This window comes from Mobula hypostoma, chromosome 7, assembly GCF_963921235.1.
Source record: "Mobula hypostoma chromosome 7, sMobHyp1.1, whole genome shotgun sequence".
Taxonomy (NCBI): Eukaryota; Metazoa; Chordata; class Chondrichthyes; order Myliobatiformes; family Myliobatidae; genus Mobula; species Mobula hypostoma.
Genome location: NC_086103.1, coordinates 164551169 through 165127884, shown reverse-complemented (window position 1 = coordinate 165127884; position 576716 = coordinate 164551169). Strand labels below are relative to the sequence as shown.

The 576716-nt window shown below is 42.8% G+C and overlaps 1 protein-coding gene across 5 annotated transcripts; it reads left to right on the top strand.

The window, feature by feature from the left end:
* Positions 1-173784: 173784 nt before the first annotated feature.
* atp10a (ATPase phospholipid transporting 10A) lies at positions 173785-566816 on the top strand. Of its 5 annotated transcripts, none has more exons than XM_063054502.1 (22): positions 173785-174008; positions 260742-261060; positions 272229-272423; positions 414363-414567; positions 427708-427793; positions 445332-445438; positions 449647-449778; positions 451802-451932; positions 454073-454325; positions 461842-462059; positions 472075-472825; positions 499539-499642; positions 516041-516167; positions 533583-533767; positions 542967-543297; positions 546525-546601; positions 554156-554281; positions 558654-558854; positions 559862-559942; positions 560039-560143; positions 561307-561494; positions 563397-566816. In XM_063054502.1, the coding sequence occupies exons 2-22, from the start codon at positions 260792-260794 to the stop codon at positions 564097-564099; spliced, it is 4575 nt and encodes a 1524-aa protein (XP_062910572.1). In that variant the 5' UTR covers positions 173785-174008; positions 260742-260791; the 3' UTR covers positions 564100-566816. The 5 variants fall into 5 exon arrangements, with proteins under 5 accessions (XP_062910572.1, XP_062910569.1, XP_062910571.1 ...); XM_063054499.1 differs by having other exon boundaries at positions 173786-174008; positions 499536-499642; XM_063054501.1 differs by lacking the exon at positions 173785-174008 and having other exon boundaries at positions 260675-261060; positions 499536-499642.
* Positions 566817-576716: the final 9900 nt, after the last annotated feature.

Sequence of the window (576716 nt, the reverse complement as noted above, 5' to 3'; positions counted from 1 at the left end):
GGCAGCGAGAAGTATGGACAGAGCCCATAGAGGGGAGGCTGGTTTCTGTGATGTGCTGATCTGTGTTTAGAACTCTCTGCAGCTGCCTGTGGTTTCATGCAAAACAGTTGTTATGTCAAGCCATTAGGCATCCAGATAGAATGTTTTCTATGTGTTTTGATAATTGGTAAGGGTTGACGGGGACATACCAAGTTTATTTAGTCTCCTGAGGAAGTAGAGTATCTGCCTCCACTATTTCTCTTGGCAGCACGTTCCACATATTCACTCCATGTGAAAAACCTGCCCCTCAGATCTGCTTTAAATTCTCCCCTCTCGCCATTGGACTTCCACATCCACTTATTCTGACTCTAAGACAATCCTCCCTTTCCTGCAGGTCAGCATCCAGCCATGCGCATTTTGATGCTCACTCCCTGGTCTTACAGTTAACTCTGGGTTCAGGTTTTGTAAAGGATGGGCAGCTCTGCCAAACAATGTGGGTCTCGACCAGATGCTGCCTGACCCGCTGTGGATCTCCAATAGTTACTTTTTAAATGCTGAAGTTTCAGCCACCCAATGTTCTCCTTCACAAAGCCAAATTTTGGGGTTGAATACCGTTCACAACCCAGACAAGCACTGGTCACCAAAGATAAAACACCAGGACCGGGGTTACAGAGAAAGGTAGAATAGATTGGGTGTGGGTTTGAGTTCAACATTTAAAAGAAGTTTAAATAAGTTCATGGGTGGGAGAGATACAAGGGCTATGGTCCCAATGCAGGCTGACTAAGCAGAATAATGGTTATCCCATGAATTTGATGAGCTGAAGCGCTTGTTCCTGTGGTGCAGTGCTCTATGATTTTTTGACTCTGGGTTAGGGCTTTTCCTGGGAGTTCAGGAGAATGAGGGGTGACTTGATTGAAGTATGCAGAGTTAGGAGGGGTTTAGATAGGGTAAATGCGAACAGGCTTTTTCCACAGAGGTTGGCTGATAGATAGATTTAGAGGTCATGGGTTAGAGTTAAAGGTGAAGTATTTAACAGTTACCTGTGGCAGGGAACTTCTTCACTGAAAGGGCAGTGCGAGCGTGGGACAAGCTGCCAGTGGAAGTAGTGGATGTGGGCTTGATTTCAACATTTAAGAGAAGATGGGAGGGGAATTCAGGTCCATGGTCCAGCTGAAGGTCAATAGGATGAGGCATCATAATAGTTTGGCACTGACCAGCTCGGCTGAAGGTCCTGTTTCTGTGCTCTAATGTGGACTGGTAATAATCAAGCTTCCTACAGGAGTCACTTACCTGCTCCCTTTCCTTCACATCTTTCAATAGATGTAGCATATTGCTCAAACAGAGTTGGAATTTAATTAATTCAAGGAAAAGAACCCAAAAAGCAATTTCAGCAGGTATTGGTGAAAACACTGTGAGAAGACATGAGGAAACACTCACAGAACCTTTCCTCCAAGACTACCACTTGAAAAGTGGTCACCGAGGCTCTGGCAGAGTATGGCACACAAAAAAAATGGTGAAAAATTCACAACATGTTCTTAATGTACTGCCGAATGGATAAAACTCTGACTCACTTTCTTCAGCACAGTCAGCTCATTACTATTATTTGCGGTGTTTAGCATAATGACATTAAAGAAATATGTCACTTTAAGGAAGTCATGAGCCATATTTATTGCAGTGGATTGGCAAGGTACTTGCAGATAAACTACCTGTGGATCTACTGTTATTCTTACTACATATAAAAATAAATTAATATAATACTCAAGGACTGATGTTAAGCTTCTGCTGGGGAATTCACAACAGTAATTTAGGGTACGAGGCTTTCTAATTCCTCTTTAAACAGGCTTTTCCACCGGGGCTGGGTGAGACTAAACTAGAAGTCATAGGTTAAGGGTGAAAGGTAAAATGTTTCAGGGAACATGAGAGGTAAGTTCTTCACTCAGAGAGTGACAGGAGTGTGGAATGAGCTGCCAGCAGAGGTGGTGATTTCTGGTTTGAGTTCTGCATTTAAGAGGAGTTTGGATAAGTACCACACACAAAACACTGGAGGAGCTCAGCAGGTCAGGCCGTATCCATGGGGGAGGAATAAAGAGTTGACGTTTCAGGCTGAGACTTTTCAGAAATTGTATCATCAGGAGAGTTTGGATAATAGTCCAGCTGCAGACTGATGGGACTAGGCAGAATCCCATTCAGTACAGACTAGAACATACAACATTACAGAACAGTATACACTCTTTTGTCCGTGAAAATGTGCCAACCTTTTAACCTCCTCTGAGAACAATCTAACCCAAAAGTTATAATGCAGGATCGACTGAATGCTTGGTCAGTGTCCGTGATGCATGGGCATTCTCCTACATCTCAAGACAGGCTGGTAAATAAATAGCTGCTGTGAGTAACTGTTCAGTGTAGGTGAACAGAAAGAGCCAAAGGGAAGTGTAAGGTATGTGGAAATAAAATAAGTTGCAGTGGTAAAGGAAAACAGGAGAAGGGATGGAACTAACGGCAATGCTCCCTCTAAGGTGTGCATGTGTGTGCGTCACACAAGTTTTGCTACTAGTGCACAAAGGAACTTAAAGTGCGCATAAAAGATTGTCACACTCTGCCTCATTGACACGTTAAGTACATTTCACAACTGTACACTGTCACATTTCTATTTCCGGTGTCTGATGTGGATGATGTTGACAACATGGTGTTTGCGATGATTGGTCTGCAGGTTTCAGAAATGGCTTATTTATGCCGGTTTTATTGAAGAAATTATTCAGTACGCACATGTTACTGCCACTGGACAAAAATTGCACAGCACAAGATCTTTGCGCCCACTGGTCGTTACAAATTCGAGGAAACATTCACTAGTTTTCCAGGAGCCAGCACACTGTCAATGGCTGTTTTTGTACTACTATAAAGATAGATATATAAACTCCAAACTTTGAAACTCTTAACACTTCCAGACTTTAAAGTTTAAATACAGCTGAATACATACTGCACGTCAGGAAATTCAATCAGTTCCTATTTGGGACAAAGGGCCTGTTTCTGTGCTGTAGTGCTCAATGACTATTTAACATTCATTTAATTCCACTTCTGCAAACAGTAGAAATTAAGTTTTGTGGTGGATTAACATCACCCAATAAAGTGCTCCTCTAAGTGGTATTAAAATTGACAATCAGAGGCAGAAAATATAGGGTTTCTATTTTGGAAGCTTGGTACATAAACTCATGAGGGAGATCAAATAAAATATTTTCAGTCATGTTTCTTTCAGTCAAAGACAAAGATCCACAGAACTTTACACCACAATACAGGCTCTTTGGCACACAGTGTTATGCAGACTTCTGACCTACTTTAAGATCAATCTAATCTTTTCCCCTTACATGGCTCTCCATTCTTCTATCATCCATGTGTCTAAGAGTTTCTTAATGTGCCCCTCATGTGGAATTATTTTGAGCACTCAGTTTGATGCCTTTTCTGAATATTCTTCTTCTGTTTGTGTGCCGAATTGCATTTCTGCTTTTTTCCGTACTTCCATCAGTTAGAGCTACAAAAACCTGAAAGCAAGTACCACTAGTCTCAACCGCAGCTTCTAGTTTGCTGTTATAAGACTATTAAATGTTATGATAAAATGGATTCTTGACTTTACAATCTGCCTTTTTAATGAGATTTCCCTTTACTGTTTACTTACACTGCATTTTCTCTCTAGTTGTTACACTTTATAGAACACAGAACAGAGAACAGTTTGTGATGTCCTGAATGCCCTTCCACGTGTGCCGTGTGTCGCCGCTGTCCTGGAAGTGGCTGTGGATTTGCTGGGCATGTGCACGCTTTGCCTCTCTGATGGCCCAGGACAGTTTGGCCCTCGCTGTTGTTAGGGCTGCCTGCTCTGAAGGCAGAGTCACGGGTCCTGAGCGGCGAACGCACCTCCGCGATCATCCATGGCTTCTGGTGAGCGCATGTAGAGATGGTCTTGGACACAGTGACGTCATCGATGCACTTGCTGATGTAACTAGTCACTGATGCCGTGTACTCCTCTAAATTGGTAGAGTTGCAGTCGGTTGCAACCTCCCTGAACATGTGCCAGTCAGTGTGCTCAAAGCAGTCTTGAAGAGCAGAGATGGCTCCTGCTGGCCAGGTTTTCACCTGCTTCAGAACTGGTCTGGAGCGTCTAACGAGCAGTCCGTATGCTGGGATTAGCATAACAGAGATGTGGTCCGAGTTACCAAGGTGGGGGTGGGGCTCTGCCCGGTGTGTGTTGGGAATGTTTGTGTAAACAAGGTCCAACGCATTCTTCCCTCTCGTTGCAAAGTCCACATACTGATGGAATTTGGGGAGCACTGACTTAAGGCTTGTGGGGTTAAAATCTCCGACGACAATAAACAGTCCATCAGGGTGTGCGTTCTGCAGTTCGCTAATAGCCCCGTACAGTTCACAGAGCGCCTCCTTAGCATTAGCGCTGGGAGGAATGTACACACCCACTATAAAGACAGTGGTGAATTCCCGTGGTAAATAAAGTGGTCTGCATCTAACAGTCATAAACTCCACTAGCAATGAGCAGTATCTGGAAACCAGCACAGAGTTCTTGCACCATTCCGTGTTTACATAAACACACAAGCCACCACCGCGAGTCTTACCAGAAAGAGTCGCATCTCTGTCCACGCGAAACAAGACGAGCGCGTCCAGCTGAAAGGCGGTGTCCGGGATTCCGTCAGTGAGCCACGTTTCGGTGAAAAAACACACACACACACAGCAGACCCTGTACTCCCGCTGAGTATTTCGTTGGAGTCGGATGTAGTCCAATTTATTATCCAGGGAGCGGACATTGGAGAGCAGAGTGGACGGGAGAGCCTTGATCTCCTGATTAATCAAGAGCCTATCAACCTCCACTTTAAATACACCCAATGACTTGGCCTCCACTCTCAGCTGTGCAATGAATCCCACAGATTAACCACTCTCTGGCTATCCCTCTTCATTAACTACATGGAGCAAGCACAGAATAAAAATCAGAACAGTGGGGTTGACTACCACCTCGGCTCAGCTCAATTCACCTAACACACATGGGCCCCCAGTGTCAGAGGAGAAACAAATAGTAAGTGAACCCAAATAAAATATTAAGACTTTCTCTTGCTGTGTCTGATTTAAAGCAATGTAGATAAAGAATTTACCTCTAACATCACCCCTCTATGCTTTCCTCTAATAATAATAATGGCTCTGTCTGTCTAAGTAGACAATGGATGCACCCGGTTTAGGACTCAATTGGGTGTGGAACGGCGTTGGCTGTGGCTGAATAATCCGATTCTTGAGCGGCAGTCCTTGGCACAGCTGCTGCACCTGAAGGCCGATGTCTGTGGCTGGGTCATCACTGCTGCAGCTTTCCTTCTGTCTCTTCTGTCCGACCACAGTCGAGTTCATTTTCCCTCTGCATTGGTAATGCCTGTACGTATAGCCTGTTGCCAGGTGCAGCGATTTGCAGCTGCCTCTTCCCAAGTGCCCACCCTGATATCAGCAGACTTCAGGCCACGTTTACAAACGTCCCCGTAACGCAGCGGTGGGCGCCCTATGGGCTGGGATCCTACGGCGAATTCTCCGTATAGGATGTCCTTGGGGATGCGGCCATCCTGCACGCGGCGGACGTGGCCAAGCCAGCGCGGTCGTCGCTGTGTCAGAAGGACATACATGCTTGGTATGCTGGCCTGGTCCAGGACGTCCTGGTTTGGCATGCAGTCTTTCCAGGAAATGCCCAGGATCTGATGCAAGCACCGCAGGTGGAAGCTATTGAGGTGGTTCTCTTTGTGCGGGTAGGTTGTCCAACTCTCGCTGCCGTAGAGAAGAGTACTCAGTGCGCAGGCTCTGTACACTGCAATCTTGGTGGCTGTGGTGAGCTTGTTGTTTTTCCATACTCTCTTTGACAGCTTGGCCACAGCAGCGGCAGCTTCCCCTATTCGCCTGTTGAGGATCGAGGGACAGGTTGCTGGAGACTGTCGATCCTAGGTAGGTGAATTCATCTACTGCTTGCAGGGTGTAGTCGCCGATGCTGATGCTGGGGGCTTCGCTGACGTCCTGACGCATGATCTCTGTCTTCTTCAGACTGATGGTGAGGCCAAACTCTTGGCAAGCATGTGCCAGGGAACTGATTAGCCTCTGGAGACCAGACTGTGTGTGTGACGTCAGGGCGGCATCATCAGCGAAGAGTATCTCCCGGATCAGGACCTGACACACTTTGGTCTTTGCTCTGAGGTGTGCAAGGTTGAAGAGCTTGCCGTCAGACCTAGTGTGTAGGTACACTCCGTCATCAGATATCCTGAAAGCGTACAACAGTACGAGGGAGAAGAAGATCCCGAAGAGCATCGGGGCAAGGACGCAACCCTGCTTCATTCCGCTTTGGATGGGGAAGTGCTCTGAGGATGATCTATCGAATTGTACTGTCTCCTGCATGCCGTCATGGAAAGAGGCGATGAGATTCAGCAGCTTTGAAGGGCCTCTTCTGCTACCCAGGTTGAAAGCATTGGTCAGATCGATAAAGGCAACATACAAAGGCTGTCTCTGTTCCCGGCTCTTCTCCTGTAGCTGTCTGAGTGAGGAGATCATGTCAATGGTGGATCTTTCTGCTCTGAAGCCACACTGGAACTCAGGGTAGACGCGTTCCGCCAGTGTCTGCAGTCGCTTCAGAACCACTCGGGCAAACACCTTGCCAATGGTGTTGAGCAGGAATATGCCTCTGTAATCGTTACAGTCATTGCGGTCTCCCTTATCGGTGAACAATGTGATGATGTTTGCGCCTCACATGTCTTGGGGAACTGATTGCTCCTGCCAGCACTGGCAGAGCAGCTCATGAAGATGGCTTAGGAGCACTGGTTTCCGGCACTGGATCACTGCTGCAGGGATGCCGTCTTTGCCTGGTGCCCTGCCTTGAGCAGGCGAGTCGATGGCCTTGCTGAGTTCTTCCCCTGCTGGGGGGAGGTCCAGCTCTTTCATGGCAGGTAGGGCAGGGATACCGGCAAGGGCTGACTCAGTGACCATGTTCTCAGTGGAGTACAGGTTCTGGTAGTTCTCAGCCCACATCTCCATCTGCTTGGCACGGACTTTGATGACTTCACCGTCCTTGGACTTCAACAGAGCGATCTTGCTAGCGGTGGGCCCGAAAGCTTTCTTCATCCCCTCATACATGCCTTGCACATTGCCACTGTTGGCGCAGGTCTGGATGTTCTGTCACAGGTTCTGCTGGTAGTCAATTGCGCAGCATCTAGCCATCCTTTGAGCATTGTTTCTTGCCATTTTCAGTGCAGTGAGATTCTTTTCTGATGAGTTGCTTTTGCTTTCCTCTATTCACCTTAAAATTATACCTGCTGTAAGGGGGTAAGGCAAAGATGGCAGGACAATGAAGCCTTGGATGACAGTGGATGTTGAACTGAGGAGAGTGGGTTTGATCGGGGTAAAAGAAAGAAATATAACCTGGAATTAGGCAACTAGAATTGAGGAATGTAGCATATGTGGGAAGTAATTTCAGAAAAGAAAATGCAGGGGAGAAAAAGGTCGTGAAATATTCTGAACAAATACGGACTATCTGAGATGTTCTATACATATAACAGGATTAAGACAGTAGTTAGGGAAAGAGTGGGTTCTCTTAGGGTCCAAAAGGGTAATTCAATAGGTTTCAATAGGTACATTTAATGTCAGAGAAATGTATACAATATACATCCTGAAATACTTTTTCTTTACGAACATCCACAAAAACAGAGGAGCACCCCAAAGAATGAATAACAGTTAAATGTTAGAACCCCAAAGCCTCCCCCAGCTCCCCTACCTCCCACGCATAAGCAGCAGCAAAGTGACAAACCCCCCCACCAGCAAAAAAGGCATCTGCACCCTCCCTTGAGCACTCAGGCGCAGCAGCAAAGCATTAATAAAGACACAGACTTGCAGTACCCAAAAGACTACTTGTTCACCCGGTATTCAACATACCACAGGCTCTCTCTCTCTCTCCCTAATAAAGGAAAAAGAAATGTCCCTGTTTCACAGCGAGAGGGAGACATAACAAAAACAATTCGCTGATTTATGGCGTTAAAAGTCTGTTGTGTCACTTTTTCTGCGCTCTGTGTCCAAAGAGCTCGGGTCTCTGGGCACACAGTCAGCAGCCACTGTGGTGATATCACGTGCAATGATGTGCCAGTACCTGACTGGAGAGCACTGAGCATGCGCGGGATTTGCCAGAATGTTTCAGCACGTGGCGGGGTTAGGACATGTTCATTTATTCCTGTAAATAAAAGTTCTCTAATTCTTCCAGAATATGATTCTTTACTGTTAACCCAACGTACATTTAAATAGAAGAAATATAACAGCCAGCACACTGCTTTCGATCTTCCGTGCACTCCCACGACACATCAGGTGGCGGCACCAGCCTTGAATCAGCATGTCTCCAGAGCCATGAAAGTCCAGCACCCTGAAGGTGCATTGGTGCAGAATCAGGTGGCTGAGGTTCTTAATATTCTCATCTGTATCCACCAAGGAGTAGGACATGGGAGATAGAGTTCATGGTGTGATATCCGGACCAGGTCAGTATGAAGAAGGAGGTGAAAGCTATCAAGAGATGCATGGCGCTGATCTATCCTCAAGACCCAGGACTGAGGGAAGAAATTGCAAAGGCTCTTTGCAGAGACACTAGGGACAAAAAATGTGAAGGTCCTTGCAGTGTTCGTTGTTTCATCTTTGGCCACAGGTAAAGTTCTAGAAGACTGGAAGGCATTTAAGGTATCATAACTTAAGAATGGCAACAAAGCCAAGCCAAGGAACTTTTGGTTAGTGAGTCTAGCATCAGTGGTGGGTAGGTTACTGCAGGAGATTGTGAGGGACAGAATATATCAATATTTTGATAGGCAAGGTCCAATTAAGGATAGTCAGCATGGCTTTTCTCTGTGGGAAAGTATGTCTGACACAGCATTCTCCATGTGACCATATGGGTTTCTCCTGGGCACACCAGTGTCCTCTCACATTCCAAACACGTAATTGGTCATATGGATGTAATTGGGTGGCGTGGGCTTGTTGGGCTGGAAGGCCTGTTACTGTGCTGTATCTCTAAATATGAATAAATAGATAAATAACTGTTTTTTGAGGAATTAACCAAGAGAATAGATGAGGGTAGGGCAGTGGGCATTGTTTGCATGATCTTTAGCAAGGTCTTTCGTGGTCCCTCACGCCAGGCTAGCCTGGAAGGTTAGATCATAAGGGAACTAGGGGGATATAGCTGATTAGATTCATATTGAGCTCGATCATAGGAAACAGAGATTGATAGTCAATGGTTGTTTCTTGGACTAGAGGCCTGTCTCTCGTGTTGTGCTTCAGGGATCTGGGACCTCTGTTGTTTGCAGAGTAAGTGTGCTAAGGATTAGTCAATGGCTTTCAATCCAGATAGATATGAGGTATTGCATTTTGTGAAGCCAGTCTGGGGTAGGTGAATGATTGGTTTCTGGGGAGTGTTGTGGAACAGTGTGACCAAGGAGTACAAGTACATAGTTTGCTGACAGCAGCGTCACAGGTAGACAGGGTAATGAAAAAGACATTTACCATGCTAACCTTTATCATTTAAAGTACTGGGTATTGATATTGGTTTATTTATTTATTTGTTTGTTGACATACAGTGTGGAATAGGCCCTTCCGTCTCATTGAGCCGTACCATCCAGAAACCCCTGATTTAACATAGCCTAATCACGGGACAATTTACAATGACCTACTGACCAGTAAATCTTTAGACTCTGGAAGGAAACTGGAACACCCAGAGAAAGCCCACACATGCTACAGAGAGGACGTACAGACTTTTTACAGATGATGTCAGGATTGAACATCAAACTCCGATGCCCCGATCCATAATCGAGTTAAATTATCTTCTACACTACCATTTGTTACATGCACCAAGATACAGTGAAAAGCTTGCCTTGCATTCTGTTCACACAATTCAAGTCAATGCACAGCACGTTGAAATAATACAAGGTAAAACAATAACACAATGCAGAATAAACTGTAACAGCTATAGGGAAAGTGCAGTGCAGGTAGACAATAAGGTACAAGAAGACAATGAGGTATAATTGGGACTTCATTTTGCACAAGACGTTGGTGAGAACCACCTTGGAGTATTGCATACAGTCTTGGTCGACCTGTTATAGGAAAGACATCATTAAACTGGAAGAAGTACAGGCTTACAAGGATGCTGCTTGGACCTGACAGCCTGAGTTACAGAAAGAGCCTGGGCATGCTGAACTTTATTTCTTGGAATGCAGGAGGTTAAGGGGTGATCTTATGATATGATCAAGATGGGCATCGAGAGGGTGAACGCACATAATCATTTTCCCAGGGAAGAAGAAACAAAAACTTGAGACCAGTAGATTTAAGTGGAGAAATGAAAGATTTCAATAAGACCTGAGGGGCAAAATTTTCACACGGAGGGTGGTGTGGATATATGATTGAGCTGTGAAAGAAGGTGGTGGAGCCAGGTACAATAATCGCATTCAAAAGATATTTGGATGAGTACCTAGCGTTACATATCTCATGGGTATCTTGTGACTGTCTTATGACCATGATGTAATTGAGTATCTGTTGAGCATGATGTAATGGTCTTGTGGAGGTTACATGATGTAATTTTCCCACCGATGTGAGGACACGTGATGACATGTTTGCACCAAGTATATAAGGGGAGACCCCTGGTGTGACGCAGTTAGTTTTTCCAGTTGATTTTTAAGTTTAGTTTGTTATTTAATTCGTCAGATACTCCATTATGCTGCATATTCGTCTTATGATGCAGTCTTGTTTTAAAGTGGAGTTCTACTTTCTATTGTAAGTAGTATTGGAGAGTGAAGACCTTACTAAAGTACAGGAATTCACCGAGTCGAGTAAAGCTGATATCGTTCGGTGGTTTTGGAGAGGATCAACCTTTATCGAATCTTCGTTCAAGAAATAGTGACCTGCATTTTGAGATATCCTCTGCTAAAGCAGGAAGGATTGTTCAGGATCTATTCTCCAGAGGAAGAGGTCAGTTCCTTTAAACCGTTTTATTTCCGTTGTCGTGAATCCTGCGGACAAAGCAAGTTCCGGCTGGGATCACCAGTAACGTCACGTCTTCAAGGAATTCTTTACTTCAGGAAAGTCTCTCCTAATTGACTGTATAAATCTCCTGGAGTTTCGAATTTACCATTCTAAGAACTGTGTTCGAATTTACCACTTTAAGAACTGTTTTCCCATTTACCCTTTTAAGAACTATTCCAGAGTTGCCGTATAGCAGTTAACTTCCGGTTAAATTAGTCGTTTGAATATTTTTCGCTATTGTTGAGCAGAGTTTAATAAATGTTTTTTTGTTTTTATAAAACCTGACTCAATTGATATTCATTGTTGCCGGTCACGTGACAATAGGTAAGGTGGGTTTTAAAGGGAAATAGGAGAAAAGTGGGCAAATAGGACTGGCTTGGTGACTACCATGGTTACATGGATGAGTTAGGTCAAAGGGCCTACTTCAGTGCAGTATTACTCTATGACTATGTCCTCTGTCCATCTCTTCAATGACCTTTGTGTGGTTGACTTATATAGCTGGTTACCTTATCTAAATATAATTAATCTTTTCAAAATAGATCAACTGCTGAAGCTGGTGATTGGCATCCATCTGTCTTGAAGGACAGTGGATGATTATCCTCATCATCGAAAGCCTGTTTGGAAGGTATGGAGATCCTGAGCTGCCCAGTCATCAAGATCCCCCTCGCGGTCTCACTAGTGTCATCCACAGGAAAGCTTATGAAGCAATAAGGCGCCTTCCATTTAATGTAAACCCTAAACATATAGAAGGAGTAATATGGAAACATTGAGATAGTAGTATAAATTGTGCATTTGGCCATTTGGGCTGATTCTACTGTTTAATATGGACGTGACTGATCATTTCTATTGGTATACTAATTATGTTGCCCCCTCATATCGCCGATCCCCTTAGCATGATGAAATAATTTCTACCCACTTCTTGAATATCCAGTACTGTGCAAAAGTATTAGGCACAGATATACAGCTGGGGTGCCCAGTACTTTTGCACAGTACTGTATTTGTCAACGTGGAGCAAAGAGTGAGTTTGTAATCTGGTGGGAGCTAAAGATGTTGGGAATGGTGAGGATGAAATTCTGCAGTAGGGGTGTAGGACAGGTGGCAGTGGAGGAGAGCCAGGTGCAGTGGGGAGTGAGCTGTGGGTACAGACACGCCTAGCCCTGAGACACCAGGCAAGACAACTCGATTCCAGACAACCGGCCTATTGATCATTACAGAAAGTCTCTCTGGTGCTTCCTGCTGTCTTCTCTCTCCCCTTTTCACAACCTTCCTGCCTCCTTCCCATTCTCAGTCCACAATAGATACCCATATCAGACCAAGGTTTATCATCGCTCATGAGTCATGAAATGTTTTTTTTTTGCAGTGGTAGTACATTGCAGTACATAAAATTACTACAGTACAATGCAAAAGTCTTAGACATCCAGCTATATGTACCTAAGACTTTTGGACAGTACTGTATTTAGTGACTTGGCTTCTGCTTATTTCTGAAGTAGAGAATTCCACAGGTTCACAGCCCTCTGAAATGTCTTCTCCTGATATTGCTTCTAAACAATCTTAACACTATATTGTATGTGTTAAGATTGAGACCCATGATTTTGGAGTCTCCAACCACTGTGGATACCTTCAGTCCATCGAGTTTGTCTAATCCAGTTAGAAATGTATAACTTTCTTCTATACTCCCAAAATTGACCGACTTGCTCTCTATGCGAGAATCCAGCCATTGTAGAAATAGATCCAGATAACCCTTCTTGAATTCCTTCCATAGAAAGAATATTCTTCGAAGAAGAAGGACGGAAAAGAGGCATGTGACGTGATCTTATTTAATTCCTTAGCAGCTGGGATTGATTAGAGTGAGCCTGCACATTGTATAGGGAGGTGGAAACTTTACCACAAGGTTTCGGAAACAATGCTTCATGGTTGGGGAAGGTAGCCATAAATTTCTAGCACTGTTGTGGAAGCCTTCATCCTAAAGATGAATTGAAGGAGATAAGTTCTCTTCAACAGGAGGCTATGCAATTTCGGAATAATGCGTTCAGTTCTGGTCACCTCATTATTGGGAGGACGTGAAAGCTTTAGAGTGGGTGCAGATGAGATTTACCAGGATGCTGCCTGGATCAGAGAGCATATCATATGAGGAAAGATTGAGCAAGCTAGCCATTTTCCTTGTTGGAAGATCAGAGGTGCATAGATAGAGTGGACAGCAAGTGTATTTTTCCCCAAGGCAGCAATAACCAATACAGGAGGAAATCGTTTTAAGGTGAGTGGAGCAAAATTTAGGGTAGGTGTAAGAGGAAGGTTTTTTATACATAAAGTAGTAGGTCCCTGTAACACACTGCTGGAGATGGTGGTGGAGGCTGATGCATTAGAGACACATAAAAGACTCTCAGATAGGCACATGGATACAGTATAAGAAAAACGGAAGGTTATGGACTATGTAGGAGAAAGGGTTAGTGTGATCATGGAGTAGGTATATATTGGTTGGCCCAACATCATGGGCCAAGGTGACTGTACTGTTTTGTACTGTTCAATGACATAGGCCCAAAGGCATTCAGGTTCATAATCAAGCAGTAGTGGAGGAGCTCACAGATAAGGTCGATACGTAGTAAGTAACATATTAAGGGCATGGCTGCAAAAGGTTTAATGATCTCAGAGTAGTGGTCAAAGTTCAGGGAAAACATTAGCAAGTCCCATTTTCTACCAGTTGTATTCCTTGCAGGAGTTGCCGGAAGGATGTTCAATGATGTCCAACCGCCTTAGGGACTCCACTCCAGACTAGCTGCCTGGGTTTACTCCCAAAGCCTTCATCTCTGCCAAGGCTGTCCACAGGGCTGTGGGGCGATTTACCCATAGCTTGAGAAGGAGACTAACCACAACTTTACTGCGCAAATAATTGCACAAACCTTCAGGTACAAAAGTCTGAGGTACATGTAAAAAGTTCCAGCAAAGCAAAGATCCCCTCAAAAATATGACATAAAAAGTTTCTAAATATCAAAAAAATCACTATAAGGAGCAGTAAACAGTGAACATAGAAACATAGAAAATAGGTGCAGAAGTAGGCCATTCAGCCCTTCGAGCCTGCACCGCCATTCAGTATGATCATGGCTGATCATCCAACTCAGAACCCTGTACCAGCCTTCCCTCCATACCCCCTGATCCTTTTAGCCACAAGGGCCATATCTAACTCCCTCTTAAATATAGCCAATGAACTGGCCTCAACTGTTTCCTGTGGCAGAGAATTCCACAGATTCACCACTCTCTGTGTGAAGTTTTTCCTAATCTCGGTCCTAAAAGGCTTCCCTTTTATCTTCAAACTGTGACCCCTCGTTCTGGACTTCCCCAACATCGGGAACAATCTTCCCGCATCTAGCCTGTCCAATCCCTTTAGGATTTTATATGTTTCAATCAGATCCCCCCTCAATCTTCTAAATTCCAACGAGTATAAGCCTAGTTCATCCGGTCTTTCATCATATGAAAGTCCTGCCATCCCAGGAATCAATCTGGCGAACCTTCTTTGTACTCCCTCTATGGCAAGGATGTCTTTCCTCAGATTAGGGGACCAAAACTACACACAATACTCCAGGTGTGGTCTCACCAAGGCCTTGTACAACTGCAGTAGTACCTCCCTGCTCCTGTACTCGAATCCTCTCGCTATAAATGCCAGCATACCATTCGCCTTTTTCACCGCCTGCTGTACCTGCATGCCCACTTCCAATGACTGGTGTATAATGACACCCAGGTCTCGTTGCACCTCCCCTTTTCCTAATCGGCCACGATTAGCTAAATCAAATCAATATTTGGTGTGAACACCCTTAAACCGGCAGAAATTCTCTGAGATGCATGATTGTGCAGTTTTATTAGAAAATTGGCTGGTAGGTTGTTCCAAGCATCTTGCAGACCTTGTTGCAGTTCTTCTGAGCACTTATGTCTAACTCACTTGCATCTGTCTCTCCAGGTAATTCCAGCCAACATCAATGATATTGAGATCAGGGCTGTGTTGAGGCCATACCATCCGAAACCATATAAAAAAATCTCGGGTGCCGAAGACTTTTGCAGACTATTGTATATGGATTCAAACATGGAAGGCAGTAAATGAATTTGTTTCAGGTCCAGTATGATAATTATCTCCTGTGGAGCACCTCAGTGGGAAATGGTACTAATACCTAATGATCTGATGAAGATTAAGAGCACACTGTGAAGGAAAATCACAGACGCCTTCCCTCTGATATTTTTATACCATGATAATCCAAACAATAAAATAGATCTCTCTATGATACAGAAATCTTAAGTAAACACTCAGTCCATAGTCATTTCAACTAATATGTACTCGGTGCAGAATTTCAAATAGAAGAGCATTAACAATCAATCAATAGTTATCTGTAGCTGGTAGTAACATGGAGCAGAGCCAAAAATATAATGTTTAAGTTACTTAACCAATGTTTCATGAAATCTCTTTTAAAGTTACATTTGTGATCAGTTTCAATCACACATTCTGGGCATCTCTCTCTTCTTACAGAAGTGAGATAGATTAGCTAGTTGAGTAGTATCTCAACACATATTTTCCACTCAGCATGAGTAACACCAAGAAATTGATTGTGGACTTCAGGAAGGGGAAAATGGGAGAACAGACGGCATTTCTCACAGACTGGTCAGCAGTGGAGAGGATGAACAACTTCATGTTCCTAGGTGTCAACATCTTTGAAGATCTATCCTGGACCTAACATAGTGATGCAATTATGAAGATATCATGCCAGAGGCTACGCATATTTCATTAGGAGTTTGAGGGCATTAGGTACGTCACCAAAGACTCTAGCAAGTTTCTGCATATGTGACGTGGCGAGTATTTTAGACTGGTTACGTCATTGTCTAATATGAAGGCACCAATGCACCAAGTCAGAAAAAAGCTGCAGAGAGTTGTAAACTCAGCCAGCTTCATCATGTGCACTAGCCTCCCCACATCAAGGATATCTTCAGAAGTCTATGCCTCAAGAAGGCAGCATCCATCGGGAAGGACCACCACCATTCAAGATAAGCCTTCTTCTCATTACTACTGTCAATAAACAGGTCCAGAAACCTAAAGATACACACTCAATATTTTCTTACCTCCACCATCCAATTTCTGAAAGGTCCATGAGCCCATGAACACTGCCTCACTATCTTGCACTACTTATTGTTATATATTTTTATTGTGATTTATCATAATTTTTATGTATTGCACTGTATGCTGCCGCAAAAACAACGCATTTCATAATAAAAGTCAGTGACCATAAACCTAATTCTTTGTGAAATATTGATCTCCTCATACACCCTAAATCATTTATGATGCATTCTTTCATAAGCCTATTGATTTGATGTTGTTTCACCGTATGTTTTGATGTACATGTGACAGATAAAGCTAATCTTTATTTTATTTTTATCTATCAATCTTACCGGCTGGGAAAGGTGCTTGAGCAAACTCCATATAACTGCCGGCCTTCTAGCATTGAATCATTAACTGATTATTGCTACATTAATATTCATGTGAGTTTTATATTGTGGATTTTGCTTTATTCATACAAAGGACAAAGGGCATTGCAGGGAAGGCCAAGCTGAAAAGAAGCTGGTGGACTACTGTCTTGAATTACTTAAGTCCTTTTAGTGAAGGTTTCCCACCGTTCTTCTACAAAGACAATTGATTTTCTTTCACTCATTCTTGGTTTAGTTCCTGCGGTGACAAGTTTGATAATTGGTTTGATATCGGTTTAATATTGGTTTAATAATAGCAAGAAAGCAGGATGCAGAATGAGGTGTGGCAGCTACAGAAAAAGTGTAGTGTACGGAAGCAAATGAAGTGGAAGGGCTATAACGAGGCAGATTGGGATATCAAGTGTCCTCTTTTTCCCATTCCATTCAAGAGTCTGATAGAAGCTGTTCTTAAGCCTGGTGGTACATGCTTTCAAGCTACTGTATTGTACAGTATCTTCTGCAGAAGAGAGAATTACCAGGGTAGGACTTTCCTGCATTATTGAGAACAGAACATTGTTTAGATTCAGTCATATTTCCTATTTGTCCTTGTACATCTGCCTTTTACCAGTGTCAGCTGGAACTCAGCGAGAAGCACTCTTCCCTTTGAGACAATACTGTAGACTCTGGCTTTAGGTTCCACTCCAGAGATCGGAGAATAATCTAGGGTAAAGCTCCAGTGTCGTATTGAGAATTCTGCGCAGCTGGAGATGCTGCTTTGTGAATGAGAATTTTAAAGTAACACCAGTCAGCTTTCTTGGATAAATGAAACAGTGCCTGAAATTTCTAAGTTGTTCGTACTAGGTAGCTGATAGGATAGCGAGCCATTATCATCTTGCTTTTGTGGGAGCTGATCTTGCTCAATCTGCCCCAAATGACTTTTGGAAAGACTGAAGGGTGGTGAATAAATGCGGACCTTTATTTTATTAACACAAGAGATTCTACAGATACTAGAAGTCCAGAGAAACACACACAAAATGCTGGAGGAATTCAGCAGGTCATTCAGCATCTATGGACAGAGCTTTTCTTCCAGATTAGCTAATTGCTCGCTTTGATCATCAGCACAGGGAAGAACCATCGCACACTCTCATATCTCCCAATGATCCTTTGATCTCAGTATCTGAAGGTGACGTGTGGTCAAATACAGCTCCAACACCAGATATGTTTGCTGATGACACCATTGTTGAGGGATGTATCAAAGGTGGTGATAACTTAGCATTCAGGAGGGAGATTGAAAATTTGATGAAGTGGTGTAATAACAACAACATCTCATTCAATGTCATTAAGACCAAGGAACTGATTGTAGGCTTCAGGAGTGGGAAACCAGAGGTCCATGAGCCAGTAATCATTGGCGGATCAGAGGTGGTGAGGGTCAGTAACTTTAAATTCCTGGTTGTCACTATCTTCAAAGACCTGTCCTGAACCCATCAGATATACATAATTATGAAGAAAACGTAACAGTGCCTCTACTTCCTCAAGAGTCTGCAGAGATTCAGCATGTCATCAAAATTTGGGAAACTTCTATAGATAGTGGATTCAGGCCAGTATATCACTGACAAATCCCTCCCAATCAGTGAACTCATCCACATGAAAAGTTGCCGTAGGAAAGCAGCATCCACCATCAAAGATACTCACCACCCAGGCCATGCTCTTCTCACTGCTGCCATCAGGTAGAAGGTACAGGAGCATCAACCAGGTTCAAGAACAGTTACTACCCTCAATCATTAGGCTTTTGAATAATAACTGCATTCAAATTCCAATAGACGTATGGTTAGAGTTAGTGAGTTGCTGGCACCAGGAGTTTGGCAACATTTGCGGGCTGCTCCCAGCACAATCCTTGCTCATTAGATTTAACGCAGACAATGCATTTCACTGTATGTTTTGATGTACATGTGACAAATAAAGCTAATCTTTATTTTTATCTATCAATCTTACCAGCTGGGGAAGGTGCTTGAGCCAACTCCATATAACTGATGACCTTCTAGCATTGAATAATTAACTGATTATTGTTACATTAATGTACATGCTAGTTTTATTTTGTGGATTTTGCTTTATTCATACAAAGGACAAAGGGCATTGCAGGGAAGGCCAGGCTGAAAAGAAGCTGGTGGATTACTCTTGTCCTTTTAGTGACGGTTTCCCACTGTTCTTCTACAAAGACAATTGTACTTTGGGCAGCACAGTATCACAGCTGTTGGAGGCACTGACTCGCAGCATCAGAATTTCAGGTCTGACTTCAAATGTTATCTTTGTGGAGCTTGCATGTTTTTCTCATACCCCCCCCCCCAAGAACATTAGTTCCCTCCCACACCTGAAGGTTGCTTGGTTAATTGGCTGCTGTGAACTGCCCCTGTTATGTAGGTTAGTGGTAGGACCTGGGGAAGACTGATGTGAATATCAATTGGGCTTACTGCAGCATGAGAGCAAGTGAGTAGTTGACTGAAAGACCTGTTTTCATAATGTATCTCGCTAGTAATCAATTTCTGTAAAACTTTTTAAGTAAGCACTAAAAAGAAATTTGATTCACACTTTGCTTAAGTTAAAATCTCACCTATATTTTTATATCAATGTGAAGCTGTTAATATCAGTCTTGATCAATTTCAATTACCTTCCACAAGTGATAACAGATTTACTATAATTTATTTTGTGCTAGGTAATAAGATTTAAAATTACTTTGAACGCTCTTATGTTCTACATGAAGATTAAGACTGGCATTGAAAAACTCTTTCCTCTGGTAATCACCAGCAGTGAATGTTGATATGTACAATTCTCCGTAAAAAGCCCATCCTCATCTGTACATAACATCAGTGACTCTTAGCGAAGGACATGATACTTACTGTTATTGCAGCTGCAGTAATATTTTATAAAGCAGACAAGCATACGACTCAGAACATGAATATATAAAGACTATTTTGTTTTCTATAAATTGATGGTTTAAAACATTCTAAAAATGTGTTAGTGTACAATTTTTAAAATAGAGGTTTTAATAACCTCACAGCATTACAATTTGCAAAGAATATAAATGACAATTTAATGATGCTTAAAATGACCATTTCTACTTATTTAATTACCATAACCTTTAGTTACCACAACCTTACTGCCAAATCATCTCTCCCTGACTCATTCTTTGCAGTCCAGGTTAAAGGTTCACTCAATATCAGAGAATGTATACAGTAAAAAACCTGAAATTTGTACTCTTCACAGACATCCACAAAACAAGAACCCCACAGAATGAATGATAGAAAGATTGGTCCCGAAGCCCCCTTCCCAGAAACATCGACTCCCCCCCACTCCCTTCCCCCAATCATGCCAGTAGACGCACCAAACCGCCTCCCCACCCGAACTGAAACTGTTATGGGATGGATCAACCTGTAACTGACCCACCGCTGAGTTCAAACAGAAAACACTGGTAGCACTCAGTAGGTTAGGCAGCATCTATGGAAGCAGATTTCAGATTAAGGACCATTTTTTTAGAACTGGAAAGGAGAGGAAAGAAGTTGGTTTTAAGTTGCAGCAAGGATAGGGGAGGGATAGATAGACAAAGGGAATACCTGGATAAGGTCAGGCAAGGTTTGCTATGGGAATGAGATATGATGAGAAGTGCAATTCTGTTTTAGATGCCGCCTGACTTTCTGAATGTTTCAAGCATTTTCTTTTTTATTTCAGATTTCCTTCATCTCCAGTTTTGCTTTTCATATTTCACACCTGCCCAAACCACCTCTGTCCACACTCACCCTTTCCCGATGGAGGTAAACTGACTTTCCTGACCAAGAAGGGAGGAGAGCAAAGCCTCAGGTGGTGAGATCCCTGAAAGCAGAAAGATTAACTTTATTTGCCATCTGCACATAAAGATAAACCATATATTGGAACCAACAATCAACACAGACCAAGAGTGAGCTGGGGTCAGCCCACATGTGTTGCCAGGTTTCTGATGCCAATGTAGCATGTCCACAACATGGGAAGTTGAGGATACCAGAGCTCCTGGAGGAAACCTTTGGGATCGTGGTACAAACTCCTTATAGATAGCAGTGGGAACTAAACTCTGATAGTTGCTCGCTGCCGCTGTAAAGTACTATGCTAACCGCTACATTACTGAGCCACCCCCTTTGCTGTTCTCAAATACATCTTTTAATACATCTACACCTGTCTGTGGTTCAAATAATTGAAATCAAACTAGATAATTAAGAAAGGTTACTAAAATCATTGTAAAGCACTAACAGGTAATATATAGCATTAAAATAATGTGAAATAGTTCAGACACTAACCGTACATGTGCTTGTCTTTCTTCCAAAAAGTCAGCAGCTTTATTCCAATAAAAGGGATTCTATTCATATTCCAAGCTCTCCTTGTCATTGAGTTTGAGGGGCTGGTTGTGAAGTGCAAACAAATCTTTCCTCCAGCAAATGATGAGTTCAAAAATAGCGCGGGAAGTCAGCCAATAAAAGAAGCTGGGAGGAGGATGGGACTTCTGGTAAGTGTACTTAATCATTACAATATGAATTTACTGTCTGAAAGCATTTTCGTTCACAGAAACTTTTTCAGATAGACAGGTATTTGCATTATCTGTGAACCCTTCGCTGTCATTACGATCCGCGACAAGACAATGTGGGAGCACTCGGAGGTGAGACATTACTTGTGCCAGACGACTCTAGGCAAAACACTGATTCATTCTCTATTTGAGTATTCCATATGATATCCTCATGCAGTTCAGTATGCATCTGTCTTTCTGACACAAGTCAGCACCTGATGGTTTCACAACAGGATCAAAGGATGTTTGTTCCTAGCACCTAAAACCTTCCACAAGGTCCTCCTTTGCACCTCATTATCTTGTGGATGTGATCTGTCTCAATATAGAGTTACAAGAGCTTAATAAAAAGAAAAAAAAAATCTAGAAACACATGGCAGATCAGTTAGGATCTATGCAAAGTGAAACAGAGTTAAAATTTCAGGCCAATTCAGGTTCTTTTGAAGGGTCTTCACCCTGATATGGAAAGATCATTGCCAGAAATAAACAAATAATCTCCTGGAAGGAATCAACAGGTTGAGCAGCATTTGTGGAGGGGAAAGGACCTGTCAATATTTCCAGCTGAAATCTTAACTCAGTAATAAGGGTGGAGAAGAAAGACATCCTTCTACTTCTATCCCCTTTCTCCATTCCAACCCCACCTGCATCACCCATTTTCCTTCCCCTACTGGTTCCATCAACTTACCTATGCTACCCGTTCTGTTTCCATCCACTCTCACCTACCGCCTAATGATTCCCATATTCATCTACCTTGCTTATGAGATTCCAGCACTGGTAGTCTTGTTCCAGTCGATCACATTCATAGCTGTCTCCACCTTCATCCTCCTATCTCCCCATGTGGCACCAACTGTCTGCCTTTTATTGCCTTACTCCATTTTTCACCCACTTGTTTATTTTCCTTGGATAATGATCAGAATGGTAAAACAACACACAACATGCTGGAAAAAATTAGTGGGTCAAGCACCGTTGGTTGGGCAGAAAGGAATTAAGATGCAGGATTTTGACCCTAAAAATCATCGTTTTCTCTCCTCTCACAGATGCTGCTCAGTTTGCTGAGTTCCTCAAGCAGACTGGCTTTTGCTCCAGATTCCAGCATGTACTGTCTCTTGTGTCTCTATCAGAACTGTGAAATTTGACTTACTACACATTGGAAGGACTTGCAAACTCTGTGCAGGAGAAATGGAATTTGACAAATTGAATAGTATATTAGTAGTCCTGCTATAAATATCTTTAATATTATTAAACAGTTTGGCTTAACCTGAGCAATGCCTTTAACTTATCATGAGCAATGCTTTTGGAAGCCTGGTAGTGTTTTGGGATTATTCTGATCACAGGTTTTTCTGACTACAGACCAAACACTACACTGGGAGTCAGATCAAAAGCATCTATCAGCACTCCAGACAGAATTGCCACCGGGATGCTCTTGGCATCTCGGAAAATTTTTATTTTTCTCCACCTTTTAAGTTATTCATCGGTCGTCATCAAACTGTTGCTTTGGAAACAGTCTGATACATTTTCCAATATTACAAGCAGACAAAAATCTATCTGAGGTTTGTCAGAACAGCAATGTGTCCAAGGTGAGGGCACAATTAACATGGGGTACAGACAGAAGGAGTGTACGTCCTTTACAGCTGGTTTTTCTGCTTGCATCTGGATTCAGTTAGGCATTTTTCTTCAAATACTTACATACTCACATGCATTATATAGAGTCATAAAAAAGTACAGCACAGAAAAAGGCTCTTTGGCCCAACTAATCTGTGTCACACCTTTTAAACTGCTTACTCCCATCGACCAGCACCGGGACCATAGCCCTTCGAACCCCAACCTTCTCTTAAATGTTGAAATTGAGTTTGCATGCACCACTTGTGCTGGCAGCTCTTTCCACACTCTCACAACCCTCTGAGTTCCCTTTAAACACTTCTCCTTTCACCCTTAACCCATGACCTCTGGTTGCAGTCCCACCCAACCTCCGTGAAAAAAGCCTACTTGCATTTACCTTATCTATGCCCCTTATAATTTTATAAACCTCAATCAATCTGTGTTGGGGTATATATCAAATATGTTCTGGGGTAGCACAGTGCTGAGGAGCCGTTGCCTTACAGTGCCAAAGACCTGGTTCCAATCCTGCCTTCGGCTGCTCTCTGTGTGGAATTTGAATGTTCTCCCCTTGACAGTGTGGATTTCCTTCGACATCCCAAAGAAATGCAGGTTTACAGATTAATTGGCCACTAGAAGTTGCCCATATTGCACAGCGGAGTGGTAGAATCTCAGGGAATTGTGTTGAACGTGGGGAGAATGGGAAAAATAAAACGTGGAATTAATGTAAGATCAGTGCAAGTATATGGTTGATGGTCTGAAGAGCCTGATTCTGCACTGCTTTTCTTTATAACTCTGACGGTATCAAAGTATTTCAGTTTTATGGGAGCACCTTAATAAAACATCTTGAGTTTTCTATGTAATCACATTGCCATTAAGCCGTACTAGCTCTGACATTCTGTAATGCTAATTTTCAAGGCCTTATCTTGAATACAGAAGCAAAACTAGAGCAGTGGGGTAAACTTAATCCAAATCATAATCAAAAATGAGTATAGACAACGTATCAATGCTTTTCCCTCTGACACTAAATCCAGAGGTTATAGGTCTAGGGTGAGAGATGAAATTTTAAGTGGAATCGGTGATGGAACTTCTTCACTCAGAGGATGGTGTGAGTGTGGAACAAGCTGCCAGCAGAAGCAGAAGACTCAGATTTAATAATAATATTTAAGAGACGTTTGGATGGGTACATGGATGAGAAGGGTATGGAGGGCTATGATCTGGGTGCATCAGGCAGACCACCAGATCACCATGGACTAGATGGACCAGAAGACCTGTTTTTCTGCTCTAGTACACAATGGCTCTAAGAAAGATGCCTTGGTATCAAAGGTTGCAATGGTTATCTGCATCTTCTCACGTCCTTTAAAGTTATTCATTGGTTGCCACAAAACTGTCGTTACTTTGGAAACAGTCTGATACATTTCTCAGTATTACAAGCCGACAGCAATCTATCTGATGTCTGTATTCTTCAGAACTTAGAAGAATGAAGAGTGATCTTATTGAAACATTCAGGGTCCTAAGGAGGAACAATAAGGTAGATGTTCAGATATGTTTACTAGTGAGAGAGTCTCAGCTAGGGGCCAGTTATTTAAAACAAAGGAATGAAAAAATTCTTCTTGCAGGGAATAGAAGTGTTCTAGCTCGGAGAGGTATGGAGGCTAGTTAAAGCTTCCACTATTTTAAAACAAATATATGTGATTTTTTTTAAACATTGGGCAATTGCAGGCTATGGTTATAGTTATGGAGAATTGTGAGCAGATTTAGGTCCCTAATCTAAGAAAGAATGTGCTGGCATTGGAAAGAGTCCAGAGGAGGTTCAGAAAAATGACCCCAGTAATGCCAAGGTTAATGTATGAGATGTGGGTCTGGGCCTGTATAGGATGGATTTATTTGAATGAGGTGGGGGTAATATTGAAAAGCATAGATAGAGTAGATCTGGAGGGGAAGTTTCCTCCAGTGGGGGAGTCTAGAACCAGAGGGCACGGCCTCAACGTAGAAGGACATCCCATTAGAACAGAGTTGAGGAAGAATTTCTTTAACCAGAGGATGGTGAATCTGTGAAATTCATTGCCACAGATAGCTGCAGAGGCCAAGTTATTAGGCAATTTAAAGCAGAGATTGATAGGTTTTTGTTTAGTAAGGGTGTCAAAGGTTACAGGGAGAGAGCAGGAGAATGGGGTTCAGAGGGTTATAGTGGATGATGGGATAACGGTGCAGACTCAGTGGATTGAATGGCCTAATTCTGCTGCTACTGTTTGCTTTTTAGTCTCTAGGTTATCAGGCACAGCTGAGGCATTGAGATCTGAGAACACATTGTTGAAGATTGTATTCAACAGTGGGACAGGTTTAAGGGGCCAGGTAACCTGCTCCTACATCTATTTTCTTAAGTTCTTGTGTTCGGTAATGAATTTGTTCTATATTTGGATAAATCCATAACATGGAGCAAATTCACTATACACTTCGATTTCCCAAAAAGCATTGCTCATGACGGGTCATGTAACAGCTTCCATTGGTTAGGTAGGTGTGTTCATAATAACAGAGTACGTGTGCCCATTAAGCTTAATTATTTTACCTAAGACCAGTGCCCTTCTCCACAGCAGTTCTAAGGAACCAAGACCATACCTGCTGTCCGCTAATCACTGCTCTCACTCACCTTCTGTGACCTTCTCATGCTCCAGTATGCTCTGCATATTTTTTATTTACACAGTTTTGGCTTCTTTTGGTTGTTTTACAGTCTTTGTCTGTTTATAAGAACATAAGAACATACAAAACAGGAGTGATAGTCGGCCATCTGGCCCGTCAAGCCTGCTCTGCCCTTCAACAAGATCATGGCTGATCTGGCCATGGACTCATCTCCACCTGCCTGCCTTTTCCCCATAACCCTTAATTCCCATAAAATGCAAAAACCTATCCAACCTTGTCTTAAATATATTTAATGAGGTAGCCTCCACTGCTTCATTGGGCAGAGAATTCCACAGATTCAGCACCCTCTGGGAAAAGCAGATCCCCCTCATCTCAGTCCTAAATCTACTCCCACAAATCTTGAGGCTATGTCCCCTAGTTCTAGCCTCACCTGCCAGTGGAAACAACTTTCCTGCCTCTATCTTATCTATCCCTTTCATAATTTTATATGTTTCCTATAATGTATAACATGTAATTAATAATATAATTTATGTTATGTATAGTTTTATCATAAATTACACTGTATTTTTTGTGTAACTGTCTGCAAGAAAATTAATCTAAAGATAGCAGAGGAACGTTGAACTTTAAACTTTGAACAATTCCCCCAATCACTTCCTTCTCAGCACTCAGTTGTGAGTTTACCAGGAAGTGGACACTGGTAATGGCTGACCAAATTCTACAACCAGCAAATTTCCTAGGGCACTGCAATGGCCCTCCACGTCACTCTGGAATAATTTAGTTGGGTCAAATCATATGGATGCTGGGATTATTGCAGCCCCCAGTTTGATCCATTGAACCGGCGTGTTACAGCAAGACAGAATAATGTTATCAGATCTTCGGTCATACAGGACACCTGAAACAGATAACCACAATTCAGCATGTAATGATTTAGAAAGAATTTGTGGCATGTGCAATTAAGAATTTGACATGGAACATATGATATTACTTCTGGTCTATGTCTATTCTTCAGTTGTTTGTCAGTACACTCACATAATCAATTTCCATCATTTAGCCTCAGTCTCATTCATAGATGGATTTTACCATAGAAATTATTTCTTTACCACTGAAATAATACAATCGTGATCAGCAAGCGGTTTCACATCAGACTAATAAAAGGCTGTTTATGATGCTGCGCAAGCTACGATATCTATCTCAAGAGTGTCAGGAATTTAATTTAACCTTCTTTTTGGGGTGGAGTGGGAGCATCAATCTTCCTGACAAGCAGCGTTCCCATACACTGTCCTTGATGAAAGATCAGCGCAGGCTAGAATGAGATAACTCTGCTTGGGAGGACACACGGGGAAGAGGAAATGGTTTTGTTGCTTTTTTCTGTTTAGCTGCACTGGCACGTTATAAGGTACTGTCTCCTTAAAATGATGAACGGGAAGCTTGAAAGAAGTGCAAGCAACCAGCAAGCCATTGTTGGAGGTCCTAATGATGATGAATGATTGCACAGTGGTTGGTGAGCCACTCTGTGAAGTGTTCAGCTAGTATTTGAACACAGCAGCAGATTCGCTTGCAACTAAGCAAAAAAAAAAACCATAAAAATCATTGATGCTTCTACTTCTGGGATGCTTCCAAGATCTCAATGAAAACAAAAAGATTTATGCTGAAGTAAGATATAGCCCTCTTCTATAAAAATCACTGCTGAATGCTTTTATGCTGTTCTGTTCAATTCTCCATCATTTTCACAGTTTAAAACTTGAATTCCATCAAACATTAGGTCTCCAGTTGTTAACATGGCTATTACGATGATAATCTGGAACTGAAACCCAAGCATTATCCTAAAAGTGTCACTGATGCTGTGGCAAATCTTCTGTTTACAGTAAAATGTAATGAAAAATCACAGAAATTCTCCCTTTACATTGACAGTTTGGGGATGGATGGTAATTTGCATGACAGCATCTTAATAGAATGCTGCTAGAGATGTGCTTTGACTTCGTATTCAGAATTCTTTCAAATATTCGGATGCAAGCTGCTGAGATTGTACTGCGACAAAAATATTTTTTGTAAAGTGATCATTCTTGATCAAATTAATTGACAATTGGTTTATTGCAGTTATATTTTCTGAGGTATGGTGAAAACGGGTGGCGGGGCAGGGATACATCTCTACCAAAGGAGATGCAAGGCCCTCTGCTAGCCTGCAGGTCACCCTTGGCCAAGGTGCAGCACCGTGAATAAAGCCCTAACCTATTCAAATCTTCCCTATCACTCCTGTCCTCATGTCCTGACGACATCCTTGTATGGGAGTCTTCGTGGCGATTCTCTGCAGGTTGTACAACTGTACAAGACATTACTTCTGCGTCTGCCTTGGAAATCACTGTATAGTCAGCAAAATTAGGAAAACGAGGAACTTTGCTTAATCAGGAGGTGGAGTTAGGTTTCCACAGGTCTACTGGGCATATGGGGAGGCAAGGAGGAGATACTTCTCTACTAAAGGAGGTGTAAGGCACTCCTTCCTTCCACTAGCCTGCAGGTCACCTTTGGCCAAGGTGTAGCACCTGCTTAGCCCCCTGATCAGGGCCATGTGAAGCCATAGGAGCAGGTGATGAATGGCCGTATGAGCAGCTGGTGCATATCACAAGTCCTGGTTATACGACCACTGACAGGCAGACAATCTCTGAAGAGTATTGATAATGGCTGGGGTCAAAGGTCTTGTAAAGACACTGCCCAGAAGGCAATGGCAAACCACTTGCCAAGAACCATCATGGTCATGGAAAGATTATGACCGCCTGCATCGTACGACATGGCACATAAAGAATGAATGAACAATGGCGAAAAACTGTACCATCCGTACAGATCCTTTCATCACAAAAATACATTGAAGTGGTACAGTGAAAAACAATAACAGAATGTGTAAGATAGGGTTCCAATTACAGAGCCAGTGCGGTTAGATGATAAGCTTCACTGCCATCATGAGGTAGATCTTGAGATCAAGAATCTATCTCATCATACAAGAGGTCTGTTCAATAATCTTATAACAGCAGGATAGAAGCTCATAAAACATTACCATCATATCTATTTCCTCCATCATCCATAACAGTGTGTACTAGGCAATTACCACCTTAATAAAAACTTGCTTTGCACTTTTCATTAGATCTGGGGGTTTATGTACACAGCAGGTCAGGAAAATTCAGTGAAAGAAAAATAGAAACAGTTCTGAAGGTTTTTGCACCCAAAGGGTTAATACTGTTACTCTTTTCACAGATGTTACCCGATCTGCTGAGTATTTCAAGCAGTTCCTGTTTTTGTTATTTCAAATTATCAGCATCTTCAAATCCTTTTTGCATTTTTAATACAAGTACACAGTTTGCTGAAAGTACCAAGGTAGATTCAGAAAATGGTTTTAAAAAGTTATGATAATGAACAGTCACCATCCTTAAGCAAATAAGATATGATGAACCTTTATAAATCTCCAAGCAGACCACAACCTTGTTGTGATTTGAAGGCTTGCATGCTCCAGTGACCTGGAGAGAGATGTGGGCGGAAGTCAGCGCTTCACGGTAGGGAACCAAACAGGTCAAAGGGTAGAGGCAAAAAGTGGTCCACTGGTCCTCCAGGTTTGGGGGTTCAGCTCAGGGCTAACAACACTGACTGGTAAAATAAAATTGCTATGGAAACAGCAATGAAGAATCCTTCTATATCTGAGGGGCTTACAACAGACAGAGATGGAGGACCTTCATTGCAAGCAGCATAACGGGAAGTACGTAGGTAATTCAGAGCCTGTGGCGGCTCGCCCACGCGGCAAGTGAGCCGGCTCCAGCAGTCACAGGCGAGTCCTCAGCCAGCGGCAACCAAGGGGGCTCTGAGTGTGGGGCAGGCCTCGGCCCGGAAGCCGACGTCACTTTCGCCCCCACAAAGAGCGAGGGATCATGGGAGTGGGCACTTAAGCGCGCGTGGATCTAAACAGTAAACAGTTCAACCAGATCCTGCTCAACTCTGTATGTTGCTTTCACTCGTTGCGTATCAGCGCGACCACACTGGTGACCCTGACGGTCCTACGGCATTTGGACCCAGCATGAACGATTCGGCTCTGCAGAATGCAGTTTCCCTTGAGCTGCCAACCTTCTGGACCACTCAACCCCTGGTCTGGTTCGAGCAAGCAGAGGCACAGTTCCAGGTCAGGCAAATCTTCTCAGACACCACCAGGTATTACTACATGGTGGGCGCCCTCGACCAGGAGGCAGCGGGCCACGTAATTGACTTTCTGCATCAGCCCCCGGCAACAGACAAGTACGAGGCACTCAAGACTCTGTTAATCCACACAGTTGGCCTCTCCCACCGCGAACAGGCCGCGCGGTTACTGCATAAGGACAGCCTGGGCGACCGCGCGCCATCAGCCCTGATGAGAGATATGCTAGCACTGGCAGACGGCCATAAGCCTTGCCTGCTCTTTGAACAGATCTTCTTGGAGCTAATGCCAGAAGACATCCGCCTCCTGCTAGCAGATGAAGACTTCAGAAACCCGCACAGGATGGCTACCCGCACGGATGTGCTTTGGCGCGTCAAACAAAATGGCGGAACCACCTTCGAAATTAGTGCTGCAGCACGGCCAAAAGCCCAGCCCTCCCACACCCCAGCAGCGGAGCACGTAACACCCACACCAAGGGACGGCACCACTTCTGAGTCTTGGTGTTTTTAAATCAAGAAATCAGGGATTGTGCGGCGTTCCTACAGCCCATAGGCCGCCCTACTCCATATGGTTCCCAAATTTGCAGGGGGGGGGTGGAAACCGTACGGCGACTATAGGAGGCTGAATGATGCGACCACGTCCGATCGCTATCCGTACCACACATCCAGGACTTTACGGCCAACCTGCAAGGGGCATGCATCTTTTCGAAGATTGACCTGGTCCGGGGTTACCATCAGATCCCAGTCCACCTGGACGATGTATGCAAGATGGCCCTCATTACCCCCTTTGGCCTGTTCAAGTTCCTCAGGATGCCGTTCGGACTCAAAAACGCAGCGCAGAAGTTCCAGTGCCTGATGGACACAGTAGGGTGAGATCTGGACTTTCTGTTCATCTACCTGGATGACATACTGATCGCCAGCCGCTCCCGCCAGGAACATCTAGCACATTTACGCCTGCTCTGCTGCCGCCTAAGCAACCACGGGCTGGCTATCAACTCTGCCAAGTGCCAGTTTGGCCTACCTGCCATCGACTTCCTGGGACACTGGATCGACTGCATAGAGCTGTTCCCCTGTTGGCAAAAGTTAAAGCCATCCGCCGATTCGCTAGACCCAGCACTATTAAAGGCCTGCAGGAATTTGTTGGTATGGTTAACTTTTACCACCGTTTCCTGCCCTCAGCGGCCCGGATCATGCGGCCACTTTTCAGCTTGATATCTGGCAAGGTCAAAGAGGTCACGTGGACAGAGGAGGCAACAAGCCAAGAACGCACTAGCAAATGCCATGCTCCTGATGTACCCCCAGGTCGACGTCCCCACTGCCCTCACTGTGGATGCCTCCAACGCGGCAGCTGGCGGTGTGCGCAGCTCATAGAAAGCCAGTGGAAGCTGCTCGCATTTTTCAGCCGACACCGACAACCCCTGAAACCTAAGTACAGCGCTTTCGACAGGGAGCTGCTGGCCATGTACCTTACCATCCGGCACTTCAGGTATTTCCTGGAAGGGAGGGAGTTCACGGTCTTCACAGACCACAAGCCCCTCAAAGTGTCGGACCCGTGGTCGGCCTGTCAGCAACACAACCTGTCGTACATCTCGGAGTTTACCACCACGATCAAGCACATCTCCGGGAAGAACAACGTGGTAGCCGACACGCTGTCATGCACCTCCATCCAATCAGTGCACTCTGTCTCCAGGGGTGGATTACGCGGCGTTAGCTAAGGCGCAACGACTGGACAGCGAGATGCCAGCGTACCGAACCACAGTCTCAGGACTCCGCCTTGAAGACATACCCACTGGGCTCCGAAGGTAATGAGCCTTCGGCCCATTGTGCCGACCGCTTGGAAGCGCCTCGTTTAGCCCACCCTTCCATCCAGGCAACCATCTGGCTGATTGCAGACAGGTTTGTGTGGCACGGCCTATGCAAGCAGGTTGGGCACTGGGCCAGGACATGCACGCACTGTCAAACCTCCAAAATCCAGAGTCACGTGAGGACCCCACTGCAACCCTTCCAGCTGACACAGAGGAGGTTTGATATCGTCGGCCCACTGCCGGTTTCGAGAGGAGAGAGACACCTGTTCACCATGGTGGACAGGTTCACAAGGTGGCCGGAAGCTATCTCACTCGCTGACACGTCCACAGAGACGTGCGCCAGAGCCCTGATTACCACCTGGGTGGCACGGTTCGGACTCCCAGCCCACGTCACTTCAGACAAGGGTGCACAGTTCACATCAGCTTTGTGGTCTGCGCTGGCACAACTCCTCGGAACCCAGCTCCACCGAACGACTGCTTACCACCCGCAGTCCACAGGCACTTGAAGTCAGCCCTGATGGCACGCCTCCGAGGGCCAGACTGGGTTCACAAAGTCCCCTGGGTGCTGCTTGGCATCTGCACGGCACCCGAGGACCTGGCCGCGTCACCGGCCGAACTTGTTTACGGTGCCCTGCTCACAGTTCCCGGTGAGTTCGTGCCAGTACCCCGTGGCCAGGAGGACACACCTGCTGGGGTCCTAACTAAACTCTGGGAGCGGCTTGGAGCACTTGCCCAGTCCCAACGTCCCACCACAGAACAACACCGTCTTTCGTGCCCAAGGACCTACAACAGAGCGAGTATGTTTTCGTTCGCCGAGGCGTGCACAGACCACCCCTGCAGTGACCAGACAAAGGACCCTACAAGGTGGTGCGCCATAATGGGACGACCTGCGTTCTCGACATCGGCTGTCGTGAAGAGAGTTTTACCATTGACCGTCTCAAACCGGCGCATCTAGACCTTGAACGCCCGGTTGCGATGCCACCCCCACAACGTCGAGGCCGGCCACCTAAAAGAACTGACAGTATGCAGGCTGTGGACTCTGCACCTCCTAGCGCCAGTTCTGGGGGGTATAGTCATGTGGCGGCTCATCCACGCAGCAAGTGAACTGGCTCCAGCAGTCGTGGGCGAGTCCACAGCCAGTGGCAACTGAGGGGGCTCTGAGTGCAGGGCAGACCTCGGCCCAGAAGCCAACGTCACTTCTGCCCCGCAAAGAGCGGGGGATGCCGGGAGCGGGAACTTAAGCACGCGCTGATTGAAACAGTATACAGTTCAACCAGACCCTGCTCGAGTCCGTGTGTTGCTTTCACTCGTTGTGTATCAGTGCGACCACAAGCCTTTATAAAACACCATTCCATAGTCTTAGAACAGTGGGCTAGAACCCGTCCTTGAGCCCGGTAGCACGTACTTTCAGGTGTTTGCATCTTCTGACCAATGGAAGAGGGGAGAGGAGAGAAAGCCTGGGGAAGGTGGGGTCTTTGATTATGCTGGCTGCTTTACTGAGGCAATATGAAGTACTGACAGAGTCCATGGAGGGGAGACCGGTTTCCATGATATAGTATGCTGTGTCTACTATTCTCTGTAGCCGTGTTCCCTTTTAACCATCTGATACAGGGAGAGTGGACTTTGCTGACACCTCCCAGCAGCCTGAGGGGCTTTCGCCCATGAACCAGTAAAATGAGTGGCATGATAGCATAATGGTTAGCACAACGCTTTACAGTCCCAGCAATGCAGGTTCAGTTCCCGTCACTGCCTGTGGGGAGTTTCCCTTTGACCATGTGGGTTTCCTCCAGGTTCTCCAGTTTCTTCCCACAGTCCAAAGACGGTTGGTAGGCGATTGTGTCATTGTAAATTGTCCTGCGATTAATCTAGGATAAAAATCAGGGGATTGCCAGATGGCGAGGCCTGTATGAGTGGGAAGGCCTACTCTACACTATCTCAATAATTAAAATGAAAAGGAAATATGAATCCATTATCTGAAATATTTATTTTCCTGAAACTGCTCCGATCTACCCAGAGGGCTAGCACAGACACAAAGGGAAGAATAGTCTCCAGCACCATTATGACTTGGTCACTGATTTTTATCACAGCAGACAAATAAAAATACAGAAATCCCAAGCATTCTAATAAAGTTACTTCCATTTTTCAGACGTGATAAAACATTCACAGCCATGGCTAGTTTGCCTGAGCGTATCAAGTAAGTGGGTCACCTGGGGGCAGTTTATACAAGTGGGAGGCAGGATTTAGTTCAGTCTTAGTCGCTTGCTCATGTTCCAGTGATCAGCACGTCAATGATGAAGAGGTTGCTGTTAACAATCTTCTGGAATTTCACATATGTGGTTTTAAACTGTCAGATCATTGGCTTTCCTCCCTGACAATCTCTGCGTTTTTTTCTCTTAGCCCTTTGAAAGTCAGGTAGGACCAAATACTTGTGATTTCAAATAGAGTGGTAAGGCTTGTTGGCCCTGATTTTTGTGTCTGTGACCATTATCTCCAGATAGCAATGAATACCAGCTGAGGGTGCAGCAGATGATCTGCTGAAGGAATTCAGCAGGTGGAGCAACTTTGGTGGGTGGAGAGGAATTGTCAACATTTCAGGTCGAAGTTCCAGTTTTGACCCGAAACATCGACAATTTCTTTTCCCCAGCCCAAATCCTGCTCGACCAGCTGAATTCCTCAACCAGGTTGTTTGTTGCTCCAGATTCCAGCACCTACGGTGTCAGGGCTCTACTTGGTGGTCAAATGGACATCGTTTGCCACTTTACTGTCAGCTCAGCCCAGCACAAACTGTCCACTCCCGTCTGTAGCAGACCCCAAGTTGTGAGGGTGGAATTGGAGTGGCCTGCAGGGGAAGGGCCGATTGAATTCAGTCTCCAGAGATACCCTCCATATCAGCTTCCTGCTGCTCTGCGTGCTGACACCAGAGACCATTCCTGAGCACCTCAGGAATCTTGCAGAACAAGCTGCCAGCAGAAGTGGTGGATACAGGTTTGATTTCAACATTTAAGAGAACTTTGGATAAGTACATGGATGGGAGGGGTAAGGAGGGCTATGGTCCAGGGGCAGGTCGATGGGGCTAGCGAGAATAATAGTTTGGCTTGAACTAGACTGGCTGAGGAGCTTGTTTCTGTGCTGTAGTGCTCCACCATCTCAAATGTTTTTAAGTGTAATGATCATCTTTCTCCTGGTGTAAAGCTGAGAGGCAATTGACAAGTTACCAGCGTTGAAATGTAACTGGTTTTAATGCAGACAGTTGAACAGTGTGCCCACAGATATCCATCAAATGAGAACCTCTGGCTGTCTTCATTGAACCAATAACAGTTCTAGATGCAGACTGGTCTGATACCTGCCCCTTGGTACATTGCCTACAACAATATAACATGTCCTCTACACTCAGCGGAATACAGTATGATAGTTTTTGGTGTTGCACTTCACACTGGGGTATAAGCTTCCTAATCCAGGGATTTATTTGGCCAAGTGGTTAAGGCATCGATCTAGTGATCTGAAGGTCGCAAGTTCGAGCCTTGGCTGAGGCAGCATGTTGTGTCCTTGAGCAAGGCACTTAACCACACATTGCTCTGCAACGAGACCGGTGCCAAGCTGTATGGATCCTAATGCCCTTCCCTTGGACAACATCGGTGGCGTGGAGAGGGAAGACTTGCAGCATGGGCAACTGCCGGTCTTCCATACAACCTTGCCCAGGCCTGCGCCCTGGAAACCTTCCAAGGCTCAAATTCATGGTCCCATGAGACTAACGGATGCCTATAAAACAGCATGGAACAGTCTCTTCCAGACCCAGGAGCTGCACTAGCCGGCAACCCATCCATTTAACCCTTGCCTAATCACTGGATAGTTTACAATGATCGATGAACCTACCAATTGGTAGGTCTTTGGATTGTGGGAGTAAACCAGATCACCCGATGGAAACCCATACATTCGTAGGGAGAACGCACAAACACCTTACCAACGGCTCCGGAATCGAACTCTGAACTCCAGAACACGCAGAGCTATTACAGCATTGTGCAGACTGCTAACCTACCGTATGTTTTAACTTTGGGTAAATGGAGATGATAGAAGAGATTATACATTTATATGGCACCTTCACAATGCCAGGACCCCTGAAAGTGAATGTTTGTTGGGCCCTTAGCTCCCAGTGGAGCATAGGCCAACGACGACCTCCTGTCTCCATCATCCAAAGTCAATGGAGTTCATCAATGTTTCTGTAATCCATTGTATCCACTGAACAGGCGATTGGCCTGTACAGCTTCACCAGAGCCGTGTTGACCGGCATTACCCATTTCCTCCTCTCACAACACAAACAAAAGGCTGGATTTAGAGAGTCACTCAAAGTGTATAAAATGTATAAACTATCCCTGAAGTGCAGTTACAATTGTATAAAACCCAAATGCAACATGTTAACTTTGCCTCATTTGTCTGAATAATAGTCATAGACAATTCTTCATTGACACAGGTTCCTTGGCCCAAATCATAACAAGAGTGCCTACCTAAACTAGTCCTATTTGCCTGCATTTGCTCCATAAGCCTCTAAACAGTTCCTCTCCATGAACTTACTCAATTGTCTTGCTATTTTACTTAGCTGAACAATTTTCTCTGGCAGCTCCTTTCACATCATTCTCTGTTTGAAGAAGTTGCCCCTCAGTCCCCTTTAAATCCCTCCCTTCTCACCTTAACCTTTGCCATCTAGTCTTGGGTTCCCTCGCCCTGGGAAGCTGACTGTGCACTCACCCTACCTGTGTCCACAAAAATCAATATTATTGTCACAATTAAAAACTTTTTTTGTTTAAACATCCCATCCAAAGAGGTCATTTCGTCACATCATGTGCATTGGGGTAGTACAAAGGAAAATCAATAACTGTATTACAGTGAGAGAGGAAGTGCAGTGCAGGCAAATGATAAGGAGCAAGGCCATTACAAGCTACAGTAGATTGTAGAAACAGAAAACCTACAGCACATTACAGGCTCTTCAGCCCATAAAGTTGCGCCGAACATGTCCCTACCTTAAAAATTACTCGAGTTATCCATAGCCCTCTATTTTTCTAAGCTCCATGTACCTATTTGGAAGTCTCTTAAAAGACCCTATCGTATCTGCCTCCACCACCGTTGCTGGCAGCCCATTCCACGCACTCACCAATCTCTGCGTAAAAAACTTACCCCTGACATTTCTTCTGTACCTACTTCCAAGCACCTTAAACCTGTGCCCTCTTGTGGCAGCCATTTCAGCCCTGGAGAAAAGGCCTCTGACTATTCACATGATCAATGCCTCTCATCATCTTATACACCTCTATCAGGTCATCTCTCTTCCTCTGTCACTCCAAGGAGAAAAGGCCGAGTTCGCTCAACCCGTTTTCATAAGGCATACTCCACAATCTAGGCAACATCCTTGTAAATCTCCTCTGCACCCTTTCTATGGTTTCCACATCTCTCCTGTAGTGAGGTGACCAGAACTGAGCACAGTACTCCAAATGGGGTCTGACCAGGGTCCTATATAGCTGCAACATTACCTCTCAGCTCCTAAATTCAGTTCCACGATTGATGAAGGCCAATACACTGTATGCCTTCTTAACCACAGAGTCAAACTGTGCAGTAGCTTTGAGCGTCCTATGGACTTGGATCCCAAGATCACTCTGATCCTCCACACTGCCAAGAGTCTTACCATTAATACTATATTCTGCCATCATATTTGACCTCCCAAAATGAACCACTTCACACTTACCTGGGTTGAACTCCATCTGCCGCTTCTCAGCCCAGTTTTGCATCCTATCAATGTCCTGTTGTAACCTCTGACAGCCCTCCACACTATCCACAACACCCCCAACCTTTGTCATCAGCAAACTTATAACCCATCCCTCCACTTCCTCATCCAGGTCATTTATAAAAATTACGAAGAGTAAGGGTCCCAGAAGAGATCCCCGAGACACACTAATTGTCACTGACCTCCATGCAGAATATGACCCGTCTACAACCACTCTTTGCCTTCTGTGGGCAAGCCAGTTCTGGATCCACAAAGCAATGTACCCTTCGGTCCCATGCCTCCTTACTTTCTCTATAAGCCTTGCATGGGGTACCTTATCAAATGCTTTGCTGAAATCTATATACACTACATCTACTGCTCTTCCTTCATCAATGTGTTTCGTCACAACCTCAAAAAATTCAATCAGGCTCATAAAGCATGAGCTACCCTTGACAAAGCTATGCTGACTGTTCCTAATCATATTATACTTCTCCAAATGTTCATAAATCCCACCTCTCTGTATCTTCTCCATCAACTTACCTACCACTGAAGTAACTCACTGGTCTATAATTTCCTGGGCTATCTCTACTCCCTTTCTTGAACAAGAGAACAACATCTGCAACCCTCCAATCCTCCGGAACCTTTTCCATCTTCATTGATGATGCAAAGATCATCACCAGAGGCTCAGCAATCTCCTCCCTCACCTCCCACAATAGCCTGGGGTACATCTCATCCGGTCCCGGTGACTTAGCCAACTTGATGTTTTCCAAAAGCGCCAGCACATCCTCTTTTATAATATCTACATGCTCAAGCTTCTCATTCCGCTGCAAGTCATCCCTACAATCACCAAGATCCTTTTCCATAGTGAATGCTGAAGTTATAGTATTCATTAAGTACCTCTGCTATTTCCTCTGGTTCCATACACACTTTCCCACTGTCACACTTGATAGATCGTATTCTTTCACATCTTATCCTCTTCTTTCATGTCTTATCCTCTTCCTCTTTGCACACTTGTAGAATGCCTTGGGGTCTTCCTTAATCCTGTGTCACAATCGGGCATTGGGAACGGACCCAAATGCGAGACACAGACACTGAAGTACAAGGAACAGGACTTGACTAGAGTAGGAACGTGACAGGATTCAGACCAGGAGCAGGGACAAGAACGCAGACTTGGGCTAGGGAAAGCGGGACCAGGACTAGAAACCATGGACTAGGAGACAAGGCTTGGACTCCGAGCCCGAGACTGGACAAGAACCCAGTACCTGGGTCTTGCCTTGGGCTCAGACCCCAGAACCAGGCAAGGACATAACATGGCTTCAGGTCAGGACGTGGCTGGGGTCTAGAGGCCTGAGCTTGGCTGCGGGATCCTCGAGGCTGGGGTTCTTGGAGCTTGGCTGCGGGATCCTCATCTTGAAATGTGGAGGCTGATAACTCGGAGGCTGGAGCAGAGAGACTGACTGGGAACTGAGTCAGCAACTAGTAGAGTGGATGAGGATGTAACTAGTAGAGTGGATAGGGGAGAACCAGTGGATGTGGTATATTTGGATTTTCAAAAGGCTTTTGACAAGGTCCCACACAGGAGATTAGTGTGCAAACTTAAAGCACACGGTATTGGGGGTAAGGTATTGGTGTGGGTGGAGAATTGGTTAGCAGACAGGAAGCAAAGAGTGGGAATAAACGGGACCGTTTCAGGATGGCAGGCGGTGACTAGTGGGGTACCGCAAGGCTCAGTGCTGGGACCCCAGTTGTTTACAATATATATTAATGACTTGGATGAGGGAATTAAATGCAGCATCTCCAAGTTTGCAGATGACACGAAGCTGGGTGGTAGTGTTAGCTGTGAGGAGGATGCTAAGAGGATGCAGGGTGACTTGGATAGGTTGGGTGAGTGGGCAAATTCATGGCAGATGCAATTTAATGTGGATAAATGTGAAGTTATCCACTTTGGTGGCAAAAATAAGAAAACAGATTATTATCTGAATGGTGGCTGATTAGGAAAAGGGGAGGTGCAACGAGACCTGGGTGTCATTATACACCAGACATTGAAAGTGGGCATGCAGGTACAGCAGGCGGTGAAAAAGGCGAATGGTATGCTGGCATTTATAGCGAGAGGATTCGAGTACAGGAGCAGGGAGGTACTACTGCAGTTGTACAAGGCCTTGGTTAGACCACACCTGGAGTATTGTGTGCAGTTTTGGTCCCCTAATCTGAGGAAAGACATGTTCACCAGATTGATTCCTGGGATGGCAGGACTTTCATATGAAGAAAGACTGGATGAACTAGGCTTGTACTCATTGGAATTTAGAAGATTGAGGGGGGATCTGATTGAAACATATAAAATCCTAAAGGGATTGGACAGGCTAGATGTAGGAAGATTGTTCCCGATGTTGGGGAAGTCCAGAACGAGGGGTCACAGTTTGAGGATAAAGGGGAAGCCTTTTAGGACAGATTAGGAAAAACTTCTTCACACAGAGAGTGGTGAATCTGTGGAATTCTCTGCCACAGGAAACAGTTGAGGCCAGTTCATTGGCTATATTTAAGAGGGAGTTAGATATGGCCCTTGTGGCTACAGGGATCAGGGGGTATGGAGGGAAGGCTGGTGCAGGGTTTTGAGTTGGATGATCAGCCATGATCATAATAAATGGCAGTGCAGGCTCAAAGTGCTGAATGGCCTACTCCTGCACCTATTTTCTATGTTTCTATGAACATCAACATAGAGCCAGGATTTGTCCTTCAAAAACCCAGGACTCATCATTAACAGGACACCAACATGAGACAGGACAGTACATAGACATAGTGCCAGGACTTATACTTAAACAAGCCAGGACTCATCCTCTCCACACCAAGGTGGGACAAGTCCACCTGTTGGGTAACAGCAGAATAGCCAGACTTACCCAACAGAGGCGAAGACAAAACAAGACATGTCCCCCCACAGGGCAACAGCAAAACAGCCTTACTTACCCCCCAGAGGCAAGGACAAGAGACAAACACCAAAGAACAACAGATAGTTCCATCTCTGGAACACAAGTTGCTCCAAGTCACAGTTACAGCCAGCAACCTCCACTGGCTACAGGAACAGCCAGATCCCTACCTAGCTTGGAGTGGCTGACAGCCCCACAGTTGGCCCAGGAAACAGCCAAATCCATACCACAAAGACCACTCCAACAAGTGGCAACAAGGCTCCATGAAGCAGTGATCCTCCAACCAGGCCTAAAATACTCACCCCCAAGGCTACTTATATTCCAAGCCCAAAGATGGGAATCAGGTGCCTATGATTAACTCAACCAAATGAGGGAAAGCTGGAAGACCTGGAGTTCTGAGTCCACAAACCAGACTGTGAACCGGAATGCGGACATCACGGACCGGACCATGACATCCTGCCAACCAAGGCCTTCTCATGGCCCCTTCTGGCTCTCCTAATTTCCTTCTTAAGCTCCTTCCTGTTAGCCTTATAATCTTCTAGATCTCTAACATTACCTAGCTCTCTTGTGAGGCCATTAGTTCATCAGATTGTATTAGAGAACGGTTCAATAGTTTTATAACAACAGGAGGAAATTGTCTTGAACACATGCTACTGCTTTCAAGCTTTTGTACCTTCTGTCTGATGGGAAAGGGAAGAAGGGAGAATCTCCTGGGTGGGAGGGTCCTTGATTATGTGGGCTGCCTTTCCAAGGCAGCGAGAAGTATAGATAATGGTTGGTTTCTGTGATATGCTGAGTAGTGCCCACAACTCTGCAGTTTCTTTCAGTCCTAGGCAGAACAGTTACCATCCCAAGCCATGAAGCATCTGCATAGAGTGCTTTCTATTGTGCATCTATAAAAACTGGTGAAGGTTAAGGTGGATGTGACCATTTTCTTTAGCTTCCTGAGGAAATAGAAGAACTAGTGTACTTTCTTGGTCACATTATCTACATGATTTGGACCAGGGCAGTCTATTGATAATGTTCACTTCTTGAAGCTCTCACCCTTCTCAAGCTCAGCTCCATTGACATAAACAGGAGCGTGTGTACAACCTCTTTCTGTAGTCAATAAGCAGCTCTTTTGTTCTCACGGCACCTCGTCGTTACGTTCTCTCCCTCTTTCCTGTACTCTGACTTGTCATTATTTGAGATTCAGCCCATTACAGTGCTGTGATCTACAAACATGGAATTAAAGTTAGAGCAGAGTCTACGCAAGCAGGAGGTTGAGGTTGCATCTTGTGGGGCACCAGTGTTGAGGATAATCATAGCAGCAATTAACATTACGCAAAAATAGGGAATTTCGGGAGTAATGGAAACCTTGTTGGGAAAGGTACATCTTTTGAAGGATCAAATTAGGAGAGGTTGTATCAGGAATATAAGTAAAGTGTGCATACTATTGTCTTGACAACAGCTTCACTGCTGATGGTCAGCCTTAGTGGTAGTGTTTATACGGGTGAACTGCTTTATTTTCTGAACAGGATGCAACTTAAGCATGACACCTATAATCAATCACACCCCACAGGACAAAGCCCAGTATTTATCTGATTAATTCAAAGCTGTCTTGGCTGAAGTCTTGATTAACTGGTAAAGGCTGTGGAGGTGCACTGTCTGCACAATTTTCTGGACTACAACAGTTTCTATTTTTAAACCCAGCAGTGGAAGATAATTACTGACTTGGGCTAAAGGTTAGGTTTGATCGAAGAGGTAATGAACTGTCTCACCCAGTGAATGAGAACAATATCCCAACTGATTTTGCAAGTGTGGTCATGTTAACGGATCTACAATAAGACTACTCTCATTAAATACCAGGCTAACCAGCCAGCATCTAAGTAATTCAATGCCATTTCACCCACATATAAGGCTAAAACTTTTAATCATGAAACACTGATCTTTGTCTAAATCTGCTTCACCTTACAAACACATTTGAACATACCCAGTGTCATTTTTCCCTTAACTAAGGATGTTGAACTGATTTGAACTCACCATCAAGGCAACTCATGAACAGACTAAAAAACAAAAACTGAAAAGCAAAGAACTATAACACTGAAAATCTAAATTTAGCCCGAAAGCACTGGGGTTATATTTCTGGAGAGCGAAACAGAGTTAATGTCTCAGGTCAAGACCTGATGAAAGAATATTGATCCAAAATGTTAACACTGTTTTCTCTTCACTGATGCTGCTGAAAAAATACAAATGCAGGCACAAAATGATCAATTGGTTCATCAAAACCAGTCCCACAATCGAAATGTAGACAGCATCGAGTCAAAGGCAATTCCCAATCATCTACTGGGGTGCAATCTCATTGGAGGAGTGAAAGAAGTGAAAAAAAAAAATCCAGGAAAAGTTTTGGAAAACTTTTTTTTAATTTAGAGATACAGTAGGGACAGCACTTTCTGGTCTAATGAGCCCAGCAACCCATCTATTTAACCTTAGCCTAATCACAGAACAACTTACAATGACCAATGAACCTACTAACTGGGTACTTATTTAGAATGTGGGAAGAAACCCGAGCACCTGGAGGAGATGCACAGGGAGAATGTACAAACTCCTTACAGAAGGTGCCAGAATTGAACTCCGAACTCCAAAGCCTTGAGTTGTAATAGTGTCACGCTAGCCACTACGCTACAGAGTTCTCTACAATCCATTGAATTTATCAGATCAGAAATAAAGACCATAAAACCATAAGACAAAGGAGCAGAAGTCGGCCATTCGGCCCATCGAGTCTGCTCCGCCATTCTATCATGAGCTGATCCAATCTCCCATTTAGTCCCACTCCCCCACCTTCGCACCATAATCTTTGATGCCCTGGCTACTCAGATACCTATCAATCTCTGCCTTAAATACACCCAATGACTTGGCCTCCACTGCTGCCCGTAGCAACAAATTCCATAGATTCACCACCCTCTGACTAAAAAAATTTCTTTGCATTTCTGTTCTGAATGGCGCCCTTCAATTCTTAAGTCATGTCCTCTCGTACTAGACTCCCCCATCATGGGAAACAACTTTGCCACATCCACTCTGTCCATGCCTTTCAACATTCGAAATGTTTCTATGAGGTCTCCCCTCATTCTTCTAAACTCCAAGGAATACAGTCCAAGAGCGGACTAATGTTCCTCATATGTTAACCCTCTCGTTCCCAGAATCATTCTAGTGAATCTTCTCTGTACCCTCTCCAACGTCAGCACATCCTTTCTTAAATAAGGAGACCAAAACTGCCCACAGTACTCCAAGTGAGGTCTCACCAGCACCTTATAGAGCCTCAACATCACATCCCTGCTCCTATACTCTATTCTTCTAGAAATGAATGCCAACATTGGATTCGCCTTCTTCACTACCAACTCAAGTTAGCTAAAGCTACCTCTCCAAGTTCTACATTGCAGAATCCCAATTTCCCTGCAGTAACAAGTCTTCTCACTGATAAAGTTAGAAGAGGAAAAGTCCTGAAGAAGGATCTCAGCCCGAAACGTGAGCTGTTTATTCTGTCCCATAGATGTTGTCTCAGCTGCTGAGTTCCTCCAGCATTTTGTGTGTGTTGCTCTGGATTTCCAGCATCTGCAAATTTTCATGTGTTTAGAAGAGAGCCGTCATATGTACAATGAGGAAAGATGGGTTGGAACTTGGGAAGAAGTAAGTGTAACCTCCTTTGGTCATAGTTAAGAATGGTAGCAAGAGGGTTTCTTACGGACATTCATTCCAACAAATTACAGAAACGTTTCAGAGCACATGTTTAGGAATGCACGTGACCAGAGACAGTTAAACCATTGGATCAATGCATTATCATCAACAGAAGTCTAAAGACAGGATGTAATTGCAGAGAACTTTGACCCCCTAGAGCTGTGCATTGACTATCTCCACAGACACCACGAATCCTTGTATAGCAAGCAGTCAGGTACATGCTAACATGAAGCATTTCTCAGTCTAGTCTTTCTTTTAACCCTTGTCACATTAATCTCTGTAACAGAAGTAACCACATTAAAAAGCAGGAAAATCAGCACTCAATAACGTGCTAAAATGATTGTCACAAAGGCCCAACAGGTGAATATGAACGGCACAAATTATAATCAAAACCGATTCATCTTGAAACTTTCTGTGGTGATAGCCTGCATGAATGTAGACAATAACTCTGAATGGTAGCTCTTCATTACTTGAGCTAAAGGTGGTTGGTTTAGGGGTGCAGATAAAGTCCTGTAAAGGTTTATTTTAGGGATGCAAGACCTGTGGTAGCAACGTGTTTAATATGAACATCCATTGCCTTCTGGACCATAAATTTTACATTCTGTTTTTAATTTTGTGATTGTTTTAGTTCTTAATGCCCTGCCTGTATGTTGCTGCCCAGAAATGGTGCACCCTCGAGGGATGTCTGCCAGTTCTTCAAGACAGTCATTGGCCAAATGTTGGGGGATCTTCTCATCATCTGATCTGCTTTCTTCCTGAATTTTCAATCTCTTATCAAGCAATAAGAATAAATCACATGCTTGGATGGAAGGGGCATGGAGGGCTATGATCTGGTTGCAGGTCAATGGGACTAGGTAGAATGATAGTTCAGCATGGAATGGATGGGCCAAAGGGCCTGTTTCTGTGCTGTGGTGTTCCGTAACTCTATGACTCTATGCTACCATTGGCAATTGGTCTATACCCAGCAGTTTTACCTGTGTTACATACTTATAGATATCAAAGAACTGCTTAAGTTTTCCTGAAGAGGCCATCAGATTTCCAATGAGGTGATAAAGATATCAGTCCTGTTTCAGACAATTACCAAGGCAGGTAAAAATCCCTGGATAGATTCTCAAAAATCAGCCTCCTTTTTATTTAAGGGGTTAATTAATTATGTCTAACAAATAATCAAATATTTTAGCAAAATTCCTTAATCCCTCAAAGTTCAAAGTAAATTTATTATCAATGTACATATATGTCACAATGTACTCCTGAATATTGGTTCCCGTCCAGTTTAGGTAAAACCTGTCCCTCTTGTACAGGTCACCCCTCTCCAAGAAAAGGTTCCAGTGATCCAAGAACTTCTGCCCCCGTACCAGTTCCTCAGCCATTCATCCATCTGTACTATCATCCTATTTCTACCCTGACTACCACCAGAAGCAGGAGTAATCCAGAGATTACTACCTTGGAGGTCCTGCTCCTTGGCCTCCTTCCTAACACCCTATACACAATGCACAGGATCACTTCCCAATTTCTACCTATGCCATTGGTGTCAATGTACACCATGACCTCCTGCTGTCTCCATGAGAATGTTCTGTAGCCGCTCTGAAATATCCTGGACCCTAGCACCTGGCTTCTATTTCATGGTGACAGAATCTCCTGTCCGTCCCCCTAAAAATCAAGTCTCCTATCATAAGATGTAAGTTATAGGAGTAGAATTTGGCCACTCAACCCACCAAGTCAGCTCCATGGCAGCTTATTGTCCCTCTCAACCCCATTCTCCTGCTGTCTTCCGTAATCTTTGACGCTCTGGCTAACCAAGATCCTATCAACAACCTCTTTAAATATACAGTACTCAATTACTTGGCCACCACAACCATCCGTGGCAATGAGCTCCAAAGATTCATCACTCTCTGGCTAAAGAAATTCCTCCTCATCTCTCTTCTAAATGTATGTTCCTTTGTTCTGAGGCTGCACCTTCTAGTTCTGGACTCTCCCACTACAGCAAACATCCTCTCCACATCCACTCTATCCGCTCCTTTCAATATTCAATAGGTTTCAATGAGATACACCTTCATTCTTCTAAACTCCAGCAAGTACATGTCCAGAGCCATCAAATGCTCCTCATGCATTTCCCCTTTCATTCTTTGAATAATTCTTGTGAAACTTCTCTGGGCCTTTTCCAATGCCAACACGCTTTTCCTTAGATAAGGGGCCCAAAACCACTCACAAAACTGCAATTGCAGTCTGACCGATTGCTTATAAATCCTCAGCATCATATCCTTGCTTTTATATTCTAGTCCGCTCAAAAAGAAAGATCGTATTGGTTTTGCCTTCTTTACCACCAATTCAACCAGCAGGTTAATCTTTAGGGATTCCTGCACAAGGACTCCCAAGTCCCTTTGCACCTCTGATGTTTGAATTTTCTCCCTCTTCAGAAAATAGTTTATGCCTTTATTCCTTTTACCAAAGTGCATGACCTAACAATTCCCTACACTTCTTTGCCCGTTCTCCCAGTCCCTGCTTCTTCAACATTACCTGCTCCTCCACTGATCTTTGCATCATCTGCAAACCCAGCCATAAAGCCATCAATTCAATTCCATCAATTCTGCCATCTAAATCATTGATATATGATATGGAAAGAAGCGGTCCCAGTACCAGTCCCCACAGAACAGCACTAGTCACCTACAGCCGTCCAGAATAGGCCTTTTTTCTTCTGACTCTTTACAATCTGCCAGTCAACCAATCTCTGTCCATGCTAGTATCTTTCCTGCAACACCATGGGCTCTTATCTTGTTCAGCAGCTTCATGTGAGGCACCTCATCAAAGGCCTTGTGAAAATCAAAGTAAACAACACGCACTGATTCTCATTTGTCTATCCTGGCTATTATTTCCACAAAGAATTTCGTCAGATTTACCAGGCAAGATTTCCCCTTAAGGAAACCATGCTGACCTTGGTCTACCTTCTCATGTACTGTCATTATTATTCTGCCTGACTTCCCTTCCCTGGTGAACCTCAGAGCTGGCCACAATGCCTCTGGCCTAACTGCTGCTGTTGCTGCACCCTGATAGGTCATGCCCCCGCACCACCCCCAGCCGCCCCAGCAGAACCAAAGTTTCATACTTGTTGCTGAGGGGAATGGCCACAGGGGAACCCTGCACTGACTGCTTACTCTCCTTATTTCTCCTGGTGGTCACTCATCTACTATCTGAAGCCGGCACTCTGGTGTGTCCACCTCAACAAAAGTTTCATCTATGAGGTTTTCAGCCTCTCAGATGATCTTGAGTACATCCAGTTCCAGCACCGGTTCCTTGACCTTGTCAGTCAGGAGATGAAGTTGGGTGTACTTCCTGCAGATGTAGTCATCAGGAAGATTGTTAGGTGTCCTGAAATCCCACATCTCACAATAAGAGCAACCTGCCTACATTGAAATAAGGATCAAGGATTTATAAATAATAAAAAAACTTACCTGTTTTTACCTGTGCCTTCTATCGGAAACTTTTGAATTTCGCACTCATCTGGGTAAAGGCTAGAAACTCTCTGCATGTGAAGAAGGGTCTTTCAAAAAAGTACACTTTTTCTGTGAGTGACCTGAAGTTCTTATTGGACCATTTTAAGTTTAGAACAAAGATATTGTCTTTATTTTCAAGAAGGTGGCCCAGCCATCGAAGTAACTTTATTATCATGTACCTACATGTCACCATATACTACTCTGAAATTTATTTTCTTGTAGGCAAACACAGAATAACAAAGAAATACAACAGAATCAATGAAAACTACACACAAAGACTGACCAGCAACCACATTCAAGAGAAGACAAACAGAGCAAATATTTAAATAACAATAAATAATAATGGATAGTAAATAAATAATACTGAGAACATCAGAGTTTGGAATTTGCAGATCTGGTAAAAGCCACTAAAATATTTGATGTAAACACGAGGAATTCTGCAGATGCTGGAAATTCAAGCAACACACATCGAAGTTGCTGGTGAACGCAGCAGGCCAGGCAGCATTTCTAGGAAGAGGTACAGTCGACGTTTCGAACCGAGACCCTTCGTCAGGACTAACCGAAGGAAGAGCTAGGAAGAGCTAGTAAGAGAAATATTTGATGGTTTCTCTGCAGCTAAGAAAATCTCACAAGTGAAGCTTTCAAAATACTGCAGGAGATTTACATGCACTCTTTTCTTATTTAACGACTTATTAATATACAAATCCAATTAGTTGCACTTTACTGTTCTCTTTCAGAGCAAGATTAATTAATGCCTCTAGTCATATTAATTTGACGAATGGATTATTTCAATGGCTTTCATTCATTTTCTTTCCAAGTACAACACTTCAAATGAAGCTGTCAGGATTTAAATTTGCCAACATATAGTTCAGATAATCTCCTAAAATTTGTAAACTCTCTGTCATTTATTTGAAATAAGCAATACTCCTGGGCAATGCATTCTTCCTGGAATCTTCACTGCAGAATAGAGCAAGCAGAGAAAATCTCAGCTGTAGCATAATCCATCATAACAGTTAATCTTTCCAAGTTCAAATTCAAGTGCAGATTATTGTCATTCAACATACACATGTATACTGTTAAATGAAACAATGTTCCTCTAGCTCAAGGTGCACAACACAGTACATATAAAAGGATCGAGTGCTTTCCCAGTGTACATGATGAATAAACTCTTCTTGGGCTTCCAGCTCAGTACAAGTATCGATTTTAATCGATGTTACCACCTGTCTTCCCTATATCTCCATGGTTTCTGGAAGGATTGCCAGGATCCTGAAAAAATATTGGATTAATACCATTCATAAGCCCATAAGGAAACTCAAATCACAGATTATGCAGGTCAAAGATGACCTGGGATGCAGAACAGCTGGCGTTTACAGGACTCCCTGTGAATCCGGAGCTGCGTATATTGGCCAGACAGGGCGCACGGTGGAAACCTGCATCAAGGACCACAGGAGGTGTATCAGTTTGGGTTACTCAGAGAAATCAGTGGTAACAGAACATTGCATTTGCAATGGCCATATAATTGACTTTGATGGCATAAAACTACAGTGCAGCGCCTGTGGTTTTTGGGACCACATGGGTGAAGGAAGCCATTGAAATAAAGCTAGAGAAAAAGAATGTTAACAAAGACAAATATCTCGCTCTAAGTAAGAACTAGAATCTGATTGTAAACATTGTGGGACAGTAGAAACCTGATTGGATGAAGACTAACCAATCAGGAGGGATGGATGTTGGGGGCATAAATTCCACCATACTAGACATGCTCAGGCATCATCCCTGATGAAGATGGCAGAGTTTGTCATCAGATTGTTGGTTAAAATTGATACCTGTACCTGGCTGGAACCCCCGAGTTTATCCAAAAGTACAGATAATTCACACACAACATCTAAGGCAATATTATAACAAATAAATTAACCGATAATAATGTGCATTTATGCCACAAGTTAAGAAGTAAACAATATAATACTACTGGTGCTTCATATGGGATGAGACCTGGGTAGTGGCAGGGAGTTCAGTCTTCCTACAGCTGTTACAGTACCTTCTGCCTGATGGTAGTGATGTTGGATGGATGAGAGGGATTATTATCACGGCTAAGGGCCCTGCATATGCGGCGCTCCTGATAAATATCTCTGATAGGTGAAAGGAAGACGCCGACAATCCTCTCAGAAATCCTTGTAATCCATATAGGGAGTTGCAGTCCGATGCCTTGCAATTCACATATCAGACAGTGATGCAGCTGATCGGGACACGCCTGTAAACATTGGGTAGAATGAATGGGGGAGAGGAAGCCTCGCTCATCTCAATCTCCTCATGGTGTGGAAGGAAGAACAGGGTTAATGCTTAAATCAATTATTTGTAACCTGATGAGAAGTTGTGATTGCAATGTCATCAATTTGCAATGTTAACTCTGTTTCTCTCGGTAATGATATTGCCTGACCCATATCTTCACTATAAAAAAGAGATTCTGCCAATGCTGGAAATCCAGGGTAGCACAAACAAAATGCTGGAAATCCAGGGTAACACAAACAAAATGCTGGAGGAACTCAGCAGGTCAGGCAGCACCTATGGAAAAGAGTAAAGAGTCAACATTTTGGACCAAAACCCTTTAGAGTCTGACAAGGGGTCTCAGTCTCAAATGTCATCTCTTTATTCCTTTCCATAGATGCTGCCTAACCTGCTGAGTTCCTCCAACATTTTGTCTGTTCACTATGACCTGTTTTTAATTCATTGATATTATTCCAATCCAACATCTGTAACGTTTTACTTGTAATCATTTTATGTCATCAAGGTGACCACGTATTCAATGTCCATTCAGAAATCTGATGGCAGAGGGGATGAAGGAACAGCTTCTTCTCCTTTGCCGTCAGATTTCTGAATGGACATTAAACCCATGAACACTACCTCACTACCTATTTTTGCACTACTATTTTAATTGAAACTTTTAATATATATGTATGCATTACAATGTAGCACTGCCACAAAGGCAACACATTTCACGACATTTGCCGGCGATATTAAACCCGATTCTGACTCTGATGCTGGTTCTAGTTTTGATCAGGACGTATGTTTATTATTTCTCTCATTTTTCACAACATTTCCTATAGCAGTGACATCATAGCGTTGGCTGTACAGCATCCATAATGCTTGAACCTGTGGAAGCCAATATATCGATGTATCGGCAGTTGACAGTTATCGGTGCCTGGAGGTTTATGGCAGGGGAGTTTCTCCCTTTATGCTGCCTGCTATTGGGGACTATAGGAGTCGATTGGGACTTGAGACATTTTTTACCGTGCCCATGGACTGTTCTCTGTCAAATTACGGTATTGTTTTGCACTGCTGTAACTATATGTTATAATTATGTGGTTTTGTTTGTGTCAGTCTTTGGTTTGTCCTGTTTTTGTGTGAATATCACTCTGGAGGAACATTGTATCATTTCTTAATGCATGCATTTCTAAATGACAATAAACGAGGACTGAGTGTCCTCATAATCTAAAAAAGTTTTTCTTTCAAATAAATAAAATACGCTGCCTTTCACAAGCTCAGGATATGCCACAGTGTCTTACTGCCAAATCGGAACCTCTGGAACTGAAGTACAACAGGAAATGTAACAGCAAATTTGTATCCTAAAAACAAAAAGATAGAGGTGTCAGAGGGGTCACATCGTCAGGACTGTGGAAAGAATGCTCATACCCTTCAGATAATGCCAATATTCACTAGATTGCAAACGGAACCTTTCTTCGGCATCATCTCAAAATATGCAGCATTTCCACAAGGCAACACTGCAGCTTTAAGCAAATACGGTGCGCAGATTCATAAAATATAAACAGAAGAGATTCTGCAGCTGCTGGAAATCCAGAGCAACGCACACAAAGGTTGCTGGAGGGGCTCGGCAGGTGAGGCGACATCTATGGCGAGGAATAAACAGTGGATATTTTGAGCCAAGGCTCTTCATTAGGACTAAATATTCTACATTCAAAGTAAGAGTTCTCTCCACTGAACAGTGTTTAAAACAGAGTCACTGTGACCACTGTACACATTTAGGAGGGTTTCTCCATTTAGGAGTAGACAATACTCAGATTAAATCCCCCCCCCCCCAGGTTGATAGCGTCCTTTGATTGATATAGAAAATTATTTTATTTTTTTCTAAGGAGTCAGTAATGCAGTAGTTTAGGAACATACAGTGATCCTCAGCAGAACATTATGTATCAGACATTCAGCAGAACAGTTCAAAGAGCTCAAAGTCCAAAGTACATTTATTATCGAAGTATGTATACTATATACAACCTTGAGATTTGTCTCCTTACAGGCAGCCACGAAACAAAGAAACCCAACAGAGCCCATTAAAAAAAGAAGAAAGTAAGCAAATAGGATTGAGAACTGAAGTTCACAAAAGTGAGTTCACAGCCACAAAGCCAGTTATCATTGCAGCTGCCCAGGGAGTCCATTAGCCACAGCCTTGGTTCAGTACAGAGATGCGTAAACCACATAGAGCAACACGCTGAACATCACCCTGTCCCTTGGCTCAGATCCTGACACCCTGACCTTTTCAATCTGGCTCAGTGCTTAAATTGGCCAAACAGTGCATCATTCCTGGCTCTCGGACCCAGGCCCTGCCACTTCGACACACTGTCGGGCCCAGGCCCACCGCCTCAGTTCAGCACATACTTGACCTTTCTAGTTTGGCCCAGCGCTTAATTCAGTCGCACTTTAACTTGCTCGCCACTCTTGGGCCCAGCCCCTGCCGCCTCAGACCTGCCACTTGGAATTGCTTCCAATCCCTCTCCAGCAATATCCAAACATTCATTTGTTGGCCGCTCTCAGGCCTGGAACCCGCCACTTCAATTTGGCCCATACACGCCGCCGTACAACCAGTCGCAAATACTGAGGTACAGTGAAAAACTGGTCTTGCGTACCATCCGTGCAGATCAATTCAATACAATGGTGTAATGAGATAGCAAAAGGTAAAACAATACGGAACAGAAAAAGTGCAAGACAGGCAGTCAATATGGTACAAGGACATGATGAGGTAGATTGTCTTACTGTACAATGGAACTATTTAAAAGTTTTATCAGCGCAAGACAGAAATGGTCCTTGAGCCTACTTGTACATACTTCAAGGCTTCTGTAGCTTCTGCCCAATGAGACAGATGAGAAGAGAGAACGTCCAGGGTGAGTGAGATCTTTGATTATGCTGGCTTCTTTTTGGAGGCAGTGAGAAGTGAGGAACTGGTTACCATGACGTGCTGAGCTGTGTCCACAACTCTCAGAGGCCTCTTGCCCCCACGGTCAGAGCAGTTGCCACACCAAGTAGTGATGGATCTGGACAGGACGCATGCTGTAGTAGGGTGGGAAAAAATTGGACATGACAAATTTCTTTAGCTTTCTTAGAAAGCAGAGGTGTTAGTAAGCTTTCTTGGCCATGTACCTTGAACTTTGAATCATGGCATCAAAGTGGTTGGATCAGGAGGGGTTATTGGTGATGTTCACTTCTAGCAATTTTAAACTCTCAACCCTTTCAAACTCAGCACCATTGCTGTAAACAGGAGTATGTGCATTGCCCACCCCTTCCCTTTCTTTGTTTTGCTGACATTGAGGGAAAGATACCACGTCACTAGCTTCTTTATCTCCTTCCAGTGCTCTGATTCATCATTATTCAAGATGCTCTCTGTTCTTATGATTGTGGGCTGTTAGTAAAGAAGTCAAGAATCCATTTGCAAAGGGGGTGCTGAGTTCCAGGTTTAGAGGTTCAGAGGTGAGCTTACTTGGAATTATACTTACTTGGAAGGTGGAGCTGTAGTCATCTAACTTTGGCGTCTTCACTGACCAGATGTTCCAGAGATGAGTGTAGGGCCAGGGAAATGGTGTGGCTATAAACCTGCTTTAGCAGTCAGTGAATTGCAATGGGTCAGTGCTGTCTGGGAAGCTGGAGTTAATGCAATGGCCAATCACTTGAAGCACTTCATGATAGTGGTTCTCAGAACCACCATGTGTAATTCATTTGGGCCACAGATCCTGTTTAAGTCTTCTTAAAGCAGGTGGGAACTGCGAATTGAATGGGGGAGAGGGGTTAAAATTTTCTGCAAGTATCCTTACTGGCTGTTCTGAACAGGATATAAGAGCACAGCCAGGAACACCATCCAGGTCAGATGATTTCCATGGAAACACTGTCCGGAAGACTGACCTTTTATCTGCTGCGGTGACTGTGGGTTCAAGTACATTAGACGCTCCCGGGATAGGTGGTGACATTCTGAACCCTTCTGTTTAAAATATGCATAGAATGCATTAAGCTCATCGAGAGGGTATGCACTAACTTCGGTGATGTTGTCTGACTTTGTTTCATCATCCATAATAGCTTATTAGCCCTGCCACAACTGACAGCTGGTCTGGGACTGGATTCTGTTCTGTTATTGTCCCTTGACATCCCTGACAGCTTTGTGGAAGTCGCACTTCAATTACTTGTAAAGGCCGGGGTCACCTGATAATACACTGTAGTCTCAGACTTCAATAGGGAGTGGATCTCCTGGTTCTCTGAAGGACTTCTCTGAAAATTCTATTTCAAGTAACCCAATCGAGCTGGTGATTCACTTTCTGTTTATAATGGGTTTGAGTTTATCAGTGTGGATCCCACAGTGCAACAGATCTCCATTAAATTTGGAAAATTATGCAACTCTCTTTGTAATAACGCTTTTAGACCATTCAATAAATGCGACCCATGGGCAGTCGGGAATATATCTTAGCATTTAACGAGTGAATCATTTTCAAAAAAAACATTGAGAATAGACTGCATGAAGAATGTTCCCTGTTCTTCGTTATTTTTGCAGGATGGGAAACGTTCATTTCTGCGGCCGAGTTTCCCCGGTAAGACAGTCGCTCTGTGAACCTTTGCCATTGCAATCTCTCAGAGCTTTTCAGCACTCCCCCAGCGAAAATTACATTGATGATACCAAGTGAACAAATGGAAAGGGAAAGTAAAAGAGAGGGAGACAAAGCACTCTCACTTTGATTATTCACAGAAACTGAGAGACTCCTGACTGAGCCAAGAATGCATGAGGCTCAAGTAAGAATAGATAAGCCCCATTTATTTTACAATGAGAGAGCGCTGCCTTGTGAACTTAACCCATTGCCGGGCAGATTCTGTGCAGATTTGGTTATCTCTTCAGCGGTTTGATCGGGGCACGACTACGCAAGCGCATGGACGTCAGCCGGTGAGAACAGCGAGAAGAGTTTAAAAGGAGACACCTTATAGAGCAGGCTCCGGAGTAGAGAATCAGAGTAGGAAGGCTTTGGCTCAACGGGGCTTCGGCGATAACGGGTCGAGGCCAGGTAGGTTATCTGTGTAGAATACAGACAGGAAGAATGTGTGTGAGGCCGGAGTTCTGTGTTCAGTGTTAGATGTGGGAAGTCCGGGAGACTCCCAGTATCCTGGACGGCCACATCTGCACCAGGTGCGTCGAACTGCAGCTCCTTAGGGACCATGTTAGGGAACTGGAGATGCAGCTCGATGACCTTTGTCTGGTTAGGGAGAGTGAGGAGGTGATAGAAAGGAGCTATAGGCAGGTAGTCACACCGGAGCCTCGGGAGACAGATAAGTGGGTAACAGTCAGGAGAGGGAAGGGCAGGAGTCAGAGGCTAGAGAGTGCCCCTGTGGTTGTCCCCCTTAACAATAAGTACTCCTGCTTGGGTACTGTTGGGAGGGTGGCCTACCTGGGGGAAGGAACAGTGGCCGCATCTCTGGCACAGAGTCTGGGCCTGTGGCTCAGGAGGGAAGGGAAAGGAAGAGGATGGCAGCAGTAATAGGGGACTCTATAGTTGGGAGGGGGGTTTGCTAAGGCTATTGGGGAGTGTTTAAACTAGGATTGCTGGGGGGTGGGAATCAAACTGAAGAGGCGGTTGGCTCGCAAGTAGAGAAAGCTGAGAGACAGTGTGAGAGGGAGGATAAGCAGGTGATCGAGAAGGGACGCACTCAGACCAATGGTCTGAGATGTGACTATTTTAATGCCAGGAGTATTATGAAGGTGGATGAGCTTAGAGCATAGATCAGTACTTGGAGTTATGATGTTGTGGCCATTACAGAGACTTGAATGTCTCAGGGGCAGGAATGGTTACTTTGAGTGCCAGGCTTTAGATGTTTCAGAAAGGACAGGGAGGGAGGCAAAAGAGGTGGGGGTGTGGGACTGTTGATCAGAGATAATGTCACAGCTGCAGATTGTCTCCGTAGACATGGAGGGATTGTCTAAGGAGTAGCTGCAGGTGGAAGTTAGGAACAGGAGGGGTCAATAACTCTACTGGGTGTTTTTTGTAGACCACACAATAGTAACAGGAATATCAAGGAGCAGATAGGGAGACAGATTCTGGAAAGGTGTAATAATAGCAGGGCTGCTGTGGTGGGAAATTTTAATTTCCTGAATATCGATTGGCATGTCCCTAGAGTGAGGGGTTTAGACGGGGTAGAGTTTGTTAGGAGTATTCAAGAAGGTTTCTTGACACAATATGTAGATAATCCTACAAGAGGAGAGGCTGTACTTGATCTGGTATTGGGAAATGAACCTGGTCAGGTGTCAGATCTCTCAGTGGGAGGGCATTTTGGAGGTACTGATCACAATTTTATCTCCTTTACCATATCATTGGAGAGGGATAGGAACAGACAAGTTAGGAAAGCATTTAATTGGAGTAAAGGGAAATATGAGGCTATTAGCCAAGAACTTGGAAGCGTAAATTGGGAACAGATGTTCTCAGGGAAATATACAGAAGAAATGTGGCAAACATTCAGGGGATATTTGCGTGAACTTCTGCATAGGTACATTCCAATGAGACAGGGAAAGGATGGTATCGTACAGGAGCCGTGGCGTACAAAGGCTGTTGTAAATCTAGTCAAGAAGAAAAGAAGAACTTATGAAAGGTTCAAAAAATTAGGTAATGATGGAGAACTGGAAGATCATAAGGCTAGCAGAAAGGAGATTAAGAAAAAAATTAGGAAAGCCAGAAGGGGCCATGAGAAGGCCTTGACGGACAGGATTAAGGAAAACCCCAAGGCATTCTACAATAATGTGAAGAGCTAGAGGATAAGACGTGAGAGAATAGGACTAATCAAGTGTGACAGTGGAAAAGTGTGAATGGAACCTGTGGAGATAGCAGAGGTACTTAATGAGTACCTTGCTTCAGTATTCACTACGGAAAAAGATCTTGACAATTGTAGGGATGACTTGCAGTGGAATGAAAAGCTTGAGAATGTAGATATTAAGGAAGAGGATGTGCTGGAGCTTTTGGAAAGCATCAAGTTGGATAAGTCGCCAGGACCGGATGAGATGTGCCCCAGGCTACTGTGGGAGGTGAGCGAGGAGATTGCTGAGCCTCTAGCGTTGATCTTTGCATCATCAACGGGGATGGGAGAGGTTCCGGAGGACTGGAGGGTTGCGAATATTGCTCCATTATTCAAGAAAGGGAGTAGAGATAGCCCAGGAAATTATAGACCAGTGAGTCTTTCTTCAGTGGTTCATAAGTTGATGGAGAAGATCCTGAGAGGCAGGATTTATGAACATTTAGAGAGGCATAATATGATTAGGAATAGTCAGTATGTCTTTGTTAAAGGCAGGTCGTGCCTTACGAGCCTGACTGAATTTTTTGAGGATGTGACTAAGCACATTGTTGAAGGTCGAGCCATAGATGTAGTGTATATGGATTTCAGCAAGGCATTTGATAAGGCACCCCATGCAAGGCTTATTGAGAAAGTAAGGAGGCATAGGATCCAAGGGGACATTGCTTTGTGGATCCAGAACTGGCTTGCCCACAGAAGGTAAAGAGTGGTTGTAGACCGTTCATTTTCTGCATAGGGGTCGGTGACCAGTGGTATGCCTCAGGGATCTGTTCAGGGACCCCTACTCTTTGTGATTTTTAGAAATGACCTGGATGAGGAAGCGGATGGATGGGTTAGTAAATGTGCTGATGACACAGCTGTTGGGGGTGTTGTGGATAGCGTGGAGGATTGTCAGAGGTTACAGCATAGGATGCAAAACTGGGCTGAGAAGTGGCAGATGGGGTTCCACCCAGATAAGTGTGAGGTATTCACTTTCGTAGGTCAAATATGATGACAGAATATAGTATTAATGGTAAGACTCTTGGCACTGTGGAGGATCAGAGGGATCTTGGGGTCTGAGCCCATAGGACACTCAAAACCGCTGTGCAGGTTGGATCTGTGATTAAGAAAGCAAAGGTGCATTGGCCTTCATCAATCGTGGGATTGAGTTTAAGAGCCGAGAGGTAATGTTGCAGCTATAAAGGACCCTGATCAGACCCCACTTGGAGTACTGTGCTCAGTTCTGGTCTCCTCACTATGGGAAGGATGTGGAAACCATAGAAAAGGTGTAGAGGAGATTTACTAGGAGGTTGCCTGGATTGGGGAGCATGCCTTATGAGAACACGTCGAGTGAACTTGGTCTCTTTTCCTTGGAGCGACAGAGGATGAGAGGTGACCTGATAGAGGTGTATAAGATGATGAGAGGCATTGATCGTGTGGATAGTCAGAGGCTTTTTCCCAGGACTGAAATGGCTAGCATGAGAGGGCACAGTTTTAAGGTGCTTGGAGGCAGGTACAGAGGAGATGTCAGGGGTAAGTTTTTAATGCAGAGAGCGGTGAGTGCGTGGATTGGGCTGCCGGCGACAGTGGTGGAGGCGGATACAATAGGGTCTTTTAAGAGACTCCTGTACAGGTACATGGAGCTCTGAAAAATAGAGGACTATGGGTAAGCCTAAGTAATTTCGAAGGTAGGGACATGTTCGGCACAGCTTTGTGGGCCAAAGGACCTGTGTTGTGCTGTAGGTTTTCTATGTTTTTTATGTTTCCACCTTGTTGTTCAATGAGAACCAGAGTCGTTCTTTCCCTTGCAACCATAAGACCATAAGACAAACGTAGAAGCAGAATCAGGCTATTCTACCCATTGATTCACTGCACTATTTATTCATAGTTGATCTATTTCCCTCTCAGCCCCATTCTCCAGCTTTCTCCCTGTATCCTTTCGTGCCCTGACTAATCAAAAACCTATCTACATGTGGCTGCGTTCAAGCACTTACCTAGTGGTCCTAATGAACACACCATGGTTGTAACGGACTTCATTAAAACAGCTGTAGGTAACTGTATCCCCATTAACTCATTCTGAGTATCCCCCAATCAGAAGCCCGGGATGAACCATGAGATACGAAATTTGCTGAGGCCAAGGTCAGAGGCATTCAAGTCGGGAGCCCAAGCAAGCTACAAAAGGTGTGGGTATGATCTCTGGAAATCCATCTCATGGACAAAGCTGAAATTCCGGACCAAACTTGAATCAACCAGGAATGCTTAACTCTGTGGCAGGGCTTGAAGGCTATCACCTCTTACAAGGTTCAATCAAGCAGGGCTTTGCTTCCAGATGAGCTCAATGCCTTCCACGTTTGTTTTGATCATCAGAACATGGGGAAAGCATCACAAACTCCCACATTCCCCGTGATCCTATAATCTCGGTCTCTGAAGCTGACGACCTTCAGGAGGGTGAATCCACGGAAAGCATCTGTTCTGGACAGGGTACCTGGCCGTGTACTAAAAGCCTGTGCTGGCCAATTGGCCGGTATGTTCACTAAGATCTTTAACCTCTTGCTTCGGCAGTGTATGGTATCAAGCAAGCTTCAATCATACCAGTGCCCAAGAAGAGTGTGGTGAACTGCCTCGATGACTAATTCCCAAAGTTGCACTTACACCCACAGTGATGAAGTGTTTTGTGAGGTTGGTGATGAAACATATCATCTACTGTCTGGAAGAAAACGGATCCACTCCAATCTGCCTACTAGAGCAACAGGTCCACAATGGATGCCATCTCATTGGCTTTTCAGTCAACCCTGGAATGTTTGGACAGCAAAGATGCATACATCAGGATGCTCTTTATCGACTCCAGCTCAGCATTCAATACCATCATCCTCTCAAATCTAATCAATAACCTTCAAGACCTGGCCCTCAATATCTCCTTGTGCAATTTGACCCTAAATCTCCTCTCTTGTTGACCCCAGTCAGTTCAGATTGGCAACAACATCTCCTCCATAATCTACATCAATACAGGTGCACCACAGAGCTGTGTGCTTAGCCCCCTGCTCTACTCACTTTACACATCTGATTGTGTGGCTAAGCACAGCTCCAATCCCGTATTCAGGTTTGCTGATGACGCCGCTGTTCTGGGATGAAACAAAGGTGGTAATGAATCAGCATACAGGAGGGAGACTGAAAATTTGGCTGAGTGGTATCATAACAACAGCCTCTCACAATGTCAATTGATTATAGACTTCAGGAGAGAGAAAACAGAGTTTCATGAGCCCGACCAGAGGATCAGAAATGGAGAGAGTCAGCAACTTTAAATTCCTGGGAGTTCCTATTTCAGAGGATCTGTCCTGGGCCCAGTACTTAAGCGCAATTACGAAGAAAACACAGTAGCGCATCTACTTCCTTAGGAGTCTACAGAGATTTGGCATGACATCCAAAACTTTAACAAACTTCTATAGAATTGTGGTGGAGAGTATATTGACTGGATGCATCACAGCCCGGTATGAAAACATGAATGCCCTTGAATGGAAAATCCTACAAGAAGCCCTCCCCTCCATTGAGCATGTCTACAGGAAGTGTTGTCACAGGAAAACAGCATCCATCATCAGAGGCCCCACCACCCAGCTCATGCTCCCTTTTTTCTGCTGCCATCAGGTAGAAGGGACAAGAACCTCAGGACTTACACCACCAGTTGCAAGTACAGTTACTACCCCTCAATCATCAGACTCTTCAATAAAAGGGGATAACTACACTCACCTGCCCCATCATTGAAATGTTCATACAACCCATGATCTCACTTTAAGTACTCATTATCTCATTACCTCATGTTCTCGTTATTTATTGATATTTATTTATATACAGTTTGTTGTCTTCTGCACTTCGGTTGGTAGTTCATTGATCCTGTTATAGTTGCTATTCTATAGATTTCCTGAGTAGGCCCACAGAAAATAAATCTCAGGACTGTATATAGTGACATATATGTACTTTGATAATAAAATCTACTTTGTATTAGAATTTGACTTGAATATATCTTTTGCCTTAATAACTCCCGTCAGGTGTTTTTACCCTTGCGGTTTAACTCTACCCATAAAGATTCTGCATCCTATGTCACCTCTTTCTAAGGATTTGATTTCATATTTTACCAAAAAAGCCACTCCACACCCTCTACCTACTGCCTGTCCTTTCGATACAAAGTGTATCCTTGGACGTTAAGCACCCAACTATAAATCTTCTTTCAGCCACATCTCAGTGGTATCCACATCATACTTGCCAATCACTTACTGTGCTACAAAATCATTTACTTTATTCCATATACCGCATGCATTCAAATATAAAACCTTCAATCTGCATAAAACACCCTCTTTTATTTTGTCCCCTTCTTACACTGCGACTCATCCCACTGACTGCAACATTGCCCTATCATCTGCCTGTCCTTCGTGACGGTTTCATTACACACTGCCTTTGCTTGTATACCAAATGCCCCAGCTTCAGCCCTGTCGCTCATGTTCCCATCCCCCTGCCAAATTAGTTAAAACCCTCCACAGCAGTTCTAGCTAACTAGCCTGCAAGGATTTTGGTTCCCCTTGTATTCAGATGTAACTGTCCACAGAATCTCGAGTCTACTTATTTAACTTTACATAATCTAGCTTCTTGGTTTATAGTTAAACATGCATACTGAATAATGTGGGGAATATTATTTATAATTTTTTTGTAGTTGCACACCTTGTCCTCTTTTGCAAATCAGTTGCTTGTCCATCTTTGTATGTAGTTTTTCATCAATTCCGTTGTATTTCTTTGTATCCACTGTGATTGTCTGCAAGGAAATGAATTTCATGGTGGTAGATGGTACCTTAATAATAAATTTACTTTGAATTTTGAACTTTGAAATTCCTGACAGTAGAATTTAGAATTTATTTAAATCTTACATCCAACCCACAACCTGAGGGAGTAAAGCCCTTTGTGTTATGACTCCATTGCAATGTAAACATGTGAATTTTAAAGTCTAATGACTTGTAGAAAGAAGCTGTGACGTAACAAAAAAGAGGTCCATTAAATACGACATACCAGAGTACTTTCTAAATGAAGAGATTCTAAGTGCTTGGGATGGGGGGTGTCCAAGTATATCGATCATTAAAGGTTAGTAAAAGCAATCAAAAAGAAAGAGAATGTTAGCCTATACTGCAAGGGAACCGTTTCATGAAGAGGAAAAAAATTGTACTGAATTTCGACAAGGACTTGGTCAGACCTCATCAAGGGCATTGAGTTCAATTTCAGGTGAATTGCATTCAAGGAGGTAGTACAGTTTCATCAGAATAATATGGTGTTTGGAGGACTAACTTACCAAAGTCAGATGCATAAGCTTGGATTCCACTGAGTATAAAAGAGTAAGAGGCAATCTGATCAAGGAGTTTAAAATATTAAATTACATCAGTAGGGTAGCTACCCCTAATCTAGCTATGTGTTTATGTTATCTATGTGAGTCCCAGTGAAGGGCCTCAGCCAGAGAAGTTGGCTCAATATTTCTTTCTAAAGATGCTGCCTGATGTGCTGAGTTCCTCCAGCATTTTGTGTGTATTGCTCTGGATTTCCGGCATCTGCATTATCTCTTGTGTTTATGTTATCCATCCAGCGTTAAATCCCTCTGTATTATTTCCACAAGCTCTAAAGTATTTCAGAATCTCTTAGAAAAATTTCCAAACTGTAACAAAAGAATGCGGGATGCCACACTCTTTACCAGCTCTGACATCAGAAGGTTATTCCTTGAGGGTCATCTCAATTAAACCAGCTCTCTTTCACCTTCTGAAACAACGAGCGCTTGCTTCAATAATGGAGGGCCGACAGAATATTTTATCCCCTTCTATCAGTGTCAAGGACTTTTATGTGGTCACACTCTGATTTCTAGGCCAGCAAAACAGTTTGCTCGGGATGGAAATTATAATTTTGTTTTTGGGATATTTGTGGAATACACTGTGTCAGCTATTGATTCTGAGTCTGTTATGAGAGCAGAGGAAGCAATTTTTCTGACTATACATGTAACCCTCAGGTTCCACCAGTGGCGTTAGTCTAGAGAAGACAATCTCCAGCCCCGCCAAACTTGTGAAATCTCATTTGTGTGGATGCTGCATGATGTGTTACCCTGTTACAAACCAGCACCACCAAATATCAGACAGTACTCCATATGCAATTAAACGATTGAGCTTTATAATTCTTAATTTGACTATCCGGTTAGTCAAGAAAACAAAAAGAAAAAGGACCCATTTTAATGAAACAGTCTAATGTGCACATTGGAGCTCACGGTTTTCTGTCCATTAGTCCTCCATCTATATCCTCCAAGCGTCATCGACTCCCGGACTCTCACTTCCAGTCCACTCCATCCTGCGGTCTACGAGCTCTCTCTTCTCACATCTTCTCTTGCCGACAAAAGGCCGCGAATACCTCCTCTCGGGCACACAAGAAAGAAAAAAGCATTCTCCTCATTTGGCGGTGCACATTCCAAAGTCCCCATTATCTCTAGTCATAGGCCAAACACTCCTGCTACAGTGAAACTATTACATTGGTAGTGAAACCTTTCACAGGGCGTTACATTCTTTCCCCCCCCCCCACCATCATATTTAGTCATGTCCTCATGACTTTGAGATAATTTGCCAACCCTTACTGCAAAGCACGAAGTCCAACCCAGGTGTAAAAGGCAGTGACATAGCTCCCCAAGGCAGTAGGGGCCACACTCTGTTCTCCCAGTGCTACATAGGCCACCCTATCTGGTGGTCTCCTAATTCTCTGAGACCTCTGTTTCCCCTCAGCTACCTCTTCATGTTCCAACACTACTGGGGATACTTCTGGTCTACCTGGCGAGGCCTCCCCCGGCCTATCACTCGTGCCCACCTGCATCTCAAACCCTTTTGTTCCTTGGCTAAGCCCCGCTTCATCCCTTGCAGGGTCCTGTTGCAACCTAGGCTGTCCACAGATAGCACCCCCACTCCCACCGATTTCACCTGACTCAGCGTGATAAGGGTTGGGAGTGTCTTCCTCAGTCAGTGGGGAGTTAGCCAAAGGCAGCATATACCACACTTCCATGTCCTCATCTTCCAAATCAATATCCCACTCAGGGGTGGGGTCCGAGCTAATCTGTCCTGCTGTTGGTCCTGTAGTCACCCCACATCACCGTAAAGTCCTCTTGCTGGCTGTAGGCTCCAGGTTGGGCTCTAGATCAACCTGCATCTTTTGTCCCAGAGGCAGAAGGTGATTCCAATGGAGAATCTTGACAGGCCCATTCCCATCCTCCGATTTCATCTGGAAAACTGGTACATGTGGCATCTGGCTCTCCACCACATAGAGCGTAGCTCCCCAGCAGTCAGCCAACTTATGCTTCCCAGCTAGCCCCAAATTCCTTATGAAGACTCGGTCTCCCGGCAGGAGTTGGGAGAACATCACCTTTTGAACATACCTCCTCTTATTTCCTTGATTCTGCTTGGCAGCCATGACTCCAGCTAATTCATAAGCCTTTTTCAGCTCCCTTCTCATATCAGACACATACTTTAGATAAGTCTTCGATGGTAGGTCGGCCTCATGTCCCAAAACAAAGGTTAATGGGCAACCTCGCCTCGTGTCCAAACATCAGATAGTATGGCAAGTACCCGATAGCTTCATTTTGGGTACAGTTGTAACAGTGGACCAGATACAAGGTCCCGAGTATGTCTAGCAAGGTCCGATTAAACCTCTTGGGCTGGGGATCACCCATGGGTGATAGGGACTAGTCCTTGACTTCTCGACTCCGAGCACGCTCAGTAACTCATGGATGAGCCTACTCTCGAAATCCCGTCCCTGATCACTATGGATCTGCCTGGGGAGGCCATAATAAATGAAATAGTTCTCCCATAACACTTTGGCCACTGTGGATGCCCTCTGGTCCTTGGTAAGGAAAGCATGCGCATATCTGGTGTAGCGATCTGTGATGACTAAGACATTCGCCATGTTGCTGACATCTGGTTCTATTGACAGGAAATCCATCCACTCCAGGTCCAGGGGCCCTGCACTCTGCAAGTGGGACAAGGGAGCTACCCACGTAGGCAGCATCTACTGCCGTTATGCATCGAATACATGACTTACAGTATTCCTCGACCTTCGGCTTCATTCCGGGCCAGTAGAACCGGTCTCTGAGCAATCCACATGTTTTTTCACCCCCCCCCCGCCCCCCCCCAAATGTCCAGAATCATCATGAAGTGACTTCAACACCATCCTCCGATACTTCTCAGGCAGATACAGTTGGGAATGCCGAGGTCAGTCCGGAAGGGTCATCCCCCAGTATAGGATCTGGTTCCGCAACGCCAACCTGGGCCATTCTCTCAGTAATGGAAGCACCACGGTGTGCTTCATCTTCTCCGCCTGAGCCATGCCTCGCTTTTCGACCGTTGACCAAATGATACCGATGCCCGGGTCATCTCACCGAGCAGCTGCCACTACCCCAGAACTCAATTCCGGCAACTGGTTTGTCTTCAGAGCAGTCAGGTTACAGTAAACTTTATGGAATGGCATCATCAGAAGCTCCCAATTGATCTCCCGCTCAATCCTGCTCCTGCTTTCCGCCTGCCCTCACCGTGATGGCAAACTGACACGTGGCTTTCACTCCTGGCACAGGAATGCCCTCCCACTCTTCATCCCTGCCCAACCCTTCATGCGCACGTCGGGACAAAGCATCAGCATCAATGTTCCTGCTTCCCTGCCGGTACTTCAGGCTGAAATCATAGGCAGACAACGCTGCCAACCACCGATGGTCTGTGGCATCTAACTTCGCCAAGGTCAGGATGTAAGTTAGGGGATTGTTGTCCGTCCTCAGCTCAAACTTGGCACCATAGAGGTAGCCACTCAACTTATCCATCACAGCCCATTTCAACGCCAGAAGCTCCAACTTGTGTGTGGGATAGTTTCTCTCAGAGGGCGACAGACTCCGGCTGACAAACGCAACAGGTCTTAACCCAGTGCCCTGATCCTGATACAGGACTAAGCCCTCTCGGCTGGCATCTGTATGCAGTACATACAGCAATCGGGGGTCTGCAAAAGCCAGCACAGGCACCTGGGCCAGCAGCGTCTTTAGCAACTGAAAGACCTCTTCACATTTCCCATCCCACCTCAGTCCACAAAGATCCAAAGGACGAAGATACGCTCTTTACCCTCCTCTCCTTTTGTCCTCCTCCCTTTCTTCCCCATGGGAGGGTAACCACATAGAAGCTGATTCAGTGGGTGACTCACTTTCTCATAGCCCTTCACGAACCTCCGATAGTAACCATAGAACCCGAGGAACGAGCACAAAGTGTTCACAGTCTGGTGCCTTGGCCAGGTGGTCACCGCCTCTATCTTAGACGATTTGTAGCTACCCCATCTGTGAGACTATGTACCCAACTGCAGAACTGGCACTTGTCCAGGGAAAGTTTAAACCCTTCAGCTTTCAAGTCGTCCAACATCTTCAGTTGCCTCGCTTCATGTTCTTCCAAGGTGAACCCAAACACTATGAAGTCATCCAGATACACCAATATCTCAAGCAATTTCATGTCCCCCACTGTTTTCCCCATGACCCACTGGAAGTTTTTAGGGGCTCCTGATATGCCCTGGGGCATCCTTTCGAACTGGAAAAATCCCAGGGGACATATAAAAGCCATCTTTTCTTTGTCAGCCTCACTCATGGGGATCTGGTAATATCCACTCCTGCACACTGAACCACTTCACACCACTCAGACAGGCCAGCATGCCTTCAATTCTTGGGGCTGTATACTAGTCGGAGACAGTACGCCTGTTCAGAGTCCTACAGTCCACACACATCCGTACCTTCCCGTTCTTCTTTCAGGCCACTACTATTGGGGACGCAAAGGGGCTTCAAGACTCTGATGATCACAGCTTCCTTCAACTTACACAAATGCTGCCAAACGTCTTCCACGTCTGCAGGAGCCAGCCACTGCGACCTCTCTTTGAACAGGGTGTCCTCAGTCACCCGGAAAGTGTGACAAGTGCTCTTGGAACCGCCCACATCAAACTTGTCTGTGGAAAATGTACCTTCCAGTTTCAACATCTTCTCTATCAGCCTCCTCTTCCAACCCACAGGTACTGGGGAGTCCCCGAAGTTGAATGACTCAGTGGTCAACTTACTTCCCTTTGCAGGGGGATTCTCCCTATTTGTCTCACCGGGATGCTAGACATTACTGTCACCGGGAACAGGTGCGCCAGGGGCATCCTCCACTTGAAGATGATCTCTTCTTCACAGTGTTCCTGACAATCACTGCCATCCTGCTCACCTGTACAACAGAGGGCCTGTGCAGTTCAGGCCTCACCAGTACCCCAGCATGTAATCCCAACTCCTCCTCGTGGTCTTTCAGAACATCAAATGCATTTTCCAGTGCTCCTGTGTAATCGGCCATATTTGTTAGGGGGTGCTGGGGCTTCACGTCAGCAGACCGACCCCTCAAACTCTCAACCGATCCCTGTCACTTTATGTCATCAGGGCACTGCCACTCATCTAGCAACTGAGAGGTCTGCTCCACCCAAGTCTCATACTCCTCTTCCTCCTCGGGGGTGGGCATTATTCCAGAGAATATTCTTAGCTTTTGGTGTGGACCCTCTGCCTGTGCACTGGGCCATTTATTCACCAAGAGGTAAGGGCTGATGGCAACTCAGAACTCTCACTCTTCACTGGGGGTGCGGACTAATTATACATTCCAAATTCGACCACTCCTCCCCCTCACTCCTCAGAAATGATAGAACCCTGTCTTTGAAGTCTCCGCCCACAGCTACGGGAAACTCGACTTGTGATTCAGCCCACTCTGCTACACTCTCCTCTTCCCTGAAAGCATGCAAAGCCCACAGCCTCCCCCCCTCACCTGCCATTACGTTAGTGCTAGTCTGCAGTAAAGCGAGGTCTGTGCCCACCATTTTATTAAACCTCTGTCCTGCATTCGTAACTTTGCCAACAATTTTAACAGTACTTAACAGGCAAATTAATAATTCATCTGGAGTATGAATATCTACCTCACTCAACACGCACACTTTAGTTAACCCTGTGGATGCACACCACCGCTCCACCCCAACAGCATCCATACAAACACAAACTTAAACACACAACCCACTGGTTCAGAGCTCAAGGCAATCACACAGCATCCAACAAAATCAATCCCAGGCGAGCCCTCAAAATTGTAACCCTCAGGTTCGGCCAGTGGCGTTAGTCTAGGGAAGACAATCTCCAGCCCCGCCAAACTTGTGAAATCTTGTTTTTGTGGATGCTGCATGATGTGTTACACTGTTACAAATCAGTACCACCAAGTATCAGACAGTACACCATATGCAATTAAACGACTGAGCTTTATAATTCTTAATTTGACTATAGTGTTAGTGATGAAAACAAAAAGAAAAGGGGCCCATTTTAATGAAACAGTCTAATGTGCACATTGGAGCTCACGGTTTTCCGTCCATTAGACCTCCATCAATTTCCTCCGAGCGTCATTGACTCCTGAACCCTCATTTCAAGTCCACTCCTTCCTGCAGTCTACGAACTCTCTCTTCTCATGTCTTCTCTCTTCATCTCTCGCAGACAAAAGCCCCCATATACATCCTCTCGGGCACACAAGAAAGGAAAAAACACTCCCCTCATTGGACGGTGCACATTCCAAAGCTTCCGTTATCTCTGGTCATAACCCAAACACCACTGCTTCAGAGAAACCATTACATTAGCCATAAAACTTTTCCCAGGGCATTACATACAGTAACTTCCAAAGCAGATGCAGAAGCAACCTGCAGAGAATCACAACAAAGGCTCCTATTGTCAGGGCATGAGGACCGGAGTTATAGGGAAAATTTGAACAGGTTAGGGCTTTTGTCCCTAGAACACAGGAGAATGAGAGGAGATTTGATAGAGGCACACAAAATTATGAGGGGTATAAATAAGATATACATAAGTAGGCTTTTTCCACTGAGTTCAGTTGAGACTGGAACTAGAGGTCATGGGTTAAGGGTAAAAGGAAAAATGATGAAGGGGAACATGAGGAGGATCTTCTTCACTCAGATGGTGGTGAGAATGTGGAATGAGCTGCCAGTGGAAGTCGTGGATGTGGGTTTGATTTCAACTTTTAACAGAAATTTGGATAGGTACATGGAGGTGAGGGGTATGGAGGGCTACATTTCAGAAGCTGGTTGATGGGTCTTGGCAGATTAATAGTTTGGCACATATTATTTGGACAAAGGGCCTGTTTCTGTGCTGAGTGTTACATTACCATTTGTGGGAATTATAAGCAACTTTCTGCAGCATGAGATCACTATTTTTGGGAGGAAAAAAGAGAAACTCAAGAAAACACCAGTCCTAATTGAGCGTTCAGCAGTGGAACAGGTGAGCAGTTTCAAGCTTCTGGGTATCAACACCTCTGAAGGTCTATTCAGAACCCAATACATTGATGCAATTACAAAGAGGGAATGCCAGCAGCTATATTACATTAGGAGTTTGAGGAGATTTGGTACATCACCAAAGACTAGTAAGTTTCTACAGATATACTGTGGAGGGCATTCTAACTGGTTGCATCACCATCTGAGGGGCCACTGCACAGGAGTGGAAAAGCTGTGGATGGTTGTTTACTCAGCCAGCTCCATCATGGGCACTAACCTCCCCACTATTGAGGACAATGTCTAAAGGCAATGTCTCGAAAGGTGCCATCCATAATTAAGGAACCGCATTGTCAAGGACATACCTTATGTCTCGTTGCTACTATTAGAAGGGAGGGGGTACAGTAGCCTGAAAATGTTTTAACATCAGCTTCTTCCCCTCTGCCATCAGATTTCTAAATGGACAATAAACCCAAAAATGTCTCTTTTTGAACTCCATTTGCAATTATTTAAATTTTTAAATATATTTCTTCATATACTTTGTAGTATATTTTATATATTGCACTGTACTGCTGCCACATAACACGCTTCACAAAATATATCAATTATTATAATAAATCTGATTCTGATTCTGATTCTAATTTTTAAATGAAGTCTGTTCATCCCAACTTTTCTGACTCATAATGCCTTACTCATCTATTCTGAAAGTTAAGATACAACAAATCCAAAATGTGCATGCTCATGTATTTATAAGCAGAAAATTAATAAATAGTGAGATTCATAAAAATTCAAATGTAATATGAATAGTGCTACATTATTCTAAAGCATTTGGGGCCAACAAATTTAGTAATTCCAAGTGAAGCATTACAGAATAAATGCACATGAATAATAGATGCTTGATATCATTTTGAAGACATTCCTATTACGAATTCATTTAAAATTATCCATTATGTCCAAAAAAAATTGAATATGGCTTCATTTTCAGTAATAAAATGTTCAGTAGTTTTAAATTATTGGCTTTTTTGTTTCCTTCAGTGGTAAAATTATTATTACAATATTTTGAGTTTAAATATTATTCTTTCAGCAGTTCGCTTGATGAGCGGAGAGAACTTTGATGATAGAACATAGAACAGTACAGCATAGAAACAGGCCCTTTGGCCCACAATGTTGTGATGAACTTATTAACTTAATAATTAAATGCCTGATTAAACTGATCCCTTCTGCCTACACATTGTCCTTATCCTTCCATTTCCTCTTTCAATATTTTTTATTAATATTATATAAATCACATAAATACAAATACAAAATTTGTAAGGATACAAGTAAGTAATGCGAATTACATTACATTTAAATCACAGTAATATGATCACAGTATCCCATATTCCAAATCAATCATGTAGAAAAAAAAGATTGAATTATGAAATGAAATAAAATAAAATAACTATTTTTTATTTTTAAAAAAATCTACCCCCACTACCAACATGAGCTGGTTGGTAAAAAAAAAAGAGAAGAAGGAAAAAAGAAATACCTTACCATATAATATTATAACAATAATGGCTCAGATCCATACTTCAATAACAATTCAAAGATTATGAAAATAACTCAGAAAGGGTCTGCATAACATTAGAAAATCATGTTTAGAATCAGAAATCAAACAACGAATCTTCTCTAGATCAAGGCATAACATAACATCAGATAGCCATTGAACATGAGTGGGCGGGGCGGCCTCCTTCCACTTGGGCAAGATCATCCTCCTGACCATAAGAGACATAAAGGTCAATACCCACAAATTAGATGGCTTCAGTTTTGTTGCACTATCCTCGACAATACCAAACATAGCAGTCAAAGGATTGGGCTTAAAACTAACATTGAAAAGTACAGAAAAGGCTTGAAATACATCTTTCCAAAATTTTTATCAAGGCTCAGACATGTCCAAAACATATGAATTAGTGTGGCCACTCCATTAGTATATCTATCCCAGTAAGGGGAAATATCTGCGTAGAAACGAGAGAGCTTGTCTTTAGACATATGAACTCTATGTACCAATTTGAATTGTAATAAAGAATGACAAGCACATAATGATGAAAAATTAATCAATTTTAAAATAATCTTCCAGCTCTCTTCAGACATGAAAATCTGTAAATCCTTTTCCCAGTCTCCTTTAATTTTATCTAAGGAGGCCTTTTTCAGTCCCAACAGCAGATCATAAATGTAAGATATTGAACCATTGTCAAAGGATTTCAGATTAAAAATTGTATCTGTTATATTCTTGTCTGGACTTGTAGGAAATGCATGTAACTGAGATTTTAAAAAAATCTCTAATCTGTAAGTATCAAAAAAGTTGAAAGTTGCACAAAAGAAGAGAGATTCCCTCCATCAAACAAATCCTGAAATCGTTTAATACCCAATCTATCCCACTTTTTAAAAGATAAGTCAATTAAAGATGGTTTAAAAAAACAATTAGAAAAGATGGAACTTGCGAGGGAGAATTTCAATAAACCAATATGTTTTCTAAACTGTAATCAAATTCTCAAAGTATGTTTGACCACCACATTGTCAGTTAGTTTATTTAAAGATAAAGGAAGCGAGGATCCAAGTAAAGAGATAATGGAAACATTCATAACAGAGTTGACTTCCAAAGAAACCCATATAGGGCAATTCTCACGGTTAAAGTAATATATCCAGAACGTAATATTTTATATATTAACTGCCCAAAAATATAATCTAAAATTAGGAAAGGCAAAGCATCCATTCTGTTTTGTTTTTTGAAGGTGAGCTTTATTTATACAAGGTTTTTTATTCTTCCATATATAGGAAGAAAAAATTGAATCCAAAGAGTCAAAAAAAAGATTAGGAATAAAAACAGGCACAGCTTGAAAAAGGTATACAAATTTAGGTAAGATATTCATTTTAATAGAATTAATTTGGCCAATCAGTGATGAAGAGAGAGGCAACCAATTAGAAAGTGTTTTTTTAACATAATTCATTAAAGTTAAAACATTTTCTTTAAATATATCTTTATAGTTCTTAGTAATTGTTACTCCTAAATACGTAAATTGTTTTCTTAAAATTTTAGGAGGAAGGTTAATATCAGTTGGCATTAAATTGTTCGAAGGAAACAGTTCACTCTTATGTAAATTTAATTTATATCCTGAGAACTGACTAAAATTAGTCAGTAAATGGAATACAAATAGTAAAGAGGTTGTAACATCAGATATAAAAAGCAATAAGTCATCAGAATAGAGCGACACCTTATGGATAGTACCTCTCCTTAAAATACCAGTAATTTCTTTAGACTCTCAAAAAGCAATTGCTAAGGGTTCTAATACCAAATCAAAAAGCAGAGGACTCAAAGGACAAACTTGTCTAGTTCCATGTTGGAGTTGAAAGGGTTTAAAATTCTGAAGATAAGAAGAACCCGAGCGGAGGGAGGTAAATAAAGTAATTTAACCCAATGAATAAAATTAGGTCCAAAATTAAATTTTTCTAAGGATGTAAAAAGATAATTCCATTCAACTCTTTCAAAGGCCTTCTCTGCATCCAAAGATATCACACATTACGATGTTTCCTTAGATGAAGAATGCGTAACATTTAACAAATGCCATATATTAAAATACAACTTTTGCCATGGTTTTGGTATAGCTGGACTCTATTGCTCTCAGTAGATGGTCTGGCACTCCGTAAGCTTTCAGGATCTTCAGCATTTTACCTCGGTGAATGGAGTCAAAAGCTTTGCGAAAATCGATGTAAGTAAGCACGGCTGGTAGGTTGTTCTTCTTGACTTCCCCGATGATCCTACGGAAAGCAAGTATTTGCATTACTGTTGTGCGCTTCTGCCGAAAACCATTCTGATTGAATCTTAGCTTAGGGTCAATGGTGGTACGAATCCTGTTCAAGATCAATCATCCGATTGTGTAAAGAGCCGTGCTTACTTACATCAATTTTCGCAAAGCTTTTGATTCCATTCACTGAGGTAAAATGCTGAAGATCCTGAAAGCTTACAGAGTGTCAGACCGTCTACTGAGAACAATGGAGTCCAGCTATACCAAATCCATGGCGAAAGTTGTATCACCAGACGGAGAAACAGCAGTGTTCGAACTCCTAGCTGGTGTGCTGCAAGGAGACACTCTGGCACCCTACACGTTTATAATCGTCCTTGATTATGCTCTGCGTCAAGCTACCAAAGATCATGACAAGCTTGATTTTACCATAAAACCAGGGCGAACCAAAAGGGTCAGACCGGTTACGCTCACAGATCTTGATTTTGCAGATGACGTAGTCCTGCTCTCTGACCAGATGGAGGAAGCACAGCAGCTATTGACAAAAGTGGAAATTGAGTGCAATGAAGTTGGACTTCACCTAAATGCTATAAAAACAGAGTACATGGTGCCTAACTGCAACAAAGGTATTCTCAAGACCGTAGAGAAAGATACCATTAAGAAAGTCTTTGACTGCAAGTACCTCGGGTCAAGAATGATGAGTTCGGAGAAGGACATAAAGATACGGAAGGTGCTGGCGTGGAGGGCTATGAACGACATGAAGGAAATCTGGAAGTCGAACCTGACCAGAGGGCTTAAAAAGAGGATTTTCATAGCAGTCATAGAGTCCGTTCTCATGTACGGATGTGAGACGTGGATACTCACCAAGACGATGCGAAAGTCTCTAGATGGTTGCTATACATGAATGCTCCGGATGGCTCTTGACGTGAGTTGGCAACAGCACATGACGAACATCGAGCTCTATAACAACCTACCGATGCTCACCACTAAAATCGAGGCGAGAAGACTGCAACTATCAGGACACTGTCTACGCCACCCCGAGCTACCTGCCAGCCTAGTCATCATATGGAAGCCCAAGCACGGGAGGATGAACCCAGGGCGCCCTCCCAGGAGTATGGTCAACACGCTCCTGGAAGATAGTGGCACGGCTAATGCAGATGAACTGAACACACTGATGAGGGAGAGGGAGAAGTGGATAGTCTGTCATTGTGCCCAACGCTGGCCCCCTAGGCCTGAGTCAACATAGTAGTAGAAGTATATTAAAATGGGAATATCGATTTTTAATAAATTCTGTCTGATCATCTGAAACTATAGAAGATATAATATTTTCAAGTGCGAGCCAACACTTTAGATAAAATTTTAATATCAAAATTGAGTAAAGAGATAGGTCTATACGAAGAACATTCAGTAGGATTCTTATTCTCTTTGAGAATGAGCGAAATGCAAGTTTCGTAAAATGACTGCGGTAATCTTCCTACCTTAAAGGAATCTGTAAGGGTAGAACATAAATGTGGTATAAGCAAGGAGGAAAAAGCCTTATAAAACTCTCCAGAGAATCCATCGGGTCCTGGGGATTTCCCAGAATGCAATTCTCGAATAGCCTGAGTAATTTCCTCCTGAGAAATGGGTTGATCCAATTGCCTACGATCATCTATCGAAAGATTAAGAATATTTAATTAATCTAAAAAATTATTCATTGCAATATTCTCCTTAACAGAGTCAGAACTATACAATTTGGAATAAAATTCCCTAAAAGTGTCATTAATTTCAAAGTGGTCAGTTGTCATGCCCCTATTAATTTTACGTATTTTTTAAAATTTGTTGCTTGGCTATAAATGGCTTTAATTGATTAGCCAGTAGCTTACTAGTTTTATCTCCATGAATATAAAATTGACTTCTATCTTTTAAAAGCTGGCTTTCAATTGGATATGTTAAAAGAAGATCATATTTACTTTTGGTTTCAATACGTCTCTTATATGTTTCAGGATCGGGTACTGAAACATATTTATAGTCCAGTTATTTTAAATGATTAGCTAGTTTGTTTCTCTCTTTGGTAGCATTTTTAATGATGTTTGCAGAATAAGAAATAATTTGACCCCGGATATATGCTTTAAATTATCCCATATAATAAGACTAGACGTCTCTTCTAACGTATTTTCTTCTGAAAAAAGAGTAATTTGATTCTCCATAAATTTTAAAAAGTCCTCATTGGAAAACAGAGTTAAATTAAATTGCCAAAATCTACTCATAGGGATAGGACCAGGGAGATTTAAAGATAGAAGTACAGGACAGTGGTCAGAAATAGCAATCTCTTTATATTCGATCGATTGAACCAATGGAATCATTTGACTGTCAATAAAAAAATAATCAATCCTGGTATAAGAATGATGGACATGAGAGAAAAAAGAATACTCCCTGTCCGTTGGATGAAGAAAATGCCAAGCATAAACTATACCACATTTAGTTAGAAAGGATTGAATAAACAAAGCTGATTTATTACGTGTGGCTGGTTTGACAGACGAGCGATCTAATACGAACCAGCAGTTAAAATCTCCTCCTATCACAAGAGAGTAAGTAGACAAATCTGGCAAAAACGAAAATAGACATTCAAAAAATCCTGGATCGTTTATGTTGGGGGCATATACATTAGCAAAAACAATCAATTTACTGTCTAAACTCCCTGATACAATAACAAATTGACCATTAGGATCCAAGACAACTTTGTGCTGGACAAGGGAAACTGTATTATCTACAAAAATCGAAACTCCATGTGATTTTGCATTAAACGAAGAATGGAATTGTAAAACTTTCTACCAAGTAAAAAAACATAGGCTGTCACAGCTGCGTATGTGCGTTTCTTCTAAGAAAATAATGGGTGCTTTTAATTTTTTAATATAAGTACTTTGTTCCGTTTAATGGGGTGATTCAGCCCTTTCACATTCAAACTAAATAAGTTAATATTTCAAACCATTTTAAATTCAAATCATCATGGAATTAAAAGATCTGGCCATAAGTTATTAAAACTAGAAAGCAAACTGTAAGGTTAAGTAGTCAAACAGGCAATCATATAATCAACCCAAAACAGCTCCCAGAGAGAAATAGGCCCTAGGATCTCCCCCACCCAAAGCAAGAAAGCTGACCAATAGACAGTCAGCGAACGAATAACTAAGTTCCCTCCCCAAAAAATCCTGTTGACGGAAACTGCAATCCTACAAGGTCAAATATGTCCCTGCCAAGACACAACATAAAAAGAAAAATAACTCAGTATACAAAAATATAAAAGGATCAGTTTAAACAAATTCAAAGAAAGCTATATTAAAATAAAGCCTCAAAAGGGATATAATAAAGAAATATAAAAAGTAGCAAAAGACAATATATTAACAGCCAAAAGATAAGCTTATTGAAACCTTATTTCAAATTAATATTAACAGAGGAAAAAATTGATCAAATAAGAAATATAACAGTTTTAGACTTCATTTTTCAGAAACTCCTTTGCGTCTTTATTCTTTTTCACAATCCGTTCTTCAAAATAATACTCAGACGGGCGGGAAACCGAAAGGATGGTTTATATCCTTTATTATAAAGTTCCGACATAACTTTCATACGATCAACCATAACTTCAGGCAAATAATCTCCCACAAATCTGACCTTGTAACCATGAAAATTGATCATTCCTTGTCGACGGATATGGTGAATTAAAAGGTCCTTAATAAGAAATTCATGAAAACTTAGAATGACCGAGCTGGGTCTCACTGCCGATGACAATGGCTTCGATATGCTCGATCGAGCTTTGGCTCAGAAGTGAATAAAACAGGGAATAGCTGTTTCAGAAAGTTTGCAAAGAACTTCGTAGGGTCAACGCCTTCAATTGCTTCTTCAAGACCCAGAATTCGCAAGTTATTTCTCCTGTTTCTATTTTCTAGACCGATGAACCTTTTCATCATTTTTTCATTGGATAAGGATAACTCTTTGCAGAGTTTAATTGTATCTTCAAATTCTTCTTCAAGTGTTACCAGCTTTGCAGTATTTTCCTGAATTCGGTTCTCATGCTCAATTAAAGTTTGTTGGATTGCATCCAATTTGCCATTAAGTCGTTGAAACTCCTCAGAAAATTCAGATTTTTGTCGTTTAAGGAAGTCACTGATTGAATCCAAAGTGACTGGGGATTCATCTTCTGATTTTCCTTCTTTCACAGAAGCTTTTGTTCTTTTCCCAGCCATAGTAGAGTAGTATTAAAGTATTATAATAAGGTTAAAAAAAAAACTGGTAGGAGACAATAAAGTAAATAGGGTAGGAGCAATCTAAAACGATGTTCCATCAGCTGCCAACAGGGTTCATCCTTCCGTTTCCTGTCAGACTGCACTGCTCCAAAGAGCGCTATATGAGGTCATTCTTACCGTTGACCATTAGGCTCTATAATGAGTCAACCTATAATTGAGGAAGGATCCTATTAGACTGTTTGAGATAACTTATTTTTTATTCTTTCTTACTTTCCTTCTAGTATTTGTATATCTGTACACTTGTAATGATACTGAGACACTGTAAAGTCCTTTGGGATCCATGAAGTATCTAGCTATCCAAACATCTATCTATCTATCCATGCACCTCTATCACATTTGCCTCCACCACCACCTCAGGCAGCACATTCCACGCACCCATTACTCTGTAAAAAAAACTTGCCCCACACATCTACTTTGAATCATCACCTTAAATGCTTGGCCACTGGTATCAGACCTGTCAAACCTGTGGAAAAAGGTACTGGTTATCTATACCTCTCATAATCTTATAAACTTCAGTCAGATCTCGTCTCAGCTTCCACCACTCCAGAGAAAACAACCCAAGTTTGTCCAGCCTCTCTTTATAGCATATGCCCGCTAATCCAGGCAACACCCTGGTGAGATTCTGCTGCATCCTCTACAAAGTCTCTACATTCCACTTTGGCAGGAACACAAGTATTTACTGGGGTTATTGACAGAATGAGTTAATTGGAATTCATTGCATTCCATTCGAAGGTACTCCTTTATGTCTCAGACATTCTGACATTAATCAGTGCTGTGGTGCTTTCACTTAGTGTGGTGAGCCTCTCAAATTCTCTGCCTAGGGCATTTGTGGAGGCTAGAAATTTGAGCAATTGTGGACTGAGGGCTATGGGTATCTGGCACCAACAAGGAGTTGAGACCTGGGGATGAATCAGCTACCACTGCATTGAATGACAGAGCAGACTTGACGGGCTAGGTGACCTACTCCTACTTCTAGCTTTCCTGCTATGCAATAAAGGTTAATATTAGTGCACAAACTACACGGACTGGAAAGCTGCAAATGTCACTCCACTCTTTAAGAAGGGAGGGAGACAGAAGAAAGGAAATTATGGGCAAGTCAGCTTGACTTCAGTGGCTCAGAAGGTGCTGGTTTCACTAATAAGGATGAGGATTTGAGGTACTTGGGGGCACATGATAAATTAGGCCAAAGTCAGCATGGTTTCCTTAAGGGGAAATCTTGCCTGTTAAATCTGTTGGAATTTGTTGAGGAAATAATAGCAAGATAGACAAAGATCAGTCAGTGGATGTTATTTATTTGGATTCAGAGATGGCCTTTGACAAGGTACCGCACATGAGGCAAAGAGTGGGAATAAAGGGGACCTTTTCTGGGCAGCTGCCAGTGACTACTTGTGTTCCACAGGGGTCGGTGATGGGACAGAATTTTTTTCATGTTATATGCCATTGACCTGGATGATGGAATTAATGGCTTTATGGCCAAGTTTATAGATGATACAAAGATAGGTGGAGGGCAAATAGTGTTGAGGAAGCAAGGTGTCTACAGAATTGCTAAGACAGATTGGGAGAATGGACAAAGATGTGGCAGATGTAATATACAGTCCCCAACCCTTTGTTCACAAAAATGAGTCTTACAGCCAAGGATTTGATCAATTTAACTGAAAATTTTTACTTATGAATCATATGTTCCTTTTTTTCCACAGTAAATCCCCAAAAAACGGGGAAGATCGTAAAGTGTGAGAAGCTAAAAATTCAAAGACCAAAATATCAGCAGTTCAAAATTATTCTTCCCCTTTTTCTCAGTACTTAGTTGAACCACCTCTTGCAGCTGTTGCAGTCAGTAGTCTTTCTGGATGTCTCTATTAACTTTACACAATGTGATGGAGCAAGATTTGCCCATTCCTCTTTGCAAAATTGCTCAAGCTCTACCAGGTTAGTTGGAGAGTGACAGTAGACAGTAATCTTGAGGTCCTGCTAGAGGTGTTTGGACTCTGACAGGGCCACTCAAGGACATAAATTTTCTTCATTTGAAGTCACTCCATAGTTGCTTTGGCAGTGTGCTTTGGGTCATTGTTCTGCTGAAAGACCAACTTCCTCCACAGTTGAAGCTTTCTGGTAGAGGCTAGCAGTTTTTTAAACAGATTTACACCACATGTACCACTTTTTTTGCACTACTCTGAGTTGTAGAGTCCTTGAAAGTGCATCTATAGGTCTGGGAACAGTTCAGTGATGGAAAGAGTGAAGTTATACACTTTGGTTCAAGGACCTGATGGTGTAGGTCCTCAGTCTCCTTTACCTTCTTCCTGATGGCAACCTCGAGAAAAGAGCATGATCTGGATGGAGAGGGTCCTTAATAATGGATGCTGCTTTCCTGCAATGGCACACTATGCACTGTAGATGTGCTCCAATGGTGGAGATGGTTTTACCCATGATGGACTGGACTGTATCCATTACTTTTTGAAGGCTTTTCCATTCAAGGACGTTGGTGCTTCCATACCAAGCTATGATGCAACCAGTCAATATACTCTCCCTAAAGGTGCAGGTTTCCCTAAAGGTTAACTTGCAGGTTCATTCGACAGTAAGGAAGGTAAATGCAACATTAGCATTCATTTGGACTAGAATATAAGAGCAAGGATGTAATGATTAGGCTTTCTAAGGCATTTGTTAGATGGTCCGTTGTGTATTGTGAGCAGTTTTGGTTCCCTTAGCTAATGAAAGATGTGCTGGCATTGGAGAGGATTCACAGGAGGTTCTCAAGAATGATACCAGAAGAGGGCTAACACATGAGTAGTTTTTTATGGCTCTGGGCCTAGATTCGCTGGAGATTAGAAGAATGAATGGGAGGATCTCTTTGAAACCTATCGAATATTGAAAGGGCTACACAGAGCAGATGTGGAGAGCATGTTTCTATTATTGGGAAGTGCCTCAGAAATGGGGGGATGTCCATTTAGGACAGAATTGAGGAGGAATTTCTTTAGCCAGAGGGTAGTGAATTTGTGGAATTTATTGCTACAGTCGGCTGTGGAGGCCAAGTCATTGGGTATACTTAAAGCAGTTGGTCAGGGCTTCAAATGTTATGGGGAGACGGTAGGAAAATGGGGTTGAGAGGGATAATAATTTAGCCAAGATGGAATGACGGAGCAGACCTGATGGGGCAAATTCCCTAATTCTGCCCTACGTCTTATGTCTTCTGACCTATGTCTACATCACTGATTTCTCTTAACACTTTTATCTTTCTCTGCTTTGTGTGAAAAGTATACCCCTCAGATCTCCTTTACATTTCTCCTCTCTCTCTCTCTCTCTCTACTTTAAATTGTGCCCTCTAGTTCTGGACTCCCTGCACCAGGAGAAGGGTATCTCCTTTATCTAGGCATCACATAATGTCATAAACCTCCAGAAGTTAAATATCTTCTTTGTTCCAGTAGAATGAACTCAGCCTACCCAATCACTTCATATAACTACAGCCCCCCATTCCAGGCAACATCCTGGTAGATCTCTTCTGGACTCTAACGCGGTGACATCCATCCTAAAGTGTGGCCACAGATCTGTACACAACAATGCAAGTGCATTCTAACCAACGCTCCACACAACTGCAACATGGCATGACCCTAATCTCAGTACTGTGTCTTCTGAAGGCAAACATACCAAAAGCCATTTTATCTCATCAGTGTGCCTACTTTCAGGGAGCTGTGGCCTTGCACCCCAAATTCTACCTGTACATCAGCAGACCTAAGGCTCTGCCATTTCTGTGTTCTACCAGAATTTGACTGCGTAAAGTACATTATCTTACATTTGTCTGGATTTAATTTGACCTGCCACTGCCCACCCAACCTTCCAGCTGACCTGCACTTAGTGGCCACTTTATTTGATACCATTGAGTGCATGTCTGTGGTCTACTGCTGCTGTAGCCCAGCCAGTTCAAGGTTTGACGTGTTGCACATTCAGAGATGCTCTTCTGCACTTCACTGTTGTAATGCGTGGTTATCTGAGTTTCTGTAAGCCAGCTGCCACACGATTGGCTGATTAGATATTTGTGTTAACAAACAGGTGTACAGGTGTATCTCATAAAGTGACCACTCAGTGGATGTCCAGCTATAGCTACGACAACCTTCTTTATTACCTATGAAACACAACTAATTCTTTGTGTCATCTGCTATCTTGCCCAGGCATATCCTTTTAAATCCACCCCCCCTCCCCGCCACTTGAATGCATGCCCTGGAATTTCAATCCTGGGTAAAAGTTAGCGGCTGTCTACTCTGCCCATGTCACTTACATTCTCATCCACATCTCTGGCCATCTATTTTATTTATTTAGAAATACAATACAGTAACAGGCCTTTACGACTCAGTGAGCCCACACCACCCATGTGACCAACTAACCTACCAACCCGTACGTCTTTCGAATGTGGGAGGAAACTAGAGCTCTGGGAGCAAATCCACGTGGTCATGGGGAGAATGCACAACTCCCAAAAGACAGCGGCAGGAAGTGAGCCCGGGTCACTGGCACTGTAATAGCATTATTCTAATCGCTATACTGTGTGTTGGTGCGTGGCCAAGTGGTTAAGGCATTCGTCTAGTGATTTGAAGGTTGCTAGTTCGAGCCTTGGCTGAGGCAGCGTGTGTGTCCTTGAGCAAGGCACTTAACCACACATTGCTCTGCGACGACACTGGTGCCAAGCTGTATGGGTCCTAACGCCCTTCCCTTGGACAATATCAGTGGCGTTGAGAGGGGAGACTTGCAGCATGGGCAACTGTTGGTCTTCCATACAACCTTGCCCAGACCTGCGCCCCAGAAACCTTCCAAGGTGCAAATCCATGGTCTCATGAGACTAATAGAAACCTATATATATGCTACCATGCTGTCCCTAAAGATTAAGACAAGCCAATAGTGCTGGCCAGGAGACCAAAAGCCACAAATGACGAAGGGAACAGTTTAACAAAATGCTGCTGTGCATTTTGGTCAGAGAGGAATAAATAAGAACCTTGAAGAACCACCCAATAATCAGCAATTGATACTGCCAAAGTTAGAAAAAGAGCAGCCACAAATTAATGACATAGAAAAGTTGGTGGTAACCTGAAAAACTGTGCAGTCAGAGAAATGAAAAGCCAGGTCTGTTAAGTGCTTTGCTGTCTATCATTGAACAGTGTCTCCTAATTTAGTGAACAGGCAGAAGCAATTAAAAAGGCAGCAGGAATCAGTAGTACAATGTGAAGCAGACAGTAACTGCAGGAGGCAGAGGAGAATTAAATATGAGGCAGAAAATAAGTAAAACATATAAATAAAATAAGGAACGGGTAGAGTGTTACCTCAACGCTACATATTCTATTTAATTTATTGTCACAAAGAACAGACCATTAGCTCTGCTGTGCACCAGATCAGGTGTCATTTACTGGTTACTGCCAGGTGTCCATTCTCGACCTGCCTGAAGCATTGATGTCATGAGATGAACCACAACTCAGGTATCCTTGATGAAAAATATCATATCAAACTCACATTAATTCCAAAGGCCGAAGCCTGAAGGTCACAGACCAAAGGTAGAATCCCGACGAAGTCATGAGGGCCCGCGTCACTGGGGTCAAAGGTAGGTGCAAGTCCAGAAGTCGAAACCTGAAGGGCAAACCCACAATTGGCGTCCTAAGGTGGTGCTCAAAGTTGGAGGTCTGCGGACAAGGACTGGAGGCCTGGAGGCTGCCTGGCCTGGGATTGGAGGCCTATCTGGATGTTTGAATGGGTAGGTGGAATGGGAAAGCGGCTTTGTTTTAGCTGCTTGCATTGTTCTGTGCAAAATTATGGGCATGTTGTGTTGGCACCAGAATGTGTGTCAGTACTTGTGGTTTGCCCCCAGCACATCCTTGGGTTTGCTGGTTGATAAACATGAACAACACATTTAAATTTATTTTTCAATGTATGTGTGAAAATAAATCCGAATCTGAATCTAAATCTACTTCTGAATCTGAATTCTTCCTCTAACAATGCACATTAGAAAAGACAAGTTCTCCAAAGCTGTTTGAGTTTAATATCCCCTTCAAGTGCTGTACAATGCCACAGTACTCCACAGGATTTACCTCAGCAAAGCTGATGTATTGTGGACTCCAAATGCTGTAGGGAACTGCAGGTATTGGTAAGTCAGTGCATATCTAAGAATAATATCTTCTGTCACTTGGAGGGAGAGTTAGAAAGGCCGTATATTATAATGAGATATTAACAGGAGACAGAGCTAGGCTGAGAAGAGGCAGATAGAGTTCAATTCGGAAAAATATAAAGTGATGCACTTTGGAAAGTAGAACTTGAAAACAGAGTACAAGGTTAATGACAGGATGATCAGCAGTAAGGAGAAGCAGAGTGACGATGGGGTCAAATCCATAGAACCCTCAAAGTTGACACGTTGAGAGGGTGGGTAAGAAGGTATTTGGCTGTTGGGTTTCATCAGTCAGGAAATTGAGTTTCAGAACTGCGAGGAAATGTTGCAGCTCTATAAAACATTGGTTAAGCCACATTTATTTTCAAACTTAGGTTTGGCCACATACGGAGTTTTGCCCAGTACTAGTGCCCATAATATAAAGAAGATGTGAACATCTTGGAGAGGGTGCAGATGATGTTGGCTGGATTGAAGAGTATTAGCTGCAAGGAGAGTTTGGATAAACTTGGACTGTTTTCACTGGAGTGTAGGAGTCTGAAGGTCGACCTGATAGAAGTATGTAAAATTATGAGAGGCCTGGATAGTCAGTCTTTTTCCCAGGATGGGAATATCAAATACTACAAGACATAGGTTTAACGTGAGAGGCAGAACATTTAAAGGAGATATACATTCTACTTTGCACCTAATAAAGTGGCCAAAAGTGGATGTTCGCGGCTTGCTGCTGCTGTAGCTCAACCACTTTGAAATTCAACATGTTATACATTCAGAGATGCCCTTCTGTACACCATTGTTGTGACGCGTGGTTACTTAAGTCACAGTCGCCTTCCTGTTAGCATGAACCAGTCTGTCTATTCTCTTCTGATCTCTCTCATTAACAAAGCATTGTCACCCATAGAACTATCGCTCCCTGGATGTTTTTTTTTTTGTTTTTTGCATTATTCTTATTAAAATCTATAGACTGCTGTGTGTGAAAGTCCCAGGAGATCAGCAGTTTCTGAAATACTCAAACCACCCTGTCTGGCACCAACAAAGTCACTTCGATCACACCTCTTCTCCATTCTGATGTTTAGCCTGAGCAACAACTGAACCTCCTGACCATGTTTGCATGCTTTCATGCATTGACTTGTTGCCACATGATTGGCTGATTAGATATTTGCACTAACGAGTAGGTGTACAGGTGTACCTAATATAGTGGCCTCTGAGTGTCATTGTGCTTTACTGCACTGTTTACATCAAATAATTCTTGTTCCAGTTTCCGCATTGTGTTAAAGTCAGCAGTCTTACATGATTAGATTTGTCTCAATTTCTCTGAACTTGCACATAAATCAGATGTATATAGTTTTTGTTCGTTGCAGATGATTTGGGGTATGTTAATGAGGAAGAAGGCAGACCACTGTTCCTCAATATCAGTGATTCTACCTTGTACTAATATAGTTCTCTCACCTTTAAGACCGAAAGCTGTTCAGATCCCACCACAGGAATAAGCCTCTGTTGCAACCAGCCAATTACCACCCCAGCAGTCTACTCTCAACCTTTGTCAAAGTGTTTATCAAGCAGGAACATGTAAAGTCAGGCTGAGTTTATTGGCATCCGGTGAAGTGCAGGCAAAATCAAAAACTTGCTTGTACAATATAATATGCACATAAGTTCAGACAACACACAGAACTTTAAGGGACATTTAGAAACTCTTAGAAAGGTATATGGATGATAGAAAAATGGAGGACTATATAGGAGGGATGGGTTAGATTGATCTTAGAATAGGTTAAAAGGGGACACAATGTTGTGAGCTGAAGAGACTGTACTATACTGTAGTGTTCTATGTTTTATTTTTTATAAATGTACATAAATTATACCAGATAGTGAAGAATAAAAGAACGTGCGAAACAAGATATTATTAGAAACGTCCATGGTTGTGCATGGACCATTCTCATCATGCTCCATTGCCGAGGCAAGATTGAGATTGTGCAGCTCACACAAACTGCTGGAGGAACTCAGCAGGCCAGGCAGCATCTATGGAAAGAAGCACAGTCGACACTTTCAGGCCGAACCCCTTTTTTTCTCCATAGATGCTGCCTGGCCTGCTGAGTTCCTCCAGCAATTTGTGTGTGTTGCTCGGATTTCCAGCATCTGCAAATTTTCTCCTGTTTGTGATTGGGATTGTGCAGGCTGGTTCAGGAACCTGATTGTTGTAGGAAAGTAACTGTTTCTAAACCTGGAGGTGTGAGACTTCAGATCTGCTGTGCTTCCTACCTGACTGTAACATCCACTAACAACCAGCTCACTGAAGCACATTTTTCACTTGGAATACATGATGCCTACATGACTTACTCATAGATTCTGTTACAGTTACTATTCTTTAGATTTTTTGAGTATGGCTGCCACAAGAAACTAAATCGTAGGGCTGTATCTGGTCACATATATGTACTTTGATAATAAAATATACTTTGAACTGTGAACGTTGGCTCATAGTTACCTTGGTTAAAATATAAACAGAGGAGCTGAATCTCAGGACTAAGGTGTGAGTGATTTCCCCTGGCATTTGGTAATGCCTTAGTGTGGTATTAAGAACTATTTCAATTAAAATTAATGGGAATCAGAAGGTGTTTTCAACGTTTGAAAGGTAGTTAGTCCTGTTACTAGCTCCTCAAATAATAAACTATCCCATGTGCATGTGTAACAATCTGTTTTTCAGATTGCAAGGAAATGCAGAAGGGACTATCTCTACAGCTGCTTAAAGGTCTTCTACCATTCATAAGAGATGTCAGGGATTTGGACTGACTGGACAGAGCATCATTTCCAAATTCACAGGTGACACTCACCTGTATTGAACCATAGGGAGGATAGTCGTAGAGAAGACATAGAAATCAGAAAGAGAATCAGGTTTATTATCACTGATGTATGTTGTTAAAATTATTGCCCCTGCTGTACAGGTGAGTAGTGACAGAATCTTGGGGAAGCTACTGAGAATGTGTGGAGAACAAAATAGATTTAGTATAAATAGTAGCAGTGCAATCACTTGAGTAGAGAATGGTGTTCTCCTAATGGTCTATTGGTTGGCCTTCAGCTGATCTGGGATCCGCATATTCTCGCAGCTCCAGACCTCACAATCCTGCCCTCTTCACCACTTGCTGATCACCACAGGACTTAGTCCCGAACGTTAGGGTGGGTTCCCTAAATGGAGAACCTTGTGCGTGACGTTGTTTAACATGGGGAGGCTGATAGATGGGCAGCCACCACGCGGTCTTTGACAGATCGGGGTCAGGGTCCCGTGGCGTCAAATGCAAGACGACTGGGGACTCTTCACCGCTGCAGCCTTCCTCCACCTTCACTGCCATTGTGACTGTCATCATCTTCCATCAGCTCCACCGCTGAGGCCTTGGTTGGATCGCTCTTCGTCTGGATCTCCCCTTGATTTTACCGCCATGGGTGACCCTACCAGGAGCTAAGTGCCAGATGGCTGAACTCCTGATGGCATCACTCTTGGGATCTCAGCATCTCACCGCCCCTCCACCACGACAAGGTGGCCATCCTCGGGGAAGTCAGTACAGTGGGTTCTGGATAACTGGAACACATAGGGACCAGTAAGTTTTGTCCCAATTAATCAGCTGCCCCAATTGGCCAAAGTTTCATGGAAATATCTAAAAGGTATAAAAAAGGAAAACTATCCTTAACCAAGTAGGAATTTATGTATTTAAATGAAAACAGAATAAATTAGAACACCATCAATACCTCTATAGTACTATAAAACTGTGTATTAGTTCCTATTAGTTATCAATGGAGGAATTCATTGGCCGAGTTCTTTTGGATTAACTGTACATGAACAAAATCAGTGCAGACACCTAGTGTAGATAATGGACGATGGCCTTCATACAATGTTTTTGACAATTGCATTCTCTAAATCTTCATTGTCATTGTAACATTCAAGGTGATTAACTTGTTGAAATAGTGAAATCATTTCATTTTCACTCCCAGCTATTTCTGGCATCTCCAGGTCTAAATGCTTGTAACCACAGTGAGCAAAGCAGTTCTGAAATGTCTTGCTGCTTATTTCTCACCAACAATCAGTAAGAAAAGTCATTGCTTTTTGAACACAAACGCATGTAACTGACGCTGTTTAGAAACTGATTGCTTTAAGCACGGCATGGTGTCGAATGGCCACGGAAGTGCACACGACTGACACCGGTTAAAAACTGTTCGGCCACAATCATCCGCCCCAATTAAATGGCATAGTGTCCCAAATAAACAAAGGGAATCACGGCTGTTTTCTAGATTTAGTTTTTGTTCTTTAAGAATTGGCCCAATTAACCGGAATCCACTGTACAAATATATCAACATGGGCTTACTGAATCAAGGGGCCATATTCTGAGCTCTATGGCTTTACAATTATCCAAAACAAAGCAGTCCACTTAATTAGCAACCCAAGTACCATCCTAAATATTCACACTGGCACACCTTGGTAGCAGTATATTTTTGCTATTTGCAGCAACATACACGAGTTCTTCTCTGGAACATTACATCTGCCTCCTAATGGGATGTGAGCAAGTTCCTCTTGAAGCTGTGTGTCGTTCTCATGCCAAGATATACTGTTTTCCTTCATAATCGCAACAGGAACATGTGAGAACCTTGACCTCACTAAAGGGTCCGCACTTCCTACAGCGTATTTAGACCTTGCCTATTATCCTAATGTTCAATTTCTCGTCAGATGAACTCTGTTTCCAAGAGGAATGAAAATAAATATCTGAGGCAAGTGGTGGGACGAAAGATTAAGGATTATAGATTAGTTTTATTTCTCACATGTACATCAAGATATACAGTGAAATGCATTGTTTGCATCAAATCAAATCAGCAAGGGTTGTGCTGGGTAAGCCCTCAAGTATCACCATGCTTCTGGCACCAACATAGCATGCCCACAACTCACTAAGCTTAAATGTGCAGCTTTGGAATTGAGAGGAAACCAGAGCACCAAGAGAAATCTGTGCTCACGGGGAGAAGGTACAAACTCCTTACAGACAGTGGCAGGAATCGAACCCTGTATGGTAGCGTGCCACTGTGCTGGACTGCAAATATTACAGTATATTATCTCATGTTTGATTGGATCAAATGAACAAAGCTACACTAAGACCACAGAGTGGATCTAAAGTATTTGACTAACGCACTCAAAATGCTGGTGGAATTCAGCAGGTCAGGCAGAATCCATGGAGCAAAATAAACAGTCGACATTTTGGGCTGATACACTTCATCAGGAGAAAAAAATAACTTTTGTGGAGCCCCTGTGAAACAGGTTGCTATTTTGTCTAGTTGCAATTAAACCAGAGGGCAAGAATATGGACACATGGCAGAAGGACTTTCCACAATTAGTCACACAGTTCAAAGTTCAAAGTTCAAAGAAGATGATTAAAGTATGTATACCATGTTCAACTTTGAGATTCAACTTCTTGCAAGCACCTATAGAATAGAATAAAGTACAATAGAATCCATGAAAAAACACACATAACAAAGACCGACATATCCCGAAAGTAATAGAATAGCGAGACAAATAATATTGAGACCTTGAGCTGCAGATTCCCCAGAAGTGAGTCCACAGGCTGTGGATTCAGTTCAGCACTGAGGCAAGTGAAGGACGTAGAAAAGAAGAGTTCTTGTTTTTATTACTGTCACTGTAAGCGTGCATAATACGGCTTCATATCAAAGATTCTCAAGACAGCATTTTGGATCTTTTACTGAGCAAATACCATATGAACTTGCTAATCATTAATATATACCAGACATATTTCTGAATATACGTGTAAATTATTCTTCAATTTCTTTTTTACATATTATGTGCTCATGTCTGTCTCCTGTTAAACTGCAGTCACTGATACTTGTTAACAAGGAACATAGAACTGTACACAAAGGATTAGGCCCATTGGCCCACAAAGCTGTGCTGAACTAATTATGCTAATATCACCTAATTAAGTCAATCCCTTCTGTCTGCACACGATCCATATCCTTCTTTTCTCTGCATATTCAGGTACATAGCTAAAACACCTCTTTAATTTTAATCGCATAAAATATGGTACAGAGGCTGAGAACTTGTTTCGAAGTGGAACTGAGTTCCCCACATTGTTTTGTGGTATCTGGAATAATCATTAACTATGCCTGTTCCTTGTTCAAGAAGCTCCACTGATCATTGTCGGAATAAGCTGGAGGGTCTGAAGGATCATTGGAGCCTCCCTCCCCCTGTTTGTGATATTTGCCAGGGGCGTTGTATACAAAGGGCTCAAAGCATTGTTGAGGATCCCTAACACCCGTCCCACTATCTTTCCGACCTACTATCATCAGGAAGGAGGTACAGGAGCATTAGGACTAGGATTGTAAAACTGGGTAACAGCTTCTTCCCCCAGGTGGTGAGAAAAATGAATCCCCTGCCACCAATGAAGTCTCGTCACTACAGTGAGCTGTTTACTGTACTGTTGAGTGCTTACTGCCATTAACTGTACATCTGACCTCCCAAAGAGAATTGGAATTGGAATTGGAATTGGGTTATTATTATCATATGTACAAAGATACAGTCAAGAGCTTGTCTTCCATACTTTTCATTCTGATAAGGTCATTGTACAATGCATTGAGGTAGAACCAGTCAAAACAATAACAATGCAGAATAAAGTGGTAAAGTTACAGAGAAAGTGCAGTGGAGGTAAACAATAAGGTGCAAGATCATAACAAGTTACATTATGTGGTCAACAGTCCAACTTATTATACTAGGAACTTACTTAATATTCTTACAACAATTGGGTAGAAACAGTACTCGAGCATCTACTATACCTGGCAGACCATTCCAGACACCTACTCTCTGCATAACAAGATTTCCCCGCACATCTCCTTTAAACTTCCCCCCCTCACCTTAAATACATGTGGAACATGTTTTCATGCTTTGGTATATTCTGCCTAATGGAAGAGGGGAGATGGGAGAATGTCTAAGGTGGGTTGGGTCTTCAATTACGCTGGCCGTTTCACTGAAGCAGCGAGAAGTGTAGACATAGCGGACTTTGTAATGCAACAGCTCTCACCTCACACTTACCCAGATTAAACTCCAGCTGCCTTTTCTCTGTCTACATCTGTAATTAGACACAGCCTAAGACATAGGAGCGGAACTCAGCATTCGGCCCAGCGACCTGCTCCAATTGATCTACATTCTGCTTTATCTTTTGACAGCCTTCTTCACTGCCCACAACTCCACAATCCTTATGAGAATAAAACTGAGCAGGGTTCTAAATTGTGCAGATTTAGTAGAATCCGAGCTGATTTGTCAGGCTTGAGTCAGAGTTGGTAATTGCCGTTTTCATAATTTCCACCCAGCAAGCTGTGATAAAAATGACCCTGCTGACTGTCCTGTATTCTACAATCACTGCTTTTGCACGTTTGCAGTGTGAAGTAACCCAGACTTGTCAAAATCAAGAAAATATTAAAAGTGAGTTTTATAATTAGGCAGAGCGAGACAAGATATTAACTTAATTTAAGCATGATGAGATGAAGTTATTTTGGAAAGACAAGTTAAAAATAGATTAGCACTTTTAAATCAAATTAAATATGCATATTTCAAATTTATAGAAGCACAGAATGAAAGAATTCCCATTTATAAACTTCCTATGATAACCTTAGAACAACCCAAAATGCTTTAAAAAGAAGTAACTATTTAATGTCAGACATGAGCAGTCAATGTGTACAATAATGATCTGAAAACTCAACAGGGTAAATTAGATAAGAGCAATAAATCCTTTTCTCCACTCATCCAGTGTCCAGTCTCGCACTTTCTCTCTCTCTCTCTCTCTCTCTCTCTCTCTCCCCCCCCGCCCCCATCTCCATCTCCGATCTCCAATCTCCGCCTTGTATTTAAAGCAGATGGCAGAGGTTAATGGGTTCCTGATCAGTCAAGGCGTCAATGGCTACAGGGAGAAAGCAGGGGAATGGGGTTGAGAAGGAAAATAATTCAGCCATAATGGAATGGTCGGGTAACTTGATGGGCCAAATGGCCTAATTTTGCTCCTGTCATATGGTCTGATGATTTTTATGGTCTCAAGAATATCTTGACCCTTCCAATTGTCTTGCTTGTGCATGATCTATACACAACTGGCACATTCAGTTGCCAAGGCTCTACTTCCTCCGCAAGTCTCTGTATTTCTTACCTCACCCCTCCTTTAATAAGGTTCTTAACAGATAACGTTATACCTAACTGTTTGATCATCTACTCAAGATATTCTGCAGATGCTGTTCTGTACTGTTTTATGCGGGAAATCTCGTGAAACAAACACAGAATTCTTCAGGAAGTCAGCATTTCTGGTAGCATCTACAGAGGGAATAAACAGTCGACATCTCAGGCTGAGACCCTTCATCAGGACTGGAAAGGAAAGGGGCAGAAGCTGGAGTAAGGTGGTGGAGCGAGGGGAGGGAGAACAAGCTGGTAAGTAATAACAAGGTCAGGTGAGGGGGAAGGAGGGCGGTTGGGGGAGGGGGAGATGTTGTAAGAAGCTGGGAGATGTGGTGAAGTGCCGAAGAAGACAGAATCTGATAGGAGAGGACCGCAGACCTTGGAAGAAAGGGGAGGAGGGGATCAGGAGGGAGGTGCTGGGTAGGTGAGGAGAAGAGAAGGGTGGGAGTGCAACCAAAATGGGGCATGGAAAAAGAAGGGTGAATGGTGAAATTCCTCTCCCACCCCTTCATTTCTCTTCACACGCCCATTGCCTCCCTTTGGTTAACCTCCATCTTTCCTTTCTTCCATGGTCCACTGTCCTCTCCTAACAGATTCCTTCTTCTTCAACCCTTTACCTCTTCCACCATGTTTCTTATTTATTGCCCCTCCTCCACCCACTCACCTGGTTTCACCTATTACCTGTCAGTTTGTAACTCCTTCCCCTCGCCTCATCTTCTTATTCTAGCTCCTGTCCCCTTCCTTTCCACTCCTGATGAAGGGTCTCAGCCTGAACTATCATGTGTTTTTTCCCTTTCATGCATGCTATCTGATTAGCTGTGTTCCTCCAGCATTTTGTGTTTGCTCACTCACCTATCTTTTTCTGGTTCAGCATCAAATTTAGATTGATTACATTCCTTGTCAAGAATATTTATTTACTAAGGAGTCTACATGTTTGTAATTTTTTACACGTTCTCTCACAGAGATGTTGGTTGACAGACAATTAAAGAGATTTCTCCTATTGTTGGAAATAGAACCACATGATCTTTTACATCTAGTTGAAAGAAGCGTTTCTATCTGAAAAGTGGCAATGCCTCCTTAGTTCAGTGAAGTATCAGAGTGCTCAGTTTATTAGGTTCGACATGTTGTGGGTTCATTGATACTCTTCTGCACACTACTGTTGTAACACATCGTTATTTGAATTACTCATCAGAGGGGACCACAACCTCCTATAAGACATAGGAGCAGAATTAGGCCATTCAGCCCATCGAGTCTGCTCTGCCATTCCAACATGGCTGATCCTGGATCCTACTCAACCCCAAACATCTGCCTGCACGTCATATGCTTTGATGCCCAGACCAATCAGAAACTATCCACTTCCGCTTTAAATATATCCATGGACTTGGATTCCACAGAATCACTGGCAGAGCACTCTGCAGAAACACTACTCTCTGGCTAAAAGAATTTCTCCTTACCTCTGTTCTGAGGGATCACCCCTCAATTTTGAGGCTGTACCCTCCAGTTCTGGATACCCCCACACCATAGGAAACATCCTCTCCAAATCCACCTTATCTATTCCTTTCAACGTTCGGTAGGTTTCAATGAGATTCCCACGCATTCTTCTAAATTCCAGTGAGTACAGATCCAAAATCCCCCTCATATGTTAACCCCTTCATCCCTGGAACCATCCTCGTGAACCTCCTCTGGACATCTTTTCAGAGATAAGGGGCCCAAAACTGTTGACAATTCTCAAAGCATAGCCTGACTACTCTCTTATAAGGCTCAGCATTATCTCCGTTTTTAAATTTTCTATTCCCCCTGAAATAAATTCCAACATTGCATTTACCTTCTTTACCACAGACTCAACCAGTAAATTCACCTTCTGGGAGCAAAAAGACTCCTAAGTCCATCTGCACCTCCAATGTTTGAATTTTCTCCCCATTTAGATAATCGTCTGCACTATTGTTCACTTTACCAAAGTGCATTATCATACATTTCCCAACACTGAATTCCATCCGCCCATTTTTGCCCATTCTTCCAATTTGTCAAGTCCTGCAGCAATCGCTTTGCTTCTTCAGCACGATCTACCCCTCCACCTATGTTTGTATCATTCACAAACTGCCACAAAGCCATCAATTCCATTATATAAATCATTGACAAACAATGTGAAAAGTAGCAGTCCCAATACTGACCCTGAGGAACAACTCTACTCACTGGCAGCCAACCAGAAAAGGCCCCTTTATTCCCACTCACTGCATCCTGCCTGACAGCCATTCCTCTATCCATGCCAGTAACTTACCTGTAACACCATAGGATTTTATCTTGTTAGGCAGCCTCATGTTTGGTACCTCATCCAACACCTTCTGAAAATCCAAGTAAATGACAACCACTGCCTCTCCTTTGTTCACCCTGCTTGTTACTCACTCGCTATGTCAGGCAAGATTTCCCCTTACAGAAACCATGCTGACTTTGACTTATTTTATCATTAGTCTCCAAGTACACTGAAACCTCATCCTTAGCAATAGACTCCAACACTTCCCCAGCAACTGAGATTAGGCTAACTGGCCTATAATTTCCTTTCTTTGCCTTCTTCCCTTCTTAAAGAATGGAGTGACATTTGCAATCTTCCATTCCTCTGGGACCATGCCAGACTCAAGTGATTCTTCAAAAATCATGTTCAATGCATCTGTTATCTCTTCAGCAACCTCTCTCAGGACTCTGGAATGTAGTCTGCCTTAAGACTTTTCAGTATGCCTAGAACTTTTTCCTTCATAATAGCAATGGCACTCTCTTCTGCTCCCTGACACTCATGGGTCTCTGGCGCACAGCTAGTGTCTTCCACAGTGATGACTGATGCAAAGTACTCATTAAGTTCATCTGCCATTTCTTTGTCCCCCATTACTACTCACCAGTGTCATTTTCCAGTGGTCCAATATCAACTCTCACCTCCCTTTTACTCTTTATATAACTGGAAAAACTTATAGCATCCTGCTTTATATTATTGGCTAGTTTGCCCTCATATTTCATCTTTTTAGTTGCCTTTTGTTGGATTTTAAAAGCTTCCCAATCATCTAACTTCCCACTCATTTTTGTTACCGTATATGCCCTTTCCTTGGCTTTTAAGCAGTCATTAACTTCCCTTGTCAGCCACAGTTGCCTACGCCTGCCATTTGAGAACTTCTTCTTCCATGGGACATATCTATCATGTGCCTTGTGAACTATTCCCAGAAATTTCAGCCATCTCTGCTCTGCTATCAACCTTGCCAGTATCCTCCTCCAATCCACCTCTGTAATTCTCATTATTCCATTGCAATATTGATACATGAGACTTATGCTTCTCCCTCTCAAATTGCAGTATAAATTCAATCATATTGTGATTACCTTCTCCTAAGGGTTCCTTTACATTAAGCTCCCTAATAAGATCTGGGTTATTACACAACACCCAATCTAAAATAGTGTTTCACCGAGTAGGCTCAAGCACAAGCTGCTCTAAAAAGCCATCTCATAGGCGTTCAACAAATTCCGTCTCTTGCAATCTGACACCAACTTCATTTTCCCAATATCCTTGCATATTGACGTCCCCTATTACAATTGTGTCATTACACTTATTACATGCCTTTTCCAGCTCCCTTTGCAATATCATCCCTACATATTGACTACTCTTTGGAGACCTATACTGTATATGATTCTCATAATGATTTTTTTACCCTTCAAATGTTTTAACTCCACCCACGATGATTCAACATTCTCTGACCCTATGTCATCTCTTTCTAAAGATGTAATTCCATCTCTTACCAACAGAGCCACACCACTGCCTGTGCCTTCCTGCTTGTTCTTTTGATACAAGGTATATCTTTTGATGTTAAGCTTCCAACTCTGATCTTCTTTCAGCCATAACTCAGTGATGCCTACGTCACACCAATCAATCTCTAAATGCTTCGGTTCTTAGTAGGGTCACCCATGCCAAACAACTCGAAGGGTAGAGGCCAGACTAACCGTGGTCCACTGGTCCTCCAGGTTCAGCAGTTCAGCTCAGTGCTAACAACCATGACTGGTCAAAGAAAATTGGTACGGAAACAGCAATGAAGAATCCTTCCACATCTGAGTGTGACGCTATTCCTGAGCCTCCATCTGAGACTTGTATGACTGACAGTAGTGAAAACTGAGAGGAAGCTACTGGCAAGATGAAGGAAGTCTTAAACACTGCTAGAGATGGAGGAACTTCATTGCTGTCCTGAACACCAGTGGTGTAATGGACAGTAAGTAGCTATTTGATTTATTGTCAGCTTCCTGTCAACTTCAACCAGTCTGGCCATTCTCTTCAGGTCTCTCTCACTGACAAGGCATTTTCGCCCACAGAACTTCTGCTCACTGGATTTTTTTGGTGTTTTTTCATTCGATATTTGCATTAACGAGCAGGTATACAAGTGGACCTAATAAAGTGGCCACTGAGTGTATTTGGAGATTTTGTACTTCCTCTGTTGAAAATAATTCTTGCACAATTCTGACATGTCAACATTCCTTGCTGCAAGGAAATTGATCAGTTGTTTGATAGTTATTGCCTAATAGTAGTTAAAAGAATGGGAGCCTGAACTGAATTGTAAATCGGTATAGTCTGAGCTGCAAATGTTATGAGACATACTATTCAAAACAAAATGTTGGCACCTACACCAAAGGAAAAGTTTTTTTTTAATCACTTATAACAAGGATTAAATTAAATCCATTTCCCGAAAGGATATTGTAGTTTTTTAGAAGAGTATCTGTATATTTTATCCAGGAGGGGAGAGATTAGTTGCAGGCTCTGGGAAAGAGTGCAGGGGTGGAATTAATCAAATAGAACTTTCGAGCCTGATTTATCCAGTTACTCTTCTGAAAGCTACCATCAAACGGCCTTCCTTTATACATTCAGGTAGTGGACTGAACACTTCCCTTTGGTTTGTGTGATGTTACAAATGCATGAATCTGCAAATCAGCAGAAATTTGTCCTTGCATGATCACTCTAGTTATAATCATGATGAGCTGGACCTCAACTTAACCTCTGCAGCCAGGTAAAGCAAACAAGTTCCACATACTCTGTTCTTACTAAGTCAAGCATTCCTTTTGATGTTGTATTTGAAAGACATAGGTGTTCGCCCACACAAATCCCACTGATCTGCCAACCTGCATCAGGGTTTTGATGCAAGGTATTGACAATTCTTCTCTCTCCACACCTACAAGTGAATGAGTCACTTGAGACTTGGGAATACACCCTGTAGGTTAGGTAGTCTCAAGGAACGAAAAATCAAGGATTAATAACTCAGTTCTGACAAAAGCTTGTAATCCTGAAGTGTTCAGAGTAAAATAGAACCAAACCTTTTTAATCCCAATCTCATACCTGATCCAAGAGGCAGGCTCTCAGATTGCTGTTCACATAGCCTTGTGAATAACCTGAGAATCTAACTTACATTTACCAACACACATCAAAGTTGCTGGTGAATGCAGCAGGCCAGGCAGCATCTCTAGGAAGAGGTACAGTCGACGTTTCAGGCCGAGACCCTACGTCAGGAAGGGTTCTGAGTCCTGACAAAGGGCCTCGGTCTGAAACGTCGACTGTACCTCTTCCTAGAGATGTTGCCTGGCCTGCTGTGTTCACCAGCAACTTTGATGTGTGTTGCTTGAATTTCCAGCATCTGCAGTATTCCTGTTATTTACATTTACCAAGTCTGGTTAATTCCACTGCAGTAGACAATAATAGGATGACTCCTACCAAAACCCCACCACAGTCAACACTCTGGTATTTAAATACAGGTCCTTTCTAGCTAATTGTTAACAAATGTTATTTCATTAATTCATTAATAACTTTATTTCATTAATAAATTTGCTTGAGCACTCATCCACCCTGAGGCCTCCATTGGTCAGGGTTGACGATAGATGTTGTTTCCTAGCTGACTAGAAATGTAAGCTAGGGCAGTACAATATGGAGAGCAAGCTGTTGTCCATGTAGCAAGCTCTCCCTCTCCATATACTGTATCTGGTGAACCCAAAGGAACAGCAGAGGGCAATACAGCCTGGCAGCAGCAGTGTTGCAGAAGCCGCCAGTCAGTGCTGAGCTCAACATAAAGACTGCTTAGGGACTTCAGCCCCGGATTTTACTCTTGGGTAAAGCCTTCCCCATGAGTAGTTATAGCCATCAGGCAGTGGAAGTTTGAAATCACAGGTTTCTTTCACCTAGATGAGCTGCCAATCGTAAGCCCCACATACAGGAAGGAAAATATTAGAGGACTAAAACATAAGAGTGGGGATGTAATGCTGAAGGCATTGGTCAGACTGCACTTGGAATATTGTGAGCAGTTTTGAGCCCCTTCCCTAAGAAAGGATGTGCTGGCATTGAAGAAGGTCCAGAAGAGTTTCACAAGAATGATCCCAGTTATGAAAGGGTTAGGGTTTGAGGAGTGTTTGATGGCTCTGGGCCTGTACTCACTAAAATTTAGAAGAATAAGGGGGGGTTTCATTGAAACCAATCAATATTGAAAAGCCTAGGTCAAGTGGATGTGCAGAGTAGGCTTCCCATAGTAGGGAAGTCTAGGACCAGAGGGCACCACCTCAGAATACAAGAACATCTCTATAGAACAGAGCTGAGGAGAATTTTTTTTACTCGAAGGGTGGTGCAACTGTGGAACTTGTGGCCACAGATGGCTATGGAGACCAAGTCATTGGGTGGTTTAAGGTGGAAGTTGATATGCTCTTGATTAGTAAGGGCATCAAAGGTTATGGGGAGAAGGCAGAAGGTTGAGGTTGTGAGAAATATTAATTCAGCCTTGATGGAATGGTGGGGCAGACTTGATGGGATGAATGGCTCCTATGTCTTATGGTTTTATTGTCTATCGACAGCAAAGCCAGATAGCAGGATTATCAGGATAGTGGTACAACACAAGCATAACTAATTGATTGGTCACCTTCTTCCACTTTTCATCTTCAAACTTTAATGAGCTTTTAGTTCCGGGAAGGTGATAATTGGAAGCATGGAAGGAGGGATGAAGGAGAGGATGACAGAGACCTCCCTGATAACTACGTCTGCAGGAAGTGCATCCAGCTTCAGCTTCTAACAAACCATGTTAAGAAATTGGAGCTGGAACAGGATGAATTCTGGATCAGTCGGGAGACTGAGGGGTTGATAGATTGGGCATATAGTGGGGTAATTACACCAAAAGTGCAGGACACAGGTAATTGGGTAACCTTCAGGATGGGGAAAGGGGATAGGTAGACAGTGCAGAGTATCCCTGTGGCCGTAACACTTCCAATAGGTATACCGCTTTGGATACTGATGGTGAGGATGACTTTGTAGAGAAAGCCACGGTGGTAAGATCTCTGGCACTGAATCTGACTCTGTAGCTCAGAGGGGAAAGGGGGAGAAGAAGCAAGCTGTAGTAATAAGGGTTAGAGGAATAGAAAGCATGTTCTGGAGATGAGAATGAAATTCTAGGATGGTACGTTGCCTCCAGGGTGCCATGGTCAGGGACATTTCAGATAAGTCGACGGTGTTCTTAAGTAGAGGGTGAGGAGTCAGAGGTCCATGTCAGTCCTAATGACATAGGTAGGAGGGGTGATGAGCTCCTACAAAGTGAGTTGAAGACCCCCTTTTAGATTCTATATTACATTTGAAGATACTGTTTACTGAGACAAACACCCGTGATAGAGAAGCCACCAGCATATCTATCAATCATAGGAGATAATCAACTCTCACCAATGCCATTGGATGCTCCTACAATATAACAAAAGTCATGCCACACAATGCAACTGTTCTTAAAAATACAAGAATAATCTGTGGTTTGCAGAACAGTTTCTCTGTATTCCATTTTAAATGTATTAATTTACATCTTTGACATTTAATTTAATCTTCAGACCACTCAAGGTTTGTCACTACACTCCTATCTACAGTTGGTAATGGAAGTCAAAAGAACCATTCTTCAGAAGTGCAGCTGGGTCCATGTTGTCAACTTAACACCGGAGACCCAGAACTTCCACGGTTTCGGTGTGAGCTTACAATTGACCGAACATACAGTATGTGACGATGGGTTATTTTAAAAATATTTTATTGAAAAACTTAGTTCAAAGATCAAAGGTTCAAAGTAAATTTATTTGTCAAAATATATATCCGTCACCATATCCTAGCATTTGTCACCGTATTCATTTTCTTATAGGCGTTCACAGTAGAACAAAGAAATACAATAGAATCAATTAAAAAAGCTACATACACAGACTGACAGACAACCAATGTGTGAAAGAGAACAACTGATACAAGTAAATAAATAAATAATGCTGACAATATGAATTGCTAAGTCATTGAAAGTGAGTCTATAGGTTATGGAAGTCTGTTCAGACTTGAGGTGACTGAAGTTACTGTATAAGTTCTCCATGCTGGTTCAGGAGCCTGATGTTCCTGAACCAGATGGTGTTGGACCTAAGGTTCCTGTATCTCCTTCCCAAGGGCAGCAGCCAGAAAAGAGTGTGGCCTGGACATGGGGGGGTCCTTTATGATGGATGCTGTGCTTTCTTGTGACAGTGCTCCTTGTGGATGTGCACAATGGTGGGGAGAGCTAGTAAATGTAGAAAGTATTATGTAATTGTGTCGACTATAACAATGTACTGGAGAAACTCAATGGGTCGAGCAGTATGTATTGAAGGAAAGCAGTAACAAAGTTTTCTGGTCAAAACCCTACTTCAGAGCACAACCCACTGAGTTCCTCCAGCAGAATGTTGGTTGGTCCAGATACGAGCGTCTCCAATCCCTTGTATCTCTATTTGTCTTCAATCACATCTTTGTATTTTTGCATTGTTCCTGCTCTTGGACAGCCTCTTTTTGACTGTTAGGTATAGTTTTCGTGTACAATTTATATTCTATGTGTTACCTGTATCTACATCTCTGTGACGCTGCAAAACAGCACTTTTTTTTGTTCTTTACCTCATCATATTTTTTCACAAGGCAATCAGTTCAACTTGACTCTATTTGTTAACATTATCTTCCCCTGAATCTCTGGTTTCTTATACTGTCATGGCTGAGGAAGTTTAGAACCCAAGTTGTTTCCCCACTTACACCCCATGCCTCAGTTCCCTGAATGGGTTAAGATGAGGTTTTTTTATACACCTTCAATCTGACAATATCAGATGACAGATACAAAAAGTGTACTGGCCGCATTTCAGTTCAGGAACCGGAATTTGTATTAGTGTTTGTATAGCACAGCTCTCTCAGATATGTGGTGCTTAGTTAGGTGTGGCAGACTGTAGACATCTAATCTAATCCATTTATTGTGAGGTCACTTAATCATTGCGTACTGCTTGCACTGATTGATGGTTCTAATCCTGGTGTTGCTCAGCTCCCTATACACATCCATGCTTCTGTTCAGGTTCACTACTGGCCCTGGCTGAGAGGGAGAGGGTCAGTGAAGAGGTGAAAGGGTGGACAGGCAGAGGGGACTGAAGGAAGGTTTGGGAGAGGTTAGGGAAAGAGAACAGGGAGGAATTAGGGTGGTCAGGAGAGAGGGCATGAAAGGGAATGGGGACAAATTAACATCTGAATGAGAGGGCATCATATAAAAATGTAAAATTTTGAAAGGGAGAGAGATAGAGGCAGGAAAGTCTTTTCCACTGGTAGGTGAGACTAGAATGAAGGGACAGAGCCTCAGAGCCTCAGGGGAAAAAGTTGAGGACAGAGATGAGTAGAAACTGCTTTTCCCAGAGAGCAGTTAATCCGTGGAATTCTCTGCTCAGGGAAGCAGCGGAGACTACCTCATTAAATATACTTAAGACACAGTTAGATAGATTTCTGCATCGCAGGGGAATTAAGGGTTATGGGTAAAAGGCAGGTGGGTGAAGCTGAGTCCATGGCCAGATCAGCCAAGATCTTATTGAAGGCGGAGCAGGCTCAATGGGCCAGATGGTCAGCTCCCACTCTTATTTCTTACATTATGTTTTTAATGTTCTCTGTCCACATAATAAGTATGTAAGAGAAAGTGTGTGTGTGTCTCTGTATGTGTGTGTGTGAGAGAGAGAGAGAGATCTTCCACCTCCTTGTTCATGGCAACAAGACCTCACAATGGCCAGACCACATGAAAAGAAATCTTCGAAGTTCAAGAAGTGCAATGTTTGTAAGGTTCATTCAGAATGTGGCGTGGTAGGTTATATTTTCATTGTCTCATAAGATGCTGAATCAGCTTTACGTTTTGCACTTTACCTCATGCTACAATGAAATATCTTCTTAAGCCTAGAAGGTTGAATTGTTAAATAATAAATACACAAAACATTCAGAAATTAAATATTTACACTCTGTAATTTGGAATAGGTCGATGTCAAGATGCCAACCTAGATCTTATGTTGCACTCCAAATATCTGGACTGTGCTAACTGTTGCTTGAATATTTTAATCATTAGACAAAAATAACATAGATTATAATTAAAGCACTGGGAATGTCTAATTATATTCTGTGAGGTGAATTTACTATTTAATAAGTTTTGCACATTTAGTTGTTTGTCAGTCTGTACATTTTCATTGATTCTGTTCTATTTCTTTGCCTTACTGCAATTTGCCTATCACCACAATAGGTCTACAGCAGATGTGATCTCAGTAGTTCTTCACACAGCCTCGGATCACCTGGACAATACAAATACATATGTCAGGATGCTGCTTATTAACTACAGCTCAGCGTATAACACAACCATTCCTACAATTCTGATTGAAAAGATCCAGAACCTGGGCATCTGTACCTCTCTCTGCAACTGAGTCCTCGACTTCTAAAATAGAAGACCACAGTCTCCACGGATTGGAAGTAACATCTCCACCTCGCTGACAATCAACATCGGCACACTTCAGGATGTGTACTTAGACCACTGATAAACTCTCTCTACATACATGACTGTGGGGGCTAGGCACAGCTCAAATGCCATCTATAAATCTGCTGATGGTACAATTATTGTTGGCTGAATTTCAGATGGTGACAAGAGGGCATACAGGAGTGGCATATATCATCTGGTTGAGTGGCATGACAGCAACAACCTAGCACACAATATCAGTTAGAACAAAGAACTGATTGTGGACTTCAGAAAAGATAAGACGAGGGAACACACACCAGTCCTCATAGAGCGATCAGAAGTGGAAAAAGTGAGCAATTTCAAGTTCCTGGGTGCCAATATCCTGTGGATCTATCCTGGACCCAACATATTGATGCAGCTATAAAGAAGGCACAACAGTGGCTATATTTCAATAAGAGTTTGAGGAGATTTGGTGTGTCACCAAAGACACTCGCCAATTTCTACAGAGCATTCTAACTGGCTGTTTCTCCTTCTGGTATAGTGGGAAGTGGGAGCTACTGCACAGGAGTGAAACAAGCTGCATAGAGTTGTAAATGTAGTCAGCTCCATCATAGGCACGAGTTTCCGTATTATCCAGGACATCTTCAAAGATCAATCCCTCAAAAAGGTGGCTTCGATCATTAAAGACCCCCATCACCCAGGTCATGCCTTGTTCAGATTGCTACCATCAGGAAGGAGCAACAGAAGCTTGAAGGCACGCACTCAACAATTCAGGTATAACTTCTTTCCCTCTGCTGTCCGATTTCTGAATGGACATTGAACCCATGAATACTGCCTCACTACTTTTTTATTTCTTTCGCACTACTTATTTAATTTAACTATTTAATATATATATTTACTGTAATTCACATTTTTTATTATAATGTATTGTATTATAATAAATTATGCATATATTATTATGCTGCCATAAAGAAAACAAATGTCACGACATGCTGGTGATATTAAACCTGATTCTGATACTCAGAGTAGTATATGGTGACATATACATACGTACTTTGATAATAAATTGACTTTAAACTTTGGAAAAAGGAAAGTGAAAATCAAGCCTATTCCTCTGTGTGATAATACTTGAACTGTCTTGTTCTCCTTTAGCTCCATTTCCCTTAATAGATCTGGCCAAATTTATTTAATCTTCAACTGTCTGCGTCCTCAGTGTGAAATTTTACTGTGAAAGCATCAGTAATACCTCAGAAAATACTGGTGCAATTCAGTAAGTGCTGTATGCAATATGAACTATAGACACCTGGGATTTTACAACACACAATTCTGACAATTTGAAACCAATCCCACTGCTCTGCTCTCTTCCATCACCAAAGATCTTTTGCTGCATTGCATGTTTATCCACTGTGTCTATAAAATATGCAATAGAATTTCAAGTGGAAAATCACCGACATTTGAGCCAACCAAACTTCAGGACAAAAGTTCAACGCAAAATATCCACTCAGTGGCCACTTTATTAGGTACATTTGTATATTTGCTTATTAATACAAATATCTAAACAGTTAATCATGTGGCAGCAACTTAATTAATAAAAGCATGCAGGCATGGTCAAGAGGTTCAGTTGTTGTTCAGACTGAACATCCGAATGGGGAGGAAATGCAATCTAAGTGACTTTGACCGTGGAACAATTGTTGGTGCCAGTCTGGATGGTTTGAGTATCTCAGAAACTGCTGATCTCCTGGGATTTTTATGAGCAACAGTCTCTAAAGTTTACGGCGAATAGTGTGTGAAACAAGACGCATCCAGTGAGAGGCAGCTCTGTGGGCAAAAAACACCTTGTTAATGAGAAAGATCAGAGGAGAATGGCCAGATTGGTTCAAGCTGACAGGAAGGTGACAATAACTAGAATAACCTTGCGTTACGACAGTGGTGTGCAGAAGAGCATCTTTGAATGCGCTACTCGTTAAACCTTGAAGAAGATGGGCTGCACCAGCAGAACACCACGGACGTGCACTCAGTGGCCAATCTTTAGGTACAGGAGATACCTAATAAAGAGGCTACTGAGTGTAAATCTAGTGAATTTGTTAGGAAAGAATTTTCTTTGTCACATCTTCCTTGAGAAAGAAACTCAAGTTCCCTTATCCTTCTCTGACAAGGACTGTGATCAAAGCTCTCTGTTAAAAATCTTTGTGACTGTTTCCAACAGGGGGATGAAGCGGAATTTAAATTTGACCCTAATCAGACAGTGTTATACATGCTATTAAGCCCTCGACTTCAATGTGTTTAATTATGTTTCAGGGAATCCTACCAGATCACCTCAGTATATGCTCTTAATGTTAAGTTAATGGTCCCCTCATTATTAAATCTCCAATCACAGGAAGTTTTGCTTCTTTTCAGACTAAAATCTGTCCTTTGCAGGGTTATTACAGCACTGGAGACAATGGAGCCACAGCTACTGGCTGGATTTTAATTAGGATTTGCTTCCAATTGCATCGAACGCTGAAGGTTATGTTTTAAACTATGAACATTGCCCTTTACTTCTCCTGTGTTGATAAGAGACTCAGTACTGAAAGTATTGAATAAAATAAATGTGCAGATGCCATTAATTTACACAATGTTGTCGATCTTGAATGGTGCGAGGGATACCACACATAACCCCTGGAAAGGAGAAGACTGCACGTGTCAGTGAGGCTTCAAATCTGTATTCTGGCTATCTACTTTGTGGTTTGCAGTGTTAAAGCCACCATCCAGTGGGTTCTTTCACATCACAAGCCAAAGTTAAGATATCATGACAGTCAGCTGCAGAGCAAATTGCTGCTGAATTATAGACTGGAAGATACAAATCAAATATGCATATGCAATAATATCTAATTTCTCATGGCAGTTGCAGGCTCAGCATAATGTTTAACCCTCTCTTGATTAATTAGCCATTTTACAGAATGCTTCCAACATGCAAGCAGTAGACTTTTCTTTTTCCTATCTCAAATTCACCTTATTTCCTAAAATATTCTTTCCTCTGGTCTTGAAAGCTATACAGCATGGAAAGAGGCCCCTTAACACAACTACACCTACCGTGGGCAGCTGGGTAGCATAACAGTTAGTGTAAAGCTATTGTGGTGCCAGCAACCCTGTCATGGTCTGGTCCATGATGTCCGCATTCTGGTTCACAGTCCAGTCTATGGACTCAGGACTCTGGGTCTTCCAGCTGTCCCTTGTTTGACTAAATCAAAGGCACCTGATTCCCATCTTTGGGCTTGCAATATAAGTAGCCTTGGGATTGAGTATGGGTTGCTGGTTTGGCTTGTCAGTTCCTCTTGGAGCAACCTGCTGATGGAAGGTTAGTGAAACCATTTCTGATCTCCAGGCCTGGTTGGAGGACCACTGCCTCATGGAGCCTTGTTGCCACTTGTTAGAGTAGTCTTTGTGGTATAGATTTGGCTGTTTCCTGGGCCAGCTGAGTGGAACTAAGACTTGGAGCTACCCTGGAGCAGAGATGGAACTGTCTGTTGTTCTTTAGTGTTTGCCTCCTCTTGCCCTTGCCTCTGTGGGGTAAGTCAGGCTGTTATGCTGTTGCCCTGTAGGGGAACATGACTAGTCTTGTCCTTGCCTCTGTGGGGTAAGTCTGGCTGTCCTGCTGTTACCCAACAGGTGAACCTGTCCCATCTTGGTGTGGAGATGAAGTTGAGTCCTGGCTTGTTGTTGGATAAGTTCTGGCTCTATGTCTATGTCCTGTCCTGTCTCATGTTAGTGTCATGTTAAAAATGAGTACTGGCTTGTTGAAGGATAAGTCCTGGCTCTATGTAGATGTTTAGTTCCCAGTCTGTCTCTGAGCTCCCTGACCCCAAGCCGCGATGATCCCGCAGCCAAGCTCAAGACCCAAGACCCCAGCTGGCAGCCATGTCATGTCCTTGCCTGGTTCTGGGGTCCAAGCCCAAGGCAAGACCCAGGTTCTGGGTCCTTGTCCAGTCTCGGACTCTGAGTCCAAGCCTTGTCTCCTAGTCCTGGTCCCGCTTTCCCGAGGTCAATTCCGTGCTCTTGTCCCTGCTCCTTGCCTGAGTCCTGTCACGTCCTTACTCTAGTCAAGTCCTGTTCCTTGTACTTCAGTGTCTGTGTCTTGCATTTGGGTCTGTTTCCAGCACCCCATTATGGCAAACCCAGGAAGGGAGACACCTACCCCCTCACCTTGCTTTGACTTCTCATCTTTCTCTTCTCCCATTGCTGACGAAGGGTCTTGGCTCGAAGTGTCAACTGTTTACTCTTTCCATAGAAGCTGCCTGGCTTGCTGAGATCCTCCAGCTCATTGTGTGTGTTGCCTGGATTTCCAGCACCTGCAGATGTTCTCGTGTTTTGTAACCCAGGTTCAATTCCTACCACTGTCTGTAAGGAGTTTGTACGTGGTGGTGGCATCCATTAGTCTCGTGAGACCATGGATCTGCACCTGGAAGGTCTTGCTTCAGTCTGTGTTGGTACAGCAACATCTGTTGTGGCTGTAGAGGCCCACACGGGAGTGACTCTCGGCTGTATCGACTGCACTTGAAGCCACTCTCCTCCAGTGTTATCTTGGTGCTGTTTTTTCCGATGAGTGCGCTTTTCTTCAGCAGCAAGTCTCAGCTTCTCTTCTCTTTTTTAGACCTCTGCGTAGTTCCAGCCTCCAGTGAGGGCGGTCGCTTGCGATGTCCTCCCACCTCCCAACGTTCATTTTCAGTGACTTCATGTGTCTCTTGCAAACGTCTTTGAAACGAAGATGGGGCTGCCCTTGTGCTCTCTTGCTGGAGGCCAGTTCCCCGTATAGCAGGTCTTTCAGGATCCTCCCATCTGACATGTGGTGAGTTTGAACAATCCCCCCCATAACTACATGGGTTTCCTCTGGAAGCTCTAAATTGCTCCTACATTCCAAAGGCAAACAGGTTAGTAGGTTAATTGCTCATATGGGTGTGAATTGGTCAATTGGGTGGTATGTACTCACTGGGCTGGAAAGGCCTGTTAACATGTTGTATCTCCAAATCTCTAAAACAAACTCATCCATGCCAACCAAACTGCTTTGAAAAGTTAATCCCAGTTACCTGCATTTGGCCCTGAACCTTTTCTATCCTAGTACCTGTCTAAATGTTGCTTAAACAATACAATTGTATCACTTGTTCCTGCAGTCTATTCCATATACTCATTATTCTCTGAGAAACATTGCCCCTCAGGTCCTCTATAGATCGTTCCCCTCTCTTTAAGGACTTTTCCCAGTGATCCTTGGCTACTGCTTGGAACCAAATTTGTGTGGACCATCAATCATCTACGCTTCTCCCGAGAAGCAATCTTAATCTAAGTAAAATGCAGAAGGTTGAGAGCTTTAAAAGGAAGGAAGGGCAGCAAGTGAACAAAGTGAAGTTCTTTCTAACATGTCAAGTTTATTCTCATTTAACTATATACACGTATATCACATGTATAACCATATAATGAATATAGAAGCAAGGCAACATTTTTCCGAAGAAGGGTGTAAAGCACAGTAGTGCATGTATAACACATGATATCTTATGAAGGTACAGATAAAATCAACAGATGAATCACACAAAAGTAACAAACTTAAGTGCATTAATTTTAATTATTGGAAGGTACAGAACAGATTGACCAGTGACACTTCAAATACAATACAGCCAGGAGTTCAGAGGCCTGATGGCCTGGGGGAAGAAACTGTTTCTCATCCTGACCGTTATTTTTACACCTTGTGGTCTCCTGCCTGATGGTAGAAAGTCAAAGAGGACGAGGACGTGGGATGGATGGGTGGGATCCTTAATAATAAAGAGACCACAAGGATTTGAGAAATATTTAAGGAAATTTTAAGTGAAGGAATTGAATCAATAGATGTGCCAACAATGCACATGGATAAAGATTTGTGTTTGTCGCATGTTCATCAAAGCATCACACCCCATGGTAAAATGTATCAAATCAGTGAGGATTGTGCTGAGCACCAACATCATATACCCACAACTGGCTAACCCGATCTGTCTGTCTTTGGAACATGGGGGGGAAACTAGATGAATCCCATGCAATCGCAGAGAGAATGTACAAACTCCTTACAGACAGCCACAGGAATTGAACCCAGATTGATGATTGCTGGCACCATAAAGCGATGTGCTAACAGCTACACTACCACGCCACCCCCAAGCAGAGTACTTAGATATTGTCACCATAATGAGTAGCCTCATCATCTTCTGACAAGTATCTAGTCATGTTCCTTGTTTTCTTCAATCTGAGCAGTCAGAAATTTGCATCCTTATTAAATATTCGTGCTTCACAGGAGATAGTGGTGATGGATTTGGAGGTGAAATTCCGGAGCATAGTATTTCAAAAGAGGTAGGAATTCAGAATGAAAGGAATGTCTTCCCAATCTCTAATTCTTTTTGGTTCAAATAATAAGTTCTACCAGAGTTCATTGAAGACTAGAATATAAAAGGTAGGATGTAATGTTGAGACTTTATAAAGCCCTGGCGAAGCCTCACTTGGAGTATTGTGAGCAGTTTTGGGCCCCTTATCTAAGAAAGAGTGTGCTGACATTGGAGAGGGTTCAAAGGAAGCTCACAAAAATGATTCTGGGATTGAAAGGCTTGTCATATGAAGAACGTTTGATGGCTCTGGGCCTGTATTCTCTGGAATTCAGAAAAATGAGGGGTGACCTCATTGAAGCCAATTGAATGGTGAAAAGCCTTGATAGAGTAAATCTGGAGACGATGTTGCCTTTGGTGTGGGAGTTGAAGACCAGAGGATACAGCGTCAAAATAGAGGGGTGTTCTTTAAGAACAGATGAGGAGGAATTTCCAGAGAGTAGAGAACCTGTGGAATTCGTTGTCAAGTCATTGGGTATATTTAAGGCAGAAGTTGATAGATTCTTGATTTGTCAGGGCATGAAGGGATAGGGGGAGAGGGCAGAAAAGTGACTTCCATCCCCACCACCCAGGACATGCCCTCTTTTCATTGTAACTATCAGCACTTTATAAAGGAGATTGCTAAGTGCGTATGTGAGTGCCAGGATCTCTGGGTGCTGATATGAATGTGGAAAGAATAGGTTATTGGGAAAACATAGTGGGAAAATTGGATTGCTCTGTGGGCAACATTGTCTTGAGGATGAAACGCCATATGGAACTGTGAAAACTTATGAATATAAACTGGTTAGACCAGTAAGGGAGCAATTTTCTACTGGCAATTTATCAGCCCTAGTTGAAATGGCCTATATTCTTGCAATGGAGTACTGTTCAGAAAGCTCCTTAGGCCCAGTTGTATTACTAATACATGAACCATCCATAATATTCAAATAACCCTCTCCCAGGGATCTGGAATGAGATCAAGATGAGGTTCTGCAACATCTGGTGGAAATTTCTGGCACTCCATGTTTTAATTTTACGGAAACCTGTTTATCATGAGCTCAGTGAAAGCAGAACAGATAAAAGCAAACTCCAGCACAGCTGTTGATCACCCAGCCAATATGCTGAGGAAGCACAGGAGGCTTGGGCCCCCAAATTTGCCCAAGCGGTGCAGTTTTTTATTTGGTATATTTTATTTTTTATTCATGGAATATGGAGGTCACCAATTACTCCAAACTGAGGTAATTTCAGAGGCTAGTTAAATGCTCGGACTGTATACAAAATTGAGGGGTATAAATATTGGGTAAATGCACTGAGGTTGGCTGAGACTAGAACTAGAGGTCATAGTTTATGGGTGAAAGGTGAATTATTTAAAGGGAACCTGAGGGGAATCTTCTTCATTCGGAGGGTGGTGCGAGCACGGATCAAACTTCCAGTGGAAGTGATGGATGCAGGTTTGACTGCAACGTTTAAGAGAAGTTTAATAGAAGTGATGTGGTGGGATATTTCCAGGTACGGGTTGATGAGACTGGGCAGAATAACAGTTTGTCATGGACTAGATGTACTGAAGGACCTGTTTTTATGCTGTAGTGCTCTACGACTCCATGAATCTGTGACAGCAGTCACATATAGGCTAGGCTGGCCAAAGGCAGCAGATTTCCTTGCCTGCAGGATACTGGAGAACCAGTCAGGCCATTACAATGATCCTGTAGAGTCCTCTAATTCTCCACATAGCACAAGTAATCTGTTAAAATAAGAAGTCAGCCTCTGGAAATTTTATCCTGACATATTCACAAAGAGCCTAATGCACAAATGGATCCTGTTAAGACATCTTTTCCCTTATTAGAGAGAGAGAGATGGTGGTATGTCAAATTACTGGGTGAAGGAATAGTCTTTGGGGTATTGTAAGTTTGTCTTTATTGATGCTTTGCTGCACGCTTGAGTTCTCAGTGGGGAATGCCGATGCAATTTGCTGGTGGGGGGGTTCATTGCTTTGCTGTGGCTTATGCATGGGAAGGGGAGCTGGTGGGGGGGGGCTTTGGGGTTCTAACACTTAACTGTCATTCATTCTTTGGGGCACTCCTCTGCTTTCGTGGATGTTTCCGAAGAAAAAGAATTTCGGGATGTAAATTGTACACATTTCTCTGACATTAAATGGACCTACTGAAACCTACTGAGATGTGACCTTTAAATACCTTGAACAACTTCATTAACATGGTTACTATCTCTGTTATGTGAAATATTTATATTACTGTTGCCTGCAACATGTCAGTGGGGATGGAGGAGGATTACATTATAATACTTCTGGTGAAACAGATAAGGAAAGGTATGTCCTTAACTGGCAGGAATTGGAACTTTAGGGTCTTTTAATGAGGAAAAGAATAAGGTGAAAGTTGTGCTGGGGCCTAACATTTGCAATGTATAAAATTAAATTATATTCTGGTCACAACACAACTGCTAAAAAATAATCTATACTTTCATTTTGCCAATGCTTGCAACTTTAAGGGAGAAATGGAGTTTTTTTTCTTGACAAAAAAAAGATTGATGTTGTAAGAGAAAAATGCAGAGTATCATTTAATTTTATAATAATGAAAGCCATTTTTACAATCCGTATACATTACAGATCTCTTCGTACCAAGCTGGCACACTCTCAACTGATGCAATTTTCCCTTCTTTTACCATCTAAATTCAGCTGATGATGTCTAATGGTTATAATCACATCATTTGTACAAGTCAGAAGGTTCACGACTCAATATCATTGTAGAGGCTTCAGTGAGAAAAGGAATGCATATAGTGACCAATCTAGACACATGGGTTGGAGGTAAAGTCAATCAAGTGACTAAGATTTACTTCATGCTAATTTGTTATATGTACTACAGTTATCTTCCACTCACTGCAATTTTCTGAAGAAATTAATTTGCTTTCATTGGAACATATTGCTGCAGTTCCTGTCTTCCCCATTCTGACTAAATTCACTTTGTTGGTGTACCATCAGCAGTTGCTGTATGATTTCTCCAATCCACTTTTAGCTCATTGGTTAATTGTTGTCAATGGTTGCACTGGAAATAATTCTCCCATGCAATATTGTGGGAAGGTGTGTAGTTTGGGTTACCATCTTTTGCATGAAATGCTAAGGCCCATTGTTTTCCCACAAACGGAGGCCAAGAAGATCTGGTACTATTTTAAAGAAGAGCATGGTAATAGTCCTGACCAGTGTCATAGCACAGGAACAGACCCTTCAACTCATCTAGTACATGCCAACCTGACCTGATCTTTTTGCCTAATCCCAACTCTTCACAAACAGTCCATAACCCCCAAAACCCCTCCCATTCATGAACCTATCCAAACTTCTCTCAAAGGTTACAATTAAACTTGCTTCTTCCTGTTTCCATATTCATACCATTGCTGAGTGAAGAAGTTACCCTCATATTACCCTTAAACATCTTAATTTTCACACTTACCAATGATCTAGTTCTAGTCTAAACCAACTTGAAGGGAAAAGGCCTGCATGCACTCACCCTATCTCTACCTGTTATAATTTTGTATACCTCTAGAAGAAGTATACACCTCCCTTCATTCTCCTGTGTTCCAGAGAATAAAGCCCAAACCTGTTTAATTCTTCCCCATAACTCAGGTCCTTAAGTGCTGGCAACATCCTTCCAAATTTTCCCTGTGCTCTTCCAAAATGGTTGATATCTTTCCTGTAGGTAGATGACCAGAACTACACACAATATGCCAAATTCTGCATACCAACATTCTATAAGAATCAACTTCCCAGTGCCTTGATGTATGAAGGCAAATGTGACAACTGCTCTTTATGACCCTGTCTACCTGTAGCATCACTTTCAAGGAATTATGGATCTGTATTACCAGACCCATCTATTCAACAACACTGCCCTGTTGTTCACTGTATGTCTTACCATGGTTTGTCCTGCCAAGTGCAACACCTCACACTAGCCTGCAATAAGTTCTATTTACCACTTATCAGCCTGTTTTCCCAGTTGTTTGAGATTAAGAAATCTCATGAAATCTGATTATGCAATCATTGATCTTTGTGCATGAAACTGCAGATGGAAGCTTGTAAGGGAAGTTGCACTGTGGCAGATAGGAACACCCTACAACAGGTTGTTTAAACTGCCCAGCACATCATCGGCACCAGCCTACCCACCAGCAAGGACAAATATATAGAAAGGTGTCTGAAAAAGGCCAGCAATACAATGAAGGATCCCATCCAAGCCACACACAAAGTTGCTGGTGAATGCAGCAGGCCAGGCAGCATCTCTAGGAAGAGGTACAGTCAATGTTTTGTGCTGAGACCCTTTTTCAGGACTAACTGAAAGAAGAGCTAGTAAGAGATTTGAGAGGGGGAGAGGGAGATCCAAAACAATAGGAGAAGACAAGAGGGGGAGGGATGGAGCCAAGAGCTGGACAGTTGATTGGCAAAAGGGATATGAGAGGATCATGGGACAGGAGGCCCAGGGAGAAAGAAAAGGGGGAGGAGGGGAAAACCCAGAGGATGGGCAAGGGGGTATTATATATATATATATATATATATATAACACATGCCATCAAGTTAGAGGCTACCCAGATGGAATATAAGGTGTTGTTGCTCCAACCTGAGTGTGGCTTCATCTTTCCAGTAGAGGAGGCTGTGGATAGACATGTCAGAATGGGAATGGGATGTGGAATTAAAATGTGTGACCACTGGGAGATCCTGCTTCCTCTGGTGGAAAGAGTGTAGGTGTTCAGCAAAATGATCTCCCAGTCTGCGTCTGGTCTTGCCAATGTATAGAAGGCCACATTGGGAGCACCGGACACAGTATATCACCCCAGCCGACTCACAGGTGAAGTGTCGCCTCACCTGGAAGGACTGTCTGGGGCCCTGAATGGTGGTAAGGGAGGAAGTGTAAGGGCATGTTAGCACTTGTTCTGCTTACAAGGGTAAGTGCTGGGAGGGAGATCAGTGGGGAGGGATGGGGGGGAGGATGAATGGACAAGGGAGTCACATAGGGAGCAATCCCTGTGGAAAGCAGAGAGAGGGGGAGGGAAAGATGTGCTCAGTGGTGGGATCCCGTTGGGGGTAGCGGAAGTTATGGAGAATATGTTGGACCCGGAGGCTGGTGGGGTGGTAGGTGAGGACAAGGGGAACCCTATTCCTAGTGGGGTGGCGGGAGGATGGAGTGAGAGCAGATGTGTGTGAAATGGGAGAGATGCGTTTGAGAGCAGAGTTGATGATGGAGGAAGGGAAGCCCCTTTCTTTAGAAAAGGAGGACATCTCCCTTGTCCTGGAATGAAAAGCCTCATCCTGAGAGCAGGTGCGGCGAGACGGAGGAATTGCAAGAAGGGGATGACATTTTTGCAAGAGACAGGGTGGGAAGAGGCATAGTCCAGATAGCTGTGAGAGTCAGTAGGTTTCTTGTAGACATCAGTAGATAAGCTGTCTCCAGAGATAGACAGAAAGATCTAGAAAGGAGAGGGAGGTGTCGGAAATGGACCAGGTAAACTTGAGGGCAGGGTGAAAGTTGGAGGCAAAGTTAATAAAGTCAATGAGCTCAGCATGCGTGCAGGAAGCAGCGCCAATGCAGTTGTCGATGTAGCAAAGGAAAGGTGGGGGACAGATACCAGAATAGGTTTGGAACATAGATTGTTCCACAAAGCCAACAAAAAGGCAGGCATAGCTGGGACCCATACGGGTGCCCATGGCTACACCTTTAGTTTGGAGGAAGTGGGAGGAGCCAAAGGAGAAATTATTAAGAATAAGGACTAATTCCACTAGACGGAGCAGAGTGGTGGTGGAGGGGAGCTGGTTAGGTCTGGAATCCAAAATGAAGCGGAGAGCTTTGAGACCTTCCTGATGGGGGATGGAATATGTAGGGACTGGACATCCATGGTGAAAATAAAGCGGTCGGGGCCAGGGAACTTTAAATCATCAAAGTTTAAGAGCGTGAAAAGTGTCATGAACACAGGTAAGAAGGGATTGAACAAGGGGGGATAAAACTGTTGAGGTATGCAGAAATGAGTTTGGTGGGGCAGGAGCAAGCTGAGACAATAGGTCTGCCAGGACAGGCAGGTTTGTGGATCTTGGGTAGGAGGTAGAAACGGGAAGTGCGGGGTGTGGGAACTACAAGGTTGGTAGCAGTGGATGGGAGATCCCCTGAGCGGTTAAAGTCGGTGATGGTGTGATCAAGAGCAGGATCCCATCCAACCTGCTCTTGAAATATTTGTCTTACTCCCATAATGGAGGAAGTGACGAAACATCCACTCCAGGACGATCAGACTCAAAAACAGTTACTTTCCCCAAGCAGTCAGGCTGATCAACCCACCCCACCACCAATGCGGTATTGTTTCTTTTCAGAGTCACCTGACTATATACAGACACCATTGTAAGTAACATCACTTTATGTACATAATGTAAAATCAATCTATGCATAAAGCTTGTGTTTTTACAATACTATGCAAAAGTCTTGGCGCGTGGCCAAGTGGTAAAGGCGTCGGTCTAGTGATCTGAAGGTCGCTAGTTCGAGCCTCAGCTGAGGCAGCGTGTTGTGTCCTTGAGCAAGGCACTTAACCACACATTGCTCTGCGATGACACCGGTGCCAAGCTGTATCAGCCCTAGTGCCCTTCCCTTGGACAACATCAGTGGCGTGGAAAGGGGAGACTTGCAGCATGGGCAACTGCCAGTCTTCCATACAACCTTGCCCAGGCCTGCACCCTGGAAACCTTCCAAGACACAAATCCATGGTCTCATGAGACTATCGGAAGCATGTGATGATGATGATGATGATGCAAAAGTCTTATGTACATTATGCTCTGTGTCTCTGTGTCTACATGGAGAGGAGAGAGAGTTTAGAAATCTGGCAGTAACAAGGGATGTTGGGAATGGTGGGTGGAGCACCAGAGGTGTGTAGGACGTGGCAGAGATGGAAGATGGTGCGGGCGCAGGCACACCCAGCCCCAAGACACCAGGCAAGGTCATTTGATTCCAACCAATTGGTTGATTGATCATTACAGAATGCCTCTGGTGCTTCCCACTCCACTCCCCTTTTCTCAACGATGATTCCCCTCTCCCTGCCCCCCTTCCCACTCTCAGCCCACAATGGAAATTCAGAATTGGGTTTATCATCACTCATGTCATGAAATTTGCTTTTTTTTGGCAGCAGTACAGTGCAATACATAGTTACTACAGTACTTTTCAAAAGTCTTAGGTACCCAAGCGACATATATTGTCTGTCTGTCTTTTGCACAGTAATGTATGAGGGGTGATTGATAAGTTTGTGGCCTAAGGTAGAAGGAGATGAGTTTTACAGCTCTCGTTACATGCACATGCATGTTAACTCTGAGTGATTATGCAGAAAGCTTGAAGTTAATAACTCATCTCCTTCTACCTTAGGCCACGAACTTATAAATCACCCCTGATGAGTTATTAACTGATGAGTTATTAACTTCAGGCTTTCTGCATAATCAGAGTTGAACTGCAGGTGCATGTAACAAGAGCTGTGTAACTCATCTCCTTCTACTGTAGGCCACGAACTTATCAATCACCCGTGCTGTGGACACTTTCTGAAGGTCCAAGATCTGTATGCTCCACGACCACTGGACTAAGAGTGTAAATGTAGGAGGGGACTCTTTTGAAAAATAAATGTGCTAGGTTTTCTAAAATTGACTCCTTCTGCCTTAGGCCACGAACTTATCCATCACCCCTCGTATCTTTATTCAGTTTTTCTATTATTGTGATTTTTATTTTATTATGTTTTTTGTTCTGTATTAGACCTGGAGTAACAATTATTTTGATCTTCTTTACACTTGTTACTGGAAATGGTATTAAGTAATCTGTAATCAAAAATGTAAAACACTTTAGGGAATCCCAAGGATATGAAAAATGCTACATAAATGCAAATCATCCTTGTTTGTTCTTTTAATTTAATTAGAGTCATCGAATAATATTCCACGAAAACACACCTTTTGGCCCAATTCATTCATGCAGACCAACCTAAGGTACTCCAGGTTGCCAAAGCTTGGCCCACGTACTTTAAAACTTCCCTATCCATGTACCTATCCAAATGTCTTTTGAAGGTATCTGTTTCCCGGGGAATAGTTAATGCATTTCAGGCTATTTGTCAATATGAAGCGTGACCCCGCATTGATCTGAATGACAATTTGTTAATGTTCCTTTTTCTATTTAAGAACTGATGCTTTTTATTTCCTGTCATTACTTTATTCTTTCTGTACAAAGCTCACAATTATAATAAATCTTGCTTGATAAAGCAGGAAGGGCACTTACTGAACCTTTTATACCTACAAGAAAGGAATCTCTTTACAAAACGAAGTCTCTAGTGATTTTATTTTTTGTAAGTTCAAAATAGAATCGGAACAAGGTTTAATATCACCAGCATATGTCGTGAAATCTGTTAACTTTGCAGCAACAGTGCAATACAATACATAATATAAGAAAATTAATAAATGAAAATCAATTACAGCAAGTATATAAGACCATAAGACAAAGGAGCAGAAGTTGGCCATTCAGCCCATCGAGTCTGCTCTGCCATTTTATCACTGCGTATTATAACTCTGTTAAATAAAAAAAATAGTGCAAAAACAGAAATGGTCAAGTGAGGTAGTGTTCACAGGTTCAATGTCCATTTAGGAATAGGATGGCAGAGGGGAAGAAGCTGTTCCTGAATTGCTGAGTGTGTGCCATCAAGTTCCAGTACCTCCTTCCTGATGGTAACAATGAGAAGAGGGTATGTCCTGGGTGATAGCAGTTCTTAATAATGGATGTCACCTTTCTGAGGCACCACTCCCTGAAGATGTGTTGGGTACTATGGAGACTAGTACCCATGATGGAGCTGACTAATTTTATAACTTTCTGTAGCTTCTTCCAATCCTCTAGCCCCCATACCAGAGAATGATGCAGTCTGTGAGAATGCTCTCCACATATGGATTTTCGAGTGTTTTAGGTGACAAACCAAGTCTCCTCAAACTCCAAATGAAATATAGCCACAGAAACTCAGCAGGGCAGGCAACATCTGTGGGAAAAGAGTATACAATCACCGTTCCAGGCTGAGACCCTTCCTCAGATCTGATAAAGGGTCTCAGTCCAAAATGTTGGCTGGTTACTTTTTTCCATAGAAGTTACCTGGCCTGCTGAGTTCCTCGAGCATTTTGTTTGTGTTGCTTGGATTTCCCTCATCTGCATAATTTCTCTTGTTAATGAAATATAGGCGCTGTCTTGCTACCTTTATAGCTGCATCGATATATTGGGACCAGGTTATATCCTCAGAAATTTTGATACCTAAGAACTTAATTGCTCACTCTCCATTTTCTGTGTGGATTGGTTTGTGTTCCCTCATCTTGCCCTTCCTGAAGTCCACAATCAGCTTTTTGGTCTTACTGACATTGAGTGCAAAGTTGTTGCTACCTCCTCCATCCCAAATATTTTCTCATCTCATGCATCTCATTCTGACCCAATGTGCATCCATCACTTTCAGATGCATAGATTTTTCCATGAAGTCAACCCTGAGATACGACAAGATTCATTTGGTACCTATCAAGGTGTGGGGGCAGATTAACTGCAGCCTCTGGTGCATAGCCTAAACCCAAGTGTTACCATATCCTGAGATTAATTTTCTTACAGACATTTACAGGAAAAAGGAATACAGTAACATTTTACAACAAAATATACCAAGACTAACAACTAGCTAATGTGCAAAAGAATACAAAAGTGCAAATACCAATAATACTCAGAACACGAGATGTAAAGAGTCCTTGAAAGTGAGTCTGTGGGTCATAAAATCAGTGCAGAGTAGTGGTCGATGAAGTTATCTGTGCTAGTTCAACAGCCTGATGGCTAGAGGGTAATAATTGTTCCTAAATCTGGTAGTATAGGATTAAGATAGTATAGGATTCCAGATATCTTGGGTCCGACCAATAAACTGTGGCATGAGCCTCTGCCAGAAATTTGTTCAGTTTCTTATCGAGCTGTTTACAATCACCCAATGAACCAGTAATCTGTCCCAGAAATGGAACTTATCAGTGAGAAATATTCTCCTGACCTCCATCCTAGACCTAATATAGTTCTGCTCTACAGCAATGTCCCCTGACATTGTGGTTTTGTCTAATAAATCCAGATCCCAGCAGAGGATACATTTTTCAATCGAGGCTCAGAACACAAAGATGATTAGAATCAGTAATATCACTGACAAACTTGTGAAATTTGTTGTTTTACAGCAGCAGTACTGTGCAATACATAATACAAAACTATAAATTACAATTGGCAGGTGACAGAAGTTTGTGAACACTTTGCATCTATGATCACAATGCCATTAGCTTCAAAGTAAATATGGAAAAAGATGAGGTCTGGTCTATGTATTGAAATTCTAAATTGGAGAAAAGCCAATTTTCTCCAACCGAGACGGGCTGCTTTCTGGCCAAAGGTGTACTTGGTAAGTGAAAGGCCTTAAAGTGAAATTTTAAGAGTACAAAGATTATATGTGCCTGTCAAAGTAAAAGGTAAAGATAAAAGATGTAGGGACCCTTGGCTTTCAAGAGATATTGGGACCCTGACTAAGGGGAAAAAAAAGAGATGCATTGCAGGTATAGGCAGGTAGGAACAAATGGGGTGCTTATAGAGTACAAGAAATACAAGGGAATACTTAAGGAAGAAATCAGGAGGGCAAAAAGAAGGCATGAGGTTGCCTTGGCAGACAAGGTGATGAAGAATCCCAAGGGATTCAATAGATGTTGAGAGTAAAAGGATTGCAAGGGAAAAAATTGGTCCTGTGGTAGATCAGAATGGTAATCTGTGCGTGGAGCCAAAAGAGAAGGGGAAGATCTTAAATGTTTTTTTTGCATCTGTATTTACTCTGGAGATGGACACAGTCTATAGAAGTGAAGCAAAATAGCATCAACTGCATGGACTCTACAGATTATAGAGGAGGTATTTACTGTTTTGAGGCAAATTGGGGTGGATAAATCCCCTGAGACTGGCAAGATGTTCCCTCAGACTCTGTGGGAGGCAAGTGCAATTGTTGCAGGGGCCCTTGCAGAGATATTTAAATCAACCTTGGCAACAGGTGAGGTGCTGGAGGATTGAAGGATAACCAATGTTCTGCTGTTTAAGAAAGGCTCTAAAAATAAATCAGGAAATTACAGGCCAATGAGTTTGACATCAGGGGAAAATTATTGGAAGGTATTTCAAGGGATCAGATATATAGGCATTTAGATATTCATGGACTGATTAAAGATGGCCACCATGGCCTTGTGCATAGTAGGTGACATATAACTTCAACAATTTATCAAGGAAGCAACCAGGAAGGTTGATGAAGGCAAGGCAGCGGATGCTGTTTACAAAGCATTTGATAAGGTCTCCCATGGGAGTTGGTCACTCGGCATTCAAGATGAGGTAACAAATTGGATTAGACATTGGTTTTGTGGAAGAAGCCTAATTGTGGCATTAGATGATTGCCTCTCTGACTGGAGAGCAGTGATTAGTGGAGTGCTGCAGGGTTCAGTGCTGGGTCCTTTGTTTGTCATGTATTTTAATGATCTGGGTGACAATGTGGTTAACTGGAACAGTAAATTTGTGGATGATACCAAGGTTGGAGGGGCAGTGGAGAGAGGAAAGCTCGGGGCTTACAGTGGGATCTAAACCAGCTGGAAAAATGAGCTGAAAAATAGCAGATGGAATTTAATGCAGAGCAGTGTAAGGTGTTGTCCTTCAGGAGATGCACCCAAGGTAGGTCTTACACAATGAATGGCAGCACACTGAAGAGTGGTAGGACAAAGGGATCTGAGAGTACAGGTCCATAATTCATTGAAAGGGGCATCACAGGTAGATAGGGTGGTAAAGCTTTTGGCACATTGACCTTCATAAATCTAAGTACTGAGCACAGGAGATGGGAATCTTGTGTTGAAGTTGTATAAGACATTGAGGCCAAATTTGGAGTATTGTGGGCAGTTTTGGTCACTTGTGTACAGGAAAGATATAAATAACATTGAAAGAGTACAGAGAAAATGTACAAGGATGTTGCCAGGTCTGGAGGACCCAAGTTATGTGGAAAGATTCAATAGGTTAGGACTTCATTCCTTGGAATGTAGAAGATGGAGAAGCGATTTGGGAGATATAGATAGGGTAAGTGCAAGTAGGCTTTTTCAACTGAAGGGTCTCGGCCTGAAACGTCGACTGCACCTCTTCCTAGAGATGCTGCCTGGCCTGCTGCGTTCACCAGCAACTTTGATGTGTGTTGCTTTTTCCACTGAGGTTGGGTGGGACTAGAACTAAAGGTCAGAGGTTAAGGGTATAAGGTGAAAAGTTTAAGGGGAATATGAAGGGGAGCTCCTTCACTCAGGGTTATGAGAGTGTGGAATGAGCTTCCAGCACAAGTGGGGTGTGTGTGAGCTTGATTTGGATAGGTACTTGGATGGTAGGGGTATGGGGGACTAACATCCCAGTATAAGTCAATACGAGTAGGTAGCTTAAATGGCTCAGCATAGACTAGATGGGGCAAAGGGCCTGTTTCTGGTTTATGCTTTTCTATGACTCTAAGGGGTATGTGTGTATTATTTTTATTTATATATATATATATATATATATATATATATATATATTAGTACAAAAAGAGGTAAAATTGTGAGGTACTGTAAATGGGTTCGATATCCATTCAGCAGCTCTCCAGTGAAATGATATTGTATTTGCAAGTAGGATGCCATACACAATTCTGATTTGATGGAGACAGACATGAGAAGCACAGAGGAACATCTGGAGAAACTTCTGAAATGCCCGGTTCGCTGCTGCTGCTACTGTGTGATCGAGAATCTCCGGAGGGAAGGCCCCAAAATTCTCAGCTTTGCCTGCTGCTGGCAACCGAGGCTGAGGTCGATGCGTTCGGCAGAGATGGTGCTCGGTACTCAGTGTCGAAGGGCTGATCGGAGGCTCGAAGTTTTTCAGACGACTGAGCCGGACTGTGGTTGGGCATGGCAGGGAGAGTTTTCTTCCTTCTCCCGTCTGCATGAAATGTGGGACTTCCAAGAGACTGAACTTTTTTACTGTGCCCATGGCCTGCTCTTCATCAAGTTATGGTATTGTTGCACTGTTGTAACTATGTTATTATGTGGTTCTTGTTAGTTTTTCAGTCTTGGTCTGTCCTGTGTTTCTTGGATAACACACCAGAGGATTATTGTATCATTTCTTAATGCATGCATTACTAAATGACAATAAGAGAGGACTGTGTCCTCATAATCTAATGTAATGGCAGAGGGAAAGAGGCTGTTGTAAAATACTGATTTTGTCTTCACACTACTGTACCTTGATGGTGTAATGAGAAAAGAGCATGTATTGTGTTCTTGAGATATTATCTTTTGAAGATGTCTTCCATGTTGGGTAGGCAAGTGCTCATGACGGATCTGCATAAGTTTGCAACTGTCTGCAGATTTTTCTGCTCCTGTGCAGTTGCCATACCATGCCAGATGGTAATGCAACCAGTTATAATATTCTCCATGGTACATCTGTAGAAATTTGTTGAGGTCTTTGGTGACACACCAAAGCTTCTCAAAGTCCTAATGAAATATAGGACTCCTTTGCAATTGTGTCAATATTTTGGGCCTAGGACAGATCTTCAGAGATGCTGACCCCCAGAAACTTGAAATTGCTCACCTTTTCCACTGCTGATTCCTCTGAGCACTGGTGTGTGTTACTGTTTACTCAAGTCTATAACAATTCTTTGGTCTTTCTGACATTGAGTGCAAGGTTATTGTTGTGACTCCACTCAACCAGCTGATCTATCTCACTCTTGTACACTCTCTCATCGCCATCTGAAATTCTCCCCACTTTAGTTCTCTCTTCCCAACAAATAGCTTTTCCTTCTCCTGGTGTGAAATTGCATTTACACCTCCATATATCTCATCAGCATGAGCAAGTTCCATCTGCATCTTGGAGGTGACATTCAATGAATCTATAATAATTACCAACCAAGGAACCTGGCTTGGATTGAGCTGGTTTGTGGATTGGAATGGAAAAATGTTATTAAAAGTGGTGAATATGGCCCAGTCCATCACAGAGCAGAAGTCACCACCCTGACACAGTGGTGTCAAGAAAACAACTTCTCCCTCAATGTCACAAAAACAAAGGAGCTAGTTGTGGACTACAGGAAGAATAGAGACAGGCTAACCCCTATTGACATTAATGGATCCAGGGTTGGGAGGGTTAACAGCTTTGTCCCTCAGCATAAACATCATGTGGTCTGTACATAATAGGTGTGTGGTGAAAAAGGCAAAACAGCACCTCCTTCACTTCAGACTGCTGAAGAAGTTTGGTATTGGCCCCCACAAGGGCACAATTGAGAGCATCCTGCCTGGCTGCATCACTGCCTGGTATGGGAACTGTACTTCCCTCAATCACAGGACTCTGTAGAGAGTGGTGCAGACAGCCCAGTGCATCTGTAGATGTGAACTTCTCACTATTCAGAACATTTACTGCTATGTACCCCGTAACTGGGTTGCCAAACCAGCAGAAATGGACCACTTAGTTGGAGACTGGATTACTAGAACTAAAAGTTTTATTAAAGAAATAAGTAACATGGTACTCTAATAGTAAGGTTATAAATGCAACAGGTTAGCAATGAATAAACACACACATACACAGAACTAGGATAATAGGATCAATCAAGCTCTATCGCAGTCTAGGGGTAAAATGATCAGTCTCAAGTGATAGTTCAGTTCAGTTTCAGTTCGCAGTAATCACTGTTGTGCCGTTGGGGGGAGAAAGCAAATGATGATATTCAAATCGGATTCAACAGACCTTTGATATTCCTCGCAGTTAGCTTTCGGGCGAGCCCTTTGTAATGTCTTCTGAGGTCACCGACTGTGACCCCTCTGTTCCGGATACAATCGTTCTTCTGCGGTGAACCTAGCACCCAGGCAAGGGCGGACACACACACTAAATTCCCGCCAATCGTACCTTCTCACCCTGTGCATCTATGGTTGGTCCTGCGACCACACCTCCAAAACTTCCACCAACTTGTGGGGGCACACTGCTTTTCCAGGGTCTCGTTATCTCGTGGTGTCGTGGTGTCTTGCCTTAGCAAACCTGTTCCTTTTATCCCCCTGCTGGGGTATCGCCTGTCCATCAAACTTCAAACAGTTCAGGTTCAAAGCAACCGGTCTCTGACAATACTTGGAACTGTGTCTCCTTTTCATTAATCCCTCTCGTCTCTCTCATTAGTATTTTGAATGTTTCCCCCATTTGTGTCTCTCATCTCTCATCGGCATCAATCTTCTGATAACTTCGTCACACTCCTACCCTTCAAAGGATTTTTACCGGGGTAAAAATTATAGGCATGAATACATTATTAGATACACACAAATATACATGTTCATCAGCTATTTGGCTAATACAGAGAACTTTAAGTTGTCAACACCTTGGCAGACAGTCAGCAATCACATTTTTCTGTTCCTTTTATGTGTTATTTTAATAATCCTCTAAAACCAGTCTCCAACTTGGGAAACTTCATAGTGGCCAAAAACACTAATAAGTTGTGATTAGTCTAACTTCTCAGTGGTTTTCGTCCAGGACACAGATAACAAGGGTCGTCCCACACCAACTTAGTATTCTTTTGCAAGGGCTTAGTAGGAGGGTGGGTAATATCCGCAAAGATTTTTTTTTGCAAAACTTCCGATAGTACCCCACCATCTCCAAGAACCTTCTCAGGGCTCTCTTGTCTGTCGGGATGGGGACTTCAGAGATAGCCTGCACCTTAGCTTGCATCGGAGCCAGCTGCCCCTGTCCTACCACAAATCCCAGATAAGTGACCTTCACGTGGCCGAACTCACTTTTTGCGAGGTTCACTGTCAGGTTGGCTTCGGACAGCCGTTTAAACAACTCCTTTACTGCCACAATGTGCTCCTCCCACATGTCACTCCAGACCGCTACATCGCCAATATACACTTCCGCGTTCTTTAGCCCTTTTGTCACCGAATTAATCATTCTATAGGGGTGTTGCTCACTAGGCCGACCTGATGTGACAACTCCATGTCCTGGCTCCTTGCATCGCCTTGGGACATTCGGACATACGTGTGCGTGCCGTTTAATTAGCTCAACGGGTCGCTTTGTTCGGGGATTAAGTGAGAGAACTCATCAGCAAAGTTGGTCAACATAATAGAGTTCTCCCATCTGGTCAGCACCACACTTATCTTTTCAAAATGGGTCCTCCCCTTATCAGGTGGCACCCTAGCCTCATTAATTTTCATGATATCACCAGCTAGATCTGTTTTCTGATCGTGGTGAGCTTTTAACATGTTAATAGCCTCTAACTGTGTTAACTCGCGTCTACAATAGTCAATAACATCCCTCCTCCTGTGCAGCCAGTAAAACTCTTTCATGATTCTGCCGACTGTTTTCCTGCCACCCCCCCCCCCCCCAAATGTCCACTGAGGGGTATCTTGTGGGCCAGGTTAAGAATCTCATCCTCATAAATTTTTGGCACCACCTCCCCATTCCTCATCTGCAGGCATGATACTTGGTCTTCATTTCTTCCTTAGTACTCCCTCCTCCACACAATAGCCTACTGGCTCCCTTTTTAATTCTGCTTCAGAGAGCTGTCTCCGCCGAAACCATCAGCTCCTCGTCTCGCTCCTGTGCCTGTACAAATTCCTTCCTTGCTAATGCTAAGTCTGCCTCAACTCCCTCACTTCCTCCTGTTTCACTACGCTCCTTCTTTTCACTTTCTAACCACTCCCCCCCCCCCCACCCCCGTACAAAGCTGGTAAAAACGTCACAGCCAATTCTATAGTTCGGCAGCCTTTCTGGACACACGCCGAGTCACTGAACAAACGGGATAAACCTGTGAGTCCATGGGCGGGGCCTCAATGCTGGCAGGCTGGCTTGTCAGTTTTACTGCTGAGAACACATTTCCGCCAGCAAGGTCATTACCGAGTAAGACCTCCACGTCTTTCATCGGTAGTTCGGGCCTCACCCCGATCGTGACCAGTCCGGAGACCAAGTCGCTTTTTAGGTGTATCTGGTGCAAAGGTACTGCTTCAGTCCCTTTCCCAATGCCTTTTATGACCCTGACCTCCCCAGTCTGGGTCTCTGAACTAAAGTATAACACACTCTTTAATAGCAATGACTGACACGCTCCTGTGTCTCTCCAGATCCGTACTGGAACTGGGTTTAACCCCTCCTTCACCGACACCCATCCGGCCAAGATAAACCTCTCGCACCCTTCCTGAACTTTGTCAGACCTCCTCTCTCCTAGCGGTTTGCTTACCAGCTCAATACAGCCAGTCAGAACTGCCGCTTTTCCTTTTCCTGTCTCCTTCTTAGGGGCAAAGCACCTGGATGCACAGTGTCTGACTTTCCCACAATTATAGCATACGACCCCAGGAGACTTCCTATCAAACTGCTCCCGGTCTTCCTTATCCTTCTCACTAGTCCCCGGCTTACTTTCTGACTTTTCTGGCGGACTCTCCCCGCCGTCCTGACTACCCTTCTGGTAGCCTTCACTCGGGGCAAACTTCGTTTTATGTGTCAACTCGTACTCATCCGCTAACTTAGCAATTGCGGCTAAAGTATCTGCCTCTTTCTCATCTAGGTAGGATCTCATACCTTCAGGGACACAACCTTTAAACTGTTCAATCAGGATGAGCTGTAGCAGTCTGTCGTAATCCCCATTGACCCCTTTTGAGGCACACCAATGCTCACAATGTCTGCAGCTCATGGGCAAACTCTAAATACGTGCGGCCCCACTGCTTCCTCTCATTCCAGAACCTCTGCCGGTATGCCTCTGGGACCATCTCATAAATCCTGAGTATGGCCTCTTTCACCACCTCATACCTCTGGGCATCATCTGCGGACAAAGCCGAGTAAGCTTTTTGGGCTTTTCATTTAAGTACACTCTGAAGCAAAACAGCCCACTTATCTCTTGGCCAGTCCTGACTTGCAGCAACATTTTCAAAATGGAGAAAGTACCAATCAACATCGGTCTTGTCAAATGGGGGAACCAGCCTAACCTCCTGGGTCGCCCTGAGCCCTCCATCTTGGTTCGGCATGGGCCCCTGCGCTGCCATCATCTTTAACCTCTCCAGCTCAAATTCCCTTTCCTTCTGTTCCTCTTCTCGCTCCAACTGCCTCTCTTCTCGTTGTCGTTCTAATTGCTTCTCTTCGTGTTCTAGCTGTCTTACCCGGAACTCGTGCTCGAGTCTCAATTTTTCAAGCTGCACCTGTACTGCATCTCCACCAGGTTTTTCAATAGATATCACCTCCAGCTCCCCTTGGGGAAACACCTTTAGACACATAATGCTCTATGATAGCTCTGTGCATCTCTTCTCTCCTCATGGTCGACTTCCCCTTAAAAAGATTCAACCGTTTGGTCACAGCTGCCAATTCTACTTTCCTGGCATCCTCTAATGCCTCCAAGGTCGGCGCCTTTAGAAATTCCTCAATCTCCATTTCTGCTGTTTGTCTTTTCTTTCTTTCGGGAATTTTAACCCAATCAATTTACCCCGTCCCAAATTTAGCGTTCAAAATCGCGGATGAGAAACCCACTTATGTTATGTACCCCGTAACTGGGTTGCCAAACCAGAAGAAATGGACCACTTAGTTGGAGTCTGGATTACTGGAACTAAAAGTTTTATTAAAGAAATAAGTAACACTGTACTCTAATAGTAAGGATATAAATGCAACAGGTTAGCAATGAATAAACACATGTACACAGAACTAGGATAATAGGATCAATCAAGCTCTATCGCAGTCTGGGGGTAAAATGATCAGTCTCAAGTGACAGAGTTCAGTTCAGTTTCAGTTCACAGTAATCACTGTCGTGCTGTTGGGGAGAGAGAGCGAATGATGATATTCAAATCGGATTCAACAGACCTTTGATATTCCTCGCAGTTAGCTTTCGGGTGAGCCCTTTGTAATGTCTTCTGAGGTCACCGACTGTGACCCCTCTGTTCCGGATACAATCGTTCTTCTGTGGTGAACCCGGCACCCAGGCAAGGGCGGACACACACACTAGGTTCCCGCCGATCGTACCGTCTCACCCTGTGCATCTATGGTTGGTCCCGTGATCAGAACTCCAAAACTCCCACCAACTTGTGGGGACATACTGCTTTTCCAGGGTCTCGTTATCTCGTGGTGTCGTGGTGTCTTGCTTTAGCGAACCTGTTCCTTTTATCCCCCTGCTGGGGTATCGCCTGTCCATCAAACTTCAAACAGTTCAGGTTCAAAGCAACCGGTCTCTGACAATACTCGGAACTGTGTCTCCTTTCGGTAATCTCTCTCGTCTCTCTTATTAGCATTTTGAATGTTTCCCCCATTTGTCTCTCTCTTATCTCTTATCGGCATCAATCTTCTGATAACTTGGTCACATTACAAAGACAGGTGTGTAAAGATGGCCCAATGGATCACTGGGGACTCGAGTCACCCCAACCACACTGTTCCAGCTGCTACCAATCCTGGAAATGGTACTGCAGCATAAAAGCCAGGACCAACAGGCTCCAGGACAGCTTCTTCCACCAGGCCATCAGACTGATTAATTCATACTGACACAACTATTTCTATGTTATATTGACTATTCTGTTGTACATACTGTTTACTATAAATTACTGTAAATTGCACATCGTACATTTAGATGGAGACATAACAAAGATTTTTGCTCCTCATGTATATGAAGGATGTAGTAATAGTCAATTCAATTCAGGTAATGCCCTCCCCACAATTGAGCACATCTACACAAAGTTTTATTGCAGGAAAGCAGAATAACCACCCAGGTCATGCACTCTTCTCACTGCTGCCATTAGGAAGAAGGTCCAGGAGCCTTGGGACTCACCACCAGGTTCAGGAATAGTTATTACCCCTCAACCATCAGGCTCTTTAACCTCACTTATCCATTCCATGAAATGTTCCCATAGCCTATGGACTTTTAAGAATCCTTCATCTCATGCTCTTGATATTTATTGCTTATTTATTATTATCATTTTTTGCACTTGCAGTTTGTTAATTTTTGCACAGTACGTGAATGTCCAAGTTGGTGTGGTCTTTCAATTTTATTGTGGTTATGATTCTATTAGTTATTATTCTATTATGGATTTATTGAGTACGCCCACAAGAAAATGAATCTCCTGGTTGTATATGGCAACATATATCTACTTGGATAATAAATTTACTTTGAACTTTGAACTTTTTAAACCCTTGGTGGATACGGAGGAACGTTCACTTCAGTCTAACCTGCCCCAGTAATAAGTATTCAGACACATAGTCCTAGGGCACTATAACACAGAAATAGACCTTCTGGTCCATTTCGTTCATGCCAGACTACTGATTTAGTCACACACACCTGCACCTGAGCCATACCTCTTTCATCCTTTGTACCTATCCAAACTTATCTTGAATGTTCCAATTGAACCCCTGTCTACTACTTCAGATAGCTCACTCACACCAAACTCTAAGTGAATTAGTTCCCCCTCAGATTCTCCTTCAATGTCGGCATTCAAACTAAACCTATTCCCTCCAATTCTAGTCTCTCCCACCTGAGGGAAAAATACCTGAATGTACACACCCTCATCATATCCTTGTATATACCATCTATTCTAACTGTCTCTGTGAAACGTATCTGTACTTTCACTTTATAGAACAACTGAACTTTGGAATGTTATTAATAACCATTACTGTTAAAGTCAGTCATTGCAAATTTATTATCAAGGTGAGTGTTACCATATGCTACCTTGAGATTCATTTTCTTGCTGGCATTTACAGGAATACAAAATAAATACAACAGTTTGTGAACAAAACAAAGATCTACTAACAGCCAATGTACAGTGGAATACAAATTGTGCAAATAAAGATAAATAATACTGAGAACATGAATTGTATAGTCTTTTCTAGAGTAAATTTCTGGGGAATTTTCTAGATCAAGGAGCATAATCTGGGGGAGTGGGGTTTCCTTGTGTCCACTGAGGTTCATTTATGCCTGTCAGATTTATCTAGACCTAGCTGAATTCCGTGGAGCGTAAATATTAACCTGGACTGACTGAATGGAAAATCTTACAAAACCCAATGGATTCAGTCCAGTGCATCATGGATAAAGCCCTTCAAACCATTGAGCACATCCACATGAAACACTGTCATAGGAAATCAGCATCCATCGTAAGAGTTTCCCACCACCCAGGCTATGCTCTCTTTCGCTGCTGCCATCAGGGAGAAGGCACAAGAGCCTCAGGACATGCACCACTAGGTTCAAGGACAGTTACAACCCCTCAACCACCAGGCTCTTGAACAAAAGGAATAATGACACTCTTGCCCATCCATTGAGATGTTCTCACATCCAATGATCTCACTTTAAAGGCTCTTTAGCTTGTTAGCTCATGTTCTCAATATTTATTGCTATTTATTTATATTTGCATTTGCACAGCTTGTTGCCTTCTGCACTCCAGTTGATCCTTCATTGATCTTGTTATAGCTTGTATTCTATCAATTTGCTAAGTATACCCACAGCAAAATGACTCAGGGTTGTATATGGTGACATAGAGTATATGTACTTTGATGATAACATTTACTTTTAACTTTTTGAACATTGATTGGACTGAATGAGTTAATTTGTGCCATAATATTCTTGGCAGTTCTGTATAGTCTGTAACCCTTCACGATTAATCTTTCACTTGCTCCTAAATCCTGTTTAACGTTGCTTATGATACAAGCAGACAAGGTTTGAACAATAACAACTATTTTTGATGACAGCAAAAACTTCATAATTGGCCACAATACTTTACCACCTACTTCGTCCTCAGACTGACTTGATATCCACAATGGAGCCAAGGGAAGAATTGACGTTAAATCTGCTTTCAAATTAAATCTTGGCAACGTCACACTGCAAGCAGAAAATTGTTAACAGTAAAATTCACAATGGGATTTAATGGGGAAATGACTTCTGTGAATTTTCTGCCTTGTCAAGATAAAGAAGATGGAAAACACTTTCCTTTTTTGCCATGCAGGGGTCAAACTGTGCAAATAAAAAAAATAAATAATACTGAGAACATGATCCATAGCTGTTTCCTCAGGCATTTCTTGTAAAAGTGGTGGAAGACCCACAGATGCTCTGACAAATTTGTTCTCATAGAATTTAAACTAGAAATAGAACATTAGCTCAGATGGTCTGTAATAGTGTTACGTTTCCCATGAACTTCCTCCTACACTAATCCACTCATGTCTCAGCATTTATTCTGTCAATGAACCATGCTTGTTTTCCACCCTCCCCCATACCTTCCCTGTTTATCTCTGATAGGGTTGTAGAGTCATACATCAAGCAAGCAGGCCATTAGCCCAAATGGATCATGCCAGCCAAGATTCTAAGCTCATCCCATTTGCCCATATTTGGCCTATAATCCTCTGAACCTTTCCTATCCATGTACCTGTCCAAGTGTCTTGTAAATATTATTATTATTATACCTGCCTCATCCGTTTCCTCTGGCCACTCATTCCATAAATAGACCTACCCTAGTAGAAAAAGTCGCCTCTCAAGCTCCTAGTAAATCTCTCTCCTAAACCTATGCCCTCTAGTTTGTGAATCCCCAAACCATTTTATTTTATAAACCTCAGAACGATCACCCTTCATTCTTCTGCACTCTAATTAATAAAGTCCCAGCCTTCTCAACCTCTCTCCATAACTCGGTCCCTGGAGTCACAGAACTATCCACATAAATCTCCTCTTTCCAGTTTAATGGCATCTGACCAAAACAACACAATATTCCAAAAGTGACCTCACCAACATCATCTACAACTGCAACTCCAGCTTTTCATTCGTCTGAAATGTTGGTTGTTCTTCCACCCATGATTCCTGATGCCTTGAGGACTTTTCAATTAGATGTCCTTATTTCAGATTTCTAACATTTATTACATTCTGCTTTTAACTTTACTGTACTTCTCTGACCTCCCTTTAAGGAATCTACTCTGTTCATAAGTAGAATCATATTTTACATTCAAGCTATTCTTCAGGCTAAGTACTTCTGACTACTTCATGGCATGTATTAGTAACTAGCTTTGTGTAAATTGTTTACAGATCTATTCCCAAAACTCATCCATGGCATTATCAAGTTAATTTGAGTTTATTGTCATATGCATAAATATCGCAGGCACATAGATTCAGGCAGCACACAGAAAAAATATACATCAGTTATACCAGACAATGAAGAAAGGAGACTGTCCAAAACAAGACATTTGTACAATGAAAAAACAGTACCATGGACCAGGGTAATGCAAGGTGATCTGTAGTGTTCCATTGCTGAGGTTGGGTTTTGTTGACAAGACTGTTTAAGAACCTGATGGTTGTCAGAAATTAGCTGTTCCTGAACATGGTAGCGTAAGACTTAACAATTCTGTACTTCATCCTTGAAAGTAGCGGTGAGAAGAGGGCATGACCCAGACAGTGGGCATCCTTAATGATAGATGCAATCTTCTTGAGTATCTCCTGTATAATTATAATACAATAAAATACAAGTAATAAGTAATCTACAAAACTGAAACAGAGCACTCTTACTACACTGTTCTGACACAATTGAATGATGTTCCAAAAGTTATGATGAAAAAGAAATGTTTTTTTGCTTGGGTTAGAACCTGATTTGATGTATTTTGAGGGCTGGGTATTTATTTACTAATTAGGTTGTTTCAGAATGCGTTGTGTTTTGGGATCTTCTATTGGGTTTTGTAATTCACTAGTGGGACTCTGGGGAAAATTTACTCAACTCCTCCTTGCTCAAGGCCAATGGTGATCAAGTTGACTCATGTCTAATTATGTCTGCCAATTTATCGTTGGTCCTCTAACGTGCCTGAGCACTTCAATAACCTCTCCAAATGATTTGATAAGATCGCAGTAGATCACCAAACTGGGGAGGCATGGTCAGCACAAAAGTTTACAGTACAGGCGACTCGATTTCAGTTCCTGTCGCTGCCTATAAAGAGTTTGTACATTCTCCCCTTGACCATATGTGTTTCCTCTGGGTGCTCCAGTTTCCTCCCACAGTCTAAAAACGTAGCAACTAGAAGGTTAATTGATCATTGTAAACTGTTCCATGTTTAGGCTAGGATTAAATGAGGAAATTGCTGGCTGGTGCGGCTCAAAGGACCAGGAGGGCCAATTCCGCACTGTCTCTCAATAAATAGATAACTGAATAGGTAGAAGCTAACAAAACAACATGATCCTCTCCATTCCTAGACATAACATGGACTTGCAAGCTAAAATAACAATTTTGCCTTGTATATCCCTTCATACAGATGTGCACGTGCCCTGAAAAATACTGTGTAGGGGTGGTGTCTGGGCAACTCTCTAAAGCTGGAAAGCTTCTGATGAACCTAGCTGTCCACAATTCTTTATCTATTGTGGAGCTTGTGCTTCTTGTCCCCTTTTCCTTCTCATCTAACTGCCAACATATTCATTCAGGGTCCAGTGAGTGCCTCAGTTACGTGAGATCACCCAAGTTCTATGTCTTCAAAACCTCCCATGGAATCCGGTGCCGTTTCTTGCAATACTTAATGATCAAAGTTCGAAGTAAATTTATTAGCGAGGTACATTACAGTGCTGTGCAAAAGTCTTAGGCACATATATACTGCCAAGGTGCCCAAGACTTTTGCACAGTATTGTATTTGTCAATGTGGAGTAGAGAGCAAGCTTGTAACTCTGGCGGGACGAAAGGATGTATGGAATGGTGAGAATGGAGTGCTGCGGGAAGGGTGTGGGACAGGTGATAGAGAAGGAATGACAGGGGTTGTGCCGATGCAGAGACACACAACTCTGAGACTCCAGGCAAGGCCATTTGATTCCAAACAATTGGTTTATTGATCATTACAGAATGTCTCTCTGCTGCTACCTGCTCCCTCCCCTCTCTCTCCACCTTTTCACAACCATGATTCCCCTTTCCCTGTCCCCTTCGCACTCAGTCCACAACAGAGACCCATATCAGAATCAGGTTTATCATCACTCACATATCATGATTTTTTTTTTGTGGCAGCAGTACAGTGCAATACGTAAAGATACTGCAATACTGTGCCAAAGTCTTGGGCACCCCAGCTATAGATTCAAGATTCATTTATTATCAAAGAATATATAAATTATCCAATCTTGAGATTGGCTTACTCACAGGTAGCCACAAATCAAGACATCCAAAAGAACCCAACTAAAGAAGAAAGAATAAAAATTAAAACACAAGATTAACTTTTGATGCGTAAGAGAAAGAAATAAAATACAAATTGTGCGAACAATTGAAGTGAACAACAGCATTCCAAACCACAATTGAATCCTCAGATCCAAACCCTGGAAAAACCCAGAGTCGGTCCAAGCCTCGCTTATCAGTTCATCATATTAGCGGGCACAGAGCACAGCACAGGGCAGTCTTCATAGCCGTGGGCATGGAGAGAGAGGAGTGACTATTGCGGAGAATGAGTGAAATCAGCTCTCACTTTGGATCCTGACGTGCACTGTTCAGTCTATTTGGGCTGGCGTTTAAATCGACCTAATGACAGAACAGCAAATGGCTCCAGAGGAGTGAACATTGTTGAAAGCAAGCAAAATTGGCTCTCTCCTCAACCTGCCTAAGATTTTTGAGCAGTATTGTATACATCAGGGTCTGTGAATTTCAAGACGTTTCATGTCTCTGGCTCAGTTGTGTTGTTGACTCTAAAGTATTTCCTTATTATTATTGTGACATTTACACTTTTGATTTTGTGTGAGGGGATTGTGTTTGATCTTTGCACAGTCTCAAACAGCCAGGGTGCAAATTATTTTGGCTCCCCGACTGTAAAAGCCATTCTTGCTTTAACGAGTTTGAGGTTGCAAACTCAGCCCACATGGGATTAAGCTAAAACTGAATCTATTAACAGTCATCAATAAGCAAAGAATTTCATTAACTTTCCTCGGGCCCCCTTCCAGATCCAAGGTTGGATGTCAATGTCTTGTCAGGTCTCTTACACTCCAGTGAGCCCTTCTTGACCTTACTAGCAAATAATGACTCTCCCCACCCTCCTCTTGCTGTGGCCACTTCTCTCAGCGTTTGTGTCTCAGCACTCACAGAGCAGTTTATTGGATTCTTGGCACTAGGTGTGTTTGGCTTTGAATTGATTTGCAAAATTCTGTCGCACCGCAGTAGAAGAATGATACTCAGCACTAATAATAATGTACCGTTGCTCCTATCACTGAAGCAGAATAAATCGACTGCTCTGAGTATTGCTTTCTACTACGACTTCAGGTGTTTTTTATTTTCAAAGTGACATCTGTTTTGAATATAGCTGCCTGCAATGCATGCCGAAAGGGTATTTTTGTAAATTAAATAGTTTCCCTCCAGTTTCTCTTGCCAGAGAGAATACCCTGCAGCATTGTGAGGAAAGAGCAGGATGTGAGACTGATTGGACATGCAGAAAAGCTGACAAAAGGAAGTGGCTACAGTGCAGATCATCACAGAAAACACATCTACATCTCCGAGGAGCGCAAGTGACATCCATCTTCAAGGATCCCCACCACCCTGGCCATGCTGTCTTCACTACTTTACTGACTTCAACACTGCGCTAATTCTACAACCTGCACACTCATTTTCAAGGACCCTACAACTCATGTTTTTAGTATTTATATATTCATTGATTTATTTGCTTGTTCATTTATTTATTATTTATCCATGTATAATATGTCTTTGCACATTGTTTGCTTGTCAATCTTTGTGTGTAGTTTTTCATTGAGTTTGTTGTATTTCTTTGTTCTACTGTGAATGCCTGCAAGAAAGTGAATCTCAGGTGATATATATGTATTTTAATAATAAATTTACTTTGAACTTTAAACTGGAAGATGGCAGGAATTTGGTTGTCTCCTTCTGGGCCTTAACTGTTTCTTGAGTTTAAGAGTCGTGATGTAATGATGCAGCTCGATAAAACTCTGGTTAGGCCACACTTGGAGTACTGTGTCCAGTTTTGGTCACCACTATAGGAAGAATGTGGAAGCATTGGAAAGGGTACAGAGGAGATTTACCAGGATGTTGCCTGGTTTAGATAGTATGCATTATGATCAGAGATTAAGGGAGCTAGGGCTTTACTCTTTGGAGAGAAGGATGATGAGAGGAGACATGATAGAGGTATACAAGATATTAAGAGGAATAGATAGAGTGGATAGCCAGTGCCTCTTCTCCAGGGCACCACTGCTCAATACAAGAGGACATGGCTTTCAGGTAAGGGGTGGGAAGTTCAAGGAGGATATTAGAGGAAGGTTTTTTACTCAGAGTGGTTGGTGCATGGAATGCACTGCCTGAGTCAGTGGTGGAGGCAGATACACTAGTGAAGTTTAAGAGACAGGTACATGGAGGAATTTAAGATGGGGGCAGGGTTTGAGGGTCGGCACAACATTGTAGGCCAAAGGGCCTGTAATGTGCTGTACTATTCTATGTTCTGTGTTGATTCTTTTGTGAGGTAGGTGGATGAGAGCAAAAAAGAAAAAATGAGCTGTTAATTATAAACACGAGATTCTGCAGATGCCAGAAAAATACACGCCAAACACTGGAGGAACTCCACAGCATCTATTGCAGGGAATGAACAGTTAAGTCAACATTTCAGGCCAGACTGCCTAACTTGCTGAGTTCATCCAGCATTCTGTGTATGCTGCTCATTAAAGCGAGCTGCTAGAGGAAATCAGGAGATCAGGTGGTACCTGTGGAGGCAAAGGGATAGTCAGTATTTTAGGTCAACAGCCTGCATCAGGACTGAGTGCAAAGGCAAGATAGCCATCTGTGGCAATGAATTCCATAGATTTCCCACCCTCTGGCTGAGGATATTCCTCCACATATCTGCTCTAAAGCGACATCTTTCATTTCTGAGGTGGTGCCTTCTGGTCCTAGACTCTTCACTATTGGAAACATCCTCTCCATGTGTACTCTATCTAGGACTTCCAATATTTAGTAGGTTTTCAATCAGATCCCTCCTCATTCTTCTAAACTCCATTGAGTACAGGCACAGCTCCTTCATAACCAAGAAATGGAACATTTCAGCAGAAGTTAAGCAAGAATCCAGTAGGTTCTCCCCATTATAGCTATAATTATCATGTTTTCATTTATTATCTATTATTTGTTTGTTTATTTATTTAGATACAGTGAGGTATAGGCCCTTCTGGCCCTTTGAGCTATGCGACCCAGCAATCCCCTAATTTAATCCCAGCCTAATGATGGGACAGTTTACAATGACCAATTAACCTAGCAATCGTTATGTCCTTGGACTGCAGGAGGAAACCAGAGCACCTGGAGGAAACCCACACAGTCATGGAGAAAACATACAAACTCGTTAGACAGTGGTGGGAATTGAACCCAGATCGCTGCTATTGTAAAGCGTTATGCTAACCACTACACCACGGTGCCACCCTTGAGCACTCATGTTGTGCCAATTCAGAATGTGCTGCAAACTAGGCACCACTCTGTGGATTCGTGCTCCTTGCTGAATTCATTATTTATTATTATCACGTATACTGTTCACTTTGTCAGGTGGGAATTTCATTTCAACCTGGTGTAAATGTCAGTGAACTAATCTGAATCAGAACACTTGCAGGCAGATATTGTTAATCAATTTTGAAGAAGTATCCAGCTTTCTGACTTTGTCAGACGTCAACTTCTGTGGTGAGCGGCCTGGGGGAGAGACCACTCCAGGCTTCAGACCCTTAGATGATCAGAATCAGATTTATTATCATGAATATATGTCATGAAAATTGTTAGTCAGCAGCAAGATTCTCTAGGTAACAAAAATAAATTTATAACAAATTACTAGTGCAAAGAGAGATTAAATAGTGAGGTAGTGTTCATGAATTGCTCAAATCTTTTTCAATCTTTCTATTAGTTTCATAAAAATAAACATAACATGGTAGTAGTACAAAGTTATTGGGAATACATTGTTATAATTAACATGAGTGATTACAAAGCCAAATAACACTTAAATGATAAAACTCTCAATCATATAGGATACAAATAAATAATATAAAACAAAGTAAAATATCTGGAAAAAAAATAATGAAAAGGAAAAAAAAATAATAACCCATCCAAAAAAATAATCAAAACAGAATTAATCAACTAAATTTTTTTTTCTCTTTTTTAAAAGAAGACACGGGCTGTTTTAGAACAAAAGAGAGAAAAGAAAACCTTAGTGTCGACGACGCCGTTCCTCTCAACCAACATTACAAAGTAAAGTAAGTTTGGAAATGGTCAAATTACATCATATGAAAATGTTGAACAAATGGCCTCCAAGTCTTTTTGAATTTAATAGAGGGGTCATAAACAACACTTCTAATTTTTTCCAAATTTAAACATAGCTGTCATAATGGGGTGGCTGGGAATGGACCCAAGTGCAAGACACAGACACTGAAGTACTAGGGACATGACTAGGATACAGGGTGAGGGCAAGGACATAGACATGAAAACCAGGAAACTGGAACAGGACTGGACAAGAGAGCTAGGAGCCCGGGCTCGGACTCCGAGCCAGAGACTGGACAAGGACCCAGAACCTGGGTCTTGCCTCTGGCTCGAACCCCAGAACTAGACAAGGATGTGACTTGGCTGGCAGTCAGAACAAGGCTGCAGTCTTCAGACTTGAGGGGAGGCTTGGCTAGAGACTTGGGGGCTTGGCACGGTACTCCAGCCAATGGAGGCAAGGGACAGGAAGGGACAGAACCCACCGCAGGGTAACAGCAATCTGGCCTGACTTACCTGACAGAGGCAAGGGACAGGACCTGCCGCAGGGGAACGGCAATCTGGCCTGGCTTACCCGACGGAGGCAAGGGACAGGAAGGGAGCTAGGAACAGGGCGGCTCCAAGGCAAGTCTTCAAGTGAAATGAGGTGAGAGTTACCAGCAAGACAAAGCAAGGCTTCAGGTAATGCAAGGCGAGACAAGAACTTAAGGCGAGGCGAGAGTTACCGGCAAAACAAGGCAAGGCTTCAGGCAAGGAAACAGAAGGCAGGGGAAGGAATACGAGGAGTAGGGACAAGAACAATCCAGCCACCCTGCCCTGGTCTCTGGAGGTATTTATGCAGCCAGCCCCAATAAGAAACAGCTGCCTCAGTTAGTGCTCAAACAGGAACAGAAACGGGGTAGACAGGAAAACTTGGAGCAAGGGTCGATGGACCGGACCATGAACTGGAATGCGGACTTCACGGACCGGACTATGACAACAGCATAGTTTGAGAAAACCAGTGAAATGTGGGAGGAGGAGTACTCTCTTTCCAATTCAGCAAAATGGATCTTCTAGCCCTTAAAGTAAGAACTGCAGTCATCTGAGCTGAAGAGGTAAATGATTTGATTCTATCATTGGTAACCCAAAAATAGCAGTAACTGGGTGAGGTTGTAAGTCTATATTCAAAACCGTTGAAATAATATCAAAAATATCGTTCCAATATTTCTTCAACAAAGGACATGACCAAAACTTGAGTTAAAGAAGCTATCTCGGAATGACATCTATGACGTATAGGATTTATATAAGAGTAGTAACGAGATAATTTATCTTTGGTCATATGAGCCCTGTGCTCTACTTTAAACTGTATCAACACTGGTTTAGCACATATAGAGGATGAGTTAACTAATTGAAGAATTTTTTCCCATTTTTCAATCGGTACACTAATCTTGAGTTCTCTTACCCAATCAGTTTTAATTTTATTAGATACATCAGGACATAAATTCATAATTATATTATAAATAATCTGATGGCAGTGGGGAAGAAGCCATTCCTAAAACACTGAGTGTGTATCATCCGGGATCCTGTATCTTCTCCCTGAGGCTAGTAATGAGAAGAAGGCATGCCCTAGGTGGTGAGAGTCCTTCAAGGTGGATGCCATCTTCTTGAGGCCTCATCTTTTGAAGGTGTCCTTGATCGTGTGGAACCAGACGGTCATGGTGGAGCAGGCTGAGTTTAGAACCATCTGCAGCTTTTTCTGATTCTGTGGACTGATGCGTCCACACCAGACAGTAATGTAACCAGTCAGAATGCTCTCCACAGTACATCTGTAGAAATTTGCTAGATTCTTTGGTGACATACCAAATTTCCTTAAGCTACTGATGAAATATAACCATTGTCCTGCTTTCTTCATAATGCATCAATATGTTGGGCCCAGGTTAGATCTTCAGAGATGTTGACATCCAGGAATGAAACTGCTCACCCTCTCCACTGCTGAGCCCTTAATAAGGACCAGAGTGTGTTGACTTCCCATTCCTGAAGTCTACAATCAATTCCTTGGCCTTACTGACACTCAGTATAAGGTTGCTGTGACACCACTCAACCACTCAACTATCTAATTCCTGCACTGGGAGGTGTATGGAGGGATATGGTCCGTGTGCAGGTCAGTGGGACTAGGCAGAAAATGGTCCAGCACAGCCAAGAAGGGCCAAAAGGCCTGTTTCTGTGCTGTAGTTTCTATGGTCTCCTCGTTGCCAACTGAGATTCTGCCAACAAAAGTTGTACCATCAGCAAATTTTAGCTGGAATATGAGCTGTGCCTAGTGACACAGTCATGAGTATAGAGAGAGTAGAGCAGCGAGCTACACACGCATCCTCGAGATGCACCCTTGTAGATTGTCTGTGAGGAGGAGACATTATTTCTGACCTGCATTGACTGTTTCAGCAGTTCAAACAGCACAACAGCCAGATCACCCGGAGTGGACAATGGCACATCTGTACACTGCAACAGGTGATCACTCAGAAATATGTCAACTGTTTTTATATTACATGTTGCAAGTATGCCTTTTTCCTCTCATATGTATTAATTTGACATTCCACTGGGAAGTCTTGAGTTGTGGTAATGTGCGGAACTACAGGTACTTGTATCGCAAGAGGTAAAGCAAGGGATGACTTTGCTTAGTCTTGATGAAGTTTCTAATTCTTCATATTGTTAAACTTTTAGAGTGTGTTTTTCACACAAAAGGCAATACCTGTCTCATATGAATTTCATACCTATGTAATTCTTTTGTTGGAGAGTGGTGAATCTGTGGAGTTCATTGACACAGGTGGCTGTTGAGGCCATGACATTGGGTATATGTAAGGCAGAGATTGATAGATTCTTGATCATTCAGAGCATGAGGGGATATGGACAGAAGGCCAGAGAAGGTCAGTGCAAAGAGGGAAATGGATCAGTCATGATGAAATAGTGGAGTAGATTTGATGGGCCAAATGGCCTAATTCTTTCCCTATATCTTATGGTCTTATGTACATATTCATTGAGCTTACACTGTACCTGCCTACAATGCACTTAACTACACAATATTTATATCAGATGTGCACATACCAAGGGATTATCCTTGCACTTCTATCTCTATGCTATGCATATACACTCAGAGGACACATTATTAGATACCTCCTATGAAGTGGCCAATGAGTGTATGTTCATCGTCTTCTGCTACTGTAGACCATCCAAGGCTTGACATGTCGTATGTTCAGAGATACTCTTCTGCACACCACTGTTGTAACGCTTGTTTACTTGAGTTACTGTCACCTTCCTGTTAACTTGAACCAGTCTGGCGCTCTCATTGACAAGACACTTTTGCCCACAGAACTGCGACTCATCTGATTTTATTTTTCACAAAGAGGAGAAAATCTGCTCTGTGTCGACGACTGCATTGGTGCTGCTTCATTCACCCATGCGGATCTCGCCATCTTCATCAACTTTGCCTCCAACTTCCACCCTGCCCTCAAGTTTACCTGATCCATTTCTGACACCTCCCTCTACTTTCTCAATCCCTCTGTCTCTGACTCTGAAGGCAGCTTATTTACTGATGCCTATTGTAAACTCAATGACTTTCACAGCCATCTGGACTATACCACTTCTCACCCAGTTACTTGTAAAATGCCATCCCCTCCAACACCACTGCATCTGCTCTCAGGATGAGGATTTTCATTCCAGAACTAGGGAGGTGTCTCCTTCAAAGAAAGGGGCTTCCCTTCCTCCACCATCAATGCTGCCCTCAACCACATCTCTTCCATTTCGCGCACGTCTGCCCAGCACCCCACCAGGGATTGGGTTCCTCTTGTCCTCACCTACCACCCAGCAGCCTCCACTCCAGTACATAATTCTCCATAACTTTCACCAACTCCAATGGGATCCCACCACCAAACACATCTTTCTCTCCCCTCAACTTTCTGCTTTCTGCAGGGATCACTCCCTAAGCGACTCTCTTTTTCATTCACCCCTACCCACTGATCTCCCAACTGGAACTTATCCTTGCAAGCAGAACAAGTGTTACACCTGCCCCTACACCACCTACCTCACTACAATTCAGAGCCCCAAACAGTCCTTCCAGGTGAGGCAACACTTAAACTGTGAATCTTTTGGGGTCACTTACTGCATCTAGTGCTCCCAGTGTGGTTTCTTCTATATTGGTGAGATCTGATGTAGATTGGGAGACTGCTTCAGCGAGCACCTATGGTCCATCAACCAGAGAAAGCAGGATCTCCCAGCGGCCACTTATTTTAATTCTACTTCCCATTCCCATTCCAATATGTCAGTCTATGGCCCCCTCCACTGTCAGGATTAGGCCACACTCAGGCTGGAGGAACAATACCTTATATTCCATCTGGGTGGCCTCCTGATGGCGTAACATCAATTTCTCGAACTTCCAGTAACGCCCCCACCCTCACCTTCACCATTCTCCATTCCCTTTTCCCTTCCCATCTTTTCTCCTTACCTGCCCATTGTCTCCCTCGGGTGTTCCCCCTCCTTTTCTTTCTTCCATGGCCTTCTGTCCTTTCCTATCAGATTCCCTCTCCTCCAGCCCTGTATCTTTTTCACCAATCAATTTCCCAGCTTTTTACTTCACCCCTCCCTCCCGGTTTCACTGGTTACCTTGTGTTTCTTTCTCCCTTCCCCCCACCTTCTTACTCTGACTCCTCCTCTCTTATTCTCCAGTCCTGATGAAGGTTCTCGGCCCAAAACATCGACTGTACTTTTTTCCATAGATGCTGTCCTGCTGAGTTCCTCCAACATTTTCTTGCTTGGATTTTTTTGTTTTTTGTTTTTTTTGCACCATGCTCTGTAAACTCCGGGAAAAACAATGGAAGATCATCAGTTTCTGAAATACTCAAATCACCCCCGTCTTGCACCAGCAATCATTCCAAGGTCAAAGTCGCTTAGATCACATTTCTTCCTCATTTGGATGTTTGGCCTGAACCTCTTGACCATGTCTGCATGCTTTTATGCATTGAGTTACTGTCACATGATTGGCTGATATTTGCATTAATGAGCGGGTGTACAAGTCTGCCTCATAAAGTGGCCACCGAGTGTACGGTCACATGCAGGATTCACATATCCATGTGCTGTCAGACCCACATGTTACTCTTGCCTCTTCACTTTCTCTCATCCTGTGACCATTTTCTTGTTTGTCATGCATTCCTAACAGACCTCATTACTGAAGGAGTTATATGCAGTTGGTTAGAGGTTCAAGCAACCTGAATTTAATGCATATCATATCAATAAGTATGCAAATTAGTTCTCATGACTACACTTGCACAGAGCTCGACCAAGCAACGGCACTGATCCTCGGGGACCTCTGCACCACATGAAACACAAGAACATCGCTCTCAACTTTCTCTAATTCTGTTTGATGCTGTTCATTAAGTACAGGAAATCACTGTATAATTGGAAATGTAGTGTATGAGAGCTGGAACAATGCTTCAAGCGTACAGCTGCTTCAGTTGTGAGTCCTTACATAACAACTTTCTGCTAACCTTCTTAGCCATTTCATAAATATTTCAAAAAGATTTCCTTCCTTAATTTAACCTGAATCCACTTTATTTCTGAAAGCCTGCCTTTTAAGGGAGCATCAAGTCCATAGTTATGTGATTCAAGTTCAGGCAAGTGGAGGGCTTCCTTGTTTATGTGAGAGTTTTGCTCCATCCAATGTCATGTAGAGTTCAGAAAATGACATCCACCGGTTTTCAAATTTACTCTATATTCTTATTGAGCTTGGTGGAGATTCTTAATGCAGTGGTATGGAAGGTTTTAGATTCATGGCCTTCCACGAATCCAATGGATTCCATAAACACAAGAGATTGTGCTGGAAATCCAGAGGAACACATACAAAATGCTGGAGGAACTCAGCTGGTCAAGCAGCATCTATGGAGAGGAATAAAGAGTTGACCTAACAGATCCTGATGAAGGGTCTTGGCCTGAAACATCAACTCTTTATTCCTTTCCATAGATTGAATGTTCAAGTAAATTTATTATCAAAGTACATATATGTCACCATGACAACCCTGAGATTCATTTTCTTGCAGGCATTCACAGTAAATACAAAGAAACACAATAGAAACAATGGAAAAAGAAATGCACACAAATAAATGGGCAAACAACCAATGTTCAGAAGACAAGTTGTGCAAATACAAAAAAGAGAAATAATAACAATATATTAATAATGTAAGTTTAAAAACATGAGTTGTAGTATCCTTGACAGTGAATCCATAGGTTGGGGAACCACTTCTGTGTAAGGGTGACTGAAGCTATCCACTCTGGTTTGGGAGCCTGATGGCTGAGGGGTAATAACTATTCCTGAAGCTGGTGGTGTGAGACCTGAGGCTCCTGTACCTCCTTCCTGATGGCAGCAAGAAGAGAATATGGCCTGGATGATAGGAGTCCTTGATGATGGATGCAGCTTTCCTGCGACAGTGCTACCAACCTGCTGAGTTCTTCTGGCATTTTGCTTGTGATGCTTCCAATAGATTCCAACCAATTTTACAGCTAACTAAATTCCTTTGAAATGCAGATATGGTTATAATGCCGTCTGCATGAGATGTGGGACTTTCGAGAGACTTTGAACTTTTTTACCATGCCCATGGCCTGTTCTTCATCAAGTTACGGTATTGCTTGCACTGTTGTAACTATATGTTATAATTATGTGGTTTTTGTCAATTTTTCAATCTTGGTCTGTCCTGTGTTTCTGTGATATCACACCAGAGGAATATTGTATCATTTGTTAATGCATGCATTACTAAATGACAATAAGAGGACTGCGTGTCCTCATAATCTAATCTAATGGGGAAAAAACAACAGACAATATTGAGAATGCAGTTATTGTTGCAAAGTAGTAGCTTTCAAGAGACTTTCAGATAAACACATGAATTTGTAGGGAGTGGCAGAGTATGGATCATGTGTAGGCAGAAGGAATCAGCATAATTTGACAACACGCTTGACACGGACCCCATGGGCAGAAGGGCTTGCTCCTGTGCTGCACTGATGTATGTTCTGTAACAACTTGGGGAATCTACTGACGTGAAAATAAGAGGGCCACTCGAAGGAATGATCCATTGTGGCTCAAGAGAGCTGGTGAAGAATGTCTTGGGAATGAAATCCAATTTTTCATTTCGTAAGTTGATGATATTCAATGTCAGAGAAAGAAAATCAAAACTTTCACACAAAAATGATGAAATTGTATTAATTTTGATCATTTTCAGTCTTAAAAAACAATTATTTCATATAGACACATCAAAGTTGCTGGTGAACGCAGCAGGCCAGGCAGCATCTCTAGGAAGAGGTGCAGTCGACGTTTCAGGCCGAGACCCTTCGTCAGGACTAACTGAAGGAAGAGTGAGTAAGAGATTTGAAAGTGGGAGGGGGAGGGGGAGATCCAAAATGATAGGAGAAGACAGGAGGGGGAGGGATGGAGCCAAGAGCTGGACAGGTGATTGGCAAAAGGGATACGAGAGGATCATGGGACAGGAGGTCTGGGAAGAAAGACAAGGGGGGGGAGCCCAGAGGATGGGCAAGGGGTATATTCAGAGGGACAGAGGGAGAAAAAGGAGAGTGAGAGAAAGAATGTGTGTATAAAAATTAATAACAGATGGGGTACGAGGGGGAGTTGGGGCATTAGCGGAAGTTAGAGAAGTCGATGTTCATGCCATCAGGTTGGAGGCTACCCAGATAGAATATAAGGTGTTGTTCCTCCAACCTGAGTGTGGCTTCATCTTTACAGTAGAGGAGGCCGTGGATAGACATGTCGGAATGGGATGTGGAATTAAAATGTGTGGCCACTGGGAGATCCTGCTTTCTCTGGCGGACAGAGCATAGGTGTTCAGCAAAGCAGTCTCCCAGTCTGCGTCGGGTCTCGTCAATATATAAAAGGCCACATCGGGAGCACCGGACGCAGTATATCACCCCAGCCGACTCACAGGTGAAGTGTCGCCTCACCTGGAAGGACTGTTTGGGGCCCTGAATGGTGGTAAGGAAGGAAGTGTAAGGGCATGTGTAGCACTTATTCTGCTTACACGGATAAGTGCCAGGAGGGAGATCAGTGGGGAGGGATGGGGGGGACGAATGGACAAGGGAGTCGCGTAGGGAGCGATCCCTGCGGAAAGCAGAGAGGGGGGGAGGGAAAGATGTACTTAGTGGTGGGATCCCGTTGGAGGTGACGGAAGTTACAGAGAATAATATGTTGGACCCGGAGGCTGGTAGGGTGGTAGGTGAGGACCAGGGGAACCCTATTCCAAGTGGGGTGGCGGGAGGATGGAGTGAGAGCAGATGTACGTGAAATGGGGGAGATGCGTTTAAGAGCAGAGTTGATAGTGGAGGAAGGGAAGCCCCTTTCTTTAAAAAAGGAGGACATCTCCCTCGTCCTAGAATGAAAATCTTCATCCTGAGAGCAGATGCGGCAGAGACGGAGGAATTGCGAGAAGGGGATGGCGTTTTTGCAAGAGACAGGGTGAGAAGAGGAATAGTCCAGATAGCTGTGAGAGTCAGTAGGCTTATAGTAGACATCAGTGGATAAGCTGTCTCCACCCCACCAGCGTCCGGGTCCAACATATTATTCTCCATAACTTCCACCACCTCCAACGGAATCCCACCACTAAGCACATCTTTCCCTCCCCCTCCGCTCTGCTTTCCGCAAGGATCGCTCCCTACGCGACTCCCTTGTCCATTTGTCCCCCCCATCCCTCCCCACTGATCTTCCTCCTGGCACTTATCCGTGTAAGCGGAACAAGTGCTACACATGCCCTTACACTTCCTCCCTTACCACCATTCAGGGCCCCAAACAGTCCTTCCAGGTGAGGCGACACTTGACCTGTGAGTCGGCTGGGGTGATATACTGCATCCGGTGCTCCCGATGTGGCCTTTTGTATATTGGCGAGACCCGACGCAGACTGGGAGACCGCTTTGCTGAACACCTATGCTCTGTCCGCCAGAGAAAGCAGGATTTCCCAGTGGCCACACATTTTAATTCCACATCCCATTCCCATTCTGACATGTCTATCCACGACCTCCTCTACTATAAAGATGAAGCCACACTCAGGTTGGAGGAACAACACCTTGTATTCTGTCTGGGTAGCCTCCAACCTGATGGCATGAACATCGACTTCTCTAACTTCCACTAATGCCCCAACTCCCCCTCGTACCCCATCCGTTATTAATTTTTATACACATTATTTCTCTCACTCTCCTTTTTCTCCCTCTGTCCCTCCTGAATATACCCCTTGCCCATCCTCTGGGTTTCCCCCCCCCGTCTTTCTTCCCAGACCTCCTGTCCCATGATCCTCTCATATCCCTTTTGCCTATCACCTGTCCAGCTCTTGGCTCCATCCCTCCCCCTCCTGTCTTCTCCTATCATTTTGGATCTCCCCCTCCCCCTCCAACTTTCAAATCTCTTACTCACTCTTCCTTCAGTTAGTCCTGACGAAGGGTCTCGGCCTGAGACGTCGACTGTTCCTCTTCCTAGAGATGCTGCCTGGCCTGCTGCATTCACCAGCAACTTTGATAACTTGAATTTCCAGCATCTGCAGAATTCCTGTTGTTCTTATTTCATATAGACTTTGCTACCACTGCCTCTAAAATTTCCTAATCAGTCATTTATCTCAACCGATCTCCCTGAACTATGTACTCTAGATATGATTTATAGAACTGTCCTAGTCTCTTCTCCCCACTAACCTTAGACAGTTTTTTTTCAAACTTCAGACATCATAACACAATTTTTCCACTCCCTCATCCACTCCACCGAGTGGAATATATACATTTCACTTTCAGTCATGGCAATATCATCCCTACACCTTAAACTGATGTGTGTATTTATTTAGGGGTACAGTGTGGAAAAGGCCCTTCCAGCCCAGCAAGTCACGCCAGCTTGCAACCCACCTATTTAGCACTGGCCTAACCTCAGGAGAATTTACAACAACCAATTAACCTACTAACTGGTACGTCCTTTAGACTGCGGGAGGAAACTGGAACACCCGGAGGAAAGCCACACTGTCACAGGCAGAACATACAAGTTCCTTGCAGATGGCACCAGAATTGAACTCTGAACTCTGACACCCTGAGCAGTAATAGCTATGCTATTGTTTTATCTGTCGTCTGTGTCGGTCACGATCATTGCTCTCTCTAGAAGTTTTCCGTGGGTTGCACAGAAGTCATGGGCACCTTCCACTAGCCACAAAACAGTGTCACTTTGTGAGAAGCCACAGAAAATACTTTCAGGCAATAATGGCTTTGATAGCCCAAAATTGAAGGTGGGTTTATCCAAATCAACCAGATACTTTTTCATAATTTTTAGATTTTGGGAGGAAAGTATGGGGGAATGGCAGAGGTAGGTTATTTTAACACAAAGAGTGATTGGTGCATGGAATGTGCTGCCAGTGGTGGTGACAGAGGCAGATACATTAGGGACATTTAAAAGACTCTTAGATAGGCACATGGATTAAAGAAAAATGAAGCGTTATATAGGAAGGAAGTATTGGATTGGATTGGAGAACATTAAAGGGTTAGAACAACATCATTGGCTGAAGGGCCTGTAAGGTGCTGTACTATAAACACAAAATACTCTGCAGATGCTGGGGTCAAAGCAACACGCACAACACGCTGGAGGAACTCAGCAGGTCGGGCAGCATCCGTGGAAACGAACTATCAACGTTTCGGGCCGAGGCCCTCCATCAGGACTGGCGAAGGGTCTCGGCCCAAAACGTTGACTGTTCATTTCCACGGATGCTGCCCGACCTGCTGAGTTCCTCCAGCGTGTTGTGCTGTGCTGTACTTCACTGACATGCCAAAATTGTAGATTTAAGTCCAAATGTCACCATGAGTTTCATAAACATTGCATCAGGAATTGCTGTGCTATCTAAATAATAAGTGCAGGATTCCTTTCTTTATATAGAAGTTTCCATATTAGACGCACATCCTGGCTCATTCCTGTCAGTCAGGAGCTATTACATAGATTTTATTACCTTCAAAACAAACATTAATTTCCAAACACTAAATTTGATTGTCATTTCTTGTTTGTATTCACCTCCTGCACAATTGTTTCCATTGGCTCTGGTGGAACTCAGTATCCAGAAGTGAGACCAACCAGAGGCCAATATTCAATCACTTGTGTAGTGTAAGCAATCAAAGTCGGGTTTCTTTACCATTGTGACAGTTTAATTTTTAAACAGACAAATGAACCATTATTTGCTTCAGGGTAGCTCAGCATAAAGCCCCATTCTTCAAAACTGAATGCCTTCAGAGCACAGCTTATGGGGAGATAATGTAGTTCAATTCAACAGAGTCAAAAATCATATGGCACAGAAACAGACCCTTCAGCCTATCAAATCCATCCTGACCATCAAATCCATCTACATAAATCCTACACTAACCCATTTTTCTCTCTTCACATTCCCAACATTTATCCCCAAATTCTACAATACCATTTACAATAGCTAAGTAACCAATCAATCCTTACATCTTTGGGATATTGAGGGCAATGTGAACCTGAATAAAACACATGTGGACACAGGGAGATCGTACAGAGGCCACATGGTATCTAAGGATTGGCAGAAAGTTGATCAGAAGTCTGAAGGTCGAAGCCCGAAGGCCAAGGCCTGGAGATTGAAGGCTCGGAGGACTGTCTTGGCACTAGAGTGTGTGGGTGGGAAGGGGGGAAGGGGGCTTGTTTTGCTGTTGTGTTCTGTTTTATTGTTCTTTGGGTTGTTCTGCCAAGCATTGTGGCCATGCTATGTTACTGGTGGAATTGTGTGGAACACTTAGAGTCAGAGAGTCGTAGAAAAGTCCATCACAGAAGCAGGCCCACAAGCCCATCTCGTCCATGCAGAACAATTTAAACTGCCCACTCCCATTGAGCTGCACCAGAACCCTCCATACCCCTACTATCCATGTACCTTTCCAAACTTCTCTTAAACGTTGAAGTAGAGTTGACATGCACCTCTTGTGCTGGCAGCTTGTTCCCCACACTCATGATCCTCAATGTGGAGAAGTTGCCCCTCATGTTCCCATTAAACTTTCCATCTTTCAGTCAGAGAGGCACCTATCTATTAACACTCTCTGGCTTTTCCCATAAAGCCAATGTCTAAACCAATTTACTACCTCATCTTGAATGCTGAACAGCTGAACTTTCTTGACTAACCTCCCATGAGGGACCTTGTCACATGTCTTGCTAAAGTCCATGTAGACAACATTCACTGACTTGCTTTCATCAACTTTCCTAGTAACTTCTTCAAAAAAAAAATTAGGTAGACATGACCTACAACGCATAAAGCCATGATGATTATCCCTAATCAGTCCTTGTCCATCCAATTACTCATATATCCGGTCCCTTAGAATACCTTCCAATAACTTTCCCAGTACTAATGTCAGGCTCACCAGCCTATAATTTCCAGGTTTATTTTTTGAACAGCAGAACAACATTAGCTATCCTTCAATCCTCCAGTGGCTCACCTGTCTCTGAGGATGATTAAAATATCTCTGCTTAGGGCCCTGACAATTTCAGCACTTGCCTCTCGCAGGGTCTGAGGGAATACATTGTCAGGCCATGGAGATTTATCCACCTAATTTGCCTCAAGACAGCAAACATTTCCTCCTCTGTCATCTGTATAGAGTCAATGGACTCAATGCGGCTTTGCCTCTCTTCCATAAGACTCTGTGTCTGCCTCCTTAGTAAATGCAGATACACAAAACATCATTTAGGATCTCCCCCATCTCTTTCAGCTCCACACATGGATTACCAATCTGATCCTCCAGGGACCAATTTTGTCCCTTGCAACCCTTTTGCTCCTAATATATCTGTAGACATGCGGGCTGCCAAAAGGCTCAAAGCTCTAAGTATAGTTATTTTCAACACAACCTTGGGATTCAGCTTCTCCGTGCATGCACCCACAAAACAAAGAAACACTATAGAATCCAATTAAAAACCACACACAGCAAAGACCAACAAACATCCAATGTGCAAAGTAAAAGAACAAATCATGCAACTAATAAAGAGTAAACAAGTAATATATAGCAAATGTGCTGCAGAGTCCCCAAAGTGAGTCCACAGGCTGTGAATTCAATCCAGTGCTGAGATGAGTGAAGCTGGGAGCCCAATTGTTGCAGGGCAATAACTGCCCTGGAACCTGGCAGCATAGGGCACAGGACTCCTTCACTGTATACCCACAACACATCCTTGGGTTGTGTTGTCTGCTAACCCAAATGACCCATTTCACTGTTGTTTCCATATACACATGACACATAAATAAATCTGAATCTGATCTGAAGACACCAACTCTCTCAGCTGCACGACTGTGCTCACCTGTGCTTCAATTCTGCCTGTGAAATTTCTGCTTAACACCATAGACATATTCCTTTCCACAGCAGTAGAGCTGGGCTCAGTATATTAAAAAAAAATGGTATGAGCACCCAGTCTGAGGTCTGCGTCTGCCTCCCCTTGAACTGCATCGGAAATGTATCTTAAACTGTGTCAACTTTGGCAGAATGGGAACACTCCAAGTCAAAAATTGGTGAGCTCGAAGTATCAGAACAAATGATCTGAACTGCCAATTGAGTGTAGCACAGACGGAGAAATGTTAAATCATGCTGTTGTCCATCTACTTATCTGGGTCTAATTTGAAGATGGGAATCAAAACTGCCCAAGCTAATGTTGTCAATCCAGCAACATCATAAATAACTTGTCATTTATCTCAGTGTTATTGGCAGGCTACTAGTGTGCACAAGAGTCTGAATTTTCCTATTTAAAAATAGCAATTCACCTATAAAACCAGATTCCATTGTAACCTTTCATCAACTTTGGGAACCTGAGACCCCAAGAAATAGTATTGGACTTGCTAACTCTTTCCACAGACGCTGCCTAATTTCTGAGTGTTTCCAGCATCTTCAATTTTTTTCAGTTTGCATTCCCCACCTGGAGTCATATTTACACTATCACTGTATTTGGCTAATATTGCAAAAAAAATGCAATATTAATTGTTTTAAGATCAAACTGCAGAGTAATTCACGCTGCTAGAACCTACCATTTTAATTTTTAAAACATCATGCAGAAAACAATCCTATCCATGGAACCCTGCACATCCTCAAATATTTCAGAATCAAAATCAGATTTAATATCACTGGCATATATGGTAAAATTTATCGTTTTGTGGTAGCCATAAATTGCAATGCATAATAATGAAACACTATGCATTACAATGAGAAATAGTTATATAAATTTAAATTAAGCAGGTTGTGCAAAAATAAAGCAAAAACAACAAAACAGAAAATAGTAAGGTAGTGTACATGGGTTAATTGTCCTTTCAGAAATCTGATGGTGGAAGGGAAGAAGCTGTTCCTAAAACATGAGTGTGTGTCTTCCGGCTCCTCCTTGATGGTAGCAATGAGTAGAAGGCATGTCCTGGGTGATGGGGGTACTTAATGATGGATGCCTCCTTTTTGAGCTGATTTTAAATCATTGCAAGTTTCTTTAGCTGATGTCCTTGTTGCAAGACTTCCAGAAGGTCTCAATCTGTAAATTTGAGGTGCCAGGTCACCCATAAAGTTCCTTCATTAAAATGAACTTTTAATGAGGTCTCTGTTGACAACATGTTGCCAGCTAGTGAGATGGAATCGAGATGGATCAGAATCATGAACATACAAAGAGCAAACTTTCCAGTGATCAACATACAAAGAAAATTGTAAGTTTAAGAGTAGAGAAGGTGACAAGGGAACTACAGCAAATTTTGCAATGAAAACAGGATAATTGTGCCAGAAAAAAATGCAGAGTACAAAGTAAAATTAATTGTAAATTACGTGCAACTCAAACTCAATCACTTTTGGCAATCCATACACAAGGTATGGTTTATGCTGGAGTTATCTGGTCAGCCCTATTATGTTGCCCCTTCTTGCTTCTGCCATCAGGCAGAAGGCACAGAAGCCTTTGGTCCCACACCAACAGGGTCAGGAACAGCTATTACCTTACAACATCAGGCTCCTGAACCAGCGTGGATAACTGGAATCATCACTACTCTGAAATGATTCTACGACATGAAGTATCACTGTCAAAAGCTCTTTACAACTGATACTCATAGTATTATTTTTATTTCCACAGTTTATCTTCTTTTGCACATTGGCTGTCTATCAATCTTTGTCTATGTACAGTTTTTCATAAAATTCTATTGTATTTCTGTCTTTCTGAAATGCCTACATAAAAATGAATCTCAAGGTAGAGTTACTTTATCAATGATATAGTAACATATACATACTTTTGACAATGAATACACATTGAACTTTGAACTTTAGAGCTTCTATTGTCCGTACGAACAGCCTTGCTACAAATGACTCTATACCAATACAGCCAGCAAGCAGTACTGTACAACATTTATTATCAGTTATGCAAAACTCGAGCTATGGTAAAATCGGTTATGTTTTGTGATATAATGTACATTAATAAAATTCCACAAAACAGCTGACACAAGCGCATCAAGGAATAAACTTTTCAAACAAAGAACTTTTTACAACACAATGTACACTTCCAAAATAGTGCCTGGCAGTGATGATTCACACAAGATTTTATTTTGTACAAGAGTTTAAATAACTCAGAGTAAGTTGTTGGAGGCATGAAGTTCTATAGCACAGAAACAGGACCTTTGGCTCAGCTGCTCCTTGCCAACTAAGTAACCTCACTGAGATAATCTGATGAAATCAGCAGATTTGGTGGGGTTGGGTGAGACTAGAACTAGAGGTCATGCCCTAAGGGTGAAAGGTGAAATGTTTAAGGGAACATGAGGATATTAAGAGTGTGGAATGAGCTGCCAGCAGAAGTGATGGATATGGGTTCAATATTGGCTTTTATAGGAAGTTTGGATAAATACATAGATTGGAACAGGTATGGAGGGTTATAACCCAGGTGCAAATCAATGGGGTTAGGCAGAATTATAGTTTGAACAGATTAGATGGGCCAAAAGGCCTGTTTCTGTACTATAGTTCTCTATGACCCTAGATCACAAAAATCAGCCTACCCTCTAAGAACACTCTCTACACTTTTCTTGTCCTCAGTAGGTTAGTCAAAATAATGAGGGACCCCATCGACCCTGGGCATTCCCTCATCTCCCCTCACCATCTATGTTATCATGGTCTTGCACCATATTATCCTACTCTGCACTGTCTCTGTAACTATAATACTTTATTTTGCTTTCTATTGTTGTTTTTCCCTTATACTAACTCAATGTACTGATGTGATGAAATGATCTGTACGGATGGCATGCAAAAAAAAGCTTTTTTACGGTACCTTGGTACATGCAACAATGATGAACAAATTTACAGTTTATAGTTTACCAGTCATCAACAGAACTAGGTAAGGAAACTCGCCACACAACTCATAATTAATCAAAGCCCGCACTTTATTGTCTCTGCACGAAAAATAATGTAACTATGTTAGAATATGAATCTACTGTTCCCTTTGTACTAATACTCACTCAGAGCTCTTTTCCAATTTATAACATTGAAATGTGGGATCTCCTTGGATCTCCCGAGCTACCAATATTCTGCAATATTTCACAGGGGATCTCTGTTGGCCAAATGATCAATCCTTTCTTCTCTCAGCCCCCTGGTGTGGCGGGTTCTTCCTCATGATGGTGGGTCTTTGAGAGAGTTATTGTAATCAAAGTGTCCACTTTTATATTCATTACTTATCAATTCAAATATCATGTTCCAGTCTCATTGGCTACACATCACCTAATTGACCCTTAACACCTTTTTTGTTGGCTCTGGTTCAGGGCTACAACCCACATTGTTCAATGGCTTCTGCCCCCAGCCTTGTGCTCCTTTCAACTCCGACTGGTCCAAACCAGTCACACTAGGCAACCCAGACACTGCATCTAACAAGATTACAGATTGCTTCTCCAGTAGGTCTGGCACTTTACATAATAAATAGCTACTTGTCTGAGAATAGTCTCATGTTTAGCAGAACATGAAGCTCTATATTCACATTCAATTGCTCTGATTAGATTTTCCCAGAGCAAGAATCGGTTCAGAGTCCACAACATAGGGGGCGGGGGAGGACTGCAAGGAGAAACTCACAAAGTGGGCATTTCCATCCCACTGCCGTTGACCTATTTGGGTTTGACATTTTCTTCCATATTTTAAATCTGCCATGGCCTACAACACAAAGGCGTAGAGGTTAGCAAAATCAGAAAATACTAGAAGAGCTCAGCAAGTCAAAAACGTCAGTGGATAGAGAAACCAGTTAAACATTTCAGATCAGCAATGTTCCTCAGGACAGCATAGTGGTTAAAACGTTCACGATTAATTCATAAGACAGGACTAATGGTTCTGTGACGTTCAAATGCCTTTTACAATAGCTGGTAAATACAATAATGCAACACAGGAGATACTAAGAACATTATATCCATCCTGTCCAATATTTTGCATAATCCTGCTTCTCAGTTCTTGATTTGCAGATACTTAAAAATACACTCAATGGACATTTTATTAGGTGCCTTCTGTTCTTAATAGAGTGGCCACTGAGTGTATGTTCATGGGCTTCTGCTGCTGTAGTCCATCCACTTCAAGATTCAACATGTTGTGCATTCAGACGCACTTTTACACACCACTGTTGTAATGCGTGCTATCTGAGTTAGTGTCACCTTCCCGTCAGCAGGAACCAAACTGGATATTCTCCATTGACCTCTCTCACTAACAAGGTGTTTTCATCCACAAAAGTGCTGCACACTGGATGTTTTTTGTTTCTTGCACTATTCCCTGTAAACATTAGACTGTTGTCCGTGAAAATCCAAGGAGATCACCAGTTTCAGAGATACTCATACAGTACCACTCTGTCTGACACCATCAATAATTCTATGGTCAAAGCTACTTGGATTACATTTCTTCCCCATTCTGATGTTTGGTTTAAACGACAAATGAATCTCGAACATGTCTGCATGCCTTTATGCATTGATTTGCTGCCACACGATTGGCTGATTAGATATTTGCATTAATGAGCAGGTGTAGGGATGTACCTAATAAAGTGGCCAATGAGAGTATATTAAATTAAATAAATGCTGAAATCTAATAGCTAATATCAGTAAAGCCAGATATTTGCAAAATCTTACCAATTCTTCAGGGAAGGAATTATGTTGTCTTTACATCGGGAGTTAAATACAAAAGTTGTTTTTTCACTTGATTTCAAGTTCCTAAAATCAACAATGCATTCCATAACACTGCTATTCAAACTTTGCCTCTAATCACTGTCTTATTCATTCAGAAGTATTGCAATGTAAACTATCAAGGGAGTAAACCATCATGCCAACACCATTTGGTTTGATACACCAGTGTAAATTCTAATACAAAGTGGCATAATGAATTGCCATTTTTGTTGGATCGTGTTTTCTTGAGTTTTAATTGGCATAATCACCAGCCCTGTTAAACAAACCATTGTGGTGCCAGCAACTTTAAATGAAAGGATGACTACATCCATATAAACACAACACTAACTTAACTCTGTATGTAAATCATTCAACTGTCTACACATCTTCCTCTATTAACCTCACGTTCTCCAATCGTATTCAAGATTTAAGACCATCATTTTCAAGATGTAAGATTGTTCCCTGATGGGAGTGGGAAAAACAGTCCCTAAACCAGAAAGGTGGGATCTTCTATGATATTGCTGGACTTTTTCTGGCACCTCTCTCTATATATGTCATTGATGGTGGGTTGGCTGATGCCAGTGATGTGTTGGCTAGTTTTAAATACCAATCATAGAGCTCTCCTCTCATCTTCCTTAGAAAGTAAAAGCGTTGGTGAGCTTTCCTGACTGTGTTCTGGATCCTTAAGAGGTTGTGGAAGATGTGCACTCCCAAGAGTTTGAAACTGCTCCCAGTTTCCACTGCTGTGCCACCAACGTAAAGGCAGGGTGTGAGTGATGTGGTTTTTCTTAAAGTCAATAACCACCTCCTTTGTTTTATTGACATTGAGGAAGAGGTTATTTGCCTAGCGCCAAGCCTCCAACTCTTTCCTCTCTTGTAGGCCATCTCATCGTTGTTGGTGATGAGCCCCACAATTGTATCATTGGTGAACAGGGCAAGGTGATTGAGTGTCTGTGCAGTCACGTTTGAGCAGACTGGACAGCAGTGGGCTCAGCGCACAGACCTAGGTGGGAGGGGGAAACACCCGTGTTCAGGATGAGGGGGAGGGAGGAGCGGTTGTACATCCTGACTATCTGAGATCTGTTATCTAGGAAGTCCAACACTCAGTTGTACAATGGTGTGCTTAGTGAAGTTTTCAGATATGATCACATTGCAATGGTCACAAACCAATAGTGATGCAAAGTTGTGTTTGCTTCTGAAAATCCAAAAGACTGTATCTACTTCACACTCTAAAGAACTGAAGCAATTCTGATTAACTGCTGAATCATAAAAATATACAACACAAAAAATAGCCATTCAGCCCATAATATCCATGCTAGCCAATAAAGAAAATGTTAAGCTAATTCTTCATCCCAGGTCAATAGGTCAAGGAACTTTAGGTGCTCATCCAGGTTTCTACCTGCAACACCCTTTCGGGCTACACGTCCTGGACCTTTGATGGAAGAAACCTTACTGACAAATATCTTAAGTCTATACCCTGGTTATTGACCTGATTGATGGTGTCTGTTGTGTTGTTTCTCAGTTATAGAGTCCCAAAAGTTAGAGATATAATGCCAAATTGGATGGCACGGTAGCACAGCGGTTGGGGTAATGCCATTACAGTGGGTTCAATTCCCCTGCTATCTGGAAGGAATTTGTATACTCTCCCCATGACCATGTGGGTTTCCTCCCACACTGGAGCGACTGGGCTTGTATACACTGGAAGTTAGAAGGATGAGAGGGGATCTGATTGAAACATGTAAGATTATTAAGGGATTGGACACGCTGGAGGCAGGAAGCATGTTCCTGCTGATGGGTGAGTCCAGAACCAGAGGCCACAGTTTAAGAATAAGGGGTAGGCCATTTAGAACAGAGTTGGGGGAAATCTTTTTCACCCAGAGAGTGGTGGATATGTGGAATGCTCTGCCCCAGAAGGCAGTGGAGGCCAAGTCTCTGGATGCTTTCAAGAAAGAGATGGATAGAGCTCTTAAAGATAGCGGAATCAAAGGTTATGGGGATAAGGCAGGAACCGGATACTGATTGTGGATGATCAGCCATGATCACAGTGAATGGCGGTGCTGGCTCGAAGGGCCGAATGGCCTACTCCTGCATCTATTGTCTATTGATCCCAAGCACATACAGGTTAGTAGGTCAGTTGTTCACACGGGTGTAATTGGGTGGCACAGGCTCGTTAGGCTGGAAAGGCCTGTTACCATCATGAATCTCCAGATAAATAAAAACAAATTATCCTGCTTGTGCTGTAACAAAATAAAAACAATTAAAACAGTAGTTGAACAGAAGTAATTACAAAGAGTACTGATGAACTGAACACTGGGCCCAGCAAAGAACACTATTGATTAGTTTTAAAAGAATGGTGTGCATTTCCCAGAAGAAGAAATCAGCCTGAAGCAGTCAGTCACTCTTTCCTTCCCACAATAGCTTCATAAACATAACCCTGCACTAAATGCATTTAGCAATTTAACATTAAAGCTTTTATGGTAATGTAACCACAGGATGGCATGGCAGGATGGAGATGCGTCTCTACCAAAGAAGGTGTGAGGTGTTCCTTCTCTCCGTTAGCCTGCAGGTCACCCCTGGGGGTGTTAGCCCCACCCTCCACCACCACAATCAGTGTCACATGGGAGCAGGTGGTGGATGGTCGTATGAGCAGCTGTTGCATTTCACAAGTTAATAGACAATAGGTGCAGGAGTAAGTCATTCAGCCCTTCGAGCCAGCGAATCCTGCTTAGGCTACCTCTAATGCCAGGCAGACAATCTCTGAAGAATATTGATAATGGCTGGGGTCACCCATCTTGCAAAGACACAGCCTAGAAGGAAGTGGAAAACCACTTCTGTAGTAAAACTGTTCTTCAGTGAAGGATATTTGCAAGCTTTACTTGGTCTGGGCTAAAAATGACTCCAGAATAATTTCTATGATTTCTTTTTTGCCACTCAAGGCAAGGGATTGCTTCAGTGAATCGGTAGTCACGTAGCAAACAGACCAAATTAAGATGGCAGCTTATTGGCCAATTAGATGAGGTTATATAATGATCCCAGAGTTTCACAATCCTTGAGCTTTTAAGCCGAACTTTAGTTTGAAAAAGTGATGTCATATCTTGTGGATTAATAGAGCAAATACCTCTTGTACACAAGAGATTCTGCAGATGCTGGAAATCCAGAGTAACACACGCAAAATGCTAGAGGAACTCAGCAGGCCAGGCAGCATCAATGGAAATTAATAAACAATTGACATTTTGGGAAGAGACTCTTCATCTGGACCGGAAAAGAAGACAGAAAATGGCAAAATTAGAAGGTGGGGGAGGGGAAGGAAGACAAGCTGGAAGATGATAGGTAAAGGCAGGTGGGTGGGGGTGGAGATGAAGTCAGAATCTGGGAGTTTATAGGTGGAAAAGGCAAAGGCTTGAAGAAGGAATCTGGGAGAAGAGAGTGGACCATGGGAAAAGGGAAGGAGAAGGGCTAAAAGGGGGAGGTGATAGGCAGGTAAAGATTAAAAATAAGAAACCAGAGTGATGAACTGAAAAACAGGGAAGGTGCAGGGAAAATTTACTGAAAACAGAAATTGGTGTTGATGTCATCAGGTTGGAGGCTACCTAAACGAAATATGAGGTGTTGCTCCTCCAACCTGAAAGTGGCTTCATCATGGCAGAAGAGGATACCATGGACTGACATGTCAGAACAGGAATGGGGATAGGAATTAAAATGGCTGGCCACCAAGAAACTTGGCATTTGGCAGATGGAGTGGAGGTGCTTGACAAAGTGGTCCTCGGTCTACATTGGATCTCACCAATATAGAGGAGACCACATCAGGAGCACTAATTACAGTAGACAACCCCAATAGGTTCACGGGTGAAATGTTGCCTCACCTGGGAAGACTGTTTGGATCCCTGAATAGAGGTGAGGGAGGAAGTGAATAGAATGGGCAGGTATTGCAGAAAATGATGTATTGAATGCAAATGCTGATGAGCAGTAGGTGAGGACAAGAGGAACTCTATCCCTGTTAATGAGGTGGGAAGATGGGCTGAGCACGGAAGCCCGAGAGATAGAGGAAATGAAAGTGAGGGCAACATCAATGGTGGAGGATGGGAAATCTTGTTCTTTAAAGATGGAGGACATCACCTATGTCATTGAAAGGAAAGCCTCATCCTCAAAACAGGGGTAGTGGTGATGAAGGAACTGAGGAAAGGGAATGGCATTTTTATAGCGGACAGGGTGAGAGGAGGTATAGTCAAGACAACTGTGGAATCAGTGGTTTTATAAAAGATATTGGTAGACAGTTTGCTTCCAGAGATGGTGACAGAGAGATCGAGAAAGGAGAGAGAGAGAGATGTCAGAAATGAACCAAGTGAATTTAAGTGCAAGGTGGAAGTTGGAGGCAAAGTTAATGAAATTGACTATCTCGGCATGGGTGCAAGAAGCAGCACCAATATAGTGATCAATATAGTGCAGAAAGAATTGGGAAGCCTTTTGAGCTTAGTCTTTTCCACAAAGGCAGACAGAGTTTAGAGAAAGGGGGAGGACCTGGAAGAGAAGTTATTGAGGGTGAGGACCGAGGCCTCTTGATACTGTTTACTGAAACAAGCAATGTACAACATGAAAAAAATGACTGGGTTTGGTCGAAGAGGAAGCATTTAACTTGAAGGTTAGTGAGGTTATTGAGCCATAGTGCGATACAGCATGGAGACAGTCTTTTCAATTCACGGAGTCCGTACAAAAGTCCAAAATGTTCTAAGTGAATTTATCATCAAAGTACATACAAGACCATAAGGCCATTAGATCATAAGACATAGGAGCAGAATTAGACCATTTGGCCCAGAGAGTCTGCTCCATCATTCAGTCTTGGCTGACATCTTCCCCCTCCTCAGCTCACTCCCCAACCTTCATCCCACAACCTTTGATGGCATGTCCAATCCAGAACCTATCAAGCTCTGTCTTGAATACACCCAACAATCTGACCTCCATAGCAGCCTGTGGTAATCAATTTCACAAATTCACCATGCTCTAGCTAAAGACATTCTTCCACATCTCTGTTTTGAAAAGGCACTCCCCTATCCTAGGCTGTGCCCTCTTGTTCTACACTCTCCCACCATGGGAAACATCCTTACCTCAGGTACTCTGTCTAGGCCTTTCAACATTCAAATGTTTCAATGAAATTCCAGCAAGTACTGATCCAGGGCTATCAAGTATTCCTCGTGTGATAACCCTTTCATTCCCGGAATCATTCTTGTGAACCTCATCTGTACCCTCTCTAATGCAGCACATCTTTTCTTAGATGTAGAGCCCAAAACTGTTCACAATACTCAAAGTGAGGCCTCACCAGTGCCTTATAAAGCCTCAGCATCACACCTTTGTTCTTGTATTCGAGACCTCTTGAAATGAATGCTAACATTGCATTTGCCTTCCTCACTACCAACTTTACCTACAAGTTAGATTTTAGGGTGTTCGGCTCAAGAACTCCCAAGAGCCTTTGCATTTTTGATTTTTGGATTTTCTTCCCATTTAGAAAATATTCTGCATATTTATTCCTTCTACAAAAGTTCAAAACCATGCATTTTCCAACATTGCTTTTCATTTGTCACTTTCTTGCCCATTCTCCTAATCTAAGTCTTTCAGCAGCCTAACTGTTTCCTCAACACTACCTGCCCCTCCACCAATCTTCATATCATCTATAAACATGGCAACAAAGCCATCTATTGCATCATCAAAATCATTGATATATGGCATCACACCCTTCAACATCTAGCACACTGCTAGTGTCTTCCACAGTGAAGATTGAGGCAAAATAGTCATCTTAGTTCATTTGCCATCTCCTTGGCTCCTGTTATTACTTTTCCAGCCTCATTTTCTAGCAGACCTATATCTAATCTCGTCTCTCTTTTATTTTTTACATACTTGAAAAAACTTTTACTCTCCACTTTGATATTTTTTGCTAGCTTGCTTTCCTATTTCATCTTTTCCCTCCTTATGATTCTTTTAGTTGATTTCTGTAGGGTTTTAAAAACTTCCCAAACCTCTGTCTTCCCACTAAGTTTTGCTTTGCTGTCTGCCCTCTCTTTTGCTTTTACATGTGCTTCGACTTCCTTTGTCAGCCACAGTTGTACTATTTTGCCATTGAAGTATTTCTTCATTTTTGGAATACATCCATCCTGCACCTTCCTCATTTTTCCCTGAAACTCATGGCATTGCTACTCTGCTGACATCCCTGCCAGCATCTCCTGCCAACTTAACTTTGGCCAGCTCCTCTCCCATATCACTCTAATTTCTTTTATTCCACTGAAATACTGTTATGTCAGACGTTACTTTCTCCCTATCAAATTTCAAGTTGAACTCAATCATGTTGTGATCTCTGTCTCCAAAGTGTTATTTTACCTTAAACTCCCTAATATGTCACCATATACTACCCTGAGATATATTTTTCTTGCAAGTATTCACAGTAAATACAAAAAATCACAATAAAATCAATGAAAACCTATACACAACAAAGATACACAAATAACCATTGTGTAAAAGAAAACAACAAAATAATAATAATAAGTACCCCTGTAGAGTCCTTAAAAGTGAATTGATAGGTTATGGAATCAGTTCAATGTTGGGGTCAGTGATAGTCAGTGAAGTTATTGACCATCAATCACCCATTAGCATTAATCTTACACTAATCCCCTCCATCTCTTTTCCCACCCCACCCCGACAGGCATCTAAGTAGATAAGTTAAAGTGAGGTAATTCCTGTGCTTCAAGTCCTGGCAACTGAATCTTTTAACGGTCAGTTTTGTGGAAACTGATTTTGAAAACAGGATTAATAGAATTTTAAAGGGTCGCAGTAGAGCTGAAGGATCTGAGTGAATGGAAATTCTCTGCCAAGTATGAGTACTCAGTGCAGCATGTCAAAAGATCACATGATGAGGTTCAGTTTCAAACTGAAAAACAGACTATTGTACCAGTTTAACTTTATTCCACCTCAAAGACAGGGTTTCTCTGGCTGTTAATTGGATGTATTTTTAAAAGAAGCATTTTTGAATGAAATTGTGAGAGGAAAATTGGTAACTGTTTTATTATTGGTAATTGGTAGTGTGTACCGAGATACTGTGAAAAAACTTTGCTTTCTTTCAATCCATTTATATAATTTCATCACATTAGCGCATCCAGGTGGTACAAAGTGAAAAGCATTAACAGAATACAGTGTTGAGGTTAAAGAGAGAGTGCAGTGCAGCAGACAATAATGTACAAAGTCACAGCGAAGTTGACTGTGTGATAGAGTTCATCTTATCATGCAAGGGATCTACTAAGTAGTCCGATATTGGTGGGGTAGAAGATGAAGCCTGAAAACTCATACCATCTTGAGGCAGTTGGTATGGATTTTCAGACTTCCCTTGTACCTCCTGACTGATAGGAAGTCGGTGAAGTCTTTGATGATGTTGCCTGTTTTAATCAGTTAGCGAGGTGTACTATAGATGGTCCCATGAAGCAGACGCTGATCTCTGTGATGTGCTGAGCTGTGTCCACAATTCTCTGCAGTTTAACTATATAGTATGTTTAATAAAATATGTCACAAACTCTTTGATATCAGCTTGGCTGCATTGTTGATTTGATTCATTGGATGTTATGTATTTTCAAGACTCCACATGATATTACCAGCATTGTTAGATGGTGATATCCAAAACTGAAAAAAGAGTTTGTCAATTATAAGTTTATAAACACTTGAATTTTTGCTTTATTTAATTAATTTATTTTTCTTTCCTCAATGGCATCAATCAGCGTCTGGGGTTTGTTCGTCGGTTCTGTGGGTATTTATGTCCAGAGGGAATAATCGGTGGAAATGCATCTGTGACTGGAAAGGTGGCATAGATTTCACATCACACACTATACAAGCAGAGTTCTGACCCTTGGCTAGGAGCACAGGACTCACAACCAGCTCTCAAATTTCAAAGTAAATTTTTTTATCAAAGTACGTACATGTTACATTGAGTTTCATTTTCTTTCAAGCATTTACAGGAAAATAAGGAATTTACAAAAAAAAACATACATAAACAAGACTGACAAACATCTCTGTCTAATCTGTTCAGGAGTCTCTCCTTATAGGAGTGTCATCTTCTCAGTCCAAATTTGCTTGCTTATGAAATAGGAGGCCACTGGGTCAATCATTTCCGTGCTAGCGGGCCTGCTTGGAAAGTGGCATAGTTGTTACAGCTCTGGCCATTCCAGAGTTCAAATCTGCCACCATTTGTAAGGAAGCTTCTACATTCTAGTAAAAATCAAGGCTTTCTTCAGGGTTCTCCAGTTTCCTCCCACAGTCCAAAGACGTACCGGTTAGTAGGTCAATTGTTCATTGTAAACACACCTGTGATTAAGGTAGAGTTGCTGGGCAGTGTGGCTCGTTAGACCAGAAGTGCTTGTTCCAAGCTGTATCTCTAAATTTAAAAAAAGACAATGGGTTATTCCTTTAGTTTTGACTCTTGGGTTTTGGTTGCAATCCACTGAAGAGAAAGTTCAGTGAAGATAAAATATAGAATCAAAGCATAAGATGCTGTTGAGGGAGCACAGTCCCCCTTTGCACTCTTCCAGTAATCAGCTGAAACTCAGCTTTCCTTGCTAAACTGTTGATTAATCTGCAAGAGTTTCAGGATTGTCAAGTCACCACAATTGATAGTGACTATTACACCTTAAAAAAGATTTAATCAGAGTGGTATAATCAAATGCTAAGGTTTACACATCAAAGATGTGCATCTTCTCCAATTCATAAATAATTAGCTATTACTTTATGACCAGCTGGAAATAAGATATTTGCACGTAATCTGTATCCAATTGTAACAAACTATCCCCTTGATTCATCTAATCAGTGTGACAACACAGCAAAGGTCATTTGCACACAGCAGATCTATTTTTAGTAGCAAAATGATCACTTGAGTTCCCAAATTGATCACATTTCTCTGTATTCCTACTGCGGGTAATTGCTGAAGAAACAAGCCTGTGGCTAGCTTATGTCTTCACCTTCTGTGCCTATCTTACATTTTGCATATTTGCAATCAAAATATCGATCAAGTATTTCATATAGACTCCATCAGTTTGCTCTTCGTTGTACTGCCAAGCTTGCTATTCTATTCATTGACAAAATCTAGGACAGACCTGTTTAATTGGACAGGGATATCTGGTCTTTGCAATATGTTTTACCAGCTGCATCCCCATCCCAAGGGCAATAATTAAGAGAACGTAGAACATAAAACATAGAAATGTGCAGTGCACTACGACCCTTCACCCCGCGATGTCATGCTTACCTTTTAACCTGCTCCTCGACACGTTAATGCAATTATGAAGAAGGCACACTAGCAGCTTTATTTCATTAGGAGTTTGAGGAGATTTAGTATTTCTCCAAAGACTCTATCAAATTTCTACAGAGGTGCTGTGGAGAGCATTATAATTGGTTGCATGAAAGGGCCACTTCACAGGATCGGAAAGAGCTGCAGAGAGTTGTAAGTTCAGCATCTGCATCATGGGAGCCAACCTCTCCGTCGCTGAGGGCATCTTCAAAAGGCAGTGCCTCAAATAGGTGGCATCCATCAGTAAAGACCCCCACCAACCAGGACATGCCCTCTTCTCATCATTACCATCAGGGGGGAGGTCGCAGGGCACAGAGACACACATGCACATGTCGTGGTTTCACAAACGACAAGGGGGCGCCGAAGATTCTTCAAGAAATTTTAAACTTTAATTTGCAAAGTAAAGCTGAGACAGACAGTGAACTCGGCTGTGTAGGTCTGTCACTGACTGCCCATTTGTCGTTTTCACACAGCATTCTTTATAGCCCCCTTCTGCGTTAACAGCATTAGCAAATGCTGTAAGTTACACTCTGGCTAATAAATCAATTACTCTTATCTCTCTTACTTGGCTACATTCGTTTTTCTCAAGGGGTTAAAAGTACACAGGTTTCATTCAATGGTTACATCCCAAATACCATAGTGATCCCACGCACTCAGTAACAGACACTTAATGCGTAGTAAAGGCATGGTCAACATCTGAATAAACACCTGATACGCAATAAAAGCACACTTAAAATAAACACTTAGAAAACAGAGTTAAAATGTTTTCCAATACACACAATGAACAATTTCTTTCCCTCTGCAATCAAATATCCCAACGGTCAATTAACCCGTGAATGCCACCTCACTATTTTTGCTCTTTTTTGGCATTACCTATTTAATTTACAGCATATGTATCTATTGCACTGTACAGCTGCCCCAAAAAACAAATTTCACAACATATGTCAGTAATAATAATCCTGATTCTAATTCTGATCTATTCCCATGTGCCTACCAATGAGTCTCTTAAATCTCCCTATTATATCTGCCTCCACCTCCAACCCTGGCAGTACATTCCAAGCATCCACCACTCTGTGTAAAATGCCTATCTCTGACATTCCCCCCCCCCATACTTACCTCTAATCACCTTAAAATTATGCCCCCTAATGTTAGCAATTTCTATCCAAGGGAAAGTCTCTGACTGTCCAGTCTCTCTGTACCTCTTATTATCTTGTACACCTCTATCAAGTTACTTCTAATTCTCCATTGCTGCAAAGAGACAAGCCCTAGCTCACTCAAACTACCCTCATAAGACATGCTTTCTAATCCAGGTCGCATCCTGGGAAATCTCCTCAGTACCCTCTCTAAAACTTACATACCCATCTATAATGAGGTGACCAGAACTTCAGGTGTGGTCAAGCCAGAGTTTTATAATGCTATAATGTTATCTCATAGCTCTTGAACTCAATCCCCTAACTCATGAAGGTTAACACACCATAAACCGCCTTAATCACCCTATTAACTTGCGCGGAACCTTTGTGGAATCTTTGGGTATTGCCCCCAAGTTCTCTCTGTTCCTCCACACTGCTAAAAGTCCTGCCATTAATGCTGTAGTATGCTTTCAGGTTTGACCTTCCAAGTGTATCACTTCACACAGTTCCAGATTGAACTCCATCTGCCACTTCTCTGCCCAGCTCTGCATCCTATCGATGTTCTATTGTAAGCCATGGCAGCTAAAACATCAACAACCTTTGTGTCTTCTGCAAACATACTAACCCACTCTCATCTAAGTCATTTATAAAAATCACAAAGAGAAAGGGTACAAAATAGATCGCTACAGAACATCACCGGTCAGCGACCTCCATACACTCTTCTACTATCACCCTTTACCTTCTGTGGGCAAACTCCTTACTAAAATCAATGATGCTCGTCCATCATTGACGTCAATGAGGACCTCGACACCATTATGATGGTGTTGAGACTAGCGCGTGATTTGGATTTAAGTGAGGGAGAGTTGCGCAGCGTCAGCCTCACTCTCTCTTCCCAATTCCCATCTGGATCCAGTGGCAAGACAGAGTCTAGATGGCTGGAGATGGGACTAGGTGCAGTGGATGACCAGGATGTCTTCTGTGTCTTGTGCAGTTCTACATGTTCCACGACGCTTGCAGAGACCGCCTTCTTGACCGTTGGACCTTCCATTGGTCTCGTCCGCTCAATCCTCCGGAGTCTGTCTTCACATGCTGGGATAGACAACTCCCTATCTCACTGAGGGTTTGAGACCCGTCGGCTACCCTCACCTGGTATAGCCGGCTTGTCGAAGCCATTACCCGGGGTGTGGCCGCTGTCGCATGCAAACAGCTACGGGGAGCCACAGGTGAGAGCTGAGTGCCAGGTGGGGACCAAAGGTGGACTAACCGCCCTGAAAAGGATGCGACATGTTCCCCCACCAGAGGTGCTACCCCTCCCTGACACCCCATACACCCTACTAAAATCAATAACACCTCATCCACTGCTCTACCTTTATTAATTTGTTTGGTCACTTCTTCAAAGATTTCAATTAGCTCATGTGGCACGACATGCTCCTCACAAAGCCATACTATCTCTAATCAAACTATGTTTCTCCAAATGCTCATTAGTCCTGTCTCTTAAAATCCTCTCTATTAGCTTGTGCAAAATTGATGTAAAACTAACGGGTCTATAATCCTCTGGGTTATCTCTATTCCCGTTCTTGCACAAAGGAATAATATGCCCCTTCAAGAACTAACTTATCTTCCCAAATGAGTGATTCAAAATTCTGTGTGAAACCTGGGTTAGAATATTTTCTCAAGTAGAGCACAGATATTTATCCTTATTGAATGAAATATCGCTGGTCCATCTAATGGTATATTTTATTTAACAGCTCTTATTAATCCTGGCATCCACCACTAACAGCATTTCTCTAGTTTGATATCACTTGCAAGGTGCAGTTATTTGCATGTGATCTCAACTCTAATATTATTCATGCCCAGTATCATTCTGCAGAGGTTAAGGCTATATTTTGAAGATGACCTATTTCTAAGTTTTCAGAAGACAACATGAAATTGTTACTGTTTTTTGCATGGAAATATGTGAAATCCTTTGTTTTCTCACAAGTAGGGGAGAGGCAGTGGAAGTAAGGCTTCAATCATTCTTAATTTAGCAACTTTGAGATATGTCTTTCCTGTCAATCACATCGCAAAAAGTCAAAAGGCTTTTGATAAAAATTTATATTCAACCAAAGCTTTCAGATGGCTGAGTACTTGGCCCTATTGGATTCTACTTCCCAAAGTTTTTGTTTAAAATGCATTCTGACTAATTAACGTTTCCATACAATGTGTATAGCTATCAATGAAAAGTTTACATAAGTGTAATTTCAGTAAACAAACCTTCCTTATATTGAGTATGCGGCTTTTCAGCTTTGAGAATGATAATTTCAGTTGTGTTATGCAATATTTCGAATGGACTGTTCATTTGGGAGAAGGAATACAGCTACTCCAATAGTCCACTGTGTGACAGTGTGTGCTGGTACTGTGAGCAAAATTAGAACATGTCAGATTGCATTAAAAAGTTCCAGGTTGAGAGGAAGGTAAAATTCAACAGGATGGAGCCCAGTAGCAGCCCTGGAAGCTTCAGGGAAATGTAAATTTTTGTCAAACTCCTCTTGAAGTTCTGTAATGAGATTGATGAGAAGCTCAAAACTCAGATTTGTTAAATTCGTAAATAAAGCCTTGTTTGTGTCATCTTTCACCACCTCTGCAGTGACAATTGATGATCACGCTGTGGGGCAAAGAATAGATTAAAGTAGGTCTACTTGATTGCCTTCAGCCTTTGGAGGACACCAGTTCAATATAATCTTGCTCTGTGTGATTTTTATAAATGATTTGGATGAGGAGGTGGAAGTGTGGATTAGGATTTTGCTGATGAAGGTTGGTGGTTTTGTGGGTAGTGTACCAAGTTGTCCTAGATTACAATGGAATAATGATAGGATGCAGAGCTGGGCTGAGAAGTGGCAGCTGATGTTCAATCTGGAAAAGTGTGAGGTGAAACATTTTGGAAGGTTAAACTTAAAAGCAGAGTACAAGTTTACTGTGGGATTCTTAACAGTATAGAGGAAGAGAGGGATCTTGGGCTCCACTCCCACAAATTCCTCAAATTTGCTACAAAAACTGATAGGATGGTTAAAAATGTATGGTTTGTTGGCCTTCATTGATCAGGGATTTGAGATCAAGAGCCACAAGGTTGCAGCTCTATAAAACTCTGGTTAGACTACACTTAGCTTAGAGCATTCTGTTCAATTCTGGTTAGCACATTATATGGAGAGAGGAGTTGGCCAAAATAAATTGGAAGGAAATGCTGGCAGGGATGACAGAAGAGCAGCAATGGCGTGAGTTTCTGGGAAAAATAAGGAAGGTACAGGGTAGATTTATTCCAAAAAGGAAGCAACGCTCAAATGTCAAAATAGTACCACCATGGCTGAGATGGGAAGACAAAGCTAATGTAAAAGAAAAAGAGAGGGTATACAACAAAGCAAAAATTAGTGGGATAGAGGATTGGAAAGCTTTTAAAGACCTAGAGAGCAACTAAAAGAATCATTAGGAGGGAAAAGATGAAATATGAAAGCAAGCTAGCAAATATGGATGGTAAAAGCTTTTTCAAGTATGTAAGGAATAAAAGCGAGATGAGAGTAGATACAGGACTGCCAGAAAATGAGGCCAGATAAATAATAATGGGAAACAAGGAGATGACAGGTGAACTAGATTAGTATTTTTTTTTAAGATTATGAGGACACTCAGTCCTCGTTCATTGACATTTAGAAATGCATGCATTAAAAAATGATACAACGTTCCTCCAGAATATCACAAGAAAATACAGGACAAACCAAGACTAAAACTGACAAAACCACATAATTATAACATATAGTTACAACAGTGCAAAGCAATACCATAATTTGATAAAGAGCAGACCATGGGCACAGTAAAAAAAAAGTCTCAAAGTCCCGATAGACTCATCATCTCACGCAGGCGGCAGAAGGGAGAAACTCTCCCTGCCATGAACCTCCAAGCGCCGCAAACTTGCCAATGCAGCACCATTGGAAGCACCCGACCGCAGTGGACTCTGAGTCTGTCCGAAAACTTCGAGCCTTCAACCAGCCCCTCTGACAAAGCCTCTCCGAGCACCATCCTCTGCCGAGCACTTCGACCCCGCCCCGGCCGCCGAGCAACAAGCAAAGCCGAGGACTCGGGGCCTTCTCCTCTGGATATTCTGGACCACACAGTAGCAGCAGCAGCGAAGCAGGCATTTCAGAAGTTTCACCTGATGTTCCTCCATGCTCTCACATCCGTCTCCATCAAATCAGAATTGTGCACAGCACCCTACTTGACAAATAACAGACATCACCACCAGAGTGGCTGCTGCGAGCTGCATTGTGCTGCCATCTTCTCCTCCCTCCTCCCAAGGTCGTCACTGTGGAAGACACCAGCAGTGTGCCAGATGTTGAAGAGTGTGAGATAAGAGAAGTGAATGCAGTTACTATTACAAGGGAGAAGGTGCTCAAAAGGCTGAAAGACCCAAGGGTACATAAGTCACCTGGACCAGATGAACTGCATCCTAGGGTTCTGAAAGAGGTAGTGATAGAAATAGTGGAGGTATTAGTAATGATCTTTCAAAACTCATTGGACTCTGGCATGATGCCAGAGGACTGGAAAATTGCAAATGTCACTCCACTCTTTAAGAAAGGAGGAAGGTAACAGATAGGAAACTATAGACCAGTTAGCCTGACCTCAGTGTTAGGGAAGATGTTGGAGTCAATTGTTAAGGATGAGGTTATGGAGTACTTGGTGACACAGGACAAGGTAGGACAAAATCAGTATGGTTTCCTTAAGGGAAAATCTTCCCTGACAAATCTGATGGAATTTTTGAGGAGATTGCAAGTAGCATAGATAAAGGAGATGTAGTGGATGTTGTATATTTGGACTTTCAGAAGGCCTTTGACAAGGTGCCAAACGTGAGGCTGCTTACCAAGTTAAGAGCCCATAGTATTTCAGGAAAGTTTTTGACATGGTTAGAGCATTGCCTGATTGGCAGGAGGCAATGAGTGGGAATAAAGGATCCTTTTCTGGTTGGCTGTCAGTGACTAGTGGTGTTCTGCAGGGGCTGGTGTTGGGACCACTTCTTTTTATGTTGTATATCAATGATTTAGATGATGCAATAAATGGCTACGATACCAAGTTTACAGATGATACAAAGATTGGTGGAGGGGCAGGTAGTGTGGAGGAACAGTTAGTCTGCTGAAGGGCTTAGACAGATTGGGAGAATGGGCAAGAAACTGGCAAATGAAATACAAAGCTGGAAAATGCATGGTCATTCATTTTGGTAGTAGAAATAAAAGTATAGACTATTTTCTAAATGGGGAGCAAATCCAAGCTCTGAGATGCAAAGGGGCTTGGGAGTCCTTGTGCAGAACACCCTGAAGGTCATCTTGTAGGTAGAGTTGATGGTGAGGAAGGCAAATGCAATGTTAGCATTCATTTCAAGAATCGTGCAGGAAATACAGGGTTGTAGATATGGGTGATTTCAACTTCCCTCATGTTGACTGACACCTCCCGGCAAGGGGGATAGGTGGTGCTGAATTTGTCAGGTGCGTTCAAGAAGGATTCCTGACACAGTATGTGGACCGGCCGACGAGAGGAGAGGCCATACTGGATCTAGTTCTGGGTAATGAACCTGGTCAGGTGGCAGACCTCTTGGTGGGGGAGCATTTTGGTGAGAGTGACCACAACTCCCTTAGCTTCAGCATAGATATGGAAAACGATAAAAACAGACAAAATGGGAAATGCTTAACTGGGGAAGGGCTAACTATGAAGGGATGAGGCAGGAACTAGCAAGAGTAAATTGGAAACATGTTCAAGGATGAAAGCACAGAAGTAATGTGGAGGAAGTTTAGGGACAACTTGTGCTGGGTTCAGGATAGGTTTGTCCCAGTAAGACAAGAAAAAAATGGTAGGAAAAGGGAACCGTGGCTGACGAAACACGTGAGGAAACTCGTCAAGAGGAAGAAGGAAGCATATGTTAGATATAAGAAGCAGGAAGCAGGAGGGCCTCATGAGAAATATAGGCTAGACAGAAAGGAACTTAAGAAAGGACTTAGGAGAGCTCGAAGGGGACATGAGAAGCCTTGGCATGTAGGATTAAGGAGAAACCCAAGGCGTTCTATGCATAGGTGAAGAACAGAAGGATGACAAGAATGAAGGTGGGGCTGCTAAAGGATAAAGAAGGCAACATGTGCCTGGAGGTGGAGGATGTTGGGGAGGTCCTAAATGAATACTTCGCTTCAGTATTCACAAGTGAAAAGGACCTTGATCAGGGTGAGATCGAAATAGAACAGGCCTGTGTGCTGGACAATGTGGAGATTAAGGAAGAAGTGTTGGATCTTCTTAAAAAAAAATATCAAGATTGATAAGTCCCCGGGGCCGGACGTGATATACCCCAGGTTGCTGTGGGAAGTGAGAGAAGAGATTGCTGGAGCAGTAGCTATGATCTTTGAACCCTCTTTGGCTGCAGAGGAGGTGCTGGAAGATTGGAGAATGGCAAATGTAGTTCCCTTGTGAGGCCTCATCTTGTGTGTTGTGTACAGTTTTGGGCTCCTCATCTTAGAAGAGATGTCCTGACATTGGAGAGGGTCCAGAGGAGTTTCATAAGGATGATTCCAGGAATGAAAGGATTATTGTATGAGAAACGTTTGATGGCTCTGGGTCTGTACTTGCTGGAACTTAGAAGGATGAGGGGAAATCTGAAAACCTTTCAAATGTTGAAAGGCTTATACAGAGTAAATGTGGAAAAGATGTTTCTCATGGTGGGGGAGTCTAGGGCAAGAGGGTACAGCCTCTGGATAGAGGGGCGTCCATTTAAAACCGAGATGCAGAGGAATTTCTTTAACTAGATGGTCGTGAATCTGTGAAAACAGGCAGCTGTGGAGGCCAGGTCATTGGGTGTATCTAAGGTAGATATTGATAGGTTTTTGATTGGATATGGCATCAAGGCTATTAGGAAAAGGCTGGGAAGTGGGGCTGAGGAAGGGGAAAAAATATCGCCCATGATTGAATGGCGGAGCAGACTCAATGGGCCTAATGACCTAATTATGCTCCTATATCTTTTGGTCTTATGGTCTTCCATGAAGGATGTGAAAATTTTAGAAAAATTGCCGAGGAGAATGACTAGGATGCTACCTGGATTAGAGAGCATGCCTTATATGGAAAAGTTGAACAAGCTAGGACTTTCCTCTTTGGAGTAAAGGAGGAGGAGAGGTGACTTGATAGGGGTGAGTACAAAGATAGACGGCATTGATAGAGTAGAGAACCAGTGCCTTACTCCTAGGGCAGAAATGGCTGATACTAGACTTCAAAATTTGAAGGTGATTGGAAGAAAGTCTAGGGGTATGTCAGAGACTTTTTTTTTACAAGAAAGTGGTGGGAGTATGAAACACATTGCCACCGTGTAGTGGCAGAGTCAGATGCATCAGGGAGATTTAAGAGACTCTTAGACACATGGATGATAGAAAAATGGAGGGCTATGTGGAAGGAAAGCATTGAATTGACCGTGGAGAAAGTTAAGAGATCAGGGCAAAATCATGAGCTGAAGGGCCTGTAATGTGCTATACTCTTCTATGTTCTAAACATACCATTACAGTTGATGATCCATATGTACTTATCTTCCTTGTTTTTGCTTCAGCTTCGCAGTTGTTCAATAGGTGTGTTACAGAGGCTCTTAAATAAGCATATGAATGTATAAAGAATGGAGGATATGGACATTGCATAGGCAGTAGAGATTAGTTGGTTATTAAATTACTAAAATTAATTAGTATAACATAACATCATGGGCTGAAGGGCGTGTCCTGTGTTATATTGTTCTATTTTCTATAAAATTCTTCACAAAACAATTGAGCCCCAAGACTGAACAGCTATATATTATCCTACCCAAAGAAATTCTTAGTAATAACATTGTTGGACTCTGTACTCCCTTGTAAGCTCGCTGCCAAAGTGCACCACTATATTAAATAAACAGGCCTCAAAGGGAGGAGCACTTACTGTATCAGTCTGACACTTGAATGACTGCTGTCTTCAGCATTAGCAGCCCTGCGTACTTGTTACTCCTCCCCACTTCCTCTCCAGACAAAGTCAATGTTACATCAGCAGCAAATCTCTAAGGTTATTGCTCAATGGGAACGAAAAGCAAACGTTAGACTTGAAGTTGCATGCACTTGGTTTGTGGGAGAATTGAAACGGATCCAACGGAACAGGGCATAGCAGAGCTCTCTGCCACCTGTAAGGTAAACATTCCTATTGATTAACAATTCTCTTATTTTTAAAAAAGGAGGAAATACCTGATCTTTGTCTCATATTGTTGACAGCAGACTCTCAGATTTCCCTGAACATTGTATTATTTTGAATAGCTGGAGTTCCAATCTCTGCCAGCAAGGAAGCTGAATTTTACCTTCAGATTGGTATATCCTTCTGCTTACAAATAATGAACAAGTTATAGGAAATAAAGAGCAACACACACAAAATTTTGGAGGAACTCAGCAGGTCAGGCAGCATGTATGGAAATGAATAAACATCAACGTTTCAGGCCGAGACTTGATGAAGGACCCTGGCCGGAAATGTCAACTGCTTATCCACTTTCATAGATGCTGCCTGTCCTGCTGAATACCTTCAGCATTTTGTGTGTGTGTTGTTCTGGATTTCTGGCACCTGCAGAACCTCTTTTGTTTATAGGGAAGAGGTTAGGACTTTATTCACTGGAGATTAGGAGAATAACGGGAGATTTGATAGGGGTGTACAAAATTATGGGGTGGCAGGGTGGAGATACATCTCTACCAAAGGAGGTGCAAGGCACTCCTTCCCTTCGCTAGCCTGCAGGTCACCCTTGGATAAAGTGTAGCACCTGCTTAGCCACATCCACCCCCCCCTGCCACCACCGACCAGAGTCACGTGAAGCCATGAGAACAGGCCGTGGATGGTTATAAGAGCAGCTGGTGCACATCACATTCCTAGCAATGCAACCACTGACACCAGGAAGATGATCTCTGAAGAGTCTTAATCATGGCTGGGGTCATCTGTCTTGTAAATACACTACCCAGAAGAAGGCAGTGGCAAACCACTTTTGTGGGAAAATTTGCCAAGAGCAATCATGGTTACAGAAAGTCCACAATCACTTTCGTCATATGATGCAATACATAATATACAAACAAATACAGAATTATGAGAGACATAGGGTAAATATAGGGCAAGCAGGCTTTTTTCCTTCAGGTTGGATGAGACTAGAGGCTCATTGGTTAAGGGTGAAAGGTGAAAACTTTAAGGAGAACATGTGGAGGCACTTTTTCACTCAGAGGGTGCCGAGAGTGTGGAACGAGCTGCCAGCAGAAGTGGAGGATGAGGCTTTGATTTCAACATTTAAGAGTTTGGATGAGAGGGGTATGGAGGGATGTGGTCCAGGTGCAGGTTAACAGAACTAGCCAGAATAATAGTTCATCATGGACTAGATGGGCTGAAGGGCATGTTTTAAAGGTTTCAAAGGTACATCTTAATGTCAGAGAAATGTATACAATATATATCCTGAAATGCTTTTTCTTCACAACCATCCACAAAAACAGAGGAGTGCCCCCAAAGAACGAATGACAGTTAAACGTTAGAACGCCAAAGTCCCCCCCAGCTCCCCCCCTCCCATGCATAAGTGGCAGCAAGCAATAAATCCCTGTCCACCAGCAAAAAAAAGCAATGGCACCCACCACCGAGCACTCAAGTGTGAGCAAGGCAACAGCAAAGAGGCAGATTTGCAGTAATCCAAAGACTGCATTGTTCACCCGGCATTCGACATAGCACAGGCTCGCTCTCTCTCTCTCACTAATACGGGAGAAATTGATGTCTCCGTTTCACAGCAAGAGGGGTGACATAACAAACAACTTGTTGATTTACAATGTTAAAAGTCCGTTGCGTTGCTTTTTCCGAGCTCTGTGCCCATCTCCCAGGACACACCAGCCTTCTGCTCGGACACCGACTTCCAATCCCCCACTGTCTCCAGAGCCACAAAAACTCGGTCCTCCAAAGTCGAACACAGCTCTTAGGCCGAGCCCTTGGCGTGTGAACAACGACCAGCTGTGAAGCCCTGAGAGCGGGTCCCATTCCCACAAAGAACCGTAGTCAGCGTGTAACTCCAGGTCAGGGTCTTCAAAAGAACCCTGAAAGGGAAAAATAAAGATATGAAAGATGGAAATAGAGCTATTTCTGAAGATGCGAGCAAAGGAGTCACTGTTAGGCACCATTAACCCTCCTAAGCTCCACCTTTTGGTCCTGTAGTTCTCTGTGACTCTAAATAACGTGATGGACAACACACACAAAATGCTGAACGAACTCAGCAGGCCATGCATTATCAATGGAGGGGAATAAACAGTCAGTGTTTCTGGTGGAAAATCTTCTTCAGGACAGCTGAGCCCCTCCAGAATTTTGCAGGCTTTGCTTAAGATTTCCCAGAATCGGCAAAATCTCTTGTGTCTCAAATAATATGGTGAATTTTGTTCTTTATAAACTCATGTGGGCCCAATATGTTTATGGGAGGAAACGAAACTCCAAGGGTGCTTAGTCTGCTTTTACCTTGCACGGGAGTTGGGAAGTGACAAAAGGAACTGATCAAAAATAGCTCAGGAATACTGAGATCTAAAGTAGACATGAAAATAAAGCTTTCCAGTTCAAAAAATGTCAACTTCAACAAATATCTCTCCAAGCTCTCTCCTTCTCACAATTCGTTGAGTGTGTGCCTTCAGGCTTCTGTACCTCCTTCCTGATGGTAGCAATAAGAAGAGGGCACGTGCTGAACATTGGGGGTTCTTAATATTGTCACAACCTTCCTGAGGCACCTTTTATTGCAGATGTCCTAGATGCTACAGAGGTTAGTGCCCATGATGGAGCTGACTAATTTTGCAACTCTCTTCAGTTTACTTCAATCCTGGGCACCCCACCCCTCTTATACCAGACAGTAATGCAGTCAGTTAGAATGCTTTCCCCGTTACATCTGCAGAAATTTGCAAGTGTTTTTGGTGACATACCAAATCTTCTCAAACTCCCAATGAGATATAACTCCTGTCTATATAGCTCCATCAATATGTTGGGTCCAGGTTAGGTTCTCAGGGATCTTGACACTCAGGAACTTGAAATTGCTCACTCTCTCCACTTCTGATCTGTCTGTGAAGAAGTTCTGGGTATATAAGCCACCGTGAGCCTTTCTTTAAGCCAACAAGCCCTAATCACTGTCATAGCTCATGAAATGTGTTGCTTTGCAGTAAAGTTTAATACATAAAAAGTTACAATAATACATAAGAGGCACAAAACGAGAGCAATATAGTGACGTAGTGTTCATGGATTTATGGTCCATTCAGAAACCTGATCGTGGACGAGAAGAAGCTGCTCCAAAAACATTGAGTGTGGGTCTTCAGGCTCCTGTACCTCCTTCCTGATGGTTGTAATGAGAGGAGGGCATGTCCCGGGTGGTGATGGTCCTTAATGATGGATGCCACCTCGTTGAGCTTTCGCCTTTTGAAGATGTTCTCGATGGTGGGGGAGGCCAGTGTCCATGACGGAGCTGGCTAAACTTACAATCCTCTGAAGTTTTCTTTTCCAATCCAGTGCACTGGCCTCCATGCAGTTGGTGATGTAGCCATTCAGAGTGCCATGTTTACTAAAGCGCCGTTAAGCATATTCTTACTTATTTAGATATACAGCACAGAACAGGCCCTTCCCACCCTTCGAGCTACACTGCCGAGCACACCACTGATTTAACCCTAGCCTAATCAGAGGACCAATTAACCTACTAACCGATACAGCTTTAGACTGTGAGAGGAAGCCCACACGCGCATGGGAAGGAATGTACAAACTTGCTCGCAGCGTTCGCCGGAATTGAACTCTGAACTCTGATGCCCAAGCTGTAATATTGTTGAGCTAACTGCTATGGTACCGTAGCGTCCCACAGGTTTGGCTAAACAAGGTTAGGGGAAGAATAAAATCATCTTTGAAGCCTGCTTCAGTGTTGGCGATGCAGATTTGAGAGAGGATCTGATTTTGGTTGCTATTCTTCTAGTGAATTTGGAGTATTACGTGATAACAGCATTGCTAGTATTTTTTCCAGTGCATTGAGGTGCCTGCCGTGGGTCATCCAAGTCTCAGAAGCATATAGGAAGGCAGGAACCTTTATTGCCCAGTACCATGTAGGGCAGCATGCTAGTGTAGCAGTTAGCGCAATCACTTTACAGAGCTAGTGATCACTGATCAGGAACAAGAGAAAATCTGCAAGAGAAGAATCCTTTTTCAATGAATACCTGAACTTTCTTCCACAGACCTTCTTACCAAAAGTGTCCTGCTCATGCTTGTACAGACAATGAATGAACTGGAATCATTTTCTTTATTAGCATTGCTGCATCCAACACCAAGACCCTCATCAAGCAGGCCATTCTCTCTTCTTGCTACTGCCACCGGACAGGAGGTACAGGAGTCTTAGGTTCCCACCAATAGGTTCAAGAACAGTTACCACCCTTCAACCATCAGCCTTCTGAACTTGCATGGATAACTTAACTCACTTCAACTCTGAACTGATTCCGTAACCTGCAGACTCACTTTCAAGAACTCTACAACTCGTGTTCTCAGTATTATCTATGATTTATTTGCACAATTTATCTTCTTTTGCACATTGGTTGTTTGTCAGTCTTTATGTATAGTTTTTCATAAATTCTTTTGTATTTCTTTATTTTCCTGTAAGTTTCGGCAAGAAAATGAATCTCAGGGTAGCCTATGGCAACACATACCTACTTTGACAATAAACTTACTTTGACTTTGGCATATAGAGTTAGAGAAGTGATGGAGTCTGCTTTGGAATTGCTCTTTATATATAACATGTATGGTAAACTTGTTTTTTTGACTATGGGAAATGCATGGCTGGAGAAAAGCAGCCAGAGGACATTTTGATACTATTTTTCTTCACAGTGATGGTATGTCCCTGGGGAGCATTGCAGAGCAGAGGAATCTAAGATTACAAATACACGATTACTCAAAAGTGGCATCACAGGTGGGACAAGACCTGTGGTGTCACGGTGCAGAAGGCTTTTGGTGTGTTGGCTTTCAGGGCAATGAGTACAGCAGTTCAGATGTTATACCACTGTTGTACAATACATTGGTGAGGTTGCCTTTGGCGTATTGTGTTGTTTTGGCCATCCTTTGTGAATTTTCAAAGTTCAAATTCAAAGTAAGTTTATTATCACGGTACATATATGTCACCATATACAACCCTGCCTTATGCCCGACGCCAGTTCCCTAGGCCTGACTCGACGTAGTATATACAACCCTGAGATTCATTTTCCTGGGGACATATTCAATAAATCCATATCAGAATAATAACCATAATAGAATCAAAGAAAGAATGCACTCAGCCACTGTGCAAAAACACAAACTGTGTAAATACAAAAATAAATAAATAAGGAATAAATATTGATAATATGAGATGAAGAGTCCTTGAAAGTGAGCCCAATGATGAAGTGAAGTTGAGTGAAGTTACTGCCTTTGGTTCAAGAGCCTGATGGTTGAGAGGCATAATTATTCCTAAACCTGGCAGTGAGAGTCCTGAGGCCCCTGTACCTTCTTCCTGATGGCAGCAGTGAGACGAGAGCATGTCCTGGGTGGTGAGAACCCTGAAAATGGATGCTACTTTCCTATGACAGTATTCCACGTAGATGTGCTCAGTGGTGGGGTAGATTTTACCCGTGATTGACTGGGCCATATCCACTACTTTTTGTAGGATTTTCTATTCAAGGACATTGATGTTTCAATACCAGGCTGTGATGCAGCCAGTCATATACTGTCCACCTCTCATCTATAGAATTTTCCCAGCGTTTTAGATGTCATGCTGAACCTTTGCGAACTCCTAAGGAAGTGGAGACGCTGCTGTGCTTTCTTCTCAATTGGACTTAAAAGATGGGCCATGGACTGGTCCTCAGAAATAATGCTTTTGTGATCCAAATCATCTTCCGAAGTCAAGAATGAGGATAAAACTTGCTGCTTGTGGCTGTATTACTGAGGGGTTACAAGAACAAAGAATGAATAAAGAAAGAAGAGGTGAGAGGGTAGAAAAACAGCTGTATCATATTCAGACTTGAGATAACAAAATCCCAGTGATAACAATTAACACATAAAATTGCCTGCTATAGAAAACCAAGAAGTCCGTAGAAAAATACAAAAGCAACTGTACTGTAATTGCTGGAAAATACACTGAACAATTAGATGTATAGTGATAATTATACAAAAGCATAGAAAAGTTAAAGTACAAGGAAAACACAAGAAAAATTACAATTCTGCACTCTAATCCAACATTTTACTATGGGAAAATGCCATTAGGCTGGAAAAAGAGCAGAAAAGCTTTGCAAGGATGTTGTCAGGACTGGATGGACTGAGTTATAGAGAGAGAATGAGCAGGCTAGGGCTTATTCATTGGAGTGAAGGAGAACGAGGGGCAATCTCATAGAAGTGTATAAAACCAGGAGGAGCAAAGATAGGTTGAATGACTACTGCCTTTTCTCCCAGAGTGAGGGAGCACAGAACTAGAGGGAAAAGGTTTAAGGTGAGAGGGAATCCAAGGGGTAAATTTTTACCCAAATGACAGACAAAATTCAAAGTAAATCTATTATCAAAGTACATATGTCTCCCAATACACAACCCTGAGATTCGTTTTCATGCAGGCATACTCAGTAAATCTAAGAACCACGATAGAATTAATGAAAGACTGCACCCGACAGGGTGGACGAACAACCAATAGATAGCAAACTGTGCAAATACAAAAGAGAAAATAAATAAGGAGAAGAAATAAAGAAGAAGAACCTGAGTTGAAGAATCTTAGAAAGTGAGATAATAGTTCAGTGATGGGGCAAGTGAAATTGAGTGAAGTTATGCACACTGGTTCAAAAGCCTGATAGTTGAGGGGTAATAGCTATTCCTGAGCCCGGTGGTGTGGTACCTGAGGCTCCTGGATTTCCTTCCTGATGGCAGCAGCAAGTAGAGAGCAAGACCTGGGTGGTGGGGGTCTCTGATGATGGATGCTGCAACAACACTCCATATAGATGTGCTCAGCGGGTGGACAGGGACCTGTGATGAACTGGGCCGTATCCATTAGTTTTTGCTGGCCTTTTCCATTCAAGGGCTTTGTACTTCCAATGTGTGGAATGAGCTGCCAGAGGAAGTGGTTGAGATAGGTACGGCAACATTTAAAAGAAAATTGAACAGGTACATGGATCAGAAAGGTTTATGGTCATAGAGTCACAGAACACTACAGCACAGAAACAGGCACTTCAGCCAGTCTAGTCCATGCAGGATTATTACTCTGCCTAGCCCCATCGACCTGCACCTGGACCATAGCCGTTGACACCCTCCCTGCCATGGAAACTATTGAAATTTATCTAAAATGTTGAAATAAAACCCATTTACACCATTTCTACTGGCAGTTTGTTCCACACTCTCATGACCCTCTGAGTGAAGAATTTCCCCCTCATATTCCCCTTAAACATTTCACCTTTTACCCTTAACCCATGACGTGTCATCCAGCCTCAAGAAGGGTCTCTGCCTGAGAAGTTCACCGTTTATTCATTTCTATAAATACTGCCTAACCTGCTGAGTTTTATCCATTTTGTGTGGGTTGTTCAGTGGAAAATGCTTGTTGAGGGTGTAACTAGTAGAGTGGATAGGGGAGAACCAGTGGATGTGGTATATTTGGATTTTCAAAAGGCTTTTGACAAGGTCCCACACAGGAGATTAGTGTGCAAACTTAAAGCACACGGTATTGGGGGTAAGGTATTGGTGTGGGTGGAGAATTGGTTAGCAGACAGGAAGCAAAGAGTGGGAATAAACGGGACCTTTTCAGAATGGCAGGCGGTGACTAGTGGGGTACCGCAAGGCTCAGTGCTGGGACCCCAGTTGTTTACAATATATATTAATGACTTGGATGAGGGAATTAAATGCAGCATCTCCAAGTTTGCGGATGACACGAAGCTGGGTGGCAGTGTTAGCAGTGAGGAGGATGCTAAGAGGATGCAGGGTGACTTGGATAGGTTGGGTGAGTGGGCAAATTCATGGCAGATGCAATTTAATGTGGATAAATGTGAAGTTATCCACTTTGGTGGCAAAAATAGGAAAACAGATTATTATCTGAATGGTGGCCGATTAGGAAAAGGGGAGGTGCAAAGAGACCTGGGTGTCATTATACACCAGTCATTGAAAGTGGGCATGCAGGTACAGCAGGCGGTGAAAAAGGCGAATGGTATGCTGGCATTTATAGCGAGAGGATTCGAGTACAGGAGCAGGGAGGTACTACTGCAGTTGTACAAGGCCTTGGTGAGACCACACCTGGAGTATTGTGTGCAGTTTTGGTCCCCTAATCTGAGGAAAGACATCTTTGCCATAGAGGGAGTACAAAGAAGGTTCACCAGATTGATTCCTGGGATGGCAGGACTTTCATATGAAGAAAGACTGGATGAACTGGGCTTGTACTCGTTGGAATTTAGAAGATTGAGGGGGGATCTGATTGAAACGTATAAGATCCTAAAGGGATTGGACAGGCTAGATGCAGGAAGATTGTTCCCGATGTTGGGGAGTTCCAGAACGAGGGGTCACAGTTTGAGGATAGAGGGGAAGCCTTTTAGGACCGAAATTAGGAAAAACTTCTTCACACAGAGAGAGGTGAATCTGTGGAATTCTCTGCCACAGCAAACTGTTGAGGCCAGTTCATTGGCTATGTTTAAGAGGGAGTTAGATATGGCCCTTATGGCTACAGGGGTCAGGGGGTATGGAGGGAAGGCTGGGGCGGAGTTCTGAGTTGGATGATCAGCCATGATCATAATAAATGGCGGTGCAGGCTCGAAGGGCTGAATGGCCTACTCCTGCACCTATTTTCTATGTTTCTATGTTTCTATACCCCTCATAATTTTGTGCACCTCTGTCAAATCTTACCTCATTGTCCTACACTCCGGGGAAGGAAGTCCAAACCTTTTCAACCTTTTCCTATAACTCAGGTCCTCAAATCCAAACAGCATTCCTGTGAATTTTCTCTCCACTCTTTCAGGCATGTTGTGTGTGCCAAGGATCAGCTGTTTGCATTAAGCCCGGGTAAGTGTACGTGGACTGGGACTGAGAGCATGAGTCAGGACAATTTGGTTCAGTCCATTTTTCTACCACAACTGCATTGCTAATGCAATTTATTTCCTCCACCTTTAACAATCAAAATATTCAGAGGTAGGAAATGAGAGGTCAATGAAGCAGATTTGATGTCAGTCAGCATGGTGGAAAGTTAGCAAAATAAATGATAGGTCAAGTCGTGAAAATATATTGTGGCAGTTAGCCCAGCAGGAAGATGAAAATATAGGCTGTCTGTATTTTGGAGCTTAATGAAATGGTGTTTTATTTCATTTTTCAGTCAGAGTCCCATAACTAAACTAATAACAAGTGCAGTCTACTGAATGAACATCAGTTTTCGACCAAAGAACTCAGAATCCATAATATGCTATAAGCAGGTACTTCCTAATTGGCAATACCAGAAACAGAAAGTAGTTAACATTCTTTTACAGATATAAGTGGCCCAATTTCAATGATGCTGGATTATGTGGTGAAATGTACATCAACCACAATAGCAGGCTATTGTGTATTTTATGTGGCCAGGAAATGTTTACACCATGTTTCTTCCTGTCTGTTTATCAACACAAAAAGACAAAAATAAATTTGAATGTTTCATCAAAGAGACTGGGTTTCAAGCTGGCTTCTATTTTTGCAGGTTTAACTAAATAAGGATTAAACAAGCAAGCCTGAGCATTGCAATAGTTATTTTTGAGAGCTACATGTGTATCTCCCTATTCAAAATGGCGTGTCTAGGATGAGACTTTTCAATCTAGAATGAAGGAGATGTCCTCCTATTGCAAAGAAAGGGGCTTCCCTTCCTCCACTATCAAAGTTGTCCTCAACCTCTTCTCTTCCATTTCACACATGTCTGCTCTTACCCCAAACCCCCGCCACCCTACCAGGGATAGGGTTCCTCTTGTCCTCACCTAGCACCCCACCAGCCTCCATATCCAGCACATAATTCTCCGAAACTTCCGCCACCTCCAACAGGACTTTACTTTCTCCCTACCAAATTTCAAGTTGAACACAATCCTATTGTGATGACTGCCTCCTAAGGGTTCTTTTACCTTCAGCCCTCTAATTGCCTCCAGTTCGTTACATCACACCCAACCTAATATAGCTGATCCCCTAGTAGGCTCAATGACAAACTGCTCTAAAAAGCCATCTCTTGAGATTCATTCCCAATCTGATTTTCCCAATCGACCTGCATGTTAAAATCTCCCATGACTATCATAACATTGCCCTTTTGATACACCTTTTCTATTTCCTGTTGTAAGAAAGTGGCTGAGAGGCCTGTATATAACTGCCATCGACGTCCTTTTACCCTTGCAGTTTCTTAACTCAGCCCACAAGGATTCAACATCTTCCGATCCTATCTCATATCTTTCTACTGATTTGATGCCATTCTTTACCAGTAGAGCCACGCCTCCTCTTCTGCCTACCTTCCTATCCCTCTGATAAAACATGTAACCTTGGACATTCAGCTCCCAACTACAACCGTCCTTCAACTACGATTCATTGATGGCCACAACATCATACCTGGCAATCTGTAATAGTGCACCAAGACCATCCACTTTATTTCTTAAACTCCGCGCATTGAGATAAAACACCTCGAGTACCATATTTGCTACCCTTTTTTGATTTTGCATCCCTAATGTTCTGATACTCACCCTGTTGGCTGTGACTATGTCCCATCACCTGCCTGCCCTTCCTAACAGTCTGACTGCACGCCATCTTTACTTTTTTACCATCTGTCCTATCCTGAGTCCCATCACCCCGGTTCCCACCCCACTACCAAATTAACTTAAACCCTCCCCAACAGCTCTAACAAACCTGCCCACAAGAATATTGGTCCCCCTCCTCCTCCCTTTTGTTTCTTCCATAGTCTTCTGTGTCTTTCACCAATCAAGCTCTTTACTTCATCCTTCCCCCTCTAGATTTCACTTTCACCTGGTGTTTCACTCTCCCCTCTCCCAGCCTTTTAAATCTACTCCTGTCCTGCCAAAGGGTTTTGGCCCAAAACACCAGCTGTACTCTTTTCCAGAGATGCTGACTGGCCTGCTGTGTTCCTCTAGCATTTTGAGCGTGTTGCTCAGATTTCCAGCATCTGCAAATTTTCTCGTTTGTGACACCCTGCTGGTAGACTGTTTGTGGTAACTTATTTTTTATTCGTTCTACTACCTACTACTCAACTAATATTTATATCCGTGCACTTGTTATGCTACTGTGACACTAATTTCCTTTGAGATCAACAAAATATTTATCTAATTGCCCAAAGGATTGTTATGTGTTATACCCCACTCTACCAGTTTCTCTTACAGTTTTTTCCACAATACTCAACGGTTTACATACGTGTTCAAACTGTCCCTTTGGCCCTTTTCAAATCCTTTTCTTCTCCAAGTTAAACTATCCCCTATAGTGTAGGACTACCTTTCCCTGGGGAAAGCTGACCTTATAGAGGCTTATAAACTCATGAGGGGCATTCATCTGTTATCTGCCATGTCATATGACATGGGCAATCATGATCTTTCCACGACCATGATTGCTCTGGGCAAACTTTCTACAGCAGTGGTTTGCCATTGCCGCCTTCTGGGCAGTGTCTTTACACAATGGGTGACTCCTGCCATTATCAATACCCTTCAGAGATTGTCCGTCTGGCATCAGCGGTCACATAACCAGAACTTGGGATATGCACCACCTGCTCCCCTGGCTTCATGTGACCATGATCAGGGGGCTAAGCAGGTGTTACACCTTGCCCAAGAGTGACCTGCAGACTAGCGGAGGGAAGGAGCACCTTACAACGCATTTCGTAGATACATAGCTCCACCCCATACATCTTGTCATACAAGAAGCCTGTTCAAGAGTTTGATAACAGTGGGATAGAAACTGTCCTTAAGCTTGGTGGTCCATGCTTTCAGGTTTTTGTACCTTCTACCCAATGGGAGTACTTGAAAGTGAGTCTATAGGTTATGGAAGCAGTTCAGTGTTGAGGTGAGTCAAGTTATCCGCACTGGCTCAGGAGCCTGATGGTTGAAGGGTAGAGCTGTTCCTGATCTTGGTACTGTAGGACCTAAGGCTCCTGTACCTCTTTCCTGATGGCAGCAGTGAGAAGAGAGCATAGTGGGGGCCCTTGATGATAGATGTTACTTTCCTGCAACACTGCTCCTCGTCAGTGGTGGGGAGGACATTTTCTGTGATGGACTAGGCTGTATTGACACTTTTTGTAGGCTTTTTTGTACTTGGTTATTGGTATTTTCATACCAGGCCATAATGCAAACCGTCAATCAGGATACTTTCTACTATGCATCTAGAGAAGTTTGTCAAATTTTTGGTCTATCAGCTATGTGGCTTCCATGAGTCTTTGAATGGTAGCTCAGCCACAGGCTTTTGTAGCTGTGCAGTCAGGCTCAGCAAGTGAGTTAGTTAGTCCATCAAGTATATGCTGGATGCTGCTTTTGTATTTGTTTGGTAAGCAAACACACTCACAAGCCTTTTTATTTACCCTGACCAGTCAGTCACATCCTTGGCAAACAGCCCGTTCAGTCCTTGTGGGCACTGTATTTTAATTTGGACTAATTTCCAAACATCTCCAACATGCAGCCTGCACAAGGAATTGATATCTGCTGGGCCCTTCACTTCTCTTCAGCCAAGTAAATATAAGTCAGTAAGAAGAATCAGAATTGTTATGGAAATACTGGTGCTGAATTCACCAATGTCTGATATTTTCAAAGAGGTGGACAGAAGCAGAAGTAGATGTCAGGAATCTGAGAAAAATGTCGTGAATACAAAGCTCTTGCTGGATTTTACTCAAAGGTCTCTCTGGTATATTTGTTTTCCCTTGTGTTTGCACTGCACTGAAGCAAAACAACAGATTTCATGTCATAATGGCATCCGTCTGTCGAGAAGGACAGTTGGGTCCAGGGCACAAGCCTGAGTGGAAAGTACGGAGATCCTGGAATGCCAAGTCATCAAAACTGTAGTCCAAAGGAAAGCTTATGACGCGATACGTTTGGCACCAGCTTGGCTGCAAGAGCTGCCGGAAGGATGGTCAGTGATGTCCAGCTGATTTAGAGCCTCTACTTTGGACTTTCTTTCTGATTTACTCCTGTAGAATGCATCTCTACCGAGGCTGCCCACAAGGCAGTGGAGCTACCTACCCAGAGCTGGAGATCATCAAAAGACAGTGATAAAAGCTTACTTCCAATTCTGGTCCTCATGCTGATTCTGATATTATCTGGCAATATGACCCTGGTGTTGGGGTGTGTGGGTGGACAGGAAGGAGGTGACCCCGGGCAAATCATCACCATACCAACAGGAACTTAGATTTATATAGCACCAAGTACTAATGGGCTGAGCTACTTTTAGGTGATGTTTGGGCAGGTGCACTGAACTATGAGCCGATGAGTAGGGTTTGAAGTGGAGAGGAAATGTTAATGCTTATACCCTTGATGGGTGCCAGTGAGAGAAAATTAAATCCACCAATCTCCAAGAGTTGGAGAAGTGCAGGTATCTCAGAGGGTTACAGGGTTGGAGGATATTACAGAGACAGAATAGATAAACCTAGTGATTCTTCCCCTCTGCCATCAGATTTCTGAATGGTCTACTGACTATTCGTTCCTATATAACCATATAACCAAATAACAATTACAGCACGGAAACAGGCCATCTCGGCCCTTCTAGTCCGTGCCGAACTCTTACTCTCACCTAGTCCCACTGACCTGCACTCAGCCCATAGCCCTCCATTCCTTTGCTGTCCATATATCTATCCAATTTAACTTTAAACGACAACATCGAACCTGCCTCAACCACTTCTGCTGGAAGCTCGTTCCACACAGCTACCACTCTCTGAGTAAAGAAGTTCCCCCTCATGTTACCCCTAAACTTTTGTCCTTTAACTCTCAACTCATGTCCTCTTGTTTGAATCTCCCCCATTCTCAATGGAAAAAGCCTATCCACGTCAACTCTATCAATCCCCCTCATAATTTTAAACACCTCTACAAGTCCCCCCCTCAACCTTCTACGCTCCAAAGAATAAAGACCTAACTTGTTCAACCTTTCTCTGTAACATAGGAGATGAAACCCAGGCAACATTTTAGTAAACCTCCTCTGTACTCTCTCAATTTTATTGACATCTTTCCTATAATTCGGTGACCAGAACTGTACACAATACATTTTTTCTTGCACTTTTTCTGTGAAGTAATTTTTATTTCTTTGCACTCTAGCACTGCCACAAAGGAACAAATTTCACGTCACGTAAAATTTGATTCGGATTCTGATTCTGTAAAAAAACTTTTGAGACATCAGAAAAGCAAAATGAGGGGCACTGAATTTAATATTTTCAAATGTTCTCATACTTTATAACAGCATAGATGAAGGCCTATGGCACGTCAAGTCCAAGCTGACTCTCAATCCCACCTGTCCGTTCCCTGGAACCGATACATCGCCACATAATGCTGGAGGAACTCAGCAGGTCAGGCAGGATCTGCAGAAATGAAAAACAGTGGATGTTTCAGGCCAAGGCCCTTCTTCAGAGACTGGAAAGGAAGGGTGATAGATAGGTGGGAAAGGTAGCGGGCTGGAGAAGAAGTAATCTGATAGGAGAGGGGAGTGGACCATAGGAGGAAGAGAAGAAGGAGATGCAGGGGGAAGTAATAGGCAGGTAAGAAGAGGCAAAGATCAAAGTGGGGAATAGAGGAAGAGGGGAGAAGGAGATTTTTTTAACTGGAGGAGAAATCGATATTCATGCCATCAACTTGGAGGCTACCCAGACAGAATACAAGGTATTGCTCCACACTGAGAGTGCCCTCATTTTGGCATGAAGGCCGTGGACTGACATATTGGAATGGGAATTGAAATTACAACATTTGGCCATCGGGATGTTCCACTTACAGCAGATGGAGCAGAGCTGCTCGACGAAGCAGTCCCCAATTTACGACAGGTCTCATCAATGTACAGGAGGCCACGTCAGAGAACCGGTCATAATAGACAACCCCAGCAGATTCGCAGGTGAAGTGTTGCCTCACCTGGAAGGACTATTTGGGTCCCTAAATGGAGGAGGTGTATGGGCAGGTGAAGCACTTAGGCCTCTTGCAGAGATAAATGCTGAGAGGGAGATTAAAAGGGAGGGATGAATGGACAAGGGAATCATGGAGGGGGTGATGCCTGCGGAATGCGGAGCGGGGTGTAGGTAATGGTCCGTTAAGTGGTAGGATTCCTTTGGAGACGGTGAATGCTGTGGAGCTGGTGCTTTCTCACATGCCCGTCAACTCCACCACAAGTTTCATATTACCAAACCACAGACGGGATAATTTTTAGAGTGGCCATCTCACCTACCCAACAACCGGAGCACCCAAAGGAAACCCACATAGTCATTGGGAGAACATTAGAACCCCTACAGAGAGCACCAGAGGTCCAGATCACACTCGATTCTGTGCGGCTGTGAAGCAGCGTTGCAGACTGCCACCGTGGCTGAGGCGCACAACTATGTAAGCTATTTAAGCAAATGAACCATTTCTCAAGAGCGCATTAATCACTGGCTGCCTAATGCACCACTTTAAAAGCAGAGGTGGGTCAATCTGAAATGCATTCAGGTCAGAAAAGAAACATTAAACTCCTCTCCTTTCCCCCACAAGTGCTTTTTTTTTGCTTTCCTTCAGTTCCATATCAAGATGGGTTGTGGGATGAAAAATTCCCCTGAATGCTGCTATTAATCATCTGGAAGTTAATTAACTGTATGTTTTAGTAAAACCTTTTCAATGAAACCTATTTAAATTGAAAGCTAATTTTAAAAGCAGCAGATGTTTTACATAGGAAGGTCTTTACATTGCAATGAGCTCTGAGACATTAATGTTAAAGTCAGTTACATCTCATTGCTGAGCTACTCAACTTGACTGAGGTTCCTTTTTACTAACTACAGTTGACTGGGTGTTTATGTGCCTATTTTCAAATAGGACGGTGGTGAATATTGGTAGTATGGGTTGAGGCATTTGACTTTACAGTGTTCGCCGAGCTTGGCAATTAGCTTGCAGACATTTCATCGCCAGTTGAGGGGACATCATCAGTGAGCAGTTGTTGGTGTTTCTCTCTGGGAGTGCTTGTGTTTATATAGCGCCCCCCCCCCATTCGCTTGCCTCGGTCCTGATTGGTTACCCTTTCAGTTGACCTTTGATTTCTATTGGCTCACGTATCTTTGGCTGTTAGGGGTTCGTAGATGGCGTCTAATTTGATATGTTTGTTAATGGAGTTATCAGAAGAGAACCATGCTCATTGTGCCTGCTTCATGTTTGCATGTGCCAGAACCTCCATCTATGGACCACTTTTGTTGGTATAATCTCAGATGGTGGTGAGGAAGTGTACAGGAATGAGATGGATTAGCTGGTTCAGTGGTGTCACAACAACCTCACATTTACTCTCAGCAAGACCAAGCAATTAATTATGGACTTCAGGAAAGGGAAGTCAGAAAAAAATATACATCAGTCCTCACTGAGGGTTTAGTGATAGAAAGCGTGAACAGCTTCCTGTTCATGGGTGATAACATTCAGAAGATCTATACTAGTCCCAACACATTGATGTAATCACGAAGAAGGCATGCTATCGCTAAACTTCATCCAGAGTTTGATGACACCAAAGATGCTAGCAGATTTCTGCAGATGTATGGTGATGAGTGTTTTGGCTGGTTGCATCATCTTCTGGTATGGAGTCTCCAAAGTGTAGAATGGAAAGAGGCTGCGGCAGTTTGTATACCCCACCCACCATCAAAGACATTTTCAACAGACGATGCTTCAATAAGGTAGCATCTATTATGAAGGACCCTCACGAAGCAGGTCAGACCCTCTTCCCATTACTACCATCAGGGACCAGGCAGGGGAGTTTGAAGATGCACACTCAGATAAAGGTGACAACAACGTTGTGATCCCAAATGAGCGCAATGCCTTTTATACTTGCTTTGACCGTCAAAACACAGAGACAGCTTCGGGACCTCCCACAGCCCCGGATGACCATGTGATTTCAATCTCTGAGGCAGATGCAAGAACATTCTTCAGAAAGATGAACCCACGGAAAGCATCCAGCCAAGACGGGGTACCTGGTTGAGTACTGAAGGCCTGTGTTGATCAACTGGTTAGAGTGTTTACTGACATCTTTAACCTCTTGCCTTAGCAGTCTGAAGTACCCATCTGCTTTAACCTCTCAAAGCACATCACAGTAGATGCAAGCTTCAATTATACAGATGCCCAAGAAGAACATAGTAAACTACCTTGTTATGTGTCCAGAGTTTCATTTACCTGGGAGTCCATAGTTTTGTTTACTGTAGGCGTTATGTGTCCCCAATTTCATTTTACTGGGGGTCCACAGTTTTGTTTCTGTGAGTGTTACCTTATGACGTATGCAGACAGTATAAAAGGAGAAGTCAAAGGAAAGAGAGAAAGAGAGGGTGAAGATTGCAGACTTCAAGCTTTTACAGAACAGCTCACGATCGAGAAGGGTAAAGTCTAATGCTTACCCATACCCAAAGGATTGGGTTAATCAGCAGCACACTGTGCATTGTGGAGACGTGTCTGTCCTTCGTATGATCCATGGGTGTGGATTTCGTGACAGTCACTTTGTGAAATCGCTCTTCATGGACTTTGGAACAGTATTCCTCGGCTGGGATCTTCAGTAACCGTTTCTTCTTTCGCTAGTCGTGGGATCTTTGGAATTCATCGTGATCGCCTCGTCGCTGCACTGTGAATCCATAAGTCTGTCTTCTCACCTATTTTGTGAATTACTGGGACTCTCTGAACTGCCACTTTACAACTGTGCTTGAGGAAGAGTTGTTAGGAACGGGTTCTAAGTTTGATTGTAAGGGAGCTATAGATGTATAACACTGTTAACTTCTGCTTAATAAAATAGATTATTTAATTTTCTATATTTTTGAGTAGATGTAAGTAAATATAGTGGTTTTAATATTAAAACCCGTTTTAATTCTTGCTGCTGGTACGTTACAAAATTGTAACAGCCTCAATGCCTATAGCACATGCATCCACTGTAATGAAACACAAGACTATAAGATAAAGGAGTAGAATTAGGAGAATTTGGCTCATCGAGTCTGCTCTACCATTTCATCATGGCTGATCCATTTTGCCTCTGAACCTCAATCTCCTGCTTTCCCCTGTATCCATTCATGCCCTGATCAGTCAAATATCTATCAACCTTTGCCTTAAATGTAAATACAGACTTGGCCCCCACAGTTGTCCGTGGCGAATAATTCCACAGATTTGGCACTCTCAGGCTAAAGGAATTCCTCCTCAGCCCCATTCTAAAAGGATGCCCTCCAATTCTGAGGCTGTGTCCTTAGACTCCCCCACAATAGCAAACATCCTCTCCACATCCACTCTATCAAGGCCTTTCACCATTCGATAGTTTTCAATGAGGTCATGCCTCGTACTTCTGAATTGCAGCGAATCCAGGCCCAGAGCATTAAACACTCTTCATATGACAAACCATTCAATCTTGGAATCATTTTCATGCACCTCCTTTGAACCCTCTTCAGTGTCAGCACATCCTTTCAAAGATAAAGAGCCTAAAACTGCTCACTATACTCCAAGTGAGGCCTCACCAGTGCCTTATGAAGTCAACATTACATCCTTGTTTTTATATTCTAGTCCTCTTGAAATGAATGCTAACATCACATTTGCCTTCCTCATCACAGACTCAACCCGCAAATTAATCTTTAGGGATTCCTGCACAAGGAATTGTGCTTCAGATTTTTGTATTTTCTCTCCATTTAGAAAATAGTCAACCCTTTCATTTTTCCTCCCAAACTGCATGATCATACACTTCTTGACACTGTATTCCATCTGGTACTTCTTTGCCCATTCTCCTAATCTATCTAAGTCCTTCTGCAGCCTCTCTACCTCCTCAAAACTACCCGTCCTTCCACCTATCTTCATATCATCTGCAAACTTTGCAACAAAGCCAGCAATTCCATCATCCAAATCATTGACATATAACCTAAAGAGACTCGGTCCCAAAACAGACCCCCATGGAATACCACTGGTCACCGGTAGCCAGTCAGAAAAGGCTCCCTTTATTCCCACTCTGTACCTCCTGCCAATCAACCTCTGTTTTATCCATGCTAGAGTCTTTCCTGTAATAGCTCAGAGCTTGTTAAGCAGCCTCATGCATGACAAACTGTCAAAGGCATTCTGAAAATCCAAGTATACAACATCAGCCGATTCTCTTTTGTCTAGCTTGCTTGTTATTTCTTCAAAGAATTCCACCAGATTTGTCAGGCAAGATTTTCTCTTGAGGAAACCATGCTAACTGCGACCTAATTTATCTGTGCCTCCAAAATAACAAATTCTGGCTGAGAAGCAACGTGGATCCGCTCCAATTTGCCTACCGCCAGGTCAACAGCACTTGTTATTTTATTGGTTCTTCACTCAACCCTAGAACACCTGGACAGTGAAGATCCATATATGTGGATGCTCGTCATTAACCACAGTTCAGCATTCGATACTATCAACCACTCAAAACCAATCATAAGCTTCAAGGCTGAGACCTCAATACCTCTTTGTGCAACAAGATCCTTGACTTCTTCACTTGCAGACCCCAGTCAGTTCAGATTGACAACATCTCCTCCACAATCACCATCGGCATAGGTGCACCACAAGACCGTCTGTTTAGTCTCCTGCTCTATTCCTTTTATTCTTATGACTGTGTGGCTAAGCACCACTCCAATGCCGTATTTAAGTTTGCTGATGACATCGATGTTGGTCCAATCAAAGGTGATGACGAATCAGGAAGTAGGAGACTGAGTGATGCCACAACAAAAACCTTTCACTCTAAGTCAGCAAGACCAAGGAGCTGATTATTGACTTCAGGAGGAGGAACCAGACATCCATGAGCCAGTCCTCAGCAAAGGGTCAGAGTGGAGAGAGTCAGCAACCCTAAATTTCTTGGTGTACTCAAGGAATCAAGGAGTAAACATTGCCATAGAAAGGCAACATCCATCATCAAAGATCCTCACCAGTCAGATCATGCATTTTTCTCATGTCTGCTATTAGGTAGAAGGTACAAGTTCCTCAGGACTTGTACCACCAGGTTCAAGAACAGTTACTACCACTTAACTGTCAGGCTCTTGATCACTCATTCTATTTCTGGTGTTCCCACAACCAATGGTCTCACTTTAAGGACTCCTTATCTTGTTCTTTCGTGCTCATTATTTATCGCTATTTATTTATGTTTACATTTGCACAGTTGTTGTCCATTGATTCTGTTTACAGTTACTGTTCTATAGATTTGCTAAGTATGCCCGCAGGAAAAAAAGAATCACAGGATTGTATGTGGTGACATGTGAGTACTCTGATAATAAATAGTACTTCGAACTTTGAACTTTTGAGAGGATCAGTCCTGGGTCCAGCACATAAGTGCCATTACAAAGAAAGCACAACAGCGCCTCTACTTTCTTAGAAGTTTATGGAGATTTGGCATGTCACCTAAAACTTCATAAACTTCTCTAGATCTGCGGTGAGAGTATATTGACTGGTTGCATCACGCCCTGGTATGGAAACACCAATGCCCTTGAAAGGAAAAGCATATGAAAAGTAGTGGATTCAGCCTAGACCACACTGAGCACATCTATATGGAGCACTGTCACAGGGAAACAGCATCCATTAAGGACCCTCATTATCCAACCCATGCTCTCTTCTCACTGCTGCCATCAGGAAGACGGTACTGGAGCCTCAGAACCCACAGCATCAGGTTATTACCCCTCAACCATCAGGCTTTTGAACCAGAAAGGATAACTTCACTCAGCTTCACTCACCCCATCAGCAAACTGTTCCCACAACCTATAGACTCACTTTCAAGGACTCTTCATGTCATATTCTCAATTTTTTATTGCTTATTTATTAATATCATTGGGAACCCCCCTGGCCGTGCTCGTATGGAAATTTGGCTCATTACCAGCCTCATTAATAGCCACAGGACTCAACGGTAAGAAGGTCACCTTTCATAAACATTAGGCGTCAAGGGTTGATATGATTTGGGATTCAACCAAAGAAGAACATCGTGACAGTCCAGTTAGAGAAAGTTCAAGAGAGCAGGGTGGAGAGAGATTTGTGACAGTGTGGTTCATGGTTTTTTTCATGGGAGCTGTGGAGTGAATTCTGTGTAATTACTGCCTTTACACAATTTTTGGACAGCAAGAAATAACAAATCATATACTGCATAAAGTTATAAAGAAAATATATTTACAAATTTCAAAGGTTTCAAAAGTATATTTAATGTCAGAGAAATGTATAAAATCTACATCCTGAAATACTTTTTCTTTGCAACCATCCACAAAAAACAGAGGAGTGCCCCCAAAGAATGGATGACAGTTAAATGTTAGAACCCCAAAGATACCGCCAGCTCCCCTCCCTCCCGCTCGTAAGAGGCAGCAAGCAATGATCCCACCTCTCCCCACCAGCAAAAAAGAGCATTTGAGCTTTATCGAACAGTTAGTGGGAGAAAAAAATAAAAGGACCAATTACAATTAAACCAGTCTAAATGTGCACAACGTAGGAGCTCATCTTGAAGTTGTCTTTTTACTCACACACTGGATCCAAGGACTGCAGGAAAGCACACACCACATTCCAAACTTTGCTTGAAATCCATCTCAAACAAAAGGATTCTCCCTCGGGAGTATTGGCCTTTCCTCCTTGGAGACATTCATCTGCACAAAACACCTTGTGGAACAGTGACACTCCTTCCCACGGCATCCTCAACCATCTTCCCTCTCGTCCTCTCCACAGCTCCCACAAAAAAAAAACACAAACCACACTGTCTTTCTTTTTCACAAATCTCTCTCCACCCTGCTCTCTTGAACTTTCTCCTGATTCCCCCATCCTGATTGGCTGACACAAGATTCCTAAGTTGAACATCATAACCTCTTAGCATTTAGCCAAAGCCAAACATCCTAAATGCAGAACACACTGCTTTTAGGGAACTGCTAAAATGAAATACCTACAGCATAGCAGTAAAAATCTTAACCAGGGCATTATAATTGTTTTTATTATTTCATTTTTTCTTCCTTTCTGTATTTGTTGAGTTTGTTCTCTAATACACATTGGTTGTTTGTCCTGTTGCGTGTGGATTTTCATTGATTCTACTGTGTTTCTTGTATTTACTGTAAATGCTTGCAAGGAAATGAAGCTCGAGTTTGTATATGGTGATAGATATGATCTTTGATAATAAATTTACTTTGAACTTTGAACTCAACGGTTTAGGAACAGTTTCTTCTCCTTTGCCACCATATTTCTGAATGGTCCGTAAACAGTACCTCACTATTCATTTTTACACTTTTTTTTGTAACATGTAATCTTTGTGTCTTGCACTGTACCACCGCCACAAAACAACATATTTCACAACGTTTGAGAGTGATAATAAATCTTCTGATTCTTTCTGCGTAGTGTCTGTGCATTTTGGTTCTCCTTACAATTTATTTATTTTAACTTACAGTATTGTACTGCTGCCAAAAAACAGCAAATTTCATGACATTTATCAGTGATTATAAATCTGAATCCGATACAGATTCTTTCCACGTCGTACTCGTGCATTGATTGCAGGACTTCTGATCACACTGTATCCGTGCAGAACTTTGCCTTCAATTAATTCATGTGCACAATGCAATCATTATTCTTCCAAATTGTTTGCCATTTCTGCCTAAAATATTCTTGCCTCCTTTGCAGTTTATGACATTTGTGGAAAATGTATTCACATAGTTTTATTCATAGTGAATGCATTGTGCATTAATTACTGCCATTCAGCTTAGTTTAATAAATGTTGAACAATTCAGAACAAATTGCCTGTTCCAAGCAGCTATGCTCGTGCATGTGCGCAGCTGGAAGTACTTACTTCCTTCCAGCTACTATGATATAAACCATTAACTTGGAATATATATGCAATATTAATTTGAACAATGCCATTTAAGTGTGACCACTCATTTATAAAGTATTTTTTAATTCAGTTGTATTCAGTTAATTTTGCAAAAAATAATCTTAGTTTATTTCATATCAAGATGAACAATCTCACAATGTGATATATCCACATTTGTTCCTACATACATGATGTGTAAAATGAATTCTCCTAAATCCAAATTATTGTTTTATATCACTGGAGATTTATTAATGCGTGATTTTACTTGGAAACTTAACTATCCTCTGCTATGACAAGAGTCAGGCCCCACCCAGTTAATGCAACAATTTATAGATAAAAAAAATAAGTTTGAAGCAAATCGATCACCAAATACAGGACCATTCATATTTTATGTGTTTTCCCATTAAATGAAATTCCAAATATTTCTCACCTGCTATTCCTAGTTTAAACAAACAAAACACTAAATTTGTCAAATTGCAGAAATATGGTAATTTCAAGCCTATTTTCTATCAATCATGAGAAGTAAATTAAAAAACTAAACTAGGCAATAATGGCTGATCAGTCATTAAAGATCAGAATCAGAGTAAGTTTTAATATCACCGGCATATGCTGTGAAACTTGTGGTGGGAGCCTTTGATTTTGCCGACTTGAAGAAACACCTCTTGGATACATGTAAATCACGGAGATGGTGGGGAGGTATATTCCAGTGGTGTACTGGATTAAGTCCACTACACAATTTGCAGAGGGGTTGCTTCCTAGAAACTACCTGCATCATAATTTTCTGTCATGCAAAACCCTATAAGAGTCAAGCAGCAGTACAGTCCATGGGGACACAATGGTTCTAGGCCCAATTTCCTGCTTTCAGCCCATTACCCTCTAAGTTCCACCCCTCCAAGTAGCTATCTAAGTGCTTCTCAAACTCTACCATTGCATTTGCCTCAACAACTTCCTATGGCAGCTCATACCGTATTCTCCATATACAAAGGGAAATATATTCTAAAGGGGTACATCTCTTTTGATAGTCATGATGGCACCACATCTGCTAGTTCACAGCAAAGATGGTCATTTAAGAAATTACCTTGGAGGATCTCAGCAGGCCAGGCAGGATCTATGGAAAAGAGCAAACAGTCGGCATTTCAGGCTGAGATCCTTCATCAGGACTGGAGAAGAAAAGATGAGGTCAGATTTGGAAGATGGGGGGAGGGGAGGAAGAAACACAAGGTAGTAGGTGATAGGTGAAACCAGGAGGGGGGGAGGGTGAAGTAAAGAGCTGGAAAGTCGAGTGGTAAAAGAGGTAAAGGGCTGGAGAAGGGGGAATCAGATAGGCCATGGAAGAAAGGGAAGGGGAGGAGCACCAGAGGGAGGTGATGAACAGGTAGGGAGATAAGGTGAGAGAGGGAAATGGGAATAGGGAATAGTGAAGAAGAGGGGGACAGGGCATTATTGGAAGTTTGAGAAACCGATGCTCATGCCATCAGGTGAGATACTACCCAGACGGAGTATAAGGTATTGCTCCTCCAACTGTGTGTGGCCTAATCGCGACAGTGGAGGCCATGGACTGACATGTCTGAATGGGAAGTAGAATTAAAATAGGTGGCCACTGGCATATCCTACTTCTGGTGAACAGAGCAGAGGTAGTTGGCAAATCTGTCTCCAATTTACTTCATGTCTCAGGTCAACACTTTTTTTTTTAGCCCGTAAGCGTCAATTTAGGCGCCTGGACGAGGCGGGTGGATGATGTCATGAACAAAATGCGGAGAGGTTGCTGGGACATTCAGCAGTTAAGGGACAGTGGACTGTGAGCTACCAGCGGGAGAGCGAGCTGGGTGGAGATAGATGAAGAGTTCGCTACAGCAGCGGGCGAGTCTAATCCTTCTCCATGTCCAGAAGATTGTGATAATTAGTGGCACACAGTGCATATTGGATATGTGTCTGTCACTTTGTAGGGTCCATACTTGGATTTCTGGAGTATCCTGTGGCGACCACCTCTTGTTAATTTGTACCTGGATTCGAGTGTGTTACGTGGCGACCACTTGTGCTAAGGAATATTCCCTGACTGTCACCTCACGATATCCCTACGGGGATTTTGAACTTGGTCACTTTGTTACCCCTGTATGCACTCTAGTATTTCAGTGACAACTACTCAACTTCTGGAATCTTCTGTGACTGTCACCTTGCGTCATCTTAAGGTAGATTTATGAGTTCTCCCTCACAGACACCTGTACCTGTTCCCATGGATTCCTGGAACCTTCTGGATTGCTATCCTAGGACTCTGTTTGAGTAAGGCTTGGGAAGAACTGTTCCGAGACCTCTACAGTCTATGAGCTAAAAATGCACAGCTCTGTTAATTTTTGTTTAGGGGAGTTATTTGTTTAATTGTCTATAATTGGGTAGATACTGAAAACATAGCTGTTTAACATTGAAAACAGAGTCTGTGGTCTATTGTTGCTGGCACATAACAATATATAGAAGGCCACACTGGGAGCACTGGATACAGTAGATGACCCTAACAGACTCACAGGTGAAGTGTCGCCTTACCTGGAAGGACTGTTTGGCACCCTGAAAGTTTGTGAGTGAGGGGGTGTAGGAGCAGGTGTAATAATTGTTCCATTTGCAAGGATAAGTGCCAGGAGGGAGGTCAATGGGGAGGAATGAATGGACAAGCGAGTCGTGTAGGGAGCGATCCCTGCGGAAAGCAGTGGAGGTGGACAGGGAGGGTAAGATGTGCTTGGTGTGGGATCCCGTTGGAGATGGCGGAAGTTATGGAGAACTATGGGCTGGACATGGAGGCTGATGGGGTGGTAGGTGAGGACAAGAGAAACCCTTTCCCCGGTAGGGTGGCAGGAGGATGGGCTATGGGTAGAAGTGTGCGAAATAGAAGAGATGCGGGTGAGGGTAGCACTAATGATGAAGGAACGGACGCCCCTTTCTTTAAAGAAGGAGGACTTTCCTGAACTAAGAAGATGTCCCAATTCTTCAGAGGAAAAATGTTGCTAGACAACAAACAAATTTACTGTGTTAAAAAAAAACTAGCAAATTACCTGTACATGCATCAGAAAATGCGAGTTAAACAAAAAGATGAATTTGTTGTTTCTTTTTCATTTTGGGTATATTTATTTATTTATACCACATAAATCCTGTATGACTAGCTTATATTCCATATCTTGTATTCTTGGGGAATGATTTGTAAATTCCATAAAAGCAAATTTCCATAATACAATCATAGCAGCTGTCTGTATTCTAATGTCATTTTTTTCATAAATTCTCACCGTGTTGCCTAGATTCTACCTCTTGTCTACACAGTAGGGGGAGTTTTCGATGGTCTATTAACCAATGAACTGCTGTCACAGGGAGAATGTGGAGCACCGGAGGTTAAGTACTGAACCCAAGTCACTGGAGTCATGCCAGTCGGCGGCTGCACTAACTGTGCCAACTTCTATTGAGGGCAGATGTTCTAACCAAATAGTGACGATAAAAATTACTCAGAAGAACTCTTCCCATAGTTCCACAAGTACATATGACATTCTGCACACTGACCTGTGTTCTGAGCTAATTGCTTGAAAGTAGGTAATACATCTCTTCCAATTGGCAGAGGGCTCAAGGACATAGAATCGAGATGATTAAATAAAGAACAAAAGGTGAACTGGGGGGAAATGTAGTGACTCATGAAGTAGTAGGTCCCTGTAATTCACTGGCAATGTAGTGGTGTGGTAACGGATGAAGATTGGATTGCTACATTCAAAAGGGAGTCGGATAAGTATCTGAAAGGGAAAAAATACTATGGTTGTGTGGAGATGACACTGGATAGATTACTGTAATATAGAATCAGTATAGGCTTAACAATTCTTCCATGCTGTGGCCTCCTAATTCTGTGAAGTGAACTGACATGATGTTCAAGTTTATCTTAAGTTTATCCAGCAATCTAAGTCATTAAAAGAAGTAGGGGTCAATGTGACATAATTGATCACATGACATAATTGGCCCCATAAGCGATTTCCATCTTAATCCTGCTAGAACGTTGTCATGGTCCGGTCCGTTAACTACTCATTTCAGTTAATTTTCCTTTCCCCGTGTTCCACTGGGCTCCATGATTAGGGCACCTGATCCTACTTCGAACCGGCAGCATTAAGACTCTGGCTTTCATCTACTTGCTGCTGGTTCGTCACCTGAACAAGTGCAGCTGTGCCCGATTCGGGTCCCCATTCATTGCGGACTCTAAGTGGTTTCGGTGCCCGGGGTGCTTTGTGGATTCGGTTGTTTTCGTGTCCAGCTGAGTTGCCGGCCGTTTGCCGCCACTCCGAGCCAAAGGTACGAATTCTGCCATTTCCATGGCCAGCTGAGATTTGCTGGCTGTTGCCGCTACTCCGAGCCAAGATTCGAATGGAATGTCGCGGTTTGGATTTCGTCGTCTCACATCCAGCTGAGTAAGCAGGCCGTTTGCCACTACTCGAATGGACTGTCGTTGTTTTGTCGTCTTGTATCCAACTTAGTAGGCAGGCGGTATGCCGCTACTCGAATGGACTGTCGTTGTTTTGTCGTTCCGAGTCCTAGTCCAAGTCCAAGTCTAAGTCCAGTCTCTGTGTCCAAGCCCAAGACCAAGACCAAGTCCAAGTCTAAGTCCTGGCTCTGTGTCTGAGACTAAGTCCAAGTCCAGGCTCCAATTCCAAGTCCAAGTCCAGGCTTTGTGTCCGAGTCCCGAGTCCAAGTCCCAAGGTTCCGAGTCAAGTTCCAAGGCTCTGAGTCCAAGTCCGAGTCAAGTCCTGGTTCCGAGTTCCAAGTCAAGTCCAGATCCTGGCTCTGAGTTCCTAGTCAAGTCCAAGTCTGTCTCCGTGCCTGTGTCCTGCACTTGGGTCCGCCTCCAGTCGTTCCAGTCGCTTCATGTAACAAACATAGAACACCACAGTACAGTGCAGGCCCTTCTATCCATGTCGTGCTGATCTTTAAACCTCCTCCAAGATCACTCTAGGTTCCCTCGGACATATCCCTCCATTTTTTTATCATCCATGTGGCTATGTAAGAGTCTTGCAAATGAACCTAATATATCTGTCTCTGCTGGTAGTGTGTTCCACAAACCCACCATTCTCTGTGTAAAAATCCGCCTCTAATATCCCCCCTATACTTTCCTCCAATCACCCTAAAATTATGCTCCCCAGTATTGACCATTTCCGCCCTGGGAAAAATCTCTGGCTATCCACACAATCTATGGCATGAGCTAATTTAATTTAAGGACATATTCTGTGGTTCTCCAAATAAAACCTACATGTATATTTTAAAATATTTTCATGACCAGGAATTTTCTATTTTCTATTCAAATGGGACTGACTCAGGAAGGCAAAGTGCTTATAGTATGGATGGGTTGGGCGGAGGGGCCTGTTTTGATGTTGTATGGCTCTATTTTCCTCTGTTCCATATATTGAAAGCAAGCAGTAAATTACATAATTATAAACATCACAAATGAGAACTGGTGACAAAAATCTGGAATAAAATCAGTAAATCAGCAGCATTGTTGTTATGGATGGTGTCATATGACATGGACAATCATTGTCTTTCCATGACTATGATTGTTCATGGCAAATTTTTCTACAGAAGGGGTTTGCCATTACCTTCTGGGCAGTGTCTTTACAAGATGAGTGACCCCAGCCATTATCAATACTCTTCAGGGATTGTCCGCCTGGCGTCAATGGTCACATAACCAGGACTTATGCACCAGCTGCTCATACGCCCATCCACCACCTGCTCCCATGGCTTCACCTGACCCTGATCAGGGGTGGGGGTTTAAGTAGGTGCTACAACTTGCCCACGGGTAGCCTGTAGGCTAGCAGAGGAAAGAAGCACCTTATACCTCCTTTGGGAGAGACGTATCTCCAACCCACCACACGGCAACATCTGCGACAAAAGAAACAGGGTTAATATTTCAGACAGATCACATTAGTTTATTGTCATTGTTCATTAGGGTGTAATGAAATTCATTGCTCACATGAAACTCAGAGAGTAAACTGCTGATGTGGTAAAAACAAATACAGCGATAAATACAGTATTGAATGCAAAACCATGTAATACTGCAAAGAGTGCGATGTAAAGTCACAGAACATAGAATTTTACAGCACAGTACAGGTCCTTCAGCTCACGAGTAGCAGTAGATGTTGTAGAATACACCTTCTGGTGGTACTTGGACACGTCTTCAGTGATGAACCCGGGGTCATAGGGTGTTTCGGGTCTTTAATCATCAGACACCCTCGCCCAGTCGAGCCAGCCGGGAGTGATCAGCCCCCGACTTGTGTCCAAGTGGCACACTAATCCACGGATCCCCCCTCCGGATCCACAGCCGCCACGAGGCCTTTTCAGCAGCCTCCAGCATGTTCTTGGTGGCTCTTCTGCACTGCAGTCCTTTAACTCCAAGGAGTTTCAGAGTCCGCTGTAATGAATGGCCAGCAAAGCCCCGGCACCCAACTTCGACTGGCTCACAGCGAGCTCTCCAGCCAATGCTCCAGCATTCTGCAACATGATCTGTGTATCTAGCCATCTTGTGCTCATTGGCCTCTTCAATCTGGTCTTCCCAGGGGACAGCAAGTTCCAGCAGGACCACTTGCTTTGCAGACTCCGATATTAACACCATGTCCGGGCAGAGCGGAGTGGCTGTGATGTTCTCTGGGAACTTGAGCTGCCTCCCTCGGTCGACTTGGATCTGCCAGTCTCGTGCGGTGGCAAGAAGTCCTCCTGAGGAGCTAGGCTGATGTTGAGCCTTCTCCCCCACTCTAATAAAGGTGATGGACTGTTTGGGAGCGTGCTGATTTTTGCTGTCTTGAATCGCTGTGCTGATTGCGTCCTCCATAGACCTTAGGACTTGGTCATGGCGCCAGCGGTATCGCCCTTCCCCCAACACCTTCGGGCAGCAACTTAGGATATGCTGTGAGGTGCCCCTCCTCTGGCACAGTTGGCATGCTGGAGTGTTTGCCATGCCCCACCTGTGCAGGTTGGCCGGGTTTGGGACAACGTCATAGACTGATTGGATGAGAAACTTGAAGCGCAATGGTTCGGCTCTCCAGAGCTCTGTCCAGGTGAACTCGCAAGGTTCCCCATGCTCCCATCTAGTCCAGGCACCTTGTTTGTACTTGCCAACCATCTTGCTGTATCGTTCTTCCTCCACTTCTGCTCGTATCTCGCTCTGAACCAGTTGACGCTTCCCCTTTCCACGGGTTTTCTCGTAGCGTGGTTTGGGGAAACAGCCCAGTCCTGTCCACCCCACCGCCACAGTGCCACCAAAATGTTGTGCGGCAGCCGTGTCTCCGCTCTGTCGACAGCTTCCTGTGCCTGCCACTTCCTTCCGGTCGTTACGCGGATTCCTGCCGAAGCGACTTTAACATCAGAGGAGTCTCGGTACATCATAACCTCCCTGGCTCGAGTGACTTTGAATTCCTCTGATAGGCCGCTGACGGGGAGCTGCAGCTTGGTGGAACGGCCATACAGGACAATGCTGCTTAAGGTCCGGGGGAGCCCCAACCACCTCCGGAGAAACTGATTGATGGTCTTCTCCAGAGCTCCCACTGTTGACATTAGCACCTCGTAGACTAGAAGGGGCCAGAGTAGCCTTGACAGGACTCCGTGTTGGTACATCCAGGCTTTAAAATTTCCTAGAAGCCCCGATCTGTCAAGCGCGGTGAGCCAGGTTATCAAGTTGCTCCTGGTTTGTTGAAGTGCGGCTGTGTCCTTCAGGGAACTGTTGAAGATCTTGCCCAGGCTCCTGACTGGTCTTTCTGTCACCGCTGGAATCTGGATCCCTCCCAGGGTAAAGCAGAACCGGTCGACCACTCTTCCCTTCAGGACCAGAGACCTGGACTTGGCTGGTTTAAAGCTCATCCTTGCCCATGAGATGAGCCGTTCCAGCCCTTGAAGGAGCCATCTGCATCCAGGGACGGATGTTGCCATCACTGTCAGGACGTCCATGAATGCTCTTATGGGGGGGCTGCCGACTTCCAGATCTAGACATGGGGCCTCTACATTCTACCTCTGCTGACTTGACAATCATGTTCATGGCCAGTGAGAAGAGGGACACCGAGATTGTGCATCCAGTGATTGTGCCCTTCTCCAGCCGATGCCAGGCGGATGTTAGTGACCCTGAGGAGACTCTCAACCCGAAGTCGCTGTAATAGTCCAGAATGAAGTTTCGGATCATCTCTGGAACATGGTGTCTTGTCAGTGCTGTTTCAACGAGCTTGTGTGGGATAGATATTGTGCCAAGTCTTTAATTTACATGAAAATCAATCTAACCTTTCCTCCTACATAACTCTTCATTTTTATATCATCTATGTCAGTAGTAGGTAAGTTATTGGAGGGACTACTAAGAGACAGAATCTACAAGCATTTGGATAGACAGGGGCTTATTAGGGAGAGTCAACATGGCTTTGTGCGTGGTAGGTCATGTTTGACCAATCTGTTGGAGTTTTTCGAGGAGGTTACCAGGAAAGTGGATGAAGGGAAGGCAGTGGATATTGTCTACATGGACTTCAGTAAGGCCTTTGACAAGGTCCCGCATGGGAGGTTAGTTAGGAAAATTCAGTCGCTAGGTATACATGGAGAGGTGGTAAATTGGATTAGACATTGGCTCGATGGAAGAAGCCAAAGAGTGGTAGTAGAGAATTGCTTCTCTGAGTGGAGGCCTGTGACTAGTGGTGTGCCACAGGGATCAGTGCTGGGTCCATTGTTATTTGTCATCTATATCAGTGATCTGGATGATAATGTGGTAAATTGGATCAGCAAGTTTGCTGATGATACAAAGATTGGAGGTGTAGTAGACAGTGAGAAAGGTTTTCAGAGCCTGCAGAGGGACTTGGACCAGCTGGAAAAATGGGCTGAAAAATGGCAGATGGAGGTTAATACTGACAAGTGTGAGGTATTGCACGTTGGAAGGACAAACCAATGTAGAACATACAGGGTTAATGTTAAGGCACTGAGGAGTGCAGTGGAACAGAGGGATCTGGGAATACAGATACAAAATTCCCTAAAAGTGTCGTCACAGGTAGATAGGGTCGTAAAGAGAGCTTTTGGTACATAGGCCTTTATTAATCGAAGTATTGAGTATAAGAGCTGGAATGTTATGATGAGGTTGTATAAGGCATTGGTGAGGCCGAATCTGGAGTATTGTGTTCAGTTTTGGTCACCAAATTACAGGAAGGATATAAATAAGGTTGAAAGAGTGCAGAGAAGGTTTACAAGGATGTTGCCGGGACTTGAGAAACTCAGTTACAGAGAAAGGTTGAATAGGTTAGGACTTTATTCCCTGGAGCGTAGAAGAATGAGGGGAGATTTGATAGAGGTATATAAAATTATGATGGGTATAGGTAGAGTGAATGCAAGCAGGCTTTTTCCACTGAGGCAAGGGGAGAAAAAAACCAGAGGACATGGGTTAAGGGTGAGGGGGGAAAAGTTTAAAGGGAACATTAGGGGGGGCTTCTTCACACAGAGCGTGGTGGGAGTATGGAATGAGCTGCCAGACGAGGTGGTAAATGCGGGTTCTTTTTTAACATTTAAGAATAAATTGGACAGATACATGGATGGGAGGTGTATGGAGGGATATGGTCCGTGTGCAGGTCAGTGGGACTAGACAGAAAATGGTTCGGCACAGCCAAGAAGGGCCAAAGGGCCTGAACTATGCTGTAGTTTCTATGGTTCTATAGTTCTATTTAAGAGTTTCTTAAATGCCTCTGATGTATTTGTCTCTATCACGACTCCTGATGCGTTCCTTCTGTGTGAAGGAATTACCTCTGATATTCCCCCTATACTTTCCTCCAATCACTTTATCATTAAGCCCCCTGAGAAACAGTCTATACCCATCCACTTTATCTACACCTCTTAGTTCTTTATTGACATAGGAGTAAGCCCTTCTGGCCCTTTGAGCCGTGCCACCCAGTAATTCCTCAATTTAATCCGGGTCTAATAATGGGACAGCTTACAACAACCAATTAACCTACCAACCGGTACATCCTTAGAATGTGGGAGGAAACGGGAGCACCTGGAGGAAACCCACACGGTCACGGGGAGAACATACAAACTCTTTTCAGGCAACGATTGGAATTGAACCCAGGACGCTGGTACTACAAAGCGCTGCGCTAACCACTACCATGCCACCCCTTGTACAATTCTGTCAAGTCAGCTCTCATCCTCCTTCACTCCAAAGAGAAAAGCCAAACCTCAATCAACCGATCTTCATCAGACATGACCTCTAGTCCAGCCCTCATTCTGGTCGGCTGGTGGAGCAGTGACATCAGCGCCGGACTCCGGAACGGAGGTTCCCGGGTTCGAATCCAGTCAGGTTGCTCACGAGTACGCTTTCCATCCGTGCCGGGTTGTGTGTTGAGCTCGCAACTTGACCTCGCGAAATAAAGAAAAATACTGTGAAATGTCTGTGTGAGGAGTGGCGCCCCACACATCCTTCCGATCTGCGCCTTGTCAGTTATGAAAATGCCCAACGCTGGCCCCTCAGGCCTGAGTCGACATCATCATCATCATCATCATCATCATCATATCTCTGCGTCCTCTCTAGAGCTTCCTCACCTATCTTATAATGAGGTGACCAGAAATGAACGCAATATTCCACGTGTGGTCGAACCGGGGTTTTATAGAGCTGCAGCATTAACTCGCGGTTCCTGAACCCAACAAACAAAGAAATTGCCAAAGTGACAATAATAGAATAGAGAAGTAAAATTAAGAGTCAAAGAACACGGTGGTGCCACTGGGAAGAGGATGTGAAAGGGCTGGTTGGTTCAGCAGGGTGAAGAAGCTGTTCTTGAGTCCAGACATCCAGGTTTTCAAGCCTTGTTATCTTTTCCCAGAAGGCATAAGAGAGAAAAGGGAACAGCCAAAGTGTGAAGTGTCAATGCTTCATCAGAATCAATAAAAATCAGAAAACTAGCGTGTTTTAATTTGGTAGAGAGAACAAAGAGAAGGTTTACTTTAGGGTGGAGACTTGTAGAGTGTAAACATGCAGTGATGTCAGCTGAGGGAGTGTGGTGAAGGCAGCTTAGTTGCAATTAATCTCTCTGGAGGAGAGATGCATTAGTAGACGGAATGAAGAAGAACAAATAAGAAGAAAATAAACAAAGATGAAGCTACTAGAATCAAAACAATGGCATTGTTGGAAATAAAGGAAAGCTAAAAAATCTAATCGGTAAGTGAACATCAACGAAGAAAAACTTGAGTTATTGTTACATGTTGATGGATTTTTATCATAATTGCCCACTTGTAATATAAACTAGAAAGACTGGTTATCTGAGATTGTGCGTTCGAAGTTGAACACAAAAGGCCATAGCTTGTTTAATCAGATAACAAGATGCTGTTCTGCAGGCTTTTGCCACTTCCTTAATTCTTATTTTATCCAGTCAGTGGGCGCTTTGTTAGGTACACCTGTACACCTGCTTATTAATACAAATATCTAATCAGGCAATCATGTGCATGATCATATCAAAGTATTCAGACATAGTTCAGTTGTTGTTCAGACCAAAATCAGAATGGGGAAGAAATGTGATCTTCAGTACTGTGCAAAAGTCTTAGGCACATAAATATAGCTAAGAGTTTGTCTAGGATTTTGCGCAGTACTGTAGTAATTTTATACTCACAACACGCTGGAGGAACTCAGCAGGTCGACTGATCGTTTCCACGGATGCTGCCCGACCTGCTGAGTTCCTCCAGCGTGTTGTGAGTGTTGCTTTGACCCCAGCATCTTCAAATTATTTTGTGCAGTAATTGTGCACTGTAGTGCTACCACAAAAAACAAAACAGTCTCATGACATATGTGAGTGATGATAGACCCGATTCTGATATGGGTCTCTGTTGTGGACTGGGAGTGGGAGGGGAGCCGGGAGAGGGGAATCATGGTAGGGAAAAAGGGAAGGAACGGGGGAAAAAGAGAGCAGGAAGCACCAGAGAGACATTCTGTAATGATCAATAAACCAATTGTTTGGAATCAAATGACTTTGCCTGGTGTCTCAGGGCTGGGTATGTCTCACCCACACCAACCCCTGCCCCTGGCATTCCTTCTCTGACATATGTCCCACAGCCATTCAGCAGCGCATCACCCTCACCATTTCCCGATTTACAAACTTGCTCTCGACTTCATATTGACAAATGCAGTACTGTGCAAAATTCTTAGGCACCCCAGATGTATATATATATATAGCTCAGACTTTTACACAGCACTAAGTGACTTTGGCCTTGAAATGATTGTCGGTGCCCAACAGGATGGTTTGAGAAACTGCTGGTCTCCTGGGATTTTAATATACAACAATTTCTAGAACTTGCAGAAACTGGAGTGAGAAACAAAAAACATCATTGAGAGGCAGTTCTGAGGCCAAAAACGCCTTGCCCACAGGACAGAGATCAGAGGAGAACGGCCAAAATGGTTCAAGCAGATAAGAAAACAACAACAACTCAAATAACCACACGTTACAACTGTGGTATTGCAAAAGAGCATCTTTGAATGCACAGCAAGTCGAACCTTGAAGTGAATGGCCTACAACAGTAGAAGATCATATACGTACACTTAGTGGCCACTTCATTAGCAAGAGAAGGTTTCTAAAAAAAGTGGCCACTGACTGTATTTGTGCCCGTATCTACCAGCTGTTCTGTCATCTCATTCCATATACCCAGCACCCTTTATGTGAAAAACTTGATCCTCAGATCTATTTGAAATAATTTCTCTCTCACCTTAAACTTATGCCTTCTAGTTTTAGACTCCCCTGCTCTTGGGGGGGAAAAAAAGACTCTTGACAACCTAACCTATCTGTGCACCTCATAATTTTATAACCCTCTGTAAGATCACCTCTCAGCCTTCTGTGTTCCAATAAGAGCAATCCAATCTCTCCTTGTAACTATAGCCTTACACTCCAGCCAACATCCTGGTGAATCTCTTCTGCCCTCTTTCTAGCACTACCACATCCTTTCTATCTGAATAGTGCGGTGAGGATTTGTATAAATAAATTCCCATGGAGCTGCAAAGATAAACTGAGCAGCCATAAGCTATGGGCCTTTTTCCATATCAATATCAATGAGTTTGAAGGAGTGCAAAGAAAAATTAGATGGGTGTTGCCAGGTCTTGCGGACCTGGGTTATAGGGAAAGGTTGAATAAGATAGTATTTTATTCCCTGGAGTGTCTAGTAACAACATTTGGATCACCGAACTTCATCTTGTGAATGACAACTGAAAAAAATAAGGTTCAATCAAAGTTACAAGGCCCATCACAAGCCTTAGGAGCATCACCTCATGTTTCATCTTGGTGTGATACTGTCTCCCAAACTCAGTATTGAATTCTCCGCTTCCAGATAAATTACCTATAAATGAAAATACAAAAGAGAAAAAGGCAGATGTTGGAAATCAAATGAAAACCAGATGATGCTGGAAAAAATCAGCACATCTGGCTGCATCTATGGGAAAGGAATCAGATAATGATTTGGGTCAAAGACCTTTCATTAGGAGTTGATTAGGGCGGATCAGGAAGATGCATATGAGAGTAGGTGAGCAGAGGCTGATGTTTAAAAGGCTTTTATACGTAACTTTCTACATGTAAACAGCATGTCTCATAAAGACATATAAACTCAGCAGAAAGTGTGGCCCAGCCATGGTTATCAAGACAAATTATAGAATTATGGACAGCTTTAGGTCAAGGAAAATGGCTCTTAAGGTTGTCAAAGAGAAAGTAAACCTAAGAAAATGAAGACTAAAAAGATAATAAAAAAATGTGAGGTATTGTATGATAGTAGTCTGGTGAGAAACAAAAGCAGATTGTAAGAGCTTCTTGAGACAGATTAAAAAGAAGAGATCAGCTGTTCAAGTTACATGAAGGGAAAAGGAAAAGGCAGAATTGATCGTTTATGTCTGACTTCATGAAAAGTACAAAAATACTCCTGGAAATAGTAGAGAATAACAAATCTGAAAAGAATAAAGAACTGAAAGAAATTATATTTTTTAATAAAAATAGTGTTGTGAAATTAATGGGAAAGAAAGCCAATAAATCCCTGGGATCTAATGACCTACATCCCAACATTTTGAAAGAGGTGGCTATCGATACACTGGTTGGCACCTATCAAAGTTCCAGAGGATTCAGAAAAATTCCCTCAGTCAGGTTGGGGACGACCAGCAAAAAATAGAGGAAAGCAGAAAACACGGAACTGCGGACCAAATACTCTCGTATGAGTGATCAGGAAAATGTGAGACTTGATTATTGAGTAGATGGTAACAGTGTTCTTGGAAAATAATAATGAGGGATTTGACAGGAGTTTTGGATTTATGGATCTGCAGTGGCATGCAAAAGTTTGGGGACCCCTGGTCAAAATTTCTGTTACTGTGAATAGCTAAGTGAGTAAAAGATGACCTGATTTCCAAAAGGTATAAAGTTAAAGATGACACATTTTTTTAATATTTTAAGCAAGATTACGTTTTTATTTCCATCTTTTACAGTTCCAAAATAACAAAAAAGGAAAAGGGCCCGAAGCAAAAGTTTGGGCACCCTGCATGGTCAGTACTTAGTAACACCCCCTTTGGCAAGTATCACAGCTTGTTGTCATGGTCCCGATCGTTTATTCCCTGTCTTACTCCCAATTTCCGTTGATTGTGCCATGGTTCCGAACATTAATTTCCCAATTGTGTCTAATTCACTTTGATGACAGCACACCTGGTTTCCATCTAGAACTGCAGTATAAGAACTCCGGCATCACAACCACTAGTCGCCAGTTCGTTGGTCTTTTTCCTGTGAGTAAACTACATTTCCCAACTGCTTACAACCGCTTGTTCTAAGTTCAGCTCCAATTTCAAGGTTTACCTATGAGACTCCATCTCTCTGAGTCAAGGCTCCGTGTCAAGGTTCCATATCAGGGCTCCATGTCAAGACCCCTCCTGCTTGCTGTTCAGCGTTTATGCCTTAAGCATCCAAACTCAATCTCCGTGCCTGTGTCCTGCACTTGGGTTCGCTTTCTTCACTCCTTGTAACAGAACGAACTGGCCACAATGAACCCAGTGGACAGGAATACCCTGCAACAAGCCCTCATCAGCCAGGGCTCCCTACTGGGTCTGCACGATCGAATTCTCCAGGATGTCATGGAAAACCACCGTTCCCTATCTGCTAACATAACGTAGATCAGTGACCAGGTGGACCGTGTATCCACTCAGTTTACCCCATCCACTCCGAGAACTCCGTCAAACCAATCCTGACAGTCTGTAGTGGCACCCTCCTACATGTCAGCAACACCCCCACCAAGAGAGCCATACATATCTGAACCAGAACACTATGCTGGGGATTTGGGGAATTCTGCAATGCTCCTTGGTGTTTAATCAGCAGTCATCCACGTACTCCATGGACAAGTCAAAGGTAGCTTATATCATGGGGTTGTTACAGGGGATTGCCTTAGCGTGGGCTAAAACTGTCTGGGATAATCAACCAGAGATCTGCTCGTCTTTCCCCACCTTTATCGCGGAGATGAGGAAGATCTTTGACCACCCCGTCCGTGGTAAAGATGCTGCTAAGCATCTACTCACTCTCCATCAGGGCTTACACAGTGTTGCCGAGTATTCCATGCAGTTCTGGACGTTAGCGGCTGACTCAAGGTGGAATGATGAGGCACTCAAAGAGGTATTTCAGGATGGTCTCAGTGACAGTGAAAGACGAGTTGGCGGCAAGAGATGACACCAACAGCCTGGATTCCTTAATCTCCCTAGCCACCAGGCTGGACAACCTTCGAGAACACCACCCCCTTTGGCTGCTCCACGGCACTCTGTACCGTCTCCCACCAGCACAAGCTTCCCTTCTCCTCCAGCTCCTAGAAAAGCTCCCAGCCCGGCCGTTTCCACCACCCTGGGAGAGGAACCAAAGCAGCTGGGACGGAACCGCTTTTCTCCCTCAGAGCGACTCCAGAGATTCAGAGCAGGGGATTGTTTCTATTCCGGTCAGTCTGGCCATTTTCGTCCAACCTGACCCCTTCGGGCAAAAGGGGAGGCACCAGTAGAAAAGGGGGACCCTGGTGAGCCAGACAACATTCCCTTCCGTCCCCCGATCCCGGCTACTTTATGGTACAACCAACAGTCCCTGCCTCTGTCAGCTCTAGTGGACTCCAGCACTGAGGGAAACCTTTTGGATGAAAACAGCTTCCTGGGCCGGAATTCCTCGGGAGCCGTTGAATACTCCTCTGGGAGCCCGGGCACTAGGCGGCAGACTTCTGGCCGGGTCACATACCGCACACCACCCCTGTCTCTAATTCTCTCTAGGAACCATCAGGAGCAAGTACTATTTAACTTAATTTCCTCTCCTCAAGCTCCTATAGTTCTTTGGTATCCCTGGTTGGTCTGCCATAATCCTCACATCGACTGGTCCACTGGGAAGATAGCCAGCTGGAGTCCGTTCTGTCTCTCCACTTGTCTACAAACGGCCCTTTCCCCTGTGAAAGTCACTGTGACCTCGTCTGCCACTGAAGCCTCCGACCTGTGCAAGGTTCCAGCAGAGTACCACGATCTGGGAGAAGTGTTCAGCAAACAACGGGCTCTTTCCCTGCCTCCACACCGCCCTTATGATTGTGCTATTGACCTTCTCCCCAGAGCTCCTCTACCCACCAGTCAGCTGTATAACTTGTCCTGGCCAGAAAAGGAAGCAATGGAGGCTTATTTAAATGAATCTCTCATGGTGGGTATTATCCGACCCTCATCCTCCCCTGTTGGCACAGGTTTCTTCTTTGTGGGGAAGAAAGATGGTTAACTGCGCCCTTGCATTGACTACCGAAGCCTAAATAGCATAACCATAAAGAACAAATATCCACTACCCCTTCTCAACTCTGCTTTCGAGCCACTTCTCGGAGCCACCATCTTCTCCAAGTTGGAACTACGAAGTGCCTATGATCGGGTCAGGATAAGGGAGGGAGATGATTGGAAAACAGCGTTCAACGCCCCTCTTGGTCACTTCGAATACCTGGTCGTGTCGTTCAGCCTCACCAATGCCACTGCTGTTTTCCAAGCCCTGATAAAAAATGTCCTTAGAGATTTTATTAACCGCTTCGTGTTTGTTTATTTGGATGACATCTTAATCTTCTCCAGCTATCTTCAGGAACACACCCACCATGTCTGTCAGGTTCTGCAGAGACTTTGGAAAAACGAACTATTCGTAAAAGCCAAGAAGTGCGAGTTTCACGTTACTTTAGTCAGTTTCTTTGGATACATCATCGAGAGCGGGCAAGTGAGGGTGGACCCCGAAAAGATCCGAGCAATGGCGGAGTGGCCTACTCCCATGACACTCAAGCAACTCCAGCGATTTCTGGGGTTCGTAAACTTTTATCATCGTTTCATCAGGGATTACAGCCGGGTGGCAGCACCCCTTACTCGACTCACCTCTCCTAAGATCCCTTTTCACTGGGACCCTGAAGCGGATGCTGCTTTCTCGGAGCTGAAGAGGCATTTCACCTCTGCTCCCATCCTGGTTCAACCAGACACCTCGTGTCAATTCATTGTGGAGGTTGACGCCTCCGACTCTGGGGTGGGAGCGGTCGTCTCCCAACATTCAGGCCCTGACCAAAAACTTCATCCCTGTATCTTCTTTTCTCGCTGGCTGTCCCCCACCGAAGGAAATTACGACATAGGGAACAGGGAGTTGCTCACGGTCAAACTTGCTTTGGAGGAGTGGAGGCACTGGCTGGAGGGAGCGGAACATCCGTTTATCGTCTGGACCGATCACAACAACCTCGCATATATCCAAACTGCCAAATGTCTGAATTCCCACCAAGCCTGTTGGGCATTACTTTTTGGCCGGTTCAGATTTACATTCACCTATTGTCCAGGGTCCAAGAACGGGAAGCTCAATGCTCTCTCCCATCAATACTTTTCCGAGGAGGGCCTTCCCTACCCCAAGACCATCCTTCCACCATCTTGTGTAGTGGCTGCCCTCATCTGGGAGATCGAATCCATAGTCAAAGAGGCCCAACGGACTCAACCTGACCCAGGAAACGGACCCTCCAAGCGTCTCTTTGTGTCCGATTCCTTGTAAAAGGCTTCTAGTTCTGTGAGATTCTTGGGCTGTCTTGCATGCACTGCTTTTTGAGGTCTATCCACAGATTCTTGATGACGTTTCGGTCAAGGGACTGTGGGGGCCATGGCAAAACCTTCAGCTTGTGCTTCTTGAGGTAGTCTATTGTTGATTTTGAGGTGTGTTTAGGATCATTATCCTGTTGTAGAAGCCATCCTCTTTTCATCTTCAGCTTTTTTACAGATGGTGTGATGTTTGCTTCCAGAATTTGCTGGTATTTAATAGAATATACACTGCAGCACACTTGGAAATTACCAATTAACCTTGGTCTCCCTCTGTTTTCTTAGGACATGACATGACACACTAAATACTCCTGAGGAAAATTACTTTGTCTAGCATGTAGAAACATGTCATATTGACAATTTATTTATTTACCATATTAAAATCACTACTATACACGTGTTTAATAATTACTTAACGAATCAACATACTGTAGTCAGAGGAATGTGCATTCAAAGGCCACTTTATTAGCAACAGCTGTACACCTACTCAATAATGCTAATAGCTAATCAGCCAATCATGAGGCAGCAACTCAGTGCACCAGTGCATGCAGAAATGGTCAAGAGGTTGTTGCTCAGAGCAAACATCAGAATGAGGAAGAAATGTGATCTAAGTTACTTTGGTTGTAAAATGATTGTTGGTGCCAGACAGGATGATATGAGTATCTCAGAAACTGCTGATATCCTGGGATTTTCACACACACAACAGTCTCTGCTTTCAGAGAATGGTGCGAAAAACAAAAAGAAAATCTAGTGAGTAGCAGTTCTGTGGGTGAAAACACCTTGTTAATGAGAGAGCTCAGAGAGAATCTCCAGACTGGTTCAAGTTGACAGGAAGGCAACAGCAATTCAAATAACCATGTGTTGCAACAGTGGTGTGCAGAAAAGTATCTCTGAATGCACAACACTTTCAACCTTGAAGTGGATGGGCTACAGCAGCAGAAGACCACGGCCATAGATTCACTGGTCACTAAGCCTAATAAAGTGCTCTCTGAGTTTATTAGCAATATTAACCATACACATTCACTAAAAGCATCACAAAGGTTTATTAGCAATATTAACCATACACATTCACTAAAAGCATCACAAAGGTTTCTGAAAACCAATAATCGGAAAGCAGACACATGCATGTCTGGAAATGACTGAGAGAAGATTTCCACCCTTCAGCTTATGGCCATCAATCAATGTGCTGTCTCAAATTTCTTTGCTGTCTACAGTACTGCAGTCTGGCGTCTGTGATAGTTTAAACATAGACACCTGCAGTTAGTGCATCCCTCCAAAGAAATTACCCCTTTTTGAATTGGCTGCATTGCCATGCCTGCTGAGGCCCTGAAGTGAAAAGCTATTTTATCTTAGCTGCTTATTTTATTTGCTTATTTTAGCTGCAGAAGTATAAACCCACGCGGAATTTTTGCGTCCACAGTAGTCTATCAGATCCTGGTGCACAAATATTAAGCAGCAGCAAGTGTTCTTATTTCTTTATATGAAGACAAAGCACTAAAACTGGATCTGTCTTTTGATTCCACATAATTAGCCGCTTCTTTAACAGTGCTTGCCATATATAATGAAGCAGAATTGGGAACAGAATTGGATATGTCCAGTACCTAATAAAGTGGCCGCAGAGTGTATGTTCATGGTTTTCAGTGACTGCAGCTCATCCACTTTAAAGTTTGACAGGATGGGCATTCAGAAATTGCTCTCCTGCACTTCTGCTCTGTTGTAATGCATGGTCATTTGGGTAACTCTCACCTTTCTGTCAGCTTGATCCAGTCTGGCCATTCTCCTTTAAACTTCCTCATTAACAAGGCGTTTTCTCCCACTGTATTTTTTTTTTTGTTTTTCACACCATTCTCTATAAAGTCCAGACTGTTGTATGTGAAAATCCCAGGATATCTGCAGTTTCTGAGATACTCAAACCACCCAGTCTGGCACCATGCTCAAAGTCCCTTAGATCATATTTCTTCCCCATTCTTGTGTTTGATCTGAACAAATGAACTTCCTGACCATGCCCGTATATGTTCATGCATCAGTTTGCTGCCATGTGATTGGCTGATTAGATATTAGTATAAACGAGAAGGTGTACTGGCTGCTGTACCTAACAAAGTGGCCACTGAGTATAATTTTCAGATGATGGGTCAGTTATATGGAATTGAGAATGTTGAGGAACTTACTGAGAAAGCTGTGAATCTTTGGAATTTTCAAGTACACAGGGTTATAGAAGGTCAGTCACTGAGTATGTTCAAGGCCGACAGTTTGTTGGGGCTAGTAGAATCAAACAGCTTGGGGGTTATGAAAGAGACTGAGCTGGTAGCATAGAATTGAGCATGCATTGAAGTAACTCTCCACACTATCCACAACTCCACCAACAAAGGTTGGTGGGTAGGTAGCATGGAGGGCTGTTAAAGGTTACGGCAGGACATTGACAGCATCCAGAGCTGGGCTGAGAAGTAGCAGATGGAGTTCAGCCCAGAAAAGTGCGAGGTGATCATTTTGAAAGAAGAATTCAGGGTTAACGGTAGGAATCTTGGCATAGTGAAGGAACAAAGGAATCTTGAAGTCCATGTCCATAGATCCATCAAAGTTGTCGCACGTGATGATAGACCATAAGACATAGGAGCAGAATTAAGCCATTTGGCCCATCAGGTTTGCTCCACTATTCAATCATGGCTGATACTTTCTTCCCCTTCACAACCCCATTCCCTTGCTTTCTCCTTGTAACCTTTGATTCCATGTCCAATCGAGAACGTATCAATCTCTTAAATACACCCGACAACCTGGCCACCACAAGTGCCTTTGGTAACAAATGCTACAAATTCATCACCCTCTGCTGAAAGAAATTTCTCCACATCTTTGTTTTAAATGGACAACCCTCTATCCTAAGACTGTGCTCTCTTGTCCTAGACTCCCCCGCCATGGGAAACATCCTTTCCACATCTACTCTGTTCAGGTCTTTCAACATTTGAAAGATCTCCCCCCTCATCCTTCTAAATTCCAGTGAGTACCGACACAGAGCCATCAAACGTTCCTTGTATAATAACACTTTCATTCCTGGAATCATCCTTGTGAACCTCTTCTGAACCCTCTCCAATGCCAGCACATCCTTTCTTAGATGAGGAGCCCAAAACTGTTCACAATACTCAAGGTGAGGTCTCACCAGTGCCTTATAAAGCCTCAGCATCACATCCCTGCTCTTGTATTCAAGTCCTCTTGAAATGAATGTTTACATTACATTTGCCTTCCTCACAACCAACTCAACCTGCAAGTTAACCTTTAGGGTATTCTTCACAAGGACTCCCAAGTCCCTTTGCATCTCAGATTTTTGGTCTTTCTTCTCATTTCAAAAATGTTTTACGTATTTATTTATACTACCAAAGTGCATGACCATTCATTTTCCAACATTGTATTTTATTTGCCACTTTCTTGCCCATTCTCCTACTCAGTCTAAGTCCTTCTGCAGCCTACCTGTTTCCTCAGCACTACCTGTCATCCACCAATCTTCGTATCATCTGCAAACTTAGCAACAAAACCATCTATTCCATCATCTAAATTATTGATATTCAGCATAAAAAGAAGCAGTCCCAACACGAAGCCCTGCAGAACATCACTAGTCACTGGCAGCCAACCAGAAAAGAATCATCTTATTCTGACTTGCTGCCTCCTACCAATCAGACAATGCTCAAACCATGCCAGAAACTTTCCTGTAATACTATGGGCTCTTAACTTGGTAAGCAGCCTCAACTGTAGCACCTTGCAAAGGCCTTCTGAAAGTCCAAATATACAACACCCTCTGCATCCCCTTTATCCATTCTATGTGAATCTCCTCAAAGAATTCCAACAGGAATTAAGGAAACCATGCTGACTTTTTCCTATCTTGTCCTGTGTCAGCAAGTACTCCATAACTTGATCCTTAATAATTGACTCCAACATCTTCCCAACCACTGAGATCAGGCTAACCAGCCTATAGTATTTTTTTCTGCTGCCTTCCTCCTTTCTTAAACAGTGGAGTGACACTTGCAATTTCCCAGTCCTCTGGCACCATGCTAGAGTCCAATGAGTGTTTTTTTAGAAAGATCATTGCTAATGCCTCCACAGTCTCTAACGCTACCTCTTTCAGAACCCCAGCATGCAGTTCACCTGGTCCGGGTGACTTATGTACCCTTAGGTCTTTCAGCTTTTTGAGCACCTTCTCTCTTGTAATAGTAACTGCACCCACTTCTCTTCCCACACATTCTTCAGCACCTGGCACACTGCTAGTGTCTTCCACAGTGAAGAGTGATGCAAAATACTCTTCTGCCATCTCCTCGTTTCCCATTACTATTTCTCCAGCCTCATTTTCTTGTGGACCTATATCCACTCTCATCTCTTTTATTTTTTACATAGGTGAAAAAGCTTTTGCTATCCACTTTGATATCGTTGCTAGCTTTCATCTTTTCCCTTCTAATGGTACTTTTAGTTGCTCTCTGTAGGTTTTTAAAAGCTTCCCAATCCTCTATCTTAGGAGCTGTTAAGAAGGCCTATTAGACCAACAAGATTAATCTTGACCTTCATTAGTTGGGGGATTGAGTTTAAGAGCTACGAGGTAATATAAAGCCCTGGCTAGAACAGACTTGGGGTATTGTGTTCATTTCTGGTCCATAAGACCATAAGGCATAGGAGCAGGATTAGGCCATCAGCCCATCGAGTCTCCTCTGCCTTTCCAACATGGCTGATCTATTATCCTTCTCAATCCCATTCTCCTGCCTTCTTCCCTTAACTTTTGACACGCTGACTAATCAAGAACCTATCAACCTCCACCTTAAGTATACTCAATGACTTGGCCTCCACAGCCATCTGAGACTATGAACTTCACAGATTTACCATGCTCCAGCTAACGATATTCCTTCTCATCTCTATTCTAAATGGACGTCCCTCTAATTCTGAGGCTGTGCCCTTTGGTTCTAGACTCCCCCATTAGGAAACATTCTCTCCTCAGAAGCATTCTCTATTCAGGCCTTTCAATACTGTATTCGATAGGTTTCAATGAGATCCCTGTCCCCATTCTTCTAAACTCCAATGAGTACAGGTCCTGAGCCATCAAATGCTCCTCATATAGTAACCTTTTCATTCATGGAATCATTCTTGTGAACCTCCTTTAAACCCTCTCCAGTGACAGCATATCGTTACTTAAATATGGGTACTAAAACTGCTCATAATACCTGTACCTTATAATGCCTCCGTATCAAATCCTTGCTCTTATATTCTGTTCCTCTCAAAATAGGTACTAATATTGCATTTGCCTTCCTTACCACTGACTGAATTTGCAAGTTAACTTTTAGAGAATCCTGTACAAGGTCTCCCAAGTCGCTTTGAAGCTCGGATTATTGAATTTTCTCCCTGTTTAGAAAATAGTCAAAGGTTCAAGTAAATTTATTATCAAAGTACATATATGTCACCATATACAACCCTGAGATTCATTTTCCTGTGGGCATGCTTGTTAAATTTAAGAAGACAACAGAATTAATGAAGGACCGTCTTTATTCAATAACCTACACTCTTATGTTGATAGTCTATGTTTTTTTCCTTCTACCAAAGTGCATGACTATACACTTCTCTACACTATATTCCATCTGCCACTTCTTTGCACATTCTCCCATTCTCTCCATGTCTGTCTGCAGACTCCCTGCCCCCCCAGCTATCTTTTTATCATCTGCAAATTTTGCCACAAAGCCGTCAATTCCATCATCCAAATCATTGACATATAATGTGAAAAGAAGCAATGTCCTGGGGAGCAACACTATCTACTGATAGCCAACCAGAATAGGCCCTTTTTTTATTCCAACCATTTGCTTCCTGCCAGTCAGCCAACCTTCTCTCTCTGCTCGTACCTTTCCTGCAAAACCAAGGCCCTTGTGCTGCATCATATCAAATGCCTTCTGAAAATCCAAGTAAACAATATCCACTGACTCTCCTTTATCTTTCCTGCTTCTTATTTCCTCAAAGAATTCCATCAAATTTGTCAGGTAAATTACCCCCTTAAAGAAACTATGCTGATTTTGGCCTACTTTATAATGTGCCTCCAAGTACCCTGAAACCTCATCCTTAATAATGGACTCCAACATCTTCCCAATCACTTAAGTCAGGCTAAAAGGGAAATAATTCCCTTTCCTCTACTTCCCTCCTTTCTTCAAGAGAGAAGTAAGATTTGCAATTTTCCAGTCCTCTGGAATCTAGTGATTCTTGAACAATCATTTCTAAAGCCTCCACAATCTCTTCAGTTACCTCTTTCAGAACCCTGCTCACCTCATTAGCGGAAGAATGCAGAAGCTTTAGAGAGGGTACAGAGGAGATTTAGCAGGATTCTATATAGACTGGACAACATGCCTTATGAGGATAGGCTGAGTAAGCTATGGCTTTTCTCTTTGGAGCAAAGGAAGAGCAGAAGACACTTGATAAAGGTGTACAAGATGATAAAAGGCATAGATCAAGTGGATTGTCTGAGACTTTTTCCCATGGCTGAAATGAGCAATGCAAGGGGACACAAGATTAAGGTGACCGGAGAGAAATATCAAAGAGGTTGTCAGAGTTAAGTTCTTTACATGGAGAGTGGTGGGTGTGTGGAACGCCCTGCCAGGGATGTTAGAAGAGCCAAATACATTCTACCAAGTGACTCCCCGGCAGCCTATTATGTGTCCACAAAAAATGGATCATGCTTTCCCATTTCAAGATTGATTATTATAATGATTATGTTATAATACTGGGTTGTGAGCAGAAATAATACAAAGTGGATTACACCCAATATCTGAGATTATGTTTCTAACTCCTTTCCTGAAACAGGTCATCACAGGCAAGGCTGTGTTTTATCCCCACTGCCTATCTGGAGTAAGCAGCATAAACAGAGCTATTAATCCAAGAAAATTGTTAAAGCTAGGCTCATAATTTTGAAGACAGCAATTATTCTGACAGAATATCCACAGTGTCTTCGTTTTTAATCATGCATTACAGTGTACAACTGAATTGCACAACTGACAAATGCCTGTCCTATTTCCTTGCTGCTGATGACTGAGCTGATCTCTAGAAGAGTGGCAATTGAACTGCTGCAGTTAACCTCAATATCCGTTCGAAAGACCTCATAAATCTGGGCATTTCAGATCCAGCAAACACTTCAGGATCAATTATTATGCATAAAGTCAAGTCATAAAAACACTTCTCAGATAAAAATTTGGAGAACCTTTCTTAGTGGTGTTAATTGCGAAATAACTGGTCTCAAGGCCCTCGGTGTAACTCACTTGCTGTGCAATGTGTTGTGGTTTCTTTACCCTCAGTTTTGAGGGTGTTTCCCATCACATAGTGCTGTGTCAGGCAAATCTACACTTGAAGCAGAGCCAGCTGGGCAACAAGAATGCTGGCCCACTCGGTAATAAACTGATGCTTCAGGATTATAATTTATAAGAACAAAACAAATAGGAGGAGGAGTAGGACATCTGGTCCATTGAGCCAACTCCGCCATTCAATAAGATCATGGCTGATCTGACCATGGACTCATCTCCACCTACCTGCCTTTTCTCATAACCCTTAATTCCCCTACTATGTAAAAATCTATCCAACCTTGTCTTAAATATATTTCCTGAGGTAGCCCCCACTGCTTCATTAGGCAGAGAATTCCACAGATTCACCACTCTCTGGGAAAAGCAGTTCCTCCTCATCTCCATCCTAAATCTACTCCCCTGAATCTTGAGGCTATGCCCCTTAGTTCTAGTCTTACTTACCAGTGGAACAACTTTCCTGCCTCTAACTTATTTATCTCTTTCATAATTTTATGTTTCTAGAAGATCTCCTCTCATTCTTCTGAATTCCAATGAGTACAGTCCCAAGCCACTCAATCTCTCCTCTTAGTCTAACCCCCTCATCTCTGGTATCGACCTGGTGAACCTCTTCTGCACCACCCCCAAAGCCAGTATATCCTTCCTCAACTAAAAATACCAGAACTGCATGCAGTACTCCAGATGCAGCATAACCTCCCTACTGTTAAATTCAATCCCACTAACAATGAAGGCCAACATTTCATTCACCTTCTTGATAGCTTGCTGCACCTGCAAACCAAACTCTTGCGATTCATCCACACACACTCCCAAGTCCCTCTGCACAGCAGCATGCTGCAATCTTTTACCATTTAAATAATAATCTGATCTTCCATTTTTCATTCCAAAGTGGATGACCTCACATTTACCAACATTGTGCTCCATCTGCCAGACCTTTGCCCACTCACTTAGCCTATCTATATCTCTCCGCAGACTCTCCGTACCCTCTGAAAAAAATTGTTTTTCCACTCAATTTAGTGTCATCAGCAAACTTAGATACACTACACTCTGTCTGCTCTTCCAGATCGTTAAAGTATATCATGAACAGTTGCAGGTCTAGCACTGACCGCTCACCGCTGAATGCCAACGAGAGAAACACCCATGTATCCCATCTTTCTGCTTTCTATTGGTTAACCAATCCTCTAACCATGCTAATACATCACCCCCAACTCTATGAATCCTTATCTTATGGATGTGTTTTATGTGGCACCTTAACGAACACCTTCTGGAAATCCAAGTAAATAATGTGCTTGTTTTGTCTTCAAAGAACCCCAGTAAGTTCGTGAAACAGGACCTGCCTTTGCTAAACCCATGGATTCACTCTGATAGATAACACACTGGGTTGTCACTCTTATATATGATGTTAGGATCCCCAACATTCCTCATCTGACTCTCCTGAGGCTTTTTTCACGGTGTCTGATGGGTTGTAAGTGGCAGCTGTGAAAGGAGAGACTGAGCAATCAAAAGACCCACCCACTGACCACAGCCTCCACTTACTCTTACCCACAATGCACCAGCATATGTGGATCCTGGATTGTCTTCAACAGCTACCTGAGGCCCTACCAATACATAACCCCTTAATAGAACATCATACTCAAACAAGTGATCACACTATCTACCTATGATAAATATAAATAGACACTTGCATCTAGTATGTCAACTCATCAGATGGAATCAGTGGAGTCATTCTTCAGCATGAACCTGGTCAGTCCATGAGTTGATGAGGAAGACATGCCAGAGGCAGAATTGTAACACAAGGGGCAACACCATGGCAGAGTTGGTAGAGCTCCTATTTCGCAGCTCCAATGATCTGGGTTCATCCTGACGTCTCTGTTGCTGACTGTGTGGAGTTTACCTTGGGCCCATATGGGTGTATGCCAGGCGTTTTAGTTCCTCCCACTATTTAAAGATGTGCAACTTGCTATGTTAATTGGCCACTGAGTGCTAGGATCTGGGGACGTTCTTAAAAGTTCAAAGTAATTTTTTTTTATCAGAGTACATATATATCACCATATACAACCCTGAGATTCTTTTTCTTGTGGGCTAAGAACTTGCAAATCTATAGAATAGTAATTTCAGCAAGATTCAGTGAAAGATCAATAGAGTTCAGAAGACTACAAACTGTGAAAATGTCAATTTTAAGAAATAATAATAAATAATGAGAACATGACATAACAAAATAAAGAGTCTTTAAAGTGAGATCATTGGTTGCGAGAACATCTCAGCAAATGGGCAGGTGAGTATAGTTATGCTCTTCTGTTCAAGAGCCTGATGTTTGAGGGGTAGTAACTGTTCTTGAGCCTGCTGGTGTGAGTCCCGAGGCTCTTGAATTGTCAACCCTGACGGCAGCAGCGAGAAAAGAGCATGGCCTTGGAAACGTGAGAGAAATAAAATGGGATTAGTGTATGAATAGTGTAATGTGTATAATCACCATGGACTTAGTGGGACAAAAATCCTGCTTCTGTGCTGTATAACACCATGACAGTGTTTGGAATACAAATTAAAGCATTGTGACTGTTACCATGGGTGCCTTATGCAAAGTCACTTTTCACTTTCTTCTGTCTTTTGACACTATGTTTGTGTGGGTGAGAGATGGTTTATATTATCCGCTCCCTCCTGTTTTGCAATACCTTTAGTCTAATTTCATTCCCAGTTAAAGAAATGATCACGACATGTTGCTTCAAAGTTGCTCAAAGCTAATCAAATTATTCGAAGATATTTCTCATTCTCATTACTGAGTTGTGTGGGCAATTACTTTAGAGGCCATTGCAGATACTTCTATAAATATTAAATAGATCTATCCTATGTATTTAGATCATGCAAAAACAGATTTTTGATTTCACAAAAAATAATTATTAATGTTTGTGAAATAATCCATCAAATGCAGTGAATGGAAATGTTTAAACAGAATCTATTTTGGGAAAACTTGAGATCCAGACTGAAATTTCCCCAAAAAAAGCCTGAAGATAAAGAATTGATGATTCCTGGTAATTGTGTAGCTTTCCCAAAATATCTAGATTCATGAATAATAATAACTTGTGTTACCTTCAGTAGTGGAAGTAAATTGGGCAAATCTCTCAACGGAGTTTATTAGAGTGGTGTTTCTCATGCTGAAGCACTTTTTAGAAAGAAATCATGGACAGATCTTTTATCCCTTTCTCATGTACCTAGGCAACTCGTCAAAGACTAACAAACCAACTTCTGAGCACACAGGAGAGGAATACTGGGATCCTAACATTGTATATTACAACAGAGCTCCACAGGACATAAAAAAATAAAGGGCAGTATAGACCCCTCGGGTCAAATATAGTGCCAATTGTTTAACCTACTCCAAGATCAATCTAACCATTCCCTCCCTCATGGCCCTCCATGTGTCTAAGTGTCTCTTAAAAGTCCCTAACGTGTCTACCTCTCCCACCACAGCTGTGAGTGCACTCCATGCACTGACCGCTCTCTGTGTAAGAAAAATAACTACCTCTACAATCCCTCCAACACTTTCTTCCAATCACCTGAAAAATATGAACTCTTGTATTAACCATTACCCCACCCCACCCCCACTCCACCCCCAGAGAAAAGTCTCTGGCTGTTCACACTATCCAGGCCGCTTCTCATCTTATACCCTCAGTAGCCACTTTATTAGGTTCATCTGTACCTAATAAAGTTGCTCTTCTACTGTTGTATCCCATCCTCTTCAGGATTTGATGTGCTGTACGTTCAATGATGCTCTCCTGCACACCACTGTTGTAACTCATGGTAATTTGAGTTACTGTTGCCATCCTGTCAGCTTGAACCAGTTTGCTTAATCTTCTCTGACTTCTTTCAGTAACAGATCTGACCTCTTTCAATGCAGATGTTACTGGATTTTATTTTTGTTTCTTGCACCACTTTCTGTAAACTCTAGAGAATGTTGCTCATGAAAATCCCAGGAGATCAGCCGTTTCTGAGATACTCAAAACACCACATCTGGCACCAACAATCAATGACGGTCAAAGTTGCTTCGATCATAATTCTTCCCCAATCTGATGTTTGATCTCAACAATAACTGAACTTCTTGTCCATGTCTGCTTTTATGCATTGAGTTGCTGCCACATGATTGGCTAATTAGATACAGTATTTGCGTTAATGAGCAGGTATACAGATATATTAAATAAAGTGGCTATTTGAGTGTACATCTCTATCAAATCACCTCTCATCCTCCTTTGCTCTAAAGAAATAAACCCTAGCTTGCTCATCCTTTTCTCATAAGACATGCTTCTTCAATTCAGGCAGCATCCTGGTAAATCTCTTCTGCACCTTTTCTAAAGCTTCCACATCCTTTGTATAATGAGGCGACCAGAACTGAACACAATACCCCAAGTGTGATCTAACCATTTAATAATCTATCATGCAATATTACTGAATTGATTGACAGTTTTTTGGCAATATTTCTGTTTAGTTTGGAGTGATTGAAACATATTTGCACCAATGTAGCAAGCAAACAGTGGACATATTTTTAAAGTAAATGAAATTATTTCCACAATACGTTCCTTGGAATGTGTGCATTGCTGGCAAAACTAGCATTTGTTATTTAACCTTGAAATGATGGTGGTATGTCACCTTTTCAAAGTGCAGTAGACCTTTTGAAGATGATAATCTAATAGCATGATAGGCAGAACTTCTACCACGCAACTTAAGTCAGACTAGTCTTCAACTTGCAAGGGAAACCATAGACAATGGTTCTGTTAAAAGCCTCCCGCCTTTGTTTTACTTGGGCTAGAGATCACTGTCTTGAGCAAGGAGTTATCCACATGCTTTCTTTCTGGAATTCATTGAAGCTACGATGTAACACTTGTGGAGGAGAGTGATGATATTGGTGGACAGAGTACCTATGCAGTGAGCTCTTTGTCCTGGTGTTGATAGATTAAAAAGATTCTTGAATGTGTACGTAATGCTCCCTAAATAGTTGAGCTAACCTTACAAAAGTTTGGAGATTGCCATCTGTCCGTCTAGAAAGACAAAGGGTGATGATGATCATCATCGCAACCCTGGAGGGAAGCTATGGAGATACTGAAATTCTCGGTTGTCAAGAACCCCCTCTCGGCCTCAACAGTGTAGTCCAAAGGAAAGCTTATAAGGCAATATGCTTGGAACCAGCTTGGCTGCAGGAGCTGCCAGAGGGACGTTCAATGACGTCCAGCTGCCTTAGGGGCTCCACTCCGGAATTGCTGTCTGGGTTTACTACCACAGCCTTCATCTCTCCTAAGGCTGGCCACTGGGCACTGAGGCTATTTACCCATCGCTGGGGATCTGGCTCACAGTATTCAGTACAGTACTCTATATCTCTTAAAGACAAAATAAAGCAGAAAAAGTGGTCCAGAGTGACAGTCAGGAGATACTAAAGATAATTTAGATTAAAGGAAAGAGTTTATGTTGCCAAAAAATTGTAGACAACCTGAGGACTGAGAAAGATCAGAACTTCATAAGACCATAAGACAAGAGAGCAGAACTAGCAAAGAATGTCTGAATTCAGCAAAGAAAGACCAAGATATTGATACAGAAATGGGAAGAAAACGAGAATGATCGAGAAAGCAAAAAGGGAGTTGTGGATTACTTTATAGACAAGAAGAGATCAACTAATATGAATATGGATCCTTTACAGATTGATGAGAAGCATTATGTTCATAAATAAGGAAATGGCAGAGAAATTAGGAAGTTTCTGTGGGCATGCTATGTTTGTGCTGGAAACAGGTAGACACTTGTGAGCTCTCACCAGCATAATCCTCAGACTCTGTTAGTCATTGATGCAAGACAAAACTTTATGTTTCAACATACACTGAACAAATAGAGCTAATCTTTTCTTAAATCCCCAGGATTTACATCCTAGTGTTTTGAAATAAAGTAGATTTGGGATTAGTGGATGTCACTTACCTAAACTGTATGGATTCCTGAACAGTTTTCAAAGCAGAGAAGATAGAAAATGTGAGTCTCCTGTAACTTAAGAGAGGGCAGAGGGAGAAAACACAATGATATGACACTTAATATGTCACTTGAACAGCAAATTGCTGAATATCTATTATTAAAGAGGTTTTGCAGGTACTTATAAATTAACGTAGATTAATAATGCTTCACAAATCTACTTGTCAAATAAAGGTGAACAAGTTGTGTTTGAATATTCTGATACCTTTCGATGAGGTGCCACACGGAGAGTAAGATTATAAGACCACGAGATATAAGAGTAGAATTAGGCCATTCGACCCATCGGGTCTATTCTGCCTTTCCATCATGGCTGATTTATTATCTTTCTCAACACCATTTGCCTGCCTTCTTTGCATAATCTTTGATGTCCTTACTAATCCATTTTAAATACACCCATCTACTTGGCCTTCACAACTGTCTGTAGAATGAATTCCACAGATTCACCATCCTCTGGCTAAAGACGTCCCCCCTCATCTCTGTTCTAAAGGGATGTCCTTCTATTCTGAGGCTATGCTCTCTGGTCCTAGACTTCCCCACTATTGGAAAACTCTCTCCATATCCACTTCACCTGTGCCGTTCAATATATGATAGGTCTCGATAGGTTAAGTAATTCAACAAAATTAAAGTGTATAGTATTAGAGATCAGGCACTGATATTGACTGAGGGCATGTTAATAGACAGATAGCAGAGAAAAGAAATAAATGGATTACTAATCAATCTGCAGGGAACTCAGTGGGTTGAGCAGCTCCTGGAGAGGAAAGGGATGGTCGACATTTTGGGTCAAAACACTGCTTCAGGTGTTGGGAACAGAGGGAAGGGTCGAGCCAATTCTGTTCGCACTTCCACGACATTTCCTCCTCTCTCCATGGTACAGAAGCTGTGAGACTGCTCCGGATGCTCCGGGCTTCATGGCCCCAGGTTTCGTGGTGATTTGCCCTGCTGTCTGATGAGCTGAGACCGAGGCAATGGGGCCTACTCCAGCCACTCCAGGCTTCGTGTCTATGGACTCAGTTTCATTCTGAATGCTGTTGCTTCCTTTTATTGTTAGCATGTGTGTTTTTTTAATATCTCTCTGTGCTTTGGATGTTGGTCTTTTTTTAAATTGGGAAGGGGTGGGAACAGAGGCCGTTACAGGGTTGTTGGAAGATGATTTAAGCAAACAGAGCCTTTCTTTTTTCTGAATTAGAAGAATAAGAGGTAATATCATTCCAAATTACAGAATTCCTAAAGTACTTGACAAATCAGATGCAGAGATAATGTTTCTGTAGCTGAGATACCTGAAGACAAAGGTCATAGTTTCAAACTAAGAGTTTGGCAATTCAGGGTAGAGATGTAAAGATGTTTGTTTGCCCAGAAGGTAATGAGGCTTTTGGATTCACTATTCGTGGAGATTCAATCATTGAGTGTATTCAAGATGGATTTTCTTTAGATATTAAAGGAATCAAGCCGAAGAGACCAGGATATTATTGAAAAGAGAAACAGACAGCAAGAATGCAGATAGAACATTCGGCCCATGATACTGTGCCAACTTATATAAATCCACTCCACAATCAGTCTAACCCTCCCCTCCTACACAGTCCGTCACCCTCCACTCTTACATCCATATGCTTATCTAAGAATCTTTTAAATGTTCCTATTGTATCATCAGTCTCTACCAGACTCCTGGCACCCACTGCTCTCTGTGTAAAAAAACCTACTTCCAGCATTTTCACTAAACTTCCATCCACTCCTTAAACAGCCCTGGGTAAACACATTTATTGCCCACTCCAGGCTACTCATAATCTTATGCACCTCTGTCAAATCACCTCTCATCCTCTGTTGCTCCAAAGAAAAAAGCCCTAGCTCACTCAATCTTTCTTCGTAAGACACATTCGCTCTTCCTGGCAGGTGCTTCTAAATCTTAATCTCTTATAGACCTTAGGCTGGAAAGTAGTTTCGCAAATACATTAGAGCTTCTGTGGATAAGAACAAGATTCCCAGATGGTATGTTGCCTCCCAGGTGCCAGGGTCTCTGATATCTCAGAATGAATCCTCGGCATTCTTAAGTGGGAGGGTGAACAGCCAGATGTTGTGGTCCATGTAGACACCAAAGATATGGATAGGTAGAGTTAAGAGGTTCTGCAAAATGACTTCAGGGAGTTAAGTTAAAGGGCAGAACCTCCATGGTTATGATCTCAGGATTGCTACCCATGCCTCATGATAGCGAGGCCAGAAATAGGAAGATTATACAGCTTGCACGTGGTTAAGGAGTTGGTGCTGGAGGGAGGGCATAATATTTTTGGATCTTTGGGTTCTCTTCCAGCGAAGGTGCAACCTATACAGAAGAGTTGGTTTGCAGAAGAGAACTGCAAGGGGACTCATATCCTAGCGGGAAGGTTTACTAGTGCAACACGGAGGGATTTAAACTAGATTTACAGTGGAATGGGACCTGGTGTGTCAGAACAGGTAGTGGACATATTGTGGAGACAGATGTTGTTAAAACCTCAGACAAAGTCGGGAATCAAAAGGTTGAGTATGGTACGACTATTGTCCTGAGCTGTGTGTATTTCAATGCAAGAATTATTGTCGGAAAGGCAGATAAGCTCAGGGCATGGATCAACACCTGGAATAATGATACTGTAGCCAATGTTGAGACTTGGTTGCAAGAGGGGAAGAGCAAGCAGCTCAATATTCCGGGGTTCTGTTGTTTTAGATGCAACAGAGCGGGAGGGATTAAAGGAGGATGGGTGGCCTTACTTGTCAAGGAATACATCATGATAGTGCTCAGTCAGGACAGACTAGAGAACTGGACTAGCGAGGCATTAGTGACTAATAAGAAAGATATGACCACATTAATAGGGCTATATTACAGACCACTCAACAGTTGGAGGATTTAGAGGAACAAATTTGGAGAGCGATTGCAAGAAATATAAGGTTGTTATAGTAGGTGATTTTAACTTTCTACATATTGGCTGGGACTGCCACACAGTAAAAGTTCTAGATGGGATCAATTTTGTCAAATGTATTAAGGAAAGTTTTCTTAATCAGTGCATAGAAACCCCAGCAAGACAGAATACTTGATCTGCCATTAGGGAATGAGATAGGGCAGATGACAGAAGTTTGCATAGGTGAGCACTTTACATCTGGTGATCACAAGGCCTTTAGTTTCAATGTAAATATGCAAAAAGATAGGTCTGGTCCATGGGTTGAGATTCCAAATTGTCATAAGGGGGTGGCTGGGAACGGACCCAAGTGCAAGACACAGACACTGAAGTACTAGGGACAGGACTAGGATACAGGGTGAGGGCTAGGAGACGGACTCGAAAACCGGGAACCCAGAACAGGACTGGACAAGAGACCTAGAAGCCTGGGCTAGGACTCCGAGCCAGAGACAGGACAGGGACCCAGAACCTGGGTCTTGCCCATGGCTCGGACCCCAGAACTAGGCAAGGACGTGACTTGGCTGGCAGGCAGGACAAGGCTGGAGTTGTCAGACTTGGGGCAAGGCTGGAGACCAGAGACTTGAAGTGAGGACAGAGACCAGAGACTTGAGGCTTGGGGTCTTCAAGCTTGGCTAGGGGATGAGGCTTGAGGCTTGGGGTCTTGAAGCTTCTCCTGGGCAGGGCGCGGTACTCCACCCGATGGAGGCAAGGGACAGAAGGGACAGAACCAACCACAGGTAACGGCAAGACAGCCTGGCTTACCCGGTGGAGACAAGGGACAGTAAGGGAGCTAGGTACAGGGTGGCTTCAAGACAAGACTTCAAGCGAGATGAAGTGAGAGCTACCAGCAAGACAAGACAAGACTTCAGGCAATGCAAGGCGAGATGAGAACTTCAGGTGAGGCGAGAGTTACCGGCAAGACAAGGCAAGGCTTCAGGCGAGGAAACAGAAGGCAGGGGAAGGGATACAAGGAGTAAGGACAAGAACAATCCAGCAGCCACACCTGTCTGTCTGTCTGTATCTTGTTTTACGGCGGTCGGCATCCAGCTTAATTGTGCATTATCGCCACCCTCTGCTCCGGAATGTGCACTAGACATATATTCTAAATCCCTTCACCCAATCACACGCGTGCGTGCACACACACAAACCTACACTTTACCCTCCCATCTTTGACCATCCTAGTATCCTATTCCTGTTTATCCGTCATATCCTATAAAAAACCCCTGTACCCCTTAAAAACGCTAAAAATACCTGGACTTGTGCTCTCTCACCCATGCCCAGCAACCCTTTTAATGTGAATTCCTGCACCCCCAACTCCCTTAATTTAATTCTCATCATCTCTCTCTGTATCCCATACTTCCTGCAACACAGAACTACATGTTCTACTGACTCCTCTTCCTGACATTCCTCACACAATCCTGTCTGGTGTTTCTCTATCATTTTCAATGTTTTGTTTAATGCACAGTGCCCCAGCCTTAATCTAGTCCACACAGTCTCCTCTCTTCTGTTTCCATTACCTACCCTAGTACCTGCAACACTCTTTTGTATTTGATATAAATGCCTCCCTTTCCCATCTTTCTTGCCACATTCGGTTGACTTTTTCCCAGATTACACACTTAACCTCTGCTTTACTGATACTAATGTGTATTTCCACATTTTCTTTCTTTAACGCCCTCTTTGCCAACTCATCCACCCTCTCATTCCCCTTCACCCCTACATGTGCTGGAACCCATAGAAATTTTACCTGACCTCCCTGATTTGCAATTCTTGTAACTAACTGAAGGACTTCATAAAGTACATCTTGCCGACTGTTTGTGTGAAAAGACCTTAAACTTGCTAGAACTGAGGATGAATCTGAACATATCAATGCTTTGGATGGTCTGGCTTTCTGCACCCATTGCAACGCAACCAACACTGCCAGCATCTCCACTGTAAACACCCCTAACTTATTAGATGTTCTTCTGCTGATTCCAATTTCTTTTGCTGGTATAACCACCCCAAACCCTGTCACTCCTGTCTCAGGTTCCTTCGCACCGTCCGTATAAATGTGAGTATAATCACTATACTTTTCCATCACATGACAGTTAAATGCATTTACCAAATCTGTTTTATATCTTTCTTTCCTTTTTACCTCTAACAAATGCCAGTCTATGTCAGGCCATACAAGCTTCGATGGAGCTACAACCGGATAAACTACTGAAGGACTTATCCTCAGATCAAACACTCCACATTCTTTCGCGATATCATTCCCTACCCGACTAAAGGTATCCCTCTGAAACCTCCCATTTTCCCAGCACTCCTGCAACACTCCTTTAGTAGGGTGAGAATCATTGTGCCCCTGCAAGTTAGCCCAGTAGTTTGCCATCAGTTGCATCCTTCTTAGTTCCAAAGGCATTATTCCCATTTCTACCTGTAGGGCTGACACTGGTGATGTTTTAAAAGCCCCACTGCACACTCTCAAGGCCTGAGCCTGAATCACATCCAGTTTCCTTATAAGAGACCTAGCTGCTGATCCATATGCTATATTTCCATAGTCCAACACAGATCTCACTAAAGCCACATACATTCTCTTCAAAGCTGAACAACTTGCTCTCCATTCCCTACCAGTCAAACATCTCATCACATTTATTACTTTTTTACATTTCTCCTCAACTTTCCTGATATGGTCTGCCTATGTTAATCGTGAATCAAATATAACTCCCAGAAATTTAAATGATGCAACCCTTTCTAATTCAACCCCATACATCCTTAACTTCTTCCCTACCTCAACTCTTTTCCTGGTAAAAAATACAGTTTGAGTTTTATCTACTGAAAATCTACATCCCCAATCATAACTGCACTCCACCACTTCATCAATTGCTTCTTGTAGTTTCCTGATTATATGGTCCATGTTCCTGCCTCTTTTCCACAAGGCCCCATCATCCGCAAACAGTGACCTACCCACATCCACTGGTCTCTTTGTGAAGATATCATTGATCATAATGATGAAAAGTAACGGGCTAATCCCACTACCTTGAGGTGTGCCATTTCCCACTACGTACTGTTTTGATAATTCTGATCCAATCCGAACTTGAATTTTTCTACCAAACAAAAAAACCTTTAATCCAATTCAAAACTCTCCCACCAACCCCCATCTTGTGCGGTTTAATTAATAATCCTTCCTTCCACATCATATCATAGGCTTTTTCAATGTCAAAGAACACTGCCACTACTGACTCTCTATTTGCCTGGGCCTTCCTTATTTCAGTCTCTAACATTATCACTGAGTCCATGGAATTCCTTCCCTTTCTAAAACCACTCTGATAACTTGCCAGCATTCCCCTTTTCTCAAGCTCATACGATAATCTTTCTGTTATTATCCTTTCCATTATCTTACATAGACTTGATGTTAATGCAATTGGTCTGTAGCTAGTGGGTTTTGACGGATCCTTGCCAGGCTTCCTTATTGGAATTACTACTGCTTCTTTCCATGCACTTGGTAGTCTTCCCTCCTCCCACACTCTGTTATAAAAATGCAGCAACTTCAAGAGCGCTCCTTCTCCTAGATTTTTTAGCATCACAGAGCATATCAGATCTTTCCCTGGGGAGGTTGGTCTCGATCTCTTTATTGCTGTCACCATTTCTGCTAATGTAAATAGATCATCAATTATATCATCTGTCCCTTCCCTGCTGTTTAACACACCTGGGTGTTGCTTCATTATTCTTTCCCTTCTCCTTCTCCCTTTTTCAGACAAATTTTCTGAACTGTGTATCAGTACAAATGACTTGGCCATGATCTCAGCCTTATCCCTATTGGAGACTGCAGTTTCCTCCTCAGATATCATTGCTGGATATTCCCATTCCCTTCTATCTCCTCCCATCCTCAGCAGCCACACCCTGGTCCCTGGAGGTATTTATGCAGCCAGCCCCAACGAGAATCAGCTGCCTCAATTAGTACTCAACAGGAACCGAAACAGGGTAGACAGAAAAACCTGGAGGAAGGGTTAATGGACCGGACCGTGAACCGGAATGCAGACTTCACGGACTGGACCATGACACAAATTGGAGAAAAGCCAATTTTGATAATATCAGAAAGAATCTGGCAAATATGGATTGGGTTAGGCTGTTTTCTGGCAAAGGTGTACTTGGTAGTGGAAGGCCTTCAAACGTGAAATTTTGAGAGTACAAAGTTTGTATGTGCCTGTCAGAATAAAAGGTAAAGATAATAGGTGTAGGGAACTTTGGTTTTCAAGAGATATTGAGGTTCTGGTTAAGCAAAAAAGGAGGTGCATTGCAGGTACAGGTAGATAGGAACAATTGAGGTGCTTATGGAGTATAAGAAATGAAGGAGAACACATACACATAGGATAGTAATCAGGAGGGCTAAAAGAAGGCATGAGGTTGCCTTGGCAGACAAGTTGAAGGAGAATCCTCAGAGATCCTACAGATATGTTGAAAGCAAAAGGTTTGCAAGAGGGACAAGTTGGCCTCTGGAAGACCACAATGGTAATCTCTGCCTGCAGCCAAAAGAGATGAGGGAGATCTTAAATGCATTTTTTGCATCTGTATTTACTGAGGGAATGGATGCAGATTCTCTGGAAGTAAGGCAAAACAGCATCAACTTCATGGACCCTATACAGATTGCATTGGAGAAGGTGTTTGCTGTCTTGAGGCAAATTAGGGTGGATAAATCCCCAGGGCCTGACAAGATGTTCCCTTGGACCTTGCAGGAGACAAGTGCAGAAATTGCTGGGGCCCTAGCAGAATGTTTAAATCATCCTTAGCAACAGGTGAGGCGCCAGAGGGTTGGAGGATAGCCAATATTGTTCTACTGTTTAAGAAAGGCTCTAAAAATAAACCAGGAAATTTTAGGCTGGTAGCTGGATATCAGTAGTGGGTAAGTTATTGCAAGGTATTCTAAGGGACCAGATATATAAATATTTGGACAGACATGGACTGATTAATGATAGTCATGGCTTCCTGCATGGTAGGTCACATCTAACCTATCTAATAGAGCTTGTTGAGTAAGTTACCAGGAAAGTGGATGAAGGCAAGGCAGTGGATGTTGTCCACATGGACTTTAGTAAGGCATTTTACAAGGTCCTGCATGGGAAGTTGGTCAAGAACGGTCAGTTGCTCGGCATTCAAGATGAGATAATATATTGGAATAGACATTGGCTTTGTGGGAGAAACTAGAGAGAGGTAGTAGGTGGTTGCCCCTCCGACTAGCGGCCTGTGACTGGTGGAGTGTGGCAGGAATCGGTGCTGTCTCATACAGCAACACTCTGGATGATAATGTGGTAAGTGGATCAGCAAATTCGTGGATGACACCAAGACTGGGAGTGTAATGGACAGCAAGAAAAACTACCATGGCTTGCAGTGGGATCTGGACCCGCTGGAGAGATGGGCAGAAAAATGGCAGGAGGAATTCAACACAGACAAGTGCGAGGTTTTGCACTTCAGTAGGTCCAACCAGGGTAGGTCTTATATAGTGAATGGTAGGGCACTGAGGTGTGCGGTAGCACAAAGAGATTAGGGAATGCAGGTCCATAATTCATTGAAAGTGGTGTCACTGGTAGATTGGATCGTAAAAAAAGCTTTTGGTACATTGGCCTTCATAAATCATAGTACTGTGTACAGGGTATGGGGATGTTATGTTGAAGTTGTATAAAGCGTGATGAGGCCAGGCTTGAAGTATTGTGTGCAGTTTTGGTCATCTACCTGCAGGAAAAATCTAAATAAAGTTGAAAGAGTACAGGAGTACAGAGAAAATTTACGAGGATGTCTCCAGGTCTTGAGGACCTGAGTTATAAGGGAAGATTGAATAGGTTAGGACTTTATGTAGAATATTGAGTGGAGATTTGATAGAGGTATACTAAATTATGTGGATTTTAGATAGGGTAAATTCAAGCAGGCTTTTTCCACTGAGATTGGGTGGGACTGCAACTAGAGGTCATGGGTTAAGGATGAAAGGTCAAAAGTTTAAGGGGAACATGAGGGGAAACTTCTTCACTCAGAAGATCATGAGAGTGTGGAACAAGCTGCCAGCGCAAGTGGTGCATGCAAGCTTGATTTCAAAGTTTAAGAGAAGTTTGGATAGGTACATGAACGGTAGAGGTCTGCAGGGCTATGGCCCTGTTACAGATCAATAGGAGTAGACAGTTAAATGACTCAGCATGGACTAGATGGACATAGGGCCTATTTCTGTGCTATACTCTTCCATGACTTTATGACACTATATCCAGACCCTCTTGCATTCTTGTCCTCCACCCTCATGGACTTGATTGACTGAATGGCCTATTTCAGAGTCAGTTTTAGTTATCTCATGTACATTGAAGCACGCAGTGAAATGCATCATTTGCATTAACAAACAATACAGCCTAGCATTGTACTGGGAACAGCCCACAGGTGTCGCCACCTATTCCGGCACCAACATAGCATGTCTACAATGCTCGGCAGAATAACGCAGAGCAAAAAGAAAACACAACAAGCAACGAAACAACAGCAAGAAAACAAGCCCCTTTCCTCCAAGCCTCCAGACTCCAGGCCTCACATCGGGCTTCCACGTCTGGAAAAGCAATCACCCTATTTCTGACAGGGACATACATTTGCATGATTCTATAACGAGAACAAAGCAAGAGTGAATTTTCTCTTTACCCTGAATTAGTCTTTTGTTGATTTGCCAATGCAAACAAGGCATTCAAATTGAGAGTCTGGGAGCCTCTTGAGTTTAGTTTGTTCTGAAGAAGTTGACATTGGGTGTACACATATATACCAGCTCAGAAGAACGCCTGCAGGATTGGAGACAGGTCACTTATCTGAATATAGAACTGCCAGACTGTCGCTCATCGCCGCTGCCAGTCACCGCCTTAGGACAGTCATCAAGAGAACTCCATCAGCTATGTAACACTGTGTTTGGAGACCAAGAGATAACTGAAATAGTGAACCATTGGCCTGCCTCCTAAAACTTCTGTGAGTGTAAGCAGGCATTTTTATACGCAAGGAGCGAGGGATTTGAAATATTACTTCAGGCGGGTAAAGCAGCAACTAATCTAATAATAATATTATGTTAAATATATTTCCATTTGATGAACTAAGTTTAAAAATATAGCTGTGACAAAGAACCTCAGACCCCTTGAATGTCTATCTTGTCCCACATAGGAATTCCTGTGTCTGGACGGGTTCAGGGTAATTTCATTCACCGGCACTCTGAACTGATTTTATGACCAACAGTTTTATTTGCAAAGTTTGTCTTATCTTGCACATTGGTTGTTTGTCAGTCTGTGTTTATGTATAGTTTTTCAAAGATTCTATTATATTTCTTTATAGCTCCTGTAAATGTGTGTAAGAAAATGAATCTCAAGGTACAGAACTCTGCAAAAGTCTTAGGCACACATATATAGCTAGGGTACCCAAAACACCCTAGTACAATCTTGTATTTGTCGACGTGGAGCGGAGAGCGAGTATGTAAATCTGGCGGGAGCAGAGGATGTTGGGAATGGCGGGAGTGGAGCTCCATGGGGTGAGTGTGGGACAGATGACAGAGGAGGAGTGCCAGGGGTGGGGTGGTGGTGCAGGTGCAGGTGCAGGTGCAGGCACACCCAGCCCAGAGTCATCAGGCAAGGTCATTTGATTACAAACAATTGGTTTATTAATCATTACAGAATGTCTGTCTGGTACTTCCCGCTCCCTCTTCTCTCCCTTCCCCTTTTCCCAGCCATGATTTCCCACTCTTTGCCCCCCTCCCACTCTCAGTCTACGATAGAGACCCATATCAGAATCAGATTTATCATCACTAACATATGACATGAAATTTGCTTTTTTTGTGGTAGCAGTACAGTGCAATACATAAAATTACTACAGCACAATGCAAAAGTCTCGGGCTATATATATGTCGAAGACTTTTGCACAGCCCTGTACGTATATGGTAATATACATGTACTTCGATAATAAATTTACTTTGAACTTTGAAGAGGGGTCAACTGGAGGAGAATGAACTCCAGGTTTTGAGGCTTGAGCAGAAACCGACATGGTCCCTCTCTGCTTTAAACTACACAAATGTCATCAGATACGTTGAGAGTCATTGAAAGTTAGTCCATAGGTTGTGGAATCAATTCAGTACTGAGGTGAGTGAAGTTATCCATGCTGGTTTGGGAGACCTGATAGCTGAAGGATAATCGCTGTTCCTGAACCTGGTGGTGAGGGACTTAAGAAACCTAACCTGTAACTCCTGCCAGATGGCAGCGCTGAGAAGAGAGCATAGCCTGGATGGTGGTGGTCCTTGATAACAGATACTGCTTCGCTGTGGCAGCATGCCTTGTGGATGTGATCATAAGGTGTTCAACGATGTAGTCACCCCTGCAGCTGTGAGAGTGCAGACACGGGGAGAAGAGGTGACCAAAACAAAAAGGAGCCAGGCACACATGTGTGAAGATGGTAAGGTGCAACACACACACAAAATGCTGGAGGAAGTCTGCAGGTCAGGCAGCATCTATGGAAAGGAATAAACAGTAACATTTTGGACTGAGACTCTTTGCCAGGACTGGAAAGGAAGGGGAGAAGAAGCCAGAAGAAGTAGGTGAGAGGAAGGGAAGGGAGTGATTGGTGAAGCCTGGTGAGTGGTAAGTCAGGTGGATGGGGGAGGGGGATGAAGTAAGAAGCTGGGAGGTCATAGGTGGAAAAGGTAAGAGATTGAAGAAGAAGGAATCTGATAGGAAAGGAGAGAGGACCTTGGCAAAGGAGGAAGGAGGAGATGATAGGCAGGTGAGGAGAAGGCTAGCGGTAAGAGGGGAGCCGGAGTGGAGAATGCCATCAGGTTGGAGGCTAAGCAAGTGGAATATGAGGTGTTGCTCCTCCTTCCTGACAGGAGGCTCAACATGGCAGCTGAGGAGGCCATGGGCTGACGTGTCAGAAGGATAATGAGGACCGAAATAAAAATGGCTGCCCACCGGGAAATCCTGCTCTTGCAGATGGAGCGAAGGTACTCGACAAAGCGGTCCCCAACTTACCTCAGGAACTCGGGTAGAGGAGGCCACATCCAGATGCAGTAGATGATCCCAACAGCCTTGCAGAAGAGGTGTTGCATTAGAGTTAGGACTGTTTGGGACCCTGAATGGAGGTGAGTGGGAAAGTGTAGCACTTTATCCTCTTTCAGGGATAAGTGCCTGGAGGGAGATCAGTGGGGACGAACAAATTGACAAGAAAATCATGGAGAGATCATGCAGCGGGAAGTAGGGAGCTGGGGAGAGTTAAAGATGAGCTTGTTGGTATGACCCTGTTGAAGACGGTGGAAGAATAATGTCTATTATTGAATTCTGAGTATTGATGGGGGAAGGGTTTCACCTGGGAAGTGCAGTCACGGCCATTTCATCCAGGATAACTCAAATCTTGAAAGAGGAAGGGGTGATAGAAAGGTCAGCAGAACAATACCCATTGGGTGTTGCATAGTTAGGGAAGCAGTCAGCTGTTTCTGTGTTTGTAGATCCGATTCCAAAATGGTAACTCATTTTCCTCATGCCAGGATTAAAAATAGTACCTAGCAACTGCAGAATGCTCTGGAGTGGGAGAGTAGCCAGCTCAAGGCCATGGTCTGTACCATTCCCAATGACACAGATGGAAAGAAGAATAAGACCGTAAGACCATAAGACCAAGGAGCAGAAGTAGGCCATTTGGCCCATTGACTCTGCTCTGCCATTCAATCATGCCTGCTTCTTTTCTCCCCCTCCCCAGCCAAGGTCAAGGAAAACTGAGTTTCAGCTGATTACTGGAAGGGTGCAAAGGGGGGCTGCACTCCCTCAAGAGGTCAAGAATGTTTTGAAGAGCCAGGAAAGGGATGAGGATGCAGGACCTCAAAGGAAGAAATCTCTGAATTACTACTGTGCTGTGCACCATAGAGTCACAGAGTGCTAGGGCACAGAAACAGGTCTTTTGGCCCATGTAGTCTTTGCCAAACCGTTGTCCTGCCTAGTCCCATTGACCCACACTTGGACCATAGCCTCCATACCCATCCCATCCATATATTTATCCAAACCTCTCTTATCTGATGCAATCGAAGCCCCATCCATCACTTCTACTGGCAGCTTGTTCCACTCTTGCGTCATCCTCCAGGTGAAGATGTCCCCCTCATGCTCCTCTTAAATACTTCACCTTTCACCCTTAAGTTGATTTTTGTCTCATCTAACCTTTATGTAAAAATCATAAACCCAAGTGATTCTGCATGTGCTGGAAATCCAAGCAACACACACACACACAAAATGCTGGAGAAACTCAGCAGTTCAAGCAGCACCTATGGAAGTGAATAAACAGTCAACACCTCAGCCCAAAACGTTGACTGTTTATTCGTTTCTATCGATGCTGCCTGACCTGCTGAGTTCCTCCAGCATTTTGTTTGTGTTACTCTTTGTAAAATGCCTGCTTGCATTTACCCTATCTATACCCCTCGGTTTTTGGATACCTCTGGCAAATCTCCTCTCGTTCTCCAGAAGGAATGATTTTAGATTCCTGGAGGAGGTGAAACCTTCACAGGCTGAACGCACATCAACAGTACTAGACCAATGTACTTCAGGGAAGGTACCCTCCTATTGTACTCCTAGTTCAACTAATTGGGCAGGAGATGTGGCTCAGGAAGGTATCATTAAAAAGGATTAAAAATGTAAGGATTAGGAGAGACAAGTAATGGTAAGTTTTTAGCCAGTTTATATAAAGTTTTAAGCACAGCAATATAGTTAGTAATGCCACTGCCTCGCAGGTCCGAAACCCAGGCTCAATGCTAACTTCAGGTGTATTCTGTAAGAAGTTTGCATCCTCTGACTCTACTCTTGCACAAGTAGATATGTGGGTTGTTAAGCTGATTGGTCACTGCTAGTGTGTGAGTGATAGTCCCTGAAGGGGATGATAAGAATGCAAGGCGAATAAAAACCAGGTCAGTAGTCAGCACAATTTTACAATATTGAACGTCTGCTCATATGTTCACATTTATTTAAGTTTGATTATTAGTGCTTACGCATGCAACTGTTCTGCTATTGTTGAATGCCCATGTTTGCACGATTGTCTTGTAAATTGTTGGTTACTTCTGTGTCGTCTGATCTGGTTGGCACTGAACCACAATCAATTCTGGTATGTTTTACATACTGACAGTAAAGTGATTCCGATTCTGATTACAGCACAGTACAGGTCCTTCACTCCGCAGTGTTGTGGCGACCTTTTAACCTGCTCTAAAATCAATCTAATCCTTTCCTCCAACATAGCCCTCCATTTTTCTGTCATCCATGTGCCTAGCTGAGATTTTCTTAAATGCCCCTAATGTAACTGCCTCTACCTCTACCACTGGCAAGGTGTTCCATGCATGTTTTACCATTCTCTATGTAAAACATTTATATCTTGCAAGCCGCCATCAACTTTCCTCTAACCATTTTAAAATATGCCCCCTCATATTAGCCATTTCTGCCATGGGAAAAAGTCTCTGACTATCCACTCTTATCTATGCCTCTCATCATTTTGTACACCTTTATCAAGTCACCTCTCATCCTCCTCCTCTCTAAAGAGAAAATCCCTAGCTCGCTCAACCTATTGTCATAAGACATGCTCTCTCTTCCAGGCGGTATCTGGGTAAATATTCTCTGCACCCTCTCTAAAGCTTCCACATCCTTCCTATAATGAGGCAACCGGAACTGCCCATAATATTCTGAGTGTGGTCTAACCAATAAAGAATAATAAAGTTGCAAACATTAACTCACAGGTCTTGAACTCAATCCCCCAACTAATGAAGGCCAACACACCATACACCACCTTAGCAACCCTATCAACTTGCGCCAGAACTTTGGGGGATCAATGGACATGGACCACAAGATCGATCACTCTGTTCCTCCGCACTGCTATGAATCCTGTCATTAACCCTGCATTCTACCTTCAATTTCAACCTTCCAAAATGAATCACTTCACTCCTTTCCAGGTTGACCTCCACCTACCACTTCTGCCATCTGCTAGACTGTAGGACATGTCCTTGTGCTGTATCACTGTGACTAAAATCAGACTAAGCAAAAAGAGCCAGACAGGTTTACAGAACAGGATTGCAAAGTGCAAGGTGCATATCACAAAAGCTGGCAAAGTGCAGATGCACTTAACCACACTTGATAAACACTGATTAAACAAGAGTCAAGAAAGGGTTGCTAGGTGTCCAGGAACACTGAAGAGGAGGGAGTGGTTTTATTGATTTTGGAAAGTAATGCCATGCTGCAGAGAGAGGTTTTTGTTTGGAAGGATCAAGGATAGGACCTATCTGTCAAGATGAAAAATATTAAAGGTGTGATTATACTAATGAGACAATTACGTCAACCATCAACTAGTGGGGGAACTCGGAGGATAATAACGGGGATGAGTAAAAGCCATAGCGTGATTATAATGGGGACTTCAAATTGTTAAATGTGGACTGGCACTGCAATAGCAAAAAGCAAGATAGGATTCTGGTGTGTTCATGAGAAGTTTCTCGATTAGAATGGCCTTGATTACACATAAGGCCATAAGATGCAGGAGCAGACTTAGACCATTCAATCCATTGAATCTGATCCACCACTTCATCATGGTAGATTTATTATCCCTCTCAACCTTATTCTCCTGCATTTTCCCCGTAATCTTTGATGCCCTGATTAATCAAGAATCTCCACTTTAAATATACCCGGTGACTTAGCCACCACAGCCATCTGTGGCAATGAATTACACAGATTTACCACTCTCTGGCTGAAAAAATACTCCCCATCTCTGCTGTAAAGGGACATCTTTCTATTCAGAGGCTGTACCCTCCAGTCATAGACTCACCCATAATAGGAAACATCCTGTCCACGTCTGCTCTATCTAGGCCTTTCAATATTCAATAGATTTCAATGTGATTCCCCCTCATCCTTCTAAACTCCAGTCAGAACAGGCTCAGAGCCATCAAACACTCCGCATACATGAAAGAATTGAGCAAAGAACATGAAAATCAATTGGGTGATGCCTGGTATTGGTAGGGAGCATCTATGAAATAATGATTATAATAGCTTAAGATTTAAAATATATACTGTTTTTTTTAATTACTATCTAATAGGAGGGAATAGGGAAATGAAGGTATTTGGATTGCTGTTACATGGAGCCAATTGGTTTGATGACTAAATATTCTCCATCTGTGCATTAATCATTATGTAATTCTTTGATTTATGAAGATCAATATGCCAAAAGCTCTCTTTACAGCCCTATCTACCCGTGAAGCCACTTTCAAGGAATTATGGATCTGTATTCCCAGATATCTCTGTTCTACCGCACTCTGCAGTTCCTCACTGTTCACAGTGCATGCCCTACCCAAGTTGGTCCTCTCTCGGCTTGTACTTGAAAGTGAGGAGATCATCAATCGGAGTGACAGGGAAGTAGTCACCCCTAAGTTGCAGGAGGTGGGTAGCTGAGTGGCTGCCAAGAGAAGGAATGGGAAGGAGAATAGGCAGTTAACACAGAACACCCCCATGGCCATTCCCCTCAATAATAAGTATACTGATTTGGATACTCATCTGGGGTGACCTCCCATGGAGACCAGGTTGCTGACACCGAGCATGGGTCCATTGTGCAGAAGGGAAAGAGGGAGAAGAGGAGAGCAGCAGTGATAGGGGACTCAATAGTTAGAGAAACAGACAGAAGGTTCTGTGGACATGAACTGGACACCGAGATTGTCTGTTGCCTCGACATGAAGATAGATTGGGAAAATCAGGTTGGTAATGGGCCTCAAGAGAGTGTATTTATTGAATGGCTATGAAATAAATAGGGCTATGGCTCCTGCCTCAGGAGCTGTTGATTCAGTTCTATTCAGGAATAATCCAGTCTGTTCTCTCTTCGTCCATCACTGTCTGGTTGGGATCAGCTACCAAACAAGACAAGGATAGACTCCAAAGAACCGTCAGGGCTGCGGAAAGGATTATTGGTGTGAAGCTGCCCTCGATCCAGAACTTATATGCGTCCAGAGTCAGGAAGCGAGCAAGCAGCATCATTGTAGACCCATCACACCCTGGACATCACCTGTTCCAACTCCTTCCTTCTGGTAGGCGCTTTAGATCACTGTATGCCAGGACAAATAGGTACAAGAACAGTTTCTTTCTGTATGCCATCAGTCTTATGAACACTTGAATTTTAGTCTATTATAAACTAAGTCCACCTGTACATACACAGGTATACCGCATTGTATGTAGTCCACGATTATTTGCACTATTGTTTTGTTTGCTTTTTGATTCTGTACAGCAAAAGCTCAGGGAAACCGGCATCAAATTCCCTGTATGTGTCCACATACTTGGCGATAATAAAGGATTCTGATTCTGATTCTGAAATGACTTTTTAAGAGCAGTTTGTCATTGAGCCTACTAGGGGATCAGCTATACTAGATTGGGTGTTATGTAATAAACCAGAGCCAATTAGGGATCTTAAGGAAAAGGAACCTTAGGAGCCAGTGATCACATTATTACTGAGTTCAACTTGAAATTTGATGGGGAGAAAGTAAAGTCTTATGTAGCAGCATTTCAGTGGAGTAAAGGAAATTACAGTGGAATGAGAGAGGAGTTGACCGAAGTAAATTGGAAGGAGATTCTGGTAGGGATGACAACGGAGCCGCAATGGTACGAGTTTCTGGGAAAAATGAGGAAGGTGCAGGATAGATGTATTCAATAAAAAAAAGAAATACTCAAAAGGCAAAATAGCACAATCGTGGCTGACAAAGTCAACACTAAGGTTAAAGCAAAAGAGAGGGCATACAACAAAGCAAAAATTAGTGGGAAGATAGAGGATTGGGAAGCTTTTAAAAACCTACAGAAAGCAACTAGAAGAATCATTTGGAGGGAAAAGATGAAATATGAAAGCAAGCTAGCAAACAACATCAATGTGGATAGTGAAAGCATTTACAAGAATGTAAAGACAAGAGAGATGAGAGTGGATATAGGACTGCTAGAAAATGAGGCTGGAGAAATAATGAAGGGGGACAAGAGATGGCAGATGAACTAAATGAGTATTTTACATCAGTATTTTACTAACAGTGTGCCCAATGCTGAAGGGTATGAGGAAAGAGAAGTGAGTGTAGTTACTATTACAAGGGAGAAAGTACACAAAAAGCTGAAAGACCTAGAAGTGAATAAGTCACTGGGAGCAGAAGAACTGCACCCAAGGGTGCTGAAAGAGGTAACGGTAGAGATTGCGGAGGCATTAGTAATGATCCTTCAAGATCGTAGGACTCTGTCATGGTTCCGGAGGACTTGAAAATTGCAAAAGTCACTCCACTTTTTTAAGAATGGAGAGAGGCAGCAGAAAGGTAATTATAGACCAGTTAGCCTGACCTCAGTGGTTGAGAAGATGTTGGAGTCAATTGTTAAGAACGGTATTATGGAGGACAAGATAGGACAAAGTCAGCATGCCAGTGACTAGAGGTAGTCCACGGGGTCGGTGTTCTCTCACGAAGCCGATGTCAAATCCAATTCAACAGAACACGCACAAAATGCTGGAGGAGCTCAGCAGGTCGGGCAGCATCTATGGAATTAAAGAAACTGCTGACGTTACGGGCTGAGCCCTTCTTCAGATTTGAAAAGGGGATGACGTAGAGTAGGGGTTAGTGCAACACTCTTACAGCCTGGACTTTCCAGAGTTTGGAGTATAATTCCAGCACTGTCTGTAAGTGGTCTGTGTGTCCACGCAGTGGAATGCATGGATTTTTTTAACAAGCAGATGTACCTAATATATTGGCCACTGAGTGTATAATCATCAGCAAGAAATGTTTCTGCACTGGAGGGAAAAATGACTGGAGCAAAATTGGTATATTAAACAATTGGAAATAAAGCATTGTACAAGTGGGCATTTTGCAAGCCAATGTAGGCTGTCTGGTCTCATTTGTTTCATAGATTGTTCCCTGTATACAAAGCTATTTTCAGAGGTTCTTTGGGAAAACACATTTGAAAATCATCCAACATTGTGCAGTCTGTGTCCTGACTCACACCAACTGCCAATTTCCTTTCATCTCTGTGCTTACTCACCATGTCCTGGTCTTGCACCAGGTCTCAACTTTTCTCTATCCCTGTACTCTTTCCCTAGGCCAGACCAAGTCCCACCATCCCTGTGCTCACTGATGAGACTGGCATTATGTCCAGCAATGACAGACTTTTACATATCTCTTCCTTAATTTAGCCTCCTTTGAGCCGGCCCTTCACTATTTCTGACGCCACCTCATACCCTACGTAACTCTGAGACACTTGTACCGATATCTGTATCCATCGTCAAAGATCCTCACCAGCCAGGCAGTTACTACCCCTCATCCATCAGGGCTCCTGAGCAAAAGCGGATAACCACACTCATTTAAGAACTCTTTCATCTTGTTATTTCAAGCTCATTATTTATTGCTATTTATTTACTAGCTGCATTTGCAGTTTGTTTGCAGTTTACAGTTCCTGATGTTTACCATAAGCGGATCCTGTTTAGCGTTACTGTTCTATAGATTTTTTAAGTATGGCCACAGAAAAAGGATCTCTTAGATAGAGCTCTTAATGATAGCAGAGTCAAGGGACATGGGGAGAAGGCAGGAACTGGATACTGATTGTGGATGATCAGCCATGATCACAGTGAATGGTGGTGCTGGCTCGAAGGTCCGAATGGCCTACTCCTGCACCTATTGTCTATCGTCTATCGTCTGTTGTCTATCTCAGGGCTGTATGTGGTGATGTGTACATTATGTACTCTGATAATTAATTCTACTTTGAACTGTTTCAATTCCAGGCCCTCGTACATCACCAAATTTGATCTCTTTACACTTTGGAATCCCCTTTCTAAACCACTCATTTCTTCCATCCCTCTCTCTTCTTTTAAGACTTTCCTCCAAAACCTCTTCCAAGCCTTTGCTCTTCTTCCCCAATAGCCAATACATGACTCAGTGTCAAATTGTGTTTAACAATGTACCCTTGAGAGATTTTACATCAAAGGCACAATGCAAATGTCAGTTGTACCTTCAGAGGCAATTACCAAAGAAATTTGGGTTTCTCTCAGTTATCAGATATGAAACTACTGACGAATGGGATTGCTAGGATTACTCTACAAGGCCTTGGTATGGACTCGGTGGTCCAAAGGCTCTCTGCTGTGCCATATCTATCCTATGATACACTTTACATGCATATCCCATCCTGAAAAGTGCAACTTCTCTTGTAACTACAAAAACCCTTCAAAGAAAGTCAGATGTCATATATTGGATAAAGATAATTAGACCACTTTCCCTGAAAAATGTTAATGAACTAGCTCAGATTTTTTTACAATATTCTAACAGTTTCACGGTTGCTTTTACAGAGACATACACTCAGTGATTACATTATTAGCTACACCTGTACACCTACTTGTTAAAGCAAGTATCTAATCAGTCAATCATGTGGCAGCAAGTCTATACATAAAAGCATGCAGACTGGTCAAGAGGTTCGGTTGTTGTTCAGACCAAACATCCGTATGGGGAAGAAATGTGATCTAAGTGACTTTGACCGTGGAATGATTGTTAGTGCCGGACAGGGAGGTTTGAGTATCTCAGAAACTGCTGATGTCTGGGGATTATCAAACACAAGTCTCTAGAGATTACAGAGAATTGTGTATGAAACAAAAAAACACCCAGTAAGTGGCAGTTCTGTGGGTGAAAACACCTTGCTAATGAGTGAGGTCAGAGGAGAATGATCAGACTGTTTCAAGCTGACAGGAAGGTGACAATAACTCAAAGAACCACGAGTTAAGACAGTGGTGGGCAGAGGAGCATCTCTAAATGCACTACAAATCAAACCTTGAAGTAAATGAGCTACAGCAGGAAAAAACCATGAACATACACTCAGTTATCAGGTACAGGAGGTACCTAACAAAGTGTGCTCTTAGTGTATATTTAGTACGTTTGTTAGTTAAGTTAATTTCTCATTAGACTGCTGGCATTTAGAGCAGCAGTGAAGGTCCCCATCTCTGTCAGTCCTTGGCCATCTTCTGAACTGCGCCCCAGGAGTGGTTTAGAGTCCTCATTTCTATCTATACAATATGGGTCGTTGTCTTTGGTTTCCCATGTTTCCTCCACCCTTCAGGGGTCCAAAGATGTGCTGTCTCAATGATGGGGTTATCCTCTTTTCTCATCACGTGCTTAATCCATCTCCAACATTTCCGCATGGTGATTGTGGCCATGTCCTCTGAAGACACTGAAGGAGTAGGGTGTGGTTGGAGATCTATCTTGTCCGGACATGTAGAGGATCTTCCGAAAGCTCATGGTGGGAAATGATGCCAGTGCAGCAAGGTCGCCCTCTGCCGTGCACCAACATTCTGACCCACACAGGAGTGTGGACAGAACATAGCTCTGGTATAGCTTCCTCTTAGCGTGGACACTGTACCTGGGTGATTCCCATATGTTGCTCATTGATCTGAAGAGGTTTCTCGCTTTGCCAAGTTTGCACTCGATGTTGTCCTTGTTCCCACCATCCTGCCAAATGATGCTGCCCAGGCAGGAGAATCTGCCAGTGCTGGGTAAGTCTATGCCCTATGGCTTGATGGGAGAAGGAGACTCTACATTCAGGGACGGTCTCAATCTTTCTCTGGCAGACTGAATCCAACTTATCCACAAAAGGTATGCAGGCTCTGAGTTTTCTCTTTTATGTGCTGGTGTGTATGTAATAGTAATGTGAAGTCATCCACAAAGCCAAAGTCTTCCAAAGTAGAGAATAGAATCCACTTATTGCCTCTCTGCTTATCCTTCATTGTCTTTCATTGCCTTATAACTCAATCAATCACCAGGTTAGATAACATTGCTGACTTTATACAGCCTTGCCTGACTCCTGTCTTGACTTCAAAGCTCAAACTGCAGTCCCCAACTGTGCAGGAGAAGCTAACATAGAAATCCTGGATAAGCTGGACAACTTTGGGAGAGATTCTGTATGATCTGAGAATTTGCCAGAGGCTCTCCCTGTGGATGCTATCAAAAGCCTTTTAAAAGTTCATGAAATTTACATGTGTTTGTTTCTGCCACACTGTGCGCTGCTCTATAATGTTACACAACCGAAGATCTGGTCGATACAGCCTCTGTTCTTTCTGAAGCCAGCTTTCTCTTTCCTCAAGCACACATTAACATGATCTGTAATTCATTCGAGAATGACTTTAGTGAGAATCTTGTTGGATTCTGACAAAAGTGTGATGCTACACCAGTTGTTACAATCACTTAATGCTCTTTTCTTGGGGATTCTAACTGTAGCTCCCTTTCTCCAGCTCTTGGGTACTTGTCATTTTTCCCAGATTGTAGTGAACAGTGGATACAGGATAGATGCTGCATCTTTTGGTTCAGATTCGAACGGTTCGGCATTCAAGTTGTCATGTCCTGGAGCTTTGCTGATCTTTAATGGTTTAATCACAGCAACAATCTCTTCTTTCTCGGGTGCATCTGTGTTGACATCAAGGCTTCCTGCTGCCTCTTGTATGTCAGGTTCTTCATTTGGTGGTAGTCTATTCAGTAATCCTCCAAAATACTCTGTCCACCATGCTTCTTGGTCTTCCTCAGTTGTCGAAAGCAGACCATTATTACCTCTCATGGGACCATTGGACCTGGCCTGGATCTTTCCACATACCGATATTGAGATCTTGTATATAATTTCCTGATCACCTCAAATGGATGCTGCTTCAGCCTCCTCTCCAAGGTCTTCCATGTTAACAGAGGCTCTCTTTTCTTACATGAGCACAAGCTAACCGTGAGCGCAAGTTAACCAAGTATGCAGAATTAAGATCAGAGTGCAGAGACAGAGGGTGGAAGGTCTCATGCTATCCATTCGAAGTAGGCTGCTGTGGGTTTATTGCATTCACTCTCCAGAAGTGGCTGCGTGACCTTGGCTTCACTAGAAGAGAGATCAAGTCAACCAGCAGGGCTGTAGCTGAGGTAGCAGAGAAAGGATCAGCATGGATGTGGACCAAGTATGTCCAGAAGGGCAGGTAGTCAGACAGTGTATACATATCTTACAAACACTTCAGTAGTTGCATAGACACCTGAAGAGCAGACTATCTGTTGGATGCAAGTGACCAACAACTCTTGTTAGAGGCAGATGCCAAGTTTTTAAGCTCACCAGTGGGAGATGGTGCTTTAGCACTGCTGGCCCATCACCTCGAGGGAGTCTTGATCATAAGCGGGCCGAAACTCCTGAAGACAGGTGGCAGATCAACTGATGATCCCACTGGTGATAGTACAGGACAGTTAACATCTTAGTCCACGTGTATTTTGTAACTTTATTCTACAAGTCTCTTCACTTTTTTGTTGGCTTCAACGTATGCTAGGTGAAGTTCCACCTTAATTTCTGTTGATTTTGCAACTAACGCTCTCTTCTTAATTTTCCATCTTTCTTCTAGGACCGTCCATGTTTCCTGCTGTATCCATTTTTGTTCTTCTTTCCAGCTTTCCCCCTGAAGACTGAGGCAATTTGTTTCCTCATTATTTCAATCCTGTCTACAGACACATCCTCTTCAAAGTCTTGCAAGCCCTGAAATCTGTTCTTAAGCTGAATGGTGAAGGCAGGTCTCACACTGGTGTCCTTGAGCTTCTCAACATCAATACATCTTTGTACATGTGTTCTGATCCCAGAGCTTCTCTGTGTGAGTTTTATCACTGCTAGAACAAGGTGACGATCATGTCCTCTTTCTGCTCCTTGCTTCACCTTTACAGCCTGCAAGGATTATTTCTACGTACCATTGATCATCAAAGGGTCTATCTGGTTCTTGTCATGCCCATAGGTTGGCCACTATGTCAGTTTGTGGACTTCACAGTGTGGTAAGAGGGTGCCTCCTATGACCAGATTGTTCATAGCACAGAATTCCACCAGTCTTTAACCATTGTTTTTCATCATTCCACATCCATGCATGCCCATAACCAAGTGAAGTATAAGCTGCTTTTTCTCAATTTGATGTTCAGATCTCCCAAGATGATAATTATGTCATGGTGTGGTGTTGTTCATAGAAAACGTCCTTTTCTTCAATATCACTGTCATTAGTTGGAGCATAGCACTGGATCACAGTCACGTTCATTTGCTTCCCTTTCAGCCTGACTCTCATCAGCCTACTGTTGATTGGTTTCCACTCCAGCAAGCCCTTCTCAATGCCTTTTTTCAAACCGACAGCTGACCATCTTCCCTTCCTGAGTATAAAACTGTTTCTCAGTTGCTGCCCAGTCTGCCAGACCCTGTCCATCTGCTTTCACTGAAGCCCAGTAAACGTAGGTTGTAATGATGCATTTCTGCGGTAATTTGTACAGTGTTGTACATGGTTTGTACATTCCAAAAACCAGTTTGGGTCTTGGTCTTGGCAGTGTTCAGGGCTTCCTTCATCATGCCTGTGGCTTCCTCTTGGTTTTCACTATTGTCGGCCATGCAAGTCTCAGTTGGAGACTCAGGAATACTGATTTTATATAGATATAGAAGAAATCTTCATTGCTGTTTCATTAAATTTTTATTTGACCAGTCTGGGATGTTAGCCCTGAGCTGAACACCCAAAACTGGAATACTGGTGGACCACTCTTAGCCTGACCTCCACCCTTTGACCTCTTCGGCAAGGGGTGACCCTACCAACAGCCAAAGCACAAGGCCCTGATTCCAGCCAGCATAGCTTTCTAGGTCGCTGAGGCACGCAAGCCTCCAAACCCTATGACAAGTTGTGGTCCTCTTCGAGGTTAGTGCATTCGGTAGAAGAGAAACGTCTTTGTCACACCTCCCTTGACAAAGAAAAAAATACTATTTCTTTATCCTTCTCGAACAAGAACTGTGTTCAAAGATCTCTGCTAACAATTTTTGTGCTTTCAACAGGGTAATGAAGAGTAATTTAAGTTTGACATGTGCTAGGGCACCCTAATCAGACGATGTTATACATGCCATTAAACCCATGACTTCAAGTTTCATGTTTCAGGGAATCCTATCAGTTCACCTCGGTATGTACTCTTAATATTAAGTAAATAGTCCCCTCATTATCTCAGAACTGCTGATTTCCTGGAATTTTCACACACAACAGTCTCCACAGAGACACAACAGAAATGACAGAGAATGGTGCCAGAAACAAAAAAAAGCGTTCATTGAGCAGCAGTCCTAGGAGCAAGAAATCTTGTTAATGACAGAGATCAGAGGAGAATGACCAGACTGGTTCATGCCCACGGGAAGGCAACAGTAACTCAGATAATCATGTGTTACAGCAGTGGTGTGTAGAAAAACATCTCTGAAAACACGACACAACAAACCTTGAAGTGGATGGGCTACAGCAGCAGAAGATTACAGACATACACCCAATGGCCATTTTATTAGTTAGAGGACATATCTAATAAAGTGGCCTCTGAGTGTGTCTTACGAACAGATTTTTGGAAATGAGCTGCTGTGATTTGAATTTACATTTGCCGAATTACCAATCTAATAACATAAACACCACGCTTCGTTACCTCTTAATCAGGTTAATAAACCAACACCACAACTGCTGAACAAGGTTTGGACTGACCGTGCATTAGTTGCTGGCTTTCCTGTGATCTGAGAAAAAGAATATTTTTTGGCCAATTGGGTAAAGAAGTAGAGGGAGTGGATGGGTTGAGAAGGATTTAACAGTGTGAAAGCACGCCACCTGCTGTAAAATATACTAAACTAGTGATTCTGCAGATTCTGGAAATTCCAGAGCATACATACACTAAATGCTGGAGGAACTCAGCAGGTCATGCAGCATCTGTGGAACTAATTCAAGAGTCGATGTTTCGGGCCAAGACCCTTCATCAGGAATTGTTGACTATTTATTCCTCTCCATAGATGCTGGAATAATACTGCAGGAAGAACATAGGAAAGCACTTTTGCTGAATGGCATATCATGTAATGTAATTTATTTCCAGACAACCCTTTACATATTTTAACAGTGTCTGTTTGTATTGTTGCACAATAGTTCTTCAGTGGTAGCTGTACCTATAATGCATCACTGTGAAATTTGGAATTCTGCTGTAAAGCAGTGTGAATCCAGGAATATCTGATTGGAACTTTAACTATGCACAACCTGGCTCACAGATTTGACTTGAAGCTGGGTGATGTAGTGTGAAGATTAAGTCGAGGGTCTCTGCCCAAAATGTCAAACGTTATCCCTCTCCATAGAAGGGGCCTGACCTGCAGAGTTCCCCCAGCATTTATAAATTATAGGAGCAGAATTAGACCATTTGACCCATCAAGTCTGCTCCACCATTCCATCAGAGCTGATTTAATATCCTTCTCAAATCCACTCTTCCTATAGTCTTTGACACCCTTACTAATCAAGAACCTGTCATTCTCTGCTTAAAATATGCCCAATGACTTTGCCTCCACAGATGTCTGTGGCAATGAATTCCACAGATTCACAGCTAAAGATTTTGTGTGTGTTACTCTGGATTTCCAGTATCTGCAGAATTGCTTGTGTTTATATTAGGGAGTCTGAGTTTGGGGCCATTGGATAGCCCACTATCAGCAGGGAGAAGTTAAATTCAAAGAGCTAAATAAAAGACCAGCCTTGGTGGTATAACCTATGAATCTAGTCTGTTGTTCCGTAAAAACCTATTCAATATCCTTTAGGGAGAGAATGCTACAGACTTGTAACAAGTAAACAGTATTAGTGTAGATGGGTACAACAGACAGCATCTTACAGTGGACCAAAGAGTTAATTTCCATGCTGTACAACTCCGTCGATATCTGTGTCTGGCATGGCCTACCAGGGACTCGGAGAAGTTTGTCACCTTGTAGTGGTGGAGGGGCTCATGAGCCCCCGAGATCCTGAGAGTGATGCTGGCTGCCGTTTAGCCGTCTGGCTGTCAGCCCCTGGTAGGATCACCCACGGTGATAAGGTGAAGGGGCTGTTCCAGACAAACAGCGATCCAACCAAGACCTCAGCGGTGAAGCTGGCGGAAGATGATGATAATCACAATGGCAGTGAAGGTGGAAGAAGGCTGCAACAGTGAAGAGTCCCCAGTCGCCTTGCATTCGACGCCACCAGACCCTGACCCCGATCTGTCAAAGACCGCGTGGTGGCTGCCCGTGTTATACAAAGTCACACACAGGCATTCCCCATTTATGCGCGTCCCAGATCGGCCTCTACAGCCACCTGAACCTCACTAATAGACAACCCGTTTGGAGAAAGAACATCATACAGAATGCAAGTGATCACACTACTCGTCTCCCTTTCTTCTCACTATTACTATAGGGTGTGAGGTGCAGGACGGGTCCCACACTGCCAGGTCCAGGAGTAACTGCTGCCCTGCAGCCATCGGGCTTCTGGATCGGGTTCACTCGCCTGACAGCTGATCTGACTCTGTAGCTGTGGACTGACCTCACTTTCAGGAACTCTGCAGCTCACATTCTGGGCGTTATTTGTTTACCTGTTTTTATTATTTGCCTGATCTGTCCCCTTTTTCTCATTAAATGTTTCTCAGTCTTTGTTGTGTGGGGTTACTTGTGGATTCTATTGTATTCCTTAGTTTTCCTGTGGGTGCCTACAAGAAAATGAATCTCTTACCTTGATAATAAATTTACTTTGTAGTTTGCACTAGGGTGGTGAGGTGTAGATATGTATCTACCAAAGGAGGTTTAAGGCGCTCCTTCCCTCTGCTAGCCTGCAGGTCACCCTTGGGCAAGGTGTAGCACCTGAATTGAATTGAATTGACTTTATTTCTTGCACCCTTCACATACATGAGGCGTAAAAATCTTTATGTTATGTCTCTGTCTAAATGTGCAATGTGCAATTTATAGTAATTTGTAATAAATAGTATGTACAACAGGACAGTCAATATAACAGAGAAATACAATTGTATCAGCATGTTAATCAGTCTGATGGCCTGGTGGAAGAAGCTGTTCCGGAGCCTGTTGGTCCTGACTTTTATGCTGTTGTACCGTTTCCAGGATGGCAACAGCTGGAACAGTCTGTGGTTGGGGTGACTCAGGTCCCCAATGATCCTCTGGGCCCTTTTTACACACCTGTCTTTGTAAATGTCCTGAAAAGTGGGAAGTTCACATCTACAGATGGGCTGGGCTGTCCACACCACTCTCTACAGAGTCCTTCAATTGAGGGAAGTACAGTTCCCATACCAGGCAGTGATGCAGCCAGTCAGGATGCTCTCAATTGTGCCCCTGTAGAAAGTTCTTAGGATTTGGGAGCCCATACCAAACTTCCTCGACCGTCTGAGTTGAAAGAGGTGCTATTGTACTTTTTCAACACACAGCCAGTATGTACAATCCACATGAGATCCTCGGTGATGTGTATGCCAAGGAACTTAAAGCTGTTCACCCTCTCAACCCCAGAACCATTGATGTAAATAGGGACTAGCCTATCTCCCTTCCTCCTGTACTCCACAACTAGCTCCTTTGTTTTTTGTGACTTTGAGGGAGAGGTTGCTCTTTGACACCACTATGTCAGGATGATGATTTCTTCTCTGTAGGCTGCCTCATTATTATTTGATATTAGGCCAATCAGTGTAGTGTCGTCAGCAAACTTAATTAGCAGATTGGAGCTGTGGGTGATGACACAGTCATGGGTATACAGAGAGTAAAAGAGGGGGCTTAGTATACAGCCCTGAGGGCACCTGTGTTGAGGGTCAGAAGGGCAGAGGTGAGGGAGCCCACTCTTACCACCTGCCAGCGATCTGACAGGAAGTCCATGATCCAGCTACATAAGGCAGAGTGAAGGCCGAGATCTCTTACCTGCTTATCAGGGTCACGTGAGAGCCATGAGAGTAGGGAGTAGATGGTCGGATGAGCAGCTAGTGCATATCACAAGCTCTGGTTATTCAACACTGAAGGTATTGATAATGGCTGGGGTCACCTGTCTTGTAAAGACACTGACCAGAAGAAGGCAATGGCAAACCACATCTGTAGAAAAATTTGCCAAGAATAATCATGGTCATGGGTAGAGAAAAGAGTAAGAACAATAATGTGAAGGGGATCTTAAAGACAGATGGAATGTCATAGGGAGCCACACCACATAATGATGATGATGATTTTGTACTACCAGTGACCTCAAAGCTATCTTTGTTAAATATTCAGGGATAACTAGATATGGACACCAAATGCTCTCCATGCTGTCAATGCCCTTATTTCTGTAAGCAATCAATATAGAATGGAAGTTCACTGAAGTGTTCTGAAAATCTCCAGAGTCAGTGTGTCTTCGTTAAACCAATTGATCCTTTCAATCAATTCTCTATATGCAACTGTTAAAAAGTAAGAGGCTTCACCATTTCACCAAATACTTTAAAATGAGTTCTCTCAGTGATTCAGATGAGAATATATAAGGTAGAGTTAATAGGATTGCAGGTTTCAGTAAAATAAGGGTAGTATTGACAGTGAAAATCATTATCAGGACTTACAGAGGGTTCTTGATCAGCTGGGTAAGTGGGCTGAGGAATGGCGAATGGAGTTCAATACAGATAAGTACAGGGTGTTGTATTTTGGGAAGACAGTGAGGGTAGGATTTTCACTGCACACTGTAGGGAAGCGATGCAGAACAGAGGGACCAAGGAGTACAGGTACCTTCTTCCCTGAGAGTAGTGTCACATGTAGAGAGGATAGTATAGAAACCTTTTAGCACTCTGGCCTCCATCAGTCAGGAAATTGATTACAGAAGCTGGTGTGCTGTATCGCAGTTGTACAATGGCATTGTAGTGTAGCGGTTCACTCAATTGCTGCAAAGCGCCAGGGATCATTAATGGAGGTTCGATTTCTGCTGCTGTCTGTACGTTCACCCCACGGCCATGTGGGTTTCCTCCAGGTGCTCTGGTTTCCTCCCACAATCCATAGGCATATAGTTAGGTTAAGAGCTAGGGAGTTGTGGGCATGCTATGTTGATGCTGGAAGCGTGGCGACACCGGTGGACTGCCCTCACCGCAACCCTCATGGGTCTGGTTTGACACAAACAACGCTTCTCGCGGTTTTTTTGTTGTACATGTGACAAATTAAGCTCACCTTTAAAACCAAGACATTGATGAAACTGTATTTGGAATAGTATCATTAGTTTTGGTCACGCTGCTAGTAGAAAACATACCTGTTAGCTAAGACGAGTGCAGAGGAGATGTACAGGGACATAAGAGACAGAGGTATGAAGTGAGGCTGAGTAGGTTAAGAATTTTTTCATTGGAGCATAGAAGAATGAAGAGTGATCTTACATAGAGGTATATAAAACTATAAGGAGCATTGACAGGGTGAATGGGCACACTCTTTTACTCAGATTAGGGGAAAAGAGCTAGAGGGCATGGGGTTAAATTGAGGGGGATGAGATTTGATAAGAACCTGAAGGGTAACTTTTTCCACCCAAGATCTGAAATGGATCACATGGATAGGAAAGGTTTAGGGGGATAGGAGCCAAATGTGGGCAAACTGGGATAGTTGAGACTCTTAGTCAACATGGACCATTTGGGCTGAAGGGCCAATTTCTGTGCTTCTTGACTCTATGAGGAAGGGGTGCTAATGCCGATGTACAAAATCATGAATGATATGGATAGAGTAAATAACAGGAAGCTCTTGCCACAGCAGAGGTGTCTAAAACAAGGGAGCAAAAGTGAAGTAAAGCCATGGAGATTTGAAAGCAGTCGTACAGGATTTTCTTTCACTCGGAGATCAGGTGGAACTGGGAACACACTGCAAGTATAAGTGGTGGAGACAGGTACTCTCACATGCAAGAGGCATGTAGACAAGCACTTGAGTCACCTTAAAATGCTATGGACCAAGTGTTAGTAAAAGGGATAGGTTTAGATGAGTACAGTGAGTTTGGAAAAGATAAAGATGGCCACTTTCCATCTCTTATTGCTGTCATTTTTTATACTACTGCTTGTTTTATGATGATAGTGCTGGTAACTTTATACTGTCTTACATTAAATTGCACCTTGCACTTTATGTCAAGCTGTCAACCTTCAGGCCCTGCCACTCAAGGACCTGTGCTAATATTATTTGGGACTGTATCTACTGGTTTGTAACTATATGTGCTGTGATTGAATGTACAGTATGTATTGTGTTTTGCACCTAAGCCCCAGAGGAACAAATTTCCATTTAACTGTACACATGTGTTTGGTTGAATGACAACAAACATGTACTTGGTTGACCAAGATATGATGGGCCAAAGGGCTCAATTCCTTACTCTAAGACTTTATCAAGTAGGGACTTTATGTTCAGAATTCTTGCATCAATTGGCCCAGTGGTTTCATATCTTAGAATCAGAATCAGATTTATTATCACTGAGTTATACAATGTGCAATTTGTTGTGTGGCAGCAAAAATTAGTGCTGTTTCCTTCCTGCTTGGAGGGCAATGATTTTCGCTGCAGTTCATTCTACTGTACAGATATATCTAATTGATGTTCTTATAAAACTCCTGTGGTCAGGAAGTAAATCATATTCTGCACAGTGGATGTGCAAATTTGGGTGATTTATCACATGATATACTTGTTAACAGATCAGAACATTGTGATGTATAATGAAAAAGAGTTTTTTATGGCAGAGTCTAGAATCCCCACGCACCCAATAATCGACCCCCCTCACTTGGCTTCAACTTTCACCTGCCACCTTGTACTCCTCCCCCTCCCTCCACCTGGTTTCTTCCCCCTTCCTTTCCAGTCTTAATACAGGGTCTAGTCTGGAATGTCAACAGTTTATTCCTTTCCACAGATGCTGTCTGTGGCTGAGTCTCTCCAGCATTTTATATCATAAGATGTAGGAGCAGAATTAGGCCACTTAGCCCATTGAGTCTGCTCCGCCATTTCATCATGGCTGATCCAATTTTCCTCTCAGCCCCAATCTCCTGCCTTCTCCCTGTATCCCTTCATGCCCTGACCAATCAAGAATCTATCAACCTCTGCCTTCAATATACATAAAGACAGCTGCCTGTGGCAAAGAATTCCAAGGATTCACCTCTTCCTGGCTAAAGAAATTCCTCCTCATCTCCATTCTAAAATGGTGCTTCTCTATTCTGAGGCTGTGTCCTCTGGTCTTAGACTCTCCCACCATAGCAAACATCCTCTCTACATCCACCCTATCAAGGCCTTTCACCATTCGATAGGTTTCACACCTCATTCTTCTAAATTCTAGTGAATATAGACACAGTCATCAAACGCTTTTCGTATGACAAGCCATTTAATCCTGGAATCTCTTTGTCTATGATAGTGTAGAATCTCTAGCTTGCTGCAATACCAGTTGCAAAAGAGGCCATCACCTCCCCTTACCCTCTTAGTGTGTTGTGGTTTAAGAGGCTTCCAGCTAAATATGTCCAAACTCAAGCATGTCTATCACTCGAAAACTGTAATAAAGAATTATAGCTGATTTTAAAATATTCAGGCTTTCAAGTTTTGAAAATCCTACTATTATAAGAACAGTCAAGTGCTTATGCAAGTCAAAAATGAAGCAAGGGTACCATGTTCTGCTTTCATTAACTATGGTCAAAACATCAATTGTCTTATAGACAACAATATGTATTTGCATCAAATATAACAAATGTTAAGAGTCCCAAGGTAATTGTTACTAAGATAACAAAGACCAGATTCTGGAAACATTGAAGAAAATGCAGCGTATAGTAGTTGGGAAGAGGATTATAGAAGGCTTGGCTATGGTAACACGTGACTTATCCATTTATATCTTGAGAGATCTTTTCATGTTTGAAACACGCTGTGATAAAGGCAGCTATTTTTAGAAGGAAAAATTAAATGTCATCTTTATTATTCTGTGTTTTCTTCCCCTCTGGTGCAGCTTTTCAGGGCACTGAGAGCATATGATTATTGCTACATGAAACAGTCGTCATGGCAACCAGACATGAAAGACCCAGTTACTCCAGAATTTCTGCTGTGAGAAATCTTTATTACAGAGTCTGGAGAAACCCCCTCAGAACACGAGGCTACGCAAGGCTCGAGAATGAAGTGCCTGGGCGCAGAATTGTGATTCAAAATCACAGGTCCTTCAAAGGCAGCCATTTTCAATCACAAAGTCCTTATTCTGGGAATAAGATCCGTACCACCAAATACACACTGTTTACCTTCATTCCAAGGAACCTGTATGAGCAGTTTCACAGGTGTGTATTATTTTTGTTTATGAACCTTTGAATAATCTGGTATCTCACATTATCATCTTTTATCAGCCTTTTATTGTCTTGTTTTCAAGCAATGTGCGACCATCTGTGAGATATTGTAAAATGACAACAAGGTGTGGTTGCTAAAAAGCCAAAAATGTAAACAAGGAATTCTGCAGATACTGGAAAACCCAAATAATACACACTCCAACGTACTGGAGGAACTCAGCAAGTCAGGCAGCATCTATGGCAAGGAATAAAGAGTCAACATTTCAGCCCAGGACCTTTCATCAGTCCTGCAATTTGTGTGTGTTCCAACCAAAAATGTACATTTTTGTACATTCATTACCAACCTTGATCAGTGTGTAGAATAAATTCAACCGAGTGTAACACTTCAGCCAAAATCCTGTCTTCATTCAGTTTCCATGGAAACTCTCGTAAATTTAGCACACCAATCAGCTTCTCATTTCTTGCCCCATTATAATCATGGTGGAATAGCAGACCAGACTTGATGGGCCAAATGGCCTAATTCTGTTCATTATGCTCATAAATGTCTAGTGACATGAACAAAATTTGCAGATATATAATTCGCCTTCATATGAACAAATTTCCACAAGGGACAGTACTGTGCAAAAGTCTTAGGCACATATCTAAATGATAATAAACGAGGACTGAGTGTCCTCATAATCTAATCTAATATCTATAGGTAGGGGGCCTAAGATTTTTGCATAATACTGTATTTGTCAACGTGGAGCAGAGAGCGATTTTGTAAATCTGGCAGCAGTAAGGGATGGTGAGAATGTTGAGGGCTGTAGGAAGGATGTGGGGACAGGTGGCAGAGAAGGAGTACCAGGGGTGGGGAGTGGCACGGGTGCAGACATACCCAGCTCTGAGACACCAGGCAAGGTCATTTGATTCCAAACAATTAGATTATTGCTCATTACAGAATATCTCTCTGGTGCATCCTGCTCCTTCCACTCTTCCTTTCCCTTTCCTCAACCATGATTCCCCTCTCCCTGTCCTCTTCCCACTCTCAGTCCGCACTAGAGACCCATATCAGAATCAGGTTTATCACCACTCACATCTGATATGAAATTTGTTTTTTTTTGAGGCAGCAGTACAGAGCAATACATAAAATTACTACGGTACTGTGCAAAAGTCTTAGACACCCTAGCTATATCTATGTGCCTATGACTTTTGCACACTACTGTATATAAGACCATTCAGCCCACCAAATCTATGCCGACTCTCAGAGCAACCTTTCCCCATGAGTTTTTCCTGTAACCTTTTCACCCTAGATTCCCATTGAATATTCCCTCCACCCATAGAGACGACCTCAAATGTACACACATAGTGACCCATTGGCCCTATACACCTTTGATATGTGAGTGGACACTGGACTATCCAGAAGAAACCGATGCCATCACGGAGAGAACACACACTCAGGCAGCACCAGAACTTCCAGTCCAAATAAGTTCAGGTTCAAATATATTTTGGAAGAGGCATACATACACAAAGTAAAAATGCCATAAAACTTAACTTTTATCAGCAGCACAACAAGTGACCTGAAAGAACTTTTGCATATGAAGAAGAAAGGCTTCAGGTCTGGAGATAGACAAGAACTGAGGAGAGTACAGAGTGAACTGAGGAGAAAGCTGAGGGAGTTCAAAGAATCCTACGAGAGGAAGCAAGAGTACAGGAGCCAGCAGAATAGCATAAGCTATTCGGACATGACGCAGATCACTGGCTTTGAGGTTAAGGAAAGGAAGATGGAGGGCTGACTGGATAGGGCCAACAAATTGAATTTGTTTTTCAACAGGTTCAGCATGGGACCTCCTGCTGACCCCTCCCCTACTTGCCCAAACCACTCACCCTCCCTGCCCCGAAGCCTTCTCCTTCCAACCCTCCCTCCCCTCTGGTGAGTGATTGTGTTCCAAACTCCCCAACTTTGGAGTATCCTGCCTCCATGGAGATGACCACCCTCCCCTGCCTGACTGTGACTGCAGGTCAGGCTAAGAGGCAGCATGGGAGACTACATCAAGGCAGGGCTGCTGGATTGGATGGTATCAGACCTGGGGTACTGAAGGCCTGTGCGACCCAGCTGTCTGGTATTTTGCAGCACCCTTACAATCTGAGTCTGAGTCAGGAAAAGATACCAGTGCTATGGAAGGCTTCCTGCTTGGTTCCTGTACCCAAAAAGGCAACTCCATCTGAACTTAATGACTACAAACCAATTGCCCTCACATCTCATGTGATGAAGGTGCTGGAGAGGTTGGTCCTGACTTACCTTGGACCGCAGATGAGATCTTCATTGGACCTTTTACAGTTTGCCTACCAACCTCATGTGGGAGTGGAGGATGCCATCATCTACCTGTTGAGGAGAGCTCACTCTCACCTGGATGATGCTGGTGGCACTGTGAGAATCACTTACTTTAATTTCTCTACTGCCTTCAATACAATCCAGCCATTTCTTCTCCGTGAGAAGCTGCAAAGGATGGGTGTAGACAAATCCACTATATCCTGGATTACTGACTACCTGACAGATAGACCCCAGTTTGTACAGCTGGGTAGTTCTCTGTCTGAGATGATGGTGAGTGACACTGGAGCCCCACAAGGGACTATCCTGTCTCCGTTTCTGTTCACTCTGCACACCTCAGACTTTCAGTACACATCTGAGTCTTGTCATTTGCAGAAGTTCTCCAATGATACTGCTGTGGTTGGGTGTATCGAAGACGGGCAGGAGTCGGAGTACAAAGGACTGGTGGACAAGTTTGTGGAGTGGTGTGGGAGGAATCAGTTGCTCCTGAATGTGGCCAAAACCAGGGAGGTGGTGATTGATTTTAGGAGGAAGAGGACTGTGACGAGCCCTGTATACATTCTGGGAGAAGAAGTTGCGGTGGTAGAGGAGTACGATTACCTGGGTGTTCACCTTGACAACAGGCTTGACTGGGAAACCAACACCAAGGCATTTTGCAAGAAGGAGATGAGCAGACTCTATTTTCTAAGGAAGTTGAGATCCTTCGATGTGTGCAGCAAGATGTTGAAGATCTTTTACCAGTCTGTTGTAGCGAGTGCAGTCTTCTTTGCTGCTTTATGTTGGGGGAAGCTGCATTGGTGCTGGTGATGCAGAAAGTCTAAATAAACTCATCAGAAAGACTGGATCCGTCTTTGGCTACAACCCAGAATCGTTTGAGTTTGTGGTGGAGAGGAGATCACTAAACAAACTATTATTCATTATGGACTATCTGGCACATTCTCTCCATGACCTACTAAATAAGCAGCAGGGCACCCTTTCAAACAGCCTCATTTAGCTCTGCTGTCACAAGGATCGTTACAGGAAATCTTTCCTATCAAATGCAAAAAACACATACAACAGCTCACCTCCGTGTGACAGAACACACATCATAGTACAATAGTCTCTGCTTTATTATTTCGTACGTTATTGCACATTGGTATATTATCATTCTGTACTTTATTATTAGTTAAGTCTGCACACTGCTAAGTGTGTTTTTAAATGTTTCTGCTGTAACAAAAGAATTTCCTACTCAGGATCAATAAAGCACTGACCATTATTATTATTATTACAAAATAAGTTGCAATAAACTTAAATTAACCTAAATTAAACATAACATTGTTTAGTGCCATTGAGTCGTCGTCAACTCATGGCAACCCTATTGATAGTATTGTTGTGCATTGGGTTTTCGTGCCAGGCATTTCTTCCGTGCAGATACTGCTGCTGCTCAGGTTGGGACCCAACTGGATTCGAACTCACAACCATCCACTTCAAAGTCCGGTGCTGATGCCACTACACCACCGGCTAGCCCATAACATATATATCCACAAAAAATAGACAACACAACGTTCATATCAACTCCAGTACAAACTTGACAGTGAAAACATTTAGGCAGGTACTTGGATAAGAATATTTTGGGGGAGGAAAGGAAGGCAAAAGGGAAAATTTTGGGGGGAAATTTAGGTCAAATGTAGACAGATGGGACTAATCTAGATAGGAGTCTTTGTTGGCATGCACCAGTTGAACTGAAGGGTCTGCTTCCGTGATGTAGGACACTATGACTCTGTAAATTCGGTATCTGACAGTTAGCAGGTTATATAATCATGGAAGGTATATCTCTGAATCCTAATTATTTACTCCCAAACAAAAAGCAGGTTCTCAAAGCTCAAAGTAAATTATCTAAGTACGTACACTATATACTATCCTGAGATTTATTTTCTTGCAGGCATTCACAGTTGATCAAAGAAATTCAATAGAGTCAATGAAAAACTACACACAAAGATTGACAAACAATCAATGTGCAAAAGAGAAACTGTTGTGACGAAAGAGGGTTACAAAGAGTACACATAGATTAAGATGTTAACTGTCCTGTGCTGGCACCAGTGGGATCAACAGTTGATCTGCCACCTGTCTTCAGGAGAAAGAGAGATAAATAAGACAATGGAGCAGCATTTGGAAATGTTAATGAAGAGACGAGAGAGTTTAACGGAAGGAGACACCGGTCTGGGTAGAGTCAAGATCGGCTCCGTTTGAACCCTGAACTGTTTGAAGTGTGATGGACAGGCGATACCCCAGCAGGGGGATAAAAAGGGACAGGTTCGCTAAGGCAGGACACACACACGACACCACGAGGTAACGAGACCCTGGAAGCGGTGCGCCTCCCACAAGTCGGTGGGAGTTTTGGAGGGCTGGTTGCGGGACCAAGCCATAGACGCACAGGGTGGAAAGGTACGATCGGCGGGAACCTGGTGTGTGTCCGCCCTTGCCTGGGTGCCAGGTTCACTGCAGAGGAACGATCGTATCTGAAACGGAGGGGTCACAGTCGGTGACCTCAGAAGACATTACAAAGGGCTCGCCCGAAAGCTGACTGTGAGGAATATCGAAGGTCTGTTTGGAATCCGATTTGAATATTCATTCGCTCTCTCTCTCCCACGGCGACGGCAATTACTGTGAACTGAACTAAACTGAACTCTGTCACTTTGAAACTGGTCATTTACCCCTAGACTGCGATAGAGCTTGATTGATCCTATTATCCTAGTTCTGTGTACATGTGTGTTTATTCATTGCTAACCTGTTGCATTTATATCCTTACTATTAGAGTACTGTGTTGCTGATTTCTTTAATAAAACTTTCTTAGTTCCAGTAATCCAGACTCCAACTGAGTGGTCCATTTCTGCCGGTTTGGCAACCCAGTTACGGGGTATGTAACATTGTGCAAATACAAAAAAGTAATAATAAACAGATAAATAAACAATACTGAGAATGTGAGTTGTAGAGTCCTTGAAAATGAGTTGTGGAATCAGTCCAGTGTTGAGGTGAGTGAAGTCATGGTTCAGGAGCCCGATGGTTGAAAGGTCATAACTGTTCCTGAAGCTACTGATGTGCAACCTAAACTTTCATCAGGTCTGATGAAGGGTCTCAGCCCAAGAAGTGTCAATTCTTTATTTTTTATCCATAGGTGCTGCCTGACCTGCTGTGTGTTCCTCTGGCATTGTGTGTGTGTGTTACTCTAGATTTCCATCATCTGCAGAATCCCTTGCATTGAAGTGAATTCAGAACTGGTTTAACCAGACTATTTTTTTAACCCATAACCCCTCAGACTTTCGTGGAAAATGAGTTAGATCGGTGGAAAATAATAGGCTAAAAATGCCCCAAAAGAGTCTGTTGTGTTCAAGTCAATAGAAGACTAAACTGATCAAACAGCTCTCTGCTAGATACAGAATCACATACTGTGAAAATGAATGTTTGATGTGCAGTGACTCTCCTTTGTGTCATTTGAAAGCACACTATGTTATAAACACAGGCAGTTGCAGGCTAACTGGTGATCTCAAAGCACATTTGATGTACACTTGGCTTGGCTAGTATTGATTGCCATGGGAATATCCATGGGATGTCGCTGCTGCAATAAATGTGCTTCTTGTTAATCATCTCACTCTATTTTCATTCCATCAATGGGAAAAATTGACAATGGGGGGCTGAAACAATTTTGCCTGTTTAATATCAAGCAAGACTCAAGTTCTTCACATGTTCTACTGACATGTCAAACACCAGAGGACATGCTTTTAAGATTTTAGAGGGGAAGTTTAAAGGTGACATGAGGGGCCACTACCATTGTTTGGTTCCATTGACTTTAATGTTCACATGGATGAGAGAGCATGACCTGGAACCGCACCTACTCCTGCCTGTATTTGTAATGTTCTTAATATTATAATTGTAGAATGTACAGTACACAGAAAAAATTCTATCCCTAAGAATCTTGCAGCAGGGAAGAAGCCATTCACTGTAGGCCAATTTATTAAAGGAGTACTGTATCCCATTTGTCCCTCTCCTCTACGTTTCTACATATACTTTAGTTCCAAATGACCATGCTTCACCACTGAATTAGTGTATTTCAGAAATTAGCAAATTTCTGCAAAAATAAATGTTCATTAATAGTTCTTTTCCCAGCCATCTGTAACCTATTTTTCTTCTGGTTATCAGCCCTTTTGCCCATAGTTCAATATTTCCATTTAATATCAGAGAATGTATACAATACACAACCTGAAATTCTTGTTCTTCGCAGACATCCACGAAAACGGAAGAGTACCCCAAAGAATGAGTGACAGTAAAAACGTTAGAACCCCAAAGACCCCATACTCACCCCCACCCACACGCAAGCACCAACAAAGCATTGACCCTCCCCCTCTCCCACTTACTTCAGCAAAAAAAATCCGCACCCTCCGCCCACCAAGCAAGCAACAGCAAAGACCCCAAGAAAGAACATGATCCGCAATACAACAAAAACTAGTTGTTCAACTGACACTTCAACATACCACAGGCTCTCTTTCTCCCTAATAAAGGGAAAGAGAGGTGCCCTCCTTTCACACTGAGAGAGGAGGCCAACAAAGACAAACAACTTGATGATTTATGGTTTTAAAGTCTGCTGCATTGCTTCCCTCCCCCACCCCCTGATTCTGCAACTTGAGAACCGGCAACAAACTCTTCCCCACCAATGAGAGAGAGAGAGAGAGAGGGAGAGCATGCAATTTGTTGAGTACAGAGCCCCTGACAGCTGATCCGCTGTTCCTGATGTTCTATTTCGTCCCATGATGCTTCAGTCGGTGACACCAGCATAGAATCAGCCCGTCCCCAGGACCACAAGGCCTCTGAGCCCCAAAGGCACATTCGTTTTCTAGGCCGCATCCTTAGGATATTGATAAATGGCCAGTCGGTGAGCCCTGGGAGCAGGTCCCACCACCGCAAAGAACTGAAGTTTGAGTGTTGCTCCAGATCAGGGTCTTTGACATGACCCCACCCACCTTGAAAAGGAAAAAGAGAGACATTAAAATTAGAAATTAAACTGTTTCTGCAGATAAGCTCGAAGGAATCACTGTTGAGCACCATAGAAACAATTTCTCTCTTAGCTGTCAACCCTACTGAAAACCTCAAAGTCACATTAAAACATTTTGTACAGCAAAGGGTTAAGTGTAAGTAAACTAGACCTTCTGTAAGGCCTCGTGCTGAAATGATATAAAGCACATGTACAGCAATGGAGAACAGCTCCGTGTTCCCATTGCCTAACAATAAGTGTGAGATTCCACACATTGTTACTATGCTAAATGATACTAGAGAATTTGCTTCTAACATTAGGCTATCAATGCAAGTTGATTCAGTCTGACATTTTTTATTCACAGTATGTTATAGTAACACACAATTAGTGTAAATCTTCTTGTATTTGCTGAAATTAGTAGTTGGATTTTTATTGTGTGTGATCATCCCATTTGTAATACCCCATTGTTGACAACAGTGCAGATTGAAGGTTGCGAAGAAATTTCTACCATAACCACTAGAGGTCTCTAAATTCTTGCTCTGATAATTCCCAGAGCTCCAAGTCTAGTAACTGAAAACTATGTAAATCCCAACTTATCATTTGTTTTAGCGGTTAATACTTTGGGGTTAATTGGGTGGCAATACAGATTTTGAATTCCATTTCATATGATCGATATGATCACTGCCTGGTATGGGAACTGCACTTTCCTCAATCGCAGGACTCTGCAGAGAGTGGTGCGGACAGCCCAGCGCATCTGTAAATGTGAACTTCCCACTATTCAGGACATTTACAAAGACAGGTGTGTAAAACAAGTCCGAAGGATCATTGGGGACCCGAGTCATCCCAACCACAAACTGTTCCAGCTGCTACCATCCAGGAAATGGTACCGCAGCATAAAAGCCAGGACCAACAGGCCCCAGGACAACTTCTTCCATCAGACCATCAGATTGATTAATTCCCGCTGATACAATTGTATTTCTATGTTACATTGACTGCCCTTTTGTACATACTATTTATTACAAGTTACTATAAATTAAAAATTTGCACATTTAGACGGAGATGTAACGTAAAGATTTTTACTCTTCATGTATATTAAGGATGTAAGAAATAAAGTCAATTCAATTCAGTTAACTGTGGATAGACCTTTTGCCCTGCCAGTAGAAATCAGCTAGATCTTTTGATGTTTGAAACTGCACTGTGAGATAATAGCACACTAATACTTAGTACATTTGTTTGAAATCACTCTCTATTGCAGGACAGCCATTGACCCATCTTAAACAAATGAGGAAGGCTTTGCACCAGAATACAGAGGGAAATCAGAATACAGTAAGCTAGACCCTACAGGTTCTGCACATACATAACCTGCCTTAATGACTATCGTCCAGTAGCACTTATAGCTACTGTGGTGAAGTACTTTGAGAGGTTCAAAGTTCAAAGTAAAATGTATTACAAGAGTGCGTACATGTCACCACATACAACACTGAGACCATTTTTTATGGGCATATTTAGCAAATCCATAGAACAGTAAACAGATTCAATGAACACCAAACTGTGCAAAAGCAAATATAAATAAATAGCAATAAATAACGAGAGCATGAAGTAACAAGATAAAGAGTCCTTAAAATGAGACCATCGGTGTGGGAACACCAGAAATAAAATGAGCATAGCTATCCTCTTTTGGTCCAGATCCTGATGGTTGACGGGTAGTAACTGTTCTTGAATCTGGTGGTGCGAGTCCTGAGGCTCTTTTACTTCCTACCTGATGGCAGTAGTGAGAGAAGAGCATAGCCCGGGTGGTCATGAAATATCAATTACTACCTGCGTCACTATTCTGATCCACTCCAGTTTGCGTTCCGTCGCAACTAATCAATAGCAGATGCCAGTTCATTGACACTTCACTCAGACCTGGAACATATATGCACGTTGGTAGTAAGTTTACTTCGAACTTTGAACCCATGTGTTTTTAGTATCGCCCTGTGAGGAAGCCCCTCCTACTAGCTGTGGCACTGTCCTGCACCATCTCCACTGTGCCAAACTGTGTACAATGTGCCACGTTCCACCCTCTTGAGCCTTTCCACTCTATAAACCGAATTGTGAATTTTATGTCAAAGTTCATAAGGATCAAAGTAAATCATTACCAAAGTACATATGTCACCATCTACTACCTTGAGATTCATGTTCCTGCGGGCATTCACAGTAAATACAGCAATCAAATCAATGAGACACTGCATACAAAGACGGACAAACAACCAACGTGCAAAAGACAAATTTTGTAAATACAAAACAAAACAATAACAAATCATATTGAGAACATGAGTTGCAGAGTCCTTGAAAGTGAATCCAAAGGTTGCTGTTATGCCTTGTAAATCCAGAAACTAATCGAAAGAATAACATAGGAGCCAGGGATTCTTGTCTACTGAGTTTTTCTTTAGTGAGGCATGCACATATTTTATGGTGGCAAAATAACACAGACACATACATATTTCATGGTGGAGTAATGATGCAAGCCATTCACATACTTCTTACATGTAACCCGTAAGGAATTATGTAAACAAAGAATGTTTAATCAAATGAAATTTTCACAATATTACTCAAATATTACTGAAATACTAAATACACTACAGTTGTGCAATCAGTTCAGTGTGGGGCTAACTTAATGCAGGCTCCACATGCCGAATTTATGGTGTTAACCATTGGAGAGTTGAGAAAGTTCACAGGTCATCATCAGACTAAGAGCATGTGAACACATGAACAGGAATTAACCTCTCAAAAACTCTCCACTCTTCAGTCAGATCATGGCTGATCTGATTGGCACCTCAGCTCCTGAGTTTGTATCTATCCAAAGTAATATTTCACCTCCTGGAGTATCAGGAACAGAATCTATGAGGACAGATTGTGATTTCTAAATCTGTGTAGAGTTCTAAACTTCCCCGCAACTAAAGAGGAGAAAGTCAACAGCTTTGTGTGGCTAATGAAAATTGTAAAAACTGCAGATACAGGAACTCTGAGAAATAAACAAAATTTCGTCAAAACTGAGCAGGTCTGTGGAAGGAGAAGCAACTATTGTTTCAGGTCAGGATCCTTTTATCAGAACTGAGAAAAAGAGAAGCAAGTTAGTTTAGGGAGCAGAGTAGGTGGTGAAAGTGATAGGTAGAACAAAGGGAGCCATAGCTTTCATCCCAACAGTATCCACAATCTGTCAGGAAATGTAGAGGAGACTTGACCCAAAAGCAGAGCAGCAAAGACAATTTAGCAGTAAACAATGTTTTATTAATAAACTGCAAAATAACAAGCCACGAGGGCCCACAAGACAACAGGTACTTAATGCAACAAGGCAATAAGGTAACTGAAGGCTTGGAACAGCTGGACGGTGAACGAATGAACAAAGAACTGTAGATGAGAGCTGGGTTTCAATAGGCTGCAGGAGATGAATTGAAAGGAAGTGACGGGTGATTCCTACCAGCTGGATGGAGACTGGGAGGTGCCTGGCTACGCAAGTCAGACACAATCAGCAGATTTGAGTCCTGATGAAGGGTCTTGGCCTGAAATGTCAACTGTTTACTCCCCTCCATTGATGCTACCTGACCTGTTGAATCCCTCCCGTATTTTGTGCCTTGCCCCACAATCAACAATTGTCCTTTTTTCCATCCTATAGGGCTAGACCACAGACAAATTTTTCCCTCCATTCTCATCCACTTTGAGCATTCCAAAGGGGTCGTTGTATCACTTCTTGGTCCACTGTTCTCTCTGCTCCATTCACTCCTATTTAAATCCTAGTTACTCATTGCTTCACCTTGTAGTAACCCATCATTTCTTCTTATAACCCATCATTTATTCTTATATTTGCAGGTGCGCCAATATCTACTTCTTGTTTTTGGCTCTTTTGAATTGGGTCCCTGTTGTCGAAGCATTCAGGAAAGATATCACCATGATCCCATTAGTTCTCGTTCTGGGTTTTGTCGCGATCAAGGATGCCATCGAAGACTTTAGAAGATACAGATTTGACCGAGCACTCAACCATCAAACAGCCGAAGTGTGGGACAGGTATTTAAGTACCATGATTATAGAGCTTGGATGCATAACACTTAAGATACAAAAGGATTGTCAGGAACTTATCAGTAACTAAACAGTTCATCTTTTCAATGTACTTTGCACTTTGGAAGAAGGAATAAAGGTATAGTCTGTTTTCTAAACAGGAAGCAAATTCTCATGAAGGCTTCCCTGAGAGTTAACTTGCAGGTTGAGTCTGTAATAATGAAGCCAAATGCAATGTCGGCATTCATTTCAAGAGGACTAGAATATATGAGCAAGGATGTAATGCTGAGGCTTTATAAGGCACTGGTCAGATAGCACTTGGAGTATTGTGAGCAGTTTTGGGCCCCTTATCTATGAAAGATAAGGGCATTGTGCTGGCATCAGAGAGGGTGCAGAGGAGGTTCCTGAGAATGAACCCTGAAATGAAAGGATTAACATATGGGGAGCATTTGATGGCTCTGGATCTGTAGTCGCTGGAGCTTAGAAGAATGAAGAGGCCTTATTGAAATCTATTGAATAGTGAAAAGCCTAAATATAGTGGATGGGGAGAGGATGTTTCCCAAAGTGGGGGAATCTAGGATCAGAAGGCACAGACTCACAACAGAAGGACACCACTTTAGAACAGAGATGAGGAAGAATTTCTTTATCTTGTGAGTGGTGAGTCTGTGGATGCCATGTTATTGGATATATTTAAAGTGAAGGTTAATAGGCTCTTGGGAAAGAAGGCAGGAAAATGGGTTTGAAACGGATAATATTGGTGGAATGGCAGAGCAGAGTCAATGGGCCGAATGGCCTTCTGCTTCTATCTCTTATGTTTACTTCAAAAAATTGAAGCTGGTTACCTGCCAACAGTTAAAGCACTTCTCACTGTAGGTGGGCCTTAAAAGTGAAAGAATGTCTCTAAATTGGGTGCCTTCCTTCAGATAAATTTCTAAAACCTGTCAAATAGACAATATATTTCTTGATTGAAAACTCTTTCAAATTAACTTTCTCCTGCAATTTTTTTGAGATTTAGCCTCAGAAAATTAATCGGAAAGGACATCAATCTCTTGCGTTTATGATTTGCTGTCCACTGTGAATCTCTTTGTTGTATGTCTACCCTAAATAAATTGAAATCTTCTCTTCGAAAGGAGTTAAGACTTTCTCTCGTTGCTTCCCCTCTGTGATCTCTGCTACTCTCTGACTCTTTAACCAGGTGCTCACCCAGATTCACTACCACAGCCATGTATCCTTCCTGGGCCTATCACCTGCCAGTTTGTACTTCTTCCCCCTCTCCCCACCTTCTTATTCTGCCTTCTTCCCCTTACCTTTCCAATCTGGGTGAAGGTCTTGATCTGAAATGGCGACTGCATATTCCTCTCCATAGATGCTGCTTGACCTACTGAGCTCCACTAGCATTTTGAGTGAGATACTAAGGAAAATGCATGGATGTTTTTTCCAAAACATTCCCAATTCATTCTGAAGTGTATTTCCTTATGTTATGTCTCCAATTGTTGCCATAAATTCATGCACTGAGAAATCCCATGAACAGCACGCTTGGTCATTGATTAGCAATGTGTTTTGATCGGTAGTCTGGTGATAAGAACACCAGATAGCCTGGGACACCAGAAGATCGTCCCCTTCTTCACACAGTGCAATGTATCCTCATGCCATTTGAACAGTAGAAAGGGTCTCAATTCAATTAGCACTTAATCTAATATATAGCACCTTCCAAACTCTGGAGATTTAAATACAAATTTCTAGGGATGATACCTTGGTGCATTACACTGTCAGAAGTACTTTCTTTCAGGTGAGAGCCTGTTAAGTAGAGGCCCTTCTCTCTGTCTCTGTCTCTCTGGTGTATGTGACCCTTAGGTTCTGTTGACTGCGTAAGTCGAGGGAAGACAATCTCTGGCCCAGCCAAATGGGCGAGTCCACCCAGAAACCCCCTGTTTGTGCGAATGTTGCGTGATTTGTTACCCTATTACAAATCAGTACCACGAGATAACAGTACACCGCATACAATTAAACGATTTAGCTTCATAATTCTTAATTTGACTACAGGGTTAGTGAAGAAAAAGCAAAAAAGAAAAGGGCCCATTTTAATGAAACAGTCTAATGTTCACAAGTCGAAGCTCATGGTTTCCCCTTCTCCGATCATCCATCAAATTCCCCGGGCTTTGTCAACTGCCGGCCCCACTCCAAGTCCATCCTATGATCTCTCCTCTTCTGCGTCCTCTCTTTCCACCTCCCGCCGAACAAAACACCTAGATTACCTCGGTGTCAGGCACACAGCACAAAAACATACTCCCTTCATTGGACAGCTCACATTCCAAAGCACCCATTATCCTTAACCATAACCCAAACATCGCTTCTACAGAAAGATCATTACGGTAGCAGTGAAACCTTTCCCAGGGTGTTACATGTACATAAAAGATCTGATTCTAACAGATCTTATAGCAAGAGAAAGCCATATGGTTCCTCCAATCTGATCCACCATTTACCAAGTTCACAGTTGATCAGATCTTGGCATTACAAAGAGTGTCGATGAGCAGAGGGATCTTGGAGTCTGTGACGAAGGCCCATCACTAACTACAGACGGCACATGGCGCACTCAGTAAAAACACTCATCCCCAGCAGTAATAGACACTGGGTCTGAACCAGAGCTGCTGCACAGAGCTGTCTCATATAGAGGCAGAAGCTACCTGCACAGGTCTGCTGATGGTGGAGGATACCATCTTTAATTGGATAATTGAGTTAATTAGTTTTTGGTTGGTCTGGGGGGAGGGGCTTAGCAGTTATAAGCCTCAGGTTACGAAGGCTTTGGAGTTAGTTTTCTTTTGTGTTTAGTCTGAGGGTGGCTATATATATATATATATATATATATATCGTTTTTTTCCAGTTTTTGTCTTGTTTTGAGGTAAATAAAAGCACCTCAATCTATTTTTGTGACTCAAGCCATCTGGTTATTTCTCTTAAACAATTGACCTGCAGTATTTTGTGACACAGTCCAAGTTCGTAGCTCCTTGAAGGTGACTACACAGGTTGATAGAGTTGTTGAAAAAGGCATACAGCATGCTTGTGTTTATTTGTCGAGATATTGAGTTCAAAAGTCAGGAAGTTATGGTGCAGTTTTATGAAACTCTAGTTTGGCTGCGTTTGGAGTATTGCATGCAGTTCTTTGGTAGGGAGTTCTTCCTATTATGGGAAGGATGTCAAGACTTTGGAGTCTGTGCAGAAGAGGTTTACCAGGATGTTGCCTAGATTACAGGGCATGTGCTGTAAGGAGAGAGGTTGGACAAACTTTGGTTGTTTTCTCTAGAACAGCAGAGGCTGAAGGGAGATCTGATAGAGAGCTATAAGATTATGAGAGGCATAGATACTGTAGGCAGACAGTATTCTTTCCAAGGGTTGACATGTCTAATGCCAGAGGGCATACACTTAAAGTGAGAGGGTGTATTTTCAAAGGAGATGTGAGGGGCAAGTTTTTTCTACACAGATTGGTGGGTGCCTGGAATGCACTGCCTGGGGTGATGGTAGGGGCAGATACATCAGAGACTTTTAAAAGACTTTTAGATAGGCACATGAATGTGAGGAAACTGGAAGATTATATACCTTGTGTAGGCAGAGGGGATTAATTTAGTTGGCCATTTGATTACTAATTTATTTAATTCGACACAGCATTGTGGGTCAAATGCCCTGTTCCTATGTTGTATTGTTCTGTGTTCTACCTAAAAGTTCAGGTCCTAAAACCAATATCAGAATGTTTCTGATAAATGACCAGCAACATTCACACTGTTTCTCTTCGCTGATGCTCCCAGATCTGCTGTATCGAGGCAGTGTCAGATAAACTTGCCATCCACCCGAGCAGGGAATCTCTGCAGATAATCGATCTCCAGTTGTGTAATCCATTTGAAACAGTTTAAATTGTTTAGTCATACAATGGATCTTGTCAGGCCTTAACTGATGGAGAGGAAAACAACAGAGATAATTCTGTACAGCAGTACCGAACTTGCAGCATCAAAAAGGAACTCAGTGGGTCAGGCAATACTGTATCCACAGACAGAATTGGAGAGCTGAATTTCAGATTGAGACCCTTTACCTGGACTGCCCAGGCTCATTACAAAAGCTACTCTATGTAAGTGGGTCAATCCCAGTTACAGGCTGATGTTGGAAAATCACCGTATGGCTTGCATTGTAAACTGTACAGACTGCTGAAGTTCAGTTTGTCTGGCCTCATGACCTACAACGTACACTATGCATTACAGCAATGAGCTGAGCTGAAGGCTAACCATGCCCCCCCCCCCCACACACACACAACCCTAGAATGGAAACAGGCTCTTCAGCCCATCAAGTCTAGTCTAGACATCAACCGCCCATTTACACCAAGCACATACTTGTCCACTTTTTTCATTCTCACAAATTCCAATCAATTTTCCTTTACCTAGATTGTTATTATTTTTATTAATTTATTGAGCAGAAAAGCCCTCTGACCCTTCAAGCCACGCTGCCAATTTAACTCCAGCTCAATCACAGGACGAATTAACCTGCCCACCGGTGTGTCTAGCAATCACCTATACAAGAGGATCAATTTACAGTAAAACCTCACAATTCCTGGAATAAACCTGGATAGGTAGTGGGAGAGCATGCAAACTCCAGGCAGATAGCAGCATAGGTCAGGACTGAACCCATGTTGCTGGCGTTGTGAGGCAGCGACTCCACTGACTGTGCCGGTGAGGTTCTTTTGTGTCAGGCCCTGTTGCAGTTTCAACTCACAGATCCCAACTGGCACTTTCATATTTATTTTCACATTCAAGTATTGACGTCATCATCGTGGCTATCCCTCAAGGTTGAGGATGATGGTCTTCGTTCCGACTAAGTGGCCCACAGATCGAGGACACCTGTGCGTGTATTTGTTTAATATGTACTTGATGTTGCACTCCAAGAAGCACGCGATACTTCACAAATCAATCAACTGATTCCAATGGCATGGAAACCACGGCGATTGGAGCTGATGGATTTGTTGCAGCCTTCATCCGCCTTCACAGCCGTTGAGTTCAAAGTAACTTCATCCGCCTGTTCCACCGTTGAGGTCTTGGTTGGATTGTTCTTTGTCAGGGACCTCACCCTCGACCTTACCGCCATGGGTGACCCTACCAGGAGCATAGTTCCAGACGGCATCGCTCTCGGGATCTCAGGACCACACAAGCTTCTCCACCACGACAAGGTGACAATCCATGGAGAAGATTCAAGTATCACTGGCAAGGCAAACATTTATAATTCATCCTGATTTGCCCTTTGGAAAGTGATGGTGAGACATTTTGCCCTTGAGATGGTGAACCATTTTCTTAAGCACTCCCCATGTTTTGATGCAGATGTTCCCACAATGCTGTTGGGAATGACATCCAAGGATTTAGTGGTAGTAGTAGTAGTCATACTTTATTGATCCCGGGGGCAATTGGTTAGACCCACTGATGATGAAGAACCAGTGATATATCTTCAAGTCAATATGCTGTGCATCTTGGAGGGGAACCTGAGGGTAGTGGTGTTCCCATACACTTGCAGGTATTGTCTTTGAGAGCAAAGGTTATTTTATTTACTTAGAGATGCAGCACATTAACAGGGCCTTCTGGACAATATAAGACCATGCTAGCCAGCTACAGCCATACATCATTTGTAATGTGAGAGGAAACTTACACGGCCATGAGGAGAACGTACAAACTCCTTATAGACAGCAGCAGAATTGAACCCAGGTCGCAGGGGCTGTAAGAGTGTGACACCAACTACTACGCTACTGTGCAGCATCCCCCTGTTGCAGATTTGGGAGTTGCTATCACAGTATTTGTGTGAGTATCTGCAGTGAATCTGTACAGAATAGTTAAAGTAATTAAAATTTTTGTTTTTTTTGATTTAGCTCTGGAGTGCTTTCATAGATGTTACCAATGATCTGCAAGATAGAGCACTTTCAGATATTAAAAAATTATTCAACCTCCAATTTCTACAAAGGACACCTAAACTTACTTTGTTAGGTATCTTCTGTACCTAATATAGTGGCTACAGAGTGTATGCTCATGGTCTTCTCCTGCTGTAGCTCATTGACTTCAAGATTCAATGTGTTGTGCATTCAAGGATGCTCTTATGCACAGCACTGTTATTAACACATGGTTATTTGAGTTATGGTCACCTTCCTGTCAGCTTGAACCAGCCTGGCCATTCTCCTCTGACCTCTCCCATTATCAACACATTTTTGCCCACATTTTGTGCGGCCAAGTGGTTAAGGTGTCGGTCTAATGATCTGAAGGTCACTAGTTTGAGCCTCAGCTTAGGCAGCGTGTTTTGTCCTTCAGCAAGGCACTTAACCACACATTGCTCTGCGACGACACCGGTGCCAAGCTGTATCGGCCCTAGTGCCCTTCCCTTGGACAACGTCGGTGGCGTGGAGAGGGGATACTTGCAGCATGAGCAACTGCCGGTCTTCCATACAACCTTGCCCAGGCCTGCGCCCTGGAAACCTTCCAAGGCGTAAATCCATGGTCTCACGAGACTAACGGATACCTATATTTGCCCACAGAACTGCAACTCACCGGATGTTTTTTTTCTTTCTTTTATGCACCATTCTCTGTAACTTCTAGAGACTGTTGTACATAAAAATCACAGGAGATCAGCGATTCTGGGATACTGACACTACCCCGCCTGGCACCAACAATCATTCCATGGTCAAAGTCACTTAGATCACATTTCTGCCCCGTACTGATGTTTGAGCTGAACAACAGCTGAACCTCTTGACCATGTCTGCATGCTTTTATACACTGAGTTGCTGCCACATGATTGGCTGATTAGATATTTGCATTAACGAGCAAATGTACAGGTATACCTAATAAAATGGCCACTGAGTGTTCATGGCAATTACCAAACATTTCAGACGTTGCTTTAATTATTTATTTTACAGATTATTCAACATTATTTGCAGTTTCTCTTACTCTTGTTTCTCTTCCCATTCCGGGCAGCACCTCTGTTCCCTCCTTTCACACCGCTGACTAACAGATACCCCAAAAAAAAGTCCATTGCTCATTCAACTGAAAGCCACCACGTGAGCGACCATGTAAATTTAGCACGGCCAGTATTTATTTCTAGCACTGAATTTTAATGGTGTGTGTAAAAAAAAAACATGTTTTCCAGGTATGTCCTCAGGGATATTTCTTTGGTTGAAAACTAAAAAATCGTACCCTAAGAATAGCATTGGTGAAGCTCCAGAGACGTTTTGTCTGTTGTTTCTTCCACCTAGCACTGTTGCCACAGGGATACCTGCCCCCTGCACGGACACTATATTTAACCTGGGGTAACAAGGTTGTTAGATCTGGCAATGGGCGCAGGTTTTTTCCAACTTATAGCACTCCTCAAATCAAAGTTCAACCATCAGTTTTCCAAGCACAACACTTCTCTGTATCTAATATGTTTAAGTATAATTGGATATAATAAAGGCTTGTTCCATTGGCAAACATATTTAAAATGTGCATATCTGTTTATACATGCAGTCTAATTCCAGGTAGATGGTAATTCTGTTGTACAAATGAGTTATGTGATTGCAATGAACCACATTATGGCTTCAGGTTTGAAAATGAGACAACTAATTCATTGCAGCCTTGGTCATTAGCAGCTGTTTCCAGAAGGGTACACGAGAATCCGTTTCTTTGGGGAAACAGTATTTGTATACCAACTTCAAAGTAAAGGGTTCAAAAGTGGGTAATATTAAGTGCTCCCCATATGCATGAAGTTATTATTTCTGGTGCTCATTACTAACTAAGCAATCCACAGTGTTCTGCTGATGCTGCTGCTGTGCATTCAGTCTGCTTGACAGGACTAATTGCTTGAAAATAACAGGCGCAGTCTCCCTGATGGCTCAGCAAGTTTATAGAGGGAGTCACACAGAAACTGCTGAATGCAATTCGTGACCCCACTCTGTGTGCACTACCTGTACAAGGTGGATTTGTGGCTTATCCCTCCTTGTTTTTCCCTGGTGCCTATCTTCCACTCGATTCCTGATTGACATATCTTCCTTTGTTTATTTACAGGGCGTGGGTATCACCATCAAGAGCATTATTGATTGTTCATCCTTAACTGCTCTTACAAACCTAGTAATGAACCACATTCATGAACTGCTGCGAAGTTGTCCTATTGATGCCCAATAGGTCAATATAACTATTGAATTAAGTTTAATGAAGAAAGCATTGATTTCTCTAATTTCCAGTAATTTTCCATTCCCCCCCCCCCACTTCCTTCTTCTATTCCCCACACTGGCTCCGTTTTACCTCTTCTCTACCTGCCTATCACCACCCCCAATGCCTCCCTCCTTCCTTTGCTTATATGGTCCATTCTCTTCTCCTATCACATTCCTTCTTTACACCTTTACCTTTTCCACCTATCGCCTCCCAGCCTCTCACTCCATCCTCCTTCCCCCACTCACTTATCCTTCCCCTCACCGGGGTTCACCTTTTAGCTTGTATTCCTTCCCCTCCCCCCCACCTTCATATTCTGGCCTCTTCCTGCTTCCTTTCCAGTCCTGAAGAGGGGTCTCAGACCGAAATATTCACTGCTTATTCCTTTCCAAAGACACTGCTTGATCTGCTGATTCCTTCAGCATTTTGTATCAGTTACTTTCGATTTCCGGCATCTGCAGAAGAAAAAAAAATCCCTCCCCTTCTCCTCATCCTCTATTCCCCAGTCTGGCTTTTTACCTCTTCTCACCTGCCTATCACTACTCCTGGGTCACCTCCACTCTAAACTTCTCCCATAGTCCGCTCTCCTCTCCTGTTAGAATCCTTCTTCTCCAGCCCTTGACCTTTCCCACCCACCTGGCTTCACCTATCACCTTCCAGCTAACACCCTTTCCCTCCCCCCCACCTTTTTATTCTGGTGTCATCCCCCTTCCTTTCCAGTCCTGAAGAGGGGTCTTGGCTCGAAACGTCGACTGTTTATTCATTTCTATAGTTGCTGCCTAGCCTGCTGAGTTCCTCCAGCATTTTGTGTGTGTGTTAATCTGCAGAATCGCGAGTGTTCACAATGAAGAAAGCAGTGTTTTTGCAAGCCGGAAAGACGTCTGACTAGGAGAAGAACTGGCAGGTGGTAGTGCTCATTTTACTCTCCTGCCTGTGTACCTCTTGGCCTTAGAGGTTACAGGTAGGAGACATGCCATTGCAATCTGTTCTTAGGCCGTCCCTTGGGACAAATGATGATTGGCTTCTCCTACCATTCCATGGTGACTAATGAGTCCCATGTGCAGGTTATAGACTTTACTATGGGCAGAGACTGCAGGAGGAGTAGTGGCAAGTAAATGCTGAGCATCTTGTCAGTGATTAACACTGCATCTCCTATGGCCCGCTGACAGAGGGAGCTGAATGTTTTGGATACTGGGTGGGGTGGCAATCAGATATGATTTTGAGGCACTGAGTCATGTCGGTCCACCCTCCTCTAGGCAAGTGGAGAAAGCTGTACAATATTCTTGATCTTTGCAGATAATGGGAAATAATAGAGGAAATTAGGAGGTGAGTCACTTTTTTAAAAATTTATTACCAGGATGTGGATCTTGTTGGGAATGCTGGTATTTATTAGCCACCCCTCACTGTCACTGTACTGATGAGGTAGTTAAGAATTTTTGGGATTGGAGTCACATTTTTTAAGGATGATTATTTTCCTTTCCTTAGGGACATACTGTAAGTGAACTAGATGGTGTTTTGATAACAATTCAGTAACTGTATGGCTATTCTGTCTGTTAGATTTATTTATTTTTCCAAATTTAAGCTCCCAACTGTCTAAGTGAGATTTGAGCTCACAGGATTAATTGTGTGGAACTCTGCCTGTCCTCTAATTTAACCATGATACCGTCATACCATGATTACCATCTGATTTTCTCTCTTGAACTCTACACATTTCTCACTGCCTCAGCCAATATAATCAGAAAGCCCACTCTTTTTAACATTTTCTCTTTGACTTCTCTCAAGGACATTCTTTCTTCTCTCTCCCATCCAGCAGAAGGTGTAAAAACCAGAGAGTCCATACCACCAAGATGAACGGTAGCTTCTACCCCACTGTGAAAAGATTATTAAATGGTCCTCTGGAGGGTAGAGTCTTGCCCTCACAATCTACCTCGTCATGGCCTTGCTCCTTATTGCCTGCCTGAAATACACTTTACCTGTAACTTTAGCACTTTATTCTGTGTAACACACACAAAATGCTGGAACTCAGCAGGTCAGGCAGCAGCTATGGAGGTGAATGAACAAGCAACATTTCAAGCTGAGACCCTTTGTCAGGAGTGAAAAGGAAGGGGGAAGAAGCCAGAATAAGAAGGTGAGGGAGGGAAAGAGTACAAGTTGGCAGTTGATGAGTGAAACCATGCGAAGTGGGGGAGTGGGGAATGAAGTAAGAAACTGGATGTGATAGGTGGAAAAGTTAAAGGGTTGAAGAAAAAGGAATCTGATAGAAGAGGAGCATGGACTATGGGAGAAAAGAAAGCAGAAGGGGCACCAGAGGGAGGTGACAGGCAGGTGAGGAGAAGAGAAGGGGTAAGCAGGGAGTCAGAATGGGGAATACAAAAAAGAGAGAAGGGGGAGGATGGAGAGATTACCAGGTTAGAGAAGTCGGTGTTCATGCCATCAGGTTGGAGGTGACTCATACAGAACATGAGGTGTTCGTTATTGTTTTTCCTTGTACTACCTCAAAGCACTAATGTGATGAAATAAGCTGTATGGATGACATGCAAAACTGTTTTTATCACTTTATCTTGATGCATATGACAATAATAAACTTTTAATTCACCATTTTCCCTTCCCTGGCCAACACTTGACCTTCCCTTGTAGCCAAGTGTTTATGTGACTGATTCCACTAACTTTCTGATCAAATATAGAACCCAGCCACAACTGAAGTCCTCGTTCAAATTAATTTGACATTTCTAATCTTGGCTCTCTGGATGGCGATCTCTTGCTTACTTCTCTCTAACAGTTAGTCTTCTGGTTTCCATGAATGGATTTACAACATAATGCTCACAAAATAAACTCATTCCAGGGAACATTTAGCTTTCCCTGCCTTTGCAATGACTTCATCTAAAATAAATGGAGGTAAAGTGTGAAGTGTAGGTCACTCTTCCCCTGCTAAGCCTGCTGTCAGTTCTATCAAGAATTCATAGTACTTCTGAATGCCCCTTGCACGCAGAAACTTAGAAAATCATTCAAAGCAATAAATTAAAAATGATTTTAAAAAAGAACTAAAATACTAAAGGAAAATCAAAACATAAATATTTAATCAAACTTAATTCGTTCAATGAGTCGGAATTACCTAGTGATTTTTTTTTTAATATTCACACAGCCTATTCAAGTGAATGGAGTCTCACCAGCTCTCAGCTGGCATTGGTTCAGCAAGACGTCTCTTCAGTGTCAATGCGGAGTAACTGCATAGTTTCATGCTTCTGCTGTTGCACTAAAGTCCATCACCAAAGACGTCAGCATTTCTTTGCACTGTCAAATATTAAACATAATCATTGTCCACCATCTCAAGTGGATATAAACATCTCACTCAAATTCTATAACACAGAGCAGCAAAGGTATCCCAGTCTCCATGCCAATGTTAATCCTTCAACTGTCATCCAGAAATGCAATAAACGGATATTATCAAGTCTTTTTTTAAAAGAAGCTTTTCTGTGTAAATCGGTTGCTTTTTTTCCTATGTTACTCTAAGACCATAAGACTGTAAGAGTTAGGCCACTTGGCCCATCGAGTCTACTCCACCGTTCTATCATGGCTGGTTTATTATCCCCCTCTGCCCCATTCTCCTGCCATCTGCCAATAATCTTTGACATCCGCACAAATAAAGAATCTTCACGTTAAATATACCTGATAATCTGGCCTCTACAGCTGTCTGTGGCAATGAATTAATCAGGTTCACCACCCTTTGGCGAAAAAAATTCCTCCTCATCTCTGTTCTAAAGGGATATCTTTCTCTTCTGAGGCTGTGCCCTCTGATCCTAAACTCTCCCACTGTTGGACATATTCTCTCCACACCCACTCTAGGCTTTTCAATCTCCGATAGGTTTCAAGGAGATTTCCGCTCATTCTTCTAAACTCCAGCGGGTACAGGCCCAGAGCTATTAAATGTTCCTCATATGTTAACCCTTTTGTTCCCAGGATCATTCTCGTGAGCTTCTTCTGAACCGTCTCCAATGACGGCACGTCTTTTCTTAGGTAAGGAGCCCAAAGCTGCAGTCTAATCAATGTCTTAAAAAGATCAGAGAATCAACTTTAAAGCAAATAAAATTTACTGTGATCTACTTTGTAACACCATGGGATTATTAAAGGTGTTATACTGTATAAATTCAAGATCTGCAGACCATTGCGGAGTGCTTGAGATAATATAATGGACAAGAGCATTGAAAATTCACTTACAGCATCAAGGTGTTACAGTGAAGAGTCAAGGTTAACAACACAGAACTTCTCCAAAAGAGAACACTGGCACATCCAGTCTACTGGCTTAAATGTATTGTGCACAAAATTATATCAGTTGGAACAGAGTTAGAGCTGATCACAATCTTTTTTTATGATAAATTCTGAGTCATAATTGGTAACTTTGCAGAAAGAAAGGTGTAGACCATAAGACCTAGAACATAAGAGCAGGATTAGGCCATTCAGCCCATTAAGTCTTCAGTGATGGACTTTTGTGCAATAGTAGAAGCATGAAACTACGCAATTACTCCGCATTTACAATGAAGTAACGTCTTGTTGAACCAATGCCAGCTGAGAACTGGTGAGACTCCATTCACTTGAATAGGCCGTGTGACTATAAAGAAAATCACTAGGTAACTCAGACTTATTGAATTAATTAATAACCATAACAGACTCAGTGAAAGATTACCCAACTAGGGTGTTCAACCAGAGTGAAAAGTGGACCTGCTGAACAACTTTTAACTAGAGTATACAGAAGGAGCTGCCAGAGGATTGGTTAAGGCAGTTGCAGTAGCATCATTTAAGGAGGACTTAGATAGGTAAATGGAGGGGCAAGACTTAGGAGGATATTGTCCAAATACAGGAATTTGGGACTAGCTATATTTGTGTGGTCTTACTCTTTGACTTCATGACTCTATGACTTTTAGTGTGTCTTGTAGATGATGGAAAGGCCTCAGAGGATATCTGGTTTCTGGTTTCCTCCAGAGCCATAATATTTATGTGGCTTGACAATGGTTTATAGCCAATAATAACTGCAAGAGACTGATGGTGAGTTCAAGTTCAAGTTCAAGTTTAATTATCATTCAATCATACTTTAATACTCATGAACACAGCCAAACGAAACAGTGTTCCTCCGGGAACATGATGCAAAACTCAGTACCAACAGCCATACACAGCATAAGGCACGTATAGCACGTGCTGTATAAGATAGCAAGTAAACATAGAGTCACACATATATCCCAAGTCCTTGAGTGATATGACCTGTAAACTGATGGTGCATTGGAGTTTTCAACAAGAACAAGCAGTTCTCAGCAGCGCACGGGTGAACGTATGCACACACACAATCCAGCTTGTTGATCCACCAACTGAACACTGGAGGGCAGCACACATGGGAGGGGATAGTCCCCAAACCAGCATGGACACCTTGCTTCACTGCCTCTGGTATCTTCCTCTCTTGGACTTCTGCAACCATATAACCATATATAACCATTGTTCTCTAAGTTACAGAGAAAGGTTGAACAAGTTGGATCTTTATTGTTTGGAGCGTAGAAGGTTGAGGGGGGACTTGATAGAGGTGTTTAAAATTATGAGGGGGATTGATAGAGTTGATGTGGATAGACTTTTTCCATTGAGAGTGGGGGAGATTCAAACAAGAGGACATGAGTTGAAAGTTAAAGGGCAAAAGTTTAGGGGTAACATTAGGGGGAACTTCTTTACTCAGAGAGTGGTAGCTGTGTGGAACGAGCTTCCAGCAGAAGTGGTAGCGGCTGGTTCGATATTGTCATTTAAAGTAAAATTGGGTAGCTATATGGACAGGAAAGGAATGGAGGGTTATGGGCTGGGTGCAGGTCAGTGGGACTAGGTGAGAGTAAGCGTTTGGCATGGACTAGATGGGCTGAGATGGCCTGTTTCCATGCTGTAATTGTTATATGGTTATATGTTATGTGGTTCTATGGTCACAAGTACTGAGATGCACTGAAAAGTTTACTTGCACACAGTTTATAAAGATCAGATCAAAACACAGTGCATTAATGTCAAACGAGGTAAAACAATCACTGTATGCAGTTAAAAGTGTCACAGCTACAGAGAAGGTGCAGTGTAGGTAAACAGTAAGGCACAAGATCATAACAATGTACATTGTGAAGTCAAGAGTCCAACTTATCGTACTAGGGAACTATTTAATATTTTATAGCAATGGGGTAGAAACTGTCCTTGGTCTGGTGCTACATGCTTTTGGGCTTTTGTATCTTCTGCCTGATGGAAGATGGGAGAACAGAAAATGTTCAGGACTGATGGTGTCTTTGATTATGCTGGCTTCTTTACTAAGGCAGAGAGAAGCACCGGGCGGATTCCACTGGGGGACTGTTGGTTTCTATGGTATGTTGAGCTGTGTTCACAACTCTCCGCAGTTTCTTCAGGTCACCAGAAGAACTGTTACATTACCAAGCTGTTAGGAATCCAGACAGGATGCTTTCTATGGTGCATCGATAAAAACTTGATGGGGTGGGCAGGAAATGGGGATGTGCCAAGTATCAATTTAATGAAAATTTACCATAAATGCAAGAAATGTTAATGGGACAAGAAAGAAGGTGGTAAGACAGTGTTAAGAAAGAAGGAGATCGTGCTGAAGTCGAGAGCACCTGTATACTGACCTGTAACATTGGGTCTCAGGGTGCATCGAGAGTAATTATGTGAGAATTACTGACTCTATGTTCATGCGTGGACCGAGAATGCAAAGGCAGTGTTTCCATTGAATTCCATGAAATTGAACTTTGAACTTTGAAACTGATACAGACCGAACCAGAGACATAGGCGAGAAAACAGATGTAGCAGGGGAAACAAGTAACCTGGTAAGACATGGGAAATGTAAACCACTAAATGTGGAGTTAAAAAATAACATACAGCTGGAGGAACTCAGCAGTTTGAGTCACTGACTTCCTGCAGTGGTTTGTGTTTGCTGCTTGACCCTCTAAGTTCCCCTCTATCTACATTCTGCATTCCAGCACCTGCAGTCTCTTGTCTCCAATGAATGTGAGCAAGTTAAAAAGGGACAGATGGAGATCCCTTTTGAGAGAACTTCTCTGGGGAGGGCAGTCCTGGAGGGCATTAAACAGTAAAATACAGCAAGGCCGGAAATCTTTGACAAAAGACAAAAAAACTAAATAAAATTGCGGCAAATATTCAGTAGGTCAGACAGCATCTTTGAAGAGAGAAAGAAAAGTAGCTTTCTGATCAAAGACCTGCCAAGTATTTCAGGCTGGTTTTGTTTCAGATTTCCAGCACCAACATCTTGCAGAACATCTTGCAGAACTGCTTTTCTCAAGGCAGTAATTAAAACAGCGCTGGTTAACTCCTTTTAAAAGTGTTCAAATCAATAGACGATTAAGAATTTGATTGAAGGTTTTATGTTTAAGTTTGTGCGCAAGAGATTAATTCCCTGTACAACACTGCATTCTGTTTTGATGAGACAATGGAAATTACATCTGTATAGTGACTTGAATATGTACATTGAATGCCAGCCTGCAGGAGGTCTGAGTTCGAATGGTATGTTGTAAACACTTGATTTACAATCAAGCAGGAACTTTCTTTCCTGTGGCACTGATCTTGCAGTGATGAATGTAGAAGGAAGCAATTCAGCCCACAGCATGTGTGCAGTCTTATAGACCATTCCCCTCAGTTCCATTTCCCCACCTATTCCCTACTCTCTCTCACAGGCCCAGTAACAATGTTTGACTCTTCTGCCATCCACCTACACCTAGTGAAGCCAATTAACCTAACAATCAGCATTTCATTGGGATGTGAGAGCAAACTGGAGGACCCAGAGGAAATCATAGGACATGCAGTACTGTGCAAAAGCCCTAGGCGTGCATATATATAGCTAGGGTGCCCAAGACTTACGCACAGTACTGGATTGGTCAATGTGGAGCAGACAGCGAGCTTGCAAATCTGGCAGGACCAAAGGAGGGTGGAGTGCCATGGGAGGGGTGCCATTTGTGGGGTTGGCAGGAGTGCAGATACACCCAGCCCTGAGACACCAGGCAAAGTCATTTGATTCCACACAATTGGCTCATTGATCATTACAGAATGTCTCTCTGGTGCTTCCCGCTCCCTCCTCTCTTTCCAACAATGACTCCCCTCTCTCTGCCCCCTTCCCACTCTCAGTCCACAATAGAGACCCAGATCAGAATCAGGTTTATCATCACTCACATGTCAAGAAATTTGCTTTTTTTTGCGGCAGCAGCAGCAATACAGTGCAATACTTAAAATTACTGTGCAAGAGTCTTAGGTACCCTAAATACATATATCTATGTGCCTCAGGTGCCTGCACAGTACTGTAGAACATAAAATATCAGAGCACAGTACAAACCCTTCAGCCCATGATGTTGTGCTGGGGTTATAAGCTCTCCTTGTAATTCATATCCAATTGCAAGGAGAACATTCAAATTCCATAAATATTCCTATTAGAAATATTTTCAACTTCCCTCTATTCCAGCAATTAAATGAAATCCATGACTGTCCTCCCAAATGGTTACCAAATTTCTCTGCCAAAGTAAATTGGCCTTTCCTGTTCATTTTGCCCAGGTCTCTCATAACTTGTACACTTCGATTAACTCTATCCTCTGTCTCTCTCGCTCCAAAGAAAACAACTCAGTACAATCATTCTCTTCTCATAGTTCTCCAGCTCAAGCAAACTCTGCCTGTTTCTTAGATGAAAGGATTAGCTTTATTTGTCACATGTGAAATGCGTTGTTTGCAGCAACATCCAATACAGTCCGAATCTGTGCTTGGGGCAGCCCGCAAGTGGTCAAAAGTTCATTTGTTAATGTCGCCATGCTTTTGGCATGCCCACAGCTCACTAACCATAAACCTAACTGTACATCTTTGAAATATTGGAGGAAACTGGAGCACTGTAGTGGCAATCGAACCCTGATTGCCAATCACTGGTGCTGTAAAGCGTTATATGAACCGTTATGCTACTGTTCCACTGACATTGGTATAGTGTAATCCTATGGGCAGCGGTGGATTTTTAAAGTCACAAAGCACAGCAACAAGCCCATAGAGTCCAAGAGAGCCTTCAGTTTTCAATCCTGAACTCTCGATTAGTCTTTGTGGTGTTTGCATGCTCTCCCCACTGCAACATGAGTTTCTGGAGTCACAAGAGACTGCAGGTGCCGGAAACTGGAGCAACAAACATTTTGCCGATGGAACTTACCAGTCAAGCAGCATTTGTGGGCAAAGTAAACAATTTATTCGCTCCCCTCCCACAAAGATGCTGGAGGAACTCAACCCAGTTTCTCATGGATGGTCTGGATTCCATTCACGTCCTGCAAGGGAGGGTGGTAGAATCTGGAGGAACTAAAATGGGGTCAGTGTAAAACCGGAACAGACTCTTTTCTTTTAACAAAGTTCTGTTCGACCTGTAACTAAATGACTCTAACCTGATCCTGTTTCCCAACCATTTGAAGTTCATACAGAGTCTGTCACTCTATCAGATCCCAGGAATCATTTTCTTGCAGGAATGCACAGTAGATGCAAAGAAATATAATAAAATCAAGGAAAAACTACAGATAAAGATGGACAAACAGCCAATGTGCCAAAGATGAGAAACTGTGCAAATACAAAAGGAAAATAAATAATAAACACATAAATAAATAAATAGTATTGAGAACATGAGATGTAGAGTATTTGAAAATTAGTCCATAGGTTGTGAAATCAGTTCAGTTTTGAGGTGAGTGAAGTTATCCCCACTGGTTTGGGCCTGATGGTTGAAGGGTAACATTTGTTCCTAAACCTGGTGGTGTGGGACCTAAGACTCCTGAAGATTCTACCCTCTCATTCCAAGTGCTTATCTTCATACTTTTTTAAATGTTAAGAGATCATCTGCTTCCACCTCCTTCTCATGCAGTAGATTTCAAATTTCCATGACCTTCTAGGTGAAAAATAATCTTCAAATCCTTACTATATTCCTTGCCCCTTATTGTGGACTATGCTCTCTGAGCATAAGAGGTTCTCCTGAGGGAAATGTATCTCACTTTCTATCCTGTCATGCTCATCATAATATTTTTTTTAACTTCAGTCACAGGAGGTACAAAGAAATTTATATATAGGCATCCATTAGTCTCATGAGACCATGGATTTGTGCCTTGGAAGGTTTCCAGGGCGCAGGCCTGGGCAAGGTTGTATGGAAGACCAGCAGTTGCCCATGCCGCAAGTCTGCCCTCTCCACACCACCGATGTTGTCCAAGGGAAGGGCATTAGGACCCATACAGCTTGGCACCAGTGTCGTCGCAGAGCAATGTGTGGTTAAGTGCCTTGCTCAAGGACACACACGCTGCCTCAGCCAAGGCTCGAACTAGTGACCTTCAAATCACTAGACGAACGCCTTAACCACTTGGCCATGCGCCAACAAAGAAATACAGTAGGCTCATCCTCCTCTTCTCCAAGGAAAACAAATCCAGGCTCTCCAATTTCGTCTCATAGCAGGTGTGTTTCATCCTGCTGAATATGCTGTAGCCTAACAATATCATCTAATGTTTCCTTAACTGGCAAATGAAAAAATTGAACAATTGTTAGCAATTTTATTGAAAATTAGATTCTCTACTATTTTCATTAAAGAAAGAAGGCTGTGTCATGTCATCATAATGTGCCTCCAGAGCAGCTGTCCTAGAAAAATCTTCAGTAAAGACATGTTAATTACTGAAGTCTGCTACCATTTCAATTATTTGCAAAAGACCCAAGTTCACAGAATTAATGTATTATAATTGTGCAGAGAGCTCCCAGGGCCAAACCAATAGAACAAAAACATATGTTTTCTCCTGGTACTCCCGTTTCCTCCCACAGTGCAAAGGCATATCGGGTAGGTTAATTGTCCCGTGATTAGGTTAGGTTAATCAGGTTTGTGTGTGGTGCGTGGCCAAGTGGTTAGGGCTTTGGGCTCCTGATCTGAAAGTCGTGGGTTCGAGTCTCGGCCAAGGAAGTGCGTTGTGTCTTTGAGCAAAGCACTTAACCACACTGCTCCAGTCCACCCAGCTGAAAATGGGTACCGGCAAATGCTAGGGGTTAACCTCACGATAGACTGGCGTCCTATCCAGGTGGGGGGGGGGGGAAGTCTCGTACTCTCACTCGCTTCACACCACAGAAACAGGCATAAGCACCGGCCTGATGGGCCACAAGGCTCGGGACAGACTTTTTTTTTTAAATCGGGTTTGTGGGAGGTTGCTGGGGTGGCCTGACTGGAAGGGCCGAGAGGGCCTACTCTGCACTGAATCATTAAACAAATAAATAAAACTGAGGTACTACAATGAGCAAGTCTGCCATATGTGACAGCAAACAATGAAGAGATCACCTATTTGCACATTATTCAAACGTAGAGTAAAGTTATGATCAAATTATGTATATGCTATCACATGCTGCCCTGAGATTCATTTTCTTGCAGGCATTCACAGGAAATATGAGACAATGTAAGAAAAACTACATCTAAACAAAGACTGACAAAAATGTGCAAAAGAAGATAGTTTGTGCAACTAAAATAATATTAATAATAATTAACACTGAGTACACATGTTGTAGACTCCTTGTACATGATTCTGTAAATTGTGAAATTAGTTCAGATTGCTGGTGAATGAAATTATCCACACCAGTTCAAGAGTCTGATGGCTGTAGGGTAATAACTGCTCCTGAACTTGCTGTTGTGAGATCTAAGTAACTCCTGCCTGGTGGTAGTAGCGAAAAGAGAGCATGGCCTAGGTTGTGGGGGTCCTTGATGATGGATACTGCCTACTTGTGGCAGTGCTCAATAGTGGGGAGCGCTTTGCCTGTGATGGACTGGCAAAGACCACTATTCTTTGTAACTTTTTCTGTTCCGGAGCTTTGCTATTTCAAGCACATCAGTCCTGGCCTGCTTCCATGCTGTTGGTTTCCTCATTGCCATTCTTCTAATTTTACATGAACCATGGTCTGTTCTCTAGTGGAAACAGGGGCGAATTCAAGCTCACACATTCACAAAAACAGACCACAGGAAAAATAAGTCATCGTTGCTACTGTGAGTCAGCCATTTGGTATTTTCAATTGCAGCCATTTTCATCAACCACAACTCTTGAGGCCCTCTGTTGGTTGAAGTCGACCATGGATGTTACATCCCAGATGTCTAGGTGAAAAGCAAGCCAGTGCAGTACAATATGTAGAGCAAGATGACAACCATGTAGCAAGCTTTCCCTCTCCATGCAGATGAATCCAAAGGAACAGCGGAGTCTGATACAGTTTGACAGCAGCGGCATTGCAGAAATTGCCAGTCAGCGTTGAACTTAACGCAGGACTGCCTTAGGGACTCCAGCTCCAGATTTTTCCTTGGGGTTCACTCCCGAATCCTTCCCCATGCGTGGGTATACCCACAAGGCAGCGGAGGTTTGAGATCAGAATTTTCCCTCTCCCTGGATGAGCTGCAAACCACAGCTGACAAGCCCTGTCTGACCTAAGCGACTGGTTTTAAGGTATCAGTAACCCGCCTTTGCTCCTTCTCCTGTCAGTAGAAACAGTTCCTCTGGGCTTAGTAGCTAGGCCACATGTGAATGTCAGGAATTGGACTTGGTTGTTGGAGGCTATTTGAAACACATGCCACTGGGAGCATTTAACAAAAAAGTGGGGGCTTATCCCCACGACCACTCCTAGCTATAACAACCTTAAGGAACCACAATTCTATGTAATAAATAAATGTTAATGCTCTGATGTTCCCTACAGCCTGTGCAAAGTTTCTTCAGTAATGAATTGGATCTGAAGCCAAAGGAAAAGAACTGGAGGTCAGCTCAGGCAAACAAGTGTCCTACACACAAACATTCTTGATGCCTTCCTTAATTGTTGACATAAAGGCTCCATGCCAGAACTGTAGGCATTACTAATCAGACCACAACATGTCAACAACAGATGTATATAGTCACAGATTGCAGAAAAAAAGTGAATGCGCTGGAGAGGGTGCAGAGGAGATATTTGAGGATGTTGTCAAGACTGGAAAACTGGAGCCATGGAAAGTAATTGAAAAACCTGAAGTTGTTTTCTTTGGAACAGCGGGGGCTGAGGAGACACTTAATTGAGATGAGTAATATTATAACAGGCTGCATAGAGGTTTTCACTTCACAGAGGACTCCAAAGCCAAGAGGCATAGATTTAAAATTATTGGTAAACTGGAGGTAAAAGCAGAAACCATCATTACATTTATAAAGTACCTGAACGTCCTTTGGAGTAATCATAACCTTTAGGGTACATCCCAGTCAACATTACCTCTATTTTTTTTTACAGCTGTACAGACCAACCATTGCTCTGAGCAGGAAATTTTTACACACAGCCTGAAAACTGCACAGAACTTTAATAAAGTATTAATATAAAAGAAAATACCAGCTGCACAGAAACAAAGGCTAGGTGCGTAAGAGTATTTCAGTTACTGTGTGTTCACACAACTGCACAGCATACAGGAACCAGTGGTCCCAGTTCTGAAACATGACATTAGGCTGGGAAGCTCTTCACAAATTGAAATGGGATTTGAGGACCTTAGTTATAGGGAAAAATTGAATAGGTCATTCCCTGGACCATCAGAAGATGAGAGGAGATTTGACAGAGGTATATAAAATCATAAGGGACATGGATAGGGTCACTGCAAGCAGACTTTTTCCACTGAGGTTGGGTGAGACTAGAACTAGGGGTTATGAGCTAAGGGCGGAAGGTGAAATGTTTAAGAAGAACTTGAGGGGGAACTTCCTCACTCAGAGTGTGGTGAGATTGTGGAATGAGAAGCTAGCAGAAGTCACTCATGCAGGTTCAATTTCAACATGTAGGAAAAGTTTGGATAGGTACATGGAAGGGAGGGGTATGGAGGGCTATGGTCCAGGTGCAGGTTGATGGGACTAGGGAGTTCAACATGGACTAGCTGAGCCAAAGAGCCTGTTTCTGTGCTGTAGTGTTCTATAACTCTATGATACTGTGACACTAACTGGACAGATTGGATGAATGGTCTCTCCTTCTACATAGTCAGTTTTAAATTACTTATGGAAGTGCTTGTGCAAGGCAGGAGTACAATGCTACTCTCCAGAGTCCTCCTGGATCCAGATCCTACTGTAAGGTTGCAGGCAGATATTTGCTTTTAGGAATCCAAGCAGAAGCCCGTGCTATTTGGAAGACAAAGCTGCCCACCTGGTTGGCAATCCACACTTCACCACTGGCACTTGCAGTGGATGTCATCCACAAAATGCATTGCATTCACTTGCACAGACAATGCCAATAACTTGACCCAAACTTGTATCTTCCGTCATGACAGAGACAAGGGCAGCAGTGTATGGGAACACTTTTCCCAGCTCCCTTCCAAGTCACATGCCTCCTGAATTGGAAATGCATCACTTCATCGTTGACCTGGAGCTTCCTACCCTATGGAACTGTGAGAGCACCTCAGTAAATGGATTGCAGTGGCTCAAGATGGTTACCTTCACAGGGGCAGTTAGCGAGAGGCAAAAAACGTGCTGTCGGAACTTTCCACATCCTGTCCAAAAATGTACACTGAATAAAAAGAAATAATAGCTCTGACCCTGATTTCATGTGGGGAAGACAGAAAACCATCAAGAAGCTAACTCATGCAAAAATTCCCAGCTGTTCTTGGTAAAGATGGGTACTTGATGGTTGACATGTTCACAGAAATTTGAAGGACCTGTTCCTATGCTACATGACTTCATGACTCTTGAATGCGGATTAATATTTCACACTCACCTCCATGCTAAGATGCTCACCCAGACAGAGTGAGAAAAGAAACAGAAGCTGCCAAATTTAAAGACATTGATTACTCAAGCAGCACAGTCGAGATGTCCCAGTGTCCATAGGCACCATAATGCATCAGTACTCAACTTGTAAGCTTACTCTGAATTTCTTTATTATCCACTATTTTAACACACCAGTTCCTTTCAGAACTTCAATCTTCCACCTGCTATCCCTGCTTGGAAATATTTATCTGTCAAATCAGTAACCATTTCTGACCTTCAATGTTGAAAGGGTTGGACAGAGTAGATGTGGAAAGGTTGTTTCCCTTGGTGGGTGAGTCCAGGACAAGAGGCCATAGTCTTAGAATTAGAGGGTACCCAGTTAAAACAGAGATGAGAAATTTTTTTAGCCAGAAGGTCATGGATTTGTGGAATTCGTTGCCACATACAGCTGTGGAGGCCCGATCATTGAGGGTGTTTAGGGAGGAGATTGACAGGTATCTAATTAGTCAGGGTATCAAGGGATATAGGGAAAAAGCCAGAAATTGGAAATAGATGGGTGAATAGTTTAGCTCATGGGGGGGCTGCGGAGCAGACTCGATGGGCCGAATGGCCTACTTCTGCTCCTTTGTCTTGTGATCTTGTGAACTCATTCTTATGCCCTCTCCAGTACCAGATATTTGCAGAAGTATTCTGTTCTGCAAGCAGGAATTCCGACTATTCAAAAAACAGCAAAAAGATGACAGACTTGTAACCAAAATTAGTAGAATGTTGAAGGACGGTCTGCATTTATAAAGTACTTTTCATAAGGTTCCACCTTTCCTGAAATTATGCACATTTGAGATTTGATCTCAAAAACACAAGAGATCTGCGGATGCTGGAAATCTTGAGCAACGCACACAAAATGCTGGAGGAACTCAACAAGTCAGGCAGCATCTATGGCAGTGGTTCCCAAGCTGGGGTCCATGAACCCCTTGCTTAATGGTAGTGGTCCATGGCATAAAAACAGTTGGGAACCCTGGATCTATGAAAAGGGATAAATGGTCAATGTTTCAGGCCAAGACACTTGATCAGGACCTGAAATGTCAACTGTTTATTCCTCTCCGCAGATGCTGCCTGACTTGCTGCGTTGCTCCGGTATTTTCAGATTCGGTCTCACAGATTTGCAGCAAAGTTAATGTGGCAGTCAATTGGTGCACAGTAAAATCCAATAAGCAGGAAGTAATTAACGAAAAATATGTTTTTGCTGTTGCTGAGGGATAAATATTGGCCAGGTTATGGGGAAAACATCCCAGTTTTCAATGATAATGCCAATGGACTTTTTTTTTACTACTGCCAGTAAGGGTGAACAGGGTGTCAGATTAGTGATATAAGATTCACCTGGAATAATCTGTCATTGCAAATTTGGTGTATCAATATTGAGTAGGGCATAAACTCACAGACTATTGTCTCAGAAGTTAGTGTTCTTCTCACTGCTAATGTAGCAAATATGTGTATTTTATTAGTTATGCACAAAAAGGGTAGCAGATTGATGACCTTAGCAGTAGTAGGAAATGTAAGAAAATGGGCTTATTTTAAATTACTGAGGAGGAAGGACGAGGAGTAAAGACTGTTTGCAACTTAAAAAAATACAGATGTTGCCCTTGTTCTCTCCATCCCTCCCCTCTCGCTACAATTTAAAACGTTTTTTCTTGGAACATTTCCTAATTTTGATGAGTCATCAAACTGAAACGAAATTTCATTCACTCTCGAATCCTGGTGGTTGAAACATGGATTTCACTAATTCCTGCAACACACATCAAAGTTGCTGGTGAACGCAGCAGGCCAGGCAGCATCTGTAATGCATTACAGATGCTGCCTGGCCTGCTGCGTTCACCAGCAAATTTGATGTGTGTTGCTTGAATTTCCAGCATCTGCAGAATTCCTGTTGTTTCACTAATTCCTGATAATTTCTCTTCCATTTCCCTTTCTTTCCTTTTCCATCCCACACTGACTCCCCTTTTAACCCTTCTTTTCTCCTCACCTGCCCATCACCTCCCTCTAGTGCCCCTCCTCTTTCCCTTTCTCCCATAGTCCACTCTCCTTTCCTATTAGATTCCTCCTACTTCAACCCTCTACCTTTTCCACCTATCGCCTCCCAGCTTCTCACTTCACTCCCCCTTCCCCACCCACAGTCCCTCTCACCTAGCTTCACCTATCACCTTCCAGCTAGTAGTCTTTTCCCTCGACCCACCTTCCTGTTCTGATTCTTTCCCACTTTCTTTCCAGTCCTGATGAAGGGTATTAACCAGAAATGTCAACTGTACTCCTCTCCGTGGATTCTACCTGACCTGCTGTGTTCCTCCAGCAGTTTGTGTGTCAGTTCAGTTCTTCTTTCTGCAAATGCTACAGAATGGTATGTTGCCTCCCAGGTGCCAGGGTCAGGGACGTCTCTGATCATCTCCATGGCATCCTGAAGGGCAGGGGGAGGGGAGCAGCCTGAAGTTTTGGGTACATACTGGCACCAGCGACACAGATGGGAAAGGTGAGGAGGTCCTGAAGAGGGATTTTAGGGAGCTAGGTAGAAAGCTGAAAAGCAGGACTTCCAGGGTAGTATGCCTGTGCCATACTCCAGCAAGGATAGATTAGGATGATTTGTCAGGTGAATGTGCGGCTGAGGAACGGGTGCAAGAGGCAGGGGTTCAGATTTTGGGATCATTGGATCTCCTCTGGGAGAGCTATGACATGTACAAAAGGGACAGGTTGCACCTGAACCCGAGGCAAACCAATATCCTTGTAAGCAGGGTTGCTAGAGCAGTTCGTTAGAGTTTAAACTAATTTGACAGGGTGATGGAAACTGCAGTGATAGTATTGATGATGGGGCATTTGGTTTAAAAACAGAAGCAATGTGTAGTGAGACTGCTGATGATGGGGCAAAATTGCAGTGAACGGGGTGAGTTGCGGTTGAAAAAGGGGGACAAAATCAAAAAAGGTGATGAATGCAGGATTGAAGGTGTTATATTTGAATGTGCGCAGTACAGGAAATAAAGTATATGAACTTGTAGCACAGTTAGAGGTAGGCATGTATGACGTTGTGGGCATCACTGAATCATGGCTGAAAGAAAATTATAGCTGGGAGCTCAATGTCCAAGGATACACATCTTGTTGCAAGAACAGGCAGGTAGGCCGAGGTAGTGGGGTGGCTCTTCTAGTAAAAAAAATGAACTCAAAACATTAGGTAGAAGTGATATAGGATCCGAATGTGCAGAATCATTGTAGGTCAAACTATGAAATTGCAAAGGTATAAAGACCCTGATAGGAGTTATATACAGACCTCCAAACAGTAGCACAGATGTGGTTTACAAATTTCAACTGGAAATAGAAAAGTCATATCAAAAGGGCAAGGTTATGATAGTCATGGGGGATTTCAATATGTGGGTAGATTAGGAAAATCAGGTTGATGATGGATCCCATGAATTGGAATTTCTAAAATGTCTACAAGTTGGCTTTTTAAGAGCAGCTCATGGTAGAGCCCACTTGGAGGATCAACTATTCTGGACTGAGTATTGTGCGATGAATTGGAATTGATTAGAGATTTTAAGATAAAGGAACTCAGTGATCATGATATGATAGAATTCACCCTGCAATTTGAGAAGAAGCAAAAGTCAAATGTATCAGTAATACAGTGGGGCAAAGGGAATTACAGAGCCATGAGAGAGGAGATGGCCAAAATTAATCGGTACACTGGCAGGGATGATGGTGGAGCAAAAATACCTGGAGTTTCTGGGAGCAATTCAGAAGGTGCAGGAAAGATACATCCCAAAGAAATAGTATTCTACAGGAAGGATGATGCAACTGCGGCTGACAAGAGGAGTCAAAGCCAATATAAAAGCCAAAGAGACGGCATATAATAGAGCAAAAATCAGTGGAATGTAAAAACCAACAGAAGGCAACTATAAAAGTCATAAAAAAGGAAACGATGGGATATGCAGGTAAGCTAGCCGATAATTTTAAAGGGATACCAAAAGTTTCTTCAGATTTATAAAGGGTAAAAGAGAGGTGAGTGTAGGTATCAGACCACTGGGAAATAATGCTAGTGAGATAGTAATGGAGGAGAAGAAAATGGTTGATGAACTGAATAAGTATTTTGCCTCAATCTTCACTGTGGAAGACATTAGCAGTGTGGTGGAAACTCGAGAGTGTCAGGAAGCAGAAGTGAGTGAAGTTTTCATTACAAGGGTGAAGATGCTTGAGAAGCTTAACGTTCTAAAGGTAGATAAGTCACCTGAACCAGATGGTCTACACCCCAGGGTTCTGAAAGAAGTAGCTGAAGAAATTGTGGAGGCATTAGTAATGATCTGTCTAGGATTAATGGATTCTGGCATGCTTCTGGAGGACTGGAAAATTGCAAATGTCACTCCACTCTTCAGGAAGCGAGAGGCAGAAGAAATGAAATTGCAGGCCAATTAGTCTGAACTCACAGGTTGGAAAGATGTTGGAGTCAATTGCTAAAGATGTAATTTTGGGGTATTTGGAAGCACATGATAAAACAGACCAAAGTCAGCATAGTTTCTTCAAGGGAAGTTCTTGCCTGATAAATCTGTTGGAATTCTTTGAAGAAATAACAAGCAGGATAGACAAAGGAGAAGCGGTGGATGTTTTATACTTGAATTTTTAGAAGGCCTTTAATAAGGTGCCACACATGAGGCTGTTTAACAAGTTAAGAGCCCATGGTATTACAGGAAATATACTAGCACAGATAGAACATTGGCTGATTGCCGGGACGCAATGAGAGGGAATAAAGGGATCCTTTTCTGGCTGGCTGCCGGTGACCAGTGGTATTCCATAGGAGTCTGTATGTGGACTGCTTCATTTTACATTTTACATCAATGATTTGGATGAAGGAATTGATAGCTTTGTGGTCACATTTTGAGACGATATGAAAGTAGGAGTGGCAAGTAGTATTGAGGAAGCAGCAAGGCTGTAGAAGGACTTAAACAGATTAGGAGTGTAATCTGCTCCTAAAAGCATAGACTATTTTCCAAATGGACAGAAAATTCAACAATCAGAGGTGCATGAGGGAGTCCTCATGTAGGATTCCCAAAGGTTACTTTGCACGGGTGGTGAGGAAGACAAATGCAATGTCAGAGGATTAGAATATAAAAGCAAGGATGTAATATTAAGGCTTTATAAGGCACTGGTGGAATCTCATTTGGGGGATTGTGAGCAATTTTGTGCAACCTATGTAAGAAAGGTGAGAGTTTAAAGAGGTTCACAAAAAATGATTCTGGGATTGAAAGGCTTATTACATGAGGTGTGTTTGATGGCCTGTACTCACTGGAATTCAGAAAAATGGGGGGGAATCTCATTGAAACCTATTGAATGTTGAAAGGCCTCAACAGAGTAGATTTGAAGAGGATGTTTCCTATGGTGGGGGAGTCTAAGACCAGACACACAAATTTGGAATATAGGTGCGTCCATTTAGAATGGAGGTGAGGAGGATATGTTTTAGCCAGAAAGTGATGAATCTGGAATTTGTTGCCATAGGCAGCTGTGGAGACCAAGTCATTCAGTATATTTAAGGCAGAGGTTAATGGATTCTTGATTAGTCAGGGCATAAAGGGATACGGGGAGAAGGCAGAAGATTGGGGCTGAGAGGGAAATGGATCAGCCATGATGAAATGGCGGAACACACTCGATGGGCCAAATGGCCTAACTCTGCTCCTATATCTTATGGTACTATGGTCTTATGATCGTAGTATTTCCAGTGTTTATATTATTTCAGATATCCAGCCACTGCAGTCTGCTTTCTACTATAGTTCAAGATTTTACTGCAAAGAATATAATTCTATCAATATTTTTATGTTCAATTGAGTCAAAAGTCTAGAGAGCTTAGTGAACCGCTTTGAAAAATTGTTTGGAAGGTTCTGATACTTGCAACCAATATAGTCACTTTTATTACAGTGCTGGCATTTATCGTTTGATAAGTTTTGCCTGACGTCTTTGCCAAGCAAAAGGCATGACGTCTTTCTGATACTTTGACTCTCTTACAATTCATGTGATATGCAGCAACTTTAATTACATACACAGCTTTTAAAGACCTTGAGGAAATAACTTCCGTAATGAATAACCATGGCAGTGTTTGCTCATCATACAAGATGTAGTACCTAAGCGGAAAAATACATGCTATTTTTCTAGACATAAAAGACACAAACAACTAAAAGTGACACTAAAAATTGAATTATATTTGTAATCCTTTGCAAAGCACTTAAAAACTGAGATAGATGTGACATTAGTACATGCAATGCTTCACTGAAACATTAAATATATTTGTTTCAAACAAGCTGATGATCATTTTGAAACCATTTACTAGGCTAGAGACCTTCCCAAGGTATTCGTCAAGAATCACAACCACAGTCAATCTCTAGTTTCAGAGTGATAAACTATATTACACAATTCAGTAGAGGGGTTCCACTCACAGTGAACTCCAGTATAGAATGTTGTCACGTGGCTTTGTAAGTACAGGAGAAAGAAAACAAGTCTAATGTTTTTTATTGGTTCAAAGAGTCCATCTCTCTTTTGTGGAAATAAATGGAAAAGAAAAGGGGGTACAAGAAAGGGATGAAGGGACCAATCTTCAGCTAGTCAGGTCCTGAAAACAATCCCACGGCCAGCTGGTGATGCAGTTCTGTGGCAGACAATAAAGAGGAGAAATTAGGCCATAAAACACTCAGATATGACTCAACTATATAATTTCTCCTGGGTTTACACAATTGCAATCACTGAACAAACACGGTGGAATTCATGCAAACTACTCGTGCTACATCTGAAATGAGCTGTTCCACCATCTGTTTCTCCATTCAGAAACACTGTGTGGCAAAGACTTGGAAACCTTTAAACAACAGTGAATGTAAGTGTCCGTTCATGATTGATGATGAGACTAGGACTTGTTGGACCACTAGGCCACTTACCTGCTATCATTGCTATGGGAGTAGTGACTTCTTTCAATAGACTATCAACAGACTACCAAAGTCCCACAACAAAATTTGTTTTGTTAGACCACAATGCTCCACGTGTCGCCAATATCTCAGATTTAATTTGTTTCAATCCCACCATTTTCTCCCTTACTGATGGGACAAATCTTAATCTCCATGGGAGATGGAGCACCACTTCTCAAAACATACTTACTTGATTCTTCTTCGTTGGCCTTCAGCTGTGCAACAGCATGGATCAATTGTCATAAGTTGGTGGCACACATTGCTTAGAGTCAGATGCCTTCTACTCTGCTCAAATCTTAGTCTGGAGATGCTTAGGCTGATCCTATGTGGCCATTCTTTGGATATCTGTTGAAGTTGTCTGCTCCTTCTACTGGATAAGAGAAGAGATGATGCTATTTTGTAGTCTGGCCAACATTTATAGTCAATGTCTCTACTAAAGGTTGATAGAACTATCTCCTGCCTTAGCAAGAACATGGTCCCACTGCAATGTGCCTCCTGCCACAACAGGTCTACATCAGATGCAATCTTACTGGCTCTCCACTCGGCCTTGGACAACCTGGACAACAGCAATACCCGCAACAAGTTTATTGATTATAGCTCAGTATTGCTATCAACAGTTATTGCTCAAGATGGCACCGACAAGTGGCGACAATTTGCGTGCAGCTCCAAAGAGAATTATCAAATATTCCCATATAGGACTACTACAGCTGAAATCCACAGTCACAGCCATCAGTAAGCACCATTGTTTTAAAACACCTAAAAATGTTTTCGTACTCAACATCAGCAGATCCTGGACTGCAGACTTGAGTCATGAGTATAATTCCCTTTTATGAAAAGGAAGTTCCGGAAGACGAGCCTGTCTGCAGGTACAATTGAAGCACAGAGGCCTTAGACTCCATCTCCTGACTATCCTACTGGCAAATGCATAGTCCCTGTAAAATAAAACTGAAGACCTCCGAGTGAGATTACAGTCCCAAAGGGATATCAGAGACTTAGTGTATTTTGCTTCAGGGAAGCATGGCTCACCTCCACCATTTTGGACACTCTGCTGCAGGCCGAAGGCTTCATCATTCTCCGCAAAGGGAGGACAGCTGAGTCTTTAAAAGGCAGAGAAGGTGGAGTATGTGTTTGACTAACCCATCATGGTGTACAGATGTGGAAGTTCTGTCTCAATCTGCCAAATATCATCCAATTTATCTGCGGAGGGTTTTTTCCGCTGTCATCCTGGTAGTGGTGTACATTCCACCTCTGGCCAAATTCAGGCAGGCACTGGAGGAGCTGAGCACTGTGATCAGCAGTCACAAAGTAGGACATCCCGATGCCTTCCCTATCTTTGTGGAGGATTTCGCCAGGGCAGCTTAAAGTTTCTGAACAACTACCACCAACATATCACCTGTGGAACCAGAGGAGCCAACTCACTTGACCACTGTTATACCACACTTACCATGCCTTCCCATGCCTAGGCGTTGCAAACTACAATCACCTAGCTGTACTTCTACTCCCAGCATATAGGCAGAGACTAAAGATCGCAGCACCAGTGGTGAGGACCAAGAAGGTATGGTCAAAAGGAAGTGGAAGAGTGCTTACAGGACGGCTTTGAGTCAGTGGACTGGACAATATTAATGGATTCATCTTCGAATCTGAATGAGTATGCTACTATCATCAGCAGCTTCATCAAGAACCGTATGGATGAGTGTGTGTCTTCGAGAACATACTGAACATATCTAAACCAAAAGCAATGGATGAACCAGGAGATTCATAGTCTACTGAGGGCTAGATCTGTGGCATTCAGGACTAGTGATCCAGAACTACACAGGTGTAGCCCCCCCTCTGGCCACCCTCAGGGTCACTCGGCTGGCTGTCGTCTAGGAAAACAGTCTCGGCCCCGCCAAACTGGATAATTCATTTGTGTGGATGCTGTGTGATGTATCCCACCCCACCCAAATAACAGACAATACACCAGATGCAATTAAATGATTTATAGTTTATAGATATTACTGCAACTATATAATTAATAGAGAATAAATATAAAAGGAAAATAAAAGGCGCTACACTTATCAAAGTTCAATATCCTCGTACACAAACAGTTGGAGCTCAAGGACCTTCTTCTTCACCCTGCGACCCCTCAGACCACCTTGACCGGCCGCCTGGGACCAACAACGGTGGTCGACCAGACGCTCCACATGAGTCCGCCTCCGTCTCCTCGCCGAACGCCCTCCTCGGGGTCCGACCCCGTTAGCGAACATCACAGCACCTCGTCCATCCTCTGTCTCGCTCTCCCGCCTTCTGCCCCAAAACCCCGCGCATACAGTATCTTCAAATACACCAAAACCATAACAACTATCCCAATTGGTTAATAGCACTAGCTTATCACACTCTAAAGCAAAACAATCGGCTAGCGCAAACTTTCTCAGCGTTTAACACAATAAAGCCGCATTCCCCAGATTAACATAACAAAGACGCCATTTTAATTAGCCTCCGCAGTAACATAAAAGTCGAAACCCCCTTACACAAGAAATCTGGGTACCACCATATTAAGGTGGTATTATGTAGGTTATGTTAAGAGCAAGAAAACAATTCTGGTTGAAGTTGGAGACAGAATTGGATACACGTCAGCTCTGGCGTGGCTGCAGGCTATTACTTCCTACAAAGCGTAACCTATCAACCATCACAAATGGCCTGTGATGCGTCACTCCTAGATGGGCTTAATGCCTTTTATGCAGGCTTTGAAATGAAAAGTAAAACTACACCTGTACAAATCCCTGCAACATCTGGTAACCCTGTAATCGCTGTCTCAGAGGACGACAACAGAACACATTTCAAGAGGGTGAACCTTTGCAAGGTGTCAGGCCCTGACGGTGATCTGGTAGGGTATCGGAAACCTGTGCCAACCAACTGGCAAGAGCCTTTAAGGACATCTTCAGTCTCTCACTGCTGTAGTTGGAGGTTTCCATCTGCTTCAAAAGAGCAATAATCATGTCAGTGCCCAGGTGTGAGCTGCCTCAATGACTATTACCCAGTTGTAGTCACATCTGCTGTGAGGAAGTGCTTTGAGAGGTTGGTCGTGGCCAGAATCAACTCCTGCCTAAGCAAAGACTTTGACCTACAGCAATTTGCCTTTTTCCACAGTAGGTCTACAGCAGATGCAATTTCACTGGCTCTCCACTTAGCCTTGGATCATCTAGACAATAGCAATACCTACATCAGTCTGCTGTTTATTGATTCCTAAACGCACAGTTCCCTAAACGCTGCTTGGGCAGGGCAAAAAGCATTATCAGGGAGGCATCTCACCCTAACCATGGACTTTTTACTCTCCTTCCATCCAGTAGGCGCTACAGGAGCCTCCACTCCCTCACCAGCAGGCACAGGAAGAGCTTCTTCCCTGAGGCTGTGGCACTGCTGAACCTCACATCACAGCGCTAAGCAGTATTGCATCCATATTGTACTGTCTCAGTACTTTTATATTTGTGTGCTGTAGCACTTCTTTTATTCACAGTTATTTTGTAAATAACACTATTCTTTGCATTTCTGGTCCGATGCTAAATGCATTTCATTGGTTTTGTATCTGTACTCGGCACAATGACAATAAAATTGAACCTAATCTAATCTAATCTAATCAAATCACATCGCAGTGTTCAACTCAACCAGACTGTCAGTCCTAATCAACAAGCTTCAAAAACTGTGCTCTGTACCTCCCTCTGCAACTGGATCCTTGAGTTCCTCATTGGGAAGTCAGTGTGGATTGGAAATAGCATCTCCTCCTCACGGACAATCAACATGGGTGCACCTTCAAGGATGCATACATGGCCCACTGCTCTACTCTTTCTACATGCATGACTGTGTTACTGAGCTCAGCTCAAACAGAAGCCGTAAATTCACCCATGTCATAACTGTTGTTGGCAGAATCTCAGTTGGTGGCGAGGAGGCACACAGGAGTGAGCTGGATGGGTTGGTTAAGTGGTGTAACCAAAACAACATAGCATTCAACATCAATAAGACCAAGGAATTGATTGTAGACTTCAGGAAGGGGAAATCTGAGAACACACAGCAGTTCTTCAATGTGTATAATTTATACATTCTTCGATAATAAATGTGCTTTGAACCTTATTGAGGGGTTGGCAGCTTCAAGTTCCTGGGTGTTAACATCTCTGAAGATGCATCCTGGACCTAACGTATTGATGCAATTATGAAGAAGTCCGTCCAATGTCTATATTTCATTCAGAGTTTGAGGAGATTTGGTAGTCAGCAAAGACTTGAGCAAATTTCTACGCATATACTGTAGAGAGGATTCAGTCTGATTGCATTACTCTCTGGCATGGAGGTCCAATGCACAGGACTGGAAAAAGCTACAGCGGATTGTAAACTCAGACAGCTCCATCATGGGCACTAGCCTCCCCAACACCAAAGACATCTTCAAAAACCAATGCTTCAAGAAGGTGGCATCTATCATGAGGGACTCTCACCTCCCAGGACATGCCCTCTTCTCATTACAACATCATGAAGGAGGTACAAGAGCCTGAAAATGCATACTCAACATTTTAGGAACAGCTTCTTGCCCTGCACCATCAGGTATCTGAATGGTCCATGAACCCATGAACACTACCTCACTATTTTGCTCAGTTTTTTGACAAGACCCAGCATAATTGGTTGGTATGGAAGTTTAGATCTTGTGCAAACTCAGGGTGAACAGGCTAGATACAAAATAGGCTTGGTGATAGGAAGTAGAGGGTGGTAGTGAGGGGTTCTTCAGACTAGAGGCCTGACCTACTAGAGGCTATTACACATAACACACACATTACTAGAGGCTATTCCACATTACACACACATGTGTAATGTGTAATAGAGGCTATTACACATTACACACACATTACTAGAGGCTATTCCACGTTACACACACATTACTAGAGGCTATTACACATTACACACACATTACTAGAGGCCTGTAATGTGCTGAAAGGATAAGTGCTAGATCCTTTGTTGATCATCATAAGCATTAATGATTTGGATTAGATGGCAAAAGCATGATTAGTATAGACCAAGAAAACTACTGCTGGAGGAACTCTGTGGATTGAGCAAGTTCCATGGAGGCAAAGAGATGGTCAATGTTTTGGGTCATAATCCTGAGTTCTGATCCAGCATCTGCCATGTCTCATGTCTCCTTAGAATTGCAAATGATACAAATATTAGTGATGTAGTGGAAAGTGAATAATGCTGTCTAAGGTTACAACAAGATCTAGATGAACTAGGAAAATGGACAACTGAATAGTAAATGGAATTCCAATTCATGAAGTGCAAAATGATACATTTTGGAAATTGTAATTGCAAAAGCCATGCTCAGTGAATAGCAGGGCACTGGGCTGTGTGATTGAACAGTGATACCTAGAGTTACATAGTTCCCTGAAAGCGCCAACACATGTTGACAGCATGTAAAGGTGCACAACATTCTTATTTTTTGCTTTTTTTCCTGATAGAGGATTCCAATTAGTTGGGCCATCAGTTAATACGGGCAGCTGCTTATTTAGGACATCTCTTAAATGAACAAAATAATCGAGAAAATTGCTGCAAGTTTTTTTATTTATTTGGGACACTATACTGGTCAACTGGGATAGGACAGGGTCTATCGAGCATCAGTCGTATACATTTGTGAGGCCATTAGATGCTACATCATGCTTAGTGCCAGCAGTTTTTAAATAGTGTCAGCTAGAGTGAGCTTGCGCTCAAAAAGCAGTGTTTCTGTTGCTGATAGTTGATGAGAAATAAGCAGTAAGATGATTCAAAGCTGTTTTGCTCACTGTGGTTTCAAGCACTCAGGCTTGGAGATGCCAGAACTACGAAGAAGTTGAAGGTATCAACAAGCATCTTGAGTTACAATCAAAATGAAGATTCAGAGGATGTAATCATCGAAAGCATTGGATGAAGACAGTCCATTATCTGCACTAGGGGTCTGCACTGATTTTGTTCATTGCATTCACTGGATGAATTCCTCAGTCAATGACTATTAGGAACAAATACACATATAGTATTATTGGTAGTGTAGTATTAAGAACATAATTTGTTTTTCAGTTTGTCTTTTTAACTATTTCCATGAAACTTTGACTAGTTGAGGCAGCCACTAGTTGAGAGCCAAAATTTACTGGTCCCAATGCATCCCAGTTAACAGGAATCCTGTGTATTTTCATTGTAATTTGTAGTAATTATTACACTGTACTGCTGCTACAAAACAACAAATTTCACGGCATGTGCCGGTGTTAATAAAACTAATTCTGATTCTAGTTCTGAATATTTATACGATAAATAGCAACGATGAAGTAGAAGACTTGATCACTGTGTTGTTTATAGGATCTTAGTGAGTGCAAAATGGCTGCTTCATTTCCAAAAATTGTGACTACTCTTCAGAAGGTGGATGCTTAATTCAGAGGAAAGTGTTGTAGGAAGCCTTTAGACTGAAAATGTTGTTAATAATGACATCAATTTCATTCATGCCTAATGAACCTCGACACTCACACTGCAGCCCTGAGCTCCTGTTCTAATTATAGCTTATTGTTAGGTTCTGATTTGCATTATTCATTGATGCACGAATGTATATAGAACATAGAACAGTACAGCACATTACAGGCCCTTTGGCCCACAAGGTTGTGCCAACTCTTAAACCCTGCCTCCCATATAACCCCCCACCTTAAATTCCTCCATATACTTGTCTAGCAGTCTCTTAAATTTCACTAGTGTATCTGCCTCCACCACTGACTCAGGCAGTGCATTCCACGCACCAACCACTCTGAGTAAAAAACCTTCCTCTAAGATCCCCCATGAACTTCCCACTCCTTTCCTTAAAGCCATGTCCCCTTCTATTGAGCAGTGGTGCCCTGGGGAAGAGGCGCTGGCTGTCCACTCTATCTATTCCTCTTAATATCTTGTATACCTCTATCACGTCTCCTCTTATCCTCCTTCTCTCCAGAGAGTAAAACCCTATCTCCCTTAATCTCTGATCATAATGCATACTCTCTAAACCAGGCAGCATCCTGGTAAATCTCCTCTGTACCCTTTCCAATGCTTCCACATCCTTCCTATAGTGAGGTGAACAGAACTGGACACAATACTCCAAGTGTGGCCTAACCAGAGTTTTATAGAGCTGTGTCATTACCCCGCAACTCTTAAACTCTATCCCTCAACTTATGAAAGCTAACACTCCATAAGCTTTCTTAACTGCCCTATCGACCTGTGAGGCAACTTTCAGGGATCTGTGGACGTGTACCCCCAGATCCCTCTGCTCCTCCACCCTACCAAGTATCCTGCCATTTACTTTGTACTCTGCCTTCCAAAGTGTACCACCTCATACTTCTCCAGGTTGAACTCCATCTGCCACTTCTCAGCCCACTTCTGCATTTTGGCGAGACCGGACGCAGGCTGGGAGACCGTTTTGCTGAACACCTATGCTCAAGTTAAAAAAGTGAAAGGTGTTGAAAACACTTAAAAACTCATTAACCACTGAAAGTAAGTATTTAAAAGTAATTCCGACATTTAAAAGGGAAGTAAAAATATTTTGAAAATTGTTTCTGAAGATGTTTGGAAAGTTAGTAACACTCTTAAATAGATTTCCCCTCTTATCAGTTGAGCACCCAATTCTTGAGTATAACATCAACAAGTCAAATCTTGCCCTTCTTACATTGCTCATCACTGAGAATATCTAAAGTGGAGGTTGATTTGTTCTTCATTGGTAAGCGTGTCAAAGGTTACGGGGAGAAGGCAAGAGAATGCGGTTGAGAGGGATAATAAATCAGCCAGGATGAAGTAGCAGAGCAGGCTGGATGGACTGAATGGCCTAATTCTGCTCCTATGTCACGCTCTTGCAAACTACTGTACGTCTGTACAACAATTAGGAATACAAACTTCAACTTAGGGTTCATAACTGGATATACTGGAGGTTGTGGTAGAACAACAAGCTCTCCAGAAAATTCTGGACAATGTTTCTCACTCTCTGCATGCCACCTTGGCTGAACAGAGGAGAACTTTTAGTAATCGACTAAGACAACCGTGCTACTCCAAGGAGTGCTATATGAGATCATTCTTACCCTTGGCTATTAGGTTTTATAATGTGTCAGCCTATAGCTGGGCAAGTGATGACCTCCTCCTGTTAGACTGTTACTAACTTCTGTTTACCAGAGCTCTCTTTAAGCTCTGCTTACCACACCCTGCAATCGCAAGCACCTTTTGCAATACTGTGCAATTCTACCATCACTTCTTATCTGAACAGTGTGAATGTGCACCTGTTACTGTATATTATGACAGTAATTCTTGCACTACCACCTTATCAGTGTGAACTTATAAATCTTATACGTCTTATTTTTAAGGTGACTTATTTTTATTTTCTTACTTTTCTTCTAATATTTGTATATCTGTGCACTTGTAATACAACTGTGACACTGAAATTTCCTTTAGGATTATTAAAGTATCTTTCCATTTTGCACAAGTCCAGAGCACTGAAATCAGCTGTAGATTCTCTTGTATTATTCTAGCTGACCCCTATTTGTATTCCTAATTATTGTTCGGCTGCACAGTAGTTATGCAAGACCATAAGACATAAGAGCAGAATTAGGCAATTCGGCTCATTCAGTCTGCTCTGCCGTTTCATTGTGGCTGATTTATTATTCCTCTCAAGTGTCTGGGTAATAGGCAAGTGGAACTAGGTGGTGGAAATATCAAAAGTGAGTGATGGCAAACAGGGGATGGTTGTGGGGTGGGGGTGGGCGGGAACTCAATGTGATTGGGTTGTAGACCACCCAGGCAAAATGTGAGGTGTTACTCTTCTAGTTAGCGTTTGGCCTTACTCTGGAGGTAGCCACCTCCTCTGCACACTGCAGCATCTCCATCCAAAGCTTCAGCTATCGCTTTGCCTCCTCAGATGCAGCCAGACCCTTTGATATTCTCCTTCAGGTTTGTTTTGTGCCCAACAATCAATCAATCAATTTTTTGTTCATTTCGGAGGAGATCATTGGTGTAGGTTCCTCTCCGGTAGCCCTCAATTCTGGTAAACCACAGCCTCTGCTAGGGTTTGTCCCAACATTTCACTTTCTATCTTTTGTGCCTTCTTGACCCAAATCCTGAATCATGGAACCACTCCTATAGTTTAAATTAATGCCTATTTGTATCTTGTGTTCTCAGTCCCCTTCCTCTTGGGAGTTATGGGCATGTACCTGTTAACCCCTTAACTTCTGGCTCTCATCTTCTCCATACCAACAATCTGGATGTGAATGTACAAGGCATGATTTATAAGTTTTGGGGCTCTGTCACAGACTGTGGTGGAGGCCAAGTCCATGGGTATACTTAAGGCAGAAGTTGATAGTTTCCTGATCAGTTAGGGCATCAAAGGATATGGTGATAAGGCAGGTGTAGGGGATGATTGGGATCCAGGATCAGCCATGGTGGAATGGTGGAACAAACTCAATGGGCTGAATAGCCTAATTCTGCTCCTGTGTCCTCTGGTCTTAAGATGCTAAAAAATGGTGGTGGTATATATAGTATAGAAGGTTATCAAAAATTACAGCAGTTTCTTGACCAGTGTTCAATCTGTGATCGGCGCGCCTGAGTAGATCCAAAAGACCTGTTTCTGTGTTGTGTTACTCAATGTCTCTAAGTAGTTCTCCAGACCCAGAGCTTCCACAATCTGTGCAAAGACTCTACCTTCACAATCTTCCAGGATCTGGTCAATGAAGCAGTCATACAGTGTCTCTCATCTGAAACTAATTCTTTTTACCTTGTGATCTGCTCTATCACTTGCAGTCCTTCTTTCAAAGAAGCACAGAGAGCTGGAGCAGGGAAAAAGGCCATTTAGCCCACTACGTCCACACTATCAACCGTCCATTTACACTGTTTCTACATTAATCCCAAATATCAACACAAAGGATTCTGCAGATGCTGGAAATCTCGAAAAATAAGCTGAAATTGTTGGAGGATCTCAAGTCAGGCAGCATCCCATTTTTTAATTCAATGTTTAAAAATTATTTCCGCATCCTCTTCAACTTCCCCCGGACTCTACCACTCACCTGCACACCTGGAGCAATTCACAACAACAAACTAACCTGGTAACCCACACATCCTTGAGGTGTGGAAGGAAACCTGAAGCACCCAAGGCAAACCTGCACAGTCACAGGAAGATCGTGCAAACTCCAAATAGATGGCACACAAGGCCAGGATTGAACACTGGTCTTTAGTGCTATTGGGCTGGGGCTCTGATAGCTGCAGTACCTGCTCCCATCTGTTTTTCCAGAACAGAGTGCAGGAGACTCGGTCAATATACCCAACTAGCCACACACCAGTATATCAGTCAGGGAGTATCCTGTAGTGAAGGGTGAGCGGACAACCACATGAGAAGAAGCAATGATGACCAGTGACACATAGACCACTTGAAATCTTTATTGCTAACTGTTTTTTCATACCAATGGTGCAGGGAACATTGCCAAAAACATTGGATTTGAGGAAAGTAGCACTAGAGGACCATCATCAGAAATCGAGGAGTTCTTGAACTATTGATCTCCGAAACTCTATTAGGCATCCTCTAGAGCAAGGATTCCCAAACCGTTTTTCATGCCATGGACTCTTACCATTAACCAAGGGGTTGATGGGCTCTGGGTTGGGAAACCCTGGCCAAGAGGAACACCACTTAGAGGATTAAACTTCTAACTGTTATAGTGGGTAGCAAAGAAAAAAGGGAAATATTCTGTCCTCATCCAAAATCCCATTGGGATGAGCTAGCTATTGGCAGCTTTAGCCTGTGATCCAGTCAAATTGAGCGCGATTTCACCAGATTTTCCCCAATCAGTCCAGTTGAAGCAATTCTGCCTGACCCATTGTGACTTGTTTGTTACTTCAACACCTGATCAATTCTGGCTGGGTGCATGCAGAATTTCGGATCTTTGCAGACAATTCCTATTTGCTGCACATTGTCAAGTGCAGTATGCTGTGGTCTCACATCACTCCCACCTCCAACTCAGTCAATCTCCACAATCTGCATGCATGCCTCTGAGGAGGCCTGAAAAACCTCTTAGCCTCTACTGACCTCTACTGTCAAGAAATCCATGGCCTCCTCTACTGTCGAGATGAAGCCGCACTTAGGTTGGAGGAACAACACCTTATATTCCGTCTGGGTAGCCTCCCACCTGATGGCATGAACATTGATTTCTCTAATTTCTGTTAACGCCCCTCCTCCCCTTCTTACCCCATTCCTAATTTTTTTTTTCTCTCTTTCCCTCTCGCAATAATTCCTTGCCTGTTCTCCATCTTCCTCTGGTGTTCCCCTCCCCCCTTTCTTTCTTCCAAGGCATTCTGTCCCAGGATACTCCCCCTTGTTCAGCCTCGTATCCCTTTTGCCAATCAATTTCCCAGCTCTTGGCTTCATCCTCCCCCTCCTGCCTTTTCATATCATTTCTGGTCTTCCCTCCCCCTCCCACTTTCAAATCTCTTACTATCTCTTTTTTCCATTAGTCCTGACGAAGGGTTTCAACCCGAAATGTTGACTGTACTTCTTCCTATACATGCTGCCTGGCCTGCTGTGTTGCACCAGCATTTTGTGTGTGTTGTTTGAATTTCCAGCATCTGCAGATTTTCTCATGTTAGCTATCACCAGAAGTTTATCATTAACAAGTTATAATTGAGCAGTACCACACCTCAATTTATCATTAGCACTTCTTAACACTCCCTGTGATTGGGAGCTTCGAGTTCCTGGGTATAAACATCATCAATAACTTGTCCTGGTAAAACTACATAGACACCATGGCCAAGAAAGTATACTAAAACCTCTACTTGCTCTAGAGATTAAAGAAATCTATCATGCCTCACCAATTTTCGCCGATGCATCAGAGAAAGCATCCTATCCAGAAGCGTCAGAACTTGGTAAGACAAATGCTTTCAGCAAACTTGCAAGAAACTACAGAGAGCTGCAGACACAGCTTAGCACGTCATAAAATCCAGCCTCTGCCTACATTGCTTGCCACCTTGCTCAAGAGGCCTTCATAACTAAAGCTTCCTTCCATCCTGGACAATCTCTCTTCTCCCACTTCTCATGAAAAAGGAGATACGAAGGCCAAGAACCATGTACGCCCAGGCTCAAGAACAACTTCTATCCAGCTGTTATAAGGTTATTCAATGCTTCTCTTGAATGATAAGATAGACTCTTGACTCACTTTCTACCTTGTCATGGCCTTCCACTTTATTGTCTGCCTGCACTGCATCTTCTCCGTAATTGTACTGCTATATTCAGAATCAGAAACAGATTCAAGTTTAATATCACTGTCTAATATGGTGTGAAATTTGTACTGTGGCAGAAGTATAATGCAAAGACATAAAATTACTATAAATTACAAAATAAATAAGTACAGGGTGTAAAAGAAAGGAATAATGAGGCAGTGTTCATGGGTTCATGGACCATTTAGAAATCTGATGATGGAGCGGAAGAAGCTGTCCTGAACCATTAAGCATTGGTCTTCAAGCCACTGTATCTCCTCCCTGATGGTAGAGCGCATACCCCAGAGAGTCCTTGATGATAGATTCCGCCATTTTGAAGCACTGCTTCTGAAGATACTCTTGATGTTGGGGAAGGTTGTTTCTGAAATGGAAATGGTTGAGTCTAGAAATCAGTGCAACCTCTTGTGATCCTGTGCATTGGAGCCTCCATACCACCGTGTGCTACAAATGGTCAGAATGCTCTCTGCTGTTTGGTGACATACCAAATCTCCTCAAACTCGTAATGAAGGAGAGACACTGGTGTGCCTTCCTTGTGATTGCATCAATATGTTGTGCCCAGGACAGATCCTCTGAGATTTTGACACCCAGGAACTTAAAGCTGCTCAGCTTTTCCAGTGACTCCTCAATGAAGACTTGTGTGTGTCCTTCTGAACTCCCCTTCCAGGTCTTGTTGACATTGAATAGGATGCTGTCATGGCACTGTTCAATCAGTGAGTCTGTCTCACTCCTGTATGCTTCCTCATTGCCATCTGAGATTGTACCAACAGTGGTATCATCTGTGAATTTATAAATTCTATTTGAGCTGTGCTTAGCCACACAGTCATGAGGATAGAGAGAGTAGAGCAGTGAGCTAAGCACGTATCCTTGAGGTGTGCACCTGTGTTGATCGTCGACGTGATTCTGAAAACTGTTTTTGCTTTTCACTTTTGCTACGTCGATGTACTAATATGATGAACTAATTTGTGTGGAGAGAAAAAAAAAACAAAGTTTTTCATTGTACCTCATTACACGTGACAATAATAAACAAATTAAATTACACACCACTTTGAGATAATGCAGACTCCACAATGGAGTAGTTCAGATGCCACAAAAATGATGACCCATTGATGCTATATCTCTTCAGTGATTTCAACATCTGCTCATATGCTACCTCTCCTGCAGCTCACTCAACTGGAACATGCCAGCATCAAATGCTCACACCAACATCTCATTTGTCTCCAGTCCTAGCGCCAGCAACAATGTCGCCTTTGCCTTCTCATACGTTGCCACGTTTCTCAGCCTTGCTACCAAAACAATACTCTGCTGCTTTGGAGACATCCCCACTCATTTCATACACTGAACAGGCAGCTTAATCCACATGCATTTTGAGCTCAACAGCTGGAAAGACCAGCTATGGTCTAAAGGTTCCATTAGTGGTCTATGGTCCATGACAATATATAGCAAAGAGCAGGGTGCCAAAGAAAGAAAGCCGAATTGTCCTCTCCAACTTGATGGCTAGTGAAAAAAAAAATGCAGATGTGAAAATTCCTCACCCTTTTCTGCAACATTTCTATATGATTGTATGACTCTCTAAACCACCACCGTTGCCAACAACTGGGGAACCAAGCAGAAGATGTCCAGAAAACTGTTTTGGAGTGAAAGAAGTTTAAAGAGGTGCAACTGCTCACATGATCTGTTAGCCAGCAAATCTGCCTCTGCAAAGTTTTGCCTGAATCCTCATTAGCCAGTCTGAACACAGACTGACCACCAGAGCCTGGTGTCGAAGACTTAAGGATTGCACCTTTCTGCCAATCACTCTGGACTGACTTCACTTTCGAAAGTCATTTTCTTCTGATCCCTGTTCAGACATACTGAACTTCCAGTTCTCAAAAGTCTTTGACGAATCCCTTCAGTTATTTCGACATGTGCTCATATGCAGACATGGTCAAGAGGTTGAGTTGTTGTTCAGATCAAACATCAGAAGTGGCTTTGACCGTGGAATGATTGTGGTTTGAATCTCAGAAGCCTAGGATTTTTCTTGGACAACAGTCTCCAGAGTTTATGGAGAATAGCGCAAAATCAAAAAGAAAGTAATCTCCGGTGAGTGGCAGTTCTTGCTAATGAGAGAGGTCAGAGGAGAATAACCAGACTGGTTCAAGCCGACAGGAAGGTGACAGTAACTCAAATAACCATGTATTACAACAGTGGTGTGCAGAAGAGCATCTCTAAATGCATAACACATTAAACCTTGAAGCGTAAACACAAGAAATTCTGGAGATGCTGGAAATCCAAAGCAACACCAAGAAAATATTGGTGTCATAAGGGGGCATTGGGAGCGGACCCAAATGCAAGGCACACACACTGAAGTACTAGGAACAGGACTATATTTATCGAGATAGCAAGGTGAGTAGGGAAGAAATGATTCTGGACATTGACACAGGCCCTGGACGAGACTAGGATTCAGGGCCTGGGCTAGGACTTGGACTAGAAACACGGGACCCGGACGGGAAACTAGGAACGAGGAGCCTGGACTAGGAACATGGAACTCGGAACTCCAGAACCAGAGCCTGGACAAGGACCCGGAACCTGGGTCTTGGTTGGGACTCAGAACCTTGGTGTTGACTCAGAACCGGAACCCGGGTCTAGGCTAAGACTCGGGACTAGGATCTTGGCAAGATCTTGGACGTGGCTAAAGCACAGGACGAGGTACCCCAGCGCTGGGCTGGGTGAGGAACTCCTGGGCTAGGCGAGGCACCGGAACTAGATGAGGACTCGAAGCTCAGATTTGGACAGGGCTGGAACACGGCTCCTGGACTTGGACTTGAACAAGATGCTCAGAGCCTTGGACTTGAACTGGACGAGGTACTCCAGGGCAGGACATGGCTCTTGGACTCAGCTTGGTTAGGCTCTAGGACGTGGAGCCGGGACCCTTTTTAGGACATGGGGTCAGGACCTTTTCCAGGACGCGGGGCCGGGATGACTGCCAAGGTAAACTGCCGAGGGACTCCTGGACTGGACGAGGCACATGGACAGGACAAGAACACGAAGCCTTGACTTGGACAGGACTGGAACACGGCACCTGGAACTTGGAACACAGGAACACAGAGCCAGGACCCCTCCTTGGGAACAAGACTTAGGGCCGGGGCTTTACACAGAGACAGGACCCCTCGGGAACAGGACCTAGGGCCGGGACTCTTCTTTGACACAGACACTAAACACAGGGACACAAAGAGATAGTTCCAAACTCAATGATAGATGGTTCCTTATCTTCTTCTTCTTCTTGTGTTGTTTTATGGTGGTTGGCAAACCAACTTTAAGGTGCATTACCACCACCCGCTTGACTGGAGTGTGGATCGTTGGATAAACAGGAGAAGGGAAAAGAATTGCATTCCCTATATTCTATATAATAAACCTGAGTCTTTCAGATACTTCATGATACAAATCTGTATTTCTCTTGAATTCCCACTTAAAATGTCTTCTATACCCACATCAGTTTTTTTGTTTATCTTAAGCGCTCCTATCATCTTCACTCTTTCTTTTTGATACTTCTTACATTTTATCAATACATGTTCAACTGTTTCTGGTTGATTACAGTATTCACACAACCCAGTTGGATGTTTCCCTATTTTGTGTAATGTGTAATTAAGATTAGTGTGTCCAATTCTCAAGCGACTGATGATCACTTCTGTCTTTCTGTATCCACTTTACAATCTTTTGTATCTGACTTGCCTCTGTATTTTGCACAGTTGTCTCCCTGTTTCAGTCTCATCCCAATGCTTCTGCCATGTCTCCTCAATACGTGTTTTAATAATGCTCTTGACTTCTGCTTTGCTAAGAGGGATCTGAACCTCAATTATAGACGATTTGAGCGATTGTTTAGCTGTACTATCGACTTTTTCATTACCCTCCACTCTACAATGAGCAGGAACCCAAAGAAAGCTTACTTCTTTTTTTTTTAATTTTATTTTTATTTGGATAAGGAGTTCACAATTATCATGTACTTTTTTCACACATATAACCTTTTCCATTTTTTTATATGTATAAAACTACAATTATTTATACATTCTTAAGTACACATTGAGATGATATAAAAGCAAAATAAACATTTAAATAGATAATTATGTATTGTGGTAAATCTAACCTATTAGGCTAAGTAATGAAATTAGTTGTTAAGAAAAATGGTAATAATAGTTTCCATACAACCCTTCTGGACCATTTCCACTGGTCCAAAATGTTGCATACAAGCCTATATACCAACCATTGTAGGTGTTTATATCCCAATTTGTTCGTGCTTGTTCCTGCCCGCAGACATAATTATCCAATCCCTATGTACTTATTTACTTAATTTTTTCTTTTTTTTTATCCCTTTCCCAAATCTTTCCCTTTACTTGTGTTAATTCTCTATTTTCCAAAAAAAAACAACAAACATTTAGACTAGGGGTGCTTACGTTAGCAATATTACTGTGTTGATGAGAAGAGCAATATAAATCATTAGGAGAGTCATCTAAAGTCTGCTCGCATTGGGGTTATATATTCAATCCATTTATTCCAGATTTGATAAAATGTTTCTTTTTGAGTTCTCAGGGAGTAGGTCAACTTTTCCATTTTAAATATTTCCAAGATAATTTCTTACCAATCTTCTAATGTAGGTGACTTCTACCCAATTTTTGGTCAGTGTATATAACTTGAATAGAATCTCCAATAAAATATCCTGTGTACTTTCTGATTTTCTTGATTTGATCGAGGTTAATGCAGATAAACTGTCTGAACAGGTTATAGCCTTTTTGATATTATTTTCTTCTATCCAAGATAATGCACTCAATATTGCTATTAATTCTGTTGTATACACTGATAAATGGTTTGATGTTCTTTTCCTGATACTAGTTTTGCACTGAGGAATGTAGACTGCAATACCTGTTTGGCCAGATCTAGGGTCTTTTGATCCATCCGTAAATATTACAAATTCATTTCTAAAAGGCAAGTCTATATATTATTGTACTATCTGTTTGAATCCATAGTTAGACTTTTTTAAAAGTTGTTGCAGGTTTTTATCTATTGTATGCACTGTTCCTTACCTTGGCATGGCAAGGCTCCGGTCTCACTCCAGCAGTTGAGCTTGACGAGGCTTCAGAAGGAAGGGGAAGGGAAAAGGAACAGTCCAGCAGGGAATCCTTGGTTTGAGAGGTACTTATGTGTCAGCCAAAACGAGAAATCAGGTAGCTCAATTCAGGCACCCAATGGAACAAGGGAAAACAGGAAAACCCGGAATAAGGAGTAGACGGAGCGGACTGTGAACCGGAATGCAGATTCACGGACCGGACCATGACAATTGGAGGAACTCAGCAGATCAGTCAGCATCTATGGAAATGAATAAACAGTCAATATTTCAGACTGAGACCCTTCTTCAGGACTGGAAAGGAAGGAAGAAGACACCAGAATAAAAAGGTGTAATTAAAAGTTTTGTTATGCTGAGCAAAAAAAAATTTAAAAGGTGTGGAGCAGGGAAGGAGGATAGCTAAAAGGCGATATGTGAAGCCAGATGAGTGGGAAAGGTAAAGAGCAGAAGAGGAAGGAATCTGATGGGAGAGGAGAGTGCACCATGGGGGAAAGGGAGGAAGGAGTGACGAGTGTGAAGAGGTAAGAGGCCAGTGGGGGGGACAGAAGAGGGAAAACATTTTACTGATAGGAGACATTAATGTTCATGCCATCAGGTTGGAGGCTACCCAAACAGAATACGAGGCATTGCTCCTCCAACCTGAGGGTGGCCTCATCATGGCAGAAGAGAAGGCCATTCCCAGTGGGAATTGGAATAGGAATTAAAATGGTTGGCTACCGAAAAAACCGAAGTGGAGGGGCTAGAGCAGCAGAAGACTAAAATCATGCACGGGTGTCCACTGTATTGGGTACACGGAGTGTAAATGAATAGCGTGCAGTAGTATAATGAACTGAATTCCTTTATTGATGGGAGCACGTCCCAACTAAATACCTAGCAGTGTCTGATACAACAGTGTATTACAGTTAAAAAATCTTTAACACTCTGTTCTTAAAAAGTCTTTTCCGCTTATACCTGCTACAAAATATTGACATTTTTGCATGCCAACGACTTTAGAAAATACTTAGAAAAGCACTCGTTATTGAGACAGCTTGAGTTGTGGAGTATCTGCTGAATTCGAGACAGACCATGTGGCTGAGTTATATTTTTCAAAAAGTGCCCGAAGATATGAGTAATCAAGATCGGAACTTAAGTCAGAAAACGAAACAGAAATCATTATGAAAGATAATTTCCTGTCAAACGTGGTCTGTGCACACGTTTTCTTTTACCCTTGTTTTACGCTACCATGGCTACAAAAACAAGGCAGCAAATGACAGGAAACCACCGTGTTTTATTTCTTTAATCCAGTCAATAGGTTTTTCTAGACCACTCAAATCTGCAACTGCGGTATTATGTTTAAATGTGTGGATTGGATATTATAGTCAGGAAAATAAAGCTGAGGCATGAGTGGAAAGCGGAGAGGGATGTGCTGCCGAGATACTGGTCAGACCCCAATTATTGGACGGGTGGATTGCGTGGCGGTGTAGTTGTGGTGAGAACACTTTCATTCTACCACACTTGAAATCCCGCGGAGGCGCGTCCAGAACTGTACGACTTTTCTCCAAAACTTTTTAAGGCCGGAAACGTCGAGTTTATCGTCAGGAGCATTCCTCCACCCCCACCCCTCCTCTTTTCGCTCTGCGTATGTGCATTACTGATTCCCGTCTTCGGTTACTATACAATCCAAATGGAAGGGCAGAAAGTGGGAAGTGTCAGGTCGCAGGGAAGAAGAACTGCCAAGAAGTCCACAAAGAGGAAATAATTTATTTCTGGGGGAAAAAATGAGAGTGTGTCTGAGGAACAGCACTTGATGAAGTGGCAGGACGACATGTGTTGGCTGCGTTCTGGGACAGTGGCGGGCTTTCAGATAGTTGGATGTGTCGGAGTCCTGATGATATTTTCAGTCCTGTATTCCTGCTGATATGCTTTTGCCCCTCAGTGCTGGTGATAATTATATCTGGATGCCTTGCTTACACGTTGAATCTTGCAATCTTGTGAACGATAGCGATCTTGGCGAAAGTTCTGCACATCCTCCAGCCAGTAACATTTACGCACCTTGCAATATTAGTGCTATTAACACGCTTTCCGATTTTGGTTGGTGATTGATTATTTGTTTGCTTTGCAATCTTTTTTGTTGTTGCACGCTTTGCTATCTTGGTAGCTGCTTGTTCGCACTTTCGGTGGTAGTTTCCATTCTTGCAGTTTGGTGCATGAGTTTATCTGTGCTGCTGGTGTTCAAGGTGGAGGGAGGGTGGAGTGGCGCTGCGGGGCTTGCGATGGCCCAAGAAAGCATTTGGCGGGGATGTTGCAAGCTGTCTCGCAAAAGCAAGGTGTCGAAGACAGAAAGCCGGAGTGTCCGCTCCAACCTGTTGCAGGATAAGCCGGTACGTCGACACGCCGACAACAGGCTGAAGACCACCAAGTACTCGCTGCTCTCCTTCCTCCCCAAGAACCTCTTTGAGCAGTTCCACCGTTTCGCCAACGTCTACTTCGTCTTCATCGCCCTGCTGAACTTTGTGCCTGTGGTCGGGGCGTTCCAGCCCGAGCTAGCCCTGGCTCCCGTAGTCTTCATCCTCTCAGTGACCGCATTCAAAGACCTGTGGGAGGACTACAGGAGGTACAGGTCCGACCAGGAGATCAACCACATGGACTGCCTCATCTACTGCAGGTACTTGTCCCAGCAAGAGAAAGCAGGTGTCCAAATCACCACTACAACATTATGCACACATTAAGAACATAGAACTTACAGCTTAGTGCAGGCCCTTCGGCCCACGATGTTGTGCCGACCCTTAACCGACTCTAAGATCAATCAAACCCTTTGTTTCCACATAACCCTCGTTCTTTCCATCATTCTTGTGCCTACCTAAGGTTTTCTCAAATGCCCCTAAATGTATCTGTCTCTACCACCACTCTTGGCAGGGTAATCCATGCATCCCCCCACTCTGTAAAGAACTTAACTCTTATATCACCCCTATACTTTTCCTCCACTCATCTTCAAAATATGCCCCAACTATAAAACTTAGCTGCCCTGGGGGAAAAGTCTCTAGCTATCCACATGATCTATTCCATCATATCATCTTGTGCACCTCTTGTCCAGTCACTTCTCATCATCCTTCAGTCCAAAGTGAAAAGCCCTAGCTTGGTCAGCCTATCTTCATAAAACATTCCCTCTTAATCCATAGAGCATCCTGGCATGTCTTCTCTGCACCCTTAATAATACAGAAACTAGTACAGCTATAGAAAGAGAAGTGATCAAAAGTAGTACTTGTTTAGAATTGAATGCATTCGAAAATGAAAAGAGTTTTAGAGGTATAGGCTTTCCAAACTGAAATACGTTTAAAAATACAAGTACACCTTTGTTTGAGTACAAGTACTGAGAAATAACACTAAAAACACCTGTATTTCTAAAATAGGTATAATGTTGGAACGTTATATTATTATAATTATATATTTCTTACTATTTTTGAATACCTTTATTTCCAAAACAAGTGTAATAATAATGGTATTTTAAAAATTATTATTTTAGGTATCTGTATTTCTCAAGGAATATTATTCTGGAGTTACCCGTATTTCTAAACAGGTGTACTAATGGCATAACTGTATTGCTAAGGGAATATTAGCATGTCATTTCTGCCCTGGAGAGAAGTCTGGCTATCCACTTAAGCTATCCATTTTATGGTCTTGTACACCTCTATCAAGTCACCTCTCATCCTCCTTCACAGGATGAATGTATTGTATTCCTAGATCAGGTGAAATTTTGGAATACCAGTATTCCTAAATAATATTGATTTGGAATTCAAGATTATATAATTAAACACACTTTGGAAAGAATGGCATTCAAAAGATTGCTCTAAAATTACAAGTGTTTCAAAATTATACCTGTTTTAAAAGTACAGACATTCCAGATTAATACTGCTTCAGAAATATAGATATTCCATAATTAAACCTGTTTCAGCCATTCAGGTCTTTGAAAATAGTATAAAAATACCGGTGTTTCAAAATTGTATGTTATTTAGGTACTGAAAATAGCGGAAAGTTGGATTGCATGGATTTCATTCTAAATCATTCCCAAATAACACTGGCTTAAAAATACTTTGGTTGTGTTTTAGAAATACAAGTATTCTCAAATGCTACTTTAGGCATATAGATTTTGCTTGCATAATTAATCCTGCTTTTGCAATATAAGTATTATAAAATGATGTTGATGTTGAATGCTTGCATTTTTAAATCAGTTTTTTTTTCCAAATATCCATATTTTCAAAAAAACAATCTGGAATGGCTACATTTCAAAGGCAGAATTACTTCAGAACATCTGTTTTTATAAAATAGATGAATTCTGAGATTACACTTGTTTTAAAGCACATGCAATAACATTACTTTAGGTTTTCCAAAGTTACACTTCCTGTGAAAGTAAGGGCATTCCCAAGTTAGTTGTTGTTTAGAAATATGGTTTTGCAGATTTGCAACAAAATAGGAAATATATTTGGAAGGAATATGAGAAGTAATACAGCTTCAGAGTTGCAGTTGTTCTAAAATAATATATCCTGAATATGTGTGTATTCAAAACTTCACAGCTGTCGTTGATATGTGGTCATTCTGAAACTAATACTGTTTTAAGCATTCTACAACTTGGTAATTTAGGATTTGGAAATTAATATTAATAGAAAGAAATACTGTTCTTTCTCTGAAAACTTTATTTTGATGGATTTGGCATAATGATGAAATGTTTTTCATTTCAACTCCCTGCATATCAAAGGATTAGTGAAAATATACATGTAGTATAATTAATAACTTGATGGAAAAAAAAGGCAGATATTTGAAAAATGATGTTTGTAAAATATATGAGATACAATAATTTTGATATTTAAGTTTGTACACATTCAAAACAAACTTTATATGTTTATTTGTGCCTTAATTTGCAAAGATTTTGAGAGGTCTTTACCAAGCCATGTTACTGGAGCTAGAAGAATATATTATTTTCTTGATGCCTCAAACTGGGTTCAAGATCTGCATGTATCAGATGATTTTGTTACTTGGCTATTTCAGTTTATTTATAACCTTCACTAATTGCAAGTCCTGGGGGTAGAAATTAATCTTGAGTGCTTTTTGAAACAACTGCTTATAAATGGCAGGAGCTGATATTACAATGGAAATAAACGTTAGGCTCTGTGTATAAATGACAGACGATCTGGTACTACCAATTCTGTACCTGTGCCAGTGACAACATTCTGTCCCCTTGATGGTTCATTGCTGCTCCACATCACAATGGGGTTCTGTCTACCTCAGTCATTTTTAACAGAGTGATTTGGTTGGTGTGCTTTAGACATAACTCTATATGAGAAGTTTCAAACATTTCAGAAGTACATTTAATGTCAGAGAAATGTATACGATATACATCCTGAAATGTTTTTTCTTCACAACCATCCATGAAAACAGGAGTGCCCCAAAGAATGAGACAGTCAAATGTTAGAACCCCAAATTCCCCACCAGCTCCCCCCCCCGCGTCTAAGCAGCAGCGAGCAACAATCCCCCTCCCTCCACCAGCAAAAAAAGTATCAGCACCTGCCACTGAGCGCTGAGGAGTGAGCAAAGCAACTGCAAAGACACAGACTTTCTAATAAAGGAGAAAGGGGTGCCTCTGTTTTCACAGCGAGCAGGGAGACATAACAAACAACTCACTGGTTTATGATGTTAAAAATCTGCCACGTCACTTTACTCGAGCTCTGTGCCCAAAGGTCGCGAGTCTCTGGGCATACAGCCGCAGATATTCCGGCTCCCCCGCTAACACCCAGGTCTCTTGCCGTGACACCGACCCTCGATCCGCCCGTCTTCGGAACCCCGAGTTCCCAGCTTCCAAAGCCGAGCTGAGCTCTTAGGCCGAGCCCTTGGCGTGCTGAACAGCGGCCAGTCATGAAATCCCGAGAGCGGGTCCCATTCCCGCAAAGAATCGTAGTCAGCGTGTAACTCCAGGTCAGGGTCTTCAAAAGAACCCTGAAGGGGAAAAATAAAGATAATAAAGATGGAAATAGAGCTGTTTCCGAAGATGCAAGCAAAGGAATCGCCGTGTAGTGCCATCATAACTCTGCTCCACCTCCAGATCATCTTGTCATTTTAGTAAATGGATCAAAATGTGTTGCAGGTTTTTCAAGGAAAGTTATTTGGATATAGGTTGTCTTTTTATTCTAACTGCCAATTTTTCATAGATTTATACAGTTATACAGCACAAAAGAAGTCCCTTTGACCCAACGTATGAATACGAACAGGGTACCTACTTATGCTAATCATATTTGCCTGCTTTTGGCCTTTATCTCTTTAAACCTTTCCTATTGATATACCTGTCTAAATGCCTTTTAAATATTGTAATTATACCTACATCTACCACCACTTTTGGCAGCTTCTGCATAGAATAAACTAAGCCCTGCAGATCACCTTCAAACCCTTCCCCTTTCACTTTAACCCTATGCCTTCTGGTTTTAGATTCTCCTATCCTGTAAAAGGACTGTGACTACCTACCCTGTCTATGGCCTTCGCTCTACACTGGTCATATTACCTCTCCACTTTCAGCCCCGAGGCTGGGTTTTGGCCTGAAACGTTGACAGTTTCTTTCTTCCCACCATCTTGCTCAATCTGCTGAGTTCTTAGCACCTTGAAACCTATCGAATGTTGAAAGCCCTTGTTAGAGTGGTCATAGAAAGGATGTTTCCTATGGTAGGGGAGTCTAGGATCGGTGAGCACTGCCTCAGAATAAAGGGACATCCATTTAGAACGGAGTTGAAAAAGCACTTCTTTAGCCAGAAAGTGGTGAATCTGTGGAATTTGTTGCCATAGGCAGCTGTGGAGGCCAAGTCATTGGCTATACTTAAGGCAGAGGTTGATAGATTCTTGATTTGTCAGAGCATGAAGGGTTACAAGGAGAAGGCAGGAGATTGGTTGGGGCTTGGAGGGAAACGGATCAGCCATGATGAAATAGCACAGACTCAATGGGCCTAATGGCCTAATTCTGCTCTTATACCATATGGTTTCTTCCAGCAAATTATTACTGCACCCTGTCTAGTTTAATCACTCACTTCCTATAAAGTAGTGATGAGAAGTGCACAGGGTACTCCAAATGTGGCCTGACAGTTTGTACAACTGTAACATGAGGTTCCAGCTCCTAAGCTAAATTCCTTCAGCCACTCTCTTGCATAATTCTCAGATAATCTAGGTCCTGTTGTAAACTTAGACAACCATATTCACTGCTCAAATTTTGGTATTATCTGCAAACTTACTGATCATGACATCTTCAACATCTTGTGTATAGAGTATAACTCGAGTAATCTGCACTGATCCCTGTAGCATGCCACTGATCTGAAAAACAACCCACCACCACCACAAACACAAGGGATTCTGCAGATGCTGGAATTCCGGAGTAACACACACAAAATGCTGGAGGGACTCATCAAGTCAGGCAATGTCTATGGAGATGAATAAACAGTTACCGTTTCAGCCTGAGACCTTTCATAGTCTTTTGACCAGTCTCTCTCTCTCTTTCCCCCTCACACGCTGCTTGCTGAAGGATGGTGCTGCAGTCTGGGGTATTGGAAGAGGCTTAATCGACACAGTTTGTGCTCTGGACTCTAGTTCAGGTGGTTTCTGGTTACTTTTTTTAAAATTGCTATTTTGTACATTTTTGGCTCTGCGGCCTACAATCAACGAACGACACAGTACGAAATTGAACTCAACTAAACTTGAATGTTCTTAGACTGTTTGAATGAATTTTGGTTTAATGTTTTATATTGTGTGTTTTTTTTACTTTTTTTTGGCTTTTTGCGTGATTTGCTATTTTTCTTGCACGTTGAGTGTTTGATGTTTGGACAGGTTTCATGGCTGTCTGTGGGAAGATGAACCTCAGGGTTGTATTTTGCATCCATACTTTGATAATGAATGTACTTAGAAAAATAGAAACATAGAAAATAGGTGCAGGAGTAGGCCATTCGGCCCTTCGAGCCTGCACTGCCATTCAGTAGGATCACGGTTGATCATCCAACTCAGAATCCTGTACCTGCCTTCTCTCTATACCCCCTGATCCCTTTAGCCACAAGGGTCATACTTTAAGTCTTTGAATCAAGACCACAACCATTTTTGCCTCCTATCATCAGCCAATTTTGTTTCCAATTTTCTTGCTCTTCTTGGGTCCCATGTATTTTCATCTTCCAGACCAGAATGTTGCAAAAGACTCTGTCAAAGGATTTGCTGAAGTCTAGGTTGGATCTACTGCCTCTGCCCGTATCAGTTCTCTTAGTCATCTCCTCAAAAGTCTGAATGAAAATTTGTGTGTCATAATTTCTCATGAACAAAGCCATGCTAATTATGTATGATCATTAAGTAACTTTCCACATACAAATAAATCTGTCCCTGGCAATCCCTTCTACAGATTTTCTCACTATCTCACTGGCTGCAGCTCCATGATTTGTCCTTGCAGCTCCTCTTAAGTAAAGGCACATTTTAGCTATCCAGTTTTCTGCTACCTCACTTTAGGCTAGGGAAGATACAAATATCTCTATTAAGGCCCCAGCATTCTCATCTCTTGCCTCTCACAATGTCTACAAAATTTACGGGGCTTTTGCTGGAAGTTGAGGACCTGTGTTAGAGGGAAAGGTTGAATAGGTTTACGATTTTATTCCCTGGACTGTAGGAGAATGAGGGGAGACTTAATAGAGGTATGCAAAATCATGAGGGGTATAGATAGTGTAAAGGCAAGCAGGCTTTTCCCAATGAGGTTGGACAAGGCAAGATGTAGAGGTCGTGAGTTAAGGGTGAAAGGTAAAATATTTAAGGTGGACTTCACTCAGAAGCTGGTATGAATTTGCAATGAGTTGTCAGTGGAAGTGGTGGATGCAGGTTCATGATTGCAACATTTAAAAGAAGTACACGGATGGGTGGGGTCTGGAGGGCTGTGGCCCAGGATGTTGGTCAGTGGGAACTGGCAGAATAATATATTGGCACAGACTAAGTTGTCTGAAGAGCCTGTTTCTGTGCTGTAGTGCTCTATGACACTTTCCAGGAGTACTTCTGGTCGCAGGGATTTTTTTTTCCTCCTTTATGTTCTTCAAGACCATCTAAAACCCCTCCTTCGAATTGTCAGTATATTTCAGGACTATGAACTCTGTCATTTTCCACAGTGTGAGGTATTCATTCAAAACCTTCTCTATCTCCTCTGGCTCCAAATGTAGATGACCACACAGGGACCTACTCGCTGTCTAGTTGCCTTAATATACTTGCGGAATCTCTTAGGATCCTCCTTTCTAATGTCTGCCAAGCACATCTCATGGCGCTTTTTCACTCTGAATTTTCTTCTCGTGTACCCCTCCATCTCCCTCCTCAAGGGATCTGTTTGATCCCAGCTGCCCATTCCTGACACATGCTTCCTTTTTCCTGAGCAGAGCCTCAATGCTAGTCATAAATAAGGGTTCCTTAATCCTTGCTCTGGACTCCAACAGGAATATACTAGCTCTGAACTCTCCTGATCTCACTTTTAAAATCCTCCTACTTGTCAGGTAGCATATTGCTTGCTAACAGTCTCTCCTAATCAGTTATTGGATGTTCCTGTCCTATGCCATCAAAATTAGCCCAATTGAAGACTTAAACTAATGGAGTCATCCTATCTTTTTTTTCCATAACTATCTAATGTATAGTGGGAAGACGAGTATAGAGTAATGTGGAATTAACAAGGCATATTTTAATAGTTATTTTGTTCTGAAGTTTCAACGTTTTTCTCCTGCTCCAATGTGTAGACTCATCTGAATCAACTCAGAGGTTCAGTGAGTAGAAATAGTACCTCAGGTGACCTAGAATTGGAAAAGCGAAGGTTTGTAGGTCTGAAACAAGTCACAGGGCTGTTGCGGAGTTGGCCAGCAGCCCAGGAGAAAAGCAGATAATATGAGTTAGGGTACAGGCAGAAGAATATGTAATGGGTTTGGGTTTACTGTCATAGAGGGAAGGGGAAAAGGGTTAACACACGAGGAGTGTTTGATAGCTCTTGGCCTACTCACTGGAGTTTAGAAGAATGAGAGGTATTTCATTGAATCCTGTTGAATATTGAATTGCCTAGATAGAGTGGACGTAGCACGGATGTTTGCTATAGAGAGGAAGTCCAGGACTAGAGGGCACAACCTCAGAATACAAGGATGTCCCTTTCGAACAGGAATGAGGAGGAATTTCTTTAGCCAGAGGGTGTTAATCTGTGCAATTCATTGCAGCAATCAGCTGTACAGGCCAAGTCATTGGTTATACTTGAAGTGGAGGTTGATAGGTTCTTGAGTGTCAAAGGTTATGGGGAGAATGCAGGAGAATGGAATTGAGAGGGATAATAAATCAGCCATGATGAAATAGCGGAACAGGTTCGATTGGTTGAATGGGGTAATTCCGATCCTATGTCTTGTGGTTTCTACAGTTACACAGTTCATAAAGTGGTCAAGGATACAACATAATAGAGCAGCTGGTGGAGCTGCTTATTACACACACACACACACACACACCAGAGACCCCAGATCCGCCCTGTCCTCTGGTGCTCTCTTCTATTGATCATTCCAGAAACTTCCAGTCGCGGTGTTCTGCAACATCACAGATTAATATTGGTTTACTATTAGCACATGTACTGAGATACAGCGAAAAGCTTCTGTTCTGGATGCCATCACACATCAAGGTAATTAAAAGGATGCAGGATGCAGAACCGGGAAGGAACAGTCCATCAGGTACAAAGGCCCCAATCAGGTAGATTGAGAGATCAAGAGTTTGTCCTTTGGCATAAATGAGGTCCATTTAAGAGTCTGGTAACCATGGAACAAAAAGCTGTCCTTGAGCCTGTTAGCATGTGCTTTCAGGCTTTTGTATCTTCTGCCCGATTAGGGAGGGGAAAACAGGCAATGACTGTGATGGGTGAGGTGCTTGTTTATGTTGGCTGCTTTCCAGACAGTGGCAAGTGTACTTGGAGGCAATGGAGGGGATGTTGATTTGCATATTGCACTGGGCTATTTTCGCAACTCTGCACTTTCTGGTGGTTTTGGACAGAGCAGTTGCCACACCAAAATGCAATGCATTCAGATAGGATGCTTTCTGTGGTGCATCTGGAAAATCGGTTAGAGTTCTGCTTCGTTTTTCTGCTCCTGTGCATGGGAGTTGCTCCATGAATCATATAAATAGGCCAATAAGTAGTGTAATGGCACATGTGATGGGACTGTACAGATTTTAATCTATCCCTACTTGGCAAGGACTCTTACATCATTTGCATAGTGGTTGAATCCATTAACTTGTTGCAGGCCAGATGATTTGTTAGCTTGTTTCTGTGGGGGATGAAGCTTCAGCAGTTTCTTTTCAGTTCTTCCTTCTGCAGATGGTACACTGGGCTCTTCGGCCACTTATGCCTCAGTAGGGTTTGATTCAAGAATGCAACAGCTCCCATCCCCAGGCATTGCTCAAAGCTGCGCCTACCAGAGAGTTTATTTGAGTTTTTGAAGGAAATAATAAAAAGCTTTTCAAGAACTCGTAGCAAACAGAGCGGATGTCGCCCATATGGAGTCGGGGATCTGCTCTGCCATTCACTAAGATCGTGGTCAATCTGTACTAGGCCTTGCCATTAGTTTCCTGACTTATTAACTTCATTAAGGCCCAAATTCATGTCTGACTTGGCCTTGAATGTATTCAAATTCAGCTTCCTCAGCTATCACGAAAACCAGGCATTGTCTATATTTCCCGCTGTCTTAGGGAAAGAAGCAACAGAATTGCCATGGTCATTCTCTCTCCACCCCCCTCCCATTGGGCATCAGCTACAGAAGCTTTCAGAAGAAATTTGGAGAGGTAGATGGTTGGGAGGGATTTGGAAGGGATATGATCCAGGTGCAAGTAGTTGGGACGAGGTAGAAGATCAGCCTGGCGTGGACCAGATGAGCCAAAGGGTTTGTTTCTGTGCAGTTGTACTCTGTGACTATGACTGTCTGTGCTGTATTATTCGGTGACTCAGTGACTTGAGAACACATAACACCAGGCTCAAGGACAGCTTCTATCATAATCTGTTAATCAGACTCCTGAATGGACTTCTTGTCTGCTAAAACATGAACACTTGATCTCCCAGTCTATGCTTACAAGGCCCTCACACTGTATCTGTCTACCTTACCTACACTTCCTCTGTAACTATAGCACAATATTCTGCTGCATTTTGTTTTATTTTTTATTACTTAGATGTACTTGTGCATGGAATGATCAGTCTGGATAGCGCACAAACAAAATCTTTTACTCTGTCTTGGTATATGCGACAATAATAAACCGGCACCAATATCGGGCAGAGAATTTCGTGGCTTTATGATCCTATGAGGGAAGAAATACCTCTTAATCTAAGTGGATAATCCCTCATTCAGAAGGTACAGCCTTGGATTTCTCATGCGGTGAAATATCCTGTTAGCTCTCCATCGCGATGAGAACTTTTAAATAACCTATGGCTTAAAAATAGGAAATTAAATGCTTGTTATCTTTGGTTTGGACTCCTGTAGAAGTTCCCAGAAATGAGTGACTCATAAGTATAGAATGAACATCACTCTGTTACATTATATACATGCAAGTACGATAGGAATAATTATGTAAGCCAAAAACTTAACCACCAATTAAATATTGGTTTAAGTAAGAAGTAAATCCAGCACCATTTGTTTTTTGTCAGAGATAGTGGTGTGCAGCTATAGACTCCTGCTTGGAGAAATACAGCTTTTGTAAGTGTAATGGTTTTTGGAGTATTTTGAGAAGGTGACATCAAATTGAGTCAAAGCATTGCTGTTGAATAGCAATGTCCTACTTGCTTCTTACCTATGAAGAAGAAAAGTTATCAGTTCCAAACTTTAAGGGTAGAGGACACACTGAAAAGTGAAACGTGGTCAAGTGGTTGAGCTGCTCAGATTTCAAATGAGGGCATATAGTTTCAAGATAAGGGCCATTGATAGAAAATGAAGGGGTGTAGGGATTTCTTTGCATAGTGGGTGGAGAGTCGATGCAGTTCTCTACTCCATTGGGTTGTGGAGATTACATCATTGTGGAGTGGCACGGTAGCCTAGAAATGCTTTCCAGTGCCGGCAGCCCAGGTTCAGTTCCCACTGCTGTCTGTAAGACGATTGTCGTTCTCCCCATGACCGCGTAGTTTCCTCCAGGCGTTCCGGTTTCCTGTCACATCCCAAAGCTGTACGGGTTAGTAGGTTAATTGGTCACTTGGTTGTATTTGGGCAGCGTGGGCTCGTTGGTCTGGAAGGGCTTGTTAGCGTGATGTGTCTTTAAATAAAAATGTGGTAACTTATGATTAGAAGTATCTGATTGAAGTTGTGATAGTTTTTTTTGAAAGTTTGGGGAGTTGAGGGTAATGAAGAACTAGCACAGAGAAATAGAGCCAGCACAAATCAATGCACACAAAATACTGGAAGAACTCAGCAGGACAGGCAGCATCTATGGAGGGAAATAAATAGTTGACGTTTCGGGGCAGGACCCTTCATGGGTCTCAGTTTCAAGTCTCAACTGTTTATTCTTCTCCGTCGATGCTGCCTAACTTGCTGAGTTTCTCCAGCATTTTGTGTGTTGATCTGGATTTACAGCATCTGCAGAATCTCTTGCGTTTATGACCAGCTGGATCAGGCTAGGAGCTTGCTTTTATTTTTCTTGTGAAGTCCATTCATTGTAACACTCTATTTTTGAGAAACTTCTCCTTTACAGTACTTTTACAAAATGGTACATCCTTCTTTGTTTATCGGGATACGGAGTCCTGGCAAGGTATTGCCTTGACCACCTCTTTCATGCAACATGAAGCAAAAACTTTGTGCTTCTGAGTGGCTGCCTTTTCTGTAGACTGCAATAAAGTATTGTCAGAGCCTTGCCCTGCGATTTGCTTACTTGTGGAGGATAGGGATTGAACCCTGATTTTTCTTGCACGTATATTGCTCTTCCTTCATCACTCTCCCTCCTTTTGAAACTTTCAATACTTGAGGGTCTTAAATGATGATGGATTTCTCTTGGTTATGTTTCAGAATGAAACACATGGAATACTGTTATGAGAGGATGCAAAGTTTGATTCATTAGGGAAGTAATTCAGATGCTTTCAGTGTAGATTGTAATATTCTAAGTGAAACAATCAGATTAGTATTGGGCAGTCAATACTTATACTTACTTTATACTTTATTGTTGCCAAACAATTGGTACTAGAACATACAATCATCACAGCGATATTTGATTCTGCGCTTCCCACTCCCTGCATTACAAATATTAAATATTAAGAATAGTAAAAATTGGTAAATATTAGAAATTTAAATTATAAATCATAAATAGAAAATAGAAAAATGTAAAGTAAGGTAGTACAAAAAAAACCGAGAGGCAGGTCCGGATATTTGGAGGGTACGGCCCAGATCCGGGTCAGGATCCGTTCAGCAGTCTTATCACAGTTGAAAAGAAGCTGTTCCCAAATCTGGCCGTACGAGTCTTCAAGCTCCTGAGCCTTCTCCCGGAGGGAAGAGGGATGAAACGTGTGTTGGCTGGGTGGGTCGTGTCCTTGATTACCCTGGCAGCACTGCTCCGACAGCGTGCAATGTAAAGTGAGTCCACGGACGGAAGATTATAAATATTATAATGCAATATTATAAAATAATAGAAGGACAATGGCAAATGAAATCGAATTTTGTCAACCATTAAATGTAGGAGGGGGAGGTAGGATTGCACGTAAAGTCCATCCAGACTATGCTCTCTTCCTGCTGCTGCCGTAGGGAAGAAGGTATTTGTTCCTTATGTCCCAAACTACCAGGTTCAGGAAGAATTATTACTCTTCAACCATCAAGCTCCTGAACCAATGCAGATAACCTCACTCATCTCAACACTGAACTGATTACACAACCTACAGGTGCACTTGAGTAAGTTGACAGTTTATTCTTTGAGGAAATAAAAAGCAGGATAGATAAAGAAGAATCGGTGGATGTTACATACTTGGATTTTTACAAGGCCTTTGAAAAGGTGCCATACATAAGGCTGCCTAACAGGATAGGAGTCCATTGTATTACAGAAAAGAAGCTAGCACAAAAAGAGGATTGGCTGATTGGCCGGAAGCAAAAAGTGGGAATAAAGGGAGCCTTTTCTGGTTGGCTGCTGATGACTAGTGGTGTTCTGCAGGAGTTGGTGTTGGGACCGCATCTTTTTATGTTATACAGTATGGTTATGATTTGGATGACAGAATTGATGGCTTTGTGGCCAAGTTTGTGGGCGATACTAAGACTGGTGGAGAGGCAGGTAGTGTTGAGGCTGCAAACGGACTTAGGCACATGAGGAGAATGGGGCAAAATGACAGATGGAATATGGTGTTGGGAAGTGTATGGTCATACATTTTGGTAGAAGGAATGAAAGCGTAGACTATTTACTAAATGGTGAGAAAATTCAAAAATCCAATGTGCAAAGGAACTTTGCAATTCCTCCTGCGGGATTCCCTAAAGGTTAACTTGCAGGTTGTGTTAGTGGTTGAGGAAGGTAAATGCAGTGTTAACATTCATTTTGAGAGGACGAGAATATAAAAGCAAAGACATAAGTCTGAGGCTTGATAATATACTGTTGAGGCCTCATTTGGAGTATTGTGAACTGTTTTGGGCCCCTTATCTAAGAAAGAATGTGTTGATATTGGAAAAGGTTCAGAGGAGGTTCATACAAATGATTCTGGGGATGAAAGAATTTTCATAGGAGTAGCATTTGATGACTCTGGGCCTGTGCTAGCTGAAATTTAGAAAAATGAGGGGAGATCTTATTGAAACCTATTGAATGTTAAAAAGCCTAGATAGAGTGAATGTGGAGAGGATGTTTCCTTTAGTTAGGGAGTCTAGAACCTATGGGCACAGACTCAGAACAGAGGGACTTCCATTTGGAACAGAGATGAGGAGGAATTTCTTTAGCCAGAGGTTGATGAATCTGTGGAATTCATTGCCACAGCCAGCTGTGGAGGCCAGGGTATTGGGTTGTATTTAAAGCAGAGGTTCATAGGTTCTTGGTTAGTCAGGAATTGGAACGTTATGGGGAAAAGGCAGGAGAATGTGGTTAAGAGGGATAACGGATCAGCCATGATGAAATGGTGGACAGACTTGATAGGCCGAATGCTCCCATGTCTAATGATCTTAACTCATGTTGTCAGTATTATTTATTTACTTAAGTATTTATTATTATTGTTATTATTAATTATTTTTTCTCAATTCAAGCTGGTAAAACCTGAGGTACGGGCATAGTCAAGCACACTCATTTCTTAATTGCTAGGAACTTTTGGATTATTCCAGTAGTATTTAGTATTGTGGCTTTCTGTAGATTTACATAGATATTGCTGTGTATCCCTAATTGTTTAGTGCTATTGTGTAGTGCCTTTGGGATGAAACCAGTTGTGGATATTACTATTGGGACAATGTATACCCTGTTCATGTTCAAAGCCTTTCAATTTTCTCTTTTAATTCAGCATATTTCTGGTGTTTTTCACTCACTCACTGATTTTTGTAAGTCATGTCTGTTTGTAATGGCTATATCTCTTAAGTAAGTTATCCTTGCTTGTTTATTCTGTAATATTATATCCAGATGGTTATTGTGGATCTGTAATAACAGATCGGTCATTATATAATTTGTGGGGTTCTGACTGGGAAGCTGGATCAGGCTTGTATTTATAGTAAGGTATGGTTTCTTTTATGAATTTGTATTTTAAAGCAAGAGTTTGGTGGATGATGTTTGTCACTTGATTGTTATTATTTGTATTTGTACAGATTGCCTCCTCAGTCTTTGTATGTGTTCTATTGTACTTCTTTGTTCTACCGTGAATGTCTGCTACAAGAAAATTAACCTCAAGGTATTATATGAGGATATATACGTATAGTACTTCGGTAATTAATTTACTTTGAACTTTGAGCATTTAGACAGGTTAATGGATGAGAAAGATTTAGAGTGGTATGGACCTAATGCAGGCAAATAGGACTAAATCCAGGAGATATTATGAAGGAATGCACACAAAATGCTGGAGGAACTCAGCAGGTCAGGCAGCATCTACGGAAGAGAGTAAACAGTTGACGTTTTGGGCCGAGACCCTACTTCGAGGCAGGATCTATGGAAAAAAGTAAATAGTCGACACTTCAGGCTGAGACCAGAGGTGTCATGGCCAAAAATGTCAACTGTTTACTCTTTCCCGCAGATGCTGCCTGACCTGCTGAGTTCCTCCAGCATTTTGTGTGTGTTAGTTGGATTTCCAGCATCTGTAGACATTCTCGTGTTTGAGACAACTTGAAGGACCTATTTCCTTGCTGTAAAACTATATGATTCCAATGACAAACATAAAATGTTTCAAATAGGAAGGAAAAATAAGTAATACACGTACTGCTGGACTAGATTTCAAATATTTTTTTAAACTACTTAAAAGATGAGAACATCACCAGTATGTCCAGCATTTCTTGTCTGTCCCTAACTCGAGCCAGGTGGCTTACTGGATTGTTTCCCGCCACTGTCTCTGTAAGGAGCTTGTACGTTCTCCCCATGACAATGTAGTTTCCTCTGGGTGCTCCGGTTTCCACCCACATTCCAAGGAACGTAGGGGTTAATAGATTAACAACTCACATGGGTGTAACTGGGTGGCATGTGCTTATTGAGTGGAAGGGCCTGTTTCAGTACTGTATCTCTAAATAATTGTGTAAATGAGATTTATTAAGATTCAGCTATATTGCTTTGGTCACGTTTGCTCACACTAGGTACGGGTGGCAAGTTTTCTTCGCCAGGAGACATTGCTGGGTTTAATAACTAACAGAGAAGTTTCATGATCAATGTTACTTTTGCAATGCTAATTTATTGATGCAACTGAGTTTAAAGTTGGCAGTTGATGTGGAGGGATTTGACCAAGTCTCCAGATAATTAGTATAGGTTTCTGGATTAATGGCATAGCTTCGTGATCACTGTGCTCCCATTCCCAATGAACAGAGCTGAAAAACGCTCAGAATCTTATTTACTGTATTCATGTGGGCGGACAGTGTTGTGTGGTTATGCTTGCCTGTGGATTTCTGTCAGATGTTACATTTCAGGCTGCTGCCAGCCAGGAGACAAGTGGGGCCAATCAGACTGAAGAATAGTTAACAAGAAGGTAAGGCACTGGATCAGATGCACAGAATGATACCAGAGTCAGATTCAGAATTGGGTTTATTGTCACTGACATGCGGTGTGAAATTTGTTCTTTTGTGGCAGCAGTCTATAGCAGGCTTTTATAAATTACTGTTCCAATAAAAATACATGCATGCATACAAAGTTCAAAGTGAATTGATTATCAGGTTACATATATGTCACTATATACAACCCTGAGATTCATTTTCTTGTGAGCTTACACAATAAATCTATAGAATAATAGCCTTAACAGAATCAGTGAAAGACTGCCCAACAGAGTGCAGAGGACACCAAACTCTGCAATTACAAAAAGGAAACAATGATAATAAATAAATAAGCAATAAATATCAAGAACATGAGATGAAGAGTCCTTGAAAGAGAGTCCATTGGTTGTGGGAACATTTCAATGCTGGGGCAAGTGAAGTTGAGTGAATTTGTCCCCTTTGGTCTAAGGGGCTGATGGTTGAGGGATAATAACTGTTCCTGAACCTGGTGGTGTGAGTCTGGAGGCTCTTGCACGTTCTTCCTGATGGCAGCAGCGAGGAAAGAGCATGTCACAGGTGATGGAGGTCCCTGATCATGGATGCTACTTTCTGGCAACTGTGTTTTATGCAGATGTTGCTCAGTGGTTGGGAGGGTTTTACCTGTGATGGACTGGGCCGTATTTACTGCTTTTCGTAGAATTTTCCATTCAAGGGCAGTGGTGTTTCCATACCAGGCTGTGATGCAGCCAGTCAGCATTCTCCACTACACGTCTATAGAAGTTTGTCAAAGTTTTAGATGCAATGCCTAATCTCCACAAACTCCTGAGGAAATAGAGGCACTGCTGTGATTTCTTGCTGGGCCCAGGACAGGTCCTCTGAAATAACACCTAGGAATTTAAAATTGCTAACCCTCTCGACCTCTGATGCTCCGATGAGGACAGGCTCATGGACCTCTGGTTTCCTTCTCCTGAAGTCTAAGTAGTTCTTTGGTCTTTCTGACATTGAGTAAGAGGTTGTCGTTATGACGCCACTCAACCAGATTTTCAACCTCCCTCCTATATGTTGATTCATTACCACCTTTGATTCGGCCGACAACAGTGGTTTTATTTGCAAACTTAAATATGGCATTGAAGCTGCGCTTAGCTACACAGTCATAAGTGTAAAGTGAGTAGATCAGGGGACTAAGCAAAGAGCCTTGTGATGCACCTGTCCTGATGGAGATTATACAGCATACAGTACTGTGCAAATGTCTTGGGCACATGTAAAAATAAATCTGAAAAGTGAAGGTAATTTCAAAAATATCAAGAAAATATAAAGAGCAGTAAACAGTAAAAAACAAAATCAAATCAATATTCGATGTGATCACCCTTTTAAACTGCATCAATTGTCTAAGGTACACTGTTGTTCAGTTTTATAAGAAAATCACTGTTAAGTTTATTCAAGCATCTTGGAGAACTTGCCGCAGTTCTTCTGCAGACTTTGGCTGTCTTGATTGCTTCTGTGTCTCCAGGTAATCCCAGACAGCCTTGATGAACTTGAGATCAGGGCTCCGTGGAGACCGTACCATCTGAAACCATATTAAAAAATCTAGGATACCTATGACCTTTGCACAGTATTGTACATATACACATATAAATACATAATGAAAAGAAGAATAGTGAGGTATTGTTAATGAACTGTTCAGAAATCTGATGGCTGAGGGGAAGAACATGTTCCTGAGATATTGAGTGTAGGTCTTCGGGTCTTGAGTGAACACTCTCTCTGAAGGTACTAGTGAGAAAAGGGCATGACCCAGGTGGTGAGGGAAATAATGATGGATACGGCCTTCTTGAGTTACTGCCTTTGGAAGACGTCCCCGATGGTGGGGAGGCTTGTGCTCATGATGGAGTTGGTTGATGCTTCTTACGATCCTGTGCTTTGACACCTCTCGACCAGGGATGAAGGTCAGGTTTCTCATGCTGAGATCAGAGGTCTCATGATGGAGTTGTTCTGCATAGAACAAGGGAACTATGAGGAAATTTGATGGAGTAGGTGAGGAGAAACTGTTTTGCTGGTAGGAAGGTTATGAATTTAAAATAGCAGAAATGCGAGAAAATAATCAAGAGATATGTCTCAGTGAGTGCAGTTAATAGTGGGAACACTCTTAACTGACAAAAAAAAAATCAAGTAATTTCATACTCATTTTCAAAGGGAGATGAAGCCTAATTTGGAGGAGTTGTGCGGGAACACTTTCAAAGAGCCACATACACAAGTGAGACACACTCAGTGGCCACTTTATTAGGTACACGAGTAGAACCTGATGTGGTCTTCTGCTGCTGCAGCCCATCCATTTCAAGGTTTAACATGCTGTAAGTTCAGAGATATTCTTCTGCACACCACTGTTGTAAGGCTTGGTTATTTGAGTTACTGCCAACTTTCTGTCAGCTTGAACCTATCTGGCCATTCTCCTCTGACTTCCCTCATTAGCAAGGCATTTCCACCCACAGAGCTACAGCTCACTGGATGTTTTTTCCTTTTTCTCTGTTAACTCTAAAGACTGTTCTGCATGAAAATCCCAGGAGTTCAGCAGTTTCTGAGATACTCAGACCACCCTGTCTAGCGCCAACAACTATTCCACAGTTAAAGTCACTTCGATCACATTTTTTCCCCATTCTGAAGTTTGGTTTGAACAACAACTGAACCTCTTGAACACATCTGCATGCTTTTATGCATTGAGTTGCTGCCACATGTTTGCTCGATTAAATATTTGCATTAACCAGCAGGTGTACCTAATACTAGGCTACTGATTGTAGATGCCCCATCCTTTGCTGTAATATTCTATAACATTAGTGGGAAATGAAGGTGGGAAGAGATAGTCTAATAGGAACGAGAATGCATGGGACTATTTGAGCAATTTTTCTTGTATTAAAGGCTGGACTCCAAAATGTTATCTATGCTGAAAATAAAATGCCACAGAGCATTAGTGAGACCATTGGACTTTCAAATCTGGGCCAAAATCAGAAGGTGCTTCTGGGATCGCAGTGAGTCATAATGCTAAAGGATAATCTAATAGAACTGAATAGCTGGATTCCTATCAGTAATGCATTATGGGAGCCTAAATTGTCCATCATTTAACCTCCTCTGTACATTTTCTTTTAGCTGGGAGAAAGAAAGCTGCAGAAAAATGTTTGATGGTAAAAGCAGACTCAAACACCTGAATTTAAGATCTGAGCTACTAGAGTTGATTCGCATACATTGAACTGTCCACCCAGAGGAAATAGAAAGGGTCAGGTGGTGAGCAGTATTCTTTGGAGTTTAGAACATTGACCAGTGATCTTACTGAAACAGGGAACGCGTTAAGACCATAAGACCGTAGGAGCAGAATTAGGCCATTCAGCCCATCGAGTCTGCTGCACCATTCCATCGTGACTGATCCCAGATTCCACTCAACCCCATACACCTGCCTTCTCGTCTTATCCTTTGATACCCTGACTGATCAGGAAACTATGAACTTCTACCTTAGATATACCCACAGACTTGGCCTCCACCACTTTCTGTGGCAGAGCATTCCACAGATTCACCACTCCCTGGCTAAAAAAGAAATTCCTTCTTACCTCTTTCCTATAAGGTCGCCCCTCAATTTTGAGGCTGTGCGCTCCAGTTCTGAGTACCCTCACCAGATCCAGCATCCTCTCCACATCCACCCTATCTCGTCCTTTCAACATTCCATACGTTTCAATGAATTTCCACCCACATTCTTCTAAATTCCAGTGAGTACATGCCCAAAGCTGCCAAATGCTCCTCATATGTTAACCTCGTCATTCCCAAAATCATCCTTGTGAAACCTCTGCTGGACCCTCTCCAATGACAACACATCCTTTTTAAGATATGTTTTCAGTATAGTCTCTAATGATGGGACATAGATTCAAGAGATTTAAAACTTAGGTGTATGGAAATCTCTTCTTGCAGAGGGTGATGGATTTCTCTATCCCAGGATCTTGTGGCAGCTAACTCATTAGGTGGATAAGCTTTTCAGGCCTGTGGAGATCAGCCAGAACCATTTTGAATGTCAGGTTGGATGCCCTCTCCTGTTCTAATTGTCTTGAATTCAAAGTGCATTTATTATCAAAGTATGTACAGGTTTCCCCTGCCATCCGAAGGTAGAGCGTTCCTATGAAACGGTTCGTAAGCCGAAATGTCGTAAAGCGAAGAAGCAATTACCATTTATTTATATGGGAAAATTTTGTGAACGTTCGCAGACCCAACAATAACCTACCAAATCATGCCAAATTACACATAAAACCTAAAATAACAGTAACATATAGTAAAAGCAGGAATGATATGATAAATACACAGCCTGTTTAAAGTAGAAATACTTCTCTACAACGATTGCCTGCACAGATCTCCGTAGTGAAAATCTCACGCAAGTGCTCTCGGCAGAAAATCTCACGCAAGTGCTGTTGGCGTAAATGCGCTCTCCAGTAACCTTTAAACTATGAAGCTGCTAAATCTACCAAATAACACGTAAAAATACACAGCCTACATAAAGTAGAAATAATGTATGTACAGTGTAGTATCACTTACCGGAATTGGGAAGACGTGGAGCACACTGATGATGGTGTGTTAGACTGAGTTGTCGCAGGTTGGGGTGGTGCAGTGGCCCCCACCCTTCAGGCCACTGACTGATACATTGCCGCGAAGCACGCAGGGGTAGCCGGGAGGCACGCAGCACATCTTTAAGAAAAAAGCCGAAATAAACATGCTAATTAATTAGGTAAATGGCGCAGATCAGAGGTGATTGCCGATTGCATCGGCACTGATCTGGGCCGACAATTATGTGCTAAGCGGCAGCTAATTAATTAGCATGTTTATTTCGGCTTTTTTCTTAAAGATGTGCTGTGTGCCTCCCGGCTACTGCTGCATTCTCCGTGAATCGGTACAGTATCTTTCCAGGGTCCGGGGGTTGGGGTGGTGGGACACGGGGGTGTCATCTCATCGTCGATCAGGGCAGGCAGCTCATCTTCTCCTATGACTGCCTGCCTCGATGTTGAATGTCGAGGTTTGTCGTCTGCTGTGGCTGATGTGGAAGGCTTGCTTGACTGCTGAGCCTCGAGCATTTTTCTATCATACAGTTGTTTGTAAGCACTCAAACCATCCTGCAAGTATCCCCTAAACCTACGTACCCTTTCAAAATTAAAGTCGTACTTTATCATTGCAGGGAAAATCTCATGCAGTTGCTTCACTTTTGCTACTGCATGCGGTTTCGATTGTTATCCTTTCCTCTTCCAATTGCATCAGCTCTTCATCTATCAGTTCTTCGTTATGGGATGCCAAAACCTCTTCAACATCATCTTCGTCAGCTTCCACAAGCCAAACTCACTTTGTCCTTGCTTCATTCACCACGATCGAAACGCTTAATTATGTCTAGTTTTATGCTAAGTGTAACACCCTTATGAGCTCTTTCAGGCTTTTCCAAAACCTTAGAACTAATCTTGCTAACGGCTGCTCAATGCAACGTGTTTAAGCAATGCCGTTCCGAATCCGGGGGAGAGCAGCTGCTTGGGGTGCGTGCTGCCTTTCTTCGTAACAGTGAAAACACCTTCTGAAAGAAAATACAGGGTACTAATGTAGGTCTTTCGTAACAGTGAGGTTTCGTAAAGTGAACTTTCGAAAAGCGGGGGACACCTGTATACAGAATACAACTGTGGGATTCGTCCTTCGGTGGGCAGCCACAGAACAAAGAAACACCATGGAACCTGTTCCAATGCATAAAAAACAAGTTGCACAAACAGCAAAAAGGAACACTTAAGAATATCAACATCAAACCAGGAGTCCAGGAGAATTCAGTTTAGTTCAGTTCAATTGATTCATTTGATGGTCTGGTGGTTTGATTTAGGGCACTGAAATGAAGGATTTGGGGACAAGCCAGTGGTCACAAGTTAGAGGCAGCATCCCTGTCCATAACACAGGCTGAAGTACTGCCCGGATCCCAAATGGCATGACAAGAACCAGAATGGGAATGAATTCCCAGGATTTCCATCTTTTTTGGCCCTGCTAATTGACTGTGGTGGGAAGCTAAAGTGCATTTCAGTGAGGGAGTGCACATTGCCTCATTTTAACAAGCCTCCCTACAAGACCATAAGACATAAGAGCAGAACCAAGCCATTCGGTCCATTGAGTCTGCTTCACCATTCCATCATGGCTGATTTACTATCCCTTTCAACCCCATTCTCCCCCCTGTAACCTTTGACGATGTTACTAACAAAGGACCTATCAAACTCTGCTTTATACCAAATGACTTGGCCTCCACAGCCTTTTGTGCCAAAGAATTCAACAGATTCAGCACCCTCTGGCTGAAAAAAAATCCTCTTCAGCTCTGTTCTAAAGGGACATAATTGTTTTCTGAGGCTATACGCTCTTGTTCTAGACTCTCTCACAATTGGAAACATCCTCTCCATGTCTTTTATCTAGGCCTTCCAATATTCGGTAAGTTTCAATGAAATCCCCCAACTCAGCCCCACCTTATTCTTCTTAATTCCAGCAAGTACAGGCCCAGAGCCATCAAACTTTCCTCATACATTAACCTTTCCTTATCCGCACCCACCTCCACCCCATTCTAGCACCCCTCCTGCCTGGCACGCTGGATTAAAGCAGCCAATGTGAACTAATGAGTAAGAATAAGCAGTACAATTTGTTCCTTTCCCTTCTGCTTGGCAACTGGCATTGGCAAAAGTGAGTCAGAATTTCCCAACATCACAGACCACTTTGGGCCAGGCTTGGTTCCACTTATTTTACGAGCATAAGGAATTTTTGCATCCTGCGCTGTGAGAAACTACAGTGTTTTTGCCCATGCCAAGCCAGATTCCAGCCTCACGGTTTACTGCAGGGTTTTAATGAGGGCAGTTTTCCCGCTGCAAAGATTCTGTTTACAGAATCTGAGCCAGTGAAAAGGCTGTGTTTATTTTTTTTCCTCCCTGTCTGGGATTAAGAAGCCTGCTCTTGAGTTTATCTCATTACTGGCACCTTGCCTTTACTGCAGGTCAGGTTTGCATTAGCAAGCGCCTCTGCAGTCACAGTGGCCTTGAATGGATGTGAGCAAAAGCTCAAAACAGTATATTTACCTTCCCTTTGGTGGTTAAACGATAACTTCTAAATCATTCGTAGTATTCTGTACAGTGGGTTACTTTTAGAAATGCACTGGCTTGTTCTATGATTAAATAGACCACCCATTTCTTTTGGAAGGTAGTTTATTTGTGTATTTACGTATTGCTGCCTTGCAATGCGGGCATTTTCTTTTAGTGCCTTAAATGACAGGAACTCCACAGTGAATCTTTAGGGGCATAAGAAGAATTTTCATTGATGTTTTTGGAAATTTCTCTTGGAGAAAGCAGTTCTGTATGTTTAAGACACAAACACAGGGACATTCGCAGATGCTGGAAATCCAAAGCAACACACACAGAATGCTGGAGGAACTCAGCAGGCCAAGCAGCATCTATGGAAATGAATAAAACAGTCAGTGTTTCAGACCAAGACCCTTCTTCAGGACTGAGAGGGATGGGGGAAATGCCTGAATTAAAAGAATTACTGTCAGTGACCATTTTATTAGGTACCTTTCTGCCTAATAAAGTGGCCACTGAGTGTATGTTGGTGGTCTTCTGCTGCTGTAGCCCATCCACCTCAAGGTTCGACGTGTTGTACATTCAGATATGCTGTTCTGCACACCACTGTTTTAATGCACGGTTTTTAAGTTATTTTTGCATTCCGGTCGGCTTGAAGCAGTCTACCCACTCTCCTCTGACCTCTCTCATTGGCAAGGCATTTTTGCCCACCGAACTGATGCTCACTGGATGTTTTTTGGTTTTTCATACTGTAAGCTCTAGAGACTGTTGTGCATGAAAATCCCAGGAGATCAGCCATTTCTGAGATACAGGTGGCCCCTGTTTTCTGAATGTTCGCTTTATGACACCTCGCTGTTACGAAAGACCTACATTAGTTACCTGTTTTCGCTAACAGAAGGTGTTTTCACTGTTACAAAAAAAGGCAGCGTGTGAAAAAAGGCAGCGTGTGCCCCGAGCTGCCAAGCTTCTCCCCCAGAACTGCATTCTAGCCGACATTGCTTAAACTCGATTTATTTTCTGCATCCGTTAGCAAGATGAGTTCTAAGGTATTGGAAAAGCCTAAAAGAGCTCGTAAGGGTGTTACACTTAGCGTAAAACTAGACATAATTAAGCGTTTCGATCATGGTGAACTAAGTAAGGACATTGTCTGCACGTTGAACTTGCCTGTGTCCACCATTTGCACTACTTATACACAGAGAGAAAGAATTTTGAAAGCTGCCGATGTTAATGTTGGTTCTGCTCGTAGCAAAGTGGTCTCTCTTAGTCGGCATCCAATAATGGATAAAATGGAAAGTCTATTGCTTGAGTGGATTGATGGGTGTACAAAGCGTGGTGTTCTGTTAAGTTTTTTTTATACTTAAGAAGAAATCAGTCAATCTTTTTAATAAGCTGACAGAGAAAGCACTGGATGATGGTTATGAAAGTGGAACTTAAAGGTAGTCATGGGTGGTTTGATCGGTTTCTGAGACGAGGGCAGCTTCATAGTTTAAGCAGTGGTCCCCAACCTCCGGGCCACGGACCGATACATTGCCGCGAAGAATGCAGTGGTGCAGTGGTAGTTGGAACGCACCCAGCACATCTTTAAGAAAAGAGCCAAAATAAACAAGCTAATTAATTAGGTGCTGCCCGGCACGTAAATGTCGGCCCAAATCAGAGGCGATTGCGGATTGCGTCAGGTGCTTATTCGTATAAGCAAGTGTTTAACTGTGGCGAAACTGCAATTAAATGATACTACACTGTACATACATTATCTCTACTTTATATAGGCTGTGTATTTTTATGCGTTATTTGGTATGATTTGGCAGCTTCATAGCTTAAAGGTTACTGGAGAGAGTGTTTCTGCTGAGAGCGCTTCTGCGAGATTTTCGCTGCACTAGACAGTGCTGCAGAGAAGTATTTCTATTTTATATAGGCTGTGTATTTATCATATCATTCCTGCTTTTACTATATGTTACTGTTACTTTAGGTTTTATGTGTTATTTGGCATGATTTTGTAGGTTATTTTTAGGGTCTGGGAACGCTCAAAATTTTTTCCTATATTAATAAATGGTAATTGCTTATTCACCTTACGACATTCCGGCTTACGAACCGTTTCATAGGAGTGCTCTGTCTTCAGATAGCAGGGGAAAGCTGTACTCAAGCCACCCCATTTGGCACCAATAATTATTCCATGGTCAAAGTCCCTTAGATCACATTTCTTTCCCATTCTGATGTTTGGTCTGAGCAACAACTGAACCTCTTGGCCATGTCCGCATGCTTTTATGCATTGAGTTGCTGCCACATGATTGGCTGATTAGATATTTGCATTCATAAGCAAGTGTACAGATGTACCCAATAAAGTGGCCACTGAGTGTATTTTCTCACAGACATTTACAGTAGAACAAATAAATAAAAAGGAATCAATGAAAATCTGCAAACAAGGCCTGAGAAACAACCAATGTGCAAAAGAAGATAATCTGTTCAAATGCAAATAAATAAGTAATACTGGGAATATAGAGTCCTTGAAATTGAGTCCATAGGTTGTGGAATCAGTTCAGCATTGAGGTGTGTGAAGTTATCCATAGTGGTTCAGGACTCTGATGGTTGAAGGGTAGTAGTTGTTCCTAAACCTGGTGCTGTGGGACACTAGGGTCCCATGCCTCATCCCCAATGGCAGCAGTGAGAAGAGAGCATGGTCTGCATGATGGGGGTCCTTGATGATGGATGCCGCTTTCTTGTGGCAGCACTTCAAATGAGAAATGCACCTTTGAAAAAGAGATGCGTGCCAGTATCAGTAGTCAGTGCTGATGCCTGGATGTGGGCATGTCTGAGGTGGTTAGACTTTGGAGTAAGAGTGGTAAGTTCAAGCATAAAAACTGGACTGCTCCCCCAGCGCAGTGCTGAGTCTGTGTGACAGGGTTCTGTCCCTTGGGTGATGTTTGTGATCACCTGAGACCTGCTCTTTTCAGATGGCATTGTCTTAAGGAACAGCATGGCTTTGGTGTCTTGATTTGGGTTAGCTGAATTGTCTTGACATCCATCTCCAAGAGTTCCTATCATACACTTCGGTGCTAATGGAGCTAAATTAAAATAGAAGTTCATTACAAAGGTTTTGAAGTTTAACAATAATTAGGTTTTGTTACAATTGTACAATGTGTTGGTGAGACTATAAAGGGAATATTGTGCAGTGTTGGTCCTCTTACCTAAGCCATAAGACCATAAGGCATAGGAGCAGAATTAGGCCATTCGGCCAATTGATCCTGCTCCAACATTCGATTATGACTGATTTATTAGCCCTCTCAACACCATTCTCCTGCCTTCTTCCCTTAATCTACGACACCCTTATTAATCAAGAACCGATCAACCTCCACTTTAAATATACCCATTGACTGGGTCTCCACAGCCATCTGTGGCAATGAATTCCACAGATTCACCACCTTCTGGTTAAAGAATTTCCTCCTCAGCCCAGTTCTAAAGAGACGTCCTTGTATTTTGAGGCTGTGCCCTCTAGACCTAGACTCTCTATTGGAAACATGCTCTCAATGTCTACTTTTCTTCTGCCTTTCACTATTCAATGGGTTTCAATGAGATCTCCTCTCATTCTTCTAAACTCCAGTGAGCACAGGCCCGGAGTCATTAAACCCTCCTTGTGCATTAACACTTCCATTTCTAGGATCATTCTTGTGAACCTCCTCTGGACAGTCTCCAATGCCAGCATATCCTTTCTAAAAAGGATATACAGGTTGAAACTGTCAGGTCTGGTAACTTAACAAATCCTATGATCTAACATGCTTTAAATATGTATTGATTCATACCATGTAACTAGTATTTTGATTAAAATCCATTTAAGACCTAAAGTTAATGAAGGCCTGTAGCTAATTAATTTACCAGTGCAATTTCAAGGATCTGAGCCAACAGTGTTTCAAAAAGTTCAGATTCGTGGAAACAATGTGTGGCCCGGAAAGCATCTAGACTTAAAAGGAGCAGATTCTCCGATCAGAGGAAGATGATCAAGGGCAGTTTCTGTGGTCTGGCTCTTCTGCGGCCCTGCACCTGTCCCAAGGGTGCTACCCTGGAGGATTTCAACCCATATTATCATTAAACAGACTCCTGGATAGGTACATGGAGCATAGAAAAATATGGGTATGGGTAACCTCAGGTAATTTCTAAGTAAGTACATGTTCGGCACAGCGTTGTGGGCCGAAGGGCCTGTATTGTGCTGTAGGCTTTCTACGTTTCTATTAAGACAGTCCAAACTGAGATTCCCCATGCCTGGATGAGAGGGTTACCTTATTGTTGTAGGGGAAAGAATAGTGATGATTAATAACTAGTAAATCAGGATATAGAGTGTGTTCATGTGGTCAAAGAAAACTGCAGACAAGTGTAGCGACATGGATGCAGCAGTGATGACTCCCAAGGTTCAGGTTCAGGAGCTTCACAAATTATGTTATAGTGTGCACCTATTATTCAAATAGAAAATCAGATTTACCGTTAGACTGTGGATAATTATTTTACTTTGCAGTTAGGACCATAAGACAGAGGAGCAGAATTAGGCTGTTTGGCCCATCGAGTCTGCTCCGTCAGTTAATCTTGGCTGATCCTGTTATTCCCTCCTCAGCCCCACTCCCCGGCCTTCTCCCCGTAACCTTTAATGCCATGTCCAATCAAGAACCCATCAAGCTCTGCCTTAAGTACATCCAATGACCTGGCCTCCACAGCTACCTCTGGTAACAAATTCCACAAATTCACCACCCTCTGGCTAAAGAAGTTCCTCCACATCTCTGTTTTAAATGGACGCCCCTCAGTCCTGAGGCTATGCCCTCTTGGGAAACATCCTTTCCACACCTGCTCTGTTTAAGCCTTTCAACATTCGAAAGGTTTCAATGAGATCCCCCCCTCATCCTTCTAAATTCCAGCGAGTACAGACCCTGAGCTATCAAACGTTCCTCATATGAATTGTCTTTGTTGATTTCTCACCAGCATTTGGTACGGTGGACAGAGAAACACCCGGGGAAGTGCTCAAAACTTATGGCTGTCCAGGTAGGCTAGTTACAATGATTAGGTTGTTTCATGAGAACATGTCTGGCAAAGTATCTATCGGAGGAGATGTCAGCGAAGCCTTCACCATCAACCATGAGGTAAAAGACAGGGATGCATTCTTGCTCCAACTTTGTTCACACTATATCTTGCTGCAGTTTTGGAAATAATGGACCATAATTTGGACAAAGGTGTGTACATCAGGACTCGATCAGATGGAAAATTATTCAACCTGTCAAGACTCAAAGCCTCAACCAAATCAAGAGAGATATGTGTCAGACGAAGGGTCTCGGCCCGAAATGTCGACTGTACCTCTTCCTAGAGATGCTGCCTGGCCTGCTGCATTCACTGGCAACTTTGATGTGTGTTGCTTGAATTTCCAGCATCTGCAGAATTCCTCGTGTTTGAGATGTGTGTCAGAGAGCTTCTGTATGCAGACGACTCAGCCCTGGTTGCTACTGATGTTAATGTGATTCAAGAAATTGTAGACCACTTCTCGTTTGCTGCCACTCTTTTTGGCCTAAGAATCAATGTCTCCAAAACCGAACTTCTGTACCAGCCGCCTCCTCTGTGTAGTCCCAGTGAGACCCAACCACCAGTCATATCGGTCAAAGGGGTAGCGCTGAAATGTTCTGACTCTTTCACATACTGAGAAAGTGCTATGACCAACACCAACTCATCAGATCTGGAAGTTGAGAGGAGAATTCAATCAGCTACAAAAGTCTTTAGTGCTTTGCAGAAGCGACTGGCCTGACCACGACATTAAAATGGCAACCAAGGTAAAAGTGTATAACACAGCTGTTTTACCATCTCTGCTTTATTCAACCGAAACGATGACATTGTAGTGGAAGCACATCAAGAAATTGACCAAGACACAATACAGGCATTTACACCAAATATTACACATCAAGTGGCAAGAGAGGGTACCAGATGTGGAGGTGCTCAAACGTGCTGGGACAGTCAGCGTAGAATCGCTCATTACAGCTTCTCAGCTGCGTTGGACTGGTCATGTCACAAGAATGAGCAATGATCGTTTACCCAAAGCTGTTTTCTCTGGCGAGCTACATGAAGGAAAGAGGAAGCATGGTGGTCAGACGCTGCCCTACAAAGATGTGCTCAAGTACCATATGAAGAACACTGACATGAACGTCAACACCTGGGAGAAAGATGCTTTGGACAGAAGAAGTTGGCACTGCATTGTCAGGAAGTAAATCCCAGCTATTGAGGAGAAAAAGCAGAAGAAATATGAAGCAGGTCATGAACGCAGACATTCGGTGCTAGACCAGTCAAATTATAAATGCAACCGATGTGGGAGACAGTGCCGATCCAATGCTGGTCTTGTGGCCCATAAACGTGCCTGCAGAGACTAAACCCTCAGCACAGTCAACATCGAAATCGATGGACAGCTGAAGAAAAAGAAGAAGATAATCCTTGTGAACCTCCACTGGACCCTCTCCAATGCCAGCATATTTCCTCTTAGATCAGGAGCCCAAAACTGATCACAATACTCAAGACGAGGCCTCATCAGTGCCTTATAAAGCCTCAGCATTACATCCCTGCTCTTGTATTCTAGACCTCTTGAAATGAATGCTAACATTGCATTTGCCTTCCTCACTGCCAACTCTACCTGCAAGTTAACCTCGTAATAGTTCTGCATAAGGACTCCCAAATTCCTTTGCATCACAGATTTTTGGATTTCTTCCCTGTGTAGAAAAATAGTCTGCACACTTATTTCTACTACGGAAGTGTATGAGCACGCATTTTTCAGAACCCTAGGGTGCACTTCATCTGCTCTAAGTGACTTATGCAACTTCAGGTCTTTCAGCTTTTTGAGCACCTTCTCCTTTGTAATAGTAACTGTACTCACTTCTCTTGCCTCACACTTTTCAGCATCTGGCGTTCTAGTGTCCTCCACAGTGAGGAATGATGCAAAATACTCGTTTAGTTCATCTGCCATCTCCTTATCCCCCACTATTATATCTCTGGCCTCATTTTCTAGGGGACCTATATCCACTCTTATCTCTTTTATTTTTTACATACTTAAAGAAGCTTTCACTATCCATATTGATATTGTTTGTTAGCTTGTTTTCATATTTCATCTTTTCGCTCCAAATGATTCTTTTAGTTACTCTCTGTAGGTTTTCAAAAGCTTCCCAATCCTCTATTTTCCCGCTAATTTTTGCTTTGTTGTATGCCCTCTCTTTTGCTTTTACATTAGCTTTGACTTCCCTTGTTAGCCACAGTTGTACAATTTTGCCATTTGAGTATTTCTTCGTTTTTGGAATACAGTACATCTATCCTGCACCTTCCTCATTTTCCTCGGAAACTCACACCATTGATGCTCTGCTGTCACGCCTGCTAGCAGCTCCTTCCAATTCACTTTGGTCAACTCCTCTCCCATACCACTGTAATTTCCTTTACTCCACTGAAATACTGTCACGTCAGACTTTATTTTCTCCCTATCAAATTTCAAGTTAAACTCAATCATATTGTGATCACTACCTCCTAAAGGTTCTTTTACTTTAAACGCCCTAATCAGTTCATTACATAACACCCAGTCCAGTATTACTGATCCCCTAGTAGGCTCAACAACAAACTGCTCAGAAAAACCATTTCGTAGGCATTCAACAAACTCACTCACTTGAGATTCATTACCAACCTGATTTTCTCAAGCCCATGACTGTCATAACATTGCCCTTTTGGTCCACATCCCAGCTACCACTGGGAGGCCTGTATATAACTGCCATCAGGGTCTTTTTACCCTTGCAGTTTCTTACCTCAACCCACAAGGATTCAACATCTTCTGATCTTATGTCACATCTTTCTACTGATCTGATGTCATTTTTTACCAGCAGAGCCACACCACCCTCTCTGCCTACCTTCCTATCCCTCCGATACAACATGTAACTTTGAACATTCAGCTCCCAACTACAACCATCCTTCAGCCACGATGCAGTGATGGCCACTACATCCACCTTATTTCTTATACTCCGTGCATTGATCTGTAACACTTTGAGTACTGTATTTGCTACCTTTTTTGATTCTGCACCCCTAATACACTGATACTTACCCTGCTGGCTGCAATTTTTTCCAGTCATCAGACCTAGTGAGTTCCGTAATTATGTCTTCCTGTAGCTACCATTCTGTAATCAAAATGTAGTTTTACTGGTAACCTTGTCAATCAAGAATGTTAAAGCTGTACAAACATTCATGCTCAGGTATATCAGCTTTGGCTGGTTTCCTGGTGTCCTGCAGTTTTTTTAATAGATCGTCTGTTATTTGGAACACCAACTCCATGTGATTGTTCAGTTTGCTGCTACACTTATAACAAAAGGGCTAGACTTTTTGAGTTTATAGTCCTTGAAATTTAAAAGAGTAACAATTGACCTTATTTAAACATATGAGATCCTAATGGGGTTTGGTGGGGATCAATGTTGTCATGCTTTTGCTTGTGGACGAATCAGACAGAGAGACATTGCTACAAAATAAAGGACCTGCCACTTAAAATGATTACAGTATGTGCAGAAATTTCTTCTCTGAGGATTGTGACTCTGGACTCTTGTGGTAGAGTTTAGATCAATGGAAATATTTAAGGGGTGATACAGTGCAGTGCAAAAGTCTTAGACATACGTTAAAAAATTCTGTAAAGTGAAGATGCTTTCAAAATAATGAAATGAAAAGTTTCTAAATATCAAAAAAAGCCGTAAGCGGTAAAAAACTAAATGAAAACGATATTTGGTGCGACCACCCTTTGCCTTTGAAACTGCATCAATTCTCTTAGGTACACTGTCATTCAGTTTTATAAGAAAATCAGCTGACAGGTTGCTACAAGCACCTTGGAGAACTTGCCACAGTTCTTCTGCAGACTGTGGTTGTCTCGCTTGTTTCTGTCTCTCCAGGTAATTCAAGCCAATCTAGATGATTTTGAGATCAGAGTTCTGTGGAGACCTTACCAGCTGAAACCGTATGTAAAAAAATATCTAGGGTGCCTAAGACTTTTGCACAGTTCTGTAGGTAAATATCTGAGAGATTGAGGGCTGGGGTAACTGACACAGAAGAAGAATTGAGGCTAGCAAAGGTTGACCAGGAGGACATTGAAACTGTGGGGCAGGTTTGAGAACCTGAGAGGCCTAGTCCTCCCCTCCCCTTGTGTTCTTGGGATGTCACTATTTCAAACCAGCAGGTGCACATTCACTAACAGAGAGTGAAAACTATTGAGAGAGAGAGTGGCTGTATGTATAGATTTGGTCAGCCACCTTGGAAAGACTGTATGCCCTTTACTAATCTCTTGAGGGTTTTTTTTTGTATTTAATTGCCCGTAGCCTTGCTGGATTTCTAAAGTTATTTGTTCTGCCTCAATTGTATTTTTAAATTGATTTATTTTCATGGTAAAAGCCATGGCAAAACTTGGCCTTGAGGTAGGTTTATCCTTTCTCCCGTTGAACTCCTGTTGTGTTTCTTAAAAGGAATTTTTTTGCAGATTGGAAGTATATCTTTGGCTGAAAAGGTTTATTGTTTAAGGGACTTGAACAGTATAATTAGATTGTAAACTATTGCTGTTAGAACATGGAACAGTACAGCTCAAGAACAGGCCCTTTGGCCCACGGTGTTGTGCCTAACTAATTAATTTGGTAATTAATCACCTAACTAAACTAATCCCTTCTGCCTGCACAAGATCCACATACCACTGTTCTCTGCATATTCACATGCTTGGCTAAGAACCTCTCAGACACCTCTATCGAATCTGCCTCCACCATCACTCCTGACAGTGCAGTCCAGACACCACCACTCTCTTTGCAAACAGAACTTAGCCCACACATCTCTTTTGAATTTTTCCCCCTGTCACCTTAAATGCATGCTCCATAGTATCAGCCCTGGGAATAGGATACTGACTAGGATGCCCCTCAATCCTATAAACTACCATGTCTCTCCTTAGCCTCTGCCACTGCAGAGAAAACAATCCAATCTTGTCCAGCCTCTCCTCATAATGCATGCCCTCTAAACCAGACAACATCCTGTAAACCTCCTCTGCACCCTCTCCCACGTCTCTACATCCTTCCTATCACCGGGGAGCCGGAACTGAATGTAACACTCCAGAAGCAGTCTAAGTAGAATTTTATGAGGCAGATTATAAAGCTGCTAGTTACTCATTCTCAACATAAGGACTTTGCTGACATCTATTGTGCACTCCTGGCTGCCCACGGGTGGTGGAATTCTGAGGCTGCTGCTTTCTAGGTGCAAGGTTCAAAGATCAAAGTAAATTTATTATCAAAATGAGGAGTTACGAGGCTCTCACTCAGTGTCTTTGAAGGAGTATTTGTTCAGGCCGGACCAGTGACTGGCTTTGAGAAGAAGCTTTTAGTGATGATGGAGCAGCTTCTCTTGTCTTTCCCTTGTTGGGTGGTGGCGATCCTTGGTGTTATCAGAGGGACATAGATGAGTATAGAATGAGTTCCCAGACCTGGTGGGCTGTTGTTTAACTGCACTGCATGTTTTAGTTGCCATTTTTCAGAATTCGATGGATAGTTGCTGCAGATTGAAGGGTGGCAAATGTGACCCTTCAGTTTCAATAAGAATCAGAATTCTTATCACTGACAAATGATTGTGAAATTTACTGTTCTGTGGCTGCAGTACAGTGTGAAACATTAAAAAATTACTGGAAGTTACAATATGAATATATTAAAAATAATAAATAGTGCAAAGAGAGTGCAAAACAATGAAGCTGTGTTCATAGGCCATTCAGAAATCTCATGGCTGAGGGGAAGAAGCTGTTCTGGAAACATTGAGTGTGAATATTTGGGCTTCTGTACCTCCTGTGTGGTGCGTGGCCAAGTGGTTAGGGCTTTGGACTAGCGATCTGAAGGTTGTGGGTTCGAACCTCGGCCCTTAACCACACGATGCTCCAGTCTACCCAGCTGAGAATGGGTACCAACAAAAATGCTGGGGGTTAACCTCGCGATAGACTGGCATCCTATCCAGGGGGAAGTCTTGTACTCTCTGTCGCTTCACGCCACAGAAACCGGCATAAGCACCAGTCTGATGAGCCGCAAGGCTCGTGACAGACTTTAATCTTAATCTGTACCTCTGATTGTGCTGATTGTAGTAATGAGAAGAGGACACATCCTGGGCGATGGGGTTCCATAATGATGGATGGGACCTCTTTGAAGCATTGCCTTTTGAATACGTCCTTGATGGTGAGGAGTCCAGTGCCGAGGATGGACCTGGCTGAGTTTACAACCCTCTTTGGCTGCAACTTGCGTCCCACACCAGGCGGTGAGTCAGAATGCTCTCTGTGGTGCGGCTGCAGAAACTTGCTGAAGTCTTTGGTGACATAACAAATTGACTCAAACTCCCAAAGAATTATAGTCGCTGGCGCACCTTCTTCCTCGTTGCATCAGTATCAAGGGCCCAGGAAAGATCCTCTGAGGTGTTGATGCCCAAAAACTTGAAACTATTCACCCTTTCCACTGCTGACCTCTCAAAGACGATTGATGTGTGTTCTCCTTGTGCAGCAGTAAAATGCTTGTCTTTTATCAAGGACACATAGTGTCAACAGAATTTGTCAAAGTCAGTAGGAATTGGAAAGGAAATTGTATTTGGCAATGCTGCTGGAATATTTTGAGGAGATGGCTGCTGGAATACAATAGATAAGGGAGAATCAGTGTCTGTGATTTATTTGAATTTTCAGTAGGTCTTATTTAAAGTCCTACAAGTGTTTAATCTGGAGAATTAAAATAGATCAAAGAGTATAATGTACTAACATGATTTGAATACTTATTAGCCATCAAGAAACAAAGTAGGAATTGGTGTATTTTTTTTTACAGAACAGTATATGATAATTTAAGTGGGGTGCCACAGTAGTGTAGTGGTAACTACTTAATTACTGTCCATTACGCCACTGGCGTTCAGGGCAGCACTAAGGATCCTCTATCTCTGTCTATCCTTGGCCATTTTTTCTATTGTGCCCCAGGAGTGGTTCAGAGTCCTTATTTCCACCTCTACAATATGGCGGCAATTTGCATTTGGCCTCCCACATTTCCTCCACCCTTCAGGGGTCCAATGAAGTGTTGACTTGACAACGGAGTTGGCCTCTCCTCTTAACACATGCCCAATCCATCTCCAACGCTTCCTCATTTTGATTGTAGCCATGTCTCCTTGATGCCACTGAAGGAGTAGGGCACGGTTGGAGATCTTTCTAGGCCAGAAGATAGGGAGGATCTTTGGGAATTAGCCTGGTAAGGCCGTTCATTGTCATGCACCAGCATTGTGATCTCTACAAGAGTGCGGACAGAACATAACTCTGGTACGGCTTCACCCTGGTGTAGACACTGTGCTTCGTTGATCCCCATATCTCGCTCATTGATCTGAAGATGTTTCTACTTTTCCTGAGTCTGCACTGGATGTTATCCTCGGTCCCACCATCATTTCGAATGATGCTGCCCAGGTAGGAGAATCTGCTGGTACTGGGTAAGTCGACACCGTATGCCTTGATGGGAGGACGAGACTCGACATTGAATGTCATGGTCTCAGTCTTTCACTGGCTGACTCTTGAGTCCAACCTGTCCACCAAGGGTACACAGCATCTCAGGTTTCTCATGTGCTGGTGTGCATGTGATGGTAATGTGAGATCATCCATAAAGTCAAGGTCTTCCGAAGTAGAGAATAGAATCAACCTAATGCCTCTCTGCTAATTTTTCGTTGTTTGCTTCATAACTCAGTCATTCGCCAGGTTGAATAATATCACCGACATCACACAGCCTTGCCTGACTTCTGTCTTGATTTCAAAGCTCAAATTATTGCCGTCGGGCGTGCAGGAGAATTTAGCATAGAAGGTGGATGAGCTGAAACTTTTTTGGAAGGAATCCCGTATGATCTGAGAATTTGCCGGGGCTCTCCCTGTGTATGCTATCAAAAGCCTTCTCCAAGTCTCTGCCACTCTGTGCACTGTTCTGTGATGTTACACAATGTGAAGATCTGGTTGATACAGCCTGTGTTCTTCTGGAAGCCAGCTTGCTACTTCCTCAGGCACACATCGACAGCATTGGTAATCTGTTGGACAGTGACCCCATCGAGAATCCCACTGGGCCCCAACAAAAGTGTGATGCCACGCCAGTTGTTGCAATCACTTAGTTCTCCCCTCCTGGGGATCCCACCCCCATCCAGCTCCTGGGTACCCATCCCCATTCCCAGACTTTAGCAAACAGTGGCTGCTTCAACCCCTGGCCGAGCTCTGGGCAGTTCAGTGCTCAACCTGTCATGTACTGGAGCTTTGCTGCTCCTTAGTGGTTCAATCGTAGCAATAATCTCCTTCCTCTTGGGCGTATCACTGCTATTGCTGAGGTCCTCCTCTGTTTCCTGCATGTCAGGTTCTTCCTCTGGTGATGATCTATTCAGTAATTCTCCATTATCCGTTGTGCTTCCTGCTCTTTCTCAGCCATCAATAGCAGACCACTCCCCTCTCCCATGGAACCACTGTGTCCAGTCTGGAACCCTCTGCACACCAATCCCGAAATCCAGTTCATGTTTCCCCGGTCACCCTGACTGGTTGCCTCTTCAGCCTGCACTGCAACATCTCCCCATCTCCTCTCATAATTCCCCATTCCCTTCTGCCGGCTTCAGCGCATGCTGGTTGAAGCCCCACCCGAGTGGCTATCGTTATTGCTTTGGATCACGGTCATGTTCACTTGCTTCCCTTTGAGCCTGATTCTCACCAGCCTCCTGTTGAATGGTTTCCACCCCAGCAAGCTCTTCTCAGCTCCTTTCTTCAAACTGACAGCTATCATCATGACGCTGACCATCTTTTCTTCCTGAGTATAAAACTGTTTCACCAAAAGCTGTTTCTGCCAAACGCTGTCCCATCTGCTTTCTCTGAAGCCCAGTACGCGTAGGTTGTAAGGACTCATTTCTGCAGTTATTTGTGCCAGTTTGCTAGTGTTGTACGTGGTTCGTACATTCCAAAAATCAATTTTGTTCTTGGCCCTGGCGGTTTTCAGAGCTTCCTTCGTCATGCCAGTAGCCTCCTCTCGGTTTTCACTACTGTCAACTATGCAAGTCCCGGGTAGAGACTCAGGAATGGCGTCGCACACAGATGTACAAGTACTCGCCATTGCTGTTTCCGCAGCAGTTCTGTTTGACCGCTTAGGGTTGTTAGCCCTGAGTTGAACCCCTGAACCTGGAGGACCGGCGGACCACTCTTAGTCTGGCCTTTGACCTGTTTGGCATGGGTGGCTCTACCAAGAGCCAAAGCTTAAAGCCCTGACTCTGCCAACATCATTCTCCGGGTCACTGAGGCATGCAATCCTCCAAACCATGATAAAGCTGTGGTCCTCTTGGAGGCGCGTAGCAGTTAGTGTGATGCTTGAGATTTAGAGTTGGGAGTTCAGTCCCAACTCTGTATGTAAGAAGTTTGTACAGCCTTCCTGTGAGCATGTGGGTTTCCTCCGGGTGCTCCATTTCCTACCACATTCTAAAGATGTATTGTTTAGTATTTAATTGGTCATTGTAGATTGTCCTATGATTAAGCTAGGGTTAAGAAGGTGGGTTGCTGGGTGGTGTGGTTTGATGGGCCAGAAGGGCCTGTTTCACACTGTATCTCTAAACAAATAAAACTGCGAGCTGAGGACTTTGGTCTCAGTTATTCACAATATAGTTCAAAGATTTATAAACCCAAGAGATTCTGCAGATGCTGGATATTCCAAGTAACACACAAAAAATGCTGGAGGAGCTCAGCAGGTCAGGCAGCACCTATGAAAAAGAATAAAGATCTGATGTAACACACAAAAAATGCTGGAGGAACTCAGCAGGCCAGGCTGCATCAGTGGAAAAGAGTACAGTCGATGTTTCAGGCCAAGACCCTTCAGCAGGTCTAGAAAGGAAGGGGGAAGAAGCCAGAATAAAGAAGGTGCAGGGTAAAGAAGGATTACAAGCTAGAAGGTGAAAGGTGAAACCAGGTGAGGGGGAAGTCAGTGAGTGAGAGAGGGGTGATGAAGTGAGAAGCTGGGAGATGATAGGTGGAAAAGGTAAAGGACTGAAGAAGAAGGAATATGATAGGAAGGAGAGTGGACCATGGGAGAAAGGAATGAGGAAGGACACCAGGGAGAGGTGATAAGCTTGTAAGAAGAAAAGGGGTAAGAAGGAAGCCAAAGTGAGAATGGAAAAAGAGAGGATATGGCTGTTCATTTCCCTCCATAGATGCTGCTTAACCTGCTGAGTTCCTCCAGCGTTTTGTACATCAATGATTTGGCTGAGGGAAACCAATGTTATATTTCCAAATATGCTAATGACACTGTTGAATGAAGTCACCGGAGAGTACTGTTAGATATCAAGCAGTCTCTTTATTTAACAGAAGGAGACATAGCCGGCACCATACTGAGACTTGTTTAGGAGAAAAAAGGCCTGCTTGACTCAACTAAAGATCAAAGGACAATTCAGGACAATCCTATATTTACAGTGCTTCCTATGAATTACACCCCTCTCTTTCCACCCACACTACAGACACCTAAATAATAAATTTAAATCGGCATTGTCTGGTCTTCCAATTAACTGCGGTTCACGGTTCTTAGGCACCCATTGTTCAGAGCTGCATTTTATAGTTAATCCGCAGTTCATATTCAGATCTGAAGATTGGTGGGTGAAGTCAGTTGCTGAAGCTATTTGCAATATGTTCTAACCCTCTAACAGACACAAAGCTAAAGGGGTTGTGTATTCCGAGGAGGATGCAAGGAGACCACAAGGCATTTCAGAAAAATGCATGGACAGTACAATATAATGTGAATAGATGTGAAGTTATTCACTTAGATAGGAAAGCAGAAAAGTGGAGTGTTATTTAAATGGTGATAGATTAGTAAGTGTTGATGCACAAATAGTTGTACACTCAGCAGTTAAGAAATCATGTGGTACGCCAGCCTTCATTTCTAGAAGAATAAATCAAGTAGTATGTGGACCTTAATTTCTAGTCACTGTAAGCAAACATGGAGGTGTAGGTGTAGCAAGCAGTTAAGAACTCAAGTGGTATACTGCCTTTCATCTCCAGATTATTTCAGCACAGAAGCAGGCCTTTTGGCCCATCATGACCATGCTGGCTACATAATGGTGCTTGTTTCTCCAGATTTGGATTTTTCCTGTCCCTCAAAGTTTTTTCCTCCGATAGCTTTTCTCTCACTGTTGTCTGATTGTAATTATCTGCCTCTCTTGAATGAGGGTAATTCATTTGCCGTACAGTCATCTGGAACCTTAGCTGCTGCAGTGAAGAGCTTCGAATGCAGAAGCAAAGAAGTCTTACTACAATTTGGCAGGGCTTTGAGATAATTTGATACTTGAAATATTGTGGCGCAGTTCTGGTTTCTCTGTCTGAGAAGGGATATACTTCCCATTTACTTGTCATGAATCAACAGAGGGCTGATTCCAGAAATTTGGGACTGTCCTGTGAAAGAAATCAGGTCGACTCAGGCTGTATTCACTAAAGTTTTAGTAGAATGAGAGGAGAGCTTGAAATGTACAGATTCTAACAAAGCTTGACAGGGCTGGGTGCAGGAAGGACATTTCCCCTGATGGGAGAGGCAATTCTAAAACCAGGGTCATAATGATAGGATGTGGGATAAAGTACTTAGAACTGAGAGGAACAGAATGTTCTTTACCTAAAGGGTTGTGAAACTATGGAGTTCTCTATCACAGAAAGCTGCGGAAGAGAAGTCACACAATATGATAAGAAAGTTAGTTGTGAGGCATCGAAGGGTATGTGAGAGCATCAGTATGACACTGAGGTTGAGAACCAGCCATGATCTGGTGTTAAGACCAATAGCCTAATGATGCTCCTCTTTTTCTATGTTCCTCTGTATGTGCAGCTCACTCTCCTGGTCTGATTCTTCTTTACCATGCACACACTTACACACACAACCTAACTCATAGTGTCCGTCACACGAGTCCATGTATGTAAACAGCACGAGCACAATTATTCTGCACATACACACACCACGGACACAGCATTCTTCATGATCTCTATTGTGTGTGCACACGTACACAGTGTAGCTCAATAATTCCTGCCCTCTGACAGGGGTCTACAGTAGCATAATGCTATTACAGCTCAGGGACGTCAGAGTTTAATTCTGGCATCTTCTGTAAGACGTTTGTATGCCCTTCCGTGAGCACATGCGTTTGCTCCCACAATTCAAGGATGTGCAGCTTGTTGGGCCAGAAGTGCTTGTTCTGAGCTAATCTCGAAATTTAAATTAGTAACAGAAATCTGAGCTGCTTTGTGCATGTGCAGCATATTAGCTCTTCAACATCTTTCAAACCCTGATGACGGCCAGGACCCCTACCTGAGTCATCCCATCTGCCTGCATTTAATATCTCTCCCTTCCCCTCCCCCTCCCCCTCTCCCTCCCTCTTCCTCTCTCTCCCCCTCCCCCTCCCTCTCCCTCCCCCTCCCCCTCTCTTCCCCTCTCCCCCTTGTCCTCCCCCTCTCCCCCCACCCCTCATCCTTCCCCTCCTCCCTTCTCCCCCCCCTCCCTCCCTACTATCACTATCAGGCAGGAAGTGCAAGAGTCTCAGATCCGACGCCGCCAGATTTGGGAGCAGTTGTTACCTGTTTGTCGGTCTTTGTAGTTTGTGGTTTCTTTCGTAGATTTTTTTTGTATTTTCTGTGGGTGCCTGCAGGAAATGAATCTCAAAGTTGTATAATAAATTAACTTTGATCTTTGAGTGATGTTGCCTATACAGTACTTTGTTCTGCTGACACAGCCACTGAGATGCCAGAGTTATGTGGTATTGTCCCTAACTTTCTTCTTCTTCCTCTTCATCAAATGTTGGACCCCTCTCTTTCATCGCTCTACAGAAGCCTTCATGCAATCACAGAGGGATGTGTGTTCATTGTCACTGATAAGTGGTTCATATTTCACTTAAAGAAGTCAATGTACTTAAGCAACATTATCCTCAACTCTACTACAGAAGACTAAATTTAGCACATATAATTATTTTGTTTTCCTTTTATGGATTATGGATAAATTTCTTTGAGGATCAGTCATTGGGATGATTAGTTTATTTTCAATTCCTTAGGCTAAACATTTGGCAGTAGTTAGGAAAAAAATCTATGATTGAAGGGAGTTAATTGTAGATTGGCCTTTAATTAAGCAGGCCTTGATTTTGCTTTCAAGGACTTAATTTCTGGTCTTTTTTTTAATGTAAAACTGGCAACTGACTATGATTTCAATAGTGTGGAGAACAGAGACATTGAACACAGGAAAGTACAACAGAGGATCAGGGTTTTGGCCCACAAGGTTGTGCCAGGTTAATTAAACTAAACAAGCGCTTAACTAAACAAATCCCTTCTACCTTCATGATAGCCATATCCCTCTATTATCTACAGGTGCCTTTCTCAGAGCCCCTTAAACTCCTCTATCCACTGTCACCACCACCCTTGGACAGTGTATACCAGGCACCCACGACCCTCTGTACAAAACGTTTTGACCCGCACATCTCCTTCAAACTTTTCCCTGGTTTGTATGAAGTTTTCTTATCAAAGGTGGGGTGCCATGATGGCGTAGCGTTCAGCATGACGCCATTGCAGCTCGTGGCATTGAAGTCGGGAGTTCAGTTTCAGCTCCGTCTGTAAGGGGTTTGCACATTCTCCCCGTGACCAGTTAAGTTTTCTCTGGGTGCTGCGGTTTCGTCCCACAGTCCAAAGATGTACCCGTTAGTAGGTTAATTGGTCATTTTATGTTGTCCTGTTATTAAACTAGGTTGCTGAGTGGCATGGTTCATTGGGCCGGAAGAACCTGTTCCTCTCTCTATCTCTAAAAAATAAACAAACTATGTTCAGCACCTTTCTTCACTCTTCCAAGATGACAACTAACTTGTAGGGTTTGGAGGCTTGTGTGCTTCAGTGACTGGAGACCTATGTTGTCTCTTTCTGGTTGCCGTGATGCCACAATTAGTGTGTCAGAAAGATCAATACTAAGGCCTCAGCTTCATAAAGTTTGTGTTAATGACTTGGAGAAAGGATTGGCGTTAGGGTTACTGAAATGATGGGTAGAAAAGTAAGTTAGGGAGATGTAATAGAGCCTGTTACATTTTTGAGGGGGATGCAAAGAATATCATGGACGAAACGAATATCTAACGAGGATGTCATGAACAGAGCAAACACAAAAAGACAAATAATGTATGAGATGAAAAGGCAACGTAACTTCATTGGACATGTGATTAGGAAAGAGGAGTTAGAATGCATGGTAATTATGGGAAAGATTGAAGGGAAGAAAGCAAGAGGAAGACAAAGACAATTGATGATGGAGACAGCAGCCAGAGAACTGGAAATGAATTGATCCACTTGACCCGCAACAGGAGTGTGTGAGCCATGGCAGTCAAGCTCAAACTGGGCATGGCACCTGATGACGATGATGATGAATAGAGCCTACAAAAGGATTATGGAAGTTTAACTGAGTGGACAAAATCTGGCAAATGAAATATAATGCCTGCTTTCTTGTGGCAGCATTTCATGTAGCACCGGGTTCAGAAACAGTTATCACCCCTCAACCATCAGGCTCTTGAACTAAAGGGGATAACTTCACTCAATTCCACTTGCCCCAGCATTGAAGCGTTCCAACAACCAATGGGGTCACTTTCAAGGATACTTTATCTTATGTTCTCAATATTTATTGCTTGTTTATTTACTATTTATTTTTTTTTTGTATTTGCACAGTTTGTTGTCTTCTGCTGTCTGGTTGAATGCCAAAGTTGGGCAGTCTTTCATTGTTTCAGTTATGGTTACTCTGTAGATTTATTGAGTATGCCCACAAGAAAGAGAATCTTATGGTTTTATATGGTGACATATATGTACAGTACCTTGATAATAAATTTACATTGAACTTTGAACTTGTGAAAATGTCGATTTTGGTAGGGAAGATAAGAAAAAGTAAGCATATCACTTAAATGGCAGGTGAATGTAGAGTTCTTATATGAGAAGGAATTGGGCTGTCTTAGTGGATGATTTGCAGAAAACTATAATGCAAGTATTACAAGTGATGAGGAAAGCTAACTGGATGTTTTCTCAGGCTTGAGCACTAAAGTCGGGAAGGTTATGCTTCATTTATGTAGGGCATCCAGAATTTAACCTGGTTACAAGGGATTAATGGTTGAACAGATTGTTAGTTATTTTGTTTATTAATTGGACTCCAATCGAAGGTAAACCTACCTTCCAAGCACAGTGATGAAGCATTTGTACCTACCCTCCTAATTTATGCCTAAAATGTTTGCATTGGTTGTTCCCGTATCAATGGTAATCCAAGGTGCATTTTACCAAAGTGCACAAAGTGATCAACTCTGGGCACGCAAATGTAAAAGAGCTCGTAAGCTAATGATAAAATGCTTTCATGGAGTAAACTAACCTTTGATGTTCCTTGCTGTCTGAGATTTAAGTATTTGAAAAATGTGTAAAAATATTCAATTTCCTGATGGAAATTTGCAAGCCTGAGGAATTAAAAACAGCTTACTGTCAGTAGGTTGGTCTTTGCACAAGTCAGACCTGCATACCAGTCTGCCATATTCTATGCAGGAAGAGTGACTGGAATATTCCTTCCTTTTGGCTATACAGTGTACCACACAATACAGAAACCCTCACCTCGCCCAAAACCTTGTGTATTTTGGGAAGGGAGGCAAGAAACTAGATTAAAGTCAAAATAATGGGAGAAGAAGTGGGTAATTCCTTCGTCCGACTCCCACATCATGGATCAAGATTATGTGATTCATTTCAATAAATTTATAACAGGTAATCTTTCCTAAAAGCAATTTTACAGATCACTTACATATTCACTGCACAGCCCTGGGATCTGTTTTTTTTAAAAAAGCACTTCAACCCATTTCTTTTATACAGAGAGTTACTTGTAGTGTACGGCACAAGGGGCAGCGGTTTCTTTCCATGCTTCAGCGGGGAAGAAACGCAAGTGTGGTTTAGTGAAGTGACAAGCTTATGAGAAAACGCAAGTTGGTGAGAAAGGTTTTTCACATCATTTGCCAAAGTACACAGGTTGGCAGGTGAGAGTTTGACTTGGCTCTTTGTTGGAACTGCAGATTGAAGCTATGCCTCAGAACACATCTGAATGACTGGTTGCTTTACAAAATAAAAAAAAGTGTGCTTTAAAGAGTTTTTTTTCCCTGATGGAGCATGAAGTCTGTAAATGAAAAATGGCCTTAAACAAGTATTGAATTGCCTGTTTATGCAAGTGACTATTTAGTGTTAAATGGAGGGAAAGAGAGCCCTGAGTGTATCATGAAACTGCTATGTTTAGAATACATGTAACAGGGTGTGAACTTCTTCTAGAAACTTCTGAAAGTGATTTCAGGTTAACTTTGCAGCTTGTCTTGAGGATTGGGCCAGCAGACCAGCAGTTCCCTTTCACTGGAGTCTCTGGTTTAGTCTGCGTGTATATTACTTCCATTGTGTGATCATCATTGTTTCAATAATAAATTGCCCCAAAGTTATTCCAAACAACCAGATTTCTAAGAGGTGAATGTGAGTACCTTCCTATCGGGGAGGAGGCAACAATGAATCATTTTAGGAGAAAGTGATGGGAAAAGTTGCTCGTAGGTGTTGCCATTGAAGCCAATTTGCACACAGCGTGATTCCATTGTCAGCTAATTGTCAGTGACCAGATGATCTGTTGATCTCAATTGAGAATGAATTATTAATCAGGATGATTGGAGTTTGAGTGTTTTTATGATTTATATTAAATTGTTTCCATGGGTTTCTGTATGTCTACTAGGGAAAGCTGTTTACTGTTTACCTGTGCTAAGCACTACATGAAATTTGAATTATATGTTATTAACTTCTTTGTGGTAATATTTTGTTTTATGTGCTGTGTGTGATATATGTTTTGTGGGTGCACTGTGGTCCAGAGGAGCATCGTTTTGTATGGTTTTATATATGTACAGTCAGATGACAATAAACTTGAATTTAATGCATAATCTGTAGCACCTGCTATTTGTGAGATTGGACTTGTGCTTCATCTCAAGTCTTTGGAGTATGGTCTTGCATCCTGTGCAAAATGGAAACATGGCATTTTTCCCCCTTGTAGGTGTTAATAAGGCCCGCAGATTTTGCTCCATCCATTATTGTTCATGTGAAAGCAGCAGTGAGTAGCCATCTTAAACCTCTCTAGCATGTACAATAAACAGTGCAGAAAGAGCTCCCCAGGCTTTGGCCTGATGAAAGAGTGGTGTTAAATCTCCAATTCTAGGTGGCCTATGTCAGAGAAGGGAACTTGGAGGTGGTGGTATCTCATGCACTCCTCCTCTGGTGCTAGCACAAAGAGGGAGAGTATGGATTTGTGGGTTGAATGGTTCCTCTCCCTTGCTGATGCATGTGTTTTCCACGTCATTTCACCCTCGTGATTTTGTTGTGCTAAGGAAGTTACCTCACCATGGCACAAGGGAAGCCTGCTATTTGTGAGCTTCCGCCACCCCTAAATATCTGCCTTTAAAGTCTGATATTGATCTCTCTTTCTCTCTCTCTCTCTCACACACACACACACACACATCCCTTCTCTCTTTCAACCTCTCTGCCCTTTTCTTTCATCCTCTGTCTTTCTCATCTCTTTTTATCACTATCACTCTCCCCCTCCCCCTCCCCCTCCCTCTCCCTCTGCACCTTCAACTCCAACTTCCCCTCCCGTTCTAATTTCCTCCTCCTTTTATACCCACACCCCAGGCTTTTTCCTAAATCATTTTGAAACTGTAGTTATATAAACATTGAAAATTTGGAAGTAGCTTGTTGAAACATGTAACATTCTTGATCTGGTAGATGGTTTTCAACAATTTGCACAAATTTCAGAGGAGTTTATACTTTAAAAAAAAATTTACGCCAAGAGCCCTCTAAGCTGTACTCGTACCAGATGTCTGTCAATAATCTAATCTGTAATAAACCACTCTGCTCCAAAAGCAGTATCCTTTTCCCTGGGCTGAAATGTGTAATATCAGAGGGCATGCATTTAAGGTGAGAGGGGGTAAGTTCAAAGGAGATGTGAGGGGTAAGTTTTTTTTACACAGAGAGTGGTGGGTGCCTAGAATGTGTTGCCTGGGGTGGTGGTAGAGGCAGATATTTTTAAAAGACATTTGGATAGGCACATGAATGAGAGGGAAATGGACATTATGTAGGCAGAAGGGATGAGTTTAGTTGGCCATTTGATTACTATTTTAATTGGCTCCTGGGCGGTACTATTCTGTGTTCTCTGAGAAGGCTATTCAGCCCCTCAGACCTGTTCCACTACTTTGGTCATTTACGTGTATTGGATGAGAGGCTATTCCAATGCAGGGCAAGTAGATATTTTGTGTACCTCCCATTTCTTGGCACCACAGTTCATCCAGGAGACATCAAACACCTGGGGGTGGTTGGATGTCTGGTTATAAGTGGCTGTGGTCTAGTGCCGTCTTGGGAAAAAGAATCCTTTAAACCATTTCCAAAGCTCCAGAATTCAATTGTGTCTTTTAAAATGTTAAATGAAAGGCAATTGTCTATAGTCATTCTTGATTGTTTAACATTGGAACAAGATGTCTCATGGGGAAACAAACATGTATAAAAAAAACTTCATTCTAAACACAGGAGAATTGTTAACTAAAGATAAAGATACCTTCTGGCAAAGATGTATTTCAAAAGTGAAATTTTGAGAATGTAAAGTTAGTATGTTCCTGTCAGAACAAACGGCAAGGACAGCAAGTTTAGGGAACCTTGGCTTTTAAGAGATATTGAGGCCCTGGTAAAGAAGGAAAAAGGAGGCATATAGCAGACATAGGCAGTAGGAACAGATGAGGTAGCTGAGGGAGAATAAGAAATGTAAGAGAATACTTAAGGACATAAGGATGGTTAAAATAAGGCATGAGAATGCTCTAGCAGACAGGGTGGGGGAGAATCCTAAGGGCTTTTACAGATATATTAAGAGTAAAAGGATAGGAAGGGATAAAATTGTTCCTCTGGTAGATCAGAGTGGTAATCTATGTGTAGAGCTGAAAGGGATGGGGAGAGATCTTAACATTTTTGTTTTGCATCTGTGTTTACCCAGGAGATAGACACACAGTCTACAGACACAGAAGTGAGGCAAAACAACCAGAGAGGTTCTTAACCGAGAGATTACAGAGGAGGAAGTGTTTGCTGTCTTGAGGCAAATTAGGATGGATAAATCTCCAGGGTCTGTCAAGGTGTTCCCTATGGGAGACTCGTACAGAAATTGCAGGGGCCCTAGCAGAGATATTTAAAACATCCTGAGCCGCAGGTGAGTTGCCAGTGGATTGGAGGATAGCTATTGATGTCGTGTTCTTTGAGAAAGGCTTCGCAGGAAAAGCCAGGGAGTGGTAGTAGATGGTTGCCTCTCTGACTGTTGTAGTTCAGATCATAAAGGAAAGTTGATGTTATAGTACAGAAGCTCGTTGCATTCTGGTTAAATACGGGACTTGAGAATTGATTGCTGTAATGAAGAATGTCAAGGAAAACCTCAATGTCATTTCCTGCAATTGAGTCAGATTCATCGCAGATGCTCACACATGTGGTGTTTGTGGAAACAGATTTTATAGCTAGCTTAACAGTATATGAAAAGACATATAATGCTGTTAGTGGCAACTTTATTTTATACCTCTTGCACTTAATGAAGTGGCCACTGTGTGTCTGTGTTCGTGGTCTTCTGCTGCTGTAGCCCACCCACATCAAGATTTGATGTGTTGTGCATTCAGAGGTGCTCCTCTGCACACCACTGTTGTAATGCATGGTTATTTGAGCTATTGCCACCTTCCTGTCAACTTGAATGACCTCTCTCATTAACAAGACATTTTCACGCACAGAACTGCTGCTCACTGGATGTTTTTTTGTTTTTCACATTATTCTCTGTAAACTCTAGAGACCACTGTGCATGAAAAGCCAAGGGGGTCAGCAGATCCTGAGATCCTCAAAACACCCTGTCTGGCACCAGCCATCATTCCATGGTCAAAGTCATGTAAATCACATTTCTTTCCCATTCTGATGTTTTTTTTCTGAATAACAATTGAACCTCTTGACCATGTCTGCCTGTTTTTATGCGTTGAGTTGCTGCCACATAATTGGCTGATTAGCTATTTGCATTAATGAGGTGTTGTGCATGTATTCTACATTACCAATGTCCAACAGGGTCTTCCAATCACAAGAAAAACATCCAAGACAATCCATTGCAAAGTTTGTTGGACCCCGCACTGCCTCTGACACCTTCCTTCTTGGGTGCTTTAATGCTGGCAATATGGCGTGCAACAAGTCCAGCTCCAGCGTCATCAACCAGCTCGCCAGTGACACAGACCTGCAGCACTGGATCTTCTCAACATCCAGCAGTGTCTTGGAATTGCACCAAAGAAGCAAAGGATGAACAATTACACCTTTTTATGGTTCCGGTGTTACATAACCGGCAACAATGAATATTAATCGAAACAGGTTATATAAAAACAACCAAACATTTATTAAACATGTATAAACGATAAGGAAAAAAAAGCAAAGGAAAACTTTAACCGGAAGTTAACAGATCTGCAGCCGTTCACCAACTCCACTCCGCTCTGGTTCTTAAAGTGTTAAATGCGAAAACAGTTCTTAAAGCGATACAGTCAGATATAGTTCTTAAAGTGATAACTTCGAAAGTCCAACAGTTTTACACATTCAATTGGGAGAGACTTCTCTGGAGAAGGATTTCTTCACAGACGCAACTTTACTGCTGGTTCAGTCCGCAGGATTCACGATGCTGAAAATAAACAGTTTAAATCGACTGACCTTAAGTTCCTTTATTGAGAGAGGGCACCGTTTTGCATGAACTCATTGCCCTTTTGCAAGAGTTATTTCGATACAGGTTCTCCTCCAACGAAGGCTCAATAAGGTCGATTCTTTATTAAACTGCCAAACGATGCTGACTTCTCTCGATCCTTCGATGAATTCTTCACTCTCCCCTCAACTGTCGGAATTGAGTAAATTGGCACTTCCAGCCGCAAATTCCCAGACCAAATATGCTGTATCTTATAAGAGAACGCACCCTCCGTTTCAAAAATGAAACTGCCTCACAAAAACAAACTCTCAACAGAAATGGAGATACAGCACGTTCTACCTGGAAATCTACAAACTTAAAAACTAACTGCGTCACCTGGGTCGACCCTTATATAGTCACGGGGCACATGTCATCACATGACCTCACATCGGCAGGAAAATCACATCAGGTGACCTCCAAAAGACCATTACATCATTCTCACAAAAAAAAACAGATCTCCTTGAGCATGTAACACCGAAGAGGTTGCTGCGACCAAGCATACAACAATCTTACCGGAAAAAAATATGAGACTCCGCCCTCCTCGCCCCCATTCTTCTGAATGGAGAGTTTCCAGTTCCATTTGCTCACGTTGCTCCTCAACCGACTGAACTTTTTCCAGCTGTTTGGTTGCTTTTGTTATTAATTGCAGAATGCTTTTTCCAATAATTCAATGTCTGGATACTCTTGCAGCTAAGTAAAATTAAAGCCAGGCTTGTTATTGCGGATCCCGACTTTGATGGTCCCTGCTGCTCAGGAGGATTAAGGCAACAGATGTGGCTTTCCCTCCAAGACACAGACCACTCTGACATAGAAATGTGTCTCTGTCCCTTCACGGCCGCGAGTCTAACTGTTGTACTGATGAAAACTGTTGTAGTACTAGGAGTTTTGGGAAGTCGTAATGCACCCTGTTCATCAGAGCTCAGTTGCTGTAGATCAGAACCTACAAACACTTCTTGCATCTTTTTAAAACAAAGCAGTGATGCAATTAGAATATTTCCGTTCTGGGAGAGATGACCTCCTTCATTCCTGTCCCCCATCTTCCTGGTGTACTGTATATTGTACCAGAATAATGTGCCAACAAATGTATAAAAATAAATTGGACGTAAACACAAAATATTCTGCAAATGCTGGAAAGTTTGAGGAAAGCACACAAAGTGCTGGAGGAAGTCAGCTGCTCAGGCAGCATCTATAGTGGGGAATGAGTCAGGTAGCAAAATTTCTCTCTATAGATTCCACCTGAAATTGAAATAGAATATAGCTGCTTACTTGGCTGTCCTAACCATTCTACAAAATATACATGTGCTAAAAAAACCTGTATTAAAAATACTATGATCTAAAAAAGTAGAATGAACTGGTTATAAAGATACTGGTAACGTATAAGATGTGATTACTTGTCTAAGTTGCTTTAACAGCACTTTCCAAATCTACCATCAAGAAGGGCAAGAGTGGAAATGAGAATGAGTATCTGCAAGTTCCTTTCAGGGCTCAGACAATGCTAACTTGGAAACGTGTCTCTCTTCGATCTCTCTACCCCGCAGCATTCTGTGAGTCCCTTCATCAGAGAGACTACTGTACTATGGTTTAAAGTGTAATCTCACTGCCACCATTTCAACAGCAGTTGGCAATAAACAAAAATGTTTGTCTTGCCAATGATGTCCATGTCCTGAAAATGAATAAAATAAAATCATTATACAGTTCATAATGACTCCCCTCTTACCTCCATGGTAAGATGGTCTGAGGGTCCTTCGCTTCTCCCTAGAACAGAGGCCTAAACTCTTTTCATCACCACTATCCCTCTGTCTGGCTATATTTGTTAGACCATAAGATAAAGGAATAGAATTAGGCATTTGGCACATCGAGTCTGCTCTGCCATTTCATCATCGCTGATCCAATTGACCTCTCAATCCCAGTGTCCTGCATTCTCCCCATATCTCTTCATTCCTTGACCAATCAAGAATTGATATCAGCCTTTGCTTTAAATATTTGTAAAGACTTGACCTCCACAACTGCCTGTGGCAATGAATTCCACAGATTTCCCATTCTCTGGCTCAAGAAATTCTTTGTCTCCATTCTAAAAGGGCACGCCTCTCTTCTGAGGCTGTGTCCTCTGGCCCCAGACTCTCACGCCACAGGAAGCATCGTCTCCACACCCACTCTATCAAAATGTTTCACCATTCAATAGGTTTCAATGAGGTCACCCCTCATTCTTCTGAATTCTAGTGAATACAGTTCACAGAGCCATCAAATGCTCTTCGTATGAATCATTTTCGTGAACCTCCTTTGAATCTTCTCCAGTGTCAGTACATCTCTTCCAAGGTAAGGGGCCCAAAACTGCAAGTGAGGCCTCACCAGTGCTTTATAAAGCCTAAACAAAACATCCTTTCTTTTATATTCTAGTCCTCTTGAAATGAATGCTAACATCCCTTTTGCCTTTCTCTCCACAGACTCCAACTAATCTTTAGGGTAGATGTGCTAGCCAAGATGTGGGGTTGAGATTGCAAAAGGAGCTGGAAAGGGCATGTAATAAGGATAATGTCATATTTGTAATGGGGGTCTTCAATATGCAAGGGGACTGGGAAAATCAGGTTGGTGTTGGATCGCAAGAGAGGGAATTTGTTGAATGCCTACAAGATGGCTTTTTAGAGCAGTTTGTGCTCAAGCCTACTAGGGGAAAGGTTATCTTAGATTGCATGTTGTGTAATAACTCAGGTTTAATGTAAATGAACCCTTAAGAGATAGTGATCATGATATGATTGAATTCATACTGCAGTTTGAGAGGGAGATGCATAAGTTACGTGTATCAGTATCACAGTGGAATAAAGGAAATTACAGAGGCATGAGAGGGGATTGGAGGGGGATGATAGCAGAGCAGAGGTGGCTGAAATTTCTGGGAATAGCTCACAAGGCACAGGATAGATACGTCCCACAGAAGAAGTTCTCAAGTGACAGGGCTTGGCAACCGTGGCTGACAAGGGAAGTTAATGACTGCATTAAAGCCAAGGAAAGGGCATATAAGGTAACAAAAATGAGTGGGAAGTTGGATGATTGGGAAGCTTTTAAAATCCAACAAAAGGCAATGATAAAAGCTAGAAGAAGGGAAAAGAGGAAATATGAGGGCAAAGTAGCCGATAATATAAATAAGAATACTACAGGTTTTTTAAACTATGTAAAGAGTAAAAGGGAGGTGAGAGTTAATACTGGACCACTGGAAAATTATGCTGGTGAGGTAGTAATGGGGGACAAAGAAAAAGCAGATGAACTTAATAAGTACTTTGCTTCAGTCTTTACTGTGGAAGATACCAACTATGTGCCAGAGGTCCATGGGCGTCAGGGATCAGGCATGAGTGATATTTCTATTAGAAAGGGAAAAGTGCTAGGCAAACACAAAGGTCTTAAGGTGGATAAGTCATCTGTTCCAGATGGACTACATCTCAGAGTCCTGAGAGAGGTTGCTGAAGAGATGATAGACGTATTGGTAAGGACCTTTCAAGAATCACTTGATTGTGGCATGGTACCAGAGGACTGGAAAAATTGCAATGTCACTCCAGTCTTTAAGAAGAGAGGAAGACAAAAGAGAAGAAATTATAGGCCAGTTAACCTAGCCTCAGTGGATAGGAAAGTGTTGGAGTCCATTATTAAGGATGAAGTTTCTGGGTATTTGGAGAATAATGATAAAATAAGTGAAAGTCAGCATGGTTTCTGTAAAGGAAATCTTACCAGACAAATCTGTTAGGATTCTTCAAGGAAGTAACAAGCAGGGTGGACAAAGGGGAGGTAGTGGAAGTTATCTACTTAGATTTTCAGAAGGCATTTGATAAGGTGTCTCACATGGGGCTGCTTAACAAAAGAAAATCCTCTGGTGTTATAGGAAATAAAAAAGGGGCCTTTTCTGGATGGCTGCCAGTAACTCGGGGGGTTAGAATTGGGACTGCTACTTTTCACATTGTTTGTCGATGATTTAGATAGTGGACTTGATGGCTTTGTGGCAAAGATACGAAGATAAATGGAAGGGCAGGTGGTGCTGGGGAAGTCTTGTAATTGTAGCAGGACTAAGACAAATTGAAAGATTGGGCAAAAAAGTGGCAGATGGTATATAGTGTTGGGAAATGTATGATAATGCTTTTGGTAAAAGGAACAAAAGTGCAGAATATTATCTACATGGGGAGAAAATTCAAACATCAGCAGAGCAAAGAGAGTTCTCGTGCAAGACTCCCAGGAAGATTAATTTCCAGGTTCAGTCTGTGATAAAGAAGGCAAATGCAATGTTGGCATTTATTTCAAGGGAAATGGAATATAAAAACAAAGAGATAATGCTGAAGCTTTATGACATTCATCAGGCCGCACTTGGAGTACTGTCAACTATTTTGGGCCCCTTATCTCAGAAAGAGTGTATTGTCATAGGAGAGACTCCAGAGGAGGTTCACGAGGATGATTCCAGGAATAAAGGGGTTAACATATGAGGAGTGTTTGGCAGATTTGGGCCTGTACTAACCAGAATTTAGAAGAATGCGTAGGGATCTCATTGAGACTTACCGAATGTTGAAAGGTGGATGTGGAGAGGAAGTTTCGTCTAGTGGGGATACCCAGAAGTAGAGGGCACAGCCTCAAAATTGGGGGCTGACGTTTTAGAACTGAAGTAAGGAGGAATTTTTTTAGCCAATGAGTGGTGAATCTGTGGAATGCTTTGCCACAGACTGTGGTGGAGGCCAAGACCATGGGTATATGCAAAGCAGAAGTTGATAGTTTCCTGATTGGTTGGAGCATCAAGGGATATGGTGAGAGAGAGGTGTATGGGGTTGAATGGGATTTAGGATCAGCCATGATGAAGTAGTGGAGTGGACTCGATGGGCTGAATGGCCTAATTCTGCTCCTTTATCTTATGGTTTCATGGGAATCCGGCATAACTACCCTTAAGTCCCTTTGTGCCTCAGATTTTTTAGTTTTCTCTCCATCTAGAAAATAATCTACCCTTTTATTTCTTCCATCAAAGTACATGATCCACAAAGTACACTTCTTGATACTATATCCAACCTTCCACTTCTTTGCCAATTCTCCTAATCAGACTTAATTCCTGCTGTAGCCTCTCTACTTCCTCAAAACTACTTGCCCCTTTACCTGCCTTTGTATTGTCAAAGCCATCAATTCCATCATCTAAGTTATTCACATATAATGTAAAAAGAATCGGTCCCAACACAGACCCCTGTGGAACACCACTAGTCACCGGCAGCCAGTCAGAAAAGGCTTCCTTTAGTCCCACTCTTTGCCTCCTGCCAATCAGCCAGTGCTAGAGTCTTTCCTGTAGTACCATGGGCTCATAGCTTGTTAAGCAGCCTCACGTGTGGCACCTTGTCGAAGGCCTTCTGGAAATCGAAGTACACAACATTAACTGATTCTCCTTTGTCTATCCTGATTGTCATTTCTTCAAAGAATTCCAACAGATTTGGCAGGCAAAATTTTCCGTTGAGGAAACCACGTTGACTATGGCCTATTTTACTATGTTTCTCCAAGTACCCCGAAACCGCATCCTTAACAGTGGATTTCAACTCATTTTGTTCTCACTTTCAATAATATATTTTTAACTCCACTTTTTCCAGGTCAGAGTTGTAGCTATGGGAACTCTTACTGGCCAAGCCATGCTTGTCTTTTCATTGGTTATGTGGAATGACCCATGGGGCAATCCTTTTCAGGCCCCTCCCTCAGCCCCTGTTCTCTTTACGCTGATTATTGCACTCATCTCTTACAGAACTAGAAACCTAAAGAGTGAGGTTGAATGAAGCCCATGTGATTTTATATTGAATTGAACAATTTCTGGTAGCAGCTCTTTACTCGCAGATGTGGCTGAAGCTTCCTGTTTCAGACTGTTTCGTTGTTATACTGTTCACTGACTATGTTCTTTAAAGGAATCGTTAACTTTTCAAGAGCAGTTGGCAATGGACCAAATTAGTTGTCTTGCCAATGATGTCCACATCCTGAAAGTGAATAAAACAAACTCACTATACAATTCACAGTGGGTATCCACTCCCTTCTTACCTCCATCCAAGAAGGGTCTTCCCCACTTTACACATTCCCTGCACTCCTGAACGCCTTCCTCTCTGCAGCAAAAAGTAGGCTTGCTTTCCCTCTTCGTGAGTTCTAACAAAGGGCTCTTGATCTGAATCATTGGCTCCTTCTCTCCCCATGGATGCTACTTGACCTGTGAAATGTTTCCACTGTTTTTCTGTTTCTGTTTCACAATCCAGTATTGCACCAGCTTGGCCCTGTTACATTCAAAGGTCATGGGTGGGGACCCTAACCAAAGCTAAACATTTCCTCTCAGCCAAAGTCGCAGTGCTACACTGCCCTGTTCTTTCCTGTGCGTTCAGTGTACTTTAATCTGAGATCCTCCCTGTCTGTTCTGGCAGCTCATTTCAATGTGAAATGCTTCACAAGTGTATGATCTTCTATAAATCGATAGAATAAGAAGAAAAGGATTTGCATTCATGGGAATATTCTTAGTTTATTCTGTTCTTCGGGATTCAGAGTGGTAACAGGCCCTTCTGGCCCAGTGGCTACTACCCACTTGCACCCAATGTGACCAGTTAACCTACTCACCCTTACATCTTTGGACTGTGGGAGGAAACAGGAGCTCACCCGGAGAAAACCCACCAGGTCACGTGGAGAACATACAAATTCCTTACAGTGGCGAGAATTGAGCCCGGGTGCTATGCTAACCATGACGCTACCTTTCTGCCCCCACGCCTTGCAGTCACTTCACACGCCCTGGAGCATCTGGCAGTCAATTACTTTTTACTTTTACTTTATACTTTATTGTCGCCAAACAATTGATACTAGAACGTACAATCATCACAGCGATATTTGATTCTGCGCTTCCCGCTCCTTGGATTACAAATCGCTAGTAAATATTAAAAATTTAAGTTATAAATCATAAATAGAAAATAGAAAAATGGAAAGTAAGGTAGTGCAAAAAAACCGAGAGGCAGGTCCGGATATTTGGAGGGTAATGGTCCAGATCCGGGTCAGGATCTGTTCGGCAGTCTTATCACAGTTGGAAAGAAGCTGTTCCCAAATCTGGCTGTACGAGTCTTCAAGCTCCCGAGCCTTCTCCCGGAGAGAAGAGGGACGAAAAGTGTGTTGGCTGGGTGGGTCGTGTCCTTGATTATCCTGGCAGCACTGCTCCGACAGCATGCAATGTAAAGTGAGTCCAAGGATGGAAGATTGGTTTGTGTAATGTGCTGCGCCATGTTCACGATCTTCTGCAGCTTCTTCCAGTCTTGGACAGGACAACTTCCATATCAGGTTGTGATGCGCCCTAGAAGAATGCCTTCTACGGTGCATCTATGAAAATTAGTGAGAGTTTTAGGGGACAGGCCAAATTAAGTCGTTTTGATGCATTGCCACTTTGCCTTTCTATCTACAGAAAGATTCCCACGTACAGCCATTTGAACTGCTAAAAGAGGGATAAATCCTGGCCGGGGTAAACAGATTATTTTGAAACAAAAACACAAGAAATTCGGCAGTGATAGAAATCCAAGGCAACACACACAAAGTGCTGGAAGAACTCGGTAGGTCAGGCAGCATCTATGGAAATGAATAAACAGTCGACGGTTTGGGCCAAGATCCTTCTTCAATGCTGACAGGGGTTCTGTGCCTACTTGAGAGGGTAGGTGATAACAACTTGACCTAAACTAGGTGACTTACTGCCAAATTATGGCAGATCAGTACGCAGATTTTGGTTTGGTTGTAGCACCCACTTATAAGCTGCTGTGCCATGGGCAAGAGTTCACTAAATCACAATTGTATGCAGTATTTAAGAGAGTTGGTGGAGGACAGATAATGCTGGAGTTTTAAACTTGGCTAGGGATTACCCTCTGAGGTGCTGCAGCTACAGTGGAGTGCGGGACTTGGAGAGAAAGGCTGCAAGTCTAACTCTTGGCTGATATACTCACACCAATCTATGACACTGATGTTGAAGTCATACCAAATACACCCTTACCCCATTTGTCTTATAATGTGATAGAATCAGGGTCAGAATCAAGTTTATTACCACTGACATATGTGATGAAATATCTTGTTTTGTGGCAGCAGTACAGTGCAATACACAAGATACTAAAAATTACATTAAGAAATGTATGTGGTTGCGTAGATAAATAAATAAAAAGTAAAAAAAAGACAGCAAAAATATAATGTTAAGAAAGCTGATGTTGGAGGGAAAGAGCTGTTCCTAAAACATTTACTGTGTGCCTTCAGGCTCCTGCACCACCCAGGAATAGTCCTCCGAGAATGGAGGGCCATACCCGGGTGCATGTCGATGGTCCTAGGTAGAATAATAGTCCAGCACAGACTAAATGGACCTGTTTCTGTGCTGAAGTGCTCTGTACCGCTCTGTTACATGACTCCTGGATGGTGAGGGTCTTTCATGATGAATGCCACTTTTTTGAGGTATCCCTTTTGAAGATGTCCCCAATGCTGGGGATGCTGAGAGACCCTTGGTGGATGACACAAATGTGGCTTGAGAGTTTGCACCAGAGTCACTCAGTAGTTGCTGCCTGTTACGTCGCTGGCCTTTAGTGCAGCAACCAGGATTACTTGATCTACTTTTACTCAGTTGGTCTTTTGACTGCTGTAGTTTGTTCCAAGCATTTGGAAATCCTGCCGTTTGACTTTTCTTTACGAGCTTCCAAGTTCTACCTTTCTACTTTTATCTGTTCATGGCTTCTGACGCTCATTTTCAGACTTGGATCTAACTTGTTTTTGTCAAACTTCTACTTCAAAACGGTAGTTCCACATTCTGACCACAGTCTTCTCCTATCCTATTCCTTTTGTGACTATCTTAATGCCTTTTCATTATCTATATTTATCTTAGCGTAATCCCAGAAAAGGAGAACTTCTATTCATATAATACATATCGTTGGGATGTTGCAAAGCCAGCAATTCAATTTTAAAGTGTCAACCCAGATAATGTTCTTATCTCTGGATGGAATGCTTGAAGCAATAACTCTTAGTGTGAAGATCTCCCTTGGGGAACGCCTTAATCTTCTCAACTCTGGTACAAAGGGAAGAAAATCACTCAGTATTTCAGTTTCTGTCTTGGAGCTATAATTTCCTTTCACTTAGTAACATTACAGTGAGTTTATTACACGTTCTGTCAGCTTTTATTCTAATAAAAAGTCAGTTGCTTAGTGAGTGTATGCTTGTCGAGCTCTTCAATAACTTCTTTAGTGGGCACTTAGAATTTCAAAGGATATGTGCTATTGACATAGGCAATTCAGCCCAAGTAGTCTATGCCATCATTTATACTCTACACAAGCCACTTTCTATTTTCTCCATCTCAATCTATTCCTAGAAGGCTAGAACTAGAGGTCCTGGTTTAATAGTGAAAGGTGTAATGATTACGGGGAGAAGGAGGGGGGGATTTCTTCACCATGGGTGTGGTGAGAGTGTGAAACGAGCTGCCAGAGGAAATAGTAGACGTGGTTTCGATTTCAACATTTAAAAGAAAGTTGGATAGTTACTTGGATGGGAGGGGTATGGAGGGCTATGCCTAGGTTCCAGGCAGACTAATAGTTAGGCATGGACTAGATAGGCCGAAGGACCCGTTTCTGTGCTGTAGTGTTGTATGACTATGTTCTAGGACCTGATTATCTTTTTATCCAATCCAAATCTTTACAACGTTTGAGGGTGGGGTGGCCCAGTGGGAATGTGAGCAGAATTGCCATCTCACAGCTCCAGTGACTCAGGTTACATTCTGATCTCCAGTGCTGTCTGTGTAGTTTTTACTTGTTCTTCCTGTGACCTGACCACTGAATTCCTGAATCCATTTATACAAAAGTAGACACATAATCACTGCTAAATGTACAGTAGCTTAATAGAAACACTTCTAAAAAAATCTTTGTATTTACTTGCAATAAAATGCAGTGATCTTGAAATAGGCTGTATCTATATGCTCACAAACATCTCAAAATCTCAATGGCAACAAGGCCAAAGAATTTAATTTGGACTTTAGGAAGGTGAAGTTCGAAGGACCCCCACTGATCATCATTGAGGAGTCAACGGTAGAAAGTGTGAGCAGTTTCAAGTTCCTGGACTACAGCATCTCAGGATCCATCTTGGCCCTAATGCTTCGACGCGTTCACTAAGAAGGCATGCCAGTGGCTATACTTAATTAGGACTTTTGTTGAGATTTGGTATGTCACCAAAGACTCGTGCAAATTTCTACAGATGAACGGTGGATGGCATTCTAACTGGTTGTATTACCTCCTGGCAAGGAGGCTTCATTGCACACGATTGAAAGAGGTGGAAGAGAGTTGTCGATTCAGCCAGCTCTATCACAGGCCCAACCTTCCCCTCCATGAAAGACATCTGCAAAATATGGTGTCTCAAGAAGGTGGCATCAATTATTAAGGGCCCTCAACACCTGGGATACGTCCTCTTCTCATTACGACTGCCAAGTCTGAAGATCCACAGTTAGTATTTTAGGAACAGTTTCTTCCTCTCTGCCATCACATGTCTGAATGATTAATGAAAACTTCCCCACTGTTCCTCTTTTGCATTATTTTTTTTGTAGAAGTTCATTATGTCTTGCACTATATGCTTCAGGACGTATGTCAGTCTTAATAATCCTGATACTGATTCTCATTTCATTTCTCTACTCATAAACACAATAGGTACTGAAATCCTGAGCACCACACACAAAATGCTGGAGGAACTCAGCATGTCAGGCATCACCTTTGGAAGGGAATAAACAGTTGATGTTTTGCACCAAGATGTCATCTATTCCCCTCTATTACTCTGCTCTCTTTCTTTGCCTGTCTCATTCACCCTCTCTTTTGTCATAATTGGAACCTACACCACGGGGACTGGGCTGCGCCTCTGGCCCACTGCGTCCACGTTGATTGTCAAGTTCTTCCTTCACCACACTTCACCACTCAATGAGTTTTCCTTCCAATGACAGACTTCGGAATCTGAGACAATCATTACTGAATATTTAATTCTCAACAACTCTAAAACCACCTCAAGCCCAAACCTGTTCACACCAGTGGTCATGGTAATTTATTTACATGGTCGAATTTAATAGAAGTCTATGTGTGCATAACTTGCTAATCTGGGTGAGTGTAGTTTCCAAAACAGCAGCCGCTCCACATCACATACCTAAAAATGTTTTCCAACTAGGAATGCGTTTTTCAAATCTCTGCAGTCTGGAATGTTACGGCGGGGAGGAAAAGTCAAACTGCAATTGTTCTGCAGTTTAACAAGTTTAATTTAATCAAAATATTTTTTATAGTTTGAACTTCCAGTCCAATTATGGGTCATTTCTTGTTCTAATTGTTTGGAAGTAATAATGTCTTGTATGTAATGTGCTTTTTGTACCACTTCTGATTATTAATTTAGAATTATTTGGCTGCTCTCCAATGCAAGATATTTATCTAGAAATTCATTCCCGGTCAATAGTGCTACATAGCAGAGACTAAATGGTGCACTTTGTTTCAGAAATTCCTTCTGCTGTAGCTTGAGGATCTGAAGTTTAAAGGGTGTGTGCAAAGTGTTCTGTGCACTTACCACCCTGTGTAAAAAAAAACCTCTGACATCCCCTCTAAACTCTCTGCCAATCACCTTAAAATTATGCACTCTTATATTGGCCATGAAAAAGGGAAAGGGGTGCTGGCTGTCCACTCTGTCTTTGCCCCTGATCATCTTGAACACCTCTATCACCTCTCTTGGCCTCCTTTGCTTCAGAAAGAAAAGCCCTAACTTGCTCAACCTTTCCTCACAAGTTATGATCTGTAATCTCGGCAGTACCCTGGTAAATCTCATCTACGTCCTCTTCTAAAGCTTCCGCAATGAGACAACCAGAACTGAACACAATACTCCATTTGTGGTCTAACCAGAATTTTATAGAGCTGCAACATTACCTCTCAGTTCTTAAACTCAATCCCCAAAATTAGGACCCATTCATTACCTGAGGGAACCTATAAAGTTATAAAATATAAAGTAAATTTATTATCAAAGTACTATACTAATGTGTCACTACTGTATATACTACCCTGAGATTTATTTTCTTGTGGGCATTCACAGTAGATTTAAAGAAAGACGATACAGTATCATCGATGGAAAAACTACACACAAAGAATGTCAGATAAACGACTAATGTGCAAAAGCAGACAAACTGTTAAAAAAACCCAAATAATAATAAATAAATAAACAAATAAATAATGCTGAAAGCATGAGATGTAGTGTCCTAGAAAGTGTCCATGGGTTGTACCAGTTCAGTGTTGACGTAAATGAAGTTATCCATGATGGTTGAAGGGTAATCACTATTCCTGGACCCGATGGTGTGGGACCAAAGGCTCCTGTACCTCCTTCTCAATGATAGTAGGGAGAAGGGAGTATGGCCTGGATGGTGGGGCCCTTGATGATGGGTGCTGTTTTCTTCTGACAGGCTCTTTGTAGATGTGCACATGGGTGTGGAGGACTTTACCTGCGTTGGACTGTGCTATGCCCACTGCTTTTTGTAGTCTTTTCCATTCATGGACACTGGTGTTTACATACCAGGCCTTGATGCAATCTGCGCAAACGACTCATCAATGAAACCCGTTACCGACTGTTCACAGATAGACACATGGATGATATAGAAAATGGAGGGCAATTAATGAGGGAAAGGTTTAGATTGATAATTGAGTAGGTTAAAAGAGCAGCACATCATCATGGGCCATAGGACCTGTACTAATCAGTAATGTTCCATGTTCCACAATTCATTGTCTTCCGAGCTTGCAAGTTGGTGCCTAAACTAGACCAGGGCTGTTGTGAAAGTGTGGTTGATGGCCAGCCTGTTATCTTTTGCCTCCTTCCGTGTGTTAAAGCATTTAATTACCATTCCTGTGATAAAAAGAACTGTTTCTTCTCATTCATCTTTTTTCTACTACAACATTTCCGTGTTACTCTGCTGAAGGGTTCATTGCCGACTCATCCACTCAGTAAAAGAAACGAAAATACCATCAATAATGCACAATATAAAAGGAAGTGTACATGATGACTTCACTCGCAAAGTCTCAACTTGGCTATTGGTTTTGGGTGGGAAATAAATACTTTATGGCTGTTCAGAAATAACAGCAAAGCATTGATTCATGGCAAGGCATTATCACAAAGAAACCCAAGTACCTGGTTGCAAGTCTATAAATTTCTTGAGTGTAAATTAGTTGTTCAGATCTAAATTGTGCCATCTTCCTAAATCACCTGGATGTGGCTTGTGGTAAAATAATTTAACACGGGACCAACAAATGGAAGTGAGGACTGTCAGTGTCTGCAGTATTCTGTCTTGTTATAACAGTTGTATGTCATCCATTTACTATTTTTCCATCGATATGTCCTGCTCTCTACTTTGGTTCAGAGTAGGGGAATGAGACGTATGTCTTAACCTGCATTGTATTGATTCATCCTGATCTGACAAGAGCTGTGAGTCAGTAAATTATAGATGTGCATGGCTGTCAAAGACAAAATATTCCTTTATTTTCCTCTTGGCCAATTGTGATGGAGAGCAGTTCCAAAAACATCAAATGAGAGCATTAATCTGAACTGCGGGCAGCTTTCCCACACTTAGATCTGGCCACACCAAAGCAAAGTTTTTTTGGGAGAAGAGGAGAGTTTCATTCCGAGATTCCAGGATCCACAACTGCTAAAGGCAGGGCAAACCAGGGACACAGAAGATCAGAAGGTTGGATGTGTATGAAGAGGGTGGGAGACTAGCCCTAGTTTCACTTTCCTCAGAAACATCTCTTTTTCAGCAGGGATCAGATGCTAAAGCCTTGCCTGATCCTCCAAAGCATAAGTTTGAAAAGCAAGGTTTGCATGCTGTAAATAGGGTTTACCAGCTCAGTGACGAGGGGAAGGCAGCAAGCTGTGGCCAGAGGACAGACAGTTACCAATCATGCATTCATGACTCTGTGATTTCAGGATTTATCAAAGCTTTTTGTAGTGTTATATTCAGCAATTCAAACACATAAAACTAATTGAAACAAAAAGACGGAAGCCCAGTAAATGTGTATGTTTCGTTTTTACTTTTAGTGATGTGCATGTATATGATGTGGTGGCATAATGACGTATGCCATTCACGTACGTCTATGTATAAACCATAATTATTTAAATAACAAAGAATGCTTAATCAAACAATGTATTTACAATATTACTGAAATATTAAATACACAGTTGTTGCTAACAACCATTGCTGTGTGTGGGAACTTGCTCTGCACAAAATGGTTGCCGCCTTACTCTTGGCTGCAGTTCATAAGTTCATTGACTGTAAAGGTGATTAATTGTAGCAACTAACTCTCATTCATCGTCATCAAAACCAAAGAGCTGATTATCAACTGTGGGAGCAAGAAAACATGAGTCCATGAGCTGGTCCTCATTAAGTGATGAGAGGCGGAGAAAGTCAGTAACTTAAAATCCCTTGACATTATCATTTCAGAAGATTCGTCCTGGGAACCAGTATCTAAATGCCATTTCAAAGAAGGCACAGCAGTGCCTCTACTTTCTTAGACGTTTGCACAAATTTGGCATGTTGTCTAAAACTTTGACTAACTTCTATAGGTACACAGTGGAGAGTAAGTTTCCTGACTGGTTGCATCATGGCCTGGCATGGAATCACTAGTGCCCAAGATGGAAAGGCCTACAAAAAGTAGTGGATAGAACCCTGTCTATCACAGTCAAAACCCTCTCTATCATTGAGCACATCTACAAGGAGCTCTACTCCAAGAAAGCTGCATCTATCATCAACGACCCCCACCATCCAGGCCGTGCTCTATTCTCACTGCTGCCATCGGGAAGGAGGTACAGGAGCCTTGGGTTCCACACCACAATGTTCTGGAACAGTTGTTAACCTTCAACATCAGACTCCTAAACGGTGTAGATAACTTCACTCACCTCAATACTGAACTAAATCCACAACCTATGGACTTACTGTCAAAGACTCTACAACTCATGTTCTCAGTATTATTTATTTATTTACTTAACATTATTATTTGCTTTCTTTGCATTTGCACAGCTTGTCGGTCTTTGTGTGTAATTTTTCATTGATTCTACTGTATTTCTTTGTTCAACTGCGAATGCCTGCAAAAATGAGTCTCAGGGTTGTATATGGTGACATATATGTATTTTGATAATACATTTACTTTGAATTGAATTGATCTTATTACTTACATCCATCATATACGTGAGAAGTAAAAATCTTCTAAGTTACATCTCTGTCTAAGTGTGCACTGTGCAATTTATAGTAATTAATAAATAGTATGTACTACAGGATAATCAATATAACATAGAAATACAGTTGTGTCAGCATGAGTTAAGCAGTCTGATGGGCTGCTGGAAGAAGCTGTCCCGGAGCCTATTGGTCCTGGCTTTTATGCTGCGGTACCGTTTCCCGGATGGTAGCAGCTGGAACAGTTTGTGGTTGGGGTGACTCGGGTCCCCAATGATCCTTCAGGCCCTTTATACATACCTGTCTTTGTAAGTGTCCTGAATATTGGAAAGTTCACATCTACACGTGCTGGGCTGTCCATACCACTCTCTGCAGAGTCCTGTGATTAAGGGAGGTACATTTCCCATACCAGGCAGTGATGCAGCCAGTCAGGATGCTCTCTATTGTGCCCCTATAGAAAGTTCTTAGGACTTGGGGGCCCACACCAAACTTCTTCAACCGTCTGAGGTGAAAGAGGTGCTGTTGTGCCTTTTTCATCACACAGCCGGTATGTACTGACCATATGAGATCCTTGGTGATGTTTATGCCGAGGCCCTTAAAGCTGTTCACCCTCTCGACCCTAGGTTCATTGATGCCAATAGGGGTAGGCCTATCTCCATTCCTCCTGTAGTCCGCAACCAGCTCCTTTGTTTTTACGACATTGAGGGAGAGGTTGTTCTCTTGACACCACTGTGTCAGGGTGATGACACTTCACTGTAGGCTGCCTCGTTATTATTTGATATTAGGCCAATCAGTGTAGTGTTGTCAGCAAATTTAATTAGCAGATTGGAGCTGTGGGTGACGACACAGTCATGGGTATACAGAGAGTAAAGGAGGGGGCGTAGGTCACAGCCCTGAGGGGCACCTGTGTTGAGGGTCAGAGGGGCAGAGGTGAGGGAGCCCACTCTTACCACCTGCCGGTGATCTGACAGGAAGTCCAGGATCCAGCTACACAAGGCAGGGTGAAGGCCGAGCTTCTTGTTGAGCTTGGAGGGAATTATGGTGTTGGACACTGAACTGTAGTCCAAGAACAGCATTCTCATGTAATCATCCCTCTTCTCCAGATGTATAAGGTGTGTAGAGCTGCGGCTGTTGCGTTATCTGTTGATCAGTTGTGTCAGTAGGTGAATTGTAGGGGGCCAGTGTGGGTGGTAGCAAGCTGCAGATGTAGTCCTTGACCAGCCTCTCAAAGCATTTGCTTATTGTTGAGGTGAGTGTGACAGGACGCCAGTCATTCAGACGTATTGCCTTGGTCTTTTTAGGTACAGGAACAATGGTGGATGTTTTGAAGCAGGAGGGCATCTACATTGGGAGAGGGAGAGATTAAAAATGTCTGTAAACACACCTGCAATGCACATCCTGAGTACCCGCCCTGGGATGCCATTGGTCCTGCAGCCTTGCGACTGTCTACCCTGTGTACTTCGGCCTCAGAGATGACCAAGCTGCAGGCCGCATCAGCTGTTTGATGGTGCCCAAAGCTAGATCAACGCAATTTGGTCTGTTTTGCGAAATGATACGTGGCGGTATTTACCCGGCATTCTCATTCCTCTTAGCCTCGGATAGTTTATCTGCAGGTGCTGGGAGCAGATTTAATCATTGTTGAATTTGGAATATTTGTCAAACATGCTACATTGTCTAACTCTTTATTTTTTTCTTGGTAGTTGGCAAGATTTGTTTGTACATCCACACAGAATCCTCTGTGGCTGGATAGTATAATGGTTTTTCAGTTGTAATCTCAGACGTTTGTTGCTTTTTCATTGGTTCTGTAAACTATACCACCTCAGTTGTGTCTTTAACCTTGCTGCTTTTCCCTGTATTCTCCCAAGATCTCTGCACTACTCTAACTTCAGTCTCTCGAGTGTCTCCAGTTTCCTCAACCCTGCCCTTAGCAGTCAAGCACTCTGACATCCCTGAACTAAATTTCTCCAACTCGCCTTAAAAATATCTCTCTTTGATGTTGTTGCGTTGAAATCCTTGATCTCCGAGCCCAACTGCAGTGCAGGAAGATATTCTGTAGAGTTTTAAAAAAAGACACCTGACCATCGTCTTCTCAAGGGATTTTAGAGGGCTGGCAGTAAATCAAAGTTCAAAGAAAATTTATTATCAAAGTACATACACTTCCCTGAGATTCATTTTCTTGCAGGAATTCACAGTGGAACAAAGTACAATAAAATCAGTGAAAAACTAAACATACGGATGGACAAAAAACGAATGCGCAAGAGAAGACAAATAGCAAATATCAAATAAATAAATGTATACATACATATATGCATACATAATGTAAACATTATGTTTAAATGAGTTGAAATGCTGGCATTACCACTGAAGCTGTTCTAAGGCAATTTTTGACCATTTGTGCTCCTGTGAAATAATTTTATCCTTCCGGCCCTACGAGCTGCACTGCCCCGCAGCCCACCTATTTAACAGTAGCCTAATCGCAGGACAATTTACAGTGACCAACCAACCTACTAAGCAGCATACATCAAAGTTGCTGGTGAACGCAGCAGGCCAAGCAGCATCTATAGGAAGAGGCGCAGTCGACGTTTCAGGCCGAGACCCTTCGTCAGGACTAACTGAAGGAAGAGTGAGTAAGGGATTTGAAAGCTGGAGGGGGAGGGGGAGATGCAAAATGATAGGAGAAGACAGGAGGGGGAGGGATAGAGCCGAGAGCTGGACAGGTGATAGGCAAAAGGGGATACGAGAGGATCATGGGACAGGAGGTCCGGGAAGAAAGACAAGGGGGGGGGGTGACCCAGAGGATGGGCAAGAGGTATATTCAGAGGGACAGAGGGAGAAAAAGGAGAGTGAGAGAAAGAATGTGTGCATAAAAATGAGTAACAGATGGGGTACGAGGGGGAGGTGGGGCCTTAGCGGAAGTTAGAGAAGTCAATGTTCATGCCATCAGGTTGGAGGCTACCCAGACGGAATATAAGGTGTTGTTCCTCCAACCTGAGTGTGGCTTCATCTTTACAGTAGAGGAGGCCGTGGATAGACATGTCAGAATGGGAATGGAATGTGGAATTAAAATGTGTGGCCACTGGGAGATCCTGCTTTCTCTGGCGGACAGAGCGTAGATGTTCAGCAAAGCGGTCTACAGTAGAGGAGGCCGTGGATATTCCGTCTGGGTAGCCTCCAACCTGATGGCATGAACATTGACTTCTCTAACTTCCGCTAAGGCCCCACCTCCCCCTCGTACCCCATCTGTTACTCATTTTTATGCACACATTCTTTCTCTCACTCTCCTTTTTCTCCCTCTGTCCCTCTGAATATACCTCTTGCCCATCCTCTGGGTCACCCCCCCCTTGTCTTTCTTCCCGGACCTCCTGTCCCATGATCCTCTCGTATCCCCTTTTGCCTATCTCCTGTCCAGCTCTTGGCTCTATCCCTCCCCCTCCTGTCTTCTCCTATCATTTTGCATCTCCCCCTCCCCCTCCAGCTTTCAAATCCCTTACTCACTCTTCCTTCAGTTAGTCCTGACGAAGGGTCTCGGCCTGAAACGTCGACTGTACCTCTTCCTATAGATGCTGCTTGGCCTGCTGCGTTCACCAGCAACTTTGATGTATGTTGCTTGAATTTCCAGCATCTGCAGAATTCCTGTTGTTAACCTACTAAGCAGTACATCTTTGGATTGCAGGAGGAAATCAACGTGATTTACGGGGAGAATGTGAAAACTGCTCACAGACAGCACTGGAATTGAACCCTCCCCCCAACTCCCGAGCTGTAATAGTGTCACACTAACTATGACGCTATGGTAGCACCTGCATTTCATTCCTTGTTTGATTGAGGAGTTAACTATAATCACTGTAGAGCTGAATTTTTCTTGATAGAAAAAGTCAAGTCAAACTTGGTGCCGTCCTTATTTGATGCATGCATTCCTGGGGGAATTATCGAGTCTTGATTGGGAGCAGGATGCTGGCATTCCTCCATTTTGATTGATTTGGGAATGTGGACATGTGTTTGGTGTGCAGGGTGAGCTCAGTGGCCTGTGCTGGATGGTTTTCACCCAGTTTGCAGTGTCACTGCATATTTAAGCCAACTTTCAAACAATCGTACTTCAGACTGGCAACTTGGTTAGAATAGACAACTTGGGCTGAAGGGCCTGTTTCTGTGCTGTATGACTGTATGAATACAGTATCTTAGAACTTGGCAAGATTGAGTTTGTTGCATTAAATTGAACGTTATTTTGTCCTTTAGAAAGCCATCTTCAGTAAATAGATTCTAACTGAGAATAATTAAGTATAACTAGTGTTCTCAGGATAAAGAGATACAGTATCACTTTAATTGTCCGCTGTCCAATGATACAGAAATTCCAGCGGTTCAGCATCTGATTCTCCGGGTAATATTCTTTCTCATTGGTGCTGCAGTTTTTGTGCTCCCTCCTGCATACTGGGCCCCAGTCCCAGATTCCCTTTCACTCATCGGTTTCCTGAAACTGACATTCCCTTCCCACTCATTGGGGCTCTGGTTCCAGAAGTCATTTTCAACTTGCATGGTTCACTGAAAATTTTGATACAAAACTATGTAACGCTTTAGGGGGGGAAATAAGTATTCTTAAAATATGTTGAGTTATTAATTGAAACCAGAGGACATCCTTTTAAGGTGAGGAGAGGAAAGTTTAAGGGAAACTTCCCAGCAAGACGGTGGCGTGCTCGGACGTAGCAGCCTCTTCAAGACCAGCCAAAGCTGTTCTTGTCTTTTCTGAACATCTTTTTTATGATCGAAGACACTGCTGGCCATTAAGGACTTCAAGTACTACCCCATTGGTGAGTTGCGTGTTAGCAGAGGAGCTGGACTTGGTGCAGGGTGTGCTGCTGCCTGCTACAGAAAGGCGTCAGAGTCAGTGCGTGGAGGCGGTGTGCGGTCTTTCAACAATCTCAGGGTCCTGTTGGGCATTGATAACATAGAATAGTACAGGTACGGTTCTGTTGGCGAGACTGGCGGCGAGGGAGCCGCGTAGCCTCGGTCCTGGCGAGGATGAGGCCTCATGCCGCGGTGTCACCTGTTGCAACCGCCAAGAGGGGAGACGCCAGAGGCGGTGTGGCACAGCATCCATGCTGGGTCCAGGGCAGGCCCCACCATCGGTGCTACACTCCAGTGTTGGCTCAGTGGAAGACGCGCTGGATAGCGTGTGTGTGTGTGTGTGTGTGTGCGTGCGCGCGCACATTCATCTGCAGGCTGCTGATGGCTTGTTCTTGCATGCACCATCAATCTACAAGACATCACTTAGGAGCTTGGGCTACAGTATATATTTTTTTGTGACTATACATTTACTACTATCCTATATGTGCTCTATGTGCCCTGTGCTCTGTATGACTTGGTACTGTGTTTTGCACCTTAACCTGAGGCAAACTGTTTCGTTTGGCTGTATTCATGTATGGTTGAATGATAATTAAACTTGAATTTGAAATGTCAGAGGTAGTTTCTTTTTACACAGAGTGGTAGGGCTGTGGAAAGTGCTGCTAAGGGTGATGGTTAAGGCCGATACTTCAGGAGACTGTTGGATGGGCATGTGGATAGAAGATAAATGGAGAGTTGCGGGCTATGTAGGGGGGAGTGTTTAGGTTGGTTGTGGAGTAGGTTTATATACAGCAGCACAACATTGTGGGCCAAAGGACCTGTACTGTGCTGTACTGTCCTATGTCCGAAGTTCTCCATGTCCAGTAATCCAGAAAACCTGCTGGACTGCCACCACCAAAGTCCACAGTGTACAAGGTTATAGCCAAGTGCTTTATACTCTAATTATAAAAAAAAGTGGACTCCCAGTTAAAAGAGTGTTCCAATTGGACTGTCACTGATTCATCGATCAGGATGGCACGGTAGCGTAAAGGTTTGCGCAGTGCTTTAGGGCACGTCAGCTGTAAGGTTGGGGGTTCAATTCCCGTCGCTGTCTGTAAGGGGTTTGTACGTTCTCCACATGACCATGTGGGTTTCCTCCGGGTGCTCTGGTTTCCTCCCACATTCCAAAGATGCACAAGTTAGTGTTGGTAAAATTGTGGGCAGGCTCTGTTGGCGCAGGAAGTGTGGTGACACTTTTTAGTTTGCTCCCACCTGATGCAAGGGATGCATTTCATTGTATGCTTTGATGCACATGTGGCAAATAAAGCTAATCTTTATCTTAATAATTAAGCAGCAGTTTCCAGTCCCTATCACCAGCCAGCTTGTACTCCACCTTTTCGCCCACCTTATTATTCTGGCCTCTATCCCTTTTCTTTCCAGATAAAGGGGCTGAAATGTCGACTGTTCATGTCCCTCCATAGATGCTGCCTGACCTGCTGATTTGCCCAGTTACTCTCAATTTCTTGCCTCAGCAGCTCTTCCTTAAGCAACCATCATAGCAAGGACAAGAGCCCAATGCTGTTAGCGTGATGGCATCTGTTCCTCTACTGCAGCACAACAATGACCAGTTTTCCGAGAGCTGATTCAATGTTCATTTAGCAGCCTCTGTGCGAGGAAAGGAAATGTTGGCACTTCGGGTCAGAACCCTGCACCAGAAACCATATTTGAGTCCTGATGAAGAGATCTGGCCCAAAATGCTGACTGTTTAATTCCTCTCCATAGATGCTGTCTGACCCGCCGAGTTCTTCCAGCATTTTGCGTGCGTTTCAGACCCAATGCAGGATTTCAGCCTGAACCGTCAACACTTTCTTTCTCTCTGACAGGTGCTGCTTGACCCACTAAGTTCCTCCAGCAGCTTCGCGTAGTGGTTGGCATAACGCTTCACGGTACCAGCAATCTGGGTTCAATTCCCACCACTGCCTTTAAGGAATTTGTACACTTTCCTCATGGCCGCGAGTATTTCCTCTGGGTGCTCCTGTTTCCTCCGGCGGTCCAAAGATGTTCCAGTTGGTAGGTTAATTGTTCATTGTAAGTTGTCCCATGACTAGGCTAGAACTAAACTGGGGGATTACCGGGCACCGTGGCTCGAATATGTGGAAGGGCCTGTTCTGTGCTCTGTCTCAATAAATAAATAAACTAAAAATAGTTTGTTGCTCCAGGTTCTAGGATCTGCAGTCAGTTTAAAGTTCACCAGTTTGCTTCTGCTTTATGTGTACAGAGATTCTTTAGTTATTCTGCACTTTGCTCAATATTGGCAATAGAGGAGGAAACCAGAGTACCAAAGGCATTTTTTTCTGCAATGTAATTATTCCTTCAACAATGCTGAATATTGTGGAGCTCATGTTGTGGTGGCACACACAGACAGATATTGTTTGTATTCAATCCGTTGGAAAAACACGGGTAGGGAGTTCAGGACCGGGCAGTCTGGTGAATGAAGTTGCAGACCTCATTTCTGTGGTGTGGTATACTGCACACTGGGTGTGATTGTTGGATAGTTTATTTCCAGATCCACCTGCCTAATTTTTTCCAGGCCTATGTTTATGTACTTTCCTAGCAGGCGGCTGGGAAATGAGATTGTTCCTGTTTGCAGAAGCAGTGGTTAAATTCGGACATAATGGTTGAACACTAAGGTTCGCTGACTTTAAACTCTTACGCTACCTCAGTGGAGCTTGAAGGTGGGGTAGGGCGGTGTGGATGGAAGCTTCTGTTGGACTGGGATGAGATTACGTTGGGTTTTTATAGTCTGCCTCAAAATAGCAAGGAGTGAATGATTTGCACATGCCCAATACTTGTGTGGGGATAATCCTGTAAATATTGGCTCCAGGCTGCGATTTACTGATTCCTCACATACCTGTTCTAAAACTGAAGATTATCTTTTTGACAAAAACTTGAAGTTTTAAAACATCATGATAAATCCTGCAGTGTTTAACTGGATCCGACATGTTACCATAGTACCATGAACTCTGCTGGCGGAGAAATTTATCCATTTCTTGGCTGGCACTAAAACTGTACACTCGGAAGTATGGGAACTCAAGCAGAAACCGAGCCTGCCACACATGGGTAATACTGAAGATCAAAGGTACATTTCTCATCTTACGATCTCCTGAAGGACTCAGTGAACTTGACTCGCCAAAATGCAAGTACGGCACCTTGATGCGATCTAAGGTCTGCCGTCGCCGGAAGAGATGGCCGGGGTGGACTTCAAGCCATATTAAAGCATCGAGGCCTGAGACTGAGAACAAACTGGTGTTCAGCCCCACTTCTCCATGCCAGCCAATATTCCCCATCTGGGCCTGTCCTGTCTGCCTATGTTTTACCCATATCCCTCTCTTCTCGCCAATACCATCGGATTGGAGGTCCAGGAGTCTTGGGCCCCACACCACCAGGTTTGGGAGTAGTTGTTGCCTCACAACCACTGGTCTCCTGGACCAGCTAAACTCACCTCAGTGGTGAACTGACTCTGTAGCTGTGGATTCTATAGTTCATATTCTCGGAGTTATTTGTTTTGATTTTTTTAATTATTTGTGTGATTTGCCCTCTTTTTTCCATTGAATGTTTGTCAGTCTTTGTTATGTGGGTTTTTTTCATGGATTTCATTGTATTTTGTTGTTTTCCAGTAGATGAAAATGAATATCAAGGTTGAATATGTTTTACATACTTTGATAATAAAATTACTTCAAACTTTTGAACTTTGAACTTCCTATTTTGGTTGCTGGAGTTTTGTATCAAAGCTCAGCCACCTACTTCTGCCCTGATTGTTTTCTGATGCCACATCTTCTCTTGATTACAGCCTGCAGCTCCAAGTTTAGCGTAGTTAACTTACTGGGCTGGAATCCAGACACTGAATTGAAGACATGAGTTTAATTCCCATTGTGATGCTAAAGAAGTTAAATTTAGTTAATTAAATAAATCTGGAATAAAAAGTTCAATATCAGTAATGATGACCATTAAACTTGTGGATTGCTGTCAAAATTTAGGTATACAAGATTATAAATACAGAAAATGCAAGCAGGTTTTTTTCCATTAAGGTTGGATGAGACTGGAACTAGAGGTCATGGATTAAGGGTGAAAGGTGAGATTTTTAAGGGGAACATTGGGGGGAATCTCTTCACTCAGAGGGTAGAGAGAATTTGGTATATGACCTGCAAGTGGAAATGGTAGATGTGGGTTCAATTTCAATATTTAAAAAAAAATTTGGGTAAGTACATGGATGGGAGAGGAATGGAGGGCTATAGTCCAGATGCAGATCAATGGGGCAAAATCGAGTAATTGTTTGGCATGGACTAGATGGATCGAAGGGCTTCTTTCTGTGCTGTAGTGCTCTATGACTATAAAAGCCTTAGCTCATGGATGCCTTTCAGGGAAGCAAACTTGTGCTGCATGTGACCCTCAAACCCTCGGCACTGGCCTCTGAAATGACTCAGATTGGAGATAGTTGATGAGACTGACAACACTCATATCCTGTGAAAAAGCCAAGGTAACGCCTTGCCACCAGCCACCAAGTCTGTGAACAGAAGGATGCTGCAAAATATTGTTCACCTTCAAAGAGCAACATCTGGGGATAATTGAAAAAAAAATATTTGGAACAAAATCCTCCAGAAGTAATCAATGCCTTGGTGGATGGAAAAAACATCGAATCACTACTTTCTGGCACTTCACAAAAGAAACAACAAAGGCTGGTTTGATCTCGATCTCTGAAATGGTTTCCAGTAAATCTCTGAATTTCAGTAAACCCCTTACTTATTAAGCTAAAGCTTTGAGACAGTTGCAGAATCAACAAAACAGGAGCATAAAAGCATTCAGCAATTTGTGTTCTTGAACCTGCTCCACCAATTCATTTGGATCATGAAGATCTGTCTACACTGTCGTTTAGTCCATTATATAACCTGTTTCAACCTTCACTTCCAACTGGATATAGGCAGCTCCAACAACTCTGAAGAATTTTGATATTATCTGGGACAAAGAAAACTTGCCACCACCAAAGTGGCTACACTGTGAATCATCTGTGGAATGTATTGCAACTAGTCCCCCAGGCCTCTACCACCAGGAAAGACAAAGGCAGCAGGTACTTAAGAATACAACCAACAGCAGGTTCCTTTCAAAGTGGTCCACCATAGTGGTTTTGATACCGATTTGTTATTGTCACGTGTACTGAGATGCAGTGGGAAAAGCTCAAAGTTCATAGTAAATTTATTATCAACGTACATATACGTCACCATATATAACCTTGAGATTCATTTCCTTGTGGGCATACTCAGTAAATCCAATAACCATAGTAGAATCAATGAAAGGCCACCCCAATTTCGGCATTCAACCAGAGTGCAAAAGACAACCAATTGTGCAAATACAAAAAGAAAGAAATAATAATAAGCAATAAATATTGAGAATATGAGATAAAAAGTACTTGAAAGTGAGTCCACAAGTTGTGGGGACATTTCAGTGATGGGGCAAGTGAAGCTGAGTACAGTCATCCCCTGCAGTTCAATAGCCTGAAGGTTGAGAGGTAATAACTGTTCCTGAATCTAGTGGTAGGGGCCAGAGGCTCCTGTACCTTCTTCCTGACGGTAGCTGCAAAAAAGAGAGCATTACCTGGGTGGTGGGGTCCCGAATGATGGATGCTTCTTTCCTTTGACAGTGCTCCATGTAGGTGTGCTCTATGGTGGGGAAGGCTTTACCCATGATGGACTGGGCCGTATCCACTACTTTTTGTAGGTGTTTTCGTTCAAGGGCATTGGTGTTTCCATACCAGGCTGTAATGCAGCCAGTCAATAAACTCTCCACCACACATCTGTAGACGATTTTCAAAGTTTTTGATATGATGCTGTATCTTTGCAAACTCCATACAGATAGTTTCAAAACTTAAGTACTTTGTGGTCAAAGTTCAGAGTAAATTTATTATTAAAGTACATCTATGTCACCATATACTACCCTGAGATTCATTTTCTTGTGGGCATTCACAGTAGAATAAAGAAATACAATAGAATCAATGAAAAACTACACACAAAGAGAGATAAACAGCCAATGTGTTAAAGAAGATAAACTGCAACGAATAAATGATACTGAGAGCATGAGTTGTAGGGTCTTTGAAAGCGAGTCCATAAGTTGTGGTACTGTAGGTTTTCGCAAATAAAAACGGCGGAGGCATTTTAAGTTTAAGAAAAACCATAACAACTCCTTTATTGTACTCCAAACACTGAACACAAGGCACGGTAGAAGTATGTAATTAAGTCATCACGTCAGACCAGCCTCTTAAAGTGACTCCAAGTCAATGTCGGTGGCTGTGAATTACGCACGTTTTCACAATTACATTACCCTACACAGCCCTCCCTCCAGAATTCACTAAAACTGGCATTGTGAGCCTGTCTGGAACGCGGTCGAGCTGCCTGGCTCAGGTTCTATGTTCCATGGGTGAAGGAACTGCAGAGGCCTCAGCTTGTATAAACCAAGCAATGGGATTTTTCTCCCAAAACTCCGGCAGTTTCAAAGTGACTGCATTAGCCAACATGTTCAATAACTCTGGAATCATCCCAGAGCATTGGGGTCACCAATGTAAGTTCTCGCAAATAGAAATGGTGGGGGTGTTTTTTGTTTCAGAAAAACTGTAACAGCTCAGTTATTGTACTTGAAACACTGAACACAAAGTGCGGTAATAGTATGTTACCTAATTTAGTCATTATGTCTGACCAGCCTCTTAAAGTGAACCCAACTCAATGTTGGTGGCTGGGAATTATGTACGTTTCCACCAATTACATTACCCTACAGTATTAGTCCAGATTTGAAGTTATCCACACTGGTTTAGGAGCCTGATGATTGAAGGGCAATAACTGTTCCTGAACCTGGTGGTGTGAGATCTAAGTCTCCTGTGCTCCTTTCCTGATGGCAACAGTGAGAAAAAAGCTTGGCTTGGATGGTGGGGGCCTTGAGGATGGTCCTTGTTTTATTGCAGCTAGTCACCCCCAAATCTCTACCACCAGGAAGGACAAGGCAACAGATTCTTTATTTTATTGTCGCCAAACAATCGATCCTAGAGCGTACAGTCATCACAGCGATATTTGATTCTGCGCTTCGTGCTCCCTGGAGTACAAATCAATAGTAAATATTAAAAATTTAAATTATAAATCTTAAATAGAAAAGGGAAAGTAAGGTAGTTCAAAAAAACCAAGAGGCAGGTCTGGATATTTGGAGGGTACGGCCCAGATCCGGGTCAGGATCCGTTCAGCAGTCTTATCACAGTTGGAAAAAGCTGTTCCGGAATCTGGCCGTACGAGTCTTCAAGCTCCTGAGCCTTCTCCCAGAGGGAAGAGGGACGAAAAGTGTGTTGGCTGGGTGGGTCATGTCCTTGATTATCCTGGCACCACTGCTCCGAAAGCGTGCGGTGTAAAGTGAGTCCAAGGACGGAAGATTGGTTTGTGTGATGTGCTGGGCTGTGTTCACGATCTTCTGCAGCTTCTTCCGGTCTTGGACAGATACATAAGAATACAACCAACAGTTGCCCACCATAGTGGTTTTGGTATTGGTTTATTATTGTCATATTTACTGAAATACAGAAGGAAAAACTTAGCTTTACAAGCCATCCATACAGGTCATTTCTAAATATGTGTGTTGAGGTCAGGGAAAAGCTATAACAATGTGGAATATATTGTTAAGATTGCAGTTACAGAGAAAATATAGTGCAGGTAGACAGTAAAGTGTGCAAAGACCATGAAAAGGTAGAATGTAAGGACTAAGTTCATCTCCAACATCTGTTCGGGAGTCAGGATAGAAGCTGTCCTTGAGCCTGGTGGGGCTTGTCTTCAAGCTCTTGTACATTTTGTCCAGTGGAAGAGAGGAGAGGAGTGAATGCCCAGGTTGGGAGGAGTCTTTGATTATGCTCGCAGCTTTTCCGAGGCAGCAAGAAGTACAGACAGAGTTCAAGGAGGGGAGGCTGGTTTTGGTGATGGTCTGATGCAGGAACTCCTTAACCCTCTGCAGTTTCTCACGACCTTGGGCAAAATTATTGCCATCCCAGTATGTGAACTTGCGATGCACCAGGATAGGGTGTTTTCGATTAAAAAATGCTGAGGGCCAACAGGGACATACTGAATTTTGTTTGACCTTCCGAGTAGGAGACGTGCTGGTGTGCTTTCTTGGCCACAACTCAAGAATTTATCACCCATCCTTTATCAATGATGAGACTAAATTCAGGAATTCTCCCCACTAGCACTGAGTGAGTGCCTTCACCAGACGAACTGTAGTGGTCTCAGAAGGTGACTCACTGTCATCCTTTGAAAGGAATTTAGGGATGGGCTAAAATGTTCCTGATGTCCAGCTCCTGAAAAGGGAATTTTTAAAATATATTCCATAGCAAGCCACAAAATGTGAGACCTTATTCTTTGCCATGTGGCACTACAGTTAGGGTTCATTCGACCTGTGACAATAGGCTTAACTGTACATAGTCAGGTTTTCTTCCTCATTTCTCCAACTACAGGATGACCAATTTATGTCCTTGATTCTGTGTGCTGTGTGTGCGCAGCAGCCTTTTGAAGAACTGCCAAAGGTGTGTGCAATGGTGTTGATTAAAATCTGTCTGATTTAAAAACTGGAAATGCAAATCACAGGTGTCCCGGGGTTTCATGTATCAAAGGATTTCTAGGATGTGCCAGTCGCAAGGTGACAAGGTTTGTAATCTTTGTTATCTTGTGCACAAGTGTGGTAATCTGAATGCTGTATTTAGATTTATTTTTAAAGTGGTTTGTATTCACAATCATAAACAAGGGAAAACAACACAAATAAATCACTTTGTTTTGTGTGCCCTTCTTCTGAAGCACCTCAAAGTAACTATGTAGTTTTTATTTGCCACATCGTCTGTTGGTCACTTTAGAAGCTGTAATTTGAATCCACAGTGGAGGCTTTGTCCGTGGTTTACCTCCTCCGTAACAGTGATTTGAATAGATTGGCCATCAATGGTGTCTGCTCCAACGATGTTTAATAATTTGCTCAAGTGAATACTGAATACTGTGTTTGAATGAGAGCAAAGCAAAGCCAAGTGCCTTGCCTTGGGAACTGATATGACTAGAGTGAGATATATGGCCTGCCAATGAGTTCTGGTTCCATATGACCTTCATTCAGGCCAAATGTTGTATGCTGTCTGTTGGGGAGGAGTTGCAGGGATGAAAAGCAAACAGGTGTCCAACTATTTTGGGCCATTGCTAACAGTTTGGTGTAATTCCTGCATTGATGGATGCAATCGATTTGGCCGTCACTCATATAAGCCTGTAAGACATTGGAGGAAAATTAGGCCATTCAACCCATCGAGTTTACTCTGCCATTCTACCATGACTGATTTATTGTCTCTTTCACCCTATTCTCCTGCCTTCTACCTGTAACCTTTCACGCCCTGGTTTAGCAAAAATCTATCAACCTCCACAAGTACACTCAATAACCTGGCCTCCACAGCCATCTGTAACAATGAATTCCACAGATTCACCACCCTCTAGCTGAAGAAATTCCTCACCATCTCCATTCTAAGTGGATGTCCCTTTGTTCTGAGGTTGTGCCTTCTGATCCTAGACACTCCCACAATAGGAAACATCCTCATCTTCAGAAGTTCTCTGATGACTCTGCCATAGTTGGATGCATCAGCAAGGGAGATGAGGCTGAGTACAGGGCTACGGTAGGAAACTTTGTCACATGGTGTGATCAGAATCATCTGCAGCTTAATGTGAAAAAGACTAAGGAGCTGGTGGTAGACCTGAGGAGAGCTAAGGTACCGGCGACCCCTGTTTCCATCCAGGGGGTCAGTGTGGACATGGTGGAGGATTACAGATACCTGGGGATACGAATTGACAATAAACTGGACTGGTCAAAGAACACTGAGGCTGTCTACAAGAAGGGTCAGAGCCGTCTCTATTTCCTGAGGAGACTGAGGTCCTTTAACATCTGCTGGACGATGCTGAGGATGTTCTACGAGTCTGTGGTGGCCAGAGTGCAATCATGTTTGCTGTGGTGTGCTGGGGCAGCAGGCTGAGGGTAGCAGACACCAACAGAATCAACAATCTCATTTGTAAGGCCAGTGATGTTGTGGGGATGGAACTGGACTCTCTGATGGTGGTGTCTGAAAAGAGGATGCTGTCCAAGTTGCATGCCATCTTGGACAATGTCTCCCATCCACTACATAATGTACTGGTTGGGCACAGGAGTACATTCAGCCAGAGACTCATTCCGCCGAGATGCAGCACAGAGTGTCATAGGAGGTCATTCCTGCCTGTGGCCATCAAACTTTACAACTCCTCCCTTGGAGGATCAGACACCCTAGGCCAATAGGCTGGTTTTGGACTTATTTCCTGGCATAATTTACATATTACTATTTAACTATTAACAACAGGAATTCTGCAGATGCTGGAAATTCAAGCAACACACATCAAAGTTGCTGATGAACGCAGCAGGCCAGGCAGCATCTCTAGGAAGAGGCGCAGTCGACGTTTCAGGCCGAGACCCTTCGTCAGGACTAACTGACGAAGGGTCTCGGCCTGAAACGTCGACTGCGCCTCTTCTTAGAGATGCTGCCTGGCCTGCTGCGTTCACCAGCAACTTTGATGTGTGTTACTATTTAACTATTTATGGTTTTATTACTATTTAACTATTTATGGTTTTATTACTATTTAATTATTTATGGTGCAACCGTAACGAAAACCAATTTCCCCCGGGATCAATAAAGTATGACTTTGACTATGACTATGACTATGAATGCCTTTCAACATTCGATAGTTTGCAATGAAATCCACCCTAGTTCTAAATTACAGCAAGTGCAAGCCTAGAGCCATCAAGCACTCCTCTTATTTTATGCCTCTTAACCCTGAAATAATTCTCTTGAACCTCATTTGAACCCTCTGCAATGTCAGCACATCCTTTTTTAGTTAAGGGGTCCAAAACTGCTCACAATACTCCAAGTGAGGTCTCACCATTGCTTTATAAAGTCTCAACACTACATCTTTGTTTTTAGACAGATACTTTATTGATCCCAAAGGAAATGACAGTGTCACAGTAGCATTAGAAGTGCACGGATATACAAATATTAGAAGAGAAGTAAAAAAGAATGATCTGCCTATCATCCACCCATTCCTCTGTCTGGATCTCCTCCACATCTCCTTCCCTTTATTCCATGTTCCATTGTCCTCTCTATCAGATTCCATCTTCTTTGGCTCTTTGTTATTTCCACTATCACCTCCCAGCTGCTTGCTTCATTCCCAATCTCCCTCCGCCTTTATCTGGATACCCCAATCACCCTCTTGTGCTTTCTCCACCCCTTCCCCCACCTTTTGTATACTGGCTGTCTCCCCCCTTTCTTCCCAGTACAGATGAAAGGTCTCAACCCAAAATGCCAACTGGCCATTTCCCTGCATAGATGCTGCCTGACCCACTGAATTCTTCCTGCACTTTTGTGTCACCGTAGATTTCCAGCATCTGCACTCTCTTCTGTCTTTATCTTCAGCTGGCCTCCAGATCCACAATGTTGTGGTCATCTAACCACTGTACATAATCCACCTTGCAAGACTATGCTCAAGATTAATTAGATTTGACCTTGCCAGACAGCCACATCCCATGAATGAATGACTCACAGGTCTAGCAACCTGGATTTGATCCTGATTTTGATGCTACTTTTTTTTCTTGTGGAATTTGCACATTTTCGTTGTGACTGTTCGTTTCTGCCAACTTCTTGCTTGGGAGCTGGCATGAATCTGATGGACCAAATGGCCTCTTGTGCTGGAAGAATAAGAATAAAAACGGTTGCTGACTATTACTTTAGGTCATACAACTCTATTGACTGTTCTTTGGCAAAGGCACTTCAAGTACTCATTCAGTTACCTATCTAGATTGGGTAGTGAATCTGCCTTCACCATCTTTTCAGATGGTGAGAATCAGACTCCGATCACTTTTTTTTGTCCTCTAGTCCCAGCAAATAAAAGTTTGTACCTGCATTTTTTCTCTCTTTTGAGAGAGAAGTTTTATTATTATCCTTGATATAAAGTCATTTTTTGTGTAGCTGTCAAACGAGATGATGATTGGGGCCGTTTGTGAAGCTGTTGTGCTTTTACTCGATGTAACACTCAATACAATGAATAGCAAATATACCCAGTGGACACTCTACACCTCGTTAATGCAAATTTCTAATCAGCCAGTCGTGTGGCAGCAACTCAATAAATAATGGCCGAGGGGTTCAGTTGTTGTTCAGACCAAACATCAGAATGGAGAAGAAATGTGAGCTAAGTGACTTTGACTGCGGAATGATTGTTGGTGCCAGGCCAAGTGGTTTGAGTATCTCAGAAACCGGTGTCCTGGGATTTTCCCGCACGATATTCTCTAGAGTTTACAGGGAATAGTGCAAAAAAAAGCAAAATAAAAAACATCCAGTGAGCTGCAGCTCTGTGGGCTAAAACCCCTTGTCAATGAGAGGAGAATGGCCAGACTGACTCAAGCTGACAAGAAGGCGACAGTAACTCAAATAACCACACATTGCAACAGTGGTGTGCAGAAGAGCATCTGAATGCTCAGCATGTCAAACCTTGAAGTGGACGGGCGACAGCAGCTGAAGACCATAGGTGTAGTGTACACTCTGTAGTCACTTTATTGGGGACGGGAGGTACCTAATGAAGTGGCCACAGTGTGCATATGGTAACTCTCGGTTTACAATGTCACATCAACGAAAGTATTTGGAATTCCAAGGACAGGAAAACAAAACAAATACAGCAGGTGCTTAAGGAGCATTGGGAGAACAGATTGTACACCGGAATTGCCTTTTCTCACTCTGCACCAGTGTTCAAACCTCCTCCCGCTGGGTGATGGTAACCTGCAGCAATCCCCTGGTAACTCTGCCACGGGTGCTCCCCCCAGGCTCGGCTGCGAAAGAAACGGGTGTGCGTGCTTGGAAAACCCCATCCTGTAAAGAAAAAATTCCCGAAGCTCCCAAGGTTTCTTCCCTGGGAGAGGAAGGATCTTCGCCCAGAAGGCATATCAAGTCGTGCGGTGAGGGCGGAAGCCACAGGGCTGATCACGCTTCTGTCGGCCCAGGACAGAGTGAGGCGAGCTGCTGTTGGTGGCCTATGCCCCAATAGGTGTGATGGGCTTCAGAAGGAGGAACACGTGGTGCATTTCCTAATGCCATACTTGCAACGCACGCTCACGTGCCCCATTCATTCAGTCATTCCTGTTGAATAGACTCGCTGCCACAGGGCTGATTGTGTGCAGTTATGTACTTTAAGCCTTCAGTAGCTCATTGACGTCAAAGCCGTAGCAACACTGAATTTAAGTTTGATTGCTGAAAGACTTGATGGAGAAAAAGGGTACATGATTTGATAAATACATATTGCCCTTATTTGTCATGCCAAGCCCTTTTATTAGACTTTTGAAGCTCTTGCAATATTCAGGAGATAGCAGTAGTTATTTTAATAACTGTATTGCAATAAGTCATTTATTTTCCTTTCCTGTTCTGTCTGGTTTCAGTTGCTAGGTAGGAATCTGTAGTCTCAGATGCTCATTTTTCATACTCTCTGTACTTGGAGAATTAAATCAACTGATCCGTCATAAGACACCACTGCAGTCTTTTCAATTGGTTTTGCCTGCTGAGATTGTGGTCTTAAAACTTCCAGTCACCACCATGCCCTGTCTGAAGCCGGGAAAGATGTCCAGGTCTAGAGAGAGAAGGACACAAGGAGGGGAAATTAAATCAGTGCTGAGTTCCACCATTACTTATTAAAACAAATGCATAAGTGCTTGCTTGCACAACAATACATATAAACAAAACTATTGTTTATTGATATGCTTTGAGCCTCTATAAGACCCAAAGGCAATAAATGCTAGCAGTTTGACTCCTGTCATCAATTTAGAACAGCATGTGCCAAAGCATTGACTTATAATATCATTTCTTTAATAAAAATTTAGAGGGAGTCCATTGGACTCATGGGAGCATTGTGATTTTCAAATACAGAACTTGCACATCTTGTATCACAGTCACTGTGTAGCTGATGCAAGACCTCCTCCTCAAGGTGCCACAGTGTATAACATAGTGCTTTTCCTCAGGTCACAGGTTAAGGACTCAAGCTCTGCTTCTGGATTTGTTTGTGAAAATCTAAGATCATGCAGCCATCAGAACAAAGATGATGTTTCTCATTGCAGATCAGAATCAGATTTACCAATTGACACTAAGGTGTGAAATTCAAGCAACACACATCAAAGTTGCTGGTGAACACAGCAGGCCAGGCAGCATCTCCAGGAAGAGGTACAGTCGACGTTTGGGGCCGAGATCCTTCGTCAGGACTAACTGAAGGAAGAGCTAGTAAGAGATTTGATCAGTGGGGAGGGATGGGGGTGCTTTCCACAGGGATCGCTCCCTACACGACTCCCTTGTCCATTCGTCCCCCCCATCCCTCCCCACTAATCTCCCTCCTGGCACTTATCCTTGTAAGCGGAACAAGTGCTACACATGCCCTTACACTTCCTCCCTTACCACCATTCAGGGCCCCAGACAGTCCTTCCAGGTGAGGCGACACTTCACCTGTGAGTCGGCTGGGGTGATATACTGTGCCCTGTGCTCCAGACATGGCCTTCTATATATTGGCGAGACCTGACGCAGACTGGGAGATCGTTTTGCTGAACACCTACGCTCTGTCCGCCAGAGAAAGCAGGATCTCCCAGTGGCCACACATTTTAATTCCACATCCCATTCCCATTCTGACATGTCTATCCACGGCCTCTTCTACTGTAAAGATGAAGCCACACTCAGGTTGGAGGAACAACACCTTATATTCCGTCTGGGTAGCCTCCAACCTGATGGCATGAACGTTGACTTCTCTAACTTCTGCTAATGCCCCACCTCCCCCTCGTACCCCATCCGTTATTTATTTATATACACACATTCTTTCTCTCTCCTTTTTCTCCCTCTGTCCCTCTGACTATACCCCTTGCCCATCCTCTGGTTTTTTCCCCCTCCCCCTTTTCTTTCTCCCTGGGCCTCCTGTCCCATGATCCTCTCATATCCCTTTTGTCAATCAACTGTCCAGCTCTTGGCTCCATCCCTTCCCCTCCTGTCTTCTCCTATCATTTCAGATCTCCCCCTCCCCCTCCCACTTATAAATCTCTTACTAGCTCTTTCTTCAGTTAGTCCTGACAAAGGGTCTCAGCCGGAAACGTCGACTGTACCTCTTCCTAGAGACGCTGCCTGGCCTGCTGCATTCACCAGCAACTTTTACGTGTGTTGCTTGAATTTCCAGCATCTGCAGAATTCCTCGTGTAAAGGTGTGAAATTTGTTCTTTCGCAGAAGCATTACAATGCAAGACGTAAAAGATTTATAAATTACAGAAATGAACAGAGAGAAAGAAAGGACTAATGAGGTAGTGTTCATGGTCTGTGCTTCATTCAATGGTGGAGGGAAAGAAGCTGTTCCTAAATTGGTGAGTGCGGGTCTTCATGCTCTGATGGGAATATAGTAATGACAAGAGGACATGTCCTGGATGGTGAGCGTCCCTAATGTTGGACGCTGAGTTCTTCACAGTTTCTTTTGTTACTCCATATTCAAGTGCAGACAGTCTCTTGTCTATTGGATAAGATTTAAGACACAAGGTGATTATTAAATGTGAGGAGTTTGGAGCCAGGGCAAAGGTCACTGAAAGATTTATCAAAATGGCAAAGCTGGCACAAGGAGTGAAATGTCTCCAAATTCCTCAGATTTAAAATTCACCTTGTGTCTTCAGAATGCAGTGAGGATGGCAAGAATGAAGAACACAGCAGAACACTGTGTGGCATTTGGATACTTGGAGACTTCAAATATTTATGGATTGTGGACGAAGGGAGGTTGGGCAGGAGCACAAAATAATTTTAAAAAGACTAAAGCGCGTTTGAGGGTGGTAGAAAGAATTGAGCATTGGAGGGGCTGGAATTGAGGTTTGGTGTAGAGAAGCGAGAGTTATTCCTTGTGCAGAGTGGAGTTTGGGTAGATGGCACAGGCATGGATCCTGTACTGGGGCTTGGGGAGGGGTGGCAGAAATTTATGAGGGTGATGAATCTGTGGAATCCATTGCCACAGATGGCTGTGGAGGTGATATCATTGGGTACGTTTAAGGCAGAGGTTGATAGAGTTTTTGATTAGTAAGGGTGTCAAAGGTTACAGGGAGAAGGGAGGAAAATGGGATTGAGAGAGACAATAAATCAGACATGGTGGAATGGCGAAGACAATGGACCAAATGACCTAATTCTACTCCTGTGTCTTATCGGTTGTAGTTATAGAGTACTGCAGTACAGAAACAATCCCTTTGGCCCATCTAGTCCATGCCAACCTAGTCTTCTGCCTAGTCCCATCTACCTGCATGAGGCCACAGTCCTCCGTACCCCTTTCATCCAAGGGTGTATCTGGGGGATGAAGGTAAAAGATCTTTCATGCATATTGCCACTCAAGGTGTCCCTGAATCTAAAGGGGCATAGTCATTCTTGTATTATAGGAAACACAACAGTCTGCATAATGTACATTATCCAGTTTTAATCAACACAGATGCAGTGAGCTTAATGGCTTCAAGTGTAGTAAATTTCTATTAATGGCACGGCATGGTAGTGTAGTGGTTCACATAAAGCATTACAGAAGTCAGCTGTAAGATTGGGATTCAATTCCCAACACTGCCCGAGAGGAGTACATACATTCTCCCTTGGGTTCCCTCCGGGTGCTCCAGATTCCTCCCACATTCCAACCATATGTCGGTTATGGTTAGTGACTTGTAGGCATGCAAAGGAAGCATGCCCAGCACAATCCTCGATTTGATGCAAACAACACATTTCACTGGACCATTCAATGTACATGTGACAAGTAAAGCTAACCCTTAATGATCTTTCATTGTAAAGATGTGTGCATTAAAAAAACAACCAAAATCAGCATTGTGATATTAACCAGACAATCATTTTATGATAAACAAGAGAAAATCTGCAGATGCTGGAAATCCAAGCAACACACACAAAATTCTGGAGGAACTCAGCAGGCTAGGCAACATCTATGGAAAAGAGTACAGTTGACATTTCGGGTCAAGACCCTTCAGCGGGATTCACTGCTGAAGGGTCCCGGCCTGAAACATCAACTGTTTACTGTTTTCCATGGGTGCTGCTTGGACTGCTGATTTCCTTCAGCATTTTGTGCATGTTGCAATCATTTTATGATTATTATCAAGGGTCAAATATTGGACAGATATCAAGCAAAGCTGACTTCCTTTTAGTGGCAGTAATACGAGGGGAACTTTCCTGTCCAGCTAAGAAGATAGTTGGATCTTTTGGTTTAATTTTGCATCGAAAAGGCGGTATCTTCATACTCAGTGAGTTCGTGCAGTTCAACAGGAGGTGCTGGACATTCTTGCTACACCTATCCACCAAAAAATGCCAGGAGCTCTGTCCACACATTATTCACGCATGGGTGGTGTGACACTGTGGGTTGGTGGTGCAGGGTCGCAATAGATCTGTTGGGATTTGCTGTTGAATGGATGATCAATCAAAAAGAAATTAGAGGGACATGGACCAAGCACGAGCAAATGAGACTAGCTTCAATGGGCATTTTGATTGGTATGCGTGTGTTATCAAAGGACCTGTTTCTATGCTGCAGTACTCCATGACTCAGTCCTTGAGCACAGCATCTCCTGATGTGCTTGTGGCTGGAATTGGACTTGAACCTACGCCTTTCTGATTAAGGGGTGGAGAGGGTTACCAGCAGAACCACGGCTATGATTTTATTCTCCCCAGTGCTAAACTGGACAGAGCAGCAGCTCATTGTAGATAAGCAGCCCAATAGAGCCTTGAGGGAAATAGCCAATTGTCTGTGAAGTACTCGAGGGTCTTGTGAGTTTATGAAATATTGGCAGACATCTTAGTCATTGCTAGTTTTAACAGGGTATATAGAGAGAAGCTGTTCAAAGTTCAAAATAAATTTATTATCAAAGTATGTGTATATCACCATATACAACCTTGAGATTCGTTTTCTTGCAGCACTCACAGTAGAACAAAGAAATACAATAGAATCAATTAAAACTACGCACAAAGACTAACAAACAACCTCTGTGGAAAAGTGAGAAAATGTGCAAAATAAAAATATATAACTAGATGGATAAGTAATACTGAGAACATGAGACATAGAGTCCTTGAAAGTGAACCCATAGGTTGTGGAATCAGTTTAGTATTGAAGCGAGTGAAGTTAGCCATGCTGGTTCAAGAGCTTGATGGTTGTACAGTGATAACTGTTCCTGAAGTTGGTGGTGTGGAACCCGTGCTCCTGTTCCTCCTTCACAATAGCAGAAGCCTTGGGTCCCACCAGACTGATTGAGATGGTATAGGTAGAAGGAACAAGTCCTCTCTAACAAACAGAACTAGGGGGTGCAGATTTATTTTGTCAGAAAGGAGGGTTTTACTTTCCTCACAGAGTAACTCTGCAGAGACAGAATCAAGTTCAAGTTTAATTGCCAAATGAACAGCGTTCTTCCAGGGCCATAGTGCAAAACAAAGTGCCAACAGTCACACACAGCACAAGGCACCAAAATTACAATAACAGTAAAACATACCGTCTCACAAAAAAAAACATAGCCCAAGTCTCTGATTGTTATGGCTTGTAGATTGATGGTGCGAGGGATATTATCCTGGAGCCACATTCCTGCAAGAACATCTATGCAGCAGTTCCTCATCACGCGCTTGTGCAGCTGCAGTCGAATGCAGTCCAGCTTGTCTTTAACCGAGGGGACACTGGAGGGGAGCACTGACAGGTCAGGGTCAGCTCCCAACCCCGCTCGGACGCCCACTGTGCCACACCGCCTGTGACGTCTCCTCTCCTAGGTGGACAATTCAAAGGAATAGGATGGATATGTGAAAGTGTGCTGGACATCCCGGGATGGTGGGACTGTCATACGTTGAAAGGTTGGAGCGACTGGGCTTGTATACACTGGAATTTAGAAGGATGAGAGGGAATCAGATTGAAACATATAAGATTATTAAGGGATTGGACATGCTGGAGGCAGGAAGCATGTTCCCGCAGATGGGTGAGTCCAGAACCCATGGGTGAGGCCACAGTTTAAGAATAAAGGGTAGGCCATTTAGAACGGAGTTGAGGAAAAACTTTTTCACCCAGAGAGTGGTGGATATGTGGAATGCTCTGCCCCAGAAGGCAGTGGAGGCCAAGTCTCTGGATGTTTTCAAGAAAGAGATAGATAGAGCTCTTAAAGATAGCGGAATCAAAGGTTATGGGGATAAGGCAGGAACTGAATACTGATTGTGGATGATCAGCTATGATCACAGTGAATGGCGGTGCTGGCTCGAAGGGCCAAATGGCCTACTCCTGCACATTGTCTATTGTCTATTGACTACAGAAAAGGAGTGGGGAATCATCCCCTTCGGACCCAACACAAAGTTGATGGGCTGCATGCTCTGCGTTGTAATAATTCTACAAAGATAGTTAATTGTATCTTCTTTCTCTTTTAAACGTAGCTTGTTGGCGTGAAGGTGGGGGTAGTGGATTCAAAATGAATCCTAATACATCTGCCTTTTGCAAAGCATAATGGGATCTAATTTTGGTTCTGTCTGTCCAAAGTCACTCCATTACATTTCCCTATGGAGTGTGCATTGTGTCTATCCTTTTGGGGTATTCTTTGTATTAAACTGCTAAAGCTGTCTGGCTTTATTCACAGTAGATGTTTTGCTGGCAGCAACATGACTACTGGCTGTTCCGGAATTCAGACATGGCAACGTTTGCAGAAGACTTTGAAACATCTTGTAATTGATATGGCTGGACTGGTTGGTGCAGTTGTATTGATTTATATCAGCATGCATTTTTTATTCAGACAAACAAACAGAAGCACAATGTTTCCGTATTGTGTTACAATCTGTTAATGGAGGTCAAGTGCTATTTAACCACTTTCTCAAGTGGTTAAACTTGTTCTGTCTCGTTTCAAAATAAATACTTTCCCTTAGTTATCGTAATGATTTGACATTTTGCTAGATGCTTGAAGGTTTTCTGTTATTTGTCCAATTTATTTTTGATCTAACTTCTGTAGAGCAAACACTTTGTACATGGACAGTGATGAAATGCTTTGAGAGGTTAGTCATGACGAGACTGAACTCCTGACCCAGCAAGGACCTGGACCCACTGCAATTTGCCTATCACCACAACAGGCCAACGGCAGACACAATCTCAATGGCTCGCCACAGGGCTTTAGACTACCTGGACGGCACAATCACCTATGTCAGGATGCCGTTCATCGAATATAGCTCAGTATTTAATACCATCATTCCCACATTCCTAATTGAGAAGTTGCAGACCCTGGGCCACTGTACCTTCCTCTGCAATTGGATCCTCTACTTCCTAACTGGAAGACCACAGTCTGTGCGGATTGGTGATAACATATCCTCCTCGCTGACGATCAACACTGGCGAACCTCAGGGGTGTGTGCTTAGCCCACTGCTCTACTCTCTATATACACATGACTGTGTGGCCAGGCTTAGCTCAAATACCATCTGTAAGTTTTCTGATGATGCAACCATTGTTGGTAGAATCTCAGGTGGTGATGAGAGGGTGTACAGGAGTGAGATATGCCAACTAGTGGAATGGTGCCACAGCAACAACCTGGCACTCAACGTCAGCATGACGAAAAAGCTGATTGTGGACTTCAGGAAGGGTAAGACAAAGGAGCACATACCAATCCTCATAGAGGGATTAAAAGTGGAGAGACTGAGCAGTTTCAAGTTTCTGGGTGTCAAGATCTGAGGATCTAACCTGGTTCCAACATAGTGATGTAGTTATAAAGAAGCCAAGACAGCAGCTATACTTTATTAGGAGTTTTAAGAGATTTGGCATGTCAACAAATACACTCAAAAACTTATATAATTGTACCTTAGAGAGCATTCTGACAGGCTGCATCACTGTCTGGTATGGAGGGGCTACTGCACAGAACTGAAAGAAGCTGCAGAAGGTTGTAAATCTAGTCAGCTCCATCTTGAGTACTAGCCTACAAAGTACCCAGGACGTCTTCAGGGAGCGGTGTCTCAGAAAGGCAGCGTCCATTATTAAGGACCTCCAGCACCCAGGGCATGCCCTTTTCTCACTGTTACCATCAGGTAGGAGGTACAGAAGCCTGAAAGCACACACTCAGCGATTCAGGAACAGCTTCTCTTCTGCCATCGGATTCCTAAATGGACATTGAAGCTTTGGACACTATTGCATTGAACTGCTGCTGCTAAGTTAACAAATTTCACGTCACATGCCTGTGATAGTAAACCTGATTCTGATTCTAATAACGAATCGTTTCATGTGAAATTGAAGCCAAAGAGTTTAACATATTTATATTAATGTGTATATAACATTGTATGGTATTATTTCAAGTCAAATAAGTAGAGATACAATGGCCTTCATAAATCAAAGTATTGAGTAGAGGAGATAGGAGATTATATTGAAGTTGTATAAGATGTTAGTGAGGCCTAATTTGGAGTGTTGTGTGCAGATTTGGTCACCTACCTACAGGAAAGATGTAAATAAGGTTGAAAGAGTACAGAGAAAACTTACAAGGATTTTGCTGGGACTGGAGGATCTGAGTAACGTAGAAGGAAAGATTAAATAGGTTAGGACTTTATTCCTTGGAACAGTAGAAGATTGAGGGGAGATTTGATACAAGTATACAAAATTATGAAAGGTACAGAAAGGGTAAGTGCAAGCAGGCTTTTTCCACCGAGTCTGGGTGGAACTACAACCAGAGGTCATGGGTTAAGGGTGAAAGGTGAAAAGTTTAAGGGCAACATGAGGGGAAACATTTTTACTCAGCGTGTTGTGAGCGTGTGAAACAAGCTGCCAGCACAACTGGCATGCAAACTCAATTTCAATGTCTAAGAGAAGTTTGGATTGGTACATGGACGGTAAGGGTATGGAGGGCTATGGTCCCAGTGCAGGTCAATTGGAGGGGGCACTTTAAATGGTGCAACATGGACTAGATGGGCTGAAGGGCCTGTTTCTATGCTGTACTTTTCTATGAATCTATGACACTCGATGCAATGTATGGCCTCATATCAAATCCAAAATTGTGTGTTCATTTAAGAAGGTATAAAAGGATCAGACACAAAATGCTGGGGAATTCAGCAGGTCAGGCAGCATCTATGGAGAGGAATAAAGAACTGACACTTTGGGCTGAGGCCCTACATCGGGTCTGAAAAAGAAGGGAGAAGATTAAGAAGGTCGAGGGAGGTGATGGAGTACAAGCTAGAAGGTGATAGGTGAAGCCAGGTGGGGAGGAGAGGGGGTGTGAAGTGAGAAGCTGGGAGGTGGTAGGTGGAAAAGGCAAAGGGCTGAAGAAGAAGGAATCTAATAGGAGAGGAGAGTGGACCATGGGAAGGAGGATGGAAACCAAAGGGAGATGACTAGAAGAGAAGGGGCAAGAGGGGAGCCAGAATGGGGAATGGAAAGAGGGAGAAAGGGTTTGGGGAGAAATTACCTGAAGCTAAAGAAATCAATGTTCACGCTGTCAGTTTGGAGGCTATCCGGTCAGAATATGAGGTGTAGCTCGTGCAACCTGACAGTGGTCTCATCCTTGTATTTGAAGTGGCAGTTGTATTAAAATGGTTGGTTACCAGGATTCCTGCTTGGTAGAGCAAAGGTGTTTATGATATTAGATGATTCTGTTTCTTCAGAGTGTTGTAAAACTTAGGAATTCTGTACCCCTTCATGTGGGTGGAGACCCTGAGCAACACAAAGTGCTAGAGGAACTCAGCAAGTCAGGTAGCATCAATGGAGGGGAATTACTTGAGGTTTTGGGCCAAGACAATTCATTAGTCATTGAGTATTTTCAGAGCTGAGACAGACCAGATTTTTGATCTATAAAATTACCAAAGAATTATGTCAAAAGGGGGGAAAATGGAATTGAGGCCTAGATCAAGCTCTAGCGGCCATTTGACTGAATACTGTTCCTTTTTCTTGTACTCACATGTATTCTTACAACACCTATTTCCAATAAAGGGGACACTTTTTATGACATTGGTCAGAGAGCACTTGGAAGTATTGTGAGCAGTTTTGGGCTATTATCTAAGAAGGAGTGTGCTGGCATTGCAGAGGATCCTGAGGAGGTTCACAAGAATGATTCTGGGAATGAAAGGGTTAATGTGTGAGAAACTGTTTGAAGCTCTGGGCCTGTACACACTGGAGTTTGGAAGAATAAGAGGGGATCTCATAGATAGAGTGGATGTGGAGAGGATGTTTCCTGTAGTAGGGGAGATTAAGACCAGAGGGCATAGCCTCAGAATAGAAGGATGTCACTTTAAAGCAGGGACGAGAAGGAAATATTTCAGCCAGAGGGTGGGGAATCTGTGAAATTCATTGCCACAGACAGCTGTGGAAGCCAAGTCATTGGGTATATTTAAAGCCAAAGTTGATAAGTTCTTGATTAGTAAGAGTGTCAAAAGTTATGAGGGGAAGTCAGGAGAATGGGTTGAGAGGGATAATAAATCAGCCATGATAGAATGTTGGAGCAGACTCGATTGATTGAATGGCCTAATTCTGCACCTATGGTCTTATGGTCTATGATTTAAAATGTTATCTTTGCCTTGTTGGGCATTTATTGAAATGTAGATTTTTACCTGAGACTATATACCCACTGTGTATATGCTTCTTTCTAGGAATGAGAAAAAGTACGTGGAAAAATATTGGAAAGAAGTTCAAGTTGGGGATTTTGTTCGCCTGCGATGCAATGAAATCATCCCTGCCGACATCCTGCTGTTGTATTCCAGTGATCCTGACGGTCTCTGCCACATTGAAACGGCTAATCTCGATGGAGAGACCAACCTCAAGCAGCGACAGGTTATTAAGGGGCTTACAGAGCTGGTAAGCAACTTTACAACAATTTTGACTTCTTTGCCATCAATTCTCAGAGGCTATTTGGTTCATTGTGTTGTACAATAACTTAGAAAGAGCATTCCAATTGATCCCATTCTCATTGAACATAGGATAGAAACAGGCCCTTCAGCCCACAATGTTGTGCCAAACTAATTTAAACCAGTAATTGAATATATTTCTAAACTAATCCCTGGGTGGTGGGGTGGAGATATGTTTCTATGAAAGGAGATATCAGGCGCACCTTTCCTTCGCTAGCCTGCAGGTCACCCTTGGGCAAGGTGTAGCATCTGCTTAACCCACCCGATCAGGGTCACGTGAAGACATGGGCACAGGTGGTGGATGATCATTTGAGCAGCTAGTGCATATCATAAGTCCTGGTTACGTAACCACTGGCGCTAGGCAGGCAATCCCTGAAGAGTTTTGATAATGGCCAGGGTCACCCATCTTGTAAAGATATTGCCCAGAAGAAGGCAGTGGCAAACCACTTCTGTAGAAAAATGTGCCAAGCACAATCACGGTTATTGATACCATGGTCGCCCACATCATTAAGACACATGATGATGATGAACCTAATCCTTGATACAATGTCCACATCCCACCATTCTGTGCACATTCACGTGCCTATGTCAGAGCCACTTAAATGCATCTGTCATTTCTGCCTCCACTACCACTCCTGGCAGCACATCCCAGACATCTTACCACTCACTCTGTAAAAAAGACATACCTTGCATAGCTCCTTTGATCTTAGCCTCCCTCACCTTAAAAGCATGCTCTTACCCTTTCACCCTTTCTTGTTCCTTTCTTCAAATGGCTCCAGTTCTTTGCATTTCTAAGCAAAAAGAGCAATGTACAATATTAGACTTTGGTTTGTAAAGTTATATACAGGAATATGAAATAATCAGAAATTTAAAGTAAAAAATAATGAAAATTACACCCAGTAGGTAATGCAGAATCTGAAAGAGATGGAGTTTTAGCAGATGGAATTTATTGCTACAGTTAGCAGGGAAGGCCATGCATTGGCTTTATTTATAGCGGAGGTAGACAGGTTTTTGACTGGTTTCCAGAAGATTACAGAAAGAAGGCATGAGAATGGGGTTGAGAGGGATAATAAATCAGCCATGATGGAATGCGGAGCAATGGGCTGAATGGCCTAATTCTGTTCTTCTGTCTTATGCTCCCTTCACTTAATCAAGACTACTGTTGAATGGAAGGTTTCCACATGAGAGAGACAACATTGATTACAGCATCTCACATTGACAATTTACATTGAAGCCCAACCTTCAGTTCTCACAAATGCAATTTAAAGGCTCATTCCTCCAGTACATTTCCAAATGAAGCCTCTTTTCTTTATTTGCTGATATCTTTTCCAACTGTAGCTTCTTTCCTAAAGATGTTACAGTATGGATATTAGAAACCATGATTTGATTGCAACAAATCCCCTAATTGTTTGCTAGATTACAAATAAAAGCAAATTTTAGTATTGTCCATTATTGGCAGTACATTCTTGACGTGAGATTCCAATATTTTTATTAAAAGTCAGCCTGTTCAATTAATACTTAATATTACCAGATAAGCTTATTGGTCACTGTCCACAGATAATTCTGTTTAGATCTATTTCTAAGTTTCCTTCTTCTTCAGACGAGGGCCTATTTGCTCACTTGGGATGTTATTGGCCTCACTTGTTAATTGAAAGCAAGTATTTGTTCTTGGAGCCTTCACCTTATATACTGTATTTAACTCTCGTCAGAACTATTATTCTGCTTTTGTCTTTTGGGAGTCCCAGTAAAATTCATCAGTAGTTCAAGAAACATTTCACCATTCCCCACTCACAATTCACACCGTTCCCTAACCCTTGTCCTCTCCATGTGAATTTTTCAACATCTGCAAGAACTCTTGTATACTTTTTACTCTTCTATCTGCTGCTAAATAAGATCTTTGACTTATCCAGTTAATACATAGAGGTTTTTTTTAAGGACAAACTGTCGTCCTCTTCGAGCGGAGGAAACCAAGACAAGATTTTATGCCCACTGAGTGCATTTGAATTCCTCATTACAGGTTGGATCAGAATTTTATCTGACTCAGCACAATGAAAGTTTGATAGGTTATTGATCTGCAAAGCTTGAAACTTGCTAACGTGGGTAGGACCTTTTTACTTTAGAACAATTAATACCAATTGAAAACATTACTGATTGCTAAATGCACAGTAGCTACTTTGTTATGTACCTCCTCTAACTAATAAAGTGGACATTTGCATCATACACTGGGGTGCTCTCTACAGTTACCTGATGAGGTAACGGTATCCCTTGGCCAGGAGCAGATGTCGTCAGGAGCTGCCCAACCTTCCTAGAGTGTTTCAATCCTTAACCACTACACTCTCCAGTTGGTGGGTCAGCAGTGGTGGCCAGGTCACTGCCCATCTGCTCTTGACTTCCAGCTCAACTTCCCTCATCCGCTCCATATCCAGCAAGAGGCTCTTTCTGCTTCCTCCCCCATCCTGCGAGCTGCTTGGTTCTTGCTCTTTTTATCAAGGCCCAGCACAGGCAGCAAACTCCATCCTGATCTTGCTGGGGATCCTCTACAGCTGATCTCCATGTGGAATAGCCTTGTCTGCCATCCTTTGTTCCTGCACTCCTGGAATAAGGACTGGTACTTCAGGGCCTTCCTCTCATGAACCTCCTTGCATCCTTCCTCCCATGGTACTGTGAGCTCCTCCAGAATGATTTTCTTGTCTTCGGTGGACCACAGTACAATGTGTGGTTTGTATGACCTCCGGGAACGGTGGCTTCCTCCCCACATCGACCCTCCTCTTCCACGATTTGGCAGTTTGCAGCAGACTGGATTTAGGCCTCTTTGATATGACTGCCGCGGCCCTCTTCCTTGATTAAAGTGACTGCCCTGTTTGGCTCCCTGCCAGCTGGTCACTTTGTACACCTCTCCCGCTCCGGTGTGTCAGCAAGGGACAGCAGGACCTTGTTGTGGCGCCACCCGTCCCGTCCTTGAGTTAAAACTGTTTTGCATCCTGATGGTATATGTGCCAGTGAACGCCGCTGACCACAAAGCTTGCAGTTAGGGTCTTCCCTCAGCCCCCATGTATGCAGCTGTGCTGGTGTAGGGAGAGTGTCATACACAGACCATAGGAGGAAAGAAATGTAAAAGGGTTCCAGTCTCCAAAGCTCTGCCCAAGTGATCTTGCGCTTGGGAAAATCCCATTTCATCCAGGCGCCCTGTGACCTCAACTGCACTGCCTTCGATAATGGCTTTTTGTCCTCATAGTTCCGTACCTCTCGCTGGACCCAATCACGCCTGTCCCTTGCACTTGCACTCTCCCATTGTCGGAAGTGTGCCGAGCCGAGGCCTTGCCATCCCAGGCATAGGTTGCCAATGATGTCTCTCAATTGCAGAGAGTTCACTGCTAGGTCTATGGCTGAGTTGGTAGCCCACTTTCTGCCCAATCTTGTGACTCCCGCTTGGTTTATTAGCTTGTCATAGGAGCCCCTCAGTGTATGTTTGTGGTCTTCTGCTGCTGTAGCCCATCCACTTCAAGGTTCGATGTGTTGTGCATTCAGAGATGCTCTTCTGCCCACTACTGTTGTAACTCATAGTTAGATGAGTTACTGTCGCCTTCCGGTCAGCTTGAATCAGTCTGGCCATTCTCCACTGACCCTCTCATTATCTCCCACAGAACTGCTGCTCACTGAATGTTTTTTCAAGACCATAAGATATAGGAGCAGAATTAGGCCACTCAGCCCATCGAATCTGCTCTGCCTTTCCACTACATTCTATTATTATCCTTCTCAACCCCATTCTCCTGCCTTCTCTCTGTAACCTTTGAAGCCCTGACTAACCAAGAACCTAACATCCTCTGCGTTAAATGTACAAAATTAACTTCACAGCCATCTATGGTAATGAATTCCACAGATTCACTACCCTCTAGCCAAAGACATTCCTTATCACCTCTGTTCTAAATGGATGTCTCTATACTCTGGTCCTAGACTTACCCACTATACGAAACATTCTCTCTACATCCAACCTTTGAATATTCAGTAGGTTTCAATGAGATACCCCTCATTCTTCTAAACTCTAGTGAGCACCTGCCCAGAGCAATCAAGTGCTCCTCATATGTTAACCCTTTCATTCCTGGAATTATTCTCGTGAACAACCTCTGGAGCCTCTCAAATGCCAACACGTCTTTTCTTAGATAAGAGGCCCAAAACTGCTCAGGTGCAGTCTGACTCATACCTTGCAAAGCCTCTGCATCACATCCTTGCTCTTATATCCTAACCCTCTCGAAATGAATGCTGATGTTGTATTTGCCTTCCTTACCACCAACTCAATCTGCAAGTTAATATTTAGGGAATCCTACACAAGGAATCCCAAGTCCCTTTGCAATTCAGATTTTTTTCATTCTCACCTTACTTAGAAAATATTCTACACCATTATTCCTTCTACCAAAGTGCTTGATCCCTGCACTATATTTCACCTGCCATTTCCTTGCCCATTCTCCCAATCTGTCCAAGTCCTTGTGCATACTCCCTGCTTCCTCAACACTGCCTACCCTCCACACATTTTTGTATCATCTGCCACAATGCCATCGGCTCCATGATCCAAACCGTTGACATATAACGTAAAAAGAAGCGGTCCCAATGCCAACCCCATGGCACACCACACTAACAGCCAACCAGAATAGGCCCCTTTTATTCCCACTGCTGTCTGCTGACAGTCAGCCAATCTTCTATCCATGCTAATATCTTTCCTGTATGATCATGGGTTCTTATCTTGTTAAGCAGCCTCATGTGTGGCATTTTGTCAAAGGTCTTCTGCAAATCCAAGTAAACAACATCTGCTGACTCTTTGTCTACCCTGCCTGTTTTTTCCTTATAAGTTCCAACATATTTGTCAGGCAAGATTTCTCCTTAAGGAAACCATACTGACTTTGTCCTACTTCATCATGCAACTCAGGTACCCTGAAATCTCATCCCCAATTATAGATTCCAACATCTGCCCAGCCACTGGTGTCAGGCTAACTGACATATAATTTCCTTTCTTCTGCCTCCCTCCCTTCTTAAAAAATGCAGTGGCATTTACAATTTCCCGTCCCCTGGATCTATCCCAGAACCTGGCGATTCTTGAAAGATTATTACTACTCCCGCCACAATTTCTTCAGCTACCTCTTTGAGAACCTTGGAGGTGTAGTCCATCTGGTCCAAATGACTTATCTACCTTCAGACCTTTCAGCTTTCCACCACCTTCTCCTTAGTAATAAAAACTACACTTACTTATGCCCTGTTACATTTGAATTTCTGGCGTACTGCTAGTATCTTCCACAGTGAAGACTGATGTAAAATATCTGTTCTGTCATCATCCCTCCTAGTGTCCACTTCGGTGAACTTTGGCCAGCTCCTCTCTCGTGCCTCTGTAATTCCCTTTATTCCATTGTAATTCTGACTTTATTTTCTCCCTCTCAAATGACAGGGTGAATTCTATCAACCCTACCTCCTAAGTATTCCCTTACCTGAAGCTCCCTTATACAATCTGGTTCATTTCACAACACTCAATCCAGAATTGCCTTTACCCCTAATGGGCTCAACCATAAGCTGCTCTAAAAAGCCATCTCGTAAGCATTCTACCAATTCCTGTCAGAAGAGATCCAATACCTTCTGATTTTCCCAATCTACCTGTATATTGAAGTACCCCTGACTGTTGTAACATTGCCCTTATTACATGCCTTTTCTATTTCCCATTGAAATTTACAGTGTATTCCACATCCTGATGACTATTCAGAGGCCTGTATATAACTCCTATCAGGGTCTTTTCACCCTTGCAGTTTCTGAACTCTACCCATAAGGATTCTACATCTTCCAATCCTATGTCACCTCTTTCTAAGGATTTGAGTTCACTTTTACAAACAGTGCCACCCCACCCCTCTGCCTATCTGCCTGTCCTTTCGAGATGAAGTGTATCCTAAAATGTTCATCTCCCAACTATGATCTTTCAGCCACAACTTAGTGATGCCCACAAAGTCATACCTGACAATATCTAACTGTGCTATAAGATCATCTGCCTTATTCCTTATGCTGTCCTGTATTCATCATCCTTTTCAATTTTGTTGTTCTTCAATCCATCCCACTGACTGCAGTTTTACTGTATTTTCTGCCTGTCTTTCTTTACAGTCTAACTACACAATGAATCAGCTTGTACACCAAGTGCCCAGTCCTCAGCCCTATCACTCCGGTTCCCGTATCCCTGCCAAATTAACTTAAACCCTTCTCACAGCTCTGGCAAACTTGCCAGCAAGGATATTGGTACCCCCTCGGGTTCAGGTGTAACCGGTCCTTTTAGTACAGGTCATAACTTCTCCAGAGGAGAGCGCAATGATTGAGAAATCTAAACTCTGCCCCCCGCATCACTTCTTCAGCCACTCATTCATCTGTACCATCATACTGTTTCTGCCCTGGCTAAGTCATGGTATTGTTTTACCCATGAAGGGTGTAGAGGTGTGTTTGAAGTTTTATATAGTTACTTGTTCCAAATTTTGGTGATTGTGCCAATGTAGATTTTCTTCTGAGTTACTTGGAAAGCCTTCCATTTACAACTTCATCTAGAAATTTTTACTACAACACCATTTATCTTTTATTGTTTATTGTTTTGCAAATCTATCTGTTGCCATACAATATATTATCCAGCTCAGGGTCCATAGGGACAGATTGACTCAAAGCACCCATATGGCATTTCACTCAGAGGAATTGATTTAAAGAATTTTGTTTAAAATCTTCTCCAGGAATGCAACCCTATTGTAAATTGAGGAATGTTTTATATGCGTTTCTTCGCTGTCACACATTCTCCTGATACAACTGCTGTTTTTATCAACAGCTAAAAGAAATCGTTTATTGTTCCAATCTTTAGTGAAACCAGATGAATGCTGGAGGAACTCAGTAGGCCAGGCGGCATCCATAGAAGTGAATAAACAGGCAATGTTTCGGGCCAGGAGCCTTCTTCGGGACTGGAAAGGAAGGTGAGGGAGGGGAAGGAAGATAGCTAGAAAGTGATAGGTGAAGCCACCCACATCAAAGTTGCTGGTGAACGCAGCAGGCCAGGCAGCATCTCTGGGAAGAGGTACAGTCGACGTTTCAGGCCGAGACCCTTCGTCAGGACTAACTGAAGGAAGAGTTAGTAAGAGATATGAAAGTGGGAGGGGGAGGGGGAGATCCGAAATGATAGGAGAAGACAGGAGGGGCAGGGATGAAGCCAAGAGCTGGACAGGTGATTGGCAAAGGGGGTATGAGAGGATCATGGGACAGGAGGCCCAGGGAGAAAGACAAAAGTGGGGGGGGGGGGAACCCAGAGGATGGGCAAGGGGTATAGTCAGAGGGACAGAGGGAGAAAAAGGAGAGTGAGAGAAAGAATGTGTGTGTAAAAATAAATAACGGATGGGGTATGAGGGGGAGGTGGGGCATTAGCGGAAGTCTGGGTAGCCTCCAACCTGATGGCATGAACATTGACTTCTCTAACTTCCGCTAATGCCCCACCTGCCCCTCGTACCCCATCCGTTATTTATTTTTACACACAGATTCTTTCTCTCACTCTCCTTTTTCTCCCTCTGTCCCTCTGACTATACCCCTTGCCCGTCCTCTAGGTTCCCCCCCCCCGTCGTTCTCCCCGGGCCTCCTGTCCCATGATCCTCTCATATCCCCTTTGCCAATCACCTGTCCAGCTCTTGGCTCCATCCCTCCCCCTCCTGTCTTCCCCTATCATTTTGGATCTCCCCCTCCCCCTCCCAATTTCAAATTTCTTACTAGCTCTTCCTTCAGTTAGTCCTGATGAAGGGTCTCGGCCTGAAACGTCAACTGTACCTCTTCCTAGAGATGCTGCCTGGCCTGCTGCGTTCACCAGCAACTTTGATGTGTGTTGCTTGAATTTCTAGCATCTGCAGAATTCCTGTTGATAGGTGAAGCCAGGTGGGTAGGAAAGGTAAAGGGCTGGAGGGGAAGGAATCTGATAGGAGAGGAGAGTGGACCATAAGAGAAAGGGAAGGAGGAGATGACCGAGGGGAAGGTGATAGGTGAGCGGGGGTAAGAGGCCAGAGGGGGAAATAGAAGAAGAATGGAGGGGAAGGGAAAGTAATTTTTATGGGAAGGAGAAATTGATAATTATGCCATCAGGTTGGAGATTACCCAGATGGAATATAAGGCATTGCTCCTCCGCATTGAGGGTGGCTTCATCATAGCACAAGAGAAAACCATGGACCAACGTGTCAGAACAGGAATGGGAATCGGAATTAAGATGTTTGGCCACCAGGAAGTTCCGCTTTTGGTGGATGGAGCGGAGGTGCTTGACGAAATAGAGCCCAAGCTTACAAAGGGTCTCACACAGTCTTCCAATCTGCGCCTCGTGAGGCATGAAAATGCCCGACGCAGGCCTCTCATGGTCTGAGTCGACGTTCCCTCCCCTCACCAATGTAGAGGAGATTGCCCTGGAATCACTGGGCACAATAGACAACCCAAGCAGATTCGCAGGTGAAGTGTTGCCTTGCTTGGAAGGACTGTTTTGGGTCCTGAATCAAGGTGAGGGAGGAGGTGAATGGGCAGGTGTAGCACTTTGGCCACTTGCAGGTATAAGTGCTGAGAGGGAGATTAATGGGGAGGGACGAATGGACAAGGAAGTCACAGGGGGGGAATCCCTGTGGAAAGCGGAGGTAGGGGGGAAGATAAAGATATCTTTGGTGGTAGGATCCCTTTGGAGACGGTGGAAGTTGTAGGGAATGATGCAGGGGCTCATGTGGTGGTAGGTAAGGACAGCAGGAACTCTATCACTGTTAAGGCCGTGGGAATATGGTTCTCAAGCTACCATGATCTCGGTCCCCCAGGAGCAACTGAGAAGAGTTCAGTGAATGAGAGAGGTGGGCTATGAAAATGAAAAGAGATAAATGTGCTGAAAAGATGTGCAAAATGAAAAAGAGAAAGACAAGGAATTGGAAAATATTTGTAAGGAGTGCATGCAGGAGAGGGGAAAGTATTATCTCGCATAAAAGAAAAAAAGCTGATATGAGACATTATTATTGAGCCAGTGAGAGAGGAAAAGGGGGATAGGCCAGAAGCCAGATTAATTGGAGGAATCAAGAACAATACAGAGATTGTTATTAGGGTATATCCTAACCGTGCTGTATATAGGGCTCCACACTTGAACTGGGAGAATCTACAATGGAAGTTTAGAAGATTTTTCCTTCAACTTTTGTACCCAGAGTGAAATGTCACTCTGGACCTATATGATTTATATAGTGCATCTTTCATCAGTAATACACATGAAAATGCAAAACCCAGCATATCTTAGAGGGATTGATCATTTATTATTCTGTACAGAAATGAACTTCTATTTTTACGGGCAGGAATCAAGCTTCCCTGTTGGGTGGGTAATGGTCTGTAGAAGCCTCTGGGGTTATCCCTAGCATGATGGGGTGCATTTTACCTGCATCAGATCTGAGACCTTCGACAATATCCCACACCATATGAGAGCCAAAGCATTACTCACTACTCATTCTGGGCTGCTTTAGAAATCAGGAGATACTGTGGATTATTTGTAGGGCTAATAGCTTTGAAATAGAAAGGCAGACTAAAGATTTGGGTAGAGTTGTTTGATTGGAGCTGGAAGAGATCAGTAACTTAATAATTCCCTGTGCAGTTTGAGGACTGAATCAGTCTGTTACTGCCAAGGTTTTCCCTTGTGGCTTTTTGCAGCTTTGCTCACACTTGGCAGATTTTCGTTTAATCATTCCACTTCATTCCCAACTGTATGCCATAAATAGATCAATACAGTGCAGCCTCTTTCCTCATTTACCTGCTCTTTAAATGCTGTGAGACTAGTTCATGTGTGACCTATAAACTTTGATGGATTCAACAACAGAATCAGAATCAGGTTTAATATCATTGGCATATGTCGTTAAATTTGTTGACTTTGCAGCAACAGAACAATACGATACATGATAATATAAAAAACATGAATTACAGTAATTATACATACTGATAATTAAATAGTTAAGCAAGTAATGCAATAAAAAATAGTGAGGTAGTGTTCATGGGTTCAGTGTCTCTCATCGCTCTTCATTAGAAGGTTACTTTTTTAATTAAAAAAATTAATTTTATTGTTTCATGTGGCCTTTGCTCAAGGTGGAAGGCACCAGAGTAAATGCCTCTTAGATGTGCTTTAACGACTTGTTAACGACTGTCCTGAGAAGAATAAGAACAAGCTATTCTGTGCTCTCTCACACCAGTCCAGACAAGTGCCTATCAGTAGGTGCAGTCTTACGTTGACTGATATGATGCCACAGTAAGGCTGTAGGGATTGCCTCTAGATAGATACCCTGAAGCCGGAGAGACCTAATAAAAGCAGAAAAACTTTAGTGTTTGATGAAAACAGAAGAGATTGAGGTCAGGAAGATCAGCCTGATTCACTAACGCTCTGTATTGAAGGAGAGACCCATACAAATGCCTCTTTCACTGTTTCGCTCGGAGGACATTTACAGTACATCAAGATCTGGACTGTGACCACAGAGACTAGGCATCTGACTATTCAGTCTGTAGATTGGAGACAGCAGCTGAACATTGACATCAGGAACACATTGTTCTGGAAATAAGTACACAAGACATGCCATTACAAGGTCTCTTATTAAGAATGGAGTTTTCTTATCAAGCACTCAGGTTAGGACTATATGAACCTTTTGGCTTTAAAATGGTTTAAACATAGAGAAGGAGGCTTCCTGCTCAAACTGAAAACACAGCTGAGAAGGATGCAGGACTCTTACCATCTTTTATATTTCTTCCCTGACCAATGCTGAGTTACCTGAGCCAGGAGGTGGTCAGTCTGTGTGAATCCGTTGCCACAGATGGCTGCGGAGGCCAAGTCATTGGGTTTATTTAAAGTGGAGGTTAATAGGTGCTTAATTAGTAAGGGAGTCAAAGGTTATGGGGAAAAGACATGAAGATGGAGTTGAAAGGGAAAACAAATCAGCCGTGATCAAATGGCAGAGCAGCTTTGATGACCAAAATGAGCTAGTTCTGCTCCTTATGGTCTTACCCTGGTAGAGAATTGCCACAGAAGTGTTGGGCCAAATGGCCTCCTCTTATACTGTAACCATCTGTTTTCCTTAAATTTGTGATATTAGACCATAAGACATAGAAGCAGAATTAGGCCATTTGGCCCATTGGTTCTGCTCCTCCATTCTATCATGGCTGATTTATCATCTCTCTCAGCTCCGTTCTCTTGCCTTTTCCCCATAACCTTTGACACTGACTAATTTGGGGCATCATGGTAGTGTAGCAGTTACTGCAATGCTAGTACAGCTTGGAGCATTCCAGGGGTTCAGAGGTCAATTCTGGCACTGTCTGTAAGGAGTTTCTACATTCTCCCCATGCGTGTGTGGGTTTCCTCTGGGTTTCCTCCCACGGTCCAAGGACCTACCAGTTAGTAGTTTAATTGGTGATTCTGAATTGTCCTGTGATTAGGCTAGTGTTAAATAGGTGGGCTGCTGGAAGGTGTGGCTCGTTGGGCTGGAGGGCCCTGTTCCACGTGGTAAATTAAAATAAGCAATTTTCATAGAGGGTACCTAATCATCAGAAGTGCCTTGTGATTAAGATGAGCAAACTAAAAGCAGGTCAGCTAGATTTGTAGTTCCTCACCATGGTTTCAGCTTTGGATCATTCTTCCACCTTCACTTTGAACAGAAACGTGGAACTGATAACTGAAATCAAGGTGGTGGCCCGCTGGAGCATTGTCATTTGCAGAAATGGACTTTGAAGTGCTCAGCAAACATTCCAACATCAGTGCAGAGAATGTTAAAGCTCATGGTTTCAAATGGAAACTGACAGAAAACCAAGCCGAGCCCCTGAAGTCATGTGCAAAGAAACTAGGAACTAACAACAAAACCGCTTAGTCTGAAAAAAGAATTTATAAATTTATAATGTACTCTTCTCCATCTTCAACCTTGACCACTTGTGACCAGTGCCATCAGAAAGGTGTCCATCCTTTTCTTCTCTGCGTGTTTAGTAATCTGGTAGTGATGCGATCACTCAAGTTGAGTGTGATGCTTTCCAAAGAGATTGCCTATTGCCGGATCTTCAGGTGGCTGCAGAGGCCAGTCCAGGATCCACACAAGTGGAGAATGCCTGTGCGTGACTGTGTTTAGCATGGGGAGGCTGATGCACGGGCGTCAGTGTACTTGTTAGATCGAGGCCAGCTCCGCTGTTGAGTCTTGGTTGGATTGCACTTTTCTAGAACCTCCCCCTTGACCTTACTAGGAGCGAAGCACCATATGGATAAACTCCAGAGAGCAACATGATGATCTCCGGAGAAACTAGTTGTCTTCCATAAAGTCAGTGCACCAAAATCCCAGTAACCTGTCACACTTGGGTCTTTGGTGGTGCCAGGCTGACAGACTTTCTGGACTATTTAATTGATGTTTCAAGGGAGTGCAGGAAAGAGGGCCTCAGTGTCTTTAAAGGAGCATGGGAAACAGGGCCCTGGTAAATTTAAAGGGAGTGCTCAGGAGCTAGATTGTCATGAGTTCCAAATAACTGGATAGCAGCTTCTCAGAATTTTACTAAGCATAGCTTAAACCAAAAACAGGTGTTTTCACTTGTTTTATGAGCACCAGTTTGGGGAAATCGGTGCAGATTTGGCATGTCATCTAAAACTTTGACACACTTCTTGTGATGCACAGTGGCGAGTATCCTGACTGGATGCATTACAGCCTGGTATGAAAACACTAATGCCCATGAATGGAAAAACCTATAAAAAGTGTTGGGTACAGCCCAGTCCTTCACTAGTAAAGCCCTCCCTAACATTAAGCTTAGCTACAGGGAGTGCTAACACAAGAAAGCAGTGTCTATCATCAAACATGCTATGATCTAGTCCATGCTCTCTCTTCACTGCTGCCATCAGGAAGGAGTGAATCTCTGGATTGTATATATGTTGACATATATGTACCTTGATAATAAAATTACTTTGAAATCTTATTGAACATATTCAAGATATAAATTCAACTGACCAGTGCACTATTTTGTCCTTTTGCATGTACTTCCCTTTGAAATCAACTTGATTGACTTTTTTCTTCCTTGCATCCATTGTATGTGTGTTTAGGAGACTGAATTTGACCCGATGAAGTTTAACAGTGTTATAGAATGTGAGAAGCCAAACAACGATCTGAACAGATTTCAAGGTTACATGTAAGTAGTATCCAGTCTCATATTCTTACCATTCTCGTCTTTGGCTGTCTCCTCCCATTGTTTGAGCCTGTGGCGCAAATATTGAAAAAGAACGTCTTACCTTCTCCACAAGCTTACCAGTTCACTGCCTGAATATTGTGGAGTCAGCTATCCGTTGGACTTTATTGGGTCCCATATGACTATAGTAACTGCCAGAGTGACTTCCACAGCCTGATGTAGTCACAGTGCAACTTCCGTTGAAGAGATGCTGGTCAACACTAAACTTGCACACCTGACGTGCAATAGGAGGTGTGGTTCATGCAGCCTAGGTGTCGTGGTGGTGGGCAGAGGACATAAAACAGTACAGCGCAGGAATAGATCCCTCTGCCTACTGCATTTGAGCCAAACATCTTGGCAAAATTAACTCCATCTCTTCTGCCTGTAATTGATCCATATCAATCTATCCCTTCATATTCACATGTTTATCTTAAGCCTCTTAAATGCCACTATCACATCTGCTTCTGGCAGCCCAACTCGCACACCCATCTCCCCCAGTTTAGAAAAAAATTGCTGTGCACATCTCCTTTAAACTTTCTCTCTCTCATCTTAAACGTGGGCACTTGACATCCCCCTCACCCCTGCGATCTGTGGCACTCATAAGTTTAATTTACATGAACTTTATACACAGAGGCCCTCCCCACCCCAACCAATTAGCCACAGGCAAATTACATTTCACTATCCCCATGTCTTTGCTGGTCTTATCCAGTTAAGCCTCACAGTTTCCAACCACACTTTTATTTTAGTGACGCTGTTATACCCTGATCCCAGTTGGGGGGGGGGGGTGGAAATTTGAAGGTGTGACCCCCTTGAAGCCATTTCAGTTTCGTCTAGAGATCTAACTATGGGGAAAAACTGTATTTTTGAAACTACCTTTTTCACAGTTCTTAATCCTGTATAAAAGCATAAAATACCTGAAATACTGAGCAGGCCAGGCAACATCTGTGTGAAGAAAAAGAGATTATAGAGCCCTCCAGCCCTTTAGCCAAGCTGATCCATGCTGATGAAGATTCCCATTTAACTAGTCCCATTTGCCCGTTTTTGGCAACATTTAAAAGGCACTTTGACAAGTATATTAAAGTGTATTATTTACATTATATATCTATATTACATGTGTTTTGTTAATGTACTCTTCTCAACCACTTCCCCTGGTATATAAAATGACCATTCTCTGGAAGACCCTTAAGTTCCTATTAAATCTCTCCCTTCTCACATTAAAACTATGCCCTCGAGCTCTAGGTTTCCCTAACCCATGGAAAAAAGACTGCATTAATGTGATCTGTGTCCCTCATGATTTTATACACCCCTGACAGATCACCCATCATTCTGCTACACTCCAGTGAAAAACGTCCCAATTGCTCAGTCTCTTGAGTCCAGTTCCTTGATCTGAAATATTAATCCTTCATTTTTTCTTTTCACGAGTGCTGTCTGACCTGCTGAGTTTTGCCAGCGTTTTTTTTTATTTAGGACGCCTATATATATATTTTTTGTTGATTTTCAGCTCCTAATCCGTTATGCTTAATCACTCAAGATGGAGAGGTTGTCATGTGTCTGTTATGTAAGGGAGCTCACTCAGTCAGCAGGATCATCAGGGCAGGCAACCTTGGGCTGTCAAAAGGCCAATATCACTGTATTTAACTCAAATTAATCTGACGTGTGTTTCATGTTTTTCTAAGAACAGATGCTGCTTTCACTCCATTAGTCTGCAGAAGCCTGGTTACTTCAGAGTACAGGGTGTGCGACGTGCACAATGCTTGATTGCTGAGGTTCTAATGGGTTCTGCTTACCTACATTAAAGCTTTCTATATTTATTTTTCATTTGAAATTGTGCTGTGTAATTTTCATAAATGCATCAACATGTTTCCTTTCCCATCCTGTTTATGTCCCAGAATATTCAATGTGCTAATAATATTGCCACATGTGCTTTAGTATCCATTATATTGAATTGCTAAGTATGTGTTCTTAAATGACAGTGCCAGGGAATAACTTAATCCTGGAAACTTGAATTAAAATAGTAAATTGTAAGCCAGCCATTTAATGGGGAAAACTGCTTAGTAAATAAACTTTGTCGATGTGTTGTGAGAGTGACCTCTATCTTCTGCCCTTTTCGGTAACAAGACATTAAAAGAGAAGAGAATATAATCCTGGATTTTTATTGCGTGCTGTGTACATACATCTATTGATGCTTCTGGACACATCTTCAGTGATGTTCCTGGAATCATCGGGTGTTTCAGGTCTTTCAACATCATACAACCTCCTCCAGGTGACCCAGCCGGGGCTGATCAGACCCCAGCTTGTGTCCAGATGGCTAGCTACTTATGACTCCATGGCTCCCCTCTTTTGAGCCACAGCCATCTTGAGGTCCTCTCTGCGGCATCGGTGGTACTGCGGATGGCTCTCCTCTTCCTCTCTCCCTCGATGCCCAAAATGCTGAAATACTCATTGTATGGGAAGAAAAATATCAGTGATAATGATTTTTATATTGAAGCAGCTTCCAACATGCAGAACCTCCATACTAGATTGGATACCTCCACAAACGAAACAGTTTTGTGTGGATGTATTTCAAAGGAGAGCAGTATCATTATCCATGAAGTGATTTGGGCCATTGAAGTGCTGATGAAGGGTCTCAGCCTGAAAAGTTGACTGTTAAATTCCTCCATAGATGCTACCTGATCTGCAGAGTTCCAGAATCAGAATCAGGTTTAATATCACCAACAGGTGTCGTGAAATTGGTGCTTTTGCTACAGCAGTACTGTACATCGAAATTGCAATACATAATAATAATAAATCTGGGGATTACAATAAATATATATAATAAAATAGTTAAATTAGTAGTGCAAAAAAAATGAGTGAAGTAGAGTTCATAGGTTCAATGTCCATTGAGAAATCAGATGGCAGGTATGGAAAACACGCTTCCTGAATCATAGAGTGTGTGCCTTCAGACTTCTGTACCTCCTTCCCAATGGTAGCAAGGAGTAGAGGGCATGCCCTGGCTGATGGGGGTCCGTAATGATGTATGCCGCCTTTTTGAGGCTTCGCTCCTTGAAGATGTTCTGGATGCTGTGGAAGCTGGTGCCCATGATAGGCCACCATTTTGTCTATGCTGAGCCAAAGGGCCTGCTTCCATGCTGAATGACTCCATGACTTACAATGTGCGCAGACTGCTTACTATGTTCTGACATTTTATCAGTGGCTCTTAAGTGTTTATAACAGAATTGCTGCTGTTAGTCTTTCTTTTGCTTGTATAAAGTCTGAATGATGAAGCAGTCCGGAAGGAGACATGGCCTACCTCTGCTCCTATATTTACCACAGGACAGAGCAGCTGTATTTGGTCTTGTCTCACTCTGTTCGTTCGTTTGCTGTTACAAAGTTTGAATGAAAAAACACAGGCAGAGTATTATTGACACACCCTAAATTATGTTCTCAGAGAATGTAACTTCAGGCAATGTACTGAATAATTTGAAGTAGCTTCTTGAGGGAGTGGCTGAAGCCAACAAACATTCAAAAGTTCAAAGTATACTTATTATCAATTGAGGAATACATTTTAAGAGAAAATGAAGGGAAATATGTTTCCTAGAAGTATGGTTAGGATGTTATGATGGTCATGGGAGCTTTGGGAAAATCAGGTTGATGCTGGATTCCAGGAGAAGGAATTTGTAGAATTATAGAACATCTTAAGGTTGGGCCTACTAAAGGCAATTCTGGATTGTGTGTTATGTATTGCATCTGATTTGATTAGGGAGCTTAAGTTAAAGGAAGCCTTCGGAGATAGTAATTATAATATGATAGAATTCCCCCTGCAGCTTGAGAGCGAGAAGCTAAAATTAGATGTATTAGTATTACAGTAGGAAAAAAAGGAATTACAGAGGCATTAGAGAGAAACTCACCTAGGTTGATTGGAAAGGGACACTAGCAGGGATGATGGCAAAGCAGCAATGGCTGGAGTTTCTGGGAGCAACCACTCTAAGAACTTATCAAACTCCACTTTAAAACATACCCAATGATTTGACCTTCACAGCTGGTCTGTGGCAATGAATTCCACAGATTTACCACCCACTAGCAAAAGAAATAACTCCTGATCTTTGTTTTAAAGAGACATTGTTTACTCTGTGCCCTCTGCTCCTAGACTCTCCCACTATTGGAAACATCTTCTCCATGTTCTCTGGAGAGTGGTCTTTTCTGTTTCCAATTAATTTCACCATTCAGTAACCATTCGAGAATTTTAACATTCTGAGCATAGAAGGACCCAGTTCTCCCTGAATATTATATTTCAAAAAGTTTTCAATCTATTCTTTTTGTCCAAAAGGGTTTATCATTTGACCCCCTCTGCTAAAAGTTGTGCCAGTAGTTGAATATTTTCTGTGGTTATGGACCTGTTTTCTTCCTGTAGTGGCTGATATTTAGGCCTTTGATTCCTATTGGTTGGAGGTGCACAGAAGATTTTGTGAGGTCCTGCGTGTTTTATGTTCTGAAGGCCACTTATATGGCCCATCTCGGATTTTCACCCAAATCAGGTGCAGAAAAATGGTTGGACAGCAGGTGAATTTCAAGAGTTAAAAACTCCAAGATTGTGCAATCATGATTGTTTCTGGAACAAAGGTATGATTTTTGCTGTCTGATGATATCAGTTAGTGTTGTAAGATCTGCAAACTCAAACTTTATGCTGCAGTAAATTCACGATGAACCTTTTGACAGGTGGATTACACTGGACTTTGCAATCACATAGGTCACTCATTTTCATATTAGAGATTAATATTCCTCATCAAAATGCTTTTTAAAATTTTTATTCTGATGATATGTTTCTCATTTAAAAGAACAATATTCCAACATTGATATTTAGCAGTTTTGGTCATGATGTCGTTTTACAACAAATGATATTTATTGCTGCTACTTCATCACTCCATCACACTATCATTTATTCGCCATTAGAGATCTCAGCCTGTGGCACAGAGAGACTGCAGTATGCTGTGAGATCCTAATGGCTTCAGATATCTAGACTAATCGAAGTTCCATGAGACATTGAACAAGGTAGTTTGTGTTGTGTATTTGCATTCCCTTCCTTTCTGTGTACCGTGGGTGACCCTTCCTTTGGCAAGTGTTTGTGCCACATTTAACTGACTGTGCTTTCTGCTTTGTCTGGCTGTTCTTCCAAAGGGACATCACAGCCTTCTTTGCCCCTTTTTCAACATGGACAGAAACAGGTTTTCTGGCCCAAATGGCCAACGTTGACCACAGCATCCTCCCTGCTCATCCCTGTTATCAATGTTCAAACTGTAACCCTCCAACCCCCTCCTCTCCATCTACCTATCCATATACCTCTTAAATGTTGCACGGTACCTGTCTCGACCATTGACCATTTCCGCTGACACTCATTCCAGGTACTCATGATCCTCGATGTAAAGAGGTACCCTCTTAGGTCTCTTTTAAATCCTTCCCCTCTTGTATGTGTGTCCTGACTCACCACTCCTGGGGCAAAGACTATGACTATATACCTTATCCATACTCCTTATGATTTTATAAACTTCTGTTAGGTCACCTCTCATTTTCCTGTGCTCCAGGGATAGATAAAGGGGATGCAGTGGATGTTGGTATATTTGGACTTTCAGAAGGCCTTTGACAAGGTGCCACACACAAGGCTGCTTGCCAGGTTAAGAGCCCATGGTATTGCAGGAAAGTTGCTAACATGGTTAGAGAATTGGCTGACTGGCAGGAAGCAGCAAGTGGGAATAAAAGGATCCTTACTTCTCCCCCTCCCCCTCCCACTTTCAAATCTCTTACTAACTCTTCCTTCAGTTAGTCCTGACGAAGGGTCTCGGCCTGAAACGTCGACTGTATCTCTTCCTAGAGATGCTGCCTGGCCTGCTGCGTTCACCAGCAACTTTGGTGTGTGATGCATAAAAGGATCCTTTTCTAGTTGACTGCCAGTGGCTAATGGTGTTCCGCAGGGGTCGGTGTTGGACCACTTCATTTTATGCTGTATATCAATGATTTAGATGATGAAATAGATGACTTTGTTGCCAAGTTTGCAGAAGATACGAAGATTGGTGGAGGGGCAGGTAGTGTTGAGGAAATAGGTAGGATGCAGAAGGACTTAGACAGATTAGGAGAATGGGCAAGAGAGTGGCAAATGAAATGCAATGTTGGAAAATGCATGGTCATGCACTTTGGTAGTAGAAATAAATGTGCGGACTATTTTCTAAACGGGGAGAATATCCAAAAATTTAAGATGCAAAGGAACTTGGCAGTCCTTGTGCAGAATACCCTAAAGGTTAACTTGCAGGTTGAGTCAGTGGTGAGGAAGGCTAATGCCATGTTAGTATTCATTTCAAGAGATCTAGAAGACAAGAGCAAGGATGTGATGCTGAGGCTTTATAGGGCTCTGATGAGGCCTCCCTTGAATATTGTGAACAGTTTTGGGGCCCTTAGAAAAGATGTGCAGGCATTGGAGACGGTCCAGAGGAGGTTCACAAGGATGATTCCAGGAATGAAAGGGTTATCTTACGAGGAACGTTTGATGGCTTTGGGTCTGTACTCGCTGGAATTCAGAAGGATGAGGGAGGATCTCAGTGAAACCTTTCGAATGTTGAAAGGCCTACATAGAGTAGATGTGGAAAGGATGTTTCCCATGGTGGGGGAGTCTAGGACAAGAGGGCACATCCTCAGGATAGAAGGGCACCCTTTCAAAACAGAGATGTGGAGAAATTTCTTTAGCCAAAGGATGGTGAATTTGTGGAATTTGTTGCAGCATGTAGTTGCGGAGGCCAGGTCATTGGGTGTATTTAAGGCAGAGATTGCTAGGTTCTTGATTGGACATGGCCTCAGGTTACGGCGAGAAGGCCGGAAATTGGGGTTGAGGAGAAGATTTTAAAAAAGAATCAGCCATGATTGAATGGTGGAGCAGACTCAATGGGCCAGATGGCCTAATTCTGCTCCTATGTCATATGGTCTAATAAGGATCCAGTATGGCTAACCTCTCTCTATCTATCTCTTTTTTTTTTGCCCTGCTGATTCTCCTTCTTAACCCTGGTTTTAAACATTTTATATTCATTGAGGGATTAATTCGTACCCAGCCGCCTAAAGTGATGTGTGCTCCCATCCTTTTCCTTACCTAAGACTCAATATCTCTCATCAGCCAGGGTTTCCTGAATTTGGTACGTCGAGCTTTCACCCTGGCAGTCCACAGAGTACCACGTGTTAAGTTTATTGATCGTTGTAAATTGTCCCGTGAATAGGCTTGGATTAAATTAGAGGATTGCTGGGTGGCGGGCCTGTTCCAAGCCGGAACTCAGTAGTGGTTCAATTTAATGTCAAAGAATGTATATAGTATACAACCTGAAATCCTGACTCTTCACAGACATCCGGAAAGCAGAGAGAAAAAAACAGAATGAGTGACAGAAAAAGTCCCCTCCTCCAACTTGTTCATGCAAAGAGCATCAGTCCTCCACACCACCCACTATGTGAGTAATAACAAGCCCCCAGATACCAGGATCTGTCGTCCATCAAAACCTACTGTTCTTCCCAACACCCTGCCATCTCAACAGGCCCTCTCTCTCACTAATGAGGGAGAGGGACATATCGTTCCCGCACAGCGAGAGGGGAGACCAACAGCTCGCTGTTTTCATGTTAACAATCTGCAGCGTCGCTTATTTCAAGTTCCCCGGACTTGAGAATCAGCAAACCCTCTCTCACCATCAATAGAGATCACTCGAGTGCAGAGGCCTCCGACAGCTGCGCCCGCTGTCTGAATGTTTCGATCTCCCGCGACGCTTCAGTTGATGACACCGGCGAGGAATCAGATCGTCCTCAGAGCCGCACCCCGAAGGCGCACATCTTCCGATCCGCTCCTGGACACCTCGAACCACAGGCTGCTTGTTGAGTTCCAAAGAGCGAGAACCCACCATCCGTGAAGTAAATAATAAACAATATGACCTCAGGAGTCTAGATGTCACACTTTTAGAAGTCTCTCAAATGCCAACTGTTCCTTTTTCTTTTAATAGAGTCACTCAGCTGACCCCTACATGGAGAATTGGGACAGTCATCAAAAACAGGAGCTACCGAAGGGTCTGGGCCCAAAGCATCGACTGTACTCGTTTCCATAGATGCTGCCTGACCTGCTGAGTTCCTCCAACATTTTGTGTGTGTTGCTTAAGCAAATTCATTTTCTTCATCATCCTCTCCTCTGGAAGATTTTGAAATGGATTTTTTTATAGTAGAGACTTGGGCGATTTATAATACTAAATTTTTTGACAGTGACTGAATTGTAATGCTGGAAAGATTTGGATATTATTTAGGCAGCAACTGTGAAACTCAGATCAGTGTGTGGCCATTACTGAATGATGCAATTAAATTAAAAGGTCATGTGCCTTTTTCTAAAAACCCTCCTCAAGCACCACTTTGTGCATATCAGGCATGGATTGTTCATGAGAAGCACGAACTAATGATTAATGGATGTTCACCCTATCAAACTGTAGATTCTTTAATTTACCTTATCCAAGGAGTTTATAGCACGTTTATAGCTTGTTAAATGCATTCTGTAGTGTGATAAAATAGTGTTGTGAGTTTAGATGCCTCTTGCCAGTCATTAAGTGAGTTGTGAGTCACTACATCCGTCTTCCACGTAGCACAAATGGGAAGATATCCACCTTACTTTGTGTTTATAGCTCAGCTCTTTAACATATATCAATGTGTGCTAGTAATTCTGACCACTTCATACACTGAACCACTCTGCCTTTCTACAAAGTAATTGTCTTTATTTATGTACCGCAGTCACAAACTTTATGTGAAATTCTGTTGTGTTACATGATCACTCTCTCCCTGGTGATTTTTCTACCTGCCTCGTTATCCATGACCAGATCCAAAGTGATCCGTTTTCTGACTGGTCCCAGGATGGATCCCAGAGAGGCTCCATGAACTCTTCTTTTGTGAATATGATTCTTGGTCAAGCTCGAGTTGAGTGTCGATGAGTGTACATGCTCGGAGTATAGGTACCATGAAAAATAGCAGAGTGCATTACAAACATGACAAATATAATTACAGAAACTTAAACTTGCATAACGTACACGGCATAATAAAGACCATAAGACAGGAGTGGATGAAGCATAACCTGCATATCTTGTTGCCCGATGAGCAGAGAGGTTCAGTTTTCATTGAGGAAGTTGAAGCTTCAAAACGAGGTGTTGAACAAGACCATAAATCAAAGGAGCAGAGTTAGTCCACTCAGGTCTGCTCCGCCGTTCCATCATGGCTGATTATTTATCCCTTTCAACTCCATTCTCCCCATAACCTTTGAGACCCTTACTAATCAAGAATGTATCAACCTGCACTTTAAATATAAGATATAGGAGCCGAAATAGGCCATTTGGCCCATCGAGTCTTCTCCGCCATCTCATCATGGCGGATGCAGTTTTCATCTCGGTCCCAATCTTCTCCCTTCCCCCTGTATCCTTTCATGCTCTGACCAATCAACTTCTGTCTTAAATATACATAAAGGCTTGGCCTCCACAGCCACCCGTGGCAAAGAAATCTACAGATTCGCCACTCTCTGGCTGAAGAAGTTCCTCCTCATCTGCATTCTAAAAGGATGCCCCTCTATTCTAAGGCTGTGTCCTGTGGTCTTAGACTCTCCCACCACAGGCAACATCATCTCCACGTCCACTCTGTCAAGGCCTTTCATCACTCGATAGGTTTCAGTGAGGTCATTCCTCATTCTTCTGAATACAGGCCCAGAGCCATCAATTGCTCTTCATATGATAAGTTGTTCATTCCTGGAATCATTTTTGTGAGCCTCCTCTCCATTTTCAGCACATCCTTTCTAAGATAAGGGGCCCAAAACTGCTCAAAATACTCCCAAGTGCGGCCTCGCTAGTGCTTTATAAAGCCTCCACATTACATCTGTGCTTTTATATTCTAGTTCTCTTGAAATGAATGCTAATATCACATTTGTCTTCCTCACGATAAACTTAACCTGCAAATTAACCTTTAGGGAATCTTGCACGGAAGGACTCCCAAGTTCCTTTGCACCTCAGTTTTTTGTATTTTCTCTCCATTTAGAAAATAGTCAAACCTTTTATTTCTTCTACCAAAGTGCGTGACCATACACTTCCTGATACTGTATTCTGTCTGCCATTTCTTTGCCCATTCTCCTAATCTGTTTCAGTCAATACCCAATGCCCTGGCCTCCACAGCCATCTGTGGCAATCAGTTCCACAGATTCACCCCCCTCTGGCTAAAGAAATTCCTCCTCATCTCTGTTCTAAACGGACGTCCTTCTATTCTGAGGTTGTGTCCTCTGGTACTAGACTCCCCCGCTATAGGAAACATCCTGCAGAAATAAAACAAAAGTAAACAAAAATAACGACATTGGTGCAAGTTGAGAGAAATACAGTGCAAGGCAGAATTTCAAGTCATTTCAAGAATCTGATAGCAAGTAGGGAAGAGGCTATTTTTGTTTTATCTAATATATGAAAATGAATGTCATCTACAATTATTTCTGCAACATTTTTACAGTTGTCCATTACCTCTTGATTTGTACTCCGTCCCTCAGAGTAGCTACTGTTATAAAGACTATTCCCACCATCAGAATATTTCCCTCACTATTTATCATCACACAAACTGATTCTGCATCTTCAAAATCATTTTTCACAACTTCATTTGCCAATCAGAGCTGCTTTGCCTCCATTTCCTTTCTGCCTAATCTTCCACATTGCAATCACACATCTATTATATGGCCATAAGATCACGATCAGCTGCTGACCTCAGTTCATTTATTCTTTTACAAATACCACATGCACTCAGATAAAAAGCCTTTAAGTTTTGTGATCTTGCTTTTAATGCACTCCACCACCCCCCGCCCCGCACATCTGTACATTTTGTACCCTTTCGTCATTCTTAGATTAGAAAAAGGTCACTGCAAAAGAATGTGGAAGTTCATTTCTCGGAGATGTGCGCCATGGCAGCATAGTGGTTATCGCAATGCTATTATAGCTCAGGGCATTGGAGTTGGGAGTTCAATGCCAGCGTCCTCTGTGTGTCCTCCCCTTAGAACGTGTGGGATTTCTGCAGGTTCTCCAGTCTCCTACCACAGTCCAAAGATGTACTGGGTATTGAATTGAATTGAATTGACTTTATTACTTACATCTTTACATTCATAAAAGTCTCTATGTTATGTCGCCATCTAAATGTGCATTGTACAATTTGTAGTAATTTGTAATAAATAGTCTGTACAACAGGACAGCCAATATAGCATAGAAATACGATTGTATCAGCATGAATTAATCAGAATGATGGCCTGGTGGAAGAAGCTATCCTGGAGCATGTTGGTCCTGGCTTTTATGCTGTGGTACTATTTCCCAGATGGTAGTAGCCGAAACAGTTTGTGGTTAGGGTAACTCGGGTACCCAATGATCCTTCGGACCCGTTTTACACACCTGTCTCTGTAAATGTCCTGAATAGTGGGAAGTTCGCATCTGTCCGCACCACTCTCTGCAGGGTCCTGCGATTGAGGGAAGTACAGTTCCCATATCAGGCAGTGATGCAGCCAGTCAGGATGCTCTCAATTTTGCCCCTGTAGAAAGTCCTTAGGATCTGGGGACCCCATATCAAACTTCTTCAACCATCTGAGGTGAAAGAGGTGCTGTTGTGCTTTTTTCACCTCATAGCCGGTATGTACAGACCACGTGAGATCCTCGGTGATGTGTATGCCGAGGAGCTCAAAGCTGTTCACCCTCTCAACCCCAGATCCGTTGGTGTCAATAGGGGTTGGCCTGCCTCCATTGGTTAATTGGGAATTGTAATTTGTCCCATGATTAGGTTAAATCAGGGTTGTTGGGGTTGCTGGGTGGTGCAGCTTGAAGGGTCAAAAGAGTGTATTCCATGTTGTATCTCTAAATTAATAAATATATTCATGATGTGACTAAATTGAAGTTGAAAACATTTATTGCATTGTAGTCAGCTGGAAGTTTGAACGTTTATCACCATTGCAAATAACTTTGGGCCAGTAATATCAGGGGATTGTGGGAAGTTGTGAATCGTTTCTACTCTTCCCCATTTGCAGATTGTGAGTATTAGATCAAAACAATATGCCTAAAGGGTCAACACAGTAGCATAGTGGTTAGCATAAAGCCATTACAGTGCCAGCGATGTAGGTTCGATTCCCGCCTCTGTCTTTAAGGAGATTGTATGTTCCTCCGGGTGCTCTGGTTTCCTCCTACATTCCAAAAGAAATACAGTTTAAAGGTTAATTGGTCGGTGGGTCTCTTTGGGCCAGAAGGGCCTGTAACTGTGCTGTACTTCTGAATGAATATTTAAAAAATGAAATCATGATAAGGCTTCTGGATGTGCATAGCTTTGTCAAAAATTAGAAACCTTCCTTTTCTTTAAAATTACAGGAGATGAGTTCCTGTTCTTCTCAAGCCAAGAGATGTGCTTATTCACTTCATGCTAATTTAGAAAAACAGTTTAAAGATGTTCCATGTCATCTTTTCATAGCTACCTTCTGCTCTGTCATTGTATGGTGAGATTTATACTAAAGGAGCTGATTTACCTTGCATAACCTAAGTTGGCCATTCTTTATGGGGCTCAACACTGTAGATTTCTCATCTGCTTCATGTCACAAAAGTAATGAACGCACAGAAGCCACTCCAGCTCCCTGGTATTAGAAATTAAACTGCACAGATCTGAGAGAATGGAAAATCATGGAGTTAGACAATAGAGAACCCAACCTTTTGTCTCATCATGAACTTGTTGATCATCAAGCATCTTCCAAAACTAATTCCATTTACAAGCACTTAGTCTGTAGCCTACTCTTCTAAGAAACTCTTCGGCAGGCACATGAATGATAGAGTAATGGACAGCTTTGTAGGAGGGAAGGGTTAGATTGTTCTTGGAGTAGATGAAGAGGTCAGCCCAACGTCGTCATGACCATGATTGTTCTTGGCAAACTTTCTACAGAAGAGGTTTGCCCTTGCTTTCTTCTGGGCAGTGTCTTTACAAGGCAGGTGACCCGAGCCATTATCAATACTCTTCAGAGATCGTCTGCCTGATATCAGCGGTAGCGTAACCAGGACTTGTGAGATGCAGCCACTGCTCAAACAATCTGCCACTTGCTTCCTTGGCTTCACGGGACCCTGATTTTGGGGGTGGGGGGGGGAATGGGGGTGCTAAACAGGTGTTACACCTTGCCCAAGGGTGACCTGCAGGCTAGCAGAGGGAAGGGGTGCCTTACACCTCCTTTGGTAGGGACGCATCTCCACCCCCAACGCCCAAAAGGGTCTGTACTATGTTGTAATGTTCTATTCTATGCTCTGTCTCTTGGCAATTCAGGTAATGATCCAGATTTTGCTTAATGAAACTCTGTTTCAGTTTGTGGTTATAGTGGTCTAGGGTGTGGTTAATTTTGTTTTTAGTATGGTCAAATACAAAGTCCATTGTCATTGTGTGATGGTATGCAAGTGGTAAGCTTATTATGAAAGCATTTCCCGATCAGGAAGTCATCCCAGTTTATTTACCAAACCCAGGATATTAGATTGTGGTAAGAACAATTGCCCACAAGGATTGAAAGGCATATTGTTGAGCTGTTTATTGTAGAATGAATTTTGAATTGCTGGCCTACCATTCAGTTAAAAGACATAAAACTGCAAAGCTATCATTGTTATTTCAGATTGTTTAAGACCAGTCATTCTAGAATTAGTTAACTTAAGAGGTTTTATTGGACTGTATCTAATGATATACTTAGTAATTGGTTTATTACTGTCATATGTGGGCTGAGGAGTAGCGAGTGGATTTTAATACAGATAAACATGAGGTAATGCATGTTGGAAGGTCAAATCAGAATAGGACTTTTGAATGATAAAGCACTAGGAAGTGAAATGGAATAGAGGGACCTAGGTGTCCAAGAGCTTAGTTCATTGGAAGTGATATTACAGTAGACAGGGCAGTGAAAAAGGCATATCTGCTAGTTGGCCTCCATCGCTCGGAGCACTGAATAAAGGAGATGGGACATTATTTGGACAATGTTCCCTCTGGGTGGCGGGGGGGGTGTGTGGCGTGTAGCGCACATAGGAATTTAAACAGCGCACAAAAGGTTGTCACCCTCCACCTTGTTGGCACATTAAACATATTTCGCGATCGTAGACAATCATATTTCCTTTTCCGGTTTCTGATGCAGATGGTGTTGACAACATGGAGTTTGCAATGATTTGTCCGCAGATCTTAAGACTGGCTTATTTATACAGTTTTAATTGAAGAAATTATTGATTCACTAGGTCGCATTCCAAAGAAGCAAAGGGCGTGAAGTGCAAAAGAAATGCTACTTCATTTAAAGCCGACCGGCTTAATTAAACAGTGGAAACTACTACACCGAACGCTCATGAAGTCAGGAACGTGCAGCTATGGGAAATATTTATGTACAATGCAGAAACTGGTGTTACCTGTGTATATTGTCGCAAAGCAAAAGTTGCTGGAGAATTTGCAAGTGGGAAGAAGTGGAGTGATATTTGGAAATTTCACTTTTTAAAGAATCATTTAGCAAGCAAATCACATCTGAACGGTGTGCAAAAGCTCCAGCAAGAAAATCCTTCATTGCCAATCATAGGCCTGCTATGTACGTTTTGTGAGAGTGCAGATGAATGAGAGGAAAAACGATCAAACCCAGAGGTGATCAAAATACTTATTGACAGTTATTTTATTTCTTTTAAACAATGAACATCAAATTGAATTCGGTAGTTTATTATCCTTAGAATATCTTCATGTTTATTTCCACTTAGAAATTCTGTGCACACATTTTGTTGTCACTGGGCAAATAATTGCACAGCGCAAGATTTTTGCACACACTGGTCATTACAAGTTAGAGGAAACGTTTTACCTGGCAGTTGTATAGTCACTTGTGAGGACACACTTAAAGTAATGTTGTACATCTTCAGTCACCCTGTTATAGGAAAGATACTGTTGAACTGGAAGGAGTACGGAAAAGATTTACAAAGACATTGCCATGACTTGAGAGCCTGAGTTTTAGGGAGAAGTTGGCCAGACTAGATCTTTATTCTCAGAACATAGGCAAATAAAGGGTAACCTTATAGAAATGTTTAAAATTATGAAAGGCATGGATAAGGTGGATGGTAACATTTTTTCCCCAGATTGATAGTGACCAAAATTTGGGAGCATAGATTCCGGGGAAAAGTGGAAAGATTTAAAAGGGACCTGAGGGGCATCTTTTCCAAACAGAGGGTGGTGAATATATGGAATAAGCCACCAGAGAAAGTGGCTGAGGCAGGTACAATAGTATCATTTAAAAGTACTTTGGAGATACATGGTGGGGTGGGGCTTAGAAGGATATGAGTCGAATGCAGGAAATTGAAACTAACTGGGTGGCACTGTTGTTAGCATGGACTCGTTGGGCCAAGGACTCCCATCTTTTTTCTCTCCAGTCCTGCTGAAAGGTCTCGACTGGAAACGTCAACTCTTTTCTGTAGATGTTGCATGGACTGCTGAGTTCCTTCAGCATTTTGTGTGAGATGCTTGGATTTCCAGCATCTGCAGATTTGCTCTTGTTTGTGGCCTGCATCCATGCTGCATTGTTCTAATCCTCTATGTACCAAGGTACAGTGAAAAGCTTTTGTTTGTATGCCATCCAGATCGATCATTTCATTCATAAGTACATCAGGATAATAACAAAGGAAAACAATAACAGAATTTATTGTGGAAGTTGCATAAAAATAGTAAATCATTTACAGATCTTAAAATAATTTGTAACTGGATGAAACCCCTTATCCTTTTTATAGTTTAATTATAAAACACATATGTTTTATAATTAAAACTTGGATGACTTCATTGTTGTCGACATGCAGCCATATTATAAACAGGTGTATGATTTAAATTACATACAAGTCCTGAAAGAAGGTTTTCCAATTAAGCTAATGGTGTTTGATGAGAAGATGGGAGATTAAAATTAGATTATATTGGATCAGCTGCTAACAATTGATCTTTGTAAATTCAGACTGGGCTTTGTGGTACTGATTTCCAACTTCTCAGCCCAATTACAGAGACCTTATTTTGCGGGAAAAATATTTTTAATTAAACTCCGTGCCAAGCACTAAAACACCAGCTTGCACTTAAATCACACTATAAATGTGTGATTCAATGTGTTGCAGCACATAAAAGAAAATATCCAATAAAGTTTTTAGTTCAGGCTGGATGCGCAGACTGGTGCTAAAAACCAGGCAAGCAAGGTAGCTTTAAAGGAACGTTGTAATGGAAGAGATAAAGTTAGAGAGACAGATAGATTCATGAGGAGAACTTCAGAATTAGAACTAGGAAACTGAAGGCACAGATGCCACTTGTGGAACAATTAAAATCAGCAATGCTCAAGAAGCCAGAAATAGAAGCACACTAAATATCCACCAGAGCTGCCTGGAGAATTAGGAAGCAGTGAGAGCATGGAGTATTTACATTCCGTGACCACTTTATTTGGTGCCTCCTGTACCTATTAAATTGGCCACTGAGTGTATGTTCATGGTCTTCCGTTCACCACGGATGTCCAGTCTCTGTACACTTCTATTATCATCATCATTATGTGCCATGTTGTATGACATGGCAATCATGGTCTTCCATCTGTCTCTATTCAGGACCATGATTATTCTTGGCAACTTTTTCTACAGAAGTGGTTTGCCACAAGATAGGTGACCCCGGCCATTATCAATGCTCTTCAGAGATTGTCTGCCTGCTGTCAGTGGTCGCATACCCAGGACTTGTGATGTGCACCAGCTGCTCATATGACCTTCCACCACAGCTTTATATAACCTTGATCACAGGGCCAAGCAGGTGCTACACCTTGCCCAAGGGTGACCTGCAGGCTAGTGAAGAGAAGGAGTGCCTTACACCTCCTTGGTAGAGACATGTTTCCACCCCCCGGCACCCAGATACACTTCTGTACCCCATCGTGAAGGCCTTAAAGCCCTCCACTTCTTTCTGGACAGTCCTGATGAGGGTCTGAGCTTGAACTGTCGACTCTTCATTCCATTCCAATGATGCTGCTTGATTTGCTGAGTTCCTCCAACATTTTGTGTGTTTGTTACTCTGGATTTCCAGCTTTTGTAGAATCTCTTGTTTTAAATATGCAGTGATATGACTACCTCACGCCCTTAGCTGGAATTTCTGCATGGGGTCTTCAGATATTTGGTGTGTGGAGAGGTATGAACTTTGCTTTATTACGTGTCAACAGCACATGGGAGGTACAGATATCTGCACACAAATGGAAATTTAAGGGATAGCTTTGCTGTGAATGTGAAACACATAACCAACTCATTGTCCACACAGGAGATGCTGAACTAAACATCAAGCAATTTCGGATTGTTACTGAGTGGGTGACAAACTAATTACTCAGTCCAATAAGTTCAAAGGATCAGCAACCGGTCATAATTACATATATGAAAGCAGAACTAGTAATGGGACTGAAAGAGCTTGTGCAGAAACAAAGTTTTGTTTAACCTAAATTTTCTCTTATTACAGAGTATATAAAAATGACAAGAAAGCTGGACTTTCTAAAGACAATCTCTTGCTTCGGGGATGTACCATTAGAAACACAGAAGAAGTCGTGGGCATTGTAATCTATGCAGGTACATGTATATGAGTGTATGTCTTTTCACAGGAGCCTCTGAAGTCGAGGGGCAAGAAATATCCCCATGGCTGTTTGTGCTAAAGACACAATATAAAAACTTGTGTTAGAAGCATCCTCTTAACTTGAGGGGCAAGAAATATCCCCATTGTTGTTTGTGCTAAACACACAATGTTATAACTCGTACTCTGTGAGTTCCTCCTCTGGGATTTGGTTTCACTTTAATCAATATATTGATGTCCTGCATTCTCCTGCGATGCCTTAGTCAGGGGCACTGGCCTTAAATGAGCCCGTCTCCAGAGCCACAAAAATCCGGCACCCTAAGACAGGCTAATCTTCCAGGTGTCCCTGAGATACCAAAAGGCAGCCAGTCATGAGGCCCTGAGAGCGGGTCCCATTCCCACAAAGAACAGAGTTAACTCCAGGTCAGGGTCTTCAAAAGAACCTTGAGAAGAAGGAAAAAGAGATATCAAAGACAGAAATAGAGCTGTTTCTTAAGGTGAAACCAAAGGAGTCGCCATTTAGTGCCATCTTGACTTTGTTCCGCCCTCCTCATCGTTATTGATCAGGAAAAAAAGTATAAAATTTATCAATTGTCTCCGAAACACAGCCAGTGTGTGATGTGCAAAAGACACATGGTCTTACCTAGTATGGATTTACTGTCTGCATTTGGTTCAGTGCCCTTAGGAAATCAAGCCAAAACTGCCCAACAATGCCATTAAGATGAAAATATCTATTGATAATCTGTTGCCTTTCTCCATCAATTCCTGATAAAATTGAATTCGTTTAAAATGTGGCGACTAGTTAGCCAAGTTCGGATTGATTTGTTCGTTTGAAAAACCTTTGATTTATTATGATGTAGATACCCAAAACAGATAAATTAGAACAGAATTGAGCATCAGAAGTTCACTTAGATGCTGGCCTTCTTTTGAAGTTTGGTGATATAATACGCTTTGGAATAATTTAATACTCAGAATATGGTTCTTCCTTACAATGAATGTAAGTCTTGTGTCATGCAGCATCATTGGTTTGGACCACAGCAAAAGGTTATGCTGACTTTATTTTTGTGACACGTTGTCAATATAGCTGAAGTATTCTACATAATGCGTTCATCCTCTGCTTTCTCTTTATGCCTTTTCCCCTTCCTTTTTCATTCTCTATTTTTTTTTAAATTTAGTTTCCTTCATTTTTTAACCACACTCTCCCTCCCATCCCATATTCCCACCTGCTTTCACATGATTGCAGTATTGAGGTCATATTAAACAGCCACACATTTCATGCATGTACCACATTAAATGCACATCCCATTTGCTATTTTAGTGATCCTGAATAGCAACAAATTTCTCATTTGGAGCTGTAACTCTATCCCACGATCTGGAGTTTTCTCAAAGCCTGGCAGCTACTCTGACACATATTAAGATTCTCCAGAAGCTGGAAATCCAGAGTAACAGCATTGAAAGTGTTGGAGGAACTCAGCAATTCATTTATGGATGTTCGCTTGCCTGCTGAGTTCCACCAGCACTTTTATTGGATATTTGATGGTCAAACTTCAGAAATCATGGTCTGATTTTGTGTTCAACATTGAAGCAGCACCACTCATCACTGGCTTGAAAGAAAGATGCTCACGAAGATCCAAAGCCTCTCTGAAATGGAATCTCCAGGGTGAGGGATTTGAGCTACAAGTTTGAACTGTTGGTGTAGAGATTTAATAGTGTTCTACAAGATCATGATGAGTTTAGGCAGGCTAATAAAAAGCTGGTTTCAGTAGTGCATGGTTCAATAAGCAATGACACAGATTTAAAGTGAAGGGTGAGAGACATGTGGTAATTAGTGAGGAGGTGTTTTTCTCAGTCCACTCGGCCCATTGATTTTCTACCAGCCCTCCAATCCATCCTATTCCCTCCCACCCACTTATTTCCCTGTAAACTATTATCCACGTACCCACCGACGTACCCCCACCCCCACTCCAGCTGCCTGGTTCTTCAGTCATCCACCTACTCCAGGGGCAACTTACCCCATTCAGTAAACCTTCCAGTAAAAATTATGGGGGTGGGGGTGGAAACCAGAGTACCCAGGGAAAACACAGATGGTCACAAAGAGAATGTGTAAGGAGACATAAGAGGCTGTGGAAGCTGAAATCCTGCACAACAGACACTCTGCTGGAGGAACACAGCAGGTCAACTATGAGGGAGTCAATACTTCAGGTCAACTTGAAACCTCAACAATTCCTCCCCCCCATAGATGCTGCTCAACCCCCTGAGTTCCTCCAGCAGATTGTTGCATGGGGAAATGGTCAAGTGGAAGCTTATTGTCATTCAGCTTGATCCATGTATATCACCAAATGAAACAATGATCCTCTAGACTGAGATGCAGGACTCAGTACATATAACTCTTATACAACATATAAAGTAATATCACCACAAATAAATTAACAAATAATAAGTTGTGTATATGATGCAAGTGAAAAAGTAAACAGTATAACACAACTGGCAGTTCATACGTGATGAGACCTGGGTGGTTGCAGGGAGTTCAATAGCCTTCAGTAGCCTGGGGAAGAAGCTGTTTCCCATTGTAACACTTCTTGTCCAAGTGACAGTCTTGTATCTCCTGTTTGATGGTGGGGGGGGGGGGAAGGGAGCGGTCAAAGAGATTGTTGGACAAAATTTGCACAAGAGTAAGTGCAAACTTCATACAGACAACCGAAGGTCAGAATAGATCCGAGGTTGCTGGAGTTGTCAGTGAGGGAGGGAATTGGAAGGGTATGAAAGGGCTTCATTGCAGGTATTGTCGAATGGGAACTGACTCCCTTAGGAGCAAAGTAGACAGTGCAGGAGTTCCCAACCTAGTTTCTGGGAGGGGTCCATGGCATAAAAAAGGTTGGGAACCTCTGACTTTGTGTAACAAATGCCATCTAGTAATGAAGTAATTTTTCTGAGAATGTAGAGATGTTCTCACAACTGAATTGGCTAATAAGGACGACATCTACAAGAGCTTCAAGAAAATGATAATTATCTTGAACGATAGTTATCAGAATGATTAGGATAAGGAAGAAAGCAAGGCAGACAGTGGACATGTTAGCAGCATAAACGGGAGAAAGTCCAGAAGTAAGTTGGTGCTGGACTGTTGGACCTGTGATTGAAGTGAGTCCTGATGTTGGGAACAAAGTAGACTATGCTCCCAGCTGGGAATCCTATGTAGAGAGCTGAGATCTACAGGATAAAACACGACTGAGTTATTGGAGTGTGAAAGAACATTGGTCAATCAGGGAACGGACATCAGTACACAGGAAGCTTAGGGTTTACCAGGCTGTCACGATCCTTGATTTGAATAAAGGTTTGCAAGGAGAGAAGATATGGGAGGTACGCAAACTCTATGAGTGGAATATAAATGGTCTCCATGGCACAGAAGCTCTCCACAAAATGAGTGCTTGTGATCTTTTTTTTAAATTCCAGTGATATGCCGTGTCAGTTGTGAGTGATATGAGATAGATTTATTTGAATGTATAGATCTCATGTGAACTTTGTAACAGCAGATATTCAACATCTCTTATTTCAATTTTAACCCTTGTAATTACGTATTTAATTCACAATATAAAAAGTAGGTGCAGCCTGTTCCACCATCCAGCCAGATCATGGCTATTCTAATCTTCCCAGCATTCCACTGGTGGACAGTGATAGCATCCACGGTCCATGCCAGTTGGAAAGGTTACTTGGGTCTTTGCCCATTCCCAGCTCCCTGCCCATAGCTCTGTAGGTTACAACTTATCAGGTGTTCTTCACAAATTTGATGAGAATTTCTGTCTCTATTACCCTTCAGTTCCTGATCCCAACCACTCATTGTAAGATTCCTTTGTCTACCTCTAATCCCTCTCCCATCCTGCTATCTATTGCTTCTCGTATTTGGCCTCTGTCCCAAGGGAAATAGGTGCTATCTGTTCTCGTAGTTTTCTACACCCTAATTAATCCTTCCCACAACCTCCCTAAAGAAATGATCTTCAAACTTTCCTTCTGTCTGTACTTCTCCAGTCCTTGCAACTTCTGTCTGACCAGCCCACAATGTGATGATCAGAACCTCACGCAGAACTCCTGCTATGGCCAGACTAGTGCTTTGGCATTTAGAACATGACCTTCTGACTGCTTTATCCCTGGCCTCACAAGGGTGTAGCCATCCCAGTAACCTTCCTCACCCATTTATCTCCAATCCTCCTAGGCCATGAGACTAAAGCCATGTTAAACAACAATGGTCCACGTTACAAGCGCAGCAAACTGGAGAGACAAATGAATGTAGACGTCTTCTGGTGTGTTATCATCCTTGTCGTCATGTGCCTTTTCTCAGCCATTGGTAAGTATGTTTGTTTAGAGTGATGTACTCTGACCTCTCAAGAGAGTTTAGACAGGGACTAGCAGACCCATTAGCAGTGCTGATTCAATCCATATTTCTTTACGACATTGAAGAGGGCTATTGAGCCTGTCAAGTCTAAACCAGTATTATGTAGGAATCCTGCTCATCCATTAATGCCCCTGCAACCTGTTCTCTCCATGATCCCATGAACACAGGGCAGCACAGTAGCATAGTGGTTAGCACAGCAGATTATGGTACCAGCGACAGGGGTTCAATTCCCGCCACTCCCTGTACGAAGTTTGTACATTCTCCTCTATGACTGCACAGGTCTCCTTTGGGTGCTCCGGTTTCCTCCCACATTCCAAAGACCTACCAGCTGGTCGGTTAACTATTCGTTGTAACTTGTCCCATAATGAGGCTGGGGTTAAATCGGGGGTTGCTGTGCGGTGAGACTGGAAGGGCTGGGAGGGCTTATTCCGCACTATACTTCAGTAATAGATAAATTAAACACTTCCCAGGTTCTGCTATACAACTTATACATGTCGTTGTGCTGTGGGAGCAGACCAGAGCACTCAAAGAAGACCTATGCAGTCTTAGAGGATGACACTTAAACAGCACCGGAGATCACGATTCACCCTGGGTCACTGATGCTGTGAGGCAGAGCTCTACTACCCATGTCACTGTGCTGCCCTTTGTCACCGGGAAACCAAAAGTCAAAACTCAGTTGACAATTACAAAGTAAGATACTGTTGCTCTGCACAAGTTTGGTCAGAGCACTAAACATGTGGTCTTCAAAGGTGCTATTGAAAGTTTTTACATGGAGTCAGTATGATGAATGGCAGGATTGTGATTACAGGACTGTAACTCTGTAATTCTTTGGCATCAATGATGCATTAATTCTTCACTGTGCAGTAAGCCTACATCTATTTTTGTTGATCAGATTTCAGGAAGGGATATCGGACCATAACACCATAGGAGTAGAATTAGGCCATTCAGCCCATCAAGTCTGCTCTGCCATTCTATCATGGCTAACATTTTCTCTTTCACCCCCATTCCCCTGCCTTCTCCCCATAACCTTTGACACTCCTACTAATCAAGAACCTATCAACTTTCATTTCAAATATACCCAGTGACTTGGCTTCCACAGCCATACGTGGCAATGAATTCCACAGATTCACCACTTTTGGCTAAAGAAAGTCCTCCTCTTCTCTGTTCTCAAGAGATATTGTTATAATCAGAGCTGTGCCCTCCGGTCCTAGACTTTGAGACTATTAGAAACATTCTTTCCCACATCCGCTCTATCTAGACCTTCCGGTATTCAGTAGGTTTCAGTAAGATCCTCTTTCATTCTTCAAAACTCCAGTGAGTACAGGCCCAGAGTCATCGAACGCTCCTCATGCGTTAACCATTTCATTTTCGGATCATTCTCATAAACCTACTCTGGACCGTGTCCATTCCAGGAGAAACTGAAAAGGCTTTTTCCCTGGCGTACAGAAAGCTAAGGACTGATCTTATAGAGATTTATAAAATCATGAGGGTATTGGAATTGGTTTGTTATTGTCACATGTACCAAGACACAGTGAAAAGTTTGTCTTGTACACTATTCTTTGCAGAAAAAAATCATTGCATAGTGCGCTGAGGTAGATCACGGTAAAACAAAATGCCAAATAGAGTGTAAAAGCTGCAGAGAAAGTGCAGTGCAGGTGAAACAAAAAGTGCAAGATCATAACAAGGTAGATCATGAGGTCAAGAATCCATCTTATGCTATAAGATGTCTGTTCAAGTGTCTAATACGGGTGGAATAGGGACTACAAAAGGTGAGTAGTTGTAGTCTTTACTCTGGAGTTGGGGAGTCCAAAATAAGAGGCACAAGTTTAAAGTGAGAAGGGAAAGATCCGAGTCATCAAAAGATGTTTTACAAAATATCTTGTGAATTAACTAGAATCAGCTAGAACATGTTCTGTTTTTCATTGGTGTTGTTGGATATGCTCATTAATATCATATTTTCTCTAACAACGCACAGGTCATGGTCTCTGGGTAGCTGGGTATGGTGATCAGCGGCCAGTATTTGACGTTCTCAGTGCTGATGGCACCTCCCTATCTCCTGCATTATCTGGACTATACTTGTTCTTCACTATGATAATTGTGCTACAGGTAACTAAGATGAAATGCATTCATTTCACTCCTCCTGTCACTATGAGATAGAATGCATCATTATGGAATTTCCTCCTGCTCTTGAGTGTCTAATGGTACTGAATGAGATTCGCTACCTTCTGAAATTGACATCCTTGTAAAGATTACCTCTATTAAGGTTAGCTTTATGAAGATAAGCTTTATTTGTCACGTACATTGAAACATCAAAATATACAGTGAATTGTGTTGTTGATGTCAAATCAAATCTGCCAGATTGTGGTGGTGGAGATCACATTTCCAGTGCCAACATAGCATGCCAACAATTTACTAACCCTAACTCACATGTCTTTGGAATGTGAGAGGAAACCAGAGCATCCAGAGGAGATCAGTGGCATCATGGTGAGCACATAAAAACTCCTTACATCTCCAGACACGATGGGCAGATTGACGTTGAAAGGAACCAAAATCAGTGCATGTGTGTTTTCTAATACCAAGCGTGAATCCCAGCAAGAGTCTGTTATTTGACTTTGGTCCCTAGTCCAGGGCCCCCTGGTAACTGAAGGCGCTGAACTGCTGTTTCATTTGGGAAGGCAGGATTAGCTTCCAAATCAATGCGTAGGTTGGACACGAATAGTTCGCAGGATGAAGTCAAGAGTATAAGCCTGACTTTCTGTGCCAGGCAATGGAGTTTATTTGGAAACCCAATTACAAAACACTGCAGGTGACTTTACATACAGAATTGTCCATTCCTAACCAACCATTGAACTGGGTGGCTACTTGTTATTTTTTTAATTATTTAGAAACACCGTACTGTAACCGGCCCTACCAGCCCAATGAGCTCGCAACTCCCCATGGGATGCATGGCTTTTCTCCTAGTGCTTCCCTTTCCTCCCACAGTCCGAAAACTCTCCAGTTAGTTTAACTGACCATTGTAAATTGTCCCGTGATTAGTCATAGTCATACTTTATTAATCCCGGGGGAAATTGGTTTTCATTACAGTTGCTCCATAAATAATAAATAGTAATAGAACCTAATAGAATTAGGTGAGGGTTAATCAGGGTTGTGGTGTTGCTAGAGTGACGGGGCTTGAAGGGCCGGAAGAGCCTACTCCGTGCTGTATCGCTGAATAAAATCAATAAAATAAATTATACCCATGTGACCAAGTAACATACTAACCCCTATTTCTTTGGAATGTGGGAGGTTCCGAGCCTTGAGTCCGACCGATGTTCTGTTCGGCCCTCAAGTTCCTGTTTCTCACCGTGCCTGATGTCCTAACATTTAACCCCTCCTATACCTCATCCATCTCTTTTCCCTCCTTCCCCTCACCAGAATCTCGGGTTTTTCCTCTCTAGCTCACACAGCAAAGGGGAGAGGGATAATACCTGGAGCACTTTAAATACTTTGGGCTTCTTGTGAGATAGAACTTAGCTGCAATAGTCCCTCAGAAAAGCCTACAACTAATGTTCGGCAATGGTGTTTTCTTTGTAAGAACTGTGTATTGCAAGTGGATCTGTATGAAGTTCAAGTTCAAGGTTATTGTCATACACATGTATACCACCAAACAGAACAATGTTCCTCTGGACCAAGAAGAATAACATAGTATATATAACTCACACACAGAACATGTAAAGTAATATTACCACAAATAAATTAAAAAATAATAAGGTGCATTTATATCACAAGTTAAAAAGTGAAGAAGTATAACATGACTGGTGCTTCATAACTGGTGAGACTTGGATGGTGGCAGAGATTTCAGTAGTCTCACAGCCTGGGGGAAGAAGCTGTTTCCTGTCCTAACAGTTCTTCTCTTAATACTGTGGTACCTCCTACCTGATGGTGTGGGATCAAAGAGATTGTTGGATGATTGGGACAGATCATTGATAATGTCAATTTTTATATTTGCAGTGCTCCTGGTAAGTATCTTGGACGGGAGGAAGAGAGAACCCGGTGATCCGCTCAGCAGTTCTCATAACCCTTTGCTGGGTAATGTAGTCAGATGCCTTGCAATTCCCACACCAGACAGTGATAATGATATGCTATAACCAAATAACAGTTCTCATTCAGCTTCAAGCATTACAGCTAAAATATTGCTTCTTAGGTGATATGTGTGAGTTTTAAGTACCGCTGTGTAAATGTCTGATCATTTTATTTTTGGACGCAGGTGCTGATTCCTATTTCACTGTACGTTTCCATTGAGATTATTAAAATTTGCCAAGTATTTTTCATCCATCAAGACATTGACCTGTATGACGAGGAGACAGACTCCCACCTGCAGTGCCGGGCACTGAACATCACAGAAGATCTAGGGCAAATACAGTATGTATTCTCTGACAAAACTGGGACACTGACAGAAAATAAGATGGTGTTCCGACGATGTACAGTAGCAGGAGTTGAGTATTCTCACGATGCGAATGGTAAGTCAAGTTTCCTTCTGACATCAATAATAATCTCACTTGTCGATGTGAAACCGAAAAGGAAGGAAACAGACCTTCATGACAGTACAGAGAAAGATAGACTGGAGGCCAAAGATTTAATTTGCTCTGTTGGCATTAGTTTCAAGGTCAATTTCAAAGTAAATTAAACTCATTATCAAAGTACCTGTGTGTCACAATATTTATTATTTATTTATTGAGATACAGCGCAGAACAGCGTCCAGCAATTCTTCAATTTAATCCTAGCCTAATCACGAGACAACTTACAATGACCAATTAACCTACAAGCTGGTACTTCTTTGGATTGTGGGAGGAAACGGGAGCACCCAGGGGACGTCCACACTGTCTCTAGGAGAACATACAGACTCTTCACAAGCAGAGACAGCAATTGAACTGGGTCAGCTGTATTGTAAAGCGTTGTGCTAACTACTCTGCTGCCAAGAGAGTTGTTTTCTTGCAGACATTCACAGTAGAATAAAGAAATGCAATAGAATCTGTGGAAAATCAAACGCAAAGACTTATAAACAACCAATGCGCAAATGAAAATAGTTTGTGCAAATATAAAAAAACACAATAAACAAAGAAAGAAAGAAACAAGGAAAAAATGATGAAATTATACGTTGTAGAATCCTTGAATGTGAGTCCATAGGTTATGAAGTCAAATTCACTGTTGTGGTGAGTGACATTATCCATGCTGGTTCAGAAAACTAATAGTTAAAGGGTACTAACTATTCCTGAACCTGGTGGCGTAGGCTCCTGTACCTCCTTCCAAAAGGCAGCAGAGAGAAGAAGGCATGGCCTGGATGGGGAGGGACCATGATGATGGATGCTGTTTCCTTGCACTCGATGGTGGGATGGGCTTTTCCTTTGATGGGCTAGGTTGTAACCACCACTTTGTAGGCTTTTCCATTCTTGAGTATTGGTGTTTCCATAACAGACTGTGAAGCAACCAGTCAGGATACACTCCATTGTGCATCTATGGAAGTTTGTTAAAGTTTTAGATGATTTGCTGAATCTACACAAACTTCGAAGGAAGTAAATGTGCTTTTGTGCCTTCTCTGTAATGACACTTACATGCTGGTCGCAGAACAGATCCTCTGATATGATAACACAAGGAACTTAAAGTTACTGCCTCTCTCCACCTCCAATCCCCTAATGAGGACTGGCTCATGTGCTTCTGGTTTCTTCTTCTTGTAGTCTATAATCAGCTGTTTGTGTGAACAATTACAGTTGTGCCATTAAATGAGTAAGAAGGTGCAGTACAGTTTCTATCACTGCATTCTGTTGATGTGTTCCCGAATGGCCATTCATTAACACGATCACGTTCGGCTGGTGCTCAGACAGTTGCAAGGACACTCAGACACTCAGATGCTTTGGAAACCAGACAGCAGCAGCCCATTCTGACTCTTGCATTTCAGGAAAGGAAGTAATTGGAATTGCATTTGGTTTTGCTGTATTAAACTTCATCTACTCCATAATTTGTTGCATTCTACATGTGACAAATAAAGCTATTTTTTTTCTGTAAGATATAGGAGCAAAATTAGGCCATTTGGCTGAAAAAGCCTGCTCTACCATTCGCTTATGGCTGATTTTTCTTTTCAACCCATTCTTCTACCTTCTCATAAACATTTAACCTCTTTACCAATCAAGAATCTGTCAATCTTTGTCTTAGTGCATGTAATGACTTGGCCTCCACAGTCCTCTGTGCCAATGAAGTCCACTCTGGCTGAAGAAATTCCTTCTCAGCTCAGTTTATAGTGACGCCTCGTTATTCTGAGGTGAAACCCTCAGATCCTAGGCTCTCCTACTGATGGAGGCATCCTCTTTTACAACAACTCTGTTTGGCCCTTTCGGTATCCAGTAGGCTTCAATGAGATCCTCATTCATTTTTTTGAACACCATCAAGTGCAAGCCCAGAGATGTCCAACGCTCCTCATATGTTAACAACAGGAATTCTGCAGATGCTGGAAATTCAAGCAACACACATAAAAGTTGCTGGTGAACGCAGCAGGCCAGGATTTGAAATCCCTTACTCACTCTTCCTTCAGTTAGTCCTGACGAAGGGTCTCGGCCTGAAATGTCGACTGTACCGCTTCCTAGAGATGCTGCCTGGCCTGCTGTGTTCACCAGCAACTTTTATGTGTGTTACTCCTCATATGTTAATCCTTTCATTCCTCGGGACATTCCTGTGAACATCCTCTGGACCTTCTCCAGGGCCAGCACATACTTCCTCAGATATAGGACACAAAATTGCTTACAGTATTCCAAATGTGGTTAACCGACACTTTAAAAAACCAAATCAGTACATCCTTGTTTTTCTGTTCTTGTTCTCTTGAAATGAATACTACAGTAAGAGTATATTTGCTATCTTTACTACCAACGCAATCTGTAAATTAAACTTAAGGGAGTCTTAAGTATGTAGGATTCATAAGTCCATTTTCACCTCTGATTTCTGAATTCTCTCCTCATTTAGAAAATAGTCTACACCATTACTCTTCCTATTCTGAGAATGAGAAGATTAATGTATATGGCGTGTTTGATTGCTCGTGTGTCTGTACTCACTGGAGTTTAGAAGAATGGTGGGGGGTGGGGAGGCGGATCTCATTGAAACCTATTGAATATTGAAAGGCCTAGGTAGAGTGGACATGAAGAGGATGCTTTCTATAGCAGGGGAGACTAGATCCAGAGGGCACAGCCTCAAAATATAAGGAAATCTCTTTAAAACAGAGATCCTCTTCAGCTAGAGAGTGGGAAATCTGGAATTCGTTGCCACGGGTGGCTATACTGGCCAGGTCATTGAGTATATTTAAAGTGGAGATTGATAGGTGCTTAATTAGTAAATGCATCAAAGGTTACGTAGAGAAGAAGAATGGGGTTGAGAGGGATAATAAATGAGCAATGATGGAATGACAGAGCAGACTCGATGGACCTAATTGCCTCATTCTGCTCCTAAGTATAATGGTCAAAGTGCATTACCCTATCCTTCACTGTACTGTATTCCATCTGCCACTTCTTTGTCCACTGTCCTTACCATTCAGGTGTATGGTTTCTTTGAAGTCACAGAGCAGAGGTTTTATATGGAACCTTATAAACAAAGAAGTTATCCCCTCCATCAGTGAAAGAAAGTGATGATAAGATCCTATATAATGCTGTGAACAGTCCGAGGATGCGCTAAGACAGTGATGTCACCTGGGATCGGCAAGTGCTTTGGACATCAGACACCCTCGCCCAGGCGACCCAGCCAGGGTTGATCAGGCCTGGCTTGTGTTCCAGCAGCATTGGTTCACAGGTCACACCTCTTGATCCAAAGCCATCTGGAAGCTTTCTCAGCAGCCTCTGTGATAGACATGATGGCTGTTTACTTTGCAGCCTCTCTAAGGCCAAAGACAGAGTAGGTTCTGCAGAGCAAGTAGCCAGCAAAACATCTTCACCCTCCTCTGTAGGCTCGCATCATCTCTGACACTGCTGTACCAGCTCCTGGTAATTGGCATTCTTATGCACAAATGCCCCCTCAGTCTAGACCTCCCAAGGCACTGTCAGTTCTACAGCCATGTGCTTCAAGGTTTCTGACAGAAGGACCATGTCAGGCCTCAGCGATGATGATGGGATGAAGGTAGGGAACTTCAATAATAAAGATTACTTATATTGGACAATTACTAGCTGACTACTGTACCATATTTTGCACATAATATTAAAGTGCTCAGAGGAATTAATGATGAGATTAAAGCATAATCAAGTATAGTTCTGTGTAACCAACTGAAAATGCAGCTCAACTATGTCAATGGTCAACAGGAAATTGAGAAATAGAAGCAATGATAAACTGCCATTCAGATTAGTCATAGCTAGTAACACCTGCATAATGAAGTTTTCCTTCCAGTCACTGGATCCTTTAATTCCCACACAAATGCCATAATGTTTTAAAAATGTAACAGTCTCATCTTTGAATGTACTCAAAGGAAGAAGCTCTGGAAAAGAGAATTCCAAGCATCCATACCTCTTGAATGCATGCGTTTTCACCATCTTAGTCCGAACTTCTAGTAATTGATGAATATTTTCACATTTGATTATTCATTTCTGTCCTTTCGAGGACTCTTCATCTCACTATTTTATTATGACTATTTCTTTCTTTTTGTATTTGCATAATTTGTTGTTTTCTACACTCTGGTTGAATGTCCAAGTTGGGCGGCCTTTCATTGATTCTGCTATGGTTATTATTCTATAGATTTATTGAGTATGCCCGCATGAAAATGAGTCTCAGCGTTGTATATGGTAACATATATGTACTTTGATAATATATTTCCTTTGGCATTTACTTTGAAATTTGACATTAGATGTCCATAAAATTTCTTCTCAATTGTGAGTGGTGTCTTCCTTATTATCTGCAGAGAAATGTGTTCCAGAATATAACATGCTTCTGAAATAGATGAATATGTTTGCAGGATGAATCCTTCTGCATTTTACAGATTTGATATCCATTCTCCTGTCCAGTAAAAGACAGAATGTGTTTTCCTTGGCTGGACAGTTTCTTTGATCTGATCATGAGACATTATGGAGCCCAATAGGCAGGGAACAGCAGCAAGGTTGAAGTTTCCTGCCCCAGGGATAAGATATGGGAAGCAATTTGATCAACAAAATACAATTCATTTCCAAGACTCGAATCTGAGAGGACCTATAAATGCACACGGGAAACATGATACCATGAGAAAAATAAACCAGAGGTCTTGCACAGATAATGGGAGGACATGTTACTAAAGCTCTGGGCCCTGCCTGTGTTTTAGTTGCATTGTTGTGTACAGATCCTGGAGGTACGATAAACTTGAGAACCACCAGTTAGATTTCACTGGAATATTTTGTACAATTCTGGATACCATCATTTAAGAATCATATCAAAGACTTGAAGGGGGTACAAGGGGGTTTAGAAGATTTTTTTTGGAATGGCACACTTTAATTAAGTAAAGAAACTAGAGCTACTTGAATTGATCTTAAGGTACAGATGATTAAGGAAAGGCATCGTCCAAGAATCGAAGTGTGTACATGAGAAGACAATAAGACCCTAAGACATAGGAGCAGAATTAGGCCATTCAGTCCTTCAAGCCTGATTCACCATTTCATCGAGTCTTATTTATTATCCCACTTAACCCTATTCTCCTGCCTTCCCCCATAGCCCTTGATTGACTGACTAATCAATAGCCTATCAAACTTGCTTTAAATAAACCCAATGACTTCACCTCCACAGTATTCTGTGGCAATGAATTCCACAGATTCGTCACCTTCTAGCGAATGAAATTCCTCCTCCTCCCTGTTCTCAGGGGATGTCCCTCTATTCTAAGGCTGTGCCCTCTGGTCCAAGACTTCCCCACAGTAGGAAACATCCTCTCAATGTCATGCACCCTTTGGTCACTGACTGCAGCAAAGTTAACATTTCAGATCAATGATTGGTAATTTGACTGAATAAGATCATTAACCTGAAACAGTAACTCCAATGCTCTCCTTGCAAATGGAATCTGATGTGTCTGCTAATCTCAGCATTTATATTCAATTTCCATAAGGCCAGAAGATCACAAGACATTGAAGTACAACTAGGCCATTTGGCCCATCGAGTCTGCTCTGCCAATCCAGCATGGCTGATGTATTAACACTCTCAACTTTACTTTCCTGCCTCCTTCCTGTAACCTTTGATGTCCTGACTAATCAGGAACCTGTCAACCTCTGTTTTAAATAAACCCAGTAACTTGGCCTCCAAGGCCATCTGTGGCAATGAATCCATAGATTCACCACCCAAAGAACCCATTGGAGAAGACTGCAAACCTAGAACACAATTCTTAAAGATCATGCTGATCTTAAATTGTGTGTTTTTTTTAGATTGGTAATAGGAACACCTTTTTTTACCAAACAGACCGGGTATGGGAGTGTGGAACTGCTGGGATACTCATTGCATACTCAAGGAACAATTCTTGCCAGTGTGATTCTGTCTGGTTTCTATTTTAGGAATATTCTATATGTTATGCTCAGACTGGAATGAGGAGTGAAAAAAAAACTTCAAGCTCCAAGGAGTGAAAGTCACCTGTCCTGGTCCATCCACATAGACGCCATAACCAAGAAAGCTCATCAGTGGCTCTCCTTCCTCAGGAGGCTGAAGAAATTCAGCGTGTCCCCAATTTTTGTACAATCATCAGGGAATCATCGTGTCCAGATCCAGCACAACTTGACAGGGCAACTGCTCTTCCCAAGAATACAAGAACTTGCAGAGAAATGTAGACACAACTCAGCAACTTTATGAAATCTAGCCTCACCACACTGTCTACAGTTCTTACTGCTTCAGTAAAGCAGCCAGAATAATCAAAGTCCGCACCTACCCTGGGCATTCTTTCCTCTTCCCACTCCGAGCGGGCAGAAGACTTAGAAGCCTGAAAGAGCGTACCACCAAGCTCTAGAACAGCTTCTATCCTACTGTTATACGACTACTGGACAGTCCCTTAGTACAATAAGATGGACCCTACACCTCACAATCTACCTCGTTATGCCCTTGCACCTTAATTAATTTATTATTTATTTATCGAGATTCCATGCCCTTCAAGCTGCCCCAGTTTAATTCTAGCCTAATCACGGGTCAACTTACAATGACCAATTAACCTACCAACCGGTACGTCTTTGAACTGTGGGAGGCAACCAGATCACCCAAAGGAAACTCACACAGTCACGGGCAAAACGTACAAAGTCCTTACAGGCAGCAGCGGGAATTGAACCTGGGTTGCCAGTACTGTAAAACATTGTGCTAACCACTACGCTATTGTGCCAGCCTGCCACTGCACTTCCTCTGTAGCTGCAGCACTTAATTCTGTGTTGTGTGTTGTTTTCTCCTTGTACTATCACATTTAAAGACATTTAGACAGGAACTTGGTTTGGAAAGGATTAGAGGGATGCCGTCTGAATGTGATGTGATGAAATGATGTGGAGCAGGCCAGGCAGCATGTATAGGAAGAGGTACAGTCGACGTTTCGGGCCGAGACCCTTCGTCAGGACTAACTGAAAGAAGAGATAGAGATTTGAAAGTGGGAGGGCGGGAAATCTCTGACTATCTCTTCTTTCAGTTAGTCCTGACGAAGGGTCCCAGCCTGAAACGTCGACTGCACCTCTTCCTATAGATGCTGCCTGGCCTGCTGTGTTCACCAGCAATTTTTATATGTGTTGCTTGAAATTCCAGCATCTGCAGGTTTCCTCGTGTTTGCGTGATGAAATAATATGCATGGATAGCATGCCAAACAAATTTTTTAGCTGTATCTCAGTACATATGACAATAATAAACCAATTTACCAATTTATCTCCAAAATTAACCTGGCCTAAAATGAACTGTAATTAGTTTATTATCATTAAGTGTCAAATCCAGGAGGAAAAAAAAGGAGTAAAATGCTGTTTTGTTTTAAATCAACAATACTCACCTTTTCAATTGTTTTGTTTAATATTGAACTGAAAGAAAAACTTCTTTTTCCACCAATAGCAAAGAGATTGGCGATGTACCAAGACCTTGACTCAGAGGACGAAGAATGTATATCCAAATCGGGAACAATACCGAGGTGCGACAGCATTTCCAGTCACCAGAGTGCCAAAGTTACCCACAGAACCCAAAGCACGAAGTCTCATCGTCGGACTGGCAGCAGGGCAGAGGCTAAGAGGGCCAGTATCTTGTCCAAGCACACGGCTTTCAGCAGCCCCATGGTTAGTAAGCACAATGTTCGGTCAGAGGCCCCTGACGAATTTCTAACATTAACCTGAAGTGAACAGGTTCTGGCTCCTAGCCTCAATCTAGGACTTGAGCACATACTCCACACTAATATTATAGATGCAGCATTTATTTATTTTTAAATCTTTTTATTAATTATTATTGAAAATCAACAAAAAATACATTAAAGTAGTCAAATCAACATATCAATATGTACAATAAGAGTTAAACTATCAAATAACTGATTAACCAAGATAAACAGTATACCGATAATGATAAGAAAAAACAAAATGTGAAAACTATTTTTTGGGAAAAAAGAAAGAAGGGAAAAAGAACCCCTACTAACTAAAACAAAAAAACCCTACTAACCGAAAAGAAAACCCATTGGGAGCACAACCCCGGAGCTATACGCCATACAAGCTTCCATAAAAGAAAAAACATCAATCTGCCAACCAAATCCAATTACACAAGAATCAGAAGGGGACCATCTTAATTAACTCAAATCAAATGATAGTAGCGGGCAAAAGAACCCCACCTTTTCTCAAAGTCAAATCGAGGATCAAAAGTTCAACTTCTGATTTTCTCCAAACTGAGACATAATATCACCTGAGAGAACCATTGTATCAAAGTGGGAGCAGAGGCATCTTTCCATTTCAATAAAATAGCCCTTCTGGCCAATAATGTGACAAATGCAATTACATGTTGGTCTGATACAGAAATACCGTGAATATATTGAGGAATTGTACCGAACAAAACTGTCAATTTATTAGGTTGTAAATTAATTTTAAAGCTTTAGAAATTATAGGGAAAATAGATTTCCAGAACTGTTTCAATACAGAACACGACCAAAACATATGTGTCAGTGTAGCTGTCTCAATTTTACATCTATCACACCGACATAACATTAGGAAATATTTTAGACAGTCTCTCCTTTGTCAGATAGTAACGATGTACAATTTTAAATTGAATTAGAGGGTGACTGGCACAAATCGAAGAAGAGCTAACTTCAAAATTTGCAACCAATCCTCTGTTATCAAGGTCATGTTAAGCTCTCTTTCCCAACCTTGCTTAATCTTAAGTAAAGAATACTTATACTGTTGCAGTAGTAAATTATAAATTTTCCCAATAAAACCTTTCACTAAAGGATTCATTTTTAAAATAATGTCTCTAACAGGTCAGAATCTTGTATATGTAGAAAATTACTTAAATATTCTTGTAAGAAATGTCTGACCTGAAGATATTGCAAGAAATGTGAGTGCGAGAGAGAATATTTAGTTACTAATTTCTCAAAAGACATCGATCGACCTTCTTGAAGCGGATCCATGAAGGAATTAACTCCTTTATTCCTCCAAAGAAAAACGGCAGGATAACTAAGTGAAGGTTTAAATAAATAGTTTCAATAAATTAAACTAAGAAGGTTAAATTTTTTAAGATTAAAAAAATTACAAAACTGGAACCAAATTCGTAATGACTGCTTAATCATAGGATATAAATTTAGAATAGAAATTTTGGCTAGTTGTACAGGTAAAGAGGCTCCTAATAATGAAGTTAAGTAAAATTGCTTCATAGCTTTCAATTCCAAATCAACCCAAGGTGGTTGTTCATTTTTATTAGTCCAATATAACCAGGAACACACATAACGTATATTAATCCCCCAATAATACATTCTTAAATTAGGCAGAGCAAGACCTCCATCCTTTTTTAATTTTTGTAATGATATTTTCCAATTCTTTTACTGTTCCAAACAAAAGATGAAATAATAGAATCAACCTGATCAAAAAACTTCTTAGTTAAAAAAATAGGAATATTTTGAAATACATGTAAAAGTTTTGGTAAAATCATCATTTTAACTACATGAATTCGGCCAGCTAATGAAAGTGTAAGTGGATTCCATCTGCAAAATATTTGCTTCATAAAATCCACTAAGGGAACCAAATTAGCTCTATAAAGGTTTCCATAATTTTTAGTAATGATAATACCTAAATATCTGAAAGAGTCCGTAACTTTAAAAGGAGTATCATCATATATAGAAGCAGCAACACACATAAAAGTTGCTGGTGAACGCAGCAGGCCAGGCAGCATCTCTAGGAAGAGGTGCAGTCGACGTTTCAGGCCGAGATCCTTCGTCAGGACTAACTGAAGGAAGAGTGAGTAAGGGATTTGAAAGTTGGAGGGGGAGGGGGAGATCCAAAATGATAGGAGAAGACAGGAGGGGGAGGGATGGAGCCAAGAGCTGGACAGGTGATGGGCAAAAGGGATAAGAGAGGATCATGGGACAGGAGGTCTGGGAAGAAAGACAAGAGGGGGGACCAAGAAGATGGGCAAGGGGTATATTCAGAGGGACAGAGGGAGAAAAAGGAGAGTGAGAGAAAGAATGTGTGTATACAAATAAGTAACAGATGAGGTACGAGGGGGAGATGGGGCATTAGCGGAAGTTAGAGAAGTCAATGTTCATGCCATCAGGTTGGAGGCTACCCAGACAGAATATAAGGTGTTGTTACTCCAACCTGAGTGTGGCTTCATCTTTACAGTAGAGGAGGCCGTGGATAGACATGTCCGAATGGGAATAGGATGTGGAATTAAAATGTGTGGCCACTGGGAGATCCTGCTTTTTCTGGCGGACAGAGCGTAGATGTTCAGCAAAGCGGTCTCCCAGTCTGTGTCAGGTCTCGCCAATATATAAAAGGCCACATCGGGAGCACCGGATGCAGTATATCACCCCAGCCGACTCACAGGTCAAGTGTCGCCTCACCTGGAAGGACTGTTTGGGGCCCTGAATGGTGGTAAGGGAGGAAGTGTAAGGGCATGTGTAGCACTTGTTCTGCTTACACGGATAAGTGCCAGGAGGGAGATCAGTGGGGAGGGATGGGGGGGACGAATGGACAAGGGAGTTGCGTAGGGAGCGATCCCTGCGGAATGCAGGGGGGGGGGGAGGGAAAGATGTGCTTAGTGGTGGGATCCCGTTGGATTCCCGTTCTGACATGTCTATCCACGGCCTCCTCTACTGTAAAGATGAAGCCACACTCAGGTTGGAGGAACAACACCTTATATTCTGTCTGGGTAGCCTCCAACCTGATGGCATGAACATTGACTTCTCTAACTTCCGCTAATGCCCCACCTCCCCCTCATACCCCATCTGTTACTTATTTGTATACACGCATTCTTTCTCTCACTCTCCTTTTTCTCCCTCTGTCCCTCTGAATATACCCCTTGCCCATCCTCTTGGACCCCTCCCCTCCTTGTCTTTCTTCCCGGACCTCCTGTCCCATGATCCTCTCTTATCCCTTTTGCCTATCACCTGTCCAGCTCTTGGCTCCATCCCTCCCCATCCTGTCTTCTCCTATCATTTTGGATCTCCCCCTTCCCCTCCAACTTTCAAATCCCTTACTCACTCTTCCTTCAGTTAGTCCTGACGAAGGGTCTCGGCCTGAAACGTCGACTGCATCTCTTCCTAGAGATGCTGCCTGGCCTGCTGCATTCACCAGCAACTTTGATGTGTGTTGCTTGAATTTCCAGCATCTGCAGAATTCCTGTTGTTTGCGTTTATATATAGAAGCAGAATCATTTAGAGGAAATAATTCACTTTTATTGAGGTTTAATTTATATCCTGAAAACTTTCCAAATTCATTTAATAATTTCAATAAACTAGGAATGGATTCTTCAGGATTCAAAACATAAACTAAGCGATCATCAGCATAAAGGAAGATCTTATGAATAATCCCATTTATGGAAATTCCTTGAATATCTTTAGCTTTACGAAGTGCAATAGCCAAAGGTTCCCGATGCAGCACTAAAACTTGGGACAGCCCTGCTTACTCAGGTGGTAGCATACACTAGTCAAGGGCAGGCGAAGTTAAGCAAAGCATCCATCCAGTGTTTATCAGGAATCTGCCAAATAGGAGTTAATTAGTCATTTAAAATGCTGGAGGAACTCAGCAGGTCAGCCAACATCTATGGAGAGAAATAAACAGTTGATATTTTGAGCCAAGACCGGAAAGGAAAGAGCAGAAGCAATAATGTCAGAAGCTTGTGCCCCCTTCCGTTCCAAACCTGATGAAGAGACTCAGCCTGAAACATTGACTAATAAGATCCCGCCAATAAAGCAGTGGCTGATTGGCAAGAGGCAAAGAGTGGGATGAAAGGGAGCCTTTTCGGGCCGGCTACCGATGACCAGTGGTGTTCCATGGGGGTCTGTGTTGGGACTGATTCTTTTTTTGTTATATGGCAATGATTTGGATGATGGAACTGATGGCTTTTTTTCAAAGTTTGCAGACGATATGAAGATAGGTGGAGGGGCAGGTAGTTCTGAGGAAGTACAGGCTACAGATGGACGTAGACAGATTAGGAGAATAGGCAAAGAAATGGCAGATGGGATACAGTGTATCGTCGTGCACCTTGGTAGAAGGAATGAAAAGGTTGAGTATTTTCTAAATGGAGAGAAAATATAAAAAAACTGAGGTGCAAAGGGACTTAGAAGTCCTTGTGCCAGGTTCCCCAAAGGTTAATTTTTGCAGGTTGAGTCTCTGATGAGAAAGGCAAATGCAATGTTAGCATTCATTTCAAGTTGACTAGAATATAAAAGCAAGGATGTAATGTTGAGAATTTATAAAGCCATGCCCTATATCATATGGCCTTATGCTGCCTAAATTGCTGAGTTCCTCCAGTATTTTGTGCATGTTGCTCAATTCTTTTCCTGTTTATGAGTGTTCACTAAAATTGTTTATTGGTTGAGAAAGCTTTTGTGCAAATTAGCTGGTAGTTCTACCTCAGTTCATCAGTACATTAATGTGAATGGTAATCCACAAGCAAAATGCTGCAGATGCTGGCAATCTAAAATAAAACAGAGATTGCTTGGAAATACACTGCAGGTCAGGCAGCATCTATGCAGAGAGAAAAACAGAGTGAACGATTCTGGGGATTAACTTCTCATCAGGAATGTTTCTATGGGGTATTTTCTGTTTTAAGTTAGCAAGAGTGAGCTAGGCTGGGGAAAATTTCAGATCAAAACTAATTGAAGGTATAGATAATATCAATGGAAGATATTGACAAAATGCAGGGGGCTTTTAATAAACTTGGAGAAAATATAAATGGCAAATACAGGGCTGCACAGTAGCGTAGTTGTCAGCACCACACTTTACAGTACAGACTACACGGGTTCAATTCCCACTTCTGCCTGTAAGGAGTTAGCACATTCTCCCAGTGACTGTTTGGGTTTGCTCCACGTGCTCCAGTTTCCACCCACAGTCCAAAGACATAACCGTTAACAGGGTAATTAGTCATTGTAAATTGCCCTGCGATTAGGCTAGAATAAAATTGGGGATTGCTGGGCAGCAAACACGAGGAATTCTGCAGATGCTGGAAATTCAAGCAACATACATCAAAGTTGCTGGTGAACGCAGCAGGCCAGGCAGCATCTCTAGGAAGAGGTACAGTCGACGTTTCAGGCCGAGACCCTTCGTCAGGACTACTAGCTCTTCCTTCAGTTAGTCCTGACGAAGGGTCTCGGCCTGAAACGTCGACTGTACCTCTTCCTAGAGATGCTGCCTTGCCTGCTGCGTTCACCAGCAACTTTGATGTGTGTTGATTGCTGGGCAGCATGGCTTGAAGGGCTGGAAGAGCCAATTCCGCGCTGTATCTCGAAAAATAAAAAATAGCTAAATAAGTATATTTATAATATAACGCGAGGAAACATCGTGAGGGGGTAAAAAAAAGAGGCCATAACTGCTTAGATAATTGGAGGCCAGCTGAAATTGAGAAGCAAAGGCATAATGCGAACAAGATACATAAGGGTTTGATGCAAGTCCTTGGCCAGAAGTGTCGACTGTTCATTACCCTCCGTCGATGCTGCCTGATCTCCTGAGTTTCTCCTGCAGTTTGTGTGTGTTGCTCAAGATTTACAGCGTCTGCAGAATCTCTTGCGTGAAGCTAGAAATGAAAGGTTCATAATCCAGGAAAGACTAAGCTGACTAGTACTTTCTTTCAAGGAAGAAAAAGCAAAGCATCTATTCAAGAGATATTTTAGATATTGAGTAGGCTGGTTGACAAAATGCTACATGGCACTAGTTAATGTATGGGCTGGGCTCTAAGTTCAAGGACTCCCACAGTGATAAACAACACTGGCTCTCAGCTGGGAAACACCCTGACATCTTGACAAAGCATGGTGTTAATGTACACCAGGCCGACAGCAAACAGGCTATTTGGTCTAGCTGCTCTGTACTCATCAGGAACAGAACGGATGAGCTTAGAGTGTGGATCAGTACTTGGAGCTATGATGTTGTGGCCATTACAGAGACTTGGATGGCTCTGGCTACTTAGAGTGCCAGGCTTTAGATGTTTAGAAAGGACAGGGAGGGAGGCAAAAGAGGTGGGGGCGTGGCACTGCTGATCAGAGATAGTGCCACGGCTGCGAAAAAGGAGGAAGTCATGGAGGGATTGTCTACTCAGTCGCTGTGGGTGGAAGTTAGGAAGAGGAAGGGGTCAATAACTCTACTGGGTGTTTTTTATAGTCCACCCAATAGTAACAGGGACATCGAGGAGCAGATAGGGAGACAGATTCTGGAAAGGTGTAACAATAACAAGGTCGTCGTCATAAGAGATTTTAATTTCCCCAATATTGATTGGCATCTTCCTAGAGCAAGGGGTTTAGACGGGGTGGAGTTTGTTAGGTGTGTTCAGGAAGGTTTCCTGACACAATATGTAGATAAGCCTACAAAAGGAGAGGGTGTACTTGATCTGGTATTGGGAAATGAACCTGGTCAGGTGTCAGGTCTCTCAGTGGGGGAGCATTTTAGAGATAGTGATCACAGTTCTATCTCCTTAACCATAGCATTGGGGAGGAATAGGAACAGACAAGTTAGGGAAGCATTTAATTTGAGTAAGGGGAAATATGAAGCTATCTGGCAGGAACTTGGAAGCATAAATTGGGAACAGATGTTCTCAGGGAAATGTACAGTGGAAATGGGTATTTGCGTGACGTTCTGCATAGGTACGTTCCAATGAGACAGGGAAAGGATGGTAGGGTACAGGAACCATGGTGTACAAAGGCTGTTGAGAATCTAGTCAAGCAGAAAAGAAAAGCTTACGAAAGGTTCCAAAAACTGGGTAATGATAGAGATCTAGAAAATTATAAGTCTCGCAGGAAGAAGCTTAAGGATGAAATTAGCAGAGCCAGAAGGGGCCATGAGAAGTCCTTGACGAGCAGGATTAAGGAAAACCCCAAGGCATTCTACAAGTGTGTGAAGAGCAAGAGGATAAAACTTGAGAGAATGGGACTAATCAAGTGGGACAGTGGAAAAATGTGTATGGAACCAGAGGAGATAGCGGAGATACTTAATGAATACTTTGCTACAGTGTTCACTACGGAAAAGGACCTTCGTAATTGTAAGGAGGACTACAATCGTGATTGTACAGCGGACTGAAAAGCTGGAGCATTTAGATATTAAGAAAGAGGATGTGCTGGAGCTTTTGAAAAGCATCAAGTTGGATAAGTCACTGGGACCGTATGAGGTATACCCCAGGCTACTGTGGGAGGCGAGGGAGGAGATTGCTGATCCTCTGGCAATGATCTTTGCATCATCAATGGGGACTGGAGAGGTTCCAGAAGATTAGAGGGTTGCGGATGTTGTTCCCTTATTCAAGAAAGGGAGTAGAGATAGCCCAGGAAATTATCGACCAGTGAGTCTTAATTCACCTGTTGGTAAGTTGATGGAGAAGATCCTGAGAGGCAGGATTTATAAAGATTTGGAGAGGCATAATATGATTAGGAATAGTCAGCATAGCTTTGTCAAAAGCAGGTCATGCCTGATTGAATTTTTTGAGGATGTGACTAAAAACATTGATGAAGGTAGAGCAGTAGATGTAGTGTATATGGATTTCAGCAAAGCATTTGATAAGGTACCCCATGTAAGGCTTATTGAGAAAGTTAAGGAGACATGGGATCCAAGGGGTCCTTGGTTTGTGGATCCAGAATTGGCTTGCCCACAGAAAGCAAAGAGTGGTTGTAGATGGGTCATATTCTGCATGGAGGTTGGTGACCAGTGGTGTGCCTCAGGGATCTGTTCTAGGACCCTTTCTCTTCGTGATTTTTATAAGTGACCTGGATGAGGAAGTGGAGGGATGGATTCGTAAATTTGCTGACAACACAAAGGTTGGGGTGTTGTGGATAGTGTAGAGGGCTGTCAGAGGTTACAGTGGGACATCGATACGATGAAAAACTGGGCTGAGAAGTGGCAGATGGAGTTCAACCCAGATGTGTGAGGTGGTTCACTTTGGTAGGTCAAATATAATGGCAGAATATAGTATTAATGATAAGACTCTTGACAGTGTGGAGGATCAGAGGGATCTTGGAGTCCAAGCCCATAGGACACTCAAAGCTGCTGCGCAGGTTGACTGTATGGTTAAGAAGGCATACGGTGCATTGGCCTTCATCAACCGTGGGATTGAGCTTAAGAGCCGAGAGATAACGTTACAGCTATATAGGACCCTGGTTAGAATCCACTTGGAGTACTGTTCTTAGTTCTGGTCACCTCACTACTGGATGGATGTGGAAAATATTGAAAGGGTGCAGAGGAAATGTACAAGGATGTTGCCTGGATTGGGGAGCATGCCTTATGAGAATAGGTTGAGTGAACTTGGCCTTTTCTCCTTGGAGTGACATTGGATGAGAGGTGACCTGACAGAGGTGTATAAGATGATGAGAGGCATTGACCATGTGGATAGTCAGAGGCTTTTTCCCAGGGCTGAAATGGCTAACATAAGAGGGCGCAGTTTTAAGGTGCTTGGAAATAGGTACAGAGGAGATGTCAGGGTTAAGTTTTTTACGCAGAGAGTGGTGAGTGCGTCGAATGGGCTGCCGGCGACGGCGCTTCGAGGTGGGTACAATAGGGTCTTTAGAGAGACTCCTGGACAGCTATGTGGAGCTCAGAAAAATAGAGGGCTATGGGTAACCCTGGGTAATTTGTAAAGTAAGGACATGTTGGGCACAGCATTGTAGGCTGAAGGGCCTGTATTGTGCTGTAGGTTTTCTGTGTTTCTATCTCTTGTACCATATTCTTCCATGTTCTTATCTAATTTCCCTAAGCACATTAAGTTGACTTCCTCCTGCAACTAAATTTCACATATCTGACATCCTAAGGTAAAAAAAGAAAACCCTGAAGGATTTGCTTTTAGTGATTATTATGTATGGGTCTTTGTTGTGGAAGGTGTGGAAAGACACAGAAAGACACATGAAGACATCTAAGCAACACACACAAAATGCTGGAGGAACTCAGCAGGCCAGGTAGCATAGAAAGAGTCGATGTTTCAGGCCGAGACCCTTCAGAGTGCTGATGAACTGGCTCATCCTGAAACATTGACTGTCCACACTTTTCCATCGATGCTGCCTGGCCTGCTGAGTTCTTCCGGCATTTTGTGTGTGTTGCTCGGGTTTCCAGCCTCTGCAGATTTTCTCTTGTTTGTCATAAGGACGTTCTGCCTGTCGAGTCTTTGCTGGTTTGTTTGTTTTGTTTATTTAGAGATACAGCACGATAAAAGACCCTTCCAGCCCAATGTGCTCGTGCCCTCTAATTACACCCATGTGACCAATTAACCGACTAACCCGTACATCTGTGGGATGTGGGAGGAAACAGAAGCGCCCAGAGGAAACCCACACGATCATGGGGAGAGCATACAGTCTCCTCGCAGACAACAGTGGGAGTTGAACCAAGTTTGGTAGCACTGTAATAGAGTTACGCTAACTGCTCTACTGCCATGCCGCCCCTGGTTCTCAGAGTACACACATTACCATTCATGACTTGATTACTGAAATCTGTTCTTTTTTCCATACGCATCAATTCTTCATCGTCCACCCACCTACACCAGGGGTCACTTACAGTAGCCATGTAACCTACCAGCGGTCCTTTGGGTGTGGGAGGAAATCAGAACAAACTCATTTGATGATACATTGACCAGTGCACAGGAGATATATAGCCTTGCTGGCTTTAATCTTCCATTCGGGTTTTTATTTCTTTCTAGGAAAAAGACATCACGCCCGACCCTCAGTTGCTGGAAAAGGTGAATGAATGTGCCAGTCGACTGAAAGACTTGAGACAACACGGCCAACCATTAAGCTACTTAACCCCCGAATTGTCTGACGTCATTGACTTTTTTATAGCACTGACTGTTTGTAACACTGTAATGGTTTCATCCCCGAACCAACCGAGACTTAAGGGCCGAGCCCGCTTTGAGATGAAGTCCCCGGTCAAGTCGTTAGAAGATTTCATCAAAAGGTTTACTCCCAGCCGCCTTACCTCGGGCTCCAATAACAGCAGTTCCTCCAGTCTGTCCACAAGTAAATCTCTGCACAGAGTCTCTGCCAGCACCTTGACCTCTCCTTCTTCAGACACTGCCTCCATGAGGATGGCGGAAGAGCTTGGCAGATCCCCCCAGCGGGAGAAGAATGAGAACGGCTTTCAAGCAGAGAGCACGATCGCTGAGGGAAAGGATGGAGAGCTGCGCTACGAGGCAGAGAGCCCGGATGAAGCTGCCCTGGTTTACGCAGCCAAAGCCTACAACTGCGCCCTGGTGGGCCGACTCCCGGAACAGGTGACAGTGGAGTTGCCTCATGTGGGCAAGTTGGCCTTTGAGCTCTTGCACACGCTGGGCTTCGATTCCACCCGGAAGCGGATGTCCGTGGTGGTGAGGCACCCCCTGACTGATGAGATTGTTGTTTACACTAAAGGGGCAGATTCTGTCATCATGGACCTTCTCCAGAAGCAACCCACAGGTAAGGAACTGTTTCTGCTTTCCTGAAAGCTTTGTGCTTATAGTATTCTTCACAGTGATGGAGTACGTCTATGGTCCGGCACCTTGTTGACTGGAACAAAGATGTAGACTATTTTCCATATAGGGAGTAAATTCAGAAATCAGAGGTGCAGAGGGACTTGGGAGTCCTAGTGCAGGATTCTCAAAAGATTAAGTTGTGGATTGAGTCAGTCGTGTGGAAGGCAAATGCAATGCTAGCAATTATTTTCAGAGGACTAAAATATAAAAGCAAGGATGTCTTGCTGAGGCTTCATAAGGCATTGGTCAGACTGCATTTGGTGTATTGTAAGCAATTTTCGACCCCTTCACTAAAAAGGATTGCTGGTATTGGAGAGGGTCTGGAAAAGCTACATGAGAATGATCCCTGGAATTAAAGGGTTTATATATGAGGAGTGTCTGTAGACCCTGGGCCAGTACTTGCTGGAGTTTCTCATTGGAACTCCGGGCTTAGATAGAGGGGACATGGAGAGAACGTTTCCAATAGTGGGGCAGTCTAGAACCAGAGGGCACAACTCAGAACACAAGTAAGTCCCTTTAGAACAGCGATGGGGAGGTATTTCTTTAGCCAGAGGGTGGAGAATCTGTGGAATTCATTGCCGCAGACAGTTGCGGAGGCCAAGTCACTGGATATATTTAAAGCAGAGGTAAATAGGTTCTTGATAAGTAATGGTGTCCAAGGTTACAGGGAGAAGGCAGGGAAATGGGGTTGAGAGGAATAATAAATCTGCTATGCTCAAATGGTGGAGTGGACTCGATGGGTAAAATACTTTGTAGCTTAATTCTGTTCCTAGCTCCTACAGTAAGTGAGAGACAGAATTCCAATTAAACTACCCACAGCTGCACTGTGAGCAAATTTCAGAAGAGTGACATGATATGCTCTGTCCTCCCAACATCACTTACTGTATGTGGAGTGGGGGGGAACGGAGGGAGTAAACTATGTGCTACATTTGTTCAGCATACTAGAAATAGGGGAATAGGGGGCATCCAATTTCTAGGAGCTTCACAGCTTCAGAGGCCTAAATTCAACTCTGGATCTTTCATTAGATTGAATTAGTTCAGTTTATTGCCATATACACTCAGTTGCCACTTTATTAGGTACACCTTCTCATTAATGCAAGTATCTAAGCAGCCAGTCATGTGCCAGCAATTCAATGCATAAAAGCATGCCGACGTGGTCAAGAGATTCAGTTGTTATTCAGACCAAACATCAGAGTGGGGAAGAACTATGATCTAAGTGAACAACAGGAATTCTGCAGATGCCGGAAATTCAAGCAACACACATAAAAGTTGCTGGTGAACGCAGCAGGCCAGGCAGCATCTCTAGGAAGAGGTACAGTCGACGTTTCAGGCCGAGACCCTTTGTCAGGACTAACTGAAGGAAGAGTGAGTTTTGAAAGTGGGAGGGGGAGGGGGAGATCCAAAATGATAGGAGAAGACAGGAGGGGGAGGGATGGACTAAGTGACCTTGACTAGGGAATCATTGTTGGTGCCAGATGGGATGGTCTGGATATCTTAGAAACTACGGATCTGTGATTTTCATGCACAACAGTCTATAGAGTTTACAGAGAGTGGTGTAGAAAACTTAAAAACATCCTGTGAGTATTAGTTCTGTTAATGAGAGAGGTTAGTGGAGAATGGCTAGATTGGTTTAAGCTGACAGGAAGGCAACAATAGCTCAATAACCACATGCTATGACAGTATGTGCAGGAGAGCATCTCTGAACTCACAAGTCTTGAAGTGGATGGGCTACAGCAGCAAAAGACCACAAACAAACACTCAGTGTCCGCTGAGGTAGCTAATTAAGTGGCCACTGACTGTACAGCAGGGTGCAATGAAATTCCTTGCTTGCATGAAGCTCACAAAGTACTGAGTGCCCATGGTAGTGATAAATACAACAATGAGCACAAAAGATCAATATCGTGCAAAGACTGGTAACTGGCTTATTATTAGCACATGTACTGAGATGGATTCAAGATTCAAATTTATTTCTCACGTGTTCATCGAAACTTAATGAAAACCTGTGCCATAAAAACAGGCCATTTCACGGCATAAGTACATTGAGTTATTGCAAAGGAAAAGCAATAACAAAATGGAGAATATAGTGTTACTGTTCTGAAGAAATTTACTTTGAACTCTGAATGTGTAGTGCGGGTAGACAGTAAGCTGCAAAGGTCATGCTGAGGTCAGTTGTGAGGCAAAGAGTTCATCTTTACCGTACCAGAGGTCCATTTGCTCATCTTCTAACAGCAGGGTAGAAGTAGCTCTTAAGCCTAGTGGTGTGTGTTGTCACGTTCTTGTATCTCCTGCCTGATGGAAGGGAGAGAAGGGGGAATATCCGGGGTGGGTGAGATCTTTCATTATGTTCGCTGAAGGGCTGTTTCTGTGCTATGGCTCTTTGTTGTCTGTTTGTCTGAGGCAGCAGTTTGTATCATAGTGTATGAAGCTTTCATAGTCAAGTAGATGAAATAACAGTACAAAAAGGGCAGGAAAGGGCTAAAATGAGGGGGCCTCGTTTTAAGGTGTTTAAAAGGAGAGTATGGGGGGCATGTCAGAGGCAAGTTTTTTCACACAGAGTAAAGCTTTAAAGAGCAAAGCTCCAGAGCTCCAGAGATTAGGACAACAAAGAGGTGGTCACAGGAGGCAGAGGAGCAGCTATGAAATTGCTTCGAGTCAATAGACTGGGCCGTGTTCATCTGTGAATCTGAATAAATACACCATGGTTGTCATGGACTTTATTAAAACAACTGTAAATGAGTGCGTCCCCACAAAATCATTCAGTCTTTCCCAATTGGATGAACCATGAGGTCTGCAATCTGCTGAGGGACAGATCAGCGACATTGAAGTCTGGCGACCAAGAAAGTTACAAGAGGTCCAGGTGTGATCTCCGGCGAGCTATCTCACAGGCAAAGTGGCAATTCTGGACTAAACTTGAATCAACAAATGATGCTTGACAGCTATAGCAGGGCTTGAATACTACCACCTCTTGGAAAGTTAAATCAAGCAACGTAGGCGACAGCAGGGCTTTACTTCCAGACAAGGTCCATGCCTTCTATGTTCGCTTTGATCATCAAAACACGGAGGAACCATCACAAATTCTCACAGCCCCTGATGATCCTATGATATCATTCTCTGAGGGGACATGCAGGCAGCCCTCAGGGGGATGAACCCATGAAAAGTATCTGGCCCAGACAGGTATTTTACCAAGTACTAAAGATCTGGGCTGATCAACTGGCTGGAGTATTCACTGAGATCTTTAACCTCTTGTTCCACCAGATTGGGGTGCCCACCTGCTTCAGCCAGGCTTCAATTAGACCAGTGCCCAAAAAGAGTATGGTGACCTGCCTCATTGACTGTTGTCCAGGAGCACTTTCATCCACAGTGAGGTGCTTTGAGAAATTGGCAAAGAAACATTTCGACTCCTGCCTGAGAAGCAACTTAGATCCGCTCCAATTTGCCTACCAGAGCAACAGGTCCACAGCAGATGCCATTTCATTGCCTCTCCACTCAGCCCAGGAATATCTAGACAACGAAGATGCGTTACCTCAGGATGCTTTTTATTGACCACAGCTCAGCATTCAATACAATTATCCCCTCAAAACTAATCAATGCGCTCCTAGACTTTAGCCACAATACATTCGATCTTCGATTTCCTCACTTGCAGACCCCAGTCAGTTCGGATTGGCAACAATCTCTCTTCCACAATCTCCATCAACTCAGGTGCCCCACGAGGCTGTGTGCTTAGCCCCCTGCTGTACTTGCATTATGCTTATGACTGTAAGGATAAACACTGCACCAATGCCATATTCATGTTTGCTGATGACACCACTGTCACAGGCCGAATCAAAGGTGGTGATGAAGCAGCATATAGGAGGGAGATTGAAAATCTGGCTGAGTGGTATCATAATAACAACCTCTTAACTCAATGTCAGCAAAATGAAGGAGCTGATTATAGGCTTCAAGAGAAGGAAACCAGAGGCCCATGAGCAGTCCTCATTGGAGGATCAAAGTTGGAGAGGGTCAGCAGCTTTAAATTCCTCTGTGTTATTATTTTGGAGGATCTGTCCTGGGCCCAGCAAGTAAGTGCAATTGTGAAGAAAGCACGGCGTCACCTCTACTTCCTTAGGAGTTCATGAAGATTCACGACAAGCTTCTATAGATGTGTGGTGGAGAGTATATTGACTGGCTGCATCACTGCCTGGTATGAAAACACCGATGTCCTTAAATGGAAAATCTGACAAAAAGCAGTGGATATGGCTCTGTCCATCACGGGTAAACCCTCCCCACCAATGAACACATCTACATGAAACGCTGTCGTAGGAAAGCAACATCCACCATCAGTGATCCCCGTCACCCAAGACATGCTCTCTTCTTGCTGCTACCATCAGGAAGAAGCTACAGGAACCTGAGGTCTCACATCACTAGGCTCAGGAAGAATTACTGCCTCTCGACCATCAAGCTCTCAAACAAAAAGGGATCATTTCGTTCGACTTCACTTGGCTCATCACTGATCTGTTCCCACAACCTATGGACTCACTTTCAAGGACTCTTCAGCTCATGTTTTCAATATATTTATTGCTAATTTATTTATTATTATTTCTATTCTTTTCATATTTGCACTCTTGTTGAACGCCCAAGCTGGGTGGTCTTTCATTCGATTATTTTATGGCTATTATCCAATACATTTATAGATTTATTGAGTATGCCCATAAGAAAATGAATCTGAGGGTTAATAATGGTCCCTATATGTACTTTGATGATCAATTTACTTTGACTTTGAACATTGACAGATGCATGGAACGCACTGCAGGGTGGTGGTAGAGACATCCACATTATGACACTTAAGAAACTCTCAGAATGACACATGGATGATTGAAAAATAGAAGGCTATGTAGGAGGGAGGAGTTAGATTGATCTTAGAGTAGGTTAAAATGTCAGGACAACATCGTGGGCTGAAGAACCTGTATTGCACTGTACTGGTCTTATGTTCTAAATATATAGGAAAATTATTAATGTGACAGCACTATTCACATTAGAGGAAGACAGAAAGTGATGGATTGGTCCAATAACTCTCATTGGACTTGCATTAAAAGCAGTAAGTGAGGAAATATTGGCAACACGTTTGAAAAACCATATTCAAACAAGTAGAGTGAGCATGGTGTGCAAGATTGAGGATTGTTTAGTGACATTTGCAGTACACAAGTGGAAAGGAGAATGAAATTGGACCCAGAAGCAGTCGGTTGGCGGGATTGGAGGCAAACACCTGCGGACAGGATGTCAATGTCACAGAAGCACCGCGACTTTGTGGCCGAGCCCATGGGCGAGAAGTCCGTTAACTGCCTGGCAGGGATCGGTGAGACCCAAAATTTATAAAAAAAGGAGAATGAAATTGTGGTTACTCTGGATTCGATGCAGCACAGAAAAAAACATAGTAAGATATAGAACACAGTAGTTTAAAAAACAAAAAAATTAAATACATAAGATAGCTTATATCCATTGATCGTACTTCTATAAAGTGATGCTAGACGCAGGAGTGTCTACATAAGGTGACTGACAAGGCGTGATGAAGTAGTGGTGATGGGGGTGGTGTGGTGTGGTAGCTTAAAGGCTGGAGGTGTTGATTCGCCTTACCATTCGGGGAGAGCAGCTGTTTTTGAGTCTTTTGGTCCTGCTGTGGATGCTACGTAGTTTCCTCCTCTTGGAGGTGGGACAAACAGTCCATGAAGCAAGGTGGGTGGGATCCCTCATGATATTGCTAGCCTTTTACCTGCACCTTTCTGTATATATGTCCTTGATGGCGAGTAGGCTGGTGCCGGTGATGCATTGGACCATTTTGACTAAGCATTCTGGAGCCTTCCTGTCCGCCGCAGTGCAGTTTCCGTACCATGCGGTGATGCAGTATGTTAGGATGCGCCCTACCGCACATCTGTAGAAGACTGTGGCTATTGATATGCATAGTCCAGCTCACTTCAGCCTCCTCAGAAAGTAGAGCATTAGTAATCTTTCTTGATTGTGTGGAGTGTGTTCTGGGACCATGAGGAATTGTACAGGGTCTACACTCCCTGCAGTTTGAAATGGCCTGTAGCTTCCACTCGTGTGCCACCGAGGCAAAGAGGGCTGAGAGTGGTGCAAGTTCTCCTGAAGTCAATTTCCGTGAAGGGGAATCGCGTGTGATAAAATCTTTTTTGAGAAAGTATGGACCAGTGTGGATAGAGGGGAACTCGTAAATGTATTCAGACTTTCAAAGGGTATTTAATGAGGTTCAGTATTTTATAAAAGCTTAAGTCACAAGGTTAGAACCCAATGATGCTAGAAGTAACACTGACAGATTCAGATTCCCCTATTTATCACATGTACATTGAAACATACAGTGAAACAGTCATTTGTGTTAACAACCAACATAACCCCCGGGTGTGCTGAGGGCGGCTTGCAAGTGTTGTTACACATTCCGGTGCCAGTATTACATGCGTGCAGTGTTCAGCAGGAAAACACCAGCAACAAAAGTAAAACAAGCTCGTTCCCACCCGCTACACACACATACAGACAGGCCTTCAGACCCGGGAGCTCTGGCCTCCGGGCATCTGACCACAGTCCTTGGCCCTGGATGTTGAGACAGTCAGATGTTCGGTCTCCGACATCCAGTCCCTGGCCTGGACTTGCAGACATCTGGCCTCTATGCCAACCTAAGGGCACTAAAAGAGGCAAGAAGCACCAAATGAAGGTGGGGGGGAAATGTATTTTTACAGTTGATGATCCATGACCAGTGGGGTACAATGTGGTCAGTGCTGAGACCACAGCAGTTCACACGATGACTTGGAAGAAGGAAGTGAATGTTGAGTTGCCAAATTTTCAGATGACACTAATATAACAAGGAAGGCCAGAGGAGGATGCAAACAGTTTACCATAGGGGTTCCCAACCTTTTTTTATTCTATGGACCAAAACCACTAAGCAACGTATCAGCGGACCCCAGGTTTGGAACCCTTGATCTACAGAGTGATACCCTGGATGGATAGGTCCGTGGGAAGAATGATGCAAAAAGGCAGTGTGTTGAAATGTGAAATTAAATGTAGGACCAAATCATTTTGTCTTAGGTGGAGAATTTACAGAGAGCTGCAGCATTAGAAGTTCAAAATAAATTTCCTATCAAAGTACATATATTGACAGAATGTTTGGATATGGCCCAAGTGCAGAGGGAGAGAGACACTGAAGTCTTGGAGGCCAAGTCTGTGGGCATATTTAAGGTGGAAGTAGATAGTTTCCTGATTGGTTAGGGCATTAATGGATATGGCGAGGAGGCAGGTGTATGGGGTTGAGTGGGATCCGAGATCATCCATGGTGGAATGGCAGAGCAGAATTGATGGGCTGAATGGATGGCCTAATTCTGCTCCTATGCCTTATGGTCTTAATTCTCACTGCTGTCTGTAAGCAGTTTGTGACTGCATGGTTTTCCTGAGTACTCCAGTTTCCTCACACATTCCAAATGTGTAAGGGTCAGTGTTAGTAAGCTGTGGCATACTATGCGGCTGTCCTCAATGCATACTTGGACTGTTTTGGTCGTTGATAAATAAGATATAGGATCAGAATTAGGCCATTTGGCCCATCGAGACTGCTCTGCCGTTTCATCATGACTGATCCAATTTTCCTCTCAGCCCCAATCACCTCCCTTCTCCCTGTATCCCTTCATGCCATCAGCAAACAAGAATCTTACAAACTCTAAACACAAAATACTCTGCAGATGCTGGGGTCAAAGTAACAAAGCCGTCTGCCCCTTCTCTCTTCAGTCCTGACAAAGGGTTCCAGCCCGAAATGTTGACTGATCGTTTCCACGGATGCTGCCCGATCTGCTGAGTTCCTCCAGCGTGTTGTAAGTGTTGATCTCACAAACTCTGCCTTAAATATATGTAAAGACTTGGCCTCCACAGCTGCCTGTGGCAAAGAATTCCACAGATTCACCACTCTCTTGCTAAAGAAACTCCTCCTCATCTCCATTTTAAAAGGACGTCCCTATATTCTGAGGTTCACTGATTTTAATGAGAACTGTGGCAGACTTTTAAGGGAAAGGAGAACATTAAAAGCTTGGCCCATAGGGCCGTTAACTAAGACTCTCAAACTGAAAGATAAATGTCAATACCGCGGCTAAAAACATTAATTTAATACTAAATGAATACCACTCCTTTTCAGCATTGGTCAAAATGGTAATACTCTTTCCCGGACAAGGACAAGGGTAAGCTGGGGGCATAATAATGTTGTGCTTTTGGTCACATCTTGACAAGACTACAATGAAAAGAAGGGAGTTAAATATCGCTGGAACATACTTGTTCATGAGCTCAAGCAGTTGCCAAACCTGCTGCACACCCGCCCGTAAGGGTGCATAGACCCCACAGTAGAGTCCATGCATGCTCTACCCGAAGATTTCTTTTCTTGCAGGCATCCACAGTAAAATTAATAAATTTGGGTGGAGGGGTCCCAGAAAAGCCAGAGAACAGAAAGATGGTGCACTGTTGCAGCAGATCATAGGGAAGGCTAATGGAACCTTGGTTCATACTTCAGGGAGCCTGGAGATTTAAGGGAGGAATTCTACCCATAGGGAGCAGTTGTAATGAGATTACATCTGGAGCATTGCAAAGATCTACCCTTCGAGGAAAATCTCTTATGTCTTTTAATGTGGTTCAATGAAGATTCACTTAGTTAATCCTGGGTAAGGAGGGGTTTTATTTTTTTTCAATTTAGGGATACAGTGTGGAACAGGCCCTACCAGCCCAGCGAGCCACACCTCCCAGCGACCCACTTATTTAACAATTTACAGTGACCGGTAGGGTTTTTCTACAAAGAATGTTTAAACAGTTGGCTTTTCCACTCATTGAAATTTAGGAGAATAGAGGCAATCTTAAAATATAATTCAGAATTATAAAATTATAAAGAGCAGCACATTAAACAGTACAGCGAACAGCATGTTGCCCTAATGAGAAGACCTCGGTGGTGGTAGGGTTTTCATTAGTCTCACAGCCTGAGGGGAGAGGCTGTTACCCAGTCTGGCAGCCTTAGCTCTAATATTTCTGTACCACCTTTCTGGCAGCAGTGGGTCAAAGAGGTTGTGGGTTGGGTGGCAGAGATCCTCAACAGTGACTTGGGTCCTCATCAGCAACATTCCCAGTAAGTGTCACAAATAGAGGGGAGGGAGACCTTAGTAATCCTCTCAGCAGTTTTTACTGTCCTCTGTTGTTGCAAGGACGTGGCTGGGGACAAACCCAAGTGCAAGACACAGGCGCTGAGACAGAGTCATGAGGCGTTAGCACCGCTGCGAACAGGGAACCAGTATCCAGGAGAGTCTTTACACAGAGACAAGGGTCACATAGAGTATCCAGGAAACAATGTGGAACTTAGAACTGACAGTTCTCAGGAATCAGGAAACGAGGTTTACTCACACTGGAGTTGACCAATGAACTGGCAGCTCCTTGTTGCGATCACAGGTTCTTTATTCTGCATTTTCTGATGGAAAGCAGGTGTGTGTAGTTAGTGGAACCTGGGAATGACTGGAAATTCAATGAGGGGATTGAGGCCCAATTCCCGAGGTAACTAGCAAGGTGGGGGATTGCCAGAAGGGACCACGACGTCTGTAGGGCCTTGTAGTTTCTGTACCACGCAATGATGCAGCCAGACAAGACACTTGACGTTACTCCTGTAGGAAGTAGTTGGAATGGGGGCGGGGAGCCTCTTCACCTCAGTCTCCTCAGAAAGTGTAGAGGCTGCTGTGCCTTCTTGACTAATGAGGAGGTGTTGTGGGTCCAGGTTAGATCATCCATTATGTATACAGAAGGAACTTTGCTCTTCGCTCTCTCCACGGCAGAGCCATTGGTGTGCAATGGAGAGTGGGCCACCTGTGCCTTCCTGAAGACCACAATCATCCCCTTTGTCTTGTCCGCGTTGAGAGTCCGGTTGCTGTTCTCGCAGCATTTGACAAACCTCTCTACCTCCTCTCTGTATGCTGATTCATTATTGCTGAGAGCAGTCTCTGCAGTATCATCAGCAAACGATGATGCAGTTTGAGCTGGATCTGGCAATGCAATCATGAGTCAGCAGTGGAATAAGCACACAACCCTGGGAGACACCAGTGCTCAGCTTGGTGGAGCTTGTAGTGATGCTGCCAAATTAGACTAACTGGGTTCTTTCCATAAAGAAGTCCAAGATCCAGTTACAGAGAGGGGTGTTGAATCCCAATGAGGACAGTTTACTCACCAGCCTCTGACGGCTGACTGTGTTAAGTGTTTAGATGAAGTCAATGAACAACATCCTCGCGTATTGAGACTTTATGAGGCACTAGTGAGGCTTCATTTGGAGTGTTGTGAGCAATTTTGTTCCCCTTATCTTAGAAAGGATGTGCTGAAACTGGAGAAGGTGGGCCAGCTGGGGGTGCAATGACATCAGCGCTGGACCTGGGAGCGGAGGTTCCCGGGTTTGAAACCAGTCGGGTCCGCTCCCGAGTACGCTTTCCATCCGTGCCGAGTTGAGTGTCGAAATCGCAACTCGACCTCGTAAAATAAAGGTTAAAAAACTGCGAAAATGTCTATGTGAGGAGTGGCGCATCACACAGTCTCTATCTCACTCCGCGCCTTGTAAAACCCATGAAAAAGACATCATCACGGACACACGCACGCACACGCACAGACTCACAAGCACGCAGGCACACGCCAAAAAAAAAGAAAGAAAAAAACTGGAGAGGGTTCAAAGGAGGTTCATGAAAATGATTCCAGGATTGAATGGCTTGTCATATGAAGAGCGTTTGATGACTCTGGGCCTGTATTCACTAGAATTCAGAAGAATGAGGAGTGACCTCGTTATCAAATGATGAACGGCCTTGTTAGAGTGGATGTGGAGAGGATGTTTCCTGTGGTAGGAGAGTGTAAGACCAGAGGACACAGCTTCAGAATAGAGAGGGGTTCTTTTGGAACGGCAATGAGGAGTGGATTTCTTTAGTTAGAGAGTGGTGAATGTGTGGAATTATTTGCCACAGGCAGCTGTGGAGGCCAAGTCTTTGTGTATATTTAAGGCAGAGGTTGATAGATTCTTGATTGGTGAGAGCATGAAAGGATACGGGGAGAAGGCAGGAGACTGGGGCTGAGAGGGATCAGCCATGATGAAATGGCAGAGTAGATTCGATGGGCCAAATGGACTTATTCTGCTCCTATATCTTATTCTGTTATGTGAGACATCATTTTCTAGGTGGGACAGGACAGAGTGGAGGGTGAAGTCTATGGCATCGCCAGTGAACTGGTTTGAGAGGTAGGCGAACTGGAAAGGGTCCAGCGTAGCAGGAATGTGGGATTTTATATGATCCATTACCAGCCGCTCAAAGCACTAATGATTGTTGAAGTCGGTGCCAGTGGACAAGAATCACTAAGGACAGTTATTGTTGCCCTCTTGGGCACCGGCGTAACAGTGGCTGCTTGAAGCCTGCAGGATTAGCGGACTGTTTCAGAGAGATAGTAAAGATATGTATGGCTATTTTTATAACATGGAAAAATACACTTGCTGATTCGTTTTCCATAGTATTTTATCAGAACAATGGAGATAAGATCTCTGACAAGGACTTCTGCATTGGAAGATGAGTTCAATGAAAACACAGAACCGCAAGAAAAATATTTTGTTTGCATTTCTGAACAGGAAACAGTCTTGTGGGTGTTTTATTTTATATGAATTGAGCAACGTATGACTGTCAAACCCTGTCTCAACCTACATCACAGACCCCAGCTGTGCAGCAGAGAGATGAGTGGATTTGAGTTATATTGATGGAAGGAACTATTTTTGCCAAAATCCTTTCATTTTCTATGTGAATTCTTAATAATTAGTGATTGAAATGAGTTTGCTTTTGATTACAAGTAAACCCAGTATATATTGGTGTCTGTTGTGTCTGGGTGATGTTGCCAAATTGTGGATTGGCCCTTTACCTTCTGAGTCAGTCGACCTGCATCCTGTAATCTGCACTCTTGGTGCTGGTTCACTTGATGGAGGGGTACAAATGATAAGAGGCACACATCAAGTGGACCGTCAGAGACTTTTTCTCAGGGTAGAAATGGCTGATGCAAAAGGACATGAATTTGAAGTGATTGGACAAAAGTATAAGTGGGGGTTGGCAGAGGCAAGTTTTTTGCTCAGAGAGCAGCATGTGCATGGAGTGCACTGCAGGAGAGGGGTGGTGGTACAGCTGGTGTATTAGGGACATTCAGGATAATCTTTGATAGAACAATACAGGGATATGTGAGAGAGAAGGGTTAGATTGGTCTTGGAGTAGATTAAAAGATTGGCAAAGATGGGCAAAAGGGGCTGGGCTACTCTGTAATGTTCTAAGTTCTATCAATGTTTCATTTCCTCCAGGGTCGCCTTCCTTTCAAAGATTCTTCCTGAATTCTAATCACCTTTTATTGAGACCTTCCTTAAAATACTTCTCTTTGAACAAGCTTTTGGTTACCCTTGCTAAAATCTCCTTTGACGCAGCATCCATTTTTAGATAGTTACTCAGTGGTTGAGCACTTTAGATATTTCTGTAACAAAGGCACAGCCTGAGGCTTGTCATTTCTGTGGTATCGGACTCCTAACGTCGCCCCTTTCAGAATCAGAATCAGGTTTATTATCTCTAACATGCTGTATCTCATGAAACTTATTGTTTTGCAGCACCAGTACAGTGCAAAACATTAAAAAAATTACCACAAGTTACAATAAGAATTATATTTTAAAACAAGTCCAAAAAGGGAAAATAATGAGGTAGTGTTCATGAACCGTTCGAAACTTGATCAGGAAAGGCAAAAAGCTGTTCCTAGAAAGTTGAGTTTGTGTCTTCAGGCTTCTGTATCTTTTCCCTGATGGTTGCCATGAGAACTCCACAATTACCGTTAGCACGGGTGCACCACAAGGCTGTGTGCCTAGTCTCCTGCTACTATTCATATTGCACGTCTGGCTGTGAAGCTAAGCACAGTGCCAAGGCCATATGTAAGTATGCTGACAATACCCCTGCCAATGGCCAGATCAAAGGTGGTGACGAATCAGCGGGATTGAAAATCTGGCTGAGTGGTGCCACAACAACCTCTCACTCAATATTAGCAAGACCCAGAAGATGACTGTTGACTTCAGGAGAAGGAAACTGGAGGTCTATGAGCAGTCCTCATTGGGGAATCAAAGGCGGGGAGGGTCAGCAACTTTAACTTCCTCGGTGTTATCATTTCAGAGGATCTGACCTGGATCCAGCATGTAAGTGCCATTACTTTTTTAGGAGGTTGTGAAAAGTTTGTCATGTCATTTAAAACGTTGATAAATTGAAATAGATGTGCAGTGGAGAATATTGTATTGACTGTTCCATCATGGGTACAGCCCAGCCCATCACAGGTAAAGCCCTCCCCACCATTGAGCACATCTGCATGGAGCACTGTTGCAGGAATGTAACATCCGTCATCAAGGACCCCCAATTGTGACGTAACAAATTTCACGTCACATGCCAGTGATAATAAACCTGATTCTGACCATCCGGGCCATGCTCTCTTTTTGCCATCAGGAAGGAGGTGCTGGAGCCTCAAGACCCACGCCACCAGGTTCAGGAACAGTTTATTATCTCTTAACCATCAAGCTCCTGAACCAAGTGTGATAACTTCACTCGTCCCAGCACTAAACTGTTCCCACAACCTGTGGACTCACAACAAGGACTCTTCATCTCACGTTCTTGATACTTATTGCTTATTTAATTATTATTACTTTACATGTTTTTTTTATTGTTTATTTGTATTTACTGTGAATGTCAACAAGAAAATGGGTCTCAGGGTTGTACGTGGTGACATATATGTACTTTGATAATAAATTTACTTTGAATTTTGAGAATTCAACCCAAGTACTACCTATAGTTCTCCAGTAAAGTCAACACTGTTGGCTATTTGATTTCAAACCTCTTTCAGCGTGGTTTATATTATCAAGTGCTAGAGGGTAGCAGTGTGATGTGACTCAGTGGCTTATTCCCCACTCCCAGCTGAAGTCAGGTAATCCCCACATGTCATAAATTTTTACTTCCAAGTACTTAGACGTCATGCAGTTTTGCACAGGCACCTTATCCAGTCCCTTTGCTTATTCTGTTCAACATTTCATCGTCGTCGTGGCTATCCCTCGAGGTCGAGGATGATGGTCTTCGTTCTGTTGATCTACTTATGGGCTCTCAAGTAAACATTTCGAATGTTCAACATTTAAAACTGTCCTGTTTGCATTCTTTCTCAATAAATCTCGAATTGCAAACGCTTGCATAGAATTACAGAGGTACAGCACAGAGACTCACCCACCATCCCACTATCTATGTTCTGCCAACCACACATTTGCATTACTCCCATCTTTTATTCTCCCCATGTTCTCATCGATTCACCTCCACAGCAGGGTCACTTTATCAAGTGCGGCCAAGTAATCTGGTAACCCGTACGGACTGGGGATCTAGGGAGAAACCAGAGCCCCTGGAGAACACCCACACAGTCACAGGGGTCAGAATCAGAATCGGGTTTATTATCACTGGCATGAAATTTGTTGTTTTGCGGCAGCAGTACAGCGCAATACATAAAAATGTTGTTATAAGTTACAGTAAGAAATATAAACAAAATAAGTAAGGAGTGCAAAAGTGAAGCAGGTGGGGAGGCTAGTGCCCATGGTCTTTGGCACTGTGAAATGGCAGCTCCGTTAGTTGCTCCACCGTGCTGCCTAGATCTGAAAATTTCTAAATCGTTATTTCCCATTCCCGAGCAATGCACACAAAATGCTGGAGGAACTCAGCAGGTCAGGCATCATCAAAGTAGTCAATGTTTTGGGCCAAGACCCTCCATCGGATTTGGAAAGGAAGAGGGCACAGGCGTCTGACACTCTTGCTGCTGCCCCTTCCTTTCCAGGCTTGGCTCGAAATATTGGCTGTTTATTTCTCTCCATAGGTGCTAGCCAACCTGCAGGACATGAATAAACGGTCATGGTATCAGGCCGAGGCCCACCTTCAGGTCTGGAAAGGAAGGGTGGGGGGAAGGCCAGAATAAGAAGGTGGGGGGAGTGGAAAGAGGACAAACTAGAAGGTGAGAGGTGAAGCCAGGTGGGTGGGGAGGGGGGAATGAAATAAGAAGCTGGGAGGTGATAGGTGGAAAACACAAAGAGCTGGAGAAGAAGAAATCTGATAGGAGTTGGGAGTGGATCATGGGAGAAAGGGAAGGAGGAGGGGCACGAGGAGGTGATAGGCAAGTGAGGAAAAGAGGTAAGAGGGGGCCAGAGTATGGAATTGAAAAAGAAGGAAGGGGGAGGGGGAAAAAATTACCGGACCTTGGAGAAATTGATGTTCGTGCTTTCTTTTCCAGTCGTGATGATGGGTATCGGCCTGAAATTTTGACTGTTTTAACTATTTGCTGTTACGTACCCCGTAACTGGGTTGCCAAACCAGCAAAAATGGATCACTCAGTTGGAGTTTGGATTACTAGGACTAAGAAAGTTTTATTAAAGAAACAAGCAACACAGTACTCTAATCAAAAGGATAATAAATGCAACAGTTCAGCAATGATAAACACACATGTACACAGAATTAAGATAACAGGATCAATCAAGCTCTATCGTTGTCTAGGGGTAAATGACCAGTTTCAAAGTGACGCAAAGTTCAGTTCAATTTAGTTCAGTTCAGTTCGCAGTAATCGCTGCCGTGGCAATGGACAGTGGGGGGAAGGAGAGAGAGAGCAAAACGAATGAATATTCAACACAGCTTCCACACAGACCTTCGCAGTCAGCTTTCGGGCGAGTCCTTTGTGGTGTCATCTGAGGTCACCGACCGTGACCCCACCATTTCCCGATATGATCGTTTCTCTGCGACGAACCCAGCACCGAGGTAAGGGTGGACACACACCAGGTTCCCGCCGATCGTGCCTTTCCACCCTGTGCGTCTATGGCCAGGTACTTCCCACCGACTTGTGAGAGACGCACCGCTTCCAGGGTCTTGTTACCTCGGGTGTCGTGTGTGTCCTGCCTTAGCGAACCTGTCCCTTTTTATCCCCCTGCTGGGGTATCTCCTGTCCGTCACTTCAAACAGTTCAGGGTTCAAAGGGGAGCTGATCTTGCCAGCTCTCCTTCCTTCATTAACATCTCCAAATGCTGCTCCATTGTTTTCCTTATCTCTCTCTCTCCTGAAGACTGGTGGCAGACCAACTGCTGATTCCACTGGTGCCAGCACAGGACACATACATCTTAATCTATGTGTATTCTTGTCACATTGCATAGATGCAGCCTGACCTGCTGAGTTCCTCCAGTATTTTATGTGTGTTACTCTGGATTTCCAGCAAATGCAGGATCTCTTGTGTTTATGTTTCCCATTCCTGAACTGTTCCTCATGGAAAGTCCTATAATAACTGTTTTCCCAAATCCAGCATGAGCAGATTGGGTTCAGTTTGTAACTCTGGAGTTGCGTCACTGGATTAGCAGTGCACATGCCGACACAGGCTCTTATTCAGTTAAAGGAATCTGGAATTGAAAGGCTTGGATCAGTAATCACGATAATGAAACTACCAGATTATCATAAAACCAAGCCAGTTCACCAGCGCCATTTAGTCAGAATTAGAATTAGGTTTTGTATCGCCGATATACCGTATATCATGAAGTCCGGTGTTTTCTGACAGCAGTACTGAAAATCACCAAATGTTACAATAAATAGATCAATTAATTTATAGTGCAAAATAGGTATAGTGTTCATGGGTTCTTGGACTGTTACAAAATCTGATTAAGAGTGGGTCTTCAGGCTCCTGTACCTCATTGCCGATGTAGAAATAAGAGGAGGGCAGATGGTGAGGGTCCCACATAATAAATCCCACATTCTTGAGACACCGCCGTATGGAGGTGCCCTCGATGGTGGGAGAGTTGTGCCCATGATGGAAAAGGCAGAGTCTGCTATCTGCTGCAGCCTCTTCTGATCCTGTGCATTTTAGCATCCATACCAGGCGGTGATGCAGCCAGTCAGAATGCTCTCCACGGCACATCTAAAGACTTTGGTTTGCAGCAGTGTCAGGAGAGGGAAATAAAATATTGAAAATTAATTTGTTCTGGAAATATTTTTATAAACTGTATTTTTAATTTTATTGTAACTTATAGTGATTTTTATGTTTTGCATTATACTGGTGTTACAAAAACATCAAATTTCACAACACATGCCAGTGATAATAAACCTGATTCTGATTTTGATTTCTGAGGAAAAATGCCTTAAAAGTTTCCTGGCCACAAAAATAAGATCATGGTCTGACATAGAACCTGCAGTGTCAGATGATAGTCTGACCAGTAACTTGTAATATACAAAATAGAAATTAGTGATTATTTTTCGACAGGATAATGTCTCTGGGGTTAATGCATTGAGGAAGCTGACAAAGTGATTCTTGCATCCTGACAATAATGACACTGACTGCAGTTTCTATTTTTGTAAAGTGCTTTCTGCCGGTGGTGGATGTTCAGAGTCTGAGCTGAAAACCTGTAAACTATCATAGACACCAAAAACAAATGGGCTGTGGGAGTTTAGCAAGCTCTGGTAATGGACTCTTCATTAAAATTTCTGTCAGAAAGATTATTAATTTTCCTCAGTCAATGACTCCCTCCTATTTTCCTTCACAACAGCAGAACTGGTTTGGGATTTGTATGCAGTCTTTTGTCATTGGGTGACAGTAGCATTGCACGGAGAATCCTCATTTTTATCTCCCCAGCGATCAGTGAATTCCTGTGTTAGGCTATTTGCGCTCTAGGTTGATTAAAACAGAAATTTCACGCCATCTTAACAGTTTCTTCCCTGCAGACAGTTAATATGATTAACCGTTCTAGGTAGCCCCACACCCTCTATACATGCTGTGTTTTTTATTTTGTCAGCAGTTTATTCCATATTTGCATTTTTTTATGTAATTCTCTATTCTTTGTAATTGTTTATTGATTTTTGCTGATTATTGCACCTTAATCAGTACACCAGAGCAAATTCCTAATACATGTAAATGTATATGGGGAATAAAGTTGATCCTTGATCCTGTGGATTGGAGGGTAGCTAATGTTACCCCACTTTTTAAGAAAGGAGGGAGAGAGAAAACAGGGAATTATAGACCAGTTAGCCTGACATCAGTGGTGGGGAAGATGTTGGAATCAATTATAAAAGATGAAATAGCGGCACATCTGGATAGCAGTGACAGGATTGGTCCGAGTCAGCATGGATTTACGAAGGGGAAATCATGCTTGACTAATCTTCTGGAATTTCTCAAGAATGTAACTATGAAAATGGACAAGGGAGAGCCAGTGGATGTAGTGTACCTGGACTTTCAGAAAGCCTTTGATAAGGTCCCACATAGAAGATTAGTGGGCAAAATTGGAGCACATGGTATTGGGGGTAGGGTACTGACATGGATAGAAAATTGGTTGGCAGACAAGAAACAAAGAGTAGGGATTAAGCAGTCCCTTTCAGAATGGCAGGCAGTAACCAGTGGGGTGCCACACGGCTCGGTGCTGGGACCACAGCTATTTGCAATATATATTAATGATTTAGATGAAGGGATTAAAAGTAACATTAGCAAATTTGCAGATGACACAAAGCTGGGTGGCAGTGTGAAATGTGAGGAGGATGTTTTGAGAATGCAGGGTGACTTGGACAGGCTGGGTGAGTGGCCAGATGCATGGCAATTGTAGTTTAATGTGGATAAATGTGAGGTTATCCACTTTGGTGGCAAGAACAGGAAGGCAGATTTCTATCTGAATGGTGTCAAGTTAGGAAAAGGGGAAGTACGAGATCTAGATGTCCTTGCTCATCAGTCACTGAAAGTAAGCATGCAGAAACAGCAGACAGTGAAGAAAGCTAATGACATGTTGGCCTTCATAACAAGGGGAGTTGAGTATAGGAGCAAAGAGGTCCTTCTGCAGTTATACAGGGCCCTGGTGAGACCACACCTGGAGTATTGTGTGCAGTTTTGGTCTCGAAATTTGAGGAAGGACATTCTTGCTATTGAGGGAGTGCAGCGTAGATTCACGAGGTTAATTCCCAGGATGACGGGTCTGTCATATGTTAAAAGGTTGGAGCGACTGGGCTTGTATACACTGCAATTTAGAAGGATGAGAGAGGATCTGATTGAAACATGTAAGACTATTAAGGGATTGGACACGCTAGAGGCAGGAAACATGTTCCTGATGTTGAGGGAGTCCAGAACCAGAGGCCACAGTTTAAGAATAAGGGGTAGGCCATTTAGAACGGAGTTGAGTAAAGATGCTTTCACCCAGAGAGTTGTGGATCTGTGGAATGCTCTGCCTCAGAAGGCAGTGGAGGCCAATTATCTGGATGCTTTCAAGAAAGAGTTAGATAGAGCTCTTAAAGATAGTGGAGTCAAGGGATATGGGGAGAAGGCAGGAACAGGGTACTGATTGTGGATGATCAGCCATGATCACAGTGAATGGTGGTGCTGGCTCGAAGGGCCAAATGGCCTACTCCTGCTTCTATTGTCTATTGTCTATCCTTGTCTGCTGTCCAGTGTGGATACTGAACGTATATGTGTTATGCTTCATCCATGACCCTCTGTTCCTCAGCCTGGCCCGAGGTTTGGACAACTTGAGCGCTGGGCCAGATTGAAAAGATCAGTGTATCAGGTCCAGAGGTGAGGGAAAGGCGGTTCAGCGCATTGCTTGGCAAGGTTTACCTGTCTCTGCACTGTTCTGAGGCTCTGGCCTGCAACTAACTGGCTCCTGGACCGGCTGCAGTGATGACTGGCCTCAAGGCTGTAGACTCACTTTTGTGAAATTCAGTTCTGAATGTCATTTGCTTATTTTTATTGTTTGCACAAATTGTTTTTTCTGCACATTGTGGGTTTGACAGATTCTTTTTTTAATGGGTTCTATTGGGTTTTTTGTTTGTCGCTGCCGGTAAGGCAATGAATCTCAAGGTTGCATGTAGTATACATACTTCAATAATAAATGTACTTTGAACTTTGAATGAATCATCACAGCCCTTCAAAGTTTTTCTTCTAGCAATAATGCTGATACAGTGCAGCATCGCTTGAGGTTTCTGTGTCATCAGATAACCTGAAAAATGTGAAGACCTCCATCCCTGAAGTCACCATGGTGACATCAAATCTTCTTAACATAATCATTAGTACAAAGCATACTGAAGGGCGTATAGAAGCTGTCCCGGCATGCCATGTTCAGCTCCTGGGTAATTGTTATTGCCCTCGCAACAGCATTCCTTCTGAAGCTTCTTGAAATGTCCACCTGTACTGTTGTCAATAGCAACAGTGATCAAAAGCTTGTTGTGCATTGTCAGTCCATCATTATTCTTTTCAGCGGAAAGGATCTGCACATTTTTATATCTCACAGTTTAGGAGTGAAATCACTTCTTCAGAATTAAGGAGTGCAATGGCACTGGTGTCGCGTCTTTGGATGCCTGGGTGATTAGTAAAAGTGTTGGAAACAGATTAAACTCTTGGCATAGAGGGCCATCTGCCCCTTTTTGGATTTCTCAAGGAGCTTGGTATGTCAATTTTTAATTTCACAATCCTCTGATGGTTTTCTGGACACGTTTGTGGATGATACAAAGGTTGGTGGATGGGCAGGTAATGTTGAGGACGCAGGGGGTCTGCAGGGGACAATGGGCAAGGAAGTAGCAGGTAGAATACAGTAGAAGGAAGTGTCTGGTTGAAGGAATAAAGGCATAGACTATTCTCTGAATGGGGAGCACATTCAGAAATCAGAGGTGTAAAAGGACTTGGGAGTCCTGGTGCAGGATTTCTTAAAGGGTAACTTTGCAGGTTGAGCCCTGTGAGGAAGATAAATGCAATGTTGGCATTCATTTCGAGAGGGCGGGAATATAAAAGCAAGGATGTAATGCTGACAGTTTTATAAGACATTGGTCAGACCGCATTTGGAATGTTGTGAGCATTTTTGGGCTCCTTATCTAAAAAAAAGGATATGCTGGCATTGGAGAGGGTCCAAAGGAGGTTTACAAGAATAATCCCAGGAATGAAAGAGTTAGTGCATGAGGAATGCTTGATTATTCTGGGCCTATGATTGCTGGAGTTTAGAATAATGAGGGGTATCTCACTGAAATCTACAGAATATTGAAAGGCCTACATAGAACAGATTGTGGACAGGATGTTTACAGTAGTCAGAGAGTTTAGGACCAGAGAGCACTGCCTCAGAAGAATGTCCCTTTATAATGGAGATGAAGTGAAATTCGTTTAGCCAGAGGGTGGTGAATCTGTGGAATTCATTGGCACATATAGCTATGGAGGTCAAGTCTGGGTATATTTAAAGCAGAGGTCGATAGGTTCTTAATTTGTAAGGGTGTCAAAGGATGCTGCCTGATTTGCTGAGTTCCTCCAGCATTTTGTGTGTGTTTCTCAAGATTTCCAGCATCCTCAGAAACTCTTGTGCCCATACTTTGGATTTTGGTTTAATTGGTAGCGCTCTTACCTCCAAATTTAAAAGCTAGTCATTTTTTACAAGGTTGGATAGATTTTTGCTCAGTAGGGGAATTAAGGGTTATGGGGAAAAGGCAGGTTAGTTTAGAAGAGCCCATGGTCAGATCAGCCATGATCTTATTGAATGGCAGAGCAGGCTTGACGGGCCAGATGGCCTACTCCTGCTCCTATTTCTTATGTTCTTTTGTCTTCTCCAAAGATGCCAACTCACTGAGTATTCTCAGCATTTGCTGTTTTCACCATTTATCAAGGGCTTCTGTGTGCTCCTCAATATTCACAATCCTGTCAGAATCAAGCGGAACTAGACTGTCAATTTGATGATTTTTCCACATCATAGAACACTCAACATAAACACTGCTCTGGCAGTATTATAGCCAAAAGTAAACCTGTATTTTATAGTTGAGTATACTTGATAAATGGTGAAAAGAGCACACCACCTCACAAATTACTCACTTGTCTGTCAGCCATCACCTTTCCCAGCTCAGTAAAATCTGCATTTCATACATTGTCCTCGTTAATTATCGCAAACCCATAAAACTGGAGACATCCTCAATCTTGAAAAACGGCCTTAGAGAAAAAATTGCGCAAAGGTACAGTACGACCAGAAGCAATTTATTTATCTGTAGTAAATCTTGGTCTTTGCAAATACTCCTCAAAGAGCAACTGGCTGTATATCAGGCCATATCATCACTTATAATTGGTGTATCACTTTCACTTCACTGCACATGAAAGAAATGCACTAAGTCTAAATGATGATATGGCCTGATATCGATTCAGATATTCTTCTTATATCAGGGGCTCCCAATCTGGAATCCACGGACCCCTTGCTCAATGGTATTGGACAATGACCAAACAATGATTGGGAACCTCTGCGCTATGGGAACCTGGTTGTGGAAAACTTAAGTTTTAGTTGAAATATTTAATCAAAAACAGCAAATGCTGAGAATACTCAGCGAGTTGGCATCTTTGGAGAAGACAAAAGAACACAAGAAATAGGAGCAGGAGTAGGCCATCTGGCCCGTCAAGCCTGCTCCGCCATTCAATAAGATCATGGCTGATCTGGCCATGGGCTCTTCTCCACCAACCTGCCTTTTCCCCATTACCTTTAATTCCCCTACTGAGCAAAAATCTATCCAACCTTGTCTTAAATATATCTTCTGAGGTAGCCTCCACTGCCTCATTGGGTAGGGAATTTAACAGATTCACCACTCTCTGCAAAAAACAATTCCTCCTCATCACCGTCCTAAATCTACTCCCCTGAATCTGGCTATGTCCCCCTAGTTCTAGTCTCACTTATCAGTAGAAACAACGTTCCTGCCTTGACTTTATCTATCCCTTTCATAATCTTATATGTTTCTATACGATCTCTCATTCTTCTGAATTCCAGCGAGTACTGTCCCAGGATCAATCTCTCCTCATAGTCTAACCTGCTCATCTCTGGAATCAACCTGATGAACCTCCTCTGCATTGCTTCCAAAGCCTGTATATTGACCAGAACTGCTCAAAGTACTCCAGGTGCGGCCTTACCAATACCCTGTACAGTTGCAGCATAATCTCCCTGCTCTTAAATTCAATCCCTCTGGCAATGAAGGCCAACATTCCATTTGCCTTCTTGATAGCCTGGTGCACCTGCAAACCAAATCCTGCTGTACTTGCAAACCAAATCCTGCTGTACTTGCAAACCAATAAGGAATCAAAGAAGAAATCAGAGTTAACATGTTGGTAGGTGACCTTTCATCAGAGTGGATGAATAGCAATCATGATCAGCAATCATGATTCCTACTAAAATGCTGAACGTGCCTACAGTCTAGAGCAGGATTGGAACCCCTGGCCTAGAGTCGCAAAGAGAACACTTTAACCGTTATCAGGAGGGGGGATGCTGTTAATTTAGAAAGATTAGCTTTATTTGTCACATGTGCATTGAAATATACAGTGAAATGCAATGTTTTGAGTCAATTGAGAATGTGCTGGGGCAACCCATAAGCAATGTTCCCTCTAATTTGTAATGACCAGTGTGTGCAAAAATTTTGTGCTGTACAATTTTTTGCCCAGTGACAACAACATGTGCGCACTTAATTTTTATATGTAGAGATATTCATTTTAATAGCTAGCAAAACACTGTCAATAAGAACTTTGATCTCCTCTGGGTTTGATCATTTTCGCTCTCGTTTATCTACACTCTTTAAGTCTATTTTCGTCTCCGAGCAATCTCATCAGTACCAGGCTTCCAGTGTAACCTATTCCCTCTCACTTGTTCATTAACACCCCTCCCAGACTCGGGGTGATTCCTCATAGTCTAGACCTGCCAGCCCTTGTTCCACCTCCTCACTCCATTTCGTTTCGGCCACCTCCCTTCTTTCTTGCTGTCCAGAGGAAGGTTCTCGAATCAAGACGTCGACTGTCCATCAGGTGCAGCTTCTGCCCCACTGAGATCATCCACTGCTTTGTTTGTTGCTCCAGATTTCTGCACCTGCAATCTCCTGTATAAGTCATCAACATCATTGTGCTTTGGAAGGAGTTCAGTTTTAACAGATAAGCTATTAAACAAACACCCCTGAAGGTCTAGAACAATGCACAAGATGCTGGAGGAACTCAGCAGACCAATTGGCAGTCCAGGTGAAGAGTCTCAACCCAAAGAGTTGACTGTCTCTCTATAGATGTTGCCTCACCTGCTGAGTTTCTCTATCATCTTGCATGTTGACCCAGATTCTAGCGTCTGTAGTCATTTTGTGTCTCTTTTTGACCCCTAAAGGTCTACCTAGAAAGTCTTAGCTTTTTGATTTTAAATTAGCTTTACCAATGATGCCATTAATACAGATAAATTTTCCTTTATTTTGTTTTAAGAATACCACACCATAAGACATAGGAGCAGAATTAGGCCATTCAACCCATCGAGCCTGCTCTGCCATTCCATCATGGCTGATCCTGGATCCTATTCAACCCCATACACCTGCCTTCTCTCCATATCCTTTGATACCCTGACCAATCAGGAAACTATCAACTTCCACATTAAATATATCCACAGACTTAGCCTCCACCGCAGTCTGTGGCAGACCATTCCATAGATTCACTACTCTCTGGCTAAAAAAAAATTCCTCCTTACCTCTGTTCTATAAGGTCATCCTTCAATTTTGAGGCTGTTCCCTGTAGTTTTGGATACCCCCACCATAGGAAACATCCTCTCCATATTCATTTTGTCTAGTCCTTTCAAGATTCGGTAGGTTTCAATGAGATTCCCCTCCCCTTCCCCCCCCCCCCGCACTCCCCCTCCCTGATTCTTTTGAATTCCAATGAGTACAGGCCCAAAGTTGCCAAACAAGTTACAAAGAAGACTGAAGTCTGTTCAATTATCCCATTTGTTTGGGCTGGGTTGTTTAGAAGCCCAAGTTGGTGAAAACAGTGAGAACATAGAAACATAGAAAATAGGTGCAGGGGTCTTAGAGCCTGCACCGCCATTCAGTATGATCATGGCTGATCATCCAACTCAGAACCCTGTACCAGCCTTCCCTCCATACCCCCGATCCCTTTAGCCACAAGAGCCATATCTAACTTCCTCTTAAATATAGCCAATGAACTGGTCTCAACAGTTTCCTGTGGCAGAGAATTCCACAGATTCACCACTCTCTGTGTGAAGAAGTTTTTCCTAATCTCAGTCCTAAAAGGCTTCCCCTCTATCCTCAAACTGTGACCCCTCGTTCCGGACTTCCCCGACATCGGGAACAATCTTCCTGCATCTAGCCTGTCCAATCCCTTTAGGATTTTATACGTTTCAATCAGATCCCCCCTCAATCTTCTAAATTCCAGAGAGTATAAGCCTAGTGGATCCAGTCTTTCATCATATGAAAATCCTGCCATCCCAGGAATCAATCTGGTGAACCTTCTTTGTACTCCCTCTATGGCAAAATAGTAAAACCAATGAAGTGTTCACAATCAGATGAATGAAAAGAACGATTTTTTTCAAAATAATCATTCTCATCTGAATAATTATCACCATTTCCCATTTGCTTGCATTTGAGAGTTGATGCATCTCTTGAGGTTTTTTTACCTGAAGTTATGTGCTTTTGCTGAACATTGATTTAGAAACACGAAGAGAACATCAATGAAATAAATGGAAGTAGTTTGGTAAACTGTCAGAGATAGTCACCAATGTCTGTTGCAATTCACTTGAAGCTGAGTTCCAGTGCAGCTTAACTCTGATCCTAAATGTCATTCATCTGTAACATTGGATCTAAAACCTGCGTAAGCAGCATTAAAATCAAATTAAATCGAGATGTATTGACAACATCTTAAATGGAAAAACAAGCAGCTGATTAGACACACTCCAAAAGACCATATTCAACACTTAATGTCAGATAAATATTCTTGTGCTGGAGCTCTTCCAACCATATTTGCAATCTGAAAGATGTAAAGAAGTTTCGATATGGCAGCCGTTACTTACTGTGACACATGTACCTTAGAAATAAGCAGACTTAAAGTTGTTGTACAAGTGTATTAATTATACTTGTTTAATTGAAGTCATCATGAAGGGTTTCAGCCTGAAATGTCAACTCTTTATTGTTCTCCATAGATGTTGCTTGACCTGCTGAGTTCCTCCAGCATTTTGTGTGTGGTTGATTGATCAGGTGTGGAACATACAGTATCTTGAAAAAGGATCTAGTGCTTTCCTGGTAAACATGACAAATTAACTCTTCTTCTGGAGGATAACCAAGCCCGAGAAGAGTTCATTTGTCATACAGTATTTTGATGTTATGAGTTGCAAGTCCTTGTTGCCCAAAAGCCCTGAGGCCAGTGAAAACTTGGCGTCTCCACAAAGTTTGTGGTGCTGCACATTGCCCTCAGATGAGGTTAGACAGATGGCCAAGACAAGCATGCTCCATCAGAAATGTGCCTCAAAAGGGTGATCAAACAGAAAACAGGCAGAGCCACAGGTCTGTTCCTCCGAATGAAAGTGAATGCCCATGGCAACGGGATAACTAATTTAGATGAAGGGGGAGAAATATTCAATGATCCTCCTCCAGGAAGAACATTTCTAATTTGCTTGGATGTACAATGCATTAATCTGGGATAATTTTCTTGAGTTATTTGTTGTGACCTGTCTAAGCATCTTTAATCATTTTTACAATGTTTTGAGGTTTCTTGGCAACTGCACAGCATGTCAATTGTTTTATTATCTTGCAGATTTTAACTTAGCTTTTTTTTCCCTCTTTTCAACTCAGAAGAAACCACCACAGGCAAACGCACAAGGAAAATTCGGAACAAAACCCAGAATTACCTAAACCAGTATGCTACAGATGGACTGCGGACACTTTGCATTGCCAAACGGGTAGGTGTTCTTTTGCAAGCCTTAAGAATCCATTTGCTCTGTGGCAGACTGGTATAATAGAGAGTGATGCAGTAGGCAACCAGGCCATTTGACCCACAGAGTCCATGCCAACTGTCAAATACGCATTAAAACCATTCCATGCTACGTTTACCCGCTGTTGGTTATGACTGCAATAACTCATGATTTTGATCTCTTTGCACCAAGTTGATTCCATGTTGTTTCCTATAAATTTATTTGAACCGTTTTGACACCTATGAAATAAAAGGGAAGAAACCAACATACCTATCAGCACTGATACAGATATTGATCAGAATAAGCAACAGGTTTATCGTCACTGAAATACACCCAGCAGCCACTTTATTAGGTACAAGAGATACCGAAAGTGGCCACTGAATTTCTGATATATATGCTGCAATATCCCATCTCATTTGACATGTTGGGTGTTCAGAGGTGCTCTTCTACGCAATACTGTTGTAATACATGGTTATTTGAGTTACTGTCACCTTCCTGTCAGCCTAAACCAGTCTGGCCATTCTCCTCTGAACTCTCATTAACAGGGCATTTTCGCAGACAGACTGCCTCTCACTGGATGAATTTTTTGTTTTTTGCACCATTCTCTATAATCTCCAGAGCAGCAGTTCCCAACCTGAGGTCCACAGACCCCTTGATTCATGGTATTGGTCCATAGCCTAAAAAATGTTAGGAACTCTCAAATCATCCTGTCTGGCACCAGCAATCATTTCAGTGTCAAAGCCACTTAGATCACATTTCATCCCCATTTTCATGCTTGGTCTGGACAACAACTGAACCTCTTGACCATGCCTGCATGCTTTTATGTATTGAGTTGCTGCCACATGATTGGCTGATTAGATATTTACATTAATGAGCAGGTGCACTCAATAAAGTGCCCAAAAATCTTGTGAAATTTATTGCTTTGTGCAATACAGTGGTACAGTGCAATACATGAAATATACTATAAATTATAATAAATATGTATCAAAAAAGATAAATAAGTAGTGCCAAAAGAAAGCAGAAGTAGTGAGGTAGTGTTCATGGGTTCATTGTCCATCCAGAAATCTGATGGTAGAGAGGAAGAAGCTGTTCCTAAAATGTTGAGTGTGCATCTTCGGGCTCCTGTGCCTCCTCCTCGATGGTAGTAATAAAGAGAAGGCATGTCCTGGATGCTGGGTACTTAATGATGAATGCTGCATTTTTGAGACATCAACTTTTGGTTATCGTGTACGGCGATACAGTAAAAAAATGTTTGTGCAATGCAATCATTACACTGTGCGTTGAAATAGAACAATGTAAAATGAAGTGTAGAAACTACAGAGGAATTGCGGGCAGGTAGACAATGAAGTGCAGGATCGTAACAAGGCAGATTCTGAGGTCAATAATCCATCTTATTGTAGAGTCTGATAACAGTGGGATAGAAGCTCTCCTTGAGGGTCCTGGTGTGGTTATCCTCCACTACTGAGGCGGCCTACCCATTTAATCAGGACACAGGAGAATGCAGATGTTGGAATCTGGAGTGGAAACAAACTGCTAGAAGCCAGGCGGTATCCGTGGAGGCCGACACGTTGTGACAAGACCCTGCCTCAGTAGTGGTGCAGGTCTCAACCAGATATGTCAGCTATTCTTTTGCTTCCACAGATGCTACCTATTTTTCCCCCACCGAATAACTTCTTGAAATAAATTTCTGCATGAAACTTTTGTGACGTTTAGATGCACAGAATTCCACCGTATTTACCCATCTCACTAGCACTCTCCTGCTGTTCTTCCATCAGCATTCACTTGTCCTTGCTCCATTGTCCCGCAGCAGAAGAGCTTTTGTCACCTCTGCAGTATTTGATCAATTCGACTTCACTTGTGCCACAGAGTTGCCTCTAATGATGTGCCAGGGGTACTAACCTGGTGACATCTCGGAAGGCAATGCAGCCCTTAATTGCTTCCACCAGCAGAGAAATAGTACTTACCTCATTCCAGCCTGTCAGTGAAGTCTATGGATTGGTGTGTTCATCAGGCTATGCCTGATTAGAGTGTTTTCATCGGATTCACTAGCGCACAGTACTATAGTAAATAAATTGCATTTGCCATTTCCTATTGTAAAGATTAAAAATTTAAAAATTAAAGGTTAGCTTTATTTGTCATATATTTGTCGAAACATAGAGTGAAATACATTATTTGCATTGAAGATCAACACAATCTGAGGATGTGCTGGGGGCAAGTTGCAGGTGTCACTATGCTCCCAATGCCAGCATGGCATACCCACAACTTAGTAACCCACACTTCGTTGGAATCCAGGAGGAAATCTGAGCGCCTGGAGAACATACAAACTCCCTACAGACAGTGAAGGGAATCAAATCCTGATAACTGGCCCTGTAAAGCATTACGCTAACTGCTACACTACCACACTGCCTTTCATTGTCTGGAGCATCCCCAGAATGGATGCAGGGCACCATTAGGTGTGATTGAATATGGTGCTGCACAGAGGTTGAATTATTTTTAAATTGGTAATTGAGAAGACTCCCCACAGCCATTCTTAAGATGATTCAATTTTTAATTATTTTAGAACAATGAACGCTAAGTTGGCAGTATCATAGGGGCACACAGAATGGAAACAGGTGCTTCGGCCCAACTAGCCCATGCGACGAAGTTTCCCATCTGCCTGCACTTGGTTCACGTCCCTCTCAATCTTTCCTATCCATGTACCTGTATAATTGTCTTTTAAATGATAATATGCATCCCTCAACACTTCCTCTGTCAGCTCATTCCATATACAGGCCACTCTCCAGGTGAAAAAGTTGCCCTTCAGGTTCTTATTAAATCTTTCCCCTCTCACCTTAAACCTGTGTCCTCTCGTTCTTGATTCCCCATCCCTGGGAAAAAGACTGTGTGTATTCACCCAATCTATGCTCGTTATAATTTTATACATAACACCTCTCCACCATCTCCTATGCTTCGTAAATTAAGTCCCAAAAGTTCCAGCCTGTTCAAACTCTCCCTATAATTCAGTTGCTCAACTCCCAGCAATGTTATTGTAAATCTCCTCTGCACTCTTTCCGGCTTAATGATGCTTCCTGTAGCATATATATTTAGTACTGTGTCAGCATGCTATCAAAGTGTGCTCATTGCAATGGTGTTCAACGACCACATGACGGCGTAACATTTAGTGCAGTGCTTTACAGTGCCAGCTTTGAGATCAGGGTTCAAATCCCGCTGCTGTCTGTCAGGAGTTTGTACGCTCTCCCTGTGACCACATGGGTTTCCTCCAGCTGCTCTGGTTACCTCCCAAAGTCCAAAGATGTACGAGATAGTGTTTGTGTTATTTCCCTGAAACCAACAGTGATGGGGTGTTCCCTCATTCAGAGCCTTTACTCAAAATAGGAAAAAACCGCGCTTTCTCCTGGGTATGTGGGGGGAGACAAAAGCAATCAACTTCAGGCCAGCAGATCAAGGCTACTCTGTAGATCACTGATAATATGATTAGAGCTTAACTTTTAACAATAAAGAATGAACTAAACAATGAAATGAATTAAATACCTCTTAGCATTTTAGCCCCTTTTAACATATGTTTTTACTGTTTTTAAACGATTTTTAAAACACCTTATAAATTGTTGCTCATGACCGTATGATCCTTTTAACCTTATCACAGCATTGAATTTACTGCCTTTTTAAACTTAACAGATCTTTAGTGTATTATCCTTTAACTTGCCGCATTTGTGAGTTGTGGGCATGCTGTATTGGCACCGGAAGCATGGTGACATTAGAAAGCAGCCCAGCACAATCTTTTCTGATTTAGTTTGACGGAAACAACACACATGACTGTATATTTCGATGTGTATGTGACAAGTAAAGCCCATCCAATCTGTGTCGGTCTCTGTTGTTGCTTTGGACTCACCAGCAGCATGTAGAAGTGGGGCCAGCTAATTGGGCAACAGCTTGCTCCCCGTACTGTTCTGTCCCGGCTTGCATATCATGTAGACATTCATGTTCGACCCCTATCAGCAGAGAGGTCCTCATCATTGTGCTTTTCAAGGATCATCAGAGAATTGTAATATCGCAATCACCCTGAGGTTGCCTCCAAATTATATACACTTGAATAGTAGAACATTATTGTGCAGAAAGAAGCTGTTCAGTCCATTCTCTCCTCGGTGGCCAGAAGTCTCCTAAATTAATCCCGTGTATCAGCCATACCCATTCTTTTACCTTTGCAAGAATTCAGGCTTAATTTAAGCGGCAATCTCTTGTCTGACTATCACAAAACAGAAATAAATCTCCATGCTGAAAGACAAAGTTAAGTTCCAATGCAGCAAAGCTTCCCCTGAACAACAGTCCAAAATGTAAGAATGTTTTTGATGCCTGTGCCCGTGGTAAGATCGAAAACACACAACTCCCAAGATGCACCTGTTAGAAATTTAACGTGCAATCTAAAAAGGTTCTTCAGAAAGCAGTGGTTAAACACGTGGGTCTGCAATACCTTATTGCTCAAACAACCCTCACAATCCTTTATTCTTATCCCTACATATCGAGCCTGAATATTTTGGTCTTTATTTTTGGTTTCGTTTGGAAATGTCCTTTTGGTTATTATCTTTGGTTAAGTAAGGTACTTAGGTGAAAGCATCAATTTTCAATCTCCATAACACACTGTAACTAAATTACTAACGGCAGGTCATAACACCCACACATACAAAGTCTCCCAATACCAACCACCCTTTTCACCTGCCTCCCACCTTACCACTCTCTGTGTATTTTATACATATCCATAGCATGCCTTTGGCCAGTGGACGTATTCTGAAGAACAGAGATGAGTGAGTCTAGGACCAGAAGGCACAGTCACAGAATAGAGGGACATCTGCTTAGAACAGAGATAAGAAGAATTTCTTTGGCCAGAGGGTGGTGAAGGTGTGGAATTCATGGCTACCTCTGGCTGTGCAGACCAAGTCACTAGGTATATTTAAAGTGGTGGTTGATAGGTTCTTGATTAGTCAGGGGTGTCAAATGTATAGGGAGAAGGCAGGAAAATGAGGTTGAGGGATAATTAATCAGCCATGATGGAATGGTGGAGCAAACTCAGCTGGCCAAATGGTCCAGTTCTGCTCCTGTGTCTTATGTTCTTTTGGTCCAAGAAAGGGGGTAAACGGGAGTGGAGAATTGAGGTTCCAGTCTGATCAGTCACTATTATTAAATGGTAAAACATGCTCAAGAAGCCAAGTTGCCTCTTCTAGGGTGCATCACAACCTGGTATGGAAGTTGTCCTGTCCAAGCCCGGAAGAAACTGCAGAAGATCATGAACACAGCCCAGCACATCACATAAACCAGTCTTCCGTCCTTGGTCTCACTTTACACCGCACGCTGTCGGAGCAGTGCTGTCAGGATAATCAAGGACAAGACCCACCCAGCCAACACATTTTTCATCCCTCCTCCCTCCGGGAGAAGGCTCAGGAACCTGAAGACTCGTACGGCCAGATTTGGGAACAGCTTCTTTCCAACTGTGATAAGACTGCTGAACGGATCCTGACCCGGATCTGGGCCATACTCTCCAAATATCCGGACCTGCCTCTCGGTTTTTTTGCGTTACCTTACTTTCCCTTTTCTATTTTCTATTTATGATTTATAATTTAAAGTTTTTACTATATTTACTATCGATTTGTACTCCAGGGAGCGCGAAATGCAGAATCAAATATCGCTGTAATGATTGTATGATCTAGTATCAATTGTTTGATGACAAGAAAGTGAAGTAAAGATGCTTCCTCCTGTTCCTATCTCATGTCAATTTGGCTGTGTAACCAACAAATTAGCTCTGTATAGTGATCACAAGAAGTGTCCACATACCTCAATACTGCAACACACACGCAGAAAGCAACAGGTGCAATTTGCACTACAAAAGCATCCGTGTGCACACCACACACCATGTTTAAAGCCACTTTGACACCAGTAGTACAATTACAATCAATCCACTTACTTTGTACATGATAGATGGTTCATCCTGTGTGCATTGGCAGGGAGGGGAGTAAAGTGGTGGATGAATTGATGTCCAGATAAATTTAATGGGAATGTACTGGAAACCAAAATAACAGCTAAATTCATTGATTTTTTTTATTAAGAGGTTAAATATTCATTCACTCTTTTCCTTCCAGTAGATTTCTTCTCCATTCTCCTCTGTAAAAAGCTGCCCAGCTGGTAAAACTGCTTTAGAAGCAAGGAATTTTTTTGCTTGGAAAGCTGGCTAAAGAATCAGGTTCCAGAACACTTCTGTAATGGAAAATTCCTTCCTCTGTGTTTTAAATTGGTGCCTGAACTCATTTAATCGAGAATCATTTGCTTTGCTTCTCACTTGTGGGGTGAAAGGCTTGCTTTTCTGTTAAATGTTCCATTTCTTTTCCAGAACATCCCAAAGGTCTTTATAACTAATCAAGTGCTCGCCATTATAGAGGGCATTGCAGCCCATTTGGAGACAACAAACTCCCATAAACTTGTGTGGTAATGACCGAATAAGCTGTGGTTTAGAAATATTGATTGAGGGATAAGTATTGAATGGAATGCCGGGGATAACTAGAGTAACACACGCAAAATGCTGGAGGAACTCAGCAGGTCAGCCAGCGTCAGTGGAACGGAGTAAAAAGTCGACGTTTCGGGCTGAGACCATTCATCAGGATCATAAATGTTGACTCTTTATTCCTTTCCATTGATGCTGCCCGACCTGCTGAGTTCCTCCCGCATTTTGTGTGTGTTACTTTGAATTTCCAGTATCTGTAGAATCTTTTGTGTTTATGCCAAGGATAAGTATCCTGCTCTTTGGCAGAATAATGGTGTGGATCTTCCATGTCCACCTGAGAGGTAGACAAGCCTCAGTCTAACATCTCATCAAAAATAGCACCTTTGAGCAGAACTCCCTCAATAACCTGGATATATTTGCTAAAATGTTTTATGACACTAACATTTTGAATAAGGAATTATTAGTAATTATTCAGTGGGATACTGACTGTTTGTGTTATCCTAAATACAAAATGCAAAGCCCTGAAGTTTCCTGATGAACCATATTGTAAGGGTACTGTGGTAAACCATGTATATAGGTTGTAACTGGGTTACCTGTCTGGACATACCTGGACACGCCCCTCTGCTGACTGCTCCTGTGGCTCCTCCCACAGACCCCTGAATAAAGGCGGTTGTGTCACTGTCCCTCAGTCCAGGGCAGATATTCAGCATGGACGTGGGCCTATTTTACTGTTAATAAGAGCCTTCCAGTATTTACCCTACTTCCAGTCTTTTGGAGTAATTGATAGTGCATCAGGTACAACAGTTTAGAACACTCTCACTATCATCGAAAAGCATTTGGAAATAGGGAATAAATACTGACCCTTCAAACACACACAACTTGAAATATCATTTTTTAAACCATACACGCAGACTACTATACTTAAAGGATCATATATAAATATTAATAAGTAATTATTCAGCTAAGTATGGAGATGAAGTAGGATGTTTTGAAATGTATGAATTTGAGATACAATCATGGCAATGTGGAGGAGAGAGTAAGTGGAGCAAGAAAAGCATTGGACCATTTGTGTGGGTGGAGCGTGTCAAAGCAGACAGGGAGTTAGAGGTGCACTCTTATTAACAGCCTCTTCATGTCCCTGTTCTCCACAATCCAGAATAGAATTGGAACTGATTTATTATTGTCACCTATACTGAGAGATCATGAAGAGTTTCTCTTGCATACTGTTCAGATCAGATCGTTACATAATGCATTGAGGTAGAACAGAAATAAAACAATAACAATGCGGGATAAAGTGTAACAGCTACAGAGAAGGTGCTCTGCAGGTAAATAGTGAGGTGCAAAGTGGATCGTGAGGTTAAGAGTCCAATTTACCATAGAAAGGAAATTATTGAATAGCCTTATGTCCTTGAGCCTGGTGGTACCTGCTTTCAGACTTTGGCATCTTCTGGCCAATGGAAGAAGGGAAAAGAGAGAATGTCCAGGATGGGTGGGGGCTTTGATCATTCTGGCTGCTTTACTGTTGTTTGTCCATCGTTGTCAATGAAGACCTCGACACCATTATGATGGTGTTGAGACTAATGCGTGATTTGGATTTAAGTGAGGGAGAGTTGCGCAGCGTCAGCCTCACTCTCTCTTCCCAATTCCCATCTGGATCCAGTGGCAAGACAAGAGTTGAGATGGCTGGAGATGAGACTAGGCGCAGTGGATGACCAGGACACCTTCTGTGTCTTGCCCTGCTCTACACGTTCCACAATGCTCGCAGAGACCGCCTTCTTGACCGTTGGACCTTCCATTGGTCTCATCCGCTCAATCCGCCGGAGTCTGTCTTCACATGCTGGGACAGACAACTCCCTATCTCACCGAGGGTTTGAGACCCGTCAGCTACCCTCGCCTGGTTTAGCCGGCTTGTCGAGGCCTTTGCCCGGGGTGTGGCTGCTGTCACATGCAAACAGCTACAGGGAGCCACAGGTGAGAGCTGAGTGCCAGGTGGGGACCAAAGGTGGACTAACCGCCCTGAAAAGGACGCAACACATTTCCCCATCAGAGGTGCTACCCCTCCCTGACACCCCATACACCCCATCCTTTAATGAAGCACGAAGTAAAGACGGGTTCCACAGAGGGGATGTATACACTGATTTCCATGTCCTTTTTGGAAATCAGTGTTTACTGTGACAAATTTGGTGGCAGTTTCACCTCTGGATCTGATCACACCTCCTACTTCAGACTTAGGAACACAAAACTCTCAGCAGACAATCCACTATCCAGAGAGTTATCCTGGGTGTTTGGGCCAATATTTTCCCCTCAACCACCACCAAGACATAGGGTATTATCAGTCCTAATCCCATTACTGCTTGAGGCATCCTGATATCTACCAATTGGCTACCACATTCCCTGTATTATAGCAATGGTTCCGAATCGAAAGAACAAGATTGTTTTACTATAGAGTGATTTAGGAAGTGCTGCAAGTGATGTGGAACTCACGATATAAATACCAACACAAAATATTCTGCAGATGCTGGAAATCTTGAGCAATAACTCAAAGTGCTGGAGGAACTCAGCAAGTCAGGCTGCATCTATGGAGGGGAATAAGTAATCAATGTTTTGGACTGACAACCTTCATCAGGACTGGAGAGGAAGAGGAGACTAGCCAGAATAAGAAGATGAGGGCAGGGGAAGGAATACTAGCTGCCATGTGATGGTAGAACCATATGAGGGGAATGAAGTAAGAAGCTAGGAGGTGATAAGTGGAAAAGCTAAAGGGCTGAAGAAGAAAGAATCTGATAGGAGAGGACGGTAGACCATGAAAGATAGGAAAGGAGGAGGGGGAAACAGGGAGGTGAGGAGAAGAAAAGGGCTGAGAGAGTAAAGAGAGAAGGAGAGAAGGGGGAGAAGTTGATGAGTACAGTTCCTTCCTTTTTCTCAGATTATGGAAGTTACTGAAATTGAAAGGAACTTAATAGAGATGTACAAAATTAAGGGGGAGCATAGATAGGGTAGACAATGGTAAACCATTCCCCATTGCAGAGGTATCTATAACCAAAAGGCCTAGGTTTAAGGTAGGCAGCACACGGTTTAGAGGGCATATGAGGAAGTTCTGCAAGAGATGTGAAAGTCAAAATGTTAGAGGAACTCAGCAAGTTAGGGAGCACATATGGAGAGGAATAAACAGTTGGTGATTTGGGTCAAGACCCTTCACTGGGACTGGAAGGGAAGGGATCAGGATCCAAAATAAGTAGGTGAGGGGAGGTGAATGAGTGCAAGCTGGAAATTATGGTTGAGGACGAAGGTTGGTGGTAGAGGAGGGGGGACAGTGGATCGTGGACCATTGGAAAAAGAGAAGGAGGACCAGCAGGCACCAGAGGGAGGTGATAGGTTGTATGACTATATTACTCTAAAACCTTTCTTCCAACATGAGGAGAAGAGGGATCAGATTTAGTACCTCTAGTGTTTCTGACAATTTAATGTATTTTAGTACACGTATTTGTCCTTGCCTGTACAACCTCTCTTACACAGAAAGAAATGTGTTTGACAGAGAGGACCATCGCTGTTGGACTGACTCCTGGCCTACGATCAGACTATGTACTGAGATCTGTTCAGTGGTTCTTGGAGTCTGAAATTTTTTTTAAAAAGCTGAATTATAAAACAAACAAATAAATTTCTCAGCTGCTGTGTTGCCTGCCTGGCTTTGTTAACCTACAGCAATTTAATTTGGCTTGTCCAGGTTATACTATTCTATCAAGTGGATGCATGGTCCATTAATCCAGTGTTTTAGCCTTTGTTGTACAGTCCAAACAACTGCAATGAATTATCATGACTGAAATGCAAAACTAATATAAGCTAATAAAGAAAGAAAATAAATTGTATGCAAAGCTGAAGTCAGCATAATACGGAAATACAATTTAAATGCACTCCGTCTTTTTGAAAGAGTGAGATTAATGCATTTTTAAATAGGGACCTGCTTTTATTGAATGTCATAGACCCAATGAAAATTATAAAAAAGTTACTTTTTGCTTAAACTTTAGCTTCCTTGCAAAAAAAAGGTTTAAATTTTCACTCGCTATTTAAAAATAGTTAGGTGAAGAAGGAAGCTGCCCTTAATCATTCTGAGAACTCACTGTTTAAACTAACTATGCTAAAAGCTCTTCATAGACACGTAACACTACACTACAACTCCTACAAGGCAGCACCAAGAAAGAGACTTTATTTTACAGCATCTTTCATAATTCCTAATGACTGAAAATAAGATGGAAGTAATTTTATATAAATTTAAATTTATAAATACAACAATTTTTATTAGGTTTTATGATGTATGAAACAAAGCAAACTGCAAACATCAAGTTCCACAAGGAGTACTGAAATAATAATCTGAAAATCTCCCTCATTGGTATTGATCAAATTTCAATGTAAATTTATTATCAACGCACATGTAGGTCACCCAGACACAACCCTGAGATTCATTGAAATACTGCATTGACTGGGTGTTCAACCAATCTGCAAAAGACAACAAACTATGCAAATACTAAAGGAAAGAAATTAAAATAATAAATATGCGATAAATATTGAGAACGTGAAATGAACTGTCTTTGAAAGTGAGTCCATCAGATGATGGGGTAAGAGAAATTATCCCTTTGGTTCAAGAGCCTGATGGTTGAGGGGTAATTACTGTTCCTGAACCTGGTGGTGTGGTGTGAGTTCTGAGGCTCCCGTACCTTCTTGCTGATGGCAGCAGCAAGAGGAGAGCATGATCTCGGTGATGGGATCCCTGATGGTGGAGGCTGCCTTCCTGTGACAGCGCTCCGTGTGGATGTGCTCAATGGTGGGAGGGCTTTACGTGTTATGGACTGGCCCATATCCAGTATTTTTTTGTAGGATATTCTGTTCAAGGGCATTGGTGCTTCCATACCAGGCTATGATGCAACCAGTCAGTATACTCCCCACCACACATCCAGAGAAGTTTGTCAAAGTTTTAGATGTTATGCTGAAACTTTGCAAGGAATTAGAGGCACTGCTGTGCCTATACTAAGTACTTACATGTCACCATATACTACCCTGAGCTTCATTTTCTTGCAGGCATTCATATTAGAACGTACAAAATAGAATCAATAAATATCTACAAGGACTAACAAACAACCAAAGTGCAAAAGAAGACAATTGGGCAAATAAAGTAAAAAAAAAATAATAATAATAATAATAATAATACTGAGAACATGAATTGGAGTCCTTGAAAGTGAGTCCATAACATGATGGTTGAAAGTTGCCCGCAATAGCACAGTAAAGGGATATGTTACAACAATAGTCAGTTCTGCTGTCTTACAACTGCAGGAATGTGTGTGGTTTGAATGTTCTCCCTGTGACCATCTAGGTTTCTTCCCTTTCCTCTCACTTCCTCCCACATCCCAGAGAAAAGTCAAAAAACTTAAAAGGAGGTTGATAGGCATGGGAGGGAGAATAGCTTGGAGTTCTGCAGAGAACTAAAGTCCATTGAATGAGCTGCGGATGTCTTCTCTATCACTGTACTTGTTTTGATATTATGTTCAGTCAGCCTACTCTCAACCTCCCTGTTCACTGGCATTTAGACTCAGAGTCCTAGAGCAACATGCCTTTTAGTCCACCATCTCCATGGTGACCTTAGTGTTAATATTCAATCTGTATACTTCTATCCATTACCTATTAAAATACCTATCTAAATATCTATTAAACTTTATGGTTGTATCCAATTCCTCCACCTCTGGTAGCATGTTCCAGGTATCAGCCACTCTCTGTGTAAATAAAAACGTTTCCCCTCAAACCCCCTATGAAACTCTTCCCCTCACCTTAAAACTGTGATGTCTTACTTTCGATACTCATACACGTGGACAAAAGAAAAGTCTATCTACCCTATCAGGTCTCTAATAATTTTGTATATCTCTTCCCGGTCACCGTTCAGCCTTCCAGCTCCAAGGAAAATAGATCTAGCCAATCATATCTTTCCCCATAACCTAAGTGGTCACATCCAAGTAACCTCCTGGTGAAACTCCACTGTACTTGGAGTAATCTGCATTTTTCTTGTTCCATCCTTCCTGTTGTATGCCAACCAGAAATTTACACAATATTACAAGTACGATCAAACTAATGTTTTACATTCCATTGTCTAACCTAAGCATGCCACGTGCCTACTTAAAATGTGGACTTAAAGCCCCAGACCCATCTGTTCATCAGACCCTATACTACAGTGCATGTCAACTCCTATTTGACGTCCTAAAATGCATTTCCTCCCACTTGTCAGAATTAATTTCCATCTTCCAGTGCTCCATCCAAAATTTCCAACCGCGCTGTGATCTTAGATAATCTTCTTGGCTAATCATAAACGCCATCAACTTTCCTGCAAACTTACGAATTGGATCTCTGACGTCCACATTCAAGTCATTAAAATAAACTGCAAACAAGAGTTAGAGGCCCAGTATCAATCCCTGTGGTAAATGTTTGGTCCGAAACATTAACTGTTATAGCTGCCCTCCATAGATGCTACCCGATCTTAGACCATAAAACACAGGAGCAGAATTAGGCGATTCAGCCCATCAAGTCTGCTCCACCATTCCATCATGGATGATTCCAGATCCCACTCAACCCCAAACACCTGCCTTCTCACCATATCCTTTGGTGCTCTGACCAATCAGGAAACAATTAACTTCCACCTTAAATATACGCACGGACTTGGCCTCCACCACAGTCTGTGGTAGAGCATTCCACAGATTTACTACTCTCTGGCTAAAAAAAAAGTCCTCCTTACCTCTGTTCTAAATTTGAGGCTGTGCTCCCGAGTTCTGGATACCCCCACCATAGGAAATATCCTCTCCACATCCATTATCTCCTTACTTTTATATTCTATTGCCCTTGAAATAAATACCAACATTGCATTTGCCTGCTTTACCACAGACTCAACCTGTAAATTAACCTTCTGGAAGTCCTGTACGAGGACTCCTAAATCCCTCTGCATCTCTGATGTTTGAACCTTCTCCCCATTTAGATAATAGTCCTTTTACCAAAATACATTATCATAAATTTGTCAACACTGTATTTCATCTGCCACTTCTTTGCCCATTCTTCCAATATGTCTAAGTCCTGCTGAAATCGCACTGCCTCCCCTCCACCTGTCTTTGTATCATCCGCAAACTTTGCCACAAAGGCATCAATTCAGTTTTCTAAGTCATTGACAAACAATGTGAAAAGCAGCAGTCCCAATAGTGACCCCTGAGGAACACCACTAGTCACCGGCAGCCAACTAGAAAATGCCCCTTTTATTCCCACTCGTTGCCTCCTGCCTTTCAACCATTTCAGTATCCATGCCAGTATCTTTCCTGTAACGCCATAGGATTTTATCTTGTTAAGCAGCCTCATTATCAATAGTCTCCAAGTACCTCAAAACCTCATCCTTAGTAATAGACTCCAATACTTTCCAAACCAATGAGGTCAGACTAACTGGCCTATAATCTCCTTTCTTTTGCCTTACTCCCTTTTTAAAGAGTGGAATGATATTTGCAATCTTCCAGTCCTCCTGGACCATGCCAGAACCAAGTAATTCTTGAAAGATCATGATTAATGCCTCTGATATCTCTTCAGCAAACTCTCTTAGGACTCTGGAATGTAGTCCAAGTGGTCCACGTGACTTATCCACCATAAGAGTTTTCAGTTTGCCTAGCACTTTTTCCTTTGTAATAGCAATGGCACTCACTCCTGCTCCCTGACACTCACGGATCCCTAACACACTGCTAGTGTTTTCCACAGTGAAGACTGAAGCAAAGTACCCATTAAGTTCATCTGCCATTTCTTTGTCCCCCATTACTACCTCACCAGCATAATTTTCCAGTGGTCCAATATCAACTCTCACCTCCCTTTTACTCTTTATATAACTGAAAAAACTTTTGGCATTCTGCTTTATATTGTTTGCTAATCAGCCTTCATATTTCATCTTTTCTCTTCTTATAGCTTTTTTAGTTGCCTTTTGTTGGATTTTAAAAGCTTCCTAATCATCCAACTTCCCACTCACTTTTGCTACCTTATATGCCCTTGCCTTGGCTTTCATACAGTCCTTAACTTCACTTCTCAGCCACAGTTCTGAGTTCCTCGAGCATTTTGTTTGTGTTGCTCAAGATTTCCAGCATCTGCAGAATCTCTTGTGTCTTTGGCCCTGCCTATGTAGGCCAGTGCCTATAGAGTTAAGAGCTTCTGTTTCCCCGGATCGAAGAATGAACTTGTGGCAAAAATATGATCCAAGTCCCAGACATGAGGAAATCTGCAGATGCTGGAAATTCAAGCAACACACACAAAAAATGCTGGTGAACGCAGCAGGCCAGGCAGCATCTATAGGAAGAGCTACAGTCAACGTTTTGGGCCGGGACCCTTTGTCAGGACTAACTGAAAGAAGAGATAGTAAGAGATTTAAAAGTGGGAGGGATAGATCCGAAATGATAGGAGAAGACAGGAGAGGAGGGGTGGATCTAAGAGCTGGAAAGTTGATTGGCAAAAGGGATACCAGGCTGGAGAAGGGAGAGGATCATGGGACAGGAAGCCAGGGGAGAAAGAGAAGGGAGGAGGGGAGCCTGGAGGGTGGAGAGCAGACAAGGAGTTATAGTGAGAGGGACAGAGGGAGAAAAAAGAGAGAGGAAAAAAAGGGGGGGGAATAAAAAATACATTAAAAATATATTAAATAAATAAATGAGGGATGGGGTATGAAGGGGAGGAGGGCATTAACAGAAGTTAGAGAAGTCAATATTCATGGCATCAGGTTGGAGGCTACCCAGATGGAATATAAGGTGTTGTTCCTCCAACCTGAGTGTGGCTTCATCTTAACAGTAGAGGAGGCCGTGGATAGACATAAAACTCCTTGCCTGCTCTCCACCCTCTGGGCTCCACTCCCCACTTATCTTTCTCCCCAGGCTTCCCCTCCCATGATCCTCTCCCTTCTCCAGCCTGGTATCCCTTCTGCCAATCAACTTTCCAGCTCTTAGATTCACCCTTCCCCTCCTGTCTTCTCCTATCATTTCGGATCTCCCCCTCCCCCTCCCACTTTCAAATCTCTTAATATCTCTTCTTTCAGTTAGTCCTGACGAAGGGTCCCAGCCGGAAACGTCGACTGTACCTCTTGCTATGGATGCTGCCTGGCCTGCTGCGTTCACCAGCATTTTTTGTGTGTGTTGATCCAAGTCCCAGCATTAGTCGACATCAAACTGCCTGACTCTATAGAGCAGTGACCTTAGTATTATTTATATTATGTTTCCAGGTTGATAGACACTTAAAACTTAAATTACAAAAGAGAATAATCAAAAACACAAGAGGTTCTGCAGATGCTGGAAAGCCAGAGTGACACATACAAAATGCTAGAGTAACTCTATTTCTCTAACTTACAGTAATTTTTCCCACTCTCTCTTCACTCTTCTTCCGTTTCCCACTCTAGTTCTCCTCTTACCTCTTCTACTTCTTCACACCTGTTGTCACCTCCCTCCCTGCTCCTTCCCTTTCTCCCATGCTCCACTCTTCCCTCCTATCAGATTCCTCCTTCTTCAGCTCTTTACCTTTTCCACCTATCACCTCCCAGATTCTCACTTCATCCCCCTTCCCCCTACCCACCTGGCTTCACCTATCACCTTCTAGCTTTTACTCCTTCCCCTCCTCTCCACCCTCTTATCCGAGCATATGTCCTCTTCCTTTTCAGTCCTGATGAAGGGTCTTGGCCTGAAACATCTACTATTTATTCCTTTCCATAGATGCCATCTGACCTGCTGACTTGCTCCAGCATCTTGTGTGTGTTCCACAGAATAAGCAAGCATTTATGAGATTTATTCATGGTAATCCCTCTGAAAGAAAATCTCTGACGTTGCTAGCCTTGACCTAACATTTACTGGTTGTTATTGTTTCAGGTGTTACATAAGGAGGAGTATGCACACTGGCTCGAAAACCGCTTGGAGGCAGAATCTTCTGTTGAAAATCGAGATGAGCTCCTGTACCAGTCAGCAGTCTGTTTGGAGACTGATCTTCAGCTGTTAGGTATGGGATAGCTCCTGGGTATTACTGTGGGCCTTGGATAAGCACATTTTTGCTTTTGGATCTTAAAAGTAAGTAGTTAGCAAAAATGTCCATGTACAGTGCATCTATACAATTATGCATCTGTGGAGACTCTGATAATATTTGGGGCTCTTCCACCAAACTGACTATAATGAGGTTTCAATAGAATACAAAAAGATGGGTAATAAATTATATCAATTAATAAAAATCAGGAACTTCCAGAGCACAATCGAAGTATATCTGGCCTGTTTCCATACATCATGTGAAACTTCAAAACAGCTACAGAGAATGCCAGTGGTATTCAACAGGTCAGTAAGCATCTGTAGAAAGATAAAACCAAGCGTTTATGTTTAAAGTTAACAACCTATCATCAGTACCAGTTTCATGTCACTGACCTGAACCATTAATTCAATTTTTTCTGTTTACAAATGCGGCCTCGCTCGCTCAATATTCCCTGTTTTAATTTCAGGTTTTTAGCATCTGCAGCTTGTTTTTCGCTTTGCGTTTAATTTTGTTACCCCAATGTTTCACTCTTTGAGAAAACTGGACAACTATCTATAAGAATGTTCAGGTGCAAGCATGTGACTGAAAGAGTAGAGTATTACCTTGCATTGAGTCTTAGTAGACAGAGTAGGGTTTGCTGCGTGCATTTTGCACTGAGATACGCAATACAGGTTTCCCCCGCCATTGGAAGGTAGAGCGTTCCTATGAAACGGTTCGTAAGCCGGAATGTCGTAAAGTGAAGAAGCAATTACCATTTATTTATATGAGAAAAATTTGTGAACGTTCACAGACCCAAAAAATAACCTACCAAATCATGCCAAATAACACATAAAACCTAAAATAACAGTAACATATAGTAAAAGCAGGAATGATATGATAAATACACAGCGTATATAAAGTAGAAATACTTTTCTACAGTCATTGCCGCATTGTTCTCCGTAGCGAAAATCTCACACAAGCGCTCTCAGCAGAAACACTCTCTCCAGTAACCTTTAAGCTATGAAACTGCCGTATCATACCAAATAACGCATAAAAATACACAGTCTACATAAAGTAGAAATAATGTATGTACAGTGTATTATCACTTACCGGAATTGGGAAGACAGTGCCGAGCACGCTGATGATGGTGTGTTAGGCTGAGTTGTCGGAGGTTGGGGTGCTGAAGTGGACCCCAACCTCCAGGCCACCGACCGATATTGATCCGCGAAGCATGCAGTGGTACAGCGGTGACCGGGACGCACCCAGCACATCTTTAAGAAAAAAGTTGAAATAAACAAGGTAATTAATTAGGTGCCGCTCGGCACGTAAATGTCAGCCCAGATCAGAGGCGACGCATTCGGCAATCGCCTCTGATCTGGGCCGACATTTATGTGCTGGGCGGCACCTAATTAATTAGCTTGTTTAGTTCAGCTTTTTTCTTAAAGATGTGTTTGGTGTGTCCCGGTTACCGCTGCATTCTCCGCGGCAATGTATCGGTCCACGGCCCAGGAGTTGGGGTGGTGGGACACTGGGGTGTCATCTCATCGTCGTCTGTTTCCATCAGGGCAGGCAGGTCATCTTCTTCTCTGTCTGCCTGCCTTGATGTCAAAGGTCAAGGTTCGTCGTCTGCTGTGGCTGATGTGGAAGGCTTGAAAAACGACTGTGTGCTTGACTGCTTAGCCTCACGCATTTTACTATCATACAGTTCTTTGTAAGCACTCAAACCATCCTGCAAATATGCCCTAAAGCTACGTACCCTTTCAAAATTGAAGTCGTACTTTTCTGCAATCGTTGCAGTGAAAATTTCACGCAATTGCTTCACATTCAGTTCCTGGATGACTTCACTTTCGGTCCGTTCGCTGCTGCATTCGGTTTTGATTGTTATCCTTTCCTCTTCCAATTGCATCAGCTCTTCATCGATCAGTTCTCGGTCATGGGATGCCAAAACCTCTTCAACATCATCTTCGTCAACTTCTCAAGCCAAAGTCACTTTGTCCTTACTTCGTTCACCATGATCGAAATGCTTAATTACATCTAGTTTTATGCTAAGTGTAACACCCTTATGAGCTCATTTAGGCTTTTCCGATACCTTAGAACTCATCTTGCTAATGGCTGCTCACAGGCACGTGTTTAAGCAGTGTCGGCTAGAATGCGGTTCCGGGGGAGGAACTTGGCTGCTCGGGGTGCATGCTGCCTTTTTTCGTAACAGTGGAAACACTTTCTATTAACGAAACAGGTAACTAACGTAGGTCTTTCGTAACAGCGAGGTTTCATAAAGCGAACATTCAAAAAGTGGGGGACACCTGTATTCCTGAACCTAACTGCATACATGTATTCCTGAATAAGAACCCATGTACAGGGACATCGTTTGCCATGATATGTGAAATCTTGTCCTGCACCAGGATCCTATCATGTTGGTGATCCATAACATGTCCTAATCATGGAACTGCTGCAAAAACCTTTGTTCAAGGGTCATTTGTTATCAAAGTATGTATCCATATACAATGCTGAAATTCGTCTTCTCCAGATGGCCACGAAACAAAGAAAGAACTTGCCTTCCATATTTGCCTTGAGGTCTCAATCTTCCTTGATGCTTTAATCAGCAAAATGTAGTCAAACATCGGCTTGTGTTCCATCTCGAAATTTCTTCACAACGAGGCCGTCCGAGTATGTGCTCGCTTTCCGGAATTTTCTCGGAGAGAGCAAAGCACTGGATCACTCAACCAACTCCAAACTGTAAATCTCAGGCTCTAACAGTCCCAGAAACACCTTTAAGGTGAAGAACAGACAAGGAAGAAGTAAAATCGACATTTTCATGGGCTGCCTAGAAGATGTCGACCAAGGGAGCGTTGTACCCCGGCGCCATCTTGACCGGAACTGGTGGAGGGTAAAGCAATACCAGCATCTTTACTGTCAGTCAAGGCATTTACGTCTTTAGAGATACAGCACAATTACCGGCCCTTCCAGCACAGCAAGCAATTACACACATATAACCAATAAATTTACTAACTCATACATCATTATCAGATCAGATTCATTTATTTCTCACCTGTACATCAAAGCGTACAGTGAAATGTGTCGTCTGCATTAACAACCAACACAACGTAAAGATGTGCTGGAGGCAGCCCGCAGGCATCAACACACATACCAGTGCCAACAGAGCATACCCACAATGTTCAGCCGGACAACGCGAGCAGCAATGTCAGCAAAATTGAAAAGTATTCAAAATTAAATTAAACACAAAATAAGTGTTAACAACATTAAAGCTATTTAAAAATAAAAAATACCTTTACTGTAAACTGAAATTATTAAAGCAAATGTAACTAAGCTAATTCTTCCTTTCGCCTGCCATATGCTCTCCATTGAGACTAATGGGCCAAAGTACAGGATTTAAGAGCAGGTTCCCAGCATAAATGCAAGGAGTTGCCCAGTATTGGGAAATAGCTGGTGGAATTTGCTCCGCAAGTGTTTGGAATGTCAGCCTTCATGCAGGGGTTTTGAACTAGCCAGCACTTACTTCGAAGGGATAAAATCAGCACTATTATCCGAGAAAGTGAACAAAATTCCCCAAATCTGTCCCATCCAGTTACTGAGCTGTAAATCTGTATGGGGAAATGATAAATCAGGATTCCTGCCAAACTACTTGTGTCAAGCTGCCAGCTAAGTATAGAATGACGAGGCTGGTTACAAAGCTAAAATGATATGGATAGGCTCATAATAGATCAAAGTGATTTCTGAACTGACCCTATAAACTCACAAACTGGAAAACAGCAATTTTGCTGTTATTTTTGAGATGTATTATGAAATAATAGAGTATCATCTTCAGTTTTACCAGCAGAAAGTGGCCGGGCAGCTGTTCTTCTAACTGCAGTGTATTTTAATTTAATAAAGAAGTACATGAGTACATCACCACTCATGTTGGATAGGAATATTTGTTAAGTTGTCAACAAGGGGCAGTGTCGTAACGTAACACTTAGCATATTGTTTTACATAACCAGCTGTGAGATTGGGGTACAATTCCCACAGCTGTCCGTAAGGAGTTTGAAGGTTCTCTCCGTGACCACATGAGTTTCCTCTGGGTGATCCATGGATGTACAGGTCAGGGTTAGTAAGTTGTAGCCATGACATGCTGGCACCAGGAGCATGGCGAGACTAATGGGATCCCCCAGCGTATCTCGGACCGTGTAGGACATTGACAGTAAGCAACGCGTTCCACTGTGTGTTTCAATGTTTCAATGTACGTGTGACAAATAAAGCTAAACTTTAATTGTTTATCATGAAAGCTATGTAACTGCTCTAATTTTGTTCTTATAAAAGCACGAGAATTTAAAACAAACAACCCTATCACTTAATGAAGGATCTCGCCCCAAAACACCGACTGTACTCTTTTCCATAGAAGCTGCCTGGCCTGCTGAGTTCCTCCAAAATTTTGTGGGTGTTGCTCAGATTTCCAGCATCTTCAGATTTTCTCTTGTTAGTGAACCCCATTATCTGGTACTATTCAGTGCTGTAATGAGGTTTGAACTGTTTATTGATGCTTGTGAGAAAAAGATGTATTAAATTGATACACGTGTATGTAGAAATAGTTTTTGATCAAGCGCTTTCTGTGGAAGGAATGTTCCTTTCCTTCAACGGAGTTATTGATCTTCTTTGCAGTAATCTTTTTAAAAGTGGTGTCACAACAAATAGTTGTGTGATGAATCACATCTGCTGCGATGGTGGAGGTATGGAAAAGCTGCATCGATAGTGGAATTAATGAATTCAGATGGGAAAACTCATCATTTCCAATACCATATATTATCTTTAACAAAGCGGCAGATATCTGTGAATGTAGCCAAGGTCATGAGTGAATCCAAGCATTCAGAAGGCAGTGTAAATTGCTGAACATTTTTTCTCTGCAGTTTATAATGTCATCTGACCAATTTGCATCAGAGCTATGAGCCAGCTGATCTTTTATGCAATGGTATATGTGTCAGGTGCTTTGTTTTACTTTTAGACACTTTACATTAATTTTCTGATGACTGTGGTCATTTTGCTACAAGTCATTTCTCCTGCACAAGGTAGTGTCTGTATTCCATAATTTGTTTAGGCCCTATTTACATAAGGAGAGATTCAGGCATACAGGAACGAGAGATACCAGCTGGGTGAGTGGTGTCATAGCAACGGCCTTGCACTCTATATTAGTAAAACCAAAGAGCTGAATGTGGACTTCGGTAGAATGAGGGAACACAAACCAATCCTCATAGAGGGTGAACAATTTCAGGTTCCTTGGTGTCAAACTCTCTGAGGACCTAACCGGGTCGTAACATATAAAGAAAGTAAGACTGCGACTATATTTCATTAGGAGTTTGAGGAGATCTGGTTTGTCACTTAAAACACTCATAAACTTCTACAGATGTACTGTGGAAAGCATTCTGACTGGGTGGATCGCCATCTGATATGGGGGGGGGGCGGGTGGCTACTGCACAGGATTGAAGTAAATTGCAGAGTATTGTAAAATTAATAAACTCTGTTACGTACCCCGTAACTGGGTTGCCAAACCAGCAGAAATGGATCACTCAGTTGGAGTCTGGAGTACTAGAACTAAGAAAGTTTTATTAAAGAAACAAGCAACACAGTAATCGAAAGGATAATAAATGCAACAGTTCAGCGATTATAAACACACATGTGCACAGAATTAAGATAACAGCATCAATCAAGCTCTATCGTTGTCTAGGGGTAAATGACCAAATTTAAAAGTGACTCAAAGTTCAGTCCAGTTTAGTAGTTCAGTTCGCAGTAATCGTTGCCATGGATGGACAACGTGGGGGAGAGAGAGAGATAGAACAGGAACAACTGATCATTCAGATACGGCTTCACTCACAGACCGGCGAGATTGCTCACAAGCAACTTTTGGGCGGGTCCTTGGTGATGTCACCTGAGGTCACCGACTGTGACCCCTCCTCCAGATGCGGTCGATCCTCTGCAGTGAACCCGGCACCCAGGCAAGGGCGGACACACACCGGGTTCCCGCTGATCGTACCTTTCCACCCTGGTCGTTGTCTGATACTTCTCACCCACTCGTGAGAGGCGCACCGCTTCCAGGGTCTCATTACCTCGGGTGGCGTGTGTCCTGCCTTAGCAAACCGGTCCCTTTTTATCCCCCTGCTGGGGCATCGCCTGTCCACCACTTCAAACAGTTCAGGGTTCAAAGGGGGAGCCGCTCCAGACAGCTCTCTCTCCCCCGTTCCTTCATTATCCATCTCCAGACGCTGCTCCATTGTTCCTTATCTCTCCTTCCCCTGAGGGCAGGTGGCAGACCACTTGCTGATGTCACTGATGCTAACCCAGGCCAGCAAACATCTTAATTTTATGTGTATTCTCGTCACACTTCCCCCCTTTAGGGATTTTTTACCAGGAGGTAAAAATTACAAACATGAATACATTATTTGATTCATACACAAATATACATCTTTATCAGCTATTTGGCTAACACAGCGAGTTTGAAGCTGTCCACACCTTGACAGTCATCACATTTTCTGTTCCTTTTACACGTGTTACTAATAATCCCTTAGACCAGGCTCCAACTCAGCAAACTTCATAGTGGCCAAAAACACTGATGAATTGCGACCAATGTAACCTCTCATTTGGTTTTGTCCCGGACCACAACAACAAGGGTCGTCCCATTCCGACTCAATTTTCTCTCGCAAGGGCTTAGTAGGAGGGGGACGGGTATTGACCACAGAGTTATTGCAAAACTTCCTGCAGTACCCCACCATCTCCAAGAGCCTTCTGAGGGCCCTCTTGTCTGTCGGGGTTGGGAGGTCAGCGATAGCCTGCACTGTAGCTTGCATCGCTGCCAGCTGCCCCTGTGTCACCACAATTCCCAGGTAAGTGACCCTCGTGTGGCCGAATTCATTTTTTTCAAGGTTCACTATCAAACTGGCTTCAGACAGCCGTATTAAATTGCCAATTCACACCTCTGTGTTCATCAGCCCTTTAGTCACTGAATTACTCAATATATATGAGTGTTCTTTACTAGGCCGCCCTATTGTAACAGACATCACCCAACGTCCCAGTTCTTTGCATTTCCTCGGGACAATCAAACCCACGGGCGCGAGTCGTTTAATTACTTCTTCTAAAGATTCGCTTTGTTCGGGGATTAAGGGAGAGACCTTATCAGTAGACCTGGCCAAAACAATAGCCTTCTCCCATCTGATTGATCCCATACTAATCTTTTCAAAATGTTTTTTTTCTCTTATCAGGGGGCCCCTAGCTTCATTGATTTCCACGCTAACACCGACTAGGTTTGTTAGCATATCAAAAGCCGGTGACCGTCTCAGTTCGCGTCGGTCATGATCAATAACATTTTTTCCCCTGGGCAGCCGGTAAATCTCTTTCATGATTCCACCAACTGTTTCCTCCAGCACCGCAAAATGTCCACCGGGGGGGTACCTCGTGGGCCATGTTAAAAACCTCATCCCCATAACTCTTTTGCATCACCCCCCACTCCTCATCTGCGGATACTGTCCTTGATTTCCCTTTCTTCCTTAGCACTTCGTCCTCCACACAATAGCCTACTAGTTCCCTTGTTAAAGCTGTGTCAGAGAGAGCTGTCTCTGCCGAAACCATCGGCCCCTCGTCTCGCTCCTGCGTCTGCACAAATTCTTTCCTGGCTACTGCTACGTCCGTCCCAGCTCCCTCACTGCCTCTTATCTCACTACACCCTGTCTCATACAAGGTTGGCAGAAATGTTTCAGCTAAATTTACCACCACGGCTAAATTCACTACCGCAGCCCCATGATGAACCTGTGAGTCCATGGGCGGGGCCTCAATGCTGGCAGGCTGACCTGTCAATCTCACGACTGGGAACACGATTCCCCCGGCGATGTCATTACCGAGCAAGACTTCCACGTCTTTCATCGGTAATTCGGACCTCACCCCGATCGTGACTAGTCCAGAGACCAGGTTGCTTTGTAAGTGTATCTGGTGCAAAGGGACTGACTCTGTCCCTTCCCCAACACCTTTGACCTCTACCTCCCCAGTCTGGATCTCTGAGCTAAACTCTAATACACTCTTCAGTATTAGTGACTGACACGCTCCCGTGTCTCTCCAGATCCGCACTGGAACTGGTTTTAACCCCTCCTTCACTGACACCAATCCGGCCGAGATAAACCTCTCGCGCCCTTCCTGGACTTTTTCAGACCTGTCTTTCCCTAGCGGTTCGCTTAACAGCTCAATACAGCCATTCAAAATTTCCGCTTTTCCTTTCCCCGTCTCCTTCCTTGGGGCAAAGCACCTGGACGCAAAGTGTCCGACTTTCCCACAATTATAACAGACGACCCCAGGAGACTTCCTACCAGACTGCTCCCGGTCTACCTTATCCTTTTCACTAGTCCCCGGCCTACTTTCTGACTTTTCCGGCGGACTCTCCCCGCCGTCCTGACTACCCTTCTGGTAGCCTTTACTCGGGGCAAACTTCATTTTATGCGTCAACGCATACTCATCCGCTAACTTAGCAGTTGCGGCTAACGTGGCTGCCCCTTTCTCATCGAGGTAGGGTCTCATACCCTCAGGGACACAACCTTTAAACTGCTCAATCAGAATCAGCTGCAGCAGTCTGTCATAATCCCCCTCTACCCCTTTCAAGGCGCACCAACGCTCACAATATGTCTGCATCTCACGGGCAAACTCCAAATACGTGTGGTCCCACTGCTTCCTCGCATTCCGGAACCTCTGCCGGTATGCCTCCGGGACCAACTCATAAATCCTGAGGATGGCCTCTTTCACCACCTCATACCTCTGAGCATCTTCCGCGGACAAAGCTGAGTAAGCTTCTTGGGCCTTCCCTTTCAGTACACTCTGAAGTAAAACAACCCACTTATCCCTCGGCCAGTCCTGACTTATAGCCACTTTTTCGAAGTGGAGGAAGTACCGATCCACGTCGGTATCGTCAAATGGGGGAACCAGCCTAACCTCCTGGGTCGCCCGGAACCCTCCACCTTGGTTCGGCACGAGCCCCTGCTCGGCCCTTATCTTTAACTTCTCCAGCTCAAATTCCCTTTCCCTCTGTTTCCCTCTCTCTTCTCGCTCCCACTGCCTCTCTTTCTCCTCTCTCTCTAACTGTCTTTCTCTCTCTTTCTCTTTCTCCCGCCTTTCTAACTGCTTCTCTTCGTGTTCTAACTGCCGTACCCGGAACTCGTGCTCGAGTCTCAGTTTTTCAAGCTGTACCTGTACTGCGTCTCCAGCAGGTTTTTCAATAGACACCACCCCCAGCTCACCTTGGGGAAACACACCTTTAGATACATAGTGCTCTACAATAGCTCTGTGTATCTCCTCTCTCCTCATTGTCAACTTCACCTTAGCAAGATTCAACCGTTTGGCCACAGCTATCAATTCCGATTTCCTGGCATCCTCTAATGCCTCCAAGGTCGGCGCCTTTATAAATTCCTCAGCCTCCATTTCTGCTGTTTGTCTTTTCTTTCTTTCAGGAATTTTAACCCAATCAATTTACTCCGTCCCAAATTTAGCGTTCAAAATCGCGGACGAGAACCCCACTTATGTTACGTACCCCGTAACTGGGTTGCCAAACCAGCAGAAATGGATCACTCAGTTGGAGTCTGGAGTACTGGAACTAAGAAAGTTTTATTAAAGAAACAAGCAACACAGTAATCGAAAGGATAATAAATGCAACAGTTCAGCGATGATAAACACACATGTGCACAGAATTAAGATAACAGCATCAATCAAGCTCTATCGTTGTCTAGGGGTAAATGACCAAATTTAAAAGTGACTCAAAGTTCAGTCCAGTTTAGTAGTTCAGTTCGCAGTAATCGTTGCCATGGATGGACAACGTGGGGGAAGAGAGAGATAGAACAGGAACAACTGATCATTCAGACACGGCTTCACTCACAGACCGGCGAGATTGCTCACAAACAGCTTTTGGGCAGGTCCTTGGTGATGTCACCTGAGGTCACCGACTGTGACCCCTCCTCCAGATGCGGTCGATCCTCTGCAGTGAACCCGGCACCCAGGCAAGGGCGGACACACACCGGGTTCCCGCTGATCGTACCTTTCTACCCTGGTCGTTGTCTGGTACTTCTCACCCACTCGTGAGAGGCGCACCGCTTCCAGGGTCTCGTTACCTCGGGTGGCGTGTGTCCTGCCTTAGCAAACCGGTCCCTTTTTATCCCCCTGCTGGGGTATCGCCTGTCCATACTTCAAACAGTTCAAGGTTCAAAAGGGGGAGCCGCTCCAGACAGCTCTCTCTCTCCCCCGTCCCTTCATTACACATCTCCAGACGCTGCTCCATTGTTCCTTATCTCTCCTTCCCCTGAGGGCAGGTGGCAGACCACTTGCTGATGTCACTGATGTTAACCCAGGCCAGCAAACATCTTAATTTTATGTGTATTCTCGTCACAACTCCATCTTGGGTACTAGCCTGTGTAGTATCCAGGACATCATCAAGGAGCGGTGCCTCAGGAAGGCAGGGTCCGTCATTAAGAACCCCCACTACCCAAGACATTACCCCTTCTCATTGTTATTATCGGGAAAGGGGTACAGAAGCCTGAAGGCACACACTCAGCGATTCAGGAACAACTTCTTCCCCTCTGCCATCCGATTCCTAAATGGACATTGAACCTATGAACACTACCACTCTACTTTTTAAAAATTTATTTCCTGTTTTTACACTACATATTTTAACTTAATTATTTAATATACATATATAAATTTACTGTAATTCCGTTTTTTTTCTATATCATGTTTTGAATGGTACTACTGCTGCAAAGTTAACAAATTTCATGACGTATGCCGGTGATTTTAAACCTGATTCGGATTCTCATAGCGATGCAACAGACTCTCACTTATTCAGAGTATAGTTTTGCTTCTTTAGAATAGTTTTTAGTCACCCATTGACCATTCATTAAAACCTTGTTTATATTTTTCCAAGGTAGAGCATCTATGAATGGTTCATAAATAGTGATAATAATCATAAATACAAAAAGGGAATCGAAACGGCTGACTACATTGGAAAGATAGACATGCTCAATTGGACAACAGATATGTGGCTGAATTGAAGAGATTGTCTGTTCAGTGATAGACTTGATGCACTGAGAGATTGTTTAGTTTGTACAATCTTACAAGAAAGCATTCAAAAATGGCTCCTAACAGAAGCACAAGTCACATTTAAAATAGCAGTTAAAATTGCTGTATCAGTGGAAACCTCAGTCAGAGATGCAATTGAGTTGCAGTCAGGAATGAAAATGAGCATGAACAAAATTGCAATATCTAAACAGAAACCTGCCTGGTCAAACAAATTGTGTTACCATTGTGGTATGGGCCCACATACACCAGACCAATGAAGATTTAAAGGTGAAACATACAGAAAATGCTACGAAGTAGGACACATAATAAGAACATGTTGGGCAGACATAAATAAATGGACTGCATAGGGAAGAGATAAAGATAAAAATCAAGTTGCAGTTTCAAGAAGAGCACTAATCTGCCTACTGCTGATAAATCTCTGATAATGACCGGAGTGACATAGGACTGAGTAGACTTGAGATTTAAAATGTGAAAAGTAACAGGAGACAAGCAATATGGCTTACACCAGAGGTGAATGACAAATTAATTAAAATGGAACTGGACACTGGTCTGACTGTTCCAGTCATTCCACAAAATTAGTTTGGGCAGCATTTCAAAGATAAGTGAAGCCTGCCAATTAAGAACTTATACTGGAGAAAAGGTAACTCCTGTGGGAGTGATATTCATGACAATGAAATATAACAACCAACAACCAATATTGGGCTTGTATGTGGTAAAAACAGGAGGGCCAGCATTGTGGGGTTGTGATTGGCTGAGACAACTACAGCTTCATTGGTGATCCATCCAGCATTTACAAGCCACATCCCTGCAAAAGAGAGTCACCTACAAGCGAATTAGGAAAAGTACTGGATGATGCCACAGCAGTGTTCAAGGATGGAATTGAAAACTCAAACATATCAAGTGTTAAATGAAAATGCCACACCCAAGTTTTACAAAGCCCATCAAGTTCCTTATATCATCCATGATAAAGTAGCCGGTGAGCTAGATCGCATGGAGGCTGAAGGAATTCTTTCCAAGATTGAGCAGAGCCCATGGGCAATGTCACTAGTCCCAGTAGCCAAGAAGAATGGGTCTGTCAGGATCTGTGGTGATTTTAAGGTCACCATCATTCCAGTAGTGAAAATAGGTCAAAACTGTCTACCCAGAAGATAGGATATTGTTTCAAACCTTTCTGGAGGAAAACACGGCAAGCAAAGATTGCCTAGCCGAGGCGTACCTACAGATAGAAATGGAAGAAGAGTCCAAAGTGTTCCTCACCATAAGCATTCACAAAGGGCTTTATCACTATAATAGGCTTATTTTTGAGGAGTATCATCTGCACCTGCTTGCTGGCAGAAACCTATGGACCAGGTACTGTAGGGCCGCCCAGGTACTCAGTGTCATCTGGATGGCATCATTGTTACTGGTAAGAATGACAAGGGACATCTCCAAAATCTCAAGACAGTGTTATAAAATAAAAGATTATGGGCTCAGAGCATGATGCAACGAGTATGAATTCTTTAAACCAAGCAACTCTTCCTGTGGTCACACCACTTCCACACAAGCATTACGCAAGCATGCTGAGAAAGTTCAAGCAGTGGTGGATGTCGCAAGCCAAAGGACGCTGTGGTCTTTTACTATAACAGGTTCCTGCCAAACTTGGGTTCTGTGCTCCACCCTTTGAATTCATTACTACAGATCGGGAAGAAATTGCAATGAACAAAGCACTGTGAGGTGGCTTTCAAAAAGGTAAAGGAGTTGGTGATGTCAGACACTGTGCTTGCACATTATGATCCACATGGTTCAATGAAGCTTGCCAGGAATGCCTCTCCAGGTGTAGGTGTAGGTGTAGTCATGTCACATGTTATGAATGATAGAAGTGAACATCCCAGAGACTTGGCATCATGTTCCCTTACTGCTGCAGAGATAAGTTACACAGAGGTTGACAGTCTGCTTTGGGATGTAAAACATTTCAGCCTGTACTTGTATGGGAGAGTGTTTAACCCTCATTATTGATCATCAACCACTGGTGTCCATTTTCAATCCACAGAAGGGTGTTTCACTAACAGCAGCAGCAGAAAAGCAGAGATGAGCTCTTTTTCTTGGAGGACACAATGGCACAATCGAATTCAAGAGGAAAACTAATCATGGCAATGCTGATGAATTTTCCTGTTTACACTTGGACAAGGAAATACCTGAAAAAATTTACAAAAGAGGACACTCTTCTTGGACGTATTCTTCTTAATGCAATTCAAAAGTCTCTCCTATTATGGCGGAGATGATCCAGAAGGGAAACCAGAAAAGACCCCACACTGTCTCAGGTCTACATGGCCACCAAAATGGCTAGAACGCCACTGTGCAGCGGAAACTCCAGTTACCCCATTTTTACCAGCACCAGAATGAACTTGCTCTTAATGGAGGTTACCTTATGTGGGGGCTGAGAGCTGTTGAACTATATAAGCTGATAGCTAAAGTGTTGGAGGAGCTACATACCAGTCATCTAGGCATGACATGAAAGTGTTGGCTTGAAGCTTTGTCTGGTGGCCTGGGATAGATCATCGAATCGAGCAGCTTGCCATGCACTGTTCAGGATGCAAGACATCCAGAATTAAAGTGTCCAGAGCTGTGAGAACCACTTGCTGCAGACCCAGAGTCGACACCTACAACCACCACGGGGGAGACCCCAGAATCTGAGATTGTTTCACAGCCACAAGTCTCACCTGCCAAGCAGAGTGACCTACCTCCCATGTCAGGAAAAATGTTATTCCACGAAAGCAATATGCTACATATTGAGTTGTAATGCATTCTTGCATTCTATATTGAGTTGGAGTTTATAGCTAGGCTGGGAAGAGTGTTATGTATTTAATATTCCAGTAATATTTAAGTAATATTGTAAATATGTTGTTTGATTAAACATTCCTTGTTGTGGACCTAACTCATTACGGGTTATATGCAAAAGTACGTGAATGGCATGTGTCATTACGTCCCCATGTCATATATGTGTGTGCCCCCGCTTAGTGTAAAAATGAAACTAAGGCATACACTCTCCCAGTTTTTTTTTCAATTAGTTTTATATTTTGGAGTACAAAACATAACATGCAGAGCAAGAAGAGATACCGAGGAGCAGATTAGGAGGCAGATTTTGGAGAGGTGCAAAAATAACAGGTTTGTTATCATGGGTGACTTTAACTTCCCTAATATTGATTGGCACCTGATTAGTTCCAATGGTTTAGACAGGGCAGAGTTTGTTAAGTGTGTCCAGGACGGATTCCTGTCGCAGTATGTTGTCAGACCAGCTGGGGGAATACCATACTAGAGCCAGTATTATGTAATGAACCAGGTCAGGTCACAGATCTCTCAGTGGGTGAGCATCTGGGGGACAGTGACTACTGCTCCCTGGCCTTTAGCATTATCATGGAAAAGGATAGAATCAGAGAGGGCAGGAAAATTTTTAATTGGGGAAGGGCAAATTATGAGGCTATAAGGCTAGAACTTGCGGGTATGAATTGGGATGATGTTTTTGCAGAGAAATGTACTACGGACATGTGATCGATGTTTAGAGATCTCTTGCAGGGTGTTAGGGATAAATTTGTCCTGATGAGGAAGATAAAGAATAATATGGTGAAGGAACCATGGGTGAAAGTGAGGTGGAAAACCTAGTTAGGTGGAAGAAGGCAGCATACATGAGGTTTAGGAAGCAAGGATTAGATGGGTCTATTGAGGGATATAGGGTAGCAAGAAAGGAGCTTAAGAAGGGGGCATGAGAAGGCCTTGGTGAGTAGGGTAAAGGAAAACCCCAAGGCATTCTTCAATTATGTGAAGAACAAAAGGATGACAGGAGTGAAGATAGGACTGATTAGAGATAAAGGTGGGAAGATGTGCCTGGAGGCTGTGGATGTGAGCGAGGTCCTCAATGAATACTTCTCTTCGGTATTCACCAATGAGAAGGAACTTGATGATGGTGAGGACAATATGAGTGAGGTAGATGTTCTGGAGCATGTTGATATTAAAGGAGAGAAGACGCTGGAGTTGTTAAAATACATTAGGATGGATAAATCCTTGGGGCCTGACAGAATATTCCCCAGGCTGCTCCACGAGGCGAGGGAAGAGATTCCTGAGACTCTGGCTAGGATCTTTATGTCCTCGTTGTCCACAGGAATGGTACCGGAGGATTGGAGGGAGGCGAATGTTGTCCCCTTGTTCAAAAAAGGTAGTAGGAATAGTCCGGGTAATTATAGACCAGTGAGCCTTACGTCTGTGGTGGGAAAGCTGTTGGAAAAGATTCTTAGAGATAGGATCTGTGGGCATTTAGAGAATCATGGTCTGATCAGGGGGCAGGCAGAGTGGCTTTGTGAAGGGCAGATCATGTCTAACAAGCCTGATAGAGTTCTTTGAGGAGGTGACCAGGCATATAGATGAGGGTAGTGCAGTGGATGTGATCTACATGAATTTTAGTAAGGCATTTGACAAGGTTCCACACGGTAGGCTTATTCAAAAAGTCAGAAGGCATGGGAACCAGGGAACTTTGGCCAGGTGGATTCAGAATTGGCTTGCCTGCAGAAAGCAGAGGGTCGTGGTGGAGGGAGTACAATTGGATGGGAGGGTTGTGACTAGTGGTGTCCCACAAGGATCGATTCTGGGACCACTGCTTTTCGTAATTTTTATTAACGACCTGGATGTGAGGATAGAAGGGTGGGTTGGCAAGTTTGCAGATGACACAAAGGTTGGTGGTGTTGTGGATAGTGTAGAGGATTGTCGAAGATTGCAGAGAGACATCGATAAGATGCAGAAGTGAGCTGAGAGGTGGCAGATGGAGTTCAACCTGGAGAAGTGTGAGGTGGTGCAGTTTGGAAGGACAAACTCCAAGGCAAAGTACAAAGTAAATGGCAGGATACTTAGTAGTGTGGAGGAGCAGAGGGATCTGGGGGTACATGTCCACAGATCCCTGATAGTTGTCTCACAGGTAGATAGGGTAGTTAAGAAAGCTTATGGGGTTTTAGCTTTCATAAGTCAAGGGATAGAGTTTAAGAGTCACGAGGTAATGATGCAGCTCTATAAAACTCTGGTTAGGCCACACTTGGAGTACTGTGTCCAGTTCTGGTCACCTCACTACAGGAAGGATGTGGAAGCATTGGAAAGGGTACAGAGGAGATTTACCAGGATGTTGCCTGGTTTGGAGAGTATGCATTATGATCAGAGATTAAGGGAGCTAGGGCTTTACTCTTTGGAGAGAAGGAGGATGAGAGGAGACATGATAGAGGTATACAAGATATTAAGAGGAATAGATAGAGTGGACAGCCAGCACCTCTTCCCCAGGGCACCACTGCTCAGTATAAGAGGACATGGCTTTAAGGTAAGGGGTGGGAAGTTCAAGGGGGATATTAGAGGAAGGTTTTTTACTCAGAGAGTGGTTGGTGTGTGTAATGCACTGCCTGAGTCAGTGGTGGAGGCAGATACACTAGTGAAGTTTAAGAGACTACTAGACAGGTATATGGAGGAATTTCAGATGGGGGGCTATATGGGAGGCAGGGTTTGAGGGTCGGCACAACATTGTGGGCTGAAGGGCCTGTACTGTGCTGTACTATTCTATGTTCTATAAGAACAACAATGGAGCAACAGTATTAAACTTTTTACTGAGTCATGTTAGTAACGGTACACACAGTGCAACTCATAGTGCGGGAGCTATGAACTGGGCCCTCCAAAAACCTTTCCAAAGTATCCTTCACTGGTCCTATTACATATATGCGGAGCAAGAACGAAAATGGGGCAGTAGGTTGAAACGCTTTTATTGAATCATGTTAGCCAGTGCATACCCTGGGCAACGTGCAGTGTGAGAACTGTGAACCAGGCTTGCTGAGACAGAAATACATGCGCACTCGAAAGCCCACGCCCAAAAGAGAGTGTCTCCCGTGCACGGGAGGCCCAGTCGATCCACTGTGAGATCAATCGGCTGCATGTACACTTGCCACATTTTTATAATCGATTCAATACGGTTCATCACTCCTCCCTAGAGACGGGAGCCTCAGAGGAAGGGAACATGTGAGATAAATGGAAAGTTATTAAATATCTGTCCTGCTCAGTGCTGGTCAATTGTTTGCAGGTGCTCTTGCCACCATCTCGCAGTGAATTCGATACAGTTCAGGCTCATCTGTAAATAGTGCGAAGTGATACACGCAGTCACTTAATAGATAGAATACCTCTGAGATACTTCACTGCAGTGGACAGCTTTGATGGGATACCTGGTCTACTCTTGTCTCTTAGTTCCCTCTTTTCACAGAATGGAATGAGTCCTTTTGTGCTTCTCTTATACTGGAAGTCATTTCACTCCCGTGTCATGCTTTGTCTACTCAGGGGCCACAGGCATTGAGGACCGCTTGCAGGAGGGCGTTCCGGAAACGATAGCGAATCTGCGAAAAGCTGCCTTGCAAATATGGGTGCTGACTGGAGACAAACAGGAAACTGCGATCAATATTGCGTACTCTTGCAAACTCCTTGGTCAAGATGAAGAGCTCCTCACCATGAATGCTGAATCTCAGGTGAGCGTGCAAAATTTCCACTTCCGACCCATTGTTACTTTTACTAAAATAGAATTATAGAAGGTCAGGTTAGATTAGGTTCACTTTATTTGTCTTGTGTAGGTCAAAACATGCAGTGAAGTCTGTCACTTGCGTCAAATCAAATCAGCTAGGATTGTGCTGGGGCAGCCCACAGGTGTTGCCAGGTTTCTGGCACCAGCAACTGCATGCCCACAACTTACTAACCCTAACCCGTACGTCCTTGGAATGTGGGAGAAAACCAGAGCCCCCAGAGGAACCCTGTGCGGTTTCTGGGAGAACGTACAAACTCCATAGAGACAGCTGCCGGAATCGAACCCCAGTCAGCGACCGCTGCCGCTGTAAAGTGTTCGTGCTAACCACTACGTAACCTTGCTGCAATTAGGCCATTCAGCCCATCATCCCCGGTGTTGCTCCTACCAGCTGCAGCTCCAACACTTATGCCTTGCAAATTTGGGAATTTCTGCCCACTACGTATTTATTTAAATTCATTTTGAAGGGAATAACGAAGCCTACCTTCATAACACAGTTCTGACCACGATTCTAACCACGCACTGCAGGAAATGTTTTCCTTATATTGCTCTTATTCATTTCATGTTTATTTGATACTGCAACCTCGAGTCTTCCTCCAAAGTGCCTTCCACTGTCCATTCTATCCAGAATCCTTAGCATTTTACATTAGTTCTTATCACTCCTGACATTGCCCTTTCCTTTTCTTTTTGATATCCTAACTGGTGGGCAGCACGGTAGCATAGCAGTAAACCTAATGCTATATAGCACCAACAATTGGAAGGTTAGGGATTCAGTTCCCACAGGAACTTGTATCTTCTCCCCCTGACTACAAGGGGTTTCCTGACAGGTCACTGGTCTGAGTGCTACTGGTACCATGTAACCCAGTACTACCTGTCGCATGGTCGGGTGGTCGGCGACTAAACCGGCTCCCCCACCAGGCTTGCCTGGTGAGGAGGGTGGCTAGACACCCTGCAGGACGAAAAACAAACCTGTCAAAGGGTGGATGAACCCTCTCGTAGGGTCAACGGCCATCTAGCAAACACGTGCCGTTAAGCGCGGAAAGGGCATCCCTCGCATCGAAGCTTGGTCTGGCCATTCCCTGCAACAGAGCTTCCCCCAGCCGTCTTGGACCCCACCATGTTGCTGGATCCAGGAGGGGATGTCGAGAGGGTGGGTCTGGACCTGTGCAACCCCCTACTCACCTAAAATCCACTCATGCACACGCTGTTCCTTTCTGAGGAGTGAGGTATTACGCACATATCAAACCCCACTAACTGAAAGGAACCATCATCATCCTACGGGATGGATAGCCAGAGAGAGAGAGACAGGTGTTTCCTCCCACATTCCAAAAGATAGGGTTAGTAAGTTGTAGACAAGCTCTGTTGGCGCCAGAAGTATGGCGACACTGCGAGCTGCCCTCGGCACTTCCTCAGATTGTGTTGGTCGTTAATGCAAAATGACATATTCCACCGTATGCTTTGATGTTTCAACGTAGATGTGACAAATAAAGCTAATGTAATTGCCTCCTCCGCACATCCCCACCTTCAATCTCCAACTTATTTATTCTCCCGTTTGATTCTAACCTCAGGTTCCCACCTGACAGTATGATCATATTTATCTCTCGATTGAAAACTAGTACTTGAAAATAAAACAATATTCCTCAAACAAAAGTTACTGAAAATGTGTCGCTGGTCAGGTTTGATTTTCTTGTCTACATAGTTTAGCACCTTAGAGTTTCTATTTCAGTATCTCTTTTAAGAGCAGTAATAGCATTTTCACGACAAGTAGGGAAAATATATTCACATTGAGCCAGCTGTGAAGGTAGAATTAAAACCAGTAAATTTTAGAACTATGCAGCAAGTCAAACAGCATGAATGCAGAAAGAAGCAGATTGAAAGTTAGAGTATCCTTCTGTATTAATTTACCTTTCCAGCTTTTGTGTAGATCGAAAACCAGGCAGATTGTTCGTGATGCACTTAACATAACTTTCAGTTTTAAAATTCATGGGAGAGCCAGTATTGCAAGTGAAGAATCGAATGGTTTCACTTAGCCCAAAAGCTAACTCACACTGAGGCAGTTTGCAAATGCAGATGAAGCAAGAATAATTGGGGAGCATCTGTTAGTTTGAGCAGATGTCAGCTGTGTGTGCTGTTGCATAGCAGCTCTTTCAAAGCACTGCGCTGCTGAACTTAACAGTGTGCAGATAAATCCACTGAGTGTTATTCCAAGGAGCTGATGCTGATCCATAAACTCCCACAAAGGCACAGTGGAATGCTTTAACCAGTTTTAATTTTTTCACCTTTGGCATATACATCAGATCATTTAGCGAATAACTATTAGATACAAGACAAGATTTATGAACATGTGGCCAAGACTAGAGGGCCTGAGTTACCGGGAGAGATTGGCCAGGCTAAGTCTCTATTCCCTGGAACATGGGGGAAATTGGGGTGATCTTCCGGAAATATTTAAAATTTTGGAAGGCATATATCAAGCAGACAAAAAAAAACCACCTTTTCCTCAGAGTAGGGAAGTCCAAAACTAGCAGGTGTAGGCTTAGGGTGAGAGGGAAAGATTTAAATGGGACCTGAGGGGCAACCTGTTCATGAAAAGGGTGGTGAGTATACGGAATGAGCTGCCAGAGAAAGTGGTTGAGGCAGATAGAATAGTATCAGTTAAGAAGCACTTGGATAGGTTGATGGATGGGGCATGGCTTAGTGGTATGTGGGCCGAATACAAGAAATTGGACTAGCATGGTGGGCACTATGGTTGACCTGGACTCCTCAGGCTGAAGGGCCTGTATCCATGCTGTATTACTCTATTATTATACAAAGGAACAGAAACGAAGGAGAGAGAATTGGCTGTGTTTGCCTCAAGACTGCAATTGTGTTGAGAACTAATTATCTTCTTTCTGAAGACGGTGAAATAGATCAACTTGGGTATGGAAAAGCACTTTTTGATGGAACTTTGGCACTGCTGGGTATTGCAGAATTTTTAACACATCCTCGATTGTCCTTGATAAATACAAAAGATGCTGCAAACCTTGAGCAATACATGCAAAATGCTGGAGAAACTCAGCAGGTCAGGTAGCATTTATAGAGTGAAATGCTTCGAGCTGATCAATGAGTCAACGTTTCGAGCCGAAACCCTTCTTCGGGACTGGAAAGGAAGGGGTAAGGGAAGGAGTAAAAGCTGACAGGTGATAGGTAAAGCCAGGTGAGGGGGAAGGGGGGAATGAAGTAAGAAACTGCGAGGGGATAGGTGAAAGAATTAAAGGGCTGAGGAAGAAAGAATTTGATAGGAGAGGAGAATGGACCATGGAAGAAGAGAAGGAGGAGGGGCTCCGGGGGAGGTGATAGACAGATGAAGGGAAGAGAAAGGGTAAGAGAGTAGCCAGAATGGGGAAATGGTAAAAGAAGAAGGAGAGGGGGAGAAATTACCAGATGTTACTGGAATTTCCCTTGACCTGAATTGCTAGGACATCAGGATAGTAAATTCCTGTATAGTATTTGTGAACCATGAACACAAGAGATTCTGCAGATGCTGGAAATCCAGAGTAACACATCAGCTCAGGCAGTATCTGTGGAAAGGAATAAACCCCCAATCGATGTTTCGGGCAGAGACCCTTCATCAGGACTGGAAACAAAGGGGGAAGAAGTCAGAATAAGGTTGGGGGTGGAGGAAGGAGTACATTGTGGCAGGTGATAGGTGAAACTGGATGAGGGAGAAGTCAGGTGGGTGGGGAGGGGGGATGAAGTAAGAAACTGGGAGGGGATATGTAGAAGAGGTAAAGGGCTGAAGGAGAAGGAATCCGATAAGAAAGGAGGGTGGACCATGAAAGAAAGGGAACGAGGAAGGGCACTAGGGGAGGTAACGGGCAGTTGAGGAGAAGACAAAGGGTAAGGGGGTAACCGGAATGGGGGATGGAAAAAGAAAGAAGGGAGAAGAGGAGAAAATACCAGTTGTTACCGGAATTGCTAGGCCATCGGTTTAACTTTGGGATTGCGTGTGCACCAGAGGAGGCAAGGAGAGCATACACCTGGGCAGTGTTGGTGACTCATAAACACAAAAGATCCTGCAGATGCTGGAAATCCAAAGGAGACACACAAAATGCTGGAGGAACTCAGCAAGTCAAGCAGTACCTATGGAAATGGATAAACAGCCAACGTTTCAGGCCAAGACCCTTCATCCAAACCCTGTGAACAGTCCAGTTCATTCTGATGTCAGTTTTCTGATCTCTGTTAATAAATCCTACATCCAGTGTTCCAGCAGAGAAATTCCTTCGGTCCCATTCCCACTCCTTATCCCCCCCGCCCCCCGCCGCCGCAAATTATTCTCTCTCGTGCCCAAAAACTCCCTGTTCATCCTCTTGCCTACATACTGAAAGCCACCATTTTACTTAACAGCCCTTCTTAGGGATAGAGGGGGAAACTGAAGCACCAGGCAAGAATGCGAGGGGGAACTCTGCAGTCAGCACCCAGGGTCAGGATCAAACCGAGGTCCCTGGTGCTTACTGCTGTACCACTGAGTCTCTGTTCTCCCGCTCTATGCTGTAAATACCTATTGACACCAGGACATATGCTACCTGATTGAACCAAGGAGCAGCATATGCATTTTATGTAGTTCTATCCATTTGAGGATTCCTTCAATGTTCAAAGTAAATTTATTTTGGAAGTACAACTACAATTAATAAAACTACATATGCATACATACATACAAACATAAATAATATTGAGAACATGAGTTGTAGAGTCCTTGAAAGTGAGTCCATAGGTTCTGCAAGGTCTCAACCTGAAAGATCGATTATCTCCACCTCCACAAACGCTGAACACTGCAGTTTGTTTTTTTTTTCCTCCAGATTCCAGCATCTGCAGTATCTTCTGTCTCCTCTTTGGACTCTCCTCTGCTGCCCAGTGTCTTTGAGTTTATGAGGATCTGTGATGAGACGGCAGCATCACTGGCTATGGACTACCAGTGGCCTTGGATGTCCAAAGACATTTGTCTGTTGTTAACTGTCTTATGAAACATCCTTCACCGAATGAGTGAAGGGATGACATGCTCCAATCATTTTCAGAGAACAAGCAAACAAGGAAGGATATTTTGAAACCCCAGATGCAGATTTGTGGCCTGCATGTTGGAAAATTCATTGCAAGTGTTTGTAGGTTTTAGGGTGGAGGGGAGGGGAACAGCTGCTTTTGGTGGTTTCTTTCAAAGTCAAACTTAAAGTTAATTTATTATCAAAGTACTACAGTACTGTGCAAAAGTCTTCAGCACGTATATATAGATAGGTTGCCCAAGGCTTTTGCACACTACTGCAGTAACTTTATGTGCTGCACTGTACTGCTGCCACAAAAAAAGCAAATTTCATAACATAAGTGCGTGATGATAAACTTGATTCTGATATGGGTCTCTATTGTGGACTGGGAATGGGAAGGGGGCAGGGAGAGAGGAATCATGGTTGGGAAAAGGGGAATGGAGAGGGAAATGAGTGGGGAAGCACCAGAGAGACATTTTGTAATGAACTAAAACACCAATTGTTTGGAATCAGATGACCTTGCCCAGTGTGTCAGGGCTGGGTGAGTCTGCACCCATGCCAACCCCTGCCCCTGGCACTCCTTCTCTGCCATCTGTCCCACACCTCACCTGTGACACTCCACCCTCGCCATTCCCAACATCCTTTACTTCTGCTGGATTTACAAAGTACTCTCTGCTCCACATTAACAAATAGAGTACTGTGCAAATGACTTAAGCACCCTAGCTATATATATATGTGCCTAAGATATTTGTGCAGTACTGTTTATGTCAGCATTACTACCGTGAGATTCATTCTCTTGCAGGCATTTACAGGAAAATAAGGACTACTATAGAATTTATGTAAAACTATAAATAACAAAGACTGACAAACAACCAACGTACAAAAGAAGGCAAATCGTGCAGATTATTTAAAAAGCAAATAAATAATACTGAAAAAATGTGTTTTAGAGTCCTTGTATAGTTGTGTAATCAGTTCAGCATTGAGGTGCACGACATTATCCACGCCGGTTCAGGAGCCTGATGGTTGTAGGGTAATACCTGTTTCTGAACCTGGTTGTGTGGGACATGAGGCTTCCGCACTTCCTGCACAACTCCAGCAACAAGAAAAGAGCATGGTCTGAATGATGGGGCTCCTTGATAATGGATGCTGCTTTCTTACTGCAGCGGTCCTTGTAAATGTGCTCAAAGGGCTCTGCCTGTGATGCATTGGGCTGTGTCCACTATTTCTTCTAGACCCTCCAATCGTGGGAATTGGTGTTCCCATACCAGGCCATGATTCAGCCAGTCAGGATACTCTCCAATACGCATCTATGGAAGTTTGTCAAACCTTTAGGTGACATGCCAAATCAACCAAACTTCTGAGAAAGTAGAGGCACTGGTGTCTCTGATGTAACCATCATATTTATCCTCTTGCAGACTCCAGCAAGGTTTTGGCTTTGAGTCTGTAGTTGGTGGATTGAGGTTTGTGACTGAGGCTTGGACTGTATTCAAAGTATTGATGAAAATGCATGGATACCCAAGAAGAATTAGTGAAGGATGTTTGAAAATAGTTGAGAGAAGCTCTGGGCCTGCTTCCATGCTGTGTATCTCTGCATTGGTCAGATTGCCTGGTTAGATGGTGGTGGCGTGGGGCTGTGTGATATTAGTTCTTCTGTTCTGTGCAGAGGTCTCCTTCCTGCTTTGTTGTCCATCCTTACAACAAGTTGACATCCGAGAATGCAGGCTCAGCAGCTGTAGTTGCCTACAAAGCAGGTTTCCGGCGCAGTCGTTGTACAAAAATTCCCATTATACATTTCTTTCGCAAGTTGGTCACATTGGTCACAGAGACCTGGTCCTCTTTCCTGAGCTTTTTGTTCTGAAAAAATATGTACCACAAGGCTCAAGGACAGCTTCACCCTCACTGTTATGGGACTCTTGAATGGACCTTTTGTACAATAAAGATGAACTCTTGCTGTCTTAGTTTACCTTGTCATTGTCCTTGAGCTCTGTCTACCTCCACTGACTTTCTTTGTTTCTACAACACTATACTCAGCCTTATTTTATTGTTTTCCCTTTCGTACTACTTCAATATACTTACAGACTGAAGATGAGGTACAAGAATGGTCAGCTTTTGATTTCTCCGCAAATGCAGATTGTGACTTCACATTTGGCGATGAACAAGTTAATGCCTTATGTCTAAAATATCATGATTTTCTAGGTGAAAATACTGCAATAGTTAGACAGTTTAATGATTTCAAATTTTCCGTGCAAGAAGAAATTAAATCCAAACTGATTTCAAACTTTACTCAAATGGTGGCATTTGTATTTCAAAATGAACAGTTTTGCCACCTTGCACAGTTGATGGACATTGGGGGAACCTTTCTTGCGTCTAGTGCGGACAGTGAGCAAGGTTTTAGCCTAATGAATCAACTCAGAAACAAGCTGAGAAGCCGTTTAGGTGAATGTCATTTGGATATGTTAATGAGAATCAAAAGCTGTCAATTGGATGGAAGTTCTATTAGTCTAGATAGAGTTTACAAAGAATGGGTAAATGCCAAAGACAGGAAAGAGAAAAAAATAACTGAGTGACTAAAATATGTATGTTATTTTGTTGTTATTCTGTGCAGTTTTATGTCAAATATTTTGTAAACCTACATAAACTCTGCCATGTGTGCATTCAGTGCGCACATACTTTAGTCACAGGAAAAAAAGTTTGCACAACATAACATTTTTGCACACACTGACTACCAAAAATTAGAAGGAACATTGCTTACGGTGTGTTTAATATCAAGTTCAGCTCAGTTTATTGTCATTCAAATGTACACATGTATACCAGCAAACAAAACAACATTCCGCTGGACCAAGGTGTGCAAAACAGTACATATTGCTCACTTATAAAGTGATATTACCACAAGTAAATTAACAAGTAATAAGGTGCACTTACAAATTAAAAAGTAAACAATATAATGTTACTAGCACTTCATAGGTGATGAGACTTGGCTGGTGGCAGGGAGTTCAGTCTCACAGCCTGGGGGAAGAAGCTGTATCCCATCCTAACAGCTCTTGTCCTAACGCTACGGAACTCCTGTCAGATGGTAGGGAGTCGAAGAGGTTGTTGGACGGATGGGAGGCATCATTGACTATTCTAAGGACTCTGCATACACAGCGCTCCTGATAAATATCTCTGATGGGTGGAAGATGATCCGCTGAGTGTTCCTCACAATCCTTTGCAGACTTGTAGTCAGATGCCCTGCAATTCCCGAACCAGATGGTGCTCCTGTAGCAATTAGTCAGAATGGTGGGTAAGGTGGAACAGCCTCACTCACCTCAATCTCCTCAGTAGATGGAGGCATTACTATGCTTTTTTGAGCAAAGAGGTGCTGTTGACGGACCAGATGAGATCATCCATTATGTACACTCCCAGCAGCTTGGTGTTCGTAACTCTATCCACGGAGGAGCTGTAGATATGCAGTGAGGAGTGGTCAGCCTGCACCTTCTTAAAGTCCTAAAATTTGTATGGTATTCAAAACATTGCTTTTCACTGACTATTATCATGTAAGACAATAATAAGTCAATTACCATTTTCCAGTGGGATTTTTTTTCACAGTTTGGTCACTTTCTTGACAAGTCGGGTGGGAAAGGAAACCAATTTAATCCTGGTTTCTTTCTGTATCGGGGTTAGAGTTATGGAGAAAGTCTGTATGGAGTTTCAATAGTAGAACTAACTGAAATAATCCTGAATTTACTGCTGAAACTAACCAGAGGTACAGAGTGAATACATCAGGGTTGTGACCGGTGTGCGAATCATAAACACAAGAGATTCTGCAAATTCAAAGTAACACACACAGAATGTTGGAGGAACTCAAGTCAGGCAGAATCTATGGAGAGGAATAAAGAATTGAAATTTCGGGCCAAGGCCCTTCATGACCAGAAAGGAAAGGAGAAGTCGCCAGAGTAAGAAGGTGGGGGGAGGGGAGGGAGTACAAGCTGGGACGTGATAGGTGTTGCCAGGTGAGTGGGTGTGGGAGGTGGGATGAAGTGAGAAGCCGGAACGTGATAGGTGGAAAATGTATAGGGCTGTAAAGGAGGGAATCTGCTAGGAGAGGAGAGTGGACTGTGTTACCTGCTTGTTTCTTATGTTAAACTCCATTGTCAACAGGAGGGCTGTGCGGCTTTGCTGGAGCAGTGCTTAAACTACGTGGAATCAAAGAGTCCGCAGAACAATCGCTCACGTGTTATTGCAAATGGTTTGGTTGAGCCTCTGCCTTCAGATGGAACGTCGTCAAGCTCGGCTGCACTGCGACATAACTTCAGCATGGTCATCGATGGGAGGACTCTGACCTTCGCATTGGAGAAAACCCTGGAGGACAGGTTCCTCGCATTAGCCCAAAGATGCAACAACGTACTGTGTTGCCGCTCCACTCCTTTGCAGAAAAGTATGGTCGTCAAACTGGTGCGGGACAAACTAAAAGTAATGACCTTAGCAATAGGTGAGGACGTTTAGCTTTTTGCCTGCAGACTCACTATTTCATTGAGGTCACAGAACAGCTTTTGCTGATGGCTGTGTGTTATTTCAGATGCTCTTGGATGGAATTATGGATTTTTGTTTATTAGGTAAATCAGGGCATCTATTGATGCAGCAAAGTCACACAAAATAAAAATTTAGTCATGATCGTGTTGAATGGTGGAGCAGGTTCAATGAGTCAAATCACCCATTCCAGCTTCTCATTCTTCTCGTTTAAGTATTAAAACAATCACAGAATAAGCTTCTGTTGTACTATTTCCATATGTTTAATGTTAGTCCGATAACAAGGTCAAGTTCATGTGATGACGCTACTGGCTTGGAAGTTACTGATCCAACCCTTCGATTATTCTCACTCATCTATATCCGAAGTTTATTTACTCATGCATTCCTGTAATAGCTACATGCAGGGGGGCTCCATTAGTCTCAGGTTTGAGACTTTACAAGAAGTTAACTTGCCTCTGTAATTTAGTTGGAGTAATTAAATGATTTAACTCACAAGGACAGTCCTGAGCTGGACTAGGCCTGTTGTAGAATTCAATCTCAAGCAAGAGAAAATCTGCAGAGGTTGGAAATCCAAGCAACACACACAAAATGCTGGAGGAGCTCAGCAGGCCGGACAACATCTATGAAAATTATGTTGACATTTCAGGTTGAGACCCTTCATCAGGACCAGAGAAAAAAGATGAGGTCAGAGTAAGAAGGTGGGGGGAGGGGAGGAAGAAATGCAAGGTGGTAGGTGATAGGTGAAACCGGGAGGGAGAGAGGTAAAGTAAAGAGCTGGGAAGTTGATTGGTGAAAGAGAAAAAGAGCTGGAGAAGGGGGAAGCTGATAGCAGAGGGTAGAAGGCCCTGGACCCTGGGAGAAAGAGAAGGGGTAGAAGGAGTACCAGAGGAAGGTCATGGGCGATGAGAGTAAGATGAGAGAGGGAAATAGGGATGGGGAATGGTGAAGGAGAAGAGCAATTACTGGAAGTTCGAGAAATCGATGTTCATGCCATCAGGTTGAAGGCTACCCAGACGGAGTATAAAGTGCTGCTCCTCCAACCTGAGTGTGGCCTCATCTTAGCAGTAGAGGAGGCCATGGACTGACATGTTGGAATGGAAATGGGAAGTGGAATAAAAACGGTGGCCGCTGGGAGATCCCACACTTTCTGTTTTCTGCAGGGATCTCTCCCAGCGTGACTCCCTCCTGGCACTTATCCTTGTGAGCAGAACACCTCCCTGCCCTACACCTCCTCACTCACAAACATTCAGTGCCCCAAACAGTCTTTCCAGGAGAGGTGACACTTCTCCTGTCTGTCTGTTGGGGTCATCTGCTATATCCAGTGCTTGCGGTGGGACCCAATGTAGATTGGGAGACCATTTCGCCGAGCACCTACACTCCATCTGCCAGAAAAAGCAGGATCCCTCAGTGACCACACATTTTAATTCCATATGGGTAGCATCCAACCTGATGGCACGAACATCAATTTCTCGAACTTCTAGTAATTGCCCCTAACCCCACCCTTTCCTTCACCATTTCCCATTCCCATTTCCCTCTCTCACCTTATCACCTTACCTGACCATCACCTCCTCTGGTGGTCCTCCCCTTTCCCTTTCTTTCATGGTCATCTGTCCTCTCCTATCAGATTCCCCCTTCTCCAGCTCTTTATCTCTTTCACCAATCAACTTCCCAGCTCTTTACTGCACCCCTCCTTCTCCCAGTTTCACCCATCACCTACTAACTTGTATTTCTTCCTTATGAACAGAATTACCAAATGTAATTACTCCAACTAAACATGGGGTTAAATGCTAACGTTCTGTAAGTCTCTATATAGTTCACCTTATCTCTGCAACCTCAGTGGGATCAGAGAAATCTGAATATTTGTATTACATCAAGAGCTCAACAAGCTGATGCTAGATCCATACAACTCATTTAGGTTGTCAGATGGTCAGTTTTTCATGTGGTGAAAGTCAGAATTGATACTCTGTTCATCTTCTGCTGCTCTGGATTGTCACTCAGCTCAACTTGAGTATTTTCTGAAGGAAGTTTATCAAGTTGGAATGCTCACTCTGTTTCCACCTCCACAGACACTGTCTGACCAGCTGAGCATCTTCATTTATATTTCAGATATCAATAGTAGAAATTCTATCGCATTAATAGATTTGTAGAAAATCATAATGCCATAAGATATTGGAGCAGAAGTAGGCCATTCAGCCCATCAAGTCAGCTCTGCCATTCAATCATGAGCTTATCCAATTCTTGCAGTCATCCCCACTCCCCTGCTTTCACCCCATACCCTTTGATGTCCTGGCTAATCAAGAACCCTATGTATCTCTGCCTTAGATACACCCAATGACTTGGCCTCCACAGCCGCTCGTGGCAACAAATTCCATAGATTTACCAACCTCTGACTAAAGTAATTTCTCCACATCTCAGTTCTAAAAGGACGTCCTTCAATCCTGAAGTTGTGCCCTCTTGTCCTAGAATCCCCTACCATGGGAAATAACTTTGCCATATCTAATCTATTCAGGCCTTTTAACATTCAGAATATTTTTATGAGATCCCCCCTCATTCTCCTGAACTCCAGTGAATACAGCCAAAAGCTGCCAGAAGTTCCTCATATGGTAACCCTTTCACTCCTGGAATAATTCTCGTGAATTTTCTCTGAACCCTCTCCAATGTCAGTATATCCTTTCTAGTCCAAAACTGCACACAATACTCCAAGTGTGGTCTCACGAGTGCCTTATACAGCCTCAACATCACATCTCCGCTCTTATATTCTGCACCTCTAGAAATGAATGCCAACATTGCATTCAGCTTCTTCACAACCGACTCAACCTGGAGGTTAACCTTTAGGGTATCTTGCACAAGAACTCCCAAGTCTCTTTGCATCTCTGCATTTTGAATTCTCTCCCCATCTAAATAATAGTCTGCCTGTTTATTTCTTCCACCAAACTGCATGACCATACACTTTCCAACATTGTATTTCATTTGCCACTTCTTTGCCCATTTCCCTAAACTATCTAAGTCCCTCTGCAGGCTTTCTGTTTCCTCAACACTACCCGCTCCTCCACCTATCTTTGTATCATCAGCAAATCTAGCCACAAATCCATTAATACCGTAGTCCAAATCATTGACATACATGATTGACAAAATCAACAATGAATTGTGTCCATTCCTGGTTTTCACTTTATTATTCATTACCTGCAGGAGACGGGGCCAATGATGTGAGCATGATCCAGGTTGCTGATGTTGGAGTTGGAATCTCTGGCCAGGAAGGGATGCAGGTAAACATGCTGTCAAATCAATTCATGGCACTGTTTCTGTAAGTCTGCCTCCAAAGGAGCCAAACTGCCTAAACGGTTCTTAATGAAGTTGTGAAGGGTGGGTCATTATCATCTGGTCTTAATCTTGAATCTTACGGAAATTTTTTTCCTCTCTGCTGCTGAAGGCAATGATCTCAGTAGGGTCCTCTCTGGAGATGCTAGAAGCACTTCAATACTCTAATCAAGTAACAGCTTTCATTTATAAAGTGTCTTTAACACATTAAATGGTGCTTCACAGGAGTGTGTTTGGGACCATAAAAAGACACTTGAACAGCTGACCTAAAGTTTCATGTTAAAGTGTTGAGTTTGAAAGCAGTTGTTGACATTATTGGTTTACATTAATGCAGATAGCCAAAAGACCGTGTGTCCAGTTAAATCCATCTAAAGTATAGTCACAATTGTAAAATATAAGATAGGACAGATAATTTATGCACAGCAAGTTCCAGTAAATGTGGAGAGGAAGATGTAGAGGGTTAGAAAAAGAATCTTAGTGTATTGGACCCACACAATTGAAGCTTGGGACACCACAGACCAACTTGGTGCCAGAACGTTGAAGGTCAGAAGGTTACTCAAGCACAGAGACATCTTGGGAAAATCTGACCCACATCTAGACAGTGACGCAGCTAGTAGAGCCACTTCCATGCAGCAACAAAAGCTCAGAGTCAACGCTGACCTCAGGTGCTGGTTGTCTGTAGTTAGCACATTCTCCCTGTGACCATGTGGGCTCCCTCCAAGTGCTCTGGTTTCCTCCTGCATATGTTGCCTCTTTGTGTACTGATGAGTGGTAGAATCTGGGGGAACTAATGCATTCCATTGTTGTGTTGTCATGTAGACATTGTGTACAGTTGTGATGAGACCGTGCACAGTGCAAAAATGGGTGTGAGTGATTGGCTTGGATGTTTGTATTGTGATCACAAGACCTTGCTGGACATCGGTAATGTAGAACACTGCAAATCTAGTTCACTGGTTCATTGGAAGGACCGACAGCAGGAAAGCTGCGTTGCCTCTGTTGTGGTGAGGTGTAGGCCCTCACTGTGGGGTCGCCTGTTGCATTCGCCCTGCTGTGGAGACAGCGGAGTTGTGTGGGAGAGAACAGTGGCCTCTATGGGCGCGCTGGAGTCTGTACTGGTTTGGGGTCTGGCCCTACCCATTATTGCTGCTCTCCAGTGTTTGCTCGGTGCTGCCTCTAGTGTTCATTTGAAGCTGCCCTCCAGTGCTGCTCTCCAGTGTTCACTCAGTAGAGGAACTAGCTGGACCAGCATAACTTATCATCAATCTATAATCATGCCTCTCAGAGACTTGGGCTATATTCTTTTGATTTGTGACTGCATGTTTTCCTGAAATCATAACCATACGTGTTATTTGTGCTGCCTCCTATATGTTGTGTGCTCTGTGGTATTGGTAATACGATTTTCACTTTTGCTTCAGAGGAACATTGTTTCATTTGGCTATGTTTATGTATGGTTGAATGATCATTAAGCTTGAACTTGTACTTGAGAATATGGGGGAATAATATTAATATTGTTTGTTTGTTATGTGTCATGTCCTATAACATAGGCGATCTTGGTCTTTCCATAACCATGACTGTTCTTGGCAAATTTTTCTACAGAAGTGGTTTGACATTGTCTTATTCTGGTCAAAGTCTTTACAAAGCAGGTGACCCCAGTCATTATCAATGCTCTTCCGAGATAGTCTGCCTGGCGTCAGTGGTTGCATAACCAGAATTTATGCTATACACCAGCTGCTCGTACGGCCAACCACCACCTGCTCCCGTGGCTTCATGTGACCCTGATCAGGGCGAAGCAGGCGTTACACCTTACCCAAGGGTGACCTACAGGCTAGCAGAGGGAAGAAGTGCCTTACACCTCCTCCGGTTGAGATGTATCTCCATCCTGCCACCCAAATATTAATATAGAATTATTGTGAATGAGTATTTGAAGATCAGCATAGACTCCGTGAGCCTGTCTTTGTTTGTTGTTTCTCAATGACTTATGCACTTCTTTGTATATTGGTCAAACTTGGGAATTTTCCTGGACATTTCAACCCACTCCCTATCTCCTAAAGTCCTTGCCCTTGATCGTGTTTCTTGCAATTCCTAAGGCCAGATACTGTAAATCAATAAGATATAGGAGTAGAATTAGGCCACTCTACCCATCGAGTCTTCTCTCCCATTCCATCATGGATGATTTAGTTTCCCTCTCAACCTCATTCTCCTGTCTTCTTCCCTTAACTTTTGACACCCTTAGTAATTAAGAACCTATTAAATTACACTTTAAGTATACCCAGTGAATTGGCCTCCATGGTTGTTTGTGGCAACGAATTCCACAGATTAATACCCTCTGGCTGAAGAAATTCCTCTTTGTCTATGTTTTAAAGGAATGTTCTTCTATTCTGAGGCACTGCCTCTAGTCCTAGACTTATCCACAATTGGAAACATCCTCTCCAAGTACACTGTACCTAGGTCTTTCAATATTTGTAGGTTTCAGTGAGATTCCATTTGTTCCTCAAAACCCTATTGAGTACAGGCCCAGAGCCATCAAACATTCATCATACATTAACCCTGGGATCATTTGTGTGAACCTCATCTGGACCCTGTCCAGTACCAGCACATCCTTTCTTTGATAGGGGGCCCAAACTGCTCCAAATGTGGTCTCACATTGCCTTATAAAATCTCAGCATTACATCCTTGCTTTCATCTTCTAGTCTTCTCGAATTCAATGATATGCTTTTGTCTCGCTGAGTGATGCCACTCATGTCAATCAGTATAGTTAAAAATGTTTATTTTAATGAGGTGGAGACAGTTTGACTCTGTTTTCTCGAAGTAGCCGACGTTTATTAACCCATCGTTCAGGTCTACACTTGGAAAAGCTCTGGCCTGGTAAAATAATTGAAGTCCAATGCGTTCACCTCAGCAATCCCAGTGAATCTATCCACTGACAGTTTAATTAACATGTCAGAACTTAAATATGATTTCATTTGGTGGAGTAAGTCAGGCAACATGGCACGATATATCCTCAGTGGAAAGCGACGGTGTTAGTGCAGTAGACATCTTGTATGGGGCGTTTTTCTTCTGCCTGGTTGCATGATGTATAGTCATGAATGTGTTATATTAATAAACTATATGAAAAAACCTACCAATGTGATTTTTAAACGGGCCTGTATGGAACATTAGTGTTCATAGGGAATAGTGGTGTAATACACTGGACCAGTAACCAGAGACGTGAAGTAATGAGCGAGAGGTATGCGTTCTTTACTCATATGTACTACCATACAGGATTATTTTGAGCTGATAGACTGTGTCGTATTCAAGACTCATCAGAGGATCTGAATGAATACACCACGGCTGTCATGGACTTGATTAAAGCAATCGTAAATGAGTGTTTCCCCACAAAATCGTTCCATCTTTCCCAACCAGAAACTCTGGATGACCAATGAAGTTCGCAATCTGTTGAGGGTCAGACCAGTGGCTTTCAGGTCTGGTGGCCAAGGAAGATACACGAGGTCCGGGTACAATCTCCAGAAAGCCATCTCATGTGCAAAGTGGCAACTCCAGACCATACTTGAATACTGAAGGATGCTCAGAAGCTAATGCGGGGCTTGAAAGCAATTATCTCTTACAAAGTGAAACTAAGGGTCATAGGTGACAACAATTTTTCACTCCCAGATGAACCCAATGCCTTCTATACTCGCTGTGATCGTCAAAACGTGGAGGAACCTTCACGAACTCCCACAGCCCCCAATGACTAGCTGGAGTGTTCATTAATATCACTAATTTCTTGCTTTGGCAGTTTGAGATACCTACCTGCTTCAAACAGGCTTTATTATACCTGCCTCAATGACTACCGTCCAGTGGCACTTCCATCCACTGTGATGAAGTGCATTGAGCGGGTGGTGATGAAACATGTCAACTCCAGTGTAAGGAGTGACTTCAATCCACTACAATTTTCCTACTGTCACAACAGCTACACAGCAGGTGCCATTTCATTGGCTCTTTACTCAACCCTGGAACATCTGGACAGTGGAGATGCATATAATCGGAAGCTCTTCATTAACTGCAGCTTGGCATTCAATACTGTCATCCCCTCAATACTAAATGGCAAAATCTTCTCCTCCACAAACTCCATCAGCAGCACAAGGCTGTGTGCTTAGCCCGCTGTTCGACTTGCTTTGTACTTATGACTGTAAGGCCAAGTACAGCTCCAATGCCATATTCACATTTGCTGATGATTAAAGGCTCTTGGAGGGCCCGACCAAAGGTGTCCTTTTCTTTACTAAATGTGTTTTTTTTTGGCGTGTGCCTGTGTGCGTGCGAGTCTGTGCATCTGCGTGTGTGTGCTTGCGCGTCTGTGTGTTTGCGTGTGCATCTGCGTGCGTGCATCCATGATGATGTCTTTTTCATGGCTTTTACAAGGCGCGGAGCGAGAGAGAGACTGTGTGGCGCGCCACTCCTCACACAGATATTTTCGCAGTATTTTTCCCTTTATTTTACGAGGTCGAGTTGCGATCTCGACACTCAACCCGGCACGGATGGAAAGCGTACTCGGGAGCAGACCCGACTGGTTTCGAACCTGGGAACCTCTGTTCCAGAGTCCAGCGCCGACGTCATTGCGCCACCAGCCGGCCCGTTAAATGTGTTTTTTTTATGATTGTAAGTATTCTTGAAGCAGTGTGGACTCCTGGAACTAGCCGCTCGTTGTTTGGAGTAGCCTGCCAGGGTGTCATGGGAACCAGCTGGCGGATCAGAGGAGTATTCTGCTGGCAGAGCCGGATTGGGTTTGGAGGGGCTGACCTGGGTGCAGACCGTCTTGCTGCCCACTGCTGAAAGGCATTAGAGACGGTGCACAAAGGCGGAGTGCAGTATAACCGTGATTACCTTGGATGTTTCTCTTACAGTTGCAAGATCCGGTTAGATTGATATGTAAGATGCCACAAGCCTGTTTCCCTTGTTTGGTGGCATGACAGGCAGCAAGGCAGCAGTGTGGTCTCAGTTGTAGTGAAGACTTAAGCCTCAAGTCATGGGCCCTCACTGACCTGTACCTCCAACCTAGGACTCACTTTTAAAGCCTCTTAATCCTCTTCTTCTCAATATTTATTGCTTCTTTTCTTTGTGTTTGCAGTTTGTTGTCTTTTGCTCATTGGTTGCTTGTCCAAATTTTTGGGTACAATCTTTCATTGATTCTGTTGTGTTTCTTGGACTTATTGTGTATGCCTGCAAGAAAGTGAATCTCGGGACTGTATATGGTGCCATATATGTCCTTTGATAATAAATTTACCTTGAATTTTGAACTTTGAAATCCGACCTCAGCAGATGAAGATTTTAAATTCAGTTAAGTACATCTGTAATATACATTCATTGGCCTCTTTACTGGATACCTCCTTGCGTCTCTACTTGTCAAGTATTTACAAGACATAGGGTTTACAATATTTACAAGACGTTGTTAAGCTGTCTTTGTTGTTTAACTTCGAATTGAGTGACTCAAGAGGAGCCTAAAGACCCACAGTCAACAATTCAGAAACAGATTCATCCCCTCCACCATCAGATTTCTGAACAGCTTGTGAATCAGAATCAGAATATAGTATCACTGGCATACTATATATCATGAAACTTGCAGTCTGTGTGGCAGCAGTACAATGCAATACATAATAATAGAAAAAATGTGATTTACAGTATATATATGTTTATACATACATACATATATATACACATAAATTAAATAAGTAGTACAAAAATAGAAATAAAAAAGTAATGAGGTAGAGTTCATGGGTTCAATGTCCATTCAGAAATCAGATGGTAGAGGGAAGAACAGGTCATAACCTGGGTGATGGGTGCCTCCTCTGAGGTATCGCTCCTTGAAGTTGAACCATGAGCAGTACCTTGTTAATCTCTTTTTTGCCCTGTTTTATTTATTATTGTAATTTACTGTACTTTCATGTCCGTGAACTACACGGCTGTTGCAAAGCAACAAATCTCAGGTCATTTAAGTCAGTGATAATTAATCTGGTTGTGATTCTGATTTTTACATCCTGCCTCTTTCCTACACTTACTTTCTTCTTTAGGATGCTCATTAAAACATTTTTATCACCCCCCCTCACCAAAGAGCCCTGTAGGTGTAATGGTGTTGTTACCACAGCTTGTTACAGGGTCATAAGGCCATGTTAAACAGGCCCTTCAGCCCAACTCGTGCATGCTCATCGTTGCTAAACCGAGCTAGACTCACTTGCCTACGTTTGGCTTGTATCCCTCTGTCCTATCCAGGTGCAAAGGCTGAAGTACCTTGGCGCATTTTGCTAAGTTCAACGCTCTTTATTAATCCATGTTGATGTCCTTCTTTCCTCAGAATAAGAATCAGGTTTGTTGTCACTGAGAAATGTTGTGAGATTTGCTTATTTTGCTGCAGCAGTACAGTGCAATGCGTAATATACGATGGTGGTTGTCTGCCATATCCGACAATGGCAGAACCCTGTGGGGGAGAGTTTTTACAGTGGAAAAGCCACTGCACTGGGGCGGTTCCACTCCCTTGACCTCCAAGGTCCGAGTCCGGTGATATGAGTAGTCGTCACAAGCTGGAGTCTTCTTTGGCTATGGTGGATAACCATGACTTCCTCTGTGCCTTGTCATGCCCTTCACTCCCCCACAAAGCGTTGCAGAACTGCCTCCCATTGGAGCTGACTTCACATGCTCAGACAGGCATGTCCCTATCTCACTGAGGTATGAGTCCTGACAGCTATCCTCACCTCATGTAACCTGCCTGTCAAACCGATGTACCGGGCCATGGCTGGTGTTGCTGGCAAACAGTTATTTCAAGCCTCAGGTAAGAACTGAGTGTCCGGTGGGGACCAAAGTTGAGTGAGCTGCCCTAGAATGGACATGACAAGCCCCTTCACCAGAAGTTCTATCCCCTCCCTGGACTCCCCACACATCCCCATAGATAAATATACTATAATGTATAATAGATATACTTAAAGAGAGAGGAAAGGTAAATAACTAGTGCAAAAATAGTGCGTAACACAAAATGCTGGAGGAACTCAGCAGGTCATACAGCATTGATCAAAAGAAGAGTTGATGATGTCCTGGGCCAAGACTCTTCATCAGGTTGTGTGTGTTACTCTAGATTTCCAGCATCTACAGACCTTTTGTGTTTAAAAATAGTGAGGTAGTGTTAATGGCTTCATTGTCCAGAAATCTGATGGTGGAGCTGTTCCTAAAACATTGAGCATGTGTCTTGATGCTCCTGTACATTCTCTCTGTTGCGACTAATGAAAAGAGAGCCTGTCCTGGATGATGGGGGGTCCTTAAAGATGGATGCTGCCTTTTTGAGGCATCGCCTTTTGAAGATGTCCTTGATGGCGGGGAGGCTAGTGCCCATGACAGAGCTGGCTAAGTTTTACAAATCTCTGCAGCTTTTTCTGATCCTGTGCAATCGCCCCTCCATACCTGTTTAAATGAGAATAATTTTAATAATGATCCTCTGGTGCAGAGAATTCTTGTGCAGTTACTTTCTCATCCTTCCCCAGGCAGCAATGGCGAGTGACTTTGCAATCGCACGGTTTCGACATTTACAAAAGCTCTTGTTGGTCCACGGCCACTGGTGTTACTCCCGCCTCGCCAACATGGTGCTGTACTTCTTCTACAAAAACGCAGTAAGTTGTTTTTCTGTCACCTGTTTTAAGCATCATATTCATCACCAGCTTCACTATTGCAGTTCATTGATTTTGAACTCCAGATTTCCTTCCAGACATACAAGTTGTAGGTTGACGCTACAGTGTAGTGCTGAGTGTCACAGTGTTAAAGATGCCATTCTTTGGGAGAAACACCTGCTGAGATGGAGGTAAAAAAATCCCACAGAACTATTGAAAAGAGGAAGTGGTTCAAGAAGGGGTCTCTACACCACTCTCTCAAGTCTGAAAGAATTACATAACAAATTCTCGCTCTACTGGAAATGCTAGTGTGCTGAGAAAAGGGCATATATTGTCGAAGGAAAGAGTAATGAGGTATCTAGACAGTAGGGATGTTAGCCAGAGTCGGGTGAATCTGTGGAATTCATTGCCACAGACAGCTGTGAATTTCAGGTCATTGAGTGTATTTAAAGCTTAACTTTTCTTTAATATCTCATTCTGCCCCTAGTTCCCAGAGGAATTCTGGGTACCTGATGCAAGACTTTTCTCAATAAGAAGAAATAGGGTGTTTTTTTTTAAAAACTTTTTTTAATCTGAACAGTGGCGTCAATCATTTTGTGGAGAAGACCAAACTGATGATCCAGAATATAAATAGAAGATGCAGGAGATACTCAGCAGGCCCAGCTACATCTATGGAGAGAGAAACAGTTAACATTCCAGGTCAAAAACCTTTCCTCAGCTTCAATGAAAACCAGTACTTGGAAATGTCAGCATTGTTCAAAGAGCTCCACACATGGGTGTGGTTTAGCCAGCGTTGAAGCTCCAGGGATATTGTTAGGTTAGCGTTAGACTTTGGCTATTATGAAGGTCTCGCTGGCCAATGGAAATCACTCTGAGATCTCACCGATACAGGTGGTGATGCAGGTAAGTGTACGTAGGGGAACAGCCCTGGGATCGCTGGCAGGTCATCACTCAATGAGGTGGCCTAGACAGAACAATATGGCCCACGTTTTGTATTGTGCATCATGTGAACACCACGATGGTGTAGCAGTCAGTGTGACGATATTACAACTCAGCCTGGCAGAGTTCGCAGTTCAATTCTGGCACCATCTATGAGAAATCTTAGTACGTCCTCCCTGTGGTTTTCCTCAGGTGCTCCAGTTCCCTCCCACAGTCTAAAGACGCATCGGCTAGATTAACTGGCCATTGTAAATTGTCCCATGATTAGCCTATCATTAAGTTGGAGGCTGCATAGCTGTCTGGTATAGGGTGGGGTGGGGGCTACTGCACAGGACTGAAAGAAGCTGCAGAGGATTGTAAATCTAGTCAGCTCCATCTTGGGTACAGGGCATCTTCAGGGAGCGGTGTCTCAGAAAGGCAGCGTCCATTATTACGGACCCCCAGCACCCAGGACATGCCCTTTTCTCACTGTTACCATCAGGTAGGAGATACAGAAGCCTGAAGGCACACACTCAGTGATTCAGGAACAGCTTCTTCCCCTCTGCCATCCGATTCCTGAATGGCCATTGAGTCCATGAACACTACCTTACTTTTTATGTATATTATTTCTGTTTTTAATCAATTCAATATACATATACTATAATTGATTTACTTATTCATTTACTTTCACTTTTTCCCCTTCTAAGTAACATATAGCATTGAACTGCTGCTGCTAAGTTAACGAATTGCAGGACACATGCCAGTAATAATAAACCCGATTCTGATCCTGCTGTATCTCAATAAATATAAATAAATAAATAAATTGTCCCATGATTAGTTCAGGGCTGTTGGGTTTACTGGGGTAGCATGGCTCAAAGGGCCAGAAGGGCCTGCTCCAGGCTGTATCAGTAAACAAAATATAAATCATGGCTTTACCGTGCAGATTCAACATCTGCTTTGACTGAGGAAAGCCAAGCAGTGTTTTTCCCTGTTTGGAAAGTTGTCTCACTCACGCTGGAGTCCACGCCATCTGCTTGTAAAGGCACTTCTTTCATTGGACAGAATTATCAGTGTTTTTAATGCCCAGAAAAAGGTAGTTCTCCCGTATTGCAACTCAGCCTTAAAAATTAACCAAGCTATACAACTCTGCACAGGCACCAGAAGTGGTCAGACACACCACAGCAGCCGTTACTGACTGCTGTGTGAGTAGTCACATTCAGCAGTTTAAGTTGGAACTGCCAGCAAGGCTGATACTTACATCAGGAACTCATTACCGCCATGGTTGAGATACTGGACGTAGGCCCTGTCTGTTGACCTGGAGACAGGAAGTTGAGTCCTGTCATGGCATCTGGAAAATGTAAATTCAAATAGTTAAATTAATCAGCATAACACAAATCATGAACCCACCCCACCACCAGGACACACAAATCAGCCACTCCTCTCCACTGTCCCTCAGGCCTCTTTATCACCACCCACCCCCATGCACTGCTAGTTTACACTCCTACTCCACACCTCATATTGTACCGACACTGCCCTACCGTGTTTTCATATGCCCTGCGATACCTAGAAGAGTTGCTCTTGCCAAGAGTCACTTTGTCACTTTGTCCTTTCCTGTCAGAGTCACCTTAGGTTCAGCTACTCCTGCACCAAGACTTACTGTATAAACAGTCAGTCAGTGTGCACTCACTGGCCAATTTATTAGGTACACCTGTACACCTGTTCGTCAGTGCAAGTATCTTATCAGCCAATCACGTGACAGCAGTTCAATGCATAAAAACATGCAAACCTGGTTAAGTGGTTCAGCTGCTGTTCAGACCAAACATCAGAATGGGCTAGAACGATAGTCGAAGTGATTTTGACTGTGGAATGATTGTTGGTGAGACGGGGTGGTTTGAATACCTCAGAAACTGCTGATCTCCTGGGACTGACATGCACAGCGGTCTCTAGAGCCTACAGAGAATGGTGCAAAAAACAAAAAAACAACATCAATTGAGTGGAAGTTCTGTCGGTGAAAATAACTTAGAGGAGAATGGCCAGACTGGTTCAAGCTGACAGGAAGGTGACATTAACTCAAATAACCACGTGCTACAACAGTGGTGTGCAGAAGGGCGTTCCCAAAAACACAACATGCCAAACTTTGAAGTGGATGGGCTACAGCAGCAAACCACAAACATACACCCAGTGGTCTTTTTATTAAGCACAAGAGGTACCAAACAAAGTGACCACTGATCAGCTCATCTTGTGTATATACAGGCTCACTCAAACTGCTACTTGTGCGTTACATTTTTTTAAGATTGCTTACATGTATAGTGGGGTTTTTGTTTTTTTTACTGTGTTCTTTATGCTTATTGTGGTTTTAATGCTGCATTGGATCCAGAGTAATAATCATTTTGTTCTCCTTTACACTTGTGTTCTGAAGAATGCCAATAAATAATCCTGCATCTTGAAAATGAAAATTAGTCATGGATATCCTCCAGGAAGGAAGCTCACTGACTTACATCTGATGCCTCGTTTCTTACGAAATAACCTGGTTAGCCACCTAGTTCAGGGGCAGTGAGGAGTCACGATGAGTTTTTGTCTTACCACTGACACCTACATCATGTGATTAAATAACAGATACAATCCTTATCTGCATTACAAGGTGGCTCTCCTTAAAACTCCAATAGTGTGCATGTTCAGGAACTGGCTCAGTCCCTGCAAACCCTTTGATTCTAATCAAATACGTCACCATGATTCGTCTTCGTACTACTGCCTCTATTTCCTATTATATAACCTGTTTAATATAAATGTCTCACATCACAAAAGCATAGTAACAAAATGCCCCAGGTATAATTTGAACTTTCATCACTTGGACTTTGCTATTCATAGAAACATAGAAAACCTACAGCACAATATAGGCCCTTCGGCCCACAATGCTGTGCCGAACATGTGCTTACTGTAGAAATTAGCTAGGGTTACCCATAGCCCTTGATTTTTCTAAGCTCCATGTACCTATCCAGGAGTCTCTTAAAAGACCCTATCGTATCCGCCTCCACCACCGTCGCCGGCAGCCCATTCCACGCACTCACCACTGTCTCCGTAAAAAACTTAACCCTGACATCTCCTTTGTACCTGCTTCCAAGCTCCTTAAAGCTGTGCCCTCTCGTGATAGCATTTCAGCCCTGGAAAAAAGCCTCTGATTATCCACACAATCACTGCCTCTCATCATCTTATACTCTTATCATCTTATGCTATTCCTTTAGAATCAATTAATTTGTAATTGTACCTTCCTTAACAACCCTGTTCTGTGTGAAAAAAGATGTCTCCAACTCCATTTAATATTTACTTCCAGGTGTGTAGCTGTGACATCATTTTCCAAATGTTTAAATTTTCCTGACTCAGTCACCTTGCGTTAGCATTTCACTACTCAATTGAACAAGCACAGGTCATGACTGTCTTTGATTACATTTTTTTTCAGATGTTTGTCGCCCTCCTTTTCTGGTACCAATTCTTCTGTGGATTTTCGGGTTCAACAATGATCGACCAGTGGTACCTTATTTTCTTCAACCTTCTGTTTTCGTCCATTCCTCAACTCATCACTGGAATACTTGATAAGGATGTTTCCGCAGAAACCTTGGTGGCCCTGCCTCACCTGTATAAAAGTGGTCAGAATTCTGAGGTAACATAGTGGCTAACATAACCGTCAGTTGGTCATTTTAAAATCAGTGACGTAAATGAATTCAGGAATTTAAAAGCTGGTTAGAAAAAAGTCACCACAAAAGAATGTGAAAGTTCATCCCTAGAAAATGGGCACCACAGAAGGATAGCAGTTTGCACAACACTGTTACAGCTCGGGGTTCATTACGGGTGCTCTCTGTAAGAAGTTTGTACGTTCACCCTGTGACCTCATGGGTTTCCACCATGTGCCCCAGTTTCCTCCCACAGTTCACTTAGGAGGTTAATTGGTCATTGTAAATTGTCCTGTGATGGGGCTGGTGTTCAATAGATGGGTTGCAGGGTGGTGCAGCTCATTAGGCTGGAAGGCCTTTTTTTCCATGCTAAATGAATAAAGTAAGTAGTAAGTAAAATTTGCCATCTTTACTCGTCTGGCTTTTGGCAGAACTGCTCCCTCACAGTTCCAGTCCTGACCCCTGCTCCTGCCTGTGTGAAGTTTGTACGTTCTCCCTGTGACTACAGGAGTTCCCCACATCTCAAAGACGTTCAAATTGATAAGTTAACTAGCCACTGTGAATTTACATTTAATCAGTCACAAGTGGGGGGAGTTGGTGGGAACATCGGAAGAATGAAATGGGACTAGTGTACACTATTGGCTGAAGTTCAGCATAGTCTTGATAGGCCAAAGGGACTTTTTCCATTCTGTACAGCTCAGACTTGAATTGCCTTCTCTAATGGCTTTACGAAGCCTCTCCATTTAAGGACAAGAGTTGGACAACGAATGATAGCCAAAACAGTCATCTCTACTTCCCATAAAAGAAATAAAAATTAAGCTATTAAACAGAGTCACAACAAATAAAATACAAGCTAACTGGTCTTAAAAAGGAATTGATTTATTTGTAGAACTTAAAGCCACTCAACTAATAAAATCACTCTTTGTTAGCTGTAGCTGTGTGGCATCTGTTGCAAATTCTGTATGAAACCAACCATTCAATTTCCTTGCTCTTCTAGGAATACAAGCCATACATGTTCTGGATGAACATGATAGATGCCCTCTACCAAAGTATCATCTGCTTCTTCTTTCCATATTTGGTATGTTGGTTTCTCTTCTGTCTAATTAAACTCAGAAAAAAAATTGAGCAAAAGTCAAAAACAGCTATGAACTGATTTTTTGTTTCCCTCTTGTAGGCTTACCGGGATTCAGATGTTGATGTCTTTACCTGGGGAACACCCATAACCACCCTGGCTCTATTCACGATCTTAATGCACCTGTGCATTGAAACTAAAACATGGGTAAGAAGTCACTAGCTGTCCACACTGTTCTTTTCCATTTGGTTGCTATTTATTGAGAGGAACTTCATGGGCTGCGCAATAGCATTGCGATTAGTGTAATCGCTTCATGGTACCAGTGATCACCGGGTTGGCGGCTGGGGACTTAATGCCTATTGATGCCTGTAAGGAACTTGTACGTTCTCCCCGTGACCATGTGGGTTTGCTCCCACATTCCAAAGACATATGGTTACAGTTCAGGTTAATGAGTTATGGGCATGTTACATTGATGCCGGAAGATATTGACACCGTGGTCGGTCTCCAGCACAATCATCAGACTGTGTTGGTCATTATTGCAAACAGATACATTTCACTGTATGTTTGGAAGTACATGTGACAAACAAAGTTAATCCCCCTTTCTATAACCTCAATGTGCAGGCATTTTCATTGTGTAGTCTATATCATTATCTCGATACAAATAGTATAATTGGGTATTTTTGTCTAAGAACTATTACAATTCAACTTCTTTAAAAATTTTATTTTAAGAGCCAAGGAACTTAAAGATAATTGTAGGGAATTTAATTTTTTCAGAACCAAAGAGGTTGTTAAGCATGGATTGGGGTTTAGTAAGCCATTAAAACCAAGCTACACTTCATTTGAAAGGATTTAACTTGTCGAGGATGATAGAAAGCATTTTAATTATTTGATATTCATGTCAATTCAATGATTTCTGCTGGTAACCGGAGCAGGCTATAACAATTCAAGCCACCGTGGAGCAGGGGAATTACGGACAACAAACAGCCTGTGGTTTACCTTGTTTAGCTGCATGGGTGAGTCATCGATTAGCTGATATTGGACTACTTTATAACACTTAGCACCAAAAACCTCACACCTCCATCATTGCCAATTCTAGGTTGTTAAGGTTTTGCTTCACCTCCTCTTGCCTTCTTCCTAAAATTCTTCCCAAGAAGATCACCGAGCTTCATAGTCACTAAGCTAGCACAGTGATCTTAATTAAAGCATAAAGGAGACTTCTACAAATGGGGTTTGGTGTTCAGAAATTCTCTTCAGTTTTCCTTCAACTGTTAATATTTTTGCATGAGTTGCTTATTGTTTATTAATCTGTCAGATCTTTGTTAGTAATGTAACATTCATTTCTGACAATCAGTATCCCTTTATGTTTTCAGACTTGGATACATGTCACTTCCATTGTTTTTAGCATCGTTCTGTTCTTCACCGTCGCACTGAGCTACAATGCAGCTTGTCCTAAATGTTACCCGCCATCCAATCCATACTGGACTATGCAGACGCTGATGGTGGATCCAAAGTTCTACCTGATCTGTGTTCTTACACCTGTTGCAGCCTTACTACCCAGGTAACTTAACAAAGCAAAATTGGAGTGCCACTGACTGGGTGCAACCCTAATGGAATTGGCTAGCGAGCTAACAAAATCCTATTGAGCATGTACACCATGGTAATTAGTTTTTGCTATTTGATTCAAAATTAGGAGAAAGGAAAGGAACAGAAATTGTTATCCAATCTGTTATAAGTAAGGTCCTGTCAAAATTGTGATATGGTCCATATTGGGACCTATGTTCTGAACCTGTCCAGCTCCCAGGTCCTCTGGCCTCCCTTTCAGTCACTCCTAGTGTTTGCTGTCGGCTATTCAGTCCAAGACACCCGACCCAACATTTTCTGCAGAAGTATGTTTGACAGTCACAATTGAAATTGAAACAGTGAACTGTGGTGCCGCCAAGGATGGAAACTGAGAGAAGAATGACAATTCTTAAAATGAATCACTCTTTAGACATAATTTAATAGCAGCATTGAAATGTTTGATTTTTTTATGCCATTGGAAGTATTATTCCTGGAAAAGCAAATGTTAAGTTTACCCTGTGGCATGCTCAACTTTTGGTATGTGTTGGGATGCATCCTTGTTCCTTAAATAACAATTCTTGTGACCAAACCACGGAAGGCAACACCAGCCATTCCTTCTGGCCTTACAACAACTGTTTACACAGAAGCATTTATCTAGAACAAGAATGCTATGGGCATTCTTGACAGAGTATCATTTACACATAAATTACTAGCCTTTTCTTTCCATACCAGACCTATTTAGGTTATTCCCAATTCCACATTGTATCAAAAGGACAGAGGAGGTGGGGTGGCTCTGTTGGTAAAAAATGAAATCAAATCATTAGAAAGAGGTGACATAGAATTGGAACATGTAGAATCCTTGTGGGTAGAGTTAAGAAACAGCAAGGGTAAAACAATCCTAATGGGAGTTATATGCCGAGCTCCAAACAGTAGTCAGGATGTGGGATATAAATTACAACAGAAGATAGAAGAGGTATGTAAAAGGGGCAATGTTGTGATAATCATGGGGGATTTCAGTATGCTGGTCAATTGGGAAAGTAAGGTTGGTGCTGGATCCCAAGAGAGGGAATTTGTAGAATGCCTATGAAATGACTTTCTAGAGCAGCTTACGATTGAGCCCTCTAGGGGGATGGCAGCTCTGAATTGGCTGCTGTGTAATGACCCAGATTTGATTAGGGAGCTTAAGGTAAAGGAACCCTTAGGAGGCAGCAATCATAACATCATAGAATTCACCCTGCAGTTTAAGAAGAGGAGAAGCTAAAATTGGATGTATCGGTATTGCAGTGGTGAAAAGGGAAACACAAAGAGGCATGAGAGGAGCTGGCTAAAGTTGATTGGAATGGATACTAAGAGGGATGTCTGCAAAACAGCAGTGGCTGGGGCTTTAGCGGGAAATTCAGAAGGCGCAGTAAAGATGCATCACAAAGATGAAGAAATGTTCTAAAAGGAGGATCAAATCGAGTTTAATTATCATTCAAACTAGACGTGGATTCAGCTGAACGAGACAACCTTCCTCTGGAGCCAAGCTGCAAAACATTCAAAAATAGCAAATGAAATGTTGCATGTGAGCTTGATTTCACTGTTTAAGAGAAATTTGGACAGGTACGTGGATGGGAAGAGTATGGAGGGCTACTGTCCCATTGCAGATTGATGAGACTAGGCAGATTAAAGGGTTTGGTATGGACTAGATGGCCGAAGAGCCTGTTTCTGTGCTGTACTTTTCTATGACTATGACTAACTGTATCGTAATTACTGGAAAATTCACTGAACAATTGCATGTGTATAGGTGATTATATCAAAATACAGGCAGACATAAGGAAGTTAAACTAAAAGAAAAGTACAAGAAACATAACAATTCTAAACCCTAATAAAACAACTTTCTGTAAAATCATTTCTACAGGTACTTGTACCGAGTCTTTCAAGGCACGTTGTTTCCCACACCAGTCCAACATGGCCGCCAGCTGGACAGGCTGCACCCTGCTGCTTGGAGCCATTTCAATAAATGGAGTGTCCCAGGCAGTTCCTCAGTTATGCCGAAACCTGATATGGTGAACTCTCCTTCAACACACTCCGGAGTAGAATTAGTCAGTTCCTCATCAGGCAATAACCGAAGTGTTCCTAAGGATGCAAACCCAACCTCTAATAGACCAAGAAGTAAGGAACTGGCACCAGAAGTAGAAGATACCTGTACAGCTGCCGGAGAGTTTGTAGAAAGTGCAAAGCTCTCCATTCCAAATGGCAACTCATCATCAGTCCAAAATAGACTGTCACATGTTCACGATGCCCAGAATACTGAGTTGGTTTCAGAGCTGCCTTTTATAGAAGATGGTGTACCATTGAGTCCTTCCATTGGGAAGGACCAATTAAATTTTCATTTACCAAACTGGAAGACACTTCCACCATCTACCAATGATACAACTCACTCTTTACATTCCTTGGCACAGACACAGACTTCAGAAGGTGAGATATTTGTGCCGGGTTTCATGGTGCTGGAGGGTGGAAATCTCTCTAAAGGAATGTTTCAGAACTCTTCCCGCACCTCACCTAGAATCATCCAGACAAAGTCATCAGAAGAGACTCCTCTGGAAGGGATTTCTTTATGACAAAAGCAGGCTGCTTCACGTGCCTTTATTTTAAATTTTGCACAGTTTAAAATTATAGTATGATAAAATTTTGTATTTAATTCTAGATTATCTTTTCATAAATCTTAAATAAGAGAAAAAATGTATTATAATTTGCACATATAGAAGAATATAAGATTGTGCAGGATTTAATATATAGTTATCTAATATAGTGCTGTTTTCAAAATGAAGCTTGCATGCTTCTGAATGTCATTAAAAGAGTCGAGAACAAGGAATCAGAACTAGAAAATGAGGAGCTGGTCACTTAAAACTGAAATACATAGAAATCTCTTCTCTCAGAGAGAGTGAATCTCTGGAATTTTCTGCCCCTAAGGTGGTGGAGGCCAGACTATTTAAAGTGGAGATAGATAAATATTTGGAAGATTGACAGGTATGGGAAACAGGCACAGTAGTGGAGCTGACGTTAGCATAGAATCATATTGAATGGCAGGGAAAGGTGTGAGGAGCCAGATAACCTACTCCTGCTCCTATTTTCTTGCATTCTTGTACTCAAACAATGTCTCCAAACAATTATTTTCCCTGTCATCATTTCTCCAGCAGGAAACTATCTGGAATTGAATGAACCAAAGGGAGATGGTCATAATTATATAGTCATAGCAGGAGTATAGTAGTAAATATCCATGGATCATAACATTAGGGAGCTTTTCATTTGTTCTCTGTAAACAAAACCTAGATATTATGTGTGTATATACATGTATGGATAACCTGCCAGATTGTCCACCTGTTCTTGGAAAAAATCAAAAGCAACTAATCTGCATGTCTGTCTCTTGCACTGATCACAGGTCTAAATTTATCAGTGTGGGTGAACTTTTGTATTTCCACATTTAAATAGAAACTCTCTATGTAAATGTTAGATTGTAATTGTCAATCTCCCCTCAGGCATTTCAGGCAGGGTGTGTAACCACAACAGGACAAGATTATGGTGAAATAGAATTAAGCCATTCGGTGCCTCTATATTGTTCTATCATTCCATTCCAAATGACTCTGTTCAGAATAATACACACAAAATGCAGGAGGAACTTAGCAGGTCAGGTGGCATCTATAGAATAAACAATCAGCGTTTCGGGCTGAGACACTTCATCAGTCCTCTGGATTTCCAGCATCTGCAGAACTCTTTTTATAATTTCAGTATAACTTGGTTTACAGAAATCTACCTGTCTTAGATGTAAAGTTTCTTATAAAACTTTGCTGAAGGGGATTCCACAATTTCTGCCTAGAGATGTGTTTCCCAACAAGGATGTGATTCTAATTTTAAGATTAAATTCTATAGTTCTATAATTCTTGATCACTTCACATTATCCTATATTGGTTCATATTTACAGAGGCTGCAGTTTTGTGGAATTTTATAACAGTAGAACAAGGACAAAGAATACTTTATAAATTGAGAGCTACATCAAGCCTAGAAGTTATTATCCACCATTTGCCAAATGTGACTTTGACTTTGATATCAAAACAAGGTCAACCATATTGGATCCACAATACTGAAACAATCCATTAGGCTTAAATTGTCCATTCCACTATTTAATTACCATCCCGGTTTAGCGAACACTATCCGCACACCCTTTGCTTTCTTCTGGTACGTATCAGACTTCCCTATTGCTTGGACCATAATTTGGCTATTATTACTTCCCACTTAACATGTGAACACACACTAAAGTATATTGATAGAATTGATAACTGTTTAATGATACATGAACAATAGGATCATGAAAACACAGAACAGTACTACACTACACCAGTGATCCATAACATCTGTATAAAAATGTCAGACCATAATCACTACATTTAAAACATATATGGTACTCTCCTCTAATCACCCTGGTTGTGCCTGGGTGGTTTGGGTCGAGGTCCAAGTTGTGAAATGTTTACGACATGACTTCAGCAGTTCTTAGGAGAAGGAACAATAGTGTGTTTTGGCTGGAGATGGGGATATATTAAATCTAAGCATTAATCTTTACTGGCTGGAATTCAAGTGTCTATTGCCACCAAAGCCCAAGGGTGCATTGGAATGTATTTCTCTCCACTCAAAAATGAGTTTGTCTCCAAATGTAAAGCAACTTCATAAATAACCAATCAGAGAAGGTTAATGACATTGGTCTTTGATAAGGTTGCTTCATGTTGTGAGTCACTGCTTGTTTTAGAGTAGGGCAAAACTGTTTCAATGCACAATTAGGCTATTATTGCTGGACAACTAACACATGAAGACACACTACAGTGTATTGATTCAATTGGTAACTACTTAATGATATATAAGCAATTGGGTCACGAGAACGTAACAGTAGAACAGTACTGAACAGCACCTATGATCCATACTGTCTCCACCAAAATGATTGGTGTTAACGAGGTAAAAACACAAAACACTGGAAGCACTCAAGACACCAGATAGCATCTTTGGAAAGAGGAAGAAAAGTTATGCTTCATGTTGAAGATGCTCTGTCCAAACTCAAATGTTAGTTCCATTTCTCACTCCACAAATATTAATTGACCTGCTAACTGCTTCCAGTCTTTTCTGCTTTTGGTTCATATTTACAGAGGCTGCAGTTTTTATGGTGTCATTGAGATACTGATCTCCTCATGTGCCTTTTATTTCTAGAATTTTGAAATGACAAACAAAATGCTGGAGCAGCTCAGTGGGTCAGGCAGCATCTGTGGAGGGATACTCACAACACGCTGGAGGAACTCAGCAGGTCAGGCAGCATCCGTGGAAAAGATCGGTCAACATTTCAGGCCGGAACCGGGTCAGGATGAAGGGTTCCGGCCCGAAACATCGACCGATCTTTTCCACGGATGCTGCCTGACCTGCTGAGTTCCTCCAGCGTGTTGTGAGTGTTGCTTTGACCCCAGCATCTGCAGATTATTTTGTGTTTATCTGTGGAGGGATGTCAATGTCCATTAACACTGTCCTGCATGGAAGTCCAAGTGAAGAACTTCAGCCTGAGACATTCACTGGCAATTTCCCTCCACAGGTGTTGTCTGACCCACTGATTTCTTCCAGTTTTGTTTGTTGCTGTGGATTCCAGCACCTGCAGTCTCTTCTTGTCTTCATTTGTTGAAATTGACCTAGAAAGAAACTCAGGTGTTGTATGTAACTTTCGCGATGGAAATATGTTAGAATTATTTCAGAGATGCAGCTTTTAATAACTGGAAAGAGCTGTTCCAGCCTTGGGGTTCAATGCACGGGATGCATAATAGCTTTATGGACTCCAGTTGTAGGGAAAGTGATCCATTCTGCCTATTCTGTCATATATTCCCTCATTTAGAGGTAGGTCTGGAATCTCAGAGGGCACTTGTTCCCTCTGAGACTAAATTACATTGGCCAGTAACATTATTATTATTATTGGTTTATTGTTGTCACATATACCAAGGTACAGTGAAAAAACTGTTTTGCAATACATCCATACAGATAATTTCAATACAGCAGTGCATCGAGGTAATACAGAGAATGCAGAGTTACAAAGTTCAGTGCAGGGAGACAATAAGGTACAATATCATAACAAGGTAGATTGGGAGGTCAAGATTTCATCTTATTGCAATAGTGTTCTTACAACAATGGGATGGAAGTAGTCCTTTAGCCTGGTGGTACGTGCTTTCCAGCTTTTGATCTTCTGCCCGATGCAAGCCTTACTTTACTCCCCACACCACAAGTGATGCATTGGACGACAACCTTGCCATTTCCTTAGCATTTCTCTGTTTTACAAGGCTGAGTTGCTAGCTCGACGCTCAACCCAGCACAAAGAGCCAGCTGGATTCGAACCTGGGACCTCTTGTTCCGAAGTCCAGTGCAGATACCACTGCATCACCAGCACAGACATCACAGTCTAGATGAGAGTCTGAATAACTTCTAAAGAATCCAAGCTTTAATGAGCTGTTACCCATTCTGTAGCATCTGTGGTGGTGTTTGTAACTAAACTTTAGAAGGTTAGCCACACAAATTCTAAGATCTTACACTTTTCCTAGATTCTTGCCTCAAGAGAAGCTCCTGGGTTTCTAGCCAAATTAGATTAGGTTAGATTATGAGGACACTCAGTCCTCGTTTATTGTCATTTAGAAATGCATGCATTAAAAAATGATACAAGGTATCATTTCTTGAGCTTCATGAACTAAGAATGCTAGTTAAAAAATCATGATGATTCAGTCTAGTTCATTCCCAGAATTTCAGTATCCCCCTAGCTCCTGAAAGTGATACATCAGAATGTCAAGGAATTTAAAATGATTTCACAAATCCATTTACAGCGCTTGGAAAGGGAGAGTTTTATTTTCCATGAGTCATAGGATTATGGCATGATATACTGTATGTGTAACATATTTGAGTGCTGGCAGATTCTCAGGCACAATCCACTTCCATCTGTGCCTTCCAAGTATCTGTTACCCGTCAAATGGGTGAGAGCTGAAGTTCAAGATTAAAACCTATGTTTTTGTGCATCTTTTTTCCAGCTTCAAACCCACAGGCAGAACTGGCCATTATCACAAAGGCGTCAGCCGATTCTGATGATGATAACTTGAATTTGTTTGTTTTACATTTTGCATGGAAAGATTTCAAAAGTAATTGCAAATCTGACACACAGGTCTAGGAATTCATCCCCAACTGGTAACACTATACTTCAGTGGGCTAAATTTCGTAAGTGGTGTACAGCATGGACAACCACATAGCTCACCGTGTAACGGAATTCATTTTTGGACAACGATCTTGCAGACAATGAAGTTCATCTGGCTTGAACTCAATGTCTTGCATGTTTCCCCACGAGCTTTCAAACACCATTATAATGGTGTCACAGTTCAAACATTACTGTCAATCCTCATTCCTGTGCTTTTTTTGGTGCTTCTGAGACATCAGGTTATTGCAAAGTCGCTTGCTTCATTTGTCCTCCTTAGGGCCTAAATGTTTTGGCAGAGTCAAAATCCTGGTCTACTATTTAAATATTTTCTAGTGAGTTTGTTTAAGCAACTCATGAGTGAAACTCCAAAATAAAGGGAAATAAGAAAGGGTTTTGCAGGAATTACAGGAATCCCAATGGATGCCAAGACCAAAATGCAATGCACTACATAGTAGGAAAATCTTAGCGCAGTGACTGACCATGTTCAGATACTAAAGCAGGTTCCTTACCCATGATCAAGAAGGAAAACTATTTTTCTCTAGGGTGGAGTATCTTTTTTTTTTAATATTGCCTTACCCTCACCTTTTTAAGAATATGAAGTATGATTTACTTAGAGAAAGCATGGCAACAGAGCCTTCTGGTAATAAGCCTGCGCTGGCCCAGTTACACCCATCCATAAGTCTTTAGGATCTGGGAGGACACCAGTGCACCTGGAGAAACCCCATGGGGAGAACATACACAATCCTTACAAAACAGCAGTGGGAATTGTACCTGAGTCGCTGGTCCTGTCGTAGAGTTGTACCAACCACTACACTAGCGTGCCAACCCAAGATAAGTTAAACTGTCACAGAACTGTAGAATAAATGGAAGGAAACAACAGTAAGCTGGGCTTTTTGGCCTTTTGAGGTTGTGCTGAATCACTGGAGGAGATGTGCAATATCTCCCAGTACCAGCCCCAACCAACTTAACCTCATCTCTAATCCCCTAACCTTGTAGTGAAAGGGATTTTTGAAGCAATGTTGATCTCAGTCATACCAGTATGAACACACAGCGCAGAAAGAGACAAATCTGGTGTAATGTTGCTTGCTACATTATTTCAGGTTATCAATCATTATTATCAACAAATACAATTCTTGTTTTTTAATTATGCATGCAGTGGTTTTCACTAAGTAGCAATAACCAACCTGATTTATTTTCAATGCAGAAAGGATATTTTCTTTACTTGATGTTTACAAATATTTTTTTACAAAGCAAACTTTATTTATTTGAATTTATTTGCAAAAATAATTTAGATTCATGAGCTATACAAATGCTACTCGGCCAGACATGCTGTTAATGATTGCCTAAAGATGGAAAATTTCATTAGCTTGTAACCTTTGGTTCTTGAAACTTGTAATGATAACACAACAGATTGAAGTGCTGAGGAAGAATTAAGGGACAGGCAAGAAAGTGTTCTTTACAATTCTGGCACTTTACCTCAAAATATTATCAAAGTATGGTCAATGTTGTGTCAGGAAATAAAGCAAACTTGAGTATGTTTCTGCAAACCAAGAAGAGAAAAGAATTTGGGCAACTTGTTCCACATTTTAATTTCAAGACCTAAGAAAAGGCCAAGCTTAGTCTTTTAGAACAAGTGTGTATCTATCTGAAGCAATTCATAGCACCTTGTGTATGTCATATTTCAGATTGGTTCTTTGAATGTTCAGTAAATGTCTGCCTTTGTTTTGAATATAAAAAATAAGAATATAGTAAAAATGTGTTCGTTATTTGAAATTGAAAATCATAATTATTACAATATAGACATTATCAAAAACATGTGTTTCTCTGCAGTTAAGATTAAGCATTATGTTGGCTGACAGTTCCCAAGTTCATTGGTGATTTAAATCTCATTTTCTCTGTTTTTCAAAGAAATGTTTGTTTAAAGTACATTGCATGTCAATCATTTCATGGACAGTAAAATTTAAATATTCCTTGTGCCAATAAACTTAAGTGCTATTTAGGAAAGAGTTTCATATGTCTTGGAATTTTCCAACATGCTCATTCTAAACACATGAAGGCACATAGGCTGGTAAAATAATTGACGGTGTAAACCTTCAAGACCAAGCCCGACAAAGTCATAGAACACAGAAAAGGCCCTGCCATCCATCTAGTCCATGCTAAACAGTTATTCTGCCTACTTCCATCAACCCACAACTGGACCTTAGCCCTCCATACTCCTCCCATCCACCTACCTCTCCAAATTCCTTCTAAATGTTGTAATCAAACCCATATCCACCGCTTCCTCTGGCAGCTCATTCCACACGCGCACCACCCTTTCAGTAGAGAAGCTCCCCTTCATGTTCCACCGCTAGTTCTGGACTCACCCAACCTCAGTGGAAAATGCCTGCTTGTATTAACCCTATCTGTACCTTTCATATTTGTATATACCTCGATCAAATCTCTCCTCATTCTCCTATGCTCCAGGGAATAAAGTCCAAACCAACTCAGTCTTTACATATAACTCAGATCCTGGCAATGTCTTTGTAAAGTTTCTCTGCACTCTTCCAGTTTTATTGATATTTTTCCTGTAGGTAGATTACCAGAACTACACACAATACCCCAAATTAGTCTCACCAACTTTTTATACAACTCCATCATATCATCCCAACCCCTGAGCTCAATACCCTGTTTTATGAAGGCCAGTGTGTCAAAAGCTCTCTTTTTGACCCTATCTACCTGTGACACCACTTCCAAGGAATTATGGATCTGTATTCCCAGACCCCACTGTTCTACCGCACTCCTCAGTACCCTACCATTCATTGTATAACTGCTACCCTGGTTTGTCTTCCCAAAGTGCAACATCTGGTACTGATCATGCTCTGCAGGAAAGCTTAAAGCAGAATCTTAATGAACATTGCGTATCCCCAGCTGTTAACACAAGCAACTTGTAAAACCCCGACATTGCCCTCCCAAAGATCAGATTAATCCTGCAAAGGCTTGAAACCTTGGTTAAGCCAAGGATCTGTTTGTCTGTCAGGTGTTATGGCCCTGATCGAACTCACTGGGAGACACTCTTGGAAGGAGAGGTCTCGTGACCCAATATTATATCACATTTTATATGTTAAAGAACGAAGTTAACAACAGGACTATTTCTATAGTTACAATGCATTCATAATTCAAACATCTAGATCTTCACACCAACGCACCCAAAATGAGTGTTAATCATCTCTGAGCTATATTCATGCATAAGCAGACATCTCAGGTGAATGGGGTGTTTCCTGGTTTGCAATCAACCCCAGTCTGCAGCTCCAGGAAGACCATTGTTCTGAGTTGCATTTTAATTTCAATTGACACTGCACATTCAGATCTGGTTTCTGTTGAAATTAATATTTGCTATATTGCATAACTCCAGAGTACACCCTAATAAGGTTCATGCTAGATCCCAGCAGTACAATCTGAAGCCTTTCAACTTACCCTCTCTCACATTCCCATCAGCACCCTTTGATTCCCTTTTGTCATTAACCTAGACCAAGTGGTCATTTAGAGCTTCAAGATAGCAGAACTAACTGCTGCACCAACATACTACCCTCTTTCAGTGCAGCAGGGCAAACTGCTTTGGTGGTATCTTCAAACTACATTTCATTGGAAGTTATATGTTTTCCAGCATGGAGAATAACTAAAATTTCCAAGTAAATTTATTATCAGTTTGTCAACATACATTACCTTGAGATTCATTTTCTTGCTGGCATGAAGTGAATTGTTTACTGTTTCCAATTTTCTTTCTGGGACAATTCCCAGCTAACAGCAAAGAAACATATCCGTGAAGGAGATCTTTTGCCAGACTTGTCATATTTCCTGCGAGTTTTGGGGCGGTTGAAATGCCTCCATAGAAAAGAGCTGTTTATTTATGCATCGTCTTCCAATCATTGGGATGACCACATGATTTCTGGATTTGTACTGTCGTTAAATTAAAGCTTTTTCAGAAAGAAAAGAACCATTCCAGAAGACAAGAAAGAAATGCTCTGTTACATTTAACATTTTTCAACTTCTCTGATGAGAATGAAATTCAAATCACACCAAATGTACAGTTTCTTTTACATCAAGGATGTAGGGTCAGTGTAAAGCAGTTCCTCTTCACAAAGCACTCCAATCTCAGAAGAAAGTCATTGGATAGTGTTAGATGGACGTTTGTAGTTGGTCCTCCTGACTGAGAAAGTTAGAGGGTCTCTGGAAGTTTTCACCCAAAGTATGAATACAGCCAAAATCCAGAGTCAATTATCAAGATCCTCATCAGACTTTCAATAGATTTCCTTCCATAAGCTTGACAACATACTTGGCCTTCAACAAGGGTTCTGGCATTCCGTCAGCAGAAACCCAAAGGGGAGCCCTAGGCTTCGGTATTGGAATGAAAACAGGCTTTTTCCACTAAGGTTAGGTGAGATGACAACCAGAGGACATAGGTTAAGGGTGAAAGGTAAAAAGTTTAAGGGGAATATAAGGGGAAATTTCTTCACTCAGAGGGTCATGAGCTGCCACCACAAGTGTTGGATGTGAGCTAGATTTTAACATTTAAGAGAAGTTTGGAGAGCTACATGGGTGGTAGGGGTATGGAGAGTTATAGTCCCGGTGCCAGTCGACAGTTTAAATGTTCAACAGGGAATAATAGGCCAAAGGGTTGTTTCTCTGCTGTATTTTTCTAAAGATCTGTGATCGGTGGAAAGCAGAAATCCATCCCAAAGAACCAGACAGTTGTTCCATTTAGACAAGTACACTGGCTTCATCAACTTTGCTTCTTCCCCTTCCAACCTTTTATCAATTTTTAAAACTTCTATTATAACCCCCAAATGAACAACCTCTCTCATGATATATTTTTCATCCGGCAGTTTGGAATACAAGAAACAAAGATTGAATTCATCTGTATGGTCACAGATTGACAAGTTATTTTCTTGGCACAAAGTTTCAAATAGTTATAGCTTGAAAGCAAATGTCTGCAATCCATGCATTCGTTTGTACACAAGTCACTCAAAAGGTAATGACATAAATTTCTTTGTAAATGTTAAGTGGATAAGCTTTGGAATTTAATGAAGGAATTCAGTATTATTTAAAATCCCCGTAACTTTACCACGAACCATTTTGATGTGATGGTGAATAATACAACTTGATTGATGTAACTGGAAACAATAAAAATTCTAAAAGATGCAATTTACTGAAAAGGCTTAACCGTAGCTAATTAAAATGTTACAGTTCAAAAAATACACCACAAGTGTGTTTTACGTGCTGGTATACTCTGTGATTCAATTACCCATCGTTTATAAAACTTTATCAAGTCCTCACTGGAAGATCAGAGGTGAAGAGAGTTAGCAACTTCAAAATCCGAGGTATTATTATTTCAGAGGACTTGTCCTGGTCTCATCACGTAAGTGCAATTGCAAGAAAAGCATGGAAGTGCCTCTGCTTAAGAGTTTGTGGAGATTCAGCATGACTTCTAAAGCTTTGACAAAATTCTATAAATGCAGTAGTGGAGAGTATATTGACTGACTGCATCACAGCCTTCTGTGGAGACACCAATGCCCTTGAACAAAAAATGCCACAATAAGTAGTGGACGTAGCCCTGTCCATTCCAGGTAAAGCATTGAGCACACTTACATGAAACAAGTTGCAGGAATGCAGCATCCATAATTAGGGAACCCAGCCACCCAGGACATGCTCTATTCTCACTGCTGCTAACAGTGAAAAGGTACAAGAGCCACAGAACTCACACCAGGTTCAGGAACAGTTACTACCCTTCAACTCTTAAACCAATGGGGTAACTTCACTCAACTTCACTTGCCTCATCATTGAAATGTTCCCACAACCTATGAACTCACTTTCTTTCTTTTCCAATACTGTATTTTTTATTGATTTCTATATAGTCATAGTCATACTTTATTGATCTCGAGGGAAATTGGGTTTCGTTACAGTTGCACCAACCAAGAATAGAGTATAAATATAGCAATATAAAACCATAAATAATTAAATAATAATATGTAAATTATGCCAGATGGACATAAGTCCAGGACCAGCCTATTGACTCAGGGTGTCTGACCCTCCAAGGGAGGAGTTGTAAAGTTTGATGGCCACAGGCAGGAATGACTTCCTATGACACTCAGTGTTGCATCTCGGTGGAATGAGTCTCTGGCTGAATGTACTCCTGTGCCCAACCAGTACATTATAGTCATAATCGTACTTTATTGATCCTGAGGGAGATTGGTTTTCGTTACAGTTGCACCATAAATAATTAAATAGTAATATGTAAATTATGCCAGGAAATAAGTCCAGGACCAGCCTGTTGGCTCAGGGTGTCTGACCCTGAGAATACAGAAGAATACAGAGTTCAAGAGGATACATATTATGAAACAAAAGAAAAAATATAATAATACCAGATACAGTGTATTGAATCACATTAACAAACTCCTTACTCTGTATTCATATAGATTAGATTAATTCGTATATTAGAATATAAACACTTTTATTAAAAAGAAGGATCCACACCCACTACCAAAGTCAAAGCTGTTTGGGAAAAAAAAGAAAAAAAAACTTATCAGATAATAAAATATACTATTAACCAACTTCTGTACTTTAACAAGAAGTCAAGGATTATGAAAATAATCTAAAAACGGCCCCCACAAATTTTGAAAACCTTGGTTAGACTAATAAAATTGAACAACAAATCTTTTCTAAATTTAGGCATGCCATAACATCCTGTAACCACTGACTCACTTTCAAGGACTCTTCATCTCATGTTCTTTATACTCATTACTTATTTATTTATCATTATTGTTTCTTCTTTTTGTGTATGCACTCTGGTTGAATGCCCTAGTTGAGTGGTCCTTCATTGGTTATGTTATATTATAATTCTTTAAGCTTGTTGAGTATGCCCACAAAAAATGAATCTTATGCTTGTATATGGAGGCATATATGTACCTTGTAATCCCAACAAGTTGCTCCAGTTTGGATAGGACAATGTATCTGCTCAAAAATGTGGAAAATTTGATAAATTGATGAATATTCACAGAAGTGCAGGACATATGTAATCTGGTTAAGTCCTGCTCAATCAGACAGTTATCAACAGTGCTACCAACATCAGCGTGACTAAGGGACTGATTATGGACTTCAGGAAGGGGAAGTTTGAGAGTGTGCTTTCAGCTCTTGTTGAGGGGTCGGCTGTGGAAAGAGTGAACTGCTTCAAGCTCCTGGGCGTCAACATCTCAGAGGATCTGACCTGCGCCAAACACATCAATGCAATCACAAAGAAGGTACACCAGCTGCTCTACTTTGTTGGGAGTTTAGGAGATCTTGTACGCACTAAAGATCAAACAAATTTCTGTCGATGTACAGTGGACAACATTCTGACTGCTTGATCACAGCCTGGTATGAAGCCTACAATGCACAGGATAACAAAAGGGTACAGAGGGTTATAGACCCAGCCAGCTACTTCACCCTCCCCACCATTGAAGACATCGTCACAATGTGGTGACTCAACAAAGTAGCATCCATCATTATGGACCATCACCACCTGGGACATGCTATCTTCTCATTAGTACCGCTTGAGAAGAGCCACTCCAACAATGTAGGATATTGTCCCCCTTTTCCATCAGATTTATGAATGGTTCATGAACCATTGAACACCACCTTGTATTCTCTTTTGTTTCACTATTTACACACAATGGCCAATTTATTAGGTAAATCCCATACCTAATAAAGTTGTCACTGAGTGCAGGTTCGTGGTCTTCTGCTGCTGTAGCCCATCCACTTCAAAGTTCAATATCTTGTGTATTCAGAGATGTTCTTCTGCACACCACTGTTGTAACGTGTGATTATATGAGTTACTGTCACCTTCCAGTGAGTTTGAATCACTCTGGCCATTATCCTCTGACTTCTCTCACTAACAAGGCATTTTCACCACAGAACCGCTGCCTATTGGATGTGTTTTGTTTATTGCACCATTCTCTGTAAATTCTAGAG

Excerpts from the sequence above, each read along its gene's own strand:
- atp10a (XM_063054499.1), top strand. The coding sequence starts at position 260,792 with ATGGCAACCAGACATGAAAGACCCAGTTACTCCAGAATTTCTGCTGTG. Across the intron at positions 414,568-427,707 it reads TTAAGGGGCTTACAGAGCTG|GAGACTGAATTTGACCCGAT; the intron begins GTAAGCAACTTT and ends ATGTGTGTTTAG. Across the intron at positions 559,943-560,038 it reads GCTTCTTCTTTCCATATTTG|GCTTACCGGGATTCAGATGT; the intron begins GTATGTTGGTTT and ends TCCCTCTTGTAG.